Genomic DNA, 508,330 nt, shown 5'->3' with positions numbered 1-508,330 from the left:
TTTATTTATTCATGAGAGACACACAGAGAGAGAGAGAGAGAGAGAGAGAGGAGAGAGAGAGGCAGAGACACAGGCAGAGGGAGAAGAAGGCTCCATGCGGGGAGCCTGACATGGGATTCCATGCCGGGTTTCCAGGATCACGCCCTGCGCTGAAGGTGGCGCTGAACCACCTGGGCTGCCCTACATGTTAAATCTTAATGAACTTTACATATGTACATACCTATTTAACCACCATCTAGATTAAGACATCCTTCAAAGTTCTCTGTGTCTTTTCCTAGTCAAGCATTGTTTCTTCTGCCTTGAATCATTATATCAACCTTCTCAAGGATTGCATCTGTTGCAATAAGTTCACTGATACTTTCTCAATTTCCCTATGTGTGTGTGTGTGTGTGTGTGTGTGTGTACATATTTTTTTCTCTTGCCTCTGGAACTTCACTTCACCCCTATTCTCCCTTTCCTCTTTTTTCCCCCTTGTTAATCCTGCTATAATTCTGATCTTAGTTTGGACATCACTTCTTTTTTTTTTATTTATTTATGATAGTCACAGAGAGAGAGAGAGAGAGAGGCAGAAACATAGGCAGAGGGAGAAGCAGGCTCCATGCACCGGGAGCCCGACGTGGGATTCGATCCCGGGTCTCCAGGATCGCGCCCTGGGCCAAAGGCAGGCGCCAAACCGCTGTGCCACCCAGGGATCCCTGGACATCACTTCTTATCAAGAAACCTTGTTAGTTGCTGTTATGGAGATTTGCCTCAATTTTTTTGTTATGGTTATCTCAGCTTGGGAAAAGGAGAAAGAAAATTCATGTTGAATATGTTTTTATTTGTAATATATTGTTTTGGGTAAATGAATTAGACATATTATTTTACTGGTCAATGAGACCTGGTCACAAAAATATTTTCATTCCTATTATTAGTTTAAACATTGGCAGCTCTAGCAGCAAATCAGAAATATTGAAGCCTTAGCTCCTCTGAGTGGCTCTTAGGAGTAAATAAATCATTGCAAGATAAGCTCATATTTATCTTTAACCAATTTTGAAGTAAATGATGTACACTAAGGTAGACACATCTTAGTAAAGTATACAGTTTGATGAGTTTTGACAACTGTATACACCTGGGTGACTAATACTCCAATTGAAACAGAATTTTTCCTTTACCCCAGATAGTTTCTTTATGCCTCTTCAGTCAGTCTCTCCATGAGGTGGCCACTGTCATGATTTCTATCATGATCCATTCATTTTCCATGTTCTTGAATGTTATACAAGTAGAATCATATAGCATATACTTTTATATGTTTGGCTTCTTTTGCTCAATCTATGTTTTTGAGATTCATCCATGTTGTTGTATATATGTGTAATTCATTCTTTTTTTACAATTATTTTTTTTAAGATTTATTTATTTATTTATTCAGGGAGAGTGAGAGAGAGGCACAGACACAGGCAGAGGGAGAGGGAGAAGCAGGCTCCATGCAGGGAGCCTGACACAGGATGCGATCCCGGGTTCCCAATATCACACCCCGGGCCACAGGCGGTGCTAAACCGCTGCACCACCAGGGCTGCCCTTTTTTTCCCTTTTTCTTTCGTCAATTAGCAGTGCCATGTAATATATATATTACAACTTGTTTATCCATTTTATCAATTTTTGTGTTGATAGACTTATGGATTGTTTCCTGCTTATGGTTATTTTAAACATTCATACATAAGTCTTTCTCTAAATGTATATTTTCATATTTCAAATTTAATAAAAACCTAGAAGTTGAATAGCTGGGTCATAGAATAGCTGTATTTTTATCTTTGTTATAAACTGCTAACCAGTTTTTTAAGGTGTTGGTAACCACTTTACATAAACAACCAGAAACGTACATATGCATGATCTGGTTGTTCCACATCCACACCCAAATCTGGCATTTGTCAGTCTTTTCAATGTTTTAAAGACTTTATTTGAGAGAGAGAGAGAGCACGCACACGTGAGAGCACGAGCAGTGGGAAGGGGCAGAGGGATAGCTGAGAAGCAGACTCCCTCCTGAGCAGGGAGTGTGATATGGGCTTGCTCCCAAGACCCCAGGATCATGACCTGAGCAGGAGGCAGACGTTTAATCAACTGAGCCACCCAAGTGCCCCAGGTATTTGCCATTTTAGAAGTGTGAAAGGGTACCTCACTGTAGTTTTAATTTGCATTACCTAAAAATGTTGAACACCTTTTCTAGTTTTCTATTCTGGAATCCTTAGGGTGTAGCATTTATTCTCATTCTTACAACATAGCTGCTGGAGCTCCAGCTGTCACTCTGGACTGTAGACAGAAGGAAGAACAAAAGATCCAGATCCTGAAGTTGTGCATCTGTTGTCTTTCTCAGAAGTCTCATCCCATGGTTTACATCTTAGTGGAAAGAATTATGTCACATGGCCACTTTAATCTACATGGAAGGCTTGGAAATGTATTTTATTTTTTTATTTTTTAATCTTTTTTTTTTTTTTGGAAATGTAGTTTTTAAAGTTAGTGTTCTGGGTATCCATTACTGTGTAACAAATTGACTCAAAACTCAGTGGCTTAAAATAAAAACATTTTTTTTTCCTCACAGATATGCTATTTGGGCAAAGCTCAACAGAAACAGCCTATCTGTACTGCACTTGAGATCAGCGCAGCAGCAATTGATGCTGGCTGCCGGCCAAGAAGACTCACACGGTTGGAACTGTGGTTAGAACACCTACACATGACCTTTTCATGTGGCTGCTTGGCTTCCCACACCAGGGTGGCTGTGTCCCAAGGGTGAGGGTCCCAAAAGAGACCCAAGTGGAAACCATATGACCAAGGCCTAGAAGTCATACATCACTTGTGCTACTCTGTTCATTGAGGCAAACACAAAGACCTACCCAGATTAAAAGGGAGGGGAAATAGATTCTACCTCTTGATGTGGGGGTGACCAGGTTTGGGAAGACCATGTAGGATCAAACTATTGGTGTGGCCTTTTAGGGGAAATATAATCTCTGACAATTGGGCATGTTGCCTGCCCTCAGTGAAAGTAGAGTTCTCTTAGCAGAAAGGTGTGGGAAACAGATACTGGGCAAACTGAGTTTTTCCCATGTTCTTTTGTACATATCACATTATAATTTTTTTGCTTTGTCACTAGACAGCTATCTCTATGAGGGCAGCAGCCAGATTTGTCTGTCTTGTCAATTATTGATTCTTCATGGTCAGAGGGGGGATAAAAGCCATTTAAGAACCATTTGTCAATGAATGGTGTTTTTCGTTATTTATTTATTTATTTTTTGAGTAGGCTCCACACCTGACGTGGAGCTTGAACTCACCACCCTGAGATCAAGAATTGCATGCTCCACTGACTGAGCCAGCCAACCTCCCCTGTCAATGAATGATTGTTAATTCAAATAAAAGTATATAGAAAATATCAATCACTTAAAAAAAGAGAGGGAGAGCGAGGTCTGGCTGGTTCAGCCGGTAGAGTATACAACTCTTCATCTTGGGGTAGTGAGTTCAACACATTAGGTGCAGAACTCACTACAAAAGAAAAGAAAAGAAAAGAAAAGAAAAGAAAAGAAAAGAAAAGAAAAGAAAGAAAAGAAAAGAAAAGAAAAGAAAAGAAAAGATCAGTTTTAGAAAAGAAACTTTTGGAAGCGCCTGGCTGGCTCAGATGGTGGAACATAAGACTCTCAATCTCAGGGTTGTGAGTTCGAGCCCCATGTTGGGTGGAGAGATTACTTAAAAATACAATCTGAAAACGAAGAGAAAAAGAAAGGAAAGAATGAAAAGTTCTAAATTTAAAAGTCAGTAATCTACAAAAAGATTAAAACAAGTGTATTAAAACAAGTTTAAAAACATATATACACTAAGGATTAAAACAAATTTCCTCACTCCATGTTTTAAAATGGAAAACAAAACAGAATACTACCTCCTCTATTATTAATCTATGTACACAGGGGGCGCCTGGGTGGTGCAATTGCTTAAGCAGCCAATTCTTGGTTTCCGCTCAGGTCATGATCTCAGGGTTGTGAAATGGAGCCCCACTTGGAGCCCCATGCACAGAGTTGGTTAGGAGTCTTTCCTCCCTCTGCCTCTCTCTCTCTCATGCTCTCTCTCTAAAATAAATAAATCTTTATTTTTTTAATTTCTTATTTATTTATGATAGTCACAGAGAGAGAGAGAGAGAGAGAGAGTGAGGCAGAGACATAGGCAGAGGGAGAAGCAGGCTCCATGCACCGGGAGCCCGACGTGGGACTCGATCCCGGGTCTCCGGGACCGCGCCTTGGGCCAAAGGCAGGCGCCAAACCGCTGCGCCACCCAGGGATCCCTAAATCTTTAAAAAAAATAAAGGAACCTATGCAAAAATAAATGGCTGTATAGTGATTATTATGTGGAAAGAAAGATCTCTTAAAAAGGATAAAGTGTGGCAGCCCGGGTGGCTCAGCGGTTTAGCGCTGCCTTCAGCCCAGGGCATGATCCTGGAGTCACGTGGGCTCCCTACGTGGAGCCTGCTTCTCCCTCTGCCTGTGTCTCTGCCTCTCTCTGTGTGTGTGTCTCATGAATAAATAAATAAAATCTTAAAAAAAAAAAAAAGGATAAAATGTGCTTCAGGGAGGTGCTCTGGGGCTACTAGCACATCCTCATGATATTTGTATGTATCATGAAAAACTGGCTTACAATACCCAACCATTGACCATTATTCACTATTTCTGGGGACAGCTTGGAATCTACAACTCCTCTAATCCTTCCCGGATCAGTACTGAGGTCAAGAACTTCTTCATTAGGTAAGCTTTCTCTTCTTCATCCCTAAATACATTGTTGGTTCAAGTGGCTTAGCATCTTTGTGACTTATTTTCTTTGATAAGTTTAACTCTTGATTGTTTTCATTAGTTTTATAATCCCTTTCCAGGAGATCTTCAACTGTTTTTCTTCTTCTGGTCCATTTAATAAGTAGTTTACCATTAATCTTGTCTTTTCTTGGCACATTCCTTAAGATTCTGTGACAAACATTCTCCTCCAGCAATTCTTTTAATATGCAAATCTGATCTTGCTACTCCTCCACTCACAGGGTTTCAGTGGCTCTCCCGTCAGCACAGAGGAAGGTAAACTTCTAGCCTGACACACAATTCCCTTCCAGAGGTGGTTCCTCTTATCTCTTTACTCCTTTTCCCTCAGGCTACTGAGCCCTCTCAGGTCACTGGCTCCTGCCCCACCCTGCCTAGTGTCCAGACAGAGGCAAGACTTACTGTAAAGTTTGCTCTCAATGTCCCTCCTCCTCCAGTCACAAACTCTTACTCAAACCTTCAGTCTCATCTCAAGCATTAACTGCTTGATCACCCCTTCACTGAGCTCCTTTTACAGATTGAGTATGTTCCCTGTATCTGGAATTTGAATATCTCAATTTGGATTAAGGCTCTTTTCTTCACAGCAAGCAGTTTTATATACAATTTAGTTGGAAGAAACCAAACAATAGTTTGAGTGACATTTATTTTTCCTTTCTCTTCCCATATCTTTTTGTTGGAGTACATGGATACCAAGAGAGAAAAAGGCATCCCATTCCTTTTTTGGCTCTTTCTGTATTGGTTTTGGCCACAGAATGAGCAGAAAAGAGAGTGAGGACCTTCCTCTTGGAATGCAAAAGTAGAAGAGGCCACTCCTTGGAATGTCTTCTGAAAGAGTTTCCACTCAGCTGAGAGCAGAATTGATTTGGAAGCTGAGGTTTGGACTCAGGCTCTGCTGATGGATACACTTCCTGTTTTATACCTGCATCCTTCACCAGGTGAAGGAATTTTTAGGGTATCTTTCCCCATTGGCCTGTGGGACAATCCACTCATCTCTGTCCTCTGGGCCCTCAGCCTTGAGGTTCTTTCACAATAAGGCTGTTATCATGATTGAAAGGAAAGGCCAACCAACACAGACAAAAGTTTCCTTAATGGCCATGGACACAGAAACTTACAAAAGCTGTCAGACAAAGCGGGAGATGATACAGGGGGCTCCCCCTGGATTTACAGATTTTGCAAGTTCTCCACAGTGCCCCTTTAGGAAGCTTGGGACTTCTCCTTTGCCATTCCCACAGGGAATTTCCTAATCCCACTGCCTGAGTTTTCTGGAGACTGCAGTTGCTGTACCTATCTGTTCTCCAGTTGCAAGCAATTGCTGCAAATCAGCCTTTGCATACTCTGGAGTGTTAATGGAGAGACTAAGTGAAGTGAAGGCGAATTTTCCATGAAGAGCATCTTGCAGCAGGCCAGGATTTCAGGGTTGCTTTCCTTTGGTCTACTTTTACACATGGTGCTTCCATGTGACTAACGTCTGCACCCCTCCGCCACAAATGACAAGCCTGTGTCAGCCTCCCACCCATGAGATCTGCAATGCCTCCTCCGCTAGAGACAAGAGGTGCTCATTCCTCTAGTCTATGGAAATGAAAATTGGGTGGGATTATAGATTTTTCTCCCCACCTATAGCCTTTTGATTAAAAACTCCTTTCCTTTAAAATATTGGTTCAAGGTTTGAAGCTTTAACACTTGGAGTTCAAATCTAGAACAGTACTCTTGGCAAAGAGTGCATACACTCTTAAATATTTAAGAATAACAAGATCTTTGGGATGCTTGGGTGGCTCAGTGGGTTAAAGGTCTGACTCTTGATTTTTAGCTCAGGTTGTTATCTCTGGGTGGTGAGATGGAGCCCCAAGTTGGGCTCCATGCTCATGGGGAAGTTGGCTTGAGATTCTTTCTCCCTCTGTTTATTCCCACACAAACCCCCATAAAAAATAGATCTTTCTCAAAAAATGTGGCTACTAGAACATTTAAAATTACATACGTGGCTCACGTGACCTTCTGATTGGACAGTACTAATGGAGGACAGTTGGAAGAAAGGCAGGTGGGGGAGTAAGGGAACCCTGTCCTAAGAGGAATCTACACTTAAAAGGAAAAAGACCGCATCCCGTTCTAGGCTTTACTGAGATGAAAGGAATGGCCTTGGGCATCCTAACCCAGGCCCTGTCAACAGCCAGTGGGGGAGTTAAACAAAGAGCTTGATCTGGCTGGCCTGCATGCCTCAGGGCAGTGGCAACCACTGCAGCCTTGATCCTGTAGGCTATAAAACACCAGCCTGGAAGGAGGCCTCCACTGTTTCCCACGTGAACAACTCCCTGATAGGTAGATGAGCACGTGGACAAAAAACCTGATTGGGTGGCAGGTGCATGGAGGGTCAACCAGATTAAACAGCCGGCCAACAATTTCTAAAACCCTGTAGACTTAGAAACACCGCCCGCAACCCTGTTGGGTTCTAGAGCTTTGGACTATCAATCAATAAAATTTGCTTTGCTGCCTGCCACTCATCATCTGGTCTACCTCTTCATTTTTTGAAGTGGTGTGACCAAGAACCTTGGGCACTAATGTAAAAGCAATCCTGAAACAGTACTGTTCCAGATCAGGGGTCAGTAACTTTTTCTGTAAAGGGCCAGATGGAAAATATTTTAGGTTTCATGAGCCATATGGTCTTTGTCACAGAAACTCCATTCTGCCCTTGTAGCACAGAAGCAAAACCAATGAGGCTTGCCATGTTCCAATAAAACTTTATTTATAGGCACCGAAGTTTGGATTTCAAATAATTTTCACATGTCATGAAATATCCTTTTATTTAGCTATTTACAAATGTACAAGCTTTTTTTTTCCCCCTCGACTGGCCATGTTTACCTACAATAGGTTACTCACATCTCTTCTATACCAACAATGGGATCCTAGGGATAAGATTATCCTCACTACCCCAAAAAAGTTTTCAAGGGCGAGATTGGTTGAACAAATGATTAGAACTATAGAGAATTGGACAAAGATTACCTAGCCTAAATTGAACAGCCTGGATTGTGTTAACCTGAGTTGCCATTCAGGTATGTGAGCCTTGCATGCCCAGATCTTCTGACTATTTTTTAGCAGAAGAAGCATGGAGTTCATATTTTTACTTAAATATTTCCAATTACTAGGGCCCTGGGGTGGTCCAATCAGTTGAACGACTGTCTCTTGGTTTTGGCTCCAGTCGTGATCTCAGGGTGGTGACATCGAGCCCTGAGCCGGCTCCAGGCTTGGTGTGGAATTGGCTTGAGATTCTCACTTCCTCTATCCCTCCTGCTCATGCTCTCCCTCTGTCTCTCTCTCTCTCTCAAATTAAAAAATTTCCAATTACTAATTCTTTTTTCCCCACTTCTTATATAATTCTCCCATTGTTAGTGGTTTTGGTCTTTGTGAAAATGTATTCTATCCCGAAAACGGCTTTTAAGTAACTGGTAGAAGAGACCTATAACGACTCAACTAGGCCAGACTTTTAGTTTAATTTTACTGTAATTTTTTTTTTTTCAGAGAGAATGAGTACTTAGAAAACACCGTGTGTTTACTGAAAGAAAACTGATTTGGGTATTTTAAAAATACTACTATCAAATAAATAAATAAATAAATAAAAAGAATACTACTTTCACCTTTGGTTTAACAGTTACTTTTGGGCCATGTTTATTCCTAATTTAAATATATTTTATACTATTAGCTTAATGAAAGATTTTTTTTCTATTGCAACAATAGAATAAGATGTCTCAAATTTTGTTATTTTGGGCAAGTCTGCTGTTCCTGAACTCTGCCAGTTGGAGACAACTTCTTGATGTCAAAGAACTTCCTTTTCAAGAAATGTGCTTGGCTCAGAATTTCTTATACTCCCCAGTTTTGCCAAGTGGGCTTGCTTATACCCAAGAGCTAAATCATTTTATCTTTGACATTAAGGAGTAGTTTAGCCAATTTACATTTAGGTCAACACTTTTAAAAGGAAAAAAGTCTGCTAAGATTGATTTAATACTGCTTTGTAGCATTTTTCATATGTATTCATATGAGTTCAATGAACTCTTGACTCCAAACACGTAAAATTAAATAATGAAGCCTCAGCAATTACCTTCAGACTTAATTTTTCAAGGTTTTTGCTCATGAAACAAAGCAGCTTTTCAAAATGACCAATATGATCAAATACTAGAGTAGTGGGAAGAAATGAAGTTAAAGACAGCTGCTATAATAAAAGCAGGGCCAGGAATGTTCTAATCTATCCCAACTGGAAGAATGAATTTGGTGTGCCTTAACCCTGATGGTATTTGATCATAAGGGCAGAATTGTGAGCAATGATAAATGCCCTAGTTTCTCCATTTCCAATGGATATGAAATTCTAACTATGCCCATGTTATTCATATTATTTCTTGTTATTTAATAAATAGACTTTTTAAAAAAATTTTATTTATTTATGATAGGCACACAGTGAGAGAGAGAGAGAGAGAGAGGCAGAGACATAGGCAGAGGGAGAAGCAGGCTCCATGCACCGGGAGCCCGACGTGGGATTCGATCCTGGGTCTCCAGAATCGCGCCCTGGGCCAAAGGCAGGCGCTAAACCGCTGCGCCACCCAGGGATCCCTGTTATTTAATAAATAGACTTTTAAAAGAAAAAACAACCAGGGACTCCTGGGTGGCTCAGCGGTTGAGCATCTGCCTTTGACTCAGGGCATGATCCCAGTTCGGGTATCAGGTCCCACACTGGGCTCCCTGTGGGGAGCCTGCTTCTCCCTCTGCCTATGTCTCTGCCTCTTTCTCTGTGATTCTCATGAATAAATAAATATAATCTTAAAAAAAAAAAAAAAGAAAAGACCAACCAAATAGATTTACTCCAGGAAATGTATTATCCCAAGGAAGTTAAAAACTAAAGTTTTTCAGCATTGTCTGTTTGCAGATTTTATTTCTCTACATAATTCCAAGTATTTATTTCCTTCTCTTCTTTTTTTAAAAATATTATTTATTTATTTGTTCATGAGAGACACAGAGAGAGGCAGAGACATAGGCAGAGGGAGAAGCAGGCTTCCTGCAGGGAGCCCAATGCCGGACTCCATCCCAGGACCCTGGGATCACGCCCTGAGCCAAAGGCAGATGCTCAACCCCTGAGCCACCCAAGCATCCCCCAGTATTTCTTTCTGTGTCTTCTCTTTTTCTATTTCTCAACCCTTTAACCAACATCACTCCAGCCAAATTGTCTTTCCATTGAATTCGATTTAAAGCTACAAAATGTAATTCTGTTTGTGCTTTAACCTATAATAGGTATGCAATAAATATTTGTTAAATAAGTCTACAATGTTAGGGAAACTGGTTATGTTCTGTTTCATATTCTTTACATGTACTCCATTCATAGTTTTACAGATGGGTGAATGTAGGAGCAGAAGCAATTTCATATACTACTATGGTAATTGCCAGTTTTACTTTTAATTAGGATTAGAGGAATCATGACTTCTTCCTATTCTTCCTGAAATTAAAACAACAAAAATCAAAGCCTTGAGTGCCTAGCTGAAAAATCTACCAAGTTGGTGAATCAAGGAACACAAAATGATTTGGGATATTTTCTGTTGTGACCCGGAACTCTTTTTATACATTTTCCCCACCATTTGCAAATGATCACAAATGATCACCTCCTTAAGGCTCAACTTAGGTTTTGGCTTAGGGTAAGACCATTGCTATTAGCTCTTTGATCAAAATATTGGGCATTGGGCAGCCCGGTGGCACAGCGGTTTGGCGCCGCTAGCAGCCCAGGGTGTTATCCTGGAGACCTGGGATCGAGTCCCACATCGGGCTCCCTGTGTGGAGCCTGCTTCTCCCTCTGCCTGTGTCTCTGCCTCTCTCTCTTTCTGTGTCTATGAATAAATAAATAAAGTCTTTAAAAAAATATATTAGGCATTTAGTGGGACCAGTACACAGTTTTAAATGTAAGTTTGTATAAGAGAATGAAAGGTCTTGACTGAAGGAAAGGTTAAGAAGTCGGACATCTCCAAAAGACACTTTGTGTACAGAGTAGCCACAGCTTGGGTAAGAACTACAGCACAATTCATTCATTAAGAAACTACATGTACTAAAAAAAGAAGAAGAAGAGGAAGAAGAAGAAGAAGAAGAAGGAGGAGAAGGAGAGGGAGAGGGAGAGGAAGAAGGAGGAGAAGGAGAAGGAGGAGAAGAAGAAGAAAGAAACTGCATGGACTGTGTTATATGCATTTATGGCTATCACACTGGTGTTGCTGATTAAATGCTCTGCCTTTTCAGCAAAAGAATTTTCCCACAGTATAGATATATTTATAATTCCCATACTTTTTTTAAAGGTTTTATTTATTTATTCATGAAAGACACAGAGAGAGAGGCAGAAACAGGCAGAGAGAGAAGCAGGCTCCCTGCAGGGAGCCTGATGCAGAATTTCATCTCAGGATCCTGGGATCACTACCTGAGTCCGAGGCAGATGCTCAACCACTGAGCCACCCAGTTCCTCCCATACATTTTATTTTGTGGTCTAGTTTGGATATTTTTCTTCTCAGAGTGGTTTGGATTTATTTTATTTGTTCTTTATTTGGGGCTTGATTTTTTTCTTCACTTATTTTACTCATTGATTATCTCTATCCCTGACTAACGTTTTAAGGAATGAGAGGTAACTTTGTGCATTCTCTTTTAAGTTTGGAAAGGAAACACAGAGCCCTCTACCTTGTTCCTCTTTTGTCTACTGTTACACATTCATCTCTTTGGTACACGGTTGGAAAAAAAAAAATCCTCATAAAGATTCTGGCCCTAAAATGAGAACCTAAAGAACAATCTGTTAATCTGTTATTCAAGACTGCTGGCCAATCTTAAGAGTTTTGCATTGACTATACTTGATCAAGATAAGGTCCTGTTCCTGATTCTGCAAAGTGCTAACCTGACAAGTGTCAGATGTAAGTGACCTTTTAAAAAAATATTAACTGAGAACAAAAGCATTAGATGGTTTCTAAATGAGCCAAGGTTACTCATCCAGCTGTCCTTGAGCAATAAAAAAGGAAAGTCAGTGCATTATACACAGGGTCAGTGATAAAAGCCATGAAAAAAATAATCTTTCTAAGTTAGACAATGCTGATATTGGCAGTCCTTGAATGCTATTAAAACACACACACACACACACACACACACACACACACACTTCTTTTTTGAGAAATGCTTAATGGGGCACAATTAAGCGGTCCGTAGAATTGAATGACCTTTAAATTGCTGTAATCTCTTGAGGGAAACCCTTCACACACAGCATCTACTTTTGAAAGAACATTCACATGAAAATATTGTCACTAATTCAGCAGAGTATTCCAAACCCATGTCCTGTGTCTTGCTCCCCTTTGGAGTCCTTCATTGCCAGAGTAAAGCTGAGATCACCAAAGATGCTGACCTCAAACATGTCAGTCAACCAAAAGCCATCAAACTATTATGATTCAGAAGCAAATTTGGTGGTGAGCAGAAAGGAGAAAATATAAAGCCTCAAATGGTCAAACAAAGAATCTAACCCTCTATCATTTCTTCCAAAAAAAATCCTTTAGATATTAACATTTTCTCTTTCCATTTTCTATACATTCATCTTTCTATAGCATTTTTTGGAAACAAAAAGAAATATTATTGAAGAAACATATGAATTTAATTCTAAATCTGGAGGATCACTTTTTCCCCTGAAATTTATATTTTCAAAAGCAAATAAACTACAGAAAAGGCAGTACAACGATCACCTCAATTCGTTTGCTTTCTCTTTCTTTACTTCAATTTATATCTCTATAAGATTTTTTTTAAAGATTTTATTCATTCATGAGAGACACAGAGAAAGAGGCAGAGACAAAGGCAGAGGGAGAAGCAGGCTCCATGCAGGGAGCCCGATGTGGGCCTCGATCTGGGGACTCCAGGATCACGCCCTGGGCTGAAGGCAGATGCTCAACGCTGAGCCACCCAGGCATCCCAAGAATTGTATTTAATTGTCATGTTTCTTTAGTTTTTTTTTTTTTTTTAGTTTAGTTTTTTTTTTTTTTTAAGATTTTATTTATTTATTCATGAGAGACACAGAGAGAGAGGCAGAGACACAGGCAGAGGGAGAAGTAGGCTCCAGGCAGGGAGCCCAACGTGGGACTTGATCCCTGGTCTCCAGTCTCCAGGATCAGGCCCCGGGCTGAAGGCGGTGCTAAATCGCTGAGCCACCCGGGATGCCCTCTTTAGTTGTTTTTAATCTAGAACATTTTCTCACTTTTGGTGGTGAAGGATCTCTTAAGATATTGATTTTTTTAAAAAAAGATTTTATTTATTTATTCATGAGAGACACACAAAGAGAGAGGCAGAGACACAGGCAGAGGGAGAAGAAGGCTCCTTGCAAGAACCCTGATGTGGGACTCGATCCTGGTTTCTCCAGGATCCCTGGGTGGAAGGCAGTGTCAAAAGGCTGAGCCACCCAGGCTGCCTCAGATATTGATTTTTTCAAGAATCTAGTCCAATGGGGTCCCTGCCCTGACTCAGTTGGTAGACCATGTGACCCTTGAGACCAGAGTCCAGAGTTCAAGTTCCATGTTGGACCTAGGGCTTACTTAAAAAAAAAAAATCTGTAAACTCTCCTAAATTAATGAGTGAACTATTTGGAGTGGCTGACTGGCTCAGACATTAGAGTATGCAATTCGATCTTGGGGCCTGAGTTTAAGCCCCACATTGGGCCATTGGGCATGGAGATCACTAAAACAACAACAAAAACAAAAACAAACAAAACAACAACAACCCAGGCCAGGTATCTTGTAACATGTACTGATCGATCTTGATGTGTCTGATTTCTTCCCCACGGATTCAAACACTTTTGGCAGAAATAATATATTCTTTTTTTTTTTTTTTAATTTATGATAGTCACAGAGAGAGAGAGAGAGAGGCAGAGACATAGGCAGAGGGAGAAGCAGGCTCCATGCACCGGGAGCCCGACGTGGGATTCGATCCCGGGTCTCCAGGATCGCGCCCTGGGCCAAAGGCAGGCGCTAAACTGCTGCACCACCTAGGGATCCCCTGAAATAATACATTCATGATGTTAGATGTTATATGCTTTTTATCATATGACATCAAGAGGCACATGATCTCAGCTCTTCTCATTATTGGTGATGTCAAGTTTGGTCTCTTTATTAAGTGGTGTCCATCAGATTTCTTCACTGTAAAGATCCTTTTTTTTTTCTTTGTAAATAATATGTAATCTGTGGAGCAATACAGTGGGGCATTATATCATATGAATAATGAATTTTCCAAAAATTTTCACTCCAAACGTTCAGCATATATTGGTGAGCCTTGACTAAATCTATTTCAGCATTGGTGTCTGCAAAATGATGATTTTTCTAACATTCCTCTAACATATATATATTTAAAAGATTTTATTTATTTATTCACAAGAGACACACAGAGAGGCAGAGACATAGACAGAGGGAGAAGTAGGCTCCCTGAAGGAAGCCTGATACAGGACTCGATCCCAGGACCAGGGCCCCAGGACCACGACCTGAGCCAAAGGCTCAACTACTAGCCACCCAGGTGCTCCCCTCTTACATATATTAATCAGCTAGTATTTTTCTGTATGGATAAACTTTTGTTTTTGTCTGCTTGTTATTGTTTTTAAAGTATCATTATGAACTCATAGATTCTTTTTTGAGACAAAAGAATTTTGTCTTTTTTTTTCCAAATTGACCATTTAGAAACCTTGAAAATGAAATTTTGATTTGGAAGTACTCTTAGTACTTGATTGTGACCTTAGTAAATACTTTCAATCATGTACCACCCCCCCCCCCAAGATTTATTTATTTATGTAAGGGGGAGGGACAGAGGGAAAGGGAAAGGGAAAGAGAGAATCTTAAGATTTTCCCAGTGTGGAGCTCTATCCCACAACCCTGAGATTATGACCTGAGCCAAAATCAAGAGTCAGATGTTTAATTGACTGAGCCATCCAGGCGACCCTCAATCATGTTTTTTTAAGTAACAATTACTGCCAATGTTATAGATAAATCTCTTTCCTTTTAAATCTTTTTTTTTCTTAAATAAAGATAGAAATGAAAAGAGTTCATTGTTATGTGCTCAATAACATCTTTATTTGTGGGGCACCTGGGTGACACAGTGCATTAACTGATTCTTGGTTTCAACTCAAGTCATGATTGAGTGGGGAGACTGAGCCCCATGTCAGCCTCTTTGCTCAGCATGGAGTCTGTTTAAGGCTCTCTCTCCCTCTCCCTCTGCTCCTCCCCTGCTCTCTTTCTCTTAAATAAATAAATCTTAAAAAAAAAATAGCATCTTTATTTGTTGTAGCTACCTATCAACTTTAAGGCAATCATGAAATGCCTTGACATAAATGAGAATGTTAGCAGTATCCTCTACCTGTATCCTGATTTCGAAGGACCAGGTACAGTGGTTGACCTTCAGTGGACAGCCAGTAAAAGTTAATAGAATGCATTGAATTAATAATAAAACCAAAATGTCAAAGTCATGAAACATAAGGCAAAAAGATTGAAATAATATATCTTGAAGTTCTAATTATATAGAAATAAGTAAAGTTTTTTTGCTATTCAGAAGGGATTTTTAAATCCCTGTTACAACTTGACATTTCTCCCAAATTGCTACCACTACACTTGAGAAGATAGTCCTTTCCTAACTTTTCCTTATCTGGTTTCACAGAGAATACATAATAGAACTATAATTAGCAACAGCCTCTAGGAGTTCTTTTGATTCAGCACACTGGTAAATGAATATTCCTTCTTTCCTATCAATTTGTATTCCTTCCTAGATCAATAGTTGTTTGCAAATCATTGTATCCCAGGGATGACAAATTGCTTAATAACAGTCAGAAAGGGAGGTGTAAAAGAACACAGACTAGTATCCAAGTTCTCCTGTGATAAAAAATTATGAATTGAAACTGGCAATTAGAAAAAAAAAAAAAAAAGCTGGCAATTAGATACAGTCATGTGAATTTTATACAGTTAAAAAAAACCTGACTCTAACATAAATTAACATAAAAAAAAACCCTACACATAAATTGTGTCATTGTAGATTAGCTACAAAGTGGATAATATAATCATGGATTATTCAGAGCTGACTGTAAATAGTTCAACCCAACTGGGATATTTGATCCTACCAGAAGGTGGTAAATCACTCACTTCTTAGAGGCTTAGTACTATTTTCAAACCACTGTCAGACCATTTAATACACGGAAGGGAGTAATTTCTTCTTCCTAAGTTTCTTTTGCAGTTTTGTAATTTTTTTTAAGGTTTTATTCATTTATTTGGGGGAGGGGTGGAGGGGCAAGCAGACTCCCCAGGGGCTAGAGAGAGATCATGACCTGGGCCAAAGTCAGGCTTAACTGACTGAATCAGCCAGGCATCTTTCTTTTGTAGGTTTTTTTGTTTTGTTTTAGATTTAATTTATTTATTTGAGGGGGGGGGGGAGAGAGAGAGAGAGAGAGAGAGCAAGCATGAGCAGGGGGAGGAAGAGGGAGAAGCAGAAGCAGACTCCCTGGTAAACAGAGAGCCCTACATGGAGCTCAGTCGCAGGACCCTGAGATCAGGACCTGAGCTGAAGGCAGACGCTTAACCGACTGAGCCACCCAGGTGCCTCTCTTGCAGTTTTTTTTTTGTTTTTGTTTTTAAAATTTGTATTTCTTTACTTGACAGAGAGAGAGAGCACAAGCAGGGGGAGAAGTAGGGGCAGAGGGAGAAGAAGGCTCCCTGTTGAGCAGGGAACCAGACACGGGGCTCCATCCCAGGACCCCAAGTTCATGACCCCAGCTAAAGGCAGACACTTGACCAACTGAACCATCCAGTGCCCTGTCTTTTGCGTTTTAACTGAAGTCTGACCTGTCTATTTTAGTTCATAACCCTGATGTGTCATTTTCCCATTTTTATCAAACAAGACAAAGTGTAGCCTATAATTTTAGGACAAAGTGACTATTTTAACTCTCCATTCATAATATGTGAATGGGAGAAGTGAAATCATATTTGAAAACAGGATTTCCACTGAAAATCAAGGAGGTCAAATCATTATGTAAAGAAAGTTAGGAAGTTATATAGTTGCCTTTGAAGAGCCAAAGATACATGAAGATACACTAAAATAGTCTACTTTTTATTTATTTAATTTTTTTAAAGATTATTTATTTATTTATGAGAGAGAGAGAGAGAGAGAGAGAGGCAGAGGGAGAAGCAGGCTCTATGCAGGGAGCCCGACGTGGGACTCAATCCCAGATCTCCAGGATCACGTCCTGGGCTGAAGGCGGCGCTAAACCACTGAGCCACCCAGGGATCCCCCTAGTCTACTTTTTAGATAGATTGTTTTATAGCAAGCAGTTTCAATTTAATATGTATTTTACCTATAAATATTCCACTGGGGTTCTTGTATATATTAGGAAGACGTTTTCAATCACACTATATCAACTGACCTGCAATATTTATCTTGTTTCATATTATTGGTCTTACATAACATCCTTGATTAATTTTCAGACCTTGAGGTGCTATATTTTGAATAAGGAATACAGCCCACTAAATTAATAAATTATTACTGTGGAGGCACTCCTGTCTTCTGAATGTATAAGTGCATTGCTTAAATTACTCTCAGGGAATAATTTACACATGAAGAGGCTCTGGTGGTTAAAGAAGCTTTGTGTATTTCTTATCACTGGAAATAGTCCTAGACTAGGTGCTTAAATGAATATCAAAGCAATTGTTTTTTCAAAGCAGTAATGATTTGTACTATTCTAGGGTTCCCAATACACTATCCTAGAATCATGAATTAAATATAATGTTAAAAATGTAACATTTTGAACCAAAAATTTCCATAAGAAACAGGGAGATTGTCTCAACTGAGAAAATATGTTCATGATCTTGAAAAGGCTTAGTAAGCTTTCTTTCATTGTGAATTTTTTTCTTAAAAGAGTTGCAATACGGTGAACATAGAAAACACTTCAGATGAAGGAAAATGAAATTAGGGCTTGGCTGTTATTGCAAAAAAAGATACCACTGTCCTTCCCACCTTATTTGAGTATTAACCCATAGGATTGAGGGCAATGAGTCCTGGCTTCTAATCTTGTGCTACTATTTTTCTTACCCTTGGGATGTTCATGTCAAATTTGTATGCTGCTTGCTTATGTGTTACACGTATCTCTATCCCAAATTTAGGTAGTAAGGAAGGAAAAAAGGTTTTGGTGAAACTTCTCCCCTGAGTCATAAGCTCTTAAAACAGGAACCCTTTCTTTCTTTCTTTCTTTCTTTCTTTCTTTCTTTCTTTCTTCTTTTTAAGATTTTATTCATTTATTCATGAGACACATGGAGAGAGAGAGAGAGGCAGAGACACAGGCAGAAGCAGGCTCCATGCAGGGAGCCTGACATGGGACTTGATCCTGGGTCTCCAGGATCACACCCTGGGCTGAAGGTGGGACTAAACCGCTGAGCCGCTGAGCCACCCGGGGATCCCCTCTGAGCCACCAGGGATCCCCTCTATCCTTCTAACTTTCTTACAGTCTAACTCTGTGCCTGGCACATGGAATGAGCAAAATACAGTTTTGGTGAATGAACACATGAATAGAGTACACAGAAAAAGTGCACTATTGGGACTCTTGTGTGGCTCAGTGGTTGAGCATCTGCCTTTGGCTCAGGTAGTGATCCTGGGATCGAGTCCCACATGTAGCTTCCTGCATGGAGCCTGCTTCTCCCTTTGCCTGTGTCTCTGCCTCTCTCTCTGTGTCTCTCATGAATAAATAAAATCTTAAAAAAGAAAAAGTATGCTATTATTTAAAAAAATCCTTAATTATTCTGAGTCTAATATATATCAGATGTCTGGTTAGTTTCTGTCCCATTATGTTTTTTTTTTCCCCATGCATTTTCTTCCTTTTCTCCCCCAATGCATACAGCAATATGAGCAAGGATTAATTTTTTATTGATTTGATTATTTGAGCTTATGCATAAAGAATTTATCACAACAAATAAATAGATAAAATCATATTAAGAAGCAACAATTACTCCTTAACACCCTAATTACTCTTTAAAGGACCTCTTTATATTGTGCCAGAGACATCCAAACTGGCCTCAACCACCACACTAAACAAAAGTATTGTAAATAAAAGTGCTGGAACTGAAATGATGGTTGAAGAGTTATGGTGATGGTGGTGATAAGGATCAGGAATTAGGATCTGTCCCCGACACCATCCTTTTTTTATTCTTTGTCAAACATTTTATTTGAAATAATGATGTCAATTGCTTTTTTTGTTCTGCTTCTCAAAACTAACCCCACAGTGTTTCATATTTTGCTATATACTACAGTATGAATTTTGGTAAGATAGCTGCTTTTTGGATAAATCGATAGTTTTATCCCTAAACATTTCCACTAAAAAAATTGAGGGGGGGATATTTAGTGCTGAAGAAGCCTGTCTTAAAAATTTATTTGCAAAATATTTTCTATAATTGCACTGTTAAATATTAAAAAGATTTCTCACATCTGTAACCTCACTTAAAGTGCAAAAATCTTCAGATATGCTGGACAAAATTAATCTGCTCTTATTCCTGTTTTGATTGCTTTTAATTAATAGCCAGCTTGTTAGAATAGGTTATAGAGAATACATTCAAAGACTGGCATAAATTCCTTTGCCCAAAAGTTGAATCTGGAGTATTCAGGGTTGTGTTTTCTTTCTTTTTCTCCTCCTCCTGGTCTTTTTTGTTGTAAAGAGGTCACGTAAGGACGTTGGTGGAAGGGCTCCATGCGCCATCTACTGACCAAATCTATATTTTCAGTGTCTTGAGAATGAAATTTCCCCCAACGTTGGGTTTTTAAAGGAGTCTTTGAGAAGGGAGGGGTAATGGGAAAAGACCCTTTCTGACTCTAAGGCTTATGGTGACTCTTGGAATAAATCTTAATCCAACAAACACACAATTCGAAAAAGTATCAGTCCCTCAGCGCAAGGACAAGTTACAGGGAGAATCACAAGAAAGTCTGGCTAGCACTGAAAGAAGTTAGCAAAACTGTAAAGTCAACTCAAACTTACAATCGGATTGTTGTTTTCACCTGTGTGTTGAGCTACACTGACTGCCCAATGGCTGCTCCTTCCAGGAAAGGGCTTTACACTAATGGCACATCCAGATAACCATCAGTTCCCTATTTTATTATTCTGAAGGATTTCTAATTATTTCATCAAAAATTGAATAATGCATAGTAAGGAGGTCCACCCTTCACGTGGATCCTAACCCACAGTTTGTCTAGGTCTATGTACTCTACGTCCCAATACACACACACCTACCCGTGTATACAGATATGCCAGACGATATGCATCTGTGGAGATGTGGGTCAATAGAGAAATCCATGCCCTTGGATTTGGATTAAAATGTTTCTCCCCTCAGTGGTTCCATGCTACTAAATCCAATAAAAGGGTAGGAGGAATTGGGGTCCTCAAGCTAAGGTTTTCCAGGTTGTAACTGGGGTCAGAGTATCCGTTGTAGCAGTTCAAACCCCTCGAGTTGGAGGGTTGGATTGGAAATTAAAGTTGGCCCAAAGTGCTGTGATCTGATTCAGGTTCTCTTTCGGTGAGCAGCTGGGAGAACTGAAAACTAGCAGCCAGGACTCTGGATGCCCCAGGTACCCTCCTTCCCTCCATACCGCTCTCTTTAATCCCAGAGCTGAGACATCTTGCTTTCGTGGTTTTGAGAAAGAAAAGAAGAAGAGAGCCAGAAAGTTGAGCCAGAAAAGAGGAAAAGAGGCAAATAAAGAAGGAGGCAGGGAGAAGAGATGAAACCAAAGGAAAGATTCAGGAAGAAACTGGGAGCCGAGGGAAAAAGAAGAAAGAAAACAGACAAAGACGGCGCAAAAGGAAGAGGGCTAGGAAGATGCAAGGATCTTTCTCTAACGAACCGGAGTCACACCCATCTTTCACTTTCAAATCAATCGTCTAGATCTTATCCGTTTCCTTTGTGAAGGTTGTCCGCGTTGCTGAAGGAAGCTAGTCAGTACTCCTCCCCCTGCCCCACGCGTGGCTGCGCGGCTGCCTCCGCGGCCACCGAGACCCAGTACGCCCCGAGTGGGACGGCTTGCGGGAGCGCGACTCTGCGGACACCCTTGCGGCTGGTTGTCACCCGGGAGCCTAACCGGATTAATACCCAGAGTTGGATTACGCCGGCTGTCACCAATACGCCTAAAGATTATAATCCAATTTATGCACATTACAGCCAGTATTAACTTTATCTGCTATTTTAAGACTCCCAGTTGCCTCGCGTGTCCTTCGAGGACAATGCTCCGCGCTCTGGTGCAACCCGGCGGGCTGTCAGGAGGGGACTCCCGCCGACGCGGACTCCTCCAAGCCTCATCCCTGTCGGTCTGCTCCCGGTACTCCCAGGTGTCTCACCTCCACCTGGGCGCCGCTGTGTGCTGCCTCCCAGCCGGGGATTACCAAAGCGGGAGGAGTTCCCTTGGAAGGAAATGGCATTTGTGTTCATTTCATTTTTGAATTTTCCGTGGCGGCGGCAGAAGGGCGGGGAGTGGGGCCAGTGGGCGGGTGCCTGTGAGTGGATGGGGAAGGGGGCCGCGGGGTTGGTGCCGGTTAGAGCCGTCTCAGCCTCTGCTTTTTGATGTCTGTTTGTAGAGCGGCATTGCTCTCGCTCCGTCCTTAAATAAGTTTGTTTGGGCGTGAGTTCTTGCCTTTTCAGCACAAAACCACAAAAAAGACGGGGTGGAAAGTAAAAGAAAGCCCCCTCCCTCCTCCCCCCACCCCACCCCCCCCCGCCCGTGCGTGCTAACGCCGAAGACTCGATTTAACACCCCTTCTCGGGCTGCTGGGGGCTCCAGGCAGTGGCTACATTCCAGCAGTTTTAATCCGTTTTTTATTGTAGGGCGAGAGGAGTTTACACAGGGGCTGGGATGGCTCCCCGGCTGGCCGCTCTCCCCACTGCAGCGCCCCTTCCCCGCCCTCCGCCCCACCTCCCCCCTCCGCCCCCCTCCCCACCCCCCGCACCCTGCCCAGTAGGAACCTGTTACTTTAAGCGGGGCGTTCCAGTGTGGCGGTGCGGGCCGCCGGGGCTTCGGGAGGTGGCCGGTGATTGGCTCCTTCGAGCTCCCCCTGGCTCGCTCGCTCGGCCTCCCCGCGCGCTCCGCCCCGCCCGCGCGCCCTCCCTCCGCCCCGTGAGCCTCGGAGCCCCGGTGTCAGGCGCCACGGCGCATGCTCCGGAATCTCATCCTCCGGCCCTGGAGCTGCTGCTGCTGCTGCTGCTGCTTTTGCTTTTGGGGCTGAGTTTAATAAGCGAGCGAGCGAGCGAGCAAGCGAACGCGGGGGGAAAAAGGCAGAGAATGTCCGCCATCTACCCTCCGCTCCCGGGCGCGCTCTCATTCATAGCAGCCTCTTCATGAATTACAGCTGAGGGGGGCGGGGGAGGGGGGTACCACACAACACCCCAGCAAACCTCCGGGCCCCCAGGCATGGCTAGCTCGGTAAGTACATGCAAAAATAATAATAAAAGGCCACCCCCCTCCCCGCCTTTCCTCCCTCGCCCTGCGCCGCCGCCGCCGCCGCAGCCCAGACAGCGCCAGCGCTCCGCGGTTCCAATTAGAGAAAGGTTGGTACGGCTTGCAGGGAGCTGCCGCCTCTCCCTCAGCCTCCGCTCCCCTCCCTCCCTCCCCCCCCTCCCTCCCCCCGCCCCCCCCGGGCGCGCGCACACACACACACACACACACACACACACTCACTCACACACTCGCCCCTCCGCCCCCCCCCCCCGCGCCTCCCTCGCTCCTCGCCTCTCTTTGCAATCGCAAGAAGCGCACTCTCGCTCACACGCGCGCACTCACACACACACACTCACACGGTGGAAGGAGGCGAATAATAACTCAGCCATATTTCAGCCTCCGCCGCCGCCGGGAGCGGCGGGCACGGTCCGGGGACGCGGCGAGCAGCCTCGGCGGCCGCTACGATGGTGCGTTCTCCGCGGCGCGCGCGTGTGAGCCGGAGTGTGCGGGCTGACAGCGGCGGGGCGGCTCGCAACTTTGCCCCCGCGCCGGGCTGCGCGCAGTCGAGCCTCGGCGGCTGTCCGCCCGCCGCCCCTGCTTTTCTGGGTTTAATTCCTTTTTTTGGGGGGGAGAGGTGGGAGCTACTTTGGGGCCACTTTGGCCTCTTGGAAGTGTGTTTCGGGGGCTCTGTAGGCTGGCCTCGCCGATCGCGGGGGGCTTTTCGCCGGGGGGTGCGGGGTGCCCTAAGTTATGGATGCCTCGGCGTGTTTTCTTGCGGGCGTGTGTGCGTGTGTGTGTGTGTGCGTGTGTGTGTGTGACGACGTCTCATTTTTGTTGTGCACGGACCCGGTGCTAGGAGCACGGGAGTTTGTGCCCATCAGCAGAGGCTGCCTGTAGTTTCCATTCCGCCTGGCACAGCGCTCCACACGCACGCACACACACACGTACACAAAGACTTGCTCGGCGTGTGCTGTCGCCGCGGTACTTTCAGGGAGGGGGCTCCCCAGAACCCCGCGCTCAGGGCCCCCGCCACCTCCCTTCCCACGCCGGGAAACCGCCCCGGCATCGCCTCCTAATTGTCTTCTAATTTGTTTCCGATGCATTTGTTGTCGTGCTTGTAGGGGCTGAGCGTGCTCTCCGTCCCCCCCCTCCCCGAGCCCCGGACCCCCTTCCCGATTGGGGGCAACATTCCGTTACAATCCCTGCGGTTGTGGCTGCGGGGCCCCGGGCGCCCGGCGGGCCGGGCGGGGTGTATTTGGGGGGCGTGCGGTGTGCGCGCCCACGCGCGTGAAACGTGGATGCACAGGGCACCGCCGTTTCCTTTTATGTGCGTTTCAAGGAGGAGGAAAAAAAATGTCAGGCGCAATGTTCAGTGTCGAACGGTCGCCTTCCTGTTGTTCACGGCTGTCTCTCCTCCCCCTTGCCCGCAGTGTGCCGTGCAGGTGAAGCTGGAGCTGGGGCACCGCGCCCAGGTGAGGAAGAAACCCACCGTGGAGGGCTTCACCCACGACTGGATGGTGTTCGTGCGCGGCCCGGAGCACAGTAACATACAGCACTTTGTGGAGAAAGTCGTCTTCCACTTGCACGAAAGCTTTCCTAGGCCAAAAAGAGGTAGGGCTCGAATACAAAAGGAGCTTGATTAAAAAAAAAAAAATGTCTTTGCTCGCGGAGGAAACAATCGCTTGGCCCGGGCGGTCCCCCTGCCCCTCTCCCCGCCCCCCCGCGCTCCCCGCGCTCCCCGGCGTCGCCTCGGGACCGGGGTGCGCGGCGCCGCGCTGGCCAGGTCCGGGCTCCCGCCCGCGCGCGCGCCACTCCGGCTTCGGGAAAGTCACCGCAGAGAAAGGACCGTCAGGTGTCGAGTGTGTTTATTCATCCCAAGCCTGCCCTCACCGGTCCTCTGGGGTTAGCCGCGGGTTCTGCGGGGAAGGTGCAATTAGTTGTTGGGTTTGGAGGTGTCGGATGAGGGGGTGGGGGTGGGGTGGGGCTGGAGGGAATAAACAGCTCGCGCCCCCCCCTTTTATTTTTCTCCCCCCCCCCCTCGGAGAAATTGAGATTTACCTGTGTTATTAGCAAGGAATGCATGGGATGTAGTTATTGTTCCGTCTCGAGAAGTCGCCTCTCTTGAGGGTCTTCTCTGCCTTCCTTTCTGTGTATCAGGCACTGGGGTGCCAGTTGTCACAGATTTTCCTTTTTTGTGGGTTAGCCACCCCCACCCCCACCCGGCACCGTCAGCATTTTATGTTTGGTCTGGGGGCTTCCTCGTCCCTAGTCCCCGGTGGCACTTGATGGCCCCTTCGATTTTTTTTTTTTTTTTTTTTTTTTTTGAGCGGCGGTCCGAAGTCTGCCCGCTGTGATCTGCGGGGGAAGAGGGTCTCAGCAAAGGTCGAAGCTAAGTTTCAGGGGGAACGATGTGGTCCTGCCTCCTGCTTCAGCCCTTCCCCACCTTGGCTTCTTTTTTTTTTTTTTTTTTTTTTAGCCTTGGTCTCTAGTTTGCATAATCCACAGCTCGGCCCCTCAGGTCCCAAACAGTTTCCATCAAGGGCAGGACAGTTTTCAAAAAAAAAAAAAAAAAAAAACGGGATGTTACTTTGGACGAAATTTAAAGAGGGTTTGAGAAATTCCATTTCTATTCCCTTCAGCCTCCGGAAAGCTACTGTCTGGTTGTTTTAGTTGGATTAGTGGAGGTAACAGTACAAATACAATAAGGTGCTTTGTTTGTGAGCAGGTTTATTTATCTAACTCGACACAATGGTTAGTAGTTATCTTCCATTTGATCCGTAATCTTTATTGGCATCTAGAACTCCTGCAGTTTCTTAGAGTAACATCATAATAAATCCATTCTGCTTAGAGCTACTGGAAATTATTGAACATTGAGGAGCTGAATAAAGAAAGGAGAAATGCTGTGTGCCTTCAAGGTGGCAGAGGTTTGTGTTGATGCTTATTTTTGTTTCCAGAGCCCATGTAATGGGTTGTAGGATTGTATGTTTTGCCTTCAGTGGTTTGTTTTATAGCTCCTCTTGAAAACTTGAACAGTTGAATTTGATGGATAATAAATGAATCCAGCCTCTTAATAGAGGGGTAGGAATATGCGTGCTCTATAGGAAATAACGTTTAGATTTTGTTAGCATTTTAAATCAAAATATAGCCAGAGATCTTTGACTTCATATTTCCTCAACACTGTAATTAGGATGAGTATTGTCAAGTTTCTGTCACTGTGTGAGGTTGGGTGTGATGCTTCCCGCTCTCCCTTTCCATGTATCTATAGAGCCACTGCAGAGGAGTTTAAACAAAAGAAACCACCTTCTAAGATCCTTGGTATCCACTGTTAGGACTACTTGGTTGCTGCTCACTTCGAGATAAAATACATTGAGCAAAAAAAAAGCAATATTTATTGTATTAGGAAAACTAAGTCAGTTGGCAGAAGATGTAGCTCTTAAGGTAACTTTGTTTAGGCGCCTTAACAATCAAGCAATTGGCATGATGAAATTAAAGATGACGAACCTCCCTAGATTTCACCACTGTTTCTCTGCTTCCGTGTGTATGTTTCGATGTTCCCCTGTATTTCCCCTACTTAATGATTTTCTGTCCAGCCTGAGGGAACGTGAGGGTGCTGCCCTGCAAAGCCCACACCTGGGAGTTGTTGCTAGGCGTGGTAGGCTGCTTGATAACACTGATGTCTTAGGCGTCTCTAGTGAGAGATGCCTGCTTGCCGGCTGGGCTCCTCAATTTTTTATTTTCAACTGTGGAGTTTCTTTATGTAGTCTATAAGCCATTGTTTTAAAATGTTTATTTTTGGATTTTTATTTGTATGTGTGCTTCCCATGATGTGACAAGTCCTGGGAAAAATGCCAGCTTACATAGCCCAGGAGAGACCTTGTCATACTGTAATTACACATGATTCAGATTGCAAGAGAAGGTTTCTCTGTTCGTTGGGAATAGTAAGTTGTAAATTCAAGTAACACCAAACATGCCACTTAGTCCTGGGACTTATTTTTTGGCTTATAACATCTTTCAAAATGATAAGAATAAATACAAATAAGGATGCCAGGCATTGCAAAGTCTACTTGTGTACCTGTTAAGGTGCTACATTTGCCATTTTACAGATCTGAAGTGGGAAATTAGAAATGGGAGAAACTGCAAGAATGGCTTTGTGAAAAGTCTGAGTTACAAGATATTTAAAAGGAATCCACATACTCCAAACTGTAAATGGCTTCACTGATAATGACAGGTTAAATCACTTTCACTATATACAGTAGTGATGTACTGATAAACAGAAGTGGACCTTCACACTGAGGATGAACTGCTCAGCCAGGAAGATGGATGCATCCTTAGTTTTGTAAGTCTTTGGTTTGGAAAAGCACACTGATTTTCAGGCTGATTTCCTTTTTTTTTTTTTAAATTTTTATTTATTTATGATAGTCACAGAGAGAGAGAGAGAGAGGCAGAGACACAGACAGAGGGAGAAGCAAGCTCCATGCACCAGGAGCCTGACGTGGGATTCGATCCCAGGTCTCCAGGATCGCGCCCTGGGTCAAAGGCAGGCACCAAACCGCTGCGCCACCCATGGATCCCTGATTTCCTTTATTTCACAGTAATATTATGAGAACTTGTAGAGGAAGAAATTACAGTATTTTCAACTTGTTGCCTAATGAGAATTATGTGTACCATTTCAGTATTGAGCTAATTGGACTTGAATTAATGAAGGTTTACTTTGTCCCAAAGATGGGTTGGAGACTTTGAATTTAAAATTACTAGCACAGAGCCCTAGAAGAGAGATTTTGATGAAATAGTGAAGCCTGGAATATCCATTAGCCGTTACAGAACAGGCAGGTCAGAGTATAATGCATTTTAAAACTATCTACTTGCAAAAAAAGACCATATCTTATTTATTAGTACCAAAGATTTATAATAGTCTGATGTGACTGAAATGAATGGTCACATTCAAAACATTTCATTTAAAATATTAATGTTTTCATTTTCAGTATGATGTGACTTTGAGTGAACTTTCTTTCCAATTACAGCCATTCTTAACTATTGCAGTCTGTTCCATTGACATTTATGATATGAAATCTGTTGCTTATTATTTTATGTAAGCTAATTTGGCCACTGGTATGATTTGATAGCTTTTTATTTGTAGCCCTAGTCCTTTGTGTGGGCAGATAAAGCACAATAAATCCACACTTAGAACTTTCCTTTAATTTAAATGATTGAGCCCAGTGTTACTGTGTAGTTCTGATTGTGTTAAATAGTCTTCTGCAATAATTTGGATAACTTTTTATCAGAGTACCTAAAATTCGAGACCAAGGTAGTTGAAGAACCTACGTGCACCTGGTGTGTTTTCTCTTCTGAGGTATTTAAAAGGCTTCAGGAAAAAATAAAGATGAATGGCTAATGTGATACATTCAGTGAGTGTTAGAAGATTTGTGTAGAGTTCTGTATGGAATTAAGATGACCATTGAGAGCAGTTCTAGTACTTGGCATTTTGAAGCAACATAAAACACAATTTTCCAAGACCCTTAAAAGCTGAATTATTGAAGGAAATCTTATATGCTGTTAGTGGGAATGTAAATTGGGCACGGACATTTTGGAGGGCATTTGGCAACCTCTATTTAGATTTAAAGCGTTTATACCCTTTGACCCAGCAATTCCAGGGATTTTCCAACAGATACAGCTTCACAGCTACACAAAGTTATAGCGTATATCTTGTGACTTTTTAAATAGCAAAAATTTCGCTACAGTTAAATGATGGTGATCTATTAAAAGGAGATAAATCTGTTTGTAGATGCAGGAACATCTTCAAGAGATATGAAATGAAATAATTCAAGTTGCTATTTCATAACTCAGTGTGATCCCATTTAAAAAATGTGCTCATACAAATAAAAAGTGTATGTGTATAAATAAATGAATTTTGGATGAGTGGGAACCCAGCTATTAGTAGTTTTCTCTGGTGGGTGTTCACGGTGTTGGCAATGATGAGAGTTTTTTGTAGTGTTTGGTTTTTTTTTTTTTTAAGTTCTATACATTTAAAACATTCCAGTGAGCAGTCGTTACTTTTTAAGACTACAAGACAAAGAGCGAATACCCAATATAGAGCATCTTGGGTGGATATTGTTGCTCAGTGGAGAGGAGTTAGGGTTAGGAACTATAGACTTGTATTCAAATGCTGGCTTAAGAACTCCTTGTGTGATTTTGAGCAAGTCCTTTTTTGTGTCTGTTTTCTCACTTGTGTTCTCATCTGTGTTCCTGGAATGATGAAAGAATAGAACCATTACCTCATAAATTGAGGATTAAATATGAATCAGCTGTTCTCAAATTTATTGGTCTTAAGACCACTTTATGCTTTTAAAAATTGACTCCAAAGAGCTTTTCCTCTGTAAGTTATACCTATTTAATATGTATGATGTTAGAAATTAAACCTGAGACTTTTAAAAAGTTATGTATTAATTTGTTTAAAGATAACAGTCATTAACCCATTAAAGATTAGCATATAAGCAATATTCTAATGAAAAATGAGCATTTTCAGAAAAAAGTGAGAAGTGTGATATTATTTTACTTTTTGTGTGTACAAATCTTTTTGATGCTTTGAAATAGCTGGATGAGCTTATGTGTTTCTGCATTCATTCTGTTCTGTTATCACACATCATGTAGCCTCTGGAAAACTCCACAGTGTTCTCATGAGAGAATGAGTGAAGGAGGGAAATAATCTTTTTTTTTTTTTTTTTTAAGATTTTATTTATTCATGAGAGACAGAGAGAGACAGAGAGAGAGAGAGAATGGCAGAGACACAGGCAGAGGGAGAAGCAGGCTCCATGCAGGGAGCCCGACATGGGACTCCATCCCCGGTCTCCAGGATCAGGCCCCGGACTGAAGGCGGCGCTAAACCACTGAGCCCCCCAGGCTACCCTTGGAAATAATATCTTACAGTCATTGTAAAAATAAGCAATGTCTGGAAAAGGTTTTTTGGGATCCTGAGGTCCCCAGAATACACTCAGAGAACCTCTGATATAAAATAGTCGACATAGAACCTGGCCCAGATCAACTGCCCTATGAATATGTGGAAGCTGATTTTTTAAAGCCATTATTTGCTAGTAAGAATATTTAATGGAAAGGGGAAAGATAAGTCTTCCAATGTATTTGCATGGTTAAATTCCATTATAACAATTATCTAACAATGTTTTTTCCCTTCAAAGGAAAAAATCCAAACTTGGGTTATAGTGGATATATTTTATAGTTAATATTACTGTCCAGTTTATGGCATATTATTTGTAGAAGCAGAAGCCTTTTACATCCATTATTTTAGGTGACCCTCTGTAGAACTACCTCTGTGAGGTAGACAGGGGAGGGGTATCAATTGGTTTACCTTAAAGACTTTTCTTCTTTATTGGTTCTCTCAAGTTTCCTTCCAGTGGTCTTCCATGGGCCAACCTTAGCACTTTAGTGTTTTTTTGGACAACTATTACAGATGACCCCTATTACTTAACACAGCTTTTACAGTTCTAAGATGTGGATTTTTTTTTTTTTAAACTCTCTTGTGACTTATGTCTTCAAAAAATAACTCCGAAAGCTTAGATACTTCAGAGGGGAAGAGATGCAAAACACAATTGCCGCAGTTACATACTTTAGCAAGGACTTGGTGTATTACTGAACTTTAGACTTTAGTATTTATTGAGCAGATTTGAGAATAATTTTGATCTTTGATCTCAGGGTTTCTCACTGTCCTAATAGAAGTAATACAGAATTCTTTTTTTTTTTTTTTAAGATTTTATTTATTTATTCATGATAGATATAGAGAGAGAGGCAGAGACACAGGCAGAGGGAGAAGCAGGCTCCATGCCGGCAGCCCGACACTGGACTCGATCCCGGGACTCCAGGATCACGCCCCAAAGGCAGGCACCAAACCACTGAGCCACCCAGAGATCCCCGTAATACAGAATTCTATAATTTTTTTTTTTCCCTTGGCATTTATACCTGTTTGATTTTTATGTTTTATTCCTCAAATAAGAAGCTACCCTGTAGAAACAGAAAATCTCTTGTTTTAGTGATACATATTAATGTATGTATGTATGTAATATTCCTTTGCAACATTTTGTTTTGTGTGAGTGGCCAGAGTCCCTATAGCTCATCTTCTTCCTCATAACCTACTATATTTTCATGCTTTAATCTTTTATTCTTTTAATATTTTGTGGTTCTCTTTATTCTTGTGTGTAGTGCTGTATTCATTTTTGAGAATATAATTTGTCTGAAAAGAGTCCATTGATATTACAGGTAATTCATTAGTTTTTTTAAACTTAGAGATATAGAACTTGTACAGTGTGCAAGTACAGAACTTGCACAGTTGTACAATGCAGCTTTTATAAGAAACCCATATTTTTTTGCATGCAATTGAAACGGTGTTATTTTTTAATTTATAGGTGTGTGTTTATTGTAAAAACAAAACAAAAACAACAACAAAAAAAACCACACAAACCATAGAAATATAAAGAAAAAAGTTACCTGAAAATTCTTCACAGAGAACCATAATTAATATTTTAGTAGATATCTGTACTTATATGTATTATAGAAACACACACATTAACTATAAATTAGCTTGAATTTATCACCTGTTGTGGTGATTTTTGGAGCTCCTATGTGGCTAGAACACTGCTAAGAGCTGGGGATACAGCATAAATAAACATTTCTACCCTCCTGATAGGTGATGAAATATCTTTTTAGAGCTGGATTTTATGATATTACATTGAATATACATGTACTATAACTTCGTGTGGACATTTAGATTGTTCTTAGGCTTAATTTGTTATAGTTAATGCTATGATGAACATCTTAGATGTTCATTTTTATGTTTTTTCCTATAATTTCTTCATGGTAAATTTCCCAGAAGGGATATAGTTGAGACAAGGTGTATAGATTTTATCTATCTATCTATCTATTTTTGGTGTATAGATTTTAAATTTAGATACATATCACCAAGGTTTCCTCCAAAAAGACTGTACCAGTTTATGCTTCCCCAGGGCTTGGGAGAGTTTCCTTTTCCCCACATGGTTGCCAGTACTGGGAATTACAAGTTGTTGTTGTTGTTTTTTTTTTTGTTTGTTTTGTTTTTTTTTGTAAATCTGTCAGTTTGCTGGATGAAGCAAAACTTCACTTTAATTTGCATTTATTTGATTAACAATGCTGAATATATTTTAGGTATGTATATATTTACTATTTGTTGCTTATGATATGCCTGTTTTGTGTCCTTATTTTATTTTATTTTATTTTATTATTTTTCTTAATCTAGAATCTTTTTTTTTTTTTTTTTAGTTTTTTTAAATTTATTTATGATAGTCACAGAGAGAGAGAGAGAGAGAGAGAGGCAGAGACATAGGCAGAGGGAGAAGCAGGCTCCATGCACCGGGAGCCTGACGTGGGATTCGATCTCGGGTCTCCAGGATCACTCCCCGGGCCAAAGGCAGGTGCTAAACCGCTGCGCCACCCAAGGATCCCCTTATTATATTTTAAAAAAAAGGACCCAAAACAAAACAGGGAAACACAAAGGAAAAAATGACATAACAAACATATCCTCACTACCAGGGTTGAATAAATATTTACATTTTATCATATTTGATTCTTTGTTTTGATTTTAGAGAATTAGGTATTACAGATGCAGCTAGAGCTTTTAGATGTTTCACAACCTTCTTCAGCCTTTCTTCCATTCTGTTTATGTACATTTGCACTTTTATATTGCAGTATATCATGCTTTAAAATCTCCATGAAGAGTATCATACTGTTTTTTTTAATTGAGATATAATTTGCATATCATAAAATTTACCCTTTTAAAGTGTAACATTCAGTGGCTTTTTAAGATATTCACATGGTTGTGTGCTAATTGCCACAATTTAATTCCAGAACATTTTCATGAGTGAATAATTTTGTGTCTTGCTATTTTCCCCCCTCTGTGTGTTTGAACTTTTCCACACTCATTTTATCTGTAGAGAGTCAGTTTATTTCCTTTAATTTCTTCTGTTCAGTATTTGATGGTAGTAGGAAGACGTTCCGTGCTTACTTTTCTGTTCCCCTATTAAGGAATAGATAGGTCATTTTCTGTTCTGTGCATTGAACATCTTTGAATGTGTTACCTTGTACAGATGAACAGGATTTTGGATATAGGCCTGGAATTTGAGTTGTATGTGCGTTTTCATTTGTGTTAGACATTGTCAGATGGCTCTACAAAGAAGTTGTGACAGTTTATATCCTGTTAGGGAATGAGTACCATTTTCTGTAGAGTTTTGCCAATGTTATTTTTCAGATTTCTTATTTTTATATTTAGTTGAAATACGGTATCTTTTGTTTTCATTTGCATTTCTCTGGTTTCTAGTGGGGTTAAGCATTTTCTATGTGTTTATTGACCGGTTGGATTTCTTTTTCATTGACTTTTAAAAATATCCTTTGTCTTTTTTGAAAAGGAAACTATTGAGATCTTTGTCTTTTTCTTATCTGTAGGATGTTAATCCTTTGTTACTTGTATTGGAAATATCTTGTCTCATTTTTGTTTCTTTTTCTTGTAGCCTAATGTATGGTATCTCTTTGACATACACAAGTTTTTAATTTTGCCAAATTGATCTATTTTGTTTTGTTTTCCTGTGTGGTTTTGGGGTTTTGTTTAAGAATATAATTTGTGGGCTTGGTAATGTGCTTAACCAACAGACTTTATATGTGCAGACTTTATATGTGTGTTCTCCCCGGGAAAGGACCCGGGGAGAAGTAAGAGAAAGAGGAGGTCCCTGCCTTCAACATGCTTGTGTCTTGTGGAGCTGGAAAGGACATTTGAGATTCTCCAGTTTTGTTTATCCTCTCTTTACTTTAAATCAGAAGCCTAGAAATGTGAAGTGATCTTGCATGTAGACACAGAGAGTCACAGTGTTGCTGGTGCAAAAAGATAGCTAGTAATAAATGGTGGTAAATGTTTACTTTTAAAATGTTGAATAATTATTCACTTGTATTAGCAGATGAATGTTCAGCAATAACTGCTTTTGTAGACATGATGTAGAATTTAATTAAGTGGTGGTAACCATGGTAGATGCTGTTTAAGAGGGAAAAGTTCTACACCTACTTTCAGGCAAAATCAAATTTATTGTGTGGATTAATTTAAGGTTTTCCTTTGAGATTAACTCATTAGGAAACATTGTTACTGAATGGTAGGTATCCCCTGATACTATGGCTCCCGACCGTGGTAGGATGGCAATTCCATAAAGGATCCAGAACATTGTTTTAAGAAATAATATTGTATGATGTAATCCTTTTAACTTAAGTATGATAAGTTTGTAGTGATTAAGGCCTGAAGAAGGCTATTATCATTGAATTTCTAAAAAGATAAGGCTAGTATTTGGGTGTGATTTAGTTGGTATGTAGTAGTTAACAATTAACTTTTTTGGATAAAATCAATGCATCATTTTTTTTTTCATCTTTTTTTTTTTTAAAGAAAATTATGGCTTATCTTGAATTTAATTCTGAGGTCCATTTACTTAAAATAATGTTCATAAATGATTATGAAGATGATCAGTTGAATTTAATTAGAGTTATTATCCATGTCAGAAGATTAATATTCTCTGAGCCAAATAAATTTTAAAATATTTAATTTTGCCAAAAGTGGATTTTTTTCTTTGTTTCCTTTTTCAGCAGAAATCGTTAGTTAGTTATTTTCCCATCAATACCAGGCCAAATGCTGTGTGTATGTATTGATTTTAAAAAGCAAAATATACATTAACAATTTCCTAAAATATTAATAACAGCGGTGGCCTACAGAGTAACGAGAGTTGCTTGCCTCTTAATGTATCTGGATATATATTTAGTCTACATGGTGCCTTTAACCTTTGCAGATAGGTTTTATGCCCTACTTCTTCCCCCTCCCTCCCAGGGTGGTGTTGGGGGGAGACTACTATCAGATTATTCTAGGTACCTATTTATTGTGATAAACACCCATAACATTATGCATGTTTAAAAACAAAGTTCAGTGGACATTATGTTCTCCATACCTTTTACCCCAAATACTTTAATTAATATGAGTTGCTGCATAATGAAGAATTTTTTTTTTTAAGATTTTATTTATTTATTCATGAGAGACAGTGAGAGAGAGAGAGGCAGAGAGGCAGAGACATAGGCAGAGGGAGGAGAAGCAGGCTCTGTGCAGGGAGCCGGATGCGGGACTCGACCTCGGGACTCCAGGATCACGACCTGAGATGAAGGCAGACTCAACAACTGAGCCACCCAGGCATCCCAAGAGTTTTTTTGTATTGGAGAAATATTCTAGTTTACAAAATTTTTTCCTTTATTTAATTTCTGTTCCTGTTCCTGTATTATAAACAATTGTTTTGTAGTGACTAAGTGAAAAATAGGGATTTGGTTGCTTTTTTTTTAGTGGGATAGCTTATTCAAAAGGTTAATGTAGTTCCAAATTGTCTTATCAGAGATGCTTGTTATATGACTTTCTACCTATGCCCAGAAATAGTAAGGAGCAGTGGGAAGCTAGTTTGTCATATAAACACTGAGAAGGAGCACGTGTTACATGCTCCATCAGTCTCACATTGGCATCTCCTTATATATGTGTCTATTGTTCCTCCTATGTTGCATTAGTTACACATCTGATGAGATGGGACTTGTGTTACCCTTGTGGATACTACTAATACCTTCCATCAGTGTAGTCTAGATACTGGAAGTTTTTGGCAATAATATACCATGAAGTCAGATATCCCAAATCAGTAAAAGAGTTATAGAATTCTGACTTTAGCTTCCACTCCCCTAAGTGGTAAATTATTACTCAGTGTTCTGAAACTGATTTCTTCTGTACCTCTAATAATTGACTTTGTGTAAACAGAACCACCACTTGAATTTAGCAGGAAGCATTGTGTCGGCTGAGAATCGCATTTTCTAGAATGGGTTTTTTAGCCTATGTTATAGGCAAAAATGAATTTTTCTTCTTTTCTTCCTTAATCTTTTTTTTTTTTTTTTTCCCCACATACTTTGGATGCTTTTTGAAAAAGCTAGACACAAATTTGAGAGACTTGGCCAGGTCTGTCACTTTTTTTTTTTTTTTTTTTTACTACTTAATCCATGAAATACAACTAGGCTTTTAGCTTTAAAAATAGGAGTCAGAGGTATTCCAATAACTTGTAGAGCAGTATTTAGCAATGCAGTAGAAAAGGCCCTAGCTTGGGAGGTAGAAGGGATGCGTTTGGACTGAATAAGCTCTGTGGGCTTTTCCAGTGAAATATTATTTTTCCTTTTTTTTTTTAAGGATAAGTTCTGAGCATATCCTTGGTCTAGTGTTTTCCTAATGAAGTAACTACCATTTGTTAGTTATCAACTGTGTATTGGTTATCATGCTAGATGATAGACATGTGCTGCTGTATTTAATTTCTTGCTTTTCATAATGTGGTAGTTTGGAGAATGATTTTTTTTTTTTTTTGAAAAGAGAAAAAGTTGATATGAACTTCAGTATACTGGAATTTTACCTTTTTTAATGATGAGTGAACAGTGACCTTGGTGAAAGAGTCTTCCTGCAGTAACAGGGAAGGAGAGTGATTCACCAGATAGATGATTATGCTTTTGTTTTGAAAAGTTACTTTCTGATAATATCAGTGCCATTTATGCCAGCCATCAACACTACTTAAACTTGGAACATTCCAGGAATTTAAGAAACCCTTTGTTTATTTGATAACAATGCCTCAAATATGGCTCAGATATGGCTCTTGACCAGGTTATTAGAGTATTGAGTTTTTCATGAAAGGTGACTAATTTTTTTTTTCTGTTTCATATAATGTAGGCCAGACCTTGAAATTTTGTCACTCAATTTGTTTTTCTGATGCATCATGTTTCAGATAATTACTTGTGTTTCTATTATCAACAGAATATGGGGCTTGGACTTATCATGTAAACAGATTATAAGAAGGTACAGTATATCAAATATTTGTTCATTCACCATACCTTCAGGGTTTTCTATTTAATAATTCAGATGGTTATTTGAAGTTGTCTTGAAAAGCAGTTGCTCTTCCACTCTTTACTTGTGACTTGCTGCCTAATTTTAAAAAACAAAAATTCTGATGATCATTCTAACTTGTTAAAGGCAATTGTGAATGATTCTAGAGCCAACGATTTAATTATACAAACAGACAAAAATACACAAATGCAAACAATTTTAAAGAGAGCTGCAAATAAATGAAAATTATGTTTTAAAGGCTCCTTGGTAGCTTGAAGTTAGTGTTCCTTGATAAAGTATCTTTCTGTAGAGGCTCTTTTTTTTTGTTTATTTTCATCATTGATTTTAGTATTTGATTCAGTCCATTATCTTCATATCAGAATGGCCAGAATTGTTCATTACTCACATTTTGAGAATTGTGTGAGAGATAAAAATACATCAGTGAAAAGATGGGAAGAAAATGCTATTATAAAATGTTAATAGAATTTATCTCTTGAAGATGGGATATCAGGATTTTTTTTTTTTTTTTTTTTTTTTTTAGTATTGAATTGGCTTTATTCCAAGATTCAGCACCCCCATCACGCAAATAGAAAGGAGCCCTCAGGAAATACTGTAAAATTTACCGGATTTTTCAAGCTTTCTTGAATGAGACATACTACTTATGTAAAACCAGATATTTACATGTACATATGGACATGTTTACAATAAGCTTTTTAGTTTTTTTAAGTAATCTCATTTAGAACATAAAAATGTCTTTCTCAAGGAACATTTTCATATTTTGTTATTTGAAATTTTAATCACCTTGTCATTCTGAATGTTTTCCTTTAATAGCACTATAATGTATGCAGAAATGTTTCAAAAGTTGATTGTAAGCTTTAAAGAAAAACATGTAAATTATATTCTTACCTTTCTTAACAAAGTTGCTGTGCTGAAGTAGTAAAATTAATTAGATTAATCAGATTTATAAGTACATGATTCATGTAAGATGTTCTTTGTAACGGAAGGACAATAATATATATCAGTATGGTATACATTTTTGGAGTACTTAGGAATGTTTTGAAAAGTTTTGATCTTCCTATGGAGTTTTGATAAGTTTAACTTTGTTAATTAATTAGTATGTTTATCTTGATGTGTATAGTATTAGAAAATTTTCCAGAGCCTAAATCTCACTTTAAAAATTGGCAGCAAGTGAAAGGGCATATATCATGTTTAGATGTATGGTAATAGTGGTAGGAATAAATGGGGTTTGTAATTGGAAATAAAGACTCATCTCCAGTTTGTGTCTTTGTATATAATTTGGAAGTTAAACGTTAAATTATGAGAAATAAAAAGTCCCCAAACAACTACCAAAGCTAAGGTAAAAATAATGTTTGGGGCAGGGAAAGAAGGGGTAGTTCTTTCTGGACGGATGCATAATTGTGTAAACACAAACAATATTTTAGTATTAAAACAGTTTAAATAATATTTCATATTTAAACTACAAAAATAACCAGATGTTTTATAAAGGAAAATTAAAATGTAATTTCATGTATTATATACAGTACATATAGATTAATATGAACGTTCCTTAAACACAACTAGAAGAAATGATTTCTGCAAAATGATGGAGTTAATTTTAGTGGTCTTAAAGGTCTATTTGCAATTCAAAATTCATCCGTTTAAGTCCATGATTTTATGATGTGTGGGAAATATCTTTACCTTTTTAACATTAAGAAAAATAACCATTGAAAGTACTATGCACAAATGCATAGCAAAACTATACATCAAAAAAGAAAAAGTCTGTTTTCCCTTTGGTTTTAGCTGCTTTTACAAAATTCATAAAGTGACAGATTAACTCCACCTCAGAATGTAAAATACAAAAATTGATGTTTGTGATCAGAGCATTTCTTTATTAGCTGCTTCAATAAAATTGCCACTTTAAGTTCCCATTTGCTAGCATTTGGAGTAACATTTTCCATGGGCTTCATTTAATTCTGCTGATGAATTTTTATTTAACTATTTCTATTACTTTGGAGAGAATTCTAAATGGGGATTCGTAATAGCCTCGATTCTTTTCTTCAGGATTAAGATATGTATGAAAATGAGGAAAATAGACTCTTTGACACCATGATTACAGCTCCCAATATTTACTTGCTGTTTTTCTTATTAATTTATGCAGGTGGCTTAACTGCAAATATAGAAAATCAAGTAATTGTTTTAAAACCGAGTCTAACTGAATACTCAGCGGACCAAGCTAAAGCCAGGAGAGTTTGAGCAATACGAAGACTTGGTTTGAGTATTGCAGATTGTTAGAAATTCCAAATTTGGTACTAAATTAAATATACTCATAGAATTTTATTATGGTACAGACAAAGCTATGGTAGACCAAGATAATGTATAAATGGCCCTTATTTGGAGCATATAGAGTGGGAGCATATTTTGCAGTGAAAGGGGAACCAAGGGACAAGGTGTTCTCTACTTGTAGACTTGTAAAGGCCTCAGAGTTTTCTTTATGTTATTGTAGAAAGACATTATTTTTGCTTTGGCGTGCTTAAAACTAAAGGGCAAATGATCCAAAAGAATAATCTTGAAATTCAATAGCAAGAAAACTACTTGACATTGTGGGCTAGAGGCCAGCAAACGTGTTGCTTTCATTGAATGCGTGGGAAATGGGGCAGGCCTGGAATTTAAAGAGACAGGGTGCAGTACGCTAGAAAAGAAAAGCCCTCCTGTATGATTTGCCTACTGAGAGAAAAAAAAAATAGACTTACAGTTTTCTCTAAAGGATCTTTATTGGATCAACTATTTAAGACAGTGAGTGAATTTTTCCTAACTCTGCCTCCCATCTCCCTTAGCCATCTTCTCTTGTCTGAAATTGGTGCCGGGTAAATTTGTTTATAACAGAGGAGAAGCAGCTTTTCAAATAAAAGTACTTTGTAGCCTGTTCAAATGGAGTATAATGTAATTCTCCCTGAAATTGAGCACTTATTACTTTGTTTATGTAGCTGTTTAAAAAGGGGGGAGGGTGCGATGAGGAGTGAGGGGGGCACTAGGGGAACCTTTGCTTTAGAAATTTTTTTTTTTTCTGAGTTTTCCTCCCCCATCCACTCATGAATCCCCCTTAGCCCCCTCCCCCACCTCCCACAATCCCTCAATAAAATAGTATTTAAAAGACTTGAATAACCAGTCCTATGTACCAGCTTCTTGCTCGAGGCAATAATGTTGTACTATTTTCAATGGGTGGTCTTGAATCTCCATGGGAGATTTTACAGGCAGTGGGCTCCAAGACCCCGTAAGTGTATTATTTGGAACATAACCAGTTAAATTCCTGAGCCATAGAGAATATACAGAGATAATTTTACATTATTGAAGTCTCATAGTTAATTATTTACAAATCAATTTATTTAATTTTATTTGAAGAATTTATGGTTTAAATCCCTAAAAGTGACACGTATTATTAACCCAGGATTTGAGGTTTCCTTTTTAAAACAAGTAAGCCATTCATACATGTCAATTCAGGAGTACGCATTTGTGTGTATATTTTCATTCGTAGGTGTTTTTTGTTTTAGCTTTTTTTTCCTTTAGGAAACCAACAACTGGTAGCCATTTTCAAATGTTAAGTTGTTGAAATCCTGTTTCTCCTACTGGAGATACAGTAAGATGATAGGATCTATTATAATAAAAAAAATCAAATAGGTTTATAATCAGTGTCTTTTTCCTGTGGCATGTTGCCTAAGTGTATACTAGCCTGAACTTTGACTAAAATTGCTTTGGGTCAAACCTACGTGGAAGTCAGCAGAAATGGAATTATAAATACTGAACTGAGATTGTCCTTTAGGAGAAAAAAATGTTTCCTAGGCAGACTTACCTAAATAAAACAATATATTTACTTATACATTGTAAATATTGAAATGGAGACTGCTGCCGTCATGCCCATTCCTGCATAACTTAGTTGAAAGAAATTTTGGAGTTTCCTCCCAGTGTTGAACCCTGTGGTTTATTCACCAGAGTGATAACATAACTTTGTTGGGTCACTGATTTTTGATTACTTTTTCCCCCTTATTTACATTCTTTTTTTTTCTTATTTACATTCTTGAGAAAATTAATTTCTGAAGAATGTCAGATTTCTATTTTGAGTACATATCCCTAAATCCTGAAATACCTGTTTTCCATAGGCTAAGTAGAGTTTAGGAGCAGGTACCTCAGATGTGTTGGTAAAGCCAAATGATGCTATGAGAGACCATTTTTGTTTATTTTAAACAATGTAAGTACTTCTGGGTGGAAAATTGCCGTCCTTGAGGAGTTTGTTTCTTGCATAAAGAAGATTATACACTTGTTGTAGGCCATGTATAAAATGATGTGACTTCTGCAGTTTTGTTCACTGAAAAATTCACATCATTTTAGTGTCTCACCAGTTTATGGCATTGATTAAATGTTTGCCTTTTCTTTTTTTTAGCTCAGGACTAGTCCTTGATATGGCTAAAAAGTTTTCCAGTAGTTTTTATAAGTGGGTTTAAAGCAGTGATAGCCATCTGAAGTTTATCTTGTGTAGCCAGCATTTAGGAGTTATTAAGATTGTCTCCACACAAAAAAGAAACCGCTCTTATGGCTATATGTGTGAATAAAAGTTAAAGGTTGGTTGGTAAAAATTAGCTTGTCAAGTAAACTTTCTGACTGAGAAATAATTTTGTTTTCATTATCCGTTCCCTTGGCTGAAAATGAAATAGAAACGATCTGGTTACTAAAGACCGGCGCTGTATTGGATCACTTCCTCGAGCTTTTGCTATGATCGGTGAAGGCAATGTTAGACAGCTGCTGTAGATTTTGCCAGTGGCCTCACAAAAGAAGTTGTTTAACCCTGTTAGTTTCAGACACTATCATTTCCACTTTGCAGATAGCCTTGCTGGGTTAGGTATGAGCGATGTACTCGCTGTGTTAAGATAGGAGTCTCTATGATCGTGATTTGAACTTATGATTTTTAGAAAGGTGGTGTACCAGAAAATGAGTAATTTTAACACTCCATTACCATACAGTTTCATGTCTTGGAATAGGACAGATCTCAACAGTTTTGCTTGCATCGAGGCAGATTTAAAAACTTCAACTTAGACTTTTCTGTTAGTTGGCTTTTTGTACCTGAAGCACTGCTAGAGAATTGGGAAAATTGTGAAAAAGTTGTGGGAATGGAGTTTGACTTAGAGTCCATGACAATTGCATATTTAAATGTCCTTTTTGGGGCTCAAAGTCCAGAGGAAATAGTCATTGACTTTAAAATCTCATTTTGGGTAAGTGTCGAAATAGAACAATGCCACCTCCTCCCAAGATTGATGTCATAACGTTAAGAATCCCAACGATATTGGGTCCTTTCTGCATACTGTGTTTGCATCATTGCCATAGGTTTAAAGGGCAGGGAAATACTTTATTGTTAAGGCTGAAGAAGGCAAGATTTTGAAACCTACTACTCTGTGATTAAATCAGTGTGTTTGCCCTGAGGCTTCAGCCATTCAATCTGAATTCGTAGTCTAAAATTTTGGATTCCTTCTCTGTTTGAAAATAATACTTCTTAAAAATGTTAAGACTCCCTTTGCCTACTCACATGAAAACTCCTGGGACAAATGATCAGGGCTTAGCTTTTCATGCAGTCAAGCCTGACGATACATTTCAGTATTTTAAAGAGAAAGTTCACAGCCATTTTACATAAAATTTTACTGGGCTTTTCGTTAATCTAAAATAACTGGTCCATAAGTACTTTATCAGTGAAAACTGCTCAGCATGTAAAACGGGGAGTAGAAGAGCACAAAGGCTTCCTGCAAATTAACGGCACAATGAGTCCTCACGGACTTGCCAGCCATCTCCAGCTGTGAGATTATTATAGTTTTTGCAAACCCTTTTCTCTCAAAACTAAATCAAGAATGGTAGAGTCCTGATAAAAAGAAGTGTAGAAAAGCCTAACTAATCCTTAGATGAGTTACTTCAAACGTGCCAAAATAGAATAAAATCAGTTAATAGCATGGATTAAAGGTTACTTTTAATGCATTTTTATCACTCACGTTGAGAATTTTGTTGTATGTTAATGCATTTGGCCTTGGTTAAAAAAAAACACAGAGAGAAAATATAGTTAAATTTGAGAGATTACATAATCTTGTTGTTATGAGGAAATTTAGTACTAATGTTAGGTGCCAGATTTGACCTAAGAGATAAAAGCTGTGTACTCAAGATCAGAGCTGTAAACAGGTGGCTCCAGTTTTGAGGGTTAAGTTTTCAGGTTATAATGAGAGGGCTCATCTGTGTACTTTTGAGGGTTGGTATATTGTATAGATTAAAAAAAAAAAAAAAACCAACCCAACAATACAGCTCTATGTCTTTGGATAAATATGTACAAGTTGTTCCTTGGATAAGATCATAGATGAGTGCTAAAATCAGATCTGGATCAAAGTTTTAAAAGTGCTTGATTCTTACAAGTGTTAAAGAGAAGAGGAGGAGTTAAGAGGCGGGTTTTTGGGTGCAAAGGTAGTCTTCCCCTTGTATGCACATATCTGGGATCTTTCGTGTACTGAGGAGACTGTGTCATCTGTACGTTGAATTGAGAATCCTGTGTTTGCCAATCACGTAATTTGTGAAATACTTTTTTATTTAACTGGCATATTATGATGGACCTGCCAAAAGTATTGGGTTGAGGAAAAACAGATTTGGCATGCTACTGCTGGTAAGAAAAAATTTTAAAAATAACACGTCTTTGTCTTTTTAGGTGCAGGTATGTAGCTGCTGGTGTGTGTACACATCAGCCTTAGTAAAGGTTTATTATAAAAACCTGGGCAGTGGGAGAGTTTATAATCGTGTTGCATTTGCCACTGCTCTAAGATGCCAAACTATAAGTTTCTCTAATGGGAATGAGCATTTATTTCCTTGCAGTAGAGGTACTGTTTTTGCTGTGGCTTCTTTGGAAATAGCCTGACTGGTACCCGCAACACGTATGTGTGCCATATATGTCAAGTACTTTCGTGCGTGTGCCATCCCACAGATGGTGATGCTTCGTAAGCCATGTGAGAATTAAGTTCTTCTAGTTTACTCAAAACATAGAGTGTACATAAATTTTCTGTTTGATATTCTGACCAGATTTAACCTTATACAAAGCTTCTAGCTTGAATGAGTTTTGCAACATTGAATAAATACTGTACTGTATAGTTATTTATGTGCTCAAGAAGCTGAGCTTTCCTTCCATCCCAGTAAGTTCCCATGGGATAAGTTATTCTAGTAAATCAGAAAATTTTTCTGAAAGCAAAGTAATTCTTAATTTTTTGGGGGTTTAAAAATGGGGAAAATAGCCATATACATGAGGGGGAAGAAATTCTAGTTGACCCACATCTAAAAAACAATTCAGAGTACTTGGACGTCTTAAATTCTCTTGGGGGGAAGAAACCCCACCGCAACGCTGCCGAATTGTTTTATTTCTGTAGTTATGTCTTTGTGTGTTTATAGGAGTGGGAACATTTTATCTTCTGTGTTTCTGTTGAGGTTGTTTTTCAGCAGTGTCCCAAGAAAAGTCCTGGAGGCTAGCTTTGAAGCCCTGTGGACAAGCTGGATATCAAAGAGCCAGAGGAATTCGGCAGTAATTGTTTTATGGCTGGCCAGAAATCAGACCTATTTGTATAGGTAGCACACAAAATAGCTGTGATTTGACAATTTGGTGCTATTTATACCTACCATAAAAAGAGAAAAGAAAAAGTTAAAGGGGTATTTTGGAAACAGGAACTAAGCTGTAAATGCAAATTGCTTCACCATTTTCTCAAAGGAACAAAAAAAGGAAAGGGTTAGGAAGTTTTTATTGAAGCTCCGTTATTGAGGATCTGTCTGCTTTCAAGACATTTAATATTGTTACTCACACTGAAACTACACTTCTTTCTGTTTTGCAGTTTTCTTTTTTTCCCTATTCCCATCTGAATAAAGTTATTTTTGTGGAGCAAAAGGAATTCTCTGGAGAAGGGGACAGTGAAAATCACAAAGTTTCCAACTCTATCTTAATAGACCTTTAAAATTTCATCTTACTGTTTTTATTTAGTTTTGGATAAGAACCATCTGCTGTTGCTAGAGCGAATATTTTCTTTCCACATAAGTTATATTTTCAACAAGTAGTCATAGGTTGTTTACTGAGGTGGTGGGTGAGGATTCATGGCATTTAGGAAATATACAGAAGGCAATTTTCACAACTATTCTTGATGTGTCTGCTAGAGAGGTCTTTTTGAATACCAAGTGCCTAAGCTGTTACTCTCACCTACTGTATATTCCAAGCTCAAGGTGGGCGGTGTATCACGGTTTGTCTGTTCTTCAACGAGCAGCCCAAAGTGAAGTTTGACTGTTTCCAGAATGTCATTCAGACCTTTTGAGGTTGTCAAATGCTTTATTGTTTTGCCTTGAAACCCCCAGCCCCAGAGCAGTCTGAGTCTGGGGCAGCGGGGCAGAGAAAAAGCAAACACATCTATGATTGACTACATTTTTTTTTCTTTTTTAAAAGAAACTCTAGAAATGCCTTAGGGACCCCTGGGAGTTTGTCACAATTTAAAACCATTTTACCACTGAAGGCGGTCCAGTGCTGTCGAATTGGCACTGTATTAATTTGCTTTGGTTTTAATTTTTTTTTTTCCGTTGGGTTCTGATCAAAAATAAATAGAGGGGGCTTTGTCACATGTACCTTTAGTTTTGGGCAAAGGTGCTAAAGCTTTGATTGGATAAAGAGAGTATCGAGAGTAGGAGAAAAGAAGGGGAAACTGGTAGAGATAAATCTGGTTTGGGAACAGTTTTGTCTTCTTCAAATAAACAGTTAAAGTGTGTGAAGAGTCAGAAGTGGCTGAATAATGATTTAAAACTCACCCGAAACTAATAAGATATTGTATGTCAAATAAACTTCAGTAAACAAAAGGTTGAAGGGAAAGAGAATCATGCCCTCAAAAATTTTTTAAAAAGAGGGAGGGAAAGGGGAATCTCTTAAAAGCTGGAAACCTAATTGGATTCAAGATGGATTCCCCTTAGAGAACTAGGTGAAAGGACTTTATAGAGGAGAAACATTCTGGATTGCTGTTACTCATCACTGCTGTTTTCATCAGTATGAAAACTCAGGTTGGGGGAGATTAAGGACATGGGTAGTTACTATCCTTGCGGGTGGAGAATACATAGCAGGGTAATGAAGGGTTGAATTTCTAAAGTAGTGGTCATTTATTCAACTAACATTGAGCACTTACTATGTGCCAGGAATTGCTCTAAACATTGAGGATAACAGCAGGAATAGAGGTAATTTTTGTCTTACAGAAGTGCATCAGTGTTGTCAAAAGATAAAAATCACAAGATGATTGCTTTTATGAAGCTGTGAAGCGAAGCTGTGGAAAACAAAGTTCTGAGTGACTAGTTCTGCCCAGGTATCAAATTTGGACTAAAGTGTTGGTTGGTGTTTTTTTGTTTTGTTTTAATTGCAAGTAAAAAGTCTAATAAAAAAGTCTAATAAAAAAGATGTGTGGATTAAGAGAAAAACCCTGACTCGGGGATAGATTTTCATTTTTCTGATGTGTCCTTCATGGTGTTTTTAGAATTTCAGAGCTCTCTAGATTAGCAGCATAGAGGAGAGGGGTAGATAGCTGAAAAGGAGTAGGTAGGAAAGTGATTTATAGTTACTGATGGTTTAATTCTGTATTCTGTTATTCACATTTTACAGATGTATATCTAAGACTCAAGATTAAGTAACTTGCCCAAGGTCCATTTGGCTTGAGTACAGTGACCATATGTCCTGTTTCCTGGGGATTGTCCCAGTTTATGCCCGTTGTCCTGTGTCACTCTCAAAACTGGTGCCTTTTGGATGATGGATTATATGGTCACTGTTTATGAGTGGCATAACTAAGATTGAATCTCAGGCCTCTTTGGCTCCCCAAGTCATAAGCTCACTACTGTTTTATTGTTTATACTATACTTCTAGGTCATGTCTCTATTTCCAGTTTGGTCTAGTGAGAAGGATTCTGAGGCATTTGCTGGCTCACTATAGTACTCAGTACTTGTTTGGTGGTGTTTATCATGAGTGATGGAGAGGAGCATGTGGGTGGCTCCGTTGGTTTAGAATCTGACTCTTAAAAAAAAAAAAAAGAATCTGACTTTTTTTTTTTTAATTTTTATTTATTTATGATAGTCACAGAGAGAGAGAGAGAGAGAGAGAGAGAGACAGAGACATAGGCAGAGGGAGAAGCAGGCTCCATGCACCTGGAGCCCGATGTGGGATTCGATCCCGGGTCTCCAGGATCGCGCCCTGGGCCAAAGGCAGGCGCCAAACCTCTGCACCACCCAGGGATCCCAAGAATCTGACCCTTGATTAATGCTCAGGTCCTGATCTGAGGGTTGTGAGATCCAGCCCTGCATCAGGTTCTCTGCTCAGTGGGGAGTCTGCTTGAGATTCTTCTTCTATCTCTCCCTCTCCCCCTGTGCTCACATGTGCATGTTCTCTCTCTCTCTCTCTAAAATAACTTTAAAAAAATGAATGATGGAGAAAAATGTGGAAGCTTTCATGTGTGTTTTACATCCTGTTAACTAAAATGTTTTAGAATGTAATTCATTTTCCTTCAGAAATTCTAAAGGCATTTGAGAACTGTGTCTTAGGATCATACAAGTAAATATCAATCATCATTGCACGGTACTAATCAAGGAAATTCTGGTGACTTGAGTTTTCTGGATAAATGGAAATTTGGTATATTTCTTGATCACTGAACATGTTGCTTTTCCCTGTAATTTGTATTTCTCTTTCCCACCTAATCAGAAGCCTAGAGCAGCAGAATAGGGTTTGAGGGTAGTAACTCTAATTTGGAAAAGAAAATTGGAAACTTATGTTCTGATTTGCTCAGTTTGGTTAGCTTTTCCACAAGGTTTGCTGGACAAACACTGAATATATCACTTTTATTTGGTTCTGTTTAAATGGCTCAACACTTCAGAAAACGTACGTTTTGAGAGGTGTACTAACAGATAGGTCAGCTGAAATGGATTTAATTTACTAATTTAACTTAAAATAAATTTAACTTGCTAATCATATCTGGTAGGGAACTTTGTTTTGCCCCGTGTCATTTCTTCTATATTCTGTGTCAGTTTCTATCAGGACAGGGTATGATCTGCACGTGCTTTACTGACGCTTTAAAGAAGAACTGATGGCAGCTGTTAGCCTTTGAATCAAGTACGGGGTAAAAGCAAAACTAAAGCCATGTTTGGGGCACCTGGGTGGCTGAGTCAGGCGTCTATCTTCAGTTCAGGTCGTGATCTCAGGGTCCTGGGATGGCCCGCCTCAGGCTCTGTGCTCAGGAGGGAGTCTGCTTATCCCTCTGCCCCTCCCCAACTTGTGCTTCTCTCTCACAAGTAAATACATCTTGAAAAAAACCAAAATAAAGCCATTTTTAAGAACTTGTAGGTTAGATGATGTTGGGTGGGATGGAAATGCCTCATGTTGCTCACCCAGCTTCTCACCCTGATTTCCACATCTGTTCAGGGGTATGACTTCTCTGCCCTTGAAAAGCTCAGAGGCTTTTATGTGGGGGGAGAGAGGAGATAGACTTATAAGCCAGATACATTTCAGTACAACTTAATTAAGAAATATGCTTGATGTAAGAGAGTTTTATGGAAGCATAATGGGGCAGGTAAAGATTGGAGATGAGCACAGTTATGTATGTGTGTTTATGAACAAATGTTTGAACCTGAATCTCTTCATATTTTATACCATTTTTGTTTTATACAGCATTTTATGTTGTTTAGCTTCCCCCCCACCCCCCGAGACTATTTATGACTATACTTGAACAATGCAATGAAATTCTTCTTTAGCTCAAGCTGTTGTGAAGCCAAAAATAGATCTAGGCTGAGATTGGACTTTGTGGTACAAATTGTGGTTTGTAGGTTGTGGCTGTTTACTGTTCTAACAGATAACTGTAATTTAAAAATTATTTAGAAGTAAGGCAAATGTTGCTGAGACAAAAGGGACCTGGTTGATTTTTAAGTGGTGTGTTAGAACAATAAGCAGATGTCTAAGTTCAAAGGATTGTTTGGAATGAAATTGTTTTTGTTAAATATTCATAAACTTTGTGGAATAGTAAGATTAGAGACTGAAGTCTTGGCAGGAACATTACCTGTTGTACCCACCCACTTCCCTGGCTCCCCATTTCTTTTTTGTCCTTTCTATGGAAACTGAAAAGCATGAAATAGGTTTCAGAGAAAGAAAAACCAAAGATAGTGATAACGAGATTCTCAAACTTTCCAGTCACTTTGGTGAAGTGCAGTGCAAGAGCATAGCTCTGCAACAATACCTGTGTTTAGAAGAAGTGTGGAAGAGTCTAGTAATAAACACTGAAAAAGTAAGGAGGGCTGAACCTCATTTCCATGGCTCAAAAGTAGATGGCCGAGACTTTTATTTTATTGAGACTTTTTTTCTTAAGATTTTATTCATTTATTTGACACAGAGTGAGCACAAGCAGAACAGCAGGCAGAGGGAGAGGGAGAACCAGACTCCTCACTCACCAGGGAGCCTCATGTGGGGCTCAATCCTAGGACCCTGGGATCATGACCTGAGCCAAAGGCAGGACCCTTAACTGAATGAGCCATCCAGGGATCCCAACTGAGACTCTTAATTAAAGAATGTATGAATGCAAATCTGTTGCAGAAGAAAGCTTAAGTTGTTTTTAATCTAATATCTATACAAATCAGTTGAGGAACAAATAGAATCTATTTCTGTTCTAAGACTACTTGTACCTTCTGGACAGGATTTTTTTTTTTTTAATTGTATCACACTTGCACATAAGAGGTATGGAATAAATATTTTATAGTAAGATACCTTAGTAAAGCTCTTGATTTATAAAAATACTTTAGATAAAAATACTTAATAGCTACTACTAATAATAGCTACACCTACTATGTGACAGAGTACTGAGTACTATACTATAGTACTTTTATATACTAAAAGTATATACTTTTATATACTAAAATTTATATATAAATTTTATATACTATAAAATTTATACTCTGAAACTAGAAAACATTGGGCTCTTTACAGGGAGCCTGCTTCTCCCTCTGTCTGTGTCTCTGCCTCTGTGTCTCTCATGAATAAATAAATAAAATCTTAAAAAAAAAGAATACCTAAATAAATGGAAAAATATCCCATGTTCATCTGTCAGAAGCTTAATATTAAGATGACAGTACTCCCCAAATAAATCTACAGGTTAAGTGTAATCCCTATCTGTATCCCATCTGGTGTCTTCCTAGAACTCAACATACTGGTTTAAAATTCATGTGGAATTGCAATGGACCCAGGAAAGTCAAAACATTTGAAAAAGAGCAAAAAATTTGGACTCAACACTTCCCAATTTTGGAACTTACTAGAAAGCAATGTTAATCAATACAGGGTTGTACAGGCATAAGGATAGACTTATAGGTCAGTGGTATAGAATGGAGAGTCCAGAAGTAAACCCATGAGTCTTTGGTCAACAAGAATGCCAAGAACATTTAATAAAGAAAGAATAGTCTTTTTAACAAATGGATATCCACATGCAAAAGAATAAAATTGGACCTCTACCTCACATCATTTACAAAATTTAACTCAAAATTGGTCAAATACCTAAGAGCTGCGATTATAAAACCTTTAGAAGAAAGCATAGAGTTTAATCTTCATGACCTTAGATTTGTCAGGCAATGGATTCTTAGATATAACATCAATAACATGAGCAACAGAAGAGAAAACGTAGATATGTTTTTATAAAAATTAAAAACTTTTGTGCTTCAAATGACTCTTAAGAAAAGACCACCCACAGAAGGGGAGAACATATTTTCAAAACATATATCCGGTAATGGCTTGTATCTAGAACACCTACACACATAACTCAAGAATATGAAAAATAACCCAGTTAAAAATGGCAAAGGATGTGAATAGACGTTTCTTCAAAGAAAAGAAGCAAATGGTCAATAAGTATATGAAAAGATGCCCAATATAATAAGTTATCAGAGAAATGCAAATTAAAATCACTGAGATACCTACCATAGTATATCCACTAGGATGACTATAATAAAAAATAAATACTGGTGAGGATGTAGAGAAATCAGAACCCTCACACACTGCTGGAGGGGAAGGTAAAATGGTGTATCCATTTTAGAAAACAGTTTGGCAGTTCCTTAGTTACCATATAACCCAACAGTTCTACTCCTTGGTATCTGCTTAAGAGAAATGAAAACATGTCCACACAGAAGCTTGAACATGAAGTTTATAGCAGCATTATTTATAGTAGCTGAAAGGTGCAAACAGACCATAAGTCTATCAAATAATTAATGGATCAACAAAATGTGGTGTATTCATATAATGGGATATTATTTGGCCATTAAAAGGAATTAAATAGGGCAGCCTGGGTGGCTCAGCGGTTTAGCGTCGCCCTCAGCCCATGGCCTGATCCTGGAGACCCGGGATCGAGTCCCATGTCAGGCTCCCTGCATGGAGCCTGCTTCTCCCTCTGCCTGTGTCTCTGCCTCTCTCTCTCTCTCTCTCTTTCTCTCTCTTTCTCTTTCTCTCTCTGTGTGTCTCTCATGGATCAATAAATAAAATCTTAAGAAAAATGTATCTTTATAAAAAAAAGGAATTAAATATTTATACATGCTGCAATGTGGATGGACCTTGAAAATACTGTGCTTAGTGAAAAAAAGCTATTCACAGACCATATATTATAAGATTCTATGTACATTAAATATTAAATGTCCAGGGATATCTGTAAAGAGAGAATTTAGGTTAGTGGTTACTTAGAGCTGAGGAGTTTTGGGGAAGAGAAAAGGTGATAGCTAAAGGGCACAGGATTTCTTTCTTTCTTGATCTCTTTCCTTTTCTTGAAATGATGAAAGTATTCCAAATTGGACGATTGCGATGGTTGCACATGTCTGAGTATACCAAAAACCATTAAATTGAGCATTTTAAATTGATGAATATATGGTGTATGAATTATCTTAATAAAGCTGTATTTAAAACAAATGTTTGCCTAGCTTTGGTTAACAAAAATGTTGACACAACAATAAACCTCTTCATGTTTGTTATACATTTGGGAACTAAAATCTTGATGGCATGCCTTTCTCTGAAAGGAGGCACATGTCAACATTCCAGGGTTTTTCATGGCCCCAATATGATTTATTCAAGGAGCATTGTTTCCTAGGTTGAGCAAGACCTAATCAAAAAAAAATATATATATATGGTTGCTTTTGTAATTTTATTCCAATTTTGTGTATGTATTTGTTTTGTTTTTATCAAAAATATAGCTCTTAGTTGTTGGAAAGTAATAACAATGTTCATTGAATGCTTAGCGTGTATGTGTCCTGTTCTAAGAGACTTTAATGTGTTCAGTAAATCTCACAATAATTTTGTAAAGTAAATATAGTAACCCTAAATTTAAAGATGGGGAAATTGAGGCACGGGGTTTAAGTAATGTAGTCAAAATGAGGTAGTAGGTAAATGACAGAATAGGATAGTAGGTAGCAGTAATGCTTTGTAGTGTTCTGGGCCAGGCATATCTTGCCTTATTCAATAGATGTTTCTGGCAGTGTGTGTTTAAAATAACTTTTTGTAAGTGAAACCATATTTTTAGTGTTCTAAAGGAGCCTATTATTTTAAATGAAAACTGCAAATAAATCAGTTCCTTTTTATCATCTTGACAATTGTGACATCTTAAATCAGGACACTCCTATACATTTGATTGAATGTAGTAATTTCCCTGGTAATTCTTTTGATTAGGGTGGGTTTAAAGCTGTACAAATTTCATTCTGAAAACTTTTATTGAAGACTTATTTTTTTGTAGTAAAGAGAAAGTGCTCTAAGAAAGTCCATAGGAGGCAGTTTCTGATCTAGAATTAGCTGGTGATAAAAGCTTATAAAATAGTTTTCCCTGAAGCCTGTCCTTAATTTAAGCTTGTAAATTATGTTGCCTTTCATGTCTAGGTTTTGTATATACCCTACCAGCTGCCTTGCCCAAAACAATAGCTGTTAGACACATGTGGCTATTGACATTTAAATATAAATTAATCAAGATGAAATAAAATAAAATTCAATTCCTCAGTCATTAACCATATTTCAAGTGCTTAATAGTTGTGTGTAGCTAGTGGCTGCCATAGTTGGACAGAGCTGGACTAGAGAAATGGTAACATAACCCCAGGACTTCTTTTTATAGTGGAATTAAGATGGTATATGTGCTTTTCTCTGGGGAATGGGAAGTAGAGGAAAGGATCTAATGGGAGTTTTAATATAAAATTATGTTATAATTAGAAAAAATAAAAAAAAATTATTCATGAGAGACACAGAGAGAGAGAGAGAGGCAGAGACATAGGCAGAGGGAGAAGCAGGCTCCTCACAGGGAGCCCAATGCAGGACTAGATCCTGGGATCCCACGATCGTGCCCTGAGACAAAGGTAGAATCTCAACCGCTGAGCCACCCAGATGTCCCTAAAATATTTTTTTAAAAAAGATTTTATTTATTTATTTGAAAGAGCATGAACTCTGGGTGGGGGAGCATGAACTCTTGCAGAGCAGGGAGCCCCATGTGGGGCTCAGTCCTAAGACCCTGGAATCATGACCTGAACTGAAGGCAGATGCTTAACCAACTGAGCCTCCTAGGTGCCCCAAATTTTTCTATATTTTTTATCTAAAGTTTATTGATTTTTTTTTAAAGTAATTTCTACCCTGAACGTGGGGCTTGACCTCACAATCCTGAGATTAAGAGGCACATAGCTCCTCTAAGCCAGCTAGGTGCCCCTGTTTTTTTTTTTTTCTAAAAAAAAAAAACAAAAAAACAAAAAAACAAGATGAAAACACACAAGTTTTATGACATGAGAGTTTTTGTAAGGAAATGACCCAAAGAAACAGATCTGTGTGTTTTTATGCTAGGTTTGATGAAGAGCAGAGGAATGGATGAGAGTGGAGGAATATGATAGGTTAAGGAGTAGGAGGTAATCGTAGTAAACTGAAAAAAATTTAGCAAGTCCTGTTTGTTAGGATTCTTCTTGGAGTCCCTTTGTCTTCAGAGATAAGGATGCTCCTTTTACTCCAGGTATGGGGACGGTACCTCTCACAGGAGGATTTACGACCTCTCTGGGATACCTGCACTCACATTTTCTGTAGGCACCTTATTGCCAGTTCCATTTTTTTTTAAAGATTTTATTTATTTATTTGACAGAGAGATAGAGTCAGAGAGCACAAGCAGGAGAATGGCAGAGGCAGAGGGAGAAGCAGGCCCCATTGAGCCAGGAGCCTGAAGCAGAACTCTATCCCAGGACCTGAGGATCATGACCTGAGCCAAAGGTGGATGCTTAACTGACTGAGCCACCCAGGCACCCTGCCAGTTCCATTTTTTTTTTTAAAGATTTTATTTATTTATTCATGAGAGAGAGAGAGAGAGAGAGAGAGAGAATGAGAGGCAGAGACACAGGCAGAGGGAGAAGCAGGGAGCCCGACGCGGGACTCGATCCCAGAACTCCAGGATCATGCCCTGGGCCAAAGGCAGGCACTAAACCGCTGAGCCACCCAGGGATTCCCCAGTTCCATTTTTAAATAACATTTCTTTCCCCTTTTTTTATTGGCTTTTTTTCTCTCACAGAGTTGTTAATCAAGTGTATCTAGGCTGCCATGGAGATGACCAGTTTATTATAAAAGGATATATAACTTCAATCAGATGAAAAGAAATGCATGGGGCAAGGTATGAGCATAGATTGTGGAGCTTCCGTGCCCTCTCTAAGTTCACCACTCTTCTAGAATTTCCTCGTGTCATCAATGTGGAAAGCTCCAAGTGTCATATTTTTCAAAACCCTAGAGGATCTTCACAATTTACTTCCCATACTAAAAAATACGGGAAACTATAATGTTGATAAAGAATATTATACTGCATGTTAAATGCAATTACATGCTGTAAAATAAAGTCTCTACTCCTCCCATATGCTCATAAGAATGTAGTGATAATAAATTCATTAAATGCAAAAGGAAATATGAAGGTTTTGGTAGTATATGGTTAACATTTAATTTTGACAAAAACTAAAATATATGGTGAGAATAATGCAGCAAATGTTCGTATGCTACCATTCATTAGCACATGGCCATATTTGGTTCTGTTGTGGATCATTTAAAAATGACTTGCAGTCATCATGTTTGACCTTTAAACTTACAGCATGCTTCTCTTAAGAATCAGGTTATCCTTTATAGTAATATTATCATTTTTACACAGGAAAGAAGTGATCAGTTTGTCCATGATATCATATGATGTTAGGCCTATATAAAAATCCACTTGTCTTCCAAATATCTCTTGTTTTTTTTTTTTTTTCCCCAAACTAGGATCCCATTACATTTTATACAAGTCTTTAGTCTTAAGCAATCTCCACACCTTTTATTTTTGGTTTTCATGAAATGACAATCCCATCAACTTTCTTTTGAAGAATCTCCAATCTATAATAAAGTTGAAAAAGAATAATACAAGGAATTCTTGCTTCATCAGTTGTTAATACTTTGCTTCAAGTGCTTTATCTCTTTATTTTTATACCTCCCAATCCCTTGAAAGTAAGTTGCAGATATCATGGCTTCTCACTTCTGAAAACTTAGTGTATCTCCTAAGAACTGTAATACAAACCACAAAACTATTGATCACATCTAAGATTTAAAATTAGCCTTAAAGTAAAGTGTCATGTCTCTAGTGTCCTGTAGTCTGGGACATTACCCTATTGCCCCTGCTTTTCCCACCCTTTCTGATCTTCACATCGACATCTTTTAAGAGGCTAGGCTAGTTGTGTTGTAGAACCTCCAACAGTCTGGACTTGCCTGATTACCTTGTGGAGCCATTGACCTTGAATTTTCCATCCTGTGTATTTCTTGTGAATTAGAGTTAGACCTATAAGCTTTGTTCAGTTTATGGTAGAGAGAAACTTTCTCTTTTTTTAGGGAGAGACTTTTAGTGTACTTCTTACACTTCACATCAAGAGGCACCTACTGTTGATTTCCCCAATACTAGTGATACTGAATTTTTTTAAATCACTTGATGGAAGTGGCAGGGTCTGTTGTAATTTTACCTCTTGTAATTACAAAGTGACCAGTGTGATGATACTTTGTATCTTTCAAATGTCCTCTTCCATAAATGTTCTTTCATGCCATGTTTTTGGTATCTATTGACCATCCTTTGTGGATGAACCTGAATTAGCTATTTCACTGGGATTGCATAGTGGTGATTTTCTTAGTTCCGTAGCACTTGAGTTTAAAAGGATGGAGACAGGATCTATTTCATTCTTCCTTCCCTCCATTTTTATCCATTAATATATGGTTTTTGAAACAGTTTGTTTCACGGCAAATGCTTCCTATCTGATTTTATGGTTAATTTAGTGAAAATGATACATAAACCCCAATTTCTGTATGTAATCTAACTTCAATAATTTTTAAATGTTGAGATATGATAGAGAGGTGGGTTCTAGAGGGGAAGAAATGGATTTTAGTCAAATATCTTATGTCAGTTTTAATTTCCAGTGCCTGTGCTTCTTGGTTTTAAATATGCTTATGGCTTCTGAAGAGTCATGCTGTTTCAGAAGAAATTTCTTCTTCTGTAGATTTAGCTGCAGTTCAGGAAAATTTTGTGAGTTTTTATTAAGTTCTGGGCATGGACATCAAGAATGCCATCATACACTTAACAGCTTTGGAAGCAAGTGTTGGAATGTAACTGTATAAACTTTTTTTTCCCTCTTTGCCTTCTCTTTCATTGCTTCTTTGGTTTTATCATTGGGGATGGGTGTGAAAGCAACTTGTCTGAAATTTTGTTGCCCTTAGGGAGTGAGTAAAAATTCCCAGGATAGTTTTAGAGCTGATTCTTGATCTTGGAAGTATAGAACAGACCTCTAAGTAATCCTCTGGCTGAAGCGAACATTTGTTTTAGGTGGGGGGTATATCTAGTCCTGTGAGTATTTGTGTGTGTGCTTCTCTTTCTCTATTTCTCTTTTGCTTATAAGTCTTTATTAACATTTTTTTCATACTTTTTGAAGTAATAGTATTTTATTTTTTAACTCCTCTCCTCCCCTAAGTAATAGTACTTTAAATTAAATATAATTAGCTATGGTGTTATGGGCTGAATTATGTGCCTGTCCCGTGTCCTTCCACTCGCCATCCCATTCTGTGTCGAAGTCCTAACCTCTGGTACCTCAGAATTAACTGTATTTGAAGATAGTGTTCAAAAAGGCAATTAGAGTTAGATGAGGTGATTGGGGTGGGCCCCAATCCAGTATGATTGTCCTCATAAGAAGGAGAGATTAGGATGCAGGTATAAGGAGAAAAGACCATGTGAAGGCGTGAGAAGGGAGCCTCAGAAAAAATCAACCCTGCTGACACCTTGACCTTGGACTTCTAGCCTTCAGAACTGTGAGGAAATAAGCCTCTGTTGTTTAAGACACCCAGTCTGTGGTATTTTGTTATGGCAGCCTGAGCAGACTAATATACCATATGATCCAATAATCATGCCTAAGTATTTATACACATAGTTAAGTAAATTAGTCTGGGTTATATCTAAAGCCACATATAAGGCAGAGAAAGGGCAATGTGGATTGGGAATAACCACATGCTAGGGTTAAGTAAGGATGGATTGTCAACCTAAAAATCCAATTTCCCACTTTTCGTGTTGTGTTACTGAGATAAGTGATGGGAATAGGTAAAATGTCCACCTACGAGCTTGCCCTCTTTTCTCTCTTATGTAGGTTTTATTGGTTTCAATTGGGAATGAAAGTATGTTAATTGGTGACTCAACGGTTCTTCATTCTGTTTCTTCATTCTGTTTTCTTTTTTCTTAAAAAAATTCTTCCTTTTTCATTTGGGAACTCATTTTCTTGCTTTTAGATTAATCTTCCTTGGAAATCATCCTTCATTGCCAGTAGATTGCCATAGATCTTCCCTGCTTAAACATCTTTGTCTTAAAATCCCTTTTCTGTGAAGAATTTCACATGTAAGATATTCCTCGAAGCATGAGTCCATATGTTTGGACATAGATTAATTTTCAGATAATTCTTTGTTTCATTGTTTCCCAAAGATTTTGCAGTTCCATGCCATCGTCAAAGTTGGCCCCCTTAATCTGGAATGTCCTTACCCATATCTAGTTACCTTTTTATGGTCTTTAGCACTCACAGGTTGTTTTAATTTTTTTTAAAGATTTATTTTAGAGAGAGGGAGAGAATGAATGAGTGGGGGGCGGGGGGGGGGGCAGAAGTAGAGAGAATCTCAAGCTGACTCCATGCTGAGTATGGAGCCAAGTGAGGGATACCATGACATTGAGATCAGGACCTGAGCCGAAACCAAAAGTCAGATGCTTAATAGAGAGTGGGGCCATCCAGGCACTCACCACAGGTTGTGTGGTTTTTTTTTTTTTTTTTTTTTTTAAAGATTTTATTTATTTATTCATGACACACGCAGAGGGAGAAGCAGGCTCCATGCAAGGAGCCCGACGTGGGACTTGATCCTGGGTCTCCAGGATCAGGCCCTGAGCTGAAGGCAGTGCTGAACTGCTGAGCCACCTGGGCTGCCCACCACAGGTTGTTTTTAAATGTTTATAAGTTTGTCCTGTGGGCCAGTGTGAGTCCTCCTGTGGCAGTGTTTGCTGGACACACCTGTTGGTCACCACCTACGATGCAATCACGTTAAAGATGCTGCTTTCTGAACAATATGCCCCAGTCCTATTGGCTCAGAAGCTTTTGTGAGTGAAATCTGGGAACCTGTATTTCATTTATTTTTATTTTATTTTATTTTAAAAAAATTAAGTAATCTCTACACCCAACATAGGGCTTAAACTCATGACCCCAAGGTCAAGAGTCACATGCTCTTAGACTGAGCCAGCCAGGTGCCCCAGGAACCTGTATTTTATCTTTTATTTTTATTTTTTTCTAAGATTTTATTTATTTATGAGACAGAGAGAGAGAGAGAGAGAGAGAGAGAGAGAGAGAGAGGAGAGAGGGGCAGAGACACAGGCAGAGGGAGAAGCAGGCTCCACGCAGGGAGCCTGATGTGGGACTCGATTCTGGTACTTCAGGATCACGCCCTGAGCTGAAGGCAGACGTTCAACCGCTGAGCCACTCAGGCATCCCGGAACCTGCATTTTAAACAAGCTCTCTGGTGATTCTAAGTTGGAGTGCCTCTACTGTAGTGTAGGGACAGCAACTTATCTCTTCTTCCCTAGTGTCCCAGCCCATAGTTAGGGAGAGCAATAAACTAGATTAAAAGTTCCGATATGTTCAAAATGCCACTAAATTACTAAAATGCCATCATTATTTGAAAGTAATATGGATTTGAAAACCAAAGATTTATAAACTTCCTGAAACATAAGCCTTTTAAAATGTTGATATGATTTATTGCTCTGGTGTAGACATACTTTTGGGAGGTTAGGATGGCAAAAAGTATAGGGACTCTTTTTCTATTTAGTACTAAGGTAAAAGGGGACACATTTATTTTATTTTTTAAAAAAGATTTTACTTGTCTGAGAGAAAAAGCTGGGGAGGGAGAGGACAGAGGGAGAAGCAGAGTCCCTGCTGGGCAGGGAGCCCAACACAGGGCTTGATTCCAGGATCCCAAGATCATGACCTGAGCTGAAGGCAGGTGCTTAACCAACTGAGCCACCCAGGCCCCCCAAAAGGGGACTCTCATTCCCTACGAAAGCATGGCTGCCATTTTCATCCATCCTGACTTCCTGGATGTCTAGAAGCTTGGAGGGAGTGGTACACCTCTAATGAAATGGTGTAACCTTAGCTAAGTTAGAATAGTTGGTGGAGCAGCCCCCAACTTGCTAGATGGGATGCTGCCCAATTCATGAATCCATGGATCGCTTAATAAAGCCAATTAGATATTTAAAAAAAAAAAAGGCACACCTGGGGGGCTCAGTCAGTTAAGTTTTCATTTGGGCTCAGGTCATGATCTCGGGGTTCCAAGACTGAGCTCTGCTTTGGGCTCTGCACTCAGGGAGGAGTCTGCTTGATATTCTTTCTTTCCCTCTGCGCCATCCCCCCCACCCCCTTCACTCTCGTGCACAGTCTCTCTCAAATAAATCTTTTTTTTTTTTAAAGGTATAATGCTTGGTAAAGGGAAATGTAGGAAAAGGTTTCCCAATTTCTGACAACTGGCATAGATGGCTTTGTAAATGGGCCGTGTATTACCTACAGAGCATCTTGTTCTAGTAGGTACTTTGTGTCATAGAGGGCTGCCGAGAAATCACCAGTTAACACCGGGGTCTGGAATACTAGTGCCATCACAGAGGGAACTCGAGAGATTAAAAACATTTATTAATGTTCAATCCTCAAATTCTTTTCTTTTGAAAAGGATTTCTTAGTGTACTCTAAAACCACATTATGGATTTTTTTCTTTTAATGGTTAAAACGGGGATTTTTCTTTGTGTATTATAATTTAAGCATTATTGTATTATTGAAAATGGAAAGCATAGAGGTTCCTTTGTCCTGGCGACTAAAGTTCTGTATTTGAGTTTGGCTCTGATGTGTGTTAAAGGCCACACAGTGGAAAAGTTTCCCTGGCCTCCAAGAGATTGCTTTCTTATCTGTAATGTGAGGATAGACAGATGAGCTCCCCCAACTTCACTCACAACAGTGATAATAGGATTGAGTAAAAAAGATAGTATGTATGAGAATGTGTTATAAATTAGAAGCTAATAAATCAATGATTAAAGTAATTATTACTGTTTGCTGTTACCAAAAGAATTACATTTTGAGTAAATAGTCTGATTTACAATTGATTATAGCTTAACATTTTAGCCAGGAAAGAAAATCATTTTTATCTATTTTGTGTCTTACTGCTTTTGAAAAAGTTCTATTGCAAATATGAACGTATTGGAAATCATTTTCTCCACTTGCTTATCTGTTGGAAATATTCAGTAATTAGAATATAAACTTTTGTTTAAAAAAAATCCAAGAGAAACTAGCATTATCATTATTTTAAATTGCAGAATCCTGCCTTTTATTTTGTTCTTGATGATTGATAAGGTAAAGATAAGAATTGGCTGGCTGCTACTTAGTAAGTTGGAAAAAAATTCATCAGATTTACTGCTCAGGAGAGAGTTACGCTTTTAGAAACAATCTGTTTAAAAACAGATTGTAGGTTTCATTTCAAACATAAAAAGATCAAAATAAAGAATGTAAAGATAGATAAGGGTAAAGAGTATTATACCATGAATAATTCTTTTCTATTCCCTTATTTCTGCTTTTCTTTTTTCTTCTCCCTGCCCCCACCCCCTTTGAGGAATGGGTAACTCTTCCCTTTCGCCAGTCCTAACCAGCAAGTCTAACTGCTTCACTACCTTCTGTCCCTTCCTTCTTCTCCTTTCTTGGAAAGCAAGAAGTAAAAAAAAAAAAAAAAATCTTTGAGGCCTATTAGGACTTTAAATTTGAGTTTGATTTGTGACCTGTCATAGTTTGAATAATTTGCTTCCATGGTATTTGCTTATCTCAGCTTCCCAGCTGCATGCACAACTTCTGCCTCTTCTTGTTCTTGGCAGATTAGGTTATTTTTAAGGAGCAGAATCAGTTGTCTCCCCATCCCTCACCCCCAGTGATTTCCAGGGAGATTAGGGTCAAACATCTCAATTCCCAATCTCTTTTTCCCATCACTGACTAGCCTTGACTTCCTGAACATGGCAATACCTGTTCATACTGTATTCATTCTTTAAAAAAAAGACTGATTTACAAGTCAGCAGCCAGTGAGGAAAAGGTAATGGATGCAAGTCTCTAACCAATCTAGTAAAAGTGAGGCTGACCATTGGTAATTCTCAGTATCTTTCTCTTCTCCATTTATGTATTTGACCTTTTACTGTTTCTCAGTCTTGAATGTACTAGAAAAGTCTGATACATTAGTACTGGATGAAGCCCAATCCTCTGCATTTCTAATAGATAGTCAGGTGATCCCATTCAAGGGTGGCCAGCAGACTACACTTTGGTAAGCTTATTTTTAAAATAGTGAAAAAAGTGTTTGCAGATACCTCGCCATGGAAAATAGATGGTAGATAAGCATATGAAAAGATACTCGGTATCATATCATTAGGGAATTGCAAACTAGAATAATATGAGAGACTACTATGTACCTATTAGAATAGTTAAGACCTAAAATACTGATAATACCAAATGCTGGCAAGGATGTGGAGCAACAGGAACTCTCATTCATTGGTGGTGCAAAATGATACAGTCACTTCGGAAGAGTTTGGCGATTTCTTGCAGAGGCAAATACGTTCTTACCACGTGTTATGGACCAAATGTATGCGCTTTAGATTCCTGTGTTGGATAGCCAACCCTCAACCTGTCTGTATTTGGAGAGAGAGTCTTTACACAGGTATGTGAGGGTAAATGAGGTCTTAAGTGTGGGGCCCTGATCAGATAGTATTAGTGTCATTATAAGAAAAGAATAACACAAGAGAGAGGTCAGTCTCCTTTCCCTCAGCCATGTTGAGAACCTACTAAGAAGGTTGTGCTCCAACAACCAGGAAGAGAACTCTGACCAGAAACCAAATCAGCAGGCATGTTGATCTTGGACCTCATAGCCTCCACAGTTGGGAGAAATAAATTTCTGTTGTTTCAGCCACCCAGTCTATAGTATTTTGTTAGGGCAGATTAATACACCATCTGATCCAGCAATTGTGCTCCCAAGTATTTACTCAGATTAGTTGAAAACTATACAAAAATCTATACACGAATGTTTAGTAACAGCCTTATTTGTACTTGCTAAAAATTGGAAGCAACCAAGATGTCCTTCAATAAGTGAATGGATAAACTGTGGTCCATCCATACAGCGGAATTTTATTCAGCAAGAAAGAGAAATGAGCTATTAAGCCATGAAACGATATGGAAGAGCCTTCATTGCATATTGCTAAGTGAAAGAAGCCAGTCTGAAAAGACTATATATTGCACAATTCCAGCTCTAGGACATTCTGGAAAAGGCAAAACTATGGAGACAGTGAAAAAGATCAGTGGTTGCCAGGAATTTTGTGGAGAAGGACAAAAGGAAAGGTTGAATATGTGGAACATGGGAATTTTAGGGCAGTAAAACTATTTTGTATGATCCTGTGATGGTGTATATAAGACCTTATGAATAGTCAAAATTCGTAAAATTATACACCTCAAAGAGTGGATCCTAAACTAAGGACTTTTGTTAATAATAGTGTATCCATATTGGTACATCAATTGTAACAAATGTACCACACCAGTGTAAGATGTTATTAATAGGGAAACAGAGCAGGGATGGGGTGAAGTGAGGGGAATATATGGAAATTCTATACTTTCTGCTCACTTTTTCTGTAAACCTAAAACTGCTCTAAAAGTAATTTATTAATTTAAAAAATGTGTATTTTGCATTCACCCTTGTTTTATGGGGGAAAGAACTTGAAATTAAGATAATAAAAAATACAAAATTTTTTTTCTTTTCAGTTGAGCACCAGATTACAGTTTGTTCTATTGTATTTTATTAGTTTTTAAAGACTTTATTTACTTATTTGAGAGAGAGAGAGAGAGAGAGAGAGAGAGAGAGAGAGAGAAAGTATGAGCACGAGCCAAGGTGGGGGTGCAGAGAGAGAGAGAGGGAGAAACAGACTCCTTGCTAGGTGGGTAGCCTGACTTGGGGCTTGATCCCAGGACCTGAGGATCATGCATGACGTGAGCTGAAGGCAGACACTTAACCCACCGAGCTACCTAGGCACCCCAAGACTTTGTTCCATTTTAAAAATAAGAGAGGAAAAAAAAAAAAAAAAAGAGAGTACCTGGGTGGCTCAGTCGGTTAGTGTCCAATTCCTGATTATGGCTCAGGTCATGATCTCAGGGTCATGGGATTGAGCCCTTCGGGCCCTGCACTCAGCTCTGCCCTGGTCATGGAGCCTGCTTATTAAGATTCTTCCTCCCCCTGTGCGTCCCATCCCAAGCGTGCTCTCTCTCTCTCTATCTCAACAAAACCAAACCAAAACAAAAAAACCCCAGGTTTTTTCAAACTAGAGGGAAGCGTACTCTCCTTAAGTAATGACAGAGACACTCAGATGCCTTTTTGTTGTTTATTATTTAGAGAAACAGGCAAAGGTGATAATACTTCTCTTACCAAGTTGAAGGGTTAGATCTGTGAAGAAAGGTTGAGCATGGAATGTTTTCCTGGTACCTGATAGAATTGCATAGTGTTTCCTGGTCATTGCATATCTGGGAAGTGTAAGGTGTTTCACTGAGGATGGAGTCCTCTTCAGATCTTTCATTGGCTGCCAGGGGCCTTAGCAGCCTGAGCATTTTAATCAGCTGATCCCTAATTTGACACCCACCTGTAGGGTGGCTGGCAGGTTGTGTTCTGAATGGGAGTCAGCCACCCCAGGAGTTAAAGGTGAATTGCAAAGACTCAAAAAAAAATTTTTTTTTCCAATGAATTTCTAGTATGAGTTAGAGAAGACTTATTTAGGTTGCACTTGTAATCATTAAAGTGGTCTCTTAGAACTCCTAATTTAATGAAAAGATAAAAATGTTTTGTAATTAGCAGATCAAAGCACTACTGTGACTGCTGTTTACATTGTCAGTATGTAAATGGAACTTCTGAAGGGAGTGAAATGAATTTGTTTAACACCTCTTTAATTTTGTTTATGTAATTCCTTTGCTTAAAAAGCATCCCCCCCCTTCGCAGCTTCATGTTGATAATGCTAAGGTAAACATTAACTTACCCTTTCACTTTAAAATCAAAGAACGGAGGAATAGCAGTGTCCCCATTGTTGAGGTTGATTCTATTTAAGTCAGAGATTGAGTTCCTCTGTGCTTTAAAACAAAACACGATCTTGAAAGGTACATTCATCAACCCTAAATCATATATGGATCCATTGATAATCTGAGTTTCAAGAAGCACCAAAAAGCAATGGAAATATTCATGGTAACCTTGAAGTAGCATTTGGCATTATTGGAACTCCTGGCTGGTCCAGTCGGCAGAGTGTGCTGCTCTTGGTCTCAGGGTTGTAGGTTTGAATCCCAAGGTGGGTGTAGACATTACTTAAAAGTAAAATCTAGGGAGTCCCTGGGTGTAGAGATTACTTAAAAGTAAAATCTTAGGGGGTCCCTGGGTGGCTCAGTGGTTGAGGATCTGCCTTTGGCTCAGGTTGTGATCCCAGGGTCCTGGGTTGGAGTCCAGCATCGGGTTTCCCGCAGGGAACCTGCTTTTCCCTCTGCCTATGTCTCTGCCTCTCTCTCTCTCTCTCTCTCTCTCTCTCTCTCTGTCTCTTGTGAATAAATAAATAAAATATTTTTTAAAAAGGTAAAATCTTAAAAGGAGATTTTGGCATTCCTTATCTTTCTGTAGAAATTAACACAACATAGCTTGGTTTGCACTGCTTGTTTGGAATATACTGTATATGTAAAAATAAAATCTGTTGACAGAAGCTTTTCTGTTTAGGTGGTTAGGCAGGTTAGCCTTGTGTAAATTGTTGCAGGTCCAGTCCAGTCCCTGGGACTGGTGGGTGGGGTACTCTTTCTCCTTAAGGCAGTGCTCTTGACTGCTTGATTTCAAGGCTCTACCTAGGCATGGTTGAGGGGAGGGCACATAATGGAAACATTGGTTAGCCTTGCCTATCTGGAAGGAAAACTACTTAATATTTCAGGCCATTCCATCCCTGATTGCTTTTTGGTTCACAGCTTTGATCTTCTCTAGGACTAGCCATTATATACAGAGTGTGGGTTCTGGATAAAATTGTTCAAAGCAAATGGATTAAAAAGCTGTCCAAGAAAGCCCAAGAACTTATTTGATGAAAGCTCTCGGCTTTGCAGTGGGGATCGCAGTGTGGATTTACTCAGGACTAGCAAGAATGGGAGCATGTTTCTGGAAGGGTATTTATCAAGAAATTTGTTCTAAGTTACAAACTAAGCTTAAAGAAGACTTGAGCCACTATTCTACTTTCAGCAGCAGATTTGGCTTTAGTTAATTTCCATAAATGGAGAGCAGGGATTTGACCTTGTTGGTTTGGTTTAAGGAGTTATTAAATTCTCACAGGGAAGAAGAAGAGCTAAGAAGCAGAGCTAAGAAGTGGGTAGTAGCATTTGTTTTTATGACCATTAGCAAGGCTATAGTTGTGTACACATTAATGACTAAGATGGGTAGACTTTTTATACTGTGAGACAGTGGTAACTAAGCCAGAGCTCTTGGTTCTTGCTAAGGTGACAACAAGCAAGCGCTTTCTTTATTTGGGCCTCATTAGTGGAACTGGGATATTGCTCCCTATTTACCCCTCACAAGTCTGATGAGACTTAATTAGTTGTACTTACAAAAAGCTATCTGGGGCCTTCATATAAGGTTTGAATTCACCTAGTACCTGCAACTCCCCTGAAGTAAACAGAAAAACCAGCTCTTCCTCTTCCCTCCCTAGGCATGCCACACTGACCTCTCTGGGTCACCAGGCTGGAGGCCTCACTCATATTTATGTTGGTACCGTGTCCTGTCTAGTCTTTTCTATGTGTCCCTAACCTGGTTTTGGACTTAGTAGTGAGTAAAAATGGTAAGGTTAGAAGAAAGAGCCTTTTCCCTCTAACCACAAGACTACATTTCCTCATACCTTTCATACTTGGCTGTTTCATAGAAAATTAACTTTGTGTATGACTGTGATGGGTTCAGCTTGCTGCTGAGCTTTTTTTTTTTTAAATATGTATTTATATTTGTTCATTCATAGGTCAAAAGTATTTTGAGTAAATTACTTGGGTTAATCTAGAAGTCTCATTTGGGGAGATGCTTTTAAGGCATCTTTGTAGAAGCGTATTTCTCCTTGTTTCTCCATGAGGATAATTTGACCTATTCCCTTTTTTTAAGTTTTTAAAGAAGATTTTATTTATTTGAGAGAGAGCGATAGCGAGAACATGAGTGGTGGGGAGGGGTGGGCAGAGGGAGAGGAAGAAGCAGACTCTACTGAGCAGGGAGCCTGATGTAGGGGTCCATCTGAGGACCCCAAGATCATGACCTGAGCCAAATGGAGATGTTTAACCAACTGAGCCACCCAGGTCCCCTGACTTATTCTTAACTCTGCCTTCAAAACCTGTTACATGTCTTATATCCCTTAAGGTAGCACTGTCCAGTAGTAATATGAGGCAAACCAGGGTTGTAATTTTAAGTTTTCTAGTAGCTACATTTAAAAAAAAAATAAAAAGAAACAGGTAAAGCTAACTTTAACAATATAATTTCTTCAACCTAATATAGCTAGAATATCTTGCACAATATCTCATACTGATTATAGTGTGTAATCAGTGTGATCAGTATGAACAGTTACTATTTTTCTTTGTACCGAGTCTTTGAAATCTGGTATGTATTTAGATTTTATAAAACACACAGTTAAAAAAAGTAGATTCATATATTCACATTGTTCAAAATATATTTTAAGTTTGTACTGGCCACACCTCAGATGCTCAATGGCCACATAGTGACTGCTATATGGGACAGCATAGTGTTCTTTATCTGTCATTCTTTCTTTTTTAAAAAATAATTTTATTTGAGAGACACTGCTCACACATGTGCTCAAGAACATGAGGGGAAGGGCAGAGGTAGAGGGAGAAGCAGGCTCCCCACTGAGCAGGGATCCGGGTAGGGGGCTCCATCCAAGGACCCTGAGATCATGACCTGACTAGAAGGCACAGCCTTAACCGACTGAGCCACGCAAGTGCCCCTGTCATTCTTTGGTAGCTTTCCCATTTTCAGATGGAAGAATCCAAGATCCAGATTATTAATCAAACACTCTTTTTCATTATGCTTCTGTAATATTTAGAACAAACCTTAATTCAGAATGATTCAAAAATTTTGAAAACCTCTTTTGTGCCAGACAAGACCAGGGGAGGGATGATTTATCTAGATTTATTTTTAGTGAAGTTCAGTAGAAGAGTCTAGAGTAGAACCCGGATCTTCACAATTGTTGTCTGTCTCTTCTGTTACACTAGATTCTAATATTTTCCTTTGCTATGGATAATTTCCTTTCACTAGTAATAAAAAGAATCCTTTTCTTTTTGGTAGTACGTAGGTGTGGATTCACCTGTTGAAAACAGACCACTCTAGCCAGTTTTAGCAGAGAGGGATTTAATGAGGGAATTAAGTCCTTAATATATCTTGGAGGCGTGGGAAGAGCAGGCTCTGAATTGAATTTCTAGGAATGATTCCCAGAATAACATTACAGAACTGGCTAGCCAAGGAAACTGCTACCTATGCTGTAATCAGGATGTTGAGTAGTCAAACAGCCTCCCATTATTACAGCAGCCAGGTCAGGACCCCATAGCCTGGTTGGCAACAAGATGTGGGTGTCCGGTGTTGACACTCTGCCTTTCAAACTGGGGACTGAATGCCAGGACTTCAGCCTTAGGAGCACAGCCCTGCCTCACAGGGTTACATCTGCCTTTCACATTTGTCATGGCTGCATCTGGTAGAAGCTATGGCAGCGTAACCCTCTCTTGATGTCTCTTGTTGTGTGATAAGGGGGCTAGAATGTACTTAAACATTTGTAGTAGTTGCCCTAGTGGTTTGCCAGCCTATTGATGTGGAAGTCAGAGATGAGCCAAGCTGAATCTTGTTTGAACCCGGGCTATTGATGTAGCTGAGGTAAAGTTACAGAGATGTTGGGAAAGGTTACATGAGTTGAGAGAACAGGTGCTATGAAAGTTGTGTTCTCTTCTGTTTGTGTGTGTGTGTTTTCTTCTTTTGAAGGCATTTCTCCAGGTCAGTATCTTCTGGAATGATAACGCATGATAATGTTCCTGGATCAAACTTGATTATTCCATATTTTGAAAGAGCTGAGAGTTCAACTCTCTGTGAATATATCAGTATTGCTTAAACATTTAAGTCAGTGTACTAGCCTATTTTATGATTTTTTTTGTGTCTGAACATTTAGGGCCTTGAAAATACGGGGGAGGGGAGATTACATGGAAAAATTTGCCCTACTATTGTTCTAACTGGAGTTATTAAATATATCAAACATGGGGATAAACCATTACAAAGAGCAGTATGTAATTTTGGAAGAGAGGTAGGAAGAGTTATATTCTTGGGACTGTGGTGGGTCAAGATATAGACATTGAGCAGTCTTGCAGAATTAATACTGATTGAAAATAAACTGCTTTATACCACAGTGACTTTTCACAGAACTATTATTCTTCAAAAAGTTTGTAAATCAAATAATTTGAAAATTCAGACGCTGGAATTAGATTCCATTGAACACAACTCATCATTCTTTCATTGTATTTCCAAATGTTTAGTTGTGTTTCGTTATAACTAAGTGTAAAGTGGTGAATCCCTAAATGTCCTCTGAGCAGCATCTTCACCTGGGAACTTGTTAGAAATGCAGATTCTCAGACCCATCGAGGAACCTGTTGAATCAGAGACCCTGGAGGTGGTGCTCAATGCCCCACAACTTGCATATTAACAAATCCTCCAGGTGATTGTGATTTTCAAGTTTAAGAATACTGAGGTGAAATCCAGTATTCTTTAAAGGGATTACCTGTCACCAATTCTTCCTATCCCAGAACAAGCAACCAGATTTTGTCCTTTGGCAAGTAACCTAACCTCTCTGAATCTCATTTTCTTGTCGGTAAAAAGGGAAAATTTATATTTTGGGTTTTGATGAGGATTAAGTGAGATAGGTGATTAGTGTTATCTAGCTAGAACAGTTCAATAATTAACTACTATTAATATTGTTGTAATATGTTCCAGTTTTTCAGAAACACTTGGAGGTAGCAACTTGATTCCATTCTACCAAGGGAAGATTTAGCGTGGATATACACTTACTCTGCTTAGTTTTGTTCTCTTAAATTGTGTTGGAGTCTATAACTTCTATTTCAGAGAACATTTAGCTTACTGTAGCTCTATTTTATCCACTTAAAAATCCTTTATTTGAATTTCTTTTAACTTGTTTCCTAGATCTTTTCCTGTTTATTTTCATTTCAGTGGTACTTTTTGTATGGTGTCTCAGTGGCTTTTAAAAATCCTTCTTAGTTGTGGTAGTTTTACTCTGACCAAGTTTTCAAACTTGGTGTGTGCCGTGAAAATGTCTACAGAACAAACCAAATTGGCTTCTTCAGGTTGCTTTAGGCAGTAGCCTGTAGGCACTACTTTATATATGCAAATATATAACTTTGTAAAGGAGAGACTGTGGGTGGAGAAAACTGTGAGCAGAAGAGATTTTCTGGTTTTCTTTCAGATAATAGATCAGAAATTTGTTTCTGAAACTGACAAGTGGAATGAGAAATTTAGAAATTATAAGCTCACCTGTTCATAAGACTTAAATATTGATCTCTTTATAAAGTTAAATTAGCACTCTATGAAAATATGCCTTTGTTTGCTATGGGATAATGTGTATGTGTGTGTGAGTGGTGGTCCTTGCCTGTGTTTGTGTGACTGAGCCACTGTGCGTGTTTCTGTGCAATACAGATATGCCTTCTATTTTCAGACACTAGTTTTACTCTTGTTTCTTTGTATGAAATACAGTCTAACAATTGTGTAGTTAGTTTACAAAGTCTGTGTATGACTCATCTTCAGGCTATGGCTTTTTCAAGTTACGCTTAAAGGTCAGAGTCTATTTAGTCCGTAAGCCTGCCTTTTAAGTGGGAAGTGAGAGTTAAAAGGAGTAAAAAATATGGAATTTGGTGTGTCTAGATTGAGACCAGTAGGGTGTTTCTCTCTCTCCCTTTTCAAAGATTATTTATTTATTTATTTGAGAGAGAGAGAAGGTGAGAGAAGGATAGAGAGAAGGGCAGAGGGAGAAGCAGACTCTCCACTGAGCAGGGAGCCTGAGGTGGGGCTCAATCCAAGCACCCTGAGATCATGACCTGAACTGCAGGTAGATACTCAACCCACTGAGCCACCCAGGTGTCCTCTTTTTTCTCTTTTTTTGAGATTTGCTTTTTATTAAAAAGTTTTATTTTATTTTTTCATGAGAGAGACCGAGAGAGAGGCAGAGAACATAGGCAGAAAGAGAAGTAGATTCCCTGTGGGGAGTCCGATGTGGGACTCAATCCCAGGACTCCAGGATCACTCCCTGAGCCAAAGGCTTACACTCAACCCCTGAGCCATCCAGTTCCCTGGAGAGTTGCTTTTTAAAGGAGAACGATCAGTATTGCTAAGAATTCCTACAATTGCCAACTAATTTGATGCTTAATTCTTTTTTTTTAAGCAGTGTTATTTATTACAGTAGGCCTTTGGAGCTTAATTTTTGTTATAATATTTGATAGCTGTATCACACTGACAAAAACAAACTAAAAATGTAAGGGTTCAGAATCCGTTTCCCTCATGTCATAAATATGTATTTGTCTACATGTGTCTTGTCATGTATGTTCCAAAAATCTTACTTAAACAAAAATAGTTTGAAGTAATTAGCTTGAAAAACTGGCAAAACTGGTTGATGTAGGAGAAATAATTTTCATGTTTATTTGAAAATGTATTTTGACCTTATTAGTTTTGGGTTTTATTTGTATTAAGCATTAGTGAATAACACAATATAAAAATTGAAAAAAGCAAAATAACTTTGAGTCCCTGATTGCTTTTTATTACTACCAAACTGGTAGGGCTGATGGGAGAAAATTAAGATTCTATGACTTGATTCTTTGGAATTCTTCTTGTTGTCACTGTATAAACAAAACAATCTCTGGCTACTCACAGATTTTTTGTCCCTTGGACAGATATAATGTCCTGGCATTTTTCATATTCTATTATCAAAGCCAAGGTCTAGAATTTTAAGTGGGAAGTTGGCTCTGAAATAATCAAATGCCAAACAAAGCCCATCTGAAAGTCCAATAAAGTAAAATTATAGTATTGCAAAAGAAGAGAGTTACTGAACTAAATCCCCACAATTTGCGGATCTTTACTATAAAGATGTTATTGTATTATGAGAGGAGAGAGGAGATAGTTGGGGCCCCCTTGGGGGTATTACTTTGATCCACAAATGGGGAACGGAGAGTTCATTTTCCCCTTGGGGTTCCTAGGAGAGAAAGAATGCTCCCTGGTAGGGACCACAGCACTTTATGTGGGGATGAAGCTTTCCTGAGCTGCTGCTTTGTGTTGATTGCCAAGCACCGAGTTTGGTGCTTTCCACAGAAATAGGTATTATTAGCTCTGCTAATAGGGACCAAAAGTGAGATTCCAAACTAGCTCAGTGATGACACGCCTAAGGTCATGGAACTTGTTAAGTGGAGGAGCTAGGATTTGAAATCCTCTCTCTCTGAATCCTGACGATGCCACTGAATTTTCCATAGTGCCTGTTTGTTGGAGTTTTATTTTAGGGGAATAATCATTGGCTTGTGTATTTTTTTTTTAAATTTTTAAAAAAAATTTATTTATGATAGTTACACAGAGAGAGAGAAAGAGAGAGAGAGGCAGAGACATAGGCAGAGGGAGAAGCAGGCTCCATGCACCGGGAGCCCGACGTGGGATTCGATCCCGGGTCTCCAGGATCGCGCCCTGGGCCAAAGGCAGGCGCCAAACCACTGCGCCACCCAGGGATCCCCTGGCTTGTGTATTTTTCATAAAATCTGAGCACAGTTTTAGATATGTTGTAGGGACTCCCAAATATCATCTTTCTAGCACTTTTTGGACTTTGGAAAGTCTTGAGATATCTTAGTGACTATTCTTTGGGTGGGAACGATTTGGGAGTGGAGATGCTTACCATTTGGAGCGAACTTCTGAACTTTTGAGAGGGAGTGAGCCTGTTTTTCAAGGAGTGACATTGTGTTGTGGTATGTGCAGTAGCTTATGGAGGCTTTTTGAGTCTAAAAACCGGTTTTTGTTTATTAGCAGATATGTGCAAGCTGCCTGGCTTCTTGAAGTCTCACTTTTTGTGAAATGGGAATGACCGTAGTTCCTTTAGAGGGTTTGTGAGTAGCACAGTGTGATGCATGTAAACTCTGTGCAAATGGTAGCTGTTCTGATTGACCTTATTGCAGTCTGGAGCTTTTTGATGTATTCCTTTTACTGTCATTTCTTTCCCCTTTGTCTTGAGGATGGACAGGAGTGTAAATGTTACTCTTATATACGGTTAGGTTGGAATTCCAGCCTCTGGACCGTTTTACTTTGGGGATGTTTTTTGAAGTAGATTAATTTTTCTCTTTCTTCTTGGGAGTTTCCTCTCCGATTTTTTCTCTCAGACACCCTGAAGACAAAGATGTGATTCTTACATTCTTGTTTTGGAATCCCTGCTCCAACCCCACTCTCTTTAAACTCTGAATCTCAGTATCTTCATTTCTGAAACATGGATAATACTTGTACTTCCTCTCAGGGTTATTACAAGGATTAGATGAGAATACAGTCAAGTTATTTGTACATAGCAAGGGCTCAATCAACTTTAGCTAAAAGGGAAAAATAAACCTTTTTAAACAGATGAGATTGCCCTTCAGGAAAAGGAATTAACTTGTTTAATTTTCTTTTGGGATATTTTGTCAGATTCTTTTCATTCTATACTTGTTATATCCTCACATGAAGCTTTGTTTATGTGGATTTGGGTGTGTATGCCTCAGGGCACGGTAGCTTTTTCTTAAATTTGAATCTTGCTTTTGGTGCACTGTCACAGAAATGGCTTCTAAAATCATCTAGGTCATAGAATCCTTTTGCACCAGAAATGTTTTAGCAGTCAGCGTCCTGCTAATAGAAAATATTTACTTTCTGAACACAAAAGAGATATTTTTGATGAAAAGATCACAGAAGAAAATAAAATTACCCAGAATCCATCCACCAAGGCGTTGTTAGTATTAGCATTTTATTATATATTCACACCCCATCTCTTGATTTTTGTTAGAGAAATTTAAAGGTATTCAGAACAATAGAATAGTATAATAAACACTTATGTGTTCACTACTCAGCTTCAGTTACTAACTCACAGACTCACCGTCAATCTTGTGTCGTCAGTGTCATCACTCAAGCCTCCTTTTCCCCACTGTCTCCAACTGAATTTATTTTGAAGTCAGGCCTCGACAGCTTATCATTTAACCCATAAATATGTCACTGCCATGTGCTTTTAAAAAGTTATCTGTCACAGTTTTTCTTTCCTTTTTTGAGTGGGGGGTGGGGGGTGGGGTGAGGTGAAGTGGGTAGGGGGTGGGGCTGGGGCTGGGGAGGCAGACGGAGAGGGAGAGAGAGATAATCTTAAGTAAGGCTCCTCGGGGCTGGGGAGGCAGACGGAGAGGGAGAGAGAGATAATCTTAAGTAAGGCTCCTCGCCCAGGGCTCCTGACTGAGGGCTCGATCTCATGATCCTGAGATCATGACCTGAGCTGAAACCGAGTTGGACACCTAACTGACTAAACCACTCAGGCTCCCCTCTGGCACAGTTTTTAATGCGTCCCCCACCCCGACACACTTACCTCGTTTATTTCTTTTTAAAGAATGAATTCATTCATTCATTCATTTATTTATTTATTTATTTATTCATTCATTCATTCATTCATTCATTTATTCATTCATTCATTCATTCATTCATTCATTCATTCATTTATTTATTTATTTAGAGGCAGAGACAGGCAGAGGGAGAAGCAGGCTCCATGCAGGGAGCCCGACGTGGGACTCTATACTGGGTCTCCAGGATCAGGCCCTGGGCTGATGGTGGCGCTAAACTGCTGTGCCACTGCGGCTGCCCCTTAGCTCATTTACTTTAGAGTATATTCAAGTGTTTATTTCTGGTTACTGTATTTAATTCTTCTTAACTTAGGGATTCCATTAGTTGATTTTTCATTAATTTGAATTGTTATATAGTTAAAGAATCAGGCCTCCAGTCAACACCTTATTTGTCTCTGAAGGCAGCTCTGGATGGGGATGGAGGTAGGAACTTTTGGTGGGTAGGATGTGAGGGTGGGAAGAGTTTTTTTTTTTTTTTTTAATTTATGATAGTCACACACAGAGAGAGAGAGGGAGGCAGAGACATAGGCAGAGGGAGAAGCAGGCTCCATGCACTGGGAGCCCGACGTGGGACTTGATCCCGGGTCTCCAGGATCGCTCCCTGGGCCAAAGGCAGGTGCCAAACCACTGCGCCACCCAGGGATCCCGAAGAGTTCTTGAAATATACATTTTCTCTTCTCTTCAGGGAGTGAAGGACTATTTGCTTTCAGAGCTAGAAGCCTTGGTCTTAGTCTGTGTAGCCATTCTTAGCTGAACAGAAGACCTGCTTGGTTAATATACAAACCAATTTGTTCATTTCAAAATATATGTTGGACATTTACCCAGTGTCTTAGTCAGTATGCCATTCTATAAATCTGGGTAATGATGGTGTTGTGGTCAGGGTTATTTTATTGGCTAAGTTGTAGACTGTTTCTTATGCCAAATGAATTCTTGAAGTGATGCTTTCTGGAACCCTGGCAAGGAAAAGGTGAATTCATAAAGATGAACTCAGTTCTAATTTCAAAGCTCAAATATGAAGATTTGCTCAAATGAACTTTGATATAGAACAGTTTCCAATGCCATTTTATGTTTAAGCTCATTATGGTTTGGGGTAGCTATCGGTTGGTGACATAATTTGAGATTACGACCAGCAAAGCTAATAACCTTTTTAAAAAGTTAAGGAAGGTTGACAGGTTTGTTTGTACTGTTAAATTGAGTCATATCTTAATTGGCTAAATCATTTATGTTAAAAACCTTTACTGAGTATAGGACTACTCCTAGCTCTCCTTTTGGTTATGGAAGCCCGGGAGTTTAGATGCTTGGAGAAGAGAGACCCACCCTAATTTTAAGACTTTCAGTTTTCTATTTTAACATCTAAATAGCTTTTTGTTGGCCTTTGAATGATAACATTTTCCTTTGGTCTTTTGGGTGTATCTGAGAGTCCTGTTTTTTTTTTTTTTTTTTTTTTTTAATTCCAGGAAGAATTCACACATTTTTAAATATAGTTCAGATGCAGTTTGTAACCCATGAACGTCCTATTCCTAGGAGAGGCTGATGCCTGGAGAGCCCTATGGCAGTAACCTGGTGGTGCTTCTAAGACAGGAGGACTGGCCTTGAGGTTAGGGACAGAGTAGCCTTCCAGAATCCTGAATTGATGTCTTTCATAGGTCAGTGGATTTGGGTATTTTTCACAAAAGACAGATGTGCTGCTGTGCCTTGGTATCCTTGTATTGGCTAACTGGTGGTCATTTGATGTGCCCCCAGACCTGTAGATTCAGATGCTTTGTGTTCCTTTTCCCTTTCCAGATCTTGTATGGGTTTGGATACAGGCACATATAAGGATGCTTATATGTGTTTCCTCTTGCCTCTGGACCCTGCGTTAGGACTCCTGTAGACACCTGCTTTTCTGTTGTTTGTAACTCTTTGATCATTGATTGATTAAATATTTACTGAGCGCCTATATGTACCAGCAGTATGCCAGGTGCTGGATACAGAGGTGAGTAAGTTCTTGCTTTCATGGAGTCTGTGTTCTGTTCGATATGACAGATCTGTACATTGATAAGCAGATGCATGTTTAAGTATAGAAGTGGACAGCAGGAGACATACCAAATGGTTAACAGGGGTGGGAGGGAAGAGAGGACCCTGGTTTTACAGTATATGTCTAGGTAATGTTTGAACTTGTTATAGGCATATCTTGTTCATGCAATTACAGTAAAGAGTAGATTCATTGTGATAGGTACAAGAAGCCTATAAAAATATGGTGGGAAAGTGGTTTCATGGAGAGTACGAACCAAAAAACATTAAAAAAAAAATGTTCTGTCTGGGTAAGAAGGGGGAAAGCAGGAAGATAGGGAAAGGCTTTTCATGCAAAGGGAATAGAATGTGCCCAGGGCTGACAAAGCAGATCATTTTGTTAGGAGTTTCAGTAGTGACTAGCTTATACCAGATCTCTGGGTACCCCAGCTTTTTTTTCCTGGGGAGCAGAGAGGTAACATGCAATCATATTTTCTTTTAGGACTTGGAATATATTTGCTTAAATATATTTTAAGCATATTTAATAATTTTGAAAAGATGTCATATTTGGTGATTAGGTTTCCAATGAACCTAGGTAAGTTTTTTAAACTTATGGTTATAGGTGAACTGTAGAGCTGGATTATGGTTAACTTGTTTCAGTGAGGATATTCCATTAAGTCGAAGAATGTCTAGCAGTGTGTATCATATTGTGAGGGCGGAAGTGGTCTTTATGGCAGTCGTCTTGCCATAAAGGTTCTTGGGTTAAGGGTGCTCTGGAAGCTTTCCCTTTTGAGCAACCATTTGGTAAGTTAGTTCTCAGTATTTGTGCCCCATGAAGGGCACAGTTATCTTAAGGCTCACTGTGTTTCTTGTTTTGTTTTATTGTTGTTTGCTTTTGTTTTGTTTTTTTCCTCATCCCCCGCCCTGTGACACCCCCGCCCCCCCCCACCGCTCCCAAGCCCAAACTGAGTATAGCTAATAATGCAGTGGAACCCAAGCTTGATCACTCTATAGTTTGACCAGCAACACACTTACAGAAGATAATCTTGTCAACTTGAAGCAAATGCTTAGGGGAATATCCTTTTATTCCTCCAATTGATGGGAAAGAACTAAATACCAAGGAAAACACATGATCAGGCAACAAACCAGAGATTTGGCCTAATTTATGTGGAATAAAGCACTTAATTCTTTGAGTCTCTATATAGTCAGTTCTGTAGTGATATCATTTCTGCAAGTTCTCAGGGTATTTTCATTCCTTAACTTTTCATAGATAAATGGTAGGCATATAAGCTGAGTTTAATGTAGAAAGCAGTCATATTCAGTGCTCCACATACTGTGTGGTATTTCTTCCCCTTCCTACAAAACATTTGCCTTTTGGAAGAATGGATGGCTCAAGGGATTAGTGATGGGGAAGTGGAGGCTTTCACATTGGTTCAGATTTGACCTTGGTCAGTGATGCTTGAAAATCAGCACTATTTAATAGGCATTAAGAGAGCCCACTTTTTGATCCACTTCCAGTGGATAAATATCCATAGTTCTTTAATGCCATAGTTGCGGAACTAATTGGCAGAATTAAATGATTTAAGAACTTTCCTCCCCTTTTGCCCTCAGAAAATAGTTGGTTGTTGTTTAAATCAGAATCTTGGAGGCGGCATGAGTCATTTCTGAGGACTGGAGAGTCGCTAGCTTTGCAACTCTTACTGTATTGGGAAGCTTATGTGCTTTGCAGTGCTCTCAGTGGGGGGAATTGGGGAGAGAGACTGTTTTCCTTTCAGTATGCAATTTTCCCCAAATTTGGGATGCTCATCTGACCCTGTACACTGAAAAAATATACCGAGGCCATTCATTGATCAAGATTCACTCTTTTCTCCATGATCAAATAAAGCAGGTCTAAGCATCATCTATTTTCTGTCTGCTTGTTTTCCTTCCTTGGGAAGAATTTTAGTGCATAATGCTTTTACTGACTCCCTACTTCTGATTGATACTATGGACTTTTGCAGTGTGGCTCCAGTGAAGTTAGTAGTGTTTTATGTATGTTTGAAGCCCAGTAATTGCCAGTCATGATCACTCCGTATTTATAGAGCTTCCAGGGTAGGGTGAGCATTCAGTGATGATAATTACCTGCTAATTTGTTTGCTGAAAGATGGGCCCATGTATTTAGAATGATGACAGATCAGAATATTTGGCTACGTGTATCAGTTAGTGTTTCATTTTTCAAAACATGAAAACTCTAGCATGTTGCTGGGAAATGTTGTGCTGTTGATGGTTTTTCTTGCTAAATGAATTTCTGTGCTGAATTCTTTTATTTATTAATTTATTTTAAAAAGTCATCTTTTGTTACATCCTAACTTGGGTAATGAGAACTTCTGGCTGATTCCTTTTCTTCTTTTGTAGGTTCTGTTTGGTCATTCATGCAATCACATTCCTTTTTCTTCTTGCTGTATTGGACATCAACATCTTTACCACATAAAGGAGGTCAAGTACAGAAATCTATAGGTCTGACTACCCTTTGTTCTCTCTGTCTGTAGCCAAGAGGTGTAGACATGGCCTTCACTAAAGGGGAAATGGAGAGAAACAATGAGCTGTCTAATCCAGCTGAGAAGCTTTAGGTTGTGGGAGGAATTAAAAGTGCCATCAGGAAGGCAGAAAAACACCCGTTACTCTTGAATAGGTAGAGATGTTGCATATTCTGGATATCCCTATGTCCTTTTTTGGGACTATTTTGCCTTTGCTCACAGAAAGAATCCAGAAATGAATGGCTTATTTGAATAAATTGTCAATCAAAAGAAAAGAAAAGGAGAAGACTCTCTTCAGCTATTAGCTGCCAAATAAATATGGGATGCCACTCCCATCTCAGTAGGGACTTGCCTTGGGGACAGCAAGATTAGATAGTGAATGGATGAAAGGTATTCTCCATTGTAGTTCACCTCTATATAGAGAGTGATCTTAAAAAAAAAAGCATAAGGATGTTTAGAAAGAAGCAGATCAGATTCCAGGGAAACCCCATTAATGCTGTTACTTGGTGACATGTTACAGATTTTCCCAGAACTGTACTTGTAATCTGTATGTTTTAAAGGTATTTACATTTGGAGGTGATTGTAGCTGCAAAGATAAAGTTTCTTCCTTGTACCCTGCCTGGTTAGTTTATTTCTTGGAAATGTTCCCCAGCCTGCGGGACAACTCTTGACAGGCTGCTGTGCTTGGGCTCCTGGCTATCAGGCCATCTGGGCTCTGAGCTGTATTTGGTGGTGGTGGGATGAACTGTCACTGGAAGGTGTTGAGTTAAAGACAAAATGGCAGGAATGCTGCTGTGACATAGTGATTTGGAGATTCCGGGACTGTCATGAGCAGGGACTTAAAGCCTTGCCTTTCAGAAGAGAACATGCTGCATCACCTGTTCTATTACATCAAGTATTAAGGAAATGCTTTCATAATTTTGGTCCCACCAACTGGGAAAATGGGTGTAACTGAAGCTATTATTTTTCAGAATAATGTCTTCCCTTAGCAAATCAAAATTTTAAATTCTTTCTACCTGGTTATGCTCTAAATAATCTTTATTTATAAAATTGCATATGCATCTAGGTAATGATCCTCTTCCCTTTAAAAATATTTACCCCTCATTCGCGTTTTCTTTTGTTATATATTTCTGGATCTGTTTAACCAGATTGTCACTAAGATTGTCTTTGCTGGTGCTAAGGGTCCATTGTTTGGTTGTGAAATAGTTTCTTAAATCCTGTTAGTGTCATAGATCAAATTTTAAATTCCCTTACAACTTTAGAAAGTACTACCTTAAAAAAAAAAAAAAAAAAAAAAAGAAAGTACTACCTTTTGGTGGTGGTGGGAGGTATGTAAAGTATATTTAAATTGTAATTTTGTGAATAAACGCACTTTTATTTTGTGGTGGCGGCTAGTGGCAGGAATGCAAGCAGGGAGAGCAATAATCAACCAAATTTTACATCACTTAGTTTCATTTGTTATGTTATATTTTTGCAATTAGTTCTATGTAGTCTCTGGATAGGAAATACACTGATAATGAAACTGGGTTTCTTCTGGAAATAATAGAATCATTTAGGATAAGAACATAGCCCTTTTTGCTAACACAACTTTCTGTACTACATTGTTAATATGACATAGCTTTGAACATCTCAACACTATGTGATTGATAAAGTACAAAAAATATTACATGTGAAATACTCGTAGAGAACATTTGAAATTAGTATTCTCTCCATCTTTTAGTGATGATCCTCCTTCTTGTGTCTAATCTCCACACCCCTCAACAAACAAACAAACAAACAAACAAACAAACACAAAACAGAACTCTCAATTCTTCAGAAAGATCAGAGAGAGTTAATTATAGTGATACGCAACAACTAGGACAATCGTAGCTGTTGGTCTGGCCCAAAGCCTACAGAAGGTTCTTATTTCATAAGCAGAGATAATTTGTTTTTCTCTGTGTGCCATATGGTTTTGCAACTGCAGAGATCAAACAGATTTGCGGATGTAAACTTCAGTTCTGTACTTAAAAATTTTTTGAGTTGTGTGGAGATTTTCATAATGCGCTTGAATCATTGATGCCAACCAGGTCTGTTGGAGTCAGGGATCCCTTGTCAGTTCTGTAAGCAACTATGCATGGTGGTTTTTATTTGCCTTGGACTTTAAAGACAATTTTGGAAAGGAAAGTTGGAACACAAATTGTCAACTGGAATGCAATGATTATTTGTTTTTTTATAAAGACGATGATTAAAACCAGGAATCATTAACATAGAAGAATAATAGTTCTGAGGCTGCCCAGGTGGTCTCTGGAAAGGACTGGAGTTTTCTCTTAATCAGAAAACTTTTAATTACACTAATTTATTTTGAGATTGTTTTGGGGGATGGTCTTCAGGAGTAAGAGTTTGAATTTCTTGATTCTATTTTTAAAGAGGAAAACAGTAAAGTGTGCCAGTGATTCCACCACCACCCCTCGCCTTTTTAAAAGATTTTATTTATTTACATGAGAGAGAAAGCAAGCATGAGCAGGGGAGGAGGAGAGGGATAAATAGATTCCCCCTGAAGCCCCACACAGAGGCCCATGTGGGGGGCTCAATCCCAGAACCCGAGATCATGACCTGAGTCAAAGTCAGAGGCTCAACTGACTGAGTCACCCAGGTGACTTGTTTTTGTGACTCTATATTATATGTTCTGACCTGGTTACAGTTAGTTAAGTTTTTAGTATAGTGTTCCGTTTTTCTAAAGTAGATGCATATTCCCTGGTCCCTTTGTTTTCCAGTTATTAAATATAGCAGTGTACAAATTACTTGTCTCCTATTAGACTTAAAAAAATATTTATTTTGGGGGAGAGGGGCACAGAGACGGAGAGAGAGAATCTCCAGCAGATACCCACTGAGCATGGAGCCCATTATGGGGCTTGATCTCAGGACCCTGAGATCATGACCTGAACTGAAATAAAGAGTCAGATGCTTAACCTGTTGTTATACCCAGGCACCTCCCCTCCTTTTAAATAAAGTAATCCTCAAAGGTGGGGTTAAATCTGGAGGGCAGAGCAGGGACTGGAACTTGGCCCTATAGATTTAAAATTTGATATTCTAAGGTTACCTTCTCTATTGAAATGTTCTCTCATGTTAGAGTCCCTCTCCCCAAGTTTTCCGTTAGGTAAACTATTATTCCCTGAGAAAAGCCTTCAGGACCCTCAGATCTAGGTTCTTATATAATTAGGTGTTCTGGACACACCCTTTCTGTAATTCTCTGTTGCAGCATCCACCACATCTGTAATAATTAATTCTTCAATTTTGGCTAACCTGGCTCTCCTGCTATTTATGTGGCTCCAAAACACAGAAACTGTTTTTGTCTTGTTTTCTGCTGTGTTCCCAGCTCTTGGCTCATCATGTGTGCTCAGTCAATATTTGTTGAATAAGTGACAGTATAGTTGGTATAAATTATGCTTACTCAGTATGTAAAAATAGAACTTTTTCTCTTTTGCTAATTTTCATATAGAGCATCTTCCAGAATAGCAGTTGTGACTTTTTTTAAATGACTGTGTACCTTCTGCTTGCACGTATTCAAAAAGATCTGGGGCCTGGGTATCCAGATGTTATTTTTTATTTATTTTATTTTACTTTGGCTTGTGTATGGCAGTTATTATTTTGCCATTTCCCTAGGCTTGTAATTCCAGAACCCACAGCAGGAATAAGCAGACAGTAATGAATTTCTGTATAAACCTTAAAATATGTTTCATCTTTGTTGGCACAGAAAACAAGACCTGAGATTTCTTGGAAAGTACCAGATCATCAAATGAGAGTTTGTAGAAATCCCGTCACCTAACCCTCACTCATTTTATGTCTGATGAAACCAGCGGCACAGGGGGTTTACTGGCTTTTCCCAAAGTAAAATGATTGGTTAGTTGGTATGTAAGTAGTGTTAAGAACCCAATTCCTTGATTCCAAATTGCAATTCTTTCTCTACAGAACTTTGTATTTATTTTTATTATTTTATGTTTTAAAATATTTTATTTATTTATTAGAGAACATGTGTGGGGGGAGAAAGGGTAGAGGGAGAAAGACTCCCCACTGACCAGGGAGCCTGACTTATGGTTCCTTCTCAGGACCCTGGGATCATGACCTAAGCCTAAGCCAGATGCTTAACTAACTGAGCCACCCAGGTGCCCCACAAAACTTTTGTATTTAGCAGGAAATCAGTTTTTCTGTTTACCACAACTTCTTTTATAGGTTCATAGTACATCTCAAACATTCATAAGTGACTGCTCCATAAATCTGTATTTTATACTTGCTCAGGCAGTGGTAATAATAGATATCCAACATTTGGTAGTACAAAGTACTTTATCCTTCATAAATCAGCTGGAGACACTCACATTGAAGGATGTGCTGTGGTGCATCTCATAGGTGCGAGATGATTTTGCAGAGGTTCTTTGCAGTAGTAAGGTTCCTCTGACCTGGCTTGTCACCATGCCTCTGTGCCACCTCAATAGAAGGCTTTGAAAGTGATACCTCCCATCAAATAAACCCAGAAATTTATTTGGAGGGAAAAGTCAGATAGGTGAAGGTGGACTGCCAAAATAAAGGGAATTCTCACCCCATCAGGATGCTTCTTCCTGCATCCTGTTCTGATGTAGAAACCCCCTCTTAGCCATTCTTACATAAGAACATCTTGGAAACTGGAATGCTGACTTGAACACCATACACTTCAACCAGTTAGCCAGAGCTTGGTTTATTTTATGTTGCTTTTAATTTTTATTTTATTTATTTTTTTAAAAAAATATTTTACTTATTTGAGAGGGAGTGTGCGAGCATGAATTGGGGAGAGGGAAGGGGCGAGGGAGCAGATTCCCTGCTGATCCCAGGACCCTGAGATCATGACCTGAGTCCAACACAGATGCTTAACTGAGCAACTCAGGAGCCCCTATGTTGCTTTTTAATAACACAAGTCAGAGGGATTCTGTCTTTTAAAAGTGTCCAACGTATATTTTCAAGGAGTAAGATATAATCATGTCTTTATTTGCTTTAAGGAACACATTCATTCCAAAACACTTGCATTTATATCAGTATTTTATTTTTTAAACATTTTATTTATTCATGAGAAAGAGAGAGAGAGAGAGGCAGAGACACAGGCAGAGGGAGAAGCAGGCTCCATTCAGGGGGCCCAATGTGGGACTCGATCCAGGGACTCCAAGATTACACCCTGGGCCGAAGGCAGGTGCTAAACCGCTGAGCCACCCAGGGATCCCTATATCAGTATTTTAAAATGGAATCCTATTGTAAATAAAGTATAACGACTTTCTATTTTTTTTTCCTGAAGATTTTATTTGTTTATTCATGAGAGACACAGAGAGAGAGAGAGAGAGAGACAGAGACATAGGCAGAGGGAGAAGCAGGCTCCATGGAGGGAGCCTGATGTGGGACTGGATCTTGGGACTACAGGATCATGCCCTGAGCTGAAGGCAGATGTTCAACCACTGAACCACTCAGGTGTCCTGACTTTCTATTTTTTATAGAAAATTATTTATAGTAGGTACCAGTTAGGGAAATAGTCCAGTCACGAATGATTTCCCAGATACCACATCTGTGTGAAGCCCCTTTTTCTGCTATAGGAACCTTGTCCATAAAGGTGGGCGCAGGATAGGATAAAGCACCCACTGTTCCTCCATCCACATTCACCCTTCAGCCTGTTAGTGGGTAGACAAGCAGCGATCATATTATCCAAGCCAGGCCAACTGACACTCTTCACCAGGATTGTGCATCTGAGCTATGAGAAAGATGCTTTCCCCTTCTTCTCTGTTTGCATGGTGTAAAGTTTCTGACACAGGGCACTTTGCAGTCATAGTTTCAGCCTTGCGGAGGCTGAGTTCATGGATACAAATGACGCCGACATGTCTAAGCTCCTCAGAATGGGCAAAGTGCATATGAATTGCATTCACTAAGTGATATTCCAGGGATGTGTTTCAGGCAATGGTTGTAAAACTAGAGTGTACTCAAGAGTTCCCTGGGTGCTTGTTTAAAAATGCAGAGTCTTTGAGTCCTGCGCCAGACTGAGCCAGACTCTCTAGGGACCCAGGAATCTGTATTTCAAACAGACATCCCATTTAATTCTGATATTCCTGTGGGTGGAGTTGCATTGATGAGGTAGCTGAGGATGTTGGCTAGCATTAAGTACAAGTTAAGTTTAGGTTTACTGCAATGAAAGAGTTAGGTTCATTGCAGGTTGTTTTATGGAGGTGCTTCCCTAAAACCAAACCCAGGGCCGCATTTATTATGGCAAATCATTTGTTAAAGAGAAACTTCCTTTCCCAGAGATGTGACTTTTGGGGGATCGCTGAGGGTATTGTAGTTCCGTAGCTGCACACCTGCCAGCCCATGTTGTTCAGGGCTGCTCTCTTAAGTCCTCTCTTTGGTTTCCTTCCCACAGACTCCTTTTCTTTTTGCATCCTGCCATAGGCCAGAATGATTGGAGAGGGTCAGGTAGTGGGATCCCTGTCAGTTTTCATACTTAAAAAAGTGTAGTCTATCCAAGCTCTCTTCTGGTTTTCCTCTGTCATAAATACAGATTATCCCTCTCCCTCATTTATTTCCCATATATTGTCTCTTAATGCAAGAAAATGGAAAGTCCTGAGGATAGACAATATGACTTCAACTACGAGTTTTTTTTAAAGGGCTTTCTCTCTCTTTCTTGCTGTAGGATTTTTTGGTCTTTGAAACATAAAGGCTAATGCCACGAGGAAAGGCTGGGGTGGAATTATTTGTGAATTATAATACCCTTGTTAGTGTTTCTGTCTCTTAACATTCATTGACTTACATAGTTTTATGTATGCTCTTCTGTTTATGTTAGCCATCTTCCTCTAGGTGGGGATAGATGTGGTGGATAGATGTTTTTGTCTCATCCTTCCAACTGAATAGGCCTAGCTTGGGTATGGGAAGAAGCTATGTATGAAGATGGGGGCTTGAGGCTCTCTAATAGAATCTGTGTGATTAAGGTAGTTGTGGTAATAATTGTGGTGCTAACACTGACAATGATGCCACAAAAACTGTGTGTTGAGCAGTGTTTTAAGGGTTTTAGATGCTTTAATTCATTCAATTTTTATAAAACCCCAAACAGGTAATGTTGATGATAATCTCCATTTTATAGATAAGGAAACTGGACCACAGAGAGATTAACTAACCAGCTTAAGTTAGTAGGTGGCAGAGCCAGAATTTGAAACCAGGTAACCCGTCACCAGATTTCATGCTGTCAACACCACTATGTTGTTTTGCCCTCTTGCCAAATTAGCAGTTCTTAGCACCTGAGCAAAAGCTGGTCTTTCAGGGAATAATGGTGGGATTTGGAGGAGGGCTGGTCTATCTTCCTGACATATGAACAGGGGTGAGGAATTGGAGAGGAAAATGCCAGGCCTGTGGAAGAAATGTTTCCGAGACTCCAACTGCAGGTACAAAGTTAGAAGCTATTGTTAGTTAAGGGCAGGAAAGGGAGCCGGAGCACTGCTTTGAAGGAGAACCATTGGTTGAGGGCTGATAGCCACCAGGGTGGCTCTGTGGCCTTCATATCGTCTCTCTAAATTTCCATCATAAGTGTAGCTTGTTTCAAAAGATATGATTTTGGGCATATTGTAGAAATTCACTTTTAAAAATAAAACTTGAACATGGTACTCTTGAGTAAAGCCGATGAAAACCTAACATTTATACCAGCCGCCATGCCTTAAAAAAAGCGAACATGCTCTTTAACTGGAAATTCATCTTTCTCTGTTAACCTTGAACTTTTATTTTTATCCTGCTTCTCCTCAAACTTTTATTCTAATGTAGTACATGTTCATGTTTCAGGGTCTTTTGTTGATTGTCACATTGTAATAAAAAATATATAAAAACTTAAAAATGTCTTGTGCCAGTAAGGATTACTCAATCCAGAAGTAATTGCTTAAACACTTCAGTTATTAGTAGAGCAGTGTTGATCAAAAGAACATGATTATACTGCAAAATCTGATAAATAACTAAAAAGATATAAAGTAAAAATGTGTCTCTTTAAAATTTTTTCTCTTACAATGTATATGGGTGCTTTTTTCTTCCCATAGGCATTTTTTAGTAGATAGTAAAAGATTTGGCACCACTTCTGTTTTCCATTTTCCTTTTTTTTATATATGCAGGCATGGAGAAAACCCGTGCCTAAAAACAAAAAAGAAGGGAGTATTGTAGCAAGGATAGCCAATTCCTTGGATGCTTTCTGCAGTTTTATATGGTAAAACTCACACCATGAGCTGTCATCAAAAATTATTTTTAATGATTGGCTGATGGCTCAAATATTGGTTGCTCTCAGTTTGTTTGCAGTGATCCAGCTTGTCAAAACATTTGCTTCCTTTTATTTTATAATATTTTTGCTTCCTTGCTTTTAGATGCTTTTATTTCTTACACATTTCTTCATAGCAAGACCAGTTTGTTTCCAGTGGTTCTCCTCTTCAGTGCCCTGGAGGGGCACTGGTGAGATGTGGGTATGGCTGACAAGTCTGTCCTCTAGAGGAAGTGAGTAAACTGTTGGGAAAGAGAAGGCGATATTCTCAGGTGTATCATTTGTAGGAAAGCAGACACAAGGAAGCTGAGGATGGAGAAATTGATCTTTCTTTAGAGCAGTTTTCATGTACCCTAAAGTGTATATATACAGCCCAGTTTGAAGACCATTGCTGTAGGATGTGGTGTAACTAGGAGATTTTAAGTTTTATATTTCCCCGGCTCTGTATGTTCAGGAATTTAGTGTTAGCTTCTTGAATTGTAGCTTGAGAGATTACATACATTGAAACTTACACTGAAAACTGATTTTTAAGTCAAAATACTGTTTCCAGCGTGAAAATCAACAGGAGAATCCATCCAGTTTAAGTTCAGGTTAAGAAGATGGCTTGTGGGGTCAGTTGACCTTCAAGAGGAATCTGTCCAGAGACCAGTCTGGTGGGGTGTGGGAGAGGGGATGTGATGGGCGTGGCCACCACATTAAGCATTGTCATTCAGTTCCACAAAACCCTTCTGGTTCAGTGAGAGCCTCCTACTTAGTCTAGCTCTAGTTGGTTTGCTAGTTAAGGAAGGAATAACTAAAATATAAGCATTTATCTTAGATCTTTTAACTGAACATGTAACATTAGTTGACTTGATTTACATAGAGTTTTATAGACCCTCTCTTTCCATTATCCCGAGAAAGATAGTTTTTTCACTGATTGTTGGTCCACTGGTTGCAGTTCTGAGTGGTTTCTCATGTATTCACCACACCTTGATACATCATCCATTCTAAAAGTAGAGCAAGAATTTGAAATTCTGTACTCTGAGGTGAAGATCCTTTCAGATTAAAATAAATTTTTCTTCCAGTCTTAAATTCTCTTACCACCGTTGATTGAGCAGATATTAATTTAGATACTCCTCTCTGTTGAGTATTGACAAGGCATCTGCCTTAGTTTTTTTTAAAAGATTTTATTTATTTTTTACAGATTTATTAATTTTAGAGAGAGACTGAGTGTGTGTGTGAGTAGGGGGGGAGGGGCAGAAGGAGACAATCCCCAAGCATACTCCCTGCTGAGCAGGGAGCCTGGCTCAGGGAGTTGTAGCCAATCTCTTGACCCTTGGGATCATGACCCGAGCTGAAACCTTGAGTCAGAAGCTCAACTGAGCCACCTAGGTGCCCCTTAAAGATTTTATTTTTAAGTAATCTCTACACTCAGTGTGGGGCTTGAACTCACAGCCTCGGCATCGCATGCTCTGTTGACTAAGCCAGCCAGGTGCCCCTGCTTCAGTGTTTTAAAAGTAGTACTTTCCACCCTCTCTTCATTGGTTTACAGGACCCCAAAATGATGTATCTACAATTAAAAGTGCAAATGGCCAAAACTCACTTTCCCATACCTAAAAAACCAAACAGAACAAAACAAACCAGATTTAGAAAGGAACAAAATGCATTTTGGTAAGGATATTATTATGGGAGAGGTACTTAGTAGCTGTAAGTATCTATTCTTTGGAGGGCATCACCCAGGTATTCATATCCATATCAGAGTGTGAGGGAAGGGAAGTCAATTAAGAATTTAAAATGCATATAATTAACATTGTTTTGCTGAAGACTGTTTCACTGAGCGTTTTGTCCAATAAATAAATTTTTCTCTCCTTGGTAATAAACTTCCTCTTGCATGTAATATTGCTTATCATAATAATATCATTCCTCTTGCATGTAATATTGTTCCATGTTGTGTTTTATTCATATCATCCATTTTTGTTGTTTGGTAATTTTTAAAATGAGTTTCAAGGTGGGACAGGAGCTTGAAAGTGGAACTGGGTTTTTATGACTGTATTAGAAGTTTTCCTCTTCCAGAAACAAGTAACAAAACTTGTAACAACTTGTATTGGTTTATATTCTGCTAGGCTATGAATTTCCTTAAATAATAGGGAACAGAGGTCTTTAAAAAATTGTGAACTGAGATTTTTTTTCCAAAGGTGAAATGAAAGCAGTACTGTACAGGAAATTAAATTTTGGGGTAAGGAAGTAAAATTGGCCTGATTGAAATCATTAATGACTCTTTAATGAGGGGTTATATGAAAAATGTTAGGCAGAAAGTGTGATGCCAGTTAAAAATCATAAATAAGAAATTTATTTAGTTTGAACAAACAGTATTTGGAACTGAGCAGAGAGGAAAAGGAAAATTTATGTGGAAGGAATTAGTTGTCATTCTCAAGGGTATGGAAAGCTGCTGGACCATTACAATTGATTTGCTTTTCTCTGAAGAGAAATACTTGCTTCAGACATTTATGATAATAGTTTCTAAAATTTTCCACAAATTAGTATTTAGTATTCTGGGGACATTTTCTTTTGCTAGCAGTGTTGTGAATATCTATATTTGTGTATTGTAAATTTCTGTTTGTTTTCTGTCTTCTAGAGGTTAGGAAGGGATCTAATGCAGTTCTAAAAACATAGTTACATATTCAGGTTTGTTTTCAGTCTTCTAGATCTGTAAGGTATGAGTGTTTAAAAGGTCAAATAATAGGGCACCTGGGTGGCTCAGTCAAATGTCTGCTTTCAGCTGAGATCATGATCTCAGGATTCTGGGATTGAGCAGTGGGCTCCCTGCTCAGTTGGACAGCCTGCTTCTTCCTCTCTGCTTCTTCCCTCTGCTCATGCCTTCACAATCTTTCTCTCAAATCTTTTTTTTTTTTTATATCAAATAATTTAACCAGCTTCATTGAGAAAGTCGCAGTGAATGCTAGCATTAATATTTGGAGTTGCATTTTCAATTGCAGGTAAGGTATATACCTCATTTCAATGGGGAAGGAAGAAAATGAACAGGATCTATATAGGCCATCTGTTGATGCTAAGCACTAGTGGCAGGCCCTAGTAGGTGCTCTGTATATGTTGCTGAGTGAGTGTTAAGGATGAATTGAGATCAGCTGGAATTTGTGAGCTCCATGAGTAGAGGAATTCTGACTCATTATGTTCAAGGCACCTAATACCATGCCTGGCGTATGGTGCTCAGTCATGCTTTGTTCTGAATGAGGTTATGTGCAGTCAGTCATAAGGTGACTGTGCTGCCTCCTTGTAGACATGAACATAAGCTCTTCTGAGTCATTTGGAAGAAGAAATAATCAAAATGGCCGCCTTTTTTTCCCTTTATGAATCCATTTTCAATGGGGTTAGTGTTGAGAATCGAGGACTTTTTTAAGACTACTCTTAAGATTCATGAGGTTAAAGTATAAAGTGTGACCATAAAACAAAGACTTACTTCTGGATTCTGACCTCTGGTGGTGAAGAAAAACACCTATTACTCATAATAAAAGGTTAGATTCTCAAATTCTTTGGTACTTTCTGGATGTCCAATACAAAGAAAGTCTGTATTAGAAAAAATATTTATGTTTGTGTGTTTCAGTTTTTGTGTTTTTTTAAAAAAGCCTATTTTTCAACTTGTAACTTTTATTTATTTATTTATTTATTTATTTATTTATTTATTTATTTATTTATTTATTAAAAGATTTTATTTATTTATTCATGATAGTCACAGAGAGAGAGAGAGAGAGGCAGAGACACAGGCAGAGGGAGAAGCAGGCTCCATGCACCGGGAGCCCGATGTGGGATTCGATCCCGGGTCTCCAGGATCGCGCCCTGGGCCAAAGGCAGGCGCCAAACCGCTGCACCACCCAGGGATCCCTCAACTTGTAACTTTTAAATAAACTTACAATAACATTTAGGATGTATGTTTATAAGGCTCAGTACTGAAACTGGTTTTATCTTTGGGAACTTGGCCAGGTGAGAAAAGGTAGATTCTCTGTGAGGTTTTTATATCTAATACAGTCTTGTGTTTGACTTCCTGACATTCTATTAAAACATCTCAAGTATAAGGTTTATTTGGATACCAGTTGCCTTGTCACCAAATTTATACTGGGATGTGTTACTTGTGAAGAGTGCCGACATGGACTGTTTGTGATCCTTAAAAACAACAGCTTATCAGAAATTCAATGCTTATCCTTAATGTTGTACAATTACTGGGCTTGTAGGTTCTGTTCTTATACCTCTTCACCTTCAATATCTCAATATTTTCCTTTTTTTTAACCTCCACAAAAATTGGAGCAGGAGACGTCGAAGCAGCTAGAGTCTAGCTGCTAGTGGTTCTGGAGATAATGAGGTGGTTGCAATACAAAAATTACTCTGCTTCAGTTGAGTGATGTTGGCCTTAATTAAAAAGATTTTTTTTTTTTTTTTTTTTTGAGTTTTAGCTTAGGAAATTAGAAGGGTGATTTTTTTTTTTTTTTTTTTTTTTTTTTTTTTTAAAGGCAGCACTTGTTGCCTGGCATATGAACTCTACCTTGGATCTCCTGGGTGGTCTTCTGCAACATGCTTAACCTTATTTCTCCTGTGCTAAGTAGGATTAAGAATGTTTCCTTTTCTAGAGTGTTGTGAGAAGGCTCTGGTATGACTGTGAAGTTCTTTGCAAACAAGACTAAACTAAGAAAGAAAAGTCTTAAAACTTCTTTACTTCTGTTGCTTACTATCCTCCAAAAAGTGCTTCTGAGATTTGATCAGAGTTCTATAAAAGGGAAGTAGTTACTGTGTCAGAGAAAAAAACCATAAGAAATAAGTAATCCATAAACTTTACAGTCCTAAGGGGATCTGGGTGGGTGGATCTGATGACTTGGCAACTGAGAGAGGGAAGCAAGTCTAATTGTTGATTTTTATCAGAGCAGGTTTGTGTGTTTCTATGTGCACACAGGGGGTTGGGGATTGAATATAGAATTAACGATTAACGTTAATTACAGAAGGTTACAAAAGTGCTCCATAAATTCTAGGCAATATTACTGTCTATAGGGTATGATATTAATGCTCAGTAAAAATAATATCAAATTTTGTCAAAATAGAAGTTATAATAAATATGTGACTTGCTTCCTTTCATAGAATCTGTGTTTTGGGTCCTTCAGGTATGTATTATCATTTAGAGTGTATGAAATTTGATTTTGGTATATTTAACTCTGTGGAATACAGAAATCAGAAACTGTGTCATCTTGGTCACTAAGCAAGTTTTTTTCTTTCTGACTCTGGAATTTCAGCACTTGGAGCTTTGAAGGTTGTTTTGGGTTTGTTTTTGAACTGAAATATCATGGGAAAGGTTGGTTATTAAATTCATAACCAACCAGGAAAATTTACAGGATGCAAAATGTTTGGTAGATTCCTTTAGTTAGGAGATATTTCTTCTGGACTTTTCCCAGGGAATGCAGTTCCATGTAATAATTTACCAAAAGGGAATTGAAAAAAAGAAATATCACCTTTAGGGATAGGAGTTTGAGTGGGTGGATGAACAGAGTGCTTTAAAAGCAGTCTTTGCTCTGTACAATACATTGAGTTAAAGAGCAAGAAGCTCAAGTTTGCTATCAAGTATGTGGGAGTACCTTAGAAATTAGGCACTAGGTATGTTATTTTTCTTGGGGAGCTTAAAAATAGATTCAAGGATTGGATAATGTCCCGTCTTCTTTATCCTTCTTCTTTATCCTCATGCCTGTTGGCTGCTAAGGCCATTTTAAAATTTTAGCTAAGATGTTGTTTCATGATTCTTTAAATTTTCATAATGAGTATATTTTTCCTCAACAGAATTAGTTACTTAGAGAAGACTTTTAAACAGATTAAGCAAGCTTTAACATATTAAATAAACGATACATGGAAGAGTATGTGTGGCAAATGTGTGGCAAACAAATGGCACCAAGGAAGAGATTCAAGGGGAGAAGAGAGTTATATAACAAGAGGAACAAGCAATGTGGAAAGCCATGGCTAAATACGCATCTCTGATTTAGGAATCACTGCATGCCTAAGGCCTTTTTTCTTTCTTCTATGTGGGTGCCTCATTATTATTTATAAGCCACCTCCCTTATAAGGTGCTTTGAGCTTTGGTGGCAAATAAGAGTAGTGAAACTCAAATAGCCAGTTGGCAGTTCATTATCTGCCCTGATACATGGGATTGGAACCATTGTCTACAGTAGAATTGTGAGTTTTTGAATTAGGTAAGATGTCAATGTATGCTCTATACCCCCATTACTAAAAGTAGTTTGTAGTTTATGATGTCGGAGCAAGTCCCTGGTTCATGGGTCATATAGATTTGTTGGTAAGCCACGGGATTTCTGTTGGTATCAGCATTAGGTGCTCGAAATTCCTAGGTCTGGGGGGGTAGGTGGGCAGTGGGGTAGGAATTCCCTAAATTGGTTGTATTGGCAACATTCTAGAACCAGATCTCCTATGTGTCTGTGCTAGGTAGAGAGACAGGGGCCAAGGATCATTGGACATCTTTGGTGGGCAAGAGTGGGAAGAAGTTTCATCTATTTCTCTGTCAGGGTGGAGTTTGAAATTCTAAGGGGTGAGTTAGTGGTCTTACAGTTTTTCTCAAACCGCTCAGGTGAATTTGATACTCTGGCTGTATACTATAGAGCTATAAAAAGCATGTCGTATGGAGCCAGGCTGTTTGGGTTCAAATCTCAGGTGTTTTGCCAGTCACCTGTATGACCTTTGTTCATTAACTGCTCTTATCTTTCAAAATGAGGATCATAAAGTATTTATAGAGTTACTTTGCAGATTAAACAATATATGTAAAATATGTGAAATAATATGCTTCGAACAATTGCTGGCACAGAGTAAGAGACACACATGTGGTAGCTATTATTATTATTATTATTAATTACTGCTGTTATTACTAGGGACTATTTAATCATTGTTGCTATTATAAATCATGTTGGGTTGGTAACAGAGATGATGCTTCTTTGTAGAGAAAGCAAAGCCTGTTGTCAGTTTTACCTTTGAGTCCAGTGTTTTGATCCACATGCTTTATAGCTACTTGCCGTTTTTCTTTCTGCAGTTTCCAGAGAACCTCCCATAATTTCCTGGTGATTGGAGTAGTTAATGCCTTGTCAAATGAAGGCAGTATTCATAACACCTTCCTTAATTTTATTATTCTTTTGTTGCTTTCTTTGAATAAAATAAGTGGTTGGTCAATTTGAGCAGATTAAAGTTCCCAACAATGATGATGTCCAGGAGTAACTTTCAAAGACATTTAGGTGAATGCTTTTCTCCCATTGTCATGTTTGCTATCCTCTGATCAGCCTGTTGCCCATAGATCTCAGGAAAGATGATACCTAAGACAGGGGATGGCTTTTTTGATGAATTTTTTTTTTTTTTAAAGGACCTTCCAAATAGATGTTAGGGCAATTTCACATAATTAGGGCAAGTATATATTACTGTTGGTGTTTCCAGCAACTAGTTATTACAATTAAAATCCATTTACTGTAAGTACTCCAATGGGATGTTATATCTAATTTGCATTTAGCACCCTCCTGGGTGACTTACACTTTTTTTCATGTACAGTTTTTCAAACTTCAAATGCTAACTGCCTTCCAGGAAACAAAAATACCTTTCTTGGGAAGGAGGAACTGCTTGGTTCATCTCAGGTTTTACCAGTTAGATGCCATCAGAGCAATCTTAAATGCTTGCTGTAGAACAAGAGCAGAGTGAAGACCTATAGGAGAGATGTCTTTTCAGGATTTTTTAGATGTGCTTTCAGGTATGGTGGCTACAAGCCACATGTGACTATTGAGCACTTGAAAAATGGCTAGACTGAAGGATTGAATTGTTTAAAAAAATATTTTATTTATTTATTTGATAGAGAGCAAGAGCGCACAAATAGGCAGAGCAGCAGGCAGAGGGGGAGGGAGGAAGCAGACTTTCTGCTGAGCAGAGAGTCCAATGTGGGGCTCAATCCCAGGTTCCCGGATTATGACCTGAGTCCAAGGCAGCTGCTTAAACAACTGAGCCATCCAGGTGCCCCTGAAAGATTGAATTTTAAATCTTATTTAACTTTATTGAAATTTAAATTTAAATTGGAGACTTGATTTATTATTGGAAAATTATTAAGTATGTTTGGAACAGCTTGGGTATGTGAATCTACTTTTTCAACTGTGAACTTTTTCAACTCTAGATACTTGTCAAGTAGTTCCAATGAAAATTTAGCATCTGAATTGAAATGTGCTATAAGTATAAAATATACACTAGATTCTAAAGACTGTATAGATAAAAGAATAAGGTATTTTAGTAATTTTTATACTAATACTAATTCTATTGGAAACATTTTAGATGTTGGGTTCAATGTAACATGATGAATATTAATTTCACCAGTATATTTACTTTCTTAAAGTGTGGCTATTAGAAAACTTTTAAGTTACATGTATAACCTGTGTTCTGTTTCTGTTGGGCAGCACTATGTTAGGCTGTCCTCCCTTAATCTGTGTTTTTGAAAGCTTTTTTTTTTTTTTCTTTTTTCTTTTTTTTTTTTTTTTTGAAAGCTTTTTGATAGGCTTCTATGTTACTGTGTGTTGGGAGATCATGTTCTGGAAGAGTTTATGAGAAATAAAAATCATCTGGAAATAAATTGACCAGTTTAATATTTATTGAATATGAAAAACCATCTCAAACATCTCCCTTTTATAATTTCAAAACTGTTTTATAAATAGATTTACTGCTGAGGTTATTTAAATCTAATGGGGTTAAAGAGGTATGACTAAAATATGAGGTCATTAAGTAATGTCTAGGTACCGTATTCCTGTTGTATAGTCCTGTTTTTGGCCACGTAATTCACCCTCCCAACAGTACAGTATAATATTGTCAACTACGCATACATTGTTGTGCAACAGATCCTCAGAATTTACTTATCTTGCTTGACCGAAACTCTACACCCAACTAACAACTCTCTCCATTGTCCTACCTACCCCTAGACCTGCTAACTACCATTCTACTTTCTAGGAGTTGAACTATTTTTGATATGTCATGTAAGTGGAATCATACAATATTTGTCTTCCCGTGACTAGCTTATTTCACTTAGTATAATGTCCTCAAGGTTCATCCATGTTGTCGCATATGACAGAATTTCTTTCTTTTTTAAAGAATGAATAATATTCTATCGTATGAGTATACCACACTTCCTTTTTTCTTTTTTTTTTTAATTTTTAATTTATTTATGATAGTCACACAGAGAGAGAGAGAGAGGCAGAGACACAGGCAGAGGGAGAAGCAGGCTCCATGCACCGGGAGTCTGACGTGGGATTTGATCCCGGGTCTCCAGGATCGCGCCCTGGGCCAAAGGCAGGCGCCAAACCGCTGCGCCACCCAGGGATCCCCCTTTTCTCTTTTTACAAGTTTATTTGTTTTAGTAATCTCTATACCCAGTGTGGGGCTTGAACCTATAGTCCTGAGATCAAGAGGAGCATGCTCTTCCAACTGAGTCAGACTTTCTCACCCTCCACATTGTCTTTATCCATTCATCCATCCATGGACATTCAGGTTACTCCACTTCTTGCCTATTGTGAATAATGCTTCAATGAACGTGGGTATGTAAACATGTCTTCAAGATCCTGTTTTTAATTATTTTAGATATATACCCAAAGTAGAATCACTATCACATGGTAGTTCTATTTTTAATTCTTTTTTAAAAAAGATTTATTTATTTATGATAGACACACAGAGAGAAAGAGAGAGAGTCAGAGACACAGGCAGAGGGAGAAGCAGGCTCCATGCCGGGAGCCCGACGCGGGACTCCAGGATCGCATTCTGGGCCAAAGGCAAGCGCCAAACTGCTGAGCCACCCAGGGATCCCTATTTTTAACTTTTTGAGGAGCCTCCATACTGTTTTCTATAGTGGCTAACTTAGTTTACATTCCTAGCAGTAGTATATGAGGATTCCAGTTTCTCCACATTCCTTGTCAACATTTATTATTTTCTTTTTTCTGATATTGGCCATTTGTAACAGGTGTAAGACGATGTCTCACCATAGTTTTGATTTGTATTTCTTTATGAGTGATGTTGAGCATCTTTTCATATACTTGTTGGCCATTTGCCTATCTTCTCTAGAGAAATGTCTATTTAGATCCTTTGTCCTTTTAAAAAATGAGCTTATTTTATTTATATACTCTGATCTTTGTATACTCTGTATTAAGTCCTTATCAGATTTATGGTTTGTAGGTATTTTCTCTCATTTCACAGGTTGCCTTTTCACTCTACTGATTAATTCCTTTGCTGTGCAGAAGTTTTAAAATTTGATGTAGTGTTGTTTGTTTTTTCTTTTGTTGCCAGTCTTTTGGTGTCATATCTAAGAGATCCTTGCCAAATTCAATGTCATGAAGCCTTCCTTTTGTGTTTTCTTCTAGGGATTTTATAGTTTCAGACCTTACATGTAGTTCTTTAAAACATTTTGAGTTAATTTTTGTGTAGGATGTAAGATAAAAGTCCACCTATTTCTTTTTCTTCTTCTTCCTTCTCCTCTTCTTCCTTGTCTTCTACCTCTTCGACTTTTTTTTTTTTTCCCAATGTCGCTGTCTAGTTTTCCCAGTGCCATTTGTTTGAAGAGACAACCCTTTCTCCATTCTCTATTTAGTTTTGGCATCCTTGTTAAAGATCATTTGACCATATACCTGAGGGTTTATTTCTGGGCTCTTTATTCTGGCTCATCGTCTTCTATATGTCTGTCTTTTATGCCAGTATCATAGCAACTGTTTTAATGAGTCTTTTGTACTAATTCTTAAAAGGCATAGGCTTTTTTTTTTTTTTTTAAAGCTTTTATTTATTTACAAGAGACACACAGAAAGAGGCAGAGAGAGACATAGGAGATGGAGAAGCAGGTTCCCTGCAGGGAGCAGGATGGAGGACTCGATCTCAGGACCCTGGATCATGACCTGAGCCAAAGGCAGATAGATGCTCAACCACTGAGCCACCCAGGCATCCCAGCATTGGGCTTTTTCATCTTTTTAAGGGTCTGAATAGGATTACTTAGAAAACTCTATCGAAAATGCCTTCTCTAGTTCTTTATAATTTATAACTTTATGCATTTTTGTATCCATATCTCTTTCCTGGAAGTATAAGGGAATTTCTTTCTTCTCTTTTCCCCTTTCATCTCCAGCGTGTTTAGGACAACTTGGGTATATAAATCTACTTATTCAAAAGAGATGACAGATGGTGTGAATTTAGTGAGGAATGTTTGCCTCCTCAGGTATTCCTGATCTTTAGATGGAGGTGGGAAGGGAAGGAGGAAGTTGGGGATTGTTTATTATGGTGTAGTCTAGAAATGTGGTTAAGAAGTTATGAGTCTGGAGCCAGATTGCCTGGGTTTGAATCTCAGCTATGCCACTCTCTCAGCTGCAAATTTTGGGCAGGTAATTTGACTTCTCTCCTTTAGTTTCCTTGTCTGTAAAATGAAGTTAATGTTAGAAGCCGCTTCACAAGAATGTTCAAGGGCTGAGTGAATTAAATACAGTGCCTGGCACATACTAAGTGCTGTGTAAGTGTGTGTGTTTTATTACTTTGAATATTAAAATAAAAACTAGGACACTGGCTAAATTCTTGGGTTTTGAGATGGCCAACTTTTCTAGTTCCATCAGAAAGAATGAAAAAATGGGGCACATATTATTGCTGTTCTTAAGAACTCTTATACTTAGATGGTGTAATAGAAGACTTTACATTCTTAGGTCAATGGAGATTTCCAAATCTTTTAATAATTATATGAACATTGCATTTATATTAAGGGATATTACAAATGCTACCATATAGTTTATCATTTGTTTTCTGGTTTGTAATTAGTTTTTAAATATATATATAAAACATAGTGTAAAATGAAGATTAATGTATTTGAAAAGCATAAACCACACTGATGCTTTGATACTTAGTGCTTATAATATGCCATGTCTGTCAAGTAAATCTTGCAACTTAGACTTTATTTTCATATTGCAATAAATCATCTGAAGGGTCGGAAGTTTATAAATTTAATGGTGGTGCTTTCAAATTCCATTTCTTGGTGTTTTGATTACATTTAGCCTTTATAGCTTATGTTGCTTAATATTTGAATTATTTCAGTGTTTGAAAAATAAACACATGGAAGTTCCCATTGGAACCCAGGATTTGTTGAGATGTGTGTGTGTGTGTGTGTGTGTGTGTGTATATGTATCAAGTGGCAGTACTCCCTCACTCCTCCTATCTTTTTTTTTTAAGTTGTAAATAAATACAAAGTCTCAAGTTTTTTTTTTTTTTTTATTTAAATTCCAGGATAGTTAACATACTGTGTTATATCTCAAGTGTTCTTTTATTAGGGAAAAACAGCATTAGAACTTATGATTCAAGATGTTTATGAATGATGAGATGATCACCTCTAGGGAAGTTAAAGCGTTCTTCAGGTAAAGTGTATCTAAAATATCTTTTCTTGGGATCCCTGGGTGGCACAGCAGTTTGGCGCCTGCCTTTGGCTCAGGGCGCAATCCTGGAGACCCGGGATTGAATCCCATGTCGGGCTCCCGGTGCATGGAGCCTGCTTCTCCCTCTGCCTGTGTCTCTGCCTCTCTCTCTCTCTGTGTGTGACTATCATAAATAAATAAAAATTAAAAATAAAATAAAATAAAATATCTTGTACAAAAGGAATACAACATATATCTTTCCCTATTTTTAGATTTCTCTGACAGAAAAATCACTCCATCTCCTACTCCAGACAAATGTAATCTTTTTACTTTTGTAACGTACATCTTTGGCATTAAGGGAGACACACCTATATGTAGCACTAATCCTCAGTGGTAGTATACATTGAGTCTTAGCAGCTTCTTGTCCAGCTGTAATAACATTGAGTGCTTGTCTGTTTTTTTCCAAGCCATTTTTGGAATGTGTAATATTTTTATTATCTGCAATTAAGTGAAAGGTAAGAGTATGTGAATGCATATGTCGAACACCTCATATATGGCCTTTAATAATTGGCTACTTGGTGGCTTCCCATCCATAGCTTTACAACTGGCAGTGCAGGGCACCTAGGTTTCATGCTCCTGGATGTTTGTGTGGCTGAAAGTCTAGTTATAAGTGAAGAACCAGATGGTTGTTCTTCATTTGGGCTGCCAATCTTAGATGTTCTATAAAGCTGCTCCTGTCTATAAATGTAGCACTTATATTTTCTGCACAGTATGTGCCTGTTGGCAATGTTTTTGTTTTTCTAGTTAAACAGCCACTACCTGCAGGAGGAGTCACATACTGGAGCTAAGAAGAAATAGCCTTGGCTGGATAGTTTGCAATAATTTTGTAATTAAAAAAAAAAAATGCCGCACAGTAGATTCTGTTAAAACAAAACAAAACAGGTCTGTCTTCCAGGAAGACTGATCAGCATTCAAAAGCAATTTTAAATTGGAGGGACTTTGATTAAAGTGTTGTGTAAGCAGGAAGTAGGGCCTCTTTGTCTTGACTATGGTATTACCCTCCAGTCTACTCAACTTTTCTTTTTTCCTTAAAGCTGCCTTTGCCTCCAGTTGGTTCATTAGACTGATTCCAGAACCAGTGGGGGATAAAACCTTTAGAGTTTGTCCCAGCATAGAAGTTTCTATGAAATTCTCACAGTTTAAGAGGGTTGTAGGAAAGGGTTGGAAAACCTAGTATATTCTTTCTGTCTAAATCATAGCCATCAAAATCTAGAGTCAGAAATGCCTTTTTCATGATGAAGTGCTTTCTTCTTCTATTGTTACATGTGCTGTCAAACTTGGGACACTTGCTCATTTTGAAGGACACGACATGAGTTGGGAGGTTGAGCTCTGCTCTAGTTGCAGGATAGGTACTACAAAGACATTTTCCATTCTGTTGTCTCCATGTATCCTCTGCTGTCCAGTTGGGTTTTTTACTTTTTTTATTTTTTTTAAAGAGGTTAGTAGCATTGCTCTTCACATGGCTGAATTAATGGTGAAGCATAGGTCTCTTTGATTTTTCTAATGGATTGATTGGCTCTTTGCCTGGTTGACTACATTAAGGGAAAAAAAATCCCCCTTTCAAAATTACAGTCAGAAATATACCTGTGATGGACTTTTAAAAGCTGTTTTATATTTAATAAGTGCAGGAGGTCCTTATGAGTTTGAGGCATTCTCCCCTTACTGCCGTGACTCCCTGGTTAGTAATAGAATCACATTGTCCCGTCTGCCTCTTGATGGATGAAGAGGCAACCTCATTGAGCCTAATTTATGCCTTCCTTGGCTATTTCTAGCTGAGATATGGATGGGCATCCTCCCACTTCTGTCTGTTTTTAACATTTGCCAGTATCAAACAGTTTTTGAGCACATGGTGATGGTGATATCTTAGAGGATGTGGAGCATGTGGGGGTTGAGATGCAGCTACCAGGTCTTTTGGATTGTAGTTAATGGGGGTGAGCATCTTTGCTTCTGCCCGAACCCCCTGCTTCGGTACCCGTTAGTACCTATTTCCACGCTGAATGTACTCCCTGCACAGCCTGTTCCTGCCCAGTGAATGTGGTTTTCTCTCAATAACTATTTTGTCTCTCATTACTCAAATATTTTATGATTGATTTTTTTTGGATGTGTATTTCCTTCCTTCCTCTTGGTTTCTATTAAAAGTACATTGTATCTAAAAAAGCATTGCTGGCTCTGGCCTCTTTGGCACCAGCGTTTTCTGGGGTAGACCTGATTAACTGTGCTGTTACTGACCATTTTTTCCCACATTTACGTTGCTGCAAAAGACGGTATTTGTAGTTCGGCATGCTCATTCTTGTTTGTGTAGACCATGATTAGTGTCCGGTTTTAACTATTTGTATGGTAGTTTTTGTCACTGTTTATAGACTTGTGCCTGTTGTGAGTACTCTTTAGAAAAAAGTGTATTTTTAATGTAAACTCTCACTTTCTATTCATCCAGGTAGGGCAAGGAAGTGTAAAAATGAAGGACAATTCGACCAAAGCTTAGAACTTTTCATATAATTTTGTCAGGTCATAACTAAAAAAAAAACACCTTTTTTACATTTGAGTATAGTTGACTTACAATGTTATATTAGTTTCAGGTGTACAAGGTAGTAATTCTACTTCTCTCTCTGTTAATCATAAAGAATTTAAACTTTAAATTGTTTGAAAAGATCTGTTTTATAGCTTATATATTGGACCGAAGTAGAAGCCCAGGATGATGATGATGATGATGATGATTATTATTATTAAAAGATTTTATTTATTTATTCGTGAGAGACACAGAGAGAAGAGACATAGGCAGAGGGAGAAGCAGGCTCCCTGCGAGGAGCCTGATGCAGGACTCAATCCTAGGACCCTGGGATCATGACCTGAGCCAAAGGCAGGTGCTCAGCCATTAAGCCATGCAGGTGTCTCAGGATCACTATTTCAATTGGACCTTTCTTCAACTTTTTCAGAAGTGGAAAACTCCAAAGATGAATATATAATGAAGATATTTTTCCATCATTGCTGTTGATATTTGCCTTACTTTCAGAAGTTGGAGCAATTTTTCCACGGTAGTAACTTTCCAAAGATTTGTCTTTCAAAATTGTCACTAAATATATTTGCTAAATACTTCTGCTTTGAAATCTACTTTTTGTGTAGTAAGTGTTGAATCTCAAGTTGGTGTTTTTTTTTTTTCCCAGCCAAGAAGGTGACATTTTCTTAGATATCTTGTTGACCTGGGACAAAGTTCATAATATAAACTGAGAAAGTAGGCCCAAATTATATAACATATAACTACAAATATGTTAATTTTTCACATATATGAATATAACATTTTGATGTCTTTTTCTGTTACGTAAGTGTTAACAGTGGTTACTTCTGGTTGGTAGGACTATGAGTGAATTAAATCTTACCTGTATTTCTACATTTTCTAGGTTTTCTGTAGTGTATTTCTAACAACAACAAAAGCCTTTTTTAAAGTATTGCTGATGGATCTTTTTAAGGGTCACTTTAGTTTAGTATTTTTTAGATGATTGCAACGACTGTATCATATGCTTAAATGTCTTAATTTCACAGATTATGTGATCACACTGGTAAGGTTTAATCTTTTGCTTGAAGTCATGCTATGTAAGGGCCAATACCAAATCTGTAATTGAACACAGCTGTGAAAACAACTTTGTGATTAATTTAATTGGTTTTTGTGGGTTTTTTTTTGTTTTGTTTTAAGATTTTATTTATTTATTCATGAGAGACAGAGAAAGAGAGAGAGAGAGGCAGACACAGGCAGAGGGAGAAGCAGGCTCCATGCAGAGAGCCTGACTTGTGACTTGATCCTGGGTCTCCAGGATCAGGCCCTGGACTGAAGGTGGCGCTAAACCGCTGAGCCGCCTGGGCTGCCCGGTTTTTGTGGGATTTTTGAATAATGCTGCCTATCACTATATTAACAAAGAGTGAATGTTTTGTAAATATTTTAGTTATTTAGTGTAAACCAAAATTAAGTTTCTTGGCTTTCCTGTGAATCAGTAGTTTACACAGATTGTTACACAGATAAGATGGAGAGACCTTTTGGGAATATGGAAGGAGACCTCAAGCCATAAGTCCTTCTCCCCAAAGATTTAAATTTTTTTAATTACTGTTTTGTATATTTTATATTTCAGAAATGATGGAGAGTCAACAGTTGCTTGTCTTAGTCTGTTATAGAAGGCAATTATACATTTAGTGGCATACTTCCTTAGAAATTGGTTGAAATTAATATTGCTAGTGAAAGTGACAGAAAAGGAAAAAGTTTAGGGGAAGATAAATGAGAAGTGAAACTTGCTTTTCAAATTGGATGCTATAGAATTAGAGTGGCTGCCAGCATGATGAAATCCTAATTAAGTAGTTGACAAAGAATTAAAATAAAGACAAGCAATGCTTTAAAACAGATAAAAAGAAAACAAATGAATATGAAGTTGAAAGGAAAATGTGTTTGAAAAAGCAACTGTGTAATGGATAGAGAGGAAGAAACAGGGGTGGTGTGTCATGAAAAAAGCTTTCTTGGATTTTTCTTTTTGGTGCAAGAAATAAGAGGTATCTGCAAATGAGTAGATGTGTTAAAATAAATTTGAGTTAAAAAGAAGTATGGTATAGAAGCGCCTGGGTGGCACAGTTGGCTAAGCCTTTGACTCTTGGTTTTAGCACAGGTCATCATCTCAGTTGTGAGATTCAGCCCCGGTTAGGGCTCTGTACTCAGCTGGGAGTCTGCTTGAGATCCTCTCTCTCCTTCTGCCCCTCCCTCCACTCACATATGTGTTTGCTCCCTCTCTTCCTTCTCTCTCTAAAATAAATAAATAAATCTTTAAAAAATGTGTGACATAAATAAAATATATATACTTCATTAAAAACATGTAAGCAGGGGTGCTTGGGTGGCACAGTCCATTAAGCATCTGTCTTTGGCTTAGGTCATGATCCCAGGGTCCTGGGATTGAGCCCCATATTGGGCTCCCTGCTCAGGGCAGAGCCTGCTTCTCCATCTTCCTCTGCCCTTCCCCCCAGATCATGCTCGCTCTCTTGCTCTGCTCTCTCTCTTTCTCTCAAATAAATAAATAAAATCTTAAAAAACAAACAAACACGTGTAAGCAGTTTATCAAGGACTTTTGGATGGTGACAGACTGAATACCAGTTTATATTTAGTAGTTATTTTGTGAAGATGTTTACCAGAGGAAGGGACATATAAAATAGATGTGAAGTTCTGAAGAACACTTTTCAGAATTTGAAAGAAAGTTGTTGTATAAATTCCCCTTTATGTCATCTAGGAACTGACACCTTAACCTCTATATCTTGACAGATTTAAGCTCTGAAAAATATGAAAGGTGAGTTGAGTGGAATATTCCCTAAGGGACTTTGAAGTTCATTTTCCACTGGGCATACATTTTACCTTTTATTCTATTTAAAAAAATGCATATCTCAAATCAAAAGTTTAGTCACTCTTACTTACGATTACTCTTGGTAATTTTTTTATCCATGTAATGAGAAGTAAGGGTAACAATGGAAACCCAGCCTTTACATTATTTCCTGATTTGATCCTTCATTTGCAGTTATTTATCACTTTGATCAACAAAATAAAACATGATATTCCTAAGCAAACTTAGCAAACAATATTCTGTGCCCAACTTTTGACACATATAGGCTTACCTTTGTTTAGTATGAAGCATTTCCAAAAATAAACATTTAGTAACAAAATCAACTGAGTTTTGGGTTTCCTTCCTTTTTATCTATAGTGGTAAAAAACAAAAACAAATCCTAGAAATGGATAAAAGAGCAGGCCCAAAAAGAAGGAAGAGGAATCAGAGACATGAACAGAAAATTCTCAGTTTGAATAATTAGCCTGGGTGATAGAAAATTAGATTTTCTATCTTGGAATCTTGACTGTCCTTTTCTATGCCTTAGCAATGGTCCTCCATATAAAAATAAAATTGTGAAACAGTAAGCATAATTTGGATATGATCTCAATATAATATGAATATTTTCTTGAGCTGTTTGTTCTAAGCAAGCATTGCTTGGTATTGTTAGAATTGTACCATTAAATATACTCATGATTCCATGTAATGAAAGGAGGGATTTATATTGTACTATTTCTTTTCTTTTTTTTTTTATTGTACTATTTCTTGGTTAGCTGTCCTCATGTACTCTGATTTGGCTTCAAGAGTTATAGAGGTAAGTTTTTTGAACTTACCTCTATAAATATGATATATCATATTTGAAATATGATAACATATTTTCAAATTAAATGACAAATGGGATTATTAAAGGGATCCTTTCTCTCTAAGAAAAATTGGTTGTGTTAAATTGGTTACAATAACAAAAAAACCTTTACTTGTATAATTAAGGTGTCCATCCTATTTTTAACTTTTCTGCTACAGATGCTGGTTTTTCAACCCTGGTTGCACATTTGAATCACCTGAGTTTAAGAAACAAGCAAAATACCCCAAACCTGGGCTGCACACCCACATTCTAATTTTAGGGGTCTTGAGTGGGGCCCTAGTATCAGAAGTTGCAAAATGTTCCAGGTGACTTAATGTTTAGCTGGAGTTGATAATCATGAGCCAGATGTTTACTATTAATGGACGTCTGTAGTATGACACTAGCAGCCTCATTTTTCTGGACATTGGACTTCACTGCACTCTGTATTTCATTACAGTACAGGTTGAAATTTCCCGCACTACTTTTCTACCTTGGGGGCTTTAATATATTAACTGGTGAGTAATTTGAACAGTATATAATAAGCTGCTTTAGTGGGCTGAATGGTCAAAATACGTCCATGTCCTGATCTCTAAAATCTGTAAATGTTACCTGTTTGGAAAGTGAGAAGTATCTTGAAAATATGATTAAGTTATGGATCTTGAGGAGGAGATCATCCTGGATTATCCCTATCCCAAGTTTTCCCTCCATAGCATCTTAAGTATTCTTTTAAAAGAAAGGAGGGGGAGATTTGATAGACACACACAGAAGACAGTGGAAGATGGAGACATGGTTCGGAGTGATGTGGCACAAGTCAAGGAATACTTGTGGCCACCAGAAACTGGAAGAGGCAAGGAGCAGATTCTCGTGTGGATCCTCTGGTGGGAGCACTGTCCTGCTGACACCTTAATTTCTGCCTAGTGAAGCTGTTTTGGATTCCTCATCTCCATAACTGTGAGGGAATAAATTCCCTTTGTTTTAAGTCACCATGTTTGTGGTAAATTGTTACAGCAGCCATAGGAAACTAATAATGACTGCTTTTCAGCTCACAGTTGGGTTTTGGTGGCATGTTCTCCCTGTCTATACAGAAATATGGATTAATGTGATAGATTATTTTATTGTATTACCCCATGTTCGAGAAGTCAGTTGAAACCGTGAAAAAGTGCTATGTATGTGTGAGTGCACATGTGTATGTATTTGTACACACATTCAGTGGCGTAGCCTATAATCTTAACGTGATTGAGATAAAGATGGAAATCATTAGGATGGGCCTTTAACCTCAATTAGATGCTCATTAGATTCATGTTTATGTTTAATGATGAAGCAAAGAAAAAAACCCCCACAACCACAATTAATGAACATGTACTGAATGCTGGAACTATTTTGTTGAAGATTGTCTAAAAACGTAAGGGATAATTAGGAATTTTTATAAACTTCTATTGCACTGGGAATAAATTATGTCTTACAACATTCCCTGTACTGCTTTGATTCTAGGGTATACTACTATTTTCATTTCTGAAGTCAGGATATCTTAAATAAATGTGTTCATTTAATATCTTTTCCCCTCACCCAAAGATACCAGAATTGATGTTGTTCTGAAGTGAAGATACTTTAGAAGTGTGGCACTACAGCAGCTCTCTTATTTGACTTTCCAGATTTGACCCTTGCATATTTGATTAGAGCACATTTTTTGAAATGCCTTATGTCAGAAGGCAAGTTGTACCTATGTGAGGTATTCTGAAGCTTCTAATGCTTTAATTTAGTGACTTTCCTTGGATTCAATTTCTAGGAGCTACCATAGTAGAAACTAAATATTAAAATAACTTTGCTTGTTGAGATCTAGAATCTGTAGTAGAAAAATCTAGGCTTTTAGACATAGGCAGTCCTTGAGTCTTAGTCTGGTTCTGTTGCTGATTAGCTATGGTATTAGGCAAGCTATTTGATTAATTTCTTCATTGGTAAATGGAGGATAATATCCATATTGCAGATTTAGGGTGATTAAGTGAGGTAATGTATTTAAAGTGTTAAATATGGCCTATCGAAAACTCCGTAGCCTACGTTTACCTGTCTTTATTTTTATCCAGCCTTTTTTTTTTTTTTTACCCATAAAGACTTGAGCCGTAGGAAAAATGACATTCACCCATGAATAAGGTTCATTCTTGTTTGAATTTTGCTACTCATGGCTCTTTGTTTTCCTTCTATGGTTCCTCCACTTTGTTCCACTTATATGTAAATTGATTAATTTCTTGATGGTCCACCTCAGATTCTCTCTTTTCTATGTGTTTTCCTCTGTCCACAACAGCTTTAGATTGATCCTTCTTGTACACGTGTAGGCTGATGACAGAGTCCTGACCTTTGACTTTACACTCTTCTGTGTCTTTTTTTTGCGTGTGTAAATCATGTTTGTTTCAAAGCTTCTAACCAAGGACTTGGGAACATAATATATAACGTACTTGGCCAAATCAATACAGAATAGTCCATCAATAGAAAAAGTGGATAAAAGATGTTAACACTCACTTCAGTATGTGTAATAAACGTGTGAAAGTTGCCTAACATCATTAGTTCTTAGAGGCAAATTAAACCACAGTGTGATTCTTCTACACACCCACCACAATGGCTAAAATTAAGAAAGACAAAGTGTTGATGGGAATGTAGAACAATTGAAACTCTCTTACTGTGCTGGTAAAAATGTAAATTGGTACAACCATTTTGGACAGTTTCCAGTAAAATGAAACTTAGACATACCTAATGATTGAGCTATTCTACTCCTAGGAGTGTATGTATGAGTACATGTAAAGACGTACAAGAATATTCATAGCAGAAGTATTCATAATAGCCTAAAATATCCACCAATAGTAGAATGGATAAAATATGTTGTAGAATGTTCTTACTGTGTAATATATTTCTTCTATACATCAGTGAGAATGAACTGTTATACTCAACAATGTGGAAAAGATCTCACACACATTAATCACTCACATTAGCTTAAGAAGCCAGACACAGAGGAATATGTATGCTATGGTTCTGTTAATATAACGTTCAAAAAAAGAATTTGTGCTATCCTTCGGGCAGGTCAAGTTTGAAGGATGGAGCTTGTTGGGGGTTGCTGGGGTAGGCTGTGAGAAGCTCACAGTGTTCTATTTCTTGAAGCAGGTAGTGGTTACTCTGGTTTGTTGATTTAATGAAAGTTCATTAAGCTATATACTTACGGTTTGTTACACTTTTCTGCATGTGCACTAAACTTTAATAAGTTTACTTAATAAAAAATTCATCTTTGACAGCAGAGTTCTTAGCTCATGGTTGCCTAGTTGCCTAATAAACTTTTGTTGGTTTTACTTGATTTTTACATTCCTAGTACTTTATGAAATTTTTTACATGAAATATTATGGTGCTTTCTGATCTTAAACACACATATCTTCTGCACAGCAGCCTTCCCACCTACCTTGTCAACCTCCAAGCCTCTCTTTGCTGTGGCCAAAATTACAGAAGATATTGCTTATTTGGTCTCAGTACAAATATCCTTGCCATGATTTTTAATAAATGCCTTCAAAGAATGTCACAACATGTAAATTTAGAGGGTCAGACTTCAAGCTAAACTACTATGGGTCTTGTGAGACTAGTTATGAGTAATAGTTTGATGAAAGGTATTAAAAGCCTGGACTGACACATTAAAAGACTAAAAAAAAAAAAAAAAAAAAAAATCTTACAGCAAGCAGGTTGTATCCCAAGTCTATTAAATGGAGAAGCATGTGTGCCCAGTGACCTTGGGATTGACTAGACCTGCATTTGAGAGTTGACGGGAATGGTTTACAGATGAATGAAATAAGAAGCATGTGTAGTGGGGATACTGTTACATTTGATAGGAGGAATGAAAACAAGAGCTTTAAATTTCATTTAATGCTTGGGTACTTAAAAAAAAAAAAAAACCCTAAGAATCAAATTTGTCTTTCTGTTACTAGAACTCATAAATGTAAAGGAGCTACTTTTTTCACTGCTCACTTTTGTCTCATCTTTCTTCTTTAGTTCCTTATTTTCTTGTTCATGTCTTCTCCCATTCCTCCCCTCTTCTTCCTCTTCTCCCTTTGCTCTCCCTTCCCTCCCCTCCCCCCCACCAACCCGCTCTTCCTAGCTGGTAGGTGGCCTTCCAGAATGTCCTAGCTGCCTTGGCTCCTGCTGTAGCCTGAAGGGATCCTTTCCCAGGGTCTAAAGTTTGTTTTCTTCCTTTTGGAAGGAAAAGTTTTAACTTCTTGTCTCCCTTTGGGAATGCTTTAAAGAAAAAAAAAAGTGGAGAGGCTTTGCAGTGGGGGAACCTTTAGTCAAAAGAGTGGCCAGCAGGCGCTCATTCAGAGTCCTGCTAGACATGTATGAATGGGAGGAGTGGTAATCCCACCTGAGACCCTAGTAAAACGTGGTAGGTAATTCATGACAGCTACTCTGTGCCACAGGCATTTCTTTTAATATTTTAATTTAAGAATGTTGTTTCTAGTTAGTCACAGTCATTCTGTTCCACTGCTTTTTATTTATTTTTTAAAATATTTTATTTATATATTCATGAGACAAACACACACACAGGCAGAGACACAAGCCCAGAGGGAGAAGCAGGCTCCATGAGGGGAGCCTGATGCAGCCTGGGACTTCAGGATCACGCCCTGGGCCGAAGGCAGGCACTAAACCGCTGAGCCACTCAGGAATCCCCTGTTCCACTGCTTTAAAAAAGTATGAAAGATAATTTTTATTTTGCATGGTACATTTTATCTGGCAGAAATATTTCATTATTCATTCTGTGGAGCAGTTTTATAGACATTTTCGTAGAGATTGTCACGTAAAGACCAATAAGGATAGTATTAATTCTGTGTGTATACAAATGGAGACAAAACATTTATTTTTATTTATTTTTGTTTTATTTATTATTTTGTTTTCTTCCTTGTGCTATACTACAGAACTGTTATTTCCTTCCAGAAGCATATACTGGGCATGAGCTTCCTTGAATATCTGAAACAAGAGGGAATAAATATCACGTGTAACCTCAAAATTTAGTATCAGAAAAACAGAGTTGCCTTAGAGTATTAAAAAAAGAAAGCATTAGTAGGCAATAATTGCATCTTCTAAGGAGTGATTACTTTAGTATTGTGGTCCAGAATGGTTATATCAATATTTTGGAGAGGAAAAGCTAGTTTTAAAATGTACCATTGCTCTTTCACATAATGTTTAAGCTTTAACATTCAATCTATCTATTCCTAAGTATAGTATAGAGTTATTTTACTTTGATGGCTTTTAAAGTTGAAGGAGATGATGTTACGGGGTCTTATATAAAATGTGAATTAACATACAGAAATATGGAATGTGTTCCTGTACTTTATTGATACTTTTTTTAAAAAAAGATTTTATTTATTTATTTATTTATTTATTTATTTATTTGAGAGAGAGAGAGAGAGAGAGAGAGAGAGAGAGAACGAGCAGCAGGAGGCGCAGAGGGAGAAGCAGACTGCACTGAGTAGGGAGCCTCATGCCAGCTCCATCCCAGGACTCCTGGGATCATGACCTGAGCCAAAGGCAGACGCTTAACCCCTGAACAACCCAGGTGCCCCCTTCATTGCTACTTTAAAAAACATTGACAGGGCAGCCAAGGTGGCTCAGTGGTTTAGCGCCGCTTTCAGCCCAGGGTGTAATCCTGGAGACCTGGGATCGAGTCCCATGTGGGGCTCTCTGCATGGAGCCTGCTTCTCCCTCTGCCTGTGCCTCTGCCTCTCTTTCTCTCTGTGTCTCTCATGAATAAATAAATAAATAAAATCTTTAAAAAAAATAAAAATAAATAACATTGACAGTTTAGTGGTGATGGTTGGAGGACCTTTCTAAAAATTTTTTTTGCATCAAAATTTGATTTTGGGTTCTAAAAATAATTGTATTTTTATATTTGGTTTAATGAGGAAACCTCCCACAATGTTATTTAAGAGTATTAAAAAGCTGTGACAATCAGAATTAAATTATGATTTTTTGCTTTTAATATCAAATGGCATCTCTCTTCCTTTAGTTCCTATACATGTCTTCAACTTCATTTTTTTTTCTTACGTTTCTTCTTTCAGATTCTGTTTACCTAGAACAGGCTGCATTGGATAAATAGAATGAGAATATTATGGCTGTATTTTTCAGCAATTAATGAGTCTTAGCTGGTCTTAATTGCTTACAGCATCATGAACCATAAGGGATTTTTCTTCATTTAATCAGGACTCAATACTAATTTAAAGAAAGCAAAGAGTCATTTTCATACATTACTTGAGAACACATTTCCTACTTTTTCTTCTTGCTCTGCACATCCACATTTAAAATTCTTTGGCAGTTAAGCCTTTCTATTGTAGTAGAGTTACTGTAATGTGGTGTTGTACTGAAAGTCTTGATAGAGAATTTGGATTTGAGTTATAATTCAATTATTCCTTCTGTCATCTTGGGAATTTTGAATTCACTTCACATGTATTGTCTTCCATTTTCATACACACACACCCTTGCCTGGCTGCATCTCTGGCTTGTTGGGACAGTGTTGCACTGTGGCCATGAGCTAGATTCTCTCTGTTGCCATTTCCAAGTGTGCCTTGGATTCTCCTGCCCTGTGTCTCTGAGATGTTATCTTCTTTCTCAGAATATTCTTTCTTCATTATGGTTGGTCAACTCCTGCTCTTCACTGCAGACCCTTAGTTCAACTGTCAGCTTCTCAAGGAAGCCATCTGTACTACCTACCAGGTAGTTGGTCATCCCTTCTTTCTGCATGCCCAACTCTTGCATGTTTATTGTGTTCTTTTTTTTTTTTAAGATTTATTTATTTATTCATGATAGACATACAGAAAGAGAGAGGCAGAGACACAGGCAGAGGGAGAAGAAGACTCCATGCTGGGAGCCCGATGCGGGACTCAATCCCGAGACTCCAGGATTGCACCCTGGGCCGAAGGCAGGCGCTCAACCGCTGAGCCACTAAGGGATCCACTAAAAGTTATAATTTAAATACTAATCTAAATTTCTTCTGGTTAATAAGTATTTCTAACATTTTTTCCCTCTTTAATTAAAAAAAAAAAAAACCGTCTTTTTTTTTTTATGTTTTTCATGAGGAAAGATTGAACTTACTGTTAACTGGACCATTAGTCAATTTAAAAAGTATTACAGGGGGTGCCTGAGTGGCTCAGTCGGTTAAGCAGCTGCCTTTGGCTCAGGTCATGGTCTCAGGGGTCCTGGAATTGAGCTTTGCGCTCCCTACTCAGCGGGGAGTCTGCTTCTCCCTTTCTCTCTGTCTCTCCCTCCCACTTGTGCTTTCTCTCTTACTCTCAAATCAATAGATAAAATATTCTATAGTAAATAAAATGTATTAAGGGGTTAACAAAATAAAAAAAGTCCCTTCCCCTTTTTAATTCAAAATAGTAATCCGTTTTAATCTTTACTGAGAATTGTTAGCTTCTTTAGTCTGTGAAATTAGTGTATTTTTCTCTCTTTTAAAATACATTTTTCTTTTTTAATCCTGTCCTATTTTTATGTCCTATAGAATTTTATGTTCTCCGTAATTATATTGAAATTTTTGTCAGGTTTATATCTGGTACTTTTTTGTTGCTAGTGTGATCGGGATCCTTTTTTTTTTTTCTATTGTATTTTTAAAACTTTTAATTTGAGATAATTTTATGAAGATTTGCAGAAAAGGAAAAGGAGCACTAGCCAGGTATTTTGTAGGAATGTCCCTTAGTTTGGGGTTTGTCTCATGATTAGGTTGTGGTTATGTGTCCATTGGGAAGGAGACCACCCACTTGATGACCCCTTCTTAATGCATCATAATCATACTAGGGAGTGCGTGATGTCAGCATGTGTTACTGGGTGTTAACCTTGTTCACTTGGTTAAGGTGGTCTCTGCTGGGATTCTCCACTATAAAGTTCCTGTTTTTCTCTTTATGATATAGTGGGAAAGATACTTTGAGACTGAATTATATTTGGTTTCTGCTTAAATTTTTGCCTACTTTAGCAGTTACCACTATGGTGTTCTAATGGTGATTTTCTGTTTCACTTATTTTCATTTTTAAATTGGAATTCTTCTACAAAGTAAAGTTGTTCATTGTCCCTGTTTGTTTATTCATATAGTTATTTATTTGTATCAGTATGCTATACAGATATTTTTCGGCTTATACTGATGTTGTGTATTTTGTTATTCAAATTGTTCCAACTTTGTCCGGTGGGAATTCTGCAGGTTGCTTTCTGTGCCTTTTGGCACATATCCACCTTTTCCCCCCTTTGCTTCTTTATGCTGTGACCCCATGAGATTGTCCAAATACATCTCATATATTCATTGCTGCAGCCCTGGATTCAAAGTTTTCGAAAGAGCCTTTGTTCCTTTTATTGGGGAATAGCATTTAGAAACCAAGCTCTGGGTGCCTCTTGTGATCATTACTACTGGGTGCCACTGCTTCTTGTCCCTTTTAGTGGTTAGAGCTATGATGTAAGTGTGGGAGACCCTTCTTGGTTGCTGTTTTGATAACCCTTTACTGTAGGCAGTAACTATTGGCCTGTTTTTGTTTTTTTTTTTTAATCCCAACAGAGAATTTTTCTCCCGTTTTGTGTCACCTAAGGAAGTTTGTCCAAAATTCGAATGGCATTATAATACTGAATAAACATTATATGTGTAGTAGACAATGGACTCTTTAAGGTCTAAAAAAAATCTGTAGTAGCACACGAACAGTAAGTAAATGTTTATTAACAGGTTGAATTAGACTAGTTTAAAAAACATAAATGCTATGTAAGTGTAATTATTTCTTACAGCTAATTAATAAAGTGGAGTCAGTGTTCTTAAAATGGATAGTAATTTCCAGCATACTACTGGAAATTTCGTGGGTGCTTAAAATAGGTGGGTTGAATTTATTCCAACACATTTTCAATTATCTCATGATATTGTAAAAGTAATATACCTTCCTTGGGAAAGATTTTACCTTTTAGCCTGCCTGTCAAACCTGCTACAAAGATTTTTGGAAACAGAGTTCAGGTAAAATCTGTTACCAATTCAAGATTCCCACCTAATCTTTCTACATTATTGCAACTACTTGGTGCCCTGTTAGGAGAAACACATTGTTTTTGGTTCAAGTGTATCTGGAAGTGATTCTATACATTCTGTAGGCAATAGAGCATTATAATAGATTTTGACAAAAAAGAAATAGATGTTTCTGCTCAGCCTAGCAAATAAACTTTTATAGTAGTATGTGCCTTTTGGCATGACAATTATTTAATAAAATAACATTCCAGAGACACAGAAAGTGAGGAATAACAGAGGGGACCTGACAGGTAATGAAAGTTTTGGAGGTAAGCCAAGGAATGAGAACAGTAAGACTGTTGAAGCTCTCTGATTAACTGTAATTTAAAGTATTTGGGTGTGTATACATATAGATTTTTAAATTTTTCTATATTTTTTTTTGTGTTTGTGAGAGGCTACCTATCAGATTGGACTAAAGATTTTTTTTTTAGACATTGCTTTATCTTTTGTGCTGGTCATGATTAGAAGACCTATTTATGTAAACATTGGTTTCTAAGCTTTTGTGATGGAACTACTTTCTCCTTCATGTGAATCACAGGTGGAATTTGGTATAGCCTTGGAGGAATCAGGAGATGATATTTGAGGCAGGTCTAGTGTTCGCAGCTGTGAAGTACCAGGAGTGGGTCTGGATTTATGGTGACTATCTTTTAGATACCTCTCTCTTTAATGGCTTTGCCTCCTTATTTATTTATTTAGTCAGTTAAGTCATTATGTATTATGTTCCTGTGGTATATTTCTAGTGACATTTGCTTGGCCATCTCTCTCTCTCTCTCTCTCTCTTTTTGTGAAAGCCTTCACAAAATAAATTGTGCTGTGGTGCTGGAATATGCACCAGCTAATTTTTCCTCAGATGTACTCCCAGACACAAAACCTTCATATTAGGGCTTCTGTGCATGAACTTTGGGGCAGGGTGGGGATGGAGCAAAGCCCCTTGAAATAATATGGAATTTTTTATCTGTGAGAACATTTTCTGCTTATGTATTTTTTTGGCTGGCTAGCCTGAGGTTTGTCCAAATTCAGGGTTTCTGAAATGGTTCCGAATCCCGACAGGCTCTGTGGTCACTGAAACAGAACTGTAAGTAGGGCCATCATACTGAAATCTTTGTGAATGACATTATGACTCACTGCACAGATACAGGAACTAGTTCCCTAGAAAGGTAATGCCACACTCTCTTCTCGAGTCTTGTCCACTACTGTGCTGCAACAATTTTTGTTCTCCTTCCAGTAGTCTCTGTGCAGGGGAGCATGTGTCTGTAGCTCCTGTGTACTGTATACTACTCTGTCTATAAGGATTTATATAGTTCATGTGTCACACTATGGTAGGCTACTATAACAAAGAAACCTGAGATTATAGAGACTTCCGTAACAAGGATATTTTTCTCACTTATGCAAGTCCTGATAGATATTCAGGTTGGGGAAATCTGTGTTTATTCTAAAATCTTGGTTCCTTCCAAGTCTTTTTGCTCCTATCCCCACACATTGTTGTCATTTGCATGACTGAAGCTTTGTGGCCACCAGGTCTAGGTGTAGGTTTCAGGGGGATGGGACAGAAGGAGAAGCATATCTGATGGTTAAAGTCTAAGATGTCCAAAGTCATGTATCACTTCTCACACTCAATTGCTAAGAACTGTTCATATGATCACTCTACTGCAGAGGAAGCTGGGGAATGTTGTGTGGCATGGAAGTGGGAACAGATTTTTGGTGAAGAGCTATAAACCTTTATTATATTCTGCGTGGTATTCTCCAACTGGTTTGTACATATGTTGAAGTCAGGGCCTTACTTGCTATCTTATATAGAGCATCTTAATGTTGTGTCTTTTGTATCATAGATCTTAGGTCATCGGTGTTTGTTGAATTGTCTTATATAGTGGAGTATGTATGTACATGTATGTAAGGAAAGTCATTTTATAGCTAGCGATGCAAAAAGGAAGTGCCATAAATAGCAAGGGATCTAGCCAAAAGTCAGGTTCTGCACACTACATGCAAACTAAGGGGAGGGATTTAGTCATGTATTATGCTTTGTGGCAGTGAAGTTAGAAGCAGTTTTGGTGGTGATAACTATTTTAGTAACCTCAGTTGCATAGTTTCTTGAAAACAAAATCAGTGGCATTAAAAAAACAAAAGTAACAAATGAACTTTCCTGGATGATGATGTTACATGTTATGTTATGAAAAACATTATTACTGTTAAACTTTGCAGGTCTGTGGAATAAAAACACTTGTACACATACATGCTGTTTTTACATGGATAGTCTGAGGCAGTGGTTCTGAAACTTCCGTGGGTATCAGAATCAGAACAAGCTGGAGAGGTGGTTGAAATATGATCTGAACTCCTCCCCCAAAGTTTCTGATTCATTCATTTTGCCTTGAGGCCTGAGAATTTGCATTTCCAGCAAGTTCCCAGGTGGTGTTGGTGCTGCTATTCTTGAAGTCCCAATTTGAGAACCGTTTGTATAAGGTAAGGGGAACATACCGACCTACCAAAATGGGCAAGTATCTGATAGTAACAGTTCATGCTGGTATGCTGTTGCCATATAAAATTTCTAAAAAAAATCTATGGCATGAAAATGTGTATTAATGGAAGTTCAGATCAGCCACCAGATAGGGAGACATCTATTATTCCCTTATCCATAAAACTATACCATTGCAGTCTTTTTGGAGGTGGTTCAAAAATGAGTATTTATTTGTAGGAATACTTTTGAAAGCTTGCTCTTGAAGTGCTAGGGTAAGAAAGGATATATAGAGATGTGTGTCTCATCATTGGTTCAAACTTTGAAGCTTTTCCTCCCAGCAAGTTCAGCTATTTGCCTTTCTGAGCCAGGGTAAGAATATAGGTTTCTCTTGCTTTACAACTCTTAGGTGGTAGTGGGATCCTAAGGCTCCCCTCAGCAACACCGAGGCAAGTGTGGTGATTGATTATTCATGTCTGTTGCCATTTCTTTGCCCTCAACCTTCCTCTTCTAATCTTTGCCTTTCTTTGGATGGTATGTGGGTGCACCTAAGCATCTTGAGTATCAGTGCATCTATACATGATGTGTTTAGTGATGTTTTATAGCTTAACCCTTTTTCTACTTCTGGTAATAGTTGGGGACAATGAATAGGGAGCTAGTGTATTGGAAGGCATCCAGCTTAGGACTCATTGTATTATACTTTCCTAGTGGATTAATTTTTTTCCTGTTTGAAAAAGAAATATGGCAATATTGCTTTATTTTTTGTTATGCCTGTATTCTTTCCAGTACTGGGTGTTTTGAAGAACCTCCATTCACACTGTTTTCCACAGTGGTTGTACCAATTTACAAGGATTCCCTTTTCTCCACATCCTCTACAACACTTGTTACTTCTTGCCTTCCTGATTGTAGCCTTTCTGAGATGTGTAGTTATTGTGGTTTTGATTTGCATTTCCCTGATGGTTAGTGATGTTGAGCATCTTTTCATGTGTCTAGTGGCCATCTGTATGTCTTCTTTGGAGAAATGTCTATTCAGATTCTTTACTCATTTTTCCTCTTCCTTTTTTCTTCTTCTCTTCTCCTTCTTCCTTTTATATATTTAGATGCTAATCCCTTATTGGATACATCATTTGCAGGCATCTTCTCTCATTCAGTAGATTGCCTTTTTGTTTTGTTGATGGTTTCCTTTGCTGTGCAAAACCTTTTTATTTTAATGTAGTGCCAATAGTTTATTTTTGCTTTTATTTCCCTTGTTTGAGGAGACATATCTAGAAGAATGTTGCTGTGGCTGATGTCAGAAAAATTATTGCCTGTGCTCTTTACATAAGTTTTTGTGGTTTTCAGTCTCACAGTTTGATCTTAATCCATTTTGAGTTGATTTTGGTCCAGTTTCATTCTTATACACATAGCTGTCCAGCTTTTCCACCATTTATTAAAGAGACTGTCTTTCCCCCATTTTATAGTCTTGCCAGATCACAGATTAATTGACCATATAAATATGGGTTTATTTCTAGGCTGTCTATTTTGTTCTATTGATCTCTGTGTGTATTTTTGTGCCAGTGCCACACTGTTTTGATTCCTACAGTTTTGTAATATATATATTATAATCTGGGATTGTGATACCTCCAGTATTTTTTTTTTTTTTCAGGATTGCTTTGGCTCTTAAGGGTCTTTTATGGTTCCATACAGATTTTCATATTATTTGTTCTAGTTTTGTGAAAAATACTGTTGGTATTTTGATAGGGATTGCTTTGACTCTGTAGATTGCTTTGGGTAGTATGAACATTTTAACAGTAGTCTTCCAATCCACAAGCAATGGAATATCTTTCTGTTTGTTTATGTCATCTTCAGTTTTTTTTCATCAGGGTTTTATGGTTCTCTGAGTACAAGTCTTTCTCCTCTGGGTTAAGTTATTTCCTAGGTATTTTATTATTTTCAGTGCAATTATAAATAGATTTGTTTTCTAAATTCTCCTCTGCTACTTTGTTATTAGTGTGTAGAAAAGCTACTGATTTCTGGGTATTAATTTTGTATCCTGAAACTTTTTAAATTCTTGTTATTATCTTTGGTAGAGTCTTGAGGATATTCTATGTATAGTATATTATGTCATCTGCATATAGTGACAATTTAACTTCTTTACCAATACTGATGCCTCTTACATCTTTTTCTCATCTGATTGCTATGCCTAGAACTTCTAGTACCATGTTGAATAAAAGTGGCCAGAGTGGACATCCTTGTCTTTTTGCTAATTTTAGAGGTAAAGCTGTCAAATTTCTGCTATTAGGTATGATGTTAGCTGTGAGATTTCCATACAGATTAAAATCTTTTATTATATTGAGAAATGTTCCCTCTAAACCAACTTTGTTGAGTTTTTATGCACAGTTGAATTTTATTAAATGCTTTGTCTAGGGGTGCCTGGGGTTCTCAGAGGTTGAGCATCTGCCTTTGGCTCAGGTCCTGATCCCAGGTCCTGGGATCAAGTCCCACATTGGGCTCCTAATAAGGAACATCTTCTCTTTCTGCCTGTGTCTCTGCCCCTTTCTCTCTGTGTCTGTCATGGATAAATAAATAATTAAAAAAAATAAATGCTTTGTCTATATCTGTTGGGATGCATAAGATTTTTATCCTTTGTTTTTCTGATGTGGTCTATCATAGTGATTGATTTACAAATATGCATCCTTCCATCCCTGGAATAAATCCCACTTGTGATAAATGATCTTTTGAGTGTATTTTTGAGTATGGTTTGCTAGTATTTCGTGGACGATTTTTGTATCCATATTTATCAGGGATATTGGCCTGTAGTTTTCTTTCTTTTTTTTTTTTTTTTAAATTTTTATTTATTTATGATAGTCACAGAGAGAGAGAGAGAGGCAGAGACATAGGCAGAGGGAGAAGCAGGCTCCATGCACCGGGAGCCCAACGTGGGATTCGATCCCGGGTCTCCAGGATCGCGCCCCGGGCCAAAGGCAGGCGCCAAACCGCTGCGCCACCCAGGGATCCCTGTAGTTTTCTTTTTTTGTGATGTCTTTTTCTGGTTTTCTATCAGGTAATGCTGGCCTTGTAGAATGTATCTGGAAGCTTTCCTTCTTCTTCTGTTTTTTTGGAGTAGTTTGAGGACAATAAGTATAAACTTATCTTTAAATATTTGGTGTAATTTACCTGTGAATCTCTCCGGTCCTGGACTTTTATTTTTTGGTAGTGTTTTTGATCAGCAATTCAATTTTGTTACTAGTAATTGGTCTATTCAGATTTTCTATTTCTTCCAGATTCAGTTTTGGAAGATTACCTGTTTCTAGGAATTACACATTTCTCAGAATTCATTATTTTTAATGGCTAAATAACATTCTACAGAGAGAGAATCAACTGATTTATTCAGCCTTTCTGATATTGATGACAATCACATTTCCAGTTTTTGTCCTTCTAAACAGTAAAGGAAAAATATCCCTAGGTATATTATCTTTGAATAGTGGTGTTTATAGTTGAATAAATATTAAAAGTGAGATTCCTTGATGGAAGGATGAATGACTTTTAAAGTTTAACAACAATTTACCATTTGCCTTTCTAGAATATTATGTAGACTTCTTAATCTTCTTAATACCCCCTTGCCTCAAAAGGACAGTGCCCATTTCCTTATATTGCTTCCATCTTTGAATATTAACAAGCACCATTTTTGGGGCAAAATTCATCTCTTATTTTCATTTCTGTGCTTTCCAGTGAGGTTGACTACCATTTCATTTGTTTTTCATTTATTAGTATTTCTTCTATTCCTTGCTCATTTTTTCCCCTTGCATTCTTCTGCATATCCAATTGTTGGAGTTCTTTAAAGGTATTACTCCTTAGATGTGTTCAGCAATCTTCTTAGAGTTACTCACTTGATAGTGGTGCCTTTGTCTTGTCCTACAGAATTATTAAATATTTATATAATAAAATCTGTCAGTCCATTCCTTTATGATTTTGTGTAGGAATTTTGAGAATATATAACATTTTCACATCTGATTCTTGTAATTTACCTGGGATAAATGTGCAGTATTGTTGATAACCCCAATCTTCAAAGAAGTCAGCTTTGTAAGTAGTTCATATCAGATTCAAATTTTGTTTTTAAAATTCTGTATTCAGGCTATTGTACTGTGCTCTGATGGATACAACTCTTTTTACAATAAAAGTTACTTAAATTACTTGGCAGAATATAAAACAAAAATCTGTGGTATTAAAACAATTGTAATCTGTTTTCAAAGATGTCTGTGAATATAAGATACAAATTCTTTTGCTAGTGAAAGAGGCATTGATGTGTACGTACAGAAGTAATTCCGGCTTGCCATGGTGAGCTGTTTTTAACATGGCATCACACACAGCAGTTCAGTTATTTATGCTTAAAACAACCAAAAACCTTAAGTGCAGATATTAATGAATCCTTGTCTCAGGAGAAAAAGCAAGGAAGAAAAGAAACAACCCTCCAATAAGGGTGCTTTAATGACTCAGACTAGGTCCTAATAGAGTGTGATAACCACTTTTATCCAGAGATAAAGATGAATTAAAAATATAGTAAACACTTCTTCCCACTGTATTCATCTGATTGAAGCCGAGTAAATATACCTTTCCATATATTTTACTGTTTACCCACATTTTAATGGGTATACTGCCTATAGTGAACATGCTAAAAAATAGATCACCAGCTTAGGTAGGCTTCAGTGATTGTACTACCAGATGTTAACAGGACCCAATCTGGACTCTGAATGGGGAGAGTTTGACAAATCTAAGCAAAGTTGGTGTTCATTTAGATCTTCACAAAATATAAACTGTGTGGGCACTATGTATACTAGGGAAAAGAGGGAACTCAATACAAGTTACCTCTCCTGCATGGAAAGAGAAGAGCCCTAGCTCTTAAAATTCCCATTGGTTTATTTTGGCTTGTAATTCCTTGTCCTGTCTTCACCGCCCCCTCTCTAAACACAAAATCACCCAACTTTTAAAATGAAACTATTTGAAATGAAATCATGTAACATGTTCTCTTGGTTGCTAATTCCCTTGGGGCTATAGAGTTGACAGTTGTATGAACTAGTGATACCATAAATTAGAAATGATTTGAGTACAGTAAAATTGGGATCCTTGGCCATTTTTTTTTTTAAAGCTGGCCCTATGGGGTCTATATATTTGTTTTATACTTATTTTAATGACCATGCCAGATAGAGTTTGCCATCTGGGTTAAAATTTTTTTTTTTAGGAAAATTTAATACCTTTTGTTTTATTCTTTCTAATTCAAGAGGCTAGTTTCTATAAACTTGAATTGCATGGAGTCGGACTTTGTAAAGCAGTAGTTTGTGCTTATCTGTCCAATCCTTCCTTATTGCCTGAATCTTTAACTATCTTTTGTCTTCTTCATTCTTTACCTCCAAGATTTACTTTCAGTTCCTCACTAAAGCCATGACTGGGGTTTTGTTGACTAGAATTTCTTCTCTTTAGGTCTCTAGATCCTGGGATGATAGTGTTGGCTCTGGGGTAGTATCCTCCCCTATCTCTTTCTACCATCTGTAAACACTTTCATTCTGCCTTTAGTGGATGGTCCTCCTGAGGATACACGAAGCAGAGTGTTTGTGAAAGGAAACTGATAAGACTGAAGACATTTTCCTTTATAAAGCAGGCAGGGTGGAATGTGGGGAAAGGTAAGGGAATAGATCTGTTGTCATTATTACTTGTGCATTTCAAGCCTTCTGTGGGTTTTGCATTTACCTGGGGTTTTGTGAGACCAAAACTAATGGACTTTATGACAGGGAAGTTGAAAATATTTTAAATTTAAAGCAATCTTGAAAGCATGGTACTGTGATTCTGGTCAATAGGAGAGCCTAAAATAATTTATTGTGTTTAAGCAGCAGGGAATGTAAATTTGAATATTTTAATGTTCCTAATTAATTTCCAGCTTTAGTATGCCTACTTCTCTCCTCAAATAAGCTGCTTGCTTTCTTCTATTCTTTTTTGATGTGTTATATTTTAATGCTTGGCCTGGCTATTAGGCACACTTCATTTGGATTGATATGTTGTTGTTGTCAAATGTACTTTTATTTTTTAAAGATGTTATTTATTTATTCATGAGAGACACACAGAGACAGGCAGAGACATAGGCAGAAGGAGAAGCAGTCTTCCAATGGGGAGCCCGATGTGGGACTTGATCCCAGGACCCTGAGATCATGACCTGAACCACCCAGACATCCCATAAAATATATTTTTCCTTTTAGTTTAGTTTTATTTTGATTTTAACATTTAAAATAAAAAAAATGGAGGGGATCCCTGGGTGGTTCAGCGGTTTAGTGCCTGCCTTCGGCCCAGGGCCTGATCCTGGAGTCCTGGGATCGAGTCCCACATCAGGCTCCCAGCATGGAGCCTGCTTCTCCCTCTGCCTGTGTCTCTGCCTGCCTCTCTCTCTCTCTCTCTCTCTCTCTCCTTCTGTCTTTCATGAATGAATAAATAAATAAAAATCTTAAAAAAAAATAAAATGTTGAGCCTGTTGACTTATCTATTGTTTTGCTTGAGAGTTTTGTGTGTTTCCATTTTGGGAATAGGCTGCATAGTATTATGTGATTGGTTAATTTTCTTCTAATACTGCCGCTCTGCCTTTGAAGAAGACAATGAACTTGCTATAGTTAGTAAGCAAAGTCTTGCATGCATGGGCAGGAGGAAATTGGGTAATCCTGAGAAATCATCCGCTAGCTTTGAACATGAGATTAATTTTGGTTTTGATTACTGTGTTATACCAGAGGTTGAGAAGGAAGGAGGAAACACGTAAGGGTCTGGTTTTTAAAGCAAGCTTTAGAAAGGTTATGTAAGATTTGATCTTTCTATAAATATCTTTTTATAGTGATACCATTGTCATTTAAAAAAAAATAATAGAAGTTTTGAGCATAGGCCCAGTCACTTGGACCAGGCAATTTTAGGCTTAAGAAATATTCCCTCAGAATACCAGTTTTCATCAGAGGCTGATGTTCTTTTGGAACCTTGTAAGGAACCTTGTAAGGTAAGAGGTGGGTAGGTGAAGATGCTGAACTAACAGATTATATAAATTTATAGTCTGTATATAAGCACTCAAATTTAGAGATAAGGATGGGTGGAAAACTTGACCTGAACTCTGCTTGTCCCCTTCCCCCCCTTTAAAGATCAGTTAGCTTCTGGAGGGATGTTTTAAGAAATAGAGCTCTTTGCCAAAAGTAGATACTGTCCTTAAAATCTACTCTTCACTCTAGCATTAAACCAGGGTCTACCCTGTTGAAGATTTTAGGGGTGCCTTGCACTCTTGCTACTGCTAATTGAATAGTAAGTATTGATTTGTAACAAAGAAAATTAATTTTATGTGTTTGTGAAGGATTCACATTTAAGGGATGTTCCCCCTCTCTCTTAAATAGCAAGTGATTAACTGCTACTTTAATTTTCAATTAATCAAATTAGGTTTCTACTGGTAAATTTTGATTACATGCAGTTCTAACAGCTTCCAGATACACTTCTCTTTCCCATATGCTTACCATATGCTGAGCAAAACCAATGTAGAATAAATTAGTGTAAAAGTAAGAACACTTAGTTCTTTTGTAGAGTTCATCTTGAATGATGGAAGACAGCTCAGAATCATTTTAGCTACGAGGCACCTTTTGAAAAGTGATATGGCAAAATAGCCCATTTATGTGTGCCAAGGTCTGTTTTCATAAATGTAAATTTGAAAGTTCATTAAAATTTTGGCATGTGATTTGGAATGCATAATAACTGGAAGTGATTCAAAGCCAGAAATCTGTATCCTTATACCAACAACATGTTTCACTGAAGACTGGCTTTGTATGGTTGTTTAATATTTAAAAGTTAAAAAAAAATAGTATTTACCCGATGGTTATGGCTCTGGAAACTATGTGCAGGACGGACGGCTGTAGAAGCAAGGGAGCGCCAGCAGTCTAACCCGTGGCCCAGAATGCTCCCCAGCTTCTCCTCCTTGTATAAGCAAGGCAGGTGACTTTGGAATAGTGAACCCTGCCCCTCATTTTTCAGAGATGGCCAAACAGAAATGCAAGTTTTCCTCGCTTTCTTTGGGAATGTGAAGATGGACCATGAAGGACATTACTGCTCATGTAAAAAGAGCTGAGAAGCGGCCAAGCTGGGGTCAGACATAGGTGGCATCTAATGCTAGTAGCTAATGTGAGCCTTTATGCTTGCAGATATTCTAATGTTACATGCCAGGCATAGTGCTAACCTGTAATATAAGCCTCCCAAGGTGAGGATGTAGAAGCAGAGGAGAAGAGAAAAAATTGACCTAGAGTTGGTGCAAATAAGCCCATTTCTTATCTGTAGTAAGGGAAGTGCATTTCACCACAGACCTTTTAAGGCATCTTCCAGTGAGGCAGAGGAAGCAGTGCCACAGCCAAGGTAAGAGCTAATGAGGAATGACTGCAACAGGAAAGGTTTTATTTTAGAGCTTATGGGCTAACCTTTTCAAAATCTTATCGTCTGCCCATTGTTACTTTTGCTGTTATATATGTGTACTTTGTACAGATGCCTTATTTATTTTGTTATTTCTCTTTACAACTGTGTTTTTAAAGTTTCTTGTTCCCTGACCTCTCAGGCGCTCTGGTTTCTGCCTTCCAATTTTGTCATAGGAGAGAAAAATGGTTTATGAAGGGGATAAGATGATCACCAGGATGAAAAGTCAACACTCCTAGGAGTGGTGATGATGTCCTTAGCTCACATTCTATCACTTAGTATGCCATTTGTGATATTGTTCTGTAATTAACCAAGCTTCCTGGAGAAAGTAAGTTTAAAATCACTGTCGTCTTGGTTTATTTCTTCTCTTAGCCTATTTGACTTTGACACATGCTTCTCTCCAACTTCTGTAGCTTCTCATTCTGACAGGATACTTTGATTCTTACCTCTGGCTGGCTAGCCAGCCCTGTTTCAATGTATCTCAGTCACCAGATTGGATGTTCTTGTACCTGTTTTGTTTACTCTCTTTTTTGGTCTATTGTTTTCTTTTATCCAAATTAGTAGTTTTTCCTACTAGCAGGCTCTCTTTCTTCAAATCATTTTTTTCCCCCCACTGTGGCCAGTTACCGTTCTAAAAACACAAGTCTCCTCAAGTTTTTCTGCCTCTTAAAAAGTATTTGATGGCTGTTACCTGTAGAATTTAGCTCCTTACAGTACTCTGTAAAGAACATCACAGGCTGACACTTGCTACTTTACTAGCCTCATGGCTGGTCACACATAGCCAGATACATACAACCATACTTCATGTTCACTTTTAGTTCCTCATCAGGCCGTGTATTCTCTCTACCCTGGGTTGTTCGCTTATGCTTTTCCATTTTGCCTACAATGGATGCCTTTCATTTTCTTCTTGGCAAGTACTTACCTACTTTTCCTTAGAGGTAATCTCTTTTGGGTGTGATGTTAACTGAGTCTCCTAAGCCTTAATGAAGGCTGCCTGTGGTGTGGTTATATTATGGTTTTTGGTAAATTTGCCTTCATGGTTAGATGCTTAGCTATGTAAGAAGCAGGAGACTGTGTCTTGCTCATCTTTGTCTTCTAGCACATAGCAGAAGGCCTGGCATGCAGTTGTGTTCCATAAATATTTATTGTATGGAGTTTAGTTTATTTTTCATTACATTTTATAGAGAATGAGTGAATCTTAAAGTAAATGAAGTACCTGTAAATGGTATATTTGAACGAAGATTTGTGGTTTATCATGATTTGTGGAAGTAGAAAGGGAAATATCACAATTCCTTGGCACTCAAATTAGTGAATAGATACCAAGAAGCATAATTGGTGAGTTATCAAAAACATATTCACCTTTGGCTAGGGAAAATATGTGTGTGTGTTTCAATGAAAAATTAACTTGAAACCAGTGAAAGAATGATTTGAAACTCTGAATTATAAATAGTTCTTAGTGATTATTGTTAGGGCTGGAATAGTACCTAGGTTTCTAGGCGCTGATTATAAGGAAGAATGGTGGAGTGGAAGGGCTTGTAAAGAACCCAGTTGATAATGAAGAATGAAGTGATTGCCATCAGGTTCTCTATGTGACCTAGGGTAAGTAATTTTTCTGCCTTCACTTTTTATAACAGAGTACCTGAATCAATGGTATATGCTGGACTGTAAGTAGTCAAGAAAGAAGAGTATTGGCAGAAACAAGAATGGGCAAAACGTCGAGCCCCAGCGATTTTAGTATATACTTTGTCATTTAATTTGTATGGTGCAGTCCCCCTGTTCTTGCAGCCCCGGGTGGATATGTTCTGGGGTAAATTATATTTTACAAGTATTTCCACAACATTGTCTCTCATTTTACATGTTCTTACAATTTGATTTTGATACTCCTATCAAGAAGTGGGGGTGATGTTTCTTCCCTTTGAAGCTGAGTGGTCTTTTGTGACTATTCCAGCCTACAAAGAACTGCAGAAATGATTCTAGGTGATTTCTGAAGCTAGATCATAAAGACTATGTGGCTTCCTCTTTGTTGGTTGGAATGTAATGCTTGGTTGCGAAACCTGCAGCCACCATGTGGGTAGTCCATTTATCCTGAGGCCATCAAGTTGTGAGGCAAGACCACATGGAAAGGCCTTGAGAAAACTAACTGCATTAAGAGAGATGTCCAGCCAGTCTTCTGCTCCAACCCAGCCTCTCCAGCTACCGTCTGACTGCAGCCAAATAAGAAATTTTGAGCCCAAACTACTCAGCTAAGTCTTCCTGAATTTCTGACCCAGAAACCATGAAAGATAGTAAAATGGCTGTTGTCCTTTTATTATTTATTTATTATTATTTTTAAGATTTTATATATTTATTCATGACTCAGAGAGAGAGGTAGAAACATAGGCAGAGGGATAGGCAGGCTCCCCAGGAGGAGCCTGATTGTAGGACTTGATCCTGGGACCCCGGATCATGCCCTGAGCTGAAGGCAGATGCTTTACTGCTGAGCCACCCAAGCGTCCTGGTTGTTGTCCTTTGAAATTATGTTTGGGGTTGTTTATTCAGCAGCTGGTCATTAGAACATGTTTTTTTGGAGAAGCATTTTCTATTTTCTTCTACGGAGTATTGAAGGAAGATGGGGCTGGAACTAGAAACCTTTCTTAGTGCAGATTTAGAATCATCATTGCCCTAACACTGTTGCCCCAAACTTTCATGCCCTAGTTGGGTGTAGGCCGGGGAAGGGAGATCATAAAAGAGAAAATCATGTAACAAAAATATTTTCCTCTTCACGTAGCTTTACCTAATAGTTGATAAAGAAGGGCTAGCCAAGAGTAGATACTTAAACTGACTCTATCTAAAGAATCTGTTTTGGGGAAATAAAGCCATGGGCAAGAAATTCTGCAGATGAGCTTGGGGATATCTCTATGGGAAGAGTGAATGAGGCAAAACCAGGCTGTTGTCAAGGAGGCCAGAATTTATGTTGACTAATTTATTGTTCTGTGTGCTTTTTAAAATATTAAAATAAAAAAATAAATATTAAAATATAGTACCTTTTATGGGTTGAATTTGTCCTTTGACAAAAGATTTCCTTATTTGGAAATAGGGTCTTTTGTAGAGATCATAGTGGATTAGTGTGAGCCCTATATCCAATGGCTCGTGTCTTCATAAGGAGGCATTGTGAAGGTCTGGAGAGACACAAGGAAGAAAGCTATGAGAAGACAAGACAGAGATTGGAGTTAGGCCACCACAACTAAGGAATGTGAAAGTACCTGCACCCACTGGAAGCCAGAAGCAAAAGGAGTGAAGGAAGACCTCTCTCTTAAAGTGTTCAAAGGGGGTTGGCCCTGCCAACACCTTGATTGCCTTGACTTCTGTCTTCTAGCATGAAGGATTAGATTTTTGTTGTCTCAAGGCAACCAGTTTCTGATACTTTGTTGTGGCAACCCTAGGAAACTTGTGGTGTCTGAAGTTTAGATAGGGACAGTGAAGAAGTGTTGATCTTCAAAAGTTATGGAGATGAAAAGATAAGCCACAGGCTGGGAGAAAATATCTGCCAAACATCTATCTGACAAAGGACTTGAATCTAAAATATATAAGGCATATACAACTCAATAATAAGACAACCCCATTTAAAAATAGGCAAATGATTTAAAGATTTCAAGAAAGGAGATACATATCAGAGAAGCTTATGAAATGATGCTCAGTATTGGTAGTTTTAGGAAAATACAAATTAAAACTACGAGATACTATACTATGCTTAGAATGGCTAAAATTAAACAGAATGACCATACCAAATGTTGATGAGGATATGGAGCAACTGGAACTCATACATTGCTGGTCAGTACCTAAAATGGTAAAATCCCTTTCAAAGACATTTTTTCATTTTCTTAAAGCATTAAGCATACAACCGTCTGATTGTTCTATACATAGCTATTTACAAATCCAGGAGAGTTGAAAGCATACCTCCATAGAAAGACTTTATACTAATGGTGCTAAGGGCATGGTTTGTAAACTGGAGGTAACCCAGATGTCCACCAACAGGTAGATGGGTAAACAAATTGTGGTATAATAAAATACTACACAGCAATAAAAAGGAATCAGCTATCAATATTTACAATAATATGGATGAAGCTTAATTAAATAATTATATTGCGTAAAAGAAGCCAGTCCTCTCCCCAAAAGAGTACATATATATAAATTTTAGACATATCAAATTTTAGAAAATGCAAAGTAATTATAGTGACAGTGACAATCAGTGATTCTGGGAGATAGGGCAGGGCAGGGATGTGAAAGATTTTAGGGAGCTATGAAAAAATATTTAGGGTTGATGGATATGTTCATAATCTTGACTGTGGTGATGGTTTGCTTGGTGTATATTTATGTCAAAACATCAAATGCACATTACATTTGTGATTTTTTTAATATGTCAATTATGTCTCAAGCCAGAATAAAAAGAGAAAACTTATATGGGAAAAATTAGGGTTAAGATGGGGGCTTAAACTCCAGGCTCTATTCTACTAATACTCATCAGCCGAGTGTGAACTGGTACAGTTTGCTTTTGCCACTTACTTGCCATGTCTTTAATGGCAAGAGACCCTTTAAATCTAGAGCCAACAAGTAAACCAAATTTTAGAATCATTTGGGGTTTAATCACAGAAGACCATGGTGGGTTATAGAATAAGGGATTTCTTATATAAATTAAGCCTTAAAGATTAATCTATGAGCTTGGGAAATGAAGGACCAGGAGGCAAATTGGAGGATAAGTAGAGTTTTCAACTAGTCAGAGAAGCCAAGGGTGAGACAAAACTCATGGGTTAGGGGCCGTGGAAGCCTGTGCCTCTGTGTAACTACTACCTGTTTGTATCTGTTGGTAGGCCTGGAGTTTCTGTTGGCCTACATTACATGTAGGACTGGTTGGAAAGGTGGATAGGGATCTGTTAAGAGCAAAGGTAAGTTTGAACCCACCCACAGAGCTATGTCTTGTCACTGTACTAACCATAACAACTTTCAGAGAGTAATGTTTTCCAAGACCATACAGATCTGTCCAGATTTGTGCAAATTCTACTTTTGGTCAACTTTAAGCTAAAACTATGCAGGGAAGAGATCTCAGGAAATATAGTTTGATGCTTAACAAATTTGACACAGCATAAACGACCACAACCTGCTAATTAATGGCCTTGGTAATTTGTAGTACTTGTTATGAACCCATAGTCCCCTGTTCTTATGTGATGGGTCGATTATGCTAAACAAATACAGAATATCTTTGCGAGTGATCTAATTGGCACAATGCAGTCCAGGCATGAGGAATAAGGGTAGATCTTTTCAGAATCAGGGCTGATTGCAATGTAAACAATAGGGAGACTCTCCATCCCCTCTTACAAGGAAGGTGTTTATAGCAACATAAACACCTTTTCAGCACAGTAACATAAACAGTTTCTCAAGGAAACATTCTCTGGCATTCAGGAAATGTTTCTTTCTTTACAAACAAAAAAGTGTGTTTTTCTTAAGATTTAATTTACTTAAGGGCTCTGTTTAGAACAAGGCTATGATTGTAGAGGGATAAAGTTATTCCCAGAGCACTTTTCTGGTAGGCTGTAGTCGAAGTCCTTAAAGAAGCATCTTGTTTAAAAATCTGTAGACTAACAGAGCACAGGTCAGTACAGGTGTACCATGTTACACTTCAGATCCACCTCTGGAAAGTTGTATAAATTATACTTTTGTGAGTCAAATTATATTACAAAGTCCCAGTAGTCTATGATTTGATATTTTCTTGAGAAAATCCTTCTTGAAAACATGAAGACACTCTGTTACAGGTATGACATATGGTCTGCAGTGAGTCCAGGGACTATGATAGGGGCCATGTATTTGTCTCAAATATACATAGTTAGCTCATTTGTACAGTGAATAAATGCTTCCTAAAATTGGTCAAATTAGGATTCTTAAATTAAAATTCTTTAACCTTTTTAACTGTTTTAACCTGGAACAATTGGAAATAGATTTCATCCATAAGACCCATTATGTTTTTGAAATGGAGGGGAAAATTCTTTAGCAAGAATGCTTTCTTAATAGAGAATGGAGAACAGATGTCCCTATTTTCAACATGTTATTAAAAAATATATAGCTCTGGTAGTGCAGCGAAGATGCTGTTAATAGGCACGAAGCATCAGCCACATGCATGTTTTTTTTTACCTTTGTGGAAAGGCTTGATTTAATGAAAATATTTACCAAAAATCTCTAGGAATGATTTATTCATTGGTAACTTGATTTTGTGTAGCTTTGCACAACTTAGAATGGGGAAGTAAGAGATGGTTTATCATGCTGCCTTTTACCTTAAACTCTGGACTAGTGCTTCTCAAAATAATGTGCAAATGACCTAGGCAACCCCCTTTTTTTAAAAATAAAGATTTTATTTATTTATTGGAGAGAGAGAGTGCTAGAGACAGCATGAGTGGGGTGGAGGGGCAGAGGGAGAGGGAGAAGCAGATTCCCCGCTGAGCAGGAAGCCCCATGCAGGACTCCATCCCAGGACCCTAAAATCATGACCTGAGGTTAAGGCACATGCTTAGCCTACTGAGCCACCCAGGTGCCCCAACCTAGGCATCTTGTTGGTGAATGTAGGTTGTGATTCAATAGGTTTGGGGGTAGGGTCTGAGATTTTTATTTATTTTATTTTATTTTACTTTATTTTATTTGGGATTTTTATTTCTGGTAAGTTCTCAGGTTTGTAGAACACACTCTGAAAAGCAAGTTAGAAGGCTTTCCTGAATGTAATTTTTGCTGTGGTTTCTCATAGTATTCAACATTTTACAAGAAGTGTAGTAGATACAGAGGAAAATGATTTTTTTTTTTAAAACATATGCCCAGTTTTTGTCTTCCAGACAAAAAGATAGTGGTAGACTCTCCCATTAATTAAGTAGCTTGCTAATAGTTTGGCTGGAATTAAGTATAGGCATTTCCCATTCAACTATATTATGTAAGTATATTATGTTTTAAAATTTTTGAAAGTGGTGTAGTTTAAAAGCCAGCCTCTCATTGAGATGCCAGTTACCCCAGAAGAAGAAGAATCATTTTGCATATGTGTGGAGTACAACTGTGGGATTATTTTTTTTCCTCTGGAAACATCTCTTTGGTATCTATAAAACTAATAAAATAATTACACCCTTGAATGGTAACCTGTAAAAAAATTAAATGATTTTTTTGTGGTTATTAAAATCAATTCAGGTCCAACTTCATTGTTTTTGGAGAAGAGTTTGTGTTTGTTTCGGCAGCACATAGACTAAAGATTGGAATGATACAGAGAAGATTAGCATGGCCCCTGCACAAGGATGACACACAAATCTGTGAAGGCAAGAGTTTAATATTGAGGAAATGTTCATGGAACATTCAGGAAAGCTTGCCTGTTTGAAGGATAAAAATGGAGAGCTGATTTGAAAATATTTTTTAACTGTCACCATTTTTTTTAAACCTTTATAATGGGCAATCTGAAAATGTTAAAATTGCAGCAAGTGATATTGATATTTTTGTCTTGAATAGTTTCAAAGAAAACTTCAGGCAGTTGAATTTTTCTGGGAAATATCATTAAAATATGATTTTGAGGCTAGGGAAAAGTTTAGAGATATAAAACCAAATACTTCAAGGAATTGTCTGTCTATTTCTTAAATAGACAGTTTTTCTTAATTTTAAGTTTAACCTTTATGTAATTGAAGATTAAAAAGAGAAAAAATGGACATCTTTTAAGCTTTCTGGATCAGTGCATAAATCTGATCTTCCCTGAGGAATGGGAAGAGATGTAACCAAATGGCTATTATCTCTTTTTAGATGATGTGAGAGATCATAGACATCATCCACAATAGTGAAAATCCCCTAGGATCTGACACAGGTGGGAAAAAGAATTCCCAGGGATTTCCAGGAAGTCAAATTGTGTTTATCTACTATGATGATAGCTGATAGCCAAATTAATTTTAGTCTTCAGATAACAAATGAGCACTTTCCCAAGCATATCTTCCAAAAGATTGAGGCTGTAGTAGAATTTGAAAATTTTTCTTCTGTGTTTCAGGTGGTCAAGTGTGTTGGAAGTCTGTTTTCTAGAAAAGTAAGGGAGAGGGTATGGCCTCCATGGGGACTAAGTGTTAAGATGACAGCAGCATTATTTTGATTTTTATTTTTTAAGAGAGAGAGGGGGAGGAGCAGAGGGAGAAAGAGAGAGAGAGAATCCCAAGCAGACTCCATGCTCAGTGTGGAGCTCAGTGTGGGGCTCAGTCTCACAACTGTGAGATCATGACCTGAGCTGAAATCAAGAGTTGGATGCTTAATTGACTGAGCCACCCAGGTGCCCCTATTTTTATTTTTACTTTCTATGGTTTGACAGTAACATATTTTAAAGTATGAACAATAGGAAAATGTTGTATTAGAGATGAAACAGTTGTACATTGTAGACCATTTTAAAAAAGATATGAAAAATTTAAAAAACCAGGTGTACATTCTAATTTTTTCTATGTAGTTTAATAAAATATGATTGCCCTTTTCTTTAATGTGCTACTTCCCCTGTGATTGCACATTTACTTGTGTGAACATTATTTTCTTACGGCTACATAATATTCCATTTATAAAAATATCATTTGGGTAATTTTTCCTCCTTAGACATTTAACTGGATTTATATGTTTTTCTAAGATGAAAATAGTACTTTGTACTATGATGAACATCTGTGTATAATACTTTTCTTTGATCAGAATTTTCTTCTTAGGTCAGGTTGCCAGAACTGAAATTCATGTTCTTATAGGGAACTTTTCCTTAAAAGTTGGTCTGTGTAGTTGAAGGACTGTTTACAAAGAAATACTAATCCTTCCTGTTAAAAGATAAGGATGTTATGACAAGGTGTTAAAAGCTAAGCTGGAGTTGGACAGGTCAGATTAACCTGGATCTATCTTTGACACCTGTTTTTAACACTTGTTGGAAAGGGGAAAAAATCAGGGCTAACAATTGGTCTTAGATTTTGGTAGGTTGAATTCTTTCTAAAGAAATTAGTTGTTTATGTGGCAAGTGCTTTAAAAAATATTTTGCTAGTAAATTAGGGTAGGAGGATATTTGAAGATAAAGTTTCTAATAATAAGTTTATAATGTTAACTCCTAGCCCTCTTAACTTTATTTAGAGCAAATGTATCAAGATAGTTGTGATTCACTAAAGCAAATAGGGGGAAAAAAAAGGGAGGGAAACAAGAATAATAGTGCCATAGAGAAAAACAGAAACTGTCTCTTAATTCACACTATAGACTGATTTGTAATATTTATTCTTAACCAGATTTTAGAGATGAGATAGTCATTTGGATAGGTTAGCCATAAAGCCATCCTAGTTGTTCCATAAAGTTACAAACAACCCCAAACTTCTAATTAGCCCACATCATTTTAATTGCCCTAGTGTCTTCTAGCAATAGATTTACAGTCAGAATAGAAAGTTTGCATGACAAGATGGATAAGCTGTATTTTCTATGCATATTTTACTAGAGTTTTTATTTTGGTTGAGAAATTCTAGTTTCAGGGGTTTTTTAAATTTTCTGGATTGTGATGATCCCTTCTGGATAGGGAAATGTCTGTAAAGAATATTTTTTCAAAAAAAATATTTTTTCCAATTAATTCCAAGGTATTGATGTATACATAAATTTAGGAATTAATGAAGTAATGTTTGCAGCATTTTTATGTTTGAGATTATATTTTGAAAAACTAAAATCAACTGTAAATTTTTTTAGAGGTGGGAGAGGGAGAGAGAGAGAAGTGCAGTGGGGAGGCAGAGAGAGGGGGAGAGAATCTTAAGCAGGCTCTGCACCTAGTGCAGAGCCCAATGTGGGGCTCGATCTCACAACCTGAGATCATGACCTGAGCCAAAATCAGAGTTGTATGCTTAACTGACTGGGCTGCTCAGACACCCAACTAGTTAGATTTTTTTTTTTTTGTATATTTTTTTATTGGAATTCGATTTGCCAACATATAGTGTAACACCCAGTGCTCATCCTGTCAAGCGTCCCCCTCAGTGCCCGTCACCCAGTCACCCCATCCCCCAGCCCACTTCCCTTTCCACTACCCCTTGTACATTTCCCAGAGTTAGGAGTCTCTCATATTTTGTCACCCTCTCTGATTTTTCCCACTCATTTTCTCTCCTTTCCCTTTAATCCCTTTCACTATTTTTTATATTCCTTGAATGAATGAAACCATATAATGGGACAGCCACATGCAGAAGAATGAAACTAGACCATTCTCTTACACCATACACAAAGATAAACTCAAAATGGATGAAAGATCTAAACGTGAGACAAGAATCCATCAAAATCCTAGAGAAGAACACAGGCGACACCCTTTTTGAACTTGGCCACAGCAACTTCTTGCAAGAGACATCTTTGAAGGCAAGGGAAACAAAAGCAAAAATGAACTATTGGGACTTAATCAAGATAAAAAGCTTCCGCACAGCAAAAGAAACAGTCAACAAAATTAAAAGACAATGTACAGAATGGAAGAAGATATTTGCAAATGACCTATTAGATACAGGGCTAGTATCCAAGATCTATAAAGAACTTATTAAACTCAACAGCAAAGAAACAAACAATCCAATCATGAAATGGGCAAAAGACATGAACAGAAATTTCACCAAAGAAGACATAGACCTGGCCAACTGGCCAACAAGCACATGAGAAAATGCCATCAGGCATTTCACTGGCCATCAGGGAAATACAAATCAAAACCACAATGAGATACCACCTCACACCAGTGAGAATGGGGAACATTAACAAGGCAGGAAGCCACAAATGTTGGAGAGGATGTGGAGAAGGGGGAACCCTCTGACACTGTTGGTGGGAATGTGAACTGGTGCAGAGATTCTGGAAAACTGTGTGGAGGTTCCTCAAAGAGTTAAAAATAGAACTGCTGGAATCCCTGGGTGGCTCAGCAGTTTAGCGCCTGCCTTTGGCCCAGGGCGTGATCCTGGAGTCCCAGGATTGAGTCCCGCGTCGGGCTCCTGGCATGGAGCCTGCTTCTCCCTCCTCCTGTGTGTCTGCCTCTCTCTCTCTCTCTCTCTCTCTATCATAAATAAATAAATCTTAAAAAAAAAAAAAATAGAACTGCCCTACGACCCAGCAGTTGCACTGCTGGGGATTTACCCCAAAGATACAGATGCAATGAAACGCCGGGACACCTGCACCCCGATGTTTCTAGCAGCAATGTCCACAATAGCCAAACTGTGGAAGGAGCCCTGGTGTCCATCGAAAGACGAATGGATAAAGAAGATGTGGTTTATGTATACAATGGAATATTCCTCAGCCATTAGAAACGACAAATACCCACCATTTGCTTCAACGTGGATGGAACTGGAAGGTATTATGCTGAGTGAAGTTAAGTCAATCCGAGAAGGACAAACAGCTAATTTTTAACTACATAACATTTGGTACGTATAAGAGAATATAAGTAATGTGTAAGATTAAAAGCAAAATAATAAAATGAACATCCATGAAACTGCTATTCAACTTAAATTAGAACATGACCAAATTATATTTGAGTTCCTCTCCTAGGGTGTTCCGTTTTGCAGATCTGTCAGCTCAAAAAAGATCTTGATACCTACTTTTCTAAATACGAATTAGTATGCTGCTAGCCTTTGGAAGAAATCTAAACAGGTATATACAATTTACATTAAGAACACCTGCAGATTAATGATTGATGTCAATTCATAATTCATGATGATAAAGATGTGTAAAAATAGGACATTTGCTTTGAAATTGTTAACTAAGCTAGATCTTAACTTTTAAAAAATACTATGAGACTTGAAATTGTTATCTTCTTTATTGAAATAGGCTATTTTAAAAATATTACTGAATGTGAAAACATGACTACATTATTCATAAAACACCAAATATGTGTTTATTTAACAGCATAAATTCATATTACATGTTGGAAATCCAGGGTTTTTTGTTTTTGTTTGTTTTTTTGAGAGGAAATAATGTATCCATCCACCAAGGATCTTCTACGTTTCCAGATCTTTGCCTCATTTTCTTCTTCTTCTCCCTCCCCCCCCCTTTTTTAAGATTTTATTTATTTATTCACGAAAGACAGAGAGAGAGAGAGAGAGAGAGAGAGAGACATAGGCAGAGGGAGAAGCAGGCTCATGCTGGGAGCGGGATACAGGACTGGATCCTGGGACTCTGGGATCATGCCCTGAGCCAAGGGAGACGCCCAACCACTGAGCCACCCAGGTGTCCCTGCCTCATTTTCTTTGAATCAGGACTTCTAGGTTAAAAGTCACACACAAAAAATTGTCACTAGAGGAATGTGCTATGGATTAACAGAGTTTTAGGTATGTTATGTGATTACTTAAATATTTTCTTTATTTTTCCCCCTAGAATGTTTTTCCCATTTCTACTTTTGCTAGTTACTATTTTGGAATGTAGTAATTTTTGATTTTCCAAATTGTTTTTGACTGAATCTTGAAGAATAGAAACCCAAATTGTTTTTAAATATATTTCCTAAATTTTAATTTAAATAATTAAAAAAAGATTTTATTTATTTATTCATGAGAGACACAGAGACAGAGGCAGAGACATAGGCAGGGGGAGAAGCAGGCTCCTTGTGGGGAGCCTGATATGGGACTCAATCCTAGGACTCTGGGATCACGACCTGAGTCGAAGGTAGATGCTCTCAACCACTGAGCAACCCAGGTGCTCCTGTTTTTCATTTTTTTTGTTGTTTTTAGCAGTAACACTTTGAAGATTAGGAAACAAGTTTTGTTCATCTCATAAAGGCATAGCAGGTGATTGTTTCTCAGAGTCTGTCTTCCTCATAAAATAAATATTAGATTTCAATTTTGGCTTATATTTTCCCCCTGATTTCTTTCCATATTATCATTGCCTTTTATCTAGAATTTTCTACTTTCTCACTTAAAACAAGAATCTAAGTGTCTGGATACTGGGGTGCAAGTGATGCTGTTCCTCATTTTTCTCTTCTTTTAAAAAAGTTCTCATATGGCTTTAACTTTTTTAAAAAGATTGATTGATTGATTGATTGATTGATTGATAGCACCAGTGGGGTAAGCGGCAGAGGGAGAGGCAGAGAGAATCCCATGCATACTCCTTGTGGAGCACGGGACTCCACGACCCTGAGATCATGACCTGAGCCAAAACGAGATCATGACCTGAACCAAAACTATGAGTCGGATGCTTAATTGTCTGAGTCACTCAGGTGCCCCTTAACTTTTCCCTCCTAAATTGCCAAATTTTAATGGATTTTTGGATTAAGAGTAAAAAAAAAAAGGGAATTTACATTAAAATTTAGCTGGGTGACTCACAGGTTAAGCTTTGGACTCTTGATTTTTGGCTCAGGTCATGATCTTGGGGTTGTGAGATCCAGCCCCATGTAGGGCTCTGGGCTGGGCTTGGAGCCTGCTTAAGATTCTCTCTTTCCCCCTCTCCCTCAGCACCCCACTCCCTCTGCCTTTCCCCTCTGGTATTAGAAACTATGTAAAGTTTCTTTGTACTTTTTGAACTTTAAAAACAAAGTTACTTTAATGTGGAGTAAAATTCAGTAATCCTGTAGTTGAAAATTAAAAAAAAAAAAAGATTTATTTATTTATTTTAGTCAGGGAGCAGCACAGGAAGAAGGAGAGAGAATCCTAAGCAGACTCCATGTTCTATGCTCAGTGCAGAATCTGATGGGCGGCTGGATCCCACAACCCTGAGATCAGTACTTGATCCAAAGCCAAGAGCCCCCACACTCCACCTAGTACACCACCCAGGTGCCTTGAAATTTTAAACGCAAATGTTGTGGTCCAGTTAGCTTTCTTAAGCGTAAATCAGCCATCAGCCGCTCTGGTCATAAGCAGGTTGCTTAATGCTTTTTTTTTTTTTTTTTTAAAGATTTTATTTATTTATTCATGAGAGACAGAGAGAGAGAGAGAGAGAGAGAGAGAGCGCGCGGCAGAGACACAGGCAGAGGGAGAAGCAGGCTCCATGCAGGGAGCCTGATGTGGGACTTGATCCTGGGTCTCCAGGATCATGCTGTGGGCCAAAGGCAGACGCTTAACCGCTGAGCCACCCAGGTGTCCCGCTTAATGCTTTTATTCCACTGTTTCCTCACCTGTACAATGAAAGGAGAGAAGTTTTCAGGGTGGTTGTGAGAATGAGATGAATTGTTATGTCTGAGCACTTTTATGGAAATACTTGGATTACTTTTCTGTCACTGCCATAACAGATTAACAGAAATATACCTGCTGAAAACAATACAAATTAATTTTCTCATGGTTCTGTCGGTTAGAAGCTGAGATTAGCTCAGCTGGTTTCTCTGTTATGGTTTCCTGAGCTTGAAATTCAGGTGTTGGCTGGGCTGTTTGTTGGGAGGCTCCGGGAACAGTCCAATCCTGGGAATATTCAGGTTGTAGGCAGATTCCAGTTATCGTGGTTGTAGGGTTGACATCGGTTTGTGAACTGCGGCTGGACCAGCCTTAGCATCTAGAGATTTCTCTAGTCCTTTGCATGTGGGTTCCCATATTTCAGAACCAGAAAGGCATGGAAAATCCTTCTTATGCTGGGAAATTTCTGTTGTTCCTTTTGTACCCCACCTCTCTGATTAGAGCTGGAGAAAGTTCTCAGGTGATTAGCTCAGATCTGCATAAATACATGATAAGCCTTATAGCCTGTGGTCATTTGATTAATAACCTTAATTGCATCTGTAAAATCTTTTCACAGCAGTACCTAGATTAGTGTTTGACTGAATAATAAGAGGACAGGAATCTTGAGGAACAGCTTCAGAATTCTGCCTATGATTATGCCCAAAAATGGTAGCTAGGGATAGTCTGCGAGGTGACTAGCAATGATGAAAGAAATCACATCTTTACCTGAGAAGTACAGAGAGAGTAAATTGTAAATCCCTTGTAGGTAGGCACGGTTCCTTACTTTTTTGTATCTTTAGAACCTTACAGTTTTACATATATTTGTTCAAATATCTGCCATTGGTTGATAGCTTGAATATAATTTCTTTTTTATTTTATTCATTTTATTTATTGGAATTAGTAACAGTATAGTAGGAGTTTTGTTTAACATTTCTGGTACGTCTCTGGAATGATTAATTGCATTTAGTTTCCCCATATTTTTTTTCCCTACTTCTTATCAAACCACAGAGATAAATAGCTTGTTCTGTTATAAGCTGCCAATAACCTTTTGTTATGAGTACACAAATTTTGAGTTATTTTGTCTCGTAGTCCTTAAGAATTTATTAGTCTTTTATATAGTCTTAGCCATGTCTTCTATAACTTGTATTTGAAGAGGGTTTTAAGTATAGCATACAGTTGAAAGTTGACCAACTACCCTGGCAGAAAGGGGTGCCCTTAATTGCTGTCTTCAGGGTGGCATCCTTAACTACTGAATCTATAACCACAGTGATTTGCAAGGTGATAGTCAGTGTTCTTCTTACAATTTTGGGACATTTTCCCCGATCAACAAATCTAGGACTCCCTTTAATGATTTTAATCAGTCATATTGGATACCTGCCAAGAAAGAAGAGTATAAATCATCACTTTTAAGAAGCCAAGATCAGGGATCCCTGGGTGGCGTATCGGTTTGGCGCCTGCCTTTGGCCCAGGGTGCGATCCTGGAGACCCGGGATCGAGTCCCACGTCGGGCTCCCAGTGCATGGAGCCTGCTTCTCCCTCTCCTCTGCCTGTGTCTCTGCCTCTCTCTCTCTCTCTCTCTCTCTGTGACTATCATAAATAAATAAAAATAAATTTTTTTAAAAAAGCAATACATGGGAGTGCCTGGCTGGCACAGTCGATGGAGGTGGAGCCCGTGACTCTTGATCTCAAGGTAATGAGTTCAAGACTCATGGTGGGCACAGATCGTACTTAAAAAAATAAAAACACAGAATCTGATTCTTTCAAAGAGCTTCTAAAACATGTGTTCTCTCGAAATGAAACTTGGTAAAAGAAGGCTCAAATTCAGTTTAAAAGTAGTAAAAGAAAAAGAGCAAATGCCCAGTTTTCCATGAGAGAAACTGGATTGCCAGATGAGTCTACAAAACATACAGAAAGATCAAAGGAACGATGAATGGACATTGCTGATCCTGGATTTAGACAGAAAGGCATTCCTGAAAGAACTAACCATATGAATGCCCAGCCAGCCCTCATTATCAAATTAAAAGGCAGTAAGGTAAGCAAGGTACTTTAGCAAAAAGTTTCTAAACCTTTTGGCACAAGGAGGTTATTTCATGTTATGCATCTTTTTAGGAGGGGGAGGAAAGACATATATTTTTGGGCAACATCTAACTCTCAGAAAAAGCAGAAAAGATTCCTAAACCTCACTTAGGAATGAAAGGAATAACAAAGTGAAACCGTTGAGCCACCCAGGGATCCCCCATGTATTGCTTTTTAAAAGCTATTTTCAAAAAGTTATCCATGTTATCTAAATAAAAGTATCATATTTATTTAACTTGTTGAGGAAGTTATCATTTTTTTCTGAGATCACTAGTCTATAATCAGGAGAGTGATTAGCACTCTTTATTTAGGGCCTTCTAAATTCTTGGCAGTTTTTCAGTTTTCTTTCAATTGATATACATCATTCAATTTGTCTTATAGATCACCATCTGATTATTAATTTTTAAAAAAGATCTTATTTATTAGAGAGAGTGCATGTGCAGTAGCAGGGAAGGGGCAGAGGGAGAAGGAGAAGCAGACTCCCTGCTAAGCAGGGAGCCAGATGCAGAGGTCCATCCCAGGATCCTGAGATCAGGACCTGAACTGAATTTTGAAGGTAGACCTTTTACCGACTGAGCCACCCAGGCACCCCATGATTATTAATTTTTTTAATTGTAAAATATACATAGCATAAAATTTAGTTTCCACTGTTGGGAAATGTGTAGTTCTGTGGCATTCAGCACATTCACATTGTTACAGAACTTTCTCCATCATCTGTCTCCAGAACTTTTTTATCATCCCAAACTGAAAGTTCCAAAGTTCGTATGCATGGAAACAACTTCCCATTCCCTTCTCCCCACTTCTCCTGGCAACTACCATTCTACTCTCTGTCTCTATGAATTTGACTTAATTGGTTTGTTTTTATAATGTTTACCTTAACAAAACATTTTTCCTTCCAGGCATGAGTGGAGGTATGGTCTGGGGGCAGGGAGGAAGAGTTGATTCATAGGTATCAGATTAAATTTACTGCCTAAAGAATTAATAAGTAACCTTTACCTGCCTTGTGTATTTGACTACTTTTTATCTGCAGGATTTGAACACTGGGAATATATGAATATAACTTGTCTTTAAAATGCTATGTCTTTGAAGAAAAGAAAATAAAGCTTTGAACTTTGAGTTATGGGCTTTGCTGATATTCATCTCTCTCAAATATATAAATTTTTTCAACTTGGCTTTTCTTCAGATCATTTTACTTCCCATCTGAATGTTTAGTCTGTGGCTACTAGAGTTCAGTGGGAATAATTCCTTGTTTTCTTAGACAACTGATGTCTTGATTTTTGACATAGATATGTCTCACATGCCACAACATTGTTTTGAAATTAGTTTGATAAGACTGAGATGTTCGTACATTATACCATTTGGGTTGTGGATATTTTGTCTGATAACTACATTGTTGGTACAGACTGTTTTCCTAGAATGGGGCAAATGGTCTTCTTTCTCATTGTAGGAAGATAGGAGTTTCCTGAATGATACTGATTAGGGAATATAAAGTAATTTTCTGGGATTTGGCTTGGGAAAGTATGGCTTTCAACTAGTTTCAAAACTAGTTAGGTTGTCTTTTTAGGAGAGGCTGTAAGCTTCTCCAAGGACAGGATTGTTCATTCATTTTGTAAACAATTGAGTAATAGGTAGAGTATAAATAGAATTTCATTCCAGTAGTTAAGGCCTTATAATTTTCCTAATAGCAGCAGGTTTTAAATCTTGGATAGACAAAGTTAGAGGTAAATAGAGACCACAGTTTCATAAGAAGTACTTCTACCCTTTTCTCTTTATGCATGGTAGACCAGGAGAGCAAATGAAAGATGTGGCTGGGGACCTGGTAGTATTAACTCGCTCTTGTTGCTTTGCAACATTTTTTTTTTTTTTTAAAGATTTTATTAGAGAGTGCACAAGCAGGGCGAGGGTCAAAGAGACAGAGGGAGAAGCAGAGACACCCCCCCCCCCCCCCCCCCCCCCCCCGCATCCTTGAGCAAGGAGCCTGACAACAGACATGGAGATGGGATGTGATCTCAGGACCCTGGGATCATGATCTGAGCTGAAGGCAGACACTTAACCAACTGAGCCACCCAGGCACTCCTGCCTTGCAACTTTTATGCACCGGCATTCAGCATCTTTTTAGCTAATGCCCTTTCTGCCATGATTTAGGTAATAAGCATAGACAAGTATGTGAATATATACTTAGTTTTTTCATGTTCTGATTCAGTAATTGTTTTAGAATTTCAACATAAAACAGTCAATAGTCATGAATGTATTTCTCTAATATTTCTGAACTGGAGGTGGTTTTGTTGTTACAGAATGTCGTGGGTAGTTAAGTGGGTTTTTATTTGCTCCCAGATTCCTCTCTATTGCAGTTTTCTGTTAGTCAACAAATGCTGATACAGAGACAGTAAAACTTCTTCTGTCTCTCGCCTTTGGGGAATAAACCAGCTGATAGAGGCCTTCAGACATCCACTGGAAGAGGGAGTGTGCAGGGCTCTCCCACAGTAATGACAGCGCAGTTGGAGCAGCTCTTCCTGACAGTGTAAAGTTTCATAAAAGCAAACCAGGAGCTGGCCCTTGAAGAATAAATTGAAAGATTTATTGCCATGCGCCTGATACCAATTTGCGTTGTAAGTGTGTGACCTTATCTTATTTTAAATTCTTTGCCAATCTTTTAGAAATAATGACTTTTACATTTTCTTTTAAACCACTGAGTTGGATTATCCTTTCATATATTTATTTACTAGCAGCTCTTTTCTTTGGAGGGTTGCCAGTTAGTGTGCTTCCCCCATTTCTCTCATTAATTGTCAAGACTTCTTTATGTTAGTGTTGGCCTACAGAAGACAGGATGTTTTTTGGAATTGTGGTAAATGTATGGATTGATTTATGGGAAATTAACCTTTTTTGTGATCTTCCATCTTCCTTATCTAAGAGGCTGCTATATTTTTTTCAGTTATTCAACTCTTATTTTATATATCTCTGTAAAGTTATATAGCTTTATTTATGGGTAATGTGTGTTTTGAGTTCATTAAGTTTTTGTTGCTTTTATAAACGGAGCCCTTGGTGCCATTTTATTTCGGAAGTACTTATTCCAGAAAGTGGTTATTGTACTATGGAGGAAAGCTATATATTTTTTGTATATTACCTTATTTCTAGACATTCCTTTGCTTCCAGTACTTTTTCAGTGGCCTTGCTGTGTTTTTCCAGATAGTAATTTTCTACAAGTAATTATGTATGAGTCTTCTTTGCTTGTTGGTTTGCTTGTGTTTATTATATGTGCTAGGTTTTCAAAATAACTTTGAATCATGCTGGTATCAGTGGTCATTCTTGTTGAAGGCATACAGGAGTTCAATGATAATATTTTTGCAAACAAAAAAGCAGAGCTCAACACTTGAATATAACTGATGACAGACAAAAATGCATTTTAGGAAATGTATGATTGACTGTGGCTTGCATGTGCAGGAAGTGTTACTTTATGGCTGAGAATAATATGTACACCTATGCAGACATCTAATATTATTTTATCATTATTTTGGCAATTGTGTATTTATATGCTGTACATATATAGTGAAGATTTTAGACCAAGTGAAGTCTATTTGCACAGTGCAACTAGAGTTAATGGCACTGATTTATTTATCATTTAAAAGAATGTAAAAATCTGTCCTTATTTTCAAATCCTATTCCTAGGGGGAAATCACTGTTAAGTATCTTTCCTGGTTTTTCTGTAGGTATTTAATCACTCTGTGTATACACACACACACACACACACACACACACACACACCTGCATGTGTTTATGTATTCTTTTACAAAAACAGGATAATTTATTTATTTTTTTTAAAGATTATTTATTTATTCATAGAGACACAGAGAGAGAGAGAGAGAGAGAGAGGCAGAGACACAGGCAGAGGGAGAAGCAGGCACCACGCAGGGAGCCTGAGGTGGGACTCGACCCAGGGTCTCCAGGATCACGCCTGGGGCTGCAGGCGGCGCTAAACCGCTGCGCCACCGGGGCTGCCCCAAAACAGGATAATTTAAATCAGAAAGTATAGTAGCTTCTTTAAAACTTAGCAATAAAATATATTGTGCATCTTGTTTTATGCGATGATTTTAAATGTCTTGGCTTAGTGTTCTGCACTATATTATTATGGTGGTAACATTTCATAGGTTATTTCTGAAGTGTATGAGAAATAAGTAAAGGTATATCACAGCAAATAATTTATTTGAAAATAAGATGTATTGTTTAGGTTTCCTTACTTCTATAAATCAACTATTCTAGGAGCCAGTTAGTGAAAACCTATCTTAAAATCACATGTGGGATTTCTATTTCCCTAAAAGAATTCTACCAATTAAAAGAAATTTAAAAATGTAAAATCAAATCATTAACTGAGTCATGGATATGCTCTTTAAAATCTGATTAAGAAAAATATAAATTTTGTAGTAGGGGACTTATAGAAGTTTGATTCATGTTTTCAAAGACCTTTGCCATATTCCTTATCTTTTGAAAATATTTAACTGAGTTCAGGATGTGAATGTGATTATATAATTATTGTTTTCTAGGTCATAGTGTTCTTATGTTCACAATTTGTTTTCAGTATTTCATCAAATGTTTTGAATACTTGGGTTGAGTACCATACTAAGTCCTGGCAATACCAAGCAAAATCAAAGGAAAAAAAGTGATTCTTTTTACAGATTTTACAGGTTACAGACTAATAGGGGACCAGCAATTTCAAGTGCAATAAAAATGTTGCTTATATACAGGATATAGAGGAGAAATTTGTAATTTGGGGGGGCATATGAGAAAGACACCCCAGAAGTCTTAATGGGGAATACAGGGAAGAGGAGTAATTTTGGGGTTGAGTTATGAAATATGAATAAGTTTTTCCCAGGCAGGTGGGTAATAAGGAGAGTCTTACAGTGCTGGTGACATGAAGGCCAAAAGAATAGAAACCTTTCTGGTTCCATGAGATATTAGGTGGTTGAGTGTGTCAGTTGAGAAAATACTAAGCAGTGGAGGCATTCCTCCAGCACAGCAGTGTAGAATCATGATGGTAGAATGACTATTCTATGTTAGAAAACAAGAGCAAAGGGGTAAAGGAATGACTTGGAGAGCATGGTAGAGTATGTATTAGAATTCTCCCATGATACCTTTTTCATCAAAAGTTTGAAGAGGCCTAAATGGAAAATACAGTGACACCAGAAGGAAAATAAAACTTGAGAAGCACATGGGTGGCTCAGTTAAGCATCTAACTCTTGATCGTAGCTCAGGTCATGATCTTGGGGTCCTGGGATGAAGCCCCACATTGGGCTCCATACTCATTGGGCTCCATACTCAGAGAGGAGTCTCCTTAAGATTCTGTCTCTGCCCCTATCCCCCCAAATAAATAAATCTTAAAAAATCCCCACAACTTCCTTGATAAGATCTCTCCAAGATCAGTTTGCTGGATTGCCCTTTTGTGCACAGCATCTTTAGCCAAATCTTTTATGATACGTTCATACACCCAGAAATAATTAATCACCTATAATGATATTACTGCTGTATTTCATAGATTGTGAGATCTGCATTTTAACATTTTTGAAACTGGGATATGTCTACTAATCAGATCTATGAGTTTTTTTGGCTGTATTTTTTTCTTAGTATGTCACAGTAATGTTGAATCTGTTTATGATCAGTGGCATCTTATACTTGAAATATGTTAATATTTTGCTGGTTGTCATTTCAAAAATCATATGCATATGTATTTTTTAATTAAGTTTTTAAATTTTAACTCCCTTGTAGTTAACATATTGAAGGATCTATGTACATTTAGTCCCCATTGCCTATTTTACTCATCCTGGCACCCACCCCACTCTGGTAACCATCAGTTCTCTATAGTTAGGAGTCTTTCCTGGTTTGTCTCTCTGCACACCCTCCCCCCCCACCATTTGTTTGTTTTGTTTCTTAAATTCTACAGATGAGTGAAATCATATGGTATTTATCTTTCCCTGACTCATTTCTCTTAGCATAATACTCTGTAGTTCTATTCATGTCCTTCCAATTAGTAAGATTTCTTTCTTTTTTATGATTGAGTAGTATTCTGTTGTATATATACATTGCATCTTCTTTATTCATTCATCTGAGATGTACACTTGGGCTGGTTCCAAACTTTGGCTGCAGTAAACATAAGGATGCTTGTATCCCTTTGAATTGTTGTTGTTTTTGATAAATGCCCAGTAGTGCAATCACTGGATCATAGGATTGTTCTATTTGTAACTTTTTGAGGAACCCCCATACTGTTTTCCACAGTGGCTGCATCAGTTTGCATTCCCACCAAGAGTCCACGAAGGTTCCTTTTTCTCTACATCCTTGTCAACACTTGTTGTTTGTTATGTTTTTGATTTTAGCCCTTCTGACAGGTTTGAGGTGTTATCTCATTGTAGTTTTGATTTGCATTTCCCTAATGATGAGTGATGTTGAGCATCGTTTCTTGTGTTTGGCCATTTTTATGTCTTCTTTGGAGAAATAAATGTTTGTTCATGTCTTCTGCCTATTTTTAAATTGGATTATTTGGGTATTTTTGGTGTTGTATCAGTTCTTTAATATATTTTGGATAGCAACCCTTTATTGGATATGTCATTTGTAAAAATCTTCTTCCATTCAGTAGGTTGTCTTTTAATTTTGTTTATTGTTTTCTTTGCTGTGTGGAAGCTTTTTATTTTGGTGCAATCCCAATAGTTTGCTTTCGTTTCCCATGCTTGAGGAGACATATCTAGAAAGATGTTGCCAGAGCTGATGTCAGAGAAATTACTGCTTATGTTCTTTTCTAGGATTTTTATGGTTTCATGTCTCAAATTTAGGTCCTTAATATATTTTGAGTTTATTTTTGTGTATGATATAACAAAGGGGTCCAGTTTAATTCTTTTGCATGTAGCTGTTCAGTTTTTCCAACACCATTTGTTGAAGAGACTGTCTTTTCCAATTGCATATTCTTGCCTCCTTTGTTGTTGATTGTTTGCCTATATAATTGTGGGTTTATTTCTGGGTTTTCTGTTCTTTTCCATTGATCTATATATTTTTGTGCTAGTTCCATACTGTTTTGATTACTATAGCTTTCTAATATAACTTGAAATCTCGAATTCAGATACCTTCAGTTTTATGTTTTTTTTTTCAAGATTGCTGTGGTTATTTGGGGTCTTTTGTGTATGCATATGTATTTTCTACTTTTGGAAATTGTAATTATCTTCAGTGATATGTAAGTATCCATGATGGTGTGTAATTGAGCATTTCTCATCATTGCCCTTAGTATGGATTGCTGAGTATGGAATGGTCATTTTGCTTTTAGAATCTGAAATGATTTATAGTTGTTGCCCTCTCAGTGTCTTTTTCTTTTATACCTTTTTTTTTTTTTGCATTTGAAGAAGTCATGACAACTTGTTTGTCAATTCCAATTCTTAGCAGATATGATTAGGAATGAATAGACAGGTATGATTCTAAGATCGGCAAAGACAATTGGAGTGGGGTGAGGCAAGAGGGTGGTTTTTTAGGTTATAAACAGTTAATAGGTATAATATAATGTATTACATTCACAATTAGTATAGGAAACAACAGGAGTAAGTAAATGGCAAGGATAGATGTTTGATGTCCCCCTTTATGAGAGGGGTTCATTACCTGAGAAATGTACAGTCATTGGAACTTCTCTTCGAAAAAAACATAACAATAAGATGAAACCAGCACTTTCATGCCTCTTATAGTAATTATCTAGTCAATATGCATTCTCCTCTTTAGGACTTAACAGTGCTCTGTATTTTCATGATAATCTGTTGTTAAACCTGACTGGTAATAGGTAGGAATTCCTAATGGTACGTGTTCCATATGTGTGTGTGTGTGCATGTGTGTGTGTGAGTGAGAGAGAGAGAGATATCACCTTTTAAATTCAGGGGTGACTAAGGCAGGGAAAGAGAGGATATTATGATAAAGGGTCTCGCTTTCTTAGGTTGGGAGATAAATGTTTAAATAAGTATCTAGAGGAATCTATAGAAATGATTAAACTGGTTGGGATAAGAGAAGACTTTGAATTTGGAGTACGTTTCTTCAACACATGTGTAGATTGGAGGTTTCAGATGTCAGATGGAGTGTGTATTGAGACTGTGTACATTTTTTGAGCAGAAGGTAAGACATAAAGCCCCCTCAGTGTCAGAGGCTGTAGCATCTGGAAAATGGACTGTCATCAATTCTAGGTGGTAACGAGTTGGGAGAGGCTGATAGTCCTGGCATGGGAATAAGGTAAAATTAGGGCCTGACATTTTCAAAAGCATTGTTTAGTAACATCCTTCTCATTTATGTGTTCTCCCTTACATACTAAGAAAGCTGTTTTCTTGTTTGCACAATAGAGTTACTATTTGGAACTTGTCGAATTCACAGTTAGTATTTAATTAAATTTCTAAGAAAAAAATATCCAAAATAGCATAAAGTTGTATATCACCAAAAAGTATAAGAAAAAATGGACATAAAATTCCTTGATTTTAAGATGAAAAGATCTCAAAATATGAGAAATACTTAAAAATTGTACAGTATGTGATTGATGATAGCATAAAATGGTGAAATGAGAATAAGTTACAGTAGGAGGGATTTAAGTGAGAAGTAAATAAGTATTTCCTGAAATACGGAACTCTAGAAATGATGCCAGTTGATTTAGACATTTAAAAATGCCTTCTCTGCATAATTTTAAGAAGCCATTAACTTCTTATTTATTTGGATTGGCTTTAAGGTGTGGTCATCTTGAATTAAAGAGAGGTGTTTTGAATGACTTCCTTGTTCCTTCTGGCCCTAGAATGTAACACTCTTTTGAATGACAATTTGCCAGTTTGATTCTAGTGGCGAAATCTTAGGAAAGTTAACCAGATGAGGCTGTGGTTGAAATAACATGTAGTGAGGATTTGGCTCACCACAGTTATTTTAATGGACAGCCAACTCTTTCCCCATTCCATTGGCTCTGTAGTATCTATAATATCTTTTTTTTTTTTTTTGAATCATGTTCTTATGCGAGTAATAGAAACTTTAAATCCTTTCCTTTTGTGTTTATGTGTTCTAACTGATAGAAAACCTTCCATCACCCTTGAAGCTGACTGACATGAAGAAGTTAAGACTTGGTTCTCTGAAGTTGTCACTGCTTGGGTTACCATAGCATGCATGATCATGGCCAAAAGCAGGGGCAATGCTTATTTTTTAGTGCTAAGGAAGAAACTTTTCCTTTGTTCAACTTAAAAAAATATATACTGCTTTAGCTTTTCAGACACAATCTTGACTTTGATAAGTAGCTTGTAACTTCTTTCAAATAAATATGAAGTAGCTGAATATTCTCCAGTGCTCCATGCCTGCAAAGTGGGAGGAAATCTTATTAACTGGTGATATGTTGAGAGAAGGATCTACACGGTGATGGGGGTGTGGGGGCAAGGTGGGTAGAGAGCAATTTGATTCTTAACTCCAGTAGGTACCTTACAGTGACATCAGGGATGACAAAATCAGATAATTGTGGAACTTGAGTCTATCCCTTAGGTGTCTCAAATTAAATCATTTAGGGTCTGAGGTTCTTCAGATTCCTGAGGAAACTAGGAAAATGACTGTTTTGGCACCAGTTGGGGAATTAAATCAACAATTGACAAAGAGTCTTAGTGGGAGATTTAGCTGTTTTTAGCTGTCTGCCTGAAGTATGTAGGTTCATCATTAGGAAAAATATATTAATATTCTATTACCTCAAAACTACTCCTGGAGAAATTCATCAAGAAAAGCTTGCTGAGGGGCATCTGGGTGGCTGAGTTGGTCAAGTGTCCACTTTCCGCTTAGGTTCTGATCCCAGAGTCCTGGGATCAAGCCCCATATCAGGCTCCCCACTCAGTGGTGTCTGCTTCTCCCTCTCCCTCTGCCCTTTTTCCCCTGCTCATGCACACACTCTGTCTCTCAAATAAATAAATAAAATCTTTTTTTTAAAAAAAAAAAAAAAAAAAAAAAAGGAAAGCCTGATGTTTGGTAGCAGGATGACTGGTGATAGTTTGCTCATTCTGATTCTCTTTTCTTTAGGTTCTTGAATTATTAGTTTTTACTGATAATATTTATTTTTTACTGATAACACTTTTTGTTTGTTTTTTTGGTGGTACCTCTGCATCTTGCCACTACTGCTAACACTGCAGTGCTGACATAATCACTTATTTACAGGCTTGTTCTTTGATGGGAGACTTTCTGCTCTAGCTATCTTTGTATTTGTAGTACATAGCACTTAATAAATAGGTGGTCAGTAGAGAACTAATTGAGCATCTGCTGTCTACCCATCACTACATGAGGCACTCTGGGATATAAAAGGGGTTCTTACTGGATAGCATTTTCTTGTTTCCAGAAAGATAGGAAGGTTGGTCCAGTGAGATAGTGCATGAATCCTTTGTGAATTAAGTGCTTATCTTTCTAACTCTATTGGGCTGCATAGACATGTACTTGGGTCTTAAAGAGTAAAATTGCTCTGAAGTGCCCAACCCAGAGGGTGAGACTTTCTCCAATAAGGAGGAAAAAGAATCTTGACCCTCTTTGAGGATGCAGCTTTGAATTAGGCCAGTAGCAGACTGGCTGTATCTGAAACTGTCAATCCACCATTGTTGAGTTTCCATATGGAAATTTGTCTTTGCTCACCTCAGCCTAGGGATTACTCAAGTGGATCTGTTTGCATGAAGGGAAACTTCCAGAACTAGAAGCATTAGGTGAAGAGCAAGGAGCCAGTGGAGGCCTTGTATCAGGGGCTAGTAGAGGAGCTGTTTCACATGCTTATTTCTAGGCTCCCTTTCTTTGAAGTAGGAAGGATTGAAATGGAAAGGCCTCAGTGTGCTCCAGCAGGTTTGTGGCCTATGGTTTGGCCGTCAAGGAAGCAGCAACAGTTGTTTCTGCTAACTATGAATTTTATTTTAGCTCTCATATTTTTCTTATACATTTTGCTTACTTTGTTGCCTTAAATCTGCTCTCCAAAGACCAAGGCAGCGGGAGAGAATATCTGGTGTTCGCAAAGGAAGGGAACAAATAAAATATCTTTTGTGTTTGTAGAAAGGTGTGCACCTTGTTATAGGCTGTGATATTTTCATATTTTATGTTTTAAGGGCACCAGAAGCTTCATTCAGCCCTGTGGAAGTATTGTGTTACAATGGTTTAGAGCATAGGCTTTAGATAATTTCTACTCATACTTGCACATAATTCACCCTATTGAATTGTATTATGTATTCATATAACAATATGCATTACAGCATTGTTATAAATGATGGGATTTGAATCGTTGTGGTACATCATTTCTCTGAAAAATATTTCACAAATTTGGTTATATCCCCAAATGAATATTATCTGTGTGATATTTCAGATGTGGATTTTGATGCCTTTTATTTCTACTATACTTTTACTTTTGAAAATAGTGTTATTTACAGCATCCACAGAAAGCAAGCTAAGACAGATTATAACTGCCCATGTCAAATTAAGGAAACTGAGTCACTGGAAAGTTGTAACTTACCTGAAATGTTATACTTACCCAGATAGGGGCAATCCAGAACTTTAAACTGTAGTACCTGACTTCTCTAAGCTTTGTTCTTTTCTCCTCTCTCTGAACTGCTTGCTTTGAGTCAAATAGGTTAGCTCTTCCCAGGGGAGGGTCTCAACTTAGAACAGGGCACTAATTTGAAAAACTTCTGGTTTCTTTTTCAGGATTTGTATGAGGCAGGGACAGGGGAATCACCTGTATTCCCTCTTGTGTTAAAAAAAAAAAAAGCTGTAGGAAAAAAGACAAATAGTTTGGTCTAGATGTAAAGAGAGGCCAACAGCAGTAACAACATAAAAAGCAGAAGAATTAGGGAAATAGTTATAGTCCTTAAAAGACACCCTTCACAGTAATTGCCTTGGGGTGCAAGTACAAAGTTAAAAACTTTAATAAGAAACCTAAAAGCATATAAAGAGCCAGCAACACCCTGCCTTCCCCCCCCCCCCCAAACAACCAACAGCATTATGTCATATTAAAACATTAAACTTACAGAGGACACCATTTTAAGCAGTTCCTTCCAAATTATCCACCCCCTTCCTCCCTCAGTAATTAAAGAGATCCATCATGTTAGAAATAACATGAGAAAACAAATTCAGGCCCTGCCAGATGAGGGCAGACCAGGATCTCTGTAATGGTGAGCCTTCAAACCCAAACTGTCATGAGGTGCTGTCAATCTCCTCCATAGTCTCTCAACTACAGGGGCACCGCTGCTGTTCCCTCCCAGTCCTCTGTGGAGACTGGGTTCTGAGTTCCTGGAGGTAGGACTGCACCTCTGCAGAAGCCAGCCATCCTCCCTCCTCCTTCCTCTACCCCCTCCCACTTTTCCCTCCCTCCAGGTGCTTTCACAAACATAGCCTCATTTCTAAAAGCAACTAGACTGAAATAAGTGGTATTCCCTTGTTACACTGGAGGAGGGCTGAGAGGTTAAAGTGACTTGCTCCAGGTCATAGCTATTAAGTGTTGGATTTAAATTTGAAACCGGGTCATCTTATTCCCAGGCCTGTGCTCTTTTTACCCTGTTGTAGCTGTATCTTAGTGATAGTTTGCAGAAGAAGGGAAGATATCTGAGGGATCTTTGAGCCTTGACTTGTAGGGAGGCCTTCATAAGACCATGATGGGTAGTTTGAGTTGTCTGTCCCTTGACAGGGCATAGTGTCACACCCTGCAGTTCACCATACGTGATTCTGGGTTACATTTCTGGCTTACTTTCAAAAGGCATGTGCCTGTCAATTGGTATATGGTTATTGAGTACCTGTTTTTTTTTTTTTTCTCCTTTTTCTTTTTTGTATATACAGAGTTACTTTTATTTATTTTTTTAATTTAAATTCAATTACTTAACATATACTATTGGTTTCAGAAGTAGAGTTCAGTGATTCATCAGTCTTATATAATACCCATTGCTCATTACATCACCCAGTTACCCCTTTCCCCCACCTCCCTTCCCTTCAGCAACCCTCAGTTGGTTTCCTATGATTAAGAGTCTTATGGTTTGTCTCCCTTTCTGATTTTTGTCTTGTTTAATTTTTTTCCTCTCTTCTCCTATGATCCTCTGTTTTGTTTCTCAAATTCCACATGAGTGAGATCATATGATAATTGTCTTTCTCTGATTGACTTATTTCGCTTAGCATAATATCCTCTGGTTCCATCTGCGTTGTTGCAAAAGTCAAGATTTTGGTGTTTTTTTTTTTTTTTCTGGATAGAAATACACACACACACACATATATACACACATGCACACCACATTTTTATCCATTCATCTGTCAATGGACATCTGGGCTCTTTCCATAGTTTGGCTATTGTGGACATTGCTGGCTAGAATGAACAAGTCAGGAAACGACAGATGTTGGCGAGTATGCAGAGAAAGGGGAACCCACACACACTGCTGGTGGGAATGCAAACTGGTGTAGTCACTCTGGAAAACAGGATGGAACTTCCTCAAAAAATTGAAAATTGAGCACCTGTTCTGTGCTAGGCATTGAGTCCAGTGCTGCACAAGACAACTCTGTTTTCATAGAACTTGCCTCCCCTCTCCTCTGTGCACCTCTTCAGTGTGAGCCAGCAATGTTTATAGAGCCTCATAAACAAGGCAAAGTCCGTCATGTTAACTTCAGTTCACATATCAGAGGGAAGAATGCTGGGGTAGAGGAGTGGGAGGCTGCTCCCTGGTGCAGTTGCTACCAGCCCGGTAAGCATGCCAGGTCACCGATGGGCCACAAGATGCCTTCTTATCCCGTGTTGTGTGGAAACCACTGCCATACTCACTCAGCTCTAGTTGAACAAGGCTATTGTTTTCCTTGCTCCAGCCCAGATGATGATTGTACGTCTTATTTGGGCAGTTGTAAATAGGGGATGAAGTTGGCAGAGATTGGAACAGCACTTCCTCTGCTACCCACTTAAAAAAAACCCTAAATGTTTTACTGGTTAGTAATCTATGATACATACATACAGTCATCGAAAATATTCCTTTTTCTCTGGGATTTTTGTACAGTCATCAAAAATATTCCTTTTTCTTTGGGATTTTCTTTGTAGCTTTTTTTTATAGCCTCATGGTTGCTCTCTCATTTTAGGGTAAAAGTGAGCTTGCAAACACAACTCACAGCATTCAGATTAGTTCCTCTCAGTGTGTCATTGGAAGAGGACTGTGGAGGCAGAAAGATGCCAGCTTCACCCCTGATTGTATAGAGGAACGAATACTGGGGAGAAATGATGTTGCTCTGCTTGGGCCTTGAGTCCCAGAGCAGGTAGGAGAGGAGGGGTTTCTGAGATTTTTTTTTTTTCTTTTTTTTTCCTTTGTCTTCCTTTATCATCCTGCCAGTCAGCAGAACATTATGCTCAGATAGGTTAATAGCTTTAGTTTTGGGTGGCAGAGTTTGTTTCCATGTCAGGGAGGTCTACTTTCAAAGATTTTTAAAAAATATTTTATTTGTCTATTCATGAGAGATACGCAGAGAGAGGCAGAGACATAGGCAGAGGGAGAAACAGGCTCCCTGTGGGGAGCCTGATGCAGGACTCCATCCCAGGACCCTGGGACCAGGACCTGAACCAAAGGCAGACACAAAACTACTGAGCCACCCAGGTGCCCCTACTTTCAAAGATTTTTAACTGGAGATGAGAGACTACATCAGGATCTGAAGCCCAGTGCCTTTGTAAACCAGAACCTGGGTTTCACGTTTTAAAACACCACTTAAAAAAAATAAAACCCAACAAAGTGTAAGCGCCTTGTCGAGTTTATTGCCTAATTAAAAAGAAAAAAAAAAGGCCTTGAAAATTCCTATCATGACTGATGGAACCAACCTTGAAGTCAACACATTAGACTTTTTTATTTTTGTTCCAGTTTTTTGCTGGCAAATAGAAGAATTGAATAAGAAAGGACCTATGGTTCCAAAACAAATAGGTTCTAAGTCCAGGACATCTAAAACTTGCATGGAATCCCTCCGGCATCTATCCCACTGGGCCCCAGGGAAGGGAGGAGACAAAAGTCCATATCCCTGTTGTAGTCAGAGTTGGTTCAATTAAAGGTGAAACTGTCTGTCAAACTATTTATAGCATGTTTATAACATGATGGAGAAAACAAAAGACCGTAGGTTCTGAAGCCTGACCTTTTTATTCACAGATAGTAAAGACTTCTGTTTAAAGGATACATACCTTAACATACTCCACAGTCATTGATATGAATTTAAATCATGATACTGTAGCTAACTGATCATTTTTATCCACTTCATTTTTAACAATTTATGTTTAATGTTGAGAAATTAAGGAAATATCAGTCTTTAGGATGAAGACCACATATTTTTAGACAGAGAGGGGCTTCAAGATAAGATATTGTCTTAGAATGTAAAATATTTTTCATTTTAAATACTTAGAAGATTGGGTTTCATTGGCATTTCTAAGGAATTTCAACCAAGAATGATATGATTAAGAGAGCTTCCAGTATAATTCTGTGAACTTTTTGTTGAATTTTTAGTTTATAGCTATATATTGTCATTTATTCTAACATCTGTTCCTCCATGACTTTTGAATTAAGGTGCCATTACTTATTTTTTTTTAAGATTTTATTTATTTTTGAGAGACACACAGAGAGAGGCAGAGACATAGGCAGAGGGAGAAGCAGGCTCCCTGTGAGGAGCCTGATGAGAGACCCCATCCCAGGACCCTGGGATCATGACTTGAGCCAAAACCAGATGCTCAACTACTGAGCCACCCAGATGCCCCACTTTTTTATTTTTAAGGTATAAATTCATTGGGGTTTCCTGGGTATTCTTTTACAGGTGACTTCTTCTATAACTTATTTGCATAATATAAAGAAGAAACGTGTGGGTGAAGTATGCTGACGTCTGTGAAGAAGCTTTGCCACATGACATATTTGGCTCTCAGTTACATTCATCAGAGTAAAGTTGCTGTCTTAGGACTCTGCTTTAAAATATTTCTCTGATTTGGGTCTCTCTAACTTGTTTAGAAAACGACCCACTAACTTGCCTTCCTTGTACTTGTAGAGAAGATGACACAAAACCAAAAAGAGTGTATACTGGTTTTCCCTGCTGTTTTGTTGACCTTATTTATTGTAAGGCATTTTATCCAGAAATATTTTCTTCAGATAGAACCATTAATGTTGGGATAGTCATTTCCTAACTGGTTTTGCACATTTGGAAACATTTTTAGGTAGCATTCTCTCACTTGATATTTAGGAAAATATACATTAGTAAAATGTGTATTTTGCTCCAGTAGGACAGTTTTGTTGCTGAGTAACACCCTGACTGGTAGTTTTACTGGTATGCTACCTTCAACCCATCAAAATAAGATACCTGTATTTTGGAGGAGCCTCAACTTTGGTGGATTGGTAGCCCTCATATTTATGGTATACCAAATTCCTGGAAAAGGTAGGTAATATATATCAAAGTAATGAAAGTCAAGTGTGATTTTTCCATAAAACTACTGTGAAAATGGGTGCTTGCATTCCTGACCTAAGGAGCTTGGTTCATTTTTTTTTTTTTAAACAAATGAGCCAAGTACCATATTTAATCAACTGTAAATTCTGATCCTGTTGGATTTTCTTTAATATACATCACTAATTTTAATACAGCAGCCCAATAGTAGCAAGTCGTATGAAACTATTTAATATACGCTAATACATTCTTGCATATTACTTAAAGGAGATTTGTGCCTCATTTAAAAAAAAATTTTTTTTAAAGATTTTATTTATTCATTCATGAGAAACACAGAGAGGGAAGAGAGAGAGAGGCAGAGACACAGGCAGAGGGAGAAGCAGGCTCATGCAGGGAGCCCGATGTGGGACTTGATCCTGGGTCTCCAGGATCATGCCCTGAGCTGATGGCGGCACTAAACCGCTGAGCCACCTGGGCTGCCCTGTGCCTCATTTTTAATGCAGCAGTTCAGAATTTGAAATTATACCCTCAAGTTAATAAAATGCAGGATGGCTTCTAGGAGGGGAAATTTGTTATGAATCTTAAAAATTTGTAAAAAAATTTTGTAAAGACTCAGTAGTATGTAAAAATTTGTAAAGACTTAGTAGTATGTGATTTGCCTTTTTAAAGGTACATTACTGATGAATATGAATATGCCCTCTTTCACATTATAAAAACTTACTGTAGAAAGCATAGCCATTACCAATCAAATGGTTGGCATTTCTGCTGTGTTTGAATTTTTGCTTTCTATACTGCCTTTCCATCAGCACAAATAACTTCACCTTGAGCCTTAAGGTGGTATAAATCACACCGACCTTTAAAATGCATGAATCAACTCTTAAGGCAATGGATTTTTCATTCTTTCTGTTCCCTTTCTCTTGCCATTGCTTTATAATGTCAAGTTGCCTCAAAGCTTTGGCTTGATGAGTGGCCTGTATAATAGGCTCATAGTCCTTTGGTGAATTCATAGAATCAAGTTATTCTAGGTCAACCACAAGTCTTTGGATATTCACTTATGACAATGAAGTCCTCCATTGGCTAGAACACTATTCTTTGCACACACCAACCATTTAAAAATATTCAACGAGTTCAGATAGGTTTTAGAATAGCAGTATTTAGAACATTTTCTTGCAAATGAGTGTGTTTATTTAAAGTGCTTTTCATGATTGTTGCCTGAAGAATCTGTTTACAAGCTGTGGGAGAAAATTGCTCTCAATAAATTAGAGTCTTGGGACACTTATTTGGTCTGCTTTTTTCTACTTTTTGGTCAACGTGCTTGTAGGGCACTCTCTTCTTGAGCTAACAACCAGATCAGAGAGGAGGCTGTTATGTAGTATGAAATCAAATCAGGATGGCATTGAGGCTAAGATGTGGTGCTCATTGTCTTTGCTAAATGAAGGCAGAAGTTTATGGGGGTAGACTGAGGCTTGTAGCATATGAGTGAGGACATTTATGTATAGGATCCAGACTGACAGGTCCATTTATAAGCAATGACTTGAAAAATAATTGGCTTACTATAATAAATATTACATGTGGATCAGCTAGTCATTGAAAATGAAAGTACTCACAGCTGCATTTGGACATTATCTACCCAAAGCTAATAGTTAAGGTGTTCTAGTCTTCTAAATTTAGCTTGCTTTTACATTATAACAGATGCAAGCTCTTTACCACTCCTTCAAACCCCCTCCTCCAGTTTACTTAACTCATTTATTTAAGTAGGTTATTATAAAAGTTTCTGTGTGGTCTTAAGTTTAAGTTACCGAAGAATCTTTTGTTTCAAATGAGTCCAATAATTAAAGAGTTATAGAAATAATGTCAAGGTCCTCAGAAATGATATATTGCAAGTTTAGGAGCCAAGAGACAGAAAAAGATACTCCCAGCCAACACTTGCAAATCAGAAGCAGCTGCAGCAAGGTCAGAGTCCCTTTATGTCAAGGGGCTGGTTATTTTATCATCAGTTAAAGGAACCAACTTGATTCCATGTCTCTAGACATTTGACACTTCTATTGGGCATCATCTCTAGCCTTCTAGGAATAGACGTCAAGAGTGTGGCACAATAAAGTCTACTTATGCAATGACTAGAAAGTACGGTAGTAATTTGCAAGTTGCACAATAATTATTTATGTATTGTACTTCATTGTTGTACATGGGCCAGGCTTTGAGTCCATTACAGTTAAACAGCCTGCAGCTACTTTGCTCTTTGAGTTTATTAACACAGTTGGTTTTTTTTTTGGCTTTTGCTTTTTTTTTTGGTTAGGATTATGGTTTTTCATAGCAGTGACATTATGGGATTACTCTGTTCTTGACGTTTCTTCTGGGAAAAGTTAGCATATTATCTGGTAGATTAGGCTTGAATTTTGGACTGAGTCCTATTCCTTGCCAGCCAGTGAAAAGCCAACTGTTGTTTAGCCTCTGATGTTTATTTAGAAAGTTCCTTCTATGACCATGTCTATGTTTTCCGGGCTGGGTCTGCTTAAGCAGTAAACAGACATACCTTTTGTGTTATTATCACGTTAAGAATAATAAGCTTCTCCTGAGCATTTTGTTTGTTCTTTCTGTTTTTTTTTTTTTTTTCAAATACAGTTGGTGAAATTGAGTGGTAAAACAATTTTTGTATTACTAAAATAGTATTAGAAAAAATTTTCTTATGGGAAAATTGTACTCAGTCCTTTAAAAAATAGTGATGTTTTAGAAAATGTAATTTATGGAAAGAAGGAAGTAACTTACCCAGTTGATGGAGAAAGAAACAGCCCCTGTGTAACTGAAGCAATGAAAAAAACTGATTCAAAGAAACAGAGAGCCTCTCTGCTTGGACGATGGTGAGTGCATGAGAGAATCTCTAAGGCAGCAGTTCTCACACTTGAGCAGGCATCAGAATTGCCTGAAAGATTTGGAATAACTGATCTTTGGGCCTATTTACTCCAGAGTTTCTAATTCAAGAGGTCCAGGGTAGGGACAGAGAATTGGCATTTCTTTCAAATTTCCCAAATGAGGCTCACATTTGGGATACAGAGACCACTGCTTTAGTGTAATTAAACTAATGGAGTCTTAGCTTTTTTTTCCTCCTTTTTTCCTTTCTTCCTCTTCCTTTTTTTAGCATTGGTAACACCACAGAGTATAGAAAGAGTTGCATTTGAAATTTATTAGTGAGGGTGTCTGACTTTTGGTTGACTAGGAGAAGATCAAATCGTCATTAAGTTGCTGAACTAATATTAAGGAATGTTATGTTCAGAACTTAATCTATTCTTTGTCTTTAAGAGACTTATTTATTTATTTATTTATTTATTTATTTATTTATTTATTTATTTATTTATTTATTTGAGAGAGCAAGAGAGAGGACGTTCATGCACACAAGCAGGGGAAGCAGAAGAGGGAGAGGGAGAAGCAGACTTCCTGTTGAGCAGGGAGCCCCATGTGGAGCTCAAACTCAGGACCCTGGGATCATGGAGCAGAAGGCCAACTTTCACTGACTGAGCCACCCGGGAGCCCTAGAACTTAATATATTTCTAAATTGGGTTTACTTAGTGTTTGTATTAAAGCTTATGAAAAGTTTTTTCTTTTAACAAGAACTGCTATATAAAAAACATGCATGTAATTTCTCTATGGTTAGTTTAAAACATAGGTGTTTGTTCCATCCAGAATATTGAACTATTGCTACTAGATGTGGCACTTTAATTTCATGTTACAACCTGAGGATGGGTGGGGAGGGTTAAGTGTCTGGACCAAAAATACCTAACTACAATTTTTGGAGGATAAGTGCTTATTTATTTTATTTTATTTTATTTTATTTTATTTTATTTTATTTTATTTTATTTTATTATTCTATTCTATTTTATTATTTTATATTTTATTTTATTTATTCATGAGAGACACAGAGAAAGAGGCAGAGACATAGAGGAAGAAGCAAGCTCCTCACAGGGAGCCTGATGCGGGACTCGATCCCTGGACCTGGAATCAAAGGCAGACGCTCAACTGCTAAGCCACTCAGGTGTCCCAGGATAAGTCCTTATTTTATTCATGCTTGAATTTTTAGTCCTGGTGTGTAATAAATGCAATGCTTATGAAGGGAGTCAATGAATGGCTAGCAACATACTTGTTAGAAATAGGTAGTGATGCTTAGAATCACAGAAGATTTACCTACCCAGGAAAAATCCATGTGACTTGAAAAATTTGCTTATTAGCTTATTAATATGGTTTTTGTACCTCAATAATTTTAAGGCAAATGAAAATCCTAATAGTTAAATAATATTGGGGTTTTAAATATCAAAACAAATTTCTAGAAACATATATTTTGGTAGCAATAACACATTATCTAAATGAAGCTGGGATTAAAGCCATGGAGAGAGGACAGAGGCATTAAACTAAAATATAAAGTCCTAGTAAACCATATTTGTCAAGGAAACTTACAAATTTAGATCATTTATCTCAATAATGTAGCAGAATCATGTTATCCTACTCTTTTTTTTTTTTTTTTGAGGTCTTCATTTTCCTTGCTTTATGGTGATGGGACATTATATCCACATCCCAGAAGAGACCTGTACCCATAAAATCGTGGGAGGTATTCTTAAGGGCAGGAACTATGATTTTAATGTCTAACACCTACCTTTTGGTTAGTCAGAAATTTTGGCTAAATGGCATCTTTTCTTTGACTCCCATTTAGTGGAAGTATGTATAACTGTTGGCAAAATAGTCATGTGTTAAGACTAATGTTTGGTAGGAATTTAGCATTTACAAAATGATTTTCTTGTAACATACCTAAAATACTACACTGGATGTGCACAGTGATGCTTTTTGTTATTTTAGGGAATGAAGAATCTGGGGTAGAAAGAAGTTATGTAACATGGCTAAAGTTAGTTACTCCAGCTAGGAAATGTCAGAGCCAGGCAGAGAATGCAGATTTGCTAGCTCTAAATCTGGTTTCTCTACAGAATTCAACTATTAACATATTGGATTTTTTTTCCCCAATAGGGACGGATGTATAGTGGAAGGTATATATAAGTGGGAAACTTGGATCTCAGTTTTCCTTGACTTTTAAATATTTCACATTCTAGAAACTTTGCTCTTCTCTGAATTTCTCTTCAGTTAGCTTCACATGATTGTTTTAAACATTTTTTTTATTATAGTAAGAATTTTTGGTTTTTGTGGGAAAATGAGAAGACACAAATAAACACAAAGAAGAAAATAACTTTTCATCCAAGCATCCATCACAGAGTGCAGGGCATAGAAGCCATTAATAAATATCTATTGATTGAATGCCAGGAATTAGCTCCCTGACCTCTGGGTAAATTGCTTAAGTTGTCATATTCCATCTGTAAAAAGGGGAGGCTGGCAGGACTCTTGGGCTACTTATTTCCTTATGTTATGGATTTATGTGACATCAGCGATCTTTCAGAGACTTGGTGAAAGGTGTTAAATAAATCATACCTTTATTATTATCTCAAAGGAAGAAATTATTTGAAATGTGCTGTCTTCTAAATATCTTACTGCTCTGTCATAAGTAGGAAAGAAAATGACTTATTTGCAGTGTATGGTATGTATTTATTTGGAGAAGTTGGAGTATATATGAGAGCAATTCTTTTTTTTTTATGAGAGCAATTCTATTTATTTATAAATGAGTCATTATTATAAAACATTAAAAACTTCTTCTTGTGGTATTTCAAGTTCTATTGTTTGGTTTCCACCCTCTCTGACTCCAGATTATGGTCAGATGGACTTAGAATTACCCTCTCAGCATTTCTTCATTAAACAGAATAACAAGGAAAAGGAATTAATAAAGCTTATTTGCCTTCGTGATAGTCTTTTTCTGTTGATTGTATATGCTCCACAGGCCATGATACAAGTATGAGTGTATTAATTCACACGATTTACTTAATTCATTTAGGTGTTATCCTAATTAGACGTTATTGTCCACATAGGATATGACAACACATGAGGAAAATGACCTTTATAAAACACAGATATATGTTGTCTTATGATCAATTTAAATAAGCCAAGTTTTTCTCCAGATGGGGTTATAATGCTTCCATAATACTTAAGCATGATAAGCAACTTTTATTTTTCCTATTGTTTTAACACTATTTTTATACTTCACCCAAATTTTCTTATAACTGAGTTAGTATTTCCATCGTATAAATAGTGCACTTACAGAGAGAGATACATTCGTCCTCTTAATTAGATCCCCTGTTAGGATGGGTTGGGACTGGTGGCTGGACATTCAAGTCAATAAACAAAAAGAGTACTCTGGAATCATAAATTGCTAGTTCACTCTTGTAAATTTCATCTGTTTTTATATAAATGAATTAGGCTGTAATAGAATTCCACACAAAAATGAACTGAAAGGCTCTTAACAAAATTCACTTCTATTAATATTTGATATTTAATAAATCTAGGATTAATTTTTAAAGTGTGATATTAGTGATTCTAATGTGTAATTTTGCATGCAAGTTTCATTAGTTCCATTAAGAGGAGCAGTTCCCTGTAAAGGTTGTTTTGGGACTTAGCTCACCTTCATTCAGTTTTATAATTTATCTTTTGGAACTTAGTGAAAGTTACTATGATCACACTTTAAGAGGAGGAATTTTTCTTCTGATTTACACTGAATGAGTGAACATTAGCTAGCTCTTCAAGTTAGGGTCTTAATTATTCTCTTGTTTGACCTTTGCCTGTAACATTTGGTTTGAGTTGTGTTCTTCTCTTTGACTTTAAGATTCAACCACTGGCAGGAGCCTGATTTAATCTTTCTATTGAGCTGTTTCATCTCCTTGAATAGGGCATAAACCTATTCATCAACCTATCTTTCATATGGGCATGCTGTTCTGGAATACTATTAAGATTGAGTGCATTGTGGCAGGGTGCATTCCATTTAAAAAGCAATGTAATATGTTTCAGTGTGATTAAGAACAAGAGTGTTAGAAGTGCAATATATAGTAAAATCATAACACTCAAGGGCTTTTTACATAATGTGCTATTCCTAATGCGCAAACAGTTGATTTAATTTTTCACTTTAGCTTTCTAAGAGCATGGTGTTTCTCATAAATGCTGCCAGAATATTCTGATCTTTGATTCCTTAATACTTGAGTTGATACGCTGCTATAACTAAATTATATCAAGTTCCTGAGGAATCAAATTTCTAGTTTGATTTATACATGTAAAACAGGGTCTTCTTCAGTGGATTTTTAATCTGACTTCATAATTGAAATGGAAACAAGAAGATGAAAATCTAATTTGTAGATTTTTTTTTTTTTGTATGGGACAGCCTCTGTTAAGGAAATTAAATATTCACTTATTTATTGGTCTAATAAAAATAAAATTCTTCTTTAAGAAAAAGTCTTTACCAGGAAACACTTTTTAAACATTTGTGTGATTCTGATTCTGTTTTGGTTTTACTGTTCTTTTGTTTTGTTCCAATTTCCTGATTGTGTTATAGCAGATGAGGTGTTTAACTGATAGGTGTTTTATGCCTAAACAATGATATTGAAAAAGGACAGTGCATTTGCCCTCAAGTTCAGTAAGAAGTAGCACATAGGACTTGTCATCAGAATATTAGAATTTTAGATGTAGAAGCCACCTCTGAAGTGGAAAGTTTCCTTCTGTGACCAAGCAGATCTGGAGTGAGTGGTCAGAGGGACTCTCTAAAGGTCATATGGTGAGTTTGTGGTAGAAATGGAACCAGAATCATATCTCTTGAGTCCTTGCTAATTTTTCTTTTACTACACCACAGGACGCAAATTCAGATTACTTTTGTATTTTCTACTTGTTTGCTTTAATTGCAGTATTTTTGTGTTGCTGTTTTGTATGTAATACACAACCTTGGAAGCTTTGTTTACTGCCTTTTCACTATGTCCTAACTAGAGCTTTATGAGTTTGAAGTGAATGGACAGTGTAGACCAACTGCTAGTACTTTTAGTGGTGGATTGAGCTGAAGGAATTCCAAAAAGAAGACTATTTTCTTTTTTCATTTATCCCTGTTGAGAATCTGTAATTGCAACAGTAAAACCAAATCTAAGAATGTTCAATTAAACTGATTGTAAATATGTGTATTTGTGTTTTTTGGGGGGAGTGGGGGAGTGGCAGATTTTTGCAACAGTTCAAAATAAGTTCTTTAATACTTACAGTTTGTATTTGATTGCTGTCAGATAAATGGATGATTTCTAGTTTCCAGAAATTGTCTGAAGCTTGATAGGGATTATCTCATTTATGTCTTTAGCATGGATGATCTCTTAAAGCCTAAGGAACTCTGTGATGTAAGTAATAGCATTAGCTCTATTTTTATAACTGAGAGAACAGAATGTATGATTTGAGTTTCCAAGGTGGGATCTCTGAACCAAGGGATTCTTCTTAAAAGCTCTGGCTCTTGACCACTAAGCTCTGCCTCCACGCTACATAAAATTTCCTCTGCCACAAAATGCTGCCTGTTGTGAAACTAAAGATTTCAGCAGGTCCTTGGTTTAAGTTAGTAAACACTTTTATGATTCATACAATAAGCTTCAGTGGTTAACTTACTTGAGCACTTGCACGCTTATGTTTGGGGTATGGTGGCAATTTTAACCTTTAGCCTTCTTTTCCTCCTCTTGCTTCATAGTCTGTCCCAATTTTCTTTACTTCTCATTCTCCTTGGTTTATTTGAAGCAATGGTCAGTGTGCCTTGTGTGTTATTTGGATACCTTTGTTTCTGTACTCGAGAGTAAGTGATTCTCTATTATTCCCAAATGAGATTAAAGCTGCTAATCATTGGCTCCCAAATTCTTTACCAATATCCTGTTGTGGGTTTTTTTTTTTTTTTTTAATCTTCCTTTTAGAAAATGTGATTATCTGGTATCTCAAGATTGAAAGGAACCATGAAGAGTTACCTAATTCAGTTATCCATCTAGTGGAGTATTTCTCATGCACATCAGCTTGTACTTTAATCTTTTCCTCATAAGCTTTTCCTAGAATCATTCATACTCATTACAATGTTTTCTTTTCTCTTTTCTTTTCTTCCATTCCTTTTCTTTCTTTCTTCCTCCCTTTTTAAAAAAGATTTTATTTATTTGAGAGAGAGAGAGAGCAGAAGCAGGGGGATGGGGCAGAGGCAGAGGGAGAGGGAGAGAGAGAAGTAGGCTCCCTCCTGAGCAGGGAGCCTGTTGTGGGGCTCAATCTCAGATCCCTGGGATCAGTACCTGAGCTGAAGGCAGATGCTTAACCAAGTCAACCACCCAGGTGCCCACAATGTTCTTTTCTTCCTGTTTTGGGGGGCACAATCATACTTGCTTTCTTTTAAACAAGCCAAAATTAAACCAATGACTGACTTTCTCTGCTGCTCCCTGGTTTGTCCCGTAAGCTTTTCAGTTTGTGGATTCTTATCCAGAATACTGGCTATTAATAGTTTTTGTGTTGGTTCTGATTTCATTTAAATTTGTACTTTTTCCTCCTACTGAATAATTCCTGGATTTCAGAGACCATGAAAGATACCATGCATTTAGCACTGCATTGGTTAATCAGAAGATATTTTACAAATTTTGACCTACAAAGAATAGTAGGAGCTGTTTTTCTCCTGTTCTTATCTCTTTCTGTTTAGCCCAAAGACATGTTAGAGCTACAAATCAAACTGAGATGTCAGTACAGCTCATTTTTATAGACAGGGTAGGCAGAAAATAGTAGATCACTACCATGTTTAGCAGGGTTAAGAAAAAACTTACACTCTGATACTAGATTTACTTTAATGATTTAGGTTAATTTTTATAATGTACTTTTGAGCAGTAGCGTCAGATTTTACTTAGCAGTGATTTACTTTTTTTTTCCTCACATAATCCAAAGGGACCCTAATACTGTATCTAAAATGCAGAATTGGCCTTTAGGCTGTTTAAATTTTCATTGTTTAGGGCAAACAGTGCTTTTGTGGAAGCAATATATACTCAAGGCTATAGGGTTTCCTGGAACATAGTTCAAAAACTTTTGCCTTAGAAGCGTAGTAATCGAAAATTTCCCTGTTTTATTTGAGGAGATTGAAATATTGTCAGGCCAGACAGGAACCACATTTCTGTACGCACAAGGTTGAAACCATTGCCATCATATGAGCTTCACCCTCATTCTGTCTTCATTTGTAATATCTAATGGAGCTTAAATCAATTAAGATACTTAGGATAGGCTATATCTGTGCCAAATGCTAAGGAGAAATACAAAGTAGAATCTACAAGATCTGAAGTTAAAATAGTTTTGATTCCTTCCCCAGAAGCATTTGTTTTTCCTACAGAAAGGGATAAAGCAAACATTAATTACCAAGTATTGAAAATGGTATTGTATGCTGTATAAGAAAAGATGGGCACAACATATTTCAAAGTGGCTCTTATATATAGACTGTGCACTTATTGAAAGAACATTTTTATTTCAGTTGAAAAACATCCCTTTTAAATGAGTATATATGTGTTTGAGAAAATTGTAAATTATTTTGAATGGCATCACCCTTGTATTCTTCCTTTCTCTCCTGACTTGTGTGATTGTTTTCCTTATAACACAGGTTTCCTCCCCTTGAGTAGACAGGTTTTCTTTTATGACCTTTCTGTTTCTCAAATTGCATTTAAAATCCACTACTTTTTATGGTCGGCATTCCTTAGTCTAGACATTTCCTTTTTTAAATTAAATTAAATTTTATTTATTTATTCATGAGAGGCAGAGACATAGGCAGAGGGGGAAGCAGACTCCCTCTGGGGAGCCTGATGCGGGACTCGATCTGGGGATTCTGGGATCACACACTGATCTGAAGGCAGATGCTCAAACACTGAATCACCCACACATCCCTAGATGCTTCCTTCTGTACTGCATGTAAGAACTCTTGAGATTTCAAGAACAGACTTAAAAAAATATATATATCATTTAAGATTAGGCCATGCAATTCCCAAGAATGATACCTACCTATAAAACCTTCCCAAAGAAGAATCATAATGAAGATTCTGTAAGTACATATGTTGTTCTCTTGCCAGTTTGTAGCATTAGGAGATTTTAAGATTTAGGAAATCATGCTGTGAAATCACAGTAGCCAAACCCATGTGGGTGTTAAGTGATGGTTTCAGGATAGAAGAGAAATCCAAGTAGGCGATGTTCAGGAAGGAGGAAGCCTCTTCACCTCAGAGAGAAAATCCAGGTAAGGGGCTAAGCAGCCCTGGAGGCTAACAGAAGGACAAATTTTCCTTGGGTTTTCTTATCTTCCTCTGTAAGCACCATAAATAGCATTTGTGTCCTGCCTATCCAACACATGCTCCTTTTCTTCTTTCAAGCCTCAACTTAAATGTCACCTCCTTAGAGAAGGGAATACTAATCTAAAATAAAAAGGAGCTCTCCATTCTCCTCGCATTTGCCTGTTTTATTTCCACTACTATAGCTCTTGTTACTCAAGACTTTCTCAGTATTTTCTTGTGTGTGTGTGTGTGTGTGTGTGTGTGTGTGTGTTCTCTCTTTGCTCCTTGCCCAACCTGTCTCTCATCAGTGGATGTAAGTTTTATATGTGCAGAGGTCATGTCAGTTGTGTTCATTACTCTGTCTTGTCTCTAGCATAGAATCTGTACTTAGATGGCAGTGTATCTGGCTAAAGTGTCATCTGCTTGAGAGCAGGAATTCCACCTTAACTTTGTAGTCCTATGATTATATAGTTCCTGTTAGCTTGAATTAATTAGGCTAATAGTATTGAGAAAAAATGAATTACTATAAATCAGAAAATGGGATAATTTTATAACCGAAGACATTAAATGTATTTTCCCCCCTTTTATTTTTTTAATTTTAATTAAAAAAAAAGATTTTATTTATTTATTTATTTATTTATTTATTTATTTATTTATTTATTTATTTATGATAGACATAGAGAGAGAGGTAGAGACACAGGCAGAGGGAAAAGCAGGCTCCATACTCAGAGCCTGATGTGGGACTCGATCCCGGGACCCCAGGATCACGCCCTGGGCCAAAGGCAGCGCTGAACCGCTGAGCCACCCAGGGATGGCTTTTTATTTTTAAAAAAGATTTATTTTTTGAGAGAGAGAGAACGCATGAGTGAGTGTGGAGTAGGGGGCAGTGTGGGGAGGGCAGAGGGAGAGGGAGAATCTCAAGTGGACTCCTTGCTGAGTGCAGAGCCCTACATGGGGCTTGATCTCAGGATCCTGAGATCACAACCTGAGCAGAAGCCAAAAGTCAGATGTCTAATCAACTGAGCCACCCATGTGCATTTTTCCCCCTTTAAATAAAAAGCACCAAGTTTAGTGACAGCTGGGTCAAATGTAGAACATGGGGTAAAACTTTGATGCCAGAGGCTGACCCAAGCAAGAGTTGTTTACTTCTGCAACATCCAGAAGTCATGAGGTGATTATTTTAGGAAAAGTGATTTTTCAATAGCTCTTTAGATATTTGGTTAAGTAATAAAAAGTCCTTGAGAAAGTGTGATGGCCAGCTTTTTGATGTAGCATTACACACTGAAATGAAGATGCTTTGGCCAGGTATTGAGAGGTTCTTAGTTACTTTTCAAGAAGATAATTTTCCACATACTAATGTTGCTTTTCTAGATGGACCTTCTGAAATACGGTATTCTGAAAAATATTTTGTCTAAGGTTTAACTTTAAACTTTAAAAGATTTATTTATTTGAGAGAGAGAGAAAGTGTACTCGAATGAGCACATCTGCACGCACGTGTGGTGAGGAGAGAGGAGAGGGAGAGAATCTCTAGCAGATTTCATGCTGAGCATGGAGCCCGACATGGGGCTCATTCTCATGGCTGAGATCATGACCTGAGCTGAAATTAAGAGTTAGATGTTTAACTAGCTCTACCACCCAGGTGGCCCTAAGGCTTAACTTTAAAAATGGTGATCACCTATGAGAAAGAAATCTTAAGATTTTTCTATTTGAACAATTCTCAATGAAGGAATTAGGTCTGTCTCAGGTTTCAGTTTGCCTGAAGATATACTTTTGCTATTTCCTGTCAAATTAGCCTGGAAATATATTTCCACTAGGCCAGTTTTTGATGCAGTGCCATATACTTAGTTATTATGAAGCAGGTTGGCAGAAGTATTGTCAATTTTAGTGAAAGATGTAAAATTCAGTATTTATATTTAGTATTTCCTACAATTCTTAATATTGTCTAGTTCAGGGCAACTTTTGTATTTGTTGGGTCATTTGTTATACCTTCCTTGAAGAAATGATTATGAAGTTATTCTTGTTTTAATATCACAGTTATATTCTCTGAAGGTGTAATGTATTGACTTAACTTCTGCTAGGTGAGCTTTGCTAACTGTGATGATGTAACTGCTCTGAAGGCTAAAAATGTGCATACATTAAAAAAAAAACAATCCTCCCCTTTTTCCCTTTGGAGAGAGAGGCTAGAAATAGTCTAAATCTATAAGTAAAGATTCCATGTTACTAACAAATGAAGTCATTTTTATGTTCACCATTAAGATTTTTTCAACATGACCAATTTGGAGTCTTGAACTCTTTTTCCAAATCTGGGGGTTTTCTGTGACATTTCAAAGTTAGTGATCCCTCTTTTATATATGTGATTGATTTTTTGCCCACCTGAGCTTTCTGAGTGTATATGGTATGAGGTTCTAAGTATAAACATTATCCATATTGTCTGTTTTTTCATCATTTTCTGTGTTTCTGCTTATTTTTTTATAATAAATTTATTTTTTATTGGTGTTCAATTTGCCAACATACAGAATAACACCCAGTGCTCATCCCGTCAAGTGCCCCCCTCAGTGCCCATCACACATTCACCCCCACCCCCTGCCCTCCTCCCCCTTCTACCACCCCTAGTTCGTTTCCCAGTTAGGAGTCTTTATGTTCTGTCTCCCTTTCTGATATTTCCCCACACACTTCTTCTCCCTTCCCTTATATTCCCTTTCACTATTATTTATATTCCCCAAATGAATGAGAACATAAAATGTTTGTCCTTCTCCGATTGACTTACTTCACTCAGCATAATACCCTCCAGTTCCATCCACGTTGAAGCAAATGGTGGGTATTTGTCATTTCTAATGGCTGAGTAATATTCCATTGTATACATAAACCACATCTTCTTTATCCATTCATCTTTCGATGGACACCGAGGCTCCTTCCACAGTTTGGCTATTGTGGCCATTGCTGCTAGAAACATCGGGGTGCAGGTGTCCCGGCGTTTCATTGCATCTGAATCTTTGGGGTAAATCCCCAACAGTGCAATTGCTGGGTCGTAGGGCAGGTCTATTTTTAACTCTTTGAGGAACCTCCACACAGTTTTCTAGAGTGGCTGCACCAGTTCACATTCCCACCAACAGTGTAAGAGGGTTCCCTTTTCTCCGCATCCTCTCCAACATTTGTGGTTTCCTGCCTTGTTAATGTTCCCCATTCTCACTGGTGTGAGGTGGTATCTCATTGTGGTTTTGATTTGTATTTCCCTGATGGCAAGTGATGCGGAGCATTTCCTCATGTGCATGTTGGCCATGTCTATGTCTTCCTCTGTGAGATTTCTGTTCATGTCTTTTGCCCATTGCATGATTGGATTGTTTGTTTCTTTGGTGTTGAGTTTAATAAGTTCTTTATAGATCTTGGAAACTAGCCCTTTATCTGATACGTCATTTGCAAATATCTTCTCCCATTCTGTAGGTTGTCTTTTAGTTTTGTTGACTGTATCCTTTGCTGTGCAGAAGCTTCTTATCTTGATGAAGTCCCAATAGTTCATTTTTGCTTTTGTTTCTTTTGCCTTCATGGATGTATCTTGCAAGAAGTTACTGTGGCTGAGTTCAAAAAGGGTGTTGCCTGTGTTGTCCTCTAGGATTTTGATGGAATCTTGTCTCACATTTAGATCTTTCATCCATTTTGAGTTTATCTTTGTGTATGGTGAAAGAGAGTGGTCTAGTTTCATTCTTCTGCATGTGGATGTCCAATTTTCCCAGCACCATTTATTGAAGAGACTGCCTTTCTTCCAATGGATAGTCTTTCCTCCTTTATCGAATATTAGTTGACCATAAAGTTCAGGGTACACTTCTGGGTTCTCTATTCTGTTCCATTGATCTATGTGTCTGTTTTTGTGCCAGTTGTGTTTCTGCTTATAGTAACTGTTCCATTATGCTATTGAACTTTCCTAATGCCTTTGCTCATACCTAGCTTCCCATCCAGGCCTTTCTTCTGAACTGCCAAACTTGTTCCATCTCTTCCTTTGAAGTTCATAATAAAGTTATGTTCCATTGACTCAACTCCATTTCATAACTAATGGGCTGGGTTCAGAGACGAGAAGTGGTTGGAGGCACAGCTATAGCTCTTGGGAAGCCTAGAATTAAATAGGGGTGAGGATGGAGCTTGATAGTAGCATATATAATAGGACTAGCTAATAGGATCAATGAGAAAAGGATGAACCCAGAAGAGGAAAACTACCATTTTTGTTTTGCAGTATTGACAACGGGTGGGGGATTTGAGTTGGTCCTTGATTAGTGAGTCCTGAAGAGGTGGACAGGTATTCCATGTCTGTCCAGTTAAGTGTATCTAGCTTGTTTCTTCTTTTTTTAATATTATGTTTTTTTTTAATTTTTTTATTTTTATTTATGATAGTCACACAAAGGGGGGGGGGGCGCAGAGACATAGGCAGAGGGAGAAGCAGGCTCCATGCACTGGGAGCCCGACATGGGATTCGATCCCAGGTCTCCAGGATGGTGCCCTGGGCCGAAAGGCAGGTGCCAAACCGCTGCGCCACCCAGGGATCCCTAGCTTGTTTCTTGTGAAAGTTAATTGGACAGTTATCTTGTGTGGCCACAGTTCTTTATTGCATGTGAAGCAATTAGGTTTTTAGAATTGCGTTTGAATTAAAAACAACCACCAGGGCAGTCCTGGTGGCTCAGAGGTTTAGTGCTGCCTTCAGTCCAGGGCCTGATCCTGGAGACCTGGCATCAAGTCCCATGTGGGGCTCCCTGCATGGAGCCTCCTTCTCCCTCTGCCTGTGTCTCTGCCTCTCTGTGTGTCTCTCATGAATAAATAAATAAAATCTTTAAAAAAGATAAAAATTAATTTAAAAAAAAAAAAAAAACAACCACCAGCACCACAAGGTAAAAATCTTACCAGTGGATCTCAAAAGTTGCCTGATGTTACCTTTAGTCCTTTTTCAGGGAAACAAGGAAAGGAGGAAAATATTTTTTTGTTGTTTAGAAATACCTATTTTGAAATGGGCTAAATAGAAGCAATGGCAGCATCTTTTGTGTGTGATCTTGTGTGTATGCTTATAAAAACAAAAACCCCAACTGTCGATATTTGCTCTTTTTAAGATGTCTCAAGTGTAAATGCTTGGCCATGATCAATGGCAGTGGGGTGCTTAGACTGCTAGAGCCTAGCCCCTGGACTTGTAAACGCTCCCACAGGACAGTGGAGGGCAGAGACATAGGCCAAGCAGCACCCTATTTCACTGCTCTTGGGGGCTTTAAAGATGGCAGACTCAGCAGGAGTGGAAGTAGTCCAAAATGCTCAAACTGGAAGGGACATTTATCACAAAGCATTGGTAATAACCAGTCTATATATAGAGTTTGGTGTGTTTCCTTCCTGAAGGGCTCTGCACAGTAAATAAAGTAAAACCAATAATTATCAATGGTCAAGTAGCCATGTCCTGAACAGAAGTATTCGGATGGGCATAAATCATAGTGTCTAAGCAGACAGACTGGAGAGAAATCTACCAGCTGTTTTCCTAAGGATTAGGGAAAAAAACTATTGCTTAATGATATTTTTTTAAAGCCTTAAGTGACGGTCTTATGAATCTGTAAGAGCTTCTTCTTTTCTTTTTTTTTTTTAGTGCTAAAAAATATAATCTTTTAATTAAGTTTATTTTGTCTGTATATAAACTTTATGATATAAGCACAAATTTATTTTTTCATCTAAGAGGTATTTATTTCCCCTGTACCAAACACAGATTTTTTTTTTTTTTAAGCCTTTTCTCCTAAGGGAAGAATATTAAAAATCTTGGGTAATGAGTAAGGTTTGACTTACTCTGCATTAACTAGAATATGACCTATTTTCCCCTTTTTCTTCCTTGTGTGCATTTTTTTGCTCAACTTAAATAGGTTAATGGTCAATGTATATGGATAGTGTTGTACTAAATATATGGGTAGTGTGCCTACTTTTGAAAAGCTATTTTAGGAGAAAGAACCCATTATTTATTATTTACATACACTTTGGGCTGTTCCTCTCAGGCATGAGTGTTGTGTGCTGGTAGACCTTCATGATGCATGTGATTACTTGGAAAGAGAATGCTTTGGAAATGTCTCTTAGAGCCTTGGAATACATGAGCAGTAGTGTGTGGAAGGAGAGCAGCAGGGGACATGCTATTTATGGCTCTATAATGTCAGTTTCAAAATGACCCTGGGAATCTTGTGGCTCGATTTGTTAACTCAGTTTCTTGAGGTTTGGTACTATCAGAATTAGAACCAGTTCCATGTTGAGTATTTGGTTTTTAAGAGAAGGCTCCTCTGTGACAACACTTTCTGTCACTCACCTATACCAATCTTTTAGAAGTTCATGTTGACTTTAGGAAGTGGGAGTTTGGAGAGGAATTTGAGTGACTAGGAGCAACTCATTGCTGCTCCTGGAAAGCAACTTATCTAACAATGGAAATCAGTGAAGGATGGCCTGTATCTTAAAAAATTTCAATTCAATAAACATTTGTTGCTTTACCGGGCTCAGTGTTAGTGCCCAGAGTTACAGATATGAGTAATAATGGGGTTGCTGACCTCAAGGTGCTCTATGTAGTGGAGGAGTCTGAGAGGCGAGTGAATGTTATCTGACAGTCTGATAAATGCTCCAACCTGATAAGTGCAACAAGAGAAGCTTGGAAGAGGAACAAGGGAGACACTCTGAAAGAGCTAACATCTGGGCTGGATTTTGACAAGAATAAAGAGCTTCCAGTGATTTCTACTGAATTAATTTGTATAGTTTCAAGAAGGGATGTTAATCCTCCCATTTTACCCTCACCTAAAAAAATTTGATGGCTTTCCAAAGATGAATGTCCCTTTAATAAGTTCTGTAAGTTTTATTACATAGATCTTAAGATTATCTAATTCTCAAACAATTGCAAGGAAGAATGAGTTGAAGGGTTTGGGATGCTTAGATCTTATGTCAGTGACACAGTGGTCAGTGATGATGGAACGGGGATTCTTAATGAAGAAGTTTGGCTGAGTGACACAAGGAGATCCCAAAGGTGGTCCTGTTAGTTTAACAATAATTGCTTTATGTCTAATGTACTATCCCTACTGGCTAAGATGTTTCTTAGTTTGAACTCCTGTTTCTTTATAAGAACTAGGTTAGAAACTCATGTTAATGATTTAGGTTATAAGATACTTGAGTAAATAACTACTTCCAAAAAAAAAAAAAAAAACTACTTCCCCTAATTTGGCATTCTTCAGATTAGGACTATAGATTTATATTCGTATTGCTACTGATTTTCTGGCATGTTTACTGTGTATAAAATTTCCTGTTGTTTGCCTCTAATTAGGAACTCAGGGTGCTTCTACAGACATTGTTTATTGTTATTTATGAAAATATTGAATTTGAAAATAATTGGGGTATGCATTGGTAAATAGTTTCATATAAACCAGACTTTTAAAAAAATAAACCAGACTTTTATGGAATATTAATACGTAACAAATCATTTCCTTTAGAGGGTGGGAAAAAAATCTCAAACTTTCAACTAGAAGATGTGCTCACTAACAGCTGTTTCCTATAATAGAAGCAATTTGCATGCAGAATAGAGAAAATGAATTCTACAAAAGGGTGTACGGAGGAGCAGCTTTAACTTGCTTGGCATGTACAGCAGTGCACAGAATAAACTTCCTTCAAATGACATTGGCATGATTAATCCCAAACGGCCTGGACACTGAAACTGCAGTGTGGCAGAGAGGCTTTGCAGTCTGGAAATGTCATGGGTGTAATATGAGCCTTCAGTTTGGGGTGGGGTGGGCATTGCTCAATGCTTTTGGTGGTGTACCCCCTCCCAAGGGTCCAGGATATTTGAATATTCATGACAGGTTGGCAGGTGGTTAGTGGATACATGACTGAAGCTACTCTGTTTTGCTTTTTCATTTTTTTATTAGAGACACTTGTAAGATCAGGTGAGATTCTTCATTCCTGATTTATTTCTGATGTCTGTTTAGGGAAGGATTCCTGAGATGGGTTAAAAGTGATGTCCAAGTGTTAAGATCTTATCTTCAATATATGTCTTTATAGCCATAGTTGTCTAACCAACTTTCGTGTACATCATCATCATTGTATAGAAGAAAAATGCCTTACGCTTAAATTTCTAGACCTACATAGTCTTGCATCTTTTTTTTTCTTAAGATTTTATTTATTTATTCATGAGAGACAGAGGGGGAGAGAGAGAGAGAGAGAGAGACAGAGACAGAGACAGAGACAGAGACACGGAGTGAGAAGCAGACTTCATGGAGGGAGCCTGATGTAGGACTCAATCCTGGGACTCCAGGACCACCCCCTGGGTCGAAGGCAGGCGCCAAACTGCTGAGCCACCCAGGGGTCCCCAGTCTTCTTGCATCTTGATGGCCATGCTTATCATTGGGTGGATGGTTTGTGTTCTCTCTCTCTCTCTCTTTGAAAGAGTGAGAATGAGGTGGGAGGGGCAGAGGGAGAGAGAGTATCTTAAGCAGGCTCCATGCCCAGTGCAGAGCTGGACATGGGGGCTCTGTCTCACAGCCCTGAAATTATGACCTGAGCTGAAACTAAGAGTCTGATGCTTAACTGACTGAGCCCCCCAGGTACCCCAGTAGTGTTCCTTTTTAAAGGGAACGGAAATAGAAGCTGTCTGGAAGATTCTTAGTCCAGGGGCCATGGACCTGAGTCTTATATTATCTAAATCCAGGGCTCTACTTATTGCCTTCTGGTTTCATCCAAAAAATTTACATGAGAATTGGATATTTCACAGATTAGATATCCTGCCTCACTTCAGTCCTTTTTGAGAATGTGTGTGTGCCAGGATCTGTGCTGTGTCTTTTATATCCATCACCCTCTTTAATCCTTACACTGTTGGAAAGAAAACCCAACATTCAGAGAATTGAAGTAACTTTCAATAACCAGCGGTAGCCTGGTTAGTCCAAGGTGGAGCCCGGATTAGCACCCACATGTGCCAGAGCCACTGACACTTGATATTCACTCTGTTCCTGAGGTAAATGTTTCCGTCCTTGAAGATTGGAAGGAAATTACAGATGAGATTCCTGAATATATGGTAATGGGGAACTCTGTTGAGTGTCAAACCAGTGATTCAGACAGTTAATGCTTTGGGAGGGTTAAAAGGAGAAGAGATGATGGTACTTTGTGGTCTGGAAAGGCCACAAAATTTGTGATGAAATTTGAATTTGAGCTAGGAGAAGATACTAACAGTCATATCAAAGTGTGATGCAGAGAATGACAGGAGGACGAGACACAGTTGGGAAATGCTGGTCATATTTGGGGGAAGTTGGTGCACTTGAATGTAGCATAGGAGGATTGATGGATGACACAAGAGGAAGGCTGAAAAAGTGTGCTGGAGTGCTGCTGCAGAGGACTGGAGCTGCCACATGTGTCACCTTAATGTTCAGCATGTACATTTTTACTTCTTTGTGACACTATCGAATGCAGTCTTAAGTAGAATAATTTGAGTTGGCTTGTGACTGATTTCAATTTAATTGATATTCTAGTGATATGAAATTATATTTAGTTTCTTTAGGATGTCTCTCATTTCCCAAGAACTTGCCTATATAGTCTGGCCTAATTCTTTTTTTGGGCGGGAAATTTGGGATAGTGACGTTGTGGGCACTAATGACACTGGGAGACTCTGGACTTGGGATTTTATTTTATTTTTTTTAAGATTTTTTTAAATTTATTTATTCGAGACACACACACACACACACACACACACACACACACACACACACACACACACGTAGAGGGAGAAGCAGGCTCCATGCAGGGAGCCCGATATGGGACTCGATCCTGGGTCCCCAGGATCAGGCCCTAGGCTGAAGGTGGTGCCAAACCGCTGAGCCACCCGGGCTGCCCAGGACTTGGGGTTTTCTAAGGAAGGAGGGTGTCCAGCCACTTTTTGGCATAGAAATCAGGATATCTCCAAAAAGTAAGGGATTTAAGGGGTGAGGTGATTTACATAAAAAACCTGACATAAATAATACTTTTGTTAGGAAGGTTTCAAGCTTTGGGGCATAAGGAGCTATCATCAATTTCCCTAAAGCTTTAGGGCAGGGTGAGAACAACTGCAGTCAAGTTATTAGTGATCGTGATTAACTGCTGAGATGCTCCCCCATCAAGATTTGAGCAAATATCTTACAGATTTGCTTTACCTAGGAAAATTATTGTAGATTCTGGAGAAGTAAAGGATAGTTCAGAGATGCAGATGGGGCAGATGCAGATAGGCTGTGAAAATTGAGCATGATCTAGATAGTAGAATGGCATTTTTTTTTTTTCAAAAGAAAGAAGAATGTCTTTTTGTATTTTATTCTCTTCTCACCTATTTTCTCTTTTTTAATGTTGCAGTGTGCAAAGATCCACCTTACAAAGTAGAAGAATCTGGGTATGCTGGTTTCATTTTGCCAATTGAGGTTTATTTTAAAAACAAGGTATGTAATCTTTACCCATTAATCTTTCAGTGAAAGATCCTTCGTTAAACAAATGATGTTTAAAATAATTTTGATTCATAAACACTTCTATCACTAGATGATTTTAAATAAAAGTTAAATTTGTCTTCTAGGAATTTTGGCTGCTGTTACCCTTAATTATAGAGGAAGTGGCTAAAAAAGATAATTTCAATTATCTGAAGCCAGATTACATGAAATTCACTGAACTTTTTAAGAGAAGAATGACTACCATTTGAAAAAATATATGTTTGTAAAACAGAAAAGAGAAATTAGATTCTTTCAGTGAAATACTCCTTTTCTCATTTTCATATTTTTAGAATTTTAGACACTTGCAGAGAATAATCTCTCATTTATCTTTAGCTACCACACACGCACAGCATACATATACAATTATATCAACTTGACATATTATGGATTCTACTGGATTTAAAAGTATATATGTAGCAAAACACACAGACTATATGATATTGGACAAATTGCTCAACCTATGTGGGGTTCACTTTTATTATTTGTAAAATGGGGATAGGATAAGAGTATTTACCTCATAAGAGGGCTAGGAGGATTATATGCCATATGTCTATGTAAAATATTTAGAATAATGCTTCATGTATAAGTAAGCCCTTAGTAAATGCTACTGATTACCTTTCTCAATAATACCACTGAAATGTTCACATGTTTTTTTATCAAATTAGAATTTGTTGAGATGCATTATGTCTGTTCATGTGATAAAACTTTACATTGACGTATTGATTTTTTTTCTCATTTCAAATTGGATTTCTCTAAAACTAGCTTTAAGTTTCTTTTTTTAATTTAAAAAATTGAGATATAATTTACATATCATAAAATTCATTTTTTAAAAAGTGTACACCTCATCGGGTTTTAGTAAATTGTGCAGACATCACCACTATCTAATTCTATGACTTTCTGAGGATTTTCATCACTCCATAAGGAAACTCTTTACCTATTAGCAGTCACTCATTCCTTCCTCCCCCAGCCCCCAGCAATGATTAATCTACTTTTCTCATTGTAATTTCCTAATCTGGTGATTTCATATAAATTGAATCATACAATATGTGGTCTTTTGTGCCTGGCTTCTTTCATGTTGTATGCCTTTAAGATTTATTTATATTATAGGATGTATCAGTATTTACTATTTTTTTTAAATAACTGAATAACATCCTATTGTATAAATACACCACATTTTGTTTATTAATTCATAATTTGCTGGCCATTTGACCTTTTTCCCCACCTCTGGCAACTGTGAATAATGCTGTTGTGAATATTCATATACAAATTTTTGTGTGGACACAGGTTTTCAAATCTCCTGGGTATATACCTAGGTGGAGTGGTTGGGTCATATGTAACTCTGTATTTAACTTTTTGAAGAACTGCCAGCTGTTTTCCAAAATGACTGTACTATTACACATTCCTACCAGTACTGGTGGGAAGGATCCAGTTTCTCCACGTCCTGGAAAACATTTGTCATTTTCCATTTTTAAAATTATAGTTATCGTGGTACATGTGAAATGGTTTTGATATGCATTTGCCTGATGACTTATGATTTTGAATATCTTTTCATATGCTTATTGTCCATCTGTTTATTTTCTTTGGAGAAATGACTCTTTAAATCTTTTGCCCATTTTTTAATGTATTGATTTTCAATTAAAGTGGTTGTGTTTATGGGAAGGAACAGAGAGCCTATCTCTCCACCCATCCTTGTTTTCAATATTCTACAAGTTTAATTAATAAAGATCACGTGGTGCTTTTCTTCCCTCTTGTCACACACATCCTGTGTTTTATTTCATCTAGGCATTGGGCTGCCCGTAGGAAGAGTCTAGACTTTTAAGCCAGAAAAGGTGTTGTTTCAAAGAAATTAGGGGCTAGAAATGATCTCTTGTGGGAGGATCATAATGGCTATACCATTCTATTCCCATCTCCTTAAGTCAACTTAACTGCATTGGCTTCTGTTTGGAAATAATGCTGTTATAATGAAGCATCTTCTTTCCTTTATTTTTACCTTTTCTGGTCATTTTGAAAGGCTGTCTGTTCAACAACAACAAAAAAATATATTTTCTAAATTGCCTAATCTAAATCCTTATTCAGAGAAATAACCAGAATCTCCCTACATACCTCACACATGTGCGTGCACACACAGGTTCAGGTTCAGTCTTCTTGGCACTTTAGTTAGTCATTCTTATGGCTAATCTTATTGACTCATTTTGTGAGGAATTGTAGTTTATTTAAAGGAAGAAAGAGGCACATGAGATGGAAAGCAGTAATTCCTTTGGGGCCATTATGAAATAGACACTTGAGCTGAACACCATTAAATAGATTTCCTGTTTAGCATCCATGTTAGTTTTACTTCAATTTTCCAGTTTTAGATTTTCTTTAAGATTTTATATTTAATAATGGCTGCTATTTTTATAGGTACACAATGAGACATCTATATTTTAGTGTTTGTAATATGAAAAAGTAGGATGCACTTAATTGGTCCTATGTAGAAATGTGGATCAATAAATGGTGGGTTAGTAATACATGGAATGCTATCTAGCAGTTAATATAGCAACATGGATAAGTCTCAAAAATAAGAATGATGACAACTTAAAAGTTACAGAAGTATATGTATATGGTTATGATACCATTTATATATGTTTTTATAAGCCACTGAAGCTGAGAATAAATAATGTTCTAGAAATACACATAAGTAGCACAAGAGTGTGAATTGAAATGACAGCATAAGAACTAAGTAGCATTGGTTACTGGGGAGGAGAGAGTGAGTGAGCAGCTTATATTTATAAAATTGTATCCTTCAAAGAAAAGGTAAACACAGTGAAAGCATTAACATCTGTTTAATCACAGTGAAAGGTACATGGGGTAGTATTTGAGGTTATTTTCTGTATGTTATTAATTTTTTAATTAAAAAATTATTGCTTTGTCATCTCTTTTCATTTATCTTGTTTGTGTGTGGTTGTTTTTGTTTGTTTTGTTTTTTTTACAAACCAAAGTTTTGCCGTGTTCTCTGAGCCTTATATATTTCTCATTTCTCTTGCTACTGAAATGATCTGTGGATAAAAATTAAAGAGTCTGGGCTATTTCTCCAGAATGTACATTGTATTTCTTTTGGGTTTTTATCATTTTATTCTTCCCTGGAGTTTATTGAACTCTGTCTTGAAGAATGAACAACCATTACAATCATGATTTATGGAAAGTATTGTTCAGAGTTTTCAGAGGAGATGAAAGAAAGCTTGCAAAAAGACTTCCATGTGATCTTGGAAGAGTCCTACTGCATATTAAGAATGATATCAAAAAAAAAAAACAAAAAAAACCAACAACAACAACAACAAAAAAGAATGATATCATCCTGTCCTCAGGTCCATCTCCATCCTTTTACCTTCCCTGCTTCCAATAAGCCTTTTTTTCAATTTTGCTTATATATTTGAGAGGTCAGATAGAAGGGGAGGTGCAGGGTCTGTCAGTGCTGCTTTTGAGTTTGTGCATGTTTATTCTGTCTTACTTTGCATTTGTGTTCAACAAAACAAACCTATGTATGAGAATTATGAGTGTTACGGAAACTTTAAAACAGTAGGCACACTAAAACATAATTGACTGTGCTATGATTATGATCTTAGCATTTTAGGTTGAAAGGATCCCCTGCTTCTCTCTTCCATTCTGTCCTCAGAGGGAGGTACCTGAGTAAATGTCAAAGATTGAAGCAGAATGAGAGGGACAATTTTATATAGCCAAAACCATATTTCCATCCCTAGGAGGAAATACATTAGCTTTATATATGGAATAAGCGCATACTTCCTTGTTCATAATTTGAGAAGAATCTTTCCTCAGGAGCATAGATTGACATAATGTTGAAGTCTGCCCTCCAAGAAAGAGATCAGTTGGCTAGAATGTAAGGTTTGTGAGTACTTTTTCCTTATTCAAGTGAAAAAAACTCTTTAAAAGAAAATTGCACTCAGGATTTGTAGATAGTCACTATAGTCCTGACCCTTAGTTTTATGGAAGAGTGATTTTTTTAAAACTGTTGTGAAGTGATTGTTATCCATTTTTTTTTCTGCTAGTAATGATTTATATTCATCAATATATTTTTATCTTTAAAAAAGCATTCAGGAGTATATTTTTTTTACTCCATTTAATCATTATTATTAGTATTTGGTACAGCCTTTCCTGATTCCCCCCATGCATTTGCACAGATAAAATCTATGTCAAGTAGAGATTGGCAGGGGTATAATATATCATACTTTAATATTTTCTGTGACTTACCTTACTCTACTTGGCAGTATTTTCCAAATCTGTATTTTTAAACATCTGAATGGTAGTCAATGATAAGATGTACTCACTTGAAGATCATTTCAGTTTTTTTTTTTTACCATTACAAACAGTGCTACCATGAACATTTATCATCTATATCTATCTTTGCACACATATTTGAATATATCTGTGGAAGAGATTCTTAGAATTACTGGGTTAGCATGTTGATAGATACTGCCAAATTGTCTTCCCAGAAGGCCTTACAAATTTACAGTTCCAATTACAAGGCAGAAAACAGCCCTTTTGATGTTTTTAATTAAATTCTAAGGTTGCGTTGACTGTTTTACAGTTTAGAGGAGAGGCAGGTAAGTAAAAACTGATCATAATTCAATGTGATAATCACATGAATAACGGAATGCTATACAAGGGATGTCTAATACGGGTTGGATTGGAAGTATTAGGAAGACTTTCCAGTGGATTTCATATTTTAGCTGGGTTTTGAATAATGAGTGCATTAAGCAAGCAAGAGGGGGAGGTGTGTTGGGAGAGAAGACAGTGTAGGCGTGGGGAGCAGTACATGTGAAAGGCAAAATGAATGAGATAATGCGAACTACTGGGAACTGAAAGTGCTTCAAAATTATGGGAGCACAGGGTGTCAGAACAAAGGAAATGCAAGGAAGGTATTAAAGGACTAAGATGGTTATTCTAGGGAAGTGGGATTTTATCCTTTGGAAAATGATGAGTCATTAAAGGCATTTATATCAATGAAAATATGTAATCTGATTTTTGTATTGGGAAGATCACTGTCTTGTCATTGTGGGAGATAGAATGGGGTGAGTTCAAAAATAGGGGATATGACAAGGTAAGGAATGATGAAGGCCTAAGCTAAGGCAAGGGTGTGGCGACTGGACAACAGGATTGGTTTGAGAATTCCTAAGGGGGGAATATTAAATAGAACTCAGGAGACTATTTGAGTGTGATGGATGAAAGAGGAGGAAGAGCTGGGTATGTTTTTCTGTATTTTAACCTTGATAAGAAATTACAGTTTCTGTTTGCCACAATATATAGAGTATAGGAGAAAGGACAGATGAAGATAACCTCAGGTTAAGATAATCCATGACTTTGAGGTTGCTATTGGTCCACTTAGTGGAGCTGTGAGCAGACTCCGGAACATGCGTATATGGCAGTCGAATGCAAGCTGGGCTGGAGGTATAAAGACAGGGGAGAGAGAAGTGACTCCCTGTGAATGGGTATCAGCTCCGTGGGGAACTTTGTCTAAAGTTAAAGGAAGTTTAGGGGTTAGTGAAGAAAGATGGGAAGCCTGGGAAGAAGAATAGGAAGGAATGTCAGTTAAGTGTGGGGAGAACTGGGAGAGAAGGGTATCCTGATGAAAGAGGGAAGGAGCAGGTTTCATGCCAGCTTGCTAGTGGGCAAATGAGTGGAGACTGATTTCTGTGGAAGTCTAGGTGAAGAGATGGAAACTGAATTTGTAGCAGGTAATGCCTACATTTTGACAGTTTCAGGTGCTGAGACTTTTGAGTCCAAAGAAGTAGATTTAAATCACCTTGTTTCATTAGAATAGTAATGTAACATTCTTTTTTTGAATAAAAAAATTTTTTTAGAGAAGTGAATTAAGGGGGTGGGGGCAGAAGGAGAGAGAAAAATCCCAAGATGGTTCCTCACTTAGTGTGGAATGCCACATAGGGCTCAATCTCATGACCCTGAGATCATGAGCTGAGCTGAAATCAAGAGTCAGATGCTTAACTGGCTAGCCACCAGGTGCCCCACAAATGTTTTTTTTAAAGAAAAACATTGCTTTATTTGACTGTATAAAATTTGAATGTTATATATTAAAAAACATGAATACCTCATACATTGCTATTGAGATTTTAAAATGGTGCAGTCACTCTGGAAAACAGTAAGGTAGTTTGTAAAAATGTTAAACATGGACTTACCATATGACTCAGAAATTCTACCCACAAGTGTATACCCAAGAGAAATGAAAATATGTATCTGTATAAAAACTTATACATAAATGTTCATACCAGCACTATTCACAGTGGCCCAAAAGAAAACATACATATGTCTATCTACCAATAAGTGGATAAACAAAACTGGTATACCCATACAATGGATTAGTATTGAGCCATAAAAAGGAACTAACTACTGATATATTACAGCATGTATGAACCCTGGAACCATCATGCCAGATGAAAGACAACAGTCGTAAAGGATTACATATTGTGTTTATATTTTATATATGTTCATATATTTGTATGAAATGTCAACTCCACAGGATAGGCAACTTTAGAGAAACAGAAATAGATTAGTGGTACAAGGTGATGCAGAATCTAGGGGAAGGGAAATGACTACTAATGTATTTGAGTTTTATTTCTGGAATGATGAGAAAGTTCTAAAAATAGGTGGTAATGATTTCCTAATTCTGTGAATATACTAAGAACCTCTAAATTGCATATTTTAAAAGGGTGGATTTTATGGCATGTGACTTATTTCTCAGTAAAGCTGTTAAAGATCATCATAGTGGCCAAGCTAGTGACAAATGAAAAAAATTGTTAACACTTCAAAGAGATGGTTAATATTTGTAACATTAAAGGCATTTTTTATATAAAGTAATGTAACAAATTCTAGTGCTTTAATTTCCATATCTGCAAAGCAGGGCTCACTGGTGACCTAGAGGCAAGCTATGAGAATTAAATAACTGTTAACATTCCTATTAGTTATTGCTATTATCCTTAGTTTTCATTGCACCTGGGATACTTAAGAATCAGTATGTAGAGAGGTTTAAGTGTTTAGCTAACTTAAGTATTGTCTCAAGAGTAGAACTGGAGTATTGTGAAATTCTGATGATTGTGTTCTCATGGATCTAATGCTATTTCATCTTCCTAGTTCATTTCACAGATATTTACTGCATTTCTGCTATGCACAGGTGCTAAACTAGTTGTCAAGGGTACAGTGATGATTCCATCATTGTTTCTACTTTCAAGAATCTTATGATTAAGCAGGATAAAGGGAGATGATAGGACGGTTACCCAAAGATGTGACAAGGGGGAGAGAGTTGCTCACAGAGCAGAAGAGAGGCAATGGGAAGTTGGGAGTGGAGTTCCAGGAATCTGTCCCTCAGTGAACCCTGAACAGAGAAGGAAGAGTATAATTTATCCAGGTGACAAAGGTGGAGGAATGGAGGTGGGTAATGAGGGTGGTAATGTAAAGCAAGGGTGAAACCCAAAGTTAGCCTAGGACAGAGTAAATACCAGGAACAACCAACAGCCTATTGCCCAAACCATAAGATAGGTGGAAGCAGTGTGGTGGGATAAAGAGCCAAGAGCCCGGTTCTGAAAGCCATTATGAGGCATTCAGGTGAGCTTTGATTTTTATCCTAATGGCAATCGGAAGCTTTTGAAATTTTAATCGAGCTGTGAAATGGCTAGATTTTTGCTTCATATAGATAATTTTGAGTACTCAATGAAGGAGGAATTGAAGATAAATCTGTCCTGAATTTTTTTTAAATGAGTTCTTTTTTTTAAAAAAAAAAATTCATTTATTCATGAGAGACACAGAAAGAGAGAGAGAGGCAGCAACACAGACAGATGGAGAAGCAGGCTCCATACAGGGATCCCGACGTGGGACTCGATCCCGGGTCTCCAGGATCATGCCCTGGGCTGAAGGCGGTGCTAAATCACTGAGCCACCCAGGCTGCCCTCTCCTGAAGTTGAAAGACTTACTGGAGGGAGGAGTTTATTGTAGTTTGGGCAGTGATTAAGAATATAGATTAGAGGGTTGGTTTGAGAAATGTTTAGCCGAGAAAATGGCAGTTGTCGATGATGGGTGTAGGGGGTAGAGTGGGAAGGGAAGGAAGTGGCTTCAGGGCTATCTTAGATTTCTAGTTGGGTGGCTGTGTTGGTGGTGCTATACCACTTGAGATACTGCAGGAAAAACGATGACTTTATTCTTTTAGAAAATAGACTGATTCATCAGGTATTTCCATTTGGCTTTGTAGATAATTCCATGATAATTTTCTTCTTCCAGGACTTTGACACTATAGCTGTTGGATATCTGGGTCTTTTTTGTTCCTTAGGAAACATAAAACTTTGCTTTTAAAGTTTATATATCTTAACTCTCTCTTTTCTCTCTTAATTTTTTTTTTTAATCTCTAGGAAGAACCTAAGAAAGTCCGCTTTGATTATGACTTATTCTTGCATCTTGAAGGCCATCCACCAGTGAATCACCTCCGCTGTGAAAAGCTAACTTTCAACAACCCCACTGAGGAGTTTAGAAGAAAGTTGCTGAAGGCAGGAGGGGTAAGTGGCACTGCCTGTGAAAAGCCTTCATATCAAAATCTAGTTGCTAATTTGTTGAGAAGTATATGCATGTTTTGAGAGAGGTAAAAGAGAGGAAGGACTTTAGTAACTTAAGCTGTGGGCTCCTGGTTTGGGATGAAGAGGTAAGTAAACACGAATATTTTAAGTAGGTATGAATCTGAAATTACACTGTTGGTTAGAATAGTTTGATAGTCTGTGCAGTTCAAATCTATTTTAGCAAAAAGCCAAAGATAATAAACTTACCTCAATTAAGTAAAGAAAAATGTCTGAAGTTTATCTTATCGATTTATAGAAACTCTTAGGTAAAACTGAAAGTCATGTTTAAAGTTAAATAAAAGAGACCATTGTCCAGATTTTCTTGGGAAAAATTAATAGAAAAAGTACAGTCATTCATATGATAGACTTGGGTAATTTAAATATACATTTTTGTTTGAATTATGTGTAGGTAAAAGATGAATTTCTTTAAACATTTTTTAAAGGTTTTATTATTTATTTGAGAAAGAAAGGCGGAAAAAGAGAAAGAGAGAGAGAGTGCATGCGAGTATGAGTGGGTAAGGAAGGAGCAGAGGGAGAAGCCGACTCCCCGCAGAGCAGAGAGCCCAACGCAGGGCTCAATCTCAAGACTCTGAGATCATTACCTGAGTTGAAATCAAGAGTCAGATGTGTAACTGACTGAACCATCCTGGTACCCTTGTAACACAACTCATTTTAAAATTCGAGATTTATTGTATATTTATTAAGGAAGTGTTTTTTTTTTGTTTTTGTTTTTTTTTTTTTAAAACCTATTCTCTTTTCTTTATGGTTATAAAGAACACTGTGATGATGCAATTTGCTTGTGGCTATAGCCTTAAAAATGAGGTCCATTTCTGGGTATCTACCCAAAGAAAATGACGACACTAGTTTGAAAAGATATATGAACCCTTATGTTTATTGCAGCATTATTTACAATAGCCAAGATTTGGAAGCAACCTAAGTGTCCATTGGTAAATGAATGGATAAATAAGATGTGGTATATATACATAATGGGATATTACTCAGCAATAAAGAAAGAATGAAATCTTGCCATTCATGACAACATGGAGGGACCTAGAAGGTGGATATTGTGCTAAGTGAAGTAAGTCAGACAGAGAAAGACAAATACCATGATTTTATTTACGTGTAAAATCTAGAAACAAGCTAAATAAACAACCCAACAACAACAAAAAAATAAAACAAAACAAAAAACCAGAAACAGACTTGGAAATACAGAGAATAAACTAGTGGTTGCCAGAGGGGAGGACTGGTAAAGAATGTGAAGGGGATTAAGAGGTACAGACTTCTAGTTATAAGATAAATAAGGCATGGGTATGAAAATATAGCATAGGGAATTTAGCCAGTAAAATTGTAATAATTTTGTATGGTAACAGATGGTGACTACACTTAACTATGGTGAGCATTTCATAATGTATATAGCTGTCAAATCACTATGTTGTACACCTGGAAATAACACGATGTATGTCAACTATACTTTGATCAAAAAAATGAGCTGGTCCATTTTAAATCCTGATTCCTATTATTTTCTTTTTTATGATGGGTGGCATTTTATGCTTCTCATTATTCCTCTCGGATATGTAATTAGGTGGGTGATCGGACCCTGTCGATTCTGGAACTTGAGTACATCAGGCTTCTGATAAGAGTCCTAGGAAAGAGTAAATATGACACAAGAACTTTTTAAAGCATCACTTAGTCCCAGAGTACTCAAGGCTTGCTCATGAGCTAGAGGAGAGGTTACAGGTCAGTGATAATGCAGCAGAGTGCAGCGCTACATCCTGATAAGGTCTCTAGTAGATTTCTGTCTTCCTTTTCTCAGCCTTTATCTCAGAACTGTCCTCCTTGACTTTCCTTCTTTGTATTTCTTTAAGTGCTGTTTGAAGCCTGTAGATTTTTTTTCCTATTAGACTTAGATTGTGTCTTGGCACCTCTAAAATAAGTTGAAATGTGAAATATTCAGGCAAACCAGTTTTTAACAAATTCTTTAAGAGACTGATTCCAGTAAATTTTGTTGTTAAAATTTAAAAATGTGTTTGAAATAATAGTAATCCTATAGATCCAGTTAGTATGGGGACAGTGAGTCTTTGATGGAAATGTGGGAATCTGTAGCCTAATAAATATATATATATATATATATTTTTTTTTTTTGGCTTACTTAGATTTTTGGCTACCTTGTATTGTTTCTACCTGATGTGTAAATATTTATCATTGTGTTGATATTAATGCAGCCTGTCATGGTGTTACTAAATTATGAGTTTTTTATTTTATTAGAAATCTTTCTTTTAAGCTTTATTAACATAATTGACATACATACAACATTGCATAAGTTTAAGACATACAGTGTATTGATTTGATACATTTGTCTGTTGCAGAATGATCACCACCATATCTTTAGCTAACATCTCCATCACATTACATAATTACCATTTCTTTTTTTGGTGAAAACATTTAAGATCTACTCTCTTAGCAATTTTGAAATATACAATTCAGTAGTATTAATTATAATTGGCATTCTTTCCATTAGATCTCCAAAACTTACTCCTCTTACAACTAGACATTTGAATTATTGGACCTGCATTTCCTCTTCTTCCCCCACCTCTAGCATCTGGTAGCTACCATTCTAGCCTCTTTTTCTAGGAGTTCAGCTTTTAAAAATTCCATGTATAAGTGATATCATACAGTATCTATCTTTCTCTGACTCATTAACTTAATGCCTTCGAGTTTCATCAATGTTGTCACAAATGGCATGATGTCCTTGTTTTTCATAGCTGAATACTACTCTGTTATTGTATTCATTCACTTAGAATCTGTTTCCAGATGTTGGCTATTGTAAATAATGCTGCAGTGGACATAGAAGCACAGATATTTTTTCAATATTCTGTTTTTATTTCCTTTGTATACACACACACACAAACACACACATGGGATTGCTGGACCCTATGGTAGTTCTATTTTTAATTTTTTGAAAAACCTCTATATTATTTTCCATAGTGGATGCACCAGTGTACAGTCCCACCAATAGTGCATTAAGGATTCTATTTTCTCCATATCCTCTCCAATACTTACAATTTCTTATCTTTTTGATTATAGCCTTTCCAACAAGTGTGAGGTGATATCTCATTGTGATTTTGATTTGCATTTCCCTAATGATTAGTGATGTTGAGCACCTTTTTATGTACCTGTTGGCCATCTGTGTATCTTAGGCAGATTTGTAAATTGGATTGTAGTTTCTGCTATTAAGGTGTACGGATTCTTTATATATTTTGATTTGCCAATATTGATTTGCAAATATTTTCTTCTATAAGTTGCCTTTTTCATTTTGTTACTGATTTCCCTTACTTTGCAGAGCTTTTTAGTTTGATGTAGTTCTACTTGTTTGTTTTTGCTTTTGTTGCCTCTGTTTTGATGTTTATTAGAAATCCTGTTCATGACTGTGTCTCTTCAGATAACCATTTTTTTCCCTGGGTTTTAGGGTGAGAGAGGGGTGTTGTGTTTCTTATACTTAGACATTAGACATGTGTGATATAGATATATACATTCTACCTTTATAGGCAAAACTCAATCCCTTATCCTTATGTACCATGGGAAATCATTATAGCTTGAGGCATGAGTGGAGTAAACTTACTGTTTTGGCTATGGTTCCTTCTCCTAACTTTTTAACCAAAAGTACATAACACTATTAAAAGTTGAACTTGGCTTTTTGAGAGATCAGAAAGGTTGTTTTTAAGCTAGTAGCATCTTAGAAAAATGCTTTTAACTCTTAGAAGAAAATGGCTTCAAAGAGCTTTTTTGCCAGAAGAATCTTGAAAACTTATAGATTTTTTTTCTACTTCAAAATCTATAAACCAATAACTACATGACATTTTTTGGTCCATAAGATTCTCTCTTTTTGCACTCTATTATTATTATTATTTCTTCTTCTTCCTTTTTTTTTTTTTTTTTTTAATGTTGCAACTCATTTTTAAATAGTCTCAAAGAAATGTACCCTGGGGATCCCTGGGTGGCTCAGTGGTTGAGCGTCTGCCTTAGGCCCAGGGTGTGATCCTGGAGACCCTGGATTGAGTCCTGCATCGGGCTCCCTTCATGGAGCCTGCTTCTCCCTCTGCCTCTCTCTCTCTCTCTCTCTCTCTCTCTCTCTCTCTCACACACACATAAATAAATAAAATCTTAAAAAAAAAAAGAAAAGAAATGTACCCTGTGTTCTTCTGTTGAATCAGTCCCTAATATATACTTAGGATATTTTGCTTAGAAAAGAAAAACTTTTGAGGGAAGAACACATTTGTAATTAAGCATTGTTTTCTGAGAATGTTGGAATACAGAATGATTTCATTTACAAGACCTTAAAGGTAGTTTCCTCTGAATGAGGAACCTCATTGACACTGCTAGGGAAATTGTAGAACTGGTTTAGGAGCTAGCCCCTGTCAGGCCTTAGGTAAAAGACAGAAGGTAGGGGTCAGGAAATGGAAAACAACAACCTGAAGGCTCCTAAGAGATTGCATTTATTTTGAGATCTTAATTTATTTGTTGTTTGGTAGGAGGGGTAGAGGACAGTGAGCAATAAACTTTTGAGGGTAGGACTTGATATAATATATTTCTTCTTGGATTTTAAGCAAAAGGACCAAATATACAAGCACCTCTGAATTCCACTGAGATATTTCTACTTGTTCTTTTTTTATAAATGAACTGATGAATTCCTTTTGAGTGATTTTTCAAAATGCTTTGTAGAATGTCAGGAATTTTTTTTAAGGGTTTATGATCACAGTAGATGTTTTTGTCTTTATTTACTCAATCACCTTCTTACTAGCTAGAGTTCAGTCCTACTGAAAAATTGAAGAGCTTAACGTCCATTACATTTGATTGAAAGAGGATGAGTTTTTCTTTTGGGTATTGGCAAAGTAAACATATAGATAGTGTATGTCATATAACTGAAAGTCATCATGTTCCACTAACTCACCTCTCTGGGGTTTTCTGTGGGGAGGGAGTGTGATACAATGGAAGAAGTTTTGCAGTCAGGCAGACTTAAGTAAAAGCTCATCTTTGTCATCTTCTCGCTGAAGAAAATTATTACATCTCTTTGAATCTGTTTATCTGTGGAGTGGATGGGATTGTTTTTTCCTTATTGGTAATATCCAAACATGGTGTGTGGCACTTAGCAGATAACCCAGCCCTTTGGTTTGTATTCCTTTGTTAGTTTAGAAAATCAACAGATCTTTAGCCACGTGTATGTCAAACACTTAAAGGTACAGTGAAAAAGGTTTGCTATGTAGTGTGAGCCATTCTAGAGTTAGTGATAGGAAGACATCTTTACTACTAGTTAGTGTGACTAGCACATTGGTAGACCTGTGTTCGATTTAAAGAATATTAGCCCATGGTATCTCTCTTCAAGGAGTTTAATTCTGGCAGCTTGTATTTTGTTTGTATAAAGTAAAACAAAGATCTGTTCAGAATACATTTTTTTAAGATGTAAGTTTTCATTAGAAAAATTATGAGTTCTTATCATTGTTCTTGATTCTAAATTTCTAGCAGACAAATAAAGGCTTCTTAAAACCCTTACAAGATTTCCTAAGTTGTATGTTCAGCACGGTAGTTGTATCCTTATGTTCCTGTGAAGAAAGCACAAAAGGGACAAGTATCTTTGGAGAATCGAGTTTATGTTACAGCTGCTCCCCTGTTTTTGGCCTGGAAATCAAATGGTCTGCTGTGGTTCTGTTGTTCTTTATGGAATGGTGGTAGGATACTGGTAGATTTTTTTTTTTTTTCTTGCTTGCTTTCCTCAATTAAACAGGCCAAAGTCTAAACATGTTGTTCAGTCTATTTCTGAATCACTGGCAAGCAGTTAATTTTGAGGACTGAAAATTAAAACTAACCACAGCAGTTGTTAAAACTAGGGTTTCTATAGGCAGAAATCCAATTCTGTTCAGACACCACCTGTTTCAATAGGACATTTCAGACGCCCATTTGGCAGGCTTTGCTGGAGAAGACATGGGGAACATGCTTACCGTCTGTGTTAAGTCTGCAGCATAATGCAGTCCTGCTTCTCAGAGTGACAGTTACATTTATATAGGATATGTTTTTGCAAGGAATAAATTCGGAATCTTTTTGAAACACTGCTTATTGTGAAGTGGAATTCAAGTCCACAGCAGACCCCCACCAAGGGGTTTGGTTATTAAAGGACCAAAGGGATCTCATGATAAGGAGCTTTCACTAATGCAGCTGTGCAAGCCATGAACGTAGCATTTTATTGCAGGGCTCTGGAATGAATCTTGTCTTGGGCTGTTTAGTATTTCCTTTTGTAGGGGAATTTAGAACACTTCTAATTTCTAAACAGTGTAGATACATTCTCCCCCCCCTTTACTTTTTTTTTAATAGGTAAATACACACATAATACAAAATGACATACAGTGAGTCGTCTTTCAGGCCACCAGCAAAGCTGTAGTGAATAACCTTTTGCCTAGTTCTTTGTGCACATGGATGAGTATATCTGTAGGATAAATTCCTAGGAGTAAAATCATGGCTCCGAGGCAAAGTGGAATTTGAATTTTGATGGACATTTACAAATTGCCTGTCAAAGAGGTTATACTACTCTGTGCTTGCATCAACAATGTGTGTGAGAGAGTACCTATCCACATGGTGATTTACTAAACGTTCCCCCCCAAATGATGAGTGAAAAATATCTAATTTTTAATTCAGATTTCTCTTATGAATGATGATGAGCATCTTTTCATATGTTTAAAAGCTATTTTCGTTTCCTTTTGAAGACCACATTTTAATGTATTTTAAATTGGAAATATTCTAAGTGTTTCAGTTTCAGCTTAAATTTATGGGTATTCTTCCCACATACTTGCATTTGGAAAGGTTACAACAAAATATGGAAGCCTCTTTAACCGAGGTCCGTGTTTTCAGGCTTTCTTCAACGTGCAACAAATTATGTTCTTAGGAACTGATTTGTCAAGACTTGGGCTTCTAAAAATATAAGTGGCTTTTGTGGCAAACTCATCACAGTAGTGCCCAGAGGATGGATAGCTGGCTGCTTATTTTTAAAATGACTCAAAGAAAATAATACATGGAAGATTATTTTAGTGGCTGTTGCTGGACAGCTTCATTCAATTTTTGGATATTTGTTTTGGGGCAAGTGTGCCTTCTTGTTACTTCCTGATATATATCATCTTGTAATTACCTGCCCAAAAGATAAAAGGATGCTGGTGTTTTTCACCAGTATCAATAAAAGGCGATTTATTTAAATAAATGTAGGATCAAGCAGGCTGCTTCATTTATTTGGTTGTTTGTCAGAGGTGGGGTTAATTTTCTGTCACATATACTATTTTTTTCTCTATTCCTCCTACCTACACCCCCAATGCTACCCCCCCCCCCGAGCCTAGAAAATTAAATCATGAACGTAGAGCATATATATAAATGATAAATAGAATGTCAAAGTTGTGAGGCTTAATTCCAAATGTAACATTGATCTCATAAATTTTTAGGGAAAGCATAGTCATAGTAGAAAGTTATGTCACTCAGCATATTTAATGGCTTTATGGTTTAATTTCACCCAAAGTACAGGAAGTTAATAGCAGGACATTAGGGACTTTTGAAAATATGCACCAAAGAATAGCTGTGGTCTAAAACAATTTGCCTGCCTTCATTTGTTCCTTCTTTCCTAATTACCTACTTACGTTTTCAGTAAGGAGGGAAAAAAGCGAGGTACGCTTTTCACTCATTCCACAGCTCAGATTTGCTTACTGCATAAATTGAACAAGGGCTAAATAGAAAAGAAAAACAGGTAGATGTGCCTGAATGTGTACCAGGGAAAATTCTGTTGAGTGTTTAAACTCTCGGTGTTGGAGGGCGTGCCACGTTTCTTTCGGCAGACCTCCCAGGAGAGGCAGTTTAGTGGACTATATGGAGGAGCCTTAATTTAGTCTTGAAAGGAAATACTGTGATATTTGAAAGAAAAGCAACACATAAGCCTACCCCTAATTTCCACCCCCCAGTGCACAAAAAGCCAAGAAAATAAGAAATGAATAGAAAAAGGGCGGGGGGGAGCATATGAATCTTGGAGATTTTCAAATTTAAAAATGAACAATTCTTTCTCTTTTCAAATACATATTATAATTTAAAACTGTGGTTCAGTTTTTCCCTCTTGGTGCAGGTAATTCATTATGTGCTTGTTTTAAAGCTGCTTACAAAGCTTATCTAATATATCTGGATCTGTTGCGTTCTAGCATTTTAGTAAAGGAACTGCTTTATGAGAGCAGCCTTCCACCTTGACTGTCTTACTGGATATTGTTTTGGCTCATATTAAGTAAAAATAATTTTTGTGATGGAGGTAGAGAAGAGAAGCTATTAATGTTTTATTTCATTTTATTTGTTGTATTTTTGTTGTCACATAAATTATAAAAAAAACTGACAGTGGTGGGATCTGACAGTAGCAGTTTAAAAAAATAAATGTCTGAGACTCTTGAAATAGATATTTGTGTTTCCTTTCTGAGGAGTAAGGATAAATGGTAGGTAGTTTAATATAATAACCCTTGTCACCACAAGGGACATAGCCATGGTGTGATAGAAACAATGTTTGATTTGAAATCTGAAGGCACAAATTCAATTCTCCGATCTACTGCTAATTTACCTTGGACTTTAGGTTGGTGTAAATCTAAAATAAGCATAATATCCCCTTCCTCCCAATGAGATTATTTTTTCCCTCCCAATGAGATATTAAATAAAATGTGGAACGTAGTTAGCCAGTCAGCAAGCAATTGTTTTATGTATTGAAACGACCTCTTTTTTTCCTGCAGGTTTTTATTAGGCTTTGGTTTAAATCATAGTTTTTGTTACCTAGAAAGGTGAAAATAAAAGACTTCTATTCTAAGACTTTGACATAATAATGGTGTTCTGCTGGAAAGAACATGTTTTAGCCCCAAGAAGAAATCTGACTTTTTACTTGTTTTTAAAATAAATATGTGCTAATTTTAGAAAAATGTAGACTTTCATTTTTTTAAAAAATTTATTTATGATAGTCACAGAGAGAGGGAGAGAGAGAGAGAGAGGCAGAGACATAGGCAGAGGGAGAAGCAGGCTCCATGCACCGAGAGCCCGATGTGGGATTCGATCCCGGGTCTCCAGGATCGCGCCCTGGGCCAAAGGCAAGCACCAAACCGCTGCGCCACCCAGGGATCCCCAAATGTAGACTTTCTAGAGAAGCAGAAGAAAGAAAATACATTGTTTTAATCCCTTCGGTAACTGTCACCATTGTATTTCTCCTGTAGATGAGATCTCACAGGATGTTTGTATTTGTACTTAATGTATTACACATAAGTTTCATGTTTTAAACTCTATGACTTTATTTTTGTTCAAAAATGTTCTCACACCTCAGAGGATTGATGTAAAGATTTCAGTTGTTTCTTAAGAAGTTCCAGTAAGGTGTTCTATATTTTTGTTTTCTCCTTAAATCTCTGATGGCTCTCACGGAAATACGATGGCCTAGTGTTTTTATAACTGGATGGGCCATGTTAGATCTGTTATTTGGATAAGTTTGTATTTTAATAATGGTAGGTGTAGATTTTGGAATGTGCCTTTATATGGAATGTGTCCTTAGAATGTAGACTGTGGTAGTGCAAAATGGTTAAATATAAAAGGCTTTATTAATGGAAAGATTGAGTAATATAAGGATGCCCTATCCACAAAACAAAGTGGTCCTTTCAAAATAAAAATGGAATATAATAAACTATTATCAGAGTAAAAATGGAATATAATTAAAACCTAGTTAACTTTATAAACTTTGGTCTTAACACTAACTCTTGGTGATTCAAGAGATACATTTGGATGGGTTATATAGACAAGTCTACCCATACGGTTGGTATCTATAGTGTCATTGGGAAAATTAGAAATGAATACTACACCTCTCCCTGCCCTATGAAGCCTTACCCCAAGGAACATGGCATAGCTAGCATAGCATAGCGGGATATCAGCTTGCCTTCTTCCCACTGGCCAAGCATCTGTGTAGGGGACCATGTAAACCACCATTTATAGGAATGGCACTCTTTATAGTTTCAGACAAAGTTGATTTTGATGTTAAAACTATCTTATCTCAGATAGTCTGGACAGGAATGTCTGGGGGAAATAATAAATACAACTTTATCAATTTTGTTACCAGAATATTCCAGTTTTAACTAATAATACACTGTTAACTAACTTGAATTTAAATTAAAAAAAAAAGAACATTCCAGTTTTTAATAGCTATGTCCTTTCAAAGGTTTAGCCTCACCTCTTGTTCTGTCATTCTGCTTTGTGTTTTCAACTTATGACACTATTGTGCAACATCCATAGATATCTATAAAGGTCTGCTTTAAGCATAGGAAGCAAGAGGACTTTTGATAAGACCATTGTGCTAAATCAGGGGTTTCAAATGTCAGTGAGACCGGGCTAACCCTTTGAAAGAACATACCTACAAAAACTGGAAGACTAGCTGAATTATTTAATATAGGCCCTGCTATTGGGAATTTCACACAATGGGTCATGATATATTATTTTTTTAAGTTAAAAATTAAATAAAGTGGAATTTTTCTTTTAGGTAATTTTGACCTTTGAATGCTTTGGTAAAGAGAGCATCCGTGAACTGCAGAACAGGGAAATTCTAGATCTTAATAGTCACCATTAATAAGCAGCCTTTCACCATATTCTAGTTTTAAGATGTACTTTATCTGCTTTGACTCCCCCTCCCCCTTTTTAAAGATTTTATTTATTTTATTCATGAGAGAGAGAGAGAGAGAGAGAGAGAGAGAGACAGAGAGAGGCAGAGACATAGGCAGAGGGAGAAGCATGCTCCATGCAGGGAGCCTGATGTGGAACTCAGTCCCAGGATCCCAGGACCATGACCTGAGCCAAAAGCAGACACTCAACCACCGAGCCACCCACGTGTCCCTCTGCTTTGACTCCTTACGTAGGTCCCAGGGCTAAGGCTGGAACTTGTTCATGTCAAATCTTATTTCCTCTATGTCCCTTCTGTATTTTTTCTTTTTAGATTTCTGTTTCTCCTGTTGATAAAGAAGGATTTTGTTTCTTTTGTCCATCATGCCCCTCTCTCAGGGTCAAGTTTTTTGAACTTCTCTTTCCCTCCTTCCGTCCGTACCTCCCTCCCTCCTTCTCTCTTCTTTCTCACCCCCCACCCCCCATCCCCTGGGATCATCTTATCTGAATCCTGTTCTTTTTTATTCTTCTTCTGAGGGGATTTTTGTGGTTTATATACATACTCCCAATTTTGGCTTCAGTTCTTTTTTCTTTTTAATTGAAAAAGCATGTTGTGGTTAAATCTTTTCTGATTTACTTTTTTTAAATGAAACTGCATTGAGGTAAATGATGTATGTGTTTCTACACTGCAGAGCAACACAGGCTATGTATGTCTCACAGGCACAGAGAGAAATGCTGTACTGGGTTAATCAGCCTTGAAGGTAATTAAAAGCTATATGAATTATTGAAGTATGTAGTAGCTTTCTCACTGCTTGATTTTCTGTACACCTATTCTGATCTCTTTTTGGTGAAGAAAATATAGCCCAGCAGTGAAAAGGGCAGACTCTCTTATGAAACAGACCTTTTTTTCAGAGATTGGCATTGGCATTTAGTAGCTATGTGGCTTTGGACAAATTAGTAATCCCTATTGGCCTGTTTCCTCATTTGTAAATGTAATTTACATATTATGTATGTTTTAGAGCTAAAGGTATTCTTGATGTAATAGATCTAGCTTCCCATTTTGCAGATGGGTGAATTAAGGTATCAAATACTGAAATGACTGACCAAGGGAGAAATGAGTCAGGGTTTTTGTTCACTATTCTTCCATATTCTTTCTGCAGTAATACAGAGCAATATTAGTTTTCTTTTGAAAATTCAATTAGGGCACCCCGGTCGGCTCGGTGGTTTAGGGTCGCCTTCAGCCCAAGGCATGATCCTGGAGACCCAGGATCAAATCCCACATCGGGCTCCCTGCATGGAGCCTGCTTCTCCCTCTGCCTGTGTCTCTGCCTCTTTCTCTCTCTCTTTCTCTGTGTCTCTCATGAATAAATAAATAAAACCTTTAAAAAATGCAATTAAAAGAGGCAAGAAATTAAAACAAATCGCCAAGGCCACTTCTCTTGGTTACCTTAGGGTCACTAGAGCAGTCTTGCATGAATCTCCTTCCTGAAGACAGGTTGGATAAATAAATTGCCAGAGTGTTAGGAGTCTCTCATGTTCAGTCTCCCTCCCTGATATTTCTCACTCCTAACTCTGGGAAACAAACTAGGGGAGGTGGGCGGGGGGTGGGGGTGACTAGGTGATGGGCACTGAGGGGGCCACTTGATGAGATGAGCACCGGGTGTTATTCTATATGTTGGCAAATTGAACATCAATAAAAAATAAATTTATAAAAAAAATAAATAAATTGCCAGAGTGGAGTAGCTCGCTTGTGGCTGGCAGCAGACTTTATTCTTTTATGTCTTGCTTCATAGACTAAAGTTCTCTGTATTTCTCTTGCTTCTGAAGTCCAATTTTTGTGGAGAAAATGATATATAGGGATCTGCTCCCCATCACCCAAACTTTGTTAAGCCAGCATCAACCTTTCTGTGGGGATGGTTACATTTTTTATTTCTATCAATTAAAGGCAAGCAGAACTTTATGGAGTCATTTTTTTTTTTTTTTTCAGCTGAAGAGCAAGAACATGCATGATTTTAGAAGTGGTTTTCTCGGCATTAACAAACTTATGAAAAATACTATAATACAATCAAAAAATAACTTTGTAATCTACCAGATTTTTGAAAGTAGAGATGCAAATAAGTCATGGGGTAGTGGTGATTTTTGAGTGTTTACAAACTAAAAGATTTTCTTTTTTAAACTACAAAGTTAGAGGGTAATATACTTGATTAGAATCAGCTTAATGTGGCTGGCTTGCCACTTCTTTTTTGGGGAAACTCTTTTGACTTCTTGATATTCTCTCTGTCATCCAGGCTGTCTGTCTCTCTCTCACACACATGTACGCATTCTAAAATCAAAATACATGACCCCAAAAATGGTTCAGAGAATTTGAATTTAGGAGAGCTAGGGCAGGTTCAGGAAATCCAAGAAAATTTTCAAGTTCTGGAAGACTTCTGGTAGGAGATTTTTATCCTTTTGCTTCTTGCTTCATAGATTGAAATTCCGTGAACAAAACTGTTTTTTGCTTCTGAAAATCAAATTTGAGAGGACTTTCCTGAGTCTTGCCCTATCCCTTTTGCCTTCTACTTACATCCCTCCCGCCTCCTACCCAGGTAGTTATAGGTGTTAGATAAGACAAAAATAAAAATTCCCTTCCAGGAAGCTAATTTAAAAATTTTTCTTTTTGTAGCTTGTACTTGCCTTATCCAGAGAGGAAGTAAAAGTACTTTTAAAATGTTTTGATTGCCCACCGTGTGCCAAGATTACTGCTAATGCTGGGTATGCAGTGAATGAATGCTGGATTTTTTTTTTTTCTTTCTACCAAACCCTTGGCCAGTTTTCGGGGATTAGAGATTCCCATCATCTCAGAGGACCAGAATAACCCAGCTCAGTATCTGAAGGGAAAGAAAGTAAAGAAGAGCAAAGAAAGAAAGGTTAGAAGAGAGCCAGGGAGGGTAGGTATGGGGGAGGAAAGAAAAGATATTTCTAGCCATCAGACCAGGCGACTCTGGTGTGCTTTTAAGAGAAAAAAAATTATAGTACTTTAAGTCATCCACTTCTTTTAGTGGGGTCCCAGAGATTATTTTATTGGACCCTGTCCCCAAGGGGCTTCTGAAGACCAAGGATGGCCAAAACTAAATGTTTTCTCTTCTGGAAAGCTGGTCTTTTGTGTAGATCGTTAGATGGTCCAGTTGAATGTATATAAAAGTGTCTTGTTTCTACAACAAATCCTACCAAGTGGAACAGATTTTCCCAGATAAGCCAGAGATAGGTTGTTGCCAAATACATCTTTGAATATTTATTACAAGGTTATAGTCTTTTTCTTCAACAGAAACAACTGGTTTTAGTTGAGAAGAAAATGTGAGGACTTCAGACCACGTGTGTTTTTTGTTTGTTTTCCTTGCTTTAGTATGTGGGATTAAAATAGAACCTCATTTGGAATTTTTGAAAGCAAACTCTGTCTTTCCTTAGGAAAGCCTTGATTTAGCTAACAAATCTATTTTGTGTAAGGAAGCCTTGATTCCTTTTGGGATGGTATCTAGATTCTTCTTAGAAGAATATGGTGTGATTTAGGTCTTCTCAGTATGAGATGGTCCCTTGAAGAGAGAGTCAATTGTAGTGAAATGAACTGAGGATACTTCTTGGACACCCTCTGATTTTGATGCCTTTCCAAGGGCCCCTTAGTCTCCTATACATAGGCCATTCCAAACACTATTATATATTTATAATCATTTATTTTGAAATCTCAAATTTGCAGAAAAGTTGCAAATATAGTACAAAGAGCTTTTCTTTCCTGAACCATCAGAGAGTAAGTTGCCAGCATGGGATGCTCCGATATCCTTAAAAACTTTGTTTATTTCCTTCTATTTTATAATCATAATGCAACTGTTGAAGTCAGGAATTGACACTGATGCAGTACCAACCTCTATTCCTCAGATCCCATTCAAATTTTGCAGGTTGTTCTGCTAGCGTCCTTTATTTATTTATTTATTTAAAAAAATTTTTTTTTAATTTTTATTTATTTATGATAGTCACACAGAGAGAGAGAGAGAGACAGAGACATAGGCAGAGGGAGAAGCAGGCTCCATGCACCAGGAGCCCGACGTGGGATTCGATCCCGGGTCTCCAGGATCGCGCCCTGGGCCAAAGGCAGGCGCCAAACCGCTGCGCCACCCAGGGATCCCTGCGTCCTTTATTTTTGTAGCAAAAAGATCTAGTCTAGAAACAGAGTATCATGTCTCTTTAGTGTCTGTGAACAAAGAATAATCCTTGACTTCATGAACTTGAAATTTTTGAAGATTTGGGGTCAGTTACTGATAGCTGGCCCTCCATTTAGGTTTGTATGATATTTCCCCATGACCAGATTCAGATTTTGCATTTCTGGCAGGAATATTACAGAAGTGATACTGGACTCTGCTCATAGCACCTCATCACATGATTCGGATTTTCACTGTACCATACCCATCACTACTGTGATGTTACTCTGGTCCTGTGATTCAGATGGTGTCGGTCAGACTCCTCCACTGTGAATTACTCTCCCCCTCACTTCTTAATTAATGAGTATTTTACTGGGAGGTATTTTGAGAAAATGTAAATACCTCATTCCTCCTCAAGCTTAAGTTTATTTTCATATTTATTATATCATAACAGATTCATAGATATGTATCTTTTTCTCTGAGTTATACTCCATTACTATCATTATTTATTTTCATGCTTAAATTATCTTGATTTGGCCAATGGGAACCACTTCAGTCTGGTTTCTGTGTCTTTTTGATATGCTCTGATGAGTGTTTGTACACTTCCTGACTTTCTGCTACAAGAAGATGTTCTAGGCCTGTTTGGTATTTTGCTTGTCTCCGCCCTAGATTCAGCCATTTCTTCAAGGAGCATCCCCTTCTTAGAGGCTCTGAGACCCTGCATGGTTGCCTTTCCTGACATTACCACCTTCTCCTCCACTGCCACTGCTTATGTTGCTTGGCCCTACCTAATAGCTTTTGGACAGAACTGTTCAGGAAGTGGAAGGGCACCTTTTGTTTTAATTTAATCATGTATGTTAGCTCTGTGTGAATTGGGATGGGGGGGCCTGTAACATAGTTGCTCTGTCATCCTTTAGGTCCTAATATATAATATAGTAAATGCAGTATACTTGGGTAGCTCAGTGGTTGAACATCTGCCTTTGGCTCAGGGTGTGATCCTGGGGTCCCGGGATCGAGTCCCGCATCGGGTTCCCTGCATGGAGCCTGTCTCTCCCTCTGCCTGTGTCTCTGCCTCTCTCTCTCTCTCTCTCTCTTTCTCTCTCTCTCTCTATCATGAATAAATAAATAAATAATAAATCTTTAAAAAATGCTCAGGATAATTAATTCATTCAGAGACAAATATTGCACTGTGCATTTATTAGGACTCAGTCATTCCAGGCAGTGGGTGGACACGACAGTGAACCAAATTTAAGAAACAAGAGAAAAAAACATATATTTGCAGAAGCCCCGTGAATACAAATAGTTGTGAAGGATGGAAATAATTTTCTAAGGCCCCCGTTTCCCCAAGTGTATTCATTTACGTTAGTATGTATTCAGTGAAAAAAATGTTTTGACTTTGCACTTTTTAAACTGTAGTTCTGGGCAGCCTGTGTGGCTCAGCAGTTTAGCGCTGCCTCCAGCCCAGGGCATGATCCTGGAGACCTGGGATCGAGTCCCATATCAGGCTCCCTGCATGGAGTCTGCTTCTCTTTCTGCCTGTGTCTCTGCCTCTCTCTCTCATTCTGTGTCTCTCATGCATAAATAAATAAAATCTTTAAAAAACAAAACAAAACAAACTGTAGTTCTTACTAAAGCTCATAGACTAAATGTGTCACAGATTTTTTTTTTTTTTTTGCCTTGGTATAATAATTTCTTTTCTTACGTTACTATAGCCCCTCTTTTCTGCCTGAAGAGTACTGCTGCCTCACATATGGCTAACTGCTTTTAAGGGCAAAATGGAAATTTTAGTAATGCACAAATGTTCTATTAGTTAACTCCACCCTATAGTTTGTTAGTTTCTATAACTTTGACCAGAGATATTTTCAGGGGAAAAAAAAGTGCTTTTTTCCTCATTATCCTTTTGGTAACAAGTAATAGAATATAGAAACAATAAGAGTAGATCATAAGCTCCTTTTTGTTAACAGAGTTAATCATCTCTTATTTCATTTAACTCCAGAGGGCAGAAGTGTAATACATAGCATATAATCAAACTCTTTCTCTTTTTGTATTATAAAATTATTCAAGCATATATTTGACTGCCTATACTTTGCCAAGAATCTACCTACCTACTTTTGCCAAGTACCTACCTCACAGGACTCTTAAAGGATTAAACGAGTCAATGTTTATGGTTTGTTCATAACACCTAATAAATATCTGTTGAATTGGAATGTGAAATTCTCTTGCTAGCCTGTGAGGTTGTGACATCAGGAGTTTTAAGCTTTTCTTTCTTTTTTTTTTTTTTAAGCTTTTCTTAACATAAAAATGTTACTACGCTATAATCGATACATCTGAGAATTATAGGTGTTTTATATGTAAATTATAAAACAAATGCTATAAACCTATCATTCAATTTAAGAATGAGGGTTTCAACATAACTAGGGCCATTCAAACTACCTGTATACACCTTTCTGGTCCATCCTTTGCCTTCCCCAGATGTAACTACTCTCCTGAATTTTCCTGAACTTTTGAATGTGGTTTTACCACAGATGTGTCTATTCTTTTATTTGTTCAGCTTTGATTATTTTTGGTCTTTAGGAAAATGGTATAATGTAGGTAATTTTCCGTGACTTGCTTTATTTACTCAGTACTCTGTAAGATTGGTTCTTATTATGTTATTGACTTCATTGCTGTATAATGGTCCATATAGCATGATTTGCCTATCCATTCTCTTGTTATCTAGATATCTAGACCCCCCCCCTTTTCTTTTTTGCTGCTGTGAACAATACAATTATGAATCTTCTGGGACATGTGATCAATACACATGTGCAAGAATTTCCAGGGCAATGAATTTCAAACTTTTATGACTGTGACCCATGGTAGGAAATATGTTCTTAAAAAAAAAGAAAGAATGTTCTCCATAATGAAAGGACCCACATATGCAAATATATGTAGACAAATGAGACAAAAGCTTAGTAAATTAATGCTTACTCTTTATACACAGGACTCAGTCTATTTTATTTTATACTGGTTGACTTACAGATAGTGATGCAATCCATCATATAGCTTTCCAGTCTTACTAATAGGTTTTGTTTGAATAATAATTCTCTGAGTCAGTGGCTCTCATAAACTGTAGGGCCATGAGACTCATCTGGAGAATTCATAAACTTGAAGACTTCTGTGCTCCACTACACAGATTCTAATCAGTAGGTCTAGCATCGGGCTGAAGACTAAGAATTTCTGGGGATGCCTTTGTGGCTCAGCAGTTGGGCATCTGCCTTCAGCTCAGTGCGTGATCTGGGATCCGGGATCGAGTACTGCATCAGGCTCCTTGCAGGAAGCCTCCTTCTTCCTCTGCCTGTGTCTCTGCCTCTCTCTGTGTGTCTCTTGTGAATAAATAAATAAAAATCTTTTAAAAAATAGAATGTGGGGGATCCCTGGGTGGCTCAGTGGTTTAGCGCCTGCTTTTGGCCCAGGGCGTGGTCCTGGAGTCCCAGGATTGAGTCCTACGTCAGGCTCCCAGCATGGAGCCTGCTTCTCCCTCTGCCTGTGTCTCTGCCTCTCTCTATCTCTCTCTCTCTCTCTCTCTCTCATGAATAAATAAATAAATAAATAAGATCTTTAAAAAAATAGAATATGAATTTCTGGGGTGCTGGGGTGGCTCAGTCAGTTAATCATCCAACTCTTGGATTCAGCTCAGGTCATGAATTGGGGTCTTGGGATTAAGCCCTGCATAGGGCCCCACACTCAGTGGGCAGAGTCTGCTTGGGATTTTCTCCTCCCTCTCCCTCTATTTCTCCCCTCCCGCTCATACTCACTCTTGCACACTCTTTGTCTCAAAAATAAATAGTTCTTTAAAAAACAAAGATTTATGTATTAAATAAAGAGAAAGAGCAGGGGTGGGGGGAGAGGGAGAAGCAGACTCCTTGCTGAGCAGGAGTAATACTGAGTTGTTGACCTTCTGGCCCACTTAGAGAATTACAGTGCTACAGTACATACTTGCAAATAGAATTGCTGAGTAATAGGGCATTCATATATTTGGCTTTTAATATTTTATATAGTAGTTGTAACCATTTTGAGTCCTATATCAGCAGTATGTTAAGAGATCCCATTGCTCTCTTTTGTAGTTAGACTTGTTTATCTATGCCCATTTTGTAGGCATAAAATTATATCTTATCATTGTCTTATATTTCATTGATGAGTAATGTGGCTAAGCAAACATTTCAGCGGCCATTCATGTTTCTCTGTGAAACGCTTTCATGTCTTCTTATTTTTCTATTTCTTTGTTGGGGATCTTTTATATTCTGGAGATATGGATCCATTGTTGGTTATATTTACTGTAGATATCTTTTCTAGTTAGCTCATTTAGCGGCTTTTTTTTTACTTTGTGGTATCTTTTGATAAACAAATTCTTAATTTTAATGTCATATTTTTTTATGTTTTTTTTTTTGGTGTCCTGTATATTATGTTCTTGTATACCTCAGGGTCATATAGATAATGTCCTGTATTTTTTCTAACATGTTTGAGAAATTTTGCCTAACATTCAAATATTTTCAAACATCTGGAATTGATTTTATGTGTGGTATGAGGTAAGAGTCTAATTTAAATTTTTTCCTATATAGAAAAGCAGTCTCAGCATGTTTTATTGAATTGTCTGTACTTTACCCAGGAATCTACAATGCCTACCTTGTCAAATGCCAGATTTTCATATATTTGTGAATCTGTTGGTTCATTTCTATTCCACTGGTCAGTTTGTTGATCTCTGTAGTAATATCACAATGTTGTTACTGCTATAGTTTTATAATGAGGTTTGTTATATAATGTGATGAGTCTTATTACATCATTCTTTTTTCTTTATGTAAATTTTAGAATAAGTTTAAGTTCTATGGAAAATTGTTAGGATTTAGATTGAAATTACATTGAATCTGTGGATAATGAGTGTTCTTATCCATGAACCTAGTCTATCAGTTTAGTTTATTTAGTTTTTCTTTAAAGTTGTTAAAATGTTAAGATATTTTGATAAAGGTCTAGCTGGTTTTTGTTTATTCCTGGTACTTTTCATTTTTTAAATTGCTGTTATAAGCAGACTGTTGTTTTCTTCATGTTGCTTATGTGTAAATATCTGTACTCAAATTAAAAAATTAGTGAATTAAAAATAGGCAATTTATGTTTGCAGATTGGTAATTCTAACCATCTTATAAATTTATTAATTCTTGTAACTTTTTTTTAAAGATTTTTATTTACTTTAGAAAGAGAATGCATGTGCTTATGTGTGGGAAGGGAGGGGCAGAGGGAGAGACTCTTCAAATAGATTCCTCACTGAGTGTGGATTCCATCATGGGGCTCTATCTCATGATCCATGAGATCATGACCTGAGTGGAAACTAAGTCAGTTGCACAACCAACTGAGCCACCCAAGTGCCCCTAATTCTAGTGTTTATGTTTAGTCCTTTAGTAAATAATGACATCTGTATTTCTTATTTTTCTATCCTTCCCCCCCCCCCCCCCCGCCCCGTGCCTTTTGTGGTCTTTTGTCAGTAAGACTATTCTCTCAGTAAATCATAAAGTATACATGTTTTTGACTTTAGAGGCACGTGGGTGGCTCAGTTGCTTAAGCACCTGCCTTTGGCTCAGGTCATGATCTCAGGGTCCTGGGAGCCCTGCATTGGGCTCCCTGCTCAGCAGGGAGCTGCTTCTCTTTCTTCCTCTTCTTGCCCCTTCCCAACTTGTGCTCTTTCTCTCTGTTAAATAATAAGATCTTTAGGGAAAAAATGTTTTTGATTTTAAAGGGAATAATTCTAATAATTCACCTAATGTGTTTGCATGGGATTTTAGTAGCTACTTTTTGTCACATTGAGAAATTTATCTTTGTCCTATTAAGGGTTTTGTTTTTTCTTTTTTAAAAAATCATAACATGAGTTTTGTTTCTGTCACACAATTTGTTAGCATCTCTTGAGATAAACAGATGGTTTTATTTTTTAATCTGTTAATATGGTGCTTGATAAGCATTTTTATCATGGTAAAATACTCTTGGAATAAATTCTTGGGATATTGGAATTCTTGGGATAAAACTATTTGGTTTTATTCTCTTAGGTTCCATTCCCAACTGGATTAATTACTAATATTTTCTTTAAAAATTTTGCATCCATATTCTTGATTTTAAATTGGTCTGTATGTTCCTCTCACTTTTCTTGGCAAGTTTTCTTACCTTAATAATATTCACCATGTAAAGTGAGAAGTGTTTTCTGTTTCCATTTTTTGGAAGAATTTTTGTGAGATTGAAATGATCTTTTTCTAGAACTTGCTTGTAAAACTCTTGTGGGCTTGATATTTTTTTGTGGGAAGATTTTTAAACTACTTGCCTTTAATAAAGGATTATGCTTGAGTTTTATTTCTTTGTAGATCAGTTTTAGTAAGTCCCATTTGCCTAAGAATTTACTCTCAAATTTGTTGGTAAAAATTTATTTATAATTTTCTCATCTGTTTAATCTGAATCGTACTTGCAGGTGTATTCCTCTTATTCCTTTCTGTTGTTTGTTTGTGCTTTTTCTCCTTTGTCTTAATCAATCTTTTGCAAGGGCTATGAATTTCATTAGTTCTTTTCAAAATTTTTTTCATTGGATTTGGTTTTTTGTACTTTTAATGTTTTAGTTTTATTTATTTTTCTGTTGATCCTTTTAAAATTTAAATTCAGCTAATTAATATGTAGTGTTTTATTAGTTTCAGAGGTAGAGGGCCGTGATTCATCAGTTATTCATATAACTATGATACCCAGTGCTCATCACATCACATTCCCTCCTTAATGTCTATCACTCAGTTACCCCTCCCCCCCACCACTACCCCCAGGAACTCTCACTTTGTTTCCTATGATTAAGACTCTCTTAGGATTCGTCTCCCTCTCTGATTTTGTCTCATTTTATTTTTTCATCCCTTCCCCTATGATCCCCTGTTTTGTTTCTTAAATTCCATATGAGTGAGATCATATAATTGTATTTCTTTGATTGACTTATTTTGCTTAGCATAATACCCTCTAGTTCTACCATGTCATTGTAAATGGCAATATTTCATTTTTTTTGATGGCTGAGTAGTATTCTATTATGTGCCACATCGTCTTTATCCATTCATCTGTCAATGAACATCTGGTGGGCTCTTTCCAGTTTGGCTATTGTGGACATTGCTGCTGTAAACACTGGGGTGCAGATGTAATCCTCAGGATTACTACATTTGTATCTTTGGAGTAACTATCTAGCAGTACAATTGCTGGGCCATAGGGTATAGCTCTATTTTCAACTTTTTGAGGAACTTCCATACTGTTTCAATGGATTTTGTAGAGTTTTTTATTATTATTATTTTTTAAAATCTTTGTACTCTTCTTTTAACTTGAGTTCATTATGCCATTGTTTTCCAAAATTCTCTAATTGTCAGGCATTTTTTTCAAATACAAGCATTAAAGGTAAGATTTTTCCTCTAAAGTACTGTTTTTAACTACATTCCACAAATATTAATGTATAGTGTTTTCTTTATTCAATATGATGAGTTTGAAATGTTCTATTTTAGTTTCTTCTTTTTTACCTGTGAATTGTTTAGAAGTGTGTCTTTATAATTCAAAATGTGTGGAGTTTTTTTGTTTCTGTTTTTGTTTTTTTGTGGGGGTTTTGTTTGTTTTCTTTTAACTTAATCGCATTACCATAATTTTTTCTTAAATTCATTTACCTTCTTCCTGAAGTAATTAGTGAAAGTCTCCTACTCAATTTTTGTACTAGTATAAAAGTTTGACTATTGTCCCTGTTATGAAAAGTGGCTTTGCTGGTTGTGCAATTCTAGGTTGACATTTACTTGCAATACTTTGAAATATTTTTTTGTTTTTGTGAAGTCTGATGTCAGTCTAATTCAGGGTTATGATAGTAAATGTTCAGCAGTTATCTCCCTTGGGGGAAAAATTCCTGGTTTTTAGGTTTGTTTATTTCCATGGTATAACACTCTTGCTGTGTTGGGTCGTTGTCTAGCTAGGAGGAGATGTGCAGTAGCAAACTGTTATGAACTATTTCTACTATTCTGATTGATAGATGTAAGTATCTCAAGAGCACAGATAATAGTATGTATTAAAATAATTAGGAAGTGATGGGTTTTATCTCTTACCAGTGCTTTTCATATTTTTTCTATTTGTAAATTTATGTAATTTAACTTTTACTAATGACCTTTTAAAAAAAAACTAGCTCACAGAATTCCTGAAAATTTAACGCTTGGCTCTTGTAAGTCTGTATTATATTACAGCTATAGTATACCACTCATTTGTTCTTTTTTTTAGTAGGTGATCTCTTGGTTTTTATTGCCTTTACAGTCTTTTTTACCTTTAGTGTTCTTCATTTTTACTACAATGTGTCTAAGAGTAAATTCCTTTTCATCTATGCATATATGTTTTTTTATATTGTACTTACTCTTCTGTGAATTCATGGCTTCTATGATTTTGGAAATTTTTCAGCCATTATGTCACCTGTATTCCATATTTTTTCTGAGTCCCTGATTAGATATTTATTATTTTTATTCTGTTTTCCATGTCTCTTAATAGCTTTTATTGTTTCCATTTTCTTGTATTTTAGTGTGTGCTCTGGCAGATTGTTCATATCTATCTTCCAGTTCACTAATTCTTTTCAGCTGTGTTTAATTTGCTCTTTAATCCATTGAGATATTAATTCCTACAGTGATTCTCCTGTGGGCCCTCCCCCTCTACCCCCCCTCCTTCCCATTTCTTAAAGTCTTACTTGTTTCTTTTCAGTGTCCTGGTAATTTTTACTCATCTTTTATGCTTGGTCACTTTTTAGATTCCAACTTTTTTCCTTTTCACACTTAATATATATTATTATTTTATATTCTGCACTTGATGGTTCTGGTATGTAAGATCCTTATGGCCCTTCCATAGACTCTCAGATGATGATGGCTTGTTTCTTTGGGTTCAGGGATATTTTGAAATTGTGAATTCATATCTGATTTAACTGAACTTTGAGATTCATCCTGAATTCAGAGTACTGAATTGTGATTCATATCTGATTTAACTGAACTTTGGGAATCATCCTGAATTCAGAGTACTAATAGCAGATTTGTGAAGGCTTCTCCTCAATTTCTGAGAGACTATGAGGTTCAGATTTCCAGATAGACTATAGACTCCAGGTTTAGTGTTTGGAGGCCTCTGTGCCCTTTGGGCAACCCCATTTCATGTAAAACTGTAGATCACAGTTCACATTCTAATCCCTCCCTTCTCCTCTTTTTGTTCCCCTTCTCTTTCATATATTCTTAATTGTTCCTTTTTAAATTTTCTTTTTTAAGATTTTATTTATTCATGAGAGACATGGAGAGAGAGAGGCAAAGAGACATAGACAGAAGGAGAAGCAGGTTCCCTCTGGGGAGCTTGATGTGAGACTCGATCTCAGGACCCCAGGATCATGACCTGAGCCGAAGGCAGATGCTCAACCACTGAGCCACCCAGACGTCCCTCTTCCTTTTTTTAAAAAGCCCAGCAGTGAAAAATGTAATTATCCAATATCTAGTTGTATTATAGTGAGAGTTCCCAAAGAGACCACCATATTGCCTGAATTAGTTTTTTCCTGGGAAACTGTTATATGTCTAGCAGTTTTAGTGTAGTTCTTCCCATATGCTGGAGACTCAATGTGTAATGAATAACCATTGAGACAAGAGAGCGTAACTGGGATTATGTTTTCTCCATTATTTAATTGTGTCTCTCTTTGAGTTTTTTATTTTTGCAATGATTTATTGAATTTTTATGTGTCAGGCACTCTTTTTCATCTTACACTTCCAGCTACTCCATTCCAGTATATATTGAAGATTGACTATTCCCTTGAGTAACAATTGCTTATCAAGGCCTCATTGTCAGCAATATAGCTAGTACTAGAAGAGAAGACTAGAATGATCTGGCCAATATGTTTTAAAGCTTGTTGAAGAAAAAGGAAATTGTACAAAGCTAAATATATATATAAACCTAGAAAGAGAAGTGGTATAATTATTACTTCAAGTTTCTAGTACTAAACCACAAAAGTAAACAGAAGTTTACTTGAAACTGCAAAGTCTTCTAAATATAACTAACTGTTAACAGTATTTAAGTATAATTTGGAATTTAAGCCCATAGCAAGTTAGGGAATAGTATATAAATAGAAGCATTTTATAAATGAGATTGGATTCTGAAACAAAAGTATTTTATAGTATATACAACATAGCTGAAACTAGTCATTTGAGGAAGGAAGGCATTTCAAGTTTTGTCTCCTTAGAATATTATTTTGTAGAATACTGGATATTTTTGCCATTGATACTTTACAGTTAAATTTCATATTTACATGCAAATACAGTACTTCACTATATTTTTAATATTGAAGAAAATATTTTTAAAAATATTTTATTTATTCATGAGATAGAGATAGAGAGAGAGAGAGAGGCTCAGAGACACACAGGCAGAGGGAGAAGCAGGCTCCATGCAGGGAGCCTGATGTGGGACTTGATCCCGGGTCTCCGGGATCATGCCCTGGGCTGAAGGTGGCGCTAAACAAACCTCTGAGCCACCCAGGCTGCTCAAATATTGAAGAAAATATTAACTGGGTTTACTTTTAATGTTTTTGAACAACTGGCTAGGGAAATGAAAATTTACTATTTATTCTTTAGAACTGAAAAAATTTTCAGTTGTAAACATGATTTATAGATTTATTTTCCTCATCTTTAAATCGTATAAGTATAGTGAATAAAACTCAGAATGTAATCTGAGTATCCTAAACTTAGTTTGTAGATTAGAGCTTGATTGCGGTTTGCTCAAAAACAAAAACAAAAAGACTTTCAGGGGCAGCCCAGGTGGCTCAGTGGTCTAGTGCCACCTTCAGCCCAGGGTGTGATCCTGGAGTCCCAGGATCAAGTCCCACGTCGGGATCCCTGCATGGAGCCTGCTTCTCCCTCTGCCTGTGTGTCTGCCTCTCTCTCTGTGTGTCTCTTGTGAATAAATAAATAAAATCTTAAAAAACAAAAAGACTTTCAGATTATATCAATAGGAAAACGAAAAAATTTTAAAACACAAAGATAGTGGTCACTGAGTTCAGTGGTTTCTCTTTTTTCTAATACAAAATTCATTTCACAAAATGCAACTGGGTACATGAAAAAAGAATTTAAAAGTACCTTTGGGTGGTTGAAAAATTTTATATCAAAATAATTCATGTACATGGTTTAAAAGAATTAAAAAGCAAAGGATGATATTTAGCAAAACCCAGAAGTCCTCTATTCTATTTTTTCCTGATCTTCTTCCCACTTAGTGGAAGGGAAAAAATTTAACTCTTTCTTCTCTTTTCTTTCTTTTCTTTCTTTCCTCTCCTCTCCTTTCCTTTCCTTTTCTTTTTCTTTTTTTTTTTAAAAGCTCTGCAGTTACTGCCCAAAGTTTCCAACTATATGCTTTTGCTTCTATTTCTATAAGAGAATCTAACTACCTGCTCCATCTCTTTTTCCTCACAGTATCACACCATTTTAAATTCTTGTCTGGATCTAACTTGGAGATATACATGTTTTTAAGGACTTATTTTTAACCTCTACACCCAATGTGGGGCTTGAACTCCTAATCCCAAGATTGAAAGTTGCATGCTCCTCTGACTGAGCCAGCCAGGCACTCCTAACTTTCTACATATTCAACCTAGAACCCTAATTTTTGTTCCACCAACTGTAGGCAATCTACAGTTGACTACAGTCTTGCTTCTCAACTTTGGAAGCTCAGAATATCCTAGAGTTTCTTTCCCTCTTCTGTACCTGTTTCTACCTCCTGTGTTTGTCATCCAAACATTTACTTTTTCATTCTCACACTTGATAACATTGTGTTATGTAACATATTTTATGTTTTCTTGCTTATCTGTAGTAATAATGGATTAATAGTCATTGAAAGCCCTTACAGAGCTTCTGCTATGTGCCAAGCACATTAATTATATAAGTAAATTAATTATACAAATTTATATACAAATATACACACACAGGACTTTATATATATTAAACTTATTTAATCACCACACCTTGGGCTGCCCGGGTGGCTCAGCGGTTTGGTGCTGCCTTTATTCCAGGGCACGATCCTGGAGACCCAGGATCGAGTCCCACATCAGGCTCCCTGCATGGAGCCTGCTTCTCCCTCTGCCTGTGTTTCTGCCTCTCTCTCTCTCTCTCTCTCTCTCTCTCTCTCTCCCCCCCTCTCTCACATGAATAAATAAATAAAATCTTTAAAAAAAAAAATCACCACACCTTGATGGTGTAGGTACTATGGTCTCCATTTTACCAACAAAGAAATTTAAGTCACTTAGCAAGTGGCAGGGCTGATTAGATTGATTTCTGCAAGTTGAAAATCAGTAAACACTGTGCACAGTTATGACTAGTTGAAATGTTTCTTCACAGCTAAGGCATGTACTCTTGTACAGTCATTTGTTTTGTAGCTTTAAAATTGCCTCCTTGGGATCCCTGGATGGCTCAGCGGTTTAGCACTTGCCTTTGGCCTAGGGTACAGTCCTGGAGTACCGGGATGGAGTCCCACGTCAGGCTTCCTGCATGGAGCCTGCTTCTCCCTCTGCCTGTGTCTCTGCCTCTCTCTCTCTCTGTGTCTATCATGAATAAATAAATAAAAAGAATCTTTAAAAATAAAAAAAAATAAAATTGCCTGCTATGCTAAATTTCTCAAATTCTCTCTTTTTAAATACCTTCAATAGAGGCCCCTTATAGGATCCTCTAGTTTTTGTATTCAGTGACCTCCTTACCCTGCCCCCTGTGGAGGTGATCATTTATTTGAGCACTATAAATTTTTATTGTTTCAAATTATGTAGTGTGGCAGATTCTTACTTTGATTTTGAAAACATTTAATTGTGAAATGAGATGGATTTTACACTTCTGTGATACTCTTTAAAATAATTGGAGATAACATGTGCTCTGCAGGTATATTAGAAGGTTGATTTTTCAGTATCAATATAAGCCCTCTGAATGAAGCCATTTTAATATCTGTTAAGTTTAAATATTATTATTTGGTAATGAAAGATGCAAAGTTTAAGCTACTTGAAACATATATAGGAAGAGCCTCTGATTTCAGAATAAGTTATTTGCCACTTACCAAAAACTGTGTTGTACCCCCTCTAATAGAACTAAGTAGAATTTCCTTTATGTAGTTCTGCCTAGGTGGCAGGCATATTCAGTGTTCTTTTAAAGTCATTGAGCCTCTCCTCCTTTCTACCCATCATTTCCAGATCAGGTTAAATTGGCAAGTTGGTTTCAAAACCAACTGACCTCTGAGACATTGGTAGAAGTATACTGGTTGAGAGTATGAAGCATTGGAACCAGACAGCCTGAGCTTGAATCTCAATTCCACCACTAATTATACATATGTCTTTGGGCACATTGGTTTCTGTGCCTCAGACTCTTCTCTTGTTAAATGGAACTAATAATAGCTACTTCCCAATATTGTTGAGTTAGTCATTGGAAGGCTGTTACATCAGAGTCTGGACTAGGAAGCATTTAGTTAAACCAATTACACTGCCACCATGACCACCATCCCCCCAGTGCAGTACTCCTCTAAGTGGCCTTTCTTCACTCCGTACCCACCTACAGCCTCTCTACCACATTGCTACCTGATGATCTTCTTAAAATGAATAGTAATTCATATTGACTTCCTCCTAAGTGTGTCTCCTTTGTTTCCCAGACATAATTGCTCTTTGTACCTGTTTTTAGGGCCAATCTATCTTAATAAAGAATGGGCAAAACTCATAGTTTGGTATGGCTGAGGGGAATCCATTACTCTTCTAGCTTCTCTCCTTGTATGATCAATATCATCTTTTGATTCTCTTTCGTGTTACTTGTTGGCTTATGCTTAACTAATAGAGTGATTGCTGTATCTTTTGTCATTTGTGCAAAATCCCACCTTAACTATATTTTTATAGTATGGCTATAGTTATATCTTTATTAGTTGACTAGTATACAGATCCAGGAAAATTTAGGAATTTGAGGATGTGATTCTTCATTTTCCTCAATCTGTCTGTTACTCCTTCCTAGCCAAGTCTAGAGGAGGCTTTATTTTTCTTCCCTGAGCTGTGCAGGTATATTGCAGAGTTCCTTCTAACTTCCTGGTTGAGTATAACTCCCCAAAATATTACAACATTATAAAGAAACAAAAGAAGTAAAACCTTCCAAAACATTGTGCTCTGTAACAGCAGACTTCTTTTTTTTCTCATATATGTGTAAATATTTTTTGTGCTTTTTATATACAGGCCATTTAGATTGTTATTGAATGAAAGATGCCTGTTGCTATTCTCAAGTGCCGTTTCTTTTCCACTCCTGTAATGTTCTTTTATCTTCCTACCCATTGACTGATAAATGTTAAATTTTGGACCTTGTTGCTTCCAGTTTTAGCCTTAGTGTTCAAATCAATTCTGGTTAATTTTTTTTCTTCATTAGTTCTACTAGTTGTTGTTCTACATAGTCTTGTTGTTAAATATTTTTTTCATAAGACATTTATAGTAAGATGGTGCTAAAAAGCTCATAAAAATAATCAGTCCACTTTGTTCCACCATTCTTCCAATTCCACCCATCTTCCCCCTCCCAACTCTGTGGCTGTTTTTTGAGGGTATTTATTCTACCTATTTTTAAATATTTATAAATTACTAACCCTTCAATTTATTTCTTTTATAATATATCATGATTTTATTTTTTAAAAAGATTTTTATTTATTTATTCATGAGAGACACAGAGACAGAGAGAGAGAGAAAGAGAGAGAGAGAGAGAGGCAGAGACACAGGCAGAGGGAGAAGCAGGCTCCATGCAAGGAGTCTGACATGGGACTGGATCCCAGGTCTCCAGAATCAGGCCCTGGGCCGAAAGTGGCGCTAAACTGCTGAGCCACCCAGGCTGCCCTGTATCATGATTTTAAATTCAAGTAACTTCACCTTATCTAGTTGATTTTTTATTTTTTAAGGTTTTATTTATTTACTCATCAGAGACACAGGGAGAAGAGAAGCAGAGACATAGGCCAAGGGAGAAGCAGGCTCCAAGCAGGTAGTCCGACGCGGGACTCAATCCCAGGTCTCCAGGGTCACACCCTGGGCTGGATGGCGGCGCTAAACCGCTGAGCCACCAGCTGCCCTGTTTCAGCCAGTTTCACTATGTCTATACTCATTTCATTAAATCTGCCCATTTCTGACAAAGATGATTTCTCATTTCAATGAAATGTTTTTCAAGTTTTTCTTAAATACTCAATACCTTTTACTTTTTATATAACATAGCTTGTAAACTGTTTATGCCATTTGGTCCTCTTAACCTTGAATTCTACTTTGTATGATATGAATGTAGCACTCATGCTTTTCTTTCTTTTGGGGCCAATTAGTGGATAGTTCTTGGCCCATTCCTTCATCTTAAAACTTTTCTCAGTTGTTTGATGTTGTATTTCTTACGAGCAGTCTGTATATGCTCTTTGTCTTTTTAATCCAGTCTAACAATCTGTCTTTCAGTGGGAGAATTCAGCTTCCTTTTTTATTCTGTGAGTAATACTTGATTTTATTACTTTTTGCCTTGTTCATTATTTATATTTGTGACTTTTTCCATTTTTCTGAATTTCACTTTTATTTTCAAGTTGATACTCAATTTTGAGTTTCCTCCTGTTTATGTGGCAGTTCTGTACTTTTCCATTTCATTATTGGCCACCTTCCCTTTCAATGGCTCATAATCCAATTTTTTTTCTACTTTACCCTGTAAAAATGATACCAACATTTTCTTACACCTTGATACTCAAACCTTTTCTTACATACCTAAAATTCTACAGAGATAATTTAATTTTTTAGATCCAGATTTTTGTTAGCTTTTTTTTGCGTGTCAGGAATTCACATTGAGCACTGCTACTATGTATTCCAGATGGGTGATTATCCATTTCAATTTATTTCTGTATAGAAGGCAAGGTGCAAGGGTGCTTGGGTGGCTCAGTGGTGGAGTGTCTGTGCCTTTGGCCCAGATCGTGATCTTGGGGTTCCAGGATCGAGTTCTGCATTAGGTTCCCTGAAGGGAGCCTGCTTCTCCCTATGCCTATGTCTCTGCCTCTCTCAAGGTAAGGTGCATTGCCCTCCTCTTTCCTCTTTTCTTCACCTTCCTACACATGAAAGTTCTCATTTCTAATTCAGTTACTGTTTAGTTAAAATCCCTTCTCAAGTCCTTTCCTTAGATGGGGCAGTGGGTGATGTGCTCTTTGAATCCTTAAATTTTAGCACACACTTCTTTCACACTGACTCTGTGTGTAGGATGTTTGGCTGGTTCTGCCTTTTCTCCCAGTCGTCTTGATTTTTCTGTTCTCAGTTCCACTGTTACAGAGTCCCATGTAATTTCATTCTTCTTAAGTGTTAAGTAATTATTCTTTCTGGTAACTTGTAAAATTTTCTTTTATCCTTAAAGTTGAGGAATTTTAGCATGACGTTCTTGAGCTTGTCTCTTTTATTAGTCCTGCCAGGATCTTTGAAGTGCCCTGTGAACTCACAATTCAGTCTTCACTTTTTTTCCCATATTACTTTAACTCTGGCCTCTCTCCTCTCTTTTCCTTTTTCTCCTTCCAGAGACTGTCCTGGAACTCTGTATGGTTGGTATGTCAGTTAGGGCTCCTCAGTCTGTTCTTCAGGTTTCTTCTCTTTGCCACTAACGATTTTCATCTCTTTGTATCTTTACTTTATACTTTGAGATTTCTTCCAGTTAATCCTTTATGCCACCATCTAGAGTCTATCTTGTTCTTTAGATTATCTACTAAATTATTTACCTTGAGAGGTTTATTTTTAAATTTTACATCAGCTAATATTTTAAATCCATAGAAATTATTTTTTTGCTCTGTGTGTGCCTCTTCTTAAGTAATCATACTATTTTTGACTTCAGTGTTTCGTATGTGTCCTTCAGAAGATCTGGGAGGCTGCTCTCTCCTACTCTCACCGACTCTTAGCTATGTTATTGATATGTGCATTGGGCTTCAGGGTGATTTGTTATGAGACCTTAGATTTTTGTAATCCTATAAGTGATGAGCTACTGCTACAGGCATCTCAGTCTCTCCTATAAGAGAGGCATGTTGTGTATTTCATGTGTACACACATGGGAGACCCTCTTGGAGCAGGGAGGCTGACCATATTTGTGCACATCATCTGTGTGTACAACTCTTCTGTGTCTTGCTTAGAGCCCAGAGCAGAGCAAGCCTTATTTATATCAGTCCTCTTTCAAGATGCCTGTAATCTTATGGCCACGTTCCTTAGGCCTCATTCACTATCTGTTATTTCCTAGAGCTGACTGTTGAAGAAGGTAAATGAGTTGGATTTGGGATTAAAGTTGGGGGAGGTAAATCCAATTTAAGGTCCCTTCTTTCCCCAGAATCCTGAATTTTTATACTTTATTCATAGCTGCAAATGGTCTTTCACCCCTCTGAAATTTTTCATGTGTTTAATGGTGTTACAGGAGAGATTTTTAGTTTGAAAATTGATCTTTGACTGTTTTACCCAGCCTTTCATATGCATAAACTCTTTGGACTATATTACAGTTTCTAAGAAGTGTCCTTTTCAGATGCACTGTGAACAAATAACCCTTTAAAGGAGAGTTTATTGCTTTTGGATAAATAAAACTCTTCTGGGAGAGATTATTTGTCCGTATGCAAATTTCATTGAACAAGATATGAATGATCTGAACATCTTGCACAACACAAAAGCCAGTTGAAGTAGGGCAGATACCAGGAATAAAAGCATAGGTAAAGAGAAGAGACAGGAGCTGGAGAAAGAATGAGCTTTGCATTATGAGTGGTATTAGGAAGAAATGGTGATAACCCAGTAATTGGAAGCCACATATAATCAGAAAAACTTATTTTGTCCTCTAGTTAAGACCTTTTCGCAAGCTATCTACTAGAGTTGCTGACAAGTAGTATTAGAAGAGATTATACATTAAAAGGACCTGTTCTTTTCCAGAAAATTAAAACAAGGAAGCATTCAGTAGAATCTGAGAGGATGAAAGAAAATACTGTACCCTATATTCACAGGTAGTAAAGTTAGTGCAAATATGTATATGTTTAAATACTCATTTGCCTTAAATATTTGAGATTTGAATTATGCACACTTACTCTCCCTAATATTGATACTCAGTTTGTCCTAATGAGCCTCAGGCAAAGAGAATTTGAATTACATAACATGTGTAAACTTCACATTGAATAGTAATTAGTCTGTTCTGCTTAGTGGCACTTAATGTTGAGGTTAATAGTTCAGTAACAATTTTAAAAAGCCAGTGACTTATCTCCCAATATATATAGTATAGATAGGCTGAGAATCAGTAAAAGCTTTTATTCTGGGTCAGTAACAGTTTAATTCCTGACTTTGTGTCTAAGCCTTGGTTTTACAATTATTGCATGTATGACTATGGAGCTGGGGGACAGGGCACCTGAACTTTGTAATTTATTACTGGCCAGGGCTAAGACGACGTCCTGTATTCTAGGAACCATTCTTCCACCTTTTTCTTATTTCCTAAATATTTACCTGGGGTGTTGTTAGGGAAAATGTTTTTCTTTTTACTTCTTAATTTAAAGAAAGCTTTTAGGTAAAGGGGCAGCAGCAAAAACAGCTGGGTAGTTTGCTTCTGTGAATATTTGTTGAGTTGGTGAAAAGCTGACAGTGGGCATTAAATACCTAGACCAATGTGGGAGTAAAAAGTTATGACATTTTTGAAGTTTTATGCTTAACATCATATGTATGTAATTAAGAAAAGAACTTAAACTATCTGACACACAAGAGTCTGTGTCATATACCACTGTGTACTTGCATTAAGAATTCTGGTTTATCCTACAAAAAGGTTTTAAAAATAAATCGTGAAAGGACTCCTGTAGAAGGTTTTTTTTTTTTTTTTTGGTACAAAATTTACTGTTTTTTTTTTAAATGCTTAATATTAGAAAACATGTTGGTAGGTAAAAATCTGTATTTTTAAAAGTCACATTTATAAAAATATGTGTAATACTCCATGAAGGATGAATATTAAGCAGCAGTGCTTGGGTGTTCTAGAGCCATAATTAGAATACTGATTGCAAATTACCAAAATTCAGTGAGTCAACAAACCAATTTAAAAACAAACTCAAGGATATTAGATTTCAAATGTTCTTCCTTAATTTAGTTTGCCCATTATACTTTATTTTAATTATTCATAGTATTGCTTAACATGCCAGGAAATGTCTTGTAATAGAATTTATAAAATAATGTAGTTTCAGTAATATGAATACTATCTTTAGCATTCTGCTTTTAAATCTCAGATTGAGATGTTTTATAAGGAATCATCTAGTTTGATGCATAAAAGCATGTTTTTGCATAGTAACTTTATCCATTTTAGAAGTTTGAAAACAAATGCTCCCTTGAGAAAAATCAGTGGAGTAATTGCTATATATCATTTTGTTGTTGGTGGTGAGCAAATGAGAAAAAAAATTGTGAGAAGAAAAAAATACATAATTTCACTAACATAGGATAATGATTTTTCATTTTGAGTATTACTGTCTTGTTTTTCTTCAAGTTTTTATTTAAATTCCAGTAAGTTAACATACAATGTAATATTAGTTTCAGGTGTAGAATTTAGTGATTTTTGAATACAACAACTGGTGCTCCTCACAAGTGTCCTCCTTAATCCTAATCACCTATTTTTGCCCATTCACCTCCCTTCTGTTAACCATCAGTTTTCTATAGTTAAGAGTCTTGTTTCTTGGTGCCCCCCTCCCACCTTATATTTGTTTGTTTTGTTTCTTAAATTCCATATATTGGGGTACATGGGTGGCTCAGTTGGTTAAGTGTCCAACTCTTGATTTCAGCTCAGCTCTTGATCTCACGGTCATGAGTTCAGGTCCCACCTTGGGCTACTTTAAAAAAAAAAAATAAGTGAAATCATGTGGTATTTGTTTTTCTTGGACTGATTTATTTTGCTTAACATAATACTCTATAGTTCCATTGACGTTGTTGCAAATGACAAGATTTCACTGTTTTATGGCTGAAGAATATTCCATTATGTGTGTGTGTGTGTGTGTGTATATATGTATATGTCATTTGCAAATATCTTCTCCCATTCTATAGGTTGCCTTTTAGATTCTTTCCTTCACATTGATTATTACTTTTCGATGTTCATTCATGTACATTCTTTCCTCTTCTTTCTTTTTTGGGGGGCATAGATTCTTAAAGTATTGTTCGTTTTAGTGAAAAGCATAACCTCTGCGCAGTATCTTTTCTGTATCATGCTAGATATTGAAGGGATATAAGATTGGCTTATGTATCATGGATTTAAGTGGGTAAGTTAGATGTACAGCACAATTACCAAACCATGGAGATGTAAGTTCTAGATGAAAATTTGGACATTTGTCATTGGTTCCATTAGGAAGTGGAAGTAAGCAATAAAGAGCTTTTCTTTTATAGTATTAGTGTGGATTTTTTACATCTTCAGGATTTACTTCTGTTTTGTATTCTTAGTATTAATGGTAGGGGTTCAAAAATATGTTAAGTATGGGGGAATCCCTGGGTGGCGCAGCGGTTTGGCGCCTGCCTTTGGCCCAGGGCGCGATCCTGGGGACCCGGGATCGAGTCCCACGTCGGGCTCCCGGTGCATGGAGCCTGCTTCTCCCTCTGCCTGTGTCTCTGCCTCTTTCTTTCTCTCTCTCTCTCTCTCTCTCTCTCTGCGACTATCATAAAAAAAAAAAATTAAAAAAAATATGTTAAGTATGGATTTAAATTTTGTTCCTAAATAGAAAGTTTCTTTTTTTAAAAAAAAATTATTTGACAGAGAGAGAGAGAGAGCGCACGCGCACATGTGTGCGCATGTGCATGCACAAGTAGGGGGAGTGGCAGGCAGAGGGAGAGGAAGGGAAGAAGCAGGTTTCCTGCTGAGAGGCTTGATCCCAGGACCCTGGGATCATGACCTGAGGTGAGGGCAGATACTCAGCTTACTGAGCCACCCAGGTGCCCCTAAATAGAAAGGCTCTATATAGGTTATATATTCTGAGGTACTTATATGAGTGAAAAAATAGGTAACACATTTGGAATGGAATAAGCAGTGAGGAACCCTTTCCTCATCATTGCCCAACAGTAATTACTACAAACTTTTCAGTCCATTTAGTATCTATTAGGTAAAATCTTTGTTCTGTTAGATATTTTTTTCTTTGCTAGTGGATGGAGACATATTCCATAACTGTTGAAATTTGGACATCAAAAAATAATTGCTTTTTATCTCAGATGGAGAATTATTTTCTTTCTTGAGTCTTGTGATTCTTTATATTAAAAAGCCATTTAAATCTTAGTATTATCCAGCTCACTCTATGACCCTTCGCTATTTTTCTGCCTCATTCTCAATCTTTGCTGTAGCTAAATGCTGCTTCCCAAGTATAAGCTGTGCTTTGATCCCTCATTGTTTTGGTTCACTCTAGTCCCTGGTCTCCAAGTACTTTCTCATTCTTCTCTTCCTAGTAATGGCCTGCTTATCCTTGAGGATCTAGTTTTAGATGTGAGTTCTCCATAAATTTCTGAATTATTCTTGTCCCGCACCTCCCACAGAATTTATTACCTCCTTGTTTTTGTTGTCTTACCACGTTATCGGTAGCTCTTAGAACCACCACAGCTCTTAGTTACGTCCTGGTTATTAAGAATAGGGGCCATGTATTATCCTTCTATATAGCTTCTAGAACAGGTATTCAGTGAACATTTGTTGAACTGAGATGTTTTGAGCACCATGCTTGTCCTGATGAGGTAAACAACTGGCTTCCCTGAATTCCTTGACCATCATGGCCCTTACTCACACCCCATGCCCACCTGTTATACTGAGGTTCTGGGTATCTCTTATAATGCATCTGAGAGCAATCAAAGAGGGGTCCTCTTTGTATAGGTGGAAAATGCCAGGAAGCTGGCTTGCACCTCCTCGTTTTCTGCAGCTCTGAGTCACATCTTCTTGTCCTGTTTCTGCAGGACCCTAACAGGAGCATCCACACCAGCAGCAGCAGCAGCAGTAGCTGCAGCAGCAGCAGCAGCAGCAGTAGCAGCAGCAGCAGCAGTAGCTGCAGCAGCAGCAGCAGCAGCAGCAGCAGCAGTAGCAGCAGCAGCAGCAGCAGCAGCACCAGTTTTTCAAAGCCTCACAAATTAATGAAGGAGCACAAGGAAAAACCTTCTAAAGACTCCAGAGAACATAAAAGTGCCTTCAAAGAACCTTCCAGGGATCACAACAAATCTTCCAAAGAATCCTCTAAGAAACCCAAAGAAAATAAACCACTGAAAGAAGAAAAAATCGTTCCTAAGATGGCCTTCAAGGAACCGAAACCCATGTCAAAAGAGCCAAAACCAGACAGTAACTTACTCACTATCACCAGTGGACAGCAAGACAAGAAGGCTCCTAGTAAAAGGCCACCCATTTCAGATTCTGAAGAACTCTCAGCCAAAAAAAGGAAAAAGAGTAGCTCAGAGGCTTTATTTAAAAGTTTTTCTAGCGCACCACCACTGATTCTCACTTGTTCTGCCGACAAAAAACAGATAAAAGATAAATCTCATGTCAAGATGGGAAAGGTCAAAATTGAAAGTGAGACATCCGAGAAGAAGAAATCAACCTTACCGCCATTTGATGATATTGTGGATCCCAACGATTCTGACGTGGAGGAGAACATGTCCTCCAAATCTGATGTGAGTAGCCTTGCTGGTTTCCCATCTTTACCTTGTTAGTCTTCAGAGTCTATTTCACATGGCTGCAGGATAAAGAGTGAGGGAAGAGAATGACAGCTAAACCATGAAATGGTAGCATGGAAGTGCCTAGAAATGAATTTCTTAACTAATGGAAAGAAGGAAATGAAATCCTGCAGACATTTGGGTTGTGATTTAAATTGTTAAAGGAAAGATACTTTCCATAGCATAATAATGGGCCATTTGAATAGCAGCAGAAAAATTGAGATGCTCATTAGAGCTTAGTTACTATGCTTTTTCAGTGATTACTGATTTAGGAGAGTGAGAAGAATGTAATAAACTTAGTAATATGAGAGATAAATTTAAGAGAGAAAGTTAGAAAATATTGGGTGCGGTTATAATGTTGATCTTTTTGGTCAGTGCAATCAAGTAATTTGTTTACAAAGATGGAAAGCTGGTAATAGTTTTTTTTTTTAACAGTTTTATTTTAATTCATGTTGTAATATACCATATATATTTAAAATGAATAATTTGGTAGATTTTGACTTACATGTGTTCATGAAACCAAGTGGTGGTATTTTGAAAATGAAACATTTAATTTCTTTTTCATTGGCTAGCCATTGATTTGGGAGGGGATGAGGAATGCAATCTTCATTGTGTTTTTGCTGATGGGCAGGATTATCTTTTGTGGATGCCTAAAAGACCATGTGACCATCTAATATCCCTCTGAAATGTTGTCTGATTTAAGGTTTAAACTAATACAGATTCCTCAGAGTTGGGAGGGATTTTCATGTTATCTATCTAATTTTCCACCAGTGTAAGAAATTTTACGCTTCTAGCAACAGAACTATTAGTAATTTGAAAAGTATTCCATTCCACTTCTAGAGAATGAACATTATTTACTCTGAAATCATGGTCACTTTTTTTTTTTTTAACACACTTTTGCCTTCTTTAGTTGCTTATTAATCACAATCAGTCCAAATAATCTCCTTACTTTGACTTGCCATTATTTCTAGACAATGATCAAGGAAGATATCTGGTTAAAAGATATCAGTTTGAGACTATTTCTCTTTTTGTCCCATGAGTTCACCATATACACATGTTTCTAATTCAAATACTGGCAGAGGTAGGAGGATTTAGTAGCAGATTCTCCCTTATGCATTTGTGGTGGGAAGAAGGGCAGCCACGGTTAGGACATGGCATCAGTTGTCTCTACTATCCTCTATAGCTAATCTTGACTTTGAAAAAAAAAAAGATTTTAATTTATTTTAGAGAGCTAGAGCATGAGCGAGTGGAGGGTGGGGAGCAGAAGGGGAGAGAGAGAGAATCTGAAGCAGACTCTGTGCTCAATGTGGAGCCCAACATGAGTTTTGGTCCCACAACCTTGAGGTCATGACATGAGCTGAAACCAAGAGTTGATCGTTTAATTGACTGAGCCACCCAGCCGTCTCTAATCTTGAAATTTTAATAGAGGATCAGATTGGGAGTAGAGTATTAAAATACACGAGATTGGGGTAATTTGTTCCCGTGTTTGGTCAATGTTTTTTAGTGATAATTTATTGAATGGAGATGAGAACTAATGGGTTTCTTCCAGTATCTCAAGCATTTCTTTTTCCTCCTGTGCTTTTTACTTAGTCTCTTCTTAGTATAAAATTCGTTCTTAATGCTTAAGATGTTATTTGGAAATTTTTTGTGTTTGACTTTTATTTCAAATCACCCAAAAGTGTTCATTGAGCCTCTTGGGATGTGATTAGTCTATGAAGATTGTCAGGTTTAGCAACTTTGTCTTTCTATATTCTGACATATTATGATTCTTTTAGAGCAGAGGTTTTCAAATTGTGGCTTGTGATTCACTGGTGAGCCATGAAACCAATTTAGCATGTCATTAGCAGTATTAAGAAAAATCAGAATACATTGTAATTAGTGTGGATAAGTAAGGGTTTGTAAAAATTTTATGTCATAGGTTGTGTGTATTCCTTATAGTATGTCGTCAAAATTCTGAAAGGCATCTTTCTTTTATGTTTGCTGATTTATGAGAAGATCAAATGACATTCATAAAGCAAAGCTCTACATGAAATTATCACAAATAATCATCTTTTTTAGATAACTCTGTGTTCTTGTTTTCATTTTCTCTTGCTCCCTCCCTTTTATATATGATTTATAAGATACGGTTTTTCATAAACTTCATGTTCAACTTAGTATATTTATCCAACGCAATATCTTAAAAAATCTTTTGGAGTGAAGAGTTAGAATTATAATTCCTTACAGTAGTTAGCAAGTTTTCAAAAACCGTTCATGGCATAGTAGAGCCACATATCCAGTGATTGTTATAGGAGTTTTTATAGTGGGTTCTGCCCATCATTACAGAGAAAGCCTCTAAAGACTTTTGGGCATTATTTGGGTATAAAACACAACAAATGTATTTTCTTTATCGGTTTTCTGGTAGTAGTGCTTTTACTGTTGTTGTTGTTGGTTTAATTCTCTGAAATGTAGGTGGTAGAGACAAAGAAAATTGACAAAGTGGTTCTAAATAAGCCAGGGCCCAAAACACCTTTCTGTGAGTAAAGGAGATAAAGGGGGGCTGAAATTCCCTTTATCCAATAGTAGAAATCATGTTTGTTTGGCCTTCTTCCTACCTGGTGTCCCTCCTGTGGGCAAGACAGAAGGAATGGGAGGCCATTGTAATGGAGAGCAGTGAGGAGCCCAAATCCTTCCTTGGCCAGTAAGGGATTTGATAGCTTGGGACCCAACTTTTCAGGGGGCACTGTTCACAATGTCATGGTGGTAAGTGTGTCTGCATCTGAGTAAGTGTGATAAGATGACCTGATCTCTCTAACATCCTTTCCAGCTTTGTTACTTGAATATGAGCCAGATTTGTGTTTACTTTCGGCATATGGGGTAGGGGGGTAATTTTAGACACAACGAGCAGAGATCATGGATAACTTGGAAACAGACGAAAGAGGAAGAAAAGAAATTGAAAGAATGTGAAGAATTAGGAAGGGCTAGGAAGAAAAGATTATATACCTGGGAAGCCTGGGAAGTAAACATCTTACCTCAGTACACATTAGTTACAATTAAAAGGAAGAACTTTTTAAAGAAGCTTTTGCATAATTAAGTTAGATTCTGGTTTTATATAAAAATAAAATCAGTGTTCTTAAGATTGAGTAGAAAGCTTAGATTGTTCATACGGTTCTTTTTGGTTAAGATTTTTATATATTTTGCATAGAAAAGTAGAAGTACATCCATCCTTATATGGTCTATGTGTCTTTTGAGTGATCACTTATTTGTCAAGTGCTTAGGCCGGTAGGTAGGTAGTCAGTCAAGTAATCAAGAAATTAGGAGCTTGTCCTGTGGTATTAGGGGGTATTTTGAAGCCCAGCTCTTCCGGTAATCTTGGGCAAGCACTTTAACCTTTTGTGTTTCTTAGTTCTTTTGTAGGATGGATATCATAATAGTGTTTTACTATGTAGGATTATTGTGAAAAAGATCGGTCTGGAGAAAGCACATAGCACATTAGGCAAAAAATATTAGTTAGCCATGATTATGTATGATGTGACTTCTGGAAACCTTTATAACCTATAGCTTTGCAAGAGATTTTTTGCTTTCAAAAATAATTTAGAATTTTCGTGTCCTTTTTCAAGGGCGTGGGTTATATGTTTTCAAGGGGGAAAAGTACTTGAAATAGGCATCTATGTCCTATTGCTCTCAATTTTGTCTTGAGGTATATGGCCTTGATATTGATATGCATTTGTTGTATAGTGAGTGGAAAAATACAGGATGAAGAGTGTAAATTTTAAATCACAAATTAAGCCAAAGTTTCCCAGGATCTTTAGCTTTTTAATTAAAATAGATAAAGGACAAGAACATAGCTAGCACTGTGTTAGGTTAGGCACTTAGTTGTTTTTTTATTGCTATTCATATTAAAGAAAGACATCCAAAGAAATGACTTACCTCTGGGTTATTATTAATGTTACAAAGAATCAATTAATTAATTAATTATTTTATTTTATTTTTATTTTTTACAGAATCATTTGAAAATACATCTCTGAAGCGTTTTTTCTTTTCTAAAGAAATTTAGTTTTGTTACATGAAGTCCATCAGTGATTTTTTCCCCCTATGGAATTCAAGAGTTACAAGTTGTATGAGTAGGGGGGGCAGAAGGACTGGTTTATAGTGGGTGAGCATTTGGCAAATGCAGAAAACATGATAACATGTTTTTGCTATGTACATAAATGTTAGCATTAAGAATATTTTACCTTCAAGGACCTAGATAATTCCCATTGGAGGAAAGCTGTTCTTAGTTTAGGAAATTATCATTTTGTAGTCATAATGGTCATTTATGGAAACTGTCCTTATGCTAACAGCTGGAAGGGTGAGGATCTGTATCTGTGTCAGCTGAAAGTTTGTAATTATAGTTTGTATTAACTTGTTTAAACTTTAATTAACAATTAAAAAGAACTCAAATATCTATTGCCCTTCCTGTGATTTCCTAGGATTTTTTATATGACTTAGCATCTGAAGAGAAGTCTATTGAGTTGATACTGTTTTGTGATGTGAGAAAATTTGGTATTCACAGCAGAGAAGTAGGGGAAAAAGAGTAAAATAAAATTGGAATAAGTATAATCAGATTTGGCTATGGTAGTATTTCCTTATCATTGCCTTTGCTTTTTGCTGTGCTTCACGGAGATTTAATTGTAATTTAAAAGCTCAGATGTTAAAGGTTCTAATAGTCTTTCCTTGAAAGTGGGCAGATTACATTTGGTAAAATGTTACATACTCTGGCCAGCTGGGTGAGGAAGGAGGCTATAATCCTGTCTTTTGATACTTTGGTTTGCCTAAGTGTTTTCTTGGATAAAATCTTCCTGAGGGAAAAAAGATGAAATCTCATGGAATGGTAGCTTTTTACCAAGGGTGGGTAGTGGTGCTGACACAGAATAAAGCCTGCAAGCCACCTTAGTAGTAGCTTCTTTTGAAAAGAAAAAAAGAAGGAAAAAGAAACTTCCCATCTTTTGTTCTGCCTCATTTCCTCTCACCCCACCCTGTTCCTTGCCTACTGTCTGGAGCTGGCAGTGAACGTCCTGCTGTTGAAGCAGTGGCCTCAGGTTTTTATGTGATGGAAGGTTGCGACAGTCCAAGAAGAAGGTCTTTATTGTGTTTTCAAAGTGGCTTTTTAATGACTTGTAATTCCAGCACATGCAAAAGCTGTAAAGTCTGTAAGTATGGTGAGCGAGCAGCTGGAGAGGCCATTCATTAAAGGGCTGCCCTGCTTGGGGGCGGGGGCCACGACTCCCATTCTAGATTCTGTTCTCTGCATTTTATAACTGGAGGTAAACATACCTGAAGGGTTGCAATTCTTTCTCGGCCAGATTCAGCTCGGTGTGGAACATGCATGAAAATAGAAGAAGGTTAACTTGGTTGGGTGCGGGGAGGCATTTCACCTGGGCTTGTTTTCAAATGGCTTTTGTGTAAGATGTGATGGGTTGAGGGGAGGGGGGGATGGTCCTGCCAATCAACTGTTCCACTTACTCAGCCGCTTTCCTGATTTAGTCCAAAAAAGGATTTGAAGCAGTGTAAAGGGAGATTTTTTACTTTAAAACAGAGTTAGAAGCTTCATTCATCTTTTTCTTGGTTGGGTACCATACTCCACCTAAATCGTTTCTCAGGTTTTAAATAATTCTTTAGAAGCCTTTCGGTAGCTGGGGGCCATGGACAGACGGGATTATATTATTGCAGAGTTAGTTATCATCAATAATTGCCAAAACCCTGCATTTTTACTTACTTGTATTGAATTGGATCTTTCAGTAAATTCCATGAGCCTCCTTCAAGAGAGCTGCATTGCCGAGTCATTGCACTGTTGTTTTTTATTCTAGAGCCCATGATCTTTACCTGATTGTCTCATTTGTCATCGTTAGACACAAAATCAAAGATGCAATTCAACATGGTCTTTTCATGGCCAACCTTACCATACCATAGGGGAGGCCATATAGTTGTAGTTAAACATGCCTTGAGTGAGTACTGTCTATGTGCTAGTCACCAGTCTAAGCACTTGACTTGTTTTGACTTATTTAACCCTCAAAGCAGCTTTCTGAAAGAGGTACTATTGTCCCCTTTTTATAGATGGGAAAACTGAGGCTCAAAGTTTAAGAGACTTACCCAAAGTTGCCATGTGGTGGAGCCAGAATTTGATTCCACTTGGCAGAGAGTTCACTCCAGAGGAATTTTGTAATGAAGCAAATCTTGTTTTCCCATGAATTCATACTACATTTGCAGAGAAGTATTTCATGAATTTGGTATCACTGCTGTGAAAGCCTTTGATAACATATTGTTACATTTATGAATCATATTTCTTTGACCTATCTATTGATCTGGGCTTTTACCAACAGCCTACAGGAAGTGATAGGTTGTCCTTAGAGCTGAGTTTGACATACATAGCCTGAAGTGAGGGAGGAGCTTTGAAACATCCAGGAATCTCTGACTTTTTACACATACTTGCTTCAAGTATAACAGACTCTCATGGCTGTGGATTTCACATTATTATGTCATCAACACTCTTTCCCTGCTCCTAGAATTTTCCCACTTGCTTTTGTGAGGAATTTATGTTTAACAGAGCTGAGCTGCAATATCAAGCTTTCCCAGAAGGTGCCACCAAATAACAAATGGTGTCCTACAGTTCGAAGATCACTTCTTTTTGAATCTTCTAGTTATGTTTTGTAATTTCATTTTATAATGTTGGTAAGTTATTCAAAATGTAGGCCATGCTTTCTGTGAATTAGGGGACAAGGTAATGCAATGACAGGTCAGAGGGTGGTTTTCTTTTGGTGTCTATGTAATTATTTAGTCAAGTTTGACAAGTTGTTCTCAGTAGGTAACAATTTATGACTGTAAACTTTAAAGGCAGTATCAAGGTCCACAAAGAAAAATCACCCCTAAGAGGCTACTTTGGTTACTAAAGGTGACTGCACAGTGAGATGTTCCAGGTAAAGGTGAAGATCCTTGTGTTAGGAGAAAATCGATAAGCATTTACTTAAGTATTTGGGGACAACAAACTTTGCCTTTGAATTCTGAAGATATAGAGGATAGGGATGTGGGGGGCCACTGGGGTAGGGAGAAATATTCAGAATTAGTAACACAGAGAAAAGGAAATTTTCTTGCCTTTCTTGGTAGAGAGAAAATGTATGGAGTCCTCAGATGTGATATGATGTATTTATTTAATCATTTTTAAATTCAAGTATAATTAGCATACAATGTTATATTAGTTTCAAGTGTATAATATAGTGATTCAACAATTCTGTACATTAGTGCTCATCAAGATAAGTGTACTCTTGATCCTCTTTACCTATTTCACTCATCCCCCTACCCTCTTCCCTCTGGCAACCACCAGTTCTCTGTATTTTAGAGTCTGCTTTTTTGTGTTTCTCTTTTCTTTGTTTTGTTTCTTAAATGCTATATATGAATGAAATCATATGGTATTTGTCTTTCTCTGACTTATTTTGCTGAGCATCATATCCTCTAGATCCATCCATGTTGTTGCAAATGGAAAGAGCTCATTATTTTTTATGGCTGAGTAGTATTCCACTGTATATACATACCACATCTTGTTGATGGGCACTTGGGCTGCTTCCATATCTTGGCTGTTATAAATAATGCTGCACTAAACACAGAGGTGCAAATATCATTTTGAATTAATGTTTTTATTTTCCTGTGGTAAATACCCTGTAGTAGAGTTAGTTGCTGGATCATATGGAGATTCTATTTTTAATTTTTTTTGAGGCACTTCCGTACTGTTTTCCACAGTAGCTATACCAGTTTGCATTCCCACCAACAGTACACAAGGGTTCCTTTTTCTCCATATCCTTGTCAATACTTGTTTGTTACATTTTTGATTTTAGCCATTATGACAGGTATGAAGTGATACTGTCACTGATAGTGATCACTGATAGTGTCGGTCTGATTTGCATTTCCCTGATGGTTAGTCTGTTAGCAATATGGTTATCTTCTTTGGAGAAAGGTCTGGTCTGTTCAGGTCCTCTACCCAGTTTTTAATTGGATTATTTGATTCTTTTTGGTATTGAGTCATAAAAGTTCTTTACATATTTTAGATATTAACCCATTATCAGATATATCATTTACAAATATCTTCTCCCGTTTAGTAGGTTGCCTTTTTTGTTTTGTTGGTGGTTTCCTGTGCAAAAGCTTTTTATTTTGGTGTAGTCCCAATAGTTTAATTTTGCTTTTGTTTCCCTTGCCAGAGGAGACACATCTAGAAAAATGCTTCCATGGCTAATGTCAAAGAAATTACTCTGAATGTTTTCTTCTAGGAATTTTATGGTTTCAGATCTCACATTTAGGTCCTTAATCCATCTGAGTTTATTTTTGTGTATATTGTAAGAGGGTGGTCCAGTTTGTTTGTTAGTTTCTTTTTTTTCTTCTTTTTTCTTTCTTTTCTTTTCTTTTCTTTTCTTTTCTTTTCTTTTCTTTTCTTTTCTTTTCTTTTCTTTTCTTTTCTTTCTTTTTTGCATGGAGCAGTCGAGTTTCTACAACACCATTAATTGAAGAGACTTTTTCCTATTGTATATTCTTGTCTCCTTGTCATAGATTAATTGACCATAAAAAAGTGTAGGTTTATTTCTGGACTCTCTGTTCTGTTCCATTGATCTATATATCTGTTTTTTTGTGCTAGTACCCTTCTGTTTTGATTACTATAGCTTTGTAGTATATCTTGAAAGCTAGAATTGTGATACCTTCAATTTTTTTCTTTGTTTTCAAGATTATTTTGGCTATTTGGAGTCTTTTATATTCCATACAGATTTTAGTATTATTTTTCTAGTTCTGTGAGAAATGCTGTTGGTATTTTGATACAGATTGCACTGACATTGTAGATTGCTTTGGTTAGTTATGGATGTTGTAATGATATTGGTTCATCAAATCAGTAAGCATGGAAGATGTTATTTTAAAAATATAAATACATTACTAGATACCCTGGTTTGGAATCTCAGTGTTTAGAATTATGGTACTGTTATTTGAAGAAATTAAATTTTTGACACCTGCTTTATTTTGTGGCTTTTATTTTTTAAAATACGATAAGCCACTGTGTCACTTTGAGTAACCACAAACATTTCCTTCTAAGCACATTTAATTTTTTAAAATATTTTTTGATTGCATTAATGATATTCAGTAACATTAGAAAATATTTATGTGGTAGATACTCCTGTATATAAACACCATGTTAGATGGTACAGATGGTACAAAATTAGAATTTAGGCTGAGCTTGGAAGAAAAGAAAGGCATGAATAAGAGGAGATGAGGGGTGGAGTAAGCAGGACAAGCCGTTCTTGATCAGAGGAAACAACTTGAAAAAAACCAACTGATGGCAAATGTAGCTAATTTTGTGTTGTCCTTACTTGAGAATGAAATCTTATAATTGAATCCTGCCATGAATTTATCAAACTGGTTTATCAGGAATGAAGGAAGCATTATCGAACGCTACTCTTGCTCGGAATGTGCTGCACACTTTCACTTGATACCGTGGTCTTTTTTTTTTTTTTCTTTAAGATTTTGTTTATTTGCCTGAGAGAGAGATAGAGCACAAGAGAACACAAGGGTGAGGGAGAGGGATAAGCAGACTCCACACTGAGCATGGAGCCTGATGTGGGGCTCTATCCGAGGACCCAGAGATCATGGTCTGAGTTACTATCAAGGGTCAGATACTTAACTGGCTGAGCCACCTAGGTGCCCCTCAATAGCATCTTGTTAAATCCATGCAATGTATGTGATAGCTTTTGTTTTCATCTTGCAGATGTGGAAGTGGCAGAGCTAGAATTTGAATCCAGTTCTCACTAATGCTAAAGCCCCTTCTTTTTTTGTACCATACCAACCAATTAAACCTTATTGAGAGAGAATCACATCAAGTGAAAACTGCTGTGGTACTGATTAAAACTTTTTTGAGAAAATAATCTAGTTGGGAAGATTAATTTCCCCACCATCTGGTTTCCTCTGACTCTCTGGTAATGAGTACAGACTTCAGTGAAAGAGGAAGAGTAAGAAATAAGATGTAGCTAAAATAAGTACTTGAATACTTGGCTAATAATGATGGGAAGCAAGAATACCTGTGATTTCCAAGATGATGATCAAGTCATGCTTCTTATGCATTCCTACATCTTCTAAGGAAAAAAACTGCAGGAAGTATTGAAAAGCTGTGCTACCTTAGAGTCCATCCAAGGGCACTTGTTTACCAATGTACCATCTTATTAGATTGTTTCATATACTTCATACTTGGGGCAAGACATGGCCAGTGTTACTGTGAGAGGTCCCATTTACTTTATTGAGAGGTCCCATTTACTACAACTAAAGGTTGTAGTCATGAAAGATATGAAGAAGGAAGGTAAGTTCAGACTTCCACAAGATAGTGGCATGGGAAGATCCTGAACTCACCACTTCCCATGGACACACCAAATCTACAGCTACATATGGACCATTTCTCTATGTAAACTAGATAAACTGCTTCTCTAGAAAAAGAGATAAGATAGCCACATCGAGATAGGTAGGAAAGGCAAAGATTCAGTCTCACCAAAAACCCCACCCAGTGCTGCTCCTGAAGGAGCAAAGGGTTGACTCAGTGCATCAGGTACCCCAACCCTTAGGATCTGTACTGAATAGATAAGCCCCCAAAATATCTGGCTTGGGAAACTAAAGGGACCCAAAGTGCTATAGGAAACTGAGATTTCCCCTTTGACAGGGCTGGCATGTGGTCTTATTCACTCTGAGACCCAGCAGAAAATAGCAGTTTGAAAAGTACCTAGACTAAATAGGAAGGAAATTCATTTGCTATTCTAAAAGCATCTGCTGGAGGGGCAGGGGACAGTTGAAACTCTCCCTGGAGAAGGAGGCAGTAGTGGGCACCATTTTTGCACTCTCAAACTAGCCTGCTAGCACAAGTAGGTGAGCTCTGTTGTGGCACCCTCCCACTGCCTTGCTAAGATAGGTGGAGGTGAGCAGTTGCAGCACTCTCCTGCTACCTTGCTGAAGCTAGAGAATGCAGTTGTAGTACTCCCCCACTCCCAGACTGGGGCAGGCAAGCCTGAGTATTAAGATATTTTCCCACTCCCAGCCCATAACCAGGGGACTCTCTCACTATATTCCTGGTCTCTGGTTTTTGCTGTTGACTGTTTGAAGCTGGTGAGTGTGTCCCACCTCCAGCTCCCAACAAAAAGCCAATGAGCATATATAGTCCACACAGAGGATGTTCCTTGAGCACCTGATCCTGGTGGCCAAGGGGGCATGTATTCCTGAGCTCCACAAGAATGTAAAAATCAGATAGTTATTGGCAGACTACGGCAACCCCCAGGGTACTGCACAGACAGCAGACCTAAAAGCAACCTCAGGCTTCCTCTGAAAAACGCCTCTTAATGTAGAATAGAACTTCAGTCTAAGAAAGAAGGCCTTCAGGTTTCCCATACATCTGGAGGCTAGAGAGGTGCTTCCACGGAATGTAAGCAGGGAGACACCATTCTTTTAAACCTCCTTGGCCTCACTAGAGCTCAACAAGACCTCGCTGAAAGGAGCTTATACATTTGTCTGCAGCCTTGATTTTTGTAGCTGTCACCTGGGGGACACCTCCAGATCTGGTCTGGAAGCCAGGAGGGTTTAAAATTGCAGCCCTTGGGCAGCCCCAGTGGCTCAATGGTTTAGCGCAGCCTTTGACCCAAGATGTGATCCTGAGACCTGGGATCAAGTCCCATGTTGGGCTCCTTGTATGGAGCCTCCTCTCCCTTTGGCTGTGTCTCTGCCTCTCTCTCTCTCTCTGTGTCTCTCATGAATAAATAAATAAAATATTTAAGAAAAATAAAATAAAAATAAAATTGCAGCCCCACAAGATTATACATATTTGCATACTTTAAAAGCTCCTCCCTGAGGATCTGTCTTCCTGAAACTAAGTGCTAAGTGAAATTCTTCCCCTTGAAACACTGATAGGGTTTGCGCACCCTCAACAATGGGGACACATCAAAAATTAATCAGTTTAGGGAATCACAAAGGTTGGCGAGACAACCAAGAGCTAGGGCAATGTGGAATGAGAAGGTTTATCACATACACAAGGCCACACCTTCAAGACTGAGAGACATAGCAGTTCAGCCTCAGACATAGAAGCAAACAGAGTCCAGCAAAATGAGGAAACAGAAATAGGTTCCAAACCAAAGAATAAGATAAAACCTCAGAAAAAGACCTTAATGATAAAGAGATAAGTCATTTATCTGATAAAGAATTTGAAGCAATGGTCACAAAGATGCCCACTGAACTTAGAAGAATGAATGAGCACAGTGAGAACTTTAACAAAAAGAGAGCATGAGAAGGAGACAAATGGGGTACTTGGATGACTCAGTCGGTTAAGTGTCTGACTCCATTTCAGCCCAGGTCATGATCTCAGGGTCATGAAATTGAGCCCTGTGCTGGCTCCACACCCTGTGCTTAAGATTCTCTCTCTTCCTTCCCTCTCTCTGCTCTTAAAAAAAAAAAAAAGTAACAAGTAAAGTAAAGTAACATAGCAGAAGACTACAGTAAATTGAAGCAGAATATATATGAACAGCAAGCTGGGAAACAGAGCAATGAAACTAACTTATCAGACAGAGGAGCAAAAAAAAAAAAAAAAAAAGATTAAGAAAAAAAATGATGAAAACTTAGGAGACCAGTGGGACAACATCAAGTGGAATAACATTTGCTTTATAAAAGTCCCAGAAAGAGACAAGAGGGAGAAAAGGGCTGAAAACTTACTTGAAGAAATAATGGCTAAAAACGTTCCTCACCTAGAAAAAGGAACAGACATCAGGTTTAGGAATCCCAAAGAATTCCAAATAAGATGAACCCAAAGAGAGTCCACATCAAGACACATTATAATCAAACTATCAAAAGTTAAAGATAAAAAGGGAATCTTAAAAGCAGCAAGAGTTTAACAAATTGTTATGTTCAAGGAAAACCCCACAAGGCTATCAGTAGATTTCTCAGCATAAATTTTGCAGATCAGAAGGGAGTGGTACAATATATTCAAAGAGTTAAATGGAAAAAACTTCCAACCAAGAGTTCTCTACTTAGAAAGGTTATCATTAAGAATTGAAGTGATAAAGAGTTTTTCAGACAAGCTAAGTGAGTCTATTACTACTAAGTTGGCACTTATAAGAAATGTTAAAGAGACTTCTTTAAGCTGGAAAGAAATGGCACTAATTAATAAGAAAACATATAAGAGTAAAAAAATCTCATTTGAAAAGGTAAATATGTAGTAAAGGTAGTGGACTTATAAGTCTAGTATGAAAGTTAAAAGACATAGTAGTAAAATTAACGGATACTGCCATGGTAGTTAAGGGATGCATAAAAAGATGTAATATGACATCAAACAACAACGTGGAGGAGTAAAAGTGTAGAATTTTGGAATCGGTTCAAATTTAAGTTGTTATCAACTTAAAATATATAGTTATACGCATAGGATGATATATGTGAAAATCACAGTAACCACAAAGCAAAAATATAAACTAAATATATAAAAGAAAATAAGAAAGAAAGAACTCAAACAATAAAGAAAATCACTAAACCTCAAGGAAAGAGGCAAAGAGAAGAGACCGGTAGTAGTACAAAAACAACTCTATAGATAACAGTTAACAAAATGGCAATAAATAATACCTATCAATGATTACCTTAAAATTTAATGGACTAAATGCTCCAATGAGAAGACATTGAGTGGCTGAATAGCTTAAAAAATTATATACATCTAATACTGCCTAGAAGAGTTTGACTTCAAAAGTAAGGACACGTACATACTGAAAGTGAAAGAATAGGAAAAGATTTTCTATGCAGTTTGAAATGAAAAGATAGCTGTTGTAGCTATACTCATATCAGGTAAAATACACTTTAAAACAAGGACTGTATGGGGATCCCTGGGTGGCTCAACAGTTTAGCGCCTGCCTTTGGCCCAGGTCATGATCCTGGAGTCCCGAGATCGAGTGCCGCATCGGGCTCCCTGCATGGAGCCTGCCTCTCCCTCTGCCTGTGTCTCTGCCCCCCCCCCCCATAAACAAACAAACAAACAAACAAATAAATAAATTCTAAAAAAAAAAAGGACTGTAATAGAAAACAAAAAGGGGAACTGCATAGTAATAAAGGATTATTCGAACAAGAAGATATAAAATTTATGTATGTACCCAACATTGGAGCATCAAAACACATAAAGCAAATATTAACATAACTAAAAAGAGAAATTAACAGCAATACAATAGCAGCAAGGGAGGGGATCCCTGGGTGGTTCAGCGTTTTGGCGCCTGCCTTTGGCCCAGGGCGTGATCCTGGAGTCCCAGGATCGAGTCCCACATCAGGCTCCCTGCATGGAGCCTGGCTTCTACCTCTGCCTGTGTCTCTGCCCCCCCCTACCATCATGAATAAATAAATAAATAAATCTTTTAAAAAAAATCTAAACAGATCAATTACTAGTAAGGAGATTGAATCAGTAATCACAAGCTTCCGAACAAACAAGTCCTGACCAGATGGCTTCACTGCTAATACTACCAAACATTCAAAGAAGTTTTAGTAAATATCCTTCTCAAACTCTTCCAAAAAATAGGAGAGGAAGGAATGCTTCCAAACTTGTTTTAGAAGGCCAGCCTTATCCTAATACCAAAACCAGACAGACAACACAGAGAAAGAAATTTAAAAGCCAGTATTCCCAATGTACAAAAATGCAGAAATCCTCAACAGATATTAGCAAACCAAATTCAGTAATACATTAAAAGGTTCAGATACCATGATCAAGTGGGATGTATTCCAGGAATTCAAGAATGGTTCAACATCTGCAAATCAACCAATGAGATACATCATATTAACATAAGGAGAGAGAAAAATCATGTGATCATCTCAATAAATGAAAAAAAAAAAAGCATTTGATAAATTTCCAACATCCACCTGTGATAAAAACTCTCAACAAAGTAGGTATAGAAGAAATGTACTTCATGTTAAGAAAGGCTATGTATGATAAACCCACAATCAATACCATACTCAATGGTAAAAAGCCAAAAGCTTTTCCACTAAGGTCAGGAATAAGACCAGGATGCCTGCACTTCCTGCTTTTATTACCATGGTTTTGGAAATTCTAGGCACAGCAATTAGGTAAGAAAAAGAAATGAGGCATCCAAATTGGAAGGAAAGAAGTAAAACTGTCACTATCTGTAGATGATATGATACTATATACAGAAAACCCTAACAACAGCAAATCAAAAACAAAAAACCTAATAATGAATTCAGTAAATTTGCAGGATACAAAATTAATAAACAGAAATCTGTGTTATAGTACACTAATAACAAACTATTAGAGAAATTAAGAAAAATATCCATTTACAATTGCATGAAAAAATATCTAGGAATAAGTTTAACTGAGGAGGTGAAAGACCTGTATTCTGAGAACTATAAGACATTGATTAAAGAAATTGAAGAAGATTAAAAAAATAAGTGAAACGATATTCCATGATTATATATTGGAAAAATTAATATTGTTGAAATGTCCATACTATCAAAAGCAATCTACTGATTTAGTGCAATCTCTATCCAAATTCAAATGGCACTTTTCACAGAACTAGAATGAATAATTCTGAAACTTCTATGGAGTCATAAAATAGCCCAAAAAACTTGACAAAGAACAAAACTGGAGGTATCATGCTCCCTGTTTTCAAATTATCCTACAAAGTTACAATAATCCAACAGTATGCTTTCGGCATAGAAACAGACACATAGGTTAATGGAGCAGAGTAGAGAGCTCAGAAATAAACCCATAGATGTATAATCAATTTATGACAAAGAAGGCAAGAATATGCAATAGGGAAAGGACATTCTTCCCCCCGCCCCCCCTCCTTGGGAATGGACATTCTTTTCAAAAAACGGTGGAGGGGAAATTGGACAGCTACATGCAAAAGAATGAAACTGGACCATTAACTTATACCAGATACAAAAATTAACTCAAAATGGATTAATGGACTTGACTATGAGACCTGAAACCATAAAACTCCTAGAAGAAAACATATATATCAAGTTTCTTAATAGTGGTCTTAACCGTGTTTTTTGGATATGACTCCAAAGGCAAGAGGAGCAAAAGCAAAATAAACTTTTGGGACCACATCAAACTAAAAAAGTTCTATACAGCAAAGGAAGCCATCAACAAAATGAAAAAGCATCCTACTGATTGGGAGAAAATGTATATAAATCATATATCTGATAAAGGATTTATCCAAAATATGTTAAGAACTCGTACAACCCAAAAAGAATCCAATTAAAAAATGAACAGTGGATCTAAATAGAGATTTTTACAAGGAAGGTCTACAGATGGCCAACAGACAAAAAAGATGCTCAACTCACTAATCAACAGGGAAATGCAAATCAAATCTGCAATGAGATAGCATCTTACACCCGTCAGAATGGCTATTATTATCAGGACAAGAAATAACAAGTATTGGTGAGGATGTGGGAAAAAGGGAACCCTTGTGCACTGTTGATAAGAATATAAAGTGGTGCAGCCACTGTGGAAAACAGTATGGAAGTTCCTCAAAAAATTGAAACTAGAGCTACCATATAACCCAGTAATTCCACCATTCATGGGTATTTATTTGAAGAAAAGGAAAACACTAACTTGAAAAGATATATGCACCCATATGTTCATTACAGCATTAATTATAACAGTCAAGATATGGAAACAACCTGAGTGTCCACTGGTAGATGAATGAATGTGGTATAGATATATACAATGGAGTAGTTTTCAACCATAAGAAAGAATAAATCTTGTCATTTGCAATAACATGGGTGGACCTAAAGAGTATTATGCTAAGTGAAATAAGTCAGAGGAAGACAAATACCATATGATTTCACCTATATGTGGAATCTAAAAAACAGGGATCCCTGGGTGGCGCAGCGGTTTGGCACCTGCCTTTGGCCCAGGGCGCGATCCTGGAGACCCGGGATCGAATCCCACGTCGGGCTCCCGGTGCATGGAGCCTGCTTCTCCCTCTGCCTGTGTCTCTGCCTCTCTCTCTCTATCTGTGTGTGACTATCATAAATAAATAAAAATTAAAAAAAAAAAAGGAATCTAAAAAACAAAACAAGCAAGAGAAAAGAAAACCCAGACTTATAGATACAGAGAATAATTTGGTGGTTACAAGAGGAGTGGTGAGTTGGTGGTGGGAGGGTGGAATATATAAAGGAGACCAAGAAGTGCAAACTTCCAGTTATAAAATAAGTAAGTTATGGGGATATGAAGTATAGCATGGTCAATAACATTTGTATGGTAACATATGGTAACTACACTTACTGTAGTGATCATTTCACAATTTTACAAATGTTGATTCACTATGTTACATACGTGAAACTGTTATAATATGGTATGCCAATTTTACCTTAATTAAAAAAAAAAAAAGGAAATAAGATAGACTTTTTTTCTGGGAACATAGCCTACCTGGCTAATAAATTTTCTTATCTTCCTGGGCCCAGGATGGGTAGTCCAGAAGACACAGTCCAAGAGTAGACACTTGGAGTCAAAAGACTAGATAGGGTCAGTTTGAACTATATAATGTGGATTTTAATAATGATGATGAGATTTTCGATGCAAACTGCCATTCGGGTATCAGTTTAAACAAAAATATTATGTCATAGACAAAGACTTAGTTTTTTAATTTGGTAACTGATGAATTGTGTCCCGTGAAGACCTGGTGTTGGTAAATGTTCTCATAAAGATGGGAGATGCAAAGCTGCAGTCTAGGAAGTTAGTGATTTATAACCTATGGTCGTAGTTTTTTGGTTTTATTTTGTTTTGTTTTAATGCCTGAATGTGTTTTAAAAATGTCATTTCCAGGGGCACCTGGGTGGCTCAGTCAGATAAGCATCTGACTCTTGATTTCAGCTCCAGTCATGATCTCAGGGTGGTGAGATGGAGCCCTGTATTGGACTTTGTGATCAGTTAGGCGTCTACTTAAGATTCTACTCCTCTTCCTCTGCCCCTCCCCTGGCTTATACTCACATGTGTGCATTCTCTCTCTCTCAGATAAATAAATTTTAAAAATAAATAAAAGTAATTTCCAGTGATATCTCCAATGGCCTAACCATAGATTATATTAGGAATTAAAGCATAGTCTTGCCGAAAGTCCACCTTAGTTTAAAGTGCTTAGTATCTGACAAGTTGTACTCCAGGTGACCTGACATTTTCAGTGTTATAAAGTGCTCACTATATTCTCAATCTTCCTCCCCTTCCTTATTATTTTCCAGGATTTTTAAAATTAAAGATTAACATCACACTTCTTGCTGATCTTGTGATGAGTTGTTTCAAAGTGCTAGATTGTGTGATCATCTTGGATGCAAGTCATGCTTTTCCTCTTGCTTACCAAGCCTGCTTTCATTGTCCAGCAGCTTTCAGACTTGCAACAAGTTCCTTCTCCCTTGCAAAGATAAGTCACGCATAGTCTTCCTTGTTTTGTATAATAAAACCAATGAGTTTCACAGTTTATTCCCAAAAACAAAGGTTTGAAGGAAGGAGGTGGTGCATCCTGTGTTTCCCATCATATTAATAGTTCTACGGTCTCTCCTTTCTTTAGAAAACCCACTGTGGCTTAATATGCTCTCTTTGAAAGGCTCAAGGCCAAGTGTATTTATTTTTTTAAAGATTTTATTTATTCATGAGAGACAAAGGGCCACAGGCAGAGAGAGAAGCAAGCTCCTCAAGGGGAGCCCGATGTGGGACTCCATCCCGGGATCCCAAGACCATGCCCTGAGCTGAAGGCAGACACTCAACCGCTGAGCCATCCAGGCATCCCCAAGGCCAAGTTTAGAAACTGTAAACAACTGTCTTTAAGACCAGCATTTGAACATTACATGGTCTCATTCATTTGGGGAATATAAAAAGTAGTGAAAGGGGATAAAGGGGAAAGGAGAAAAAAAGAGTGGGAAATATCAGAAAGGGAGACAGAACATGAGAGACTCCTAACTCTGGGAAACGAACAAGGGGTGGTGGAAAGGGAGGTGGGCAGGGGGTGGGGGTGACTGGGTGACAGGCATTGAGGGGGGCACTTGATGGGATGAGCACTGGGTGTTACGCTATATGTTGGCAAATTGAACTCCAATGAAAAAAAGAAAAGACCAGCATTTACATCATGATTTAAAAACATCATGGGGGGTGCGGTGCCTGGGTGGCTCAGTCAGTTAAGCATCTGCCTCTGACTCAGGTCATTATCCTGGAGTCCTGGGATGAGGGGCTCCCTGCTCAGTCTGCTTCTCCCTCTATCCCTCACCCTGCTTGTACTCTCTCTCACTCACTCTCTGTCTCTCAAATAAATAAATAAAACCTTTTATAAAAAGTTAAAAAAAAATCTATGAATTTTAAAGCAGAAAGAGACTTCAGAAATTTCCTTTAAAAGCTTATATTTTGCAGAAGAGAACTTAAAGCCAGGTTTCATAACTTGCCCAAGATCACAGATTTCTCCTTGCTGGAAGAAAAGAGCCCTATGGGCAGCCTGGGTAGCTCAGTGGTTTAGCACCGCCTTCAGCCCAGGCCTGATCCTGGAGACCTGGGATCGAGTCTCACGTCAGGCTCCCTGCATGGAGCCTGCTGCTTCTTCTGCCTGTGTCTCTACCCCTCTCTCCCTCTCCCCCCTGTGTGTCTCTCATGAATAAATAAATAAAATCTTTAAAAAAAAAAAAAAAAAAAGCCCTAGCATGCAGGTCCCTAATTGGCATGCCATTATCACTTGCAGTTGGAACAGTTTAAAACCCCCTCACTTCTGGTTCCAAACTCTTCTTCACTTGAATGTTACTAAGTGATTCCTAATGGTTTTTCTACACTCATCAGGCATACAATTGGCGTCAGCTCTTTGCCCTGTATTTAAATCTGTGCCCTTCTGTTAAATGAATGAACCTTACATTTCATGTCCCCAGCAGAATCCCACCTAAAATACATGATGTCATCATGTCTCAGTGAGGGTATTGTTGAAGTCTCAGTGTATGTTACAGAGATTAATTGGTGGAAAAATTGGATGGACTTTGTGCCCTGGTCATCCTTGATTATCTCTGGGAAATTAGAAACTAGCATAATCATGGCTTGCTATATTTTGGGGGGAAAAAATCAGGAGGCTAAACAAAAAATGACTCATTTAAGTATCTGGCAAATCAAATCTTTATATTGTTTAATAATAAAAACATAGAGCTTTCAAAACCTTATTGACATTTGCCATCAGTTCTTCGTTTTTTAAAAAATAAATGAAGCCTTTCCTTAGGCTAATAATATTCTTTTGTTGTTGTTTTCATTTTTTTATTTAAATTCAATTTGCCAGCATATAGTATAACACCCAGTGCCCATCCCATCAAGTGCTCTCATAATACCCTGACAGATGAAACCTGAATCCTACTGCCTCCTGCTTTCCAGTATCTTCAGTATATGCCTCTGGGACATGAATTGTTGTCCTCAGTCTCTCTACAAGAGTACTTGTGGAGAGCTTCCCTCCTGTCAAGCAGCCACCCTCACATAGACATCCCCCCTCCCCCAACTTCGTGATTAACCTCGCAGTCTTCAGACTGTAGTCCCTTTATCTCTTCTCCTTTCCCTGATAGGGATCTCAAAAGCTCCCGTTCTTCTCCAACCCTTTGTGATCTGGCTTTTGCTCTTGAAACTTCTTTTTTTTTTTTTTTAAGATTTTATTTATTCATGAGAGACAGAGAGAGAGAGAGAGAGAGAGGCAGAGACACAGGCAGAGGGAGAAGCAGGCTCCATGCAGGGAGCCTGACTTGGGACTCAATCCCAGGCCTTCAGGATCACACCCTGGGCTGAAGGCGGCGCTAAACCGCTGAGCCACCCGGGCTGCCCGCTCTTGAAACTTCTTAAAATTACCCCTAGAAAGGTCACGAGTGCCTTCTAGATTCTTCTGTAGAAACTGCTGCATTGGATTTGATCTTTCTGGCTTCTTGGATTTGCTCTTCTGTTCTGGGCCCTGTTATATCCACCCTGATCTCTCTAACCATTCTGAGTTTCCTTTGCCAGCCAGTTTTCCTCTACCACCCAGAAGCTTGCCATTGTCCATCTCCTTTCCGTTACAAATCTTTCTGTGCAGTCATTTCTGACCAAGGTATGTTTTATATTCTTCAGCCTCCTGACTATTCTCAAAAAGCCACCAACTTGACAGGTCTGACAACAGATACTTGACACATAACATTTTCTAAACTTACGTATATTTCAGATACTGCTATGTTTATTCTGTAGCTATTCTACTTTTAGTCTTACTACCAACATTTGGTTTTGTTGGCACAATAGTAATGGTCAAAACATTTGCCCCAGTCTTGCAGATAGAGATGATCATATGACGAAGTCTAATGAGACTTAAATAGAAAATATTAGGTGGGAATTATAGGTAAACAGTTAAAAACAATTTAAAATGTTTACTTAAAATTACCTGTAGGAGCTGACTCAGCTGGCATGTACCATTTTGTCCTTTTCCCTTCTACTTCTTGCCTGGAGCTTAGGTGTGATGGCTAGTATTCTAGCAACCATACTGTGAGAAGCATATGCTAAGAATGAAGGAGCACAATGTACAATAAGAGACTGGATTTTTGATGACATTGTGAAGCTGCTATATTGATTCTATCATGCTGGATTTGTCATTCAGTGAAAGTAAACCCCTCATTTAGTACGTATCTCAGATGTCTGTTATTAGCAGCTGAGTACATTTAGTCAGTTCCACCTATTATCCCAACATAGGTTGTCTGTGTCTCCTAATTAAATATATATGTACTGCATCTGTTTATTAACCCAGGTTAGAAATATCATTTATTGTTGAAAATATTCTAACAAACAATTACTAAGGGCCTTTTGCGTATTGTTTGTTGAATAAGATAGGCACAGAGCTTACCTTCAATTGAGGGGTGATAAATAATTTTGGATAATGATCAGCACTATGAAAATTACTTATTTTCCCGTCAATCTCATTTCAGTAGGTTATAAGCTGTGAGGTTTATTCCTAAAAGGTCTGTGAATCTGTCACTTCTGCTGCTGCTACTACTCAGCTTCTTATTACCCAATTTGAGGTTGGAGACTTTGAGTTACTCTTCCTGTTTTGTCTTTTTCTTCTGTACATAACAATCAGAAACACAGACAAATTCTGGAGGGAAATATGCAAAACGATATAAAATAACTAGTTAAAGTGGTGTTATGGGTCTTTTTCAAAATATTATCTTTAATATTGCTGTTTTCATACAACATTTCATTGTTTCAAAACTTCATATCTCATATAGGCTAAATACCAAATTCTCTTTAGCATTGCCTTTTCCCCCTTTTTGTAGTATTTTTAATGGAGAATTTAAAATATACACAAATAGTGCAGAATAGTATAAAGAATTCTCCATTTATCTGTTACTCAGCTTTAGCACTTATTAACTGAAGGCCAATTTGTTTCAACTGTAGCACCATCGACCCTTCCTCATTATGTTTTTAAAAGAAATTCAAGATGTTATATTATTTCATTCATAGATATTTCAATGTGAATCTCTAAAAGATAAGGATTTTAAAAAGGCAGAATTAAAATACCATTATCACATCTGAGCAAACTAATAATTCTTAGTATCAAATTTCTGGGCAAATTTCCAGTAGAATCAAAATGTCATAAATTTTGTTCTTACAGTTCGTTTGAATCAGAATTCAAATAAGGTTTGCATCTCGAAATGTGTAAAAATGTCTTTTTAGTTTCTTTTAATCTGTAGGTTCTCCCTACAAGAAAAAAACCCAGTTGGTTGTTTGTCTTATGGAATTTCTCAGTTTAGATATTGCTGATAGCATCTTTGTGGTCTATTTTCTGTAAATTAGAAGTGCAGTCATATTTAGGTTAGGTTTTTGGTTTTAGTTTTGGTTTTAGTTTTCAAGCCAGACTATTTCCTGGGTAGCGTTGTGTACTTTTGTCAGGAGTCATGATGAAAAGGTAATGTGTAAAGTGAGGCTAATCTATCATTGTGAGGTTAGTGCCCATTGATGCTCAGTGCCTATATGCATTAATTCATTAGGGGCTGCAAGTTGACAGTATTTTTATTCCATCCTTCTTTCTTCATTTATCAGCTAGAATTCACCTATAAAGAGGTTATTACCTTTGATGTAACCAACAGTACAGTTTGTACATGAAAAGTAAAACATGGTACTTGATTTTTTTTTTTTCCTAACCAGTTTTCAAAAGAATAGGTTTGGTTCCATAGTATCCATCAAGAATGGCTTTTTTTTTTTTTTTAATATCACTTTTAAGACTTCTTCAGTATGACCTTTCCAACCTCAGCTTTCTTTGGTTCCCCCTGTATGTTAATGATCATAAAATATTAGCAATGTTCAGTTCTTATATCATTCCCTGCTATTTTATGCCCTAGTGAGATACCTTGGTCTTCAATGACCTGGTTAATGTTCAGCTTTTCTTTGAAGCATTTCTAAATTATCTGCCCCACCTGAATTCATCCCTCTTTCCTTGGTGCTCCCTCCATTAGTAGTATGTCTACCAGACAATAGTTGTTATTCTCTCTTATTAAAATGTTTTTCTCCCAATCAGTGGAATATTTTGAAGACAGGTAACTGTGTCTTAATTACCTGATTTCTCAGCTCTTTGTACTGTGCTTGGCACTTACTTGACTCTCAACTAATGTTGAGTCACAATGCAAAGATTTATGTATATGTATTTATAGTAAAGACTCCACTCAACTAATTTATGTGTTTATAGTTGAGGAGTCCTAAATACAGCTGAATGATCTGGAGATAAGATTTGTTTGACTCTCTTCTCCTTTATGGAGGTACCGGAGACAGGCCACAGTGAATGGGAGGGTTCACCGTGTAGACAAGTCTCGTCCCTCCCAGAGGCACACAGTTCAGGGTGTATGCCATCTCAATACAAGTGAAGTTCATACAACAGAATCTTGGGATAAACTGGATGCCAAAGAAAGAAGTTGTTTAAATTAGATGGCACTTTACCAGTCCTTGTGTTGGAGCCCTTGCCTTTGTGTTGGCTGGATTAGCTAGCCAAGGAGTGTGGAGGTCTTGAAAACTCCCATAAAATGACCTGAGATTTTTTTTTTAAATGATCCTACCCTGAAGAGTATTAAACCACAAACATAACAAAAGAAGGCAAGGACCACAAATTAATCTTTTATTGAGACAGCAGAGGGATGTGAGAGTTTAAAATCCCAAAACATTTGCTTCTGTATTTTAAAAAAGCAAATAGTATTCAGAGAAATCTCAATAACAGGATGTTGAAGTGAAAGAAATTTCTGCCTCACAGTTTCCTATAGGGACTGTGCAGGGGCATGATAACATGAGAGTTCTGCGACCACCTTGTTTTTGCTGTCTTTGTGATCATGAAATATGATTATATTCCCTCTAATGTTTATATGTGCTTTTGAAATTATTGTAACTGGTAAAAATACCAGTTGTATACTATAAAAAAGGAACTATTTTTCAAACCCTTCTGTTTTCTCAGGTTGCATAATTATTATGACAGATTAGTTTTAAATTAATAACCTTAATTTGGTGGTTAAGTATTTATTAAACCATCACAGTTGAGTATGTGCAACCATGGAATTAAATGCTTATTGTATATGCAGAAAAATGAAAAATACAAAAGATTTAAGTTCCTAACCACAAGGCACAAGCACTGTAAAAAAAAAAAAAAAAAAAACCGTTATACTCAACAATAAAACTTATGCAGAGAGAAATGTGGGGGATGCATTTAGTTTCCCTAAAGAATTAGCATCTTTGTTATCAAATATATATTTAATTACACTCATTGAAGGCTGTTAGCATTTTTGAGGGTGGTTTAAAAGTCATGATTACACTATAAAACTAAAACTATAACCACATAAAATTTGTCACTGTGGGGGGTTAAATTTATTAATAGAAAAAATGAATTAAAGACAGCAGTCATTATTTGGGAAAGAAAATGTTATCACAGCCGTCTTATGTTAAGGAAAGACATCGCCCCAGTGCATGTACCTTGAAACCTTATGAAGGTATCATAAAACTTATAAATTGATGGATTCTCTCTTGTCTTCAGTTCTGAGGATTCCCTAAATTGCTATGTTCATGCTGGTGCATCCTCAACAATTGCCCTTCTACCCAGCCCTTGTGAGACCCTGCATATATTAACCAAAGGAAGCTCCGCTAATGGCCTGCCCTGAATATTCGCTTTCCATTCCCCTATGAAACATGCTGACAGTGCTCATCACTAGTGGATGCTTTGTTACACTGTGGACTTTTTCTCCCACAGGTTGAGTAGTACACTCACCAAGAAGCCAATGGAGTTGTTCCTAAACATGTATGTCAGTTCTACTTACAACTACATTCATTAATTAAATGTTATATAAACCAGTAATGTACACAAAAAGTAATTGTTTCTTTGGAAACTCAATTGAAATCTGAAGGGAGAGTCCTTTGAGAAAATTTGCTCTCAAAATAGATGTAAAACACCTAGGGAAAATTATAAGAATTTAGTAGGACTCTGAGTTCTAACAGCTATGAAAGTCTTTAATTGCTTATATAGATGGTGATCATAGATAATGCTTAGAGTATGATTTATGTGAGACTTCAGACTCTAGTCAAAGAAAACTTGATCGACATCAAAAGAGGAGTTGATTATTGTGTATTTATAAATTTTAGGTAAAATATTAAAGGAATTTTTTTTGTTTTTTGTTTGTTTTTTACTAGTTCTAGAATCTTCTGAGAGATGTTCACTAGCCAAAAATCTTGACTTCTCCTCACCCATGATCCTGGTACTTTTTTTCTTGATCCTTGAGTTAAGAATGAGCCTTACTCCAAAACAGTAATCTCTTACTTCTCCTTTCCCTCCATTATTCCATTTTATGAATGATGATTTTATTAATATTTCACCTTGGATACAGCATTTTCCAAATGAGTTTACAAGTTTGGCCAGGTTTTGTAGCATCCATAATCCACCAACACTTCTCTTCAGAATTAGTATGCTCATGCACATGTCATGGACACAAGAATTTGTTTATAACTGTAGTGTGGTCCAGGAAAGCAGATTGTCCATATTTTGTTCATATTTTGGTGAAAGACACAGATCCTGTATTTTCATAAATCAAGTAAAAAAAAAAGTGTCTCAGATTCTTGAGAGCTTTAAGTCCAATAGTTGTATTACCTTTGTGATCTGGGGCAAAGTACCCATTTTGTGTCTTGATTTCTTAATCCCTGAAATGTGAGTATTATCTCCCCAAATTGTGTGAATCAAGTGAATAGCAAACTACCTGGCACAGGTAATTGGTAAATGCTTGCAGAATCTGAATATTTCTAAATTGTGCCTCCCCCCTTTTAATATAGCAGGGATCCTGGTAATGCCCACCTCACTGACCATTAGGATTATATGGGTAAAGGGCTTCCCAAATTTTAAAATGGTGCTCAAAAGATGTTAAGAAATGACTTTATCTTTAAAAATAATGGAAAACATGGTCCACACTAAGCATTTTATTCTTCTAGTTGATAGAGTTTGTTCTGCTTTGATGTGAAATTTCTTTGTGTTCATATGTGTTGGCTGACTTTTGCCCAATATGCTTCATCTTGTCTTTTGAGTAAGATCATGAATTTTGAAATTGAGGACTGTGCATACTCACAAGAAGCCTGTCTGTCCTGATCCCCAAGGTCAGTAGTTCCTTAAGTATAGGTATCAGTGGTTTTCCTTCACCTTGTTTACCTGCTGCTCAGCTGTCACTACTTTTGATGGCTTTTTAGCAGCCTAAGTCCTATAAAAATGTAGCCTTGGCTACCATGGTTTAATCCATCTAAGGGAGCATAATATACAACGTGGGAAAGATTTATTTTTGCCTTCATTGTGTGTGGTTGTGAACCATGTCAGTAAGTCAAAGGAAAAGCTTTTAATTGTTACAGAAAGGGCAGTTAAAAGGTGTTTAACCTAAATTTCTTTCCTGAATGCCAAATATCTTTCCAGGGGAGAAAGATGCCAAGTCTTTTCTGATTAATTCATTACAAAATAGTGAACACATAGCCAAGATCAAAAGGCAACACGGTTTTGCATTAGATTCATAGCTTCATGTTTTAAAGTAGCTTTAAAAGTTACCCCATTAGTACCTTTTAAAGCTACCCATAAAATGCCACTTTACATCTGGCATCAGATCTATTAATTTGAGTATTATGAATATGTAGGAATATTTTTGAAAACTCCCATGGTCTTGTAAAGCCTCCAGGCCCTTATTAGCAGAAAAATCTTGCCTTCTGCCAGGGCATGGAGCCAAGGTAAGATCTTTAAGTAGATAACATTTAGCATTTGAAATAATAATAATGAAAGAGAAGTCCACGTGGAGCTTTCAAGTTGTTATCCATTTGAAATATCCAGTATGGAGCTGGAGTCTGAGGGAGAAGATTAAGCAGATGTCAGGCTTGTTTCAGCAGGATGCACTGCTTAACCACCTTCCCTCCAAAGTGTTTTATGCCCAGCATCCTGAGAAGGGCACTGACTAATTCATTTGATCCATCTGTTGCTTTGGGAGACACTATGGGTTGGTTCCTCCAACTATTAGCTTCACAGGTGGCGACCAATGAACTTGGGGAAGATTATGGCTTTTCATTACTCTTGTGGGACCTTTCTTTAATCTGCCCTTCTCTCACATGGGTCACCTTGGACTTAACCCCCTCAATCCCCGCCTCCCCGAAAAAAAACCACCTCAGGACACAGCTTTAAATAGGCTCATTTTTCAAAAAAAAAAAAAAAAAAAAAAAAAAAAAAAAAAAAAAAAAAAAAAAAAAAAATTAGGCCAAGACTTTTTCTCTAGAAGCCGTATTTTTCTAATTCTTTCTTATATTTTCTAAGGAAGAAATTAAAAATACTTTCCATGCTCGTTATAGCTATATCTGATAGCCAGTGTTGAACACATTGTGAATAAAGATACTTCCACCTCCTCCCGCCCCCTCCCCCAAGGTGATCTCTGTAGTGGTGGAGGAACTAGCTTCTATACCAGATTAAACTAGCTAGTTTCCTTATTAGGGATATTGAGGTAAATTATTACCATTCAGTTCCCCTCCTTACCTGCCTCCCCTAACCACTCCCCACCCCTTCCTGGTTAAGCCTTTGTGGGAGCCTTGAACTCAGGTCCAGGTCACCAGTTGGCTCATTGTCTAGGTAGGGAAAACTATACCTGGATTTGCTTCTTTTTTTTTAAGATTTTATTTATTTGTTCCTGAGAGACACAGAGACATAGGCGACATAGGCAGTGGGAGAGGCAGGTTCCCTGAGGGACTTAATCCCAGGATCTGAGCCAAAAGCAGACACTCAACCACTGAGCCACCCAGGTGCCCCCATATCTGGATTTCTTAAAACTACTCACCATCCTCTTCCTTTGCATAGCTAGTGTTTTATTTTGCATTCATGTCGGGAAGATCTTCTCTGCTTCCCTGCCTCCACAAGTGGCACATATCTGAAACCTTGATGCTGGTTCTGGAAGAGATAGTTAGCTTCTTCCCTCAACCCAGCCTCCAGCCTACTTCAGGTAGGGGACAGAGGCCCCTCTGATTGGTCTCTCAGCTGCAGTTGGAAGGAAGCCTCTGTGGGAATTGAGCCTGCTTCTTGTTGGAGGAGTTAATGGATATTCTACAAACTCTATGAGTCATTTCCCTCATCTAGAAAGAAGCAAGGATGGAGGCACTGAATGAATTTGATAGTGTTGTTGTCAAGGACAATTAAAATGACTATAAATCTTCTTCAGATGTGAAGCTTTGTGAGAATAAGAAGTCTTATTAATCAATGATGAGATGCTTTCAAGTAAAGCGTCAAATAACCAAGACCAATTTATTGTAATTGGTTTCAAATCGATAATGTCAGTTATAAGTATATGTCAAGTTAGGTTTTATCACTTGTTCTTGTTACTCTAATTTTTTTGTTGTCTTAAAGTATATTTACCTGTTCCTGTTAGATGATTGGTACTTTCAAAGAAAAAAAAAGGCATGACTAATTGTTATATAGGGCCAATAATGATTTTGTTTCTCTTGCAATTAGCATTACTTTTGCCAGACAATTAAAGGTAGTTATGTTAGGCATCGCCATCAGGATAAAAATGAGGCATTGCACATATTTGCCTCCCCCAGTCACTGGCCTTTTCCTAGCAAATAAACTAAAACATTCTGACCTCTGTGTGATTATATGCTGGCAAAAGACTCAATTGCTCAGTTTTTGAACATTTTTATTGCCCTTCCCCCCACCCAGGCAGAATTATATCATTGAATAACTTTGAAATTGAGAGAAAGTCTTTATAGCAAGTCTGCTGAAGACCATGTAATACCACCGTTAAAGATGGTGTTACAATGAGTAATAGGAGTATTTAGCCCCGGAAATAAAACAACAGCATGCAGCGATAAAGCAAGTCTCCTGTGAGTAGTCCTGACACATCTTTAGATCCCCCAAACAGCAGATTGGTAAATCTTCCATTATTTTCTAACAAAACTCGAGCATTGAATTTGAAATACGCAGTTAAGGAGCATTTGAAAAGGTTTGTGGCTACCACTAGGTTCTAATGGGGTTTTATACCTAAATAATCTAATTTTCTTTCTTTTTTCTTTTTAAAATTTTCTTATTATAAGGTTGACTAGAGAATAGATTGACTCAATTAATCTTTTAATGATACAGGAGGAGAGGTAGAGGAGATATGAAAAACAGGCAGTTTTTCAGTAAGTGTATTTGTGTGGTCTGAACAAGTATATTTATTTATTTTTTTTTTATTTTTTATTTTTTTTAATTTATTTTTATTTTATGATAGTCACAGAGAGAGAGAGAGAGGCAGAGACACAGGCAGAGGGAGAAGCAGGCTCCATGCACCGGGAGCCCGATGTGGGGATTCGATCCCGGGTCTCCAGGATCGCGCCCTGGGTCAAAGGCAGGCGCCAAACCGCTGCGCCACCCAGGGATCCCTGAACAAGTATATTTAAAGAGTCCATGTCAGCCTATATAGAGATCTCTTACAGAGCTTTTTGCATTTTTCCTGTCCTTTTTGTTATTTCTACAGTGAGTTTCGTAAAGATGGAAGTCGTACTCACCAGTGACCCAAGATGGGAGGGATAGTGTATTCTGTATTATCCCAGAATTATGATGAACTATTCCTACCAGTAGGAAGCTGGATTAAAGTCCTGAAAGTGAAGTTTAACAAAGATAAATATAAGTTCCTTCTTTCAAAATCAAGTAATTATTTTGATTAATAAAATAAAGGAGAGACACCTGGGTGGCTCAGCGGTTGAGTGGCTGCCTTCAGCTCAGGGTGTGATCCTGGAGTCCCGGGACCCAGTCCCACATTGGGCTCCCTGTGTGGAGCAGCCTGCTTCTCCCTCTGCCTGAGTCTCTGCGCCACCCCCCCAACCATGTCTCTCGTGAATAAATAAATAACATCTTAAAAAAAAAAAAAAGATAAAGGAGATCAGCCTTAGAGACAGTTTTTATGCGGAAGAAAAATCTTGGGAGATTTTAGTGGATTATCAGTGGTGTATAGAAGCTAGTTTAATCTGAGAATATAGTAATAGAAAAATTGTATCCTATACTATAGTATATAGTATGCTATATTTATATAATTATGTTATATGTTTATTATACAATTTATATAATATACATGATATATAATTATATACTATGGTATATATGATATATACTATGTTATAAATTGCATAATAGAATAATATAATAGACTACATTACAATCTTAATTTTCCCAAACTTGTATAATTCTAGTTATTCATTGGACATCTATCACATACTTGTGTTCCTTTGATTAACTTCAACTTTAGAGAATGACATTCGATAGGGATAAAGAATTTTATATTTTTGCCCTACCTTGTTTTAGGAAAAATAGTGTGGTATAGCTTATAGATATAATGCTTATATGCAGTAGCACATGATTAAATTGAAGAGGTAGATGTGGAAAGTAGGGTCAGGACAAATAAGCATAGGATCCTTTTCATAAGCTGGAATTTTTTCTTGTGAAAATGTTAAATAAATGGATGGATAGACGAGATGTAACAATTATTCCATGTGTTGTGAGCTGCTCTTTGGTTCTCATAGACTCACATTATGCTGCCCCTGAGCTCTAGCTTGATATCTTTGGTTCCATGCCTTAACCATAATAATTCTCACAAATTATCCACCCTCCCTGCCAAATGAATGTGGGCAGAATCAATATAACTCTTTTCACGTAAAGTCTCTCTCACTTACCACTTATGTTAGTCCTATTTGTAGAAGCCAGTTCTGCTTTGTTTTCTTCTTTTTCTCACTATTTTCCCCTTTTCTGGTAATTACCTAGAATTTTCTATGCAGAGGCTATCAGTCATCTAGAAGTGATTTTATTTCTACAAAATGACTGACCAGTATCAGTTGGTTTCCCTTTTACAAAATCTTCTACCCAGTTCCCTAGAAGAGCTGCTAAGGACCAACCAAGCAATCCATTATCATCACTTAGCAAACCATTGTCCAGAGTTGTCATCCAGGAACCTGTCCAATCTTGATCTGATGATAATTACATGGGTGTCTACATATGTAAAAATTAGGCTCTATGTCTAGATGTGTGTACTTTACTGCATGTAAGTTACACACTCAGTTTAACCTATGTAATACTTGGTTTGTCCTGCTATTATAGGAAGGAAATTATTTCTCCAACTATAAATTTTTACTTCTAACCTTGATTTTAAATATTTGAATAGGGGCTACCAATTTGCTAGATCTAGTTCTTCATAAATGTGAAATTTTGAAGCAAAAGACAGTCACATGTTAAACTGTAAGTTAGATTGTAAAGCCTCTAGACAGGAATTCAGCACTGTTTCCACAGGAGTACTGACACTTTTCCAGACACATAGTAGGCATGTAGGAACAAATCAGTAAAAGACCATTTTCATATGCACAAAATTTGCTGATCTGTTTTATAGAAAAAATTAATTTATGATTATTTTAGAATCAGTACTTTGATCTATTTATACTTATATCTCTATTTTCATTTTACCTTAATGCTAGATTTGGATTTTTTTCAGTAAGTAGAAGTTAGACTGGTTTTAAGTTGTGTTCTCTGTATTTACAACTGTGGAGAAAAATTAACACCCTTTTATTTTTTTATTTTTATTTTTTTTTAATTTTTATTTATTTATGATAGTCACAGAGAAAGAGAGAGAGAGGCAGAGACATAGGCAGAGGGAGAAGCAGGCTCCATGCACCGGGAGCCCCACGTGGGATTTGATCCCGGGTCTCCAGGATCGCGCCCTGGGCCAAAGGCAGGCGCTAAACCGCTGCGCCACCCAGGGATCCCAACACCCTACTTTTAATGTTTTTTTTTTTTTTTTTTTTTAAAGTAGGCTTCATGCCTAGCGTGAAGTTGAACCTGTGGCTTAAACTCACAACCCTGAGATTAAGACCTGAGCTGAGATCAAGAGTTGCACACTTAACTGACTAAGCCACCCAGGTACCCCAATACCTTACTTTTTAGTTATCTATTTAAACATGCCACCATTTACCTCCATATATCTCAATATATTTTTCTAAGTTTTATTCTTCTTAATGTAACACTAGCAAATCTACTACTATTTTCTTTGGCTAATATTTCACATTTTATATGTAGTTTGTTGGAAAGGTTACTGCCAAACATACCATTAAATTCACCTGGTTGATTCTTATTTGCATTTTAGGAGCTTCCATAATAATCTGATGGACTGAATATCCCCAAAGTTTATATAATTTAATTACATTAACATTTAAAAACATAGGGTTTGAATGAAATTGCCATAGTGGACAGAGTTAAGAAAAGGAAAAACAATTACATGGGTAGTTGCCAGCATATATTCAGTGTAGTTTCCTAAAAACAACTTTATTGAGATATAATTCACATATGTACAGTTCACCCACTTAAGTGTACAATTCAGTGGTTTTTATTGTATTCACAGAGCTGTGCAACCATTTTACCACAATCAATTTTTGAACATTTTCTTTGCCCTTCCCCCACCAAAAAAACTCCATACTTTTTAGCCATCATCTGTCTCCCAATTCTCTCTTGTTCCTCAGCCCTAGCCATCCACTCATCTCTTTTCTGTCTATAGAGTTGCCTATTTTGGACAATTCATATCAACGGGATCATACAATACATGGTCTATTGTGATTAGCTTCTTTCACTTAGTGTGGAATTTTCAAGGCTCATCTGTTTTGTAGCATGTAGCAGAATTTCAGTCTTTTATGGCTGAATAATATTCCCTTATTTGGATATACCACAGTTTGCTTATCCATTCATCAGTTAATGGAGGTTTGAATTGCTTTCATCTTTTGGCTATGGTGAGTAATGCTACTAGTTTTACATAAGGAGTTATTGGTAAAATGTTACTTTCTTATTGGTGTAATTTGTTGATTTCTTTTGAACTCTGAACATCTGGAGAAAATTTGGAGAATTTTGATAGATGTTGAGGGATATTGGTTATTTTTCTCTCCAGTGGAATGCCCTGTTGAGTCAATTATTTAGGTATTCCCAGTACAAAAAAAAAAAAAAAAAACTGAACTGTATGTATGACTCCACCAGGATCTTTATTACTGGCAGGAAGAATTCTTGTCTAGTTATGCAACTATATAAAAATTTTTTTAAATTTGCAGTTTGTTTTTGACAATTATTGTATCATCATTGCCCTTTCATGAGAGATTCTTTTGAGGGAAAACAGGTTCCTTTAAAATAAATTCTATTATCTTCTTTGTCAACCTTTGATTTTTCTTTTTAGCAGACTGTTTAGTTGTTTGTTAGCGTAAGTGTTCAAAGAGGCAAATACAAATTTTCTAATTCATTCAGCAGTACTTGATTTTTTTGTTTTGAAGTTTACAAGAATAACTTTGGTTAAAGATTCTAGTTTGGCAAGTTTCCTCTAGGTGAAAATAAAAACACTGAATCTTCACAGATGTCAATTTGAACTTAAAACATACGTATTTATTTTATGTGACTAGATACTATTTTGGGCAGTTGTGACATTACTGTCCCATCTCCCCACAAGCCAGTCCTATGTTTCTGTTTACAGAATTTGAACTTCCAGATATCTAAAATTTACCCATTTTAAATACTTAGACTTTCAAAAACAATTAATGAATTGCTTTGCTAAATGAGTGACCTTTGGATAGCCTTTCTGTAAGGATTTGCAGTGGCTTTGGAATTCTAAGTTTGTGACTTTTTCCAACTGCCTTTTTCAAGATGTTGCTATGTCAGAGGGACTGCTGTTTATATGGTGAAGAGTAATTTATTGATGAGCATTTTATTTGTACACATTCAACAACATAATTGGCACGAAAATTCATTCTTCAAGATAATATATCACAGTAATGAATCTCACCACAACTCTAAAAACTTGGCCAACAAGGTCCAAACATTGCTCTTTCAAAATTGTTTAATTGCCATAGGACAGAGTGTCTTAAAGGAGCTGAAAACCACATAGCTAGCAAATGAGGTCAGTAAGGTTTTTTGTTTGTTTGTTTTGTTTTGCTTTTTGCATAAAATGAAGAATGTTGTATGTACAAATAGAAATGGACCATGAGAAATGATATGGTAAATTAAATCAGAGAAATTTGGTTTAACCCCCTGTAAACAGGAAGTTGTACTAAGTACCCCATAGGGTAGAGATCCGAAAAACTTACAGCCTTTGGGCCAAATCTGGTGTGCTGCTTGTTCTTATAAATAAAGTTTTATTGGAACAAAGCCATGATCATTTGTTTACATATTGTTCGTGGCTGTTTTCATGCTATAAGGTCAAAGTTGATTAGTTCAAACAGAGGCTGTGCAGCTTGTGAAGTCTAAAATCTTTACTACTGGTTTAGTAATAGGTTGAAAAAGGTTTCCAACTCCCTCTGTAGAGGGTGCAAAGTAAGTTAAAATGTACGTTGTTTCCTCATCTTCATTCTTAATTAGCGGGATTGCAGAGGGAAGTATTTAATGCAAGCATTCTAATAACTCCTACACAAAGCACAGTATAGAATAGTAGGAATTAATCAGTGATGAAAAGGAATAAGAGGCATCTTAATATATTAAGGCCCTATGAAACAGAATTTGTATCTTAGAGTGTAATGGATATCAGGATAAAACAATAATAGTTGGCCTATAATTCATTATCTAGGTTCAGTTCAGGACAGTTTGGAATTTTACATATATATCCAGAAAATAGCATGCCTGTTACCATAGAAGCAGAGTGGCCAGTACTAATAGCCATAAAAGGCAGTTGGCATTTCTTACTGGGAATTCTCTGAGGTCTGGAATATTTGATGTGGTCATATATTCCCTTGGCTGTATCATTTCAGCACATCTTTAGAATAGAAGTTTGGGGCATCCATGGAATGGAGTCTGTCACCTCCAGTGATGTCTGTGGCAGCTGTAAGCTTCTATTAATAGGCTTTGTTCACTCCTATAAGGTTCATTACTCCAGCGATTGGGCCTCCAAACAAATCTTGATGACAGCAACCAGACCAAGTCCATTTTGGTCTTTCTTTAGCAAAGCTATAGCCAAGAAAAATAAAACCACAATTTCAGAGGCTCACTTGTCAGACTTTGGGTTTATTAGCTTCTAAGGGGATAGGCTTGGGACTACTGGCCAGAAAGGGGTTTGATGATCCTTCTCCCTACTCTTTGACCTACTATGCCTTGGAAATTCTTCTCTAAACATTATATTGCGTCGCTTTAAGCCCAGAACGGGCCTTCTCTAAAGGTAAACTGACTGATAATACCACTCTTGTATTCACCAATGCTCACTGTAAACTCTTATTTCAGATAAAATTATGTAAAGTATGTGTCTTCACATGTCCAAAAAAGCAGAGTCCAAAAAGCACTCTGTTCACCAAGTGGCATACATCTTTACTTGTTCTGATATGAAATCTAGAAATGGCAGTGCCAACTGGAAATGGGAATTTGGTTTTAATTGAAGGGAGTACTATCCTATGAGAACGAAAGTGGAATTACAGACCAGATCATGAAAGTGAGAGGTTGGATGCAAATATCTCAGAAGGTAGAGATTCTAGTTTCCTCTAAAATGTATCTTTGTGTCAATACCAGAGAGAGATCATTGAAATGCATTTTGTTAGACCAAAAGTGTCATTTCCTGGTGATCTCAGAATTAGAACTTTATTAAAATGAAATGCTGTGCCTATAGTGGTGCATGATTATATGAAACCCGTATAGGTAACTGTAAGAAAATACTAGCCTAGAGTAGTGGTTCTCAACCTGGGGTGATTTTGCTTGCCCGCCCCCCCCCCCCCCATATTTAGCACCGTTTGGAGACTTTTTTAAATTGTCATGACCTAGGCGTGTGCATGTGCGTTTGTTTGTGTGTGTGTGTGCACCACTGGCATCTAGTGAATAGAAGCCAGAGATGCCAGTAAACATCCTACAATGCACAGGATATTCCTCACAATAAAGAATTTTCCAGTCCAAAATGTCAATAGTTGAGAAACTTTGGACATTGAACAAAAGTTCTTAGCTGAGATTTCAGCTTATTAGGGCCAATTATTGAGCTTTTCTGAATTCCTTTTGGACACGGAAAGGGAGTATTTCTCAGTGCTTTAAGATGATCTCAAGCTAAGAAGATGTATTTTGTTTTTTTGTTTATAAAAAAATTTTTAGAGTGTAGTATAGGTTTATAAAAAAATAATAAAACGCAGCATGGCCCCATTACTTATTTGTACATTTCCTTCAAGATTAAATACCATGGAACAGAATGGTTTATCCATGAGAATATCCTCTGTAGAGAAACCAACTGGAAAAGAATGGAATTTTTTTCTGGGCTTTCTTCCTGCTTATATTATCTGTTCCTAACCCCTTCTTTTTCAAATAACACAAAGTTTAGGGTCAGTTTATCAGAAAGTGATTATTTAGACTATAAATACCTGAGTACAATTCCCAATGTCAGGAATTCTTATTGATATTTAAGTAGAGTGAGAAAAAAGTTTTGTGAGATTTTATTGTTTTTGATACGTAAGTGCTAAATAATTTAGAGATATTGATTTACTACCTTTATCAATGGTAGGTTTCATTATAAATAAAAGTATTTTCTAACTTTCCAGTCTAAACCTAGAGGTAACTTGTTACTTTCCAGATGACTGTTTAGTTGATTATGAGATCTATAAAAGCAAGTGAGAGGAACAGACCAGATATTGTAGACCACCATACAATAGTATCCCTGAACTTCAAAAGCCCCAGGAGGGAGCAGCTGGGAAGTGCTATATTTTCTGTACTCTTGGTGAGCTAAATTTGGTTTGGCAGAGAATTTTTAGGAGTAGATAAGACTCTGTAAGTAAAGCTGCAGTTTTAGCCAAAGAAAACAGACTGTAGATTTGATGACTCTATTTGATTTATTAGTGCCATATGCAGTGCCTTTTGATCTTCAGGATTCAGTAAACCAACGAATTGATATTTATCAGAACTCCATCACATGGGAAGAAATCTTAATTTGCCTGTAGTGTTGATACTAATATAATTACCCAACACCTGCATCTTATTGATGATAATTGTGTTAGGTTATATTAAATTTTAATGATAGGTACAGATAAACATTAAAAACAAGTTTTGGGGTAGCATTAACATTGAAAGTAATCTTATTTCTCAAGTATATCAAATTTGCTTACTTGAGTATATAACAAAATGTCTTACGATGAGTGCTGGAACTGCAGATAGTAATTGTGATTTTCAAACAAAGAAAGGGAAATAACTTGACATTGATGATACCATACGAACAGATGTTCTATAATAAGGCTACTTACAATCTTGATTTGTCAGACAACATAAAGAAATTCCAATTAAGTTTGAGATTTTACCCACTTCTGAATTTCTTTCTAATACTTTTATAAGGTAGCAAAAACCACAGGACAAATATCTCTGCCACTAAGCCATCAGCATCCATCTGTTTTTGTCTTTTTACTAAGACAAGTTAACATGACAGAAATGTGTTTATCTGTAAAATTGAGATGAAATACCAGGAACAATATCATGGTATTAGTATTTTCTTTAAAAAGATATTTTTCTTGAGACTCTTGAGGTCCATGTTTTTGTGGGAGGAAAAGCTTATGAGTCTCAATCATTGGGATACCCTAAATGAGTTTTACTTTTTTTCCTGTGAATTCTTAATTATTACTGACCAGACAATTCTTGCCTGTAATGATTTATGCTTAGATTAACTATCAGCTTTTAATTTTCATCTTTGCTTATTCTGTTTGTATAAAGGTCCTTTCTATAATGTCTTTTATATTAAGCCTTGAAATAGGCATTTTATCAGTTCCCTAACTCCAAGAGAAATTTAAAGGGACAAAATTTTGTGGGGGGGAAATCTGTCTAAAGGAGGATGCCTTATTTCTTAAAGTGTCAAATATATTTCTGGGAGTAATGTTACAGGGGGAGAGGGTGAGCAAACCAAATAGACTTATACCTGACTTTTCTCAAGTATTATACTTTTACCATTGTTGAAATTGATAACAGCGGCTCTTTATTCCATGCTCTATTCTCAATGCTTTACTCGCATTATCTACATTCTCATACTAACAATGTGAATTTGTTACATTATTAACTTCATTCCCTCTTTTTAGAGATGAAGAAATTGAGACCTGGAAAGATAATGTTACTTGCCTAAGGTCACATGGCTAGAAACTGGTGGAATCAGGATTCACACCAGGACTAATGTTTCTAGAACCTGACTCCAAATCATTTTATTATTCTATTTTTTTCACCTGCACTGTATAACCCTTGAGTTTTCAGAGTATTTGACTTTCAGATTTAAGTGCAAAATTCATGTCAAAACTAAGACATAATTATTCCAAAATTGTTGGCCATTTAAAAAAGATTTATTTATTTTTAGGAGGGAGGAGCATATGTGGGTAGGGGGAGGAGCAGAGGGAGAGAGAATCTCAAGCAGTTCCCCACTGAGCATGGAGCCTGATGCCATTATTATAGGCTATAAAAAATGTAGCCTATCCTTTTATCACAAAGCCAATAACTGCATGTGGCTTTCTGCATCTCACTAACACATCTTACTATATATGAATCTCAATAGGTGTGTATATATACACATATGTACATACAAACATATATGACGCAGCAGTGTCAAAGGTATAGCTCATGTCCATGTCCAAATAATGCCCTCTGTGTTCCTCTTTTTTCTTATTTTACTGGAAAATGTTACTGGAGCCTGAGTAATGAATAGGAGCTTAAAGATCATGTTCTGTATTTCCACCTTTTAACCTTACCACCCTTATTTGTGCAGGAAAATGTAATTTTTTGCAATGACTTTCTCTGTTTATGGAATAGGAGTGTATTACTGATAAGATGAGCAAGTCTTAACAGTTAAAATACTTGTGAGACAAACAGATTTTGAACCTTCAAATGGTCATTCCTTTAGTATGTGCTCCATAAAACTGCAGGTTACAGCAGGGAGTATTCTCGACTGACTTAAGTTGGTAAGTCAGAGTTATTTTAGAGAAATGTTCTAGAATACTCAAGCAATGAGATTCAAGATCTGAGTATACTAATACAGATAGTTAAGTATTTGACATCTGATCTCTTTAGCAGACTGTATGCTTACCACACATAGGGTAGTATCAGATGGAAGAAGCTAGTTTCTAAAACAGTGTGGAGTGGATAGTGGATGTTTGCTTCTGATTAGCCTGTGTGTGCGCGTTGGATGAATGAGCAATTGGGAAGTCATGACCATGTGTTTGCTGTCATTTAAACCGCCATTCTAATCTAAATATACATGTGGGTGCCTAAGGAGACTTCTTTCTTTTCAAGAGGATCATTCTTTAACAGCTCTCAACTCCTTGCCGACACACGTGAACTTTGGGGCACTTCTGTTTTCCTGAGGGCTACTCTGTTTTCTTTTAAAAGAGGTGAGGATGATTTCTTTGCTAGCTGTATTTCTGATTTTTAAAGGCCAGCTGTATGTAAAGTTTATTTACTGTGAGCAGTCACTTTATAGGAAAGACGGCTTCTAGGATGTTCTACAAGGTAATGAAAGAGGGGGATAAGCATGAGAGAAATAAAAGACACAGAGCGTTTCTATTTATAGAATAATTCAGGAAAACCTTACTGATTTTAGATCACTAATTTACATATAGCATGCATTAATCTAATTTAAAAATTAGGTTTATAAAATAGGTATGATTTTCTCATACGTCATCATATAATAGAACCCTCGTGCATTTTTTCCCTCAGAGTGATTTAAGACAGAAAAAAAAAGATACCCTTTTTCCTTGACTTCAAAGAATTTATATATATTTTATCTACCCAGGAATTATTAAAATACTTATTAAGAAAGTTAGAAGTTACATATTAAAGTTTCTTCTGCTCCTCTTGTAATATGATAGACTTCCTTTTATTTTTGTAGAGAAGCTAAGGATTAGGCTTGTAAGGGTTTTACTAATCTGAAATGAGTCTTTTCATTCAGAAAAGAATACTGGTCTTTCATTTTTTTCATAATTATATAGCTTATATTTTGAAGAGCCATATATCCAAATGTTTTTCTTTCTCCATTAACACATTTTTAGATATAAGAGCAAACAGTGTAAAATTTAACTTATTAAAAAAATAATACCCCTTGTCATCTAACTACTAGGGTATTGGATAAAAATTAGTTATCACTTAGTTACACATTAAAATGTTTCCTTAATATCTTTTTGATAATTCTAGACAGACTGTCCTATTTTTAAAAAAAATTACTGCTATGTAAATTCTTACACAAATAGATGTTTTTTAATTTTTAAATTATTTAATAGTTATACTGTATGCCTGATTGGAAGTTGCCTTACAGATTAATATATGTGACAAATGTAAACTAAGGTAAGTAGTAACAAAACTTAAAGAACGAAGAGTTTATTCAGAGTTAGGCAAATTTTATTCGTGGGCAGTAAAGTCTGCCATTTTTTCCTTGAGAAATATGAGAGTTATGTGGTTTTATATGTGGAATATCATAATGCATGCACATTCATTGGCAGAAATAAATTTTCTTGGAACTATATTCCAGGAGGATTTACCATATGGGTCTCTAGATGTCCAAATAGTTAATGTAAGTGGGCAAAGTAATTTCGTGTAAATACTAATCTCATAAATTAAAATTATTCTTCCTAATGGGGTAGAACATACTGTTTTTACCCAGGCATGGAAATATCTAAAGGCTTAGGAAACTTTTTTTGAATAGCATTTCCTTTCTGAATGTTTTCATTCCAGCATAATTTCAGAGAAAACAGAAGCTGATCATAATAAATCCCTTTCATTCCAGGAAGAGTCATATTTAGTAAATTCTATTCTAGAGCAGTAAGTAGAGCTTTAGTGTTGCTTACAGCTAGTTACTCCCTTCTCTGCCCCTCACCCCACCCCATTTCTTCCCCCATTGCTCAGCTCACTCTCAGGGAATTGTGCAATTTGCTCAGTTCATCAGGAAGTTGATGAGAATAATACTAATATTTCTAATTTTCTTTCAAATATTTAGTTTATAAGAAGATACCACTTTCCAGACCAATTTGACTTTCAGGTTTCTAGCAGCCAGCTGGTAAAGAGGATGTGATCTATTACACATTTCACATTGTTATAAGATAAAAAATGATCTCTTAGGAGATGTTTAAGTCAAATGCAATTAAGTGGAAAGACAAGTCAGTCTACTTGCTTTTCAGCACTTGGTCTTTTAAGTTTATTGGATAGAAAAATAATAAGTAGCCTTTACTATATAGGAAGAAATTTGAATGCCATATTATAAACTAAATGTGCCGAAGTTTTAAAATATAATGTAGATACTTGATGCATGGATATGGTTAAGGTTGTAGAATTGAGCTTTTTGTGAATAGTGACTGTGTGAGTAGGGAATGCTCTCATTTCATGAAGATTTAAAAAACAAGTTTAGGTCTTTAAATCATTCTTGAGATATTGAAATTGAATGAGTTTCTGAGGATCAATTCAGAAACAGTTCCAAACCATCCTCTGAGAATGCTGTAAATCATGTATGCTGTGGCTCTAATTGAACAGCGTGGATCTGAATCCTCATTAACTTGTCTGTAGGGAAGGGAAAATTGTGGAGAGCAAGGAAGTAGACCTTTGCCGGTGTTGTCCTGAGCTGCCATTGTGGAAGGACATCCTTTGAGCTAATTTCAGTCCCATTAAAAAAAAAAAAAAATCTATTTAGTGATTAGTAACCAGTGGATAAGAGCAGAAAGCCCAAGTGAATAAAGGCCATAAATACTGAAGTCCGTGGGATAACAGCCTGTAAAACTGTCAGAAAGCATTGCTTAAGTGACAAAAGATAGCCCAAAGTAACAAGAAGTGCTAGCTCACTAGGCAATACTCCGTATTCTTGGACACGAGAAGTATTTAGTTTTCTCCAAAAATAGAGATTTTCTTGAATCCAGTACCTGCCCCATTTTATTTATTTGTAGTGGCTGGTGTCTCTTTGCTTTTAATTTATGGTTGATTGCATTCACTAGTAGGAATCATGATGCCTGTTAAAGATAGCAGCATTTCCAAAAGTAGAACTATGATTACTGAAACTTCTGTTTAGATCCATCAAGATCTACTTACTTGCTAAGAATGTTTAGCCTAACTAGAGTGAGTGGGTGAGAGAGAGAGAGAGAGAGAGAGAGTGTGTGTGTGTGTGTATTTTTTAAAGGCAGATGGTTAGGAATTAGATGCTGTCAAGTGCTTTTCTCTTGTTTTAAATTAAAGTCTGAACTTCACAATTCTTAAATATTTTCCCCTATCGGAAAAATAAGTAAATAAAACCAGAAGAATGTGAGTCTATATTATAAACTGTTTTGTTATTACTGTACAATATTGAGATCACAAATGACTTAAGTCTTACCAGCCAGTATTCCAGAGGTGTTTTCAGAGTCAGAGAAAATTCAAGATGATGAATCAAGGGTCTTTCTTCGAAACTCCTATTGTTCTATGATGATGGTTTTATGGCATTTGAATTACAATGTTAGCCAGCAAAATGATATGTTTTACAGTTTTACAGTATAACCTTCAAATCCCAGATGTGTGTTTTAGAGCTGTGTCTTCAGTGTACTTAAAGTGCTGTGTGCTTCTTCAAGTTAGGGAATTTTGTCAACTTATGGGTATTTGCTTTTCAGCATCCCGTCTGTGAGAACTAGAGGTGTCATTCACTTGAAGGGAGCAGATGTTAAAGGTTCTTGCCCCTGCCTCCCTAATCCCAAACACCCTTGAAGAAGAGAAACGTCCTATTACCCAAATAGGCATCTTTCTGATGGTGAGAAAAGGCGGTAAAAGGCAGTAAATCTGCCTTCTCATTATGAAGTGCAACAATAGATTGATTTATGTAGAAAAGCAACTGTTGGCCTTATATGTGTGCATGGAAATGTAGGTTCCTTTAGAGCCTTAGAAGCAGTAGCTTTCCTCCTGTTCTTGAGAAGAATTTAATATTACTAATAGGTGATGTGTTGATTCTAAATGCCAAATTTTTTTAAGGGAGTACATTGAAAAGAAAACAACAACAAAAAAATCCACCTCCTCATGTTTTCACATGCACAGTATCTTGAGGAGTGTGTTTTGCTGTTTCAGTTCATTTTCATTCAGATAGAGGGGGATTCTTAAAAATAGTTTTATTTGTATCAACTTTGTGTTAGCACTTAACACTTTAAATAAAAGTGGATATAAGTATAACAGATTTAGATGTGAGGCTGTTTATAAAATTTTTAGTTTTCCTTAAGGTGTAATTTTCAACAAACACTATAAAATTATCAGACCCACTTTAAAGATAATTTCAAAATTCAGGGGTGAGGGAGTTCATGTTAAGCATTTTGTGTTGGGTTTTTAAGATGATCTTCGTGCATTTTAAAATCTTTTAAATAAATCTGTGTTACATCTTATTTAATTAGAAGCTTTGTTAGAGTATTTCTATTTAACTTAATAGTTAAAATTTAAGATCTAAGCCCATTTTGAGCATGAGATATAAAATACAAAAATCTAGGTGGTCTCTAAATAATTTGGTAGGATACTGGCCTTATATATTTAGCACCTAGCACTCCAAAATTTGAAATCTATGTGATATAATTAAGATTTGAGCAGGCAAATTACAGAATTCAAACTGATAATTATCAGTTGATGTTAAAGCTCATCTCTTTCAGTAAACATGTATCCCTAATGTATGTATATTTCTAAATTGTAGTAATAGCTGTGCTAATGTACTATGTACAAGAAGTACATGCAAATATTTGAAAAACTAAAAGAAAGTATTATTCAAATAAAGGTTCTATTCTTTTACCCCTATGATATGTCTATGTGCCCATGTCTGTGCATACCCATACCCAAGGAGCTTTGGAGTGCTTTGATCTAGAAGAAAAGGATTCAGTATGTTACCTGAAAAATGCACTGCTACTTTATTTATTTTATTTTTTATTTTTTGGCACTGCTACTTCAATTAGGAAGATACAAGGCTTATAAAGACTTATTCCTTGCAACTATCAACAGCCTTTGTGATAAATAATAGACTGCTAAAGAGAAGTGTTGCATTTTGACCTGGTGATGATTGGGTAGTTTCAAATCAATACTTTTTTCTCAGTGGACTATGGGTATTTTGGAAGTCAAAATATGATGAAATTAAAGGTCTTGGCAAATAAAGTCTTGATGCCACTGCTATGATCATAAATCTATGCTTCAGATTTAATGGGGGAAAATTCTCTAAGATGTGCAAAGATTAAAATTAATAAAATTTCTTGACATTTGTGTAAGTCTATAAAGATTCTATAGGTGTCAATCAAATGCTCTTTGGCCATTTTAAAGTAAGCCATTTTTAAAAAAGTGTCTAAAGTTAATGAGAAAATGCAATTAAATGTCTTGTCAAATGATCTCTTCAAGTGCATCTGTGTTTTACTTCATTTCAATTAATTGCTCTTTATGATACCCTGAATTCATTCAACTTAATTTACTTTAATATTTTAAATTTTATAATCCAAAGCTGAGAGCTATAGCCACAGGCAGCATACTTTTAGGACTTTGTTCAACACTGCCTTTATGGGGAGAGAGAATATAATACTTTTACATTATTTTGAGCATCTTATGCTCTGCACAAGTGGGTTATTTCACAAGTAACTGAATAGTTCTGACAACAGTTTCAGAATCTTATTGTTAATTGATGAGCAATGGTGTTTTGATGTTCATTGGTCAGCTTCAATAATTATTATTTATGGGGCACTTCTATGAGGAAACTTGTTTTTTTTTTCCATTCTCTTTTGTGAGGCATAACAGCTCTAAGCCCTCTCACTTGTAATTTTTTTCTTTCTCTACACTAATTCTCAAAGTACACAAAAGGGGGGGGGGGGGAAGACCAGTTAAAAGATACATTTCTGGTATTACAACTCAGTGGTGTAGTTTATGGCCAGTTGTGAAACACAACTTCTATGTACATGGTCTTTGCTCAAGGAATAGCAACATGCTTAGAGGTGGTGCAACTGTAAATGGTCTGTTTCCAGACGATTTCTCATTCCTACAGCTCTTAACAAGTGAGTGATTTTTGGAACACATCTGGCATATATACCATCTTGCAACAACTGGATTTTTTTTTTTTTTAAAGATCATATGTTCTGGCCACAATAGTCAGTAGCAGCCTTCGAAGTACAACTGGTGATGAGAGATAAAAGACTTGGGGCTCTTGTGTTTAAAAGAGAGGAAGCTAAAAGAAAATTATAGCCATCCCTAAGTGTGGAAAAGGGTTTCATGGGAAGATTTATAGACCCTTGTTCCCCAAGGCCATTTCGTTTCCTAATGGGATTCTGTGTTCTCAGACAGGGGTGATGGGCACAAATGATGACAGTGTTTAATAATAACAGCAAAGATGACAATAATAAGGAAGGAAGCAAATGCAGTTGCTAAAAGCAGAACCATCACAATGTAAAGCCAATTATCTTGGCATCCAGGATGATTTTGTCTGTAAATTGAATGTAACAAAAAAAAAAAGGACCTTTCCTGGTTTGCTAACAGTGGAGAGAATTCTTAAGATCTTGCTCTCTTACCAGCAAATGATGGGCATGACGATAGCTTTTGTTAATATAAGGGCCCAGCAGGCTAAATATACTTATAATTTAACATCAAGTTCATTTAACTTGTCATAACACCTACAAATGGAGAGGGTTTGCCAAAGAGAGATGGGGAGTCTTCCCTGTGGTCATAGACTTGAGTAACTGTCCAACAATAACTTAATTGTCCAGCAAGTTATAGCTTCCTATTCCAGGGTCCTTTCTCCAATTTCACCTTGTTTTCAAAGAAAGACCTGTTGGCAGATTATTTAATGCTAAATATATTTTTTTCACTTGGAAGTTATGTATAGATTGTAAGATGAGTTAAGTAACAAGACTAGATCACTTTAAAAGGCAAATAAAAAGAAATAATTGCAGTGTATTGCCTGATGTCAGTCTTCTTGAACAGTACCAATGTCAAGAGGATCAGGGCCATTCTAGGAGAAAACTCCTTGCTTTTTAAAACAAAACTTGTAAAACTAGTGAGATGAGTAGCCAGGATCTGTTGTAGTATTGATTGGACAAATGTTAGAAGCAATTGACACAGACACATTCAGATCTAGGGATAAAGTGTTTTATCACCGGTTTGCTTTGGGAGCCAAATGCAAGATGTCCCTTAGAGGGATATTCAGTGAAGCTTTCACAGTGACATAGAAAACTCTGTTCACTGACTGGTGTTGTGAAAGGATGTTAGTGTGTTCAGAATACTGCTTTAAATTAATTCCATTTGTTCGAGGTTAATAGGTGTAGAAAGAGAACTGGATTAGAAATCCAAAAACTTGGTGCTAATTTACCTAAATACTACCTAATTGCCACTTAATTGTGCTTTTAGTTTCATCATCAATAAAATGGAGATTAAAAATATGTCCTTTTGTCTTAGCTTGGGCTACCATAACAAAATACTAGAGAGTAGGGAGGCTTAAACAACAGGGATTTATTTCCTACCATTCTGGAGGCTGGGAAGCAAAGATCAAGGCTCTGCCTGATTTGGTTCACCTATGAGGGTTCTTTTCTTGACTTGGATCTGGCTGTTTTGTCACTGTCTTCACATACTGGGTAGGGAGTGAAGCAGGGAGCAAGATCTCTGGTGTCTCTTCTAAATATGGACACTAATCCCATTATGAAAGCCCCATCCTCAAGACCACATCTAAACCTAATCGTCTCCCAAAAGCCTCATCTCCAAGTACCATCACTTGGGAGTTTAGGACTTTAACATATGAATTTTGGCGGGACATATTCAGTCCGTAGCACTTGCCTTTCTCATGGTAGAACAATTGAAATAATATGATAAGGCTACACAAAGATATATTAAGAAGTTAGAGTTATTGACTGATGTTTTCCAATTGGATTTTCATATATCTTTCCATTTAATAAAGTTTCGTTCTTGGAGACCTGGATGGCTCAGGCAATTATGCATCTGCCTTTCAGCTGAGGTCATGATCACGGGGTTTCTTTCTGATCAAGCCCTGTGTCTGGCTCCCTACTCAGCACCTCCCTCTCCCTCTCCCCCTGGCTCATTCTCTCTCCCTCTCTCTCTCATTCTGTCAGATAAATAAACAAAATATTTTTTAAAAAATGAAGTTATGTTCTTTTAGCATGTTTATTTTGAAGCAGTTATTAGTGCAAAGCTAAATGAGAATAAAAGTTCTCATTTCTAGCCTTTTAGCAATTCACTCTTGCTTCATTCTTGTTAGATTAACTTAATATAAGTGTTATTTCACAACTTTTCAATACTTAGTTCTTTGCTTACCTGTGAACTTACATTTTAATGAAACAGCTATCTTAGCTGCTAATGGGAATTGGTAAGAGAACACATTCATGGGATGAGCATTTTCCACACTTGTTTAAAATGGATGTAATTTTTCTTAAAAAATGTATTAAATGTGTATTGAAAAGTTGAATTGGATTATCTTCAATTTCTTATAGAAGAGAGGCTAAATGAGGTAGTTTTTTGTTCAGTTTTATCAAGCTATAGTTGAAGTATATCATGGTATTAGCATAAAGTGTGTAGCATGATTCGATACATGTGTGCATTGTGAAATGACTGCCACCCTAAGTTCAGTCCATGTCCATCATAAATGAGAGTCTTTTATTTTTCTATTTTTTCTTGTAAATTTATTTTTTATTGGTGTTCAATTTGCCAACATATAGAATAACATCAAGTGCCCTGCTCAGTGCCCGTCACCCAGTCACCTCCACCCCCTGCCCACCTCCCCTTCCCCCCACCCCTAGTTCATTTCCCAGAGTTAGGAGTCTCTCATGTTCTGTATGAGACAGTCTTTTAAATGATACTATAATGCTAAGGAAAAAAAGTGTCAGATGATTATTAGTTTTTGGTGAAGGAAGCACTAAAACTGAAAAGAAACCAGTAGTTCAGTCATGAACATTGAGTAGAGACGTAAATAGTGTATTACATTTGTGTTTTCTTTGATTAGTACTCACCCTTGACATAGTCTTTCTGGATATTTGTGCAGAAAAAAAAAAAGAATTGTTATTGCAGTCTATGTGTTTTCTCTTTCTAAACAAGGTAGAAATTTTGTGAAAAAAAATGTAGCAACGTATCTAAAATAATTTAACTACTTGTACTGTATTCTCTCCCTTTCCCCCCCACCCAACGGGGAAAAAAAAATTATGTTATTCTTTTCCTTTCCCTCTATTTTGATTGTTTTAAAGATCAGGTTGAAATTCTTTTTTTTTATTATTATTTTGAAGATTTTATTTATTCATGAGAGAAAGCTGCAGAGACATAGATGGAGGGAGAAGCAGGCTCCCTGAGGGCAGCCTGATGCAGGACTTGATCCCAGGACCCCAGGATCACGCTCTGAGCCAGATGCTGACATTCAATCACTGAGCCATCCAGGTGCCCCAGGTTGAAATTCTGTTCATAAATATGTTGCCTGTGAGAAAAGATGGAACTTCTTTCTTCTGATTACCTAAGGAATAAGCTTGCTCCCAGTGAGAAACAATGCCAGATTTTACAGGGCCTCTTGTGTGACCTGCCTTGACAGGTGTTCTCTTTTGAAGCACTTAACTTGTACGAGTTGTAAACATGTGGTTTTTCTTACTTGTCTTGGACAAAAATAATCCTCCATAGAAAATCCATTACAGAATGGTTTTGCATAGCCATTTAATGCTGAAGATTCCATGGCAAATCTTGGTAGGCCCATTGTTTTGGTAGTAAAGATATATCTTGTTTTAGGCAAAAGAGGAGTATGTCGTCTCTTGTAAGTAATAGTAGCAACCAAATGTTGATTAGCTACCAGTGTAAGAATAGTGGGCTAGGAGTTTTTAGTCAGGTTTTTATTAGATATTGGGAAAAGGCTTGAGCAGGCAAGGTGAGAGGTTTCTAAATTTAACACTCAATGAATGTTTGATATGATAATAATTGTCATAGAATTTTAAAATTTAAATTCAATTGATATATTGTGCATTATTAGTTTCAGAGGTAGAGTTTAGTGATTCATCAATTGCATATAACAGTGCTCATTACATCAAGTGCTCTCCTTAATATCCATCACCCAGTTACCCCATTCCCCTCACACCCCTCCCCTCCAGCAGACCTTGTTTGTTTTCTAGAGTTAAGAGTCTTATGGTTTGTCTCCCAAATTTGAGGTTCTTAAGCCTAGACTTTTGTCACTGTGGAACCCATCATTTAAAGAAACTTAATGTCTAGTGTTTGATTACTCAGTCAGCAAAACATGTGCCTTCCAGTATCAATATGAAAAAGCCAAAAATGTTTTCTTAGTGGTGAGAAATTTGATATTTCAGAAACAATATCAAGTTAGTAATGGGAAAAATCAGGACCTCATTGGAGTTCCTTGTACTTAGGTTTTAGCACATACATACATAAGTTGGAAAGAGGATACAATAATCTTTTCATTCCTTGAGAGTCTTAATCCGGTTCTGTGTATGGTAAATATTTTTTAAAAAGCAATCTTTTCTAGGTTATAAGATCATCCTTGATTTGCATTTTTGGAGAGTAAATCTGATTTTATTGTCATATAAAATACAGACTTAAAGTGAGTAAATCTGTTTTGTTGGATTTGATAAGATGTAAGATGGTGTCGGCTTCATCTAGCAGCAGAATGGGTTTTTGACAGTTAACATTTAGTTGAATTCTGTCCTGGTCTGTCTAGGTTAAGTTGAAGGTCCATCTACTATGACATGATTTTATATATGCTTAGATGTTTTTATTGAGCCATAACTGTGTTCTTTCAGATTGTTTTCTCACAAAATACTTTGATGAGTATGCAGGGATGCTACTTCTGGATACATCACTAAGTTTCTAGCTTTTCTCATGTTGCTTTTTTTCTTTAAATTTAAGAGTCTTTCCAAAATATGCATTTGCATTTAGAAGAAATGATTAACATAGTATCAGTGGTGTTGTACTTGGAATTTTCATTAATATTTGCTTGAGCTTTTACAATATAAATATGCCTGGACCTTCACACCAAACCTATTTAATCAGAATTCCCTTATATATAGAAACCCCCCAAGTGATTCGGATGAATATCCATGGCTATGAATCTCTGGATCCTTGGTCAGTGTCTTAAAAGTCTGGTTGGTCCCCAGAACAGCAGCAGCAGCATCACCTGGAAACTCTTTATGGAATCCAGGTTCTCATCCCTACCCCAGAATTATTGACTCAGAAATCTGGAGTGGGACCCAGCTGTCTGTGTCTTAACAAGTCCTTCAGGTAATTGTAATGCCCATGAAAGTGTGAGACTCCATATCTGATCATCCCAAGGAGTCTCCTTAGCTCCAAAACCACAAATCCTCATCCAAAAGCTTCTAAGATACTGGATTTGCTACCCATCATTCAACATTTTGTCCTTCTCCAATCACCTCTTTTGCTTTCAACTTTCTATTTTAATATTTTCAGTGAATTAATGTGTTTATTAAAAACCTTAAACGTTTTGTGGGTCAGGCATGGCATTAATGATAAACATAGAATGAAAGCCTTTTTCTCCTATTGTGTTATGTTCTCTACTCTTCGTCAATTTTCTGTTGGTTGGTAACTGTTGATTTATTAACCTTGTTTGTGGTTAAGAAGCTAAAAGAAGGCTGCCTGCAGGTTTGGGTCTGGCACTGGCATGATGCTTGAGACCGATGGATCAAGTTTAGCATGGGGTGGTTCTAGAGATGGCCACCATCCCCTCTTGGTTTCCTAATTAGTGTCACTCTAAGCAAATAGCTCTGGCAAACGGCTCCTTTAAGTCCAGTGCAACATGACTGGTCCAGCAGGAGGGGGAATTAGAGCTCTTTCCACTCACTGTAAGGAAACCTCGTTTTTGGCTCCCAAATGGTTTCCAGAGCTATCAAAATAATACCGTTTGCAGACACTTTTCATGGCTGAAAAGAGCAACTTGGAAAGGAAAAGGAGTACTCCACGGCCCCCGGGAGAAATGTTTTGCAGCTGGGCATTGCACATAACTGCTAACTGAATGCCCTTGCAGTGCGTAGCTCACCTTTGTGGCTCAACAGTGGAAGAGCCACTCAACGGAAATGAAGAGTCCCTCACACAGGCATGTGTGCTTGTAAACCAGCTCCTCTTGGTGGGCCACAGACAGCAACATGTTGGACATTGAACTGCAAATCTCAAGCAAATCTTGCAGTAGTGAAGGGTTGGAGGCCGCCTGCTGCTCATTAGAGATCCTGTCTGGCTCCTTTCCTGCGGAATGAGTAGTAGATTGCTGACACCTGTTTTCCCATCCAGCCTGAGGATGTGAAGTGTGCATCAGGAATGCCTGAAAGTGCTTCCTTGTGTCCAAGTCTGGGTCTTAGTGTTGCTTGGAGAGAAGGGGGTTGCCATTTAGGGCCGGGGAGGGGGGATGAGTAAAAATCAGTGGTGAGAAAACTGTATTATCAACTGAGCTGAGGCTCTCCCTCCTCGTTTAGTGGCTTCTGCTGGAGCTCTTTTGTCTTCCACACAGCCCTGATACCTCCGTCACCCAATGAGTGAAGTCAAAAGAAGAAAGAGATGTCTGTACGGGAAAAGACCTTATCTGATACTCAAATAACATGAATAGATAGTTGAGACTGTGAGCACATGAGAAATGGGATAAAAATAGTCCACCCAAATTTACCAACATTATTGAGTTATTTTAAATTGGACCTAAGTATGTAAAATTCAAATGTGTTGATGGTCTGATCAGTTTCTTTGCACAGTTCTGTCCAGGTATTTGTTCTTCCCACTTTGACCCACTGTAAAGTCTCATAAAAACTGGCAGATGGTAGAACAAAGCACCTAATGCTCTGCCTTCAGTCACAGATAGAGAGTGCATGCTGTATGCAGTGTGTTAAGGTGAGTATGAGGGGATAACCAACACAAGAGAGACCCCCACACCCTTTTCTTTGCAAGTCCCTGCAGTCTCCTGGAGAGGAGACACATCAGAGGCAGCATAACACTATAGCATATCAGATGAGCAAACAGATGATGAGATACACATTTTCAGTGGGTTCAGAGCAGGAAGACAACTGTGAGTTGGACAGGTCAGGGAGGATGTGGTATTTGTCCTGGGTATTAGAGGATGAGGAGAATTCAGGGTGAGAGAGTGGGGCATGTATATGATGCTTTTTCCCTGCATCCACAGGCTGGAATTAGAGGGTGGGGTGTGTGTGTGTGTGTGTGTGTGTGTGTGTGTGTGTGTGTGTAAGTATTGGCAACATTTCCCACTGACTCAATTGTGGGACTTGGCCAGATCTCCTTATGAACATTATCTCCATTTGTGAACTATGGATGAATGAGGTTAGGGTTGGGTCATGGCCTTGGACCAGAGTGAAATTAACTGGCTCATAATGTGATTGAACTAATGACCTTGGCCTCATTACCACTATGTTCTAACCAGTTGAGTCAATCAAACATTGCAGAAAGGGTAATCAAGGTAATCTTTTAGAGATTTAGATAGCAGTAAACACAGGAGTAAAATCAAAGCCAGGTTCTTCCCTCATGTAATGCCCAGGTGTTTGTCTCATCATCCTTGAGTTTATATACTTGTTCCCACGTCTGGTAAAAATATGGTAGACAAAACAAAAAGGACACCATGATTCTCCTGTGTCACTGGTTTTGGCATAATACAATGTGTAATCATTTTTCTTGCATGGTGTTGGAATATTTTTGCACAGCAAAATATTTTTGAGCAATAATGTTAATTTTAGATGTGGAGCATCCTATAAATTTATTGATGATGGCTTTCTTTTCTTCTTTAAAGTCTGAACAACCTAGTCCTGCCAGCTCCAGCTCCAGCTCCAGCTCCAGCTTCACACCGTCCCAGACCAGGCAACAAGGTATCAATATCTCCCAGGCAAACTATGAGGCATTTTTCTCATAAAACGTCTTAATGAGCTGATTTATGGCCTATTTTCTACTGTTTTATTATTTGAATGATAACTTGGCTTTTATGCAGTTGTATTTATTTCCCCGAGGAATGCACTTGAGTATTGTTCTGATGTATGAGACCGGCCTCTAGAAATTCCCCTTTTTCCAGTCCCTGCCATCAGAGTCCCATTTTACAAAAGGATTATAGACACAGCCTATTCCAGGGAGCTCCCTAAGGAAATACAATAGCAAAAGCTGGAGTTGAGAGGCTCTGACAGAGAAATAGATTTTTACTCTCTCTCCTGGATGTCTTTCATTTTATTTATTTTTTCCTACAGATTAATAGACCTGTTTTCTTTGGCAAGTGATAGTTTGCTGTCTTTACAATATATTTTCCCTCTACTTGAACTTAAAGAAATTTAAATATAAAGAAACCTAATAAAGAAATTTAAACCAGAACATTAAGTATGTATTTTATACTTTTGGTGTGTGGAAATTTTCAAATAAGAGCTCCCTCCCTTTTTTTTTTAATATGAAAAGTGAGATAATATGAAGGAATAATTTGTTTTTGAGCATCATTTTGCATATTACCTCATTCATCGATCATACTCAATTTCTGATGGCTTTGTATGTTTTGAAAAGGATTAAATTGTTGTATGTATTTGGGCTAAGGCTAAGCTTCCAGGAAAAAATAAAAGACACTAATCATTTTGGCTATTCAGATTTTTTGTTATACTGACATCCAAAGATATAAGCCCACTACAAAAGCAGGAATTAGTGGAGTGTGAGATTGCAGAGAATCAATACTTATTTTAGAACCAATTTAGAGGTAGCTCGGATATTCATGTCCTAGATTAGACTTTAGGAATTGCCTAATCCAGAATAAAAGTACCTCCTCTCTCACTTTCTTGATTGCCTGCACAATCTCTTCTTTAACATTAAAAAGAGTGATCTTGTTTTCATCATGTTTAGAGCACTCAAGTGAAAATAAGCCACAGACACACTGAATTTTTGGATTCTTTTTGTTTTCCAGTTATGTCCTATTCTAGAATAAAACTAATTATGACTTGATTTTTTTCTCTCCTATCTAATACTGGATACCCTCTTGAATTTTCTGGGCACCTGATTTATTACAGGGTTTTATTTATGTAAATATATGCTGGTATTTTGCCAGGAATTTCTTAAAAAGTAAAATAAAAATTGGTTGCATAAAATTGTTGCTTGAACAAGATCTTGTGTCCAGGATCAATATGAAGATCAGAGATAGTACATTACACCATGGAATTGAAATACTTTATAATCTGAACTTGACTGAAATGCTTGCTTGACCTGAAATTGACCTTGAAATAAAAGGAACAGCTAAACCTTAATAGATCAAAAACTACCACACAAAGGCTGCATTGCCAAGAACAAGTTACAACCACGGTGATTTATTTGCCTCAACTTTTCAATACATGGATTAACCTAACAAAACATTCAATTTACTAATAGATCTTTCTGTTCCTCTTTAGATGTAATTTTTCTTAGGGAAGAAAAAATACATAGAAAAACATTCCTAGGAAAGAGAGATTTTCCAATAAACATCCTGGGGCATCTGTTGTGAAAACAACAATGTTTCAGTTAGATGTTATATTTTAGAAACTACCAAATTTATTTTATCACTTGCATAAATATATGTAATGATGGGGTTTTGTTGTTGGTTTTTTGGCCAATGTTCAGTGCCGGTGAGCTGTCCACTATGTCTGCTATGACTAAGTGTGTATGAAATAGTTTGATTTGTGGTTCACCATCATTCCTCAGGTCCTTTAAGGTCTATAATGAAAGATCTGCATTCTGATGACAATGAGGAGGAATCAGATGAGGCAGAGGATAATGACAATGACTCCGAAATGGAAAGACCTGTAAATAGAGGAGGCAGCCGAAGCCGCAGGTGAGTGCCTTGGTGGGAACACAGCTCCCTGGGATGAAATCCTGCCTTTTCCCCAGACTTACTGGTAGAACCATGGCCAAAGTATGCAACACCAGAAACAGTGGTGGGAAATGGTCACAGTCATTTGAGTTGGGTCACCTTGGCATGTTTATCTCCACCTCTGCAGAGAACTGTGTGTCCCTTTTTTCAGAAAGCAAAAGGTTTTGCTTCTAAAAATTCTATAGGGAAAACATCCTGTTAGTAGTCCTTGTTCTTGAAAGGCTCTGCCAACGTGGGAAGGACTGGCTGCTGAAATGAACTCTGTTTTCATTTTTTAAGAGTTTGTGTCGATCCATGGCTATCGCCTCAGAATTTAAGGAGACATGTTTGCTGTTTGTAGTTAGAAATACATAATTGGCTTCAGTGAATTATGTGTGTGACCTAATTAAAACTAGGATCACCTGTGTGTGTTTTCCAGCAAATAAATTCCTTTTAAGTGTGCTGACAATTAGGTTCCTTAAGTAGCTTTAATGCTGTGAGGCATAATTCCACATTATAAGATGGTAATTCATGTCACTTATAATTAATAGTCAACTTGAAATTGCCTTGAGGGTTTTATTTCTTTATCATGAGGAAAACAAATAGGCATGCTTACTTTAATGGGTTTGAGTAGAAAAAATATGAATCTACTTGAACTTAAAATCCAATTACATTTATAATACCTCACATTAAATCTTTTCCCTTTATCCATTACTGTGTGGAAGGCCCTAAAATTCCTTAGAAGGATACTATCTTAATCCCAACTGGACAGATCGTATGGTTTCTAATCAGTAATTCCTTGGTGTCCTTTGAGAAGGGCTCCTCTGAGTACGTATGCCCCATCACATCCCTCACTGATTCTTCCATGTGGCTATACTCAGTAGTCACACCCAATACCTCTTTCTCCACCTTGTCTTCCAAACTCACCTATCTCTATTTTTTCCTTGAATAGGAGAAAATAAGGAGCCTTATAGCTTTGGTGTTATAACATTTCCCCTTAGAACTCTTTAATCTGACAAGAAGGAAACTAACTGGTAGGGCAGAAGGATCTAAAAATGGACCAGAACATGGCAGTGAGCATATTTATAACAACCAAAATCCTCACTGCTGGTGGGCTCTCAAACTTACCTGATGAAAAATGCATTTAGCCAAATTACAGTTAGAGTTATTTCGAAAATCTAGATATTCCATGATTGGCTATTGCCCACCCACTCGCCGTCCCATCCGAGTGGGGCAGGTCAGATCCTACAGGCTTGTGAGTTATCTGATGTGATACACACGATGTCGGAGACTCGCTTCTTTCCCCCTGCCTGACATGTGCTGTTAGCACAGCAGCGCCAGTGTAACATTTGGTCTTCCTTGCACTTGTGAAGTCTCAACTGTTTAATCAGTTTAAATACTCAACCTTCCACTTCAGTCAAGAAGCATTTTAAAGCAGCGCTTCATCAGAACACTTCATTAATGTAATTTAGTTAAGAAAAACAAGTTCCATCAGTTTTTGCTAAAAGGATGTCCCAGTGTATCCTTTTCATTTCCTATCTTGTATCTTGTCTATCTGAATATATTATAGAGCTGGAATGTGATTGCCTATTCAGAGCAAAAAAAAAAAAAAAAAAACTATCCTGATTTCTAAAGCATTTTCTGTTTCTGAAAAGAATATTTTATTAGGTGACTGTGTAGCTAAAGAGAGAGAGCAAACACTGAAGGACATTTCAGAAGAGGGGTATACATTCAGTGGAGTAGAATAAAGAAATATCTCCTACCCTGGCTAAAAGAAAATTCTATTTTGTTCTGAAAAGAAAAGAAAAAAAGGGGAGGGGTTATATTTTTATGTTGTCTTTGGTTGTTGAAAGATATTCTGTTTCTCTAAAGCAGTTATCCCAAACACACTGTCTCTTCATGTTGCTGAAGTATATTTCCAATGAATTCTTGTAGCAGCAACAATTAAGTCAAAACTAGGGACAGCCTTAAGTCATTACACAGTAGAAATAATTGTTGTCGGTCTGTCCAGCACGTTGGGCTTCACACAGCCCATCTTCAGACATCACCCTGGGCTGGCAGCCATGCAGGGCTGTTTGTATTCTCAACAGTTGCTTCTACTCCCGCAGCCTGTATTCTGGCCATTTTGGTAGAATGTTCACCTATAGCAGAGAGGCAGGGGGAACAAAAACTAGAAGGTAGTAACCTAAAAATGGTCTAATTTTGCTGACCTTCGGCTGGCTTTGTGATAGTAGGTAGGTGAAGTTGGAGCAGGGATATAAAAGAATAAATGAGGCCAGTACAATAAAGTTGCTGTGCACCAGCTGTGGGTTACATTGCCTGAGTTTGAATCCCAGAACCATTCCTTTTACCTCTTGACCACAGGTGAGTGATCCAATCTAAGTCTGTTTCCTCATCTGTTGAAATAAGGGTCATTAAATGAGAAATAGCAGGTAAAACACTTAACACAGTTCCATACAGAGTAAGCACTGGGATGTGTTAGCAGTTGCATGAGGTGAAACAAGTTTTCAGTGGTTAGTGTTTGGATTCCTTTCTGTCTGCGCCTAGTTCCATAGATAATTCAAGAACTATCTGTACCTATGCATGTAACTTCTGTTTCTTTGCAGAGTTAGCTTAAGTGACGGTAGCGACAGTGAAAGCAGTTCAGCTTCTTCGCCCCTACATCACGAACCCCCACCACCTTTATTAAAAACCAACAACAACCAGGTAAATTGTTGGGTTTGCACTCTTCGAGACTCTGCAAAACTAAGTGTGATCATTTTTACAAAACATAAAACTTTTCATCCCTTAATTCTAAACTAAGTCTCTCTCAATATCAAATACGTGGGAATCGACAACCTTCAGAATAAACATGTAGTTGGGGTGAAAGAACTTCTGTTGTCATGAAAAGTATGTTTCATTGGATGGGTTAACACAGAAAGTGTTGCTCATTTGCCCCTGATTTCTGTGGGTTTTTTTCCCCCTCCAGCAGTTAAGTAGGCTAATTTAATGATTTAGAAAGAATATAATCTTTGGAGCTAGTTTACAGCCTGATTCTTTGTTTTTTAAAAAAAAAAAATTTATTTATTTGAGAGAGAGAGAGAGAGAGACCGTGCACGCATGAGCAGGGAGGAAGGAGCAGAGGGAGAAGCAGACTCTCCTCTGAGTGGAGAGCCCAATGTGAGTGAGACTCGATCCCAAGACCCTGGAATCATGACCTGTGCCAAAGGCATCTGCCTTTGTTTAACTGACTGAGCCACCCAGGTGCTCAGCCTGGTTCTTTGTTTTACTAATTTACAGTAATGTACTGGTGGGAAATGAACTTTTAACTTTTGATTCTGTTTCCTCATCCATAAATGGAAATATTAATACCTGCCCTGCCAGTTCTCTGAATGATGACAAATACCATATTTGTAAAGAGCATGTGGCCATGCTTATTATTGTAGGTGCTCTGCCTCTGTGTGGTCATCCAAGGAAAGAGGGTCATCATTTGGAATTGTAAGGAATAGTTTATAAAATGCGAATAATGGTCATTATCATTATTATAAATCAAGCAGAAAGAAGCCTTATTAATTTAATAGTCCATTCAGAATGTAGTTTTTGGATAAGGTCTAGGCAAAACTTTGGAGGCTTTGATGAAGAGCTTTTCTTAAACAAATGATTAAGACTGGGATATTTTAAATACTAAAATAATTTCAAGTATCATGAATATTATAAAAACCTCATAGTGCATTGAGTTGATACACTCATTTATATAAGCTATTCTTATCTCTTTGTTTAGGCAGGTTCCCTGTGACTTCTAGAATAATTGCTTAATCCAAGTTACCTTATGAATATTATGAACTTAAAAGAACTGCACTTTTCTGAAATTATTCTCTTTCACAGATGTCCTACAATTTTAAACAGCCTTGTCCTTGAATTTGTTATCTTTGCTTTACTGAGAAAATATGATTTTTTATAGCAGAAGATTTTTTTTCTTTTAAAATTTTGTATAAATCATAAGATCTCTTAAAATTTAGAGTACCTCATTTAGAATACCTCATTTATAAAGTTTATCCACAACTTAAGTTTATTCCTATTCCTTCATTGTAGAATAGGAATAATATCAGTGTTCTCTACCTCACCACTTTTATTCAACTGCAGTTTCTTTGTGGCCTACATGTGAATGCAAGCCCAGCCTCATCATCTGTTACAGACTGGCTGTTCGAGGAGTTAGTACATTCTTACTCCTGACCCTACTTCCCTGCACACCATGCATTCCCCAGCTCCAGTGCCAGCCATGCCCTTGGCCCTGGGCCGGCCAACTCTCCCCTCTGGCATGACAGCCTACCACCACACATCAAGCACTTCTGGGGCAGGTAAAGACTAAGGGCAGAACCACATCATCACCAATCAGTTGGGAAGAGACTTGGGCTGGCTAACTAGATAACTTGAGTTTCTTTTGTAAATCTGTGCTTCAGTATATAAGCTGGCAAAGGGATAGAATTTGGACTTTGCATATATTTGCATATTTAATTTAAACCTTTGGAGCTTCCGGTGGGGTGTGTGTGTGTGTATGTGTGTGTGTGTGTGAGATAGAGAGAATGAGAATGAATCCGGGTCCTTCATGGGCAGTAGCAGTAACTATCAGGAGTTAGGGGCATTAGGTATCCCCCTCTTAAGCCCCTTGAGCTTCATTCCCACATGGAGGGGTTAGACTGATAAACCAGCTCCATGAAGCCCCCAGTCTTGCCTTTCAAACCACCCTAAACATTTCCTGGATGGGCAGTCCTGAGTTGACTTGGCTCAAATCTTGGCTTCAGGGAAAGTTTTGGATTTTTTTTTTTAAGCCTGTCTAGCAAAACAAGACTAAAAAAATGAATGGTATCATCTATCTGCTGAGGGTAAAAATTACTTTATCCAATTAAATAGCATACCACTGGTTTCTTGGCATATGTTTACTCGACAAATGTAGCTTCACACATGTGAATCATCAATCTGTCAGGAATATTCAGTTATATGTCACTTCCTCCATGCACCTATAAGCATAATAAGACAGTCCATATGCTTTCACTTTTAGCTAGTCTAGGGTAGGAAATACGTGTAGTATCACAAGAGCACTTACCTCCTTGAAGCTGTCTTGGAACTGAGAGAGCAAGAAAAGGTTTTTAAAACTTTGTATTGGTTTCTTAACCCCTCAAGTTACCTGCATCAGGTCAGGTGTGTTGCTATATCCCTTTAAATCCGTGTTCTAGGACTTCTTAAAAAATTGCTAATCTTCCTTGGTTCTTCATGCCAGTGAAGTGAAAGAGTAAGAATTTCTTAAAAATATCAAAGCCCCCTGAATTTCACCCTAGAATGCATTTTCAGTATTCATTTGACTGTATGTGTGAGAATTTGATATTTCACATCAAATAAAATCAATGAAAACAGACTTCCTGTTTCACAGACCTTCTTCGTAGGAGTTTCCTTGGTTGCTCTCTGTCTGCAAATTGATAATGATCTCTGAAATTTTTGTAAATTTCGAGGCAAAGCCGAGTTTTCCTTCCTCGTTCTCAAATATTCCAGGGACGAGGGAAGAGAGAAAGTGCTAATTGAATCAGACATTTTCTAACTTTGGGAAAAACAGTGAACAGACAGAGGCAGGCACATGTCAACAAAGCTAGTAATTAACCTGAGTATTGTTAGGAGCTACTGGATCATTAACATGAAAGGCCCATCAGTAGAGAATCCAGGCTGCTGAATAATTGAGTTGTCAGTCCTCACAAAGAGATACAGAAAAATAATCTTAAACGTTTGATTCTAAACCATATCCTCAGATTAAGGATTGAGGTGCAACTAATCTGAGTTCTGTTTTAGCGGATGACCATGGATATAAATGGTGCATCTTGGCCATCTGGGTAGTTGTTGCCTTCAGTAAAGCTTAATAGGGAATAATAGTGAGTGCTGTGCCATTTTAACCAGAGGAGTGTGTGTGTGTGTGTGTGTGTGTCTGTCTGTCTGTCTGTCTGTATTATTATTAAACTTCAAACCTCCCTTACCTGAGTTTCAAACAAAATCAAAATTCCAGATCCCTTTTGGCCGAAAGTATGAGGAGAAAAGGGGTTGGGGGCGACAGGCCTTGAGGGAAGGAAGTGATCCATTGTACCCAAGTTAATATTCAGAATATCATAAATTACCTATCAGCCTGCAAGGCATGTGGAATGAAATTAAAGAGTCTATCCAGTTGAACTGGTTTGAAATAAGCTCATGGAAGACAAGGTGCTGTAGTTTTAAATTCTGGAGTCGTTTCCTTAAAGATAAGAAATGATCATAAATAAAACAATTGTCTTCAACATGGCTCAGCTCTCCCAGAATGAGGTTTTGACAAAGCTGTTTATTTTGGAGCAGGGAGAGATCAAAGAAGGAAGATTAACTGAGCCCTCTCTGGGCAGCCACTCAGTAACTTGAGGCGGATCACTGACACCCGGAGCTTTTGTTCCTGCCACTGCAGCTTCAGAAGAAAGAAACTAGGATTTCAATGTAGTTTGGCCTTCTGTGCTGTAGCACTTACGGAATGTGTAGGGTGGGACTTAAGTGCCCCGAATGTTCTATTTTCTGCTCTGAAGTGGTGGTAGAACTCTAAACCTAGTTAGCAAAGTTGCTTACAAATACAGAATCCTTAGTCACTTTGATCCCCCGGAGTGCAGTGACTTGGGGAATGGCAAGGGGGTGCAGAGTGGGATATGATGGCAATACAATTTAGTTTTCTAATGCACAAGGCAAGCGTACAGGCGCTGTTTTTCTCTCTGGCCTGGAATCTCAGCAGATTGTCTTGCTTTGCCCAACCGCTTGTCTGAGTTGGCGAGGAGTGCCATCTACTGACCTACTTATTCCTAGGTCTCTGAGCTCGGAGTTTCCCCTTGAGGTCTCATTTCCAACAACAATAGAGAAGGAAATTCTGAACGTAGGGGAGTGTTGGGTTTCCTTTACAGTGCGACACGTTAAAAACGATTGCCTTGCCCCAGCGATTAAGTAATTTCCTTGTGTTGCCCAAAGTATTGTATTTTAAGTGAGCGAGCCTGGTCAGATTGGTCATCTGGTTATCTTAATGTTAAAAATGAAGAAATAGAGGCTTTCTCAGGAACGACTCTATTGAAGCTCACTTCTTACCCATGCATTATTCTAAATTCAAAGGAAAATATACCCTTTTAGAAGTATTTGGTCTTCTCCAGAATGTCACGGTCCTATACCAACAGGTAAAATGTTTGTTGGTAGTGTAACATTTTATAGCTGAATGGAAATCTGGACATTATCTTGTTCATTTCCTATATTTCATCTCTCTTCTTTTTTTCTTTTTGAGATCCAAAAAATGTTAAATAATAGAGCTAAAACCTGAACTTAGTTTTCTGAGCCCAATTAGGGCTTTCTCCACAACAAACAAAGAGTGGGCTCATTTTAAAATCACTTTTGTGTTATGGAATATGATAGACTTTTGAACAGGATGGTGTGTGTATGAGTGAGTGTGTGAGTGTGAGACCAGAGAATGGACAAAGACAAGCAGTAGGAATATGAGACTTCTTAAATATATCTTTTATTTGGCATTTTCCTCCTTAATATTAGCTTCCGATTATAACTCAGTTGGTAATGAGGTTATCATGAAAAAGACAAATTACTCTGCTTTTTATGTTTATATACATTTGTAAACACTCATCAATAAATTCAGTGGATCTCAGCGATTTTAAACAAGGCTCATTTAAAAATATTTCCCTTATGATCCTCAATTTTGAGGACTCTAATAAACCAACTGTATTTATTAAATAATAATTTGTTTTTCCTTCTTCGTCATTAGAAACCTAGCTCCCCAATGGAAGCCTCTAAACAGTATGCAAACTACTATTCATCTCAAAGCTGTGATCAGTTCAGATGAAAGGACAGACCCTTGGTTTTTTTTATCATGGCTATAAACACAAAATTCTTGAACCATGGAAGATAGTCCTGCCTCTTTATTTCTTAAGTTGGAGGATCCCAAGTTGGGAGCAGTGTAGCTGATGGCCATCTTCATTTCCAAAGCTGCATCCATTTAGTGGGTATGAGTAATTTTTAGAATCTGAAAGTCAGGTACTAAAAAGGGTATTGGAGTATTTGCTCTATCATCCCTAGCATGCTGAGCACTGGTTGTCATGCTGAAACAGCAGAATAAATAAGAAAAAATTCTTGCCAGAGGGGACTATAATACAGTATAACTCAGCTGCTGTGCATATGTGTGAGAGTGTTGTCACAAAAAAGCAGCAGCCTTGGAAGCTTAGATCAATTTTCTTATCGTCAACTTCTTTTTTTTTTTTTTTTTTAAGTCTATTGCCCTGACTCAGCATTTCAGATAGAAGTTCTTTATTTTCCAAGAAAGAGTGAGATTAGAAGAGAAGAAAGAAAATGTATAGACGAGAAGTGCTGTTTGGAAACTGATATCATTGTATGACATTTCATGCATAAGTGCCTTTGTTTAGGGGGCCGGTTTGCTACGAAGTGCCTGAAATCAAATTTAACAGTGTTTTCTTTGATCCCTAGATTCTTGAAGTGAAAAGTCCAATAAAGCAAAGCAAATCAGATAAGCAAATAAAGAATGGTGAATGTGACAAGGTAGGTTTCCAGGGTGTTCCCGAGACTGCTGCAGCATGGACTGGCTGCCCTCTCCTTGTGTTTCCTTTGACCATCCTTGATGGCTCCCCTTCCCTGTCTTCATCAGAGGTGCCCCACACCCCCAAATGGTGAACCTTCTTGGTGCTCTGTAGTTTGTTCTCCAAATCTCGCTTATGTCTTCAGTGTTACTCTGGGCCCTTAGGCTGCCTTTTGCCATGAAGCTCGCATTGCCAAGGGTTTCAGGCACATTGAGTTGGGACCTCAGAAAATCACATTAAAGGTAGAGGATTGAGGAATCTCAGCCATAAGTGAGCAGGGACGCCTGATCCTGGTGTAGTATGCCTTCCAAGTGTGCATCACGCACTGGAAATCTGACCTTAAGACCTGCTGCGGGTTAGTCTCCTGTTGTGGGCAGGGTCATAATATGCTTTGCAGAATCAGGGCAGGCCTGACCAAAGCTTCACAAACCTTGCCTTTGCCTTTATTGCAAACAGAGGCGCTAGGAAAACCCATACAGTTATGTTAACAAAGATTCCTGAGTCTGAGCATATGGGAAGAGAGGTGTGCTTCTGCCCCTGCAGAGGAGCTCCAGATGTTAATTTGGATAGTCATCTTGGTTTTTCAGAAGATATTCTCTTCTGTTACTTGCTGTTTACTGGCTGGCCGTGTTAGGTATAACCAGGAAAGCTTTATTTTTTATTTTTTATTTTTTATTTTTTTTAAGAATTTGTCCTGAGATAATTGGTTGTGTATTTATACTTCCATGTTCAAATTTAGACTTTTATTCTCTTAGCTAAAAATCTTCTGAGATGAAAGAATTAAAAAAAAAGTAAACTGTGCTAATATTTTTAGACTCACAATTTACCATTGAGTACCCCTTTTCCCTATAGATGAGGGTTACTGGGAGAGAGTGGGTCTGCTTCCTTGAATCTGTTGAGAGTAAGTGCCAAGAATTGCCCTTCATGAAACAGCTGGCTTTGTATCCATAACCACGAGAGACTAGATCTCCAGGAGCCTTGGGCACTGAGTCCACACAGCATAGGCAAGGGGCATAGGATGGAGTGCCTCCACCTGCTGCTTGTATGTTCCTGTTTATTTATTATGTTATTTTTGGATTGCTTCCTAACATGCTTCTTCTTTGGGGGGGATACTCTTCTCTTTCAGGCCTACCTAGATGAACTGGTAGAGCTTCACAGAAGGTTAATGACACTGAGAGAGAGACACATTCTGCAACAGGTGAGAAATGCTTTTTAGCACATCCCTTTGCAGAAGCCACGAGGCCTGCTTCATCCTAGGGTAGTGTCATAGCACCTGGAGGTCACACCAGCCCTACACTGGGCTTATGCCACCTGCAGAAGTATTTGGGTGGGTGTGGGGGTGGTTCTCATTGCTGAGGCTACCTGGAAGTCTGCTCTGGAGCTTGGCATGGATGAGCTCCTTCCCCTGGTGTTGCAGCAGAGGAAAACCGGGCATTTGTGGAGGTGACGGTGCTGGTGGGATGCCTGGATTCCTCTGCTGGCTCACACTGTCCTGTGAGCCGAGGGAGGGAAGAACGGGAATGCAAAAGCCTTTGGGGCCAAGCCTCCAGTTTCATGAGAAAACAGTGATAAGAATTTCAGTCAAGTGTTGTCAACATTTGTGATTCAATGGAGTAACCTTTTGCCAGTGCTCTTCTAAGAGAAAGAAATATTTTCCTCATTTCTCTTATCTTGTACAGCATACATCTATTATGAACTCAACTCCAAAATACTTGTGGAGTTGGGAAACTTCTATTAGTACAATTTGATGTTTTGCAAAGATAAGGGTGTTTTTTAATTTTGCTATAGTTATAGTACTATTCAGTTTGTCTGCCGAATTAATGGTGGCTCCTGAGAAATAACTTCCTTAACGACCAAAGAGAAGGTGGCGCTCTAAATTCCAGGGTGGGTTTGTAGATTAGTTCACTGTTTGAATTTTGTTTTATTACTACTTTCAAATGACTTAAAGTAGTATTTAATCTATCCCAGCTGTGTGTGGATTATTATTTTTTTAATGTTTAATGGCTGATGGTCACATTTATATTCTGTGTACATTTTTTGCTGAAAACTATAAATATGCGTTCTCAAATCTGCCAAGTTCCCTGATTTGTCGGATAGGGTTTTTCTTTTCTTTTTTTCTTTTTTTAAACCCTTTTAGAGTTTCAGATTTGAACCAAACATTACAGACCTATGATTTTTAACTGGGATGAGTTGCATTTCTTGCATTTCCATTTAAGTGAATATGAGTAGGGAACAGATTGGAGTGCTTCATCCTAAGAATTATTCTAGTCCTCTGCTAGTATCTTTCTTCAACATTCTTTTGTAGAAAAGAAAATTGTTCAGCTTGCCATTTACCAATTATGTGGGGCTAAATGACTGAATAGTGATGCTAAATCTATTAGCTGATATTCCCATCCTTTCCTATCTCTTTTTAAGCTCCAGCTCTGAACCACTGTGGAGCAATTGTCCAATAAAGCTATGAATGCATAAGCTGGGCCCAAATAGTCTCACAGGAGAGTGAAACAGATGTTTGGGCAGGGTTGAGACACCTTCACAAAGAAGGCCCAGTCAGTGAGTGCAGGAAGTAGGCCATTGGCAGGCTCTTACCTTGGGGTGTCATTGGCATTCCCAATTTCACATTGTCCTTTTAATTTGACCTTTGAAAGAACCGTGAGGGAAGGTGGCTTACTCAAGAAGTGGATTACTTTAGTATCCTAGAGGGAGAGAGTGATGGCTATGAATTTTTAGCCTGGCATCAAGGCGCTCCAGGACACACAGCGTTTCAGCCTAATTGCATTCCCAGGCCGGTTGAAAGCTCTCAGTCTTTGGCCTTTTGCCTTGCAATGCAGCTGAGGCTTGTGATTATGATACCATGATGCATGTCCTGTCACGGTTTACTGCTTAATTAATTCCTATTGTAAAACATAGCACTGTTGAGGACTAATGTTATTCTCCACTTCGAGAGCTGCTCATCTCGTGGAATGCATTCCGCAAAGTCGATGTATTCTTGCCATGCGGGCCTGAGCACCTGCGACAAGATTTCTGGTGAGGCCAGGAGCACATCCAAGGTCTTTTACTATTAAACACATCCTATCAAAAACTCTGCTCTGACAGTTTTATTGTCCTCACAAGAAGTGGTTAATATCTTTGTTTTACTCTGGGGACATGCAATACTGGCACCCAGCATCTAGCTTAATGGGCAGAAAGCACTAGATCAAGAGAGCCTGTGTTCTTAAGCCACTTTTCCTTAAGGTGTATTAAGGAAATACAATACAGGGGGTGCAGTCAAACCCAGAGATCTGAGTACCCTGGACTGACTCATAATTTGATTTTTCTTCAAACTGTGCGTTCCACATTGATTTGGAAAGGGAGATGGAGCACTTCTAACCTCCCTAGCAGTTGAGCTCTGAGTCTGGGTTTGGCATCTTAGAATGAAGAAAAAGTTCTAAGGGAAACCAGGGCTTTCTTAGAAGACAGGTTCACAGTGTAGATAACAGCTGCTATACTTTTAAAATGCTCTTTGGGGAGATGGGAAATTAGTGGTATATTAGAGTATTCCTTCTAACATCATGGAGAACCCTCCCTGGGAAATGTTCTGCTGAAGATTACCTCCATCTTGGGAAATTGCCCTCATGTTACAGAATCCCTTATAGCTAGGATCCTGATGGCCTGCCTCTTCACCAAAGGTAGGGCATATGCGGTCCCACCCATAAACAGCAGCATATTCCCGTCCATACCCGAGGCGATTCTACAGGAAGACCTAGTATCTCCCAGACCTGAATCCACTGCTGGCAGCAGTGGTTAAAGCAAAGCTTGTTCATTGCTTCCCCTCAGTGAGAGGGCTGCTTTTGGGCAGAAAGAACGCTGATTTTTTTAAAAATATAATTAGACTAAAAATAATGCATCTGTTTTTATGATTAAAAACTAGGGTTGGGGGAAAGAGCAACAGATTTAACAAGTAGACCTTACCCTGTTAAAAACAAAAACAACAGAACATGAGAGACTCCTAACTCTGGGAAACAAACAAGGGGTAGTGGAAAGGGAGGTGGGCGGGGGTTTGGGGTGACTGGGTGACGGGCACTGAGGGGGGCACTTGACGGGATGAGCAGTGGGTGATAGCCTATATGTTGGCAAATTGAACTCCAATTAAAAAAAAAAAATGAAAAAACAAAAACAAAAAAACAGCCTGCATCGTACCCCCTAAAAGGCTAATGTGGCAGGAAATAATCCATCACAAATGTTTTCACCATGACCAGGATTGGAAGAATGAGTCAAGTAGTTGAGATACTCTTACTTCTCCACTAAGCATCCACGACATGTGCTCTTACCTTCTTATCTACAATCACTCTGTCTTTCATCATTATTATTTTGGGGAGATATTCATTATTGCAGGATGATGCAGGGTGACACCAGCAAGGTAGAGCCACACCACATCAGCAGTACAAGGTGATTCCTGTAGTGAGGCAGAGAGGCATCCTTCAGGGACCAGTGGGATGTTTTTAGGCTTTGTGGCTTGTGTCATTGGAATAAGCATGTTAATGCTGTGCTTCTGATGTTCTAACTATCAGGATTCCTGGAAGGGAACCCACATTTATTTTTCTTTATGAAGTCTTTACTTAATTGAGGATGTGGGTACATGCTCTAATAATTCAGGTCATTAATGCCATTCCCTTTGGTAAATCGTCCCTAACGCCTTGACTGTGCCACTATGACCACTACTACCTTAAGGCCATCTCAGCATCTACTTGATGTATTCTTACAAGCTCTTACAGGCTCATTGAGTGAGATTGATCAGATCCCCTCCATTTCTTTGTGTGTTTGTGGCTGCAGGTGAGGGTGGGGTTGTTGCTTGTGGAAGAGGTAGGAAGGCCTGTCATCCAAGCACTGGAAATCTATGAGACAGTCCACAGCCTGTGAGATACCCAGTTTCCTAGCAGGCAAGTGGGTTTATTTGCTTTCAAATCAAGTGGCTTTTTCTAGAAGGTATTTTTATTGGTGCTTTCTTATTGGTAATTAGCAGCTATACTGAGTCACAGAAAGCTATCTTCCTAAAGGAGTGAGTTACCATTTCAAAGGGAAAATATAGGACTCTACTTTGCCCCTACATTGTGATGTCACTACTCTCCTTCATCTTCTATTCTCCCTTTACCCCTGCAACTTTTATTGTAATTATTTTTTTTTTAATTCAAGTAGGCCTTTTCTGAATTTTAGCTTCTGGCATTTTCCCTGCTTCATTTGTTTTAGTGCTAATGAAATGGCTAATAGTCAATGAGGGGAGGCGGAGAAAGCACTGGGTTTGATAGTTCATGTGTTGTACAGTTACCTCCCAGATCATTAAGGAGAAGTTATATTTGTATGTTGATCATAATCATGTTACCCTGATCTCTGTAGCAATTTAGTTTATAAAGAAGCTTTATTTATCCTCTTATTATCTTATTTGATCCTCTGCATAACCTATGTAATAGGTAGAGCAGGTGGAGTTATCCCCATTTAGGAGATGAAAAAGAAACAGGGGCTCAGGTTATACTGTTTTGTACATTGCCATTCAGATAGTGAGCAGAGTCGGAAGTGATACACGAGATTTGGGACTCCGTTCTGAATGCTTGGGCAACTTACCTATTGGCCAGTTAGTTGGAGAGAGAGGTCACACTCTGGGATAATTGTTTTTTGCCTTCATTGTGTACATTCAAAGTCTATTTTTTTCTCTGTCCTGAAGATTACACATTTTCAATAGCCCTATAGTATTTTTATAGGTATACAGAATTGAATGAAATGTTCTACTATAGTATTTCAGTATCACAAAAATAGATAATTTACGCTGGAAAGTATGGTTAGTATGTATTTAGCATCAACTGAATTAAGTATTTGATTGCCTTGACAAGTTCGTGCCTGGACGTGGCTGTGTGTATCTCTGCATGTATGTGGATATGTGTCTGTGACTTATCCAAAGCTCAAAGTTCAACAAGTTCTTATGTGAATGTAGTACTTTAACCATACCTGGGAACACCCTTCTAGGATTCTCTTGATGCGTGATCTAGCGCTAGAACCCTGGGACCAGTGCTTTAAAGTAAGAAAGAGGTCAGTGAGGACATAGACTCCTTACTGTCCTGCTCTGCCAGCCTTCCCATCTTGCATTCATCCTCTCAAGGGGAAGATGGAAGCCTATCTTTATTCCAGACAGGAACAGGGGACAGAGGCCAGAAGACACATACTCATGGTCTATATTCTTTTCAAAAATTGTCCTGAAATCCCAGTGATTTTTGACAAATTTTAAGTAGCAGTATCTGCTGTATGTTGCTAGTGCATCTTGGGAGGCAAGTGTTTTAGCTGGGCTTGTGGTTACTTCCAGAAAAATCAAGCTTCTATTAGTATTAAAAAAAAAAAAAAAAAAGGGACAAAAGTATAGTCAGTAGGCAGTTTGCTGTATCTGTCATGATTTCATAGTAAGAGTAACATGTTTTATTATGAAACCCATAGTTATATTTATAAAGAAGAGTTCCAGACATTGAGTAAGGCAGTAACAGCTCAGTCTGGAGCCATGCGATTAATTGGATTGGGGTTCAGCATGTCTTTTATGCTTCTGTGGAAGTCAAATATGCCAGGAATGGGGAGCACATTTTCTTTTGAGACCCACTGACCCATAGGGAATAGTTCACAAATTTACTATTTTTTAAAGAAAACTAATCCTAAGAAGAGAGGGTCAAAAGTTTCCTTTCTGCTATTTTCCACCTGTAATTAGGTCATCTAAAACTCCATTGAATAAATAGCCTAAATAATTAAAATTGTTCTCTTTTTTGAGGTTATTGAACTAAAGAAAATAAGCAAGTGATAGGAGGGCGGTTACAGAGACAACTAAAAATAAGTAGAAAAGTTTGCCACTTTTCTCAGTGCAAATATTTTTTCTTTCATCCTGATGCTATTTTTTTCTCTCCCCCACAAAGCTTGCTAAAATTAACCCCCATCCCAGTTTACCCACAACATACTTACCTAAAGTCCATGCTACCTCAGCACAGTGTCCATTTCTGATAAAATTATTAGTAAAATAAGAATGGCAAGACACGTAACATGATACAAGATTTTCTCAAACCAGGAATCAACAACATTCTTAAAATTGGAACCTTAGATGTGTCTTCTTGAAAGCCAAGGCAAGATGAGTACCTCTGCCACAATTTTTATCTTATATCTGACAGTTGGAGCCCACACAGTAAGAAATGAAGGAAGACTATCCCACACGAAGAGACAAAGGTTTTTTCTTTTTGTAGATAATACTTATTAACCTCAAATATCCAAGGGAATAAACTGAACATGACTGTAAGTAATAAATAGATGTTTTTATTCATTTTGTTGTGGTATAACAAAGTGTACAGCTAGGTGAATTTTAACAAAGTGAATGCATCTTTTATAACCAGCACCCAAATCAAGCAACAAAACACTTCCAGCCCCCTTCCAGTTACCACCCATGGTCTTCAGCGGGTAGGATTATAGATGGTTTCTCTTCTTCCCTTTTTGGGCTTTGTACTTTGAGTTTTCAATAACATAATCAGAAAGAAAAATGATCATTATTTATATGTGTGTGTATACTTTATTTTATAAGGAGTCTTGTTATTTCTAGGATGGAATTTTCTTACATCTAGTAAGTATAGTCATTATCCATTGAGTCAGTAACTAATTTTTAAAAGAGTCTTGAAATTGTATCTTCCATAACCACCCTTATAGTAAAACATGACTTGAAAGGAGAAATCCATCTAAAGGATGTGAATGAAGAGAATAGGTAATCTGTTCTTGTTGAGAATTTCAAAAGGATAATATTCCTTTGGCTTACTAAATTGGCTAAGGGATAGTTCTGTGCCATCAATAGCATAAGACCCTCTATAAAAGAGGAGAATATTAGTCTATATAAAGGAGAATATTATTAGTCTCTTGGTTCCATATTTGATCCCCTCCACCTCTCTGTCTCTCTCTCTGCCTTGTGATATCCATCATTGCTTATTGCCCATTCTTTCTCTTCTTTACTCCCCTAGATCGTGAACCTTATAGAAGAAACTGGACACTTTCATATCACAAACACAACATTTGATTTTGACCTTTGCTCGCTGGACAAAACCACAGTCCGTAAACTACAGAGTTACCTGGAAACATCTGGAACATCCTGAGGATACAACAACTGGATGCATCAAAAACTGTTGTTTTTGGTTTTTTTTTTTTTTTTTTTTTTTGGTTGTGATTTTTTTTTTTTTTTGGTTTGTTTATATGGAAACACTCAGAATGATGCAACCAAAAGGGAAAAATAAAAATCAAACAACCTTCAGCTTTATTTTTCTTTAAAGCCAGTCATCATCTCTTGATAAAGGAGAGGTTAAGCAAACCAGCCTCAGCGGACCACTCTTCTCTCCAAGGAAATCACCGGGAAGAGTTAGCCTGGATAGCCTTGAAAACCAACAAATCAAACACAACACAAGAAAACTTAAAGAATGTGTATGGTATCATGTATCTTTCTCTGTGGTGGTTCATTCCACAGGACGAATGCATATTCAACACACTGCCTTATTACATAACTGATCTATTTATTATCGCATACAGATATTCTAAAGTTGTTGAGGGAATGACACCACAAGACATTATAAGTACTTGGTCCCACGGATGCTCTTTCAATGCAGCGCCCTTGCCATCCCAAGCCCAGTGACCTTACTCGTATACCGTGCCACTCTCCACTAACTTTTCCAAGTCCTTTTACTCGTTGCAGTCTGTATTTGCCACCTTTTGTTTTTCCAGTTCCAGGACACAAATATTATCAACTGGGGGGGGACCAAATTGCCACCCTGATTTTTCTTCTTTGTGGTCTTTCTCCTGAAAGTTGGGGCCCAGCCCTTGGCTGTATCCATATAATGATCTTGGACCATGGTAGAAAAATGCACCAAATAGGATCATATGAATTGTTGTCTAGCCTTAGTCAATAAACCTGTAGGACTTTGAAACAAGTGTACCTGTAAACGTCCTGCATCCAGCATTGTTGAGCTGTCATCAACATCCTTGTGTCTGTTTTACTGTTCTAATATTAGGTAAATATGGAAGTAAAGGCATTCCACAGGATCATCATTTAAAAAAAAAAATTCTGGTTCTGTTTTCTAAAGAAATGTTGTAGAAATTCTTAATTTGGATCTATTTATTAGTAAGAGTTTCAGCTTTTTTCAGCTGCCAGTGTGTTATATCCATCTTTACCATAAAACCTGGAATAAGAGATTTTTGTTCACGTATGATCCTCTTAGACTCTTTTATATTTGGAAAATTAAAATCTTTCTTTGGGGGAAAATTCTTGGTTATTCTGCCATAAGAGATCATGTATTAATTTGTAGATTCAGTGGTTTGATCCTGTTTAGTCACTTGCTTATGTTTCCAGAAGGATTTCTTGTATTGATAAAAATGAAGATGGTTGGGGAGGGGGGCTATTTTTGTTCTTGATGTACCCTGTTTTAAAACTAGAAATCTGTCCTGTGGCATGCAAAAGAAAGCAAATTATTTTTAAAAGAAAAAAAAAAAAAACCCAAAGTCCTTTTGGTGTCATTATTCCATCCTCTCCATAAATGGAGATGTGCCAAGTGAGAACAGCTCATCTTCCAAGTTTTTGCTAGGAACTCAACTGAAAAGAAGGGAAATGAAGAAATACTTCTGGATCCAAAGGTTCATTCACTGGATCAGCCTTAAGAAAGCTTCTATGTGTGCGAATAGACCAGTCTCTAGGCTCTCCCTTGTTTATTCCCATGCCAGATGCTGTCTTTTCATACAGAGATTAACTAGTGTCTGTACAGAAAATGGTCTTTCCAGACCCATTCTTTTGGGCAGTAATGTAAATGCAGATTGATAATGAAGTTATTTCTGCATTTTAAAAAGGGGATTTTTTTTTACATTGTTTCTTTCTATCCAAAGACACTATTTTTTCCTTTAAAAAATTATAATACAGCCATGCTCCTTGTAAATTACTTCTGAAGCGTCCTCCCCAAGGACAAGTGGACTTTTTCGGTAACATTACTATTCTTGATGGTTGGCATGAACAGTCCTTGAAGCATTTGTTGTGTGTTCCCTTCTCAATGTTTAACTCCAGAGAAACTGTTGGAGTCATTTTGGACATTAGGTGACTGATGTGTGTGGTTTTAGGCGTGGTTTTAGTTGTGTTTGGTTTTGTTTTTAACTTCGCAGATGAAAGGGGAGGGCAATGCTTACATGAATTGTTTGCAAAATTTAGAAATCTTTAAACATTTCTAACTGCTAATCCACATATTCTAATTAAGCCAGAAATGGATGTGGTTTAACTAAAATATCTGTGTAGTGTAACTAGAAATGTATATATGTAGTTGGGGCCATTTTTATTTTTGTAACTAAGTTGTGTGGCAAAATGATTTGACAGTGTGAAGGTTTTTCTTGTTCTTCTGACCACTTTTACCAGGAAACTAGGTAAAATATAAGCAACCAAACAAAAAAGGACAGTGAGAAGGGAAGCTATTGCAGTAATAAACTTTAGACCTCAAATTTAGGCAATAAAGCAGATGTCTTCAGAATATCGTCAAAATGGAAGTTTGTAAATTAATAACGAAACTCAAGAAAACTTACCCATCCACTAATCCTCATGGAGGCAACAAAATGAGTTTTCCACAAAATTTCAATAGAGTGAGAGTCACATTGATTTTTTGCACGTTGTATTCTCACTCTCATCGAATCTTTAAATGCAGAAATAATAAATCCCCTTTTCAATTTCAAATAGTTATACTCTCTTCAAGTACCATTCCCACTCAGTTCTGCTGTGTTTATAAACACTGTTGAAACCTGCTAGAAAATATATTTGGCACGTGTGCATCCTGACAGTGGCTTTGGTTTTTTTAAGCACAAAGGGGAAATGGCAGGGTTCAATTCCTTAGATAGATAGGTTTCAAATAAAATCATTGGGTGGGTGTGAATATGGTTTGAGCCAGCCAGAGTAGGAGAAACTTCCTTAAAATTTTCCTCCAGTACTTTGAGGGGGGAAAGATACATATAGAACTTCCCCCTCTTATAAATGGGCTTGCGTCTGGTTTGCAGCAGCATTATGTATGAGAGGGGATGCTTCCATGTGAGTTAGCATAGAGCAGTTATGTTAGCAACAAGACTGTCTACCTCTCCCTATACCTTTTTGTAGACAAATAAGTGTGTCCATATAGGTTTGCATATTGTGTGAAAGTAGGGAAAAGGATAAAAACCCAAGACCACAGTACAAAAACTCTAAAAGAAAAAATCCTGAGTGTTCTAAACGTTTTGAAATTGCTAAGCACATCTCTCTGATCCAAATAATTATTCACCCTCCTTTTGTGGAAAGAACCAATAAAATTGGTTTTCTTCCCCTAAAATGTTCCTCCCACCAAAAAATGTTTCTGCTGTTACTTGTACAAACCAAGCTAACCTTTGAGAAACACAGTTTGGGCCTGCATAACATCCCACATACTGTTCGTTTCAAGTCCCACACATGTTAATAAGTTAACATATTTGTTTACAAGAGACTTTGCTCTTAAATGTTTTAACTCTACCCAGGTAACCAAGTTGGAGGTCCAGTGTTGGAAATGGTCAGCGTTCGTGTTTGGTGGCTTGTGTTCGATTTTTCTCACTTGGAAAGTGATCGGCTCTGGAGTAGTTTGCTATATGTGCATTGCGTCCCACCTTTAGCATTTTGTGTTCCAACGCTATGTACCGTACACAAGCACATGCTCATATTCTAATGTTGCTTCAGACTGTGGCTCTAAACTTGGGACTCTGATGTAGATACAACTCCAGCTGCAGTGAATGTTGAGGAGTCACTTCCCATGGTTTAGTTTAAGCTTGGGCTGGAAGTCTATATCTTTGACCCCTTTTGTGTTATATGATGCTTTTGATCATGTAGGCACTGCCATCCCTGGATATTCCTTGTAAAGATGCATTGAAGAAGTCAATTTAAAAGGACAAAGCCACCGCTGTCTGTAAACTGTAAATATGTATTTTGGCACTTGTACTCCAGTATCTGCAAATAGAGTTATGATGGAAATGCTGACAGATCCTTCACGGTGGCCAGAGCTACTGTGCAGTGCAAAAATAAATTAAGCAAAAATGTATTCTTGAGATTAACAGTGCAAGGCCAATACGTTTTCTAAATCTGTCAGTATCTTTTTTAATGGAGTGTGTATGTGTAGTTATGTTGAAAGATACACTATGTATGTGTGTGTAGATGCTATTATGTGAACTACAAGGCATTCGTAAGATGTATTTCCCATCTCTAAAACCCATGTTGAAATATAAGTACAGATTGACAGAAATAGGTGTTTTACTTAAATTCATATCTAATCTGCTGTGGCTCCATTTTCTTTACAATGTATAGTCTTACTGATTGGTAAGAGTCCTTTGAGCAGAGTCTGGTTTTCGCTTTACATACAGGGGAAAATGAGCTCTTGGGCCTTTCTCAAGAAGTGATGCTGGTCCTGCAGAAGAATGAATGGAGAGATAAGAACCAGCAAGGGCACGGTCCAGCCCCCCATTCATCTTTGAGTCCCCAGGGTCTAGTACCATTTTCTGTATTCCTAAAAATAGTCATTTTTTTTTTAAGCTCTGCAGAGACAGGGTAAGAAATGATGGGGCACAGTCTTGGAATAAACCAGGTTGCTTGTACATGGCATTTTTCCTCTCTCCCCATATTTCTCTGGAAGGTTTGGTACATAAATTAAACAACGTGCTATCACTAGACAAAGTCCATCAAAGGCTCTGCATTTACTTGAGCAGCAAGAAGTGCTACCTTGATTAGACGGGAAGGAGAAGCTCTACTTCAAAGAGAATAGAATACTTTAAGTTTGGCAAATAACCCAGGAATTGGATATAATGCTCTAGTTCATAGTAAAGAGACTTACAGCAAATTTGAGAAAGTCACCTTATCTTCAGGCTGACAAGCCATTGAGATTACAGTGGGCTGCCTTGTATGCTATCAACTAGGAGCTGATTTTAGGTGTGGAAGCATCAGTCCCAGATGGGCTTGGCTGGCAGCTGAGCTTTCTAATGACCATGCTCAAATTGGACAAATCTCTTCCCTTGTTTGAACCTAGATAACCCATTTGTTTACTTTCAAATAATGGTCTTGCATTTTCTCCAGTGAGGAGGAAGTCAAGCTGGGCAGCTTGGGCGTGCTAAAGAAAGTCAAGATGCCATCTCCAAGTGCTCTCACAAGGTATACTGGGTGGGTTTGCCCATTTGCCCCAGTACATTTGTTCCACTAGCTCTCTCAGAATGGCGTTCCCACTTGGATGGGCAAAGGGTCCAAGAGAGAGATGGCGGTGCAACCAAGGCCTGACACCCAGACCTGTCTGCTTGGGAATCCAGGGACATAGTGTCCAAAATTAATGGACTTGTTTATTCTGATTAGCAGAGCAACTAAAGGGTATTTTATGGGTTTCCTTGCCCAGATACCACCCAAATAGAAAATCCTGAGCACATTCCAGGGCTTCTGCTTTTTTCTGCCAGGTAACAGTATCCACACCTTCCTGTTTATGTGGTCCCCTTTAGTAGTGCCATTTCCAGTCTTTTCCAGAGGTTGTTAACTTGCCCTGGGCTGTCAGCTTAGCCTCTTGGTCTTCATTTCCCCTTAATTAAAAGAGGGTAACCAATATGGTTCCCAAGGGCTAGAGAGAGAAACACATGGCACAGACTAAAAGACATTTCAGTAATTATAACTGGGCCCTATAACTGTTAAGTAACAACAGAAGTAGCCTACCACCTGAATGGGAAGGCTGCTGAGTCCACTTTTATAATCACTCAGGGCACTGGGCAATCTGCACAGAATAGATGGCCCCAAGGAATGGGGAGGCGTGGGGGGAGTAAAGGCAAAGCTGTTTGCTCATTTTCCCCTCGTAATCATGTCTTCCACCACATGCAGCCCGCACCACAGAGTTCTGAAGTTTCAAAAGGGTAGAAAAGGATAAATCCAGGCCATTAAAAGAAAATAATCAAAGCTATTGAAAAGATAAAACAAATGAGTTGCACTAAAAGGGCCGTCTGTGCAAGTAATAAGGTTGAAATAGTGATACTGATTTCCTAGCCGAACAGCATTCCTCACACATGTGGTTTGTGTATCCGCGTCTGGGTGGGTGGTCTGGTGAGAAGTGCTAAATGCAGCAAGATGGCTTAGTTTTTGAGCAGTGGAGGGAAGCTTTGGGACAGGCTCAGCCCGTGGCATCTATAGCCCCTGCAACATAAAGAGGCTTTCCTTTTGCTTTGTTCCAGGAGGGAAAGTTTTAACTTGGCTTATTCATTTAAATATGAGTCTCTATTCTGCACAGAATCAATCAAAGGGTAGGAGGTTTTTTGTGTGCATGCGCATTTTTTTTTTTTTAAGCACCCTCTTGTCCCTCATCCCAGCCCTAGGGGGTGGTATGTGTGGCACAGAATGGAATAACTTTCCATTTGTTCTAAATTTTTCCCTGGATACTAGGCAATTATAAACATCTCCTTTGAAAGTGATGCTATTTTAAAGAACAATTCGGTCTAGTTAGGACAGAAAAGAATAGTAAAGGTATATATTATGACTATAGGCCCTGAACAGAAGCTAACAAAAGATGGACTCGCCCAAAGGCACATTTATGTTAACAAGAATGATAAAAGTCACTCAGTTCAAGAGTGGGAAGAGACTTGTTTCTATTAAGAAAACACAGTACCCATTGATAGCAATGATTCATGTCAAATGCTAACTCATGTCTGAAGACAGGTTGCTTCATGAATACTCAGAATTGGCAGATGTTTGGTTTTTGACTCTCAATCACTCAGGTGATAGATCATTGGTTTCCAATGACCTAAATCCAAAATTACAGTATTTTTTTACAGATTACCTGTCTCCTCCACTAGAATGTAAACCCCATGAGGACAAGGACTTTTCTTGTTCACTGATGGCTCTCCAAGACCTAGAACAATTCCTGGACACACTAAGCGCTCCTATTTGTTGAAGAAACGTGGAGAATTTTGTAAACATTGGCCTCTTAAAACCTTTTTTTCATGAAATGTCTTAAGTTTGGCAAAACTGCCCATTTGTAAAAAACGACCCTCCACCATATATTCATGACATTCTACTGTATTCAATCTCTGAGGAAGCCATATGTTTTGACAACAACCAAACTTGTTTAATTATTTAATACAGTATTTCCCAAGTTGTATGTAACACAACAGTAGTTACAGAAGATAACAGATATTTTCCTTTTAAGTTCCTTGATCAACATAGTTTTTATACTACATTTCATTCTTTGAGGTTTACAACATAGGGAGGTTATAGGTTCAGAGAAGGACAACACAGCTACTCATAGCCACAGAAGTGGTTTTCTGGGTTAGGTGACCATTTAGCTTATTGTCCAAACTGGAACATTTTTGAGAATGAAATGGAACACTTAATTATCCCAGGACAGCATGAGCGAACCAAAGCTGTCTTTGGCAAACCAGGATATAGCAGTCACCCTATTTTTAAAGGACACACTTTGGAACACACCAAACTGAAAATCCACCCTTCCATCTCTTTATCCCTTAGGTATGTTGTGATGATGTTAAAGGATGTTGGGTAGGGCTCTTTATGGTAATAGGAGAGTCTCTCTCTCTCTCCCAAGGCAGGCCCCTAGGATCTAGTCAGTAAAGGGCATTTTCAGCGTTGTTCAGGAACGTTGGTAGTTGAAGGGGTCCCTGGGCCATACCTCACATCCCCACCACTTACCCATGTAAGCCAACAGTCCTTTCTACAACATGTGCAGGGAGGACCCATTCCTTGGATTAGGTCCCTCTTCCTGTTCCCAGAGCCTGCTGGATGTTGAGGTGGTTTTTCTGCACAAGATAACAGACACCTGTGCTGGAGATGCAACCTCTTCCTGGTCACCTGCTGAGTTACTCTGCCTGCTCTTGTTCCCTGTGGAAGAGCCCATTGCTGGAGCTGCTCAATGGGCAGATTCTCTCATTGAGGGAGCATGTTCTGAAATTCTGCTGCTCTCTACTCTGTCTCCAGGTCCTGCTACCTGACATCCTTTGATATTTTAGTGATTCCAATCCAGGTGGGCACAATTTCTCAAATAGAGCAAATACTCAAAATATGTTGAATGAGTAAATCTCTTGGCTTACATTGATGTCATTCTCTGCTGCCTCTTTACCCAAAACTATGTCTCCTCATCTGCTACTAAAGGTAATGTATATAGTATGGTGATAAATATCATAGATACTTGAGTCAGAAAAGCTTAACTTTGAATTCCAGATCTGCCACTCCTAGCCCTGTAGATTGGCCTTTCCAAAAGCTTGGTTTTCTCATCTGTGAAATGGACTGAACAATATACTTCTGTTTTAAGGCTCTTATGCAGATTGGATGTTTGTAGAGCACTTAGTACCCTATGCCTGCTCTAGAGTAAAGAGCTCAGTACATGAGAGTGATTTTGACTCATGATGTTGGAATCTGATGAGAATCTTCTATTCTCTTGGTGGAGAATTTTGCCAACGCATGAGATTGTCCTGGTGCTGTTTGCCATTCTGCCTCAAGTGTCTTTATCCTAATCGTCAGCTTATTGTAGCATACCTGTTACCCTCACAGCCATGGTTATCAGCCATCCTCACATGCATGTTCTTGCAGGTCTAAGCTACATAACCAACTGCTACCTGAAGCTGTTTTCAGCCTGTGGGGAGGAAATGAAGCTTCAAAGTAAAACATAGATTTCAGGTCTCTTTCTGGCCTCAGTGTCAGGTCACATAAAACAGAATTGAACACATTTCTACTTGGTGAGTTCAGTTGCTGGTGATAGCAATGGTGAACCTCAAGTTATAGGTTCAAGCCTTGCATGCCTACAAACTTACAATCCTACACAATGATGCCATACATGAATGTCCTAGGTCATACAAGGGACAGGGTGACAGCATGCCCTTCCAAAAATGACTTCATAACATCTTCTGAAGGTGGTGGTTAGATGGCATCATCATCATCATCATCATCATCTTTACACAACTGTGGCTTACCATTTTAATAAGAGGTATTTGGATGAGAGACCATCTCTTGAAAATGTTGGCCATTTCACCCAGAGTGAGCAAAGGTTTGTGACCGTGGCTAGTCAGACATTCTGACCTATTACCATGTAGACCTTAAAAAAAAAAAAAAAAAAAAGGTGTTATATCATTCTAAGGCAAGTATGTAACCTATAGAAGTGGCCATTGTTATCCTGTGATATGATTTACAGCAAATATCTTTGAGACAATTATTCCAGCCATGTGCTCTTTTAAAAGTGTGCCACAGTTTTGATGGAGTATTTTTGGCCATCCCATTGTGATGTACTCCATGCAACCCTATGTTGAAATGCTCCTGAAGTCACTTAGTCCTTATATTTTTTCCTTTAAATACAATGTGTTAACTTACTATTACTCCCGTAACAAATTAACACAAACTAGTGACTTAGAACAACACAAATTTCTTCTCTTAGAGTTCGAGAGGTCAGGAGTCTGAAATGGGCCTCACTGCACTAAAATCAGCGTCAGGAGGACTGCATTTCTTCTAGAGTTTCTGGAGGGGAAATCAATTTCCTCACCTTTTCTAGTTTCCAAAGGCTGCCCACATTCCTTGGCTCATGGCCCCTTCCTCCTTTAAAGCCATCAGTGTGGCTTCCGAAAATCTCCCTCCAATCCTGAACTTCTGTCTTCCTTCCATCTTTTATGGGTCTCATAATTTCCTCTGAACCACCCAGATAATCCAGGATAGTTTCCTCATCTCAAGATGCTTAACTAACCATAATCATACCTGCCCCTTTGCCATGTAGGGTAATACTTTCACGGGTTTGAGGGAATGGGATGGCATTATCTTGGGGAGGCCGTTACTGTGCCTGTCACTGATGGGGAGATGCCAGTATTGATATCCCCATGATGCTGGAGATTTAAGCAAAGCCTCCTTAAATATCTCAGTAGAACTTCTTTGCCCCACATTAAACAGCAAAGCAATTTTACTACTAGTTCCAGTTGTTCCTGGTGTCCTATTGTGATGACGACTGTGCTGGTGAGTCTTCTCAGAAACTGGAGAAAACTTCACAGTGAGCTACCTTAAAAGGTTATTTAAGGTTTTAGCTGCGGTGGTGGAAATTCAGTCAGTCATTCAACAGCTATTTATTGAGCGCCTACCATGTGCCAACCACTCTCCTGAGGAGCTTGTGAAAATGTAGCAGCTGTGGCGACAGGATCTCCTTTCCATCTTGCTGGGATAGAGGCTCCTTACACCCGAGCAACAATGTCATCATGTGGTTAGAACTTCTTTGAAGCTCTATGGAAATCTTTACTGGCAGGCACACCAAACAGCCTTTCTGGGCTCTCAGCCTTCTCGTTCCCATCGTTGATGGCAAACTTAATCTGATCTGAGTTTCACAAGCGTTTTTCAAGGATCGCCCTGAATAAACAGTTGAGCTGGAAACCAGTGCACAGGGAACAGTCTGGGGCGCCGAGGGGACAAAGGAACCAGCCTTACAGTGTCCGTCACAAGGTCGGTATATAGCGGCTCCTTGTCACTCTGGTTTGTTGGATAAAGATGAACCCCGGTGACCTCAGCTCCATGATCCACCATCTCCCACAGGGGTTCCCAGATGCTGAGCTGTGTGGTCTTCTTTCATGAGAATCATACCTCACGCGCTTTAACCAGCTACTCCTTTCCCAAAGGTACCAGATTCAGTTCTGCGCAGAGCCTTGAATATTGGGATTTTTTAAAAAAATTATTTATTCATAAGACACAGAGAAAGAGGCAGAGACACAGGCAGAGGGAGAAGCAGGCTCCTGCTGGGAGCCCGATGCAGGACTCGATCCCAGGACCCTGGGATCACAATCTGAGCTGAGGGCAGACTCAACTGCTGAGCCACTGGTGTCCCACCTGTTGGGATTTTTTAATATGTGGATTATTCTAATGTGTGGCCAGGGTGGGAGTGTAAGAAAGTCCAAGATCCCATGGCCAGAGCAGAGGGCTATGAATCCCAGTGGTTGAAGTTCCTCCAGTGAGTCTAACAATGAGCCAGGTCGGGGGGCTACCACATTAGTATCCATTTTCTGGTGCTTTTGGATAGCCTAATTCTGCTTCCCAGTGGTCCAGGATGCTAATCGGGGACTTGTTATGAATACAGATTCCTGGGCCCCATCTTGATCCTGAGCTGGTGACCCAGCCTCTGGGGCCTGTGCCTAAGATGCTGTGGGCCCAATATGTGCCCTGGACGAGGAGACACCACACATGAGGCAAATGACTTCAAGCTGTGCCTTTACTTACATTGAGCAGTATAGCCCACCAACCTACTCTCAGTGCTGACATTCAGGCAATTTGCTTTCGTGGCCCATACTCCTGGGCTAGGTGGTGGTGTACGAAGGACAGGACATTCACCAGTAGCACTGAATACTTTGGTTCCTGAGTGATTATCCTGACTTCCTGTGTGTTGGTGGCTGCCTGAAACGTGATGTGTCGTTGCCTATTAGGGTGTGTGATAAGTTATCAGTAAGAAAGGGGGAAGGGTGTTCCAAAGAGCTGTGCAGAGAAAGAGGCAAATCAGATGCAAATCCATCTGGATAAAAATAAACCAGAAGTACTTAAGAATGCACAAATTGAAATTTCCCTGATGGAGACAAGATGTTGCCACTGCAATCTCTAGTCTGCTTTGATTTTGCCAACCTGCACCAAGTATAAAGTTTTAAAGTTTCTTTTATATCATCAAATAAGTTAGCAATTCCTGCATAAGAAGATAACTGTTTATTTAGTTTTACCTTTCGATAAATGCCTTATTTCCTAATGACTTTGCTCAGTAACCAAGGTCAAAAATTGTTTCCCCGGGGATCCCTGGGTGGCGCAGCAGTTTAGCGCCTGCCTTTGGCCCAGGGCGCGATCCTGGAGACCCGGGATCAAATCCCACGTCGGGCTCCCGGTACATGGAGCCTGCTTCTCCCTCTGCCTGTGTCTCTGCCTCTCTCTCTCTCTCTCTCTCTGTGTGACTATCATAAATAAATAAAAAATTTAAAAAAATACTTTATTTTTTTTTTTTTTTTTTTTTTTTTATTTATGATAGTCACACAGAGAGAGAGAGAGAGAGAGAGAGGCAGAGACACAGGCAGAGGGAGAAGCAGGCTCCATGCTCCGGGAGCCCGACATGGGATTCGATCCCGGGTCCTCAGGATCGCGCCCTGGGCCAAAGGCAGGCGCCAAACCGCTGCGCCACCCAGGGATCCCCCTAAAAAAAAATACTTTAAAAAAAAATTGTTTCCCCAAAATTATTGAGCCTTCTCCTTTGGTGGCATATAGTAGCTTTGTTAGCCTCCATAGAACTCAGTTTGAATTTTCAGGTACAAGAATTTTTGTACAGAGAAATCCAAGTCCTCCTTACAGATGATATCCAGCGCATTACATAGTCAAATAATCAACCCATCGATCATGTCCCTCACACCTAACCAATTTGTAAAAACTCAGGGTTATTTGCCCTGCAAGGACTGATTGCCCTCCACTGTCTGATTGTTCCTTTAGGTCATAAGTCAACCCTGCAGAGATTTCAGCTTAGGTTTTGGATGTATTCTCTTCTGTGGACCAAAGATGATGGTGTTTCCCAATAAGATAAAAAAAATTCCATTACTGCTCAGTTAAGTCATTCTACTTTCATAGGATTCAAAGCCTTTTCTCCAAGGCCCATTACTGATCTTGCCTGGAAATCCCTCACGACAATAAGCCTGTTATATGGAAACAAATTTTTGGTGAACTGTCTAAATCATCAATATTTTCTCTTCAAAATGGAAGGCATCTGTGCTAAGGCGCCACTGATTTAAAGGTATTTTAAAAGAGTCATCGAGTATCTCTATCTGATGGGCTACACCTTGTAAGGACACTTTCTCTAACAAAGGGTCATCACTGCCTTCTTCCTTGAGCATTTTTTTATGGGAAAGGTGGTTGGTTTCACTCCTTGAGTGATTCCTATGTTGACCTAACTCTGGGTCCGCAGGTCAATTTCAGGCAGTAGCCAGTGGGGAGGAAGGCAGATTTCTTGAAAGGCAATAACATTAGATATTGATTTTTAAAGCCCTCCCCCCTTCTTTCAAGTGATTTGAATATTGGTGAGAAGAACGGATCTCTAGGATGGGAACCTAAATTGTGACAAATCTTGTGAAAGCCATTCTCTTAACAGATTTCTCAACATGAACAAAGTGCTAGGTATAGACAAATTAATAGTTCTTGGAATTTTCTTGCTTGCCTAAGGGCAGAGTGAAAGGTAATCCTCCATTGTGACAAATATACCTGCAGGTTGGAGGCTTTGCTTTTTCATCCTCCAATGTAGCTTTCAATTTTATGTGCCTCTGACCTTGAATGCAAGTCTTTTTTATTGTAAGCTGCCCTATTACTACTTCAATAGCATGGTATGAGATATAATAAAACCAATAAAAAATTGTTTATCGTCCTGGCAGGTCCATCCCATGGTTATTTCATCAGTTGTTGACCGAAGTGATTTTCCAGCCCATGAACTGCCACTGAGGTATCAACTGAAGAAGAGGCTCAGTACAGAGCTTAAAGCCAGAGGGGGTACGGACAAGAACAATCAAAGGTTGCAGGATGGGGCATGGGGTGTGGGATGAGAGAATGACTGGAGAGGCAGGTGTAGGGGTTCATGTGGAGTTCCACAGAGTGCCAGGGAGGCAGGGAACGAGCTGTACACAAAGGCATTCTGGGAAGAGGGAATGGCATAGATAAAGAACAGTTTTGGAACAGGGACCCCTATATAGACCTCTATATAGACTCAAAGATAGGGTGCAGGTTTGGGGAAAGCAGGAGGTGAGGTGGGAGAAATAGGCAGAGGCCAGATGATGGCAGTCCTTGTTTCCAGACTGAGAAACTTGGTCTTTATCCACTGGATAAATAGGCAGCTATGGTGGGTGGGAACAGCATGGACAGCTTTGTATTGTTAAGTAGGGTCCCATACTCCTGCCCTCCATGGAGCATACATCCCAAGTGCATATGGCTCCAAGTTTCTGTGCTCCCTTGACCCTTTTAGTGTGAACCTCTGCTATGTGCATCTCATGCTTGCGTTGGTTACCTATTACTGCTTTAAAAAAATAACAGCTTTTAGCACGTTAAAACACCACACATTTTTCACAGTTTCTGTGGAATCTAAGCATGGCCTAGCTGGGTCCTCTGACTCAGGTCTCTCACAAGGCTGAAGTCAAGATGCTGGTTAGGCCATGATCATCTCAAGCTTCTGCTTGGGTGCAATGTGCTTTCAAGTTCATTTAGTGGTTGTGGTGGGACTCGATGTCTCACAGCCTGTTGGCTGAGGGCCTCTGTTCCTTACTGGCTGGTGGCCAGATGATGCCCTCACTATCTTGCTGCATGGACTTCTCTAACTGACAGTTTGCTCTGATAAAGCCAGTAAAGAGAGTGTCTGCTAGCAGATGGAAGTCTGTTCTTTACAACCAGTCATGGAAGTGACATCCATTGCTTGTTCTATATTCTATTGATGAGAAGAGTCATTAGGTCCAGCCTACAATGAAGGAGGGATTACCTCCATTACCATGCCAATAGGAAGAATCTGAACTTGTCAGCAGGATGATTCATCCTTTGGAGGGCTAGCCTTCCATGGAGCTTGGTAGTTGGACAAGGAGCAATATTGTTTCTCAATCTGAAAGTACTGAGTGCCTGGAGGCACTTCCTGATATTCCAGACCCTCAGAAAGACTCAAGGAAGCAGGGGAAGGAATTTTGTTCCTTGCGTCAGCTCCATCCTCCTTCCCAGAAGGCCTGCACAAGAGGAGAAGTTATATATGTTAGAAAGTGCCAGCTTGGATTTCTTTTTTTTTTTTTATTTTTTTTTTAATTTTTTTTAAGTTTTATTTATTTATGATAGTCACAGAGAGAGAGACAGGCAGAGACATAGGCAGAGGGAGAAGCAGGCTCCATGCACCGGGAGCCCGATGTGGGATTCGATCCCGGGTCTCCAGGATCACGCCCTGGGCCAAAGGCAGGCGCCAAACCGCTGCGCCACCCAGGGATCCCTTGGATTTCTTTAGACTGCCTGTTTACACTTCACCAACTCAGCTTTCTGGTTTGTAAATCATGGCTGTCTGCCTTTCCCTCTGGGATGTCTTTCAGGGCTGGAAAGCAACCCATTTCTTGACTTGGCTGTTTGGTGGGCTCATCTCATCCCCTGTATAGCACTAAGGGGACAGATTCTGCTCTGGGTTTCTCTTGTAATTGAGGAGATTCCATTCTAGTAGTGGTAGATTTTGTTTTTCAAACTTTCCTTTGCATTGGCAGTTTCTTAAATGTGGTTTACTTCCATCCCCCAACCAAATTGCTAAATTGGCAAATTTGTAATTAGCTGGCTTGGATAAGATGACCAGAATCCAAATCTGCTCTTAGACTAAAAATTTTTCCAGTGACATTCATTTAGTTACTACACATCTATTGATGGTCTCCTATGGGTCAATGGAATAATAATGCACAGTATCAGCCCTGTGGAGCATACAGACTTTAGCATATATTGAGGTTGGCTTGTCTCATTTTATATAATCTTTCCCTTCCTATGAAAATGTCATCCAAGAAATGGTTTCAAATATTTACAAGTAACAACAACAAGTTGTTCCTCAAACTGTTGGAAACTTTATGTGATCTTTTCTTCACTTGATTTTGGTGAAGTAAGGAATGATTGACTTGGGTCCATATCAAGGGCAAAGAAAGGAGGAGCACCTGGCTGGCTTAGTCGGAAGAGCGTGCAGCTCTTGATCTTGGGGTCATGAGTTTGAACCCCACATGGGGTGTAGAGATCACTTAAAAAAATAAAAAATAATTTTTTTAAAAAAGAGCAAGGAGAAGAGAACATAGGAAGTGAGTTTGGAGGAAGTATGAGACTTCCTCCAATACTGCAAGTCCCAGACTGGGCTCCCTCACTGGTTCATCATCTTCTATCTCTGCTTTCTGTTTTGGTCAAAACCACCACCAACTGAATGAACCTAGGAAACATATTTCCTTTGAAGGCATTTGAATCTGAAAAGAAAGGTTGGTATACCCTTAGTACTATTTTCATAGCTCTGCTGTATAATGGCTTTATAAACATAAAGAGAAGTTCATTAGTTACCCTAAACTTGTTTTTCAACTGTAAAATGGATGTAACAAGAATACTATAATTCATTCATTTACTCAATGTTTTATTGAGCAGACGTTCTAAAACTGTTCTAGACTATGGGGATTCAGAAGTGAACAAAACAAAGCCCGGGCCTCATGCAGCCACATTCTAGTTGGAGGAAGTTAGTAAATAAACATGTAACAGGCTGTGAGTGGGGCTGGAATGGTGCAGGTGTAAGCAGGGACTGGAAGATAGGATGGACGTGGCTACTATATATATCTGGTGGCCAAGGAAGGTCCTGCTGAGATGGTGACATTTGAACAGAGACCAGAGACAGTCGAAAGGACAAGTGAAAGGACTCTCAGGGGACAGAGGAGCAACATGGGGACTAAACAGAAGGGTAGCTGATCATGATCGGACTGCTTGGAGCAAGGGCTTGGCTTTTCCTCTGAGTAAAACAGGAAGCTACTGGAGAGTTCTGTGCAGATGAGTTTCATCACCTGTCTGCTATTTTAAAACTCATTCTGGAGTTTGGGGTAGATTCAATTAGATAATCCAAGAAAATTAGCACAAAACACATAAATGTTGGTTCCAGGGTCAAAGTGTCAAGTCTTTGGGAACATATTCACCAAGTTTGGTGTCTTCCAGATGTATGGCCCTGGATCTTAAGAAAGTGGATTGTTTTCTAAAGGGTGTTCACTCCATACCGATGGGAGTTACTCCCTTATAGGGGTAGGAAGGGGCATTTATGGCAGAGAAGACTCGAGTGCTCAGAGGTCGGAAGCTGAAAGTGACAACCGTTTAAGGATGCCTTGGGAGTCACTTGGAACATGTCCACAAAAAGCCGAGGTGGTCTTGTGTGCATTTCTGCTAATGGCTTTGTAGAGGTTGGATTTAGTAAGTACCACCCCATCTGCTAAGCCCCACAGATATTCAGAAGAGCCAAAGCTGACTCTGATGTCACGGAAGCATGAGAAAGCCAGCCTGAGACCGGGTCAGGGGCAGGAGGGGCAGTGGCAAAGGAGGCCGTGAACCACTCTGCTTAATTTAGTGTCAATACTGAATGGGAGGGTAAAGATGAGTTTATGCTGAGAAACAGCAGATTAGAACTTGCTCAAGAGGTTTGCTAGAATAAGTGCTTTTTAATGGATCAGGCGGTAACTGGAAATTGAAAATGAAGACGCAGGAAGAAGTGAGCTCAGAAGGGCAACCTGGCTGCTCCCCCCTGGCCTGGAGGCAGCCACAGGGAGCTGGGGAGGAGAGGGACCCAGCCTGCGGGGGTCAGTTTTCAAAGCAGAGGATGGGGGGAGTCTGGGCAGCTCACTCCTGTCATAAGTGAACATCCGAAATGTTCATTAAAGGGAGCCCTAGGAAACAGTGGGTCCCAGGATCCACTATGTGCCTTGAAGGAGTTTCTCTGAAATGTGGGAAGTCAGGCAATAGGGTTCTTTTTCTCTGTGCATAGAATAAAAAGGATCATAAAATATCAGAGCATGGAGCTGTGCCCAGGCCATTTCTGTCTCCAACAAGAGCATTTACTACAGAGGTGGTTGGACGCACTTTGGTGGGTTAGTGAACACAGTGTCTTCAAGGGGAAGAGAGTGAGCAGGGCTCTCCCCACTGCCCCGCTATTCTTTTGCCCCTTCCTGGCCCTCCAAATTTCCCCTCACACCACTCCTTGCTCCTTCTGTTTCCCCTCACTTACTCTTCTCTTTTGCTTGCTTTCTCCCCTGCCATTTTTTTTTAGTTTTTTTTTTTCTTAAAGATTTTAATGTATTTATTCATGAGGGAGACAGAGACATAGACAGAGGGAGAAGTAGGTTCCTTGCACAGAGCCTGATACAGGACTCGATCCCAGGACCCAGGGATCATGACCTGAGCCAAAGGCAGACGCTTAACCACTGAGCCACCCAGGTGCCCTCTCCTCTGCCATTTTTATGCTAGATTTCACTTATTGGATCACCTCTGTTAAGTGTCTCCAGCAGCGAGTGCTGTGCGTGTTCCCACCATCCATCCACGCGTCGGCCGCAGTGTGAACTATCACAGGAGCCCAGAGATGTGTAGAAGGCTCTGCGTCGGCCCTGGGGCAGGAGGGCGGCCTCCTGAAGGGGTCTGAGTGTGGAGCAAGAGGCTGATCAGCATTCAGCAAGCAGGAATTTGCCTTCAAAGCTTTGGGAAGGTTTAGCACAGGCTATTTATAATCCATCAGGGGATTAAAGAGAAAATAGGCAGGTCCTGGGATATTGCTATAGATCACCTAGACAAGATGAAAAGATAGAGCAGCTCAGGAAATGTGTTTACAGATAAGAGGCAAGTTGAAAAAGCCGGGCCACGATCATGGAGACTTTGACTGATTGCCCCTACTAAATAATGTATAAATGAAGGTTATTCAACAACCGTCAATATTGACTAGCAATACAACAGTGGACAGATGGAGGCAGGAGCCGGAGCAATAAATCTCTGCAGCTCGCCTCAGCACAGGGCACCCACGGCCCTGACCTCTCCCTCGTGTCCTCCAACTGGACTACTCTTGGCTAGCTTTGGGGGAGTAGATTCTTCATTCGTTCACTCATTTTTTGGCCACCTATTTGAGTACCTACTCTGCGTCCAATTGGATGTATTTAGGAGGAAAGATGCAGCCTCAGCCCCAAAGGGCCTCATGGGAGGGAGACAGGAGACAGACCCAGCCAGTAAAAATCAGATCATGAAGTTGGCAGAGATGAAGAGAAAATGTACTGAAGCCCTCAGAGGCACACCTCAGCCTGGGAAGTATCTTAGAATTAGGACCTGGTGTTTTTACTCCGGGATGAAAGAGTCTCGAGCTACTCCTGCATGGTGGTGACATCCCCCTTCCCCCTTTTATCATCGGGATTAAACATAAGTATCAAGAGACAGCATATATTCAGAGTTCACTGAGAACCTAGAAGTGAGCCTGGAATGAATCCAATCCTCACTGTTTTTTCTCCTGACCCATAACATAAGCATTTAAAAAAAATATTCCTTGCAATAAAAAAAGACCCAAGCAGGCCAGACGCTCGACAGTTTCTTACTGGTTAGAGAGAATGAAAATATGGGAAAATTTGGGAGTAGATTTTTCTAAAGTTGAAAAGACGTTTGTGGTGATGGTACATGTCACTTCTAGGAGTTAATGCTTTTAAGGTCAATAAATAGGAGGATAGCAGGTAATATTCAGAAGATGGCAAGGACAACTGTACCCATAGTCACACATACCCTCCCCTTTTGAAGTCCGTAAGCTCTCAGCCACTAACCTTCAATGTTGTAGGAAATTCTTAGGACCCTCTAAGAATGAATTCACAAAGAACAGCTGGTCTATTTTAGTTTCATTAAAAATGTCAGACTTCTAAGGCACTGGGTGGCTCAGCTGGTTAAAGCAGATGACTCTTGATTTTGGTTCAGGTCACGATCTCAGGGTCATGAGATCCAAGCCCTGAGTCAGGCTGCACTCTGGGCTTGGAGCCTCCTTAAGATTCTCTCCCTCTCCTCTGCACTGCCCCTTACCTCCACTCTCAAAAAAAAAAAAAAAAAAATTAAAAAAAAAAAAAAAGAACTTCCATTTGTCAAAGAAGTTCCCCAATCTTCATACATCCATGTAAGGAACTGGAGAGATGACCCAATTATTAATTAGTATCAAGGAGGAAATACAAGAGCTGTTGTTCATTGGGCTGGGAGATCAGTCGTAAGTACTCACTCACTGAAAATGATTAATGGTGATTGGCTGAAATAGTAAGAAGTCCAAACAGAAAAAAAAAAAAAAAAAAAGAAGAAAAGAAAAAAAAACAAAAACAAAGAAAAAAGAAAAAATATACCACCACCTTCACCCACCCCAGCAAAATTAAATCAGAATCTTGAGTGGTGGGGTGCCTGGTACCAGCAGTTTTTCAAGCTTCCAGAGATTCTAATATGCAACCAGGACAAAGCACTGCAGCTCGTGGGGGCTGCTAACCTCGGATGTGGAGAGTACCCTGTAACTGGGATTCAACGTGATTAATTAAGGTGATAGTTGTAAATGTGGCTCAGACAAAATGGGATTGGATTACTCTGAAATCGCTAGAGCAAGGTCCACACATGACACGGGCCATCCTTTGGCTGGCAGTGTTGGGACTAAGGGCACCAAGTTGCTGTGGCCGAGAGTCCAGATGGATTGCTCACGAGCCTGGGATGTGACCTCACCTCGGTGGCGCACTAAGCCTTTGTTTCTGTTTTGAAAATCCAAAGTTGTTCTCTCAGAAAGACCCATGAAATGAGTAGAAAGAACATTGGGAGAGGAAACCCAAATATTCATCCAGGGGATGCCAAGTATCATTTCTCCGGCATGAGTAAACCTAATACGGTCAACCTTCAACATGTGACAGGACTAGCTCCGGGGAAGGTCATGAATCAGGAGCACAGCTCGAGCAAAGGCTTTGATGCCCAAAGCTTTGGTTACACAAGACGCATCTCTGGGAGATGCAAGTACAGTGACCATGATGGCTAAGCTTACATGTCAGCCGGACCGGGCTGAGGGAACCCGGAGAACTGGAGGGTTTTTCCAGAAGAAATTAGCTTACTCCAGTCTGCTGATCAAAGGTGATCCTCCCTTAGACCAATGCGGGTAGGCATCATCCAACCCCTGGAGGTCCCAAATAGAGCAAAACGTCAGCACAAGGCCAAGGTTCTCTTGTCTTGGGCTGTGATTCTCAACTTCTCCTGCCTTCAGATATCAGAGTTCCCAGGTCTCAGACCTTGGACTCCAGCTGAATTATGCCACTGCTTTCCCGGTTCTCCAGCTTGCAGACTGCATGTGGTGGCATAGCTCAGTCTCCATAATCACATTGCCCAAAGCTCATATCAATCTCCTCTTAGATGTCTATTTACAACCCATTGGTTCTTTCTCTATGGAGAACCCCAACTAAGTCGGCCGCCGTCCTGAATTTCCCAGAGTGGTTTAGATTTCCATTCCATCATCACTGTATTACCTCAACGCCCAGTGCTTTGAAATCCCAGGAACTGATGTCAACATCTACCCATGTGATTAATCTGATTAATCCAGTTAATCTGAACTCAAGGCTACTATCCTTTCTGAGTTGCTTCTCATATGCAGAACTAAACTATAGCCACTGAAGACTAACTACCCAAAGAGCTGAGGGCACGGACGCTCAGGGATGAAGGTCTGTCACTGTGGGGGTCCCACTGGATGTGCAATGTGGAGTCCAGCTTCCTCTGGCACATAAACCACAGCTGTTCCTGCCTTCTGACAGCCCAGCTCTGTGTCCTTTTTTCTCTTCTCTGAGCTTCCTTTTGGGGTCCTACACTTATATCTGATGGCAGAGCTCTGGGTTTGGCTCCCCCATTCCTGTTAACCTGGGGCACTGATGCCATGCACCTGGCAGTAATCCGTCCCCACCCCAGAGCCATCATTCTCCAGCTGTCCTGCCACCATCCCTGCGGGACACAGAGCACCTTGTCAGAGCACTTATTTGCATTATTCATCTGGAAGACAGGGTGCATGGTTTGCCCACCTATTCTGGTCGACAAAGGCAGCTGTTTTATGCTAAACCAGTAGTTCTCAGCCTTGGCTGCACCCAGGCCGGGGCCTCACACCTAGAGGTGTAACCGGGGCTTCACAAAACCCCCGGGGTTAAGCTTCAGCTTTTGTCTCTGTCTTGAGGTCACAGGAGGAGTGTTTGTGCATTTCAGGTGGGGTCATTAGCTGACACAAAGGTCACGAGGGAGGGAGGGACCCCACTCCTGGAAGGCAAGAGTGGAGAGCTGCTCCCCTGCCCAGGACTGTGGCTGGTGATCGCAAGGACCTCATGCAGAAAGCCTCAGACACTCAGACCCGCGGGGGACTTGGTAAGGATCCCAGGTTCAAATGTTCTGCTCTGTTTTCACTGGAATCCATCCCGGGCAGAAGGGTGCTTTGCTGGTAGTTTGGAGTCTCTGTTATGACAAAGGATTCCATCCAACCAAGGAAAGCCAATGGCTGGGGCAAGAAATGATTGTCAACACGGAGGCAGCGGCTGTTACTTTTTGTTTTTCTAACTTTCAAAGACAGCTCCAGCCTGGATGGTTGAAATTCACCTCCATCCCATTTCATTTCACGGAGGGTTCAAGGTGGCCAAACTCCAAGTAATTTTATACCTGAAATGACCGTATTCTGATGTGACATCACACATGTGGAAAAACAGCAGGATTTTGGTTTTTGGTTTTGGGGGGGCTTTTTCTTTTCCTAATCAAGATGCAAAGTTGACCCTGTCAGCCCGGGTCACGGCTCCCCCACGGGTTGGCACCTCTTCCCCTGGCTCTGGCCGGTCGGTTTTGTTCTGTACAGAACATCCTGGCTGGTGAAAGTCTGAGCTGAAAATACACAGTATCTGTGAAGGCGGCCCTGTTAACCTGTCATGACATGCCAATTACATTGTTCTTTGTTTTAGAAATCCAGTTGAAAGAAACAGGCTAAGATCCCCATTAGGAGTAGCCAGTGTGGGTTTTTAGAAGCATGGGTGGGGAATCTGCCTACGGCAAGAAATACCAGTGCTGGCATGCCCAGAAAATTCCACCTGGAAGAAGGAATAACTGGCACTTGGCAAAGTTGTCCTCTTGTCTTAACTGGCTTGTCTTGATTTAAAACTGTATTTTGCTTGTGTATTTTTTCAGGGAGACGTTGCGGGGGGAGCCTTGCAAAGCCAGTTCCCACTGAGACGTCTTGCCTGCAGCCTGATTTCCTCCCGGGCTGAGGCCAACACTTACGGGGCGTCTAGAGGCGTGGCTGCTGGGAGAAGACTTCCCCCGTCTGGAGCTGAGGGGGCTTCAGGATGGGGCCACCTGCTGGCCTTGCCTCCCCCCATCTCCTGAAGCTTAGCCGCAGCCCAGCCAGTGCTCTTTGCCTTTTGGTCTGATCTAGCCTGTGACAAGAATGAGAAAGTGCGAAGCGCTTTTTCCCCACTGTGCAGGGTGATGGGGATTTGGGGAGATCAGGAAAAAAAAAGAAACCACTCTTCTTCCTTTTGTTGTGCAGATAGGATTAAAAAAGAATAAAAGGAGGATCTGTGACATAAATTTCTAGTTTTCCAACTCTGAGAGTGCAGGGGCTGGGGAGTGGGGGGAGAAAGGGAAAGAGAAAGGGAGCGTGCCTGGGAGCTTGAGCTGCTCCAGGACACACTCAGCTGGGCCACGGCCACCAGCGGGCAAGCCTGCTGGGCTGTTGTAGCCCGGCCCCTGGTGCGGTGCCTGGTGCACACGCAGCAGTGGGGGTCAGTAAAGATGTGTGGAATTAATCATTGATTTCAATATTACATTCCCTTTTCATCCGCTGTTGTCCAGTTCATAAGGGTCCTAAGAAGCTTCGGGGCACGGGATGAATAGAAGTAAGGCAAAACAAACAAAAATGCCCTTGCTCCCCAAGAGTCGTTTAGCACCTTAGTCACCCCAGGTGCTCATTAGAGTTTTCTCTTTTCTCGAAGGTGAGCCTTTGGCTGAGAGCGTGTAAGTGGGCTATGAGCCTGGCCAAATGCCTTCTCTTCTGTACTTGAAACCCTATTCTCCCCAGCTGAAGAGTGGAGGACTACAGGGAAAATGTGACTCATAGCAAGTGTTGTTATTAAATCACCTTGAAGTGTCTCTTGTAAAAGATAACTCCCTGCATTGTAGCGATGTCTTTGACAAGAGAGGATTAGGGTGAAATTGCAATTACCTTGACATAAAGGAATGAATTAACTTTCCAACTTGCATTTTTGCAAGGCACAGATTCAAGCCTCCTGGAATATAAACATAGAAGGCACTCACAAGAGCTCGGGCACTTGAAAATTCAAAAGATGGGCCAGCAGCCCTGAGATGCTAGGCAACTTCAGAGGTGCCCCTCACCACGGAGGGGTTGCCTGCCTGGACGGAAACTGCCCGCGTCGTCGGGGCACCTGCTCCTGGGTCACCAGGGCTCAGAGGACAGTCGGCACGGATGCTTCCCAGGGCTGATGGACGCGGGCCACGGCTGCAGGAAGTAGAGAGAGGCTCCTCTGAGATTTGACTGCTCGAGCTGCCCATTCATTAGATTCAGCCTATATATATATATATATATATATATATATATATATATATATATATATATATAAGATTTTATTTATTTATTTATTCATAAGAAACACAGAAAGAAGGCAGAGACACAGGCAGAGGGAGAAGCAGGCTCCTGCCGGGAGCCGGATGTGGGACTCAATCCCAGGACCCTGGGGATCATGACCGGAGCCAAAGGCAGACGCTCAACTGCTGAGCCTCCCAGGTGTCCCTAGATTCAGGCAATATTGATGGGGCACCTCTGAGGCTTTGGGCTGTGAGTGAGGCAGTCTTGGCTGCCAGGGACCTGGGCAAGTCAGACATGAAACCAAGTGGCCTGTGAACCTCAGTCCACGATTCGAGTGTAAAAATACACCTTTCTATTTTATTTTCTTGAACTCGGTGCTAAGCTCTCATCCTGCCAGAAGAGCAGGAAATTCCAGCTCCTAGGTTTGCACTGGAAGCCCAGGGGTTTGAGGAGGATTCTGAGAACACAGGGCCTCTGGTCCCAGGTCCACGGGAGCTGCTGCAAGCATCCCTACATTCTCTCGGGCCTTAGACAGATGAGGAGGCTCAGGACGGCAGGCAGCTCAGAAGTATTCCTCTGTTTTCCTGCCACCTGTAGGCACAGGAGTCCTTGCCAGAGCAGGGATGGTCGTGGCTGGGTGCTGGCTCCCAGGTACACCACTCAGCCATCACTCTGAGGTCTGTTCACAGCTCCCGGGGAACAGCCACACTGCAGGCTCCAATCTTAGATGCAGACAGACCACTCCTCCCCATGCGGGGTAATGCCTAAGGATAGAGCCCATGTCACCCTTGGGTGGTGGGGGAGTGGGCATCATTGTCTACTCCATGATGTATCTCATACTCTCCCCTTTTTGCCCTATTCTTCACAGAAGCTATGCTAATACATGGCTTAAAATGGTTCAAAAGGCCAAATTTTTAGAAAATGTGCTCGAGGGAACCATCCTACCACACTTGGCTACATTTAGGTCTGGTTTCGCTAGGCTCAGCAACTGCCAACAGTCATCCATTCGGCCATTCTCAAAGAGAATTGTTCGTCTCACTCTTCCCATCATGGGAGGTATGGCTCTCTCCCTCTCCTGCATGGAGTTTAGGGTCTTACAGGAAGAGCAGTGCCTTCATTCAGCTTCTGGAAAAATCCCTCCAACAAAGGAGTATAAGCCTGGAACCCTGTAGAAATGAAGACATGGAAAAACAGAGGCAGAGGACCACCACCCATAAGTGAATAGTTCAGGAGGCTACACCACCAGGCCCCAGATTAGAAAATGCAAGATTACGAGAGAGGAATTATTATGGCCAAGGGGACACACAACAGGCTAGTCTGAGGGAAGGAGAGGGCCTCCTTGAGAAGTCATGATAGGGTTGAGATGTCAAGGATAAAAAAGGAATTAGCCCCGGGGAAGAGTGATTCAGATGTTTTAAGGTCTGGTACAGAATGAGCACGAGTGAGCAGGCCTCGTCTGAGACTGGAGCAAAAGTCCAAAGGGCAGGAGGACAGAATGGAGATGGTAATGGTGACCCAATGGCTGATGAGTGTGCCCTTTCCTCACTGAAGGGCTTCCCTTATGTGGTTGCTTTCTAAAGAGGGTTGTCTAGGTGGGGGGCAGGACAGAGAAGGAATCACTGTGGAACCTGAACAGTTGAAGAGAAGTAACCGGAGCTCCTGTTACCACACATTCACGTGCAAACCCGAGAGATGATGGGGCCTGGGGCTGGTGCTCTGGAGCTAGCTGCTTAGGCTCCCCGAGTCTCCCAGGCTGTCATGAGATTCAAGTTAGCAGTACAAGGCCTGCTCGCCCTCAGCTCCTCTGCTCTTCCTCCATGCTCTAGCTTCCAGTCAGTGGGGGATCCAGACCCCAATGTCCCTTAACATAGGCCTTCACTGCATCTCTCCATCTTAGAGGTGGTAGGAGCTCCCTGCTTTTGCCAATCTCCAGGTTGATCTCAGACTCCTGTTTGTCTTCTCAGCCTCTGCTCTCCCCCCTATTTCAAACACCAAGTGGCTTCTGTTTTCCTGGATAGACAGCATCCCATACAGTGAGTGGCAGTGCTTCTCTTCCATCGGCAGCTGCTACGGGTTCAGTTGTGCTCCCCAAAAGATATGTTGAAATTCTAACCCCCCGCCCCCCAGTGAATGGGATCTTATTTGGAAATAGGATCTTTAGAGGTAGAATCAGGGTCATTAAGGTGGGCCCTAAACCAGCGACTGGTGTTCTTATAAAAAGAATATTTGGTCACAGACACGCATAGGAGAATGCCAGGTGAAGACAGACAGACACACAGGGAGCTTGCCGTGTGGTGGGAGAGGTGAGTAGAGAAGCTTGAAGTCACAGAATGCCAAGGATGGACAGCCACCGCCAGAAGCTTACAGGTCTCAGATTAAGCACGGGTCTGCTGACACTGATCTCAGCCTTCCAGCCTCCAGAATTGTGAGACCCTCAACTTCTGTTGCTTTAATCCGCCCGCCCCCAGACCCCCACTCCTTGGTACTTTGTTATGGCAGCTCTAGGAAAGGGACACCGTAGCCAGGGCCCATTCTCTGGGGAAGCCCCTTAGACCTAGCTCTCCTTCCCCTGCTCTCCACACCCACCTTTCGCAGCCCAAACCAGCCCAGATGGAATTCCTTTCCCTGCACAGGACTTGTCTCCTGGGACAGGTGTCAGGGCTGCTCTCCAAAGGCTCAGCCGCTGTTGGGGCTTGGCCCATGGAACTCTGTTACCGTCACAGGGAGGTGGGGATTTATCGCTGTCAATGTCTGTATTGGTTTGCATGTTTTAGTTATAAAAAAAAAAAAAAAAAACCTAAAAAAACAAACCAAAAATAAGAGAAAAAGAAAGAGAAGAAAACCCAGACACCAAGTTGACTTGGCCTAAAGAGAAAAGCGGGCCAGGTGGAAAAGAACCCGAAGCGCCCAGGGACACCCGACCAGTCAGTCTCAAAGGCACTGACAGAGCCGCGCCTCTGGCCGGGGTGGAGCCGGGCCGAAGCCCTCTGCGTCGGGGCACTGGACTGTCCTGCGGCTCTACCCACCGCTCCACCCCGACCCAGCCAACCACTGGCCTCCTAGAGACGCTGACCCGGGCCTCCTTCGGTTCCAGCGGCGCGTCACGCGGAGGAGAGTCTGATTGGCTCAGCCTGAGTCAGGTCGCACGCGTCATCCAATCGGCTGCGCCCGGGGGCGGGAGCACGGGCTCCGTGAGTCAGGGCCGGGCAGGTGCTGCAGAGCCGCCGGGGAGGGGCTCGTGCGCGCCCGGGCCCCCGAGGAAAGGGGTGTTCTGGGGCCCACGCCCTCTGGGCCGGGCCGGGCCGGGCCGGGCGGACTCTGACCTAGGGCTTCAGGCCAAGCCCCGGCTGCTCGCACCTCCCGGGTGGGGCGCTCGGGCCTCACAGCTGGCCCTCGCCAGACGCCATCTGGACGTGCAACACGTAAGAGTAACTGGAGAATTCGGCCTACCCTAGTTAAACCTGCAGAATCCAACCTCCCACCCCACTAAATGATGTGTGATTCTGTTCTGCAATCTGCGAGTAATAGCAGCTCCCATTTATTGGACACCCAAAGCGGCCCAGGCCCTCGGCTAGGTGTTGAGAACATGCTCTCTGATGGTCATAATTCCGCGAGATCAGTTTCGTTACCCAGTTTCATCTGTGTCCCGCCCCATGCACGCTCGGGTCTCAAATCACAAGGTCAAACGCCTCCTGTCGTCGCTGTTCTGCTGCTTAACTGGTTTTGAAGAGGGAAGGCAGGCACGTGGGTCAGAACTCGGAGCAGGAAGGGTGGAGCCGTAGTCTCCTTCCCGTCCTTGTATCCCAGCCACCCTGTTTCACTCCCAAAAGGCGACCACTGCTGGCCTCTTACATACAAAGGAGTGCGTTTGTGCTTGTGTATCTGTGAGAAATGGTAATTTCCTTTTCACATTATTCTAAGACTTGTTCGCGCTCTGTCTCTGTAGCGGCTCCTACGGGGGGTGCAAGGTGCGAGGAAGAAAGGAGTCCAGGGCGACTCTGGTGCCACTGGCCGACAGGGGACAGTTGGTGTGAGAGGCTGGTCAGCAACAGATTTGGAGGAACCGGGACTCGACAGTTCTGTTTTAGACAGGATAGGTGTGGCGGTGTGGCTCAAGTTGGTATAAATCAAGTGGGCAGTTGGAGGAATGTGCTCAATGGACAGGTCAGGGCAAGAGCTACCAATTTGAGATCAATTCCCTATAGACAGTATTTAAAGTCATGAGGCCAAGAGGGGTTATATACTGAGACTAAGTCTACAGATGTGTCCTTCATGAGATCAGTGCTTCCAGACGTGGCGTGGCTGGCCCAGTCCTTACCAAGCTCTGGACAGGACACCTGATCTAAGGGGGCTCAGAGCCCTAAAGAAAGCCACAGATGGTTACAAAGCAGTGTGTTAGGTGTCATACCTAATGAAAGGATGAGCTGGGTATTATGGGAAAACAGGAGAGGAGATGACTAATAGCCCGAGTCAGAAGGAAGACTTCATGCTGAAGATGGAGTTTGAAAGAAACCATGGAGGTTAAGTAAAGGTTTCCCAAGTAAAGGAGGGAGACATGTACCAAGGCATGAAGGCAGGCTGTATCAGGAAAGTTCCATGAAACAGAAAATATAGATCCTATTCCCAAAGCTGCAGTCATGCTAATGGAAAGACATGAAAAACATTCCCATTAAGGTCAGTGACGAGGCAGGGACTTCCAAATTCACTACCACCTCTTAACACTGGTCTGGAGACACAGACCAGCATAACTAGAAGACAAGGAGCTAACTAGTTCCAAACTTGCCAGAAGCCTAGCAGTATTTGTGGATGGTATGATCATATACCTCAGGGAAAGAAATAAGAAAACTAATAGGAAAAAATATGAAAATGAATAGGAAAGTTCACAAAGGCAGCTATAAAAATTTACTCTGAATCAGTACTAAAAAAAAGAGCCTGAAATATGGAAACAGCGATTGATTGTAAAACGTAGAAGAAAAGATCCTATTTTCGGCAACTTGAGAATAATATAGCTAGAAATAAGCCCAAGAAATTGGATTTCAATGAAAATACTGGCAGAATTTTTCAAATTATAAATTGTATATGAAAAACATACAGCAACAAGAATATCACACTACTCTGAGACCACCCAGCGGACAGTGTGGCCTGAAAGTGGTAGACAACCATCATTCTGATACCACATACTGTTGATAGGGTACTGCTACTTATTGCATTGAGTGAATTATATTATTATCTCCTGAATTCAAAACTCTCCAATATGTCCTTCTGCGTAAAAGTGGTCTGATTTGAAAACAAATGACAATTTAAAACTGGGAAGAAAACAAAAATTCTAGTGAATGCCAGAAGTGTTGAACATTTTCTTATCGCCAATTAGAGGTAACTGGATTTGCTTCTGTATAGAAAGAGTAGTAAATCCTTTTCTCCCCATACCCACTAAATAAGTATAGAAAATAAGGAATATTCAATTAGAGTAGCACCAAATAATTAGGCTGCTTGGGATCCTGCATAGACTGGCCTGCCCTGAGCTGGCCTCATCTGCTTTGTTTTCCCCAAATCATCACCCAGAGCTCTTTTAAGATTTTATTCATTTGTTTATGAGAGAGAGAGAGAGAGAGAGAGAGAGGCAGAGACACAGGCAGAGGAAGAAGCAGGCTCCATGCAGGGAGCCCGACGTGGGACTTGATCCCGGAACTCCAGGATCACGTCCTGGGCCGAACGCAGGCACCAAACCACTGAGCCACCCAGGGATCCCCTAGAGCTCTTGATAAAAGCTGATGGTCAGTAAAAGCTTGTGAAATGAAAGAGGCAGGTGAGAGCCTTGGATTTTTCCTTGGCATCCAAGAGCTGGGATTTTTGCGTTCTCAGCACGGAATTCTCTAAAGGGAGCCATCCACTGTGGAAGGGCACTCTGTTCCTTAGGCTCCTTCAAGGGTTTTTACAGGAAGAACCGTACACAGAGCCCTGCCTTGTGTTTATATTACCCCAGACCAACGAAACAGTGTGGCCAGACTCTATTCCAGCCGGTTTTTTCCCCCCAAAGTCTGAAATCTTCAAGACCTTTCTCGGGCTGTACTGGAAATCTCAGTGTCACATTTACCGTAATTGGACTCAGCCAGCCGCGGTGACTCTGGTATGTGTGATGTCATCAGCAAAGCAACCAGTTGAATGCATTAGTGCGGCTTCTAAGGCCTTCTTCCAACAGACGGCCCACCCGGGAGGAGGGGAGCTGCTGACCTGCCTTTCGGAGACTGCATAGCTATAAACAGCGTCTAGGGGGATTGTGTGTGTGTGTGTGTGTGTGTGTGTGTGTGTGTGTTTAAAATATTTTATTTATTTATTCATGAGCAACATAGAGAGGTAGAGACACAGTGAGAAGCAGGCTCCATGCAGGGAGCCCGACGTGGGACTCGATCCTGGGTCTCTAGGATCAGGCCCTGGGCCAAAGGCGGCCCTAAACCTCTGAGCCACCCAGGCTGCCCATCTAGGTGGATTGTTAAAGGAAGACACGTTCTGATTAAGACTGGGAAACGGCTCCCCCTTCTCTAGCACAGGTGGTGGCAGTGCCCTTCGCCTCTGGAAGGGAACCTTTCAGGGTTGGGCTCCACCCAAAGTGGGACTTAACTTTCTCCAAATCTTAACATTTCAGGAGGATGGTATGTGGAGTTCTTCCTTTTAATGGAGGAGGTTTTTGTGTTTTGTTTTTTTAGAGAGAGCGTGAGAGCAGGAGGGGCAGAGGGAGAGAGAGAATCTCAAGCAGGCTCCATGCTCAGTGCAGAGCCTGATACAGGGCTCGATCTCATGACCCTGAGATCATAACCTGAGTTGAAACCAAGAGTTGGACGCTTAGCCAACTGAGTCACCCAAGCACAACTTTTTTTTTTTTTTTAAATCGAGCAAATAGAGTTTCCAAAATCAAAGATCATTAAGGATTCATGCCCACCAGGGACACTAAAAATAAAGACGATTAGAGATTAAATCACCCTAAACTACAAACACCTGGCTGAGTGGAGGCACACAGGTAGGAGGATAGTGGTGACTTACCAAGTGTGGTGTGGTGGTAAATCTCCCATAGGATGACGTTCCTGCCAAGAAATGGCTGCTCAGGGAAAGACTGCATGTGGTAGGCTGAATAATCCAGAAAGAGATGTCCACTTCCTAATTCCCAGAAGCTGAGTAGCTGTTAGGTTACATGGCAAAGGGGAATGAAGGTGCTAAGTAGCTGCTCTTATATGGGGGAGATTATTCTGGATTATGCTTTGGATAAAATGAAGATAGCAAGGAGAGGGTAAGCCAAAGTTAGCAATGGCAAGAGTCGGGGGTGGGGGCAGCACACAGGAGGCCAGGATGGTGGAAAGAAAGATGTGCCTGAAGAGAATCTTCGGGGAGCAACGGTCACGCGCTGCTGGCAATGGCTGGCCCACTGAAAAGGCCACTGGCCAGGGGCCAGAAGATCTGCTTTCTGGTCCTGGTTCTATCACTCCAGGCTGTAATCTTTCTAAGCATTTGCAAAATAGGGATGGTGAGACTTACCCTGCCTCCCGGGGTTGTTAGGATCCAGTGAGGAGCGGGCACCAGTTCTTTGTAAAGGGTGATCTTATACAGAACATGGCATGATTCACAGGGGGAGTTAAGCCTCTGAAGCAAGCTACTTGTTTCCCCCTTTGCCTAACACTTCGTGAATTCAGGCTGAACAGTTGAGGCAGACTTGGAACTACCATCTAACAGTCCAAATTTGGTCCAAACTCTGAGTCAGATCTTGCCCGCTGCTCTGGGCATGCTTTCCACAGCATTTGGCACCACTGGCTTCTCTGTGAAATCAGGAGGAAACAAACCCCACCGTGGAGACCTCAACTTTCTCCAGTCAGGGGCTCTCTAGCCTAGAAGAGTCTTGCTTCCCTCTCCCAAGCACTTGGTGTTGGGCCTGAAGTACCTCTTTCTCCCGTAGGAATTCAGACCAGTAAATCCCTGCTGAGCTGGAGCCTGGGACAAGGAACACTCGTGGACCCCAAGTCGGCCCATCTGCCACGTGTCCTGTGGGCGAAACATGAACGGCCTTCTGAAGAGAGCCGGAGGATGGTTAGAGAGCTGAAGGACAACATCCCCGACAGAGAGGGATTTCTATCAAGAAATCTCCTGACACCTCCGCTCCAGCCAACGTGACCTTCCTTTCCTGAAGTGGGCTTGTCACAAGTCAGGGCTTTTGCCCCTCTGCCCGATGAACCTCTATCTAGAATGCTCTGCCTCAAGACGTACATATGACTGCCTCCCTCATCAGTCTGGGGTCTTGGCTCCAGTGTCATTTCCTCAGAGACACCACGCCTGACCACCTGTCATACTTCCACACCTACTACACTCTCATGGGATTCATTTTCTTCAGGGTTCTTAATGCTCCTGAAAGTTCTGATTTTTTCCCCCTGTCTCACCCCTTGAATGTAAACCCCACGAAAGCAGGACCCTGCCACCTGTCCCGTTCAGTGCCACATCCCTAGGGCCTGGAGCACAGCCTGGACACTGTAGGTACTCGATACCTATTTACTGAAAACACACCTTGACTCAGGACTCCCCATGCGCCAGGCACCTGGTGAAGTGCTCCGCGGGCATTCTCCTGGACTACTTCCGACAACCCCGAGGGGTAGATTTTGTTCTCTTTGTTCTACAAGTGAGCCAGCAGAGGCCCCGAGAGGCTAGGTGACTTGTTTAAGATCCTCCCGCTGGTAAGTAGGGGATCCTGGATTAGAACCTGTGCTCGTCACAGTAGCAACGTGCAGAGTGGTGGCTCCTGGCTCCGAGCAGGAGGACCATGCCCCTGTAGGATCCGTGGCCCCATGTCCAGCATGACCTCCTGACTGCAGTCTTTTAAAGTAATGCTTCTCAAAATTTAATGTGCATTCGAATTTGAGACTTTGTTCACCTGGAGCTTCTGATTCCTATTGATCTGTGACGTGGGGAGCGGGTGTAGAGAGTGGAGCACGGGGACCCCCTGCACTTCTCACAAGCTCCTGGGTGGGGTCCCTGACCACCCTGTACGAGCCAGGGTTTAAAGAGTCCTCTGATTTGAGAATTAGGTCAGCTATTTGTAAAACAAAGACAGGAAAGGAAGGACCTGGGAAATCCTGCAGTCAAATCAATCTCCGCAGCTGAGCAAAGAGAGCAGCAAGTGGTCCCCCCTTCCCTAGAAGAAGCGGATGTTATCCTAGCACCTTCCGCAGCCCTGTCAAGAGACCAGGAGTCCTGGAAACCTGGGTCTAGCATGTGTGTCTGAACCTACGTTTGGTTTCCCGCTGTGTAGTAGTTGGCTCAGGACCACCTGGCCGAAAGTGTTCCTCCCTTCCCTCCTCCCCTCCCTCCTCCCCTCCCTGGACTGCATTCCCAGAGCCCAAGCACAGTCATCCAACTCTGAACTCCAAAGAGGCAGCTTCCCTGGGGTTCAGGAGTTTCTAAGAGTACCTATCATTTGCTGGAGTTTTATCCACTTTCTCCATTGAAAACCAGTGTAAAATGTCTGCTCTGCTTGTGCGGGTGGCTGTGCTCTTAAGAGCACTTTGAAAGGTAGAAAGCAGCATTTCCTGAATGTGGGTGGAATGGGTTTGGGATATGACAAAGACCCAGAGAGCACTGATCACAGGGCAAGAAGGTTACTCCCACCTTCTAGTTTGTTTCCACCTCCCAATTAACTTAGAAGAAAAATCTCATGTCTGTGGCAGCATTTCTCCATCGCTTCTTTGACACTTCCTAGTATTTATTTTTCCAACAGAGAGAGGTGGTAAGCAGCTGTGTCGATCTAGACTTTAGTAATATTTTGTTTTCTTGTACTTACCTTCTATCTGTGGCCGAACTTCCAGGCTTTCCAGTTAAGAAAGTGATAGAAGCCTTCCCTTAAAAAGATACACTTAAATAAAACATGTATAATGGTCTTAGAAAAATAGTAACTAATATCATAGGTTGACTGCAGAGACAGTAGAAATTGTGGAAGGAGTTCATCTTGGGAAGTAGCCGAAGGGACTGGAAAGGGGCACAGCTAGATTATTCGCCGGAGGTGACAAAGCCATCCACGTCCTGCCTGCTCTGTGGACATTCCAGGGGCTGGCTGTGGCCTGGTAACCCCTCCAGAGGGTCCTCAGGCAGGACATGGAGAGGAGTCTTGATCCCGGCCAAGAATGTGCAGAGAAGTCCCAGCCACAGGTTAGCAGAGGTCTTTAGGCCTTTATCTGTGGGACATTTGGGGGAGAAATAAACAACAAAACGACAAAAAGCCTCCATCATCCTGCATTAGCAGGCATAGAGACAAATCAGTTGTACTTTGAACAATAATGAATAAAACAATTCAAGGCCCAAAGAGCTCACTGCTTATAAATAGGTATTGTCTATTTTTTTTTAAAGGTTTTATTTATTTATTCGTGAGAGACACAGAGAGAGGCAGAGACACAGGCAGAGGGAGAAGCAGGCTCCCTGCAGGGAGCCCGACATGGAACTTGATCCTGGGATCTGGGATCACGCCCTGAGCCAAAGGCAGACGCTCAACCACTGAGCCATCCAGGTGCCTTGGTATTATCTATTTTGTGGTTCCTTAAGTCACGTTGAAGTGGGCCAGAGAAGTTAAGGAATCTTTTTGAATTCCAAGGCAACATAAGGCAGCAGAAACAATACGAGCTTCTGGCATCCCAGACTTGAAGCAGAATCCAGGCTCAGCCACTCGTTCTGGACCGAATCGTGCCCCCTCCTTCACAGGCTGAGGTTGGAACCCCCAGGATGTCAGCACATGACTGTATTTGGAGACAGGGTCTTTGAAGAAGTAATGGGGTCATTCAGGTGGGCCCAAGTCAAATGCGACTGGTGAGTTTCTGAGGTGAGGAGAGGAGGACACAGAGGGGTGACCACATGAAGACACACAATGACCATGTGTCTACAGGCCACAGAAGGAGGCCTCAGAAGAAAGGAGCCCTGCCCTCACCTTGATCTCAGATTTCCAGCCTCCAGGGCCAGGAGAGAATAAATGCATGTTGTTGAAGCCCCCCAGTCAGGCTGTGTCCTGTTGGAGCTGCCCCAGCAAACCAGCCCTGGCTGGCATTTACCATTGGGTGACCTTTGTTTTTCAACAGCCCCGAATCTCGGTGTCCTCATCTGGATAGTGGGATCATAGGGTCTACGTCCCAGAGTTGTTACATGCTGACGCGACACACACAGCCCATGCCTGCTACACCATAGATACTGAAATAACCGACAACAGTTTTATTTTGATTTACTTATTCAGGTGACTCTCTTCCTCTCCCATTTCCAGAGGCTTTAAGGCACAAAGTGATAGCTGTGGTTGCCATCTCTTGGCCTCAATCTTGCTAAGATGCTTGTTGTTATTATCCTATAGCCCTTAAGAGAGCTGGGTGGTCACCTACAGCGACACTTGTAACTATTAACATGATACCACCTGCTTGTTAGAACCCACATTCTTTAAAAAACAGATCTCTGAACAATGTTTTCCATAGCTAATCGGCAGCCCCAGGAGAGTATGTGAAGCGGAGTCATTTACAGGATGTGAGTAGGGGCACAGCGTGCCCGTCAGGCTCACCGTGGCACGGTGGGTGCTGGATCGGCGGCAGGGATGCTGGCCACTTACCACAATGCCCCGGGGAGCTGGAAGCAGCTGGCACGAGTGGTGCAGTGACCCTAGGATCACACCGGGGCCTGCATGCATGCCCTGCTGCTGCATCTCTGAGACTTTAAGAAGTCTTTTCTTCCCTCTAAAGGGGGAAGTCTTTCCTTCTCCCTAAAATAGAAGGATGCAAACAGAGTGGGGTGCTCTCATTTTATGTAAGGATTGTGTTGCCAAAAACCTAGTACAATTCAAAGTGTACATGATTAGAATAATTGATCTATAAGAATGTATAGTAAGCTTTACGTTTATCCTGATGAGTAAAGCAGGCTTTGCATTATTTCCCCACTTTTAACTTTCTACCTTTCTGAATGATCTCAACCTCCTAAACTTACACATGTATTTTATGTAAAATATCAGTGAGGGTTATTTGGCTGGTGAGAGTCTTCGTAAAAAAGTTCTCTGGACCCCTAAATTTAAAAAAAATTTTAAACAAGTGTTATATGTTTTTAGTACAATGGACTCTTTCTAAATATCTTCTTTTCTCTTCAAAAAAAATAGCCCTTGGAATGGGCAGTTTTCCTGTGTGCTTTATAAGCCTTTGCAGAATGTACTTCCAGACTGTGGGGTGGGGCTCGGAGGGCTGGGGAGGGAGCGGACGTCCAGCAGTGAAATAGTTAACCTGCCTGTTAGTTAAGCCCAGAGACCCAGCTTGAGGCCTTGCCTTAGGAGGCAGCAAGAAATCCAAGCCAAACCTTCAGAGTGGAAACTTCCGCTAGCCTCTTCGGTAGGGTATTTCAGAGTCATTCAGCATAAAACCCGAGACCAGCAAATTCATACCTGGAACTGTGGAACTGTCTTTACAGCCAGGTCATGAAATGCATCTGAGATACTCAGGGGACCTTGGGACAGATGTCTTGTGTGGCCCCCGTCAGTTAGGGATGTTGAGGCGGAGGGTCATCCTAAGTCTTGCCCTATCGAAACCCCCAAAGCAGAAGGTGCTCAGCACACAGTGAGCTGAGAGCTTACCTGCCCTTTTTTGTATTAGCTTCAGGCAGGATGCAAGGATCACACCCTGAGGCTCCCCGTACTTGAGAAAAGCATTGGCTGTGTCTCTAACCATGAGAAAATGGATTCTTCTGACAGCAAAGCTCAATTCAATGTCAAGATAGAGCAACATTCAGGTAGAGGAAAGGCTTCAACTCTTGTAGGAAGGATTAATTGGACAGCTAAGTGTTGGAAGATCTCCAAGGCTCTGGTGCAAACGTCCCTTTGCTTGATTGTTTTAGCAAACCTCCAGTTATTTGAACTCACCCTGGCTCTATGGGCTGCAGGCTATCGTCTTTAGTGGCCTCCAAACCATGCTGTCAGAACATGGGAACTAGATTACTTCATTCTGCTCCTGGGAAGGGGAAGACTTGTGGGACTTTCAATGAATCCATTAAGTTTGTTGATTATCAAAAGGGAGAAGGAGAGAAAAATAAACAAACTCTTATGAGATCTTGGCTACAGCACAAAGGCCAAAGTTGAAATCCCTGCTCTCAACCATGTTAGATTTTTGTAAAAGACCCTGAGTTCCCTCCCAATTCACTCAGTCGGGAGGAGGGGTACACCTTTCTGTAGTGGGCCCATCTCCCCCCAGGACTCTTCTATCATGTAAATGGAAGGACAAGAAGAAGGATGGTTGAGGTAGATCTTTTCACACATAGATAAGGGAGCAGAGCAGTATAGTCTTTTGGGAGAGAAGTCATTCGCTTTTCAGGAGTCCATCTGAAAGAGCTAGCCCAAAGACCGATGGACAAGATGCTATCATTGCATTGTTCACAACAGTGGAAAAACTCGGAGGACCTCAGCATTTGCCATATAGGAAATCATTGGTTATACGTATGTTGGTCTGGCCCTTGTTGGCATGCTCTGCGGTGATCAGACATAAAATGGCAGAGGGAAAGGTTCAGGGTGTAGTAGGAAGATGAAAGAGGTAGGAAATAAAGTGTAAATGTGTAAGTAATAGTTTCATAAACACACACACAGAAGGAGCAAGATGTACCAGAGTCATCTCTAGGAGCTTTGGCTGTGATTGAATCTTCATGTGCTTTTTCATTTTTTCCTTGATGTTCCCAAGATCTCAAAATTGGGCTACTCAGTTTTTGTAACCAGAAAAAACAAAAAGAAGTTACTCCCCTAACAATAAGATGCAAGCCAGCAGTTGCCAGTCTTTAGCACAGGAAACAAAGGTGGGCTCCGTGTGTGTCCGTCTGCTGGGAAGGCAGGACTGTTAACCAAGGCAAGCTGACCTGCCCAAGGCTGAGAAGCCCAGAAGGTACTGGAGGAAGCCAGAGCAGAGCTAGCGCTTTGTGTTCTGGCTCTTGCTGGCTGGGGGAGCAATGTGCCTTTCTGGCCTCTTCAGGAGAGAAAGGAGGTAAAGGAAGTGCTCATCCAGTTTTTAATCCCCTCAGCTAATTACCAGACCTTTCTTGTGGTTTTACTGGGGCTCTTTTTACTAAGTGGGAGGATTTACACTGTTTGTGTTTGTATGTTGTACTTGGATTATGCCTTAATGTGTCACAACGATGACAAAGGGGTCTGCAGCAGCGGGCAGGCAAGCTTCCCTGCTCTTAATGGAAAGCACATTCCAGCACTTTATTTTATCTGTAAGACATAGAGCTGCTTAGAACAAAGCGTTGCCCCTAAGACATGGTCCCCGAGAGTCTTTAATAAGGACCAGACCCCTGTGAAGGTATTAATTAAATATTTGAAGCAGAATGGCTTTAGCTGGCTGAGGCATTTTTATGAGGGGAGCGGGTGTATTTAAAACCAGGGCTGTTTCTGTAACAGGAACCTCTTTTGAAGGAAATGTTCTTGGGTGGGACCCTACGGGTACCAGGCTGTCGAATCTCTGGGCCAGTCTGATGTCAAAAACAGACGTTCTGAAGGTTTCAAACAATTCTAGGATGGTTTTAACACAGAGGACAACAGGGAGGGTCTGTGAGTATACCAGGCGCTCTCGGAGATGGGTTTCTCACAATGGTCCTGTGAGAGAGGTGTGGACGAGGCCGGTTTACGGAAAAACTAATTAAGTGGCTGCTTTCCAAGGTCACAAAGTGTGGTGGAGGAGCTAAGCTGCCAAGCTCCATTTCAAGTCAGCCAGTCTGGGGGGGGGGGGCCCGGGTGGCTTAGTCAGTTGAGTGTCTGCCCTTGGCTCACTTGGCTCAGGTCATGATCCCAGGGTCCTGGGATCGAGTCCTGCATCAGGCTCCCTGTTCAGTGGGGGGTCTGCTTCTCCCTCTGCCTCTGCCTACTGCTCCCCTTGCTTGTGCACACTGTGTCAAATAAATAAAATAAAATTTAAAAAGTCTGTCACCTATCTACAGTTCAGAATACTGTATTCTTTTCTCAGAAAGTAGAAGGAACAAAAGATGAATTTGTAGAGCAGATCCTAGTCCAAATGACAGGCTTTTCCCTAAATTCAAAGTAATCAGAGTTACTGCACACAAGGTTTACTGGAGAGGCACAGAATTAGCGGATTTTTCTGGAAGGTGGTACAGGATGGTGAAAAGAGAAATGCGCTTGGAGCAAGAGGTCCAGGTCTGGAGGCCGGCTCCGCAGCTTGTGACACGGAGCAGCTCCTGCCCTGAGCAAGTTTCTGGTCTTCAAAATTGAGATTGTATTTAGCAGCATCAAGGTGCTTGGTGAATGGGGAGTTAAAACTGAATTCGGGCCTAGGAGTGGGGCAAGAAGTCTGGAGGGAATGGTTTTCATTCCCCTGTGGACCACTTTGGGCGGTCGGGGATCATGAGTCCAGTGAGTTTGTAAGGAGTTTCCCCATCCTGGCCGGTCATAGCCAAATTGACAAGCTGAAGTGAAGCCATGTTCATTGGACACCCCTCGGGGGGTCATCCTGTTCCATGGAGTGCGAGGAGTGAAGCTGCACATGGCTGCTGCCGCCGTGGCTGTTCACTGGATTCATTCCAGGCCCATCAGCCTGACTCTGCTGGCCCCGTCGCGGGAGCACCCCCAGTGCGTACCACCTGCTCCAGGACCCTACCCTTCCCCGCTCCCTGCTACTTTCTCAGATGTTATGTTGTCTTATGTGTGAAAGCTTTGAGTTTTCTCCAAATAAAATGTGTGTTCATGTCTCCGAAGGTCCTTTGTGATCTAGGACCAAGGGGTACTCACATGGAAGGGCTCATTTTATCGTCCCTTTGATGGGCCTGCCCTGCCCGCTTCTGCACACTCTCCTATGGGACCTCAGAAGCTTCCAAGCTTTCCTATGCACCCACTCCCACCTCTAATTCAAGAGCCCCCTGCCCCAGCATTTTCTTGTTCTACTCTCCTTAGGGAGCCACATTATGGGCCTAATATATGTATACCCCAAACTCCGTACTCCGTGGTCACATGCCCTCTGGAGAAAGACTTGAAGTCCTGTGGGCCCGGGTTTGCCCCAAACAGCTGACTGGCCTCTGGCAAGGAGAAGGGCAAAGGAAACGAAGGATCGAGGGGCTGACTCACGTTCTGCTCACTTTCTCGCGTCGGCTAAGCTCTGTGGCTCGCTTCATCTTTAAAGTGAAGATCCCAATAGAAGGATCAAATGACCCAATACCTACAAAGCACTTAGCATAGTGTCTAGTCCACAAGCTGCTGCTACTATGACTGCCGATAGAACTAGCTGGAAACAATGACTGGGGGTGGAACATTCCACATTAGGAAGAACATATCTGGTCTGGAATCTCCACGCTCTCACTCATTGGAATATGCGTGCAAACCAACCTCACTGAGCCTCTTCCCTCACCCTGACAAGGGACCTGACAGTCACTCGCTCCCAGGGCAGTGGCCATGTAAAAATCTCCAGGCTTCTGCCCAGCACAAATTGTGCCTTGTGGGTATTAGTCACCTAGTCTCGTAGCTGTCTTGCTGGCCGTTGCTGAATGTTCACCGTGTCGGGGGAGGGGGGGCTGCTCATGCTTTGTAGACTTCGCCTCCACCAGCACTTGGAGCGGGGAGGTATGCGGGGCAAGCGGATGGGGGTTAAAGTGGAGGAATATTGTGTACTTGAACTGACAATGATTCACAACACATCTGCACCGATTACTAAGGGTCCAGACGTTTGCCAAAGGGAGGGAGATGGGGGAGCTGTGAGCAAAGGATGTTCCGTCCCCGGGAGTGTAAACACAGCACCGTCTGTGACCTAAAAAGGCTCGCTCGGGAGGGCCGTGGAGGTCTGTTGTCCATCGTTTGGACTGGGCTCGGCCTCCCCAAGGAAGCACCCAGGGAGCTACCTGTGTTGTGTCTGAAAGCTGTCACAGGCCAGAGCCGGCCCTGTTAGCCCACCATGGGACCCCAGGCTGCTGCCTTGGCGGGGGGGAGCTGCTGCTCTTTCTTGGCTCAGTGGTTCTACCTGTTGCAGGGGGAGATGTGCCAGGAAGGTGCCAGCGAGAGCCCCTGCCTCTGTCCCGGGCCTGCCACCAGCCCAGGAAGGCAGGCTGTGGACCGGGTGGGATTGTGGTGAGGCTGCTGTTCTTTCTGATACCCACCGGCCTCTACAAAATGCACACACACACACTGTATCTATATGGCATGTGTAGGTTGCATGTACATGTCTATTATGTGATAGGTCCTTGTGTGTGTGTGTGTGTGTGTGTGTGTTTTGTCTGATCTAAAATTGGTGTCTAACAAGACTGGAATTTTGCAGATTTTGCAACTCTGAACAGAGTTGTACAAACAGGACCTGAGGGTTGGGGCAAGGAGGAGCTCAGTTTGGAAGAGAAGTGACTTCCTGACACTGTACCCCAACTCCAGTTGCCAGCATGGGCTCCTCGGTGTCGGATGGGGTCTTCTTTTTCTGGCATCCTCTAGGTCTGCAACCGAATATCTGTCCAGCAAATGTTTATTGAATTAAACCGTAGCTTGTTCAATGGCCAGATTCTTTTTCAATTAATACATGTTTTTTTCTTTAAGAAAATCAATAAGGGATTTCTGAGGTCTTTAATGGAACTCAAGGGACTACGCTCAGGTTTTTCTCTCCATACAAACTCCTTTTCTACATTTGTCGCACGACAGTATTGGCTTCTCAGGCCCCCAAACGCTGGGGCTCTGAGGGAAAGGCAGGAGGTGGCTTCTGGGACAGGTAAGGGCGCCAGGTCTTTCCCAGGTGCTTCGCTCCCTAGGGTGCCTGGAAGCAATGAGCTGACCTTTTGACATAACTTCTTCCAGTAGGACTGGTGGGTTTATAAGGAAATGGCCACGTGAAGATGGAGGGACATGGAGGATGTCGTGTGACAAACAAGGCGAAGACTGACATGGTGCATTCATAAGCCAAGGAACACTAAAGATTGCCAGCGAACTACCAGAAGCTAGAAAGAGACTTCAACTTTGAATCCACCTGACACTCTTTTCATATATTTCTTCTGGTTTTTCTCTTAGGCTCGCCTATATTTTCTGCATTCATATGCTAGTGTCGCTCCTCCTGGATTACTTGAGGGCAGGCATTTTTCACTCCTCTTGTCTCCCTGCTTCTGATAGTGACTTCCTTACGCACAACCTTTGAACTCTTCTCCTTACAGAGCTTGTGTGTACGGCTGTGCACGTTGCTTACTGCACAAGGACTCCTGGCCAAAGGGAAGGTCAGTCCAGCCAATGCTAGGCTTGCCAGGCTATGCACTCTGGTGCAGGGCCACAGTCACACTGGAGGAGGTTTTGTTTGTTTTTTTTTAAAGATTCTATTTATTTATTCATGAGGGACAGAGAGAGAGAGAGAGGCAGAGACACAGGCAGAGAGAGAAGCAGGCTCCATGCAGGGAGCCTGACATGGGACTCAATCCCAGGTCTCCAGGATCAGGCCCTGGGTCAAAGGTGGTGCTAAACTGCTGAGCCACCCGGGCTGCCCTGGGGGATGGTTTTAAAAAGTTCTCGTGTAGATGCTACGTGGGGCAGTGCTGGCTGGCCTCGTTCTTAGACATGTCCCCTGGCTTAGTGTCTCCGACGGCTTCTGTGGACTCTGTCCCTTGCCTAACAAAGCCCTTCTCGATCTGTGCCTCAGCCTTTCCCCCAGGATCCCCCAGCAGTGGTCTCACTGGTCTTCTAGAGCTTTCGGAACATATTCCATGGTAGCTCTTTCTACAGTAGCTGGTGGGCGTCTCAAGGGCAGCTCCCTATAGCACCCAAACCTCTCTGTCCCCATTCATCCCTCTCACCCCACAGCATCTGCCTGCAGGAGCCGCAGGTGGTGGCGTCACCGCAGCTTCGGATCCAAGAGATTCATTCCAGCTGCGAAAGCGCTAAGCTTTCCCTGTGATCACACATTTTTGCACCAGCCAGAGCTTGCACATGCCTCTACAGACCGGCGGCCAGAGGCATGTGGCTATCGGCGGCTGCTCAGAGGTGCTGGCCAAGGCCGGCCGGCCAGGGAGGCCTCGATCACGTGCAAGGAGAGATCTATTGGAAACAACTGACAAGAAACTGTACGTCGGAAACCGGAACAGCTGTGAGCTCCTCAACGCAGCAGATGGGTATGCGGGGAATGCTACGCAGCTTTAATCACATTTAACACGCCTGTCAGAGAATTGGGTCCATCTCACTATTAATTCGGGTTTTATACATTGTTTGACAGAGTTGGGTCTTACCGTGCATGCGGCGCCCCGCACGGCCCCGGGGGAAATGGCTTGTGCACCTTGTCCTCTGCGGAGAGCGGCGAGCGCAGCCGCCGGAGCAGGGCGCCGTCGTGCTCAAGCGGTGGTGTGACCGTGTGTGTGTGTGTGTGTGTGTGTGTGTGTGTGTGTGTGTGTGTGTGTCAATTCTGAATTTCTCAGTGCTTCTGTGAATGCTGCGTTCCCGGAAGCATAGGACAAGCTTTCAGTATTTCCACTCCAGGCCAGGCCAGGCCAGGCAGCTCTGCGGCAGGCCCTGGGAGTGGCAGCGCCACGGACCGGAGCCCAGGGGTGGGTGAAACAGACCAGAGTTCAAGTCCTGCCCTTGCCCCCTTCAGTCGTTCATTCATGGGCACCAGCTGTGTCGTGGGCACGTTCCCTGCACTGACTGTAGATGGGGAAAGCAGTCTTTGGTTTGCTCCCGCCAGGGTGGCTTGGGTGCCAACCAGACCTACTCCCACCTGATGCAAAGACCTCCGGGGTCAAGGTCCTGCGGAAACATGCAGCAGTGCACGAAAAGCACACAGCACGTTGCAGGCGAAAGGGGCTCCGTACAGGATGGTTGGCAACAATAAAGCGGTTTCCTCTTCCTTCCCAGGAAGCGGATGTTTCTGTTTCCCGCACGTGAACGTGGCAGGTCATCTGCCCATCCTACTACCTCTGGCTTCCAGCCTGGGTCACGCCGGCCTGCCGCAGTAAACAACCTGAGGTCCTCCTTGTAGGACTTAACATTTAAAAACTCCTGATGGAATTACGTTTGCTTGTGTGAATTGTAAAGGCATAATAAAAGAAGCTTGCTCCCAAACACCACCACTGTGGATTTTAGGACCTTAAAACTCCCTGTAGGGCGTTAAGAATAGGAACCAAATGCCTATAAATATACAGACGCTGTCCTCTTAGTTGTATTTCATGAGATCTGAAGCAGTGGAGGGAGGAGAGAGAGGAGAGGCTGAGGAGCCCATCACGTAGCACTTTTCATCTGGCCCTCAAAAGCCAGCACTGGACAGCACACAACTTTGCTTGGTTCTGTAGTGGTATCCTTCATTTCATGGCTTCTACAGAATTTTTTGAACACTTCAAAACAAAAATTTTAGCTTCTGCTTTTAAAATATCTTCTTTTCAGAGGTAGACGTCAGTGATTCATCAGTCTTCTGTGACACCCAGTGCTCATTACATCACGTGCCCTCCTTAATGTCTGTCACCCAGTTACCCCAATCATTATATATTAATTGAAGTAAAAGAAAAAAAAAAACCTCTTTTTGCCATCTAATTAATATCCTGCTGGGCACAGGTGCTGAATCCTCGGTCACTGACTTTACTCTGCCACCAAAAATGTGTTTTAAACTTATTCACGTGGACAGGTTTGAACCATCGCATGCGGACAGGTCTTCCTTCAGCCCATGGATGTACCTGAAAGCACATTTTGAGATTATGTAGATGAACAAGAGCTTCATGGGAGGATCATTCCTGATTGGACTCCAAGAATCAAATCCTTGGCCATTTGTTTGCTGCTGCTAGGTATGGAAGAGTCAGAGGCGAGATGATGGAGGCAGTGATTATCAAGATCTAATAGCATGTGAATTGCCAGCAGAGCACAAACAAAATCAGATTCCCCTCCTCAGGCCCCACCCCAGCATCTGATTAATAGTCTGGGTTGGCATAAGAGACTCTTAATCATAGAAAACAAACTGAGGGTTGCTGGAGGGGAGGAGAGGCGGGGGATGGGGTAACTGGGTGATGGGCATTATAAGGAGGGCAAGTGCTATAATGAGCACTGGATGTTATAGAAGACTGGTAAATCACTGAACTCTACCTCTGTATAATATAATACATTATATTAATTGAATTTAAATAAAAGAAATATAAAAAAATAGTCTGAGTTGGGACTCAGGAATCTGCCTATTTAGGATACTCCTAGGCATAGTACAGGTAATCCAGAGACCATTCCTTGAGGAACACTTATGTCCCAGAGGAGAAATACACATGATCAATAAATAGATGCTCAAAATCAGTATTATTTAAAGAAACATAAATTAAAATAGGAATTCTAAGCCCATCCTATTGGCAAGTATTTTCCTATGTTGGCAATATCTGACCCAGATAGATACTCAGCAGGTGGCCATTCTCTCCTGCTAAGGGAGTGGGAACTGTGACTGGTCTCAGGAGCATGGAGAGTACAGGGGAGAGAGGGTTGGGGGTTGGGGGTGTGGAGATTTGGCCATAGGTATTAGAGAGCCATGAATAGGTGTCTAATCCTTTAACCCAGGAGAATACGTCAAGGAGGGATTTATCAAAGGAATAATCACAAGTATGTGCAAAGTTGTAATGATACAGATGCATGGTTCACTGTAGAATCACCTATTGTGCGAAAAATAGTTCAAGTATCCAACATGAAAGATTTTTGGTTAAAAAATTATGGTAGATTAACTGATGAAATATGCAGATGTTAGAATGGCGTTGAATAGGGAAAGTCAGGAGGATGTTATCATGAAGTGACATGAAGTGAAAAAATTTATGTATGGAGAAAAATCATTTTATGGTTTTCTATATTTTTCAAAATTTCTAGAATGAACACGTCTTTAATTTTAATAGTTGGAAAGTTACTAATTAATGTTACTTTTAAGAAGGGGGGCAAGAATTACATTTGGCATCTGTCAGGGCTAGATTTGCATTTCCATCACTGATGGAGTGTGATTTGGGGCATTCATCTTTCTGCGTTTCTGATTCCTCAACTGTAAAATCGAGTAAATGCTAACGGCATATGGGTTTGTCATGAGAATTAAAAGAGATAATTATGTAAATGCACTTGACACATAATAGAGTATATAAATGTTGGGTTTTATCTCCCATTTCAAGTTTTGAAATCAGTAAAAGAACCAACCTCTGGCCAAAGATCAAAAGAGTTCATTTCTTTTGCACAAACTACGGAATTTCAAATTGTTTCTTTTGGATACTTTCTCTGGAAAAGGGTTCTTAGGGCATATTAGATACTGTTGGAAGTGAAAGCTGGAATTTGCTGTTGACATCCTAATTGGCTAATTACAGCCTCTGGCCCTATCTGTTTTGCCTTTTGTCAGCTTTAACAGTTTGGAATATTTAAGTAGTTTTGTCTTTTATTAAAAATGTGGAAGAAGGAAATCTTATGACCCTTATCTAGAGGCAGGAAAGCTCAGGCTATTAAAATTTTCCATCTCCTTAAAATCCCACCGAGTCCCAATACCATTTACAATAGCATCAAAAATGTAATACACCTAGGAATAAATCTAATGAAAAATATGCCAGATTTCAACAAAGAAAACTACAAAACATTGAGAGAAATTTTAAAAACACCTAAATAAATGAAGGGATGTACCATATTCATGTTGTGGAAGACTTACTGCTGGAGAGAGGTCAATTTCCCCCAGATTAGATCTTTCTGCAAATATTCATATAGACTAAACTTGAATGCTAATAGCAGCACTATTAGCTGCTATAGTCCCAGATTGACAACAACCCAAATCCCCATCATTACCACAATGGGTACATCAACTAGAGTATATCCCCGAAAAGGAAGGTACATACCAATGATAATGAGCACTCTATTGTTACACGCAATATGGATACATCTCATCAACATTATGTGGCACAAAAGGAGAAACACATAAAAGAATATGTATTGTAGGACTCCATTTATACACAGTTCACAAACAGGCAAAATTAATCTATGTAATTAGAAGTCAGCATCCTGGTTTTCCCTGTGGGTGGGGGTGGGGGGAATGATAGGGAAGGAGCAGGAAGGAAGTTTCTGGGGGTACTGGTAACATTCTGTTTCTTGGCCTGGAAGCTGGTGAAGTGGTTGTTTGGTTTGTAAAAATTCATCAAGTTCTATACCAATGAGCAAATATACTAGTGCATATATTTGCATATATTTGATACTTCAATAAAAAGTATAAAAACTCAGTTTCCACTACTGGGTATTTACCCAAAGGAAATGAAAACACTCATTTGAAAAGATATCTGCACCCCTATGTTTATTGTAGCATCGTTTACAATGGCCAAGACATGGAAACAACCAAAGTGTCCATTGATATGTAAATGGATAAGGAAGGTGTGGTATATACTCATACAACAGAATATTATGTGGCCTAAAACAGGAGGTATCTTGGGGCAGTAGGGTAGCTCAACTGGTTGAGGATCTGACTCTTGATTTTGGTTCAGGTCATGATCTTAGGGTTGTAAGATCGAGCCCAGTGTTGGGCTCCATTCTCAATGAGGAGCCTGCTTAAGATTCTCCTTCCTTCTCCCTCTGCCCCTTCTCCTGCGCTCTCTCTCTCTCTCTCTCTCTCTCTCTCTCTCTCTCTCTCACACACACTCTCTCTCTCTCTCTCTCTCTCTCTCTCTCTCACTTGCTCTCTCTTAAAAAACAAAAAAGGGAGGTGATCTTGCCATTTGCGACATGGTTGGACCTTATGCTAAGTGAAGTCAGATTGAGAAAGACAAATACCATATGATTTCACTCATATGCGGAATCTAGAAAAACAAACCAAACAAACAGGCCCCACCCCAGCATCTGATTAATAGTCTGGGTTGGCATAAGAGAATCAGACCTATAAATAGAGAACAAATTGATGGTTGACAGAAGAAGGGGTGTGGAGGATGAGCAAAACAGGTGAAGGGGAATGGGAGATCCAGGCTTTGAGTTGTGAAATGAATAAGGGATGAAAGGCACAACACAAGGAACATAGTCAATGATACTGTAATGTTGTTGTATGGTGACAGATGGTAGCTACACTCGTAGTGAGAGTACAGTATAAACTTGATGAATCCCGTTGTACACCTGAATCACTAGGTCATACACCTGAAATGAGTGTAACATTGTCAACTATACTAAAAAAAAAAAAAAAAGAAATCAAAGACAAAGTCTCTCCGGAAAAGTTACATTTTATAGAAGACTTCATGTTTGGCCTTATTGCAGTCTTCAGAGGCAAAGCCCCACCATCCTATTGAGAGGGGAAATGAGCAGTGATTATAACATTGAGGTTTCCACAATGGAAAGGCAGAGTAAGAAACTACTTCAAAAAGCTTTGTTTAGGGGCCAATATAGTGAGAAGAGAGACAGGAAAGGAAGATTTATTGAACATCTGTTATGTGTTAATTCCTGCCTATCCATGTGCTCCCCCCGCCCCCATATCTTCATTCACATGACAAAATAGGAAAAGATTATTCATCTTCTTTTACATACTAGAAAACCAAGGCTCTGAGTTGTTTGTTAACTTGGTCAAGACCAGACAGATGAGACAAGGGGACTGTGTGAGTTTCCTGTAGCTGCCATAGGAAGTCACCACAAACTGAGTGGCTTAACACAATGGAAGTTTATTCTCTCACAGTTCCTAGAGGCTACAAGCCCAAAATCCAAGTGTTGGTAGAGCTGCCTTCCCTCCAAAAGCTCTAGGGAAGAAGATTCCATTCCTCACCCCGTCTGGTTTTTACACCAGCTTGAGGCATTCCTTGGCTTTTGATTGCAAAACCCTAATTGGTCTTCACATGGCTGTCTCCTTAGTGCTGTGCCTTCTGTGTCTTTTAAGGCATTTGCCATTGGGTTCAGGGCCCAACTGGATAGTCCAGGATGGTCTTACCTTGGGATCCTTAGTTATATCTGCAAAGACCCCTTTTTCCCCAAATAGGATTACGTCCACAAGTTCTGGTGTTTAAGATGTAGATATATCTTTTGGAAGGGACACCATTCAACCCACTATAGGGGCTGAAGTTTACACATGAAAACAAAGACAAAAGTCAAACCCTAAATATAAGATCTGAAATGGCTTCAGTACTGGAGAGGTCTTCTCTTAGTTAACGGTGTTCACAGCTGGTTCTTGTACAATCTTCAGGGAAACTTCTGAAGTACCCTAAAGGGTCTCTTTGGATATGCCAGAGTTTAATGAAGAGACAAAAGGCCTTGGAAATTTGCTACCCACTTCTCTTGCTGCTTGTAGAGGATGCTGTTGGTTCCTGGCTCGGACCTCCTTCACCAGGCTGGCACACCCTGTGTGTCCAGGACTTTGGTGCATGCTAACAGCTCATAGCTACTAGCTTCTTCAGAAAAATTGCCTTTGGTCAGATAGAATCTGTTTCGGTCTGGAGGCTATGCGCTCCCCACCTCCCACCAGAGGCCGGCCAATGACTGACAAGGGGTGCAAGGTGGGCCTTTGCCTAAAAATGGGATGAGCTTTGTGTTGTAGTTTGTGTTCTATTATAGAACCACATTGAGGGATCCCTGGGTGGCGCAGCGGTTTGGCGCCTGCCTTTGGCCCAGGGCGTGATCCTGGAAACCCCGGATCGAATCCCACGTCAGGCTCCCGGTGCATGGAGCCTGCTTCTCCCTCTGCCTATGTCTCTGCCTCTCTCTCTCTCTCTCTCTCTCTCTATGTGACTATCATAAATAAATAAAATTAAAAAAAATTAAAAAAAAAAAAAAGAACCACATTGAAGCCACATCCTTGCTTAATTAACCCTGCCCTATTCTGATTTTCTTGCTTCCTTTCTCCTAAGCACACTCCCTCAAATAAATTACTTTTTTCAGGAACTCCTGTCTCAAACTCTGCTTCTTGAGAATCCTAAGACAATGTCATTGCCATTAGCAATAGCTCACCTTTCCTGCCAGACTCTGCTGCTTAGAACCTTTTATTTGTTTGGTAGGTACACACATGTGAAGATTCTAAGCCTGGGACCATTTAGCAAGGTGAATCCCAAATTCTTGACCCTTAATGGTTTTACTGATGAATTTTATAAATATCCAGCTTGGAAGATCAACATCATTAATGTCAGTGAGAGTGAGTCCCCAAGGCCTGCTTATGACGAGCTATACAAGCCACTGGATGGAACACTGTGTGTTGGGAGGGGGTAAGGAGGGATGTCAGGGGTGGGGGGGTTAAATAATCAGTTCATTAATCTGAGCAAAGATTTTCCTATCCTTTAAAGTGTGATTTTATCTTCTTAATTATACTTCACAGAAGACAATAAGAATATAAAACTCTTTGCCATTTAATTCTATTAGCCAAGTAAGCTATTAGTCTGGCAGGAGGATTGTCCAAACATCTTGGTTAGAAATGGATCAATGAGTTGCTGATGGACCTACAAAATTGTCAGTATAAGCACTTTTAAAGATAGCTTTCATTTTTAAAAAAAAATTTGAGAGAGACAGACAGAAAGAGCATGAGGGAAAGGGAGAAGCAGACTCCCTGTTGAGTAGAAAGCCTGATGAGGCCTGGCTCAGTCCCAGACCTTGGAGATTATGACCTGAGCCGAAGGCAAACGCTTAACTGACTGAGCCACCCAGGTGACCCAAGATAGCCTTCATTTTAATTAAACAATATACAGACTATTTTAAAGACCCATCACTATAGGCCTATCTCAACATATGCTTAGAGTAAAACACTGGCTATAAACTTGGCCTGGATATATATAGCAGCATTAGAAAAAGGTTTGAGGATCCATAATCAGAGCTGGAAGTGAATGGGGAGTTTTAGCAAGGAGGTGTGTGGTGCTATCTTAGGTGTGATCTTCTTGGTGGTGGGATGGAGTCCAGCCTGGCTGAGCAGAGGCGGATACTCTTAAGGCTTGAACATCTGGAAGCAGATATCACTGTAGACCTATTACCCATTTTCAGGAAAAGCAGCCCCACTGGGCTCAGTATGAGGTAGTTCTGGAAACTTGAGCAGGGGTTTGTGGTTCTTCTTGCAAGGGCCGTGGCATGAGTGTCACCCAGCCACATTGTGTGGCTGTCAGGAGTACGGTGATATTTTGCTTTACTCTCTAGTCCTGCTGTCTCACCACTTGTTTGTCATAAAGCTTTGATCCAGCACTGTGTCTAGGTTTACTTTTAGCTTCAGGTTGCAGAAGGACTGTTTCTCAGGACAAGTGCTTCTTTCAAGTTGCTGGCTTTTAAACTGTAGGAATCCTATAAGCTGGTCCAAGGTGTGTAGTTGGCATTTTGGACGGGACAGCTCTGCTGTGTAGGACTGCGATATGCACTGAAGGGTATTTAGCCTTGCTGACCTCATCCCCTAAATGCAGAAGCAGCCCCAAATTGTGGTGAAAAAAGAAATGTGCCCTAAAGCTCCACATTTCTCACTCCAGATAGGTGACTTCTGAAGCGGACATGTTTTCCTCTTTGCTTTGGCCTTTATTTAGAAAGCTCTGGGAGATATCTGGCAAGTGTCCTCAAGAATTACAACAAAGGATCCCCTAATAGGCCAATTTTATATTATCCTTGCAAAAGGGTATTTTGTCTTTTTTTTTTTTCAGTTGAATTTCCTTATCGCTTTTTATTTTTACGTATCATATGCATTTTTTGTAAGCCCCTTCAAATCTTTAACAAGATGGCATCCAAGTAAATAAAATCGCATAAGATTATTTAGTGCTTTTGATGCTTTTCTATATGTGACACTTGTTCTACTCTTTCACTTGAGAGTTTCTTTCCTAAGATGCTTCGGGTATAAAAGCACTTGTAGAAACACATCTAATGTCATTTGTCTGGTGCACCTTGTAGCACTGTGAGAGAAGCCTTCTGTGTGCCAAGAATCTTGGTCGATTATAAAGCTACTCTTCAAAAGATGATCTGTTGGGTATGAGCAGGAGAAATAAAAAAGGAAATCCCATAAAAGAAACAGCAGTATATATCTGGTGAAACCCACTAGCCCAGGAGGGGGAAGAATAAAGACACACAGTCTAACTGTTGAAACTGCAGGAGAGCAGATTCTGGGTAGGATGTTCACTCCCCAGACATCTGTTGGTGACATCTACAGTCAGACATGCATCATTGGAGGGATCTGTAAATTATATGGGGGACAGTTTAATGACCTGCAAAGCAGCACATCCACCCGGCACAGATAGCATCTTTAAAATAGGACAAGAAAATTAACTTAGGTGGGAGAAGAGTGCAGTGAGGTGGATGAGTGGGCAACAGTGCTTACAAAAAGAATCCCTTGGGAATAATAACCTTGAAGGCAAGAGTGGACCGAGGGAAGGGGGTGGTGCTGCTTTGTGCATTTCAGGGCAGGCTAAGCAGGAGACAGGAGGTGGCTAGTACAACCCAGGGAAGCAGAGGAGGAAATGGTCTTTCAAAAAGAAAGTAAAAGAAAATGATTTCAAAGAACAGAACCAAGTTCCTCTCTCTCCCCTATTCCACTTAAGAAGCAGCAGGAATAGTAACAACCCAAGAAGGTCAACCCCAAATGCTTTCTTAAAAATATTTGAAGACCTCAAGCTTTCAAGCTTTTATTTTGTTGAGAACTTTCTAAAACATAGTTTATGTAGAATTCCAATAGAATGTGATCTCCAAGAGAATGGACTCTTGTCCTGATGTTCACTCTTGCATCCCCAGGGTCTGTCACCTAGTAGGCACTCAGCAAATATTCATGAAGTGGATGAACCAATCAATAAGCAAGTATGTAGTTGGGCTGAGAAGGATCCGGACGCTTCCAGCAGATACCAGAGTTCCTTATGGAAAGAACCTTATTTTAGTGTAATACGTTAAGTCCCTTGACAGCAACCAAGAGTCAACTCAAGGCTTTGACTCAATAAACTTGAGTCAGTGATGGGAAAATGAGTAGTAAAGGGAGGGGGAGGGAGAAGGATGGAGATGCTGAGGGCCAATTCTCCAGTAAAAATACCGTCCAGAAATCTTCATTTATGGGGAGAATGGGAAGGATACCAAGAGGAAATGGGCTGCATTCTCATTTGGGGTCAATTCCAAGAAGATTAACAAACAACAAAATGAAAAGCTCTATGGCCCAGATTGACAAATTCAATAAAACCAAAAAATGAGATCAAAGTGACTAGAAAAAGGTAGGCCTCTAAGTAGTTGAGGAAATCTTGAGGGGAGCTTGTATTTCCTCCTGGTTGTAGAATGGAGGTTGGGGCTGACCTTGTATGGATGTTAGAAGGACAGCAGATATTAGGAATACACAGAAAGCAGAAGCAGCAGAGCTGTCGGGAATGGAAAAAGGCACCCAGAATTCTGTTCTCTCCACCTGCCCCCTTCTAATTGTCTCCTACCTCCCTTTGAAAATTTTAAGGGCTAAGAGCAGAGAAAAGAGAAGTTTATGAGGGTGAGGGGGGCTAAGGGAGAGATGAGCTGAGGAATGGGGCACTGGGGATGGACTTGGGACCACGGTACAGTGGGAATATTTCTGAGACATTTCTATCCCCAATTCTCCAATCATGGATGTAGCTCGTTTCCATCAGTACCACTAGGATAATCCATCTACCCTCTAGGGTGGTTAAAAGGGTTGTACATATTTGTATTAAGGGAGAGCCACAAAACTGTTGAGATTTAGGTGAGGTCTAGACTTCTCCCTGGTTAACACTCCTCCCTCCACACCAGCCTGGATTGTGGAACGTTGAAATTCATGCTTCAGGCAAAATAAAGGGCTCTCCTCCCCTCATGGTCCATTGGGGTCACTTGTAAATTGTCAAAGCAGCAATTTTTAAATCCTTAGTTGCAAAATTGTACCAGAAACAACAGCAACAATCCCTGACTGTAAGGGGTCCATAGTGCATCCCACTCTTGCCAGCTAATTGCTGGAGAGGATGTCCCAGAATGGCACCCACCTAAGAGGCCTCTTTTCTATTCCTAGCCCCATACAGCACCTATTTCTGGTAGTTAAGGGTGGCTGGGAGAACATTGTAACCAAGTATTTTCAGATAGGCCCTGAAAGAATGCTGGAATCCTTTACACAGGATCCTAAAGAGGTGGGATAGGAGGCTGTTGTGAAGGGAAAAGTCTATGGGGCTGCTGCCATCTACACTAAGGCAGCTTTCTCTCCTCCTCTTCTCCCCTCTCCTCTCCCCTCCCCTCCCTTCCCCTCCCCTCCTTCAGTTTTCAACTGTGGCCTTTGCATGCTTTGTTCAGTGTCTCACCTGAGTGAGAGAGGGAACCAATCCCCAAGCCCTGCTTCACACATCAGTGTTAATCTTCTCAAGCAAATGAGGCTGAAGTGGCTGGCTGGCACTTCAGGCTAGTGACTGCCCCATTCACTCTGCCTGGCACTGCAACAGAATAGCATAGAACCCGGCTGATGGGAAGGTGGTAGAAATGGCCCACTCAGAGGCCTGGGGGGCTGTGGGTAATCGGAAGAGGGTTGGGTGCTCTATTCCCACTTCTTGGTACCCAGAAGGATGGATCAAGAAAAAAGTCAAGGTCATTCATTCCATTCACTCGGTCACCCACTCATTTGTGAAGTCCATGAACTAGTCCCATTACAGATATCAGGCACACAAAATTAAGAGAAATCCTATTTCCCCTTGAGGAGCTCCCTGAGATGCAAAGATTTTCCCATCTGTGGTACCTTGTCCTGCAATGTGCCAAGTGCAATTCATTCATTCATTCATTCATTGATCACCTACCATGCAGCAGACACTGTTCCAGGCTCTGGGAATGTGCATCAAAAGCTTGTTACAGGAGCCTCACCTCCAAGTCTCCCCTGATTGCCTATTCTAGGCCCCTTTAAAGGATGGAGCCCCTTTATTTGACAGAATGTGATTTTTTTTCCCTCTTCAACACACACCAGGAAAAGTACAGCTGTGGGATGGTGGAGGCCCAGAAGGGGCCTGCCTGTGCGATGCGCTAAGAGAGCTCACCACTCTGGCCACACGGACCTTGAAGGTAAGTTCCCAACAGGATACATACAAGCAGCTGCCATATTCTTATTCCAAACTTAGTATGAGATCCAGTCAAGTTTGAAGTGTGTGTGTGTGTGTGTGTGTGTGTGTGTGTGTGTGTGTTGGAGAGGTGGTCATGATGGTGAAAACTAGAATTGCAGCATCACAAAAATATATTTATTGTTAAGGAGGCCATTTAATTTCCATTTAAGAATACTGTAGGTTGTATTTTCCAAACTGGACCTGAAGAACACTTGTATCTCCTCAGAAATTTTTTAAAAGGGGCTCTATGTTTTACGTTCATTTCTGATCTGTTCATTAAACCGAGTCAAGCTAGTGTTCTTTCAATTCAAAACTGTTCAGTGCCTTGGCTATGATAAAGCAATACCGCGAATTTTTAAGGATACAGAGGCTTTCAAACTTGCTTGTGTAGAACCTATTGAACTTGGTGAGACTCTTGGTGATCAGAAGAATATAGGCTGTGGGGTTGCCTGGGTGGCTCAGTTGGTTAAGAGTCTGCCTTCGGCTCAGGTCATTCTTGAGGTCCTGGGATGGAGCCCTGCATTGGGCTCCCAGCTCAGTGGGGCTTTTGCTTCTCCCTCTCCCTTGGCTTCTGCCCCTGCTTGTGTCTGCTCTCACTCTCTCTCAAATAAAAGCTTAAAAAAAAAAAAAAGAATATAGGTTGTGAAATGTAGCTCTGAGGATTCAGGAAGTTTTGGGTTCCATGGTTTATAATGGTGTGCATCTCCTGAATTGTCCTGGAAAGAAACATGAATTAGGTGCTTTGCAGCTATATAAAACAAGATGTGGGCTTTTGTGGAACCTAAAAAAAGCAGTTATCTGAGGGCAGGGACTGAGTGGCTTTTCTTCAGCTTTCTTTTATAGTTGGCAATAAGTCAGGACAATTGATTTCCTGCCCTTGCCCAGAATCCACACATGGGTGGCAGGGTCTGTCCAACCCTCTGCCAGAAGCTATATCTGACCTTTGTGCTCTAATCCTTACATGACCTATGAAGGCCACAGTGGCAGAGCCATTTGTATGGATCTCCTACTGGAGCCCGCTATAAGAGTAGGGACGTGCCCCAGGACATTTGCAGGATGTTGCTTCTCTGGATGGCCTGGAAGTAACCTTCAGGTGTGAGAACCCTGTGCTGATGGATCTAAGAATGGGGTTATGGGCCGAGTCTTAGACCTCCATGCTCACTACTGGAGTGGCAAAAAGCGGCACATTCCCATCAAGAAGACCCTCTACCAATGGTGACTCCATAAGGCATCTTGATCTATGTGTTTTACATATGTAATTTTATACTCTCACATGTTTTAGAACTGCTACACCTTGGGAGGCCACTGATACCAACCTCTTGCTTTTACAGGAGTGACTGTTTATAGAGTTTAGGTTACTTGCTAACCTCTCTAAGCTTTGGTTTTCTAGGAAATGAAAACTTTAGTGATGGGAAAAAGACTGAACATTTCCACTTTGTCACAGGTAAATGCTCTCCCACATCATCTCATTTAATATTTACAGTGACCTTGTAATATAGTTATTATTGATTGCTTCCATCTTCCAGAGAAGGAATGAAAAACAGATTGTCTCTCACCCAAATTTCCACAGTGGTAAGTTAGTAAGTGATGGATAAAGGGTTTGAGGTCAGTTGTGTTGCCTACTTCCACTCAACATTTGTTCACTTCACCATTCCACAAAGAAAAGATTTGTTTTAGAAATTCTTGACTTGGTGTCTTAAGGAAAAATCTCTGGACAAGGACACGCTCCCACTGTAGTAGGTGAATCGGGGTTGACTGCCTTGACTTATTGTTTTGCTGGTCCTGCCCGCTGTGGAGGAGACCACAGAATTCTCTGAGAAATAATAGCTGACAATTATTCATGATCCAGAGCTTAGGCTTTGTTCAAAGCATTTTCAATGAGTAGAAACACATTTATTTCTCTCAGTGACCCTGTGAAGTAGGTATTATCCTAATTTGGCAGGTGTGGAAGCTGGGGCTGGGTGGCTTATAGGACTTGTGCCATTCAGTCGCTCTGCCTCCATCAGAGCAGAGATCTGAGTGGCACCATTGTCACTTCAGCAACCCTGCTCTTGACTGCCTTTGTCATACTTCAGCTCCTCATGGTCTCTTGCATTATTTATCGAGCACAGTTTGCCTTGTGTTGCTAGAGATGGGGGCCCTCAGGGCTGACAGTGATAGAAGTTAAGATTGGCAGGAGGAAGCGGTATCTGGGTCTCTCTTGTCATTTCAGACACCTGGCCAGCCCGGAAGTGCAGAGCAAGGAAATGACCATTAAAAGCCCAGGGTAAGAAGAGGGAAGATCTGTATCTCTCAGCAAGATTTGAAGTTTACTCAGAGCCTTAATTGTACAGGGTCTTGATGGAGCACATCCAGGAGGGTACAGGGAGAGGAGGAGCAGGTTTACTCCCTACAACAATGGAAGTGTTCAGGGTGGGCTTTGTCCTAAGTGGCACCAAGGAACATTGCAGAAGTCTTCATAAGGGGACACATATTATAGGGCAAAACTAGTGCTGGACTATGCTCTGCTCTAGAGGGCATCATTCATTCAGATAGAAATGTAGGGCACCATGATTCAAGAGCTGCCAACACATGGAGCCCGTCATGAAGGAGGTCTCTGGAATTTTGCAAGTGTTCTAGATTCTCACTAGGACACATGTGACCTGAACTATGAAGAATCCCTTCCCCTCAGTTTCCTCCACCCAGGTCTTCAGCTTATAGGCTTGTAGGCCCCCAGGTTAACCTCAGAATGAATCATTAGTGAAGGAAGGAAAAATTCATGTGAATTCTAGAATTCATGAGCTGGAGAATGGGTTGGGTCTTGGGTTATAGAGAAGACCCAGTGTTACCAGGGGTGCAGATCCTTACTGACAGGAAGCAATCCATGAAGCTACTCATACCGTTTATCCATCCATTTACTCAACTCTTACTTGTTCACTGAGTGAATATTTGTGGACATCTACGAAGGGCTGCTCTGCTGGGGACTGGGAAAGAGGATAAAAAGGTTATAGTTCCTATTCTCAATATTAGAAAAAAAATGAAAACCAACTCTGTTGAGTAGAAAGAGACAGATGACAGAAGTGAAGTGTACAAACACCAAGGTGGACATCAACGAGGGTGTGAGGAAGGTAGGGAGTAGGTGGAGGATGGGCGAGAACATTCCAGCAGAGAGTCCATTATAAGGGAGCCAGGGTGAAACATCCCTGTGGTGGCTTCTAAAAAGATCTAGCTTGGTGGTTTCCATTTTATACAGGCTCGTGTGATAGGGCTTTGTAAATGGAAAACAGCCAATTCCTAGCTTCAGGTATTAGATGACTATTTCTGGGCTGTGCAGAGGTAAAGGTCCTTTTCTGGTAGACAACAGAGTTACAGGTGGCTCAGGACTGGTGGCTGGCAAAGCTGTCAGGAATCCTGAAAGATTCTAGTTGACAAGTTCTTGAAAAATTACTTTTGATCCAACAATGGCCACCTTCCTTTATTAAGCAATGTGCTAAGTGCTTTACATAAATTATCTCTGACCCTCACAAAAAGCCAAGGAAGCTTTATTCACAGATGAAGAAATGGAGTGGCCTGGAAATAATGGACTTGCCATGGTTGCACCGGCAGAAAAATCCAAAACCAAGATTCAACTCTGTATGGCCCCCAATGGGACCCTCCTCCTCTGGGAGGGTCAATTTCACTTTCCTGTAAGTAAAATTCAGCATAAGATGGGAGCAAGGTTGGTTGGAGAATAATGGTACTACAGGCTTATTTGTCCTCTTCCTAGCAGTTCAGAGGAAATGTAATCAGAACAACGCTGGTTTTTGTGCATGGGGTGATTAAATGATTTGGTGTTCTCTATGTTTTCCAAGATGGCCAGGCTTTACTATACTGATATAAAACAGTAAAGTTTACATGAAAAAGAAAATACAATTATGACGGTGTTTTAAATCCTGACCTACATCTTAGAAGTTTCCAAAAACTGAAATTGAGAATTGAGATCTAATTATATTTTGCTCCCCGGGAGCCAAAGATCTCTGTTGTAAGAAGAGATGTACCTCTCCAACTCCTAACTTTACAAGCTTACCAATTTCCCCTTTAATTCTCTCAGTGAGAAAGTTTTCTTTGAATGGGGACTCTCAGATTTTATAATTACTGGAGATGGTTAAGTTCTAAGTACTATTTCTGGTGACATCCCAAACAACAGGAAGAGGATCTTTTCATCTTCTGGGGAGCTTCCAGGGGTTTTCTTCAATACCCACTCACCTCCCACCCTGGGGGAAGGAGCACTGTGGATGTATTAAAAGCAAAGTTTTATTGAAAAAATTTTTGGTTGATGATATTTTCATCTTCCTATGGTAGTATCATTAGAATTTTTTTCCCAGGGCTTCAGTGGTTACTTTGTCAAAATAGTTAAGAAAGTATTCAAATGTATTGGTTTTCTATTGTTGCTATAACGAAATACCACAAATTTATTGACTTAAAACACAAATCTATTATTTTATAATTCTGGAAGTCAGAAATCTAAAATGGGGTCTTACTGGGATAAAATCAAGGCATCAGTAGACCTGTGATTCATTCTAGAGGTTCTAGGAAAAAACCAGTTCTTACTTTTCTTAGTTCTTGGAGGCCACTCACGTTCCTTGGCTCATGTCCCTCTTCCTTTATCTTCGAAGACAGCAGCATTGTATCTCTCTGACCATTCTTCCACGGTCACATCTCCTTCTGACTCTCTTCTGACTCCTCTTGCACTTTTCTAGGGCACTTGTGATTATGTTGGAACAACCCAGATAATCTAGGATAATTGTCCCATCTCATGGTCCTTAATCATATCTGCAAAGTCTCTCTTGCTATATAAGGTAACATATGCACACGCTCTTGGGATTAGGACACGGACGATTTTGGGGGACCATTATCCTGTGTGTGTGTGTGTGTGTGTGTGTGGGTGTGTGGTAGGGGAGGAGATTGGGGAGGGGGAAATTATAATGCAAAAGAGTTTTAAGGCACAGAAACCATGGATGTATTCGCAGTCCTCAGATTGTTCTTCCAAGTCAGTTGAGGATCTTCCTGGATGGCCTCCTTCTTAAATTACAATTAAAAAAAAAAATTACTCACAAACAGAGTTTATGAACTGAGGCCCCATCCCAGGGTCATAATGAACACTGTTTCTCTGTGATATAGATTCAATGGGCCCACTCATTTTAGGAAAAGAGGCCCAGGGGAATGTAACCATCATTAAGGGTTTGCTATGCGTCAGGTTATTTTTCATTTTTACTCAATTGTCATGACAAACTGATGAATTGAACACTTTTGCCCTCATTTTACAGATGAGGAAAGTTGAAGATGTTAAGTAAACTGGCCAACTTAAAGCCAGTAAGTGGCAGAGCTGGGATTCAAACTCCATTCAGTCTGTTTTAAATTTGGCTCTCTTTCCACATTTCCATACATGCTGTTTCCCAGAGGCCAAGTTCACACTGCTAGCCTACGGCAGGAACATAATTCTAATACCAGTGGGTTTTTTTGTTCTCTGCTGTATTAATACATCTGGCATGATTAGATTACTCTACTGGTGTAGAGTAAGCCAGCCATAGAAGTATGCAAGGCTCTTCAGCTTGGCTAACAGCTCTAACAAGGTAGACTTTAATCTCTGGAGCTTAAAATTGCTAAAAAGGTTAGGTGGGTGTTTCTTCTATTTTTGTCTGTTTATAAGTCTCTTAACCTTGAAGGATATTTAACCATATTACGTATTTACTATTAATTGCAATTAGGATCAGCCTGGTCATGTACAGGACAGACCAGGAGACTTGGGAGAATTTCTAGGTATTGAGTAGAGGCTGAAACAGTAAACCTCAGAAAACCCACAACCAATTTTAAAACCAGGTTGATAGAGCCTCTAATTTACACTAGCTGAAAGTGCTGAATCCTCTGATAATCTAAAGTGATTAAGCTTTTGGTAACCAAAGGCAAACAGAAGAATCTTTTTATTATGGAAAGAGAACAAAACAATACTGCTGTACATACATGCACCTTAGGGAAGTGTGTGTGTGTGTGTGTGTGTGTGTGTGTGTGTGTGAGAGAGAGAGAGAGAGAGAGAGAGAGAAGGGGGGCAGGGAGGGAGAGAGTTTTTTTTTTTTTCTTTTCAGTTTCTTTTCTTTCTTCCCTTGGGAGCCATGTCATGCTCAATGGGCACAACAGGAGCAAATAAAAATAAGAAGAGCCGCAAGCTTGTTTGGACTTCATCAACTCCCAGTTGCCTTTACTACCTGGGTGAGGTAGAGGAATCATCGACAGACTCATCGGAAAGCCCTCACTGAATGCCCAGCTCTAGAAAATTTGAACCTAGGCTCTCCCCTGCACACAGGAATGACACAGCTGGATTTGCAAAACCACAGAATTTTTAACCGCTGATGACAGAGCCTGTGAGGTGGGAAAAGCAAAGAGAAGCCTCAGGTGAACAGAGGAGCCACAAGGTGGGGGTTGAGCAGAAGACACAACAGGGAAAGTGTAAGGCTCAGTTGCTAAAGGAGAGAGACAGAGAGAGAAAAAAAAATAAGAAGGTATAGGAGCAGACACCCCACTTCTGGAATGATGGCAAAGGCTTGGCAGGAACTCTAGGCTTTCACTGTGTCGCCTTTGAAGTTCTGGAGAATGTACCACGGAACAGCAGCTTAGCAGGTAGGACATAGCCGAGCAGAGTCAACTGCAACAATAAGTTTCACATTTGAAACCATTTCCCCCTGCCCAAGCCATTTGTCTTGAACTCCCCCCTCACTCTTTCATTCTAAGGTTAGCCAACAATCAAAGTTTGGGCTCGACCTGCTTTCTGAAATACAAGAATAGTGTGGCAGATTAATAGAATATGGCAGAAATGACCTTGGGTCAGTTTCAAGGACCAGGTCTTAAGATTCTTCTACTTGCCATCTCTTGGGACTCAGTCACTGTGCTGTGAGGAAATCCAAGCAGCCCCTTAAAGAGGCTCACACGAGAGAGGAACCAAAGTTCCTGGCTCATAGCCCCAGCTGAGCTCGCTGCCAACAGCCAACCATGCGAGGGGGCCACCTTGGAAGGGATTCCTCCAGCCGCAGATGAGCTGCCCCGCTGATGCTGTGCAGATCAGATATGCCTGGTCTCCTCTGAGGTCTTCCCAGATTGCAGATTCATGAGAAAGATAAAGAACTGCTGTTTGAAGCCACTGTTTCAAGGACTGTTGTTAGCAGTGGTTTGTTGGACAGCAATAGACACCAAGAACAAAGGACACCAGGCTAAGCAAGGGACGGGAACTCTATCCCTTAGTGCCCCTTCCCATGGCAGACATTAATTATCAGCCACCAAATGTTTTGCCTCACTGAGCCCAGAAACCTCAGCAGCAGTACCCCGGGCAGTCATTACCAAAGGATCAGAGAGGATATGAAAAATGAAGCTCTTTGTCATCTCTGGGCTAAGTGGTGACTGGCTGAGAAGTATGGTACAGATATTAAATGTGCCAAACCCCGAACTTGGGAGTTCTTTTGGTCACATTCCAGTCTAGCGAGACAGTAACAGGCTGCCTTCCAGGAGCCTGCTTAGAACCTCATTGCATCAGACCAAGAGTTGCTACTTTGGCCTGTTTCATGGCTCACTAGTGGAGGTCATTACATGGAGGTCACTAAGTGGAGGTCACTAGGCTCCAAAGATGAATGCATTTGCCATTCTGCTCCATTCATCACCTGAAATGGACTAATGGGTGTCTGAGGGGTTATGCCCAAATGACCCTATGAGTAATCATCTGTATTGTCTTCTAGGGATACCCCATCTCCATCGTACCTTGCAGGGGGGCTGACATGCTGATGTGAAGATATTTGTCAAATGGATGTGGCCGAGGGATGGGGGTCAGCCCTCTTCATTTTCTCCCACTCCCCAGCTCTTAGGACAGAGCCTGGCACACAATGGGTGCTAAACAAATGCTCATTACATTGATTTTGATGGCATTATTTCCAAAATAGTTGCTTGATGAACAAGTGGAATCTCTCTCCCTAAAAAATATCAACTCCAAACAGAAGCATAATAGAGCCAGAGCTCAAAGCAAAATTATTCACAAATTCCAAGTGCCTCAATCCATGGGTTTTAATGAAAGTCATTCTGCAGTTGAGAATGTTGTAGTAATTACAGGCAAGCTAATGTCTCTGCCATATGGTTTGAAAGCAGGTCTGAATTTTGAAAGCCACTATCAGCATTTTTATTTTCTGCTGCTGCTTCTGAGCCCCACCCCCTGCCTGCCTTTGTCTCTCCCTCTCTCTCTCTCTCTTTTTGCTTTTAGCGCTTTCAACCTCATATTCCCTCTCTCCCACACAACTCTCCCGCTTTGGCCTCCCTTCTTCAAGCTCAAGTCACAGTTTTAAAGCCTTTGATAGGAAACCTCCAGTAGTTCTGAGAAGTAATTGCAGTGCCCAGACTGGGTCATGACATAGCATTGCCTGTCCTGACCCACTTGCCGAGAAAGAGGATCAAGGATGTTCTGACCCCTTGTGAATTGGCCATGTCACTTCATCCCTCAAGTGTGGTTGCATGATTGAAGGAAAAAGACTCCAATTAATCTCTCTGCCACTGCATCACCCCGGTGCATTGGTTCTCAACCCTGGCTGCTCAGAGAATCACTCGAGGAGTTATTAAGAGTGCAGAAGGCTGGACCCCACCTCTTAATTGGTTTGGAGTAGAGTCCAGACTGTCAGATCAGCCGGCATCTCCCCAGAGGATTCTAACATAGAGCCAGGGTTAAGAACCCCACCCTAGAACCTTAGACTTGGATAAACAGCAGTGGGATCTAATCTTTCTTCTTGTGTCTTCCTGTTACACTCTGAAGTGAGACAGTGCAAGCAAGCAACACCAAAGAAATGCCAAATTAAAAGGCATCCACTCACTTAGAGGCAGCTAGGAAATGAAATAATGACACATCTGTTTGACTCAAAACTCATTCACAAATGACTTGGTAACATTTCCATAAAAGCCCTTCCAAGCAGGCTGAGCTGGAGTTAATCTCTATTTTTGCAAATGGGACCTTAGATACTCAGATCATAGGGTAGGCAAGCCTACTCTTAGGTCAGGGCTCTTTCGGGCTGTATCACACCTGTTCCCTTTGCCCAACTCCTAGGGTCAAGACTTCCTTCCAGCCTGCCCTAAAATTCTTAGAAGGATAATTGCTTTGGGATAGACTACAAATGTCACTGTTATTCTTCCCTAGAAGGCCACCAGGCTGGAGTCTTTCCTCAGCAGATTAATTGATGAGATTAGCTGCCATGGAAGGCCAGAGAGCCTTGAGGCAACAATGAAGGTAGGGTGCTCAGGAGCTCCTAGGGAAGCACCTGCCATCAAGTCAGGTATAACAGAAGGCCAATAGAGCTTAGAGCTGGAAGGGAGTCTATGGTACCAACAGTGGGAGTAGGGTCTCCTATTTTCGGAGGCATCCTTGCTGATTTCAGGCTAGGGTTTGAGATACAGCCACGGATATGGAAGAAGGAAATAACTACTGTTTGGTAGTAAAAAAAAGAAGCAAAAATAAATTTAACTCCCCCAAACTTGAGGTGTTTTTGTTGTCGTTTGTTTTGCCATCAGGCTGCTTGGGCCTCAATATCCTTTATGTGTAAAAGGAAGGTAATTCCACCTTTGCTGGAGGTCTCAATGTTCTGGGAATTAAATGAGATTATATATGTGTGTTCTTGGGGGAAAAAAAAATCACAGTGCTCTGCCTCTGTTAGGCAATTTTATGGAGAGAGAGTGACATGATCTATTAGAAGGATGTGTAAACTAGCTATCAAAAGCCTAGTATGTCCCCCCTCAATCTCTTGCTGGTCTTTAGACAACAGACAAAATGATCAACTGTTTCCTTTTCTTAGGACAGAATGGTGGCAGGGCTATCCCTAAAGGTAGGACACCCCAATGGAGAAACTCATGGGAGAAGTACAAACTATTAATTGCTATATAAATGTGAAGTAGTATTAGACTTATGATCCAGATGCCTTTACACACTCACCCTTTTGACTGAATACTGCCTCATTCGTGGACTTTGAGCACTTCAAAATGACCTTTAAAATGATCTTATTGTTCACAGCCATCTACTTTGATTTATAATATGAACACAGTATCTTGTAATCTCTGTGGCTGGCTTGCTGATATCTGTTCCATCCCAAATAAGTTGCCTAAGCTATCCATGATAATGCCATTCTCTTTGCCAATGATTGATCTAGGAATGTGCAGGCGATCGAAGTCCTGGTCAGTGAAGCATGTGGCAAATTCAACTGGGGGCTTCTGGAAAAGAAGTCCTTACTCCCAGGAGACAGAGTGAATATAACCCCACTCTACCTCTGGTCACTGTGATGCCTGGCTGGGATGCATCTTGAGTCTATGTGGGAAGCTGCCTTATAGCACAACTAATACACAGTGGCAGAGTGAAGGCAGCAAGAACCTAAGACTCTTTGAGAATCATGGAGCCAGAAACCATCCCTAGAGCCATCCTACCTCTAGACCTTTATTTAAAAAAAAAACAAACAAACACTTTTTTTGCTAGTCAGTTTGAGAAGGTTTTACAAGTTGCTATATTTCTGGGGCAGGGGGTGGGTGGGAAGCTGAGTGGCTTAGTTGGTTAAGCATCTGACTCTTGGTTTTGTCTCAGGTCATGGGATTGAGCCCTGTATCGGGCCCAATGCCCAGCCAAAGATTCTTTCTCTGTGCCTCTCCCCCCTCTAAAATTATATATATTATATAAATATATATTTATATAAATATATTATATAAGTATAAAATCTAAAAATATATGAATATATAATATATATATATATATATATATATATATATATATATATAAATTGTGTGGTCCAAGATATCTTAACTGATAAACCTTACAGTTGTAATCACTAGAATAATGTAAAAATAATGTTACATTAGTTCTTGATACTTACCTTTCCTTATTAATATTGTCTCTTTGTGAAAAATAACTCCTCTCCTCCCTATTACAAAAATGCTGATTGTTAATGACTGCAGAGTTGGCCAATACAGAAATGTTTAATGAATATAAATCATATTAGCTTTCTACTGGAGAAAGCCTCCGCTAACATTTTGATCAATTTCTCCTTGTTTACATTAACCTATTTTACTTGCTGGAACAGATTGGAGAGGGAGGGAGGAAACTCACAATAGGATTTACTGGACTCGTGTCCTTATTTTAGAAGGAATGCAGAAAAAGGGATAAGGGTGTGGGGGAAGTCTGGGAAACCTTGTTAGGAGGAAATACCAAAGAGTATCAGAAGTTTGGGAAGAGAGGAAAGTGGAGAGGAATGTAACCTTCAAGATTTTCCCCAAAGGTTGGTGGTGCACCCCCTCTGTGGCTTTTCTCATCATGTTACTGAAGAAGGGGTCTTTCCTTTTCCACTATTTTTCCTTCCCTGTGGGCTAAGCCTGGCAGAAACCAACCCCCGACCCCTCTGTGTCTGGAGTAGGTGAACACTGGAGTCAGCTGGCGCCTTGCATATTTTGAGCGGCTCATCCAGATGCATCTTAGTGATCTCATTAATTGAGGTGAGAGCTGTGCTTCCAGGAATCAGGGCACGAAGCTTAAACGGACGCTCAGAATTTAGAGAAAGGCAAAGATCACAAGACTTGATTGATAGCAGAAGTTGAAAACTGATAGCCTCTGAGCTGTGCATGACCCATACCTGCGTTTTATTTAGGCTGTGTAGTATCAAAGAGGTGGGAGATTTTACATGTATGCCCAGTTAAGACTTTTTAAAATATGAAGATATGGCAGTGTTGAACTAGTATTTCAACATAGGAAGGCATTAATTAAAGGTGACTTGTTCAGCACACTCACATGAGAGGTGTATGCATAATATTTCCATGACCTGACTGGTCCCTGCTCCAGGGATTGGAGTGTTCATTCTTTAGGGTTTCGTGTCTGAGTGATGGAGAGGTTTCTCCTCACCTGACAGATTTGATCAAGTGGTGATGGGTCCCAAAGGGCTGTGTTGAAAAGATTCTGGGGTTCATTAGAAAAGAACTACTATTGATTGGTGATATCTGCTATGGGCACCAGGTGGGGGCTCATCACCTGCAGTCCAAAGGTCAACCACTGAACATTTGAGCAGATGGTTTATAGAGCAGTGGGGCCAGGCTACCTGTTTTTTGTTTTGTTTTTTAAAAATATTTTATCTGTTCATTTATTTAGAAAGAGAAAGAGAGGGGGAGGAGCAGAGGGGAAAGAATATGGAGGGAGAGAGAATCTCAAGTAGATACCCTGCTGAGTGAGGAGCTTGAGCTCTATCTTAAGCTCACAATCATGACCTGAACCAAAACCAAGAGCTGGAGGCTCAGCTGACTGAGCCACCCAGGTACCCTGGGCTACGAGTGTTCTAATTCTGATTCCACCACTCCCTAGTGCTGCACATGGGAGGGCTGGAAAAACCATAACAAGACTTGCTATTGCTGTTCTCTTGAACTGATCTGGCTTGAAATCCTTCCTGAAGTATGTGCATCATTTAGCAAAATTCGGAAATGGGCCCTCACCCCAAACCACTTGTAACTTTTCTTGGTTTTAGTTTGAGTCACTAAGGACATTCTGTAATACACAATTTTATTTTATTCAAATGTAGAACTAAGTGGGGAGAGGGGTACAGGAATCTATATAGATCAGCCCAGGTCTGTGTAAGGCCTATTTCCTAATTCAAGAGGTCAAGATTGGGAGTCCGTTCAAGTGCTGTAACCACTCCTTCCTCACTTCCTACTAGATATTATCTTGGTAATATGATAATGGCAGATATTTTCTCAGTGCTTCTCGGTAGTAAAGACTTCAGAGGGATCATTACCTTTAGTCTTTATGATAAACCTGAGAGGTGTTTATTTTCCCCCAGATTACAGATAAGGAAATGGAGGTTCAGGGAATTTAGGTAACATGTCCAATAGTCCATGGCTATAAAATGGCAGAGCGACGATAATTATAATCCTAGCTAATGTTATGTTGAGTACTCACTTTGTGCTGGCACCATCCTAAATGTTGACATGCACTATTTCATTTGATCTTTGAGGCAACCAGGTTAGGTAGGCACTTTATTATTATTCATGTATTTATCCCCTGAGAAAACAGGTGCAGAGAAGTTAATCAACTTGCTCAAAGTCACACGACTGGTAGGACTCCTAGGCGGGCAGGCTGACTCCAAGGCCCACTACAATGCTGTCTTCTTTTGGAGCATAGGACTGTGGGTGGGGTCTGAGCCTTTGCTCTGTCTGCCATGCTCCCTCACCTGGGCAGACTGTGGCTGTAAAGCCAACAGCTTCTATGGGGGAGAAGAAGAGACCAGGAGCAGGAAGTACCATGGGCAGATCTCCGGAGGAAACGACTGTTTAGAGGATCTGTTATTGTTTATAAAGGTTCTTTAGGAGCTCTTCCATGTAGGTACCTCAGAAAAATAAATGCCAGAAATAGTTGTACAAGGATAATACAAATGCATTTGGGTAGTTCATGTGTTCCTGAGAAGAGGGGAAGTTCTGTGAGGCAGAGCCAGAGAAATGCTTTTTTCCTTTTGGGGATTTTTCAATACTATTAGGGCCCTGAGGTAAGACACAAACAGTCTTGACCTGTAAGATCCAAATTGTGGACCAGTGGAAACTCCCACAAGGGTCCATGGCTTCACCCCTGGTCCCAGTCACAGCTACCTCTCAAAAAGTAGCTGCTTAGAAGAATTCATTCCAGCTCAGGAATCAGAAATTGGGTCTCAGAGAGGTTGAGTTTATCAAGAACATCCACCTAGTTGGTGCAAGATCTGGCTCTGGAATCCAGATTTTCTGACATCCATTTCAGTGTTCTTTGCTTCATATGTGTGTAGATCTGATCAAGTATTTGTTGAGTGTCTGCACTATCCAAGCACTTTGTGTGTAATAGATTCTCATGAGTATGAGATACTCTTATTTCCATTTTACAGATGAGGAAGCTAAGGTTTCAGAAAAGAAAAAAAAAAAGAAATTGATCTGTTGGTTCTCTGGTGGATGAAGTAGTTAGTAAATGCTCTCACCTAGGGTGTATATTCATGGAAATGCCTTTTTAGGTCACTGCTGAAAATATATTTTTTAAATATTTTATTTATTTGTTCATGAGAGACACAGAGGCAGAGACATAGGCAGAGGGAGAGCCAGATGTAGGACTTGATCCCAGGACCCCAGGATCATGACCTGAGCCAAAGGCATATACACTCAGCCGCTGAGCCATCCAGGCGTCGCTGAAGTATTTTCAATGTAGACATCTACAAAGATTTAATGGGATCATATCTGAAAGTCAGTTGAAGTCCTTAGCCGAAGATGCTATTAAGGTCAAGATAGAAACAGTCTCATATTTTTCTGTGAAAGGAATCTCACCTTATAATTATGCAGCACACTGTGTAATGGTCATCGGGTGCAGAAAAGTGGTACCAGAAAGCTGTGTCCTCTGGAAACAGATAGGGATGCTGGTCCTGTTCTCCCCGTTTAAAGGCTGAGCTAGAGCAGATATTATTCAGAGGCTGTGTTGGGGGCTGAGGTGGTAGGTCTAGAAGTGTTTGGTGTGAATGCTAGGAACCCTCACAGGCTCTCCTGGTGGGCCATGACCATCTGAGGCATGCCTGGTTGTGCAGATGATACAATGAGGCCAAAACATGGGCCCTGTTCCCGCCCTACCAGTGTTCTTGAACTTCAGGACTGGGTTTCTTCCCTCTGTTCCTGAGAGAGATCTGCATTCTGTTTACTTAGGGGTAGCCCTTCATTACTGTGGCCTTCCTGTTAAAGTCTGTTGACATAACCGAGATAGGTTTATTTTATTATTTCCTCAGCCTAACACATGTGCTGAATCGTTCATAAAAGTTAAAAATGAACTCTTTCTTCCCGACTGAGTTTTAACATGTTTATAGGGTGTTTTGCTTTAAGGAAAGCCAGTATGAGTAATTGCAAAATTGCAAAAGCAGGTACTTAAGGGGTAAATTATTTGTTTAAGAGAAGGAGTTATCTCCAAGTTATTTTAAAGGGCATGTGTTCAGTTGTGCGATGAAAATTATTTGCTTCACTAAAATTTAATACAGACACACTTTGCATTGTGGGTGTTCAGTACGTATTTTGGTGAGGTCACAACTCCATCTCTGACACAGAGCCAGGTATATACGTAGTAAGTGCTAAAGGAATATTTGTTGGATGAATGGATCTGTAAGTGCTAACCCTATTTTTCCAACTATTAATTGGACATCTGTCTTGGTATCCTGCAGCAGTCTCAAAATTACATCTACACGTGATCTAACTTCTTTTCCTTAAATAGCCCATCTTCTCTGTGGGCAGTCTGAGTAGTGAGCATCTAGAGAGACCAGACAAGCTTTGTTTGAATTCTGGCTTCCTCGTTTACTAACGTGACCTCAGGATGTTTACCAAAGCTCCCTTTGCCTCCTTTTCCTCATCTGTAAAGTGGGTAGAGTAGTAGCGCTTACCTCAAAGGGTTGGGGTGCGAATGTAGTGTGGGTCTGGCACATAAGAGCACACAGTAGATGTTAAACTCTTGTTTCCTATTTTAGCCAAGCACCTGGTTAGGAACTTTGTCTCAAGCTTACGTCCTTCTCCTTCTGAATCCAATAGGACTTCCCATCTCTTTGATTTTGTTTGCATTAGCACTGCCATAGTTCAAGGGCTCCCTACCACAAAATCTTGATCTTTCTCTTCCAACACAATCTGTGAAGCCTGGGGTGTTCTTTCACAATGGACTCTTCCTGTCCCTGGGAGGCCATCTTGCTTAGCACAGCCATCCATGCCTCTGACAAGCTGCTTTGGGGCTCCAGACCCACAATCCCAGCCAGTCTTTGGCCATTCCTTGCCCCTTCCAGTCTCCATCTTCTGACCACATTGGACTCTTGACTGTTCCCGAAGGAGATCACTTGTCCCCTCCCCTTGGCCTTTGTTGCCTGTCTCTGGGATTCCCTTACCTTTGTTTCACCAGCATCATCTAGGTGTAGGTTTCTTGGAAGTATTAATAATCCTTCAGAAACCACTGCTCCTTCATGTATACTCCACACAATCTGATCACCCAACTGGATAACAACACCTACCATCTTGCCCCTCTCCACCCTCCTTACTTCCCTCATTGGTTAGGAGCTCCTTGGGTGCAAGAGCCACGGACCACGAGATTGTTCTCTATTCATTGATTTACTAGGGCCTGATACAGGATTGCAGTTCAGTAAGTTATTTTCCCTATCTTTCCTATTATAAAATTAAAATATTCTCCTGACAATATTAAAAGCCCTATTGGAACAAATGGCTGAGGATGGGAGTTGCCTATAATCTCTGTGTCCACGCTGTCTCCTGCCAACGTGTATGGACATCATTTCAGACGTTCACCTTGCAAACATTAACACCACAAAGGTGTTAAAAATGGGATGGGAGTAAACAGTCCTGATGACAGACACCCTATCAGAAATAGATGATTTTTTTGTTTTTGTATTCCAGAGGTAAGCCTGTGCTAGACTTGATGAGCTTTGGAGTAAATCGCATTTCTGTTTTCAAAAAGTAAAAAATAGAGACTTGCTTCTCTAAAGAAATGATGCTGTTATCCTATTAATACCTTTTGTTTTTATAGAATGCCTCCCCTCATAATTCCTTGTTTCCACTTGAAAAAGGATAATACAAATACTCAGAGAGGTGGTGGGGATATTACATTCTCTTTTGAAACTAAGGGGAAAGCAGGTGCTTCCACCAGACTTCCATTTGGCTTCGAAGGCAGAACAATTCTTCATTTGGAACCTCAGTAGAATTTCAAGGATGTTCAGCACCGGTGCCCCCTTCTGAGTCTCCACTAAAGGCAGGGGCCAGGGTGGTGGGAGCCGAGGGCTGCCTGCCTGCATCTCCAGGAGGCCGGCCTGGGGGTGAGGGCCTGCCAGCCGCCTCCGTCCCTCACTGCCGGCTTAAGGGCTCCCTTCACAGACACCACTCCCACCTTTCTGCCATTTCCAAATGCTGAAATCAGCATCAGATTCTTGGCTTGTTCCCCTTTCCCTTAATTGTCACCTTGGAAGCTCATAAAGATTCATTTTGGAGTCTGGCCCATTGCCGTTTATAAGTACATGTTCTAACCTGATGATTCTTTCTTTCCTCTGGGAATTCATTGTTCTTCGAAACTACCTTGACTGGACCGCCAGAGTCTGCTAGGGGTACTCCTGGGAGGTTTTGGAGCCTCTTCAAGGGATCATTCAAAGCTGCCCAGACTCTCTGAAAGAACTTGAACTCTCCCACAGGTGGGCCACCCAGCCAATGCAAGTGCAGTCTCACCAGGCTGGGACAGAAGCTGGAGTCCCGCTTGAGTTTAGAAATTCCAACTTGATCCTTCTCCTTCCTGTTTCTGGTCCATGCTCTTCTCATCTACCAACAAAAAACTAAAAGAAAGCTAAGCAAGAATCTCCAAAAGGAGACATGTCATGAGCCTTGATTGCCATGCTGGCCCCTCAAGCCAAATGAGGCCATGAGGGGGGTTCCTGGAAGGTAGTCACCACCCCCCAAATCGAAGGTCATTAACTATCCCGACTACCAGCAAACTCCTCAGCCTTCCTTTTCTTTAAGGGAAAAACGAAGTCTAATACATTGTGTATGCTAGTAAGCAAATTCCAGGTTTCCTTGGTCATGGAACAAAATTAAGAGAGAATTGGTGCGCACGTGTAAATTGTGTAAACAGTTTACAAGTTGGCTAGTAAAATGATCCTAGGTCAAAAAGTCTTGCTTACCAAAGGTGATGTTTATCATTCCCAAGTATGTTTAAGTATTTTTACTACTCACATATCTATATCCACAAACAGTATCATATACTACTTAGTATAAAGTTTAGTAAGTAGTACCTCATTATATGTATCAAGTATGTCATAAGTATAAATCACAAGAAAGGAAGCCAGTACATCAGCATTCTGCTTATGTACTTTTCCGATTATGACGAGCTCATGAAAAGGAGATTTTAATACATTTTCACTTGAAAACGCAGATGTCAACCAAGAGGGAATGAAGGTGCTAATTTATAGTTTTTAAAAACTGTGCAAAGAGAAAGTAAAAAGAATGTAAGTGCAAGCTTAGCAATAAGAGAAGTGGAAACAATATAGGGGTGGGAGCAGAGACCCTTCATATAACCAAGGTGGTCTGTAAGAAACTACAGAAGCTTCTGCTAACTCGAAATTCCACCAGCTGAGAACTAAAACATCACTGGGTTATTGGAGAAAGGCCTTGGCACTTTATGCATGGGAAATGAAACTTTTCATTTTGCAAATGGCTTGTAGATTTGTTAGAAGCCCCTCCCTCCCATCTTTCCAAGGCTTGAAGAACAGGCTGCATGCAGTTAGAGATGTGGTTTGCATATACTGCTTAGTTGACAGCAGCAGATCAATAGTGAAAGACTAATTAACTAAATGAAGGCAGCAAAGAAGGTTTTGGCAAATGACAAAGCCATTCATTGAGCAATGTTTACTTCCACTTTCTCTAACTTCTGTTTTTAATTAGCATCAGGATGTTTTCACTGCAGCCATTTAGGAGGAGGTTCTTTCCCTTGTCAGGTATTGCATCCCAGGATCAGGTCTGGTAAGAAGAGGAAAACCCCCAACACACTCATCCCTGTACTGTAATTACCAGGTACCTCCCCCCCCCCCCCCCCACCCCCCGCACAGCAGTAGAGGTGGGGGCCCTATTGCAGGACAGCTGTCTTCTTCTGCCAGACCAGCTGCAGTTAGTGGACTTGGAGGATGACTCTAAACACATGCAGTGGATTTGTCTTGCTGGAGTCCAAGCTCTGGATTTCCTCCCTTCTGGTTGATCAATAATCATTCAACTTTGGATGTGATCAAACCAACCTACTGACCTAGCAAAGTATGGAGTCAGATGCGCTTCTTCTTTCACTATTTGAGAGAGAGAGACAGACAGACAGACAGACAGAGAGAACACTCATGAGCGAGGGTGGAAGAGCAGAGGGTGAGGGAGAGAGGGAGGGAATCCCAAGCAGACTCATGGCTGGATCTCAGGACTCTCTGATCATGATCGGAGCTGAAATCTAGAGTTGAATGCTTAACTGACTGAGCCACCTAGGCACCCCTCACCACCTAGTTCTTAGTGGTGTTTTTCAGCCTTAGTTCTCGAGACTCTGAGAGCTTTGGTAGCTTGCGAGTTTTTTTTTTTAAGATTTTATTTGTTTATTCATGAGAGACAGAGAGAGAGAGAGAGAGAGAGCGAGTGAGAGGTAGAGACACAGGCAGAGGGAGAAGCAGGCTCCATGCAGGGAGCCCGATGTGGGACCTGGTCCCGGGACTCCAGGATCATGCCCTGGGCCTAAGACAGGCATTAAACCGCTGAGTCATCCAGGGATCCCCATGAATCTCTCTTTATCTAAATGGCCAGACCTCGTACTTCCATTTTTTGGATAGGAAAAATGGGGCAAAGAAGTGCTTTAGCCAAGCTTGTGTTGCAGGTTATGGGAAGGAAGGACAAAGAAAGGCAAATCTCCTGCAGCTTGGCTGATAGCTGGAACCAACTGGGCCAGGGTGCTTTAGTCTATAGAATGGGGGATGGTAGATAGGGTGCTCAGGGCAGAAGATGTGTTTGGTGAAGAAGGCTGGCAGATCATTAGAATCTAGAGGAGACTTTATGGGAGAATGAAGAGGTGAACTAGTATTTGGAGGGGAACCCGGTATTGGTGGAAAAGAATAAAGACACCAATGAATGCAGTGACCATGTTTTCAAGAAGCAACACTAGGTCTTGTCTCTGTTGTTCCTTCTGGCTGTAAAGTCCAGACTAATAAGCTTTCAAAGCTTGGCTCATTGCCCCAGTCTCCTCCAGCTCTCCTCCACCCATCTCTATACTGGGTTTAGTGGCTCATGGCCCGATGTGACAGTTAATTTTATGTGTCAATTACCAGGCGAGTGGGCACCCAGAGAGCTGGTAAAACCATTTCTGGGTGTGTCTGTGACAGCATTTCATGTGAATTGGTAGGCTGAGTAAAGATGGTCCTCACCAATGTGGATGTGCATCATCCAATTTGCCTGAAAAGAATAAACAGGCAGAAAGAATGGTGAATTTGCTCTGTGCTTGAGCTGGGACATCCATCATTTTCTGCCTTCAGATATCAATGATCCTGGTTCTCTTTGGACTTAGACTAGATCTTATACCATTGGCTCCCATGGCTTCTTGGGCCCTCAGACCAGGACTTAGCTTATCAGTTCCCCTGGTTCTCAGGCCTTCAATGAAACTACATCATTGGCTTTCCTGAGCCTTCAGCTTGCAGATGGCAGATTGTAGGACTTCTCAGTCCCCGTGATGAATGACATGAACCAATCCCTCATAATAGCTCGGATCTATCTATCTATCTATCTATCTATCTATCTATCTATCTATCTATCTATCTATCTCCTGATTGGTTCATGTTGTTCAAAGAACTGTAATACACCCCCCAAATATGGCAGTATATCCCACTCCCTAGATGGCAATTTCCAAGTTTTATTCTTATGCAAGGTAGTAAAATACAGAGATAAAGACTTTGAGGACAGAGACCATGTGAACATCTTTGTATGCCTGACCAACCTATTGAACAATTACACTGTGCCAGGTACTATGGATACCTGCCATATATTATTTCAATTAATACAACCACCCAAAGAAATAGTACTCTTGTAGTTCAGATTATGAAGGAGCTAGGCTCAAACGGATTAAAATAACTTCAAGGTCACACAACTAGTAGGTGGTGGAGTCAAGATGAAGCCACAAGTGAGGAGTTCAGAGTCCATGTTCTTGATCAGTAGGCTACTTACTTCCCTAGTGGACCCTTGACAAACATTTGCTAAATTAAGCTGATAATTCATATAGTGCTTATTTTACTACATGTAGCAGGTACTTAATTAGTTGATGATTTCAGAACTCATTCAAGCTGGAAAACTGTATTCCTCTAAAGGAGTCATTTCTCAGATTCTAATATGAATAGGTGAACAAAAACGTCATTGTTATTACCAGGTGAGCAAAATGGTTACACGTCTCTAAAAGTAGTGGTAAAGTCTAGAGACCTAGGATTTTTCTTAGCTTAGGGATCTACATTTTTTCATATCATTTTCTTATTATAACTTAAAGGTAAAGAATCCCTTCTTCTAGGAGGGTGGATCTGAAGGGAGGATGAAAAGGAGGGAAGACAAAGCTGTTTTTAAAGAAGGTAAGACTTGTGAATCTATGCATTGACTTACATGTATATGCAGTGGCCCTTCAGGGCAGAGACTGCCCGCAGTTAGGAGAGACCTTTAGAAGCACAGAAGGGGCTGGTGGACGCATTACCACATCAACTAGCACATTTCCACTTGCACTCCGGGTAACATCTTCAGAACCCCTCTTCCTGTCATCCCCTTCCTGTCTACTTGTCCCTCAATGCAGAACCACCTGGCCCAGAGGACAATCCAAGCCCTCTACCAACTCCATGGTTGTTTCAATCTATGGTCATTTTAAACCCTGCTACAATCTGTGAAAGAAAGGATCCTGAATGCCTAGAGTTTGGGATAATTTTATTCCTGTTACATCTCCTGAATTAAAAAAAAAGCAAGCAGCTCAGTTTGGCTCTGAGCCAGTTGACCCTCACCCCCCACCTCCTCCACCTATCCACTTCTCCCTCTTGACTTTCAGGCAGAAAGACACCCTGAGTGGTGGTTAGCAATGAAACAAATCAAGAAGATTCTTACTTTCATGAAGTTCCAAGTTCATTTACATCTTTCCTCCAACACTCAGCACTTTGCCTTGGGGTGAGCTTGTTGGGCCCCCCTTGTGTGCACCCCTGCAGCTCTGAGTTACAATCATGGGGATTAAATTCTCATCCAAGGCAGACTCTTTCTAAGACGGAAAAGCAAGGATGAGAATTAAGCAACTACCTCACAGAACCTCAGGCCAGGGAAGGTGGCTGCTCTACTCCCTCTCCTTCCCTACTTCCTTGAAGAGAATGGGGCCTCACCTCCCCCGGTGCCCCAGGGACAGAAGTGAACAACAGTGATGTTGAGAAGAGGAGAGGAGAGAAAGGAATATGGATTTCTCAGAGGAAGAGTTCAAGTCCTCAGCTTTCCTGGGATACTCAGGTCCTAGTCTCTCTCTCTAAACTTCACTGACAGCTACTACTGAACAGAGTGACCCTCCAACCCAGGTATGGGTAATAGAAACCCATTTCCCTGGCTCAGCAGAGTCAATTCAAGGACTAAAAACAAGAGGCAGAAAACTCAAAGCATTTTTCTAGATTGCTCTTTTAGGGTAATAGTGAAAGCTGCTAGTATCCTACTATATGTTGGGCATGGGGCTAGGTTTCTTACAAATATTAATCCATGCAAGCTTCCATTTTACATACAGTTCAGCTCACTGGAACTCAGTTTAAGAGACTGTGCCCAATGCCCATGGTAAAGCCCAAGTCTCTTTATTCCAAAGTCCAAAAGCTTGGTTATAGTCATTGTCCCCATCCAAGCCTCCTGCTATAAGTAATTGCCCTTAGATCTGGGCAAGAGGGGTCCCTGCTCAGGCCCAGAGCTTTAGAGGGCCCCTCCCCAAGAGGTAAGGATTCTGGGAGGCCAGGAGGATCTGCCTACCAAAGGCCCACCTTCCACCTTACGTGGCCCCCTTCCATTTTAGACACTACTCTGGATACACAGGCTCTTGGAACTCCCTGACCCTAGGGCTCCAGCTAGGGTTGCCAGATTTAGCAGAAAAAAAAAAATACAGGATGCCCAGTTAAATTTGAATTTTATATAAGCAGTAAAATAACTTTTTAGTGTAAATATGTCCAATGAAATATTTAGAACATATTTAATGCTAAAAATGGTTCATTATTTATCTGAAATTCAGATTTAACTGGTCATCCTCTAGGCTTTCTGGCAAGCAAGCCTCAGCTCACTTCCAGGACCTGGTGGGCCTCTTCCTGGGGGCTATTTGGGTAGGATGTGCACAGAGCTCAGATATGCACACGTGTGCATCCAAAAGGCATGCAAACAAGACCCCTCTCAGGGCCAGAAAGAGCCCAAGGAGGGAGAGAAGGGGCACTGACTGGATCCCTTCATATGTGCTCTTGTTAGGGATATGCTAGCTCCCTAAACCGTATAGATTGCTTTATCCTCCAACTTCATTTGTGATTTCCATGGTCCGTTGAGCCCATAGAACAGGACCCCTTTTATTTTGCTCACTGCTGACTTGTTCTGGGGGGAGGAGGTAGGTGTTAGAAGGAGCTGCTCAGAATCCCAGTCTAAGGGAAATGTAAATGTTGGTGCAGATGGCTTAATGGGTTTCTCAGCCTATGAAATGGAAAAACTGCTGGATGTGAGGGTCAAAGCTTTTGGTTTTCCTGTGTCAAGGGTGTCTGACTCTAAGCAGGATGCTTCATCTCTTGGGGCCACCCCCTCCCCCCCCCATTTATAACATGTGAAAAATACCCCTGCCACTTGGAGGAGTGTGGGGTTAGAATGAAATAACATGTGAAAGCATCAGAGTCGTTGGCAGGTGTCAAGCCTCATAAAGTAGTTGAATCTGAATAGGTAGAAATAGAACCCAGGCCTCTCCTCTTATTCAGGCTCACCCACACATTGTGGGTGATCACCTTATTGTGATCACCTTATTGTGATCACCCACACATCTATTTCCAGCTGGGGGGCCCTGGGATCTTCTGGGAAGCTGAGATGACTCCTAAATCGCAGCAGGGGTGTCACCTCCACCCTAGTCTTCTGGACAAGTGAACCAGGGATGTGGCCTTCCAGAAGCATCTGATTCTTGGGCTGCAGCTGCAACTCAGAATTACTCTATATTACTCTAATGGTATAGAACTATACCATTACAACTCTCTAGAGGACAAGGAAGACCCTCCCTATTCAGATAGCTGAATCATTCCCATGAACTCAAGACTGCTAAGATCAAGTCTTACTAAAGATTATTAAGCAAAAACTCAACTCCTTTCTAGTACCAGGTAAGCGCTCTTTCTTGAGCATAAAGTGCAAAATATGAAATGCGAAACATTATTCCCAATACACGGTATAGCAGTGTGCTTGGCGCTTCCCTAGCCTCCTCTAGTTGGCGTTAACACTGTCCTCAAGCCTTCCCTCTCTACCTTTCTTCCCTCCCAAGATTAACTTCTGTCTGCTAGCAAGCCTCAGGAAAAGACTTAAGAGAAAGGTGGTATATTGTGATGCAGAAAAGGTAGACTCTGGTGTCCCAAAGACTTAGGTCCCAACACCAGCCCTGCTATCTGCTGGCTAAGCAATCACAGGTAAGCTCCTTAACCTTGTTGAGCCTCCATTTCTTTTGTAGAAGTGAATTATAGAACCTGCTTTAACTTAGCACAGTGCCTGGTGCCTAGAAGGGGCTCATTAAATGGTGGCCATTATGGAAAGTGTTTAATATGTAAGATTATACCTTATGTTCAATAATGCATAAAGGGTAGGTGCTCAATAAAGCATAAAAGAATGAATGGGGGGCGCCTGCGTGGCTCAGATGGTTAAGCATCTGCCTTCAGCTCAGATTGTGATCTCAGGGTCCTGAGATGGAGCCCCATGTAGGGCTCCCTGCTCAGCGGGGAGTCTGCTTCTCCCTCCCCCTCTGCCCCTGCCCCTCCCCCTCCCCCTGCTCATATGCTCTCATGAATAAATAAAATCTTAAAAAAAAAAAAAAGACTGGAATACTTTCTCAAGTGTTCTCTTTGCAAGACTTACACAAAAGCAGAAAGTCAGCCAAAGGAGTAGCCAGGGAGTCCCTCCTGCCTTGAACCCCCCAGACTGTAGGGCTCCTTTGGGTCTTACATTTGTGAATCAGTCTCTAGTTTGGCCTGACAGCATGAGACACACCTCACTTCTGTTGGTTCACTGTGCTCGTCCCCACCTCCTCCATCCTTCATTGATCTGGGTCACGTTTACCTGTAACCATCCCTGATTACCTGCAGGACCAAACAAGTAGGGAGCAATAATTAAGAAATCACAGGTGCATACTTTTCACATCACATAATCGCCCTACAGTCTGGTACCAGTGCCCTGACAAGCTTCCTGCTGCGGTCCACCATGCAAACAGTTCCACCCACGGCAGGTGAAAACAATTCTACTTTTCAGGGCCGGAGAAGACGGATTTTTTGCAGCAGAAGCCTTTCAATTATTCAGGATGCTGGCGTCTTTTTTTAGTTCAATTATTCAGGGGTTTCTGAGTACAGGATTGTAAATTCAGCATTTGCTGGTCCTAAAGCTTGGACTCGATTGGTTTAGATCCAACCTGCTCAGTAGGTCTCAAATGTGACGGTGCATATGGACAAGAGAAGTGGACATCCTTTTGACAGATAAATCAAGCACAGAGGAAAATTTATCTTTGAAAATTTTTGACTTGCAGCCTCTTGCCAATACAAATGGAGTGCTTACATTCATGATGATCCTTTCTCTTTCAAGCCAACGCTGGCAGAAAGATTTTTGGAAATCAAACAGCTATTTATGTATAATTGACACTTATTTCAGGTAAGTTCTTCCTCTCTACCCTCCACTTGAATAGCATCTACGTATCCTCTTGAGAATTTCAAGTGGAGGTTAGAGTGCCTGCTTGCCTACCAGGATGCCATGTTTTCTGGTTTCAGATGAGAACACAATTTTTTAAGATTTATTTATTCATAAAAGACACACACACACACACACACACACACACACACACACAGAGAGAGAGAGAGAGAGAGAGAGAGAGAGAGAGAGAGAGGCAGAGACACAGGCAGAGGGAGAAGCAGACTCCATGCAGGGAGCCTGATGTGGGACTTGATTCTGGGTCTCCAGGATCACACCCTGAGCTAAAGGCCAGTGCCAAACCGCTGAGCCACCCAGGGATCCCCAAGAAAACAACTTAAGGCTAAAAGGTACCAGGGGTTCCAGGTTCTCTTTGGAGAAGTGACTTCTTTAGCACAGGGAAGCATTTTAAAAATTTTTATTTTTTAAAGAAAGCACTGCTGGTGCTAAGACATTTAGCACTCACCACTTGTCCCCTCTGCTAGCTGAGTTCTAATGAGAACATCTAGAAAGTGAATGAATGAACTAAAAATAGGGATCATTCAAAAAAAACATTCTTTGTCTAATAGATTGATTTAGGGTTGGAAAAGGAGGATACAACAATCTCTAGATCCTGATCCCTGCTCTTGGAAGGGGAGACAAATTAATTTAAAAAAGAATAAAAAATCACAAGTTTAAAAAAGATGATGAACTTAAGACTATACCAGGAAAGTTTGATGAAGTCGTGAACGGAGTCCCGTTCTGGTCTTTTGTAGCTCTATCCCTTGCTCAGTGTCTGGCACATTTTCTCTTGTGTGAATGAACTCTTTTTGAGGCGCCTTTTGTTTAGAAGTCTCCGATGTTAACAAAAAGCTTGAATAGACTGTTTACAGAACATAGCATGGACTAGGCACTATTGTAGTTCTTTAGGTATATAAGCTTATTCATTACTCCTTCAGAAGTCTGAGGGAGTATTGATATTATGATTTCATTAAGGTTTCTGGATGACTCAGTCCGTTAGGCATCCAACTCTTGATTTTTGGCTCAGGTCATGATCTCAGGGTCCTGGGATCGAGCCCTGGGTTGGGCTCCATGCTCAACTCAGAGTGTGCTTGGGATTTCTCCTCTTCCTCTGTACCCTTCCCCCACCCATGCTCTCTTACTCTCTCTCAAGTAAGATTTTATGCTTTCATTATATAGAGAAGAGAATCAAGGCACCTAGAGGCTAAGGCACTTGATCAAGGTCACATAATTATGTGGTAGAATTTAGATTTGAACCTTGGCTCAGACTTTAGGATCTCCATTTTTAAATCACTGTGCTACACTGCTTCAAGTTAATGGGCTTTGTGTTAACTATAGGAATTTGAGGAGATGTGTTTAACAAGAAACAAATGGAAATGGAACCTGGCTAGCATGTATTTCCCCAAAACTTAGCACACTGGGGGTTATAGGAGATCAATAGAGTAATAGTATGGCTAAATGACAACTCCCCCCACCCTCAATCACCTGCCCAGATTCTGCAGCTTTACTAAATCCCTTTTCTTTGACCCAAAGCAAGCATCTTCTTCCAGAACTCCACACAAGTGCATGTTCCCAGAGGTGACTGGCCCTGGTTGGTGGCCTTTGGGGCTTCTGGAAGGATCTACATGCTGTAATCAGCACAATGCTTTATCTTCTGTTGTTAGATGCCTGTATCCAGAGCAAGTAACTCAGCATCACCATCTCTACTCCCTCTGCTGGGGGCTCTTCTCTCCCACAGGCTTTGGGCTGTACATGGAGTGGGGGGGGGGGGGCACAACAAGTTGGGGCCCAGGTGCCAGGCTGGATTGTACCCACAAATAAGGTCATCACATTCTGCTTTTCTTCTAGGTCTCAACCTCTACCTGGGCCAGGGAGAATGGGGTGTCTCCCCTCCTTCACTCTCAAGGCAATAGCAGAGAGCTGAGAAAATCCTCACAGCAAGCTAGGACTTGCTCTAGCAAGCCAGTGTCCCCCTTCTACTAGCCTCCCCTCTGGTTCTCCAAACTCGTTGATTTCTTTTTTTTTTTTTTTTTTTGCACCGAATTCATGCTCCATCCTGGACTTTCCTGCTTTGGGTGTATATTTAAGTCAACTGGGTTTGTCATAGAAGTACCTGTTAGATCTGTGACCCTCCCATCAGAGCCAGTCTTTGCACCTGAGAGCAAGAGCTACCTAAAAAGCTTATATCTCCCAAGGGAGAAGAAAAGGAAACACAAGGACTTTGACTTTGAGCCCTAAGGCTTAATCCTTGGAAAACACGGTTTAGGATCTCCTCCAGTTATGGGGCTATTATGTGGAAACAGTTCCAAATTTTATTTGTTCAAGTCCTGCGACAAAAAAAAAAAAAAAAACAAAAAACAAAAAAACAGCTTTGCTTATAATATTTGAGAATTGTAAATTGAGAACGTGCAAGTGAAGGGATTTGTCATTTCAAAGCTTCTAGCATTTCTTTGCGTTACAGGAGGTGGAGATTTGGAGAAAAATGTGACATGTTTTTGTAGACGACTCCATTGAGCCTTTTAATTTGGCAGAGGGAAGTGAAAAATGCTATTTTGGAACAAAGAGGGTCAGATTTGAATTCCAAGAAGAGAAGATGAACCAGGTTGTTTTCATTGTGGATGGAGTAGACTTTCTATAACTATTTAGGTTTTGGGGGGAAAAAAAAGGTATAGCATACAGTCCCTGAATATTATTGTTAATTGTTGGGAGATGTGTGCAAGACCTCACTGGGCAGTTGTCTTAGAGCTGTGGGGGAAATATAGGCAGCAATATTAAGATATCAAGTCTCCAGCCTGAGCTCAGGTGGTTATTGAGCATAGTTGGCTGCCTAGACTATTCTGGAATGCCCCAAGGTCATGCTGATAGCTGTACATGGAAGGGTGTAGAAGACACTATTTTTGTAATAGAGCTTTATAGAAACGTGGCTGCTTCATGGTACCAGTCATCTGCAATTCATTCTGCTCAGGCTTTTCCTTAGAGAGGTGTAAGCATGCATAAGATTATGCTTTAGTTCTCCATTAGACCTTCAACTTGAGTGGTTGAGTTGTCATTAAGTATTTTTATGGCTGACTAGGTATTAAAACACCAGGAAGAGGAGGCAAATAGGTATGGACCGCTTTGCCAGGTTATTACTGAATCACGAACTTGAAGAAAAGTGAGGTTATACACCATCACATACCAAAGAAACCATACACAAACCAGAGATTTTCATTGGCAAAGGGTAGTTAAAATATTTAATGGAGTTCAGCAGCAGAATCAACATATCATATTTGTATTGTAAAACAATTGGCTCTGTGTCCTAGCGTATATGAAAACCTGACTGTTTGCAAAGAGGCAACATTTCAAGGTCATTCAGAACCTGACTATAAACCATCTAAAAGGAGCTTAATAATGCTAAGATGAAGTTACTGCTGATGTTTGGATTTATAGAATAAACAGCGTAATTAATCTATTAGAAAAGACTTGGGAACCTCACTTGGATGGGAAGACAAAAAAAAAGAAAAAAAAAAGGTATCCAAGTAGGTCCTTACTTCGAAGTCCCTGCCCCCTTCTGTTAAATCAGAACAAGTACTCTAGTCCTAAATTATCTCCCCGATGTTAGTCAGGGTCCACCTCACTGGCTGGACATACATATTTGCAAATAGTCAGGTTTCCCCATAGGGGCTGTAAGACACACACATGGTTGAGAGAGATTACAAAAGTTGCATAGGCCCATGCGATATATAAACATGTATCTAATATATTTAAAATAAAGACAGATGGAAGAATGTGCCCACTAGATGACAAGACAGGAAAATGTATGTATATTGTTCCGGGTCTTCAACACTATTGCCCCAGTCCATGCCAGGTATAGATCATGGCCTAGAAAATGTGGGCATGCATATACTCAAGGGAGCCCCAAGGAAAGGAAATTGCAGTAGGCACACAATTCATCTCTAGCCCACCTGCCAAATGTTGGCAGACTACTCAGGGTCGCAACCCACATGTTGTGAACCACGATTTTACCTCCCTGGGTAGCATGTGGTTTTGAAGGCAAAGGCTGGGAGTTTACGTTCCCAGATGCCATATGTATGCAGTTAGCAGACAACTATGGTCTCTTTATATGTACATGGCCACAAATCACTACAGATTGATGCCTGGCTGATGGACTTGATCGCCTGTGAATTCCCCATATGCTTCACCTTACTCAGGCGCAGGAGAGGAAAATATGCAGTATGGGGAGATTTGGACAGGAAAAAAAAAAAAAAACAGGAAGCCTCTACTCATGCAACTGTAATGTATGTGTGATTATGTGAGGTTGAGCATGTGAAGCTACAGTGGGCCACCGATGGGGGCAAGGTGAGAATTTTTCCTTATACATTCAAAAAGCAACTAGAGAAAACAAAAAAAAGCCAATCTGCAGTCAAAATATAATTGACTACTGGGGTTTTCTCTAAAGTGGTTAGTTCTGATTCAGCCTTAGAAACTGCAAGGAAATAGCCATCTTTATGGTATAAGGTCCTCCCACCCCCCCATACCCCCAACAAATGCTATGATTCCCAGTTTCTGTTTTTCTAGCTTTCCTTTTGTTCTTTCTTCCCTCCAGGTCTTCTTCCCTTCCTTCCTTCCTGTGGATGTACACGTTATTTTGGCTCACTTCATATGAGGGTTTAGGATGGCAAACAAGAACAGATGCAATCAATCAGCCTCAGCACCATGGCAATTGAGAGCACAAGCTGACCATAATGACCAGCAGAGGTTAGCATTATGGAGCCTTCCTATATCTTAGTTCTCCTGTGAGTGATCTGAGAACAGAGATCGACAGAGGGGAGCATATTTTAAAGAGGAGTGGGGTGGCCTGGGGGAGCTCAGTTAAGCCACGACTCTTGGTTTTCCAAGACCGCTCAGGTCATGATCTCAGGGTTGTGAGTTCAAGCGCCAAGTCAGGCTCGCAGCTCCATTGAGGAATCTGCTTGAGATGCTCTCCCCCTGCCCCTCCCCGACTCACATTTGCTCTCAAATTTTAAATGAAAAAGGAGCAAATTGCTTCCTTATATATGTATCCATGGGAGTGATCCAGGGGAGTAAAGTTTGAGTGAGGATTTGTAGCTCCCTAGTTATTGCTGATTTTAATGAAATATTTTAAATAAATAGATAAGTAGAGAAAGTATCAGAAAGATAATCAGACCCATGAAGTATAGAAGATACCGGATATACCCAAGGTCCTAGCTTTCACAAAGCCCCAAACTTTTCCAAATTTCTTCAACATTCATAAGGACAGTATTTCAGATATGAATGGAAATTCCTGCCACCTCTTCTCACTTTCATTCCCCTCCCTTCTTGCATTTGCATGATTCTCCCTAGAGCTGAAGAACCTGGACTTTTTTTAAAAGATCTATTTTATAGAGAGAGGTTGGGGAGGGGCAGAGGGCGAGGGAGAGAGAATCTCAGGCAGATGCCCTGTCCAGTGCTAAGCCTTCATGGGGCTGGACCCCACAACCCATGAGAGCAGGACCTGAGCTGAAACCAAGACTTGGCCGCTTAACTGACTGAGCCACCCCGCCACCCCAAGCTTTTAATAGTAGGCTTGACATAAGTGCCCACCATACGTACACAAAATCTTAAAAGCACTTACTCCCTGTCTTAGGTTAGGTTTCCTAGCAACAGAGCCTGGGACAGAGATGCTCCTGCAAGAGAAAAGCTTTAAGTGAGGGAAGCAAGACAGAAGAGAGAAAGGAGCTAAACAAAGCTGTGATTTCTGCCAAAGTCTAGCCTCCGTCTGAGCTCTTAGGGAATTCTGGGCTGCAAAGGCACCACAGATCTATCTTACTGAAGCAAAGGCGCTTGGTGTTCATGCCCCTTATTTATAAGTCAATGGCTATAGGCTACCTGGCGGTGGGGGAGGACTGTAACTTCTCAGGCATTTCCAGCTGAAGTGGTTCCCATCAGCCAATGGCAAGTCTCTGGAAGAGTGCAGTTGTGAGCAGTTAGCAGCAGTTGGTGGTGGGCGTGCTAGGCACATAAAGGAATCTGGGACGGTTATCACTGGCATTGACTACACCTTCCAACCTGTGATCCATTCTGATACGATTGTCCTCTCTCCTCTCCTCCCTCTTCCTTCTATTATTGCTTACTGAATTGATTTCATTCATTTAGTGAATTAGTGGGGGATAAAATGGATTATTCAATAAATGGTGCTAGAATAATTGGCTATTTATGTAGAAAACAAAGCAAAATTGTATCCCTAATCTACACACACATACACATAAATTCACGGATGAATAAGGATCTAAATAAATTGTTCTTTCCTTCCCTCTCTTCCCCCTCCCTTCTGTTCTGTGCCCACTGAAATTGATTTTGTTATTTGTCAAGGGGGCACAACCTAAAGTTTTAAAAACACTGTTCTAGGATATACCTAGAAGGAGAGTTGCTGGAATAGAACATCCATATTAGTAGATTCTCTCACATGGCCCCTTCAAGCAGTTTAATGTATCTATATACATATGTTTTCCCGGTGTATAACTTTTTACATTTTATGTAAACATTTACATTTACATATAATTACATACATTGTGGTATGTTTTGATGTTCAAAAGTTTTACATTTTTTATAAAGTGGATTTTATATTTTCCTTTAGTTTTATGCATATTTTGGTGCAATTATTATGAAATTATTTTCTAGCTTAGAGACATAAAAACATACTTCATTTTCTTCTAAACAGCTTATGTTTTTATTTGTCATATTTAGATCTTTATTCATCCATGACTTTAGGGGGCTGCAGATGAAAGAATTTAACTTTAGTTTTTATATAAATAACCAATTGTTCTGGGGCACCTGGGTGGCTCAGTCAGTTAAGCATCTGACTCTTGATTTTGGCTCATGTCCTGATCTCAGGATTGGGAAATTGAGTCTCGCATGGAGCCTGCTTAAGATTCTCTCTTTCCCTCTCTCCTCAAAAAAGCCAATTATTCTAATAGCATTTGTTGAATAAAACATATTATCCCCACTAATTTGTAATCGGTCAATTTTTTCCAATCTACATGGGTCTGTTTTTTGGTCTTGCTATCCTATCCCATTGATCTATGTATGTATCTATTCACCTGAACCAGTATCATACTCTCCTATTACAGCTTTAAGATAAATCGTGATATTTGATAGGGCCAAACTACTCATTTCATTCTTCAAAGTTTTCTGGGATATTTTTTGTCTTTCTTTTTCTCCAAATAAATTTGAGGATTAGCCTTTTAAGTTTTGTGAAAATTTCTGGGGGATTTTGATCAGAATTTAATTAATGTCAATTTGAGAAGACTGGATGTCTTTCTTTATTGAATTCTACTATTAATGAATATAGCATGTCACTGTATTTATTTGGGTCTTCATCTATGTCTTTTAATGCTGGTTTCAAGTCTTCCTCATAAAATTGTAGTATACCTTTCCTTAGTTTATCCCTAGATTTTTTTTTTTACATTTCATTGATATTTGTGTAGTATCTTCTTTTTCTATTATATTTTCTTTTTTTCTTAAGATTTTATTTATCTATTTGACAGAGAGAGAGGGAGAGACAACACAAGCTGGTGAGGCAACAGGAGACAGACAACAGAAGCAGCAGGGAGGGTCCCTGCTCAGCGGGGAGCTTGATGGGGGGCTTGATCCAAGGACTCTGAGATCATGACCTGAGCTGAAGGCACTCTACCGACTGAGCCACCCAGGTGGCCCACATTTTCTTTTTAAAAAAGATTTATTTATTTGATAGAGAGCACACACGTGTGTGTGTGTGTGTGTATGTATGCGTGCGAGAGAGAGGGGGGGTAGGGACAGAGGGAGAGAATCTTCAAGCAACCTCCTTGATGAGCGCCACCCATGAGATCCTGACCTGAGCTGAACCCAAGGATTGGACGCCAACTGAGCCACCGGAGCACCCCTCTTTTAAATTTTTATTTATTTATGATAGTCACAGAGAGAGAGAGAGAGAGAGAGAGAGAGAGAGAGAGAGAAGAGAGAGGCAGAGAGAGAAGCAGGCTCCATGCACCGGGAGCCCGATATGGGATTCGATCCCAGATCTCCAGGATCGCGCCCTGGGCCAAAGGCAGGCGCTAAACCCCTGCGCCACCCAGGGATCTCTGATGTTTGTATATCTTAAACTCTCTTATTGATTCTAAATTTGCCTATACTCTTATTTTCTTAGATAATCATAAAATCATCAGCAAGAGAAGTTTGCTTGTTCCCAAGTTTTAGACTTACTTCCTTTTTTTCTCTTTATCAGTTAGGACTTTTGTTACAGTATTGAAGTGAATCAGTCACAGCAGGTGAAATGCTTTATTAAGATAATGCTTGCTACAGACTTATGGTGTTAAGGAAATTCCCTTATAATTCTGGTTCGCAGAGATTTTTAGAAGTATTGACAAATATTAGATTTTTACCAAATGATTTTTTTCTGCATCTATTAATTATATAATTACCTCCTTTAATCTGTACCTAAGGTATATGAGAGATTTCCTTATATTGAACCATCCTGAACCTTCCTGAGACAAACTGCCTGGTTTTTATACATTGCTTAATGATTTGCTAATGTTTTACTTAGGATTTTACATCTCTTTGCAAATGTGTCATTTTCTTATACAATCCTACAGTCCATGTCTGGTTTTAATATCAATGTTATTATACTAACCTTGCAAAATGAACTGGAAATGTTACCTTTTCTTTTATTCTCTGAAGCAGAGATTACCAGATGGGATACAAAGACACAGTCTAGTCTTACATTGCTTACAAAAGACTCTGGAAGCCAAGCTATCTTTTTTATAAGGTAGGTTGGAATATTTACATTGATGGCATTTTCCGATATACTTGAGTTTATTTCTAGTCTTATTTTAGGTTTTCTGATTGCTTTCTTTATTCTTTTCTTTTACTTCCTTTCTTCTCATGGACTGATAGGTTCCCTACATTCTTCCTACATGCTTTTCTCCCTTCTGGTTTTTTTTTTTTAATATTTACTTATTTATTTTAGAGAGAGAGAGGGGGGTGGGGGAAGGACAGAGGGAGAGAGAGTCTAAAGCAGACTCCGCACAGAGCCTGACTCAAGGTTCAATCCCATGACCCCAAGATTGTGATCTGAGCCGAGACTGAGTCAGATGCCTAATCAACTGTGCCACACTGGTGCCCCTCCCTTCTGCTGTTTTATATGCCAGATTGTTTGCCTATCATTTTAGCTGCTACTCTTAAATGTTTGCTGAAATATTTAAGCCTATCTTTTTCTACCAGCTTTCAGTATTTAATATTTGTCTTCCTGCTAAATATAACAAGATCCCTAGCCTGCCTTTGCCACCAATGAATAACTCCCCTACTTCCACCTTTTAATTTTGTTTAGAGTTTTTGCTGTCTTTAAAAATTCAAAAGTTATTTTTTGTTCTTTTTGTGTGTGTGCACCATTTTATTTCTTCTGCGTTAATTTTTCTTCTAATTGAGGTAATCATTTAACCTCAATTCTTTCTTTTGTAAGGGTCTATAGGTGATAAACTCTTTCTGTGGTGATAAATGATACTATTTGTTTATACAATTGGAAGATTGGGCATAGAACTGTGCACTGACTGTTATTTCCTCTAAACCCTGAGGATCTTATTCTGCTATTTTTGGCATTGATTGCAACAAAGGAAAAGTCTGCTGTCTGAGAGCTTTAAATGTCTTCTAGTTTTATTTGATGGCCTGCAGGTTCATTATGATGTGTCCAGATGTGAGTGAGAGGAAGGGCAGAGGGAGAGAGCGAATCTTAAGAGAATCTACACTCAATGCAGATCCTGGAGTGGTGCTCAGTCTCACCACCCTGAGATCATGACCTGAGCCAAAAATCAAGAGTTGGGTGCTTAACCCACTAAACCACCCAGGTGCCCCCCATTACATATTTGCTAAGCAAATTCATATATAAGCAAAATGTATCTTAAATTTAGCAAGTCTTGGGCATTTTCCATTTGCTAAAATTTGTTCAGATTGGGTATTTGCCACTTACGTGAGAGCTGGGGAACTCATATTATGAGAAATATATTTCAAGTAATTAAGTACATGACACTCTTTTAAAGAATTAACATTCCACCCTGGATCTTAGCCTTTATGTGGTGTGGTTTTTTTTTTTTTTTTTTGTTTTTTTTTTTTTTTTTGTTTTTTTTTTTTAAAGAGTAAGGGCTTCATGACTGCATTCTAAGTTAGGAGATGATGAGGCATGCAGAAGAAAAAGGAAATAGGAAACTCTGCAACCAACTGCCCAAGTGAAAGCTAAATAAACAAACAAACCAACCAACTGTCTTTCTGGGCTTATGATAGAGGTGCTGGAAATCACAGGAGACTTTCCTGGGACATGTGTTGTGTAACAAATCCTGACAAATACATGGATCATCAAAGAGATTTCTATTTTATATACTGAGAAGCTTTATGATCCAGGAAGTGGTCAGGCCATCTGGGATCTCCTGCTTACCCATATGGAGCTCTGACTGAATATGTGAGACTAAGAAGAAAGCTCAATTTTAGTGAACATGAGCTGCTTGGAGTCAGCATGGGGGTGCATCAAAGGTGATGCTGAAACAAAGGGATTACTTTTCCACCAAACCCTTGTAAGACAGAGTGGAGCATAGCCAGAGTCTTGGAAATTGAAGAAGGAATGACAAGGAAAGAAAGAATGACTTCCTTTTCTCTAGGTGACAATGTTATAGGATGCTCTCACTGACCTAAGGAGGCAGACATTTTGGGGGGATAGAGAATTGGTCAAAAATACATGGAAGCATCATGTTGTCAGGAAAACATTATTTATAACTATAGGAACTAGCGTATTTTCTTCAGTAAAAGCAATGATAAATTACATTTACATAGCACATCCCACTTTTTCAAGGCATATAAACCACTTCACTTGATATTTTCAACATAATGAGGTAGATAGGATGGCTCATTTGCAAGCAAGAACTGAGTCATAATTCTTTAACCATGCTCTCCTACTACCCTCCTCACCCCACCAGAATCTAGTATAATGCCAGATGAACAAAGTGCTTTTAATCACCCTTTATTATATCAATTTTGATTTTACAGTTAAGATCAAGAGGAATTATGCATTATAATTCTTGTTAATTGCTAAACATCACATAACCAGTCATGGCACACCTAGGACTCAGAGGCAAGTCTAGGAATTTTAAGTTTTGTGTACTTAGTGTTCTATCATGTGCCCTGCCAAATGTGTGAACCTCCAAAGACCACACAGATGCAGGAACAGGAAATACAAGTGTTCATGGCAATTATCCTGTGCCAAGGGTCATTGATCTTCTTGATGAAGAGCTACTGTTGATTTACCTGAAGTTTAATAATCTACCAGTGATGGCACTATTAAGAATTGCTTAGCATAAGCACAGCTTGCCAATTAAGAGAACCTTACTTAGCACAGCTGATGTCCAAGTCTATCCAACCCAGGAAATTTTATTTAAATCTCCAAAATTGGTCTAGCCTCAAAGAAGCAGTGCCAAAGAGGTTCAAGAAGAACAATTTTTTTTCATTCCTAAGTGATTTCCTTGAAAAGTCTCACTCTTCTCCATTCAAGTCAGTGTCCAGCTCCAACACTGACATAAGTAACAGACCTCCTCACTGTAGCCTTCTGGTGTGTTCCTAGATCTAAGTGGAAACCTGCTTCATACTGGGGGCATCCACCTGCTACCAGGAGGCTTCCCTTCAGTTGACTTCACCAGCAAGTGTACATGCTCTTCTCTATACTCTCTGCTATTCATGTTAACAATGTGTCTGCAAAACCATCTATTAATGGGAATGTTCTGGGTGTCTCAAACCTTATTGAGTAACTTGGTTTCCTAGCTTTCAGGGAGAAGAGGCCATATAGTCAGTTATCCAGCCGTTGAAAGCAGAATGGAGGTAGCTTAGTAGATCCTCAGGATGGTATATTTTTATTTTAGCAAAGAAAATGTTTCTCTTTCCATTTAATCTTGATTAACATGTATTATAGTGAATACCACTATATTATATATTTAAAAGTTTCTAAGAGAGTAGATATGAAGTGTTCTTACCATAAAAAAGAAATGCTAATGTGTGACAGGATGAAGATGTTAGCTAATATGATATTGCCAATCATTTTTGCAATATCTAAATGTATTAAGTCAACATGTTATACACCTTAAACTTATAACGTCAATCATATCTCAGTAAAACTGGAAATAAAAAAATGTCTCTCCATTGTTGGCTTTGAAGAGGTAAGCTATCAGATTTAAGAGGGCCCATAGGAAGAGCTTCATGATGAAGAATTCTGAGCAGCCTCTCAGAGTTGAGAATAGCCAACAGCCAGCAGCTATCAAGATGGGGATTTCAGCCCTGCAAGTGCAAATAGATGAATTCTTCCAACAACACCAGAGTTTAGAAGCAGATCTTTTCCCAGTTGAGCTTCTGATGAAACCTCAGCTCAGGCTAGACCTCAGCTTGATGAGGTCCTGTGGTGGAGAACCCAGTTAAGCTGTGCCTGCACTTTGGAACTTCAGAAACTGTGAGATAATGCGTGTGTGGGTTGATTTGAGTTGTTAAATTCATGGTAATTTGTTACATGGGATAGAAACTAACATAACTGGATATTAAAAGACATGGGCCCCTTTCCTGGATCCAATCTCATATGAACTTGAATAAGTTATTTTGTCATGTCCAGCATCAGAACTAGAACTTCATAGGATGTTAGAACTCCAGGGAAAAATCTTATGACAGTTATCTCTGTTATATTTTTCTACCGATCCAGAAAGTCTAAGTCTAAAAATCTCTGGCTTGAAGACCTTCAATGGAGTATAGACACTTCTGGAGAGGTTTGTAATGCTCCCAACACTAGCTTGAGTTACGTGCATGTGAGGGAGAGATGAGTGTGTATTGTGGTGGTGGTAAAGCAACTTATTAAATGGGGCCATAATAGTTGGATGGAGCATTAGAGAGCCAAGGGAGTGTAGAATGGAATAGCAAAATCTAATTATAGGTCAATGACATGCAAACAATTCTACTACCGGGGGTTGAGTCAGAGACATCAGTACCGAATGGACAAATATGAGAGGTAGAATTCATAGAGACTTTGGTGTGAAAACCAATGGAGCAAATGAGTAGATTGATTTGGAGATGTAGGTTCTAATGATGGTGGCCTGTGGTGACTTCTTTGTTTTTACTTAATTTTCTCTTTGAATATCTTTTGGACCTCAAGGCTCAATGTTACAGCTACTCCTGTTGTAGAGCTGTAATAGCTCTACGATGTTGGAGAGCTAGGAGAATGGTTACCTCAATTCACAGATCATACCAGAGAAGGCAAAGTGCTTGCCTAAAGCCTCAGAGCATCCTCAGGAAATAAGTCTGGGGTTTCTAATTTCCAGCTGACTGTTTTCCTTGAGATCATTGAAAAATGGACATAATTGATTTAACAAAATGCTTGGAGGATGCAAAAGTGGGAGGTGTTGAAAGTTCCAGTGAAGATAGAAAGGCAATACCAAAAGCAGACCGAGATCAGGAATATGGGCAGGAAATGGCCAGATGTGATTCAGATTGGAGAACAAGAACCCAAAACAGCTGGGGAACAATAATTTGAAACAGATACTCTCCAGGAGAAAGCAATTTGGAAAGCATTAGTGTGGTGAGACCTGGATAGCACTGTGAAGACAAATGGGGTCTCTAATGCTTGTGCAGCAGCCAAAACTGGCCACACTGGGCTTGGAGGCCACAGCTGGACAGGGTCAATGGATATGGAGAGAGGATGCATTTCTGCAAGTCTAAGTGTCTGAAGCCATGCTCTTCCAGACCTTCTTGGCTTTGCACTCAGATCTGTCTGGCTAGAAGGGAGAGTCACAGATGATGTACTACAAATAAAGACAAGGGAAGGTTCTAAAAAACGGATCCTCTCAGCCCTCAGGAAAGCTGGAACCCCTGGACCAATTCTTCAGTCTTTACCACCTCTTTTTTTTTTTTTTTGGTAATTTTTTAAAACCCCAATATATATTCAAATATTATCATGGTCTCTCTGTGCCATACATTTAAAGAGGTTAGGACTCACTGGCCAAGAAAACCACCCTCTTAACCCCTGCATGTCCTTCTTTCTAAATACCATCAATTAAAATTTTTATATCAGAGTATTGTACACATAGAAAAGAGCAAATAGGTTTCCAGCTCAGTAAAATATAAAAACTGAACGCACCTGTGTAACCAGCACCCAGATTAAGATATTGAACATCAACAGAACTCCAGAAGTACCCTTTCCCCCATAGCCAACCTTTTTTGGATCACTACTCATCCCCATAACAGCATAGATCAATTTTGTCTGAACTTGAATCTTATATAAAATTGGAAATTTTTTTCTTTTTACTTTTTTGGTTCAAGTATAATTAACATACCATGTATTATTAGCTTCAGGTGTATAACATAACATTAACATTCAACAATTCTTTATTTGCAAGTGTAAACCATTATGCATTTTGTATTTTTGTTTTTTAATTTTTAAATTTTAATTCCAATATAGTTAACAGTTATACTAGTTTCAGGTATACAATATAGTGATTCAACAATTCTATACATTATTCAGTGTTCATCATGATAAGTGTCCTCTTGAATCGCCTTCACCTGTTTCACCCACCCCTCACCTACCTCCCCTCTGGTAACCATCAGTATGTTCTCCATAGTTAAGAATCTGTTTCTTAGTTTGTTTCTCTTTCTCTTTTTTTCTCCTTTTGTTGTTTTTGTTTCTTAAATTCCACATATGAGTGAAATCATACGGTATTTGTCTTTCTCTGACTTATTTCACTTAGCATTATACTCTTTAGCTCCATCCATGTTGTTGCAAATGGCAAGATTTCATTCTTTTTTTTTTATGGCTGAATAATATTATATTGTATATATATGCACCACTCTTCTTTAATCACTCATCTGTCAAAGGACTCTTGGGTTGCTTCCATAATTTAGGTATTGTAAATAATGCTGCAATAAAACTAGAGGTGCATGCATCCTTTTGAATTAGTATTTTTGTATTTTTTAGGTAAATACCCAGTAGTGTGATTACTGGATCTTAGGGTAGTTCTATTTTTCACTTTTTGAGGAATCTTCATACTGTTTTCAGAGTGGCTGCACCAGTTTGCATTCCCACCCACAGTGCACGAGAATTCCTTTTCCTCCACATCCTTGACAACACTTTTTGTTTCTTGTGCTTTTGATTTTAGCCATTCTGACAGTTGTGGAGTGATATCTCATTGCAGTTTTGATTTGGACTGCCTTGATGATTAGTCATGTTGAACATCTTTTTATGTGTCTGTTGGCCATCTGGATGTCTTCTTTGGAGAAATGTCTGTTTGTGTCTTCTGCCCTTTTAAAAATTGGATTATTTGTTTTTTGGGTATTGAGTTGTATCAGTGTTTTGTACATTTTGGATATGATTCAACAATTCTATATGTTTCTCGATGCTCATCAAGATAAGTGTATTCTTAATCCCCTTCCTTTATTTCACCCACGCCCCTACCCAACTTCCCTTCTTGCAGCCATCAGTTTATTCTCTGTATTTAAGAATCTCATTTTTTGTCTCTTTTTTCTTTATTTCTTAAATTCCACATATGAGTGAAATCATATGGTATTTGTCTTTCTCTGACTTATTCCACTTAGCATTATACTCTCTAGTTCCATTCATGTTGTTGCAAATGGCAAGGTATCATTTATGGCTGTGTAATATATTATTAATATGTTAATAATATTATATATTATATATATGTCACCTCTTTATTCTTCTCTTGATGGACACTTGGGTTGCTTCCCTATCTTGGCTATTGTAAACAAAGCTGCAATAAACATAGGAATATATATACATTTTGAATTAGTGTTTTTGTTTTCTTGGGTAAATACCCAGTAGTGAAATAACTGGAATATATGGTAATTCTATTTTTAATTTTTTGAGGAACTTTCAAACTGTTTTCCACCAGTTTGTATTCCCACCCACAGTACATGAGTGTTCAATTTTCTCCACATCCTCACCATACAGTTGGCAATTTTTATGTGCCTTCTTTCACTCAACATTAGTTTTGTGAGTTTCATGTGCCTTGTTACATGTAGTTCTACATTTCCACTTTCATTGTTATAGTATTGTTATAGTATCCCATTATAGTTATAGTATCCCATTGTGTGACATTGTGTGACTGTATTTATACCTTCTATTGGTGATAAATATTGGGTTATTTCCGTTTTAGTCTATCATGAACATTTCTGTTTTCTTGGTGAGCATATGTACACATTTCTTTTAATCTTAATCAGCTTTTAAGAGTCTTGAGAAGACATTGTCCAAATTCCTCTATGTTCCTGAAGTCCTCATGAGCTCAAAACATATGTGATTATTTTTTCTCCTCTCTCTTCCTTGGGAAAAGATGGAAACAACCAATTGTGAATATTAAACTGTTATCCTCAACTAAGGCATACCAAGATCCCTGTGTATCTTTCTCCAAAGCATTATTAGAAGTGAATATGCAATGCTTACAAGCATCCCATAAGAAATCTTTGTTCAAAAATTGAGCCAGCTTTTTGTTCAATGGTACAACTAAAAAACAGAGAGATACCTGTATAATGAACCTAATACAAATTAGGCACTGGATATCATCATTGTCCCAGGAAAGACAATAAAAGAGGGTCAGAACCAAGAGTTACTACCTGGATAGTCTCTTGGGAACCACAGACTCCTCCTCCCCCCAACTAACCTCGAAGAGGTTGATTGACCTCTTTGTTTACCCTATTGTGCATTCATGTATTATCATGGTCTGTGTGTGCCATGACATCGAAAAGGAATGCTCCTTTTTTGACATTGTTTAACAGAAATACTTGACAATTATCCCTTTTCTGGTAAAGGCGATAGAGCTTATTATCTTAGAGAGGCCAAGACTTGTATAACATAAGCCACTTAAATATGCCTATTTCCCAACACCCACCCCTACTTCTTGTCTTAGAAGGAATCCATTTTCCAAGGAAGATCTAGGCTCTCCTCTATTTCCTCCCTGGGAGAAGACAGAAAGAAGCTCCAATCAAATTTAATCTTTGACAGGTTATGCTGTTCTAGCGCTGGCATTTCCTTACAACACACATTTTCCTGAGGCAAACTGGATACAATATGATGTATTATTTAGAAAACACATTCTGCATTAGACTGACTGCCCAAGGCACCATTGATACCAGGAACTAACACTGCAATAGAAAATAGAAGAAAAAACCTCTTATTTTGAATGGCTTTGTGATTTATCATTAAAAAATGGATCTATCAATTAAGGCCTTTTTATTTCCTCCCTTGTAACAGAAATGGACTCAGGGTAACTTGAAAAACAACAACAACAAAAAGTTTTATTGGGAGGATATTGAGAACATTGCAGACCTGAAATAATGGCTGAATAGTAAGACCTCAGGACCAGGAGCAAGCATGAGACACTGGCATTCCTTCTCTCTAGGGTGGCTGACCCACACATTTTGGATCAGTGCTCATTTCTGGGACCAGTCATTGTGGCTGGGGCTGGTGTGGGCTGGGGAAATCTCAGGGCCCAGCCTGGGTCATGGGCCCTCCACCTCTGGGGCAGAGGAGGCGCTGGCAGACAAAAGCAATAGCCTAGCACTTTAAAGATGACAGCTGAAGGTATCAGCTTACTCATGGAAATAGTACAAGGAAAAAGGAAAAGTGGTCTGATAAAGATGATAGTGTTGTAAGTGTGTATAAGAAGTCCTGGGGTAATCACGGTACTGGAAGATAAAGGACAAGGCTTTACTTAAGCACATACCACAATTGAAGACTAGATTTGCTCAGTATATGTTTGCTATTGGTACATTTTTTTTTCTATTAAAAAATTATTAAGCTTCCTGCAGGAAAGTAACTTTGTTATTGTGACTCTTCTCATTCTTCCCATTGAAATAATAGTTTTAAACATAGTTCTCAATAATATGAGGTTTCTTAGAAATGTAACTATTGCATTATAGTTGAATATATATGTATATGATAGGATCTATGTATTGGATACGACATAGAAGTTAAGATCTTTGCATCCATACATATAGGTGAGACAAGACTGTGATTTTTCTGTACTCTACTATGATCTCCTAGAGTTCTCATTCTTTTAATAGTTTATTGTGTTTCTCTATGTGACAGGCTCTATACAGGTTCTGGGGATATGGGGATGCTCATGTAGACACAAAACATCCAACACGGTCCTGGTAGAGCTTAGACTTTAGTAGGGAAGACAGGTGATACAATAGAATTTAACAGAAATACAGGGTGGTGTGGAGACAGAGAGATCTATATAGTAATAATTACCTTACAGGATTGCTATATCAGGGATAATGAATAAAGATAACTGATAACAAGACAGAGCATAGTAGGCACTAAAAAATATTATTACTATTATTTGACAACCTTTTCCAGTTTTTTAATAACTATTAGTTTGTATTAGTTTCTAAGTTCCTTGGCCAATTTTGGTAATATCTATTTCTTGAGAATGTTGCCCACTTCATTATATTAGCACAAAATAGAGTATCGTCACTTAAAAATCTGTGGTTACCTACACTTTTTTCTTTCTAACTTACTTTTTTCTTTTTTAGATTTAGAGAGAAAATCTTTTTTAGATTTAGATTTAGATTTAGAAAGAAATTGATTCTGCTTTTTTGGCTTTAAAGTCATTTGTTTGTGTTATTCTCCTTAATCCTTTCTACTAATTAAAAAATTTTTTTGTTGTTGTTCTTTCTTCGGTACCTACATATTCCTTTTGTATATTTGGATGCAATGAATTTTTGGCATATAAAATTTATTAACTCCTATCTTCATTATGAGTTGAATTGAAACACTTATCAGCATGAAATCATGCTTTGTCTTATGCTTATGCCTTGAAATTCCTTTTTTTCTGTATTGGTATTGTGGCCCCTATTTTTTTTTTTTTTTTTTTTGTGGCACCTATTTTTAAGGGAGAAGGAATACATTTAACATTTTGGTGTCTTTATAATTTAGGTTTATCACTTTTAATAAACTATCATTGAAATTTAAAAATTTATTTTGAAATTCTTTGCCTTTAATAGGGGATTTCCACCCATTTATTGATGTAACTATTTTGATTTTACTTCTAATGTCATACTTTAATTATTCTCTCAAGGCTTCTTTGTTGTTTCTCATTTTTTCCCTTCAGAGAGACTACTTTCTTTCATCTTCTATAGTGCTCTGGAAAGTTCATTTTCTATTTTAACTCTCTTTCTTTTTAAGTTAAAAAGATTGTTCCTTGACCAATGTCTCTTTATCTATTAAAGTAAAAAATACACGTGAATCTTTTGACACCCTTTTTCTAGACAAAGAATTTAGTATTCTTATATTTTTTTCAAGCTCTACCCTTATTTCTCAATTTTTGAAAAAAATGTGATTTGGGAGCTTAGCACTACATTATTTTTATTCTATTATTACTATAATTTTTATATTTTCTATCTAATCCTTTAAGAGTAATTTATAGAAGCTCTTGCTTTTGCAATCATACTTGGTACAGTTATCTGGATTGATAAGCATGGCTAAGTGGTGTCAATGCTGACTCTAAGTCCCTTAATTTTTCAACTAACATGTATTTTTTTACAATCACAAAAATAAGGATATTTTTTAAAAAAGAAAAAAGCTGAGTGCCAATATCAATCGGGAGAGCAAATGCTTGTTAAAAGTTTGCACATGTTTTCTTGAATTTAGCACCAGCAAACATTTTTGAGGGGTCTTCAAGAATCAGATGTATGTTTACTGTCCATCACAGGAGGATGTTGTCCCTCTTCCTTGCGCCAAAGTCAAGTTTCTCCTCATAAAACCTGAAGTTCTGTCTTTTCCGGCACACATTCTAGGCTCAAAGGGTTTATGTTGACTGTTTTCTGATTGAGGTAGACTTGAAGAATCTGGGCCCACCAGTATGATTGTGATGATAATCTTAGGTCAGACTTCTTTCCCCCATTACTTACAAGCCCTATCACGTGGCACCCTTCAGGTGCACAAAAATCTTCTGCATGGTGATTTTTGTCCATCCTTTTCTTCTTTTCTTTAAAAGCTATTTTGCCCAATGTTTGTCTTTTGTCCTTGCTTTCTATCACCTGACAGTTTTTTTTGTTTTTGTTTTTAAGAGCCATTTGTTTACTGTCATAAATGACTTTTCTGGTTGCCAGCACTTGGTGTAAATTGTGTGTGTGATGTTCGTATAGCCCCAACCATCGGAGGCCACCTGCTTGTCTGCCATCTGCCAGCTAGTGGGTCTGCATGTGTGTGTGTATGGGTGTTAAACCTGTCCCTCAAAGCAAACCACATCAAGTATTTTATCCCTTTTCATGCTGTGGTGGGTTTCTTCATCTCACATGAACATAAAATTCAGAGTACTTGGTTCTTGGAATTCAGGAAGAAATAACAGTTGTTAGAAACTCCTGACAACGAACTGTTCACAAGAGCCTTAAATTAAGCTGTCTGCAGGTTTTAAAAAGTTTTTCAAGGTTCTAAGTACTTTCTTTCATTTGAGATGCTGAGATATTGCTATGAAAGTCTTCATGCAAAGGTCAAGAGTGTTGTTTTAGGTTATTTCATATTCTAGGTATGCTTAAACCAAATGTATACTTGTGAAAGTTTTTCTTATTTCTTACCCGGCACAATCTTAATGTGGTTTCTATTGATCCTTGTTCCACTGTGGATTAGGTAAGAAAGAGTCACTTTTCTCTCATGGACATGTTTGACTTTGAGGGGCCTCATGGTTGGAAAAATATCAAAGCCTGTGATTACTTCATGCCTTGCCGAGTCTTAGGATAAGTGTGGCAGGCGTTTGGTTTCAAGGTGTTGCCGGATGTGAAATGAGGACTCGTGACATGCCCACATCTGGGTGGGGGTTCACGTTGGTGAGTGACAGCAAAGGAAAATTGCTATTCTCAGACTACAGTGTCTGTACAGGCAGTTGGCAAATTCAGTGAAGAAAGGGCTCTTTAGAATCATGTTGTAGATATTCATAGAGGGAGCTTTCTTAGAATGTTTTTAACAGGATATAAAGGCTCTGAGCAATAAGGAAAGGGAAAAAAAAAACAAGTAGTTTTCTTGCATGGCCGGTTGGCTAGGATTTCATAAAATGAATGTTATATTTGCAAGAAGACTAAAAACAGGGTGATTCATTACAAAAACTGTGTCCGGAAGATGCCAAACAAGTGGTTACAGATGGAGATAAAACAGGCAGTGAAGCTAGTCTTGAGGCCTGGTGTGTTGAGACTTGGAAAAACTCTTGACTGGTTATGGGCAATTATGATTATAGCTGACATTTAGTGAATGCGTTGCTGAGCATTGTTTTTATATTATCTCATTTAATGCTCATAATAGGTATTATTTCATTTTAACAAAGAAGGAAGTAAGTGACAGCTAGGTCAAATAACTTAATCAGGTCACAGAGCTAATAGACAGTTGAGCTGGGGTTTGAGCTTAGGCAATGTGCCTTATAACCAATAGGACCTATGCGGCTGATTAGCCAGCCTTCATTTCCTCTCTCCCCGTGTCTGACAAACCAGCTGAAGAAATTCAGCTTTGCTGGTATCCCCCCAGTTGAATGGTTGACCCTTAAGTAAGAGTTGGTCTCAGCGCTAGGGAGGGTGGTTCCTATAACATTGCCAATGACTCTCTTGAGTTATGTTTCAGCTTCTAGGCAGTGGCCTGAGTAGGGGTCTATCTACTCATTCTGGGAACAACCATAGCTGGGCTATTTTTTCCTTTATTTATGGTGTGTGATCACTGCCAGCAAATTTCTCTGAGGAGTGCATTTAAATATGCCACATTTGTATTACTGTGTATATATTCTGGGTGAAACATTTGTGATAAATCAAGATTTTTAGGTGCCCTATGGGGATAGTGCTGATGGAGAAATACATTTGAAGAAAACTTTTCTCTTAGCGGTAGTTGCTTGAGGCAACAGGCTCCATTTATCTTGTGAGGGCTTATGTGAGATGAATATAGACCACCCAGGATTGTGGTTCTGCATATGATGAGAGGAAAATGAAGTGTCCAAACTGAGCTCGAGGCTTCTTTAGGCCTCTGTGCTATACCATACCATCCCTCTCCCATTCTCCAAACCTCATTCTCTAGCTTGCTAGCCTGGTGAAACTGGCTAATGCCTACTTTCATGTCATGCTTTCCAGCCAAATTAACCACCCTGCCCACTGCATGGAATCCTTTTCTCAGTCTTCCTGTGGTTCACTCCTGCACGGGCCTACACTCTTGTACATTTAAATCATTTGCTCAGAAATACCTATTCTGATAATTTTTCCCCTCCTCCATCTAAATTAGACCCCTAGTAATGATATCTTTATACTATTTTTCCTCCTTGGCCCTGCACACCACCTGTCATTTATATACTTACTTACATGACATTTGTTTAATGCCCATCTCCTTCACAAGACTTGACTTTAAGTTCACTGAAGGGACATACTTCCATTAGTGTTTTGCACAATGTCTTACCACATAGAAGATGTCCTATATAGTTGTTGAAAGAATGTGCGTGTCTGGGGCTCTATAGAAACATATGCATGTAGCTTGTTTATTATATGCTGCTGTTTCTCTCTCTTTCCCCCTCATTGATATAAACATTCATAACTCCCAGTGCCAATCATAGTGGCTGGCACATATAAGTGCTCAATAAAAGCGAAGTTGTATGGAGTTTGCATGACTCATACCTCCACTTTAATATTGTGGATGGGGAGCATTTTAGTTCAGTCTCATTAATATTATTAAGACCCATTAAGCACCAGACTTTAGGTATGGTACTGAAGATACAAAAATGTGTGAACTGACAGTCTGGAAAGGAAAACAGACACACAAAAGGATAATTATAGGCAAAATTTTGCCTGAGCAATTAAAAAGATACACATAGTGCATTATGGTAGCTCAGAGAACAGAGAGAAGCCTCATTGCCTAGCCTGATCTGAGTCTTCAAAGTTCAGAGTTAGAACTATGAAGAGTGTGTGTGTATGAACAGCTTCCAGATGTTGGGGGTGGGAGGCATTGATAAAGAATTATTCAGTAGCAGTTTGATGCTGCTGAGACATGCAGCATGAAGCAGGGAGTGGTGACGGTGAGGTGAAGGGTAAGTCATGTATGGTTTTAGAAGATATACAAAAGAACGTGTGGTTTTCCTTTATGTTTCTCTCTACAACATGGACATTGTAATTGCTGAAGATTTTCTTGGTCAGTGAGACCAAGGCCAATATTACAAAATACAGGAAAATTTCAGATACTAATGTTCAGTAATTTATTCATTCATTCCTTCTGTTTTACTTTCCTTAATGTTCCTAAACATTCCTTATGGTTTACTTAGTATCTGCTGAGAACTAGGCACTGAAGATAGTTACAGATTCAAGTAAGAAACAGTGTTTATCCTATCTAAGGAGTTCAGTATAATGAGGGAGACAGAAGAATAAATAAGAGTAAAAAAAATAAGTGTAAAAGTATAAATCAGCAGTTGTCAAATATTTTGGTCTTAGGACTCCTTTATTTTCTCCTGAAGATTATTGAAGATCCCAAAGGACTTTTGTTGATGAGGCATATACAGTACTATCTATGCATAGTGCTAGAAATTAAAACAGAAATTTTTAAAAAAGATTTATTAACTAATTAAAAATTATAAACCAATTACACATGAACATAAGTAACATTTTAATGAAAATAACACTCTTATTATTTTTCTTTCATAAAAAATTTAGTGAAAAGAGTACCATTGTTCCACATTTTCACAAGTCTCTAAGCTTAGCTTCACAAGGGTTGGATTCTTATATTTGTTTTCTGCATTCAGTCTGATGCGAGATGTTATTTGGTTGACAGTCACGAGGAAAATCCCGGCTCACATAGTTATGTGGTTGGAAAAAGGTGGGGGAGTATTTCAATGGCCTTTTCCAATAATCATGGATATTCTTCTTTGACAGTACACAAAAACTTGAAAAGGGATAGTTTCTTAAAAGTTAGTTGCAATGTGGAATCTGAAATTTGTTAATAAGCTTTTTGTATTCTGACATATAGAAGTGTATTGGTCTACCTTGTATTTTGAACAGGTCTTTTAACTAGGTGTGATTTTGTATTATCAGGTATTAGACATTTGGAAAAAATTGGTTTGCTGAGTGAACCACAGATGCATTTCATTATAAAACATCAGATCATAATATAAATGTAATATAAATATAATAACATAATGAAACATCATAAATATAAAAAATTTTGAAATGTACCAACATCACTGCTGACTTCATCAGAAAAGTATATAAGTACTGGGAAGCTCTAAAGCTCATGTTGACAAGTTTACCAAAATTCTAAGTTGTGTTTGAAAGTTCAAATTTCATCACTGGCAACAGATACTGTCAGCTGTTTTCTTTAAAGTGACAAGTGACTGGCTCACTTTATTCCTTTTCTAGAAAATGTTGGGTAAATACTCAAGTCTAAATAGCCACAGTTTTTACAGAAGTCATTCTTTCAAGTAAAAACGGCATTCCATGAAAAAAGTCCAGACTATAACTCAAGCACACAAGTACTTTTCTTCAAGACATCCACAGAAATAAACGATCATATACTTCAACATGCAGAAGTGCTTTGTATGGACTTCCCATTTTTGTCATAGAATTTAAAAATGTACACTGAAGAGCCAAGCTTAATAACAGTAATACTTTTCCTTGTTTGATCAAACGTAATACTAAGTGAAACAGGTGTTTGTTTGCTTTTACTTTTCGCGTGTCGTGGTGAAGAACACAACGGCTTCTGGCACAGTTTGGTGTGCTACTGCCATGATCTGTGCCCAGATGTGACACCAGCAGTGTTACCCACCATTGATCATGCACAGCAGCGCACTGCTGACATGGTTGTTCCAGGATTAATCAATAGATTTTTAAGAAGGTATTGGGCACTTTGAATATTTCAGCACCACTTTTATCAAACATTCACATAAAGATGATCTTCTTTAGTGATTTCTCAGTGTTGATAAATACAAGCAGTATAGTCATGTTTCTAATTTATAAGGCAAAAGTACCAGTGTGCAGAAGAGAGACTCACGCAGTCTTCCTGTTTCCAGCTCAATCTTTAATTCACCCAGTGATTGGGTTGTTGAAAAGTGGTAGCACTGTGAATTGTTTTTACTGACTTTTCATCCAGCAGGCGCTCAGCACTTCAACTACAGGAGGTTGTATTGTCTCATGGCTACTGTGTATACTTCTCTAGTTGATGCAGTTTGATGATTTACCCTATGAGATACCTCTTGGAGCTTCTTTACTTATAGTTCAAAGATGTAAGCAATACTTTTTTTGCATTTAAGAGCTGAATACATCTATATTTAACGTATTTTAAAATCGCTCATCTTTTCCCACTATATTTTGTTGAATTTGTGTGTGTGTGTGTGTGTGTGTGTGTGTGTATTGAGTCTAATTTAGCCAAGGAGAGTAAATGAGTAATATGAATCTATTTCTGAAAAAAAAATTAGTTACTAGAAAGAGCTTTTCCCCCCAACTCCACATTTTGAGTAAATATTCAAAGAATATTGGTTTGAAAAGGTGCCACATTATGAGTCTGTGAATATGTACATACCACAGGTCATCCCAAAAAACATGAACAAGAAGGGCTGCTGCCCCAGTTTGAGTTGTGTTTTTTTCCAGTTAATAATAGCATATTTGCCCATTTTTACTAGGTATCACTGAGCCCCAAGGTCCAGTATTGTAGGTGTCCAACCAATGTGGGGAGCAGCCTCTGTCTCCAGAGTAGAGCCAAGTTGATTCTCTCATATGCTGATGATCTTTCCCTACTTTGCGTGACCCCGTCAGTGTCATAATGTGTGGCATATGGTTAAAACCTAGTTTGATGCTATGAGCCTAAATACAAGGTTTTAATTGTAGCGGCATAGACTGTTAGTCCTCAAGGGATTTAGAAGCCATGTAGTCCACAAATACATGGAAGTGCTGAGAGCTTAAGTTACTTGCCTGAGTTCCCTCGCTAATTAGTGGTAGGGCTGAGCCAACAAGTTAATGCTTTGATGTACAGTGGAGCTGAATTAGGAGCAAATTCACATGCCAAATTTAGGGGCAACTCCCTGCTATAAGAAGAACTACATGGACTGGCTTAACTGTCACAACAACAAACAGATCATAACATGAATTAAGGTAATAGGGACTCTGCTAAAGGAGACTATCACTGAGCACTACAGAGGTCTCCTCTCTTGTCCGTCACACCTGGATTTGCGAGTGCTATTAAAGGAAAAAGACTGTTTAACTCAGTCTTTTTGTTTGTTTGTTTGTTTCTCCTTTTAAGTCAGTGGTTCTCCAACCAGTGTAGAGAAGAATTATTATTCAGAGATGTGTGTAATTAATGGGAGATTTAAGGATATTCAAGCCAACTTTGCTAATAAGCAATATTTGCCAACCTTGAAGCCTAACTCTGGATGAGATGGAAATCTACTTCAATGCATTAGAAATTTAGCATTTAATACATTTGAATTATTTTCTAAATTAAAAATTTGAATATAAATTTCAGAAAGTAAGATTGGCATGTTTTGCCAATCCCTAGAAACTACTGCTGTGTCAATACTTCCTAAGCCCATTTCTGGTTTCAATGCCAGTTATCAAGGGGTTCTACTAAGATCAAATTTTGTAAATGTCTACCTTTGCTCCCTTTTCTTTTTCTGTAATACAACAATACTCCCACTTGATTTTCTCCCCTCCTCTTCCTGGCCCCAAACGCTCCTTTTTGGAGCATTCAAATTCCAGTGAGCTGTGAACTCTGACCCACCAATCCAAGCCAACTTTTACAGCATCTTATTCTGTATTTTTATATGCAGGCAACTCCTTCCCATCTCTCCTCTACTCCCACCCTACAACTGTCCCCTTCACCTCACTATCACTGTGTTTTCCCACCTGGCAAATAGCCTCCTTGAATTCTGGGTGGCGGGCATTGACCGGACTTCAATACAAATGCTCCTGTCGAAAATGGCACCAACTTAGGTGAAGAACAAAGACACTCCAGCTTCAAAGCGGAAGCTCCAGTTTCTGCACAGAAGGGGTTTCACACAACCCCGGTTAACAACAACAACCACCTCAGGGGAAGAAAAGTCCCCCCGACTACAAAGAAATGCCAAACAAGCAGTCACTAGCTCTTCCTTTCTTCCTCTGGCATGTTTAGCACAAAACCTGATCAGGAGAGCAGTTCTTTGATAACTGGTTGGACCGTGACGGCTGCTGGTAGCACTTCTTCGGCCTCATATATCCCAGAAATTTAGGGATATCTGAGTGTTCTGTGCTCACCCAGGCTTAGAGATGTGTAGCACCAATGCACGTGTGTGCACATGCACACATGCATGCCATGGCATGGGATTGGGTGGCTGGAGAAGGACCCTGGCACCCAAAGATTACAGGCCCAGTCATTGTTTTCCTTTTTTCTTTTCTTTCCTTGTTTTTCCTTTTATTTTGTGTGTTTTCGGTTCAGGGGAGGGGAAGGGGCAGGGAAGGGGTGGCATGTTGTACGGGAAGGGTAAGTCCTTTAATTGGGCATGTAATGCGGGCACTACGTTTCTGAGTGATGCGGCGTCGCTGATTCATTTCTTTCTTGTTCTTCTTTCTTCTTTCTTTTTTCTTCTTCTTTCTTTCTTTCTTTCTTTCTTTCTTTCTCTTTCCTTATTCCCTCTTTTTTTCCCCCATTCTAGCCACACACTGAGGTGTGGCCACACAGCAATGGCATACTTCCTCTCCTTCCCATGTTTTTAAGGTAAAGAAATTGAAAGCTGTGAGAAAGTGGGGGTTGAGTACATGAGGGAGAGAGAAAGAAGGAAAGTTTAAAATAACAATTTTTAAATGTTACCGTTCCCTTCTCCATACACCCAAGGGAGAGAATGGAAAAGAATGTTTTCGGATGGAGTCCTAATTCAAAATAAAAGGGGGCATCAGTCCTTTGTGGATTGAGGCACTCAGTAAGTAAACAAATGGGCCACACAATATGCTTAAGTTCCTGTTCTTGTTCTGTTAAGATACTTCTCCCAGCTTATAACATGATAGATCTCTTCCTTTCAATCCCCCTTTTCCCTTTTCCTTCCTCCACCTCAAACTGTCCTCTCCATTTCCCTGTTGGTCTGTTACCCGAGAGGTGGACAAGAGCCAGGCTTAGCTGTGGTTCTTTGCCATGTCACTAGCTACACCAGTTGTTGATGAAAATCTGGCACCGGGAGATGAGACCATCTGTGGTGAAGTTTAAACCTATTTACCTCTCTGGCAAGCTGGTTGAAGCCTCTCTTTCTCTGGATTCAGTGAGGCTGAAGATGACAAATGCAGTGGGATTAAAGCCATGGGATGAAGTTTGGGCAAAACAAAACCCTTCCCCAAAGACAGCTCATGATAGTTGTTAGCTGTAAGGATAAGCAAATCTCTGGTGTCTGGAGGGTATAGCCAAGGGGCACTCCTGCCCTGGGTTCTACTCTCTGCGCCCTTGAAGGAGGCAGACGACTGGCTGTGTTACAGTCTGGACTTTAGGTCTTGGGAGATGCAAACTGGAATCTGCCACTTCTTTGTGGAATGATCTTGGAATAATCCTGGGCTATATTTTGCTATTTTCAGGGCAAACACCCTGTTTGATGGAGCTGTTCTCAGATATAGTTAATGATCTATAGAACACCACCCAAACTTCTGACCTGAAAGCAGGACTCCATAGCTTGACCAATTATCTGAACCATAACACTTGAATCCAAAGGATTTTGGCTGTTTCCAAAAGTCCAATCAACCCTTAAAGCTACCAGTGAGACTATTCAGACAAGCATGAAGTAAGCTCTGAAGTCAATGCCAAATGCTCTGGACAATGGCAGGATCCCTGGGCAGAGGCCAATTTGCCATGAAGCTAATAAAGCTTAAGCTCTTGGGCCCCTTTTGAGGCCCTGAGAGGGATCCCGGCAATGTGTTCACATGTTTGCATTTTTGTTGCAAAATTTGTGAAAGCCACAGCTCAACGGTCAACTGCTACCTCCATTTCTACATCTCTTCTGATGTATTTCCCCTCCTGTTCCATGGTGTCGAAGTGATCCAAGGCAGTTGAGTTAGAGATACATTTAATCTGAGTTCAGTGAGACAGGTTTATGTGGATTGAAATCCTTTCCATGTCTGGTCATTTCATTGCTGGCTGGAGGAGGAGAGGAGAAAATGTATAGAGCCAGGGGCTAGTCTATGAAATGGGGATAAAATAATCGTGAGCTTATAATGAAGATTAAACAAAATAAGGTGTGTTGGAAGTGGTAACTGGTGTTTAGTACTGGTTGGTAAATAAAGGTACTTCTATTTCTTACTTGGAACATCTTGGCATCATCACTATGAAAACCAGGCATCAGGATACCTGGGAGATTATGATAGCCCTTGAAACATAATATTCTAAAAGATCTAATGTTACCTTTTTCTCTTTTTTTTTTTGCCTCTTAATCCTCAAAATGACTCATGGGAGAAAATATTGAGGATACTGGTTATTTGGATTCCAGATAATAGAAGTACAGTCACTCTAAAGGATTAAAAATTTCAACAGCCTCAAGGTGCTTCAGGGCAACACGAGTAATAGGAGTTAAGACCTTCCAAATGCTACCGGTAAGAAGCAAAGTGCATCCAATATTGTTGTTTTTTTAAAAAAAGATTTTATTTATTTATTCATGAGAGACAGAGAGAGAGAGAGAGAGGCAGAGACACAGGCAGAGGGAGAAGCAGGCTCCATGCAGGGAGCCCGACATGAGACTCAATCCCGGGTCCCCAGGATCACACCCTGGGCTGAAGTCGGCTCTAAACCACTGAACCACCCGGGCTGCCCAACATCCAATATTGTTAAGCAGCTCTTTGCTTTCTCTGTTGCTAGATTCTCTGGGAATAGGAAATACATTTGGGGCTTAATCATGTATGGTGCCTGTCCCATGGCATAGACGCCCAACATGGACTGTTTCACATCTCTGATTGTTCTTTTTATTGGCTCACGGTCCATGGCCTCTCTCCAGTCTGAGCTTTAAAGGTGAAATTGCAATGGACCACTTACTCTCCATTTGTCACCACTTCTAAAGTAATGGCTGAAATGGTCCCTAACTAGAGAGATACAAAACAAAATCATACCACACCTGAAACAGTCTTGCCGGTTACTAAACCATGGGCAGGCAGGCTAGAAACAAGCTCTCCTCCACCGGGGAAGGGCCACGTGCCTGGTCCTCAGTGCAGGCTACCTTCTGTCACACTTTTTTTCTGCTTTTCTCCCCCTGCAACGTCCAAAAGAAAAGAGGTGCCTCATTTTACTGAAAGCAACTTTCCCTACATTGGAGAACCAGATCCCCAGCCCTTTTCGCCCCGGCATCACCTTGGTGAAACTTCAAGAATGTGCCCATACACAAAAGAGAATTTGCTCCTCCTTCTGGGAAACTGCTTCCTCCGGGCCCCATCGGGTTTGCCAGAACCAGCTGAAAGTTCTGCAATCTTAACTACTTCAGGACGTCAGATCTGGTCAAGGTCCAGGCTATAAGGTGTTAGCACCTAGGGGTGGGCTGCAGTGGAGAGAGAAAAAGAGAGAGAATGGGAGAGAGGGAGGGAGGGAGGCAGGGGGACCCCGTGTGTTCCGCAAAGTGCCCCTCTCCTGCACCCAGCCATGAGTGTATGAAATAATTCCTCCTTTGTCCACCAGCTGGCTTTCAAAGCTGTCGGGATGAGCCTGCTGGACCTGTCTGGGAAGCTTGTTAAACTGCACCGAGTAAGTCAGGGAGAAGGAGGGGTGGGGAAAAGATGAAAGAGTGAACACAATCTGTGTGAGGCAGTGGCCCTGACTCTAAAGAAACAGCCGATCTAAGGAAAGGAAGAGCTTCCTCTAAAACCAGCGCCTGCATGCAATGCAAATGACCCCGCGTGCAGCTGCCTCTGGCAGGCAGCCACCCGCCTCCCGAAGAATAAAGTCAGGGCAACAATTCCCTCCTGAATCCTGAAGCTTAGTGACTTCAAACAAGAAAAAAGAAAAGTGACATGCTTTTTTTTTTTTTTTTTTCTTTCCCCAGTGAACTCATCCCTTCCCCAAATCGTGCTGATGACCTCATCATCTGCAGCTGTGTGCTCTGAGCTCACCCACCCTTCAACTCCCAGGGGATCACATCTGGCGGGGGAGCCCTGGTACCTGGGGCGGGCACATCTGGAGGTAACTCCCCTTGGAAATGGAGGGCTTTGTGACCTCCCTTCACTCTTACCGACGACGCAGCCAAGTGGCAAAGGGGCCCTCAGCAATTTTCTTCCTTGGGAGAGAGCCCTCTGGTCTTCATGCAGTAAGGATTTATAGGGGAAAACACTGAGGTCAAGGTTAGCATTTTGGATATCTTTTCCTTTCTCACGTTTATATTCGTGAGTGATTGCAGAGCTGACCTTAGACATGATGTTGGTCTTTTGAATCCATGCTGCCCATGTTTGTTCTATAGTCTGGCAAGGCCTTGGTTGACAAAGGCTGTTAAGGTATTAACTGATATGGATAATGACCCCAACTGACAGAATTAAATTGACTTTAGAAGCCCTTATGGTAAGAATGGCCCCGTACTATCTGTATCTAGGGGAAAGCATACACACTGAAGAAGGGGTCCTTTGCCCTATTGTGAGAATATCAGTTGACCCAACAAACCCTCAGAAAAGCCACATGGCAGTCCTCTAGACATCAAGGACCTTAAAAATGCTCCGATGTTGTGATCCAGAGGTTGTGTTTCTGGGACTCTCTCCTACAGATAATACAGAAATGTACTACACTATAGTGATGATCTTCACTCCAGCATTATGTATTATAGTAAAAAGAATAATCCCCCCACAAATCCTAAAGAATCTAATTAAATGCCCAACATTAGAGAAATAACTGTTTAAATAACTGTTAATAAATGTTATATTCGTAACATGCAACATTTTACAGTCATGAAAAATGATGGAGAACGGTTTAAGGTGCAATTGTTTGGACATGCTGTGATGGAACATTCCAAAATACAAAACGATTCCAACTTTGTATGCAATGATACATGTATGGGCAAAAGGATTAAAAGAACATATATACAACTTCCACAAGAGTTATTTTTAGAAGGGGATAATATTACTACTATCTGTCTCTTTTTTAGGCCTTACTGTGCTTTTAAATTTTGTATAGTGAGTATGCTTTACTTTTATAATTAGGAAAAATAAGTTATTTTAAAAAGGGGAAAAAATTAAAACCTTGGTAGATCAGTGCCCTTGGCAGGACATAATGAATTATAAGCCTGGGGATTATACACTAAAATGGTGCAGGGTATTAGGCAGGTAATATAAATGAGTGAGCTAGGACTGGTATAAGAAAATGACAAACCACAGGAGAGCTTATATTCAATCCTGATGATGTTTATCATGTGAAAATATAAGTGGCTCAGAGTTACTGAGTCAGATTTTTCTAGGGAAGTCCTAAATCAATATTTTTAAGTGAAATTGACTGATTTTTCTTTTCTTTTTAAAGATTCATCTGAGGGAGAGAAAAAGAGAGAGAGATGGTGTGGAGAGGAGAGGGAGAAGGAGAGAAAAATCCAAGTAGACTCCTTGCTGAGCACTGAGCCCCACAAAGAGCTGGACCCCAAAACCTTGAGATCATGACTGACCTGAAATCAAGAGTCAAATGCTCAACTGACTGTACCACCCAGGCACCTTGAAATTGACTGATTTTTAAATGAAGGCAACAAACTCACATTAAACAAAAATCAGCTACATGTGTTGGGCAAACAAAATATCTAGCCTAAAAAAAAAAAAAAAATCTAGCCTGCTGGGCATCTTTCTGAAACCTACTCATTAGACAATGAAAGCATACTCATGGGGAGCCATCCACCAGCCTGGGACACATATTGTCAAATAGTTTTTCCATAAGTAAACAAATCTACATTTCCATTAACTATTCATTAACTGTTCTCCACTTCCCATACTCTCACCAGGACAGTTTGCTCAAGTTTTTACGTATCACTGATCTTAAAGATGAATGTTCATACCAAATTGTATCAACTTGCATTTGTTTAATTAATGTTATCAAACAGATCTCATATGTTTATTGACCTTTGGTATTTTTTACTTTTATGAATTGCCTGTTCCTATTTTTTGCCCATTTAAGAATTGTGTCTTGGACTTTTTCTTATGGTTTTATATAAACTTTTTATTTTTGTGTACTATGGATATTAACTGTTTCTCTCATATGAATTACACTGTAAAAATTTGTCATTTGTCTTTTAACCTTATATAATAGGGTAACATTTTTATTATTTTAACAATTGTCATCAGAGTATTTTGAGTGGGAAATTAATTTTGCTTAGAATAGCTTAAGGAATCACTTAGATTATAGACAGTGAGTGTAGTTGGTACAAAAACAGTGAAACAAAGGGACAGCCAAACTCAGTGGAGAGCTGGCAAATGTTTAACAAAAGACAGAATAAAAAGAGAGAAAAGTGGGAAAAGACTTTTGCAACACACTTAATTCATAGGTATTAACATTCAGTTTATATAAAGAAATGCTACAAATTGAGAGAAAAAATGTAGACAGCCAATAGAAGAATAGACGAATTAAACAAATACTTCATAAGAGATCCAAATGGCCAATAAGTATACATAAATTTTCTAAAACCTAACTAGTAGATAAATGTAAATTAAAACATCAATTAAAACACACCTATCAGATGTTTGCTGCCCCCAAATGTTTTTGAGGATGTGGAATATCAGGAATTCATCTAAATCACTGATACAAAAAAAATTATCACTGATACGACTATATAATCTTTTTGGAAAAGCTTCTGGGGTAGTTTTCCCAGCATAGACATGCATATACTGTGACCTGGGAGATTTTCTGTGCTTTGTGTATATATATTCAATAATGTTTACTGAAGCCTTATTTATGACTTCCCCAAACTAGAAACAAATAACCATCAACATGTAATAGATAAACAAATTGTGATATGGAAAACTATATAGCTGTGACTATGAACCTATTAAAGCTGCATGAGCCAGCATGGATAAATCTTGCCAATAGGTGTTGGGCAAGAAAAGTGAGACACAAAGAACATTCACAGAGATTATTCCATGTATAAAAAGTTCAAAAAGAAACAAAATTATATGGTTTAAAGATGTGTGCTCAGGTGTTAAAATTATAAAGAAAAATGAGGGTGTGATTACTATCTTGGAATCCTGGTTGGTTTTAGCAGATAGAGTGGTAGTTGTGTTAGGAAGAGGGGTGTGTGTGTGTGCACGCATGCATGTGTTTGAGAAAAGTCCCAAGATATCAATGATGTTGTCTTTGACGTAGGTATTTGCTATTTAACATTTATGTGTTTTGCATTTGTACCTCATGTTATATTTAACAATAAAATAGGAACTTGGGGATTTAGGAAAAGCAGAAAAGTGAGGATACAGGAAATAAGAAGGAGGATTACTGTAATAGAAAGGGCTGGACAACATAACAGGACTGAAAGCTGCAGGGAAATATTAATTTTTTTCCAAAGAGGAGAGTGTACAAGGGAATTTTTAGGATGAAACAAGTCCAATATTCAATTTGATGTTGTTGGTATATGTCTCTCACTCTAAACCTTCAATAAATTTTGTTAAACACATCAATATTTTACCTGAGATTTTTGAGGAAATAAGAGTAACTGAGTTGACATGAAAATGGGAGGAAAGTGTAGGTAGATTTAGATTGAGGATTCTTTGAGAGAGGTGAGGGGTGGCCAGTCTCCCAGGATCTAGAATAGGAACTTAAGCCAAATGATTATGAGTGTCCAAAGAAAGGTGGCTTACCTGATGTTCATAGAGATTAGTTTATGGCAAGATTTTTCTTTTCCTCCTTCTATTTCTTTATTCCATACAGAAATCTAAAACTTATAATCAAGTGTTTATTTTTTGATTAATGGCTTTTCATAATTGGCTTGAAAGATATTTTATTATTTCAAAGACATTTAAATCCTCAGTTTGCTTAGAATTCTACTTAGTGTAAAGACAGGGGAAGAGCTCGATTTTGTTTTCCCAGAAAGCCAGCTCAATCTTTTTCTCGTTTAATTTTAAATGCCTCATTTAATCGTAAATTAAATTTCACATTTATATACTCTGTATTCTATTCCATTGATTCTATTTCTGTGCTGCCACCATCTTTAAAACTACCATAGTTTGATGATAAATTTAAAAATCTAATAGGGAAGATCTTCCCTGTCAGTATTTTCTTGGCACTTCCCCTCCGATGATTCTTTCAATACAGCTTAGAACCATTTTGCCATATTACAAAACAAAACCCTGTTCGGGACTTTGATAGGGATATTGTTGAATTTACAGATAACTCTTAGAAGTACAAAATATTCCCTTTTTAAAAAAAGATTTTATATATTTATTTGAGAGAGAGAGAGAGAGAGAGAGACAGAGAGAGCACCAGCAGGGGAGAGAGGCAGAAGGACAGGGAGAGGGACCAACAGACTCCCCGCTGAGTGAGGAGCCCAACACCAGGCTTGATCCCAGGACCCTGAGATCATGACCTGAGCTGAAGTTAGGTGGTTACCCCACTTAACTACCCAGGTGCACCAATACACAGTATTCTTATTTTTAAAAAAACTTGTACTCTAATCATTCGTTTATTTTTGTATATTTCTCTTTTTTTAAAAATTTTTCTTTATCAATATCCTAACTATTTATCATTGCTAAATAAACTATCTTGTTTATCAGTTTTAGCAGTCAGCATTAATTTTAAAACTTTGATAGTTATTTGTTTCTACATTAAAAGATTAGCTACATTTCATTGGGGGATGTCAGTTGTCATCATTGTTTTTGTTTTTAATACATTATATTTCCTTCTATTTAATGGAAAATCTTCCCAGATTCTGGCACCAAGTTGACAGTCTGTTTAGAGTGGTAGGAGTTTTCAACTTTTCTTGTTTTTCTGTGTCTCCATAGATAATCAGTAGAAAGGTAAGGAGGATATACCAGGAAAGTCTAGGCAGGCACCATTTTAAATGAGAAATCTAATAAATAATAGACTTCCAAGGAATAATTTATGTGTCCTTAGTGCTGCTCAAGTTTACAAACCTAGTCTGTTGTTTTCTTTATTTCAAACCCATTCCTGTCATGTTAATTGATATATGCATCTAATATCTGTATGTTTGAGTTTTAAATGTATATGATTTCATGGTGTACTTAATATATAAAGTATGTGGCATGTTCTAGCACCTGTCAATGTTGCTTTTCATCAGACCCAACCAGAGCAGGAATCTTAGTACTTTTATTTAATTCCAACTTTAGTCCTTTTATGATAATCAAATGTCAATTGCCCAGGACCAGGGATGGAAAAGCACTGTACTGTGTGCCTGGGGGTTCTTGAAATAAAAGGGTGGGTAATTTATATTTTTAATATAAGTGATTTAGGGCCTGAGGCTTTTATCCAATTAAGTAGAGAATCAAATTAGCTAGAGATTAAATGAAGATGGAATGAGGGGAAGTCTTGCTGGCTCCTGAGTTTTCTAAAGGAGGCTTCTTAGAGTGTAGTGGTTCTCATCTTTGACTGCAGAATTACTTGCAGAGTTTTTTTAAAAAAATACTAATACATGGATTCCACTCCTAGAGAGTTCAGTTTGGTTTGACAAATAGCCTGGGCATCAGGAATTTAAAAATCTCTCCAACTAGTATGATTCTCACATGTGGCCATGGTTGAAAATGACATAGTTCTCAATCCCCACTGAGGTAAGGGTCACCTTGGGACTAGTTTAAAACTAGAGATTCCAGGGCCCTGCCTAGATACCCTATTGACATAGTGGACTAGGATAGAGTCTAAAAACCTGCATTTCTCTATATGATTGTGCTGTAAAGGATTCATGTTCTACTCAAGGGTGGGTCTGTCTGATTGTAGTTGATTCTCTCCCCTACTGCCTTTAACTTGGCTCTCAGAATATCTTTGTTAAATATCTATCCCTTCCCCAATCTAGAACATTCACTGGTTGCCCACTGTATTAAAAACACAGTCTTTAGTGTGGCTTTGAAGGTCTTCCCCCACCTCCAGCTTTCATCCAACTACTTGACCTTCTCAAGCATTCCATTCAAACCCTCTCTATCTCTTTTTAAAGATTTGTTTATTTATTTGAGAGAGACAGAGACAGAGAGAGAGAGAGAGGCAGACAAATAACAGAGGGAGAGAATCTTCAAGTGGACTCCCCGCTGTGAGGAGCCCAAAGTAGGGCTCAATCTCAGGACCCCTGAGATCATGACCTGAGCTGAAACCAAGAGTCAGATGCTTAGCTGACTGAGCCGCCACCAGGGAACCCCATCCCAAACCCTCTCCTAACATGCACATTAAACCCTTCCCTGCAGTGATTTCTGCCTTCTCAGAGCCTTTGCTTAGGCAGTCACCTCTGTATAAGCCTTTTGCACCTTGACCCACTGAATCCTCTTCTTCAGCAGCTAGAATGCTATGACTTTCATGAAATTTTTATCTTTCCAAATTAAGATAATTCATGCTTTTTCTATATGCCTATTGCAATTGAGCTGTGTCTCTCTTTTGTTTGGCTTGGATGGACTTGAGCTGTAGAAAGCTGAGTTAATCATACTCCTCTATGCACAGTGCATTCTCTTCCTTGGTTAAAGCAAGGCCTCTCTAATATGTTTGAACAGTGTCTGAAAATATGTGTGTATCCTCCTAAAATAAGTCATGTTACCTTGTGTATAGATGCTTTTAATTTACATAAATGGTTTTATGCTGTAAACCTCACTTTTTATTTTTTACCAGATTTTTTATGATCTATCCACATTGCTAAAATCAAATCCAATTCATTACTTCTACTAGCTACATAGTATCCCTTAGGGGGCATTCACCACATTTTACTTGTCTGTTCCCCTCTTAAAGGATGCCAGTTTGCCTCTAATACTCCATTGTCTCAAGGATACCACAGTGAGCATTCTCAGAGGCAGCCTCTGATGGATCTGTGTGAGAATTTCTCTGAAACACTGACTGAAGGATGGGGTTACTTAGTCATAGGACATATGCTGCCTCAGTTCCACCAGACACTACCAGGACATCCTTCAGGTGGCTCTGCAGTTGCATTTCCTGTCTGGTCTCAGACACTCACCTCCTAGGGTGTACTTAATCTTTGTCCCTCTAAACAAACCACCCTGACAAGGGGAGGCATCATTTGTGAACTCAAGACCTTATAGAAAAAAAAAATGAGTCAGGATCTTGAGGTTGTAATTTTACAAAAAACCTTTGAGATATTTTTATGTCTGCTACAGAAATAATTTTAAAAACCATACACTTACTGAGGAGATCATCAATGATATTTTATAAGCCAAAGGTAATAATAGATCATTCAATGAGGGAGAGTAAGAGATCCAAAGGTCTGGTCTGTCCCAAGAAAAAGTAATCTAGAAAACATAGTGACTACAGTTTGATTTGGCCCATTTCATGGTCTTGAGTAACTCCAGATCACTCAATCTGAGATTTTTGCTATTGGAGAAACAATCCTCAAAAGTCAATTCACAAATGTTAAAATTTTAGAAAAGAGGAAGTGTGTCGGTGAGGGAATTACCATCACAGGATAAGTTCCTTAAGAATAGCAAGGAAAAATCATCATGTATAGTTAACACTTTTTGAGAACTTATATGCCAAGTACTATACTAAGTAATGCACCAAACATTATCTTATTTATTTCTCATCAATCCTATGAAGTAGAAATTATCATCTCTTTTTAAGGATGAAAACACTCAAGCTTAAGGAATTTAAATAATTTGGCCAGAGCCATACAACTACTAGATAGCAAAGCCAAGAGCTGAATCTAGATTTTAAAATTCCTTTTGTTTTTCATTCCAGATTTCAAGCTCATAGCTAGGTGCAGAAAAAGCACAGGCTTAGTTAGAAGCAGGCAAACCAAATTTAATTTCTTGTTTTGTTCACAGCTTACTAGTTATAAGCTGCTGGGTGAATTACTTTACATTTCTGGGCCTCCCTTTTCTCATCTATAAAATGGGGCCAGGAATCTGTACTCCAGAGTTGTGTGTATAAGTGAGCATGATATACAGCCCATAGTAGGTGCTTGGTGAATGTAAATGTTACTTTCTTTAGAAGATTTTTTCTTTCCAGTCTCTGGCACAAGTAGATTTATATTTATTGAATAAATATCATAGGTGATGTAAGAATTTCAGATATTGTCTGAAGTTTCCTCCAGATTAATTTGATCTGAGAGAGGTGAGAGGATGTAAAGAAGAGGCAGGGGCCCTACAAAGGTTACTTTGAGAAGTCAGAGGCAACTGTAGTCTATTTTGCAGTTTCCCTGAAGATAGTCATAGCTGCTGCCCCTTCCAAGCACAGTCAATGAGTTACCTGACTTACTCCCAGAGAAAGAGACACGGAGATACCAATAAGCACAAAGCTCATTTTGCCTCCTTCACCAGGCCTCATGCAGGGAGTGCTGTGGGTTCACACAGCTATGAACCAATGCAAACTCTCCCAGGGAATCGCCAGAGAGGAAATTAATTAACCCTTGCCATGGCTTCCTGGTGGGGGGCCAGGAATTAAGCTGTCACTCCTCTTGGATGTGTGGATCGGCCCCTTTCTGTGGCTGCTTAGACTCTGAACAGAAGCCCATCTTCCCTCCCCTACCAGGTGCCCCAAACTGAGAATACTGCCCTGAGCAGGTAAGATGGGCATTCCCTCTCAGAAGCTAAATCGTGCCATACTGTCACTTGTTTCTAGGGTTGGAAATTCCAGAGAAACCTCTTCTAGGAGACTCCAAGTCAGTTGCCCGTGGCTAAAGTAATGCGATTTGCAGAAATCTTGAGAAAGTAGCTTTAGCTGTGGACACCAAGGAAACTGCCCAGCATTTGTGATTCTCCGGCATCTAGACCATTGTTAGTTCTCCAAAGGGAGGCTCCTGCCCTGTGAATTCAAAGCTGTTGAGAGTTCCACTTTTAATGAGATCTTTCAAAGGGGATAGCTCAAATGGTCCATAAGAATCATAATGTCAGGTGGATTTCATGGTCTAGACAGATCTGACGTTCCTCCGCCCCCACTTTTTTTCTTTAAGGTTTCCCCATAAACCAATAGTAATAAAAAAAAAAAACTAAAGTTCTGGGAAGGGATTGATTTATTAATAGAAGCTACTGGTTTTCTGCATTGATGGCCTCAGGGACATTTGCTACATGGTTATGATGACTGGCTTTCCCCACCAAGCCTCCAGAGCTCCCAGCAGTCAATTTATCAACACAGGATGACAAGTTCATTGTACTCTGGAAGCTTTGGCTCTCAAGAACTACTTCGGGTTTTAGGCTTGGAGGATGCCTTTGGGAGAGCATTCTTATTATGAAGTAGTACATCTGCTTGAAAAATGCAGGATCTTTTAAAATTGTGATAGAACCAACCTCTTACTCCTCCCCCTCACCCAAGGGAGTGTGTTTCTTTCTAGAGCTTTCCAAGAGCTGATCAGCTGGAAATAAAATCCATTTCTGGCAGCCCAGGACGGCAGGAGTTGAGTTTGCGCAACCCAGACGTTACCACATGGTGCAGTTTGTGTGCAAAAGGGAATCCACATTCATATGAATAACTGAGATTTCCCACTTTTACTAGCTTTCCAATACTGCTGTAACAAATTACCCCACATTTGGTAACTTAAAACAACACATATTTATTCTCTTATAGTTCTGTAGGAGAGAAGTCCCATACAGGTCTCGTTGGACTAAAATCAAGGTGCCAACAGGGCTAGTTTTTTCATAAAACTGTAGGGAAGACTCTCTTTCCTTGCTTTCTTCACTTTCCAGAGATTGTCCTCATTCCTTGGCTAATGGCACCGTCTTATGTCATTCCAACTTCTGTTTCTGTTGTTATTTCTCTTACTCCTCTGACTCTGATTCCCCCTGGATCCTTCTTATAAGGATTATTGTGATCCCATCAAGTCAACCTGGACAATGCAGGACAATCTCCTCATCTTGAGATTCTGAACTTACTAACATTCACCAGTCCCTTTTGTCACATAAGACAATATTCATAGATTCTGGGGACTAGGACATGAACCTATTTGAGACGGTCATTTTTCTGCTTGCCACACCATCATGCTCCCATTTGTTATAAAGAAACTCTGACCCCCTCAGTTGTTCTTATAGTTATCTGAAGTTTCTTAGGTGTGCCTCCATCCCCTACCAGTTGCTTACAACAGACTCCCCCTCGTTAAGGTTGGCTGCTTTTCAGAAAGTGAGCTGAGGAAGCTTCACCGTGGCACTGGGCCTGGACTTGAAATGTGGGCCTCTCAGAGCCGTGCTGGATCCCATGGGAGAGATGTCGAGAATGTACTGGGGCTGCACATTGTCATGTAGGCCCCACAAACTATTGTGAGAGGTCTTCAAGACTTCCCTTGAAAGCAGCTTCTGGCTCTAACCCTCTCTTGGCAGGGATGCAAAGCCAATCCAAGAGGTTGGGTGGGGTTCAGGCATAGGCACAGTGCCATATTTAGCTCCTATGACATGCTGGGTACCATGGTAGTTACTGGGGATTCAGAGCCGAAAAACAGTTTCACTTCCTGAAGCCCCTTACAGTCTACCTATAAGGGATGGCCTCTCAAACTTTAATGAGCATAGGAATCACATGAGAATCTTGTCAAAATGAACATTCTGGGGCACCTGGGTGGCTCAGTTGGTTAATTATCCAACTTTTGATTTCAGCTCAGGTCATGATCTCAGGGTTGTGAGATCAAGCCCCAAGTCGGGCTTCATGATGCGTAGGGAGCCTGCTTGGAATTCTCTCTCTCTCTCTCTTTTTATCTACCCCTTTCCCCCCTCGAGAAAAAAATAAAAATTCTGATTCAGTGGGTCTGAGGTAGGCCTGGAGATTTTGCATGTCTGATACTTCGAGTAGCAAGTGTCTAGGGGAGACTGACCTACATGAATGATTAATCGTGATATGATCAGATAAGTGTTTTGCCACCGAATCCACAAATGTTGTAAACACAAAGGAGTACATCTAGCCAAGGCTTGGCAAAGGATGGGGCATGATTTCTAGAGGAAATGACAAGTTTGAATAGAAGTTTTCCAGACAAAGAAACGGGGGAAAGGGTGCAGGCAAACAGAACAGCACGTACAAAAAAAAGGAGACAGGAGAGTTCTAGAATGGCGAGAATCACACGATGCCAGCAGAAGTGAAAGCTAGGGGAGTGGCATGAGATGAGTGATTGTGTAGGACCAGGCTAAGAAGTTTGGGCTTTGTCGAATAAGCAATGTGGAGAAGTTTTTTTGTTTGTTTGTTTTTAAATTAAGGGAAAGGAGAAAAAGGAGACAGAATTATCTCTGTTACTACCTATTCTGGGAAATGTACCCTTTGTTTTGATTGGCAAATCCTAGGGCAATTAAGTGAATGACAGGAAACTTTGCCTTTAAAAAATAGACCTTATTTAGAGCCTATGGGCATATCAGGGCACTGCTATATTTGAGGTCAGCCAAGCTCTTTTCCATTATGGGATAGTGGCCAGGGTCCAACCAGGTCCTGACCATTGGAAATAAGCCTGGGTGCATGGATGAGGGAGAACAGGACCTGCTCTACTGGCCAGTAAGAGACACTGTCTCAAGGTCTTGCTTTTAAACCTCTTCTCCTCCTATCTTTCATGTTAGCTTCAACAGTAACCTAGTCAGCATATCGCCTCTTTGAAGGGGCCACATCCTGAGGGTGTTCAGGAGGCCAGTCTCCCACCCCACCCCTGACCAAAAGATCTAGGGACAGGCCTGGATGTAGGCGCTAAAAAAATTATTTACAGTGACACTTGACTCTTCCCCTCTCTCTGCAGCCCTGCCTCTAGCTCTTGGGACCAACCTCTACCCTAGACAAGATGTCTTGAGTCTGCTTTCACTCCCAGAGGATTCTTTCCATTCTCTGAAGCCTCTTCCATCCTCTGCTCATCCAAAACAAGTATATATCCTGCATTACTGTGTTTCTGGTAACATTATCTTTGGGGGTGGTGAGCAACTCTGCAAGATGCTAAATGTATTCTCTGAAAAAGGAGCTTCTGTTGTCAAATACATTTGGGTAATGGTTACTCAACCAATGGTTACTTAAAGTTAAACAGTTCCCTTAACTGCAGACTTCTCAGAAGCTTAAATATGCTAACAAACAATATGACTCTCCAAGAGGGGGATCCCTCGTGTTTCTGTAGAAAATGGTTGGGAACATATTGCTCCCGTCCATGCATATCTTCCTTGTCTCTGAACTTCTTTCTTCTACTTATATCCCTAATACAAAATAAGACACTTATTTATATTATAATCTTCTTTTTTCAGATGTACCAGATGCTCCTTGAGATCAAGAATCAGATATTATATTTAGCCTCTCATCCTCTACCCCCTCAATCTCCATAGATACTCAAATGAAAATGAAATTTCTTTTCCTAAGTCCAGCTATGAGTCACTAACATGGATCTAGATTTTAGGTTGAGTCCATCATTGCATTCTCTCCAGGGAGAATTTCTTGTAAGTAACTTTTTAAGACAGAGTAGCTTAAAAAACAAATCAAAACACCAAAAAACTTGTCTTATCACCATCACGTAGAGAGAACTGAACTATTTAGTCATTTTTATAAAGCAATTTAAAAACCAATTCTTGACTCTTATTTTTTTGAAGATTTTATTTTTTTATTTGAGAGGGAGAGAGGGCAAGAGAACATGAGTGGGAAGAGGGGCAGAGCGAGAAACAGACTCCCCACTGAGCAGGGAGCTAGATGTGGGGCCTGATCCCAGGACTCTGGGATCGTGACCTGAGTTGAAGACAGACACTTAACCAACTGAGTCACCCAGGCACCCTAATTCTTGCCTCTTAAAGAGATCTTAGACTATTCAGACGAGTAGAAAGAAGAACAGAAGATCATGGCTCAAGCATATCAATTGCTAAGATTTTGGTTATTTACTTAAAATTTTGTCCCTACCTTTATACTTATGTACTGATATGAATTCATTCATTCATTCACTCATTCATTCATTCATTCATTTTTACTAAGTTTCTTTATGTGCCCAAAAGGGCAGGGTGACTTGGTGCTGCTGGAAGCAGTTCAGACTGCATTGGTCTTGCCAGTTGGCACGTTATGCTATGCTACAAGAGAACTAAGAGAAAGCAGAGCTCTTAACTTCTCATCTCCTTTTCTTAGGAAGATTATCTTCAAATTGGAAAGGAGCAACCCAATATGGCTGAGAGATTTGTGTGTTTCACTTGACATAGGAAGAGAACAGGTTAGTTGAGGAGTGAAAAGGAGGATGATAATTATGTACAAGTCTTCAAGGGTCTGACTATTAATGTTTCAGGAAATTTAAAAGAACTGTGAACACAAATATTGAACTATGTCAATAATCTTCATGGAATCATAGAGAACTGGAGAGATGGCAAAAAAAAGTCCTTATTACTACAGAGCAGATATACCCTATCCACTGGGTATGAAAAGATAAGGGATGTCTGAAACTGTCCTTGGTAAAATTTCTGGATGAATTTTTTAAATGGATGACTTATAACTAATTGGAAAATTAAGCAGAGATCACCAGGAGCCAACATGGGTTTGTTACAATGATATATTCTAAATCAACCATTTCTTTTGAAATAATGAGATTTAAATATAACTTGTCCCTATGTTGAGGGATAATAGGCAAAATCTGTATGCTGATGAATATTCAGCATATTATGTGACCTCAATTGATCCTCATATCTTCATAACAAGTGTTGAGTCAGGTATTATTGATGAATTTGACCCTCATTTCACAGACAATAAAACTTTAAAAAATGGAATCTTAGAGAAGTAATTTATACAGTCTTCCTTGGCTAGTAAATTATGGAATTTGAAGAGGTTTCTGACTCCAAGGCCTATACATATTTCTTTTTTTTTTTTAATTTTTTATTTATTTATGATAGTCACAGAGAGAGAGAGAGGCAGAGACATAGGCAGAGGGAGAAGCAGGCTCCATACACCGGGAGCCCGACGTGGGATTCGATCCCAGGTCTCCAGGATCGCGCCCTGGGCCAAAGTCAGGCGCTAAACCACTGCGCCACCCAGGGATCCCTATACATATTTCTTACTCATACTTACTCATAGTCTTACTTCATACTCTCTGAAGATAATTATGTATCTTGATTTCAGCTAGGCAATGGCCAAATCTTTATCGATATCCTCATGGAAAGTATGGGGCATAATGGATGACAAGTATATTGCATTGTATTTGGTTGAACGAATGTAATCAAAAGATATTGATTTATAGATTCATGTCATCTTGGAAAGAGTTCTTTGGTCATATATATGCTGAACTCTCTCCTTTGTCCAGTTTTGTTCAATAACTAAGCAATAGATACAAACATGAACAACATGTATATCAGGTAATATTAGCACACTCTGCAACTCATATGTACCAAAATACAACTTTCTTTTTTTTCTATTTTTGAATTAAACTTTTCTCTTAAGAACCCACAACCTATTCTATCCCATTTTGTTATGCTGATTTTTTTTCTAGTCAATTTAAGTGTTATCACAGTCCCAATTTATTCACTTTGGAGTTAGGCATGGGTTTTTCAAGACTCCTTCCCCTTCTCTGCCCCTTTTTTTCTTCCAGAAGATGTCTGTGTACAGAGGGAAGCTTTCAGAAATAGCATCATGGCCACAGGAGGAGGACCTCTATCTATGTCGTTGGCCAGTCTATGTTGGTGATAAAACATATCCCACCTGGTCTCTGGGCATGGACCAACATCTGCTGATGTTTGAAAATTCTATCACAGCTTTTAGTAGTGATGACCTCATATTTTGGGCCTCCTGTCCATGTGCCAGGCCCTTTGTCATCTTCCTGGGGCATGTGAGGACGTCTCAATTTCCAGCAGGCTCTGCTCAAGCTGTAGAGAATAGGATGCATTATCTCTGACCATTTTCCTGAGGACATTCCATGGCTCTGTACCACAGGGCAAGCTACGTATGAGTGATTGCTTTCCCAGCAAGCAAGGCACAGAGGATCTTCCCTGACCTACTCAGAATTTACATGATCTCCTCTTTCTTCTAGCAACCCTCAACCCTTGAACTTCTAAGTTTAAATATTAGAAAACTTGTTAGGAAATGAGGGAATGGAAGTGGTCACAATAATTCTAGTTCACCCAGCTGGAGGTCTGCCCTATGGAAGGGCATTTTTTAAACCAGAAAGGACTCTTCCCAAGTGATATAAATATGCTTTTGGACACGGGTCTGTCCAAACCTCAATACTGGTCTTTCGGTGTCACAGAAGTATATTACTGGCTCAACTTTGAGGATAATTGAAAAAAAAATAAATAAAGTACCTGACACGTGGTTGATTCTTAATTAATGGTTGCTCTTCTGAGAATCCTCCTAGGTATCTGTGTTGAGAATACACCTGCTGACTTGCTTGAGTTTCTATAAGAAACTCCAAATCTCCCAGCTTGCTGAAGAACCGAGCCCTACCTGACATACTTCCTAGCATTTACATCATGTAAAAGACTGGTAGAAGCATCAGTGGTTTCTTTCTTATGAGTGATTTGATCCACCTTCTTGAGCATCAGAAGCATGCCTGGTACTGAAAAGGTAGAGGCAGGGGTTGATGTCAGACTGGCTGGGAAAGCTCTGCTAAGTTTACCTCCTGGACATAAGACTGTTCTTCTTTATCAGCAGTTTTCATGTTGGGTTTGCCATTTTGTAAAGGATGGCTGCAGAAAGTGAGTTCCTGTGGGGTGAGGTAGGGGAAGATGGATAAAGGAAACCTACAGCTAGCATTTGTCTCATTAAAATCTGTCAAAGCCAGAGGAACAGAAGGCAGCAAAGAGCTAAAATCAGATGTCACTAGCTTTCAGAATATGTTGACATGTGGGGAAGCAAACTGTAGTGACAATGTGCCCTTCAGCTGCCTTGGCTCTCAGCTGGTAATAATAAAGCCCTTTGCAGGCTGCACCAGGGGAGGCAGACAGCAGTCTAGCACCCAAGGACAGGAGGTGCAAAGGACAGTTAAAGCTGATGGGCTACAGGACCCTTACAATGACTTTATTGCCTTTTAAGAAACATTTTGTCCTGCCAAAATTGGCATAGGAAAACCAGTGTGATTTTGTTTCTAAGAAGTGCTGTGGATCGGAGTAAACCATGAACAATTCAATTCCTGCACCTATAAGGTTGAAATATTTAAGCTTATAATAAAGAAATAAGCAGAATCTTATCAATCCAGACTCTAGAGTTAATACTGTATTCTGTACTCTACAGTTCATACTGACTCTACAGTTAATACTGTAGAATATCCTATAAATGATAGAGTAATTAATTACTTAGAATGGATGAAGTAGCATATTGGCTTACAAAAGGTGATGTAGTAGAGTGGAAAAGTATGGACTCATGAGGTAGCCAGACAGGGGTCCAAATCCTGGCTCTCTGCTTATTGTCTCCCTGGGCAATTTACATAATTTCTTTGTGACTCAGTTTCCCTCATCTTCAAAATAGGAATGCTTATTTCTTGCTTTCAGGGTTGTTGTGAACATTTATTATATTGATATAATTGGTATTCAATAAACTTCTTTAAACTTGCCTTGCATATTTTCTTTATATCTTAGAATATGTTTTAATTAATTAATTATTAATTTAATTAATTTATTATTTACCTGAAGCTTTAAGGAGCAACTTAAGGCTTGGAGCTACTGAAGTGCTTGGGTGGCTCAGATGGTTAAGCATCTGCCTCCAGCTCAGGTCATGATCTCCAGGTCCAGGGACTGAGCCCCACACTGAATTTTCAGCTTAGCGAGGAGTCTGCTTCTCTTTCCCTCTGCCTCTGCCCCTGCTTGTTCTCTCTGTCTCTCTCTCTCATATGAATAAAGAAAAAATATTTTTTAAAAAAGACTTGGAGCTACTATAGGTTAGAATTTGGTCCCCAATCTTACATCTTACTCTGAAGGTTCCAAACACACCATACACTTCCCCTCAAGATTTGATCAGATCATATAGCTAGAGCTGACACCTCTTCCTGGACTCTTGCTCTTCAGGAAAAAAGGTCATTTGTACTCCTTTGGCTGCTCTGATCTGAAACTTTAAAATAGATATTGTTCCGTTGCTGCAGAGAGGACAAAATAGCTCCTTGGGGAGAAATAGTTTAGAGAAAGGAAGTGAATATTTCCTTCTAAAGATGGTGAGCAGGGAAATAGCTGAAGTAAATATGGTACTAGCATAGCTTCTGGTAACCACTGAAAAGATCAGAAGCCAGGAATATGGTGGGATAAGGTATTTTTTATTTTTGGAAGTTTATATAAAAACTCTTATGAAGGGAGTGCCTAGGTGGCTCAGTTGGTTGAGTATCGCACTCTTGATTTCAGCTCAGGTCATGATCTCATGGGTCCTGAGATTGAGCCCTGAGTCTGCTTGGGATTCTCTCTTCCTCTGCCCCTCTGTGCCCTCAAAATAAGTAAACAAATCTTTAAAAAAATCTTATGAAAATATAAAACTTGAATCCACATATATATATTTAACAAATGGCTATATTATGAAGACTAAGAGGAAATGAAAAGAGTAAAATATTTCACAGAAATGAGTACAAATAAATAGCAGTTAATCCAATATTTCTTATGGAGACCTATGGTCAAAATAACCATGCTAATCGTTCAAAATAGAAGTTTCTGTGAATCAGTGAGCCTTTCCATATATTTATTTATTTATTTAAAGTAAATATGCATTGTTCTTTGTTCGCTGATTATATTTCATGCCTCTCCAGATCTAGATGAAGAAATCTGGCAGGACAATTCTGATTGGACAGCTTGGGTTGGGTGCTGTTATTTTCCTGAACCGCACCAGCCCTATCCAGGCCTCCCATAGGGTAGTAAGAGTTCTTTAAAGGGAGTGCTGTACCCCTTTCATGAGTTATAATTTTGCCTCATCTCTGAGTATCAGATTATTATATGCTTGAAGGTACAGCACAGTGGAGCCATTCTACATAGGTTGAATCCTGGCTCCTTGATCTATTAGCACTGTAACCTTGGGCAAGTTGCTTAACTTCTTTGGGCCTCAGTTTCTGTATTTATAAAATGGGTATAAAGATATCCCCAACTTCATGACATTTAGGTGGATATTACATGAATTAATACATCTAAAGTACACTTAGAAGAGTGTCTAGTACATACGAAGTATTAATAAATATTACTACTATTAAAATAAATAAGAAAAAAAACACATGAGGAACAATAGATAGTAAGGAAGTTCTCTCTAATTTTCTCTGCTCCTCCATCCACGCTACTCATCTCTCACTTTATTTTTTTATTTTTATTTTTTTATAAATTTTTATTTACTTATGATAGTCACACAGAGAGAGGGAGAGAGAGGCAGAGACACAGGCAGAGGGAGAAGCAGGCTCCATGAACTGGGAGCCCGACGTGGGATTCGATCCTGAGTCTCCAGGATCGTGCCCTGGGCCAAAGGCAGGTGCCAAACCGCTGCGCCACCCAGGGATCCCTCATCTCTCACTTTAGATGGCTATTGAAAGTTTAGTGTAGGGGTGCTTGAGTGGCTCAGTCGGTTAAGCAGCGGATTCATATACCTGGCTGAACTCCTGGAAATAAAATTTATCATGTTCAACACCTTCTATGGCTGGCATTTCTCATCTGTAAGATAGTACACTCTGTTCCCAAAACATTGCTGTTTCCAGACCCTTCCAGAGCTTATTTAGGAGGAGAGATTACAGGAAGTTATCCTAATGACTATGTTTCTGAAAGAGGTTTCTTACTACTCTCCTAAACATTTGTTGATCTTTCTTTTTGTACTTCAGATTTCAGTTAGGATAGTCTGTGATTGGACCACTAGAGTGTTGATTCTTTCTCTGTGGTTTGATTGGCCATCTGATTCAACTAACTAAAATCACATCTATAATTTTGTGAATCAGAAATCATTTGACCAAAAAAAAAAAAAAAAAAAAAAAGAAATCATTTGACCTTAACTTAAAATTAACTAAATCAGAAAATATTTTTTAAAATAGCTTATTTTGGAGCCAAGTAGAAGAAAAGACTTATTATTCTATTTAAGTTTCTTATTTGATCATATGACAAACTTGAGCTTCACTGAGGCTCTACCCAACAAGCAAAAACTTTCAATATAGTGACTCTAAGGTTAAGAAAAAAAATTATAGTACTGTTGTACTTCATGGAACCATGTGACTTGTCCATGCTTCTCTGTTGTTCACACTCAATGGGTTCTCACTTCATCTTTCTGCCTTTCTAAATCCTTCTTATCTTCCTATCTCAGATCAGACCCCCTCTGTGTTCTCTTCCCTAACCCTCTTAGATTTTAGTTTCTCTCTAGCTTGTAATAGCTCCTGGAATTCCTAGTCCAGTTAATTTATCCCTCCATCATTCAGTTATTCATCCAACAAGTCCTAGACACAAAAGTGAGTAATGGTTTTTTAACATAAAGGAACTTACAGTATAGTTAGATTATCATAAAAAGTAATTTAGTAATAGCATGTAGATTTAAAGTGGTTTTTTGCTTGTTTGCTTGCTTACTTGTTTGTTTTAAGGAAAATGTGAGCCGGATTCTTTGTATTTAAGATGCAGAGAACACTTGAAGGGTTTCTAGTGCATCCCGTGTTGTAGCTGAAGTTACATAATAATTTTCCCACACATTTTCCTTTTTTATTTTTTAAATTGTGGTAAAATATACATAATATTTATCATTTTAACCACTTATAAGTGTACAATTCAGTGGCATTAAATATATTCATAATGTTGTAGAGCCATCACTACCATCTGTAACCCAAAATGTTTTCGTCAGCCCAATATAAACTCTATATTTATAAAACACTACCTCTCTAATGCCCTGTCCCCCCCAGCATCTGGTAATCTTGAATCTATTTTCTGTCTCTATGAATTTGCCTATTCTGGGGTCTCATATAAATCCAATCTTATAATATTTGTCCTATGTCTGGCTTATTTCACTTAGCATAAAGTTTTCAAGGTCCATCCAAACTGTATTATGTACTAGGACTCTGTTCCTTTTTATGGCTGAATAATATACCATTTTATAAATATACCACCTTTAAAAAGGTGGTATTCATCTGTTAATGGATGCTTAGGTTGTTTCCACTTTTGGCTATTGTGAATAATGCTTCTATAAGCATCGGTGTACAATATCTATTTGAGTTCCTGCTTTCAATTCTTTTGGACATATACCTGGGAGCTGAATTGGTGGGTCATATGATAGTTTGACAACTTTTTGAGAAACCACAAAAGTGTTTTCCACAGTGGCTATTTCATTTGATATTCTCACCAGTAATGCATAAAGTTCTAGTTTCTCTACACTCTTACCAACATGTTATTTTTTGTTGTTTAAAAAATTATACCCATCCGAGATGTAAATTGTCATCTTACTGTGTTTTTTTATTTGCATCTCCCTAATGACTAAAGATATTAAACATCTCTTCACAGGCTTATTGGCCATTTGTATATCTTCTTTGAAAACTATTGATTCAAGTTCTTTGCCCACTTTTGAACCAGTTTTTTTTTTAAGAGATATGAAAAGAAAAAAATTAAGAGATATGGTAGGGAGGCGCAGAGGGAGAAGGAGAGAGAATCTTAAGCAGGTTCTATGCCAAATGTGGAACCTCATGTGGGGCTCCATCTCACGACTCCAAGATCATGACCACCCAGGGACCTCTAGGGTTTTTTTTTTTTTTTAATTGTCGTTGCATTGTAGGAGTTCTTTATATTTTCTGGATATTAATCCCTTATCCAATATATGATTTTGCAAATATTTTCTCTCATTTTGAGACTTTTAGATTTCTTGATTGTGCTCCTTGATGCACAAAATTTGTTAATTTTGATGAAGTCCAATTTATCTAGTTTTTCTTTTGTTGCCTATGCTTTTGGTGTCATATCTCATAAGTTCCCTTTTAAGCTTTTAATTTTGAAAAAAAATTAAGCTTATATAAAAGCAGAAATAATAATATAGAGAAGTCCCATATACTCTCTATCAGATGATCTTTTTTTTTTGCATTTTGCCACATTTCTTTTATCTATTTATCAGTACTTATGAATACATTTTTTTTCTATACCATTTGAGAGTAGGCTGCATGTATCATGTCCTTTTACTCCTTAATACTTCAGTATGTATTTCCTAAGAACAAGAATATTCTCTTATGAAGCCAAAATACAGCTCTCAAATTCAGGAAAGTTAACATTGCTACAATGCTTTAATCTATTGAACATACACCAATTTTGTTAACTGCCCCAATATTGTTCTTCATAGTTTTTTTCCCCCAATCCAGTCAGGGATCTCCAATGTGGTTATTTTTATATGTACCTTTTTTATTTCCATATTAAGCTTTATTACCTACTTTGCCTGTATTAAATAGGTATTATCTGTTGACATCCACTGGTTATCTATATGATGGCAAATGATCTTATTTGACTTTACTCTTTTTCATTTTCTCTTTTTTGGGGGTTAATATTCTTTCTACTTTGTCAGAACATAAAATGTTTAAATACTAATTTTCATCTAATATCCCTACCATTGTTTTAGATCTACCTCTACAACTGAGTATATGCTTCATTGATCCTTTTCCAAAAATTTCAGTTGTCTTTTGGTTAAAAGATGTTTATTCTTCAGTACATCCAAGAGGTTAAAACTGGTTCTTGGGGTCATATTACACTGGTATGTAACCTTCTAAAAGATGATAGTACATAAACATATATACAAGATAGGTGAAATATTAAAATTTCATGGTGTGGAATGCATGTCTAGGAATATCTAAAAAAACTTTTTAGAGGAGCAATAATGGGAAAAAAATTGAGACACATTGCTCTAGTGGACTCTATACGAATGGCTCATGTGTATAGTATTCCCTGAGGTTACTGATATTCAAAACTATTTTTGTTTAGCTTTGATACTTGAAGCAAAGCTTACTTAAGTGTAAAATTCTTGACTTGTGCTCCATTCTTTGAATTTCTTGAAAATTCATCTTCACTGTGGCCATATTTTGTATATGATGTCAGCCTAACTTTTGCTCTCATAGATAGTTTGATCATTTGACTGAGGCCCTGATAATTTTTTTCCTTTGTCTTCAAACTATAATAGTTTTACTAGGATAGGTCTAGAAGGTCATTGGAATAGTCCTATGTCAATTTTCCCAGATATATGGTGGCCCTTTCAATATATTGATTCAAATATTCTTTTATTTCTGGAAATATTCTTATATTTACTTGGTTATAATTTAAGTATTTACTTTGACTCCAGTGTTTTGTTTTCTTTCCTCAGAGCCTCCAGTCACATGCAGGTTGGACCTTCTTTGCTTTCTTTACTCTGCTAACTGTTACTTCTTTCTTTTCTCATTTTCATTCTCACTTATTTGCTTTGTTTTCCCAATATCTTATTTTTATTTTAACTGATTCTCCCTTGTGAAACTAGTAATTTATTCTTCATTTCATGACTTTGTCTTTTTCTTCATGTTCTTTTCAGAATTCTTGTGATTCCCATTGCATTTCATCCTAGTTTTTTCTATGACTATTTCAGTTTTTACTGATTCTAGGCATTAAAAATATCTCTAAAGGAACTCTTTAAATGATTGCTTACAGCTATTCAATTTACTTTGGATGTTAGTTATTGTTTTTTCTGCCTTATGGTTTATTGGGGAGAATTTTCAACTGGAATTGTTTTTGTTTGCTTACATTCTTCTTAAAGGATCTCTGCATAAAACTGGGTTGCTTTCTTAGATTTTATTTTTAGGTAGTTTGTGGTTTCAAGAGTGCCCTCTTGAGTATTATGCTATTTATCTAACGGAGGATGCTGATGGTGGTAAGTATAGGAAGGAATATTGTATCTTATTTCTCTAATTCCTGTAGGATTATTTATTTTCTCCCTTTTCTTTATTTATTTCTACTTTTGTTTCTTTCTCATCACTGTTATATCTCCAAGGGTCACACTATTTTCTGTATTTATTGGATTTTCCCACAGAAGCAATGTTTCTCTGAAATTGCCATCTCTAACATCTCTTACTTTCAAATACCTTCCTAAAGGCATTGTTTGGAATATCAAGTCCCAGATCATTTAGCATTTAATGTTAGATTTTATCTTTTTGTGAGTGTTTTTTTCTGTGTTCTATCAAAATACTCTATTCTCCTCCTTTTCACAGAGTCTCTTAAGCCATTTTATTCTATTTTTTGCATTCATAAACATGTTGTAAATGTGGAGCCCTGTGGGAATTTGAAAATTGGTGTTATTTATTATGGGTAATTCAAAGTTTGTGGTATTTTGAGGTAATGCTAAATGTAGGGGTCATGCATAGTTTTCCTTATTCCCTCTCGCTAACCTAATAGTTTAGTATGGAGATTTGATTTAAGTGGATATAATTATCCTTAATGGAAAAATACTTTTTCATTTTAACACAGTTGATGTGTGTTTTTTTTAATTCCTGCTGTGTCTTCCCTACTTATTTGACAAAGTATTTGAGTACTTAGTAGATGTTAAAATATTATAGTAGATATTAAAAAATTATAATTAATGTTTTTAAAAGTTATTTTTAATTGTCTTATTGCTTTGCTGAGAAGTTATAGAAGCTTTAGTAGACATCCTAATTTCAGAGCCAATCATTTCTCATGACAGCCACTTTTAATTGGAAAATCAATTGTAATTTTGAATCTGGTGAATAGAAAGATTTCCTTCTTTTGCCTTGGTCTTGATCTTTGTACTATTGACTTGGGAAAATGTTAATTGATGTGTTGCAGTACTCCAGCAATAGTTACCTTTAAATAGAAATGACTTTCTTATACTTAGTGCTAAAAGAACAGTACAAAGGTGCAAGACTCTACTACACAGATAAACTATAGATATTGGTGGAGCATTAGGTAGGTGGATGAGCATGTGTAGGATTCAGTGTGAACAAGAAAGGAGAAGAAAACTATGATGCCACTGTCAAACAAAAGGAAGTTTCCCTTCTTCTGAATACTGGAGAGAATTCAGCAACTGGGTGCCTTAGCTGGAGAACTGAGGAACAAAAGATCTCATCTGGCCCATGGCTTCCAAGAAAGCAAGTAATAAAGATGTCATAAAGAGGAGCCAGCAGGGAGGCAAGACTGGCTCCAGTGAATTAGAAAGATGAGGACTTTACTGAAAAGGAACTGAAGGGAATTCTCCTGGGTGATTTCATAGATTCACTGTATGATATGGAGTCTTGGGAAACCATGAGGTTAAGCACAGAATCAAATGCTTCCCAAGGCCTTGAATGTTTTCTCTGGAGAAGGAATATGGTGTCAAGGCTTGTGAGATAAATTTGGTTTGCCTAATTAGGTCATCTAGGAATACTTAGGGTCTATATGCATTTTGCCCAAGTAATGTTTGACATGAATATCGTATAATATTTTCTGTTAATTACATTTCTCAACATATCATTGTGGTAAGAGTGCTTGTATTTTATGAAATCTCAGGAGTAATGGTGAGGGAGAATGTGCCATCCAGCAATATTTCATGAAACTAATTACCTGAGGGAATTTAGGAATATTTGTGCAGATGAATACACTACACAGGTAATAAGCTCTTATAAAAGATGAAGTGTTCTAATTACAAAGCAATTATTATAATGCATGACAATTTTAAATTGCTCTCCTTATTTTGTGTTGCATTGAGTTTTTATTGGAAAGCAAAACAAAACAAATAGGTATTTGTTGTTTATTTTTAGTTTCACTTTTCATTTATTCTTAGCTCATCTGGGACATCTGGCTTTTGATTTCAAATACTACTCAGAAACAACTTTTATTTGTTTAAAAATGGAACTATGATGAATGTATATTTACCTTTCAGTTTTAAAATTACCAAATTGATGGCATCTGAATAAGTTAATAGGAGCTACTCCAATTATGTGCTGTGTTTTTGTGTAACTTCTATTTTGCTTAATTTTCTTTCCATGCCTAAGGGCATACCATGTTCATCATTTATTGTATGATTTCAAAAGTGTTTATAAAATATTTCTTTCAGACTTTACAGAAGAAAAGTAAACATTCACAGAAACCACACATTCTTGGCCTCTGTTTTTTTATTGTTGTTACAATTCTTTTAGTTACATCTGAAACAAAAAAGGAAAAGTCTACAAAAATCAAAAGAACAAGAAATAAATGCTATCTTTTGTAATTGTGAGAGGATCTTGTTCTGTAATTTTAGCCAAGGTACAAACATTGTAGGAAGAATAAAAGAAAAAAATAAAATCAGAGACCAGTATTAGGAGTGCTTGCTGTGTGTGTGTGTGTGTGTGCATGTGTGTGCACACACACACATAGGAAAGGTGGTATGAGGAGTATAAGTACATTTATTTTAAGTGATATCTGCTAAATAACTAATTCAATTGAATCACTTGGTGAAACAGCAAGTTTTCTTTAGGAATAGAAAACTTGGAAGTGAATTAATAGGAGGAAGCCATTTTAATTTATTTAAAAAATAATAGCTGTGATGCCCATTGTTAATTCTCTATATAACAGCTAGTTGCTACACTGTTTTTTTCATGTGGGGAGAGACAAGAACCCACATGAGGAATTAAAAATGGGTACCCTTGCTTTCCTGCCTTCCTTGGTGGGGGTGGCCTTCTGGCTCATTAAAAGTAAAGGGAATTTGTTGGGGAGCATAGGGGAAATGTCTTTCTCCCTGCTAGGAATAAAGAAACACATGGAGAGAATTTCCTTGCTACTCTTGCCTTCCTTGCCTCATTCCCACCACCATTCCTTCCCACTCTCTTGGAGGTTGTATGAGAATATGGTGCTTGGAATGGCTGTATCTCTCTTGTAGCTCTGTAGAGAGCCCTGACACATTGAGGATGGCAGACAGAAAAATATTTGGAATAGTTTAGATCCTTGATGTTGCTGAGCCACTGAACCAACCTCAAGACCACTTGCCTCTGGGCTCTATTAGGTCACTTTAAAAAATATATTTATTTATTTTAGTGTGAGAGAGAAAGAAAGAGAGAGAACATGGACATGAGCAAAGGGAGGGGCCAAGGGAGAGGGATACAGAGAGAATCCTAAGGAGACTCCCTGCTGACTGCAGAGCCTGATGCAGGACTCAATCTCATGACCCTGAGATTATGACCTGAGCAGAAATTAAGAGTCAGAGGCTTAACCAACTGAGCCACCCAGGTGTCCCTCAGATCACTTTTAATTACACATTTTATTACATACAGCTGACCACATTTTAATTAAATAGGGTAGCCAATTTTGCACATTTAGAAAGTACTAAATTAACAAAAAAGCTAACATAATTATAGCTGCATCATGGGTCATTTTGTTACCTGACCAGTATCTGCATTCGCAGCTCTCCTTTTTTGTAACCCAACATCTGTGAATTTCTCTACAATTGTAATTCCAGAATTCTTAGCACCCCTCCCCTATGGCATTTTTTCAACCTTCTTGAAAAGCCTTTAGCCATTTCTCACTTGCCTTTTAGCCTTTCCCAGATTCTCTATTTCTTTGCCACCTTTCCTGCCAATCAACATGAAGCACTCCATTAGATCCAGAGGAGTTCTCTGCTTAAGTACACTGGGCTGTCTGCACCCAGTGTGATTTCCTCACTCATCACCTTCATGTGTGCTTGCTTCCTGCTCAGGGATCACATAGTTTGATTTTATTATTATTTTAATATACACACAGGATCTTTTTAGGATCTAAATTCCCAGAAAGGTAGGATTATGTGTGTTTTCTCTAATCTGATACAGCGTTTGATATACAGAGTAATGGTATATATCAGACCAAATCAAACACATGGAATAGAATATCCACATGTAGAAGCATTTCATGAAACCTGGATATATATTTGCCCAATTTATGTGTAGCAAACTGCAAAGAGTTGCTTGATAACTAGTGTCTGATCACACTGTATTTGTTCAGTATTCACCCTTTTTTTTCTAGTCAAAAATACTTATTAAAGCATTTAAAAGCAACGTACTTATATGAAAAATTTGGAAATGGCTGATAATAAGAAATGCAAATCACTCAAATCCCTATACTCTGGAACAGTGCTGTTAACCTTTCGGTGTTTTACTTTCTCATTAATTTTTTCTTTGCATAGATTTCAGTGGGAGTTTCTGTTTATTTGTAGCCATTGGCCAGGCAAAATTGAAGTAATAGGAGAAACTAGAGGAATGTATGTTAGGAAAGGGTTCCCCAAAGGGCTCTCCTGAGCCCCAATTCATCATGGAAGAATAATTACAATTTTGATTGCTTATTGTGTTCATGATGTCCTTTAGTTTGCAAAGTAACAATTAAGAACCAATGTTATTCTTTATATTTTAAAGATGAGATACCTAGGTTAGGGAAGTTCAGGAGTTTGCCTGAGGTAAGACAGCTGCTCAGTCCTGAAGCTGGATGTGAAACCCACACCTGACTTGGCTTCAAAGCAAGTGTTCTCTATTGAGAGTTTACCCCAAAGACACAGATGTAGTGAAATGCTGGGACACCTGCACCCCAATGTTCATAGCAGCAATGTCCACAATAGCGAAACTGTGGAAGGAACTGAGATGTCCTTTGACAGACGAATGTATAAAGAAGATTCCACACAATAGAATATTACTCAGCCATCAGAAAGGACAAATACCCACCATTTGCTTCGACATGGATAGAACTAGAGGGTATTATGCTAAGTGAAATAAGTCAATCAGAGAAGGACAATCATCATATGGTTTCACTCATATGTGGAATATAAGTAATAGTGAAAGAGACTATAAGGGAAATGAGGGAAACTGAGTGGGGATAAGTTAGAGAGGAAGACAAGACTCCTAACTTTGGGAAACAAACAAAAGGCTGCAAAAGGGGAGGTGGGTAGGGGGATGGGGTGACTGGGTGACAGGCACTAAGGAGGGCACTTGATGGGATGAGCACTGGGTGTTATACTATATGTTGGAAAATTGAATTTAAATTTTAAAAAAAATCTTTACAAATTTTTACTTACCCCCCCAAAACAACAACAACAACAACAACAACAACAACAACAAAAAACAAATCAGGTATTCTTTTTTCTCTTGTGCTTTTATGTAATTACCAAACCATCAGAACCAGCAGGCAATTGTTGGTCGTTTAGTTCCAATCTGTTGTATTTTGGAAGGCAGACTATCAAGAAGAATGCTCTGGAAATGAATGTTCTTGCTCTTTCTTGGTCCTTGTTAAGCTCTACAGCCAGTCTTTGGCCTCTTTCTCCCTCTTCCTTCTATGCAATCCATATGTGTTTGTGGAGTCCTTATTTTAAAGGAGCAGGACCTAGTACTAAACATCATACAAATCACTCCAAATCACTCCTAAATTCTAAGAGTTTTGAGGCACTCCGGGATGAAAGATAGTCTCTGATTTAATGTTCCCTATCTCAGGTGCCATCTTTAAAAGCAAGGCCATGCTCTGTCCCCCGTCCAACTTTTTTTTTTTTAAGATTTTATTTATTTACTCATGAGAGACACACACAGAGGGGCAGAGACATAGGCAGAGGGAGAAGCAGGCTCCCTGCAAGGAACCTGATGCAGGACCCAATCCCATCCCAGGACCTTGGGATCATGCCCTGAGCCAAAGGCAGACACTCAACCACTGAGCTGCCCAGGTGCCCCCCATCTATCTTTTTTTTTTTTTTTAAGATTTTATTTATTTATTTATTTATTTATTTATTTATTTATTTATTTATTTATTTATTTATTTATGAGAGAGAGAAAGAGAGAGAGAGAGAGGCAGACACACAGGCAGAGGGAGAAGCAGGCTCCATGCAGGGAGCCCGATGTGGGACTCCATCCTGGGTCTCCAGGATCAGGCCTTAGGCTGAAGGCGGCGCTAAAGCGCTGAGCCACCAGGGCTGCCCCCCATCTACCTTCTAAACAAGGTGAACTTTTCAGGGCAGAGCAAAGAGGAGAGATTCTAGAGCCTAAAACTGACAGAGGACAGCCAAGATCAGTTTTATTTGGCATGTGTTTGCTTTCTTAAGCCCAAATTGTAGTCAAAACTGGACACAGCTGTCGTTTCTCAAGGAGATTTCACTCCCAGACTGAATGTTTGGATTTCAACTCATTGTTTAATAGTTCGAGAATTCAACTGGTCACCGTGAGGCAGGAAGGTTAGCACTCCATTAAGATGGATGGGGAAAGTTCACACCTCTCACTTTTATTTTATTTCTTTGCTTTTCTTTCCATTTGCCTGCATACTCAGCAAAGCTGAAGCCCATTCACTACACGGTCTGTTTTTTTATACCCACTGGACTGAAAAGCTGATTTACTGAAGAACTTAGACTTTGCAGGAAAAGGAAGAATCCACAGAGAGTTTTAAAATCACCAAAATACAACAGGATTATCAGAGGAATAAGAAATCTTATGCTAGATCCTTTGGTTTTTAAACCAGTCCCCAAAGAGATTTTAAAGGCTATACACTTTTTGGATGGTTCTTCTGGACATCCCTATAAATGTTCTTCATATAATATCAGCTAAGAGAGAGAGCTAAACCCAGCATTTATGTCAAACACTAGGCCAGGGCGTTTTTGTTCAGTGAGCTTTTACAAATGTTGATTGGAAAGCAGTGGAAGGAAATTTAACATTTGCTGAGTGCCTACTGTGTGAAAGCATCATGCTCAGGGAGCATCAGGGGAGACCATGAAGTATAACACTTAGTTCAGTCCCTTTGCTCTGATGAAAAAACATGCAAGATTTTCTCTAACAGAGGTCAGACTCTGGGAACTGTTCTAGTATCGATTTCTGTTATAGTGTACCATATGTGTACACTACACTATAGTGTACTATAGTATGGAGATCTATAGTAGAGATTATATATAGCATATATATGGTATAGATTCCGTGGAGAAAGGGACACGTTCATTGTGACTGAGACAATTAGGAAAGCTTCTTAAAGGTGAGATTGAAAGAGAATTTGGGAGTTCTGGAAGGAAAAATGTTAGCTGGGTGGAGGAGTTCTTTCAGTGAGGGGATTAAGGTAAACAGAATAGGTGATATGTACAGCTGAAAGCTCCTCTCAGTTACCTGTGGTGAGTACAGCAGAGAGAGGCTTGATGTCCTTCAACCCCATCCCCTCTTCTTAGATGTACAGAAAGTCTACATTCCCCAGCCACCCTGTGGTTACATGAGATTATGTGGCTGTATTTTGCAAATGGAATGAAGGTAGAGTGATTGTATGCCATTTTCTTCTGACTTTCTCTGTTCACTTATTGGCCAGCTGAATTCACATATTCCAACAAAGACCTCCGAAGAAGCCTTGGCACATGGTGGTCTCACACTGTGGAAGAACCCAGGCTGCTGGAATCATCAAACAGGAGGCTGCTCACCCAATAGCTGATGAGGCTATGAAGCGAACAGGAATTATTTGGTAAGCCACTGAGATTTGCGAGCTAGCATTAGAGACGGTAAGGCTGAAAAGGTGGGTGTTAAAGGCCCAAGAAACCCTCTGGAAGCAAGTCGTTTACAAGAATTAAGATAATAAATTAAATTAAATAGTAATAAGGTTCGAATTAATATAAGCCAGGATCAAGAATAAGCATAAGTCCTTTTATCTCAGTGTGGATCTCTATGAGTCATGGTTTTTTTGGCTGGTTTTATGCTTACAGCTTAATTTGGGGCCCATAGTAAAACTTTTAGGAAGGGGGGGGGCTTCTTCAATAAACAGACTACTTGGGCATTTCATAGCTTGTGGAAGGAGGAAAAGAAGTTGGTGCTCTCTAAGGCGGAGTCAAAGCTGGCTGGCTTGGGAATACTTTAAAAATACATTTTATTGCTTTTTTGATTATGAGAGTAATATATACTCCTTGTATAAAAATTGGAAAATGTAAAAATGTCAATGGAATAAAATAATAACAATTTGTAATCCTACCACATTTTGGTGTATTTCATGTCAATCCTCTTTGTCTCTCTCTACAAGTATCATATGTAACATATGTATAAATCACTGAATTATATTATTTGTACTATATATAATATATAATCTGTTTTTGCCATTAAAATTCTTCATAAACTTACTCTAAATTGTTCTGTAATTTTTTCATTATATGAATATAGCATACTTTTTGGCATTTCCCATAAGGTTGGACAGGATTTTTCCAGGGTTTTTTCTTTCTTTCATTATTTTAACAAAAACAGATCTCATTATTCATAAGTATTTGCCTGTTATTATTGATTATTCTTGATTATTTTTTTAGGATAGATTCCTAATAGTAGAATTCATAGTCAAAGAGTTTGTAAAATTGTAAAAGACACCAGTGAGTATAGGAAAACAGCTTCCTTGAAAGCTTACAGAAGAGGGGGCACCTGGGTGGCTCAGTGGTTGAGTGTGCCTTCAGCTCAGGTCATAATGCTGGGAGCCTGGCATCGAGTCCTGCATCAGACTCCCTGCAGGAAGCCTGCTTCTCCCTCTGCCTATGTCTCTGCCTCTCTCTCTGTGTCTCTCATGAATAAGTAAATAAAATCTTTAAAAAAAAAAAAAAAGGTTACAGAACTTTGTTTTCCCACTAACAGAATAGGAGATGACCTGTCTTACCACACTTTCATCTGCATTGAATAGTATTTAAAAAATTATCTACTGCATTTTACAGTTTTCTCTACAGTCCGAAACACATAGGGATAATATATCCATGATATATTTGCTAACTAATTTTCAGTTGCCAGAGTGCTGTCTTTCTGCCAAAGTGGGTATAAATGTTTCATTTTAAGGAACCCTAGGTATCCCCTGATCATAGTATAGAATAAGCTGGTTGCACGTGGTACAGGCTGGACTAAACAATGATAACAAATCATCTCAAAATCTCAGTGGCTTAATAAACAGAATTCAATTTCTTGCTCAGTCTCCTTGTATTACGGGTCAATAGTGGTTGCTTTGCCCGCTCATAATTGCTCTAACCTTGAGAAGGGAATATGGTAAATCATAATTTTTGCTCCTTAACCTTTTGCTTGGAAGGGAACATGCCTCTTTTCATATTTCCTAGGCGGAGGTAAGCCATATGACCACCCTGACTACAAGGGTGTGGGAAAGGACAATGCTACCCTGGGCCTAGGAGCAGACCAGGAAACCATCCCAGACAACACTAGTGACTAGCATACCTGATTGGCCTTTAATCTTTGAGGATGGGGCTGCACCCACAGCTAACTTCCTCTGGGGTCTTCTAGAAGTGTCCGTCAGTGCTCTCTTCCCTTCAAAGCTTCGAAGCCAAGTACCGGCAAATTGGCCTATAGTGCCAAATGTGTCTTGCTGTCTGCTTTTGTGTGGGTTATTAGTTAAGAATGTTTACATTATTACTACGTTGGAAAAACTCCAAAGAAAAATAATATTGTCTAACACATAAAAAAGTTATGTGAAATTCATATGTTTCCATAAATAAAGTTTTACTAGGACACAGCCAGTGTTACTTGTTTAGTATTATCTATGACTGTTTTTGTGTTACAGTCGCAAAGTTGAAGGCACTATGCAGGCTTTTACAGGAAAATTTTGCTAATTGCTGATCTTAGATGTGGCCCTAGAAAAAAAAAAAATCATAGTCATTTTAATATGGTTGCCCCATCCTTGCCATCACCTTTTGGGAAGTGATTATTTCCTAGATGTTTCAAATTCAGCTTATCAAATTCAAGACAAGAAAGTTTTTTTTTTTTTTTTTAAATCTCATGGTGCATGTATGTAGTCCCTGTGGCTGTGGCTGAGCCCTGGATAGAAGCACAATGAGAACTGAGACCCAACAGCCAAATCAGACTGGAATTCGAGATGGAAGCCGTTGAAAGTACCAGTATTCAGGCTGCCTGAATTAGACATTGCAGGGGTCAGCTAGACCATATCAGTTTCTCACTGGGATCTTCCACCTCCTTGAACATTTGTTATATAAATCTGCCCAGTGTTTTAGTATCAACCTGGTTGCAGACATAAGCCCTCATTGCAGGACATGGATCCCCAAGTGGAGGGAAAAAACCCAGGTTTTGCCATCTCATTCCCCTGGCTCTTGCTGCTGGAAGAGGGCACTTTACTTTCAACTCTGATTTTAAAAAGATGTTTTGGATTTTTCCTCAGGGGTTTCATAAGCATTGAAATAGAATTGGCTTGCTGGGTGATTTACCAGCTGCACTTTGTGAGGTTTTCCATGTATGCTTCATCTACTGTCAACATACTCCTTGTGTTAAAATTGGGATTTCTGAAGTAATGTGTTGATCCAGTGACAGAATGCCATTTCTCTTCATTTAGTGTCCAAGCAATAATGCACCAGTTAGTAATGCTAGGCACGAGATGGGAGGCTCAGACATACATATTCCAGCCGAGGTCAAGATCTATTCTTTTTAAATGTCAAAAATGACATTTCTAATACCCATGTATATAGATTCTATTTATTTGTGCACTTAAATTAACTCCTTTCTAATCCAGCTTCCACAGCTGCCAAAGGCTTGCTCTGAAAGGCGTTTTCTTCTAAACTAGTCATAATTCATATCTATCTCTTATTGAAGTGGCTCTCATGGCTTCATACCATAGTCAAAAGTATAGGAAGTTTGTTAGTTTCATCTAATTTCAGATGGTAAGTTGGACCTGGGTTGGCAACAGACACCTCTAATAGCTGTTTTCCCTTTCTTCTCTTGAGATGGGCCCTTATTTCATTCTTTCTTTTTGCATTTGGCCAGTTTTATTATAAAAGGCTTACAAAAATATTGAGCATTCTATGTCTTTCAGAAGGAAATTACTATTAGAATATTATTTGCATGTAGACTTCTAATTATATGATACATATTTACACATCTCACTAAAGATTGAGAGGCTATGATTTCCAATCTAATGACACGTGAGTTGAGAAGCGTACTCGTGATGATGGTGGAAAAGAACTGTTGAAGGTTAGGTCACCCAGGAAAATCTAGGACATATAGTTGCTCTGCCCATATAGTACCTGCCTAACAATGTAGAACACACGAAAGGATTTGGGGCTGAAAAGAAATTGTTATTGTGATAACAACAGTAATGTATTATAGTCACAGAGCAGTCACATGTGTTACCTCATTTAATACTCTTTTTTTTGTTATTTTTTATTTTTTATTTTTTGTATTGAAGGTCGATTTGCCAACATATAGTATAACACCCAGTGCTCATCCCATCAAGTGTCAGTACTTTTGAATAAAATCTCTTTTTTGTATTTTTTTTATTGGATCAATATGCCAACATATAGCATATCACCTAGTGCTCATCCCATCAAATGCCCCCCTCAGTGCCCATCACCCGGTCACCCCCACCCCCGCCTACCTCCCTTTAACTACCCCTTGTTAGTTTCCCAGAGTTAGGAGTCTCTCATGTTCTGTCTCCCTCTCTGATATTTCCCACTCATTTTCTCTCCTTTCCCCTTTATTCCCTTTCACTATTTTTTATATTCCCCAAATGAATGAGACCATATAATGTTTGTCCCTCTCATTTAATACTCTCATTTGTCCTCTGACACAGGGAGGCAAGGCTATTATCCATATTTTTTTTATTTTTAAAATGTTTTACTTATTTAATTGAGAAAGAGAGCACAAGTGGGGGGGTTGCTGGTGGAGAGAGGCAGAGAGGGAAAGGGAGAAGCAGGCTCCCCATTGAGCAGACAGCCCTATGCGGGGCTCAAATCCAGGAACCTGAGATCATGACCTGAGCCAAAGGCAGCAGCTTAACTGACTGAGCCACTCAAGTGTCCCTCCACATTTCATAAATAAGAAGACTGAATCAAAATGACTGAGTGACTTACCTAAGGAAGTCATACTGGGTGGACATAAAATCTAGTTCTCTTTGATCCTGGTTAATTCGATTTTTTTGCAATGCTATTTCCTCAAGACTGGTATAATAAGGTAATGACCACAGGATGTCTTCTGAAATTGGTAGGTGGACTTTTATTTTTAAAAGAAATTCTTAATTCAGATTAATGCTTGAGTCTTTGGGTTGGGTTCTGTTTGATCAAATATTTATTGTACATATATACTGGATACTTGCCAAACTCAGGACCAGCTCTTTTCTCTAGCTTTGGCCCAATTTTTACTTCTAAAATAAGATATTTCCAGACATCAAGAAACCTACAATCTGGTTATTATTATGTTGCCCATTTATTTTTGTCTAAAAAGTTTATTATACATTACTTATTCCTACCACATGGGTTTCAGTCCTCTGTGAAATTTTTATCTTTTTAAATATATATACCTAGCAGATTTGGGTATCCCAACTCCAAAGGTGGGAACACCACTGAGAGGATTGGACATCTGATTCAGAGGAGAGAAGTGTTCTGGATCTTTTCTTTTTTTTTTTTCTTTCTTTTTTTTTTTTGTGGCAGAACTGATTGGTAGCAAAGACATTCAAACATAAGTCTATATTTCATTTGAGGAGGGTTCATGGTTGGGACTTTTTCTGTTCTTTAGCAGCAAGGTAAACAGCAAGTCAGGGCAACTTTTAGACAAAGATTTATCCTTGGAACTTGGAAAGCATTGTGTGTTCCATATATTATAATAAAGTGAAATAAGAATCCTGAGAAAGGTGCTCCAGATCTTGAATTGACTTAGAGTAATATTTAACAATTTTTTAAAATTTCTGTTTTTCACAAGGTGAAGGAAAAAAGTTAAGTTTATAATGAGTATTACCATGGAGTTTTTGACTGAAGATTTTCTAAACCAACTTTATAAATGATTGCTTGGTGTTGGTATCAGGTAACCAAGGTTAAAAAAAATATATATATATATATATATAGAGTCAGGTAACCAAGTTCTAAAAGAAAACAAATGTCATATTGGTCAACTTTAGAAAGAAAAAAGATCCCCCCCATGAAGAATTCTCTTTTGATTCAGTCATAAGAGGCAGTTTAATGTCAATCTGACGATACAGATTTAACTTCTGAGTTTCACAAGCTTTCTTTTCCTTTCCTCATCCAAGAAAGGTTGAAATATAATGCCAAGTTGACTTTTATAAAAAATAATAATATGGATACACAAGCATGACCATTTAGGGAAACAATTTCCTTTAAATCTTATTCTTTGGCGGGCATGACAGCTCACAATAAAAGCCAGGGATGGATGAGGGGCAAACAGGCCCACCTGACTGGTGAGTCTAGATCTCTCCCCTAACCTTGCCTTATCAGCTGTGGTTTTACCATGGAAGCCCCTGTCTATCAGGGAAACATTTATATCTTCTATCTTACAAGTGTATTGGATTTCTATTCCTATAATCTATATTTTAGATTTCTCAAGGAGAGGGCAGTGAGAATGAAAGGGTATTTCAGGTGAAGAAAATAACATAAGCAGAGACCTAGAGATGGATATGAAAAGGTATAGCGAGAAATTGAACTGCAAAGTCATGATGAGTCCAGATCTTGGGTGTTAAATGCCAGCCCTTAGAGAATTGTATTTTGCTCGATAAACAACAGGATAATATTTTTGTGTGCTTTTAAGGAGAGTGAGACTGAAGACAGTGGCGTCAGGTGCAGGTAGTGTTGACGTTGTGGTTACGAGGCTGAACAAGGAGAACTCAACGTTAAGAACATTGAGAAATTGACATGGTAACTGATGTCCACTCTGCCATTGCCCTCTAGATGTAGGGATGACAAACTCATATAAGGGTGGGTCTTGCTTTCTACAAGCTTACTGTCTAAGTTTGAAAGTGGACATACATAATGGAGATGAGATGTTGATCACATAAATGACAGGATGTCTTTCAAAAAGCCCCACAGGTTGGTAATTCTATAGATGCAAAAACTAGCTTTATGAGCATGCTGGGAGGATCCATTTCTCAGGAGCAGATTTATATGAACCCAAAACATAGACTGGCAGAGAGCTTATTATCTACATTTTTCCTATATTCAACTCTCTCTCAAGTTAGATCTTTGGGAAATCATATTGTATTCAGAAAGCTGCTTAGTGAGCATAAAATCTGAGTCAGTTATAAGAATTAGATACTATTAAATTTACCTAATTATTACCTAAAATTAAAGTTATCACCCAGGAAAGCTGGACACAGATCTCTTGAGATCCTTGTCAATGGAACCAGATACCTGATGTCAGAGACTCAGACTTCCTTTTCTCTCAATAGTGTTTGAATGAACCCTCCCAATATTTGTCTTGCAGACTCTGTGTTTCTGTTGCCTATGATCCCTTCTCCCTCAACCTCAAATTCTTTCTTTTGATAAATTAGTAACTAAAGACCAGGCCCAGTTATCAGCATTTACTTTTTCTGGGAATCTATATTTTAGAAACACAAATCAGTGAAAATATATGTAAAAGGATGTTAATTGCAGCCTTGTTTATTTTATTATTTTATTTTATTTTTAAAGGGATTTTATTAATCTATTTATTCATGAGACACATATAGAGAGAGACAGAGACATAGGCAGAGAAACAAGGAGGCTCCCTGTGGGAAGCCTGGTGTGGGACTTGATCCTAGGACCCCAGGATCATGCCCTGAGCCAAAGGCAGATGCTCAACTGCTGAGCCACCCAGGTGTCCTTCCAGCCTTGTTTATAATGCCACAAATTAGCAATGAGCTCAGTTGTGGGACTGGTTAAATAAAAATTATATATTTAGTTAGGCATACTAAACAACCATTAGGGAGAATACATAAAACAGTATGTACTGATTTGACAAGATATATATACATACAAGATATACATAAAAATGCTATTATAAAAATAAGTTGTATGTCAATAGGTATATCAGGATTCCACATTTGTGCAAAAGAAATGCACATATATGTGGTTGTTTGTATATGATATATACATATATGTGTACATGTACATATATATTCTTGTACAAGCACAAGAAAAAATCCAGGAAAAGAATGCCCTCAAATGCCAATAGTGGCTAACTCTGAGGGGAGGGTGAGATTGAGATTATATGTTGGAGATGACCTAAGACTTTCACCTCATCCTTTATGTGCATATACATGCCTACATTCACATACACATGCAATGGGATCATGGGTGCAATTTACTTTTTTTTTTTTCTAAGAACCTCTTTCTTTCCTTCTCTTGTCTACCAGTGTCCTAAAACCTTACAATTTTAAGAAAATCTCTAGGAGAGATGCCTGAGTGACTCAGTGGTTGGGCTTTGGCTCAGGGCGTGATTCCAGAGTACTGGGATTGAGTCCCATGGCGGGCTCCCTGCATGGAGCCTGTTTTTTCCCTCTATCAGTGTCTCTGCCTCTTTCTCTATGTGTCTCTCATGAATAAATAAATAAATAAAATCTTTTAAAAAAGAAAATCTCTAAAAAAAAAAAAAGAAAATCTCTAGGATAAATTACTATTAGGATAAATTATATTATAAATTATTCTAGGATAAACTACTATGCACTGTAGAAATGAATGGATACTATCAAAGAAGTATAAACTGAGCCTATGCCCTCCTACGAAATGGAGATTGCTTCCAACTACATAGGAGTGGGAGTCTAGAGACAGTGAAGAGGTAGAAATATTTCCTATTTCCCACAACTACCGAGACCATAAATCTTGCTTTTGCAAAGCAAGCAGTCCACTTTTAAAGAGTCTTTACCACTGTTCCTCTTAAGTCATCAAACTGCCTGTGAATTCCAGAAGCACCCATACTCCATCTCCCTAACTGCCTCTTGAATCGGAACCTGCCATAGTTATTTCATGTGAGACTCTGAATTTATTTTTAATTTTTATTTATTTATGATAGTCACAGAGAGAGAGAGAGAGAGGCAGAGACACAGGCAGAGGGAGAAGCAGGCTCCATGCAGGGAGCCCAATGTGGGATTCGATTCCGGGTCTCCAGGATCGCGCCCTGGGCCAAAGGCAGGCGCCAAACCGCTGCGTCACCCAGGGATCCCGAGACTCTGAATTTCTAATTTTTGGTTCACAAAATATGTTTCTTCTACCTATAAGTCTCGGCATAGCACTTTGTATGGAACATTACCCGGTATCATTGATGTTGAAAAAAAATAACACCACTTGATGATGATCTTTGAATTCAAGCCTCTTATCTTTCCTCTTTAGAAGGACAAGATGATTGCTTGCAGCTTCCTTAAACCCTCTAAGCAAGCACAGGAAACTACCAGAACGAAATGAAGATTCCTTTTCTTACCAACGTTACCAAAGAACACTTACAGAGTGTTTCATGAATGAATGCAGAATGTGCCAAATGAAGGATGGTCAGAGTCAAACCCAGACAAGCAAGATTGCATGACCTCGATTGGCAACCCTTGCACCCAGTCACAAACAAATGGGACCAGGAACGTGGTTCTCTCCTACTTGCTGGGAGGCGCCTGCACCCACAGCCTCTCGCCATCCATCTCCTCCCTCCCTGATTTGTGTCTGTTTTTGTTAAACAGTGGATCTTGCTAAGCTTTTCAGAAAGCTGACAAGAAGCAAGCTGAAAATTAAAAATGGGTGCCGAGAGGCTTTACGGGAGTCTAAATAAACAGCTCGACAGGAAAGACGTGTGGCAGGCTAAGGTTTCAGGCTAGTGGTCGGAGAGAGTTAAAAGACATCCGTATAACAGAAGGCTCTGTTTGTTTTCCCTGTCCCTGCTCTAGCAAATTTATTGGGTTATCTGTCTTATTTTGACACTTGGGTGTTTAAGGTTTCTGTTCTAGGTGTCTAAAGACATAAAAAAATTATTGTACAGCTTACATTCCTGGCAGAGGCTTTGACATGTGCTAGCTGAGAAGTTCCTATCTGCCAGTAATTTTGCAGAAAAAGCCTTGTAGAATTGGGTTTTCATGGAGGGTCCAAGAATCCTCTGCAGAAAAACACCAAGAACAAAGGGGTTCTTATTTTATTTCTGACCGTATCATCTGAATGTCCAGTGAAGTACTGCCACCCGGCTATGTTCTTCTCATTGTTCTGCTTTTACTCATGCTGTAACATCTAAGGAGCATTATCAGTGTCATGTAGAGGGAGCGGTTTCTCCATCGGTGGAGCTTGCAATCCATGTAGATTGGCAAGATACACTTGGATTTGCTTTTGAGGTTAAAAATGCATAGTAGTCTTGAGTGGACATTAGCCTTTTATGATAAAGCAACATCAAAATATCATAGTCATATGTGTAGAAAATATTGACATTTTGATGACTGATGTACTAAACTACCCACAGGAATGTTGCTATGTTCTCACAATACAAATTTCAAAACAATTTTACTTATAAATGCCTTGTTCCTCATAGATAGTGAGGCTAGTGTAACTAAATAAGGGGAGGTAGGGAATTTAAACAGTTCTCTGGCAAAACCTATATTCATTCATTCATTCATTCATTCATTCATTCTTTAAATAGCATTCAATGACTACTCATGATTTAATTGTTAGCAAGCTTGGGAAACACATGTGGGAAAAAGTATAAAGCACAGTCTGTGGCTGTAATAGAAATTCCATTTCTTCTTTCCTCATCTTCTGTAGGAGACAATCTGCTTGGCATAGTCTGGTTCACTTTTCATGATACCAGGTGATCAGCATTAAGTCAAGGCAAGGAAAACAGTTTACAGTTTATGTTTTCCCCAGGGCAGGTAGCTTTGCAGCAGCTGACACAATATGAGCCCATCATCATTTCCTTCTTAGTCTTCCTTCTTTTTTGGTTCTCCATGGCCTAAGACTGGGACTTGGCAGCTAGTAGCTACAGTGTCTTCTTCTTATAATGTTCTTGGCAAAGACTTATCACCCAGGCCACCGGACAAATGCTTTTCTTATCTTGGCTTCCTTCCCTTGTTTTCATCATGAGCATTCTGCATGTCCCTTTTCACCTCATTATTTGTGAAAGCTTCAGTTTTGTGCAAAGAGCAAAGGTTTTTGGAATCAGCATACCTGAATTTGAATACATTGGTGGGTGACTCTGAGCCTTGGTCTATCATCAGTAAAAATGTACATAATCTTGTGTAGTTCATAGGGTTATGAACCTTACATGTGATCATATACTTGGCCGAAGCTTGGTTCCTGGCTCTAGTGAGTGGTTAAAAATATGCCCCCTTCTTCCTTCTTTAAGTCCTATGGAGAAATGAGGCCTTTGAGAGAGTAAAAGAAAATACTGGTGTCATAGAGATTTTATAGTTCATTGCTTTCCTGTTCATTTCAGACAGATGTGGTGTAAATTAAATTCTTTTAAAAAGCAAGAAAAATTAATGCCTCCTTTGGACATAACCTAGCTTTCCAAATCATAGTGAGCACACACTATATCCAAGTCCTAGAACAGGTTTTGGGAAGGATACAAGTATATAGCCCAATGTGTATTTTCTAGTACCTTAAAAACAACTCGAGCTATGATTTGTATAGTAAAAAGTTGAATAATAATAAAATTAAGTGTTTCGTGGATATTACAAAGAAGTAGGCAATTTTTTTTCCCTCCTGTGGAACTCCTCACAGAGACTTTAATATCATAATATGCATTAAGAATCTCTAAGAAAGGAATAGTAAGCAAAGCCTTCTATGCTTCCATGGTCATGGAATTCTTTATTTTAGTTTTGTCCTTATGGGAATCTTAGATATAGAAAGATAGATTAGGGTCATGGAAAGTGAATGCTAAAGTGAAGAATCAGAACCTTACCCTTAAGGCACTGGCATTTCTAGAAAGGCAAATGTCATGATTCAAGTATTTAATGTTTTAGGAAGGGAAGCGTGGGTCATTGATGAGAATCAAGAGAAAGGTTTTTCCAAGTAGAATAGTTAGGATATAAACTAAATTTTAGTTAATAAGGAGTTTAGAGACTGTGATGTAGAGTCAGCAGGTAGTAAGTAGAAGGCTCTTAACAATGATTTTGGAAGTGAAAACGAGACACCCAACCAAAATAGTTGTGGCTCGAGAGGGCTTTATTCAGGATAGGAAAGGTGAGGGCATGTTAGATGATCAAGAGGAAAACCGCAACAAAGAGAGGACCATGAATGGTCCTGGAGGGAATGAGGATAACTGTGGGATCCAGTCTCTGGAAACAGTGGAAGGGAATAAGGAAGAGAGTATAGATGGGGAAGCAGCCAAGACTTGTAGCACATGGAGGAAAGAAAGGAATGCAGCTCTGATTTCATAGTGCAGTATACTATGTGTACCAGCTAGATCCATTAAATGCTGTATTTATTCTTCATTATAATAGTTATGTCTCCTAGAAATGATGATCTGGGGGCACCTGGGAGGCTCAGTTTGTTAAGTATCTGCCTTCAGCTCAGGTCATGATCCCAGAGTCCTGGGATTGAGCCCCGTGTTGGGTTTCCTGCTCAGCGGGGAGTCTGCTTCTCCCTCTCCTTCTCCTGCTCCCCCTGCTTATGCTCTCTCTCTTTCCCAAATAAGTACTTTTTTTTTTCAAGAAATGATGATCTGAAATGTGCAGACATGGAAATTTGCTCAAGGTCACATAGCTACTAAAGGACAGATCAGATATTTGAAAAAAATCATAAAATTCCCAATGCTAATCTTGAGCGGATATTGACTGCTTGAACTGGGCAATCCAGGAGATAAAAGAGGCTTTGACATGGCCAGAAATGGGGCAGAAGGCAGCCCTCAGCTATCCCTGGGGATAGGAAAATTAGATCCAAGCCTCATCCCCAAACCAGCCTGGATGATCCTTGAACTTACAGCTCTACACTGTCATGCTAGAGCTTGTTGGTCTCCTCAAGCAGGGATGGAGGAAACTGATCTGTCTTCTTCTACAACATGTGTGTATTTATGTACTTATGAATGTGTAGACATAGATACCTTCATCTATAGATCTCCATAGAGCAAGGCACTCTTAAGCTTCTCAATGAATGATATCCTCCTATCTTTCAGAGGCACACAGCCCTTTGGCTAAGGGAAGAGTTCCCCTGGGTTAGTTGCAGGCAGTTCTTGTGAGGATATCTCTTATAGATCTGGATGTTGGGCCCTCAGCCTGTGTCTACAGTTGATGTTCTCATAGCGATTCTCTTAAATTGGTCAGGGCCCAGTGACCTCCTATGGTTGAATTTTCTTCACTTCTCTGTGTTGTTTTCACATCTCCCATTTCACCTAGAAGATTCTGCTCTAGTTCACTGCACCCTTTGGATTATGGTCTCCCAGCTTGTATCTCTGGCTGTCTCTTGGCATGAGGGAATGTATATGTCTCTTCCATTCTTAGAGAGCAAAGGGTGGCTGGGATACTAATTCAGGCTCTCTCTCTCTCTCCAATTCCATGAAGCCACCACCTACACACCACTGCTAGGTGACTCCATGTTGGATCATGTCTTCTTCGTGAAGGTTGTAGTACATGGCATAACCTTAGTAAGTTAGGATTTATTCTTTGTTATCTTCTTCCCCAATTTATCTAAGGTTTCTTGGTTCTAATTATATAAACTAGTCGAACCTTGGGGGACTCTGTATCTTCACATTTCTGCTCTCCTTCCTCTTACTCTCTTTGATTTCCTCTTCCCTTGCTGAAGGACTGCTATTCCTCTTTCTTATTGGGTTGGGGTTTTCCTCAATTGTAGCTTATTCAAGCTACATGATTTTGCCATAACGGCACAGAGATGTTTAGAAATACTTGCTACAAATATAACGTGTAAAGACACTACTTTATGAATGTCTGATATGTGAAGGCAGATAATTACCAGTATTGCCAAGTGAGTTTGCTCCATGCAAATTAATCCAACAAAACACAACTACTATGGCAAAAGGCAAAAGAAGGAATATTATTGAGATGAATAAAACGTAATTCCTGCATTTAGGGAGTTATAATCTTGCAGGGAAGATGAGATCACTTAGACAATGGAAACACAAAGGAGGGTAGCGAGGTAAACGGTCCTTGAGAAAAGAACTGCGGGAATTTGCAGATAGGAGCTGTCACATCTGACTGAGACCATTATTCTGGAAGGAGATGGCTGTGGGCAGGAGTCTAGAAGGACTGGTACATGGGCACATCATAATTAGCAATAGTTAATTCAAGACCTCCCTCTAAGTCCTGCAGCAGAGGCCCAGAAATGAAACACATTCTACAGATGGCTAGCGTGGGGGGTGGGGGGTGGGGTGGGGCATAGCCATTACTCTTTGGGCACAGAAGCACTTTAAAGGCATGAATGCATGAAGGTTGCCCGGATGTGGCTGACCTCAGAGCACAAGCTAAGTGAGGAGGTCAAATGTAACCAGAAGCCTGCCAATGGACTGTTGAGGCATGATGGAGTGAATAAAGGAGCAGGAGAAGAATGGCCTATGCCAGCATGAGGAACTGGGAGAAGGGGAAGGTTGTGGATGGAGAGGAAGAACACCACGACCTTGGAGATGGAGCATGACCATGGGATGGCACAGGCTAGGCTGGGTACAGTGAGCTGCTAATACGGAAGGAGACGCAAAGAAGTACAAAGCAGAGGATAAGAAATTCGGAGGTCAGGGTTTCAGATGGCTAGTTCATGGAGTGCTGGAAATAAAGGGCTCCTATTGTGTTTTTCTTTCTTTCTTTTTTAGCTTGCCAACTGGAATTGCATCCAATGGCTATAAACACACCGGTCTGCATTTTCCACTGTGCCTTGGTCCTTATAAAGGAATAGAAAGGTCACCACTGGAAGATGCCAAGCCTCTGCCAAACCTCACCCACATCCAGCTGCACCCAGCTGTGAATTCGCCCAGGCAGGAGGCGCGGCGGCTTACCGCGCCACTCGATCAGTGGAGCTCAGCCTTGACCTGAGCGCTTCGACACACGCAGGAGCAAGTTTGAAAGAAATGTATTCGGCTCTCTTTGCCTGCAGTTCTGGGGAGGGATTAAAAAAAAAAAGAAGACAAAAACTCAAGAACACCTGAGTCAGCTTCAGTAGCTGGAAATGTAGCAGTTTAACACCAAATAAAGGCCTGTCCAATGGCTGGTGAATCAAATTAAATTCTGAACAAACAACTCTCTAGCCACATCTCAGTCAATTTCGGAATCAATGCAGGTGATTTATGGTTCCTGAGGGTTGTATTCTCTTTCCAGTGTGCTGGGATTTCCACACGTAGCTACCATTTACTACTAATGAGCAGCACACATCAGTCCCAGGGCACCTGGAGGGGAACGCATCACTTGCTCTCATTCAGTGGCATGGGCTCTTTCCACGCAAAAGGGGCTCCTTAGCTGGGTCAGGAGCCTGGGTCTGCTGGGTAGACGCTGTTAATGCAAAGTAGTGATATTTTCCAGTCTTTTTCTCTCCGAAGCACCAGTGCTTTTTAATTTAATGGTTCTCTGGTGTGTGAGAATCCTTTGGGACAAATTTAGTTCTCCAGCCTCAGCACTCTGATTCAAATAGAAGCTGGGAAGGGGCGGAGGAGAGCATTTGGCTTTCTTTGTTACCAGTTGAGGAAAATGAGTCTTGAGTCTATATTTTTATAGGGACGAAATAATACCCCAGTGTTTATCACAGGGCCTGCCACATAACAAGAGCTCTATGGGTATTTGTGGAATAAATGGCAGGTAGTAGAAGCACGCGTAGAACACATGTCTCTCTAAACAAGCGTTTGGGAATTCTCTGAAGAGTAACTGCTAACCGAGTGGGAAGCTAGTGAGACAGAAGAGATTCTGGTAAAGCTGATGGTTTTTGAATGTTTGACTATATGCCAGGCCCAGTCCTAACTCCTTAATTTCATTCATTGCTCACAATAATCTTTTTTAGGTAAGCACTGTTGTCATGCCCATTTTACAGTTGAGGAAGCAGAGGTATAGAGGGCCTAATATGATTTGTCTGAGGTCACATAGTGCTGGTGCTGGGATTTTAATACAGGCAGTTGGCCTCCAGAGTTCCTTTTTTTTTTTTTTTTTTTTTTTGGTTTTATCGAACATTTTATTTAACATACAGCATTCTCTGGCAAAAGAGCAATATACAGGAAAAGCTGGTGTACGTTGCTGTTATAGAAAAAAGTCCTGGAAAAGGATGAAAAATGAGTGTGTTTGGCTGATTCTATTTTATTGCTCTCAAAACTAGACATGCAGCCAGCATTAGCTCCAAAATAAAGGGAAATGAGGCTGAGAATTAAATAAAACTATATACATGAATATCAACACCAGTGAATCATTAGATGCACCCAACAAAAAGTCACCTCCTCCCAGCAGTGTTCATTCATTAAATATATAATTTCATTTCCCTTTTTATCTTTTTTTAAGGATTTTATTTATTTGAGAGAGAGTAAGAGTTGGGGGAGGAGCAGAGGGAGAAGGACAGGTAGATTCCTCACTGAGCACAGAGCCCCCCATGGGGGCTTGATCTCACAACCCTGAGTTCATGACCTGAGCCAAAATCAAGGGTCAGATGCTGAACTGACTGAACCATCCAGGTGCCTTTTCTCTTTTTTTCTTTTAAATGGGAACTCTCACAGGCCTCTTCCATTTGTGTGGTAGAGTTTTTTCCCCCAAAGCAGGGAAAAAACCAGCTTTACTTCAAAATGACAAGCAAAACAAAGACAAAATATTTGCAGCCTCTTAAGTTCTCAGCTTTCGTAGCACTTAGCAATACAGACAGGAATTCACAGTTGGTTTCGGACCAAAGAAAAGTGGAGGGTGACTATGAGACAGGGAGAAGTGTGTGTGTATGTGTGGGGGGGGAGCTTTCTAGGCTGTTCTTGACGCAGATCTTATCATTCTGAAGACATACGCTGAAAACCAGAGAAAAAGGCAGAGCCTGTGACTTGGCATGGTGGATGGGGCCCTCGCCTGGGAGCGGAACAAGTTTGCGGAGGTTAGAACTTGAACCACATGCACAGGGGAAGGACTCTTCTTATTGAGAAAAAGATGTCACTTCATGTCTGCAGGACGTAAGTTAACCTTCCAGGGCAGTAGAATAATAAGAACCCTGAAAAAGTAATTTTCTAAATGAAACCTTAGTTCCCTGGGAAAACACAGTTTCTACATGAGGAAGGAAATTTAGGATCTTTCCACTAGCTCTTGGGATGCAGGGTTTTACTTGCTTCTAAAAAAACTGTGCAGTGGAATCCAACTAATATTACTTACATTCTTTAATAGTCCTTTTTTTCCCTAAAAGAGACGAAATTCCATACAAAACTGAGTCGAAGTTCCCACTGAAATGGAGCTTAGGACAAGTAGTCTACAAACAAAATAACAGGAAAAACATTTGGAATCTGTTTTCCAACCCAGCCTAAAATTTCAGGATTCAGATTTCATAAGGAAAAGGGAGCTGCCTGTTTGGAAATTTGATTTAAAAATAATTTCAAGAAAAGTATTAAGTAGGCCCCAGTATCTCCTGGGAAAACAAGTGGCTTTTAAAAATCTTAAACTGCATTGTAGAAATTTTTATGAATGAGCAACATATGGATTAAATTACTTATATTTGAAAAAAAATCCAATGACAAAGCATACTTGGCAGTTTTATTGAGCCTGAATTATTTGGAAAACAGTCCCGTGATACCTTCGAAATCCCCAGTGGAGTCTAGTTTACGAACGGACCATCTTTAAAAAATGAAATTTAGCCATTCATAGGAAAAGGACTGTCTCCGTCAGGGTGTACAGAGCTCAAGATAAAAAGGTAGGTATCTGATTTGCCTCAGTCTCGAGGATTTCCCAGGTGAGGGGACCAGTGACAGTGACGATCATACACTTAACCTCCGGGAACCCCAGGGCAGGAACCAGTGGGACAATGTTGATTCTCCTTTTAGTATCAGTTTAGCAGATAGGCTGAAAACTTGGCTGTTTGCTCTGTTCCCTAATTTTGAAACTCAGTCAGTCAGTGCTGAATGAGACTGGCTTTCTGAAAAATAATCCGTGGGCAATATCTTGTATACATTATGATTCCTGTGGCTATCTTTCATCCCATACATGAAGTTGTGGGGAAGCCTCTTTAATTCTGTTTAAAAATCTTGGTACAGTTTTAAAATAGTCTGCTCTAAAAATAGTCTAAACATTTATTGAGAAGTGAAGGAGAAAATGAGTGAAGGTACCCAGGGGAAATAAAGAGGTCCCTGGTTGAATTTTATTAAGTATAGAAAGGGAGAGAAGTCATGGATCTTTTACTACCGTATCGGGTGCATGGTACCAACACATCAAATGTCAAACACAGACATGAATATTTTCCAAGACTACCTTGGACAAACCCTATAAAGGCTTAGATTTATAAATCCTTAGGCCCTCTTTATCAATAAGTGACAGTAGCAGGACCTGATCCCAGGTCTTCTGATCCTAAGTCCAGTACTCTCTCTTCTAGAATAAATTCCTTAGGCCTGTAAAAATCTTAGGCTCCTGGCCTGGCATTAAGTATTGATTTATAAGGTGGGGACCCATCACATGGTTATGTTTTTAAATTCTACTACACAAGTGCTCTTTTAAATAATTTATATGAAAATACCTTAAATTTGATTTTGCATGTATGCCATTTGCTACATACATTACACATTTATATACACACAATTGTATGCATTATACATTTATGCACACACAATACTAAACAGGGTTGTCAATGCAAAACATGCCCATTATTCTTTGTGGCTGACTTATGGGATGTTCAAGAATACTTTGAGCACACTCCTGTGCCTTCTATCTAAACTTCCGAACTAAATCTTGTGCCCGATGTGACTCCATTCACTATGTCTATGGATCGGAGAGCTCTATGTCAACTATAATAAAACACACCATTTGGCCATAAAAAACCCTCAATTTGCCCATGCCCATTTCTTGTCTTTAACGTAACTGAAAAGTTCGTGATAGGAGGTGAGCAGTCGCCAGGGGGAAGAGTGTGCAGATGCATCATGGGTAAAAGTTCGGTGCTGCTGGTTCCTCTAGCAAAGCTCATCTTATGCCAGATGAACTTGGCCAAGAAAATGACTGTTTTAGGAGATGTCTGTCTCCCTGCTTTCCTGAATCATTGCTATTGTTCTGTATTCCTTGGAGAGAGGCCACAATCAAGAAGCAGATTGGTGAAGATTTTGAGGTAGTTTCAGAGTTAAGGCTTCTTTCTTGTCTTGTGAGAAAACTTAGTAATTGAGAGAACCGGTTTAAATTCATCTAAAGAACAATTCCAGAAGAACACAATGTAAATGTTAAGTGTAGAATGATTGTTTCTGGCACCCATGGTCACTCATGCTGTTTCTCTGCATATACGTTTTTTTTCTTCCTGGCATGGCTCCTCTGTTTTTTTATTTAACTACTCATCATCCTTCGAAGCTCAGTTTAAGCACCACCTTGGGAAGCCCTCCCTCATCCGTCTGCTGTAGAAGCCACTCCTCCAGGCTCCTGTGGTAACACTGGGCATAACTCTGTGGTAGGATTTACTTGTTCCGTAATAATAGATTTATTTGTCCGTAAAGGCCAGAAATAGACCACTTGAGGGCAAGAATCACGTCATTTCATTCTGAATGCTGAGTTCCTGGCCCAGTGTCTGGCCCATCATAGATCTTCAATAAATGTTTATTGAGTTGTGAATAAATGCATGGCTCATGTAGTGCTGCTGAATACCCAACCCCAATTATGCATGGAAACCAAGAAGTATTGCTCTTTCTCATTATGCTTCAAAAAGTGTCTTGCCTTTGGAAAAAGAAAAACAATCACATTCCCCAACACAATGAAATATATGAATATTATTTGGAACTCAGAGCTCAGAGTTTCATCTGCAGAACATTCTAAGGAAAACAAAAGCCAATCCAATAACCATACCACCTTAGCAGAATGGTTTGAGTGCCTATTTTCTCAGCATGTTCACAAGTTTATAGATGTCTTTGTAGTTGTAACCTTTCTGTGGTTACCACTTAAAGGGAGACAGGTTTGTTTATTAGGCATCTGCCATATATCCTAGGCACAGTGATGAATGATATGCATGCTATCTCAGGAAATACCTACAGTGACTCGAAGTGCTAGAATTATTATGTTTGTATTATAAGTAGCACTGCCCGTGGGAAGCTAAGCAACAGTCTAATAATTGGCAGAAACAGGATTTGAACTGACATCTGACTAAAGCTATCAAAACTTAAAATTTTAAATTACATGGAAATTAATTAAAAAGAAAAGTTAAAAAATTATTTCATTTGGTTAAATTTCTGGGAATGGATTTACTAGGGAAAGTGAAATGTGGATGCTTTTAAAAAATTGTTTTAAAGATTTTACTTATTCATGAGAGACACGCACACACACAGAGGCAGAGACATCGGCAGAAGGACAAGTATGCTCCCCATGGGGAGCTGGATGTGGAACTGGATCTCAGGCCTCTGGGATCCTGACTGAGTCAAATGCTCAGCCACTGAGCCACCCAGGTGCGCCTGAATGCTTTTTAATAGTTGTTGGTGAATTACTTTCCAAAAAGATTGGAGGAATGAATTCACAGTCCAGCAGGCTTCATGTTTCTCCAAGGAAGAGTTTGTGTTTTATCTCCCTAATCTCAGAAGCTAGCACAGTGCGGAGCACATAGTAGCTTCCTAACAGATGTCTGCCAAATGAATTACTGAATAAATGGACACTGCCACCAGTATTATAAATTTCCTTTGAAATCCACATAATGTAGTGCCTGGAAAGTATATAAACCTACAAAAAGCAGATAGGTTTCTTATCCCTGAATAAAAGGAAAAAGATGATCCTTGTAGAACAGACTGACTCTGTTGGAAAAGTAGCTGATATCTCTGTAGTTTTGCAAGCAGCACAGTCTTCTTCCCCATTTCTGTTCTAAGAATTTAGTGAATCCCTTTCCAAAATATGTGATCAAAATCAATCCCACGCCACCCAGGACCCAGACTCAGCATGCTGGTGCAGCTAGACTCACAGTCCTGCAAGCAAAAGTCATTAAAATGTAGTTCTATGCTTTATTTGAATTGTTCAAAGGAAATTAAAGGAAATCTAATGACACTTTTGAAGATGCTCCCCTTTCTCTCTTCTCCAAATTTCTTACATCTTTGACTGCTCTCGTTCCCACTGGTCTCTACATCTGCATTCTCAAATTTCACCCCAAATTCCATTAGAGTCTTTAAACCTAGGCCTCTCTTCATTTTCCCTTGTTGGAGTTCCGGTGGCCTCACCTCTCCTGAAGCAGAGTCCTGGCCTCCACGAACTCAGACCCTTCTTCCTCACCTTTGGAAGTTTCCTTCTCTTTCTTATACTCTTCTCTTTTTCTTTTCTTCTTTCTCTTTCCTTCTTCCCTCTGTCTTTTTTTAAGGAGAAATTAGAATTAATTAATTAATTAATTAATTAAAAATAAAAATTGAAAAATTATTTCATTTGGTCAAATTTTGCTTAAAAAAGTCCTTAACTTCATAATATATAGTTTTTTTTTTTTCCCTAAGATAGAGAGCAAGACAGTGGGGGAGAGTGTGGTGGGGACAGAGGGAGAAGGAAAGAATCTCAAGCAGGCTCCATGCTGAAAGCCCTACAAGGGGCTCGATCTTAGAACCCTGTGATTATGACCTGAGCTGAGATTGAGAATTGGACACCTAACTGCCTGAGCCATCCAAGCACCCCATATCTAGTTTTTTTTTTAAGATGAAATATAGGTAGGATTTAGAGTCAATTCATTGACCTAAAACATTGCTTATCAAATCACACTAGAATTTTCCTCGGCCTAGTCAAGCTTTGCCACTTTTTCTATAAGAAATTTCCTTAACTATCCTTCTTGCTCTCCATTCCTCCAGCTCTCGCCTGGATTATAGTTTTCATGAAGGCTTTGACAGAAACATGTCCACCATTGGATCCATTCCTTAAATTCTGTCCTCTACTTGCTGCCCCTGTATTTTCTTATTGACATCCTCCTCTCTTCACTTCAGACACCTCCAACATTTCAACCATTTCCCCTCTGTCAAAACAAGGAAGGTTCAAGCAGGATTTACCTAATTAGGTTAAACCAAAATTCACATTCAGATACATCTCTTAAGTGTTTGTCTTTAAAACCTTCTCTGACACATTTGTGAAATTAAATCTCTTGAATGCATTTGAGTCTGAATGAGATTACTGTCAGTTGTGTGTACCATTTGTCTGAATTATAAAGCTATTTACCCTGATTCAAATTCAATTTTACTTTTATGACCTTTAGAGTTAGGTAAGTGACATTATAGCTTTGGCAACTTACACAAATATATATATACACACACACATATATACATATTTATACACATACATATACAAACACACACATATATATGCACACACACAACGAAGTTAATTAAACCTACAGTTATTTTTTTGTGTGCTTCTGGTAAAAATTTAAAACAATTCTCAATCCATTGTCTTGTTATTTTTAGTTTTTTGAAATAAGGAAATTTGACAGTTTAGAGTAACTGGCATAATTGCTTTGCAGTTTTAATTTGCAATGTTATTATTAGATTTGTAATTTTTTAAATTAAAAAAACGTAAGACCGTGATTAGTTTTGGAAAAAGCGTCACATATTTAAGAAAACCTAACTTTTTTCTGACTTTAAAAATGTATCAAATTAATAGAAATTTTGCTGGTGGGGTTTGTAAGCCTGCCCTGTCAGGTATTTGAAGTTTGTGAGAATTTCGGCTATCTCAAATTTGCAATGCATTATTGTATTAGTTAAAGTCCATCTGAAAAGCAGACCTAGTAGGAAGTGTGTGCTGAGTGTGTGTATGTGTGTGTGTGGTTTATCACAGGGAACCTGGCGTATGCAATCGTAGGGGCTGGCTGAGCAAATCCAAAGACTGCAAGTCAGGTCATGAGGGGAGAAGATCGCGACCTGAGCGGGCTGTAACTTCATAAACACCGGCCAAAGCTTCATCCAGAGAATGGATTTTTTTCTTCTTGTGAAAACCTCAGCCCTTGCTTTTAAGGCCTTTTTCTAACTGACAAAGTCAGGCTCATTCAGAATAATCTCCTTGGTTTACACTGAACAGAATAAGGATGCTAATTACATCTACAAAATCCTTTTCCAGTAACACCTAGATTAATGTTTGACTAATTACCTGGAAGACTGGTGGCCTAGTGAACCTGACAAATCAAAAACTGTCACAAAATGTTTAAGACATTTTAATTAATTTATGCATGAGTTGTACCCTTTAGTGGGATTTAATCTGTTAAATTTATAATTAAACACAACACAAAGTAAAGGCATACATTATATTTTTCTTTTAAGGTAGAATTACTAGTTTTTTGAGTTTTTAAGTAGGATTATGAGTTTTTTAAATAGATTGACTCAATTTATAAAATGAGCCTAAAGACATGAGAAAACCTAGGTTTTAGTACTTATGATTTTAGCAGTTATAATCAACCAAATAGTTGCAAATATTCTTTTATGTGCACAAGACCTTGCACATTTGTAAAAAAGGAAAATCTTTAATTGATTGAGACTGGCAGAGTAGAATTGGATACAGCACAGGGGTCCTCAGCCCTGACAAATAGTATGGGAATTACAGAAAACAGAATTTAAGTGATTATGGAGTGATATTTGAGAGCTTTAAAATATATTTGTGTCATTGATAATGGTAATGATGAACATACTTCTAATCTCATGATCCACACGATCCAGTTTCAGCACTCTATCACGGTAAAAAATTAATAGTAATATCCAGCAATCAAAAAAATTTCAAAATAACTTGAGGATCTTACCTGCATTTCTTGATGCAATAGTGAATCACAGGAATACTTCTAAAAGAATGCCTCTTTTGTGTGTTGCCTGACTCCCTTTCGTAGGACTTCTGTCATTTCCCCTGCAAACTTTTCCCCAATTCTCAGCCCTAGTCTCTGTGTCATTTTTCTTTCTGTTTTTGCATGATAAAGCTCCAAATGACTGTTCTACCCAAGAAGGACCCTCGCTGGAGGACCAGGGAGACCTCAAGACTTAGGAGGAGCAGAGGCGCAACTGTGACATTCACACACCCATTGGTTTGGGGGTTCGTTTCTTGGGATGGTGATCATTCAGTGTGAGTGTCAGGGATACTCAGGGACACTCGGCCTACTGAGAGCAATGTACATCCTGGAAAACTTAAGGCAAGGAAAGAAAAGCTAAAATGTATTTAGTTATGTAATAGTCACACCAATTACACTTAATTATGTAAACTATTTACCATTTATGCCTAATTAGCCCAAAGCACAGTCATGATTATGCACCCCATTAGCTATGTATGTCAGGTTAACCTGCCGGTAAATTCTATTCTAGTAGGACAATTTTACTAAGATTACTGCTTCTTTTGCTCAGTAGCCTGCATGTGGGGCCTGATCACTTGCTTATAAATTAGGAAAACTTAGGGGAAGGCCCTTGAGCCTGGACAAGCTTCTGACTGCCACACCCCTGAGCCTTCTGCAAGAGTCAACTGAAGCTCCCCAGCTTTTCGGCCTCTCTTCCTTTTCAACTGTTACACCCATGAAATAGTTATAATCAAAGCCTCCTAGCACTGCCGGCTTTCTCTCCTCTCACAAAAGCTCCTCAATCTTATTTTTTAGGCTTTCAATTTCTTGGTACACAAAAGTTCTACTTTTCTTTAAATGTGGACTCTGTGTGAGGCATCTTCCTTTAGGACCTTGGGCCTTCCCTACGGAAGGTTCTGGTTTCCAAGGCATGTCTTGACAGGCAGGTGTCCTTTTCCCTTCATCCAAATTCTTTGTCTAATTTGGATTCTCTGTCCACTTTCTCTGTCTCTGGTCCAGTTCCTTAGCTAGTCCTCAAGGGTGAACAGCAGAAACAACAGACTCTGGGAACCCGGTCTGGGGTTCACCATTGACAAGGGGATTAATATACTACTGTCCAAGGTAAGACATTGTGCCCTCCAGGGACCACCTTGCATGGAACCATGACAGAGCCAGAAGCATTGGCTCTCGTGTGTGCAGGAGCACATATGGCTTGTCCCTAAAGCAAGACCCGCTTTGAACTGCAGGACCTCCTTTTATAAACAGGAAGTGTCTAGATAAATGTACTTGTAATGGAGCCCACATTCTGGAAAGTAGCAGAAATCTCAGGCTATTGTTCTTTCTTGGATCTTTGGTAGTTGTTGTGTCATGGGTGTTCTCAGACCTCTGTCTCTCAGCCCGGGTGAGGAGACAAGGACACAGTCAGTCTTGAGAAGGTGCTGGCTACAAAGTCATGCTGGGGCAGGGTCCTAAAGCTGGGTTTAGGGCCAGGCATTGTAGGTCGTATCCAAAAGGCAAAAGTGGCTAAAGATGGGAGGCAGGGGACAGACTGAGGAATCTAGGGTGGTTTTTTTACCCCCATCTCTGCTGCTCCCTCACAGCTCTGGGTCACCATTGCCTCTCATGGGGACTCTAACATAACTGTCTCCTTACTTCTGCTCTGTGTCCTACAAAGCATCCTCCCAGAGCGCAGTGGCTGGAGCCAGGATCCGTTTAAAGCACCAATCAGATCATGGTTTCCTGTGCCTAAAAACCTCATGATGGCTTCCCAATGACTAACAGCTTTTACTGGATCTTATTAATGCCCACGGCTCCCACCTACTCTGCTTTGGCCACTCTGGTCATTTCTGAATAAGCCCTGGCCTACCCATCTTAGGCTCTTGCGCATGCAGTTTCCTCTGCTTGGAAGGCTCTTCTGCCAGCCCTACTCCTTCATGAATTCAGGCTCTCAACTCCACTGGGTTGCCCCTCTTACCCTATCGTGCTCTGTCACCACACTCTATTTCATTTTCCTTGTAACCACGGATGCTTGTGAAATTATGTTTCATTTATTGCCTGTCTCTTTTCCATAATTTAAGTTCTTTGATAGTAAATTTCTCATTTGTCTTGCTCACCACGGTGTCTCCAGTGTCTAATACAGAGGTTGCCACAGAGCAGGAGTTTTCCAAATATTTAAGAAGTAAAAAAAAAAAAAAATTCCTGGCATACACTATTATTATTAGCTATTCTTAGATTTATTATACATGGGAGAAGTGAGTTGCCATAAAGCTGGCAAAAGGTGTGTGTTGGGGGAGGACTACCTTTTAGATCCAAAGGCAAAGAATCTTTCTATACCAGCATCAAGCTGAACTGGGAATTTCAGGCCTTAAATCCAATGCTGGGAAATCTTTCCCTTTTTTTTTAAATTGCAGTAAAATACACATAACATCACATGTACCATTAGTGACAGTTAGTACATTCACTGTGTTGTGCAATCATCACTTCTGTCTAGTTCCAGGACATTTTTTGTACCCCAAGGAAACCCCAGGCCCAAGAAGCAGTCACTGTTCTCCTTTCTGCCTCCAAACCCTGGCAACCACTAATCTATTTTTTTCTTTTTTGTCTCTATGGATTTGCCTATCCTGGACATTCCATATGAATGGAATCATACAAAATGTGGCCTTTTGTGTCTGGTTTCTTTCATTTCAGATCATGTTTTCAAGGGTCATCCCACATGCCATAGTATGTATCAGTACTCCAATCCTTTCTATGACTGAATACTATCCAGTTGGGTGGATAAGCCAACTGTTTATCTACTCATCAGCTGGTGGACATTTGGGTTGTTTCTATCTTTTGGCTATTGTGAATAGTGCTGTATGAATATTCTTGTAAAAGGTTTTGTTTGAACACCTGTTTTCAATTCTTTTGGTTAAGTATCAGGAGTGAAATTGCTCAGTCTTATGATAATTTTGTGTTGAACTTATTGTGATGGTTAATTTTATGTGTCAACTCTACTGGACCACAGGGTGCCCAGGTATTTGTCTACGTGTATTACTTCTGAATGTGTCTCTAAGGGTGTTTTTGGATGAAATTAGCATTTGAATTGGTGAAGTCAGTAAAGTGGTTGTTCTCCTCAATATGGGTGGGATCATCCAACCTATACATACATACATATATACATATATTTTATGTTCATGAATATCCTTAAGTATCCTGGCACATTGATTGCTTTTTACTTTATGTGCTTCTGGTTCTGAGGCTTTCAAATCTGGACTGGAATCAACATCATCGGCTCCCGTTGTTCTTGGGCCCCAGACTCAGAATGAATTAGACGAGGCACTTTCCTGGGTCTCCAGCTTACAGATGGCATATCATTGGACTTCTCAGCCTCCATAATTGTGTGGGCCAGTTCTTTAAAACAAATTTATTGGTTCTCTTTCTGTAGAGAATCCTGATTAGTGCACTTATTTAGGAATCACCAATAATTTTCCACAGCAGCTGTACCATTTTACATTTCCACTGGCCACGTATGAGGGTTCCAACTTCTCTACGTAACCTTTACCAACTCCTGTGCTTTTTTATTTTGAAACATAGCCACGCTTGTGGGCATAAAATGGTATCTTGTTATGGTTTTCATGTGCACTTCCTAGTGACTAATGTTATTGAGCATCTTTGCATGTCCTTTTTGGCCACTTGTACGTCTATTTCTATTGGGAGAAATATCTACTCAAGTCCTTTGGCCATTTCTTAAATTGGTTTGTTTGACATTTTGTTGCTGTCTCATAAAAATTCTTATATTCTACATACTTGATCCTTATCACATAAATAAGTTGCAATTATCTTCATTCTGTGAATTATCTTCATTTTCCTGATGCACAAAAAGTGTTCTTTGACACATAAAAGCTTTAAATTTTGATTAAATCCATTCTACCTATTTTTAGTTTTGTTGCTCATGCTCTTGGTGTCATAAGTAAGAATTTTCGCCAAATCGAAGGTCATGTAGACTTATCCCTACGTTCTTTTTTGTTGTTGTTGTTTTGTTTTGTTTTGTTTTAACTTGTATCTCTTTGGTCTACTTTGAGATAATTTTTGTGTATGGTGTGAGGTAGAGTTCAACCTTCATTCTTTTGCATGTAATGTCCAGCATGATTTGTTGAAGAGACTGTTCTTTTCCCATTGAGTAGTCTTAGCATCCTTGTTGAAAATCAACTGACCATGGATATATGGATTTATTTCTGGTCTCCTAACTCTATAGCAAATCTAAGTACTTTTTTTTAAAAAAAGAGACACTGCTAATACATTTTGAGATCCTGGGGGAAAAAGCCTTAGAAAATTTCAGGCTACCTTTTGAATGTTGCTATGATTAATCTGGTTTTAACACATCAGAAGAATGCAGTCCCATAGTCAAGTAAATTATAATTACTATGGTTTGGGATAAAAAAAATCCTGCTGAGATGATTGACATTATTATTAAAAGTAACTATAATAGGAATTCTAGACAGTCCCTACTTACATGAATCTTAGCAGTCTTTTAAGACATATGATCCAATAATAAACATTAGGTTAATGTTTCTCTCAGGGCCTATACCTCTTATCTGGCCACATTTGAAGATGATTATCTCTTCCTTGACCAGTCCCTTCACAATCCTAAGAACCGAATAATGGGCAGAGGGGAGAAGAAAAAAATGTTTGGAATATAAAATGTAATCATTTCTAAAATACATGAATCATCTGTCTTTTCTACCCCTTCTTTCACCAGACTTAGGATTTAAATAAACAGTTTGACCTGGACTTGGTAATAGGGGTCCTGCTGAAATCAATCTGAGATTAAGCTATTCCATTTTACATAGTTCATACTTTCATTCTTATAGCAGACATTATTTATTGGATTTCAGGCTCTGGAGTGGATTCTGAGATTGTAAGAGTATAAGATATTCCCTGGTTTCGAGGCATATTTATTATCTGATGAGGAACATGTAACAAAAGCATAGAGCTAGGCTATAATGTGATAAAGGCCTCACTAAAAGTTATGTATAAAGTACTTGGATAGTGGGATCCCTGGGTGGCACAGCGGTCTGGCGCCTGCCTTTGGCCCAGGGCGCGATCCTGGAGACTTGGGATCGAATCCCACGTCGGGCTCCCTGCATGGAGTCTGCTTCTCCCTCTGCCTGTGTCTCTGCCTCTCTCTCTCTCTGTGACTATCATGAATAAATAAATAAAATCTTAAAAAAAAAAAAAGTACTTGGATAGCATGAGGAATAGAGTGATTAATCCTGCCCAGGGCTTCACAGTTCTGTGAGACAGAACTCCTTGAGAGCGAGAACTCTTTCTTCACCTTTGTACTCCCATTGCTGAGAACTTTGGAGCATTTATGTGCTCTATAAATTTATTGAATAAGTGGACAGACTAAGACTTGAATGTAAATAGAAGTTTTCCATACAGAAAAGGAGAATACAATTCTAGGCTGAGGGTGAACAGTATGTTGCGGGGGCACGGAGGCTTATGAGTGTGAATCATCCACTGACCGAGTTTGAAAGGGTCTGAAGGTTCATGGGTGGCAGGAGATGAAGATGAAAAGCAGCCAAGGATGAATTCATAGGGAGCCTCAGATGGAACACTAAGAAATTTGGAGATTATTCTTCAGGCTACAGGACCCATGGATTGTATATAAAGCCAGGTTGGTGGCAGAAGTGGGAGACATAACAGTTACATGAAGATATATCTGTATTTTAGAAAGAATACTCAGGGAGCACAGTATAAAATGGATTTGTGGTGGGGGAGATAGGCAGCAAGACCATACAGGAGCCCATGAAAGTCCAAGGGGAGTTCGTTGAAGAGAGCCTGAGAGAGGGTAATGCCAGATGAACCCCGAGGAAGTGACGGGTCCTAAGGATACTTCTAAGGCTGAATTGGCAGAATTTGTTATTAGGGGTGGAGGTTGAGTTGTTGAGGAATGAGGCCAGGTTTCTACTTTGAGGAATTGTGTAGATTATGGTACCAAGAGGAAATGAAGAATAAGAAGGGAAACAGGATTGGGCTATGTGGATGGGGAGAACGGGAAGGAAGAAGATGGATCAATGGAGAGAATTATAACCTGGTTGAAAAATCCAAACCACAGGTCACTATCTGTCTTTAAAATGCTCCAAGAAAGAGAACCATTCAGATAGTCTGGCAAAGTGAAGAAAATCCTATCTCAGTAGTATCGTCACCTGAGGCTTATAAAAAGATCATGTCCTTTTTTTTTTTTTAAGATTTTATTTATTTATTATGAGAGACACACACACACACAGAGAGAATGGTGCAGATACAGGCAGAGGGAGAAGCAGGCTCCATGCAGGGAGCCTGATGTGGGGACTCAATCCCAGGTCTCCAGGATCAGGCCCTGGGCTGAAGGCAAGTGCTAAACCGCTGTGCCACCTGGGCCGCCCGATCATGTCTGTTTGAGGAATGTTACATTACCATATTTGGGCTTACATTTCTCCTTTTCTTCCAATTTCACAGTTTTCTACACTTCAATTCTAATTCTACTGATTATTAAGCATTTACTGTTAACAATATTAAACAAAAGCTAGCATTACTATGTTACTGACACTATGTTTCATACTTTTGGTATATCATTTCAGAGCTATTTTAGGTACAAGAAATGGTTATGATTCCTATTTGGCAAAATCTGAGGCTTAGAGAGGAAAAGTGACCTATGTAAGCCCACACATCTGAGTGGTAGAGACAGCTCTCACACCTGGTTCCTCTGAATCCATAGACCCCATTCAAGCACTAGGTCAGTGATTATCACTGTCACAACTCATTGGTTTGTTCTGAAATCAATTTAGTATCATCAGTATTAAAAAATAATAGAATATAATTGAAAAGCATCAATATTAATCACACATATTGAAGCTAACTATTGTTTTGTAAGGTTTTTGTTGCTCTTGCACACCTGTATATACACACAATGGCTGGGATTGCCAACAGCAGGTAGTGTATGTCCAGTATTGGAGGGAGTGTGGGTTGGAGGTGTTTTGCGTAGAAAGCCTTTCAGTTTGGGATAATGGAGGAAAGTTTCAGAGATGAGGTGATATTTTTTTTAATAGAACTTTAAAGGATAATGAGATTTGGGCAGAGGAACAGGGTCATTCTCTGCAGGTGACTGATATTTTACGTGAGGTAGGTATTCTAATTTCATTCTTTGAATCTTTTTATTCAAGGAAAGAAATTAGCACCAAGAACCTATGTTCACGTTGGTTGATTTTTGGCCGTCTAGCATCCTCTTACCCTTCCTAAAAGAATCCCAATTTTTTTTGGAAATTGGCTCTCTGGTTGGGGCAAAGATTGGGGTGTTAAAAGGGTGACTATTTCTCCCCTAGATAAGTAACTGCCATGGGACTGGACATGGTTTTAGCTTATTCATTTCCTTGTCTATTCCCTGGGTTTCACTGCAGTTGCTGCTTCTTTAGTCTGCAGAGTAGAGTGGCTAGTACTCTGGTGATGAGCATTCCCTAATCTTCCAGCCATCTCTTGGCTCCCAAAATCCTAATAAATTTATTTCACCTTGGGGCACTTGGGTGGCTTAGTGGTTGAGCAGCTGCCTTTGGCTCAGGGTGTGATCCCAGGGTCCTGGGATTGAGTCCCACAGCGGGCTCCCCTCAGGGAGCCCGCTTCTCACTCTACCTGTGTCTCTGCCTCTCTGTGTGTCTCTCATCAATAAATAAATAAAATCTAAAAAAAAAAAATTCCTTCACCTTAATCTAAAACTCTAACTGGAACAATGAGCAAAGTCTTTTCTGACCATTATCTCATCGAAAATCTCTATAACATACCTGTACATTACTTTACAAAAAAAGCAAACAGGCTCAGAGGGAGGTCCTGCCCTCTGAGAAGAGATGGAAGAGGGGACTTGAACTCAGATCTTACTAGAGGTCAATGTTTTTTATTTTTTTCTTTTTCTTTTTTTTTCTTTTTTTTTAAATTTTTTTCTATCATTGCAGGCTGCCTCTCCAGAACTGGGTAAGATTTTGTGCTTAGAAGTTTTTATGATTTTAAGGAGTCTTCAGTTGTTGTTAAAATGACCCCCAAAAATGTAAATGGTCACCTTAATATAAAAAGAGTCTTTTCTTAAAAGAAGATGTTAGACTTAAAGTTTCCTTGTCTTAAACAAACAAACAAAAAATTAGATCACTCAATCAACAAGACTGAGCTCTCTCCCTCTTTCTGAATGTTTATTAGGGATTCTAGGCAGGGGCTTATATAATTGAGAGGATTAAAATGAAGGAATGGAAGGAGAGAAGAAAATGTTCCCTTAGGCAGAATGGGAACTAGAGTAATGGGAAAATGTTTCCTGAGAAAGCAGAAAATGTGTGCAAAGCAAAATTATTTTTAAAGACGTTGAGAGGATAGAGGTTGGGGTAGGGTAAAGAGAACAGAGAGAAGGCAAGGAATATCTACTGGAGAAAAACACAAGAGAAGGAATGAAGTTTGGTCTGGTTTTAATTTATGTCAATTGGCAAATAAATCCATGAAAGCTGTTCAAGGCATGGATATCCCCTCTGTAATGTAAGTAACTGAAACCAGTTCAGAAAGCATTTTTTTCCTCCTCTTCCTAAAAATATGATACACCCTATAGACAGAGGCAACATCAATAAAGTTCCTTGCCTCTGGCTCTACATTCTCCCTTCCCACCTCCTACACCTTCTGTTTCTGCCTGCAGTTCAGAGCTGATACAATTAAGGAATTAGGGATATTCATGAACATAAATATATGTATGTTTAATTTTGCTGTCAAACCAGAGATAAAGGTGAGCAGTCAAGCAGTGAATGAGCAAAATTCCTCTTCTAAGATTTTGCTGAAAACTTTTGATCCTTAAAGACTCACCCATTTCCGGCACTTTCCCTAACTCTGGGGTAAGGATAAAAGAAAAAGTATGTTCAATTATATCAATTGTGTTCAGAAGTATTTTTTTAAAAAAATTTTCCTTGCTGAATTCTGAAAAGAATTTTGAGATGATTAGATAGGCATGAATGTGAGTGTTTCTGCAGAAAGTTAACCTTTGTTGATTGACTGCCATGGGTAAATTAGCGGAAGTCAGAAGATTAAAGGCAATGAACTGACAGATATTTAATATCTAGAAAATAACTTCTGCAAACCAATAAAAAGATGAACAATCTAGTCAAAAAAAAGTGAAAGGTATGATCAGCCTTTCGCAGAAGAAATAGGAATGTTTTGTAAACGTATCAAGAGATGCTGAACTTAATACATTGCAATTTGAAACCACAGAAAGATGTTTTCATACCCCCCAGTTTGTCAGAAGTTAAAAACTCGGGCAATACTAAGAGTTGGTAAGGATATAGAATGATAGGACCTCATACAGGAGCGTAAATGGGTTAAATCACTTTGGGAAGGAGGTTTGTTTGCCTAGTGAGTGGTGCTATTTTATCCATTAGAGCCCTTAGCAGATTAATCATAGCTGATTTAAATTCTTAGTTTGAGAATTCCAACATCAATGCCAGATCTGAGTCTGGTTCTGATGTTTGCTTTATATTTTTGCAACCTTTTTTTCTGCCTAAGCTGGACTTGAGGCACTGGGTAAAAGGAACTGCTATAAATAGGCCTCTAGTAGGTGGTGACAAGGATGGGGGGGGGGGACCTAATCCTAGGATTAGGTCTCAGTCTTTTAGTGAGTTTGTGCCTCTGGAATGTGAAATTCACAAGTGTTTCCCAGTCCCCTGGAAGGTGACCGGATACTAGAATGGGTAGAGTTGGATATTTCTCTTCCTCTGTTTGGAAGGCTAGAGCCAGCTGGGGTTGGATGCTTCCATTTCCCCAGGTGGGCTGGGCTCTGATAAAACACCTGGAAGGTTAGGCTCTGGTTAGAGTTTCCCCTGAGGGCAAGGGCAATCCTTTCTAAGAGCAGAATGCTCTGCTGTATTTCAAGATGGTTAGCAAGCATCACCTTGCTGAAGCAAAACTATGGGTCCCATTTTGAAATTTTATTTAAAATTTAGGCCATGACAGAATGGGACTTGGGATCAGGCCTCAAATTTAGATTTTTTAAAAAGATTTATTCATTTATTCATGAGAGACACACAGAGAGAGACAGAGACATAGGCAGAGGGAGAAGATACTGAATCCCAGGACCCTGGGATCACGTCTTAAGCCCAAGGCAGACACCCAACCACTGAGCCACCCAGGTAGACACCCAGGTGTCCCTCAAATTTAGATTTTTTGACCCCCTGTCCAAAGGAGACTATACATATGGTCACAGAGCTACACTGTGACAACTTTTCCTTTTTCCCTGCAGGAAGTAAGAGGGGATTGTTCTCTAATATTCACTGTAAGGACCTGGTTGAGCTTCTGGAAGTAAAACTGACAAAGTTGTGGATGGAGCAATGAACCAAAGACCATATTAAGTTGCGAAGTCCGCGACAAAGGAAAGAGGAGAGAAGGGACAGAGGGATAGAGACTGAAGCTTGCATAACAACAAGCTAGCTGATGAAAGAGCATCAAAATGTGATTGGTTTTGAGGGTTGAAACTTGAATGATTTTTTTCTCTTAAGTTTCTCTTTATGGCCCAAAATTTTTACAATGAGCAGAAGGGGTTTTATAAAAAAACAAACAAACAAACAACAAATAAAACAACAACAAAAAACCTGATAAACTTTACTTAAAATATACCTTTTTCCTTTGCAGGTGTGCAGCATAGAATCACAGATTTTTATGAGCTTGGAGGAACTCTGAAAATACTTTGGTTCAATTCTCCTCTCCCTTGTCCATTGTAATCAACCACCATATCTTCCTGCTTACTGTATACAGGGAACCTTGCCAAAGACAAAGTTATATCAGGAAGAATAAAATAGGATCGGGACTCTTATCTCCACTTCCCCTTGCAAAAACTCCCCCAAGAGGACAATGATAATAGGAGGTGAAATATGCTCAGTGCCCTACCATTGTGTCAGGGATGGATGGAAAGTGCTGGAAAGGTGGTTAATGCATTTACATGCATCTATAAGATAACTCTTCATATACCCCTTTTTTTGTTGTTGTTTTTTAATTTATTTATTTATTCATGAGAAATGCAGAGAGAGAGAGGCAGAGACACAGACAGCTGGAGAAGCAGTCTCCATGCCGGGAGTCCGATGTGGGACTCAATCCCGGGCCTCCAGGATTTCATCCTAGGCTGAAGGCAGATGCTAAACCTCTGAGCCTCCCAGGGATCCCCTCATATTCTCCTATGAATTGAAGATATTCTTGGTATTTTAAGCCTAATAATCAAGAGTAGAGGAGAAAGCCATGGCTTTGAATAGCTAGGCGTGGTATTTTCAAAATGCTTGCCAGCATTATATTTTGTGAGTATATTCTCCAGCATTTGCACCGAGGTTTCTTGTCCTAGCCTCAAACTCGACTTGAAAAGAACTGATACTTATTCTCTTTTCTTTAATCCAGGGATTATCTAAAACAAGAGAGTGGAAATTTACCAATACTATCTTCAACAAAGGAGAAAAAAAAATCCAACCATTGCTACTTCCTAGATGTGACTTTAATAATCAATATCACTGCTTATTGCGGGTTTACCTCATACAGGGCACATTATTTATATAATCTTAATCCACATGGCAATCCTCTGAGTTGATATTATTCTTTCCATTGTACAGTTCCAGAAAATAAAATTCATAGGAGTTTTAGTGATTTTCCCCAAGTGGTATGCATGTGAGTACAACCATGAAATTTGAACCTAGATTTGCCTGATTTTGAGTCCATGATCTTAATGACTTCTCTGTACCCCCTATTTAGATGAGTTGTTTCACTTCTCTATGCCTTAAGTTTGTCATTTGAAAAGTAGAGAAAACATTTCCTCCTTCCTGGTTTTGTTCTTAGGAAAAAATCAATATAAAACATTCAGTGGGCACTCAGTACATGTTGCTTCTCTTTAAGTCAAAACCTGAAAGCTGCAGGAATGGCATTTAGTGACTCTCAGGTAAAAATGGAGCTGAAATTCAAGTCTTCCTCTCAGGTTTTCAAGTTTTATGGGAATTGGCCAATAGAGTCAACTTGCAGCATTAAAAATACGTATCCTTATCCAAAACAAGAGCAATGAGAGAGGATGATCATTTCAGATGATTTCTCTAGCAGCCAAAAGAGGGTTAAATAAAAAATTAAGAACTCAAGAGTATTTTTTTTTAACATGGCCATTGGGATGGAAATGCAATCAACTCCTTTACTTTTCCTGCCTGATTACCAGCAAGTGTTCAGAACTGCTGAATGTAAACGGAACACTCTTGTCCTCAGAACCAGGGCTGGCTTCACGGACAAGTAACCTATGCAGCCACATAGAGTCCCATGCTTAGAAGGGCTTCATGCTTGGATAACTGCTCTCCTATCACTGGTCTTGAAATTCCTAATAATTTTTGAACAAGACACCTAGATTTTCATTATTCACTCAGCCTGGCAAATCATGTATGCAGTCCTCCTCAGAACCTTTGGTGTCCTCCAGTTCACCTCACTGAAAATGCCCTCAGTCCAATGAACACATTCCCAGGAGATCACATAGAATACTGCTTTAGCAGATTTCCCTTCTCCTTTTGTTTTTATTAGCAAGCAATCACCCACCCATCTTTTGAGGTTATGTATAATGCATGCTATGTAGAAAGGTCTAGGTGTATAAGGATGAAAGTAATACAGTAATTCCTTTTTTAAGAAGGAAAAACAGCACCATGGCCAAAATGAATGTGTGGAGGACAATCGTACTTTGAAATGACTTCTTCAGAGGAAGTTTTGAATTTCTGCTTATGAGTAGCTTTGGGTGGGGTCTGGATATCTGTATTTTCTTAAAATGCCTCAGGGGAACCACTGAGTCAAAACCTTGCTGAAAGAAATGGACACTTCTGGAAAGCACTAATAGAATTTCTTTAAAAAATCCTCTAGAGGATTTGTATGTAATCAACTTTGTATTCCTGGGGCAGCTAGAGTTTTGCATATGGTAGGTGCTCAGCCAACTTTTATTGACTGACGGGAGGCCACACTTGACTTTAATTCCTTTGTTAAGGGACACTGTAAATACAATCTGTGCCTAAGCTTTATGGCCTTAAAAAAAAAAAAAAAAGATTTTGCTGAGCCCTGGATGAATGATTGTAAAGCTACATTTACAAACATTCAATTTATAATAGCATCAACTAAATCTAACCAAAAAAGTTACAAGATGTAAAAACTATATTATATTTCTTGAAAAAAATTAAAGGTCTAAATAAATAGCTATATAATGTTTATGGATTCTAAGATTGCATATTGCTGAAATGTCAATTATTCCAAAATTGACCCATAAATTCAATGCAATTCCAAATGAAATCCCAGCAGGCTTTTTTGGGATAGAAATTAGCAAAGAAATGCTAAAATGTATAGGGAAATGCAGAGCATCTAGAATGGCCAAAGCAATTTTGAGAAAAGATCGAGAAAGAACATAGCTGGAGCCACACTGCCTAATTTCAACACTTACTGTAAAACTTCAGTAATTAAGACAGTGTGATACTGGCTAAAGGACAGGCAAATAGATGAAGAGAATAGAATTTGCAAACAGATCTGCCCATGTACAATCAATTTATTAACAAGAACAATACCAAGGTAATTCAATGGGAAAAGAATACTCTTTTTCATAAATGGTCTGCATCCACTGGATGACCAACTTGACTCTGTCACTCACCATACAAAAAAATTAATTTGAAATGGATCTGAAAATTATCGTAGACCTAAGCATAAAAGCTAAAACTATAAAACCTTTAGAAGCTATGCAACTTTAGGTTGGAAACATTGTTAATAGGACATAGAAAAGAGCAAACCATAAAAGAAAACCATGATAAATTGACCTAATCGAAATTTAAAACTTCTGTTCTTCAAAAGACACCACTAAGAGAACCAAATGGCAATGCATAGTCTGAGAAAACATTTGTATATGAAGAGTAGTTAGAGAGATGTAATGTTGCTGGCTCTGAAGGTGAAGGAAGGAGGTGACAAGGCAAGGAATGTGGGTGGTCTCTCAAAGTTAGAGTAGTCAAGAAAGCAGATTCTCCCCTAGAGCCTCTGGAAAGAAACACAGCCCTGCCAACACTCAGGACTGTAGCTCAGTGAGATTCATATTGGACATATAACCTACAGACCTGTCCGATAATAAATTTGTGTTGGTTTAAGCCAGTAAATTTTTTAAAAAGCCAGTAAATTTGTAGTAATTGTTACAGCAGTAATAGGAAACTAATGTAATTCCTTAGAATTTTCTATGTAAGCAATCATGTTATCTCTGCATAGAGACAATTTCCCTTCTTTCTAACCTTAATGGCTTTTACTTCGTTGTTTTTCTTTATTGCACTGGATAGCAATTCTAGTAAAATGTTGAATAGAAAGGTGAGAGTAGACATTCTTGTCTTGCTCCCAATCTTTAGGGGAAAGCATTCAGTTTTTACACCATACAGTATGATGTTAGCTGCAGGTTTTTCATAGTTGTCCTTTATCAAACTGAAGAAGTTCCCTTCTTGTCCTAGTTTGCTAAGAATGTTTGTTATAATGGTGTTAAATCTTGTCAAGTCCTTTTTCTGCAACTATTGTGCTGATTATACGACTTTGCCTCCTTCACCTATGTGGGCAAATTATTTATTGATTTTTGAATGTTGAACCAACTTTGCATTTTTGGAATAAATCTCCTTTTTATGTATCAATGGGTTTGGTTTGCTAATAGTTTATTGGCAGTATTTGCATGTGCATCATTTATCACTGTGTAACAAATTACCAAAGCTTAAAACAACACATGTTAATTATCTTACAGTTTCTGTGGGTCAGGAGCTGGGTGCACTCTGACTGGGTGGGTCCTCAGCTTAGGGTCTCACAAGGCTGCATTTAAGGTGTTGGCCATTTGGTGCTCTCATTTGAAAGCTCAACTAGGGAAGAGTCTGCTTCCAAGGTCTTTCGGGTAGCTGTCAGAATTCATCTCCTTGTGGTTGTACAGTTGAGAGTCCTGGCTTCTTGCTGGCTGTTCTTGGAGAGCACTCTCACTTCCTTGCCATGTGGGCTTCCCAACATGGCTACTTCTTCAAAGCCAGCCAAGGAACATCTCTAGAGTGAGTCTGCTAGCAAGGCATATTAAATAAATGTAATGTGATTCTGGGAAGGACATCACTTCCATCACTTTTGCCATGTTCTGTTGGTTATTAGGCAAGTCACAGTTCCCACCTACTCTCAAAGGGGAGAGAATTATTCAAGGATATGAACACCAGGAGGTAGAGCTACCCTATATCTGTCTATTACAGTATCTATGTCCATGAGAAATATTGCTCTGTCATTTTTTTGTCTTATAATATCTTTTTTCAGATTTTGTTATTATATAATCATTATATGGATGACTTTGAAAATGCTTTTTTAATTTTCACCCATTTCTTTCCTGCTTTCTTACTTTCAACTGATTCTCAGAAGCAAATATCAGATTAAATTGTTGATAGAAATACCTAAGCTTCTGTTAGTGGAATATATGATTTAAAATAAAAATAAAAACAAAACTCTGTATTTGAGAACAGAATTAATAGTTTTATTTTTGAGTGAGCCCATAATGGTCACTTAAAAAGTTCTGATCATCATTTAAGCCTCAGTCAAGGGCCTACAGAAGCTTTATTTTTGTCTACGTGTTTTCTGTCGTATTCCATAACATCCCTAACTTTTCGATAGGATTTTAGCAGAATTAAACTTAAATTATTCAATCATGTATAATGAATTTCTTTCAGCTTCTATACAATGACTTATTGATTTAGGGCTGCAAATTAACAGCTGGTGACAGTAAGGTAAATGCTGGTAGTAGCAAAATGACAGTTGAGTCTTATTGTATAGTTCTTATGCATTAAATAATTTAATGAAATATTTTTTTCTCCTTTTAATTTTCAGAAGCTCTATACTGAGGTCAAATGGGCCACATATGAGCATATTAAACCCTTGAGTTCAGAGAGATAGCTTGCTCCTTATCCTAAAGCATACTCTGGGCACTGGCTATTTCTTTTGCCGATAATGATTTAATCCAAAAATGTGCTTTTGGTCAAGCAATGGGGTAAGATTTGTAGCTCTGGAGTAGTCAGACCCTGTGCAAATTGTGACTCTGCCTCTTCCTAGTATTATGCCTTTGAAAAGCCCTTTTTTTCATTGGTAAAATAAGTGCAGTGGAAGTGCTTGCATCAAAGAGTTGTCCGAATTAAATAGGTTAATTCGTGCATAAAGCTCAATGCAGATTTTGACACGTAATACGCACTTAATAAATGTTATCTCTTACTATCACTTTCACAGTTATTGTCAAGTGGAAAGAGTATGGGTTTTGGAAACCGGCAAACATGGGCACCACCATTTACCAGCCATGTGATCTTATGGTAGTTGGCTGGCTTCACCGAACTTCAGTGTCCTTGTTTCTAACATGAGGAATACGACAATACTTTCTAGGATTGTCATCTAGCAGAGTGCCTGTTGCACAGAAAGCATTTTACAAAGGTGAGCTTGGCTCTTCATCTCTTCTCTAGTGTTCTTTTAGAGGCTTCTTTTTTTTTTTTTTAAGATTTTATTTATTCATGAGAGAGAGAAGCAGAGATATAGGACGAGGGAAAAGCAGGCTCCCCATGGGGAGCCTGATATAGCACTCGATCCCAGGACTTTGGGACCATGACTTGAGCTGAAGGCAGACATTCAACTGCTGAGCAACCCAGGTGCCCCCTTTGAGAGTCTTCTTGTCTAAAGATCAAATATTAGTTAAGATATAGGTCAGGCCACTGTTACAAGAGACCCTAAGATAACAAAATTGCAAAATTATCTCTCTGTCATGTAAGAGGCTAGTACATAGCCTAATTTCAGGGATGCAGTGTCCTCTGCTGTTGCTCTGCCCTCTTCTATGTTTTAGCCTCTGAGAAAGGGACAGATGGAAGGGGGGCACATGTTTCCTTCTTTTGAGGAAAATTTCCAAAATCCATACGTCTCACTTCTCCCCCATATACCATTGGCCAGAAGCAGGTTATTTGCCCACACCTACCTGCTAGGAAAGGAGATGTTATCTTTGGCTGGGCACGATGATGGGGTGGTAGGTGGGGCCACCAGTCCCTGCCAAAATACATTTCTAGCCTAATCCTACCAGATGAAATGAGAGCGCAAGACTGTATTTCCCTCCAAAGTGGTGGAGCTGGGTTTCCTGGAGGATGAGAGTAGAAAAAACAGTGTTCAATTGTTCCAAAGAAAGAGACTGCTATGCTTGTACAACTGATCTCATGTTTGGGGTATTAACAGGGCTTAACATGACTGTGGTTGCTTTTGTTTCTCATTTCTTTCCTTTATTACAACCAATGCTTGCTACGAATGATCTAAGTTACCTATTATCTTCAACTTTCACTAAGTGCAGAGGAAAACAAGGCTTCTTCTGTTCTTTTGCGCCAGAACAATGGATCAATCAATAAGTAGTTATTGAGCTTCTAGGATTTATTCATTTATTCATGCATTTATTATTCATGCATTCATTTATTCATTTTATCTTATTCCATAAGTATATCTATTGAGTTTTACTTTGCAGTGTATTCTGGGAACATTAATGCTTCCTAGACATGATCTCAGGCCCCATTGAACTCTTGTTTAGTGGTAAAGAGAGACAAGCATTGAAAACACAACACAGTGCAGTAGGTACTGGGAAAGATGTAAGCCCAGGGTGCTATGAGAGCCCACTGGAGAGCTGCAAGTCCGGGAGGAGGTGGCCCCTGAACTGAATCAATCGCTATGATGGTTGATGCAGCATTTTCCATCAAAACATTCAGAAAACAATGAACCTTTTTTTTTTTTTTTTTTTTAAATCATACCTCATTAAACGTTTAAGTTTCCTAGGATCTGCAGGCATTTAGAGGAGAAGAAGATCCATGAGGCTTGAGCGGAGAGGAAAAGCTTTTGTTAAATTTTTTTTTAAAGATTTATTTATGATAGAGAGAGACAGAGACAGAGACAGAGACACAGGAGGAGGGAGAAGCAGGCCCCATGCCGGGAGCCCGACATGGGACTCGATCCCGGGACTCCAGGATCGCGCTCTGGGCCAAAGGCAGGCGCTAAACTGCTGAGCCACCCAGGGATCCCTGAGCAAAAGCTTTTGGATAATGTAAGTCTCAAAAAGATTTTGGATCAATTTAGAGGTGTGAGAATGGCATGCCAGTGTGGGAGCAGTCTGAACAAAGTGCCGAGTCTCTGAGATTAGAAAATGTCCTAGACATTATCATTACGTTTCCTTCTTTGGTCTCATTCTTGGGTCTCAAGACAACCACAGGACAGATCTCAGCAACTTCTCCCTTGTCCTGTGTGGCTCTTCACCAAATACAGGGTATAGAAATGGACAATGGCAGAGTTGTGTTTAATGCCGCTAAGCTTTCCATTCTGAGTTGGCAGCCTCAGTATATAATTTTCTCAGATAGAAAATCTCCTGGCTTGGGATTTTTCCAGAAATTACTTTCCCCCAATTAGATTCGAGTTTGATGCAATCACTGCTTGAAAATTGTCTCAAATTGAAACCATCTAATAGCCATTTTTGGAATGAAGACGATGGGAGAAATTCAATACACCATAGACAGTCCATTCATAGAGTGTGTGATCCAAGAACAGGAACAGAACAGATTCTCAAGTGTGCCTTGCTTCGGACACAAAGTGTCAGCAACTTTCATAACAGGGTGGTCTCAACCAGCAGATCCTTTGTTGGCTTCGCACAAATCAAATCAAGCCTTGAGGGGAAGTGCAGTTTGATTGTATTTTGAGAAACCAGATTTGACATGTTCATCAGATGCCTTTCTTTCCCTTCATCATACAGGCATATTCCAGAGAGGCTGGCCAGAGGGTTCAAAGGATTTGGCCATATCCTGGCTCCCAAGTAGTGGCTGATCACTGTGGAGAAGTGATCAGCCCATATTGATCTGGTGATAGCCTATACTGTCTATACTGATTGGTGCTAAAATGCATAGAAGCTTATTATATTCTTGAATGGATGGATTGGTTGATACTATTGGGGCAGAACTTCCCCTCCTCCACAGCAAGCGAGGCTGATCTTCTCCCAAACATTTCTCCTTAGGTGCGCTGTGGCGCCTTTGCGATGATGTATTACATTCTCTTGGGACTTTTTCCTGATTTCATCTGTGAGCAAATACTAGCAGGTGATGCAGGTAAGCTCCTTGGAAACAGTTTGTCCTTTCTGGTCTTAGCTTTTAGACTTCATTAGGTGGGATCAAAGCAGTCTTTTTTTGTTTGTTTAAGATTTTATTTACTTATTTATTTGACACAGACACAGAGAGAAAGAGCATGTGAGCATGCACTTGCATGCACAAGCATGAGCTGGGGAGGGACAGAGGCAGAGAGAGAAGCAGACTCCTCACTGAGCAGGGAGCCCAACACATGGGGAGAGCTTGATTCCAGGACCCTGAGATCTTGACCTGAGCCAAAGGCAGATGCTTAACCGACTGAGCCACCCAGGCATTCCCAGAACAGTCATTTTTATATAAGGAAACGTGACTCTTCCTGACCCTGTGTGAGTTGCATGGGTTATTTCACCTACCCCCGTGGGGGTGGTTCTTTTCTTGGCCTTGCTGGGTGGGAGTGGGGTTCCTGTGCAGATACCTGCGAAGTTCTAACAGTTAATCTGATAGCGCTCTATTAGATGCAGCTCTGTCCTCTTTGACACTTTGCCACCTGAAATTCCTCAAATTCCCAAACCCATGTTTACACTCTAGTATAACTGTGGACCTTTGCCTTGGATTCTCCCTTCTTGGGATGTGATCTGGAATCTCTTTATAGGTAATGAGCTGGGGCAATGGTGGGACTGCTCTCATGTGTTTCCCCTCTCTCAGGGATCATTGTCCTAAGCTGCCTGTTGTTCGATGTCTGAAACCATTGTTTCATGTTTTTTCTTACTGTTTTAGATTTTTGATGGGAGAGTATAAATCTGATCTCCGTTGCTCCATCTTGGTTGAAAGCAGGAGTCAGTGCATAGAAATTCACATAAAAGAACAATTCATCAAAGTATTATTACTTATGAAGAGTAATTGGAAATAGGCAAAAAGCAAGACAAAAACAGAAAATAGGAGATGGTGTGATCATGGTATCATTTAATGTGTATTGTGGCATCTATATAATGTGATGCTATATAGCTATTAAAAATTACATTTTCAAAGAATATTTACTGACATGAGGATATATTTGTGATATTGTTTTCATTAAAAAGGGCACTTGTAAATTTGTTTTTATGAGTTCAATTTTGTAAAAATGTCTATATGTTATATGTATAATATAAATGCCTACCTCACATATAATTTACATATATTAACACATAATAAAGGTATATTAAGTCCACACAGATTAAATTCTATAAATGTATAAAATGTCACATATTATATAAGTATGTGCATTATATAATATATATGAGTTAACAAATATAAATAATGAATATATGATATATAAATATATGTGTATGGTGAATTAAATGTATATAAAAGTACACATACTTTATGTAAATATTTTTCTATACATACATTTTAATATATATATTAAAAAGGGACCATATATATGGCTTTTAATATAATAGATCAAAAAATTTCAGAGAAAGACTTAAAAGCAAATACATGAAAAATGTTAACAGTGCTATATATTCTGAATTTTTACAATCAATATATAATAATTATCAAGTAAAAATATTAATCAAACTTTTCAAAAGTAAGGGCTCAAGAACCAGCAAAGATAAATCTTACTGTAAGTCAGAATTTATTTTGAATGAACATAGTCATAACAATCATAAATATAAATAACCTTTTATTTGACAGGCACTGTGCTAAGTGTTTTTTATATATTGATCATTTAATCCTCACAACACCCTTTAAAATGGTAATAATTATGTCTCCATTAAGGAAACCGAGGCACAGAGAGTTTAAATCACTTTCTCCAACTACTAAATGGCAAAGCCAGAATTTGACCCTAAGCAGGCTGTGTCCAAGTCTGTTTTTAATCGTCATGCTCTGTTTCCTTGCTCCCTAGAGCTGTGGAGTTAGAAAAGGCTCGAGAAGTTTTCCTGAGCAAGTTTGGGGAAAGAGCCCTGATGACTGGAAGACCAAGGTGTCAGCAATAAGACTGGGAGATACCCAACTGAAGGTGAGGGCTCTGTCTGAAAAACTCTGGGGATTGAGCAGATGGCAGGATAGTTGCCAGATATGGTGTGGGCCAGACAGCTAATAGAACCACAGTTTGAGCCCAGAGCAATCTGTTTCACCTGTGCTTTTCCAGCTCTAACCAAGTGTCTCTTCCTACATGATTGTTGGCCTGACATCTAGGGATTGAAAGCATAACTCTGTTTTCTTGCATCCTACAAACTAGATAAAAGAAAGATGGGGGGGGGGGGGCGGGTGGAGGTAGGGGAGGAGGTCTGTTAAAGATTGGCACACTAAAATTGAGATAGTTTACCTTTGGCCAAGCCCCCTTCCAGAGCCCCAGAGATCACACTCCCTAGCAATTCTGAGCAAGGAGAAAAAGAGCTGACACAAGACTCTGCAGAATGTCCATCCAGCAGGGCTTCCCGTACACTGACACCCTGGGGTTATTATTGCTTTGGGTATATGAGATCACTCTGAATGGAATGCCTCATTATAGGTTTAAACCCAAGCTATAAATCAAACATTTCTCCTTTAATATAAGGAAGTTTCAGATTATTTTCAAGAACACCTGGTGCAAAGTGAGGTAATCTTATATGGTAAGGAGGATGAATAACTTAAACCACATTCTCATAAATTTCTTTAACCTGGAAGAAAGCCTTTAAGGCTATCTGCATACATGATGTGTCTGATTTTTCCTTGAATAATGTGTGAAGCGTTTTAAACAGACCAGCAAATCTGCAGAGTTCTAAACCCTCCCTCAGAATCTGCCTTGCTTTCTGCATGTAGACAAGTATCGAAAATTACTGAGGATTGCTTTCTTAATTTGACTAAATGTTCTTTTTTTTTCTCCATCCAGAAAGATCTTGTTGACAATTATTTCTTCATTCTGCATCCCAAACTTCCAGTTTGCAGAGGTAGAAAAATCAATGTGAATAGCTTAGTGCTGACAAATGAGGCTCAAATTACCAATACTTGTAGTCAACATGGCAAAGATTTTCATCCAGTTAACTCTACTGTTTTCTTTTTTTAAAGGTGTTGGCATAGGTGGACTTAATTATTATTCATAACTATATCTGTAAGCACTGTTTTCCTCTGCTTTGCCTTCCAAATGTTCTACTGATTTTAAAATGAAATTATTTCAAGACTAGAATCAACAAATTTTTATTTATTTTTTTTAAAGATTTTATTTATTTATTCGTGAGAGACACACAGAGAGAGAGAGAGAGGCAGAGACACAGGCAGAGGGAGAAGCAGGCTCCATGCAGGGAGCCCAACGTGGGACTCGATCCCAGGTCTCCAGGATCATGCTGAAGGCAGGCGCTAAACCGCTGAGCCACCAGGGCTGCCCTCAACAACTTTTTAATATAAGATTCTCTAGGTTTACCAAATAAGGACATCTTCCTTTTAGATTTTGTGTTCTCTTCTTGGATCAAATAATGAAGAGTTGGAGAAGCATCCCTCAGTGGACACTAAGGACTAGATAATAGTCTTTTCAATAAAACCATAACATTCTAACCCTGGATTTGACTCTATCCATTGACATGTTAAGCCAGTGCTTTTCAAACTTTCATGTACACGTGACTTATCTGAGGATCCTATTAAAATGAAGATTGTCTTTCAGTAGGTCTAGGAAGGGCCCAAGCGTCTACAGTTCTAAAATGCTCTCAGCTGTTGTGGATGCTGCTGGACATTGCAGTTAAAGCCAGGGTTAAAGAATGTTTGTATCAGTTAGAGTCCCGGAAGAAACAGATGGCATGCTCAAGTTGGAAAATTGAGGAAAGATTAATTAAGGGTTTATTTATAAATGTGTGGCCATCATTCAGAAAAGTAGCAAGAGATGGTGTAGCACCCCCTGGGCTGGCAGCAACAGGAACCCTATATCTCAAGGAGCAAGGACAAAGAATACCCTAGAGAGGGATGACCAGACTGTGAGCAACCTTGGATTTTTAGTAGGGGAACAGAGCCAACCCATAGTGACCCTGCAGGGTAGACAGGTGGGATGTGGGAATAAATATCCCACTTCAGTCTCCTCCTTCCCTCTGGCTCACCTGCCAGGGCCTCCCATTATCCAAATCCAACCAAAAATCAGAGGGCAAGGGAGCCTGGTCAGTGCTAGCCACACAAGAAGACCAAAGGGAAAAATTTAAGAATAATAGGTGCTGTGTAGCTTCACATGTTACTGACTCTTTGGATTGTAGGTAAGATATGTTCTTTTGGGGTCTGGAGACCAAAAAGAGTGAAAGGACTAGCAGGACTGTAATATGATAAAAGTACACAAAGGTAGCCTTTGCTTGTTACCATTATCTAGGCTAATGTAAGAGTGAAAAACAGAAATTCATGTAGTTGAAGAAGTTGGGCTACTTCGGGTGAGATTTTATTTTGTGATGGATTTGATTATTTATAGAAGCTTTTAAATCTTTTGCCTTATGCCGACAGTACCACATGTCAACAGATTTTCTTGAATTCTGAATGTAATTGGGTCAATTTCAGAGCAAGAGTGAAATCTGCTATAAAATACAATGTAGGCCAGATTTATTTATTTATTTGTTTATTTGTTCGTTTTTATTTGTTTATTTATTTATTTTCCTTTAATGTCATTATTGTAAGTACTGTATATGGTGATTTTGCATTTAGGATTAGAGTGGCTGACAAAAGCCACGTGTGCTAAGCCCTCATTTCTAAAGCCAGATGAAGTCCTCCTTCTATTTTTTTTCTGCTGTGGCTTCAGTTTCTTCATGAAGCGAGTGGATAGGACTATATTTCTTCTAAAGTCCCTTCCAGTTCAGATGGCTTGGCATTGAAATAGAAAATGATTTAAAAATTAATATAACTATTAATACATAAGAAAAATGAATAGCTTTTTGCAATAATAAATACATAAACATAAGGAAATTAAAAAAATAATGTTCATGGTAATATCTGGCAGAAATTCGATAATCACATTGAAAAAAGTGGCATCCCATGTGATTGGAAACAAATGTGTTTTACTTGTGTGTTGGGGGCCCCCAAGACAATAATCTTTGTTTTGTGATTCCCTCAGAAGACTCAGCAGATAGTCATACTCATGGCTATGATTTATTACAGCAAAAGGATACAAAGCCAAACCAACAGAGGGAAAAGGTGCAGGGGACAAAGTCTGGAGGAAAGCAGGCACAAGCTTTCAAAGGTCTTCTCCCAATAGAGCCACATACTTAAATCCTCCAGAACGAGTTGTAACAACATATGTGAAGTGTCTGCCAGGGAAGTTCATTAGAGACTTGAGGCCTAAGGTTTATATTGGAACCAGTCACGTAGATACCCTCTGCTTAGCATGTATCAAAATTTGAGGCTCCAGAAGAAAAGCAAGTGTTGAATATAATTTGTTTGCACAATTTAGGCCCAGTGTGCCAGTCATCTGTTAGAGTCGTGGGAATATTCCTCAAATCCAGGTCTCCAGATGCCAGCCAAGGGCCACCCTTACAAACAGGCCTTTCTGAGGGTAACGGTCTCAAGCCTGTGTGTTCATTCTTTTCTATACAACGTTCTACATCAGTCTAGGGTAGACTGGAGGTTACATATATTTCTTAAATTTTAAAAATTCATATTAATTTTAAAATTCTAATATTTACCTAGATGAGCAGAAAGTCTAGAATCTCTAAGGGTCCTTTGTACCCCCAAAATTGAAGTACTTCATGGGCTTACTCATTCCAGGAGGATAGAGTTCAACTCCTAATGGATAAAGAAAGAACTAGGGAATCTTGTTCACTGGCAAGAACCCAGATTTTGTTCCTGTTGCTTCCATGGCTAACACTTGATGTAAAACACAACAGTTGGCATGGTACGATATTGTCTCTATTCACTGGTACAAAGGAGGCTTCAATTATCATTGAGGGAGAAGAACACTTTCTCCCCAGTGCTAATCTCAGATGTATTTATCCCATGTCACCTAGGCCTAGCCCTCAGGTTCACAGATCTTCATCCAAGCTCTCAGTGACGTAGCCATGGTTTTCACCATGATTTAGTCTCCACATGTGTACTCACCCTTCCCCGTGGTGAATTCCTTTTTGGCAGCTTTTGGTATTTTTCTTTTTATTTTTAACATTTTTTTTCCAGACTGACCCAAAACTACTTTAAGTCATTAGAGGTTATAGGGGTGCCTACGTAGCTCAGTCAGTTAAATTTCTGCTTTTGGCACAGATCATGATCTCTCAGTTATGGGATTAAGCCCCGTATTGGGCTCCCTGGAGTTTGCTTCTTTTTCTCTCTCTCTCTCTTCCTCTGCCCCTCCCCCCTGCTTGTTCTCTCTCTCTCTCTCTCTCTCTCTCTCTCAGAGATAAATAAAATCTTTGTAAAAAAGTCATTAGAGGTTATAATATCTTCACAGGGAAGAAGTCAAGTGTCTATTCCTTTCCTTCCAGGAAACTTCTTGGCCTACTTATAAATTTGCCCAATCTAGAGGCCTCTGAGTTCAGTGCCCAAAAGGGATATTAGATGGGACAGCCATTTTTTTTTTAAATCGGCTCCGTGCCCAATGTGGAGCTTGAACTCATGACCCTGAGATCAAGAGTCACATGCTCTAATGATTGAGCATTGAGCCAACCAGGCACCCCTTGGATGGGATAACCTTTATGAAGCTGAAAATAATCTGTCACACCACTCTTCAAGAGCAATGAATATCAACTTGTCTATTTTCCTAACTAAGGGGGATGTTGCAATAAATCTTCTAAGAACAAAGATCTGCTCTAAGGTAGGTAGTCTCCATGAATACAGGCCATATAGAAAGTACCAGCACCTTTTACATAGAAGCTTCTCTTTATGTTACTACACTACAAAAATATGTTGAATAAAGCCGGTGAGGGTCATAGGTCAGAGCCAGGCCAGCCCTCAGCAAAATGGTGATGCAGGAGCTCTTCTCCATCACCCCCCCTGGATGCCACCACCATCCTTCAAACATATTCTCAGGAAGGATGATGAGAAGTCACTGAGATCTTAAATGAGATTTAAATAAAAGTACAATATCTCTTGTAAGGACTTGCATTTAAAGCCACATCTCTGATTGTGATATTCATCATCCCACCTGCTAATGGAATTATCAGCATCCAAAAGAAGTACAGGTAGGATTTCCTCAAAATTCCAGAAATAAGACCATGGTTCCAAGAAAGCCTGGCCTTGTCTGCCTGCATAATTGCCTTCACAGATTTATGCCTATTGGGTAAGTTAGGTTCTAGAAAGACAACAATGTCTCTAGGAAGAGCATATCTATAAGAATTTCACTTCTTTCTAAGCTAAATGAGCCAGAGGGCTATGGTAAGGGAAAGGAATGAAAATGAGGCTAAAAACACACACACAAAAAAAACAGAAACCATTCCTGAAAAAGGAAAATGATCAGGGTGAAAGGAATTTTAAATATATACTACTTGGAAAATGAAATATCAAGACTGAAAGTGAGCATGTGGTAATAAAAAGAAGTCTTACTAATCTTCTTAAGTATTAGTAGTGGCATATATTCAAAATTTATTAATGAGTTATTTAAAACATTTATTGAATACTAAGTGTTGAACACTGTATTAGATGTTGGAAATAATACTATGAACTTGGACACGGTTCCTACCTTCAGGACCTTTGAATCTAGTGAGAAGTAGATCTTGCTCGAGTATCTGCACATATGTTGAAAGACATGCAGAGAAATGCAACTAGGCATGGAGTGCATAGTAAAGGAACTTAATCTAATCTGGAACATCAGGGGAAAACTTGCCTGAGAAAAGGACATTTAAAGGAAGAACTGAGTAGAAGAGATGAAAAGGAACTTCATGATAAGAGATAAGCAATTAGTTGGCACGACACAAAAAGTCTTCATGACACACTCAGGGGTGAGTGGTTATTAAAGGAGACTCACAAAATTTTCAGGAAAGGTGTGATTTGGATATACATGGGTAGAACTTTGCTTATGTAGATTATATCTATCAAGGTTTGCCATATAAGAAATTGTAATCGGGAATTTGAAGAAAATATTTAGGTATTTATTGAAAAAAATAAGCCCATTACATGTTAACATAAATATCATATTTTTATGAAAAAGCCATATATTTTCTTTTTGTTTTAAAGCCATATATTTTCCAAAACAAAGAAACTAGGGGAAGAGTGACACTGTTTTACATTTTTTGCAAATTTCTCCAATATCTGGCTTAGTAGAATCCAGAAGAAGTCGCATCTACTTCTGCCTTCAGTCAGTTTTTATGTTATTTTGGTTGAAGTGCTTGAACAATATCCAGCATTGCACAGATATGTAGTTGGAAAAAAGTATTTTAGCAACCTTTTTAGACAATTATAGATATTTTTAAGATACTGTACCCAAAACCTTGAAAAGTGGCAGTTATTAAAGGTTAGTTTTAATATGGAAAATATAATTATATTAAATAACTTTCACACTCAGTTATAGCAAAATCGTTGGTCTCGCTTACACTTTAAATGGATCTTTGCCCATGTAATATAACATCATTCATTGGTCACTTGGAAATATATTGTTTCTCTGAGTACTGAAGATCTTCCAAATGTGGATACATTTCATCATATAATTTTTGAAGATCACATTTATTATATCACCACTGATATCATCAAAAAAGACTTAGGAATTGCAAAGTTCACAAGCTCAGCGTAGTGGTTCAAAGTCATCCAAAACTGTAATTTTTGCTGGGAAGCTTAAATATTACCTGTGACAACAAATTCTTTTCTTTGAAGTGACAGTGTCAGTCCATTAAAAAAAAAGTCTGACAAATACCTGGGGTTGAGTTACCATAGTTTGTTAGTTGTTCTTTTATGTAAAAAGGACTAGTTCAGTTTGCCACTCAAACAATTGCCCAAGTGGTTTTTTTCCCCCTTAAGATAGTCATCATACTTAGATGTGCTAGAGAAGTGACTAATGTGTTCCATATCAGTGAATAGAATATCTAGTGACTAATAGTGTAATTTGGTACCACGGCCTTGATTCTGGCTAAGACTTTAGTGCCTTTGTACTGTGAGCACAAATGTCAACCTTGTGAAAAAAAATAGTATCTTAGTAAAATTATAAGAGTGCTTTGACATCATGGACTCCCTGAAGTATCTCAGGGACCCCCTCTGGGTTTGAAGACCACACTTTTAGAAGTACTGCTCCATCAGCATCCAAACAGACCAAAAAAGAATTTCTACAAAGGAAGAACAAAAAAATTCAGCTTGCCTCTGTAATACTAAATGTGAGACTATAATGGAGCAATAGAAATTTTGAGAGATACAGTTTGTAACCCAAGAGGTCTTACATACTTTTGGTAAATACATCAGTTCCCCCTCCTAAAAGACAAACGTTTCATGGAGATCAAAAAACAAAAAAAAAAATTCATTTACATACTATTTTAAAGAGACTTTCTAAAAAAGTGACTCAAAAAAGATAAAAGGATGCATAAATGTATTTAAAAATCTGAAAATATATAGGAAATGAGAATCAAAATGTTATAGAAGTATAATTCACATCAGAAATCATTAAACAGAACAAAGAGCTGTTTTTATTGGCCATGGTTTCATTCCACAAGGAAGGAACTACTACTCTAAACCTTTATGAACCAAATATATTATGTATTAAAATAAACACAATAAAAACAGGCATACAAATATGTAGAAGTTGAAAGAAAAATACTAGAAATGGTAAATCAACACGTTCTTAAAAAATCGTTCTTAGATCAAGTAGGAAAGAGAGAAAGGCAGGCTACAGAGCATCCAAAAAACACATGATTTTATATCGGTTTTGCCTCCTGCAGGACAAGACCGGCTTTACGCCATAGGGAGAGGAAATATTATCTCTCTTTGAGACTTGAGCAGTGGGGGCCTATGCTTTGAGGGTAGTGGATTTATGTAAATGGTTTCCTGAGTGGTGAGTCTAATATCGAGGCTGAGATATCACATGTGGCCTGATATATGAGCCCCAGAGATCAAGTGTATCTTGTAAACCAGGTAATTTCAATTTCTTGGGTTCTCTCTATTTATGTCCCTGTTGTTAACATCTATTCTTATGTAAACATTTCATTCTTGTTCCAGTTGTACTATAGAGAAGCTGGAGAGGATCAAGAATCTTCCTCGATATCATTAGCATTTAGAACAATGTCTGGTACAATAGGGGCTCGATAAATATTTATTGAATTAATGAATATCCACATTTGGGGCCAGCATGGGCCAGGATCTCTCTAATGTCTTCTTTTTTTTTAATATTTTATTTATTTATTTGAGAGAGAGATAGAGAGAGTGGGAGCAGGGAGGAGGGACAGAGGGAGTAGCAGGCTCCCCACTGAGCAGAGAGCTCCATGTAGGGCTTGATTCTAGGACTCTGGGATCATGACCTGAGCTCAAGGCAGACACTTAACTAACTGAGCCACCCAGGAACCCAAGGGTCTGACTTCTAATCCTTAGACTAGCATATTGCCAAAGTAGAAAGGCAGTGAAAATCGGCCCCAAATCCAGGTAAGAGCCAGATATAATATGGTCTGGCTATCATTTCCCATGTGGGAAATTTAAACTTCACAACCACCCTTGCAGGATTTGAGCTATATTTTATTCAGGAAGGTGGCCATCCCCTTGCATCCTCATTCTAGAAAAGAGCATATAATGAAATATGGGCAGCAGGGAGGAGGGGGCGACTGTAAGTACTCAACTCCCTGCAGGTGCACTCAAGACCAGGATCCTGCGTATTAACTGCACCCCCTGCCAGTGTCTTCCCAGCTGCTCCATGATGCTCTGGGATGAGCCAAAAAGATTAACGTAATACTTTTTCTGAAATAGGTGAGGGCTGTCCAGGCTTTAGGAGCTGCGGGGCTCCAGGAAGCTGAGCGACTCACACAACAGGAAGGGGAAGTGGAGGAGCAAAAGCAAGAGGCCTGGGAATAGCCGCTCGAGGCCCAGATAAGACTGACACAGGAACAATGGGAACAATCCCGAGGAGGGGGGTCCTCCAGCCACAGCGGAGCCTTAGCAAGGCACGTGGGCACCCCCACTTCTCCTGACCAGGAAACTGCCCAGAGGCCTGTGGCTAAGCTGGTGAGTGAGGCAAAGTGCACTTTAACAGAGTCAGGATTCAGAAACAGGCAAATGCAAAGCAGCAGTTAGGGCCGGAGGCTGGGGCTCCCTGTGGATTGTGGGTGAAGCTTGAGCTTCAAGGCCCTGGGAACAGAGGTGAGAGGCCCTGGCCAGACGCCCCGGCACTAAGGGCCATGTGGTCCCAGAAATGAAACAAGGATTTGTATTGAGCACACGAGCCAGGACATCCGGGCCATTGACATGCTGGAGAGGGGACAGTAGAGGGCTGCCATCCTGAGCACTTTTCTCAATGGATCTGGCTTTACCCAAGGGTCCCTTCCTCTGCTCTGAGAGGAAGGCGCAGGGGTGATGTCTGGTTTGGGTCCAGTGAGCTATGATGCAGAGGGGCGGGCACGGTGTCCTCTTCTGGGATCATATATCTTTGGGGGCAGAAAATCCTGCCATTAGAGCTGAGCCAGCTCTGGATTCTCACTTCCTGTGCATTTTCTCTATTGTATTCAGGTTAAGTTGAAAAAAATAGTCCAAGGGGAAAGCAGCAAAACCACAGGTTTTTGTAATTAATGCAGCAAACTAGCCAGGTTTTTAATATTAATGAGCGCTGTTTGATGTCTGTATGTCTGAGTAAAAGCATATTCGGAAAAAAATGAAACTATTGTGAGTTTATGATGAATATTTAATAACCACATGCAATCGTATGTTTAGGACTCAAATATAGTATTTTAAATTGGAAAGGTACACTATAAAGTTTAGCTGTTAATTAACTATGAACAGTGGGATGGGGAGTTGCATGGATAGGAAATATTACTTTTGATTTTTTTACTGTGTGCTATGTATTTTTGAACAACGTGCTTATATAATTAAGATATTACTTAAACAATACTGGTATAGTCTAGGCTAGTTCTAGAAATAAGGATAACATGAGAACATCTTGCTTGATTTGGCAGTTCCATTCTCATGAACTCTCTTTCCTCTGTATCTTTCATCCCCCATGAAAATCTTTCTCTTTCACATAGAATATAATAAGAGTTTAAATAATGAAATTTTGATTCAATAATAATTAAAGCCTTAAGCTAAAGGAATTAAAAACAGACCTTGGAACTCGTCTGGCTTCCAGTGTTTTAGGAAAACAATAGATATAATAACAGAAGCCATCCTTTCCCATTCTCCCGAAGCCTGCGAAACCCTAAACTACCCACCCAACCTCAAACTAAATTACGGAAAAGAAGAATGATTTTCCCTTTTAAAACCAAATAGACTCAGGCTTATGGTACTTTCACTCCAGAAGTTTCTTGGTTACAATCCAAGGGAATATACGAGAAGCTGAGGTTGTAGGTATTGGATTGAAGGAGCTGGATAGAGAAATAATGAGCCTGGTGTCAGAAGTGGTGCTCCTCCAGGAACAGGCCAGCCCACTTTCATGGTGAGCGATCAGGAATGAGTGAGTCTTGGTTTTCACCCAGCTGTGTCTGGGGAACCGTTTTACTCTGAGTGTCCAGTGAGGTGGGGGACTAGGGCGTATCCTTAATGGTCAGCTCTGTGAAAAACAGAAAAGGCAGAGACAGAGGGAGGGAGGAAGAAAATTCTGTTCTGTAGTGTTTCCCAATATTCATGGCCACTTATAGGCCACCTGCCTGACATCAGGTCATTGAACCTAGAGTTGGGAAGAGATGTACAACGTTGACTTTCCCAAACCAAGCCATATCAACTAGCACACCACTAACCTGTTTCATCTTTCAGGTGCTTGCTGAGAAGCTTACCAGGTTTAACTTTGCAACATTATCTTCCTTGAGTGAGTTATGGGCTTCTGTGAGCTGTAAAAAGTGGTGCTTTTTATAAAATCTCTGTGTTGCATGGTGAAAAGCTAAGATCTGCTGCCTAATGAGGAATTATTTTTGGAGGCAAGCAAGTGAGCTCTGACCGTTGGCTTATTATTTGCAATATTGCCCTGGAAATCCATTATCAGAGGAGCAGTAGGTATATGGAAAGGAAAAGAAATTACTTCAGCTCAGAATGAACAATATAATAGTGACACCAAACTAGAGGGAATGGGGTCCAGGATCCTGTGCATCAACTGGCAGGTAATGAGAGCCTGAACTCCTAGAGGAGAAACCCACAGCACAGCCCAGAATTAGCATATGCCAATTTATCTCAGGTTCTAATGCAGGCAGAGAGGCTCCTAAATGAATAATTGCTGAAGGGGCAATTGTGGGAGTCATCTTTCTGAGAGATAAGTTTTATTATTTTTTTTTCCCAGGCCACTGCAAATACGAGCTTAATAATCCTTTCAATGGGTACTGTGTTATCATAAAATAATCTAAATGCTACTAAATGGTATTTAAAATGATTTCCAGACACTGGCAGACTCGAGTGAATGGCAATTCAGCTGCTAATGCAGCTCTAATACAGCATGTGAGAAGGTGCAGTAATCAGGTCATGTTGCTGGGATCAAAATCCTTCGTGATTCTTTCTGCTCCATGTTTTACCCCCCCCATCTGGCTTGGGGCCCCTGCCTCATTTCTCACTGCTTTTTATCTTGCTGCAGTTCCCTGCTCAGATCCTGCCCAAACTCTACAAAGGACAGTGTCTGCTATTTCCTCCCAGTGAGAACTGGTTCAGTGTGAGGCTCTGCAGAGCTTCTGGGAAGGGGGCCTGGGAGATGACGGGAGCCTGCCCTGAAGCCCCAAAGAGCCAGCAGCTAGGCTGAGAAGCTTATGAAAATGAAAGGTGTGGGCATTGTACTTAGTGTCTTAGGCCTCCCACCTGCGGGCTGCGCTCTGAGAGCACGAAATACTGTGGGAAGGGGGGTTGGAGGCCATCCAGAGGTGCAAATACCCATGGCTCTACTGTAACTATGAGAAGTTTCAGAAGTTCGAATCCATGACTTAATTGTGCGCTGTCCCGGTGAGACCTATAGGGAGGGGGTTGTGCTTGCACCCCCAGCACTAGCACTCGTACATCACTGACACAGCTGCCCAGCACCCTGGGAATCAGGGAAGTCGTGCGGAGGAAGGGCACACTTGCCCTCCCATTTCTCTACTGAGACACATGCTAATGCAGAAGGGAGAGATACCATTCGGATCAAAGACCTTATTTCGATGACTTTTCTGGAAGGAAAATAATGGAATGCTCTCAGCTCTTAATTTGCTTTTGGTTGTCACTGTTCTTTTTTGTTTTATTTTTTTCTACTGTGGTAAGATATACATAACATCAAATTCTTAATTTGTTTTTAGAAAGGATTTAAGGTCTGCTCCAGGAGGTAGGCTGTAGCCCCCGCCCTCCCTGCCCCCATCCTGGGGAACAGAGGTGGGGAATTCAAAGCATCTTCTAGCTCCTCCCTCCACCCCCCATTGTAGCAAAATGTCAAGAAATGGTATTGGAGGGCTGGGAGCACAAGGACATTTCCATCTCACACTACTGACAGGCAGCCAGCTGGTGATGATGCCCTGGAGCAGTCACGCAGAGAGAAGCCACCACGGAGCCCAGAAGCTGGTGGCATCACGGGCTGCATCACTGCTGGTGAGAGATTGCCGTTGAGAATGGTGGCTGCTTGGGGTGTCAGTCACAGCCGTCTGCAAGCAGACAGGGAATGAACTGGGATAAGAGGGACGTTGTGGGGTCCCTCCAACATACCTTCCCACATGACTCTCCTACAGAAGAGGAATTAGCCAAAAGCAGAGGTTTCAGCACCTGGATCTGCCATGTGCTGAGAAGCCAATGTGTACAAAAACAAAATCAGGGTTAATAAGAGGCAAGCTCTCCCAAATAAATATAGCAGCCTGCTCAGGCAGGCCCTCTGGTCAAGCAAGGGTATTAAGTGTGTATCTTTCTTTCCTGGAATGTTGTCAATCAATGTCAAACAATCACTAAATAAAATCTGAGTCAACTAGAAAAGCAACCTACAGTACAATGTGCTACAGACAAATTTGTCTAACATGAGATTAATGGAGCAGCATGAAATTCACTCAAGTCATCAAACCAGGATTTGGAAAGTCAAAATATTTTTCAGGTCACGGTGAGAATCCCCTGAAAGGTGATGAAGGATGGCTGGGATTAACCGACCGGACATGGCGGGGTTCAGGGAACAATGTTACAACAGAATCTATCTGGGAAGGATATTTTCCCTCAGATGAGAAAAACAACATTAATTAGAATTTTTATTTGAGGCTGGGTCATAATTCCCAGCATAGAAAGTTTCTCTCCCTACCCATGCCCAATAACATCTGAGGAATGTGAAAAATATTGTCCAGTAGCAATTAAAGTTGTTGACTGTACCGGTGTGGCCAGTGATGTGGGGAGATGGGTCCTCTCAAAACCTGAGAGGTTAAAACAGGGTGCAGTCCTTTGGGAAAGTCACTGGGTAACACATGCTCTTTGATCTACAGCTTCTATTTCTAAGAATTTACCCCACAGGTATATTCGCCAAATGCACACAAATACGTGTATGTTGCTGTCATTGTACTAATATTTAAAACAGCAAAACACCAGAAACAAACAAAAAGTCCTTCTTGCGTAGAGCCATCAAAAGATGAGGAAAATCTTTTTGTGACCAATGTGCAATATGTCCATGATATATTAAGTGGAAAAAACAATCGGCAAAACAGGATAGCATAATCCCACTTGTGTTAAAAGAAGAAGCGTATGTATGTTTATACAGAAAATTGCAGGAAGGCTCATGCAAAAACAAAAAAACAAAACAAAACAAAACAAAACACCCCACAATTGCCAACCGTGTTTACATTTGGGAAGGCAGTTGCATAGCTTGTGTTCTTCCTTTTTTGAACTCAGGGCATTTTACTCTCAATGGCCATGCTTTCATAACACTCTGCTCTATCCTCCTGCCACATCCATAGCAAATTATACCCAACAGGCAGCAATAATTATTACTTTAAATCAACAAGTATATTAATTTCCTAGGGCTGTCAAAACAAGCTGGGTGGCTTAAAGCAACAGAAACTTGTTTTCTCATAGCTCTGGAGACTGAAAGTCCAAAATCAAGGTGTCAGCAGAACTTTTGAAGCTGTAGGGGAGAATCCTTCCTTGCCTTATCCTAGCTTCTGGTGGCTTACTGGCACTCTTTGGCGTTCTTTGGCTTGCACTTGCAAAGTCTGCCCCCTTCAGTCTCTGCCCTGGTCCTTATATGGCACTCTCTTCCCATGTGTCTTGTATTCTTTTTAAATCAGAACTCCCCATTGGTAGGTAAAGCACCAAACCAAGAGAGTCAAGGAAACTGGGTGTCAGTTCTATTCTTACCACGCCGAGTAGCTGAGGGTGACTTGTACAAACTCACTGACTCATTTTTTATCATCTAAGAAATAAAAATGATTTCTAATGTTCATCCAACTATTAAATTCTAGGGGGCGCTAGCTTTTTACTTTTACCTTGTTGATCAGTCTTAAGTTTTGATGTGTCATATATTAATTTATAATAATTTCTTTAAGAATGGAGAAAATATAGGTCAGTTTCTGCCAGCAGTTCCCTATTTGTGAAGAGGAGTAATCTGAATGCAGTAATGTAAGTGGTCTTCCAGATTTTCCAGAGGAAGCGCTACCTTTTAACTCCCCTGATTCTTAAAGCCATAGGAAAGCTGACGAGGCTGGCAGAGACCCAGAGAAGTGGAATATTTGAAAGCAGTAAGGAATGAGCCCACCCCTACAAGCCATTCAACCTCTAACCCATGTCATCCAAGGAGGGTGCAGAAAGGAGAGTGTGAGGCACGGTGTACACTGCCAGTATGAGTAACCCTCTTGTTGGGCAATGTTGGCCTTGAATGACCATTGCCCAAGTGAAAGGGCAGGTCATAAGGGAGACTAAAAGTACAGTCTCTAGAGTCTAGTGGTGTAGGTTCCAACTTGTACTCTGCTGCCGACTAGCTTAGCAAAGTGACCTTGGGGATGGCCCCTAACCATCCTAAGCCTCTAGTTCCCCATCTGTAAAATGGAGGTAATTATCCGATTAGAACATTGTCCTGAGGATCAAGTAAAATGTGTAAAGTAGTAGCATGGTGCCAGGCACATACTAAGTCCTCACTGGATGGCAGTTTTATCATGATTTCTGCTCCCTGTTTCATTTCATCTTTGCTGTTATAGTGAGTATGAGTTGTTTCCAAGCTATTAAAAAGCAATAAAAATAGTAATACCAAAATAGTGACACAAAATAATGTTTTGTAATAAAGATACTGAATTTTATTTGGATTTAGTTCAACAGAGAATCATAGAATTTTAGAGCTGGATAGAGCTTACAAATCTTCTGTTATTTCTTGGGTGTAAAACCAAGGCCCTGATTTACTTGCTAAAATTACATAACTTGTCAGAGGCAGAATTGGAGCTAGTAGCCACAGCCCCTAGCTTCTGTCCTAGAGTTGAGTCCACTGCAGCAGAAATTCTGATTTCCAGGACAAGGCAAATAAGAAGAAATTTGCCATCTGCAATGTTAGAGAAAGTTCTAATCTTACTAGATCCCTTCTGGGACTAAAGGGTCAGCATATTGAATAAAGACTTGATCTATACTGACCCATGGCTTCTAAGAAAAAGCTCTGAATGAAGGGACTACAAAATAAAGATATGAGTTTTCTTCCTTCCTCTCTCTTTTTCTTTTTTTTTTTTAATTTTTTTTTTTATTTATTTATGATAGTCACACACAGAGAGAGAGAGAGGCAGAGACACAGGCAGAGGCAGAAGCAGGCTCCATGCACCGGGAGCCCGACGTGGGATTCGATCCCGGGTCTCCAGGATCGCGCCCTGGGCCAAAGGCAGGCGCCAAACCGCTGCGCCACCCAGGGATCCCCCTCTCTCTTTTTCTTATTTCTTTCTGATTATTTTCATTAGGTCACTGGACTTGACTTAATCAGGACTGCCAAATTGTAGCTGTAAAATGATTGCCAACAAAACCATTAATTGTCCTAAAGGAAATGAATAATAAATTATTAGACTCCATGATTAAATGGCAAGGACATGGACCTTATAAGTAGTATGTGTGCATTGAGCAATGAGGCCATGTCAATTTCTTAAACACACACACAAGACTATAAAGAATACAGTATTAGTGCTTAATTGATAATGTTGGAAGATTAAAGCTTCCCTAGGGGTGTGAAGGGAAAATGCCAGCATTTGTGAGGACTTGTTTTATACTGTCCTGCTGGAAATTATTGCCATCAAGAGCATATAAATCTGAATTCTAATACCGAGCTCATAATGTATTTTCTGAGAAGCAAACACTGATTATATTATGGTATAATGGGTAGATCTTCGAACAAGAATTGTCCAGACCTGGATTTTGATCCCAGGCCTCCACTGACTTGTTTGTTTCGTAATTCTAAGCCACTCAATTTGTTTTTCTCTGACCAAGATTCCTTTTTTTTTTTTTTTTTTAAGTTTAGTGTTTTGTTTTGTTTTTTTAAATTTTTATTTATTTACGATAGTCACAGAGAGAGAGGCAGAGACACAGGCAGAGGGAGAAACAGGCTCCATGCACCGGGAGTCCGACGTGGGATTCGATCCCGGGTCTCCAGGATCGCGCCCTGGGCCAAAGGCAGGCGCTAAACCACTGCGCCACCCAGGGATCCCTGACCAAGATTCCTAATCAATAAAATAGAATAACTCCCAGCATAAGGATACATATATTTAAATTTTGCTAGCATTATGTATATATGTATATATATACATTGAACATATATTTGTATCTAGAAGAGTAACTTCCTCTATTGCAGTGTTAGATTTTCTGTAAATCCTAGAAGCATGAGATTTTTTGGAAAAAAAATAGGAATGGTGAATGAAATATTTAACTAAATTTACAGAACCTAAATATACATATATTAACATCCACTGAACATGTTAAAACTGTACATTACATATAATAAATGTGTAGACACATTTTATGTGTCTATAGGAGGCTAAATTCTAAGATAGCCCCCAATATCCCTACTACCTGGTGTACACATCCTATATAATCTCCTCTTGAGTGTGGGCAGGATCTGAGAAAAGAATGGGATATCACTCCCTCACTCCCATGATCAGGTTATGTTCATGGCAAAGGTGAAAAGATTTCTATTTCGAAGATTACTTAAAGTCCCAAGTCAGTTGACTTTTGAAATAATTAAAGAAGAGATTATCCTGAGTGAGCCCAATTTAATCAGATGAGTCCTTTACAAGAGTGTCTAGGGGTCAGATATGGAAGAAACAGAGATTTTCTCCAAGACACTATGCGTTCTAGAGCCACGAGAAAATGAATCCCGCCAACAACCACATGAGCCTGGAAGAGGATCCCAAGCCACCGATGAGACCCCCAGCCCTAGCCAAAGCTTGATTGCACCTTTGTGAGACCCTTGAATAGAGAACACAGCTAAGTCGTGCCTGAACTGATCTGTGAAAACCCAGAGTAAAATGTGTGTTGTTTTAAGTCATCGCATTTGTGATAATCTATTATATAACAATCCAAAAGGAATATAGTGTCTTAATTTAGTTAGTGGGACTGTGTAGAATACCTATTTGTATTAGTTTCCTATGGCTGCTGTAATAAATTGCCACAAACTTAGTGGCTTCCACCACCATAGCTTTATTCTGGAAGTGCTGGAAGTCAGAAGTTGGAAATCAGTTTCCCTGGGCTAAGGTGAGGGCGTCAGCAGGGCTGCTTCCTTTTGAAAGCTCTCAGGGGAGAATTTGTTTCCCCGCCTCCTTCAGCTTTTCACCTTCTTTGGTTGTGGTCCCTTCCTCCATCTTCAAAGGCCATCACTCCCATCTCTGCTTCTGTCATCCATCACCTTCTCCTCTGACTCCGACTCTGACTCCTCCTGTGTCTCTCTTATAAGGATTACTGTGATTCCATCAGACCAACTAGATAATCCAGGATAATCTCCCCATCTCAGTCCCCAACAATCATATTTTTTAAATCCCTTCGGCCATATAAAGTAACATTCACAGGTTCTGAGGATTAGGGCATGGATGTCCATTTCATGCTCAAAAAAACTACATTCTAAGGTCTCCAAAGGTCTCATCCATTACACTGTTGCTTTACCTTGAGATGACCCTTGGAGCTGAGGGTGAGGCATCAGTGATGGTGGTAATAATGGCAGTGGTTAGAAAGTCTGGACCTTCCATCTCTTCTAATGAGTGGAACTCCAATTTCTCAGGGTCAGTGTACTTGAGGCATTAGCAAGCTTGTTGGCCATGAAACATATTTGTCCAGACACCCTGAGAGTATGCTCTCTACTTTTTCTTAGAAAGCATAAGTGTGGGCTAAGCCGTCGTGTTTTGAAGGTCTATTTGTAAGTCCTTCGAGAGTTACGGAGAATCATTAATTTCTTATTCTGAGGCTCTATTCTTAGATTTTCCTAATGCTTCCATATAAAGTAGAATCTTTAAGTATAAGGCCTTTATAATTTTATTTCCATGAAAAGCTTTGCCTCTCTGTTATTCTTTGCAAAGTACTGGATGCTTTAGGAGTTAGCAGGAATGCTGTATGGTGCCAAAGCACACTGACTCTCTAACCTGAATATGCTGCCTGTGGTTTCTTTGGTTCATTTACAAACTCAATCAAATGTACAATGATGGCTGCCTGAAAATATCATCAAAATGACCTGTTAATAATACAAAGCCGAGTTTATTCTTACCATGGAAAGGGTAATAGTTACAGAGCACATACTTGTGTAATTGCCACCCACTATCTTGACAGAATTTGAGTGCATCTTAGAGGGCAGAGGGAAAAATCAGGATATTTGTGGAGTTTTGGAGTCTGGCTTAAGGCAAGTCATTCAAAGTGGACACATGATTAAGGCTGAGTGAGAATTATGATATAATTGTCTAGTGCTGATACAGCAAGGCAGAGTCAATAGAGGCAAGTGCTCAATGAATCTTGGAGAATAAGTAGTCATTTCAGTTGTTTGATGCTATCTCTTGAAGAATTGGAGAGTTTAATGTTTATTTCAATGATTTTTAAAGGAAGTTTCTGAAATGAAAAATGAAGTTGTTTGCAACTTCTATCTTCCTGGGCAAGATTTTCCTGGAATAATGAAATAATATTCAGTAAAACTTATAATAAAGTTATGTTAATGTGGATAGTAAGCAGTGTGGTATAGATGGTTCTGGTTTTCACACACATAGAATTATTTTTTGAACACATTCTAAAAAGTGGTGGAATATAATGGTGAACAGAAGGGACATGATGCCAAGAGTCCACTGGAAGAGAGACGTAAAGAGTCAATTATGAAAAAACTTCAGTTATACAGAACAACATGGGTGACTCCTATAAACATAATGTTGAGTGAAAAAAAGGAAAAGACTAATGCATACAGCACAATCCCATTCTAGAAATGTAAAAAAAAAAAATAAGGTAAACTCAACTGTATTCTTTAGGGATATATATGTATGTGGTAAAAATATAAAGGAAAGAAAAGAAATTATTACCAAAGAAACCAGAATAATGATTACTTTAGAAGGGAAAAAGAAGATTGTGGGATGTGTGGGTAACTTTGGGGTGCCAGTGATGTTGCCTTTGCTTTGAGTGTCAAATCTAAAACATCATTGCCAAGACCAATGTCAAAGAGCTTATCTCCTATGCTTTCTTCTAGGATTTTTATGGTTTCAGGTCTTATGTTCAGATGTTTAACCCATATTGAGTTGATTTTTTTGTATGATGTAAGGAAAGAGTTTAGTTTTCCCAGCACCATTTATTGAAGAGACTATCTAGTTCCCCATCATATATTCTTGGCTCCTTTGTTAAGCTGTCCAGGTAAAAATGTAAATTCTAATGGTCAGTTTGCAGAGTATGTCCAGGAGATTAAATATCCCAGAAAAATCAACATTTGAAGATGGGTTTATTGAAGTCACTTTAAATAGTTATATTAGCAGAACTAAGAATGTTCTTCAGTTTCAAGTTCTAAAGATCCCCAACCATAGACAACATAGGCATAAGAACATCAGCAAAATCTAGACCAAAAAAAAAAAAAAAACATCCAGTATCACCCACAGGCTCTTTGTTTAGCCATGCAGAGATGCAGAGTGAGTGCTATATCACAAAAAGAAGATAAGGATCAATACCAGCATCTTTATGAGTGATCTTTATAGTTTATTGACACATTTTTGTACATTAGCTAAATAGAAGAGATTGTGTGATTTCAGACATTGTTCAATGAATATTTTTGTTGCTATAATGTCTAGAATTAAAGAATTCTTTGAGAGCCATCTGGTTGGGGTCAACTCCACTTAACCATTGCAATGAAGAGCCTGGAAGCTCGTAGACAGCAGTGCCTTTTAGAGTTGACAAATTTAACAAATAGAAATGCAGAATGTCCAGTGAAATTTGAATTCAGATCAACAAATAATTGTTGAGTATAAGTATATCTCAAATATTGTGGGTCCTGCATTTCATCTGTCCCCTCTACTCAGAGAAAGCAATTTCAACCTGCTTTTTTTCTGGTTGCTGAGCTACATGTCAGAAGAGCTCTAACATGCTTGTGTATTACTCCTAGCAGAACCTCTCTTAAGTCTTTACTTAGCACCTTTTTATTCTAATGGGTCATCTGGTTTCCAGTGTGTGGAATATTAGCAGTAATACTTTGTAAGAGGGAGGGGACCAGCAGACGTAGCCTTGTCACATGAACAAAATTCGATTGTTTGGCAGTGGGGAAGAGATAGAGCAACATTAAAAAACAGACATCAGAACGGAAACACCATAGGAGGATTTGGCCACCACAGAATAAGAAGACTAAGTAAGCTTATCTCTCCAAGGGCACAGCCTTGTACTGTCACTTGTGTTTGATATGAAGGCCCTAGGACTTGAAAAAGAGTTCAAATTATGTTTGTAATGTAGTTTAATCATTCTCTGAAATCCTTTTTGAAAGTATTAATAGAATAAATTATAGCTAAATTAACACTGTTTAAGAAGGCAAAGTAATGTCTGATACATTTGAGAAAGATCTCAAAACCAGTTAAAATTTAAAATAATGTTTGGGTGTTTAATAAAAGGAAAACTTATGGTATATGGAAAATACAGCTTTCTAGAACAAATTATTTCCTGAGACTTCCAAACTGTAGACTTTTCCTGTTATTGCTTTTATTACTGGTATATTTCAGGTGAGTGTGTTAACTTGGTTGGAATTATATGAATAATTTCCTTAATGTCTTATTTTCCTTGGCATGTGGGGACCTAGCCTTTGGGGTTATAATTTCAAGTGACTCAAGTCATACCTGTTGCCTCAAGTAAGAGTTTAACGCATTTTAGAAACTCTGAAATTCGAAAGTACTAAGTAATGGGGGCAGGGGGTAGCATGAGTGAGTATGAGCTATTTTAATTTCCAAAAGATTTCTTTTCCCAAAGATTCACCCCTAGGAGTCCTTTTAAAGCCGAGCAACTTTCTAAAACTAAAATACCATTTAATTAATACCTATGTTCTATAATTTTTTTAGGTCTACATTTTGCAGGGAAAGAGAAATATGTCACAAATATGTGCAGATGGACAGAATTCTCTTAGAGTAGGTCCTTAAAAAGTAGAATATGGATACAGACCCAGAGTGAGACAGTCAAGTGTCAAAAGAAATCTGTCAGCTTTTTAGCAGTTGAATAATTCAGAAGCTATGCATTAAGCCAACTTCTTAATTTCCCGTTTCCCCATTTCTAATTCTCTCCTTTTTATCCTGTGATCTTTCTTCTGTCTCTCTCAAAGCTATTTGTTGCAAAGATGCCCTGGAAAGCAGGTGGTCTTCCTTATACGACAGCATCTGCTACTCAGAATGTGAAGCTAAAGATCTAAAGGCAAAGGAAATGAAAGCCGTAGTCCTATAAATGCCTTTTTAAAAATAGCCTTGTTTTTGGTTATTTTTTGTTGAATCAACTGGAACACTTTTATTGTCCTTGATAAAACAAGTGGTCGAAAGGCAATGATCCTCCTCCTCTTATACTTCTGATACTGGGGGTTGTTTCTTGCCAACCATTTTCTGGATCGGGTTTCTTCCCTAAGATTTTACAAATGGTGTGGGTGGCTGCAAGGCCTCTGAAGATTTTGCTTAAGCCATTTGTTAATAATATCCTCTCAGCATTGACTCCAGCCTTTATAGCTGTGATTGTTAGGGAAACTTCAAGGACGAGGTGGTGTTTTTCTATTCTTCTGGCCCTAGGGAAGGAAAGAATTCCCAGGAGGACTTTTGGCTGGCTTATTATCATCCAGAAACAAGAAATCAGAGAGCCTAAGCTGAAAGGCCGAACATTTTTTTTTTTTTTTTTTTGAAACTACCCAAACCTGAAAGGACACAGTGTGGTGTAATAGCATAGGGGCTTGAGGTTCATAGGGACCTGAATTTCAATGCCAGCTCTGCCACTTACTAAATATGTAATGCTGGTCACTCACAATGTTGAGCTTCAAAATCTTACCTGTATCTAATGTATAATGCTACCTATTTTATAGGTCAGACAGAATTTTGAACCTTAGTTTCTGATCTGTGAAGTAGGTAAAATACCCATCCCACAAGGTTCCCGGGAGGACTAAATCATAGAAAACAGTGCTCGGTTAACACTGGTGGTGTGGGCCTTAGGAAATGTAGGCTTCTAGAGGATCGTCTCCTTCTTTTCTTTTCCTTCCTCTGCCCAGCTCACATAAACATCTACCTGCACACATGGGGGACAAGCATCTTATTGTATCCTCTGCCTTTTGCAGGGAAAAATATGGATGAGATGCGAACTTGTTCTAGCGTGTCACACTGTTAAGATAAACTCTGATTCACAGGTAAGATCCTTGGTCTGGACTGCTTCGGACACCACTCTCAGAGTCTGTGTAGAGAGAGGAAGACTGAGATCTTTCCTCTATAAAACCTCTGCCTCGTTTCTGGCTTTCCCCAAAACAGGATAATCAGTTGCTAGGAGTCAGTCTTTTAAGGCTGAGAACCAAATGTTTTCAGTTTGCGAATACAAATGGCCCTCCCATGCTTCTAGTGGCTCGCCAATTGGAGACCATTTTTGGAATAACAGAAATTGTGGATAACAGGGTTATTTGCCATCATTTTGTGCTCTCTGCTCACTTCATCCTCTTCTCTTCAAGGCTGGTATCCCCTTCTCTGCCCTCCAGCTGGCTGGCAGGGTAAACAGTCATCACAGTGGCATTCTCACACCGGATTCTTAGGGTGCATTGAACAATTCTGCGAACCACAAACCATGGCTTCTCAGAATTGGGCATCCTATGTCTTTGTTGTCTGTAATCTCCTAGTTTTTCCTGGTTTCTGCTTCTGGTTTCAGTGTCAAGTGCTTGAGATGTCAGTTGGCCAAGACAGACACCCTCCACCCAAAGACCTAATGCAGAATAATGTCCTGAGCGGAAAAGAACAGTTGATGTATTAATCAGTTATGCTTCTATTTACATTTCCAATGGGGAATATAAGTCAGAATAAGGCAGCTGATTTGAAAAAGCATCTATGTGCTATGATAAAAGTAAACACAGCAGGCTGTGATTCAAGAACAACTCAATCTTAATTTTTTTTTTCTGCTCTTGGCTAACTTTTTTTTCCTCCAACAACCTAAAAAATTTTACCTTTATTGGAATATAGGTCATATACCATAATTAAGTGTACAAGTCAGTGATTTTTAACCAATGTATAAAGTTTTACAACCATCAGCACAATCTGATTTGTGCTGCACTTTTTGATGCATCACCCCCAACGTTTTTTCAAACTTATTTGCAGACAACTCCACCCACACATCTCCAGCCCCAGCAACCACTGATCAACTGTCTTTATAAATGTGCATTTTGGTACATTTTATGTAGATGGAATCACACAGTGTGTATCCCCGTGCATCTGGTTTCCTTCCTTTACCAAGTTTTTGAAGTTCATCCATGTTTTAACATATATCATGATTTAATTCCTTTTGATTGTGAATAATAATCCATTGAATGAATATCCACAATTTATTCATCCACTTATCAGGTTGATAGACACAGAGTGTTTCCTGTTTGGTGCTACGATGGTAATGCTTCTAGCCTTATGGTAAAGTTCAAGTCTGTGCATATGTTTTCATTTCTCTGGTAGATTCTTTAGGGTGGAATTATTGGCTGAATTCTTTGGTAAGCTTATGCAACTTCTGTAAAGTTAGATACTCAATTCCACTAGCAATTTATGAAGATCCAGTTTCTTCACATACTCAATTAACACTTGATATCATCTGTCTTTTTAATTCTAGCCCCTCCAGTGGGTATGCAATAATAAATTTAATTTCTCTGATGACTCATAAATGTTGAACACTTATTAATGTATTTATTAGCCACTCATATGACATTTTGCTTATTCTATAATTGGATTGTTTTCTTAATAAGCATTAAGAATTTTCAAAATATTCTGAATACAATCCTTCATCAGATATGTGGTTTGTAAATATTTTCACCTACTCTATGGCTTGTCCCATCATTTTCTTAATGGTGGCCTTTGAAGCACAAAAGCTCTACTTTTGATGAAGTCCAATTTTATTAGTTTTTCTCTCTTATGGCTTGTGCTTTTGATATCATATATAAGAGTTCTTTGCCTAACCAGAGGTAATGAAGATTTTTCCCAATGTTTTCTTCTAGATATGTTATACTTTAAGGTCTTATATTGATATCTATGATCCATTTTGAATTAATTTTTGTGTATGGTGCTGGTATAACCATTTATTGAAAAGACTAGCTTCTCCTCATTGAGTTGTCTTGGTACCTTTGTTAAAAATCAGTTGACCATAAATGTCAGTGTTTATTTCTGGATTTCTCTTCCATGGATCCATAGGACTATTTTTATACAAACACCACATGGTCTTGATACCTTTCCCTTCTCAAAATTATTTTGACTTTTCTAGGTCCCTTCATTTCCATATACATTTTAGTATTTTCTTGTCAATTTCTACAAAGCATTCTTGAATGTTCTAATTGATGAACATGAAATGTCTCTCCATTTATTGATATATTTTGTGATTACCTTCAGTAATGCTTTGCAGTTTTCATTGTCCAAATATGAGCTTTTGTTAAATTTACAGCTATCTTACTCCATTTCATTCTTTGTGAATGGGATTATTTTCTTAAATTTACTTTCAGATTGTTTGTTGCCAGTCTGTAGAAATACAACTGAGTTTTGCACATTGCTCTTGCATTCTGTGACCTTGCTT

General features: G+C 39.1%; 1 protein-coding gene, 1 long non-coding RNA gene and 1 other non-coding gene across 5 annotated transcripts; all 3 read left to right on the top strand.

Annotated features, from left to right (window-relative positions):
• Nucleotides 1–21,967: 21,967 nt before the first annotated feature.
• On the top strand, nucleotides 21,968–301,501 carry MLLT3 (MLLT3 super elongation complex subunit). 3 transcript variants are annotated; one of them, XM_038552510.1, is made up of 11 exons: nucleotides 21,968–22,259; nucleotides 23,705–23,885; nucleotides 179,058–179,140; nucleotides 187,594–187,737; nucleotides 224,596–225,300; nucleotides 278,521–278,596; nucleotides 280,428–280,557; nucleotides 283,182–283,281; nucleotides 289,081–289,152; nucleotides 290,317–290,388; nucleotides 296,260–297,172. In XM_038552510.1, the coding sequence occupies exons 1-11, from the start codon at nucleotides 22,248–22,250 to the stop codon at nucleotides 296,290–296,292; spliced, it is 1,608 nt and encodes a 535-aa protein (XP_038408438.1). In that variant the 5' UTR covers nucleotides 21,968–22,247; the 3' UTR covers nucleotides 296,293–297,172. The 3 variants fall into 3 exon arrangements, with proteins under 3 accessions (XP_038408438.1, XP_038408436.1, XP_038408437.1); XM_038552508.1 differs by lacking the exon at nucleotides 296,260–297,172 and adding an exon at nucleotides 297,191–301,501 and having other exon boundaries at nucleotides 21,969–22,259; XM_038552509.1 differs by lacking the exons at nucleotides 21,968–22,259; nucleotides 296,260–297,172 and adding exons at nucleotides 22,576–22,741; nucleotides 297,191–301,501.
• LOC119874125 lies at nucleotides 132,159–132,266 on the top strand. Its single transcript, XR_005367336.1, has one exon. It is a non-coding gene; the product is annotated as a U6 spliceosomal RNA (small nuclear RNA).
• A 106,614-nt stretch (nucleotides 301,502–408,115) lies between the features above and the next one.
• Nucleotides 408,116–410,240, top strand: LOC111098065. The gene is made up of 4 exons (XR_005366406.1): nucleotides 408,116–408,209; nucleotides 408,366–408,431; nucleotides 408,730–408,866; nucleotides 410,184–410,240. It is a non-coding gene; the product is annotated as an uncharacterized LOC111098065 (long non-coding RNA).
• Nucleotides 410,241–508,330: the final 98,090 nt, after the last annotated feature.

The sequence above is a fragment of the Canis lupus genome, chromosome 11 (genome assembly GCF_011100685.1).
Source record: "Canis lupus familiaris isolate Mischka breed German Shepherd chromosome 11, alternate assembly UU_Cfam_GSD_1.0, whole genome shotgun sequence".
NCBI classification, from domain to species: domain Eukaryota; kingdom Metazoa; phylum Chordata; class Mammalia; order Carnivora; family Canidae; genus Canis; species Canis lupus.
Note: the sequence above shows the minus strand (reverse complement) of the source record. Positions and strands in the feature narration are given on the sequence as shown.

Excerpts from the sequence above, each read along its gene's own strand:
- MLLT3 (XM_038552508.1), top strand. Across the intron at positions 179,141-187,593 it reads AGGTTTATTTTAAAAACAAG|GAAGAACCTAAGAAAGTCCG; the intron begins GTATGTAATCTT and ends TTTAATCTCTAG. Across the intron at positions 290,389-297,190 it reads AGAGACACATTCTGCAACAG|ATCGTGAACCTTATAGAAGA; the intron begins GTGAGAAATGCT and ends TTACTCCCCTAG.